This window comes from Prionailurus bengalensis, chromosome E1 (assembly GCF_016509475.1).
Source record: "Prionailurus bengalensis isolate Pbe53 chromosome E1, Fcat_Pben_1.1_paternal_pri, whole genome shotgun sequence".
NCBI classification, from domain to species: domain Eukaryota; kingdom Metazoa; phylum Chordata; class Mammalia; order Carnivora; family Felidae; genus Prionailurus; species Prionailurus bengalensis.
Window position 1 is genome coordinate 46,909,270 of NC_057347.1, and position 576,716 is coordinate 47,485,985.

A 576,716-nucleotide genomic window follows, 5' to 3' on the forward strand; every position below is an offset into this window, starting at 1 on the left:
TTTTTAACAGAATTTATTTATTTGTATTTATTTATTTTAAAATTTTATTTATTTTTTTTATTAAAAAAATTTTTTTTTGTATTTATTTATTTCTGAGACAGAGACAGAGCATGAGCAGGGGAGGGACAGAGACAGAGGGAGACACAGAATTAGAAGCAGGCTCCAGGCTCTGTCAGCACAGAGCCCGATGCGGGCCTCGAACTCACAAACCGTGAGATCATGCCCTGAGCTGAAGTCGGTCGCTCAACCGACTGAGCCACCCAGGCGCCCCAAATTTTATTTATTTTGAGAGAGAGAGAGCACACAAATGGTGGAGGGGCAGAGAGAGAGGGAGAGAGAAAGAATCCCACACAAGCTCCGTGCTGGTTTGACATGGGGCTCAAACCCATGAACCACAAGACCATGACCTGAGTCAAAACCAAGAGTTGGGACGCTCAGTCAACTGAGCCGCCCAGGTGCCCCATAGTTACATTTTTTTCTCTAGCTCACCTATTGTAAGAATACAGTGTATAATACATATACAACACGCAAAAGATGTTAATTGACTATTTATGTTACCAGTAAGCCTTCCGGTCAAGAGCGGGCTATTACTGGAGTTTTGGGGGAGTCAAAAGCTATACGTGGATTTTCAACTGCAAGGTGGTCGGCATCCCAACCCCTGTGTTGTTCAAGGGTCGGTCAACTGTATTCATAAAGTGCTTCTACAAAGTCATGTTTTTGAGTGATTTGACTCTTCCTGGACAATCCATGCTCCTGTATGAGCGGCCATCCTAATTGTGGACACAAAGTCTCTGGGAGAAGTCCTGTAACCAAACACCTCACAAGGGAGTCCACTTTCGCTCAAACAGCAGTGACGGGGCCCCACCCCAGCCTCTGGGTGGGCGGCATTGGGAAGGAAGGGAAGATGTAGATAGACTTCCAACAATTGTCTTCCTGGTCTTGCCCAAATCTGTTTACTTCAATCACTATAAAACCCAGGTGCAGGAACTCAGGCAAATAAGAGGAGAGAGAGGCGCAGGAGGAAGTGCCCTTGAACTCTCCAATCAAAAAGAACCCTTCTCCCTTTGCTGAAATGATCCTTTCGCGAGCAAGGGGCACGTGCTGGCGAGGATGCTTACCAATCAGATCCCTGGCTCTAGAGCTGCCTGGTGGTTCACGGTCAACAACGTCAGGGCAGAGGGCTTCGTTTCTTTATCTCGAGGCCCTGGCTGCCTCTGTGCACCAGGCGCTGACCTAATGCTTGCAGTTAAAGCAGAGAACGAGACAGGGATTCTGTCCCCATGAAGCCCGAACGGACGAAAAAACTCCCAGCAGATTAAGAAGTAAAATATAAGGGGGGCGGGGGGGAACCCGGGTGGCTCAGTCCGTTAAGCTGCCGACTTTGGCTCAGGTCAGGTCACGATCTCACGGTTTGTGAGCTCAAGCCCCGCGTCAGCTCAGAATCCGAAGCCTGCTTCAGATTCTGTGTCTCCTTCTCTCTCTGCCCCTCTCCTCCCCTCCACGCTCTGTCTCTCAAAAATAAACATTAAAAAAACTTTTAATAGGGAAGTAAAATATAGGGGATGTTGGATAGTTAACAGTTTTCTGGGTGGAAATGAATGAGGGAAAAAGACATTAGAGAGTGGCATTGTGGGCACAGAAAGGGAGGCTTCGCTGAGGTGCCATTTGAGGACAGACCCCAAGGGGGGCGGGGGGAAGAAAAAGATTCAGGAAGAAAGAATAAGGTACAGAATTGCAGGAGCAAGACAGAGCAGGAGAGCCGCAGATGAGGTCGGGAGGACTACAGTGAGGAGAGACACAGGGACGCAGGTTTGAAAGACACTCACGTGATTTGTCGTCTTCTGATTTTTTAACAGGATCGCTCCATCTGTTACACTGAGAACGGACTGCAGGGAGCCAGGGTGGAAGCAGGAGGCTGTCTGGAGGCTTCCTTAGTAACCCGGTGGAGAGAGCATGCCACCGGGAGTCGGAACTAAAAAAGCAGTGCCTTTCAAATCAAAACCACGATGAGTTCCCGCCTCATACCTGTTAGAACGGCGACTGTTAACAACCAAAACCACACCCAGAAAACAACAAGTGTTGGCAAGGACGCAGAGAAATTGGCGCCCCGGTGTCCCGCTGCTAGGAATGCGACAGCGTGGCAGTTTCTCAAAATATTAAAAATAGAATTACCGGATGATCTAGTAATTCCACTTCGGGGCATACGTCGGCGGAAGAGTTGAAAGCAGGGTCTTGGAGAAATATTTGTACATCCGTGTCCACAACGAAGGGGTTCAGAACATGCACCATGAAATACGCATTAAGAATTATTTGTTGTTGTTGATTTGAGTAAGCTCTACACCCAACGTGGGGCTTGAACTCACAACCCCAAGTTCACATGCTTGAGAGTCATACGCGCCATCGACTGAGCCAGCCAGGCGCCCCTGATAGAATTATTTTGAGGGGTGCCTGGGTGGCTCAGTTGGTGAAGCGTTTGACTCTTGACTTCAGCTCAGGGCATGATCTCATGGTCCGTGGGATCAAGTGTGGGGCCTGCTTGGGATTCTCTCTCTCTCAAAATAAATAAATAAAACTTAAAAAAAAAAAAAAAAAGAATTATTTTGAGCTGAAAGGAATTGGAAAAAAAAAGGGACACAGGAAAAACTGCCCCCCCCCCCCTTTACAGGACAGGAGGGCAGGACAATTCTTGATCATCAGAGACACCTCTAGACTCTAGCTCAGAAATAGCACCAGAGGACTCCACATAACAAACCCTATTAGGTAACCTTTATCCTCACTCTCTCCAAATATTTACCTTCCCACAGTTTGCTGCCCATAGAAGCACATAGTCCTGGTGCTTTGTCTTGTCACTTCTCTATCAGATTTATTGTTCTTTTGTTCGATGCACTACAAGCCCAAGTCCTAATCGCCCCTTTGAGTTCTCCGGTGCACATACGCTCATGAAGAAACCATTCTTCTCCGATTAATCTGTTTTGTGTCAGTCCAGTGTGCAGGGCGCCAGCCAGAGAACCTCAGAGGGTAGAGGGAAAAGTTCATTTGCTCCTCCCCTACAACGGCAGCATTACTCGCAACAGCCAAACATGGAAACACAAGTGTGACACCAACAGAATGGATAAACAAAAAATGTACGTACGTGCGATGGAATATTATTTGACCTTCAGAAAGGGCATTCTGACAGAGGCTACCACGTGGATGAACCTTAAAGATATGACGCTAAGGGAAGTAAACCAGTCACAAAAAGCCAAAGATCCTATTTCACTGATGTGAGGCATCTACAACAGTCAGACTCAAGGACAGAAAGTAGAATGGTGGTTGCCAGGCACTGGGGAAGTGGGGAAAGGGAAGTTGTTTAATGGGCACAGAGTTTTCAGTTTTGCAAGATGAGAAAGTTCTGGAGATTGGTTGCACCACGGTGTGAACGTACTTAACATCCCTGAACTGCACACTTAAAAATGGTTAAGATGGTAAGTTTTATGGTATGTGTATTTTACCACAATTAAAAAAAAAAAAAAAAGCCATGCTTTTATCTATTACAAGATAAAGTGGTTCAGGAACCACTGACTTAAAGCCAAGAGTTGAACACAACTGACGGAGTCACCCAGGCACCCCCACTGTTCCTCACGTCTTTTGCGTCCTCCTATAAATATTCTAAATGTAAACATATCCCATTATTTATACTAACCATAGCACTGCACCTTGCTTTCTGTTTTCATCTATTATATTCTGGAGACTGGTCCATATCAATACATGCTGACCTGTGCCCCTTTTTAACGCCACTCGCTGTATCAAACCATTGCACCGATGTATCGTATTTATTTGGCTAGTATTCTCTTGGACATGTAAGTTATTTCCAAATGTTTCCTATTGCAAAAAGGGCAGGAATGAATATCCTTCTACATGCTTCTGTGGGCACATGTGCCCTACATCTGTAGAATAAATTCCGGTGAGAGAGGAGTGAAAAGATACCTGATTTTCACTTTCAGCACATATTGTCAAAATTTTCTTCTGATGAGGCTATACCAAATTTACATTTACACCTAAACTGTAATGCATGCTTGATTGCCCACCTTGTCACATCTGTTCATAAAAAGCCCAAACATTTCATCAGCCAACTTAATCTGGTCTACATCCCTCTTCCCTACACTCTGACTGCAGGTGGCTCTGGATTTACTTTCCTTGTTTTATACCCAAAACACAATTTCTGATTCTTATCCTTTAACCTCGTGACTCATGAGCAGCATTCCATCCCAGAAGGCTAGTAAATAGCCCTCAGTACCATCCCCTTTCCACCCCCTTGCTATAGGGGGGCAGCGGTCTGATGATTGGGACTTCTCCATGGAGATTCTCCCGTTACAACCAATAGTTCTGCAACATGAACCGGATCATGCTTGCGATAATCCAGATTACTCACTGTGCAATTCAAACTCCCCCATCACAACCCTCATGGCACTTAGTCACTTGGGAGCCTTGCCACACGCTGCAGATCCCCTCAGCTGGAAGTAAGTAAGGCCCCCCGAACAGTAGGTGATAAAGAAATATTCTCAAATGCCATTTTATCCCAATGATCTGAGGGGCAGTGCCTCAAAGTGCCCTTCTTTGGTACAATCTGTCCTTCATGACCCCAAGTCTGTAGGTAGGAACTTCTCCATAGTCTGAGCTGATCTCCAGGTCCTGCCATACTTGCTGCCCTGGGACACATCATGATCTTGCGTTTTTGTTGTTTGTTTGTTAAAGGCTGTATCTTTAAGTAATGTCTATACATACCCAAGATGGGTGTTGCACTCAGGACCCCTACATCAAGAGTCCCACGCTCCGCTGACTGAGCCAGCCAGGCACCCTGGGATCTCGGGTTTTGACGTCGTTTATGCTGTTCCCTTCCTTTGGAAGTATCCTTCCCTTTCACTGCTGTATTTCCAGTCTTTACCATTTTATAAGACAAACTTCAAATGCCACCTCCTCCACAAAGCCTTCCATGATTCCCTAACTGGGAGCAACCTTCACCCTCCTCAAAACTCCCCCAGCGTTTAGGACACTTGACATTTTCTAACCTTTTTGCTTACAATACATCTGGGCTTCCCTGTAGGCCTGGGATATACCTGAAGGTGGGGACGGGACAGCACTTTACTCACCTACATACTCTGTGCCACCACAGGCGGGTTACCGAAGTCATAGGCTCCTGGATATCCTGGCAGAAGTTCCTAGGCATGGCCTGTTTCACGCTGACCCCATAGAAAACTACCTGTACCAGATGTCACAATGCCCTCATCTAGTTGCTCATTCTGCTGGTCAAATTTATTTATTTATAACGTTATTTATTTTTGAGAGAGAGACAGAGTGTGAGCAGGGGAGGGGAGAGGGAGACGCAGAATCTGAAGCAGGCTCCAGGCTCTGAGCTGTCAGCACAGAGCCCGAGGCAGGGCTCAAACCCACAGACTGCGAGATCATGACCTGAGCCGAAGTCGGATGCTTAACCGGCTGAGTCACCCAGGCACCTCTCTGCTGGTCAAATTGAAACCTCTGAACAGAATCCTGGCACTACCGTACTGCCCGCATCTGGGCGTGAGTCTCCGTAACCTTCCTGGGCCTTGCTCTTCTGGCCATACTTACCCAACCCGTGCCACCGTTTCACGCACAGCAACGCAGCCACTAAGCTTAAAATTACACGTGGACTCGGAGCGCTGTCCAAATCCCAGGCTAGGCATGGTATGCTTCTTTCAGGCTGGGTTGTTTCATTTCCTTTCTGCAATGATCTCGGAAGGCAGAGGTTATTGTCCTCACTTTGAATAAGGAACATTTTTTTTCCTTTTTTTCTAATTTTTTCTAATTCATTTTTTCTAACTCAAATCATTCTTTCATCCTTAGACAAGTATACTTTTATCTATTCCGGACGTAAACTATCTCCATTTTGATTCCACGTCTTTCTTGATGGTGACCGCCCAAGGTATTCAGTGTTTGATGAGAAAATTTACTAGGTCTTGGGAGTCATAATGCTTTCTGCTAATGTGTACATGCATGCTATAGATATTTAGAATCTATCAGATAATCTTTTGAGCACTATATAGATGGCACCCATTTCTTGTCACAAGGTGTTCCTGTAAACTACATCCCAAGAAACACTACCGTGAAGCAGGTCTTACGTATAATTTTTCCTACATAAAATTAAATGGTAATTCAGTTATATTCCTAAGATCAAACACCAAATTATAGATATAACCAGCCAGGTAGCCTAAGTATAGCAGTGGTGAAGAGGCAGCACAGCGTAGGGGGTTAGGAGCAAAAACCGATAGCTAAAGCACCTGGATTCAAATCCTGATAGTTACGTGCTACATATACTTGGAAGGGTCTCTTACTGGTGTGTGCCTCAATTTGCTCAACCGTAAATCCTACTTCATGGGATTGTTAAGCAGAGTATTAAATTAATGAATTTGGGGGATGCATTTAGGACAATGGCTGGCACACACTAAGTATCACATAATCTAATATACACTAATTTATACATTATAAGCTTCAGGGGCAAATACACACCTGTCCATTTGTCTTACTAGTTAAAATACAATTAAAAAAATAAAACTCTTCTAAGTCTGAAAATAAGTGTAGAATAGCATAGCAACTGGGATCTGAAATGTATTAAAAGCTCAATCCTATGAACCAGGAGATCATGCCCGAGCTGAAATCAAGAGATGGACGCCTAACTGACTGAGCCACCCAGGCCCCCGACAGACATTTATTTAAAACCACTTCAGGGGTGTCTGGCTGGCTCAGTTAGTAGAGCACGTGACCCTTGACTTTGGGGTTATGAGTTCAAGCCCTACTCTGGGTGTGGAGCCTACTTAAACAAAATTATATACACACACATATAACTTATTATATACATATTATTTATATATAAAATACATATATATTATTACATATATATGTATATATAAAATCACTTTAATAGTAGTACACTGCTCTCTTAAGAGATAAAAAGTCCTGAGGAGGTAATTTAAAATGATGACTTTTTGGGGTACCTAAGTGGCTCAGTCAGTTGAGCATCTGACTTGACCAGCTGAGGTCATTATCTTGCGGTTCGTGAGTTTGAGCCCCACACTGGGCTTGCTGCTGTCCCTGCAGAGCCCGCTTTGGATACTCTGTTCCTCTCCCTCTGCCCCTCCCCAACTTGCATGAGCACCCTCTCTCTCCCAAAAATAAATAAATATTTAAAAAAATGATTACTCTTCAAAAAAGTTATCCAGAATTTAATCTTGTTTCCTTAAGAAATTTGTAGCAAACAGAGGCATTCCAAATATTCCACTGATTTGGGTATTCTCGTAAGTATAATGGAAGTGGGATGGTATAATCCAAAGTTACACTTTAGTTATGCAAAGTACAAAGCTGTGGGAACTGCGTGAGACACTTACCATTTAGGAATAAATCACTGGTAAGCCTTTTCAGTTGTACAGTTTTCTGAGTCTGAAACTTTTAAGAATCAAAACATAGTAACTAGGTAAAAACAGCTTTTGATGAAGATATTAAGTGAAGGAAAATAGAACACACATGGTACACTCAATGTGATAATAACTATTCAAATCTGTGAAACAGCTCCATCCATCTATAGATTAGAAAGCAGACCGCAGAGAGGGTAATGGTGGCTATTGGCACAGCATTCGGTTTAAAGTGAAATTTATGCCAAAACAATTTTCCGCTTTGCAATCACAACCACCAAAGTAACAACTGATTCAGGCAAAAATTACCAATAGATCCAAAAAACCATTGTTGGGCAGAATATTCCAGAATAAGATATTCACAGTCTCAAAGACACACACAGGTTACTAATGGGGTTACAAAGGAAAAAGACAGGGGCACCTGGGTGGCTCGGTTAAGCGTGTGACACTTGGTTTGAGCTCAGGTTATGATCTCATGGTTTGTGAGATCGAGTCCCATGTCAGGCTCTGCACTGACAGTCAGGAAAACTGCTTGGGATTCTCTCTTTGGCCCTTCTTTGCTCCCTCACTCAAAAAAGAAGAAATAAAAGAGGGAAAGGGAAAAGACAGAGGCAGTCTGGTACAGCGAGGTAATCCGGTAAACTCTACCAAAGTGATCCAATTTAACATCACCAACGATGGGACAAGTCCCATCAATGCCTCCTGATACTGTGCTGTCTCTGTAGCTTTCCTGTCAAAAATGTTTACTCTGAATCTAATCATGTGAAACCGAGGGACGTTGTGCAAAATAACTGGCCTAGATTTGTCAAAATTGCACTAAGGAAATTAAGGAAACATGAAAACTAAATGCAGTGCAAGATCCTTGGAAGGATTTTTATAAGGAAAAAGTCCAGCTATAGGAGACATTACTGAAGACAACTGTGGAAATCTGAATAAGGACCGTAATCATTCCAAATAGTACTGTATTAATATTAATTTCTTGAACTTGATCATTTAATTATGGTCATGTAAAATAATGCTCTTGTTTTAGAGGACTAAACTAATGTATTTATGAGATTAAACTGAATTATTGTATTAATCTGGATGTTTGCAAATCTCTCAAATGATTCATTAAAGAAAGAAAACAAACAGGGGCTCCTGGTGGCTCAGCTGGTTAAGCACTCAGCTCTCCGTTTCAGCTCAGGTCGTGATCTCATGGTTTGTGAGTTTGAACCCTGGGTCAGGCTTTGGGCTGACAGTGTGGAGCCTGCTTGGAAATCTCTCTCTCTCTGCCCCTCCCCACTCTCTCTCTCGAAATAAATAAATAAACTTAAAAAAAAGAAAAAATATACGCAGTGGTGAAACAAACATGGCAAAATGTTATCAGGTAAACTGAGGTCAAGAATAAATGGGTATTCATTGTTTTTTCTTATAACTGTTTTGGGATTAAAATTTTTTTTAAAGAGTTGGGGCAAAAAGTCCATCTTTGTTGTTTTTTTTTTTAAGATTTATTTTTGAGAGAGACAGTGCAAAGAGGGAAGGAGCAGGGAGAGAGAGGGACAGAAGATCTGAACAGGCTCTGCACTGACAGCAGTGGGCCTGATGTGGGGCTCGAACTCATGAACCACAAGATCATGACCTGAGCTGAAGTTGGACACCCAACTGACTGAACCACCCAGGCACCCCTAAAGTTGTTCTTCTTTCTTCCTTCCTTTCTTCCTTCCTTTCTTCCTTCCTTCCTTCCTTCCTCCCTCCCTCTCTCTCTCTCTCTTTCTTTAGAGTTTATTTATTTTGAGAGAAAGAGAGAGATAGGAAGGGGTGCGGGGGGGGGGGGGGGGGACAGACAGACAAAGAATCCCAAGCAAGCTCAGCCCTGTCAGTGCAGAGCCCAACATGGGGCTCAATCTCATGAACCATGAGATCATGACCTGAACTGAAATCAAGAGTTGGATGCCTAACCAACTGAGCCACCCAAGCGCCCTGCTTTAAAGTTCTATACATGAAAAAAATAAAATAAACATAAAATACTAAAGTTCTAACATGATGCAGAGGTGCCTGGCTGGCTCAGTCGGAAGAGCATGTGACTCTTGATCTCAGGGTCGTGAGTTCCAAAAAGTTCTATACATGATCCAGAATGGATTCCACTATAGTTACAGTCACCAAATATTCACAAGAAACCTAAAGAGACGAAAGGCAAACAGATGTCTAATTTCAAGTATTAAAGATAATTTGTTAGTCCACATTACCTTGATAAAACATCAAGTTCACAGCAGGAAATCGCTTCCTAAATGGAGAATTTAAGTTTAAAAACAATTATTTTTCTTTTTATAGATGTAGTATGTAACCAGAAACAAATCTGAGATATAATTTAGGGTTATGAGAAGTAAGTATAAAGGCAAAAGGTATGCTGACTATACGTAAACACAGAGGATTTAGTTTCCAGAAAAATTAACTGCTGCAAACCTCAGAATTTACTCAATAGCTGGACAGATAAGATCCATTATTCAGTAACTTTATTCAGTAACCATCTACTGAACGCTAATTATGTGCCTGTGGTCCCGTGTTTAGTGTGCAGAAAGGATAAGACGTAACCCTTACCTTGAAGGACTCGGCCGACAAGAGTCTACTGTCAATTATACTTCGAGAGAAAAAAAGTCTCTACATATCCTTATAAAATCCTTATTTTTAAATTAATGACTTAGGCTGTGGGCAACCTAATTTTATAGCATGTAGCATCAGCAAAATTTCCCTAATATTAAATCCACACTATTAAACTTTACAATAAAGACTTTATAAGGACCATATACAGAAACTCTACTACTATGAAAACCTGGATTTTCTATTTCTGCTGAGAAGTACCCTATCACTTTAAGAGCAAAAATTCCTGTTATGTAAAGTGAGCGTGACAATTAACATACACCGCCGTTACCTTTGTAAGTCTTTTCTCTCAGGATTAAAGAGAGATTAAGAACAAGGGAGGGGTGGCTGTTTGTTAAATGTCACAGTTGTAACTAAAGTTTACATGGAGTGCCTGACATAAAACGAAGCCTCTCTCTGATGCAAATTAAGTTAAGCAATCCGAATTCTGTAACTCTGGGCTCTACAATCACATTTGAACTTATATTTATGCACTAGAATTTACAGGAATTGTTTTTCACATATTGAAACTCTTCAAGTTAAAACAGGTTTCAATATGATTTACTCAACAGAGATTTCATTGCTCAGAAATGTTTCAAGTTATTTACAGGGATCTTAATTCATCACCTGAAAGAATGATTTCATTTTTTTTTTTTTTAATTTTTCTTTAATGTTTAATTTGGAGAGAGAGAGAGGAGGAGGAGGAGCAGAGAGACAGGGAGGTGCAGAATCCTAAGCAGGCTCCAAGCTCTGAGCTGTCCACACAGAGCCCAACGTGGGGTCTGCGAGATCATGACCTGAGCCAAAGCCGGATGCCCAACCGACTGAGCCACCCAGGCGCCCCGAATGATTTCATTTTTAACAAAGATAAATCCTGAGTTTATCTCCAAGAAACAAAAGCATCCATTTCATCTACATAAAACCCCTCATCTGTCCTAAATCCAAAGAGTTAAAATGGGAAATTCTATGGTCAACTAACCTATAAAGCTATTTTCAGAACAGACTTTTCTACTATTTAGTAATATAAAAACCTAAATTACCTACTCATCACGAAGATGATCTGAGGGACAATAAATAGAGGGAGGTACTGTTCAACTCCTAGGCATATAAAGAAGGTAAGCAGAAGTCGATAAAGGACAGGAGAAAATGGCAGAAGACAGGCACATGCCTGTACAGACCTTTCTGCACCTGCTTATGGGACCGACTTCTTCGGTCCCCCACAAGCACGGATGAGCTAGGACAGCTTCGGACTCTGATAAAACTACATTCTTCTTAGAATCACTGTTTCAGTGGTGATTTTTACGATTATTATTATTTATTTACTTTTTTTTTTTTTACTAAAAGAAGAACTAACCAAAACACATGGTAAGAAATTAGATTTTTATCAATACACAAATAAGTTTACTTAAAATCAGCTCAGTTACATATTTAAAAAAAAGTTTCAGAACCTCTCCCCACCAATGTCCATAAACTAAAATAGGTTCACATGAAACCTATGTTCCAACCCAGAAGAATGCAACAGTGATGGTCCAGATACTAGAGGACTCATTTCTCTGGTCACGGAGACAGTTACAAACAAAACACATCTCTTGCCTGGATGAGCAGGAAGAATTCACATAAAAGAGCTTCATAAAACATCTATGAAGGAGAATCGGTAGTATCAGAAGAGTTCCAGTACTTCGATTGAATATAATTCCCTATTATTCTTTTCTTGATTTAGTTTTTGCAGCTCACGAAAACTTACTTCAATCTTGTTGAGCTCGGAGCAAATGCATATCTAAAGAAAAAAGTTTCAAAGTAACTTTTACCGGAACTTCCACACACAAACAAATCCTCCGCGATTACTTATAACTATGCCAAGACAAAAATGTTAAGAATAAATTATAATGTAAGTGATACTCGGGTACAAAAGGAATTCAGCATATATCAAATAATCACACACCTGGGATTTCACAAACTTATAAAGACTTAACAGTAGTCTTTTTGCTTCTGGTATCATTACCACAACGGTAAAGTTAGCATCCAGAAGGAGGCATAGCCAATCCATAATCTGAGGATAAACAGGAAAAGGAAAGTTAAGATTTTAAATTTAATTTTAGGTTAATTCATTTTAGAAAGTCCAGAATTACATCAAACAGTTATAAGAAAAGTTAGTCTTGTTTACAAAAATCTAAGCATTTAAGTTTAGAAATGGAGGAATTTCTAAACAATATAAAAATGGTCTTCCTTGCTTTACACTTGTTATTTTACAAGTGGAGCTCAGTCTTTTTCACAGCATTAATCTGTAAAAAGAAAGCCAGAGTGACATTTAATCCAAGGGAGAGTTAGTACATGGTTTTTATTACAAATTTTTTTGTAATCAGGGCACCTGGCTGGCCTGGTCTGGTCTGTGGAGCATGGGGACTCGACCTCAGGGTTGTGGGTTCGAGCCCCACATTGGATACAGAGATTACTTAAAAATACAATCTTAAAAACAATTATCGACAGTTACAAAAAACAACCCACTCATCTCCTACTCTGAAACATACACTATGCCCCAAGAATAGGATGTGGTGTATCAAAGATGAACTACCATGAACTAAAATACAATCGCTATACGTTTATTAAAGTATTCTACATAGTTTGGCACCTTCAGATGGGCTGTAGTTAACATGCAATATCACTTGTCATGAAAAAGCATTAAGGAAACTCATCCACCATTTGGGTGGAGAAGGGAAGGTTCATTCCCTATGAAACTCCTTACACCAAAATAAATTTTTTTATACGAATCAAGGAATTAAACACAGAAAAGGAAACCATGAATGTACTAAGAAAGGGTGACTATTTTTATATTCTCTGAGTTGAAAGGGCCTCAAGCATGACCTAGCCATAACGAAGCCAAAAAGGAAAAGCTTAATAATTTTAAAAATTAAAACTTTAAAATAAAATCAGAAACTTATCTATCGCAAAAATTACACTGAAAAAAGTAGAAAGACAAGTGATAGGAAGAAAGTACTTATAATACACTCCATAGAAAAAGACAATTTCCTAACACACAAAGAATTCTTTATAAGCCAAAATGAAAAAGACAGAAAAAGCAATTGAAAACTGGACAAAGAACCCAACCTGGCAGTTCACGAAAGGAAATGTGTAAACAGACAAGAAAAGATGGTCACAACCCTTCAGAAAGGTACTGGCATTTTGGAAACTAAAAATGCAGGGCATCTGGGTGGCTCAGTCATTAGAGCATAGGACTCTTGATCTCCGAGTTGTGAGTTAATGCCAGGTGTAGAGATTACTTAATACGGAAAAAAAAGGGGAGGGGGAGAAATTATTTAAAACAAACAAACAAATACCTAAAAAAAAAAAAAAATGCATGTACCCTTTATCCAGTAATTTCACTCCTGGGAATTTACTCCACAGGTGTTCCCTTATAATCATACTAGAATATCTGTGTAGGGGCACCTGGCTGGTTCAGCCAGTAGGGCATGTGACTCTTGATCTTAGGGTTTTGAGTTTGAGCTCCAGATTGGATACAGAAATTACTTAAGAAAAAGAAAGGGAGGGGGGGTGCCTGGGTGGGTCAACCAGTTAAGCAGCCGACTCTTGATTCTGGCTCAGGTCATGATCTTAGGGTTTGTGAGTTTCAGCGTCACAGCGGAGCCTGTTTGGGACTCAATCTCTCTGTCTCTCCTATGCTTGCTCACAATCTCTCTCTCTCTCAAAATAAATAAATAAACATTTTAAAAAAATAAAAAAAAGAGTATCTGTAAAAGATGTTCGCTGAAGGTTTACAATAATAAAAAAACTGTAAACAACTTAATGCAAATCAACAGGGGACTGACATAAATTAAGATTCTCCATTAAATGAAATAGTATGCAGCGATTAAAAAGAATGAGGCAGGGAGCGCCTGGCTGGCTCAGTCAGCACAGTATGTAATTCTTGATATCGAGTCTGAGTTTGAGTCTCATGCTGGGTGTAGAGATTACTTAAGAAAGTTTTTAATTGAATTAAAAGAAAAAAAAAAAAGAAGAGAAATGAGGCAGATGTTTGGTCCAGAAAATGTCTAAAACTCAGGGCTGAATAAAAAAGCAAATTGCAAATAGCATGCATACTATGACCTAATTTCTGTTAGAAAAACAAGAGGAAGATAAGTTAGGGTATAGAAAGAAAATTCCCAGACATAAAAGAGACTTTTTTAAGTTAACTTAATCTCTTCACCCAACACGGAGCTCGAACTCACAACCCTGAGAATAAGAAATGCACACTCCACCACCTGAGCCATACAGGTGCCCCAAACGAAACTCTTAATATTGGTTATCCCTAAGACGGACAAGGGGAGTGGAGAAGCAACCTCTGATAATGTTGGAATTTTTAGCTCCAAAAATTAACTTCTTAGGGGCACTTGGGTGGCTCAGGTGGTTAAACATCCCACTTTGGCTCAGGTCACGATCTCATGGTTCGTGGGTTTGAGCCCTATGTGGGGCTCTGTGCTGACAGCTCGGAGCCTGGAGCCTGCTTCGGATTCTGGGTCTCCCTCTCTCTCTGCCCCTTCCCTACTTGCGTTCAGTTCAGTTTTTCTCTCTCTCAAAGATAAATAAAAACATTTTTAAAAATTAAAAAAAATAATAAAAATTACTTAACAAAATTTTACTAAAAAAAAAAAAAAAAAAAAAAAACGAAAGTAGGGGTGCATGGGTGGCTCAGTCAGTTGAGCGACCGACTTCGGCTCAGGTCATGATCTCACAGTTTGTGAGTTCAGGTCCCGAGTCAGGCTCTATGCTGACAGCTCGGAGCCTGGAACCTGCTTCAGATTCTGTGTCTCCCTCTTTCTCTGCCCCTCTGCCACTCATGCTCTGTCTCAGACATAAATAAACATTTAAAAAAATTTTTTTTTAAATGAAACTAGTCAAATTAAGTGTTTGAACTGCTTAATTAGGATAACATATTCTTAAACCACAATACTTTTTTTTTTTTTTTTAAGGAATTTCTATACCCAACATGGGGCTCAAACTCACAACCCTAAGATTGAGAGTTGCATACTCTACGGACTGAGCCAGCCATGCGTTACTAGCAACAATAAACTTTTTAATGTTTTAAACTGCTTCTCAAATAAATACTGTATTTAAAGAGATTCTCTGAAAACATTTTTTTCCATGAATCTTAATTCTCTTATTCTTAAAGAGATTTGGACACTTACACCATCTCCCAAAGAGATAAGGAAATTCTTGAAAAGGGTCGCAATAGCAAGAATTTAAGATGTATTTAAGTTCTTTAGCACAGAATTTTGACCTCAAATTGAGAGATCCTCCCCACCTCTCACTCCAGTGGTTTGTATACAGGGTGAGAGAGGAAATTCATACGGACTAGGAGACAAAGAGAAATCAGTTACCGAATTCCAAGTTCTGACACTATTATATATAACATTATTTTGTTCTTACAGACTTTTCCTAGCACCAGATCGAGTTACAAAGTTAAAAAGATGATCTCACCCCTATGTTTACTGTGGCATTATTTACAATAACCAAATTATAAAAGCAGTGTAAGTGTCCATCGATATATAAATGGATAAAGAAGATGTGGGGAAGGTGTGTGTGTGTGTGTGTATAATGGAATATCACTCAGCATTAAAAACGAATGAAATCAAGGGGCACCTGGGTGGCTCGGTCAGTTGACTATCTGACTCTTGATCTCAGCTCAGGTCATGATGTCACGGCTTGTGAGATCAAGCCCTGCATCCAGCTCTGTGCTGACAGTGTGGAGCCGCCTTGGGATATTCTCTCTCTCTCTCTCTCTCTCTCTCTCTCTCTCTCTACCTCTACCTCTACCCCACTTGCTACTGCTGCCCCACTCATAAATAAATAAACATTAAAAAAAAAAATACCCGGAAAGTTGCTATTTGCAATAACACGGATGGAGCTGGAGTGTGTTATGCCAAGTGCAATCAGTCAGAGAAAGACAAATACCACATGATTTCACTCATATACGGAATTTACAACACAAGTGAACAAAGAAAAAAAGAGACAAACCAAAAAAACAGACTCTTACTGTACAGTACAGACTGTTGGTTACTAGAGTGGAGATGGGTGGGGAGAATGGGGGAAATAGGTGAAGGGGAAATAATGAGAGTTCACTAATTACGATGAGCACTCAGTAATGCCTAGAACTGTTCAATCGCTATACTGTGCACGTGCAATTGATATAATACTGTATGTTAGCTCTACTGGAATTAAAATAAAACTAAAAAGTTAAAAAAAATTTTTTAAAAAGATGATCTTACTTGGTTCAAGGTTGGAGGGTGCAGTCCAGGAAGAGTCATAGTAGCATTTTCACTACACTTCAGATAAAGGAAATACAAATACTGGAGAAATAGCTGGGTAGGAAAAAAAAGGACAATTTACCACTTTGATAGAAAAATTTTCTCTATAAAGCTAACAAAGAGACTGAAGAATTTTAAGAAGCTACTGAATTTAATTATACAGCAGACAATTATGCTAGACATCTGGGGACATAAAAAAGAATAAAACACAGTCTTTGCTATCAATGGGGAGTTCATCTGGTTGGGGAGGGGTAGCTGGGAAGCTTATCCTGTTTGTAAACAATAAGCAGAAAAGAGAGAATCCATCTCTGGGCAATTCTTTTTAGTTTCTACTTTTTTTTTTTTTTTTAATATTTGTTTGTTTAAAAGTAAGCTCTACGCCCAACACGGGCTCAAACTCACAACCCTAAGATCAAGTGTCATATGCTCCACTGAGAGCGAGCCGGCCAGGCACCTGTTTTTAATGCAGATGGATCAACTTGGGCTTCAGGCTTGGCACCAAGCATGCCAAGATCTGCCCACCGAAAATCACTCGTCTCCTTGGCACAGTTTTTTACCGTGGGGGCTGGGAAACCTCTTATTCACATGAAGGAGCCTTCATTGATCACCTTTCAAATGCCCTAAAGTCGGTCAGTTGAGCAGTGAAATGTATAGAATATAAAATTCCGTAGGATGTCTACAAACACTTACAGTGACATGTTGTGCTGGGATGTCTTTCAAGTGCGGCAGAAGAAACATTTCGCTATAAGCTGAATGAAGAATTGCATTTCTACTCAGGACTAAAGGAAAACCTTGTTTCAACAAATGAAGGCTTTTCTACCGGAATTATGAGTAACTCCCTGCCTCAATGAGATCTTTTCTAAATTTATATGAAAGTTTCACTTTTCTGAAAGAGCTCGATCACTGAACTTTCTCCTCATCACGACAGGTCACCTGGAATACTTCACTCATCTAACTGGTATTTATTCTGAAGACTAATTTTTAGAATTGATAGAGCTTCTGCTTTCATACGCCTTCTTAAAACAGGTTTAAGTAAGTTATTTGAATCTAGCACTGAATGTATTCCACATTCAGGCAGAAACTGAAAAAAAAAACTGAAGAAAACAAAAAGCAGCTGAAATGATCTACTTATTCCCGGGTTACTGCCTGGCACTCGCCTGTATCTGTGGAAAGAGACAATACGGGGGAGAGGGTTTCAAAGGATACAGCAGTGCCGCTCTCTTCGGTACCACAGGGCACGAGGTGGTCTCCTCGGCTGCGTCCTGAGGCTTTTGGTTTAACTTCCGATCACAGCTATCACAGTTTTGTTCGTCAGCATTGAAACCGTTTTGAAGAATTTCCGTTTGCTCGTCCATTTTCTCTTGCACAGGATCACTACAGTCAGAAACTGATTCCATATTGATTTCTGTTTCTTGAAGACTGTCATCACTAACGCTATCATGTTAATTGAAAGTGAGAAATTAATTCATCGCTGCATGAACTTACTAGAAAAATGTTCATTCTGTAAGCATCTGAAGTTTTAGAAATCAAGGACTGTCAGAGAGTAAAGATGCAGTGGAGAAAAAGGACCATTAGCTTCTAACTTACCTCAAGAAAATTTTTAAGCAAGCACAGGTGATCGATTCAGGAATGTCGGGGAACTGCTGTAGACACAGCTGTAACATCTGCACATCTGTCTTTTCCAAGGCCGCCTCCATCAGGCCGGGGCACAAGCTGAGACAAAACACCATGAACCACTTTTGTATAGCAAGAAAGATCTCAACTGCAAATAACGTATAAGCTTTTTCAGAGTATGAATACTAGAACTGTAAAAAACAAGGTCAAAAGAGTTAACAGACACAAAGCGTGGTACACAGAAACACTTACCTGTAAGAAAGCACGTGTGTCTGGATAAGTTGCATCAGAGAGTTCCGGGGGTAAAATGATGGCTCTGTTGTATGTCGTCCCAGAAGTTCTAATACTATGTCCCCAACAATAGTATGAAAGTCAGGTGTCCGCTTCACAGCCAAAAATTTACATAGTTCTACTTCGATGTCTTTTTCTGAATCTTTCTGAAAGGGTGGAAGTAACAGACTTCAGTCTAGTACAGGAAACAAACGTCACTCTGAAGTCAAAAGTTCCTAGCTCAACATTTTCTCAATTCACTCAACAACATTCATGCATTCCTGTGAAACTGGGAGTTGATACGATATGCTACACACAGACCAAACCAAAACAGAAATTAATTCCAGGGTTTAGAGATCAAATTCTTTAAGAGGCAAACTGACAAGTGTATTCAACACAAAGGTGAAAGAGATCCTGATGAGGCCACCTCCCTCTCACAAGATGGTCAGTAAGAGTCAAATAAGCCAAAGTATTAGGTAGCTCGGACAACCTGAAGACACTATACATATGTTAGCTGCAGATATTAAACCATGATCAGAAAAATTAGAATGGAAAGCAGATGGGATTTCTTTTACCACTTCGGTTGATTTTTCATATTTCTTTTTTTTTTTTAATTATTTTAATGTTTATTTTTGAGAGAGAGACAGAGAGAGAGAGAGACAAAAAGAGACGGAGCGCAAGCAGGGGAGGGACAGAAAGAGACAGGGAAACACAGAATCTGAAACAGGCTCCAGGCTCCGAGCCGTCAGCACAGAACCCGACGCGGGGCTCGAACTCACAAACGGTGAGATCATGACCTGAGCCAAAGTCGGACGCTTAGGCTGAGTCACCCAGGTGCCTCGATTTTTCATATTTCTAACATTTTATTTACCTTTATTGTTGATAAAAGCTGTTCGAATGCTGGAGGTGGCACATTCACTTCAATTTTCCTTCTCCTTAACTGGAATTAAGTAAATTGATTAGGATCTCAAAACAGTGCAAAAGATCCAACATATATTTAGAAGAATATAAAATGTCCTGAAGACACTAGAATTGCACCCTTAATGCTCTCATCACAAGCTTTTCAAAATATTATAGCTTCGTTATAGTGAAGAGTGGGTTTATTTAGAGTAACTTAAATACCTTTAAGGTTTTTGTTTTTTAAACACACACACAAAACTCGCTATACTCAACAAGGTATTATTACTAATTGCAAACTGTCCATTTTCACACCTGTGTCTTAGACATACACATATGCCCATAAAAATTAACTACTCAACTACACCTGACATTTTGGATAAAGGCTGTCAGGTTACTGGGTACTGGGTTCACGATTCAAATTGCCGTCATGAAGATCAAAGCCGTAAGAGTTGTACAGATGTGAATTATTAAAATAATCCCACCTTTTTTTTCCCCTCTCTTTTTAAAAAATATTTGCACTAACATTTTTGGAGAACTTTTTTTTTCTTTTTTTAAGATCTTATTTTTAAGTAATCTCTACCCACCCTGCACTAACATTCCTATTTCAACTACCAAACTTACAATTCTCTTCGACTGCTCTGAGTTCTGGGATCCAAATCCATATCCTCGAGATGTTTCCCAGTTTACAAAATGAGGCACAGTGTGAGTACCTAAGAAAACACAAAGCATACAATTTCTGAAAATTTTGACCTATTGGTGTTTAGCCAAATGACAACCATTCATGCACAATTCAAGAGATGCTTTAAAGATCACTGAATCCTACTGATAACCCCACATCAGTAAGTCACAATACCGTAAAAGGGTATGTGCCCAGCAACATTAAGCCAACAGATGAGATCACTGGGAAACACGAGAGGATAAAGCAATTAGTGATTTTGCCTGGGGGACTCTTCCAATGCCCCTAAAGTCAGAACACTGGTGTTCAAAACAGTGTAGCTCTTCAGCCTACACCAGTACCTGCAGTATAGACTGCTCCCAAGGTAGATACCTGGGTCAAGGAAATTTCAATGAACAGTGGCAAATTTCAACATCAAAAACAGGCTCTGTAAACTGATGGCTGTAGAAATCTACATCACACTGGAAATTAATAAAATGGTTTACATTAATAAGAAAAAAACCAGAAGTTCCTGGGGTGCCTGGCTGGCTCAGTTGGTACAGCATGCGACTCTTGATCTTGGGGTCATGAGTTCGAGCCCCACATTAGGCACAGAGGTTACTTTAAAAAAAGGGGTGGCCTCCTACCTGGATCTTGACTATGCTTGAGTTTTCCAAGAGCACCTGCTAATGAAGATACTTCACACTTGTATGGAATCACAGTAAGAAATTTTCCATGTAGCATAAATAAATTTTCCCCAAAATACCAGAGCTACAAAAAATGTTACAGAAAATATAAGCAATTTTTTTCTAAGATCTGAATCACACTTATAACAATAACTTAGTGTTAAGTAATCTTAACATAACAAAAAACAACAGGATAAAGTTAAACAACTTTCCAGAATAACCTCACATGTACAACTTATTAACTGGGTAGGCTTACACAGCTCTTATTTCTACCCACGACTGAATGAAGCACAATTTAATGTTTATTTATTTTCGAGAGAGAAAGAGAGAGACAAGCACAAACAGGGAAGGGGCAGAGAGAGAGGGAGACACAGGATCTGAAGCAGGCACCAGGCTCTGAACTGTCAGCGCAGAGCCTGATGTGGGGCTTGAACTCATGAACCATGAGATCATGACCTGAGCCAAAGTTGGGCACTTAACCGACTGAGCCACCCAGGCGCCCCTGAATGAAGCATAATTTAAAGGATACTCTCAACTCTTAAAAATCTGATCACTGTATGCATTTAAAATAATTATTTAAAAATAGTATTGCCACTATTCTAAAGTGATTAATGTAATGATTACCAAGGCTACGTAACAGGGCACTCAGTTAATGATGTGCTAGATGAAAAAAGCAGATGGGAATGCAAGCTGGTGCAGCCACTCTGGAAAACAGTATGGAGGTTCCTCAAAAAACTAAAAACAGAACTACCCTACGACCCAGCAATTGCACTACTAGGTATTTATCCAAGGGATACAGGTGTGCTATTTTGAAGGCACACACGCACCCCAATGTTTCTAGCAGTGCTATCAACAACAGCCAAAGTATGAAAGAGCCCAAATGTCCATCGATGGATGAATGGGCAAAGAAGATGTGGTGTCTATATACAATGGGAGTATTACTTGGCAATCAAAAAGAATGAAATCTTGCCATTTGCAACTATGTGGACAGAACTAGAGGGTATTATGCTAAGCAAAATTAGAGAAAGAAATCTCCTATGACTTCGCTCATATGAGGACTTTAAGAGACAAAACAGATGAACATAGGGGAAGGGAAACAACAATAATATAAAAACAGGGAGGGAGACAAAACAGAAAAAACTCATAAATATGGAGAACAAATCGAGGGTTAATGGAGGGGTTCTGGGAGGGAGGATGGGCTAAATGGGTAAGGGGCATTAAGGAATCTACTCCTGAAATCATTGTTGCACTATATGCTAATTTGGATGTAAATTGTAAAATAAAATTAAAATTAAAAAAAAAAAAAGAAAAAAGCAGAATTTAACATTGTTTCTATCTTAGGATTCCAATTATTAAAATAGTATAAATAAGATATATGAACAAAAAGCTTAAAGAAACATGGAAATCATATGTTAGAGCAGAATTGTGAATGGTTAACTCTGTTGTAAGTATAAATTACAATTTTTTTAAATGTTTATTCATTTTTGTGAGGGGGGGGTATGAAAAGGGGAGGAGCAAAGAGAGAGGGGAACAGAAGATGTGAAACAGGCTCCATGCTGAGAGCAGCAAGCCTGATGAATTCATGAACCGTGAGATCATGACCTGGGCCAAAGTCGGATGCCCAACTAAACCACCCAGGCACCCCTATAAATTAGAATTATACTGTATGCTGAGAAATTTAGTCTCTTTATCCTCTAATTACAATTATCAGTAAAGCTGTATTACCTTTATTTGCATTTTATTGCATTCACTAAACCACCAATGTTTACTGAGCACCTCTGCTAGACACTGAAGATAAAATGGGTAACAAAATAGACAAGGACCCCCGGCCTCAGGAAGTTTACAGTTTGGTTGGTCTAAATTTTAATTCTTTAATAATTCTTGTGTAACTCCATGAGAATGTTTAACATATATCTAAAAGACTAATTTGTTAGAAAAGTAACAGCCCTGGCACATGGTTCAAAATACAAAGGCAGGGGTGCCTGGCTGGCTGAGTCGGTAGAGCATGTGACTCCTGCTTGGTCTCAAAGCCGTGAGTTCAAGCCCCACACCGGATACAGAAAATACTTAAAAAATAAAAACAAAATATAAAAAACAATACAAAAGTAAAAAGGTCAAACCAAAGAGCAGCTAAAAACAAAAGTTGTTTTATTTACTAATTATTCTCCCTTGATCTAAAATTACCCCAAATTTAGTGTTTTGAAAGTAACAAACATAAAAGAAAATTCAAATAACCAAACAAGTATACTCTTGCAGATAAAAAAATATTTCTCAATTTATTTTAATCGAAAATTGCCAAATAGGGACGCCTGGGTGGTTCAGTTGAACCATGAATCAGCTCGAGTCATGAATCCAGGGTCTTGGGACTGATCTCCACGCTCAACATGGAGCCTGCTTAAGATTCTCTCTCTCCCTCTCCCTCTGCCCCCGGCTCACGTGGGCTCACACGCACTTTCCCTCAAAACAAAAACTGTCAAATTATTTAGATCAGAAGTCTCTTCCTTTACAGTGTATTTACCATGCACAAAAGTACTAAATTTGAAAAAAGAGTTAAGGACAAAAACTTACTTGACCGCTGGTCCCCTGTGGTAACTCTCTGGAAGTCTGTAGTGTTTGAAATTTCGTGTTCCATATGGAAAGGCATTCTGTAAAATAAGACATACAAATTCAGACGTCGTGCCACATGTAAATACGTGATGCTGAGTGCAGGGGGAGGTGGGGAGACTGGGGCGAGTCACAGCTAAACACACAAGTCTTGCTTCATTCAGTATAAAAAGAAGTCACAAAGACAGTGAGTACCACAGAAATTCAAGGAAATGAGATCTCATGACAAGTGGACATGTATGAGGGCAGGGGGCATATGGGAGATCTATGTATCTTCCCCTCAATTTTGCCGTGAACCTTAAACTGTTCTAATAAAAGAAAGCTAATAATACTAACAGTAATAATAATGACAAATGTTAATATGGAAAGGGCTCTTTGATCTCTCAGGTAAGTGAATAAACAAGGTACACAGCAGCATGTATGGTATGCTACCATTCATGGAAAAAGAAGAGGAAAAAAAAAAAGCAGTAGTATTTGCTTGCATGCATATAAAAACCCTCTGGAAAGAGACGATGGAAGCTCTAACAGTGGTTACCAGGTTTCGGGGGGTAGAGCAGAACCAGAAAGAGGGATGATGGTGGGGGAGAGGAACAGCACAGGGCGGTAAAGTGGCGGGGCGCCAGGACTTGAGAAAAGTAAGGTCCGCGACCAAAGAGGCAATCTGCTTGGGCTGAACCCCCGCTCTACTGAATCATCTAACACTTGTTTCCTGGTCTGTAAAACAGGAGTGCGGGAGTGCTATTAGTAACTACCTTCTCTCCTGGTGTTGTTGGAAGATTAAATAATGCAAAGGGATAACACAAGTAAAATGCCTGGCCCAGGATAGCTACGCTGTATCTAGTAGCTCCTATCTCAATAAGCAGGAGAAACAACCACAAACGAGCACAGGCAGATGAGAGCACAGGCAGATGATGCGTACAGTCAATAGGAAGCCTGGACTGAATAAATCAAAGGGTTTTTGCTCTGCAACTGGGAAAAGAGACCGGAAAAGTTGGGTGGGGTCTAGACTGTAAGAGACCTGAACACCAAACAAAAGACTCTTGAGTTTTATAGTGTTGCCCAAGAGATCCCAATCTAGCACTGGTCAGGAACAAATGTGTTCTTCGTGATAGACTACAAGTCTGTGTTGTGTGGAGGGATGTCTGGGGGTTAGGGGAAGTGCAAATGAGAGTCATGCTCTGAAGTCACAGATGGAAAAGCATTCTAGTAGACCCTGAATTTCAAGTCATCCAGGTCGTGTGGACTTCCATTCTGCTGAAATGCCACCAGGCTATGAATTCAATTCTCTACTGTAAGGCTTACCAATGATCAAACGCCCCTGGGCTGGTACAGATACTTGCAGTTTTTATTTCTTTAAGACATTAGTCACGAGCAAGGTAATGATATAAGGAAATGTTTTTTAAAAAGATGGGGCATCTGGCTGTCTCAGGAAAGTATGTGACCCTTAACCTCGGGGTCGCTGAGTTTCAGCCCCACGTGGGGCATAGAGATGACCAAAATAAATAAATAAATAACCCGGGGGGGAAGAAAAAGATTAACTAACGTTAAGATAAAATCAAAGACCTATTCAAGAAGAGTTAGGAAGCTACAAAAATAATTTGAGTACGATGATAAAGAAAATGAACGGGTGGTAATAAATACAAAAGAAAAAGAAGAAAAAGAGGCACACGTTGAAGGAAAAACCCAAAGGACTTCTTAATTGATCACATCCAGTCACCCTTGGAAGCTGGCAGCGGCGGTCCTAGGACTGCTACGTGATCCTGATCCAGGACGGTGAGTGCAACACCACTTCGAGCATTACCGGCCACCACAGTCTTGAGCAATAGCGATCTGACTACCCTCTGATTTTCGTCTGGGTCCCTCGGATGTATTGGTATCAAGGTTTCATATACACACCCATCAGAGCCTGTTGGGAACAAGCATTTGTTGCTCATTATCAGTTAAAGGACAGTTCTAGATCTTTCAGAGCTAAAGGTACCAGGTTATTTGTAAGTTGGACCAATTTGATAGAAGATATAATCAGAAAAATAAAGTTAACAATCACACTGCTCTTTGCTTTCCCTTAAAGAACGCACTGTACTACAAACCTAAAATTGAGCTGAGTGTGGAGCCTACTTATGATTCTTTCTCTCTCCCCCCTGCCCTTCCCCTGCTCACTTGCTCTCAAAAAAAAAAAAAAAAAATCGTCACAACAGGTAAGAATTACAAACTGTAGACACTAGTACGAACTTAAAATATGAGAAGGAACTGTCAGGAATACAGACAATCTAGTCACCAAGAGGATGTATCTCACATTTAAGATTAATTAGCATTCGGGTCTGCACATGACATTTTTTGTTACTCCATCACCCTGAAAACTGTATGAAGTGGCCGTTTTTTGTATGTCAATTGAAGTTGGGCAACTTCACGTGGTTCTAGCTGAATAACACAAAGATTTTAGGGCTCTTTGGTTCAGATTCCCTTAGTTCTATGTTCATTCATTAACTCACAAGCTTTCATTTAATCATAAGTATATCTGGGGTGCCTAGCTGGCTCAGTCAGTAGAGCATGCAACTTTTTTTTTTTTTTTTTAATGTTTGAGAGAGAGAAAGAGAGCACATGCAGGGAGGGGCAGAGAGAGGGGGACAAAGGATCCAAAGCGGGCTCTGTGCTGATAGCAGAAAACCCAAAGTGAGACTCAAAGTCACAAACTAGGAGATCATGACCCGAGCTAGCATCAGACACTTAACCAATTGAGCCACCCAGGTGCCCAAGCATGCAACTCCTAGTCTCAGGGTTGTGAGTTCAAGCCTCATGTTGGGCATGGAGCCAACTTAAAAAAACAAAACAGAACAAAACCAGTAAGTATATAAGTGAAACCATAAGAAAACCAGTCCTTCTTGAGCAAAGGCATTAAGTGCATTCCAAAGATCTTCTAGATATGATAGGAATCTTTTTCTTAATAGCCATTGCAAACATTTGCACATTAAAACACTTCACAGGTTTTTAATTGTGATAATATGAAAATGCTGCTTTTGTTTCTTTCTCCCTTTTCTCAAAACAACTTCAAGAGGAGCCATAAAGAGCAGGAGGATGAGAATCCCACACAGGCACTCTTCTTTTTCCTAGTCACATAAAATTGGATTATACTTTAGACCACTACATACGGCTAAACTCCAAGGCATTAACAAATCTATAAAATGCTGGCTGGCAGAGGCCATGAATGCTTTGTTAGTCTCCTTTAACCCATCTGCCTCCACCACTGTTCAAAGAAGGGCAAACTATACCTTAAGGCTAAAAAAGAGGACTACCGGAGCCACTCAGTACCAACCTTAGGGGCGCCTGAGTGGCTCAGTCTGCTGAGCGTCTGGCTTCAGCTCAGGTCATGATCTCGCGGTTCGTGGGTTGGAGCCCCACAACAGGCTCGCTGCGGACAGTCTGTCAGTGCAGAGCCTGCTTTGGATCCTGTCCCCCTCTCTCTGCCCCTCCCCTGCCTGCACTCTCCCAAAAATAAATATTAAAAAAACAAAACAAAAAAAACCCTCTTAATTTATGGGTCACTATTTACAATATCAAACAACCTGACTTTATCACGATAGTGATTTTTCCTTCTTTATTGGTATTATATTATTATTATTTATTGCTTATGATAAATTTTAAGATATAAAAGGTACCTGCCGATGGGGCGCCTGGGTGGCTCGGTCGGTTAAGCTTCCGACTTCGGCTCAGGTCACGAAATCATGGTTCATGAGTACAAGCCCCATGTCAGACTCTGTGCTGACAGCTCAGAGCCTGGAGCCTGATTCAGATTCCGTGTCTCCCTCTCTCTCTGCCCCTCCCCTGCTCATGCTCTGTCTCTCTCTCAGAAATGAATAAACATTAAAAAAATTAAAATAATAAAGAAATAAATAAAAAATAAAAGGTACCTGCCGAGAAATACTGACTTAATGCGTGACCACACATGACAAAGTGCAAAAAGTGAGGGCATAAATGCTTGTAAGGAAGCACGTGAAGGGAAGTGTTACAATAGACAACTGCAAAAACCTAAGACTCAAACTCCAAAAAACCACCATCCTGTGATATCCCTTTATTTACAATCTCTGAAAGTTCAAAGAAAAATACTTACTTAATGACATCAGAGAGATGAATTTCTGATCCACAGATGCAGTAAAATTCTGTATGGCAGATTTTTCTTCTTGTCCATGGAAGAGTGTGTATTTGCTTAAGGTGCGAGAGCTAAATGTTTGTATGTAAGCAAAGTGATTTCCATGCTGCACACAAAAAAAAGGGTTATTTTATTTAAAAATATTTCCATTTCAACCAACTGTAGCTAAATGTTAAAGCCCACTGTCACTCTAATTACTTCAACGAGTGCTTAAAAACCTCTTATCCATTTAAACGTATTCTAAAATGTATTTCCTTGTAACTAATAGGTTTTTTAGCATTTTAAAAATACACACACACACACACACACACACACACACACATCTGAGAGAAATACTAATGCCCGATTTTAGTTTTAAAAATAATATAGGTGAATTTGAAATGTCACAAAACAGGCCAGGAATTAGAGCAGTCACTTACTTTTTCAGTAATAAAGATTAAGACAGGATGCCTAAATACCATGAAAACCTTTGTCCACCTAAAAAACAGAAAAATTATAAAACATCAAATCACCAGCTGAGAGAAACCCATCAAACTAAATTTAAGAGGATACCTTATCTTCAATATTTTTTAGAGCCAGAGAGACATCAGAGAACATTTGATTCAGTGTTTCAAGATACATATACGACAGGGAATCAGTAGGCATTTCTCTGTCAAATGCATCTCTGGATTAAATGCAAGTTCCCGGAGCTTTGAAAGACAATGTGAGGGGCGCCTGGGTGGCTCAGTCGGTTAAGCGTCCGACTTCAACTCAGGTCACGATCTCGCGGTCCGTGAGTTCAAGCCCCGCGTCGGGCTCTGTGCTGACAGCTCAGAGCCTGGAGCCTGCTTCAGATTCTGTGTCTCCCTCTCTCTGTGACCCTCCCCCGTTCATGCTCTGTCTCTCTCTGTCTCAAAAATAAATAAACGTTAAAAAAAAATTTAACAAAAAAAAAAAGGAAGACAATGTGAATTGTAAGGCTCCAAAGGGGCGGCTGTGGGACATTGTGCAGTGTTATTAACCTTATCTGACTCACCTCCTCTCCCTTTTCAGTCACGTTTGGGACCCATGCTCTGAGGAAAACATGAGGCGCTCATGTGCCTTCCTCGAGCTGCAGAAGGACAGTGGGCCGGGGGTTGGGGGTGACGGGCTTCTAGGCAAGGCCACACGCAGCCAGATTCTGGCAAAGTGGCCATTAGAACCCAGGTCCTCCACCTACGTCCCTTTTCCGAGGGATTTCCTCCACTTTCCCCCACACATTAAGAGCATTCAACAGGGCGGTCCAAGATACACATGGTCACTGTCCACACTGTTCACTCAGTACAAGCCTTCACCTTGACTTTCAGGAACTTAGCTTGCATCAAGTAGACCTGGACAGGGAGCAAGTTCACTAAACAGGAAATGTGATAAAATAATGGGGACTGGAGGGGATTTCCTTCTAACATTTGAGCGAGTCATTTTTCCAGTTTTATTCCAGAATTTGGGACAGCAGAGGGCTCAAAGCACTATCATGATTTTACTAACAACAAACTACTTTTGCTCAGGGGTAAGGGTTCCAATCTTGGCAGTCAGAGCAATAGGACAGAAAACAGAGATTTTGGTCTCCTGGAGTCACCCACTTCATCTTCAAATAATTGACTATCCAGTTCTCTGTCATTAGAACAGGACTCGTATGTCCCTGCAGTTTCCTCAATCGCCTAACACTCTCAAGGCTTCTGCAGGATGCTAATTTGGCCAACAGCACATACATGGTTTTTAATTAAGGTTTGTTATGTTTATAACCAAGGCAGAGAATGTCAAAAAACATGCAGAGTCCATTATTTTGGTAAAAATTCACTTACAAGTATTGGAACTTACTTAATCACTTCGTCATCAGAGAGAACAGTTTCAATTTTCTGCTGGGGCTCCGCAAGCAAGGCCTCTAAACCACGAACAGCACCTTCCTTGAATAGCACTAAGGGTTCTGTCCCTTGTATTGAATGTATCCTATAGATCTCAGCTGACAACTTGAAAAACATAAGAATGAATTAATTTTTATTCTAAAACAATTGTCACCTAATAAAATAAGGATGTTTACAGAAAGCTTATTTTTAAGAACTGATTTGTTTTCATTTTGATTCAGCTTTGTATGGTTCCAAAGTCAAACGTACAACATAAATATACATAGAAGCCTTTTCTTTATAAAGTTTATTTATTTACTTATTTATTTAGAGTGCAAGCAATAGGTTTAAGGGCAGAGAGGGAGGGAGAGAGAGCATCCCAAGCAGGCTCCACACTGTCAGCATAGAGCCTGACTCGGGGCGCGATCTCACGAACTGCAAAATCATGACCTGCGCGGAAATGAAGAGTAGGATGCTCAACCGACTGAACCACCCAGGCACCCCCACACAGAAGCCTTTTACTCCTATTCTGTGTACTCGGTCCCCTGCTCTCCCCCTTAAGTATTTTTTTGCATTTCTATGCATTTTTGGTTTATCCTTTCATTGTGAGTACTGGAGGTTAGGTACAACCTAGCTTTCCAAAAACTGAAGGTGGAAGAGGTATAAATAAAGCCACTAATTAGATTTAAGCAGTTGTGGTGCAAGACAAAGACTGATGCCATAATTACAACTACAGCCTGTAAACCCAAGAAAATAAGTCAACCCCACTGTAAAAATCAAGATCATGTTACCGCAGGGTAAATGAAAAGACGGGGGCCGAGAGACAACATAGTTAGCTAGCCAGAAGTTTCAAGGTTCCAGGTGATAAATGCCATTATATCTGAACCAGCTCCATTATAAGCCACGTCTACAATTTGCCAATTAGGGGCTCCTAAGTGGCTCAGTTGCTTACTCCTCCAACTTTGGCCCAGGTCCTGATCTCACAGTTCCGTGAGTTCAAGCCCTGCATCGGGCTCTGCGCTGATAGTGGAGCCTGCTTGGGATTCTCTCTCTCTGTATGTATGTAAATATATATATATATATAGGCACGTGGGTGGCTCGGTCAGTTGAATGTCCAACTTCAGCTCAGGTCATGCTCTCACAGTTCGTGGGTTCAAGCCCCGTGTGGGGCTCTGTGCTGACAGCTCAGAGCCTGGTGTCTGCTTTGGATTCTGTGTCTCCCTCTCTCTCTGTCCCTTCCCCACTCTCTCTCTCAAAAAAAAAAACGGGGGCGCCTGGGTGGCGCAGTCGGTTAAGCGTCCGACTTCAGCCAGGTCACGATCTCGCAGTCCGTGAGTTCGAGCCCCGCGTCGGGCTCTGGGCTGATGGCTCAGAGCCTGGAGCCTGTTTCCGATTCTGTGTCTCCCTCTCTCTCTGCCCCTCCCCCGTTCATGCTCTGTCTCTCTCTGTCTCAAAAATAAATAAACGTTGAAAAAAAAAAATTAAAAAAAAAAAAAAACGTTGAAAAAACAATACATGTACATATATATATAGATAGATAGATACACACACACACATATATATACACACGCACATATATATATATTGCATCAAAGTAGCAGGACGTGTTCTACTTATTTTAAGAAAGGGCATGGTAAGTTCTCACAAGAGACATACCATAAACACCTGAACTCGTGGAAATTAACTGTAAACTTATTCAAGAATTATTTAAAAAAAAATTTTTTTTTAATTATTTATTCTTGAGAGAGAGAGAAAGAGAGCAAGCGAGCAGTGGAGAGGCAGAGAGAGAGGGAGACACAGAATCCGAAGCAGGCTTCAGGCTCTGAGCTGGACAGCACAGAGCCCGACACGTGGCTTGAACTCACGAATCATGAGATCATGACCTGAGCCGAAGTTGGGACACTTAACCGGCTGAGCCACCCAGGTGCCCCAGGAATTATTTAAATTCTTTTTTTTTTTTCTTTTTTTTTTTAAATTTTTTTTTTCTTTTTTTTCAACGTTTATTTATTTTTGGGACAGAGAGAGACAGAGCATGAACGGGGGAGGGGCAGAGAGAGAGGGAGACACAGAATCGGAAACAGGCTCCAGGCTCTGAGCCATCAGCCCAGAGTCTGACGCGGGGCTTGAAGTCACAGACCGCGAGATCGTGACCTGGCTGAAGTTGGATGCTTAACCGACTGCGCCACCCAGGCGCCCCTTAAATTCTTAATCTCATGGAATAAAAAAGTTTATATTTTCTAACATTAACTCATGAACTAAGATGTGTTACCAAGATACACTGTAAGATAATTAGAATGAAAGCTAATGTAACCTTTATGCTCACTTTCACAGATGCATGAAGAGAAACGATCTACTACATTAAAAACGTTAGAAAATTCCGGGACACCTGGGTGGCTCAGCGGGTTGAGTGTCTGACTTCAGCTCAGATCTGATCTGGCGGCTTGAGTTCAAGCCCCACATCGGGCTTGCTGCTGTCAGTGCAGAGCCCATTTCCTATCCTCTGTCCTCCTCTCTCTACCCCTCCCTCCCTCCCTCTCAAAAGTAAATGAACATTTGGGGCATCTAGGTGGCCCAGTCAGGTGGGTGTCCAACTGTTGATCTCTGCTCCCATCACGATCTCACAGGGAGTTCGAGACTCACATCGGGCTCTGCACTGATGGTGTGCAGCCTGCCTGGGATCCTCTCTTTCCTTCTCTCTCCCCCTCATCTGCTTGTGCTCTGTCTCTCTTTCTCTCTCAAAATAAATACATAAACTTTAAAAACAAACAAACATTTTTTTTAAAAAGTCAGAAAATTCAGACTTACTGTGGCTTTAAATACTTTATCCAGGTTTACATCTTCAGTATTCCATATTCTCAAAACCTTAAATCAAAACATACAAGTTAAGAAAGCATTCCAGTTTTCATTTACACAGTTAATAAATCAACACTTGTGCTGTATATATTATTATATAAATAGTTTTAAAACCTCACCTTATTGTCATGTACAACAATAAACTCTCCAGTTTGAAAGTTGCACACAGCTGGACACGTTATAATTTGGCCTTGTTTCACTGACCAGCTCCCCAAGGGTTTCTGATCAGAAACCTAGTAAAATTAACATACAATATTCAAAAGGTCAATTTCAGATATTATAAGCAATTAAGTTTACAATCAAGACAAAGGAAGAAATCATTAACATAACAGCATTTAACAAACTTCCTAAATTAAAAAAGTAAGTAGTCACAAAAGACAGTGTATGATTCCACTTAAGACAGAAAGTAGAATGGTGGTTTTCAGGGGCTGGGAGAATAGAGATTTATTGTTTAATGGTGGTGTTTCAGTTTTATAAGATGAAAAGAGTTTGGGAGGTGGAGGGGGGTGATGACTGCACAACAACGTAAATGTACTAAATACCCTGAGCTGTATGATCAAAAAATGGTTAAGATCTAAGTTTTTTTTTTAAGTAGGCTCCATGCCCAGCATGGAGCCCAACGTGGGGCTTGAACTCACAACCCGGAGATCAAGACCTGAGCTGAGTGAGATCAAGAGTCGGACGCTTAACCAACTGAGCCACCCAGGCACCCCGAGATAAATTTTATGTGTATTTTACTACAATTAAAAACCATAAACAATTTTCAAAAAGTAATTTAAATGAAAATACGACTAAGTTCCTAAAATGAAAATGTAAGTAAACAACACTATTTAGTGAACAGTACATTTAAAAAATGGATTCCACTGTGCCTTTGAACAGAGGCATGGGAAACTGAGTAGGGACAGTCCCGATCATGTCAGTTCCAATCAGCCACTGTATTCCTATGCAGAACTACAAAATTTTAAGTCCACTAGACAGCCAAGGTAAAAACCAACAGTGTCATCAGAGGAGTCAAGGGGCACCTGGGTGGCTCAGTCAGTTAAGCTTCTGACTCTTGATTTTGGGTCAGGTTGTGATGTCATGGTTCGTGAGTTCGAACCCAATATTCGGCTCTGTGCTGGACAGCAGGCAGCCTCCTTGGGATTCTGTCTCCCTCTTTCTCTGCCCCTCACCCGCTTGTTCTCTCTCTCTTAAAATAAATAAAAATAAACTTAAAAAAAAAAAAAAAGGAATGTTGGGAACCTGTTCCCCAAACTTCCAAGTAGACAGCTAGCTTCTTAAAGACACGTGAAACTATGTTCAGCAGCCCAAATAAAACAATTACTTTCTACGAAACCACTAAAAGCACAACTTATTAGAACGTGTGGTGAGCCAAGAGCGAGGATGAAAAGGGGGTGGGACGTATAGAGCCTGTCCAGGACTCAACTCCAGGATTTACAACATGGGAGTTGGCAAGAGACAGCTCACTCGGAATCAAAATTCCATCAAGCTACCAAGGAAACAAACAAACAATAAAACAATCCACACATCTCTTTTCCCCAAAGAGAGGGAAGAAGGGTATGGACACAAACACTGTTCCCATGCTGCCAATCACGCTCTCCCGCCCAATCTCTGTTCAACCTTCTGCGGGCAGCGGGGGTGACAGAAATCCCAGGAGGGGATGTTAAGGCCCTGTCGGAGAGATGCGAAGCGAAAGCACAGGTTTTCTTTTCGTTTCTGAGTCTAGCCCACGTGCACTTAGACGCTCCGCCACTTGCAACTCCGAAATATGCCTCTCTCTCCAGGAAAACAGCCGAATCCTATTCTAGACCTCACTCAGCGTCCCGGAGGGGCCACGCCAGCTCTCCAACAAGCTGCTCGGCCATCTCTTTCTGAAAGCCGTGAGGAACCTGCGGCTCTAGCTCAGTGAACGGAAAGCGGCAAGACCTCAGCGGGGGCTCTCCGATCACATCGCCCTCACCTTATAGAGGATGACGGTCCTGCCGCCGTGCGTCACTAGAAACTGGTCGGTTTTGTCGCTCTGCTCCACACCTAGGAGTCCGTTAGGCCCGGCACCCAAGGGTACCGTAGACAACGTGAATTCCTCCTCCAGGGCTGCCATTTTGGGCAAACCTACCGACGGCCGCGCATCCCTCCCGGCAGGCTTTGCGCTTTCTATCGCGAGAACTAGGATCGCAACTGGACAGGCGCTCGCCAAATAACAAACCTGTTTGCTGAGCCTGCGACCTCTGCCGGGCGTGGCGGGCGTGCAGGGCTGTGGGCGCCGCCGGGTGGGCGGAGCCTGGACTTTCCTTCTAGACTCCGCCTCCCAGCCACGCCCCGTCAGCGTCCCGGATGTACTCTGCGTGACGGGGATGGGCAGGCTGGGGAAAGCTTACGTTGCGTACAGCTGCCCAAGGTGCAGCGCCTTCTGCTAAGGTTTTGAGAGTCTGAAGGGTGGGCGTGGCAGGTGACCAAACAGAAATAAGCTCATTTTTGTTTTGGTTGTGGGTTTGTTTTTGTTTTGTTTTGTTTTGTTTTTACTCTACGTGAACTCTCTGGGAATTCTTTACCAAGGCCTCAAGGAACAGTGTGCTAGAGAAATTTACCTCTTTAAATAAACTCTTGATCAAGTGCTGTCCCTAAGTGAGATGCCTAACCCACCTGCATCTGTCTCAGTCGCCTTCTGTTTTCTGAGCCCTGTCTAGCTAATAAGAACTTGTCTGATAGAAGGTGAAGGCCAAGGTCCTCTTGGGCAATTTTTATTACATCATTTCTGGGAGAGATTTCTAATGTCAACATGATTGATTTAACTAGTGATGTAAAAAAAAATAACGATAAATAGTTCATGTTCTTAGGGAGAAACCATCTAAATGGGCAATTACTAAAAAACCTGTATCAGGTGTTACATCAGGGCAACATTTAAATCAAGCATCCACATGGATCGCCTTATGTGTGGAGATACTTTATGGCTACAACATTACAACACTGGAGACAAGAGGATATTTAGCTACTGTAAAGGAATCAAATACTGTAAACTCTTAATAAGGCTAACAGGCCTTTAATTTTCCAAAGTTGCCAAGGAGTTTGACTACGAATTTGTGGCCCCTTTGTTAGTTGGAAAAGAAGTACTATGAGATTCGACCCATCTTGGCCTCTGTGAAACCTTCCTATTCCTCCCAGGACAGTTAATCGGCCTCTCCACTGAACGTTGTCTGGTGCATACTGCCCATGGTTTGGTTCCAGCCTAGACGTTTCCTCCTCCTCCAGGAAGCCTACCCTGATTCTCTGGGACTGGATTAAATGATTCAATGCACCGATGTTATTGTAACATGTGCCATCCAGTACTGGGAAAGCCTGCTCAAATATCTGACCCATTATGTTTTATTTCTTTGAAGGAACTCTGGATTTTTCACTAGTATCTGGCATAATGCCTGTCCCATAAATATTTGTGCGACTAATGAATAAATAGTGAAAGCTTACTCATAATTTTGAATCTGTGCTTTCCCTTTTCCTTCAGCTTGAAGACTTAAAACAGGGGTTCTTGGGGTACCTGGCTCGCTCAGTTGGAAGAGGGATAGCTGGATAGCTCCGTGAGAGGCACATGCAGCTCTGAATCTCAGGGTTGTGAGTTTGAGCCCCACATTGGGTATAGAGATTACTTTAAAAAATTAAATAAATACAGGGTTTCTCAAACTTTGTGATTTCAAGATTCCTTTACATTCTTTTTTTTTTTTTTTTGGATTTTATTTTAGGTAATCTCTATACTCACCATGGGGCTCAAACTCAACCCCAAGATCAAGGGTCACATGTTCCATGGACTGAGCCAGCGAGGTGCCCCAGGATTCCTTCAAATTCTTTTTTTTTTTAATTAATTTATTTAAAATTTTTTTAACGTTTTATTTATTTTTGAGACAGAGAGAGACAGAGCATGAACGGGGGAGGGGCAGAGAGAGAGGGAGACACAGAATCGGAAGCAGGCTCCAGGCTCCGAGCTGTCAGCCCAGAGCCTGATGCGGGGCTCGAACTCACGGACCGCGAGATCGTGACCTGGCTGAAGTCGGCCGCTCAACCGACTGAGCCACCCAAGCGCCCCATGGATTCCTTCAAATTCTTAAAAATTATTGAGGATCACAAATAGCTTTTGTTTCTATGGATTATATTTATTGATATTTACTGTATTGGAAATTAAAACAGGAATCAGGAAAAAAGTTACTCATTTTAAAATAGTAATAAACTCATTACATATTAACATAAATAGTATTTTTTATGAAAAATAATTTGAAAGACAACTTTGTTAAGTTTATTCATTTTGAGAGAGAGAGACAGTGAGGGAGGGAGGGGCAGAGAGAGAGAGAGGGAGAGAGAGAATCCCAAGCAGGCACTGCGCTGTCAGCACAGAGCCTGACACAGGGCTTGAACCCACAAACGGAGAGATCGTGACCTGAGCTGAAGTGGGACACTTAACCGACTGAGCCACGCAGGCGCTCCTACATTTTCTTTCCATTCTTTTCTTTCTTGTGATAGAGGTTATGGGCTGAATCATCCCCTCCCCTAACCAAGTTAATATGTTGAAGATTTAGCCTCCAGTACCTTAGAATGGGACTGTATCTGGAGACAGAGCTTCAGAGAGGTCATTAAGGTAAAACGTGGTCATTTGGGTAGGCCCTAATCCAGTATGACTGGTTTTATTATAAGAAGAGGAAATTTAAAAAGGAGAAGGAGAAGAGAATAGGACACAGACCCACAAAGAGGAGGTCTTGTGAAGACATGAGGAGACAGCCATGGACAAGCCAAGGAGAGAGGTCTCAGAAGAAGTCACCTTGAAGACACCCTGATCTCAGACTTCTAGGACCCAATTATGGCAGCACCAGGAAACGAATATGATAGGTTACGCAGAATTCCAAACATGCAAAGGCTATGTGGAGTAAAAACTCTCCCGTCCCTGTCTCCAGCTACCCTATCCTCCTCCTCAGAGATGATCAGTGTTACCAATTTTTACGTAACATTTCAGATAGATTTTCTACCCATATAAGTCTTGTGTACGTACACCTTTTTTCATCTTGCTTTTACGAAAAGGATGGCATAGTGTACCCAGTGCTCTGCCCTTTGCTTTTTTCACCTAAATGTCTTGTAGCTCACTCCCTATCAATACCTAAAGAACTTTCTTCTTCTTCTTGATTCTTGCATAATCGGTAATAGATTTTTGATGGTTTGGGGATTTCATGAAATATGCAGCCATATATGGAGTAGCTATTGATATCATTCTATTTTTTAGGTTGGGTGGTGGGTTCAGGAATATGTGTTTTATTACGCACGTATTATGCTTTGTAACTTACATGATTATAAGTGGCAAGGAGGAAAAAAAAAAAAAGCCCAGAAGGGAGAAATGAAAAGGGGAGGGGGGAATGGGATGATAGGTGTGTATGTGAAATTTTAGTAAGGATGGGACCATAGAAGGTGTTCTTGAGAAGATGTCTTTTGAGTAAATGACATGAAAGAGGAGAGGGAGCTAATTATGGAGTTAGCCGAGACAAGAGCATTGTCGGCAGAAAGTGCAAATGTCCTGTGGCACAAGCAGGGGACTTTATCGGAAGGCTATTGTAGTTACTGTAGTTATCCAGGTGATAGATGATGAGGATACCATCATCAGAGACGCCTTCCTGTCTACCTTGTCTAAAACAAGTCTTGCCCCTCATTCTCTTAACAATTTGTTTCCTTTTTATCATAGTTTGTAAATTTTTAAAAATTAGTTTTCTCACTCACCTAGGCTCCCCAACTATATCATAAACTTCTTTTTTTTTTAGTTTATTTATTTATTTTGAGAGAGAGATTGAGAGTGCACACACAAGCGAGCAGCAGAGGGGCAGAGAGAGGAGAGAGAGAATCCCAAGCAGGCTCCATGATGTGGAGCCCAACGTAGGGCTTGATTTCCCCAACATGAGATCATGACCTGAGCCTAAATCAAGCAGCGGATGCTTAACTGACTGAGCCACCCAGGGGCCCCTATATCATAAACTTCTTGGGCATAGGGAGTCCCTGTCTGTCCTATTAACCTACACATCCTCATTTCCTGGCACTTAGTAGGTACTCATTAAAAATATGCTATTTAAATGAATGAATCGATCACTTTACATCTTTGCATTCCTAGCACCAGCAATTGTGTCTGATCTACATAAAGGGTTCGATACAGGGGTGCCTGACTGGCTCAGCCAGTAGAGCATGTGACTCTGGATCTTGGGGTCATGAGTTTGAGTCCCATGTAGGGCATAGGGTTTACTTTAAAAGAAGAAAGAGTTTAATATACGTTTGTTAAATAGAAGAACGCTCACATGGCAAGCCATTGTAATAAATGGGCTGTGGGCTTGATCCATTAGGATAAAGTAAGACTTGGTGGTTGAGAAAGGTGAAGCTGCATTTGCGTGTTCATCTGTAAATTCGAGTCTAAGTTTGGTAAACTATTAAAGGAGATTGCAATCCTTTCTGGAAGGACACCAGCCGTAACAAGGGAACTAGGAGGCTTCAGTAACCTAGTCTCAGATAAGAACGGGTCAAAATGTTCCACTTCCAAGATGCATCAGTCAAGGTCAATGAGCAAGAACATAGCCTGGGTATCCATCGCCAGTGAGAGACACAGAAGAGCCAGGCTTCAAAGGCAGCTGTGACCCTGTACATTTTACTGTGAGCTGTGGCTGTTCCATCTGACTTGTTTGTCGTGTTTATGCTGCTTGGCTGCCTAGCCGTGAAGACTGGGGGAAGTTATCGCCTCTCACATTCAATTCCTAGAATAGAATTAGGTGATAAATATACAATGAACAAGTCTAATTATGTAACGGGTAGGAAGGGATGCCTGCCCATATTCAAAAGGGAGAATGTTGCCCATTATGGATTTTTCATGGAAGGTTGACAGTTGGTGGTGTGCACATTGCATGAGTGGGTTATAGTAAGAGCTTTGCCAAAGGAACATTTCTAGAAGCACCATTCTGAAAAGAAGATGCATGGCAGATATATATATTCTACCAGATCTCCATATCATATGGAAGTTATGGTGGTTCTTAAATATGGTCTAAGATGCTCCAAGATATATTTTCCGGTGTTAGAATCTCAAAGTACCTTTGAGGCAAATGTTGAGACCGCCATGATGAATTGAACAATATCACTGAAACTCAGGCAGACACCTCTGTACTTCCCATGGTAAATTTCAGAGATAAAGGAAGCATCTAAGCTTTTTGTTTTTAATTTTTATTTTTTGGTAATTTAGGGCACACATTTCAGTCTAACGCTAATGCCCTTCCATTGTGCCCAAACGCAACAGGTGTGTTTGGAATTTGAGGTCAAGCAAACACTTGTAATTTAATTTCACAGGACAGGGAAGGAGGAGGAAAAAACTTGAGCTGAGGAGCAGAAGAGGTTTTTGTTCTTGTTTTTGTTTTTTAAGATTTTATTTTTAAGTAATGTCTACACCCAACATGGGGCTTGAACTCCCAACCCCGAGATCAGATTAAGAGTTGCATGCTCCCCTGACTGAGCCAGCCAGACACCCCTTAAGCTGAGGACTTTTAGACAGGTGGGCGGGGTACAGTGTCCACAGAAGCCAACAATCTTCAGGAAGAATTTGGACAACTTGTCACTAAGGGTCCAAGTTGAGGTCAGAGCAGAAACCAGGGCTCTGCAAAAGTGATTGCTGGCAGGTGAACAAATAAACAATCTGGGAGGGGTCTGGCCTCTGGAAATGGTTTCTAGTCACTGGACTGAGGATTGGATCTGGCCAGAAATCACTGATACTTCCTCTCCCTTGTCTCCCAGATCCAAACTGTTCCTATGTATTCATTCACTTCACAAATATTGATGAGGGCCTAGGAGTTGTGAATTTGGCAGTGAATGAGACAGATGAGGCTCCTACTCCCAAGGAGCTCTCAACCCCATGGGAAGTAGGGGAGACAGTCTGCTCAAGAAAAGTCTCCCTGAAGATGGGACTTTCCCACTGAGATATGCGGGACAGGAAGGGGTCAGGTGATGGGGGACAACCGATGGGGATGAGGCGGAGAAAGGCAGGAGCCTTGATCTTCTAGGACTCTCTGTAAGCCAAGGTGAGGAGTTGGCACGTTCTAAATGCCATTAGAAGTGCTGGAAGGGTTTTAAGCTAAGATCTGATTTCTATTTGGAACGGATTACCTTTGCTCCCGAGGGGAGAATGGGTTATAGGTGAAGAAAAGTGGAAACGGAAAGACCAATTTTGAGACTCTACCATTCATCTGGGTGCGACAGATGGTGACTTGTGGTTGGTTAGTAATAATGGAAATAGGAGAAAGTGGACTGATTCAGGATGGGATTTGGGGTGAAGTCAACAGGACGGTAGATGGATGGAGTGTGGTAAGAGAGAGGGAGGGGAATCGAGAGCAAGCCCTGTGCTTTTGGCTTGAGTGACCAGGTGGACTGGGGTGTTCTTTACCGACATAGGAGGTCGGGGCAGGGGCGGGGGGGATTTGGAGGGAGTGGTTTGGAGAGGCCAGACCTAGAGTTCTAGTCTGGCTGTGTTGAGCTTGAGGTGCCAAGTAAGCAGTAGCTCTCGTGGGCCCGGAGTTCCTGGCAGAGGTTCAGGTCAGAGATACGGATTTGGGCATTTCAGCACCATCGGCATGTGGAAGGTGGGACCAGAGTAGGTAGGTGTCCAACGCTGTTGATTTGATCTTCTCAACCTAGCTCAACGTGTCCACCTCGCCCCTTCTCCCCTACCATCCCTCAGGTCCAGCCCCCTGCTCTTCCTTGGGCCACTGTAATTGTTCCTTGTCCCCATGCTTCTCTGCTTGTTCCTGTTTAATCTCTAGCCAGTGTGGCCTGTTCAAAATGTAATCAGATTATGCCGCTCCCCAGCTTCAAACCCTTGAATGCCTTGGTCTCAGGAAGAACAAAAGCAAATCCTCACCTGACCCACAAGTAGGGTTGCCAAAGAAAACACAGGATGCCCAGTAAAGTTTGAATTTCAGATGAAGAATCACTGTTAGTATAAATATCATCACTCGCCTTAAATTAAACTCAACCTGGCATCTTGTACTTTTTTTAAGGTTAGCCGTTCATTTTGAGAGGAAGAGAGAGAAAGAGAGGGCACGTGCACACGAGTGGAAGAGGGGCAGAGAGAGAATCCCAAGCAGGCTCGACACTGTCAGCCTGCAAGCCCCATTTGGCCCTCGAACTCATGACCCATGGGCCTGTGAGATCATGACCTGAGCCCAACCGAGAGCCAGATGCTCAGCCGAATGAGCCACCCACCCTTGGCATCTTGTATTTTTATTTGCTAAGTCTGGCAACCCTACCTACCCACCAGGGCTTTGCAAGATTTGACCCCTGCCATTCTTCCCTGGTTCATCTCTCATCAGATATCCCCTGTTCTCTGACTCAAGTCATATTAGTTTTCTTCAGAACCTGAAATACACTCTGCCCTCTCCACCTCAAGGCCTTGAGGAATGCTTTGAGTATTTATTTATTTATTATTAAAAAAAATTTTTTTTAACTTTTTAATTTTTATTTACATTTGAGAGAGAGAGAGAGAGAGAGAGAGAGAGAGAGACAGACAGTGTGTGTGAGCGGCGGAGTGGGAGAGAGGGAGACACAGAATCCGAAGCAGGTTCCAGGCTCTGAGCTGTTAGCACAGAGCCCGACGCGGGGCTTGAACCCACAAACTGTGAGATCATGACCTGAGCTAAATTCGGATGTTTAACCGACTGAGCCACCCAGGTGCCCCATTAAAAATTTTTTTTTTGAATGTTTTATTTATTTTTCAGAGAGACAGAGACAGAATGCAAGCGGGGGAGGGGCAGAGAGAGAATCCAAAGCAGGCTCCAGGCTCTGAGCTGTCAGCACACAGCCCGAGCGGGGCTTGAACCCATGACCCATGAGATCATAACCTGAGCTGACGTTGGACACTTAACCCACCAAGCCAGCCAGGCGGCCCTGCTACGAATGCTTTAAGTTCCTCCTGGATTAGCTTTGACTCACCTTCAGATGTCACAGCCTTCTCCTTGTGTGACGATGTTAAGTATTATATTTTTCCCGCTAAACTGTAAGGTGAGAAACCAGATTTATTTTTGCTCACTCTGTGTCCCCTGTGCCTCTCCTCGTGTCTGATACATGATAGGCACTGTGAAGGGAGAGAAGGAAGGAGTTAAAGGAAAAAGGAGGGGAGGAAAGAGGGAAGGAAAGAAGGAAGGAAGGAAGGAAGGAAGGGAAAAAGATGAAGGATAGTACTAGATTACTGAATAAGTTTTATCAGGACCAGGGTGAGGAATAAAGACTCCAGCAGAGATCGGCCCTAGGAACCAGTTTCACAGGGGAGGCAGGAAGAGAATGCAGGGTAACGACCAAATACCCAAGTCAGCTTGGGAAGAAGGTGCGGGTAGTTTTCCCAATATGTGGGGGATGGGGCCGAGGATGAGGTTTGAGGCTGCTTAAACATATTCTACCTCTAAACTCTATTAGGTCCGGCCTAGGGGGCAGCACGGGGGTGGGTACGAGTGAATTTCTTTGTGCAGTTGTTGCCTCAGGGAAAGGTCAAGTGGGTCTGGGCTAGGACGCTGCTCAACTATGTGGGGATTGTTCCCCTCCACCCCTGTGGCCCCAACATCTTCCTTTGTCAGCTTAGCGTGAGCAAGGGTTAAAGACAGTCCGTTCACCAAGCTCTTCTTCCTCAGTCAGCTCTACAAATAAATTGGTTCTATTCCTTTTTTTTTTTTTTAAAGTAGGCTCTACACCTAACATGGGGCTTGAACTCATGACCTTGAGATCAAGAGTTGGGGATTCCACCAGCTGACCCAGCCAGGCACCCCTAAATTGGTTCTATTCTTTTCTTTCTTTTTTTAAAAAAAAAATTTAAGTGTTTGTTTATTTTTTGAGAGACAGAGCGCAAGTGGGGGAGGGGCAGAGAGAGAAGGAGAAACAGAATCTGAAGCAGGCTCCAGGTTCTGAGCTTAGCACAGAGCCCGACATGAGGCTTGAACCCACGAACCGTGGGTAGCTCAGTTGGTTAAACCTCTGATTTCGCTCAGGTCATGATCTCACGGTTCATGAGATCGAGCCCCGCGTCAGGGTCTCTGCTGTCAGCGCAGAGCCCGTTTCTGATCCTGTGTCTCCCTCTCTCTGTCCCTCCCCTCTCTGTGCTCCTCTCCTTCTCTCTGAAAAATAAACACTTAAAAAGTATCTATCTATCTCTATATATATGGCGCCAGGGTGGCTCAGTGGGTTAAGCGCCTGACTCTTGATTTTGGCTCAGGTCATGATCTCACGTTTGTGGGTTCGGGTTTGAGCCCTGTGTAGGGCTCTGCAGTGACAGTGCGGAGCCTGCTTGGGATTCTCTCTCAAAAATAAATAAACAAACATTTAAAAAAAAAAAAAGATTCCGGAGGGAGAGGAAGAGAGGAACTCACCAAAAACACTTCAAGTAATTGATTCATATTTGGATCCAGATCTGAAGAGGCTCTTGTTAAAGATATGTATGCTTCTTTGAGTACATTTGGTTTAATTTTACTTAAAAGGATTCACTGAAGAGTTTCAGCTGAGGCGGTGTTATTGCTTAGCAAATCCAAATAACAAAATGTTGGTTTTTCTAGTTAAACTTCTGTGTATTAATTAGATCTGTCTCAAAAGCCATTCATCAGGTTGGGGAGGGTGTCTTATGTGAAAAAGCTTTTTCATTTAGATGTAAATTAGACCTAGCCTATCAGGAAAAAAGGAAAGTTCTTGACATTTTTATATTCTGAAAATACAAGGTCATGTTGCTCAAAAGAATCTGAGTATACATACTATTGACCCACCAGATAATATGAATTAGCCAGTTTTTTAAAAATGACCCAAGCACCCTCATTTAATTATCTTTTTTTTTTTAATTTTTTTTTTTTAGCGTTTATTTATTTTTGAGACAGAGAGAGACAGAGCATGAACGGGGGAGGGGCAGAGAGAGAGGGAGACACAGAATCGGAAACAGGCTCCAGGCTCCGAGCCATCAGCCCAGAGCCTGACACGGGGCTCGAACTCATGGACCACGCGATCATGACCTGAGCTGAAGTCAGATGCTTAACCGACTGCGCCACCCAGGCGCCCCTTAATTATCTTTATAGAAGTAAAATGTAGGGGCGCCTGAGTGGCTCAGTGGGTTAAGTGACTGACCCTTGGTTTCGGTTCAGGTCATGATCTCACGGTTTCATGAGTTCGAGTCCTGCATGGGACTCCGTGCCGACAGCGCAGACCCTGCTTGGGATTCTCTGTTTCTCTGCCCCTCCCCCTCTGGCACATGCTCTCTCTCTCATTAAAAAAATAAAAGAAATACATATAAATCCAAATGCTTAGCCTTTAAAGGTTTTTAAACAAGATTGCCTGCTCCTAAACTCAAACATTAGCCTTCCTCCCACATCCCCCAACGCAGCCCCTCAGCTGTAGCTAACCCAACGGTGCACGCTCTCTCTCTAAATTAATAAACATTTAAAAAATAGCCAAAAAGGGGCGCCTGGGTGGCTCAGTCGGTTGAGCGCCCGACTTCAGCTCAGGTCATGATATCGCGGTCCGGGAGTTCAAGCCCCGCGTCGGGCTCTGTGCTGACAGCTCAGAGCCTGGAGCCTGCTTCCGATTCTGCGTCTCCCTCTCTCTCTGCCCCTCCCCTGCTCATGCTCTGTCTCTCTCTGTCTCAAAAATAAATAAAAACATTAAAAAAAGATCTTTAAAAAATACCCCCAAAATGTTTGAGAGTTGTGATGAGTATGTTATGGTGAAAAAAAGATATGGCTGCGAAATATTTCACTAATAAAATATTTCACAAAGGTTTGGGAGGCGGAACCAGTGGCCGCACGTATGAGAGGGTCCTGTGGGGATCAAACAGTTCTGTAGCTTGAATACGATGGTGATTACACGAAGCTACAAAGGTGGTGAAATTGCACAGATCCACACACACACACAATGTGGTGCACGTAGAACCGGTGAAATCTGAATGAGCTTTATGGATTGTATCAATTTCGTGGTGATCATATTTATTGGGGGAGGCCGGGGTAAGGATGTACGGGACATCCCTACCCATTTCTTTGTAACTCCCTGCGAATCCACAGTTCTTTCAAAATAAAAAGTTAACCCAAACACACGACACGGACAACAAAAAAGACAGCAGTCAGATGGCGCACGAATTTGAGGGTAGATTTTATTCCTTGTCCTTGTGATGTGGGAGGAATGACCATTCTCCTTGAGGAGAATTCTCTCTTCTCCAGGAGTAGCTCTCCCGTGGCGTCAGTGAGAGAGGATGATGCACAGTCTGTTGATGTCCTTTTTTCTGGGGACACACATGCAATCTATCATCATGTTCTTTCCAAGAAGTTAAAGGAAAGACTTAAGCTTCTGCTGTCCTTACCAAGGTCCTGTTAGAATCAGGAAAGCATGGATTCTAAAATAACAGTGAGCTTGAGTTCTTACTTTCATTCTCTCCTGGTTAAAAACAAAACAAAACAAAACAAAACCACCCCAAAAAATTCTGTTGGCATTTACATGGTGGTTTTCAGGAAATCCTCAAGTCAAGATGCATTCAATGTTATCACTGAAAGTGCGAACACAAATGAGAATTGATGATTGTTTATTCAATTAAATGGAGTTCCTTCTGTTTTTGTCTCTTTCGTAGCCAATGTTTCTGCAGTGTAGTAAGCCAGCGAAGACACCGAACCTCTAAATAAATCAGAGAACTTCTTTGTCTACGTTTGCCCTTCATCACATGAACACCCCGAAAGAGAGTATTAATACGTTAAACCAACAAAGGACTTCAATGGGAATTGGATGCTAGCAATTGCTTAACAAGTGGAGAGTAGTAAACTTTTAAAACTGTAAATACTTGTTTAAAAAGACAAATGTTCTCACTCATATATTGTCAGCAGGACTGTAAATTGTTACAATTTTCTTTGGAAGAGGTGTTGGCAGTAAATACTCAGTCATAAAAACATTCATATCCTTTGGCCCAGTAATTCAATTTCTGGGAATTTACCCAAAACAAATCATTAAAAAGAAGACATAAACTATGTTATAAAGATGTTCCTAACAACACTCTATATAATAACAAAATCCAGAAAATAACCTAAATGCCAAATAATAAAGGAATGTTTAAGTAAATTATGGATTTCCAACCCGGGGGACTATTATATAGCTATGAAAAATGGTAAACAGGCTAGGTATCAAATGGAAAGGTGCTTATAAAACAATTCGCAATCGTCAAAGCATTTTATAGAAAGGTATGCACTTATGAGTTACCTTCCATAGAAGAAAGAGCAAACTGTACAGTGCTTAATTAAGGTGGAAAGTGAAATTCATGTCCTCGGGTCTATAGAATAGATTTTAGCAAAATGCAAATACATAGAATAAGTCTAAGATGGGTGTGAGGAAATTCAAACTTGTAGAAACATTTATCAGTTTTCAAGTTACATTCTGAGAAGAGGCATAACACACATTAGAACTGACGGCTGGTCTTGGGGCGCCTGGGTGGCTCAGTCCGTTAAGCGGCCGACTTCGGCTCAGGTCACGATCTCACGGTCCGTGAGTTCGAGCCCCGCGTCGGGCTCTGTGCTGACTGCTCAGGGCCTGGAGCCTGTTTCAGATTCTGTGTCTCCCTCTCTCTCTCACCCTCCCCCGTTCATGCTCTGTCTCTGTCTCAAAAATAAATAATTAAAAAAAAAAAAAAAAAAAAAAAAAGAACTGATGGCCGGTCTTTAACCAGTGCATACAGAGGGCAGCAAAGGTATCTTTTGAATGCTCTGAACGTGATCACTAGTGTGCTTAAGATGACACAATGATTCTCAAGCATTTCTCAGGAGCAGCAAACTGCCAGCATCTTGCCTGTGGAATCGCTTAGAAGCAGGAAAGTTATTTTGAAAGATAAAGGTTTAAAAAAAAAAATCACAAAGGTCCAGATGTGGCTGTCCTTAAATATGCTCGAGAGAGAGAGTGGCCAGTCTCCCTTCTATAAATTGGAGGGGAAATGATGATCTCCAGGCTTTTGTGTCTGCCTTCTAAATTCCAGGTGTTTAGTTCATTTTGTAAGGTTGGTGACGTTGCTCCGTAATGTTGCTGTACCGAACAGCCACGTTCAGTAGGATTTGAAGCCATGTCGAGTTTCCTGGGCTACATCTTACCTTGAGTCCTCACTGCTGGGACCAGAGCCAGAGCATTAAGGCAGAGTACCAGACTGTTTCCAATCTTCCCAGTTTAATGTTTGGACTTGAATGGCATATCCCACTAGGTTGCATGTTATAGAAAAGGAATTTTTGAGAGCACGGAATATTAGAGGGCTGATCATTCAATGGAGAAAGTCAACATAACAAACTTGAAAACAGGGCTTTGCTTGGATCAACCACATGGAGTTAAACACACACACACACACACACACACACACACACACACACGTATGTACATGTACACACAGGTTGATTGCTGTTCCCAGGCCATCAAAGCTTCAGGTTTGAGAGGAACATTTTCATAGAGGGATATTTCAGAACAGGGCTTGGAGGAAGGATACATGATTTATCCTGAACTTGACAGGCCAAGGTACAATCGGAGGTTGGAGGCAAAAACTTCCAAAAGGAAACAGGGAATTTGAGAGAACAGTGTGGGCATTTGGACGTTTAAGAGTAATACTCAAACAGGAAACACTGATTAAAAGCAGTACTGGTAAGCTGGTAAACTACAAACTATTTATTCACCAGTAAGCATCCAAATACTTAGCAACCTTTCTAGTTTGGCCCCAGGGAGAAACAGCCAGGCTGGCTGTACCTGAGTTTGCTGGCACAAAGTGAAGTCTGCGTGTGTGGAAGAGAGAATTAAAAGGCGGGGTGGGAGTGGCAATGGCGAAATGAGAGCTATAAAAGCAAGCATGTTTTAGCTCATCGGCTCAGTGTGACATGATTACGTGAAAGTTTTCGGGGTAGAAAGCCTAGTTATGGTGCAGTTACATGAAACCTGTGGCCTGGTGCAATCGGGACACGGACGTTGACATTAGCTTCAGGTTTGAAGAGAGCATAGGTTGGGGCGCCTGGGTGGCGCAGTCGGTTAAGCGTCCGACTTCAGCCAGGTCACGATCTCGCGCTCCGTGAGTTCGAGCCCCGCGTCAGGCTTTGGGCTGATGGCTCAGAGCCTGGAGCCTGTTTCTGATTCTGTGTCTCCCTCTCTCTCTGTCCCTCCCCCGTTCATGCTCTGTCTCTGTCCCAAAAATAATTTAAACGTTGAAAAAAAAAATTAAAAAAAAAAAAAAAAGAAGAGAGCATAGGCTGGGAGGTATGTAGCAAACGACTGCTGACAAAGGGCAGTAAAGCATTTCTGTCTTCACTCTATCCACTCCCACTCCTACCTAGAACTAGGTCTCAGTGCCGACCACTGGCTCATTCCTTCTTCCCTGAAGCTTCTTTTCCGGCAGCCCGCAAGTTCACAATTGCTAACATTCCCTTGAGAATGGCTGAGAAAGGGAAAGAAGGAAGCTACACTTGGAAAGAAGATTGCTTGGTAGTTTATTTACAATAGAATGTAAGAAAAAGGAAGTTATAAACAATAATAAATAACTGGGGGAAAAAAACCAACAACACAAAACAGCCATAAAATGACACAGAAGGATGGCACGTATGATGATCAAACCTTGCTTGCTCTGCTCGTAGTCTGTAACACTGTGCATTCCAAAACTTGGTCCTTCGGCAGTGGCAGTGGTATTTTGACTCAATATATGTAACTAATCCAGATCCCGGCTTGAAATGTAAACACTAAAAAATTACACTCGAAGCCACATGTAAGGGGCATAGAGATAACAACAACTCAAAGAACCTCTTCTTGGTGATGACACAGAAACTGAAGGGAAACTTGCAATTCGACAGACGTTTTCCATTTTAAGCAAAAACATCCAGAGGCTTATCCTAATGCACTTGTTAACAATGAAATTATAATAACGGCATCTGAAAAATTCTTAACATATTCACATTCTCTTATTGCACCAACTCCTAAAAAGCTTAAACACTTCTATTTCAAATGCAAACAGATTGTTTTGAAGGTAGAACACAGAAGAACCCAGTAGGTGTTGTCTCTGCATGCCAACACTGTCCTCTCGAGTAACACTTCAGTTTCAGCAAGAATGGAGAGTTTAAATGGTCTATTTACGATCAATTGCAGTTACTAAACAGACCTTTTTTTTTTTCTTTTTAATTTCAAGAATTATGGCTCAGATGGCAGGCTGTCACCTAGCCTACTGAGTCAGATGATCAGAAAGGGACTAAAGCTATTTAGACAATTCTTCTCTATTGGATTATCTGAATACACATTCTATGTGACTAAATTATACTCTGGCCCTTGTAACAAGTAAAATTCCTATTGACGTAAGCCAGCCAGTGACCTTGTTGTTTCTGAGGCCACGCAGAGATGCTAAGGTAAGTAAAATTGGAAAACACACATAAAGACAGTAGTCTTGAAATTTTCACGGAAAAATGACTTCCTGAGAAGTGTCAGAATCTTTTCTCTTAGGTCACTGTTGATGACAGTGTCATTTGCTTTTGGAGGTCTCGTGTTTTTTTAAGTGTCTGCGTTCATTCGACACCCACAACTGCACCCCTTAGAGATTTATTTTCACAATCCAAAACATGGGTATTAAATCCTCCCAAATTAAAACCATTTCCCCCCACACACAGATGCAAACCCAAAGCAGAAGGTTTATAACTTAGTTCACCAGCAAACTCTTTGTTTCTGTTATTACGTTGGTAACTGAAAGACGACGTCACAGACTCCTTTGTTATGCTTTTCCTTTCCTTTGCTTTATTTCAGCCCAACTGTAGGAAAATGCGATGATCTTCAGAGCTCATCTCAGAGACAGTCTGTGCAGTAAAAACACGGAGACCTTCTTATCCTGGGACAGCACAGCCAAGGCGACAATGCTGTTTTATAGCCAATGAGAAGCACAGGGGTATTTCACCATTTGAAATCCATCCAAAGCAACGATATTTATGGCCATTTTGATGGTCTCCACTAACGACAGAGATAAAGATGGGGTGAACATATGTGTTCTTCTATGGATTATTTATTTTAATTTGGCTACCAGAGACTTAAAACTGGTGGTGTCTGATTCACTATACTATATTTATATATATACAGGTATAATACAATTTCGGTGAACAAAGTTGAAGGTTTCCACATTGCAGACAGAGGCACTGAGTTAAGATTCTATGTTTCCCCAAACATGCTTAATAAATTCAAGTTTCGGCTTTGTTTTCTTCTAAGTTTCCATCATGCAAGCATTTAATTTCCATCCTTATAGGAATTATTAATGGTCTATATATACACGTTCATCGCAGGCTTGTATCGCACAAGAAACAGACTCATGTATGGAGAATATGAAAGGACAGGTGAAAAATCAAGATACACAAAATATTGAAGTCATTTATGCCTTGTGATGACCGGATTAAATATTCAAAGCAGCTAAGGGAATATTTGCACCCCCCACCCCCTTGTTTAAATGCACACAAACCACACGTAGACAGGAAAAACTGAACATACTTGGAGTGCACACACATTTGTTGGCTAAAAACCACACGATCATTGGCAGCTTTGAAACTGATGTCTGTGTTACTGAACTGGCTACAGGAGAAAGAAAACTCACAGAAAGAAATCAGAAATCAGCTTTCTAAAGCATATAGCATTGTTGACCTTGACAGCAGAAGCTGCTTTACAAAGAAAGAAAAATGGCCACGGCATTAATGGAAAAACTGGGTGCCAGATGTGTTAACAACCTGCACAAGATAAATCTGTTCTGTGCAAAAGTAACGATCCCGCCCCATCCTGGCAAATTTCCGCTGGCAAATAGTAAGCAAATACGTATACTATGTCAGTGTCTTCCGAGGGTAGAAGTTTGCACTCGAAAGCCACACATTCTCATTAAGTACTACTGTGTGGAGAGGGGACCACTGAGCAAGTCCAAGAGGTTTGAGAAGATTAAGTTTTCCCACAGGCAAAAATCATGCTACTATCCCATGCAGAGAGGTCTTACTACATGTAGCGCCGTCATTCTCAGGGAAGAGACGCACTGTGGATCTAAGCTATTTGCAACTGGTTTCCTTTGAGTTCTGGGTTTATTTATTTATTAAGCTCAATGTCAACCTGTAGATAAAGAAATGATCTTGACAGTCTGACGTAGGACTTAGAATACTCGGTGCTGGGTTCGTGGGGCCAGCGCCTGCACCTTGGGAGAGTTGATCAATTGGAAAGACACTATGCAGCGTGCTGAGCGCTGAGACAGAGAAGCAGGCAGGGTCCACTGGCTGAGAGGCTGTGTGGGAAGGAGGACACGCTCCTTGGTTTCTGTTGTTTCCTTTGGAATCTGTGTTTTGGGAAGGTCCCTTTCCTGAGGTTGGAGGTTATGGTCAGGAAGGCTAGCTGGGGCCTCGGAGTTGCCCAACTACCTTGTCGTCTTCCTCTCTTGGAGGACGAAAATAAATTCTAGGTTCTGCTTGCCCTTCCTTCTGCGTTTAAAGGCAGTGAGGCGCGACAATGGCAGAGGTTTCTCTTTAGAGCAAAGGAGAGTTCGCTTTCTGCCACTTGGGTTGAATGGTCTTGCTTCCTGTCAGCCTGGGTTCTGATCCTGCATTACGGCTACTTGCAGAAGAGAAAGCTAGCCAGGGGGGCACCTTTTCTCATGCTTCCTGTATACTCTACAAACAGGAGTCATCAATTCTGCGCATTCTCTCCGCTCCCCCCCCCCCCCCCCCCCCGCCACCGACAGCATTTACTCCACTTCTGCAGCATTCCCAATATTTGGATTTCAAGTTAAGAGCAAGAGAAAGACAGTCTCTTTTAAGGTCCGGTGATGGGCAATCTGTTCCAGGGAAATCTGGATGCTATGAAAAGTAAGACCTGGAGAGGGATGGGAGACAGTTCTCTTTTTCAGGGTTCCCAAACCAGACATCCTGACAGTGCTAAAGTCCAGTTAGCTTAGACTACCCCTGCGCTTTTTAGAATGGACAAAGAGTCAACGAATTCTACTCAATTAATTGCAAATACTGTGAATCTTAATGGATGACGGAAGGTGACAATTCAGGGTTTGTTGGTACCTGTAGAGAAAAAGGACGTTTGCCTCACCTGGGCCTCTTGGTTCCTAAACCAAGCCATCCCCGAATCGGTCAGTTACGGCCACACTCATCCATGCGATTCTGAAAGGTTTCTGAGGCCACAAGGGCACAAAGGGGGAAGTTATTAAAAGACAGAAACAAGTGGAATCTTTATTAAATTCTGCGAAAGGTATAAATAAGTTCTCATTAATTGCACTTGGAGCCTCTATAGGTTGATAATTAAAATTTTCAAAAAATTTAAAGAGTTAATTAGGCCCCAAATCCTGAGTCAGATTAATCAAAATAGGAATCTCAGTTAAGTACTAGTATTCAAGTCTTGGCGATAAACAGTTTGAAATCGAACAGTTAGGTATGTTATGCCTGAGAGTATTTTTGAGAATTCAGGTTTGATGAGAGGAGACTGACTTCACTATTTTACCACCCCTGTAACAGTGACATAAGGTTTTCATTTATTTACTCTTTAAGTCCACACCTACCTCATCAAATGCTCAATAACAAGGCTTCCTGCCTTCCTTCCTCCCGGCTTCCAGCTGTGGTTACAGAAGATTCCTTCTGTCCTTTGCAAGCCTTACTTTTTACATCTAGTATGATGCTGTGTGGCATACTTAGGGAATCGTATTATATGGGAAATTACTTAACCACATGCATACTCAGAGATCGAAAGAACATGGTTGAGTGACAAAGCAGTCTTTTTCTCTATCAGAAGGTTCTTAAAAACAAACAAACAAACAAACAACCCAACAACCCAAATGAAAATATAAAAACCCCATGAAAGATTCATAGGAAGTTACTCTAATTTGGGCCGACATGGCTTATCTGAAAAGTGTATGCCAGGTAAATTCAGGGTGGCTTTTTTCTCAGGGTCTGGAAGCGTGAGAGTTTCTGGGGCTGACTTTTTCCGGGGTCGATCTTTGGGAACGGACAGAAATTCTGGTGCGTCTGTGGAGAGAGGTGTGGACGGAGCACTGGAAGGGGCACTGCGGACTGAGGAAGGCAGCAGGGGGATGCTCGAGATAGAAATCGCAGGAGGGAAAACGCCAATTTTCCTGTTGGTGGCTTCCTGAGTGGCTCGTTCAAATTCTCGGACTTCATCCATTGTCATGTCTTCAAAGGAAAAAAAAAAAATAGAAAAATGACCAGTCATTTAGAAGAGATGCAAATGGCTTTATCTCTACACCTGATTTTAAGGGAACTACGGGAACTGTATCATAAAGAGGTCTGTCCAGATTATAAACCAAAAGTAACACTGAAATGCTAAACCCTAAAAAAAAATTTTTTTTTTTTTTACTAAGGCAAACCTCTGGGGAAAAAAAAATTCCTTTATGAATATCCATCCAAGATTTTCCAAAGCGTTCTTCAGTGAGTAGTTTAAATGTTCTGAATTAGAACTGATCAGCAGAGTACAGAACCAGACTGTGTGTGTGTGTGTGTGTGTGTGTGTGTGTGTGTGTGCATGCGTGGTGGGTATGGTATGATATATGGAGCTATTATTAGACCTATCATTTCTATAAAGGGAAGGCAGTTAAAGCCATCAATGGCCCAGGAATGACACATATTATTACCTACTTTAGGTCATGCAAGTATACCTTTATAGGGTAAAACAGGCAAATCATCAGATTTTCTTCTTATTCAATAAATATATTTTTTTGTATTCTGGGGGTTACTGGTTTCCTGACTGTGAACCCATCCTGACTATGTATCCATCCTGTATTTTAATTAATTCAGCTTAAAAAAACAGGTAAGGACAACAACAAACCCTGCTAATTATCCCAAAGCCAAGAAAAATAAAGCCATTTTTCAAGGAAACATAAAAGAAAAAAAGCATTCAAGAAATAAACTCAGTGATGCCCCGTGTAAGAGGAATTGCCAGATGATGGAGATTTTCTAAACACCTGAGATGTTTTTATTTAAGTGAGAAAGTGAAAAAAATATATCTATTTTAAATGTAAATCTTTCCCTAATCTATTTGTTTCTTAAACAGATTTTATGTTTAAGTAATGTCTATGCCCAACGTGGGGCTTGAACTCACAACCCTGAGATCAAGACTTGCTCGCTCTACCAGCTGAGCCAGCCAGGACCCCACCCCGCCCTGCCGCTCCGGCCATATATTTAATGTATTATATACACTTGCTACCATTGAGACCTAATATGAAAATCACTGTGCTACAACACAGTGATGACTCCTCTATCACGGCCTATTATTATTATTTTTTAATAGTTTGAGATCTCTAGTTTTCAAAACTCTACGACTATTACCATCATCACTATTGTTACGGTTCTTATTAGTTACTCTCTGGCTATCCCTGGTCCCCTTTGCCATTTTTCCTTACTGGGAACAGAGAAAATAGGTACCTGGGCTTATTAGAAAAAGCACTGAGTGAAAGTCTAAGGGCTTGCCCTTGAATAAAAGGTGAAAGCTATTGCCCATGGATTTTCCACGTGTATTTTAACTTCCCACAGACCCGTTTTTCATTCTTGTCCTCTCCCATGCACCGAGTGGTAGAGCCATGAGATGACAGTGCATCAGCTAGCAAGGCGCAATACATCCACTTTGGAAATATTAATTATGGGATGAATATTCATAACATGGTATTAATCATTAGGAGATATATATGCATATATGAGGTCATATCGTAACATGAGCAGACCAGAAATGTTTCTTTGGGTGTTGAGTTTGATAAGTTCCTCATAGATTTTGGATACTAACCCTTTATCTGATATGTCATTTGCAAATATGTTTCTCCCATTCTGTCGGTTGCCTTTTTTACTTTTGCTGACTGTTTCCTTCGCTGTGTAGAAGCTTTTTATTTTGAAACCAGAAATATTTCTTAAAAAACTAAACCCTTAAGAGGATTTCTCGGGAGCAATTGTTAAAAGATTCTGAAAGGGGAAATTTATGAAGTAAATAAAAAATTACGATCGTATCGATATCGTCGAAAATTCAGACTATAGCAAGAAAAATTGTACCTATAAATTTACCACTTAAAAAATACTAAGACTATTAAACAAGCTAAGAAATGAGATTAAGTTTTTAAAAAAGAAGGATTTACTCCAAAATATAATTGAGACTCCCAGAAAAATTTTAGTCAATGGAGTATGTTTCTGCTATAATAGATTAACTGTCATCTTGGAAAATTAGACTTTCTAGTGGCTAGTATAATGCTCTACTCCACACATCCAGCAGGGGGCAGAGAGCATCCAAAATACAGAATTGGGTTTTTACACTCCCAGAGTCTCTTAGACGTTCCCTTCCTTGAAGGCACTGAAACTGCTCAATGGCAAAGAAGACTGTTATTTTCTTAGTGCCGTGTTCATGGATGCTAATTTTGCATAATTTCAACCTACCACGTCCTGTCTTAGGTTGAGGATTTAAACTTTACTGAGCACGCATGCAGTTTTTGTTTGTGACGGACAGCAGCCTCTTGATGTCAACTGTTTTTCATGATGATAGAGAAGAAAGACAATGGAAAAATAAATGGTCCCCAATTTGATGGAATTCCGAAGCATAGGGGAAATGTCGTCAGCACTCAAAATAACTGCTTTGTATAACTTCTGAGGAGATAGGCATCTCTTATGCCGAAGTCATGGGAACCACCGTGAATCTCAGCCAGAGAACACACGGGGCTTCCCCATGGGAGAACCATCTAGGTACCACTGTCTACATACATAGTAAACGGACTTTCTGATGGTAATCATCACAGCAAAACAGAAAGAAAACCAAACAAACAGCCGTAAGCTATAAACCGTAAGAGCCTGGAATGAGAAAAGCACTTCGCTTAGTATCCCTGGGAATGTGGCATTTCTCCCCCTTTCCCCTGGCTTCCTTTGTCTGGTCACACTTCCAGCAAAGCAGCTTTCAGAGCGCGGCTGAGCGAGCGCTAGCATCTAAGATTCCAAAAGGAAAGGGAATAGAAAATGATGCATATTCAAGGACAGTGTCTTTAATGAGCATTTCCCACGTGAGCACAGGGACAGAGGAAAGGGGGAGGTCCTGCTGGGACTGGCCTGTGCATGGAGAGGAACACCCCAGTTAAGTCTACCCAACAGCTTTCCGCAAATCCAATCACTGCGTGCAACATGGGGAGGAAAGGTCAGGGCCATTTCGGCCTCAAGGACAGCCACACACCCCCGACAGGAACAAACGAGCCTTGCGGGGCACACACCAAACACACGCTCTAAAATCTGAACTAAGAATTTCCAAAGTGCAACCAAAAGATCTTCACAATTCCGAAGCGCCCATTTACAACAATGGCCGTTGCTCAACTTTCCACAACTAGGTTACCAGTTTCTTAAAAATCTAGTATGTTCTGTCCTGGGGCATGGGCCAGCTGACAGGCAGGCTCAAGCCGATACCCAGAGAGATCACGGCTCTGGCCAAAAACACATACAAACAACTTGATGATGACATTTTCTTCGTTATCTGTATCTCCCCTTCATTCGCACCAAATGATTGGGAGGGAACAATATTCAAAACGCTGACACACACCACGCAGTCAGCTCTCAATGGCCAATGTGCCACTAAACAACCTGTGGCTCTCTGAGTCTCGTTTTAAGTCCCAGGCTGGACGTGCTACATGGCCCAGCATGTTCCCAGCTCACCACACCTTCACCGCTCAGCCAGTGCGTGCACAGATTGCACCCCATCTTGAGATGAACCCAAGTAAAAAGGAACTGATTGGCTAGAATAGAACAGCTATAAAGAGCCATAGAAAGCATTTCAAAGGAAATGTAAAGAAATCTCAAATACCAGATGAGTCACAAGCTGTCCCTTGAATGAATAACTTGAATGCTAACTACGTTCTTAAAAGTTACGGTCACGATGTTCTAGTTTTCCTAGGACTTCTGTTTTCACCCCTGTCTTCCTTCGTGGTGCAGGCCATTCACCAGCCACAAATGTTTCCACTCTCCACGTTCTTGGGTTGTAGGAGTGGAACAACCCCCAAATCGAGCGGCTTTTTGAAGGAGCGAAAAGTCGAGAGGGGGGTGACACTGTCCAGTTTAGACCCAGCTCAGGCTCCTCACCAACAGCCTCTGGGCGACGACGACATGTTTTTTGTGGCAGGCCGAGAACTGAACGCTTGTAGTATTTCATATATCAGTTTATGTGTACGTTTGGTAAAGGGTGGGCAACATGTTTTAAAAATTCTACATACACTTGTTTGGGCATGGCTCTCTATGTCATCCACAGTGGAGGAATGCTGATTGCAAACTTTTATGTTGGTTTGTTCATGCATGTTTTTCTCGTATTCCCGAACATCATCCATTGTCATATCTGAAAAAAGGTCAAGACGTTGGCAACTACCGTTATTAAACGCAGACTTTCAAGGGGGAGACTTTAGGGAAAGAGGATAGCGGAAGCCAAAGAGAGGTTTAAAAAGCAGGGGGATTCGCTAACTTTATGAAGAGGATGTCATAAAGTTAGCTACACCAGCCAAACGGGGGGTGAGTGCAAGGAAGTGAAGTTGAAATAGTCTTAGAACAGAGAAGAGTGGAAATTATTTAGGGGTGAATCTTGTAACGTGAGCTAGATGGGTAGAAAGTATTAGCACGTGGGCAGAGCCATAGCCTGAGATCTCCTAAAGCGATCGTTAGAAGATCCCTTCGGGAACGGGGTCAGGTTTGTTTGGTTTAATACTTACCTTTCATACACCCTTCAAAACAGATTTGGAGATTTTTTTTAAGTCAACGCATTCGACCATAGAAAGGACACTTTCATTGCTAGTGCAGGAGACACGACATAGAAGGCAGACAAACGATGTTTACCGGTACAAGGGATATTGGGCGCAGTGCTCACACATGGATGTATTTCTGCACAGAATTCATAGTGTTGGAGAGTGCGGGTCTACATCGAACTTCAAGTCTAGTCTAACAGCTTGGAGATGGCTGGCATTACTTCCACCTACACTGATCTATAAATAAAATGGCACATGACATTATGCTTTTGGGTCTGAGTCTGTAGTTTTTCAGCATTTCAGGATAACGATCTCCTACTAATCTAGTGGTTCCCAGCAGGGGACAACTTTGTGACAGTTTCGGTTGTCACACCTGGGGTGGTTGGTGCTACTGGCACCTAGGGGGTGGAGGCCAGTGACGCCACCGAATATCCTACCAATGCACAGCACTCTCCCCTTCTCAACAGGGAAGTGTCTGGGCCAAAACGTCAATGGTGGTAAAGGCTGAGGAAGCCCCGTCTAAATCCAACTGACAAAAAGCTGAAACAAAGAGCCCATCAACTTCAGTATGTGAAATGCGTAAAAATAACAATTATTCTCACTTTCAAGATGGCTGCTGTTTTACCCTCAACTCCCCACCCCGCTCTTTGGTTATTTTATACCACGCTACCAGCAATCTTCCCAGACACAGGCATGCCTCTGTTGCTCTCATGGCAGAATTTAACTTCATGCCCCTCTACGATGAAGGTATGCTGAATAATTGGTTATGCGACCACCCCGATCACGAATTAGCTTGGTGGGGATTCAGAGAGGGTATTCACAGCTGGAATGTTTCCCTAAGTATTTGCTGCATCATGTGGTTTGCTGTCTTTTTATATCAATCCACGTATGTCATGTGAGCTTCTCTTCATCTCCACAGGGTACACTTGCCAGAACCCTGTGATTCAATTCAGTGTGGTCTGGGGCCAAGATGGAGGGCGGCTCTAAATCCGAACCTGGGCTATTTTATTTAGCCCATGACCCCCCTCCCGCCCACCCCAAAACCATCAATCAAAAACACTGTCCATAAGCAATGTAAGTATCGAGGATGCTAAGCAGCAGTCTGGCCAGGCAAAGAGCATGCTTTTCTTTTAGAAAATCGAGGTAACTGGAAAGCCATAAAGAGACGCTGCTTTGTAATTAGAACAAACGTTATCTTAATTAACAATATTCTTTCAATACAATCAACTTTAACCTCAAAGGCTAGTTATCAACATTTCTTTAAACACAAATACACCTGGAATGAATACTGAGGTCATTCTGAAGCTAAAACTTTGGGGACGTTTCTCTATATATGTGTTCATCAGACATTTCCCTCCCTCCCCTCCCTTCCCAGACACTGGCATGACAGTATTTTGGCAAACAAAAACAAAGGCATTGTAGTTTTGTTTGTTCTAGTGAATCCCAACAGAAATCGTTCTTTATCTTTAATTAGCTCAACGTGAGGAGCAGGGTTTAACTGTGTAACCGTGTGCTTTCGGAGATATTTCAATTTTGTGGATGTGAAGAAGGATTTAACAGCAAAGGTATTCATTACTGCCTTGTTCGTAATAGTGAGAAATGGAAAACAACCCAGGGGACTGATAGTAATATGCAACCATTCAAAAGTGATGTAGAAGAAAATGAACACTATAGAGAAATGTTCTCGGTATATTGTCAAAAACTGGAGGTGAAAACACTGTATGTATTATATGAAATCATTTTTGTCAGAAAAGCATTACATACATTTTAAAAAGACTAAAAGGATACATTTCAAAATATTAACGGTGATTGTTTTGAGGAGTTGGAATTCTAGGTAATTTTCATCTTCTTCCTTTTGTTGATTATTTCCTACATCAAATCTGCTGTACTTGTGTAAGAACAAAAACGAAGAACATTATTTAAAATCTATTGTTTGGGGTCAAATACCATCAGTTTAGGATTGGTAAGGAGAAAATACAGTTTTCTAGGGGCACCTGGGTAGCTCAGTAGCTTGAGTCCGACTTTGGCTCAGGTTATGATGTCGGGGATCGTGGGTTCAAGCCCCGCTTCGGGCTCTGGGCTGACAGCTCAGAGCCTGGAGCCTGCTTCAGATTCTGTGTCTCCCTCTCTCCCTGCCCCTCCTTTGCTCCTGCTCTGTCTCTCTCTCTCTCTCTCCCAAAAATAAATAATAAATAGTTAAAAAGAAAAAAGAAAATATAGTTTTCTAGAATTTCTGCTCATTCTAGAAACATGGTACCTTTTAAACAAATTTTTTTTTAAAGTTTATCTATTTATTTATTTTGAGAGACAGCACAAGCAGGGTAGGGCAGAGAGATGGGGAACAGAAAGAATCCCAAGGAGGCTCCACGCTGTCAGCACAGAGCCCGATGTGGGCCTCGAACTCAACAACCGTGAGACTGTGACCTGAGCCAAAATCAAGAGTCAGATGCTCAACCGCTGAACCGACTGAGCCATCCAGGCGCCCCACCTTTTTTGTTTTGTTTTGTTTTAAACGAAGAGTTACAAAACAAAGTTCCAGGAAATTTCACCTAGAAGAAGAAAATCTCCCAATTAGACCACATAAGACTCCTGAGTTCTCCCCATGTACCATACATACATGCTTATGGATATGATGTAAATATTTTCAATATTCCTTAGCAATTTATGGAGAGCCTAATCAAGTGAAAATATTCCTGTTTAGTTTATCTGGTGAAATGCATTATGTCTTGCTTCTGCAAAGTATATTACCTCAAAATCTATATATGAATCAATTTTTTAGTGAATTCGATTGCACTGCCCAACGACAGATTATACTTTCAGGGATGATTCATCTTCATTACGGATTGATTTTCAATGATCAGAGAATGACTTCTAACAGTTTAGGTTCAAACCTTTTTATTTCCAGTTCATGTGTACTAAGACACTCTAAAAGGAAACTTACGTTAATTGTTTTGTAAATAGACCGATAAGTAATCACCCCTCAATGTACAGATTTGGAAGGTCGTAAGTTACTTTTCATAAATAACGTTTCTTAGATAAAAGGTTTTTAAATAAGTAACCCTGGGCTAGTTCCTTGATTTAAGAGTATGTTGTAACCAGTATGATGTTTCTGTTGGTAAGAAAGGTACATCATAGTATCTTTGACATTAGGCTGTTGGAAGTTCTATGTGTGTGTGTGTGTGTGTGTGTGTGTGTGTGTGTGTGTGTATAACACTGACATGATCTGCTCTGGGAAGTATGCTGGGGGTATAAATGCCCTCATTACACTTCAGTGGGACAAGACTTCCTCTCTTTGCCCTCTTGCGAGGCCGTTTCTTTCCTTCTCTTTCTTACCCTCCTTCGGATGAGGGGAGAGCTGGTCCTGTCTCCTACTCCAGCCACGTGGAGGTCACACTGAATGTGGCCCAAATAGAACCTTCCCCCCTGCCAGATGACTGGGCTGAGATGGGAACCTTCTGCTTTTATTACCAGTCCGCTTTGTCCAAGAGGCTCTGGATCCAGGCAATTTGTTAATTGAGGAATCTGCTTTGATTTCTTCAGCTGTGAACTAAAGGCTTTCATTTAAAAACAAAATATAGGGGGTGTCTGGGTGGCTCAGTTGGTTGAGTGTCCAACTTTGGCTCAGGTCATCATCTCATGGTTTGTGGGTTTGTGGGTTCGAGACCCTCTTTGGGCTCTCTGTTGTCCGCACAGAGAGCCTGCTTTGGATCCCGTGCTCCCCTCTTTCACCCCTCCCCTGCAGCATGCACATGTGCTCTCTCTCTCTCTCTCAAAAAAAAAAAAAAATATATATATATATTGTATTGGGGTGCCTGGATGGCTCAGTAAGTTAAGTGTCAGATTCTTGACTTCAGCTCAGGTCATGATCTCATAGTTTGGGAGACTGAGCCCCGCTTTGGGCTCTTTGCTGACCTCAAGGAGCCTGCTTGGGATTCCACCCTCCCCCCCTGCCCCTCCCTCATTCGCATACGCACTCTCCCTCTCAAAATAAACATTAATAAAAAAATACGAAGAAGTGACATTAAAAAAATATATAATATATATACATCTCCACTCTATGAATGTTGGTCTGCTTCAACCATTTTCTGCTTTTTAATAAAATATGGATTTCAGTGACTGTTTATGAAATCACTCAAGTAATACATGAATTGTGTTCCATAGAAATAATTCAAATAGTACTGATTTATATTGAGAAAAGAATTTAATTCCTTGTAACCTCTCCCACTAATCCTATTTTTTCTGAATATCACTACTGTTAAGAGTTTGAGGTACAGGCTTTTCTTTTCTATGAATTCTTTCTATGAATTCACATGTATATTACTACACATACATATAGTCTCACTTATTTCTACATTTATGGAATCATACTATATAGTACCCTATGCCATACATCCTACACATACTGTTCTTTTTCTTTTTAAATGTTTATTTTATTTATTTATTTATTTGTTTGTTTATTCATTCATTCATTCATTCATTTAGAGGGAGAGAGTACAAATGAGCGAGGGGCAGAGGGAGAGAGAGAGAGAGAGAGAGAGAGAGAGAGAGAGCTCACCCAAAGTGGGGCTCAAGCTCATGAACCTGGAGATCATGACCTGAGTGGAAATCAAGAGCCAGATGCTTAACCAACTGAGCCAACCCAGGCACCCCATTTTCATTTTTTTAATGCATTTTTTAAAAGTTTTAAGGGCACCTGGGTGGCTCAGTTGGTTAAGGGTCTGACTTTGGCTCAGGTCATGATCTCACAGTTTGTGAGTTCCAGCTGCAAGTCGGGTTCTGTGCTGACAGCTCAGAGCCTGGAGCCTGCTTCGGATTCTGGGTCTCCCTTGCTCTCTCCCCCTCCCCTGCTCACGCTCTATGTCTCAAAAATGAATAAATGTAAAAAAAAATTAAACAAAATAAAGTTTTATTTATTTAAGTAATCTCTACATTCAACATGGGGCTTGAACTCATGACCCGGAGATCGAGAGTCACATACTTTACCAGTGGAGTCAGCCAGGCACTCCTATACATATTGATCTGATTTGCTTTTTCCACTAATGGAAAATATACATATTTCCATAGTGGTATATATAGAACTAGCTTATTCTTTTTAACTGTCACAAACAATATTCACAGTATGGGTGTATCGTAATTTATTTGCTCATATTCCTATTAATAAAATAAACACTTAAACTGAGACTAATTTCTAGCTTTTATAAACAACACTATACTGAATAGCTTCTTTGTACCCACATTCAAGGGCACATGTATAAATAAACAAATTTCTATAATAAATTTCTAAAAGTGGAATTGCTGGGTCATGGGTTTTTGTACTTAATCATTTTTATAGAAACTGTTTATTTGTTCTCCCACTTTATCCAAAACAGAATATTTTCAAGATCTTAATTTTTTTGCTATCAGATGAACAAATGTCATATTTTGTTTTCATTGTATTTCTTGTGATTAGAAAAGTTATTGGTCATTTGTGCTTTTTTCTATGGTGTACCTATTAATGTTCTTTACCTTTTTTTTCTACTGAGTTGCTGGATTCTTTATTTACAGGACCTCTTTATACATTATAGATATTCTCTGTTGGCTACCCTATACTACAAGTATCTTCCCCTCGTCTTTCAACTTTGTTTATGGTGGCAATTTTTTTCAATCGCTTTATTTTTTAAAGGAGGCAGGCTGACTTCACCGTTTGTGGAGGTAAGATCATATATTGGAAAGGACAGAAGTCAGTTGAACATACAGAGAAGTTACAAATGCCATGGGACAAAACATCTGCAATCAAAAATTTTCCTTCATTGTATTGCATACCTACAGCAGCTAAAATTTTAATGGAGTTATATACTTTATTTTATTAAAAAAATTTTTTTTAACGTTTATTTATTTTTGAGACAGAGAGAGACAGAGCATGAATGGGGGAGGGTCAGAGAGAGGGAGACCCAGAATCCGAAACAGGCTCCATGCTCTGAGCTGTCAGCACAGAGCCTGACGCGGGGCTCGAACTCACGGACCGAGAGATCATGACCTGAGCCGAAGGTGGACGCTTAACCGACTGAGCCACCTAGGCGCCCCTGGAGTTATATACTTTAATTCAATGACCTGTCTAGTAGTACATGTTTTATTTCCTTCTACAAACATTTTCTCTCTACTTCTAAGATCTTCAGCCTAAACAGAAGCAATTTTTTCTTAATACTAGATCAAAATGGAAGTGTTAAACAAGTGGTTGGGTTAGGGGCGGAGGGAGGCTCCAGCAACCATGAATGAAATTTGATACTCCTCAGCTCTAGCAAAATGGCAATTATCCTTTGGCGTGGGGGTTGGGGGGGCGGAAGGGAAAGAGAGAATGAGGTAGGGGCAGAGAAAGAAGAGAGAGAATCCCAAAGCAGTCTCCGCGCTTTCAGCACAGAGCCTGATGCGGGGCTTGAACTCACGAACCACGAGATCATGACCTGAGCTGAAATCAAGAGTAGGACGCTCAACCAACTGAGCCATCCAGGTGCCTCCCGCCTTTAAAACTCTTTACAATGTGGGGCGCCTGGGTAGCTCAGTTGGTTGAATGTCCAACTTTGGCTTAGATCACGATCTTGTGGTCTGTGAGTTCAAGCCCTGTGTCGGGCTCTGTGCTGACAGCTCAGAAGCTAGATCTTGCTTCGGATTCTGTGTCTCCCTCTCTTTCTGCCCCTCCCCCACTCACACTTTGTCTCTGAAAAATGAATAAACCTCAAAAAAAATTAAAAGAAAAATAAAGCTCTTAATGGTGATTATAAATTCAACACAAGCTTGTTATAAATAGCTTAGGGGTGGGCTCCACTTTTTTTGTAGTGAAAGTAGCCAATCCTCAAGTCTTGGTCAATTACCCTTTCCATGTAATTCAGACCCCTAAGATCTAGAACTGTAATACACGGTTATGATTTTTTTTATAGTTCTTAATTTGGGGAGGTAGAAGAGAGTCGCAGATCCCTTTGAAAATCTGATGAGAAGCTAGGAGTTCTCTCCCCAGAAAAATGAACACAGGCACACACACATAAAACGTTGTGTAATAGCCACGGCACTGAAATTCATACTTCAGGAAACTGGAGGCCATGGGAAAGTACCGGCTTGGTGAGTTCAACCAGCTAATGCTAGTCTAGTCTCTCAGTAGGCTTCCTTCTCCACCTTGGGCTAACTCCATTCATTTTTAGGCCTGCTCTAGGGACTGGAGAATAATTTCTAAGTCACTTTCATGAGGGACTTTCATCTATACTAGCAAGACTATGCCACCCTCCCCACCCCACCCCCCACCCAGTCTCATAATTTTTTTGGAAGGGTGACGATTTCAAAGACGTTCATGAAGTTCCGTTCAATCATAGCCTCTCTTTGGCAATCCTCTTTGTGCCTCTCTCAAAATACCGCCAGATTTGTGAACCTTTTGTGGACATGGTTACACTTCACAATGAACACGAGCAGAATAAAATTTGTTGAGGGAAATAGTTATGAGACAGCCACGTGCTCAGACTCAGAAAAGATACAAAATTAATCCTTGGGTAGGAGAAGATCAACCACCATGTACAATGTCCTTCCCACCGACCCCCCCTCCCCCCTTCTTTCTTCTTAATTAAGCACTGGAGGTGGTTAGCTTAATTAGAGAGAAAGACATTCAGGGGTGCCACTGCCTATGGTGTAGAGTTTGTGTTCGGTACAAACACATCGCCTGGGAGGCCAATGGGACTAAAATTCAGCCCTAAGCTGAGATCACCTGCTGAACCGGCCCAGAAGGATGTCTTTTTCCAATTCTCACAAGGCACCGAAGCCTACCAGTTGGCCCGGAAGACATCCACCATTCTCTAATCTGTTTGGACTGAATTAATTAAGCTGTACTTGCAATCTAATCTGATTTAAAGTTGTTCTTAAACTTTAGCAAGTATCCGAATCATCTGGAGGGCTTGTTAAACCACGGATTGCTGGGCTATTCCCCCAGAGTATTTTATTCCGTAGAAGCCCAGAATTTGAATTTCTAACAAGTACCTGAGGTGGGGTATGATGTTGGCCTGGGGACCTCACTTTGCACCAATGCTACAAACCATAGGCAAGGGTTTTTTTAATTTTAACTTTATTATTAATTATTATTATTATTATTTTTTACTTTGGACCTTTTCTGTGTCTACTAATGAGAGCCTCACTGAGCCTACTGGGACCAAAGAAAAATAAGTAACTTCAGGTAGCCCAAACTGAAGGGCCATCCTCATGGACAGTGACACACCCATTTCCCCCGAAAGGCCCACAGTCCCTGGGATCACCTTGAATAAGGGACTGAGAAGGCACTCTGTGGGCAAGGCTATTATGACTGAGCCGTCTGTAGCTGTGTAAGGAAGGAGCCACAGTTTTCCTGGCAAGCAGTTGGGGGGGAGGGGGGCAAGAATGCCAGTAATTTACATGAAATTGATGGGGTGGTTCCTAGACCCCTTGCCTAGTGAAAAGGCTGCCTGTTTTGGTTGGAGCTTAAGACTGTGTATACAGGGGGTGGAGACCTTCTCTGCAGAGTACATGGCTTCCCCATGGTCTACATCCACTAAACCACACACTGCTTTTCTGCACTCAGATACAGAAAGGCTTTTTGTCAATAGACTCCTTGAGTTGTTAATAGGTCCACCTAACCCATCCTGAGTAAATAGGTAGGCATTCTCCCTCTGAAAGCTCTCCAGGACTGGAGGCCTCTATTTTCCTTTGATGCATTAGTCTTGCTTTGGGCCCCCTGGAATGGTCTGAGATTTTTTTTTTTTTTTTGGACTAAAAGACTTTAAGTCTCTTCCTTGCTCTGGCATGCCTGAGACAGAAAAGAATCAGCCCCCATTTTTTTGTACCCCGGCCGTTCCGTATTGGATGCCCACCCACATTTTTTTTTTCCTATATCCTGCCTCTACTCAAACCCTCTTTTCTGATCAACAGGCTTGAAGTGTTTTGTCCTCTTAATCAGGAACCAGCTACCCTTTTTGATGTTGCCTTTTCTGAAAAGACCTCTATGGCATTCTGGTACTGGAAGGAAATCTATTAAAGTGCCCTCCCTGTCTCTTAGTCTTCAAAGTGTCAGATTCTTGGCCCTTCAGGTCCCCGTTCACTTGCCAATTATTCTTTGAATATCCTTTTGATATTCTCTTAGTGTTGGTGGCAAGGACACCACGAGCTTAGAGAAGTCCAAGTTCAGAGAGAGCAGCAAGTCTTCAGGATTTTTTGCGTCTACGCACCCTCTCTAAGAAGCTGAGAAAAGCTCCGGGTGTGTGTGTATGGGGGGGGGGGGTGGGGAGCAGAAAGATTTGTTTCGTGATCAGGGTAAGTAATCACAGGAGGCTCTCCCTCTACCTGCCTTGGGGAGACATCATGAAAATCATGACAATGTGACAAGCCAACATCTGCTACATGTAAGCAGGGTCCTGGGGGTGTGCGGTAAGAACGAACAAATGATGATCTTTCAAAAGAATCTCTTCCAGAGGTCTGCCTTTGGACAAACCCAGGAAGATGCACTTGGCTCTCCAGAAGATGCAGATCTGGGAAAAATGCACACACACACACGCACATACACACACAGACCAAGCCCTCCAGAACAAGGTCTTTTGAAATGTGGCTCGAGGCAGCTAATGACATTAATGACAATCATTTTCTTTGCCTGTTTAGTCCAATGTATCTTTTCATTGTGGATTTGATATCGTCTGCTACGAAGAGGGAGGGATTGGTGGAACAATGACAGACAAGCGCTAAAATGCAATGTAGGTTACACTGAGGACAAATTCAATTGACTTAGGAAGAGGCCAAGGAGGACAGCATTTCATTGGCTAATCAGATCTAACCCAAGTCACCAATTGGGTGTGTTCATTTCTATTTATAGTCAAGGACAAGAGCCTCTGATGACTGATTCTGGGAATGTAGAAGATTCATGTGGATGAAATGATAGTGCTGCGAATCTGGGAAGGGTGGTCCATCCATCACAGGATGAAGCAAACCTTATTTTCTTTTAGTGGAAATGTGCAGAACTTGTTTAACTCCTCCCAAATCATGAAAAAAAAAAAAGCGAAAGAAAGAAAGAAAGAAAGAAAGAAGAAAGAAAGAAAGAAAGAAAGAAAGAAAAAGAAAAAAGCCACAACAGTCTTAGTTAGGATGAAGGGGCACCTATGGATCCTTGCAGAATCCTTAGGTTTTTAGTGAGAGAGTATTGCAAAGTGTCCTGTGAATCCAAGGATTCACTTTCACTTGATATGATGCTTCAGACAGTTTTGATCTTGAAGCGAAGCCTGGGATAAATCAGGATGGGTTTAAAACCCATCCAACAGAAGTACAGAGCCCTTGTGTTCTCAAGTATGCCAGCAGCAAAGGTACGGAGGTCCTACTTATTAGTCAATAACTAAGTACAGTTGACCCTTGAACAATTAGGGCGTTAGGGGCGCCAACACACACATTCTCTCCTGTGGAATCGAAAATCCATGCATAACTTTTGACTCCCTCCAATAGCCTACGACTGACTGGAAGCCTTACTGATAACATAAACAGCTGACGAACACATGTTTGTATGTTCCGTGTAATCAATTCTGTATTCTTACCATCAAGTAAGCTAGAGAAAAGAAGATGTTAAGAAAATCATAAGGAAGAGGAACCACATTTACAGCAGTGTACTGTGTTTAGTGAAAAAGAAAATCTGCCTAAGTGGATCCACACAGTTCAAACCCGTGTTGTTCAAGGGCCAGCTGTACCGTGGTTATTTGAGACAAAGCTTCTATCGTTATATTCTTCTTTGTTATGTTCCCACAGACAGCGCTGCTTGCAATTCGGGGCGGAATAGTCCTGCCTTTGTTGTGTCTTTCTAGGTAGCATCTGAAGCCAGGTGGGATGAAGGTGGGGAAGGTGACTTACCATACCACTCATCAACCCACGCAAAAGCCTGTCTATGTCCAATCAGCAGAATATCCCGGACCACCTAAAAAAGTAGAAGAAGGAAGGTGAAGTAATAACCACGTCTGACGAAAACGATCCGGAAAATAGGTTGTTCCCAATTCTAGGAATCCTGGCAATTACAAATTTCTCAATCACTCTGTCCATGGGACGGCAATTATAGTCTCATGGACACAGATACGGGCTCGTTCGCCCCGAGTCCTTCCACGGCGTGCTCTACTCGCTGTAAGTGAATCTCTTCATCTTGTTTGAAACTTGGACTGGGAGTGTATACACTGTGGACAACCTTCCTTGGCAGTCGTACAGCAGGGGCTGGGATGGATCTCTAGGCTCATCACCCTGAGACTTTTCATTTATCTTTACCTAAAACAGGTTCAACTTTTCGCTTGTGGGACGGTGCGTGTCTCGCTGGTGCAAGGAGGTCCTAGGTGTTGGGAATCAAGAATGCTTTTCTGGATAGCAAGTGACTTCTAAGCAAAGAGCACTTAACTCTTCCCTGAGGAAATAACCTAAATATTGATAAAAAAAAATTTTTTTTTTTCAACGTTTATTTATTTTTGGGACAGAGAGAGACAGAGCATGAACGGGGGAGGGGCAGAGAGAGAGGGAGACACAGAATCGGAAACAGGCTCCAGGCTCTGAGCCATCAGCCCAGAGCCCGACGCGGGGCTCGAACTCACGGACCGCGAGATCGTGACCTGGCTGAAGTCGGACACTTAACCGACCGCGCCACCCAGGCGCCCCCAATTTTTTTTTAAATGTAATTGAAGGTGTGGGATACGAGATAAAGAAATATCATTTGGGGGGTGACGTTCACATAACAGAAGGGGAAAAAAGCAGTTTACACAAGTTATTACTGAAAGAGACGAAATAAAGAGACCTCAGCAGGTACAGAACAGATGGGGATGCTAAGCTTGGCTAGGAGACAAAAGGAAAGAAATTGTTTCTTGTAGTGACACGCAATGGCAATAGAAGACGAAGAAAGATAATATATATAGCTTGTGTGTATATGTGTGCCTGTGTGTAACCCTGCTCATGAGTTTTAATTTTATTTATTTATTTATTTATGAATGTTCTGGTGCTCTTTTTGTCCTCTAAATATGCCGCTTTACGTTTCTTGGATACTCACACGCTCCCTTCAACATTCCTTTCTTCCTGCCAAACAAAACCCAGCAATTGTCAAAAACCTCTCGCGAAAGGTTCAAGCACGTTTCAATAAATGAAGGAGTTTAATCTGGCGAATTTGCAGAAACAAGGGAAGCGTTTATAATGAAGTGTTTATTTCTCCATGCCTCTGGATAGCTGGTGAGGCTTTTATGATTTGGAAGGAGGAAATATGTCAAGAAAATAAGAAACAACATGAAACCATACACACTCAAGTGCTGACTGTCAAATTCATGGAAATGAAAAGAACGGCATCGAGCCATCAGTAAAATATACCCTATTGCATTAAGCACAACACAGCTGTCTGCTGGAACCAAGAATTCAATAATGTGCTAATGGCTCGCTTTCGAACATTTTTTTCCCCCTTAACTGTGAATAGATTCTTAAAAAACAAAAGTATTCAGAGAAAGGCATCCCTGGTACTTTAAACGCATGCAAATACTAGCCTCCTATACTCATTAGCGGCTCATGGGCCAGAGCAGGTGTGGTTAGGGGGTGTAGATAACACTTCCTTGTATTTGGAAACGGGCATGCCTTTTACTAGAGCATAATTGCTACAGGTATTTTAAAGAAACAGAAGTCAAAACTAGCCAAAGTCATCGGGTGAGAAAAGAAACCCAATAAGCCCTACAGCAATCTAAATAGGCTTTCAGAAGAGAAAGGAGGATATGACAAGTGCTCTGTGTAGTGGCCCCGAGAAGAGGAGATCCTTTTGGGCTAAAAAATAAGGGGGTAGAGATAGTGCAGGAAGTCAAAGAAGATATAGCCCAAGTTAGACACAGAGCCGGGAGCGTCTTCCCACTTAATCACTTGGGACACGGCTGGGAAACAGGTGGTCCCCAAAACTTGATTTCTATGTGTCTCTCACGTGGCTCCCACCTCTGGCTGGGCCGACAGGGCTCTAGAGCGCAGAAGAACGAAACACCTCTCCGTTAAAAAAAACACCAAAGCTCTCAGATCTGTTCTAGAGTCTCATGAGCCCAGGTTCAATCTGTTCCTTTGTACTTAAATTCAAAACGTATACGTGTTATTGCCAATCGGCCTTCAATCTCAGTAGACCAATCCGTCTAAGTAAGTAACACAAAGCTCAGTGCATTCACGTTAAATTCCAGCGGCCCCAAAAGAATTTCAGAAAGCTATTCTTTATCAGTTTTTAAGTGGAAAAATAAACAGATATCCAGCCTATCTGGAATGTAGAGACGATGTGGGTAGTATTTATTTTTATGAAAATGGGAGGCATTACAAAGGGTAATGCAAAACACTACACTTTCCATTTGTTTCCATGAGGGTAACAGTCATGTTAGAAGCCCCTAACAAACTTAAGTCATCACCAGGTGATGATTTCCTGCTACACAATTAACATGTTTAGCTAAAGTGGGTATACAATTGAAATCTGTGTTTCGATTCTTTGGTAACAGAATTATTAAATGACCAGAAATACTGAGATGCACCATCTAGGGGACAATCGTGTTTTCTCTTGGGGCGTCTTCTACCTTAAGTGTCTATATTTGCAGGGTCTTTTGAGTGAGAATGATCTTGGGAGCTGCACACACAGATAAGCCCCGTGCCTCTGCCTGGAATCCAAGTACCCAAGTACCAAGTACAAGTACTTCTGCCTGCAACGAGGTTAGCCTGATGCCAGAGGGAGAAGTATGTTTTGAAGTATGTTTTAAATTCAGTTAATTTCCTGAATATACTCATCCAGCAGACACGGAGGTCACGGAATGAGAAATGAAGCGCAAAACATCAAATTAAGCCTGGATGTAAAATGCATTTTCAGGAAAACAGGGTTTTCTAGATGCAGTTGGCTCGTGTTGGCTCAGCACTGTACAGGTGTTGTGCGTTGTGCACTCCAGCTGACAATAAAGACAGTCACGGAGAGCCTGGGTGCCTCACTTGGTTAAGCATCCGACTTCGGCTCAGGTCATGATCTCACGGTTCATGAGTTCAAGCCCCACATCAGGCTCTCTGCTGTCAGCACAGAGCCTGCTTTGGATCTTCTGTCCCCCTCTCTTTCTGCCCTCCCCTCTCTCAAAAATAAATAAACATTAAAAAAACAAAAACAAAACAAGTCACTGTGTCCACAGTCCGGGAACTGCTGTTTATTCACTTACCTTGTGTACAAATTGTTCCACTCTGGTCTGAAGTCCCCAGACCTCAAACTTCACGGTCACCAGCTTGTAGGAACACATGATGGGTTGATGACTATCTCTCCAGCCTTCCCTTAATTGGCCACGTCCTGTCTTCTCAGACTTGAAGTGTTTAGGATCCTGAAAAAGATACATCAAAGAAATGATAACTTTAAAGCTTAATTATCATTTATATAGGAAATTTCCAGAATAGGTAAGACCATAGAGACCAGCAAGATGAGTGGTTGCCAGGTGTTGGAGTCACTACTAATGGATAAAACGGTTCCTGTTGGGGTGATGAAAATGTTCTGGAACCAGGTAATGGTGGGAGTTGCATAGCTTTTGTGAATACACTAAAACCCTCTGAATTGTACACTTAATTAAAAGGGGGAATTATATACATCTCAATCAAAAGAGGGGCTTACGGTGTAAGTAAATAGTTAAATGATAGCTCACCTATTCACATGTCAAAAACGGGATTTATTTATTTATTCACATTTAAAAGATTTTATTTTTATGTAATCTCTACGCTCAAATTCACAAACCTGAGATCAAGAGTTGCACATTCCACCAACTTAGGTAGCCAGGTACTCCTCAAAAACGTGATTTTAAGCCAGATTTGTGCTGGGACGCCTGGGGGGCCCAGTCAGTTAAGCAACAGACTTTGGCTCAGGTCGTGATCTCACGATTTGTGGGTTTGAGCCCTGTGTCGGTCTCTGTGTTGACAGCTCAGAGCCTGGAGCCTGCTTCAGATTCTGTGTTTCCCTCTCTGTCCCTCCCCTGCTTGTGCTCTGTCTCCCTCTCTCAGAAATAAATAAACATTTAAAAAAAAAAGCCAGATTTGTGCCACTGCATTGTATTTTCTCTGACCTTAGGTTCAATAAAGTTTACAAAAAAAATTTTTTTTAGGCACAACCCATTACTGGGTGTGTAAATTTGGACAATTGCTCAACAATGTGTATAAATATCTAAGAGCTAAGCATATGCGCCTACCTATGACCCGACAATTCAATTTCTAGGCGAAATGGGTGCATTTTTCCGTCAAAAGACTGTACTTGAAATTCACAACAGCTTAAAAAAATTTTTTTAATGTTTATTTATCTTTGAGAGAGAGAGAGAGAGACAGAGTGCAAACAGGGAAAGGCAGAGAGAGAGGGAGACACAGAATCTGAAGCAGGCTCCAGGTTCCGAGCTGTCAGCACAGAGCCCAACGTGGGGCTTGAACTCACGGACCGTGAGATCGTGACCTGAGCCAAAGTCGAACACTTAACCTAATGAGCCACCCAGGTGCCCCCAAAATATATAAAATATTTAAAAACAAAGCAACAAATAAATAAGAAAGATTAAAAAAACTGTTGTAATGTTTAACCATTTAATATTTCCTCAATGATTGCCATTTGGAAATCAGCTTCCGATTTATCTCATCAGAGGATTATTTTTCAGAGGTACCTCACAAGAAATGTGTGAATTAATAAAGTAAGAGAAAATGCATATATACACCTAAAAATATTTTTATTTATTTTCCCAGCTTAGAGTTAGTACCAGATAACACTGTGTCGGCTTAAGGCGTACAACGTGTATGATTAAAAAAATGTTTAAAAATTCACGTAGGAGAGAATTTTCGTTAACATACAGAAGACTTTGCTCTGGGGATTACCTGTCCAGCTCTGTTTCGGGGCTTCCCTCTACCACAACCCTGCCCCCGCTCAGGGGGAGGTAGGAATTTGGAGGAAATGAGCCCCCCAAACACAACGTAGAGGCCACAAGATAAAGCAGAATGGGGCTCCCCCCACCCCCCGTCCAAGAGAGACCTGGGGACCCTGTGCAGGACGGGAGGTAGTCTGAGCCACGGAATTGGATTACCTCGGACTGCCCAGCCCTTTTAACTCAGCCCGGACTGTGCCTCAGGGGTAGGTCCAGCAGGTGCAAGCAGGATGCTTACAACTAAAGAGAGCGTTATCCCTGGGGTCTGGCTGGGGCTCTGGCAGGGACGTCTGGCTTGGCTCTGAGGGGCTGGCAGGCTGCCCCTGCCTTTCTTTACTGGCGTGCCTCCTGCGGACAAGACTTTGGCTGCGGTGGCCACTCCCAGAACTGTGGCTCCCCCAGAAAACACAGCACACCCCCGAGACCAACTCCCACACGAGGCTGATGCCAGGCCCTCAGCGACGTCCAGGCAGAGCCCACAGCCTCCCTGCTCCTGTGGCCTCTGCCTCTAGCCGACATTCCCCATGCTGCTGCCAGAGTGACCTCCCAAACGAAGACTTAATCCCACTGCTGACTTCCTCAGAATCCATTTACAGCACCATGACTTCAGGATATCATTAAAATGCCTGGCATGAAATACAAGGCCCTTTATGATCTTGCCTACCTTTCTAGCAGCTCTTCTGGACCACTGTTCCAAAGCCACACCTTTCCCTTCAGCCTTACGAAGCTCCTGCATCCCCATGCTCCAGGGCTGCAGAACCTTCTAGGCAAGTGTCAGTTCTTCTTCCTGAAATTTTTTCTCCCCAGCCAACTCCTCCACTTTGCCTCACTCTTCTTTTCCTTCTTTAAGACTCAGCTGGAGGGTCCCCTCCTCCCAGAACACTGTCCTATGTGGTTCAGAATGAACACTCCTCCTTTATGCTTCCAAAGCCTCTTCTGCCATGAAGCTGGCAGGTGGGAAGGACTCTCATCATTGGTGTGCTTGTCCATTTCCACAAGACCACAGTCATCTTGAGCCCAGTGGATGCTGAATGCCCATGATGCTGGTACACAACACATGCTGAATAAATGTTTGTTGAATGAATGCCTGAATTGTTTGGACCCACCACACACACACATGGCTGGGCATCACCATCTCAGCTACATTTGGGTAAATCTTAAAGTGAAAGACAGGTTAAAAATGCTATGTGCATCATTACAACTGCCGGCAAGCATGTGAAAAAATTAGAACCCTCACACATTGAGGATGGGAATATAAAATAGTGTGGCCACTTTGAAAAACAACTGGGTAGTCCCTCGAAAGGTTAATACGGAGTGAATTTGGCTCTGCCATTCCACTCCAAGATACCTACCCAACAGAATTGAAACCTACGTCCATGCAAAACCTTGCACATGAATGTTCAAATTCCTAATAGGCAAAACATAGAAACAACCCAAGCGTCCATCATCTGATGAATGGATACACAAAATGTGGTCCATCCATACAATGGAAGATTATCCAGCCATTAGAAGGAATGAGGTACTGATCCATGCTCTAGCACGGATGAACTTCAGAAAACATTACAATAAGCGGAAGAAGCCAGTCATCAAAGGCCACCTTGTATAATTCCATTTATCTGAAATATCCAGAGTAGACAAATCTACAGAGAAAGAGAGCAGAGTAGTGGCCTGAGCTGGGGTGAGCTGCTATGGAAACAGAGTTTCTCTTGGGGCTGATGAAAATGCTCTAAAATCAGGTTTAAGGTGACGGCTGACAACTCTATAAATATGCTAAAAGCCATTTAACTGTACCCCTTAAATGGGTGAACGTTATGTAAATTATGTATCGACAAAGCTGTGAAAAACACACAAATGCAGTATGAAAATGCCACGTGCTACCTTAGTCGGATTTTTCAGGGTATGTACTAATTCTGAGATTCCTGAAAGTCCTGCATAAAGTAATATTATAACAGTCATTATCCTAAGCATTTACTGAATGCACAATGTGGGCACAGTAGAGAACCAGATATTACATTATGCTCTCCCTTGACCTGGTTTCTTTGCCCTGAGGGGTGTGGGAGGGCAGCAGCAGCTGTGTGTGTGTGTGTGTGTGTGTGTGTGTGTGTGTGTGCGTGTGCACATTCGCACGCCCTGGAAGGTGTGGGCTGTGTGTGGTCACAGAGCACTTCCCTCCAACCATGGTGGAATCCGCTCTACTTGGCTGATTTCCATTCCTTGACCTTCCCCCGGGTCCCTCATTGGCATCGGTTGCAGGAAGACATTGGGCCTGGAGGTAGCAGGGACCAGAGCGGGACAAATATATAATTAATGGAATACTCAACTGACAAAAGAGATTCTGAAAGAGAGAAGGAAAAGAGAAGGCACGGTAAGTATCCCATAGGAATAAGTGTTCTGTGAAAGGAATAGCTGGAGATTGGAGCATGGGTAGCATTTTCGAATCTTTGATACCAATATTGTCATGCTGTGTTTTTATCACCCGAACCAGCCCAGAAACGACTACTGAGATATACATACAGGCCTGGCAAGATTATGTTAATTTAATAATAACACGATTCAGGAAAAAGGCACAGGCCTAGGGTCTGGTTCACGGCAAGTGTTCAACTGACGTTAGCTATTACGGTACTCCGAAGGCAGTCTCAGGTGCGTTTGAGTAACATGCCCAATCCTGCAGTCAAGGGCAGAGCCACTGATGCTTTTCCAAAGTACCCTGGAATTGCTGGTAGGAGATTTGATGGTTTAAGGTCACGGGACTAATTCCTGCCTACCCCATGTTCCTACAGTCTACAACGCCATCGAGAATAAAAAGAGAAAACCAATAAATCAAGAGGTATCACCAGGGAGTCTCTGGTGGATAATCTCCAAAGATGGCCTCCAGCAGCTCCTTCCCTCTCTGTGCCAGTATGCTGTTCCTCCCACCAAGAGATGGAGGCTATCTCCCCTCACTTTGAATCTAGGTTGGCCTAGGTCATGCTCTGACCAATTGCAAATGGCAGAAGAGAAACTGTGTCAGTTCAGGCCTCTCAAGGAAGCTGGTAACCGGACGCCTGACACAACGTACAGAGTCGGGTCTGATTACTCCGAGCCCACCATGTTGGGGGAAGCCCAAGATAGCCTTGCGGAGAAGTGCCCACCCATTCCAGCTAAGAAGCCAGCAGGCATGCGAGGGAACAGGTCAAATTGGATATTTCAGTCCAAACATACATCGTGAGGAACAGAAGATCTGCCCAGCTAAGCCTCATCAAAAAATTTACAGCTGCCACGTAGTCAATGTGAGTTAACAGACAGGAGCTGGAGTTAAACAGGGAGGCTTGGTTTCTTTTGCCACCCGCCTACTAACTTTCCAACAAAAGGCAAATGAGGAGTATAATTATCAGCACATGGACAGTAACTATCCTTTTTAAAAAAAATTTTTTTACGTTTATTTATTTTTGAGAGACAGAGAGCACGAGGTGGGGAGGGGCAGAGAGAGAGGGAGACACAGAATCCGAAGCAGGCTCCAGGCTCTGAGCCGTCAGCACAGGGCCCGACGTGGGGCTCAAACCCGCGAACCGTGAGATGATGACCTGAGCTGAAGTCGGACGCTTAACCGACTGAGCCACCCAGGTGCCCCTGGACAGCAGCTAGCTTGAGGCTTAGAAGACATGGCCTCCATGCTTTGGCCGACCAGAATACACATAGGCAAACCCCTGAGAACCCGAGAGAACGTCGCCCTTCTTGAGTTTGCAAGTGGGTAATCAAACCACAATTACGGAGCCAGCAAGCGGCAGAAGGCGGGAAGGCAACTCTCTCAGCAACGCAGACGTGTGGGAGACAAAGGACCCCGCAAACAGAGCGAGGGGCCAGGCACAGGAGGTAGGGGAATGGGGTAAAAGCCATGGCTGTGGCCTGACTGCCTTCACGCATCTCGGATCTTGTGCAGGGAGTCCGAGAGAGGCCTGAAGATGAAGGTCCCGGAGCCATCTGGCGGCGCCCCGCCTTGGTTCATGGACTAGCCTTAGCTCGCCTCTTGGGCTGGCAACTACTTGACTTTGAAATGGTACCTGTTCCCGAATCTTCATATACATTCTAGGCATAGGCTACTCAAGAAATCAAGCGAGACTCTGCAACGTTAAGCAGGGATCGCTGGTAGATCACATTTTCCCAAACACTGAAGAATCACAGGCCCTCACAGCAACCATCAGCTCTGAAGAAGACTGGAAAAGTAATGTCTGCACAGCGAAAACCATGCAGATGCCAAGATCTATGTGTGGCTCCGGATCACGCCACAGAAGCACTAGGTCACAAGGAGGAGACTAGAATCCCAGCTCCCCTAATTCTAGGCCAAATGTTCTTTCCACTACATTTACTTTTAATGTTAAACAGCAAAGGGTGTTTTTGTTATAGCCAGATGCCAAAGAAGCAATTAACAATTGGGCTTTTTCTGGCAACAGTGGGTTGATGTTTTTGCAAGTCTGGTGTCATATCTACAGCTGCTGATTTCATCTAGTAAATCTTATACGTGGCCTATAATTAGGGATTCACTTTCAAAGAGAGGGAGGGAGGTAAGAGAGAGGATTTACCAGAGGACTCCTTTAATCAAAACTCGAGATCTGGGGCGCCTGGGTGGCTCAGTCGGCTGAGCGTCCGATTTCGGCGCAGGTCATGATCTCGCGGTTTGTGGGGTCGAGCCCGGCATCAGGCTCTGTGCTGACAGCTCAGGGCCTGGATCCTGCTTCGGATTCTGTGTCTCCCTCTCTCGCTGCCTCTCCCCCCCCCTCCCCCCGGCCCCTCACATTCTGTCTCTCTCTCCTTCAAAAATAAATAAACATTAAAAAAAATTTTTTTAAACCCCTCAAGATCAGAAATGAACGTCCAGCTGAATGCCTTTAAGTGAGGATGGAAAAAAAAAATCAAACCACCGGGTCTTATCTGAAATATTCTGGTCACTGCAAGCCTTTCTCCTTGGTCATGTTCTCCCCGTCCCCCACCCTTGCCCATGCACCCCCTAATATCCATTCCACTTGAAATCATCTTCAGTTTCATTTTCTCACTTGAGTTTGTGAACATAAATGACTAAATCGCCCCATTCACACATCAGTTGACCTTTCTTCTAACCTTTTAAATTTTTTAAATTTCTGGTTTGTGTTTCTATAGCTTCTGTACTATTTTGGTCCTGACTCAAAAAAACTCTGATAGGATTCACTCATTCTTTATAAGACTTGGATTATTTTTAGGTTTTCAACTCTCATTTCTAGGTTTCTTTATTTTCAAATGAAGTTTGTAAAAGCTCCACCTTCATCTCCAATATTATGAATTCCACACTTTCCCACTTTGGCTTTTTTTATTTAAAAAAAATTTTTTTTCAACGTTTATTTATTTTTGGGACAGAGAGAGACAGAGCATGAACGGGGGAGGGGCAGAGAGAGAGGGAGACACGAACTTTGGCTTCTTTTAAATGAGGACATCAATCACATGGGATTAGGGTCCACTCAACCTCATTTTAACTTGATTCCTTCTGTAAAGATGCTATTTCCGGGGCGCCTGGGTGGCTCAGTCAGTTAAGTGTCTGACTCTGGCTCAGGCCATGATCTCATGGTTGGTGGGTTTGAGCCCCGAGTCAGGCTCTGTGCTATCAGTGCAGAACCTGCTTTGGGTCTTCTGTTCCCCTCTCTCTGCCCCTCCCCCACTTGGGTGCTCTCTCTTTCTCTCCCCAAAATAAAAAAAACATAAAAAAATAAAAAAGGATGCTATTTCCAAATAAGCTCACATTCTCAGGTGCCAGGGGGTTAAGGGCTTCAACATCTCTCTTCTGGGGGACACAACCCAGCCCGCACCAGTGGGTCATAATTTTCACAAGGCAAATCTTACAGGGTCCCCTGTAACTAGCTCTCGCGTAGCATGCCCACTCAGTGGGTCACGGAACAATGAACCTCGAGCCCTGGCTGCGGGTGGATCCACGGGCTGCCGGGGAAGCAGTGCTCTTGCCTCCAGGCTGCTTGATGTACGGCTCCTGGAGCCCAGCAGCTGGCTGGCGGGCTGGGATCATGTCAGGCTGCAAGCTCCTCTGGCTGGGGGCTTCTAAATTCATCTCCGATGAGAGCTCTGGCTCCGGAGTCTGCTGGTACTCCCCAGGCTTGGCACATGGCAGATCGGGCCCTCGTAGTGAGTTACAGCCCATCTGTGTGGAGGGAGGTAATCTCCCAAGCCAGACGGACCAAATTGGTGAAGGGAAGGAAAAATTCTTCCTCTGCCTTTCAAGGTCTTCCAGTTGGACTAAGAATTCAATTTACATGAGACAGATTAACAGGAGGAAAAAACCCAAAGTGTTATTATGTGCGCACAGAGGGCCAATAAGGAAATTGAGGCCTGAAGAAATTACCAAGATATAGATAGATATATATATATATTTTTTTTCCCCCCAATGTTTATTTATTTTTGAGAAAGAGAGACAGTGTGAGCAGCGGAGGGGCAGAGAAAGGGAGACACAGAATCTGAAGCAGGCTCCAGGCTCGGAACGGTCATCACAGAGCCCAATGCAGGGCTTGAACTCACGGACCGCAAAACCATGACCTAAGCCGAAGTCAGACACTTAACTGAGCCACCCAGGCGCCCCTGTTTTCATAAATTTTACACACAGAGAATAAATCTCTGAGGGACTGACAGGACAGAGAAAACTTTGGGAGCTTCAGTTAGGAAGGTATTCTAAACAGAATTTGGGCTGGGGTAGTAAATACACAAAAACGTAACAAGGGTTGTTTACACAGCCTTCTGCACCCTGAATTTCCCACCTCTGGTGATAAGGAGGTCTCTCTACTTCCTGATGAGGCTACCTTTCACAAGGGAGATTGATTTCCTGCATTCGGGGGACAGAGAAGGGTCTGAGTGTCCTCCTTTTTTTTTTTTTAAAGATTTTATTTTTTTTTCAAGTAATCTCCACACCCAGTGCAAGGCTTGAACTCACAACCCTGAGATCAAGCGTTGCATGCTCTACCCACGGACTCAGCCAGGTGTCCTGGAGTGTCCTTCCTGCACAGCCAATCTCTTAAGTAACTTTTATTTAAAATAACCAAATGCCAAATTGGCACATTTGGAACAGCCTGCCCTTGGCCTCCACATTGGCCACCCCTTCCATGCAGGCACATCTTCTTTAGAAGGCTTCCTCTCCCTGGAGTCAGTTGCTCCTCCAGGCTTCATCCATCTTGCACTTGGACAAAGCAGAACAAAGGCGAAGCCGAGGGCCTCTTCATGAGTGCAGTCCTTTCGAGACTGTGTCTCTTTGTTTGTTAGAATCAGTCTCACATCCGGGAGGTGCAAGGAGACGCCCCCAGGAGATCCTGGCCTGGCTGGGGCTCAGCTAGCATCTCAGAGGCAATATTATCAGTCTACATTCACCGAGATTTAAAGTCTCCATGATTAATTATGCTTTCAATGTGAACCACAAAGGACTAAAATCCAACGGGGGCTTGCCCTGTTAATTGAAATGAGAAGTTTTTGATAAATGTTAAATGAAATAGGGCTAAGCAGTAACTGGGTAGGAATTGTTACATTATGTAACTACAACGCTCAGTCCTAAAATAGGGACGAACTAACAACACTTATCAGACTTTTTTTTCCTGCATTCTTGGAGGCTTGGAGACTCCAAAGTGATGAATATATCCTCATTCCCCATCAATGAATGGCATTTCAGCCAGGTAAAATTCAGCTCTGAATTTGGACTCAGATTCCTTGAACTTGAATCCTAAAAGGAATGCACATAAAAAATTAAGGAGCTTTCAAAGCAGCTAGTCACAACAGACCACATATTAAAGGATCCCATTCAGATGAAATATCTCGAACAGGGAAATCTACAGAGACAAAAAGATTAGGGGTTTCCTAGGGCTGGGGTGGGATCGGGGGTAAAAAAGCTGGGTGTGTGGGTGGGTGGGGGGGGTGATAGTTAAAGCATGCAGGGTTTCTTTTTGAGGTGATGAACATGTCCTAAATTTGATTGTGATGATGGCTGCCCATATCTGTGAATACACTGAAATCCATCAAATTCGCCACTTGAAATGGGTCATTGTATGGTATGTGAACTCTTTCTCAATAAAGCTGTTGAAATAAGCAAAACAAAACTAAGGAGCTTTCAGAGTGCGTTTGAGAAGTGACCTAAAACTTTACTTAAAAGGTCAACTGCTGTGCATCGGCTTAAAAAAAAAAAAAAAACCAAACAACAACCCTAAATGCAAATTGTAGCCACAAGCAGCCAATTCTTGCTTTGTTAGCAGTTAATACCTAAAGTGCTATTTTTAAAGCATTTGCTCTTGGCACTCGAGTATACCACAAACGCTGAGTGATTTGTGCTATTCCTCTGCAAAGTGACTCTCTTAAAGGAGCTTGACTTATAAAGTGCTACTGACATGCAGAAAGGCAGAGAAAAGGGGGGATGTGGTGGGGAGGCGTTCTGGTGTGTGTTCTGAGCCCTTCTCAGTTATAATTCAGTGCCAGAAAAACTCAAAACTTCTCTACTGGAGGAGGGAGCAGGAGAATGGAAAATATGAGCACAAACCACAAAATAATTTAATAGTCGGTGGTCTCCAGCTGGAAGGGTAACCACTGTTGATGCCTGTTAGGACCGAGGGAGAAGATTAAGTCCAAAGAAAATCCTCAGAGGTGATAAGAAAGAGAGGCTGGAAGGAAAAATAACCACGCTAGCTAATGTTTATTAGATGCTTCCTGTGCACCGCAGCCAGGGTCAAGCACTTTATAGATACACTTTTCCTTTTCATCTTTATATAATAAGAGACCTATTTTGAGGTGACTTAGGGTGAGGTCCCCAGATGGCCTCAGAATGGAGCTGGTTACAGAAAGCTCCAGTGCTGAGGGTGGAAACCCTCAGCCCCACCCACTGACCTTTGGGGAGGGAGAAAGGGGGGCTGGAGATTGAACTAGAAAAACTCTTGACAAGATCTGGAGAGCTCCCTGTGGACACAGGGATGCGCTGGGGGGTGTGGCATGCCCAGAGAGTGCAGGGAAACTCTGCACCTCCCCCCACCCATACCTCGGCCTGTGCCTCTTTTCCATTTGGTTGTTCCGGAGCTGTATACCCTTTGTAATAAACTAGTAAACATAAGTAAAGTGTTTTCCCGAGTTCTGCGAGCCTTCCTAGCAAATTTTTCAACCAGAGGAGGAGGCTGTGGGAAGCCCTGACTTGTATGGGTGGTCCCGGACTTGTGAGGGGCGTCTACAGTGGGAGCGGCCTTGGGGGACCGAGCCCTTGAACTTGTGGGGTCTGACGCCAACTCCAGGTAATGTCAGAACCGAACTGAATTGTTGGACACCAGGTCAGTGTGGCAGAACTGGAGCAACAGTTGGTCTCGGGGCAAATATACCAGAATTCTCCGGACAAATCTCTAAAACAGTACACGATAATCTTCATTTTGCATGAGGACCAAGGGAATGTCTGCATCCTATTCCCAGACGGACTCGCCCACATTTCCACCCCAGCTCCCACCATGGGCTCCTTCCAAAAGCCCCCTCCTTCAGAAATCTCCAGATGGGCAGTAGGCATCAATGTCTATGTTCCCCTACAAACTTCTGGGGCCACTTTTCGGTCTCGCCCCTGTCCCATAGGGTGGCAGGGCTACGGCTGGACCTGGAGGTTTGCAGCTTGGCAAAGAGTCAGCTTTTTTGCAGATGTCCCAATTTCTGTAATTAATGCCCTCCGAACACTCCCTTCACAAGGCTTTGGGGTTAGGCAAGAAGTGTACCCCCGATGAACTCTCCTCTCCCCTCTCCAAATACAGACTAGAAGCGGGGCAGGGGGGCAGGGGAGTGGGGTGGGAAGACGGATGGCCCGGCCATGATGAGAGGGCCAGCTGGGCCACCTCAGTCCCAGCCCTGGGGAGAGCCTGGCCTCGGTGATTAGCACCTGCCCGTGGAATGTGGAGTCATAACCCCTTTGTCCCCAGCTTTGGGCCTGGCTCCCATTTCTAGAGCAACCAGAGACGGCTCCCTAAAATCCTGTTATATAACACTAACCTGTTCCTCAGCACTAACACATATGATTTTATATTTTTAAGATCACCTGATCAAAACCAGTACGGTCACTCAAGGGCACATTGCAAAGAACCCCCGTCTTACTGTGTGTGACAGTGAGGCCAGGCACCAGCTCTCCTAAGAGCCCATGAGGCAAGCTCCGCTCAAAAAGGAGGGTGGTTCAGACTTGGCTCGGTTTGCAGCCTTTGAACTGGGATTGCTTGCTGTGGACTGTCCCTGCTCACTCCGCTTTTAGCAGTGCTGTTTGGACACAGGCTATGACGCATGAGGAGCCTTGATCCATACCGAGGACATACAAATTTGGCCCTTAGATACCTTGATAAATCAAAAGCTTGTAATAGACTAACAAATATTCTTGATGAGTTGCAACATGGCAACAGCAATCAGCACTGGATTAACTGTCCCTAAATCGAGCTTGCCTTTCATGTACTGTATTATTTTGGGAAACCTGGACCTCCAACTTGAAGAGAAACCAGGATAGAGATGTTCACTCAGCCAATCAATCTGTAATTTGAAGGCAATACAGGATTTCCATTTTTAAACCTGGAGGAGATTTCAGACATATTTTAACTTTAGGACCCATTTCATTTTTCCAAATAGAATACTATTGGGAATCCCAATACATTTATAAGGCAGGTGAAAGTGACAAGTGGAGTCCTAGGGCTATTTCAACCTTTATTGTTTGACACAATGCGTTGCATTATTTACTGGGCCCAGAAGCACCCCTGAGGGGCGCAAGGTTCTGTGGAACCGAACTAAGGAGGCAACAGAAAAGGCTTTGGAACGAGACACGCCTGGGTTCGAATTTCTGTTCTAGCAACGACTACCCGCGTAAACCTGGGCAGGTTATTTAACTTCAAGACTGTTGGGGTGCCTGGGTGGCTCAAGTCAGTTAAGTGTCCAACTTTGGCTCAAGTCATGATCTCATGGCTTTCGAGTTTGAGCCCCGCCTTGGGTTCTGTGCTGACAGCTCAGAGCCTGGAGCTGTTTCAGACTCTGTGTCTCCCTTTCTGCCCCTCCCCTGTTCACACTCTGCACTCTGTCTCTCTCTCTCTCAAAAATTAATAAACATTAAAGAAAACAAAAAACCAAAATCTTCAAGACTGTTGTGGGGATGATAGGGTGAGAAAAGGAATGTTTTCCAAACTGGGGTCTGGAGAGATCTCTTTAGGGGCTGGGATATCTTTTTTTTTCTTTAATGAGTCCCTGCATTACCTAGTTATAGGAAGGCCAGTTTTTATTTTTTCCAGTCTAGGTTTGTTTTGTCCAATCCACTATTTTCTAGAATATTCACAAAGAGGAAAATTTCCCCCAAAGATGTAAAATGGAGTGCTAGCAGATCAATAAACCTAAGGGGAGTTAAAAAGGCCCTTTCTCTTACCCTGTCTTTCTCCCAAATCCTCCATTCATGTGATCGGTGAGACTCGGGGTTAATGAGGTACATTTAGAGAGGAAACCAATTGAGTGTTCTTCAAAGACAGACAACAGTTGTACCTCCAGCTTTAACTGAAGGAACCAGCTTGGTGTGGGGGAAGCTGAGTCTTTAAGCCTGGACAATTCGGGGTCTAAATCGAGGTTTTGGAAACTTCCAGCAAGTTATTTAAGATTCTCTGAGCTTCGGTTTCCTTATTTATAAAATGGAGGCAGTATCTATTCTATTGGATTGTCAGGCTTAAGTGATATAACTGAATAAAAACAACTTAGCCATGACTTTTATTTTTCTCAAAAGTTAGTTCTTGGCCCTCTAGGTCTGGGTCTAGCACTTCTGTGAGAAATCTGCTGAAACTTCTAAGGCCCAAATTAATGAGCTGGTAATTGTAGGTCTTTCTCTGGGCCCCTTAAGACGGAGACAGGCAACTTAATAACACCTATTCTTTCCTGGATATTTTTGGAGCAGAAGCTGAACAGTTGTACTTGGAGTCTGAATAAAGAGAAGAAGTGGAGGAGAGAATCACAGGGTCACGTCTTGTCTCTCAAGGGGAAAAATATGACCTCCGTCATTAGCCTTGTAGCCACAGATTCTTGGAGAGCCAACTGGGAAAAGGCCGGGACGAGACTGGGCCAGAGGACCTGCTGGACACGGATGAGTCTTGGAGAGAGGAAATTAACTTAGATGAGGGTCAATCTGAAGCCAGCCCCCAGCTCAGAAACCATTTAGGAGGGAACCTGCACAAATGTATATTATAATTAACACCATTGGCTGGCAAGGACAACGCTGATGTGACTCCCCAGATGGTATCAGATTCTCAACAGATGGAGTGATATTCAAAGGCACTGACCCCTCCCCTTAGTAGGGAAATAGGCAGTTTTCCAGGCTTAGGTTGCTATTACCTTCTCCCTCCACAAAATTAAATAATAATAAGTTGGCATAAAAACTTGAACACAGAAAATAAATAATAAAAAAACCCAAAAGCTCGAATACAGAAAATGGAGCTCTCTTAGGCAGAGCTGCCTTACCTTGAATAGATCATAGATGTGGAAAGATACTCTTTCTCTTGGCTACCGGCTAAGCACACTAGGCCATCTGACCCCGCGAGGCTGGTCAGCTCTCACCGGGAGGTCCTCCCTGATATGCCAGTCAAAAAACTACTTTCCACATGTATCACGGCAGGCAAAAGTTGGGAAGGTCTGCTCTGAGGCTATTTCCCCAAACCCGGTGTAATTTTATGTAGATCCTTGGGTCCTGTCTTACTGCGTCTCGTTTGGTAAGTCTAGGGCAGGGTCCAGATATCTGCTTTTTTTTTTTTTTTTTTTTTAAAGGTGCCAAGGTGATTCTGACCTGATTTGGCAGCTCTGCTCTAAGGGCTAAGAAATTCTGATGCTTTAATTTAATAAAACTAAAAACAGCAGAGGCTGATGTAGCTGGTCCAAGTCCTGAGCAAGTTGTGGATTTAATGCCTGTTTTCTTAAACAGGTTCTCCATGGGACAGAATTTTTTTTAAATTTTTAACATTTATTCTTTTTTTTTTTTGAGAGAGAGAGAGAGAGAGACAGACCGTGAGCAGGGGAAGGGCAGAGACAGAGAAGGAGACACAGAATCCGAAGCAGGCTCCAGGCTCTGAGCTGTCAACACAGAGCCAGATGCGGGGCTCGAACTCACAAACCGTGAGATCATGACCTGAGCTGAAGTCGGATGCATAACCGACTGAGCCACCCAGGGGTCCCTCCATGGGACAGAATTGAAAAGCTCGGTTGCATCTATTCACTTTTGGCTCCTTCTTTCTTCTTTTAAAGTCTTTAAAGTTATTCTTCTAAAATACGCCTGGTAAGGACGTCGGACAGTGACAGAATGCCCCAAACTGACTTGGGCACCCTCTCGGACTCCGGTGCCACAGACAGCTCGAAGTTAGCACGACAGACGGTAAGTGTAACTGCTAAGGTTTCCTAGAGGTGAAGTATCAGAGACACGCGTCACTCTGGATTCAGATGAAATAACAGCAGAAGAAATAACAACATAGTTTTTAAAAAGTCTCAGCAATAAAAAAAAAATGGCTGTAGTTTCTGAAGGAGCTTGCTGTACCCACAGAGGATTCTGTGATCTTGAGAACTAGAGGGATTGGAACCAACCCTCCTCTGTTTCTCTTCTCCATTCAGTCATGCCAACAGGTAAAACGCGATATGCAAACTCCCAGAGCACCATTCACGGCAGCCGCTTTCCGAAGACACATGGTTTCTACTGAGGAACCATCCCAGCAACACATCTGTAGATCTCAATGCCGGAGCCCAAGCAGGGGGAGGGGACATTTATTAAATGCTTACTATGAACCAGAGACTATGCTAGTCATTTTCTTTGTTTGTTTGTTTATGTTTATCTTATTTTTGAGAGAGAGAGAGAGAGAGAGAGAGAGAGTGCAGAAGGGGCAGAGAGAGAGGGGAGACACAGAATCCGAAGCAGGCTCCAGGCTCTGAGCTGTCAGCACAGAGTCCGACGCGGGGCTCGAACTTACAAACCGCGAGATCATGACCTGAGCTGAAGTCGGAGGCTCAACTTGAGCCACCCAGGCGCTCCTGTCCTAGTCATTTTAGTGTCGTGCCTTTCACGTCATATCATCCCATCCCATCCTGCCATCTCTCCATCCACTCATTTGAAGATACAGTAATTGGTGGCCATACAGCACAGCACAATGACTGTAATCACTTGGGAGGCGACTGGGAGCCAGGGTCCCTTATTACCTTGGGGTTGAATTCCCACCCGTAGGCTCTAGAGGTTATCTTTTGCATAGATCCCCCTACAACAAGCCTAATTGTTTCTCCTTTTATGGATGTTTTGCTTGGATGAGTCCTTCCTTTTGGGGCATGGAGCCATTTCCCAAGGACTTTTTCTTTTATAAAGTAGGCTTCGTGCCCAGCTTGGAGCCCAATGAGGGGCTTGAACTCCAAGGCCCTGAGATCAAGACCTGAGCTGAGATCAAGAGTCAGAGGCTTATCCGACTGAGCCACCCAGGCATCCGAGCCCCAAGGACTTTTTCTTTTTTTTTTTTTTTTTTCCAACGTTTATTTATTTTTGGGACAGAGAGAGACAGAGCATGAACGGGGGAGGGGCAGAGAGAGAGGGAGACACAGAATCGGAAACAGGCTCCAGGCTCTGAGCCATCAGCCCAGAGCCTGACGCGGGGCTCGAACTCCCGGACCGCGAGATCGTGACCTGGCTGCAGTCGGACGCTTAACCGACTGCGCCACCCAGGCGCCCCTCCAAGGACTTTTTCTATTCAGTCGGTGATCCAATGCCACAATCAGCAACTCCACTCCCGGCAGAGACTTAGAATCTCTGGTTCCGAACTGTTATTGGGGAATTCATTTGCCTCAATTTTGTTTGACCTACTTGGTCTGGCCTTTCACTACCTGATCCAATTGGTAAGATTTGATCCTCTGAGCACTGAGCTCTGGGGGACCTCGTTCGTGCAAACTGCTGCGGCAGTTGAAATTTTTTTTTTCCTTTGAAAAATTAAAAAATGAAAATCTTTTCTCGAGGCTGGAGTTGGGCACTACTGTTTTCCTAGTAAAATTGGCTTTGCTTCAAACAGTGCAGTAGTTAGTTCCGCATAATCAGGCCAGAAGAACAGAGGTGCTTTTAAGAATCAGCACGAGGTACGGTACTTGGTCAAGACTCGGTGACCTAGCTTTCTTTTGTTTGGAAGAAATGAGATCCCAGAGAGATTACCTATTTGTTCCCAGGGAAGGGAGCTCCTGATTATTGGTCTAAAAATGTGGTAGCCAGGGTTGCTGAGGGCTGGACTGCTGTTTAATGCCTTTTCACTTCTAAAAGTTCCTGTTCATTAACAAAATATTATTGCTGTTGAAACGGCTGAAGCCCGCTTGCTCGTGGAAGGGATGGCGGAGGGAGAGAAACAGGCTGGTGGAGTTGGAGAATCACCAAGCCGTTGGCATCCAGAAGCCCGGCCTCACCATCCCCTGGAGGAGTTAGACTCTCAGGAGAGGTCACAAATGGAGTCCCACTGCATGGTGGCTGGTGACCCCTGCTTTAAAGGCCCTCCGCTACTTGCAGAATAAAATCCAAATTCCTTAGCTTGGCATTCAAGGCTCTTCTTCCCTTCTGACGCAGTCAGTTATTCACTGACCCCTGAATAGGCACGGGGATTATTACTACCTCTGCCCTCAATACACTGCTCTTCAACCTTACTCATCTTCAAAATTCAGTTTGCTCCCACACACGTGTGGATCAGAAGGTAATTTTTAAAAAATATTTTTTAATGTTTATGTATCTTCGAGAGACAGAGACACAGAGCTTGAGTCGGGGAGGGGCAGAGACAGACAGGGAGACACAGAATCTGAAGCAGGCTCCAGGCTCTGGGCTGATGTAGGTCTCAAACTCACGAACCATGAGATCATGACCTGAGCTGAAGTCGGGACGCTTACCTGACTGAGCCACCCAGGCACCCTTCTATTTTTTTTATCTGAGAGTGAGAGAGAGAAAGAGAGAGAGAGAAAGCAAGTGGGAGAGAGGGGCAGAGGGAAAGAGAGAATCTTAGGCAGGCTCTATGTCTAGGGCAGAGCCCAATGCAGAGCTCGATCCCATGACCCTGGGATCGTGACCTGAGCCGAAATCGAGAGTCAGACGCTCCACTGACTGAGCGAGCCACCCAGGTGCCCCATAATCTGCGGCAACATTACTAGAACAACACAGAAAAGATAGCACGAGAGATGCTTCCTACAGTACTATCCCTGCAAGAGCATGGAAAGCCCTCTCAAATGTCCAGCAAACGACGAATGGCACAAGAACGGAGGAACCACACACTGGCACGTCATACAGCTGTTACAAAACCTGCTAGGGACACGTGCGCTGCCACTAACAGGCGGCAAGCTTATATTGTTCGTGAAAACCTACACGTTGCAAGCGGTACAGTGTGGTGTCGTTGCACAGGGTGGGCTTATTTTCATAAAATAACGTCACTTATGCATTATGGTTAAGTATACACATCAGAAACACCGACTTTAACTACAGCTATCTCTGGGACGAGACATCACAGGACATTTGTCTTTTCGATGTTATATATTCCTATGCCGGTTTTTTTGCTTTTGGTGGTGGTCGATGCCGTTGTCGTTTACAAGGACCACATCTTACTTTGTGAACAAAGAGGAAAGAACATCATTTTTGAAAGGTCCCGCTCAGATGCCACCATTCCTCTAAAGCCTGTCTTGATCGCTTCTGTTTAGAGAGCTGCCCCCTCCTTGAAATCCTGTAGTGATGACGGAACAGAGTTTCAGGGGAGTAAACCTCAGCTGCGAAGCCTCCTGGTCCGCTGCCTCCTGCTGTTCCTTACTTAGCCTTTTATGTTGTGATACCTGGATTACAGGCTTCTTAAAAGTGAGGGTGTCCCACTTTTTCCCTTTACATCTGCTGCTCTGGCTGCTTCCAGAACTCCTCCCCCCCCCCCCCCCCCCCCGCTCCAAGTCCTTCCCTCTCTAAAGCATTGGCCTCATGGAGACCCTGCCACCGAGGAGGGCTCCAGGTCCTGCGACCCGGCAGCTGATGTTAGCATCTGGTCACCAGGGAGCACTTTGGTGGCAGAGGGTGTCCCCTCCTCTCCACGATACGGTCAGTCCAACTACCCAGAAGCACCTGGCCCCAGTGAGTTGGAACCCATCACAAAACAGTTGTGTTACTCTCAGAAACAGACAGACGGAGGGAAAGGGGGGGAAGATGACGTCACGTACCCGGTGTGAGGCAGCTGTGTTAAGCCTGGCCATTTGGAGACAAGTGAAAATTTTTACCACCCTAAATCGCCAACATGAGGACCAAAATGAGAAGATTTTTTTTTTTAATTTTTTTTTCAACGTTTATTTATTTTTGGGACAGAGAGAGACAGAGCATGAACGGGCGAGGGGCAGAGAGAGAGGGAGACACAGAATGGGAAACAGGCTCCAGGCTCCGAGCCATCAGCCCAGAGCCTGACGCGGGGCTCGAACTCCCGGACCGCGAGATCGTGACCTGGCTGAAGTCGGACGCCCAACCGACTGCGCCACCCAGGCGCTCCCAAAATGAGAAGATTTTAATCTGAGGGAGCCGAGCAGTTCGGACGAAGCACTTTGTACGGAAGGGTAGAGCGAAGCATGACAATATTTACTCATTTGGTCTCTCGGTTCCCTTTCCGCGGCCCACCGGACTTAGCAAACAGCATTTAATCTCTCACCCTGGGCGGTTATTGGAAGAGTTAGATGTTTCTCTCTTTGTTCTGTTCTTTTCCCTCAAGAGAGAATTCAACGGGTGTTTAGATTGGTGTGACCAATGAACGGGCTACCGGTCCAAGAAGATTCTAGAATCCAGGGGCTTACAGACTGAGTTCAAAGGAGTCCCGTTAGGCATCCAGCTCAAGGGGAATGCTCTCAAATTCTAGCTAAAACCTCCCTGGTACTGCCCTAATTCTATTACACCACTTCAGGAGTCCATGGTTTGGGGCAGCATCACTCACATGAGCCCTTCCCAGCGCCCGAGTTCCAAACATTGTAAATTTCTCCATTAAAATTATTATGCTCTAGGGGCGCCTGGATGGCTCAGTCGGTTAAGCGTCCAACTGCAGCTCAGGTCATGATTTTGTAGTTCGTGGGTTTGAGCCCCGCATCGGGCTCTGTGCTGACAGCTCGGAGCCTGGAGCCTGCTTCGGATTCTGTGTCTCCCTCTCTCTCTCTCTCTGCCCCTCTCCCACTCGCACTCTGTCTCTCTCAAAAATAAATAAACATTTTTTAAAAATTAAAAAAAAAAAAACTATTATGCTCTAGCGGCACCTGGGTGGCTTAGTCGGTTAAGTGTCCAACTTCAGCTTAGGTCATGATCTCACGATTTGCGGTTTCGAGCCCCCATCAGGCTCCCCACTGGCTCCCGCCCCAGATTCTTGCTCTCTCCTCTCTCTCTGCTCGTCCTCTGCTCGTGGTCTCTCTCTCTCTCAAAATTAAAAAAAAATTTTTTTTTAATTATTATGCTCTCTTTATCACTGATAAGATGGGCACTTCTTTTACATCCCTGTAAATAAAGGGAAAGAGGAATTTCTGTCATTAAAAAAATTTTTTTTAATTTTTTATTTCAAAAAATATTTTTAACGTTTATTTATTTTTTGAGAGACACAGACAGAGCGTTAGCAGGGGAGGGGCAGAGAGAAAGGGAGTCACAGGCTCTAACGGGGGCTCCAGGCTCCGAGCTTTCAGCAAAGAACCCAACGTGAGCCTGGAACTCATGAATTGTGAGATCACGACCTGAGCCGAAGTCAGACGCTCAACCGACCGAGCCACCCAGGCGCCCCGGAATTTCTGTCATTAAAAAAAAAAAGATCAAGTTCAAAGGCAGAGACTAGACACAATCATGGCCTCTGTAGCCTCAGTGCCCAGCACAGGAGCACCTGGGTGGCTCAGCTGGTTAAGTTTAAGTTTCTAACTCTTTTTTTTTAACGTTTATTTATTTTTGAGAGGGAGAGACAGAGCGTGAGTGGGGGAGGGGCAGAGAGAGAGAGAGAGAGAGGGAGACACAGGATCGGAAGCAGGCTCCAGGCTCCGAGCTGTCAGCACAGAGCCCAACGAACCCATGAACCGTGAGATCATGACCTGAGCCGAAGTCGGACGCTTAACCAATTGAGCCACCCAGGCGACCCTAGGTGTCTGACTCTTGATCTCAGCTCAGGTCTTGATCTCAGGGTCATGAATTCAAGCTCTGTGTTGGGCTCTATGCTGGGTGTGGAGCCTACTTAAGAAAGAAAGAGAGAGAGAGAGAGAGAGAGAGAGAGAGAAAGAAAGAAAGAAAGAAAGAGTCTTGCTACTACTGCTTTTACTAAATTTCCTTTCCTTGGATTGGTCTGCAACACGGTTTCTCGACTTAGCCACTCCCGGTGTTTGGGGACGTCCTGTGCATTTGTAGGACGTTTAGCAGCGTATCCAGCCTTTCCACCCACTAGACGCCATAAGGACCCTACCCCCTGCAAGTGGTGACAATCAAAAATATCTCCAGACAGTGGCAGATGTCCCCTGACAGGAAAAATTGTCCCTCTGTGTGACACAATGGTCTAGAGGCTCCCTTTTTGCTTTACACAAATCAATGAAGATGAAAAACAACAAGTAAAAACAAAGCACAAAAAAGTCCTCTATGTATAAACTTAGCTCCAGCAGGTAATTATGTTCCCTGCTCCTTTCTACGCAAGGCACGTCTGAACATTTAGAAGCATATGCCCGTATGCCACCTCCCCCAACAATTGTGTCCCTGGTGGAGAGCTGTGGGGGGGCAGCACCCGGGAGGCCAACACAGACATCACCGTCTCTGGTCAATCAAGGACACAGAGCTCGGACTCTACCTTAAGTCAACACCAACGGCCTCCGAGTTAGAGCTCTCTAAGCTTGACTCTGGGAATTGGCCGGGCCGGACCAGTCCCGTAGGCTGGGTGTTGAGATGTGTTCCTGCGCCCCCGAACTGCCAACTCAGCTTTGCAGGCCCGGGCTCCCTGCCTGTGTCTTCCGCAGGCACGCTTTTGACATATTGTACGGAGTTCCTCATTCCTGGGCTGGGATCTTCACCTTGAAGCCTTGGCGGAGCATGAGAGGGTTGGGATGGAAATCTTGGCAGAGGAAAAGAACCCACGTATCAAGTGCCTGACAAGCACAACCTGTTCGGATTTTGGCTTCACTTCCCCTCTCCTGCTTTGGGGGGTGCTAATGTGACTTGGTGGAAAGAGCTTTATGATGGATGGGGGCGGGGCCTTGGTGGGGCTGTGCCGAGGTGAATGGAGGTGCTCCCTGTTTCTGGGAAATCGCGCTGTTGTTTTGTTTTGTTTGCGGAGTCTTGCAGTGGTCATGAGAACAAAGCCTGAGGCTAAGAGGCTCTTGGGGGTTGAAGCTCAGGCCCTTGGTGTGGCGAGGAGACAGCAGCACTGCAAAACGAGAATAAGGAGAGCACCGTGTTGTCACCTGATCCGAGTCTCCAGAGTGTCCTTCTCAATCTCTGGCGAGTGGTGGCACAAGGCTCCGCCAGGCGGAGGGCACCCAGTGGAAAATTCCCAGCTCCAGTCACCTTAACGAAGAGAGGCACTCTCGCCTCTCGTGTGGCTCGGAGGTTTCCAGGGAGAAACGGGAGGAGGAAAGCAAATGCTTCTGGCCGCTGCCTCGGCCTGGACAGTGGTGCGTGTGACCGGAGCTGGGAGGAGACGGGTGACCCACATAGCCCTGGTCCGAATGTATAAGCATCAAAAATCGCAGAACGGAGTCGGCCCACGAGCGCCTGAGCTTTCTCCGTGGAAAACGTGCTCCTATTTATGATGCTGACACAGCCAACTCGGCTGCCCCGGCTTTCACTTATTCATTCAACGACCGTAAGCGTCTGCCACGTGCTGGCCGTGGACTAGCTGGGCAGGTACGGTGATGGGAGAAGACGGCTCTTGTTTTCGAGGGTGGGGTGGGGTGCCCAGGAAAGGCCCCAGTGGAGAAGTTCGCCAGCTGAGTGGCGCAGAGGGGGGGAGAACCGGGGAGTGGAGAGGGCGGAGGGCCCTGCTAAGGCACGGGGCTTCCTCCCAGCCAGTGAGGGGGTCTGAAGCAGAGAATGACAAGGTCAGTCATTTTAGAAGAAAGCTCTTGCGGTGGGGAGGAGGATGTGAATTATTTAGGGTGCCCAGTGGAAACGTATTTGGAAGTGCTTTGCCTTCCGAATCGGCTCCTTCTCTTGTCCCCAGCCCCTGGCTGATGACACACAACCAAATGAGCCTAGGACACTCCCTTCTCTCCCTTCAGGTGGGTTCCTATGCGGTCTGGAGCCTGGAAGCGGAATGATGTGGGGTTGGCGTCACGAGGGAGTCCCACGGAGCATACTTTCCCTAAGATTTTGTTGGGGGCTCCCGATTACGCCTCTTCCTTTGTGGTCTAACTGCTAGGGCAAGTGACGAAGCATTCCACCTGCAGTGTAGGCCAGGGATCCTCCGGGAAGGGGTACCTGGTGGAAAGCGTGCAGGGCTGAGCGCTCTGGAGCCCCTTTCTTCCACAGCCGCTAAGAAATCCTGAGACTCCGGGACAGGCAGGGCTGGCTCTGCGTGGGAGCCAGAGTGGCAGGGTGGGAGAGCTGGATCCCAAGTTCCGTTCATCTCCAGTGACCATTGCCTCTAGGGCAGGGTTTCCCTAGGGTGTCACTAGCCTCGGCACGAGTGACATTTGGGGCCAGGTAATTCCCTGTTGGGGGCAGGGGGCACTGTCCTGTCCATTATGGTAACTTTAGCAGCATCTTTGTCCTCCACCCATCGGCTGCTGGTAGCGTCCCCAAGTTGGGACAGTCAAAAATGTCTCCAGATACTGGAAGCATCCTTGTGGGGTGAACTCCCCCAGCTGACAGCCACCGCTCTACGGGACAGTATTCCATTCTTATCTCATCGGACTGCAGTGCTCAGTGCAACGGGTCACTCCCTTCCTCCTGAAACTTCTATTCCTTCGTGCACTCTCCGTGTCTTCCTTCCAACTTTCTGCCCAGTTCTTTGGATTCCTGGGGCCTCGCCAGCTTCTTCCTGATCTCCACATGCAGCCCCCTCCCTCAATGCTGGTACTCAAATTCATTTCCTGCTTATACTTTATGCTTTCTCCCTCTCCTTCATCCCCAGGATTTTCCAAATATTCCCGCATCTGTCACTGGCCCAGATTTCTCTAGTCTACGCTCTAGACTCATTTCTCTGTGCTTTGGATGTCTCGTTGGCATCGCAGAATCCATCTATCTTTCTCAGAAATCCACTCTTCAACCCTGTCAACTTGTTGTCCGATCCATTAAACCTTAAGGTCATCCTGACACCTGCTTTTCTCTCATCTTCACATCCAGTGCATGACCAATCCCGGCCCAATTCTATCTTCAAAATCGCCCCCAAAACCATCTGTTTCCAACCACACTAGTTCAAACCACCACATAAGGTGAAAAACCAATAATGCAGATAACGCCAATGGCCTCAGTGGTTTCCTGCCTTCTGCTGTGCTTCTCTCCAGTCCATTTTCCACCCCGAGACATCTTTCATAATTGTTTAAAATGTTTCTTTATTTATTTTTGAGACAGCACACACGAGCAGGGGAGGGGCAGAGAGAGGGAGGGAGGGAGAAAATCCCAAGGAGTCTCCACGCTGTCAGCGCCCAGCCCAACACAGGGTTCAATCTCACGAACCACGAGATCATGACCTGAACTGAAATGAAGAGTCTGATGCTTGACTGACTGAGCCGCCCAGGGGCCCCCAGAGCCATGTTTTAAAAGCACAGATCAGATCACATGATGCTTGGCTTTAATTTCTGCAAAGGCATTCCGTTGCACTTGAAGAAAATCTACGTGTCTTAACATGGCCCCATCCTCCTTTCCAATCTTCTTTGTGCCATTCACCCTTTTGTTCCTGCTGCTGCCATGTTGGCCTTCTTTCGCTCCCTCACGTGTGTCACCTCAGGACCTCCACACATGCTGTTATCTTCTCCTGTTACCTTCTCCCCCAGCTCTTTTCATTATGCAGATCTCGGTATGTCATTTCTTCCACAACATCTTTCCTGCTCTCATCCTCTCAAATTCAGTTTGCCCGTCATGGTCTCTCCCGGCATGCTTCTTTATAGCACTTGTGACTTTTAACGCCTTCCGTACTCAAGTGATTCTCTATTGTTGGCTCCCCTGCCAGATTGGACGTGTCCTGAGGGAAGGGACTCTCAGCGTCTCTTCTGCTCACTGCCATGTCACCATCTTAATATTGCTATGTGACGCTCAGTGAGTGCTTGGTAAACATTGATTGGATGAACGACGATTCACCTCTCGCTTCCCTGGCCAACCGCATCCAGAAAAGAATACTTTGTGACCAAGAGAAATGAATGACCGTGGAGAATGAAGAAAAAAGCTCCTTGAATGTCTGTGTAAATGAAAAGAAGCTTTCCAGGGACGGTTCTTGAGAGCACAAAGCACAAGGAGATGAATCGGGTACCCGCGGACTGGCAGTGAGACTTGTTGATTTCGTCATTAGCATTTTCCATATTTATCCTAAGACTTTCCACCAAATCAAGAGGGATCCCCGTGAGTCCCAGGCAGGATCACATCAAAGCAATCTAAGAGGCAGAGCTGAAATTAATTCAGTCTTCTGCCTTCCTGGAAGGCCTGAGTTTCGCGAAGAGGGAGACGGCAGCCCCCCACCCGGGCCGAAGGAGCCACGGAAGTGACGGGACACAGCTTCCCCCGCTGCGCTGCGTGGTGCTCTAATGCGTCCCCGAAGCCCCGTACGTACTGGGGGACTTGATATGAAACCGTAGAACGTCCTCCGTATGATGAGACAAGGAGAGGCCACGTTTCTCCTCCTCCTCCTCCGGCCCAGTTACGCAGAGCGCATTTCACTCTGTTTTTCTGAAAATTCATGAGGGTGGTTGGCTGCACAGTGTTGGTGTCAGTGGATGACGCTACAAAGCTCAGCCTTGGAGGCCAACCGAGAGTAAGTCACATCAGCCTCTCCCCATCGTTTGAAGAAGGGACACCAGCCCTAGAGCTCTCACGCCCGCAATCAAACAGCTAAGCATTTGCTAAGGGCAGGTTAAGATCCCAAAATGTGGAGGCAAAAAAAAAAAAAAAAAAAAAAAAAAAATCCAAAACCATACTGGGAGCCCAGTCGGTAGAACAGTGGAATTCATTTTAAACGGGTTTATTTATTATGTCTTAAATCAGCCTTAATGAATCTGAGGAAAGAGTCTCAAGGTCCATGTGTTACGGCTCAAGGACGAGTCTGGGGCCCTGAGTCCAAACATACTGTGATTGGCTGCCTGTTGCTAAACAACAGAAATAGCCCTGCATCTGCTGTCAGCGCAGGGCTGGGATGTTATTTACAAGGGGGGGGTCACCCAAGTTCCGCCAGCAGCCATTAATAAAATACGAACGGGATATAAATGGCAACTCGCACCAACAGTAAAATCACAAGGTTGGATGGACTGAGGCACACGACGGATTCTAGTAGGGGGGAAGCTGTAGAAAAAGACATGCTCTTAGATTTACTCTCCATCAAGAATGGAAAAAAAGAGAAGCCCTCACGAAGGCACTTCCTGTTTTGAGAGAAAAGTTCTGTGTTAAGATGAGCTGTTTCCAGTTTCAGTATTCGCTCAGAGGATGGAGAGAGCATTTTCTTTGTGTCACACCCCAAAGATACAAATAAAACCCAGCCCCTGCCATCACAGAGCATGCAGATGGGGAGACGGGTTGTGCGGGGCCTGGCAAAACAGGAAGTCACAGGTGACTGCTGTTTTTTTGGAGGCCGGTATGTTGGATGGTTTGGCCTAAGGGATATTTTGCTACCTGGAATGATGGCAGAGCTGGGGAGACAGGAAAACTAAACTGAAATGGAGTGGCGGCCAGGGCCCTGAGGAGTAGGAACTTAATTTTGAGACTCGTATCAAATAATCCAGCAAGATGTGAGACCAAACTGAATCAACACAGCGATGGATGAAAGTCTCCCGGTTTAGGACTTACTTAATAACTATCTGTTGAATGAATGAATGAACGAATGAATGAACGAATGAATGAATCTCTTCTACATATCATCCCACATTTATTGCTTACCTCAGATTCTTTGTAGTAACGTTCCGGAATTTCATCGCAGGCAATATCAATAAAGCAAACTTCTCTCTCTAGGTCTTTGGCCTCATTGTCAAAAATCTGAAAGGGCAGAGCAACATATCAAAAGTTAGTATCTCCAGGCGCCTATGGTTGGCGTGACTGTGCCCGAGGCAGAATAACACCCCACGGAGTATCTTCACATGGCTCAGTGCTCCTGGCTGGGGCTTTCTGCCGGCCTTGGCATGTGCAAGACTCATGAAAGGCTTTTTATTCGTCGCTTACATTTTGTCACATCAGAGGCAGGTGTAGCATCAATCACCGCCTGGCGAGGAGTAGAAGAAAAAGTGGTCTGTTTTTAGAAGTCCAAGAGTGAAGAAATAAATCTCTTCCAAAAATGAAGACTGCTGAGTTTTTTTTGGCAGTGAATCTGAACAGGGGGCGTGAAGAGGCTACAAAGGGTCTGGCTAGATAGAAGACCACAAGTGGCAACAGAGCCCAAGATTTAGGGAAGACAAATGTGTTTTGTTTTGTTTCATTTTCACGAAAAATGTGATATATGTTTACCTTCACAAACAACACATGACCATGGCAGAAAAAACAAAAACAGATAAACCAAAAGAAGAAAATAGAGATTGTCCACAATCTCATCACCCAGGAATAAACCCATGTATTACTTTTGTTTATTTAAGAACACGATTTCTTTGGGACACGTAGGAGTAAGAAGGGAGAGCTTGCGGAGAAATGGCGAGAGGTTCCCTGATCGTCTGCTTTAGGTTCCGATGGCCCAGAATGTCCATCACTTGCAATGAAATACGTAAGACAGCTACATATCTGGATATAAATTCTGGTGGAACGATGAAGTTCTTCTATTTTTCTCCCTTCTCATTTTTTCTAGCCTAAAGGGATGCTCTTCCCAGCCCTGCTGAAGGCTGGTAGACAGACTAAGTTTGCAAAACCACTTCACCCTTGGAAGACATTTTAGCTTTAGCTGTATCCCCACCTCACTGTTTGGCTAATTCCTGCCAGGGGAATCAACTGTGCCCGCCGATTAAATCTGATTCTTCAGAAGACAATGAAATATTTTGGCAGAACAGTGTGCCTAAGAACACTGACTTGACATGTGACACAAATTGGGGCCTATTAATAACATGATCTCCCACAGGACAGCCTCTGCAGGACCCTTTCCATGCTACACTCTCCTTGGTTGATTCGTGACTTAAACTATTAGTCTTTTCCAAATGCTTTCCAATAATATCTGTGCTGGTATTTATCCTCCAAGTCTGATGTTTGCTCTGTTGTCTATTTTCTTCCAAAATGGTCGGGGACTGGACATTTCGGATTTGTCCAAGGAGACTGACTGTCCAGTCTGACTTGAGGTGGCCACCGCCTCTTCCTTAAAGGGAGAGAAGGACCGGTTCTCGGATCAGCTCTGGCTCCTTCCACTGCCACTTGAGGTCAAGTGCCTGGGGACACTCAAGAGTGTTCAGGAAGGACAGGTGGATGGCTTTGAAATGAAAGAGATTGTATGGAAACAAGTTCAAGTTTGAGTGAAGAAATAAATAAATGAAATACTGGGTGTCAGGTTGTTCTCATGGGTCTCCTTCCCTCCCCCTCTCTTCCTCTCTCTCCTCCCCCACCCTCTCTCTTCACCGGAGTCTCTTTTAAGTATGTGCCAAGAGAAGAAAGACATGCGCCTCATTTAAGAAAACAAAACAAAATGGAATACCCCAGAGGGAAATGAGCTTCTAGAGAGTAAATTACAAAAGAAGTTAGAGAGGTTTGACATTTATTGGTGGTAAAACTTATGGGACTGAAGGAAGGGGAAATAAACAGGGGTTAAGGGAGCTACTGACAGATTGTGTGGCTTTTCCTAATTTAATCCAAACATTTTTGATCACCTATTAGACCAGTTATCACATTATTGCCCCTCAGCTGCTAATTAACCCATTAGTTTCTGCTCTGAGATAACGCACTGGACCCTAGAAGCACGTCTTCTTTATAGCAGTTATGACATTACGTCATTTTCTGGAGGGACGTGGCAGGAGGAAGGGGGCTTCTCTTCCTGGTGTTGGATCTTCTCCTGCTGCAGAGTCCGTCAGTGGGGACATTCAGGGGCGTTCTGTCTCAACTGCACGCCGGGAGCGCATGGTTGCCTGGTGACCTTGCGGCCCTGGCCTTCACCTTGGCCCTCTGCATATAGGACCGTGCGTTCCAGGGTTTGCACTGGCTGTGGCACTCGCCTCTCCACACCTGCCGAACAGTGTCATCTGACCAGTGCCCAGCGGGCTGTTTCCCAGTGCCTAGCGACCGTGGACCAGCCCTGGTCCAGGAAAACCTGCAAACTCCACCATTCAGTGGGCTATGACCACAGCCTCTCCGGTAAAGGCTGAGCCCCACAGCCATGGAGAAGGACCTCTTCCGAGTCTGTTCTTCCTTCTGTATTCTCCCTCAGCCTTGGGTACCCTTTGGGGTTCCCTTTACATCTTTATAGTTACACTTATCAAAGTTTAACAATTCCTTATATTACACGCCCTCTATTCAAATTACCGTGTGCCTCCTGATCGAGCCCCGACTGAGGAACTGTGTATATAAATTGCTGCCCTCAGCTCTGCGGGCTACAAAGACAAGGAGGGCTGAGTTCCTGCCCTTACAGAGTTACCATTTACTAAGACCGATTAGGAAGCTATTTCGTAAGATGCAAGGCAGAATAAAGTATTTGCTACAATGAAAGAATAGACTATAAAGCCAGGGGGAGGAGCCATTTATGTTAGCAATTATATTATCAGGGATTCCTGGGTGGCTCAGTCGGTTAAGCGTCCGACTTTGGCTCGGGTCACGATCTCACGGCTTGTGAGTTCGATCCCGGCGTAGGGCTCTGGGCTGACCCCTCGGAGCCTGGCGCCTGCTTTGGATTCTGTGTCTCTTCTTCTCTCTCTGCCTCTCCCCCACTCGTGCTCTGTCTCTCTCTCTCTCTCTCTCTCAAAAATAAATATTAAAAACCAACCAAGCAAACAACAAAAAACTACATTATCAGGACACTGAGAGAGAGAACTGAGATGAGAAAATTCTCATTTTTCAGATGAGAAAACCAAGGCTCAAGGAAGCGAAGAGCTTTGCCCGAGGTCACACAAGAGCTGGCAGAGAACCTCAGATTCAGGGCGAGCCTCCAGCCTTCACAACCAGACCCCTCCAGGGATAAACAGCTGCCTTTCGGCACCCAAGCGGGAAGATAAATGTCAGTCAAAAGTGCTTCCTGCTTCCTCCCAGAAAGATGAAACTGGAAACTGCTTCCCCTCTCACTACTGACAAAACGTATGCCATGAGCAACTGAGTTTGGGAACTCCCCTCAGACTGGGAACTTTTCTGCTTTGTTGAATAGCAGAGATCGCCGCAGAATCTACTCGCCGCAGAATCTACTCGCCGCAGAATCTACTCGCCGCAGAATCTACTCGCCGCAGAATCTACTCGGCCTTCACTACCTTGACACTTAATTTACATTGGAAATAGGGAGCACCATCACAGTAACTGTTCCAGGGTGGGGTTCCCACCGCTCGAACATAGCCACAGAAATCACTTGAGGCTTGAGACTGAAACCTGTCTTCAGGCCTGAGGTTACAAAGAGTTCTAATTTTCAATAAATAATTAACCTCCCAATGATTAGAGATTTGGGGAGATGCTCTTAGGCGCTCAATCAGTGCCCGCCGACTTAATGGATGGCATTAGCTTTTACTTCCCAAAGAGGAATCTACGGCAGGAATATCGCTTACTAATTGATCGTAGTTTCCTTTCGTGAGCAGGAGTTCTACTGCCTTGGTCGGAAGCACCCTAACTTTCCGTAATTCTCAACAGAGGGCTCAATGTCCAGTGGGAACTTCACAGTATTTGCCGACAGGTCTTAGATTGGGCCTCAGGTGAGCTGAGCTGGACTTCAGTGATCTCCTCTGTGTAACCTTGGCCAAGACCTTGTACCTCCTTGGGGTCTCTGTAGCCTCACCTGAAAATAAAAGCCTTCGTCAAACGGATGGGTACCAGGAAGCTGTGAAACATCCTGGGATCGCACCCCAAATGTGGCGAGGTGCCTTTTTCTGGAGCAAGCGTTCAAGCACTCTCATCTGATCACTAAAGAGATCTGCGGCCCCAGTGAGGTTGAGACCAAGAGATCCAGAGGAACACTAAGATTCTTTCCAGTTAAAACGTCTGTGATGTCGAGTGACCTCTGGGTCGTGTTGCATCTTGCTCTTTGGCCCATTCCTTCTCTGCCCCTTCACAGCCAGCTGCCTTGGGTCATCCACAGAGGCGCTGAGGCGGAGAAATGGAACAGAGCCGGGGATCACGACGACGGAGTGTAATCAGAGGCCACATTGCGGGGGGGGGGGGGGGGGGTTGTGAAACGGTCGGATCTTCATGCTCAGTTTCAGGGCACAATCCAGAACTAAGCCACCACTGTTAGAGGCTTAGTCAGGCCCCAGAGGAAAACACCATGAGTAACTACTATTCATTTGGGTTTCCCCAGCAGCAGAAGTAGCTGCCAAAATTCTGGTCAAGCCATTGGCTCTCTCCGCTGGAATACGAGATCTGCTGAGATAGCTTTATGATGAGATGCATCTTGTTGATACATCAAGTCACGGCTCCGTCAGGCCCGCACCTAACACCGGCGCCGTGCACCTTGATGGTCTTGGGAGCTTCTTGGGGAGAAGTTGTTCCCTTCTGAGATGGGAGCTGGGTTAGGGAGTTAATTGTGGTACTTTCCCTACATCCCCAAGAATAATGTTCCCATCTTTGGTTAATTACCAGAGACATGCCCGCCCACAGATCATCTGCAGTGGATACCAGTGCCAATCCGGTTGACTCTCCCGACCTTCTCCCACCCACCCACTAGGCAATGAGCGCTCAGCAAACAAACGCTTTTTGATTTGAACTGAGCACTACGACAATGAGAAGGCAGATCTCCTGAGTAAATATTATCTTATAGATTCCAAACAAAAAGGGAGTAATTTCCCCTTTGTTGTAAAGTATTGGGAACATTAAGTATGAAACATCTTTAAAATCTTAATATACTTTGACCTAGTAAGCTGAAGCTTTGAGAATTTATCTTAAGAATCTTAAATGAAGGAGGGGCGCCTGGGTGGCTCAGTCGGTTAGGCGGCCGACTTCGGCTCAGGTCATGATCTCGCGGTCCGTGAGTTCGAGCCCCGCGTCGGGCTCTGTGCTGACAGCTCAGAGCCTGGAGCCTGTTTCAGATTCTGTGTCTCCCTGTCTCTGACCCTCCCCCGTTCATGCTCTGTCTCTCTCTGTCTCAAAAATAAATAAACGTTAAAAAAAAAATTAAAAAAAAAAAAAAGAATCTTAAATGAAGGAAAAGCTTCATGCGCAAAGATTTTCATCCTGACGTTATTGTAATGGCAAGAAGAAACAGAGAAAGGAAGCAAACAGCTTAAATATCCCAGTATGGGAGAATACCCATGAAAACTCCATTCTTCAAAGTCATTTCCCCAGGAGAGTATAGATACATGGAGGTGGGTGGGACGGAGAAGGGAAGACACCCCATTTTTTTTTAAAGATTTTATTTTTATTTATTTATTTATTTTAATTTAAAAAAAAATTTTTTTTTCAACATTTATTTATTTTTGGGACAGAGAGAGACAGAGCATGAACGGGGGAGGGGCAGAGAGAGAGAGGGAGACACAGAATCGGAAACAGGCTCCAGGCTCTGAGCCATCAGCCCAGAGCCTGACGCGGGGCTCGAACTCACAGGCCGCGAGATCGTGACCTGGCTGAAGTCAGACGCTTAACTGACTGCGCCACCCAGGCGCCCCTAAAGATTTTATTTTTAAGTAATCTCTACACTCAACATGGGGCTCGAACTCACAAACCTGAGGTCAAGCGTTGCATGCTCTGACTGAGCCAGCCAGCTGCCCTGAAATGCCCCCTATTTAATAGGAGTCATGTGGTCCTAACTCAGAAGGGAAAGGTACACTGACAAATACGAAACGCGTTTTAACAATGCACTAGATTTCTTCCTCGAACAGGGAGGGATGTCTTTCTAGATTTGGAATCTCTCTTGTTACAGTCCAGTGAGGGACAGCACTGGGTACAGTGGCTCTTCAGAAATCCACAAACCTGGGAGTCACAGATTCTGCATCCCTTTTCTCTATAATGGTAACTTTTGTGGTTTAAGATCCAAGTTTGTTTGTTTGTTTATTTACTTATTTATAAAGTAGGCTCTCTGCCCAACTTGGGGCTTAAACTCACAATCACGAGATCAAGAGTTGCATGCTCTACTGGTTGAACCAGCCAGGTGCCCCTAAGATCCAAGTTTAGATTGGAACTATCCGTACTTGCCGCACAATTTTTCTGTAAACCTAAAACTGCTCTAAAAAATAAAGTCTATGATTTTTTTTTTTTAATTGATGAGGAAAAAAAAGATCCAAGCTTAGTAGCTGTGTGTCTTTTATCTTCCTGCCATCAGCTGAAGCTATCAGTCCAAGGTAGAGGTGGGTGATTGGTAGGGATTTTGAGAAAAATTCACCAGTCATCTTGCTTTATGCTTCACATATGATTAAAGGGAAAAGAATCCCAGCTGAGCCACTGTTCTCTAACGTCATTTTGCTGCACGTGGGAGGTCTCCGGGGAAGCAACGGACGGAAGACATACCAACAAAGAACAGGTTCAACAAGAAGGAGCCTTGGAGGCAGCATTACTGTTCTAACAATCCTTTCATTTTAATGCTCTCGATTTGCAAGATGGCCATTGGTTCGGTGGAGGGCAGGCAATGATGGTCCCTGGGTTAACACATTAGGCATATGGGGCTAGAGTCTGATTCATGGTTTATTGATTGTTATCTGTCATCAGTACACCCAGTGGACAGAGCCTAAAATGCAATTATGGCTGGGATAAAACATAGTCCAAGTTATTGACAAGGCAAACCGTCATTTCGTTACCCCATCTTTACTGGTATTCTCACCAAGAACATTTTCACACCTACACAATTCAATGGTGACTGCTTCATTAATATGTATACTCTGTGATCCAACCCAACTTATTTTCCAACTGCCATTCAGATAGAGATAAAAAAGCTTGGTCTTCTTTGGTCTTTTAAAAGCACTGCGTCCCCTTCCACTCCCCCACCCGGAATACAGAGTTGGGTAACTGTTATTTGTTCTAACGGTGCAATTACTTAACAACGGTGCTCTGAAAAGAAGAAACTAGATGCACAGCAATTAAAAAATCAGTATTTTATTTTACTTTATTTATTTATTTAGTTAGTTAGTTAGTTAGTTCTGAGAGAGAGCGAGAGAGACCAACCACAATTGGGCAGGGGCAGAAAGAGAAGCAGACAGAGAATCCCAAGCAGGCTCCATCTGTCAGCACAGAGCCTGATGTGGGTCTCCATCTCACAAACCATGAGTTCATGACCTGAGCCAAAATCAAGAGTCGGACACTTAACCAACTGAGCCATCCAGGCGCCCCAATTAGCAAATATTTATGAAGCACCTACTATGTGTTCAACACTATGACTTTTAGAATGTGTCCACTCTCAAGGGGGCTTGTGATTTTGGAGAGAAGACTAGATTGAATGCATGACTGAACCAACACCACCCTATAAAATATAATCTATATGTTACTAAAGTACTGAGTACTAAAAGGTATGCTTCAGACAAGAGTATTCCCGTCCAAATTCAGCAAGGAGGAAACTCAGCAATGGCCCATAGTAGCCTGGGCTCAGGATCATTATTTAACCAGCAAGGATGATTCAAAAGATTGGCCATTTTGGTGTGGCATGGAAAGGAGCCCCTCCATGTGCCTGCACAGTGTGGTCCAGAGACACCTGAGGCTGGGATATAACTTATGGCTGCTGGAGTTTCTGTCTAGGGGGCCTCAGAGAACTGTCTACCAGTGCTGGGGGTGTTGGGGTAAGTGATCACCCCAGACTCACTTCTGAACTGACCTTAGTTTTGGAGCCAAATTGGAGCCCCATATGGTAATAGCATGGGAAGTGAATTGCACTGACTTAATTCTCATCAAATGCTCCACTGGCCATTGGGTTTAGGGGGTATTAAGGCTGAGTAAAGGAAACTCATCTATCAGGGTTAGGCCAGTTTGTCTTAGCTACCGGGTAAACTTCAGTGCTTCCCCAGAGAATGTTCCCTGGTGGACAATATCATTAGGCTTTTCAGCACAGAATGGAAAACTGTTTTCCCAAAGCCAGCGGGAGTAGCAAAGCAAACTGAAGGCAAAGGTTTCCACCCACAAGTGTCTGAGAAAATTCTGTCTTCAATGAGGTAGTAATGATGTGTGCAGAGCTGCAGGAGGGGTGGAGAGGGGTGAGGGATGGGGCAGGGGAGCTCCAAAGAACGCCTCTGGGAATCTCAGCAGACCTTTCTAGTTGCGCCATTTTCTTTTCTTTACACTGCCCTCTCTCCTTGAATTGCCAGCTCACTTACCTTCGAGTGTATTGGGTTTGAGTTTTAAAGGGCTTTACGTAGACAATCGGACGAAGGGTCTCTCAGAGGGACTCTTCTCTTTGCTGGTAAACTGGGGAAAATATTGTCATGACCCAGCAACCCTATAGTGTCTTAGAACTGGGGAGGGGCCGCTGAGTTAGGGGAGGATGGGGCAGGGACAAATAAAGCTCTGGGTGGTGGGAGACAGCTTAGATCAGAGCCGAAGATGGGTGGTGGACAAGTGGCTTCCCTCAGCATCATCTGTGGGTATTCTGCATGTTATCTACAGGTCCCTGGACAGTAACCAAGGGAAGCTGGCAAGCACTTGGGTAAGGCCAGGGCTCCCAAGAGGGCTGTAGAGTTTCTAACAGAGGGAGCACCACTCCCACCTTGGAGAGGAATAAGGATGCGAGGGGGGGTCCTTGGGAGGCCAGGAAGCAGGGGTAGAAAAGAACGCCACGTGGTGAGCCATCTTGAGGGAGCCGATTCAAAAAAGCGGGGCATTCGTGGTGCCAGCAACAGGGGCTTGCCTGTTTCCTACATGAGTTACTGAATATGTTTCTCTATATTAGTTCAAATTAATTAAACTCCTAAACAGATCTCTCTGCCAAAAAGGCTTCCAAGATAGGTGCCTGGAGAAAGTTCAATGCAATGGTCATTCCCAGTTTGAGCACACAGAAACAATGGGTACGACTCCCAGATCGCTCAGTCTGGCCCCTTCATGGTTGAACCAGCACAGAAGGCACACCACACCCCTCCAGAGTTGTTTTGTTTTGTTTTGTTTTGTTTTCTTAAAAAAAAAAAAAAGTCTCAGGAAGTAGATGTTTTTAGTTAGAAGAAGAATCAAGTACAAAGAAGAAATTAGCAACCACCCATGAGATGTTATCCATATCTTAATCCCCTAGTCTTTCTAGCACGGGACAGACACGATTTTGAAAACCTAACTTTATACAAAATGCAGTGCCATTTCATCATTCACAAAAAATAAATGACAACTCAATACCTCAGCAAGATATGTTGATCCTTGTTTTTTCGTGTTAGACTCCCTGCCCCTGAAACAACCTTTTAAAAATGTTTTTTTGGGGGCCGTACGGTTCTATCAATTTTAACACATGGATGTGTTCCTGGGACCACCACTACAATTAAGATACAGAACAGTTTGAGCAGCCCAAAAAACTAATTTATAGTCACACCCTCCCCAGGCCTCAACCCCTGGCAACCGCTGATGTGTTCTCCATCCCTTCAGTTTTGTTTTTTTTTTTTCTTTTTAAGAATGTTATACAAACGGAATCCTATAGATTTTAACCCTTTGAAACTGGCTCCTTTCACTCACTATAATGCCTTTGAGATTCATCCAGTTGTGGCGCAAATCAAAGTTGTGGCACAAATCATTCCTTTTTATTGCTAAGCAGTATTCCTTCGTGTGGACGCACAACAATTTGTTGATCAATCCTCCTGTTTCTAGCCTGGGGCAATTATGAACGGAGCTGCTGAAAGCATTTGTGGACAGGCTTTTGTGTGAATGCATATTTTCATTTCTCTAGGGTACATACCCAGAAGTGGGATGGCAGGGCGGTAAGGTTTCTGTAGAAGCAGATGTATCAACACCCCCATAGTGGATTCAGATTCACACCATGCCCAGAAACCTCTGAATGTGACCTTATTTGGAAATGGAGTCTATGCAAATAGAATTAGTTAAGGATTGCTATGGACTGATATTTGTGATTCCACCGTTCCTGGCCCAAAATTCCTCTGTTGAAACCTAATGCCCCATGGGATGGTGTTAGGAGGTGGGCTTTGGGGAAGTGATTCGGTCATGAGGGTGGGCCCTCATAAACGGACTAGTGCTCTGCAAAAAAAGACCCCACAACGCTCCCTAGACTCTTCTACCACGTGAGCTTACAGGAAGAAGCTGCGGCCTGCAACTCAGAACTCAACCTAATGGTTGGGTTCTGAACCCACTCTTATCCTGGATCTCCTGCCTCCAGACCGTGAAATGAATTTCTGTTGTTTGTAAAGTTCCCGGTCCGTGGACCGAAAACGATCTTGGATTTAGGATGGCCCCTAAATCCCGTTGACTAGTGAGACAGAGAAACACATGAGAAGATCATATAAAGCCCGGCAGGGATAGAAGTGATGCTGTTGCAAACCAGGGAATGCCTGGAGCCACCAGAAGCTGGAAGAAGCAAGGAAAAAGTGGCCTGTGGTGATCTCGGACAATGGTTCACTCTACACTTGACCCTGAAGACCACACAAAAATCATGCAAGTCAAGAAGTTCAAATCTTCGCGTTCGCTTTAAGAACACACGTGAAACTGCCCAGGCCCTCACGGAGTGTGCATCTCCGAAAAGCCACCAATATCTGAAAGATGTCACTTCACAGAAGCAGTGTGTGGCACTTTGTCACTACAACTGGCGGAGCTGGTAGGTGTGCCCAGACCAAAGAGTGGGGCTTGGACACAGGGTCGGTGGCCCAAAAGGAGGGCTGAATTTTTAGTGCACCTGCTTAAAAATGCAGAGAGTCATGCTGAACTTAAGGGTTTAGATGTAGAGTGTCTGGTCATTGAGCACATCCTGGTGAACAAAGCCCCCAAGACGTGGCATAGAATTTACAGGGCTCATGGTCGGATTAATCCATATATGAGCTCTTCCTGCCATACGGAGACGATCCTTACCGAACAAGAGCAGACTGTTCCTAAACCAGAAGAGGAAGTTGCACAGAAGAAAAAGATATCCCAGAAGAAACCGAAGAAACAAACTTATGACCCGGGAGTAAATTCTGCGTAAAATAAATGCAAATAAAAGTAACAAAAAGAAAAAAAAAAAAAAGAAAAGAAAAAGAAGCAAGGAAAGATTCTTCCCCAGAACCTTCATAAGGGAGCAAGGCCTCGGCCCACGCTTTGATCTCAGACTTCTGGACTCCATAACTGTGAGGGAATACATTTCTGCCGTAATCTCAAGCCACCCAGTCTGTGGTCATTGGTTATGGCTGCCCTAGGACGCTAATACAACTGTCCGCTCTTTGGGGGGGAGTGGGGGGAAGGGGTAGATCTCTTTCCTTTCTCAAGTTCAAGATGAAACTCCCTGGAGTTGAAAAAGCTGGCTTTCCAAGAGGCCTCGCTGTTCTGAACTTCCATGACTGAAGGCAATCAGGCCTTCTTTGTTCTGTTATTAAATGTGTGCGGTCAGTAGAAAAAGGTTAGAAAATGAAAAGCAAATCTGAGCACAGGAAGTGTGGACGTCAGACTAGTGACAAAGACTCACCCCCTTTCACCCAACTTTCACCCTCGGGTCCTCTTTTTGACTAGGCCTCACCTCGGTCTCTGTTCTTGGAGGGTTTAGTCTTTTTGTTTAGCAAGAAGCCTGTTGGGGACGTTGAGGGAGAAATCTCCTACTCTTGCTATCACCCTGGCTTGCCTTCAGCGAGAATCCCCCTTCCATTCACTGACCCCCATCCTGCTCCTTGGCTGTCGATCCCCGCTAGTCTTTCTTGTGCTCACGGTGGAGCCCATCTCTCTCCCCTACGACAAACACCCGTTCCAGAGGTCCCCCTGAATGAGGCTGCCTTACCATCTTTAACAAGTGTCAGTGAATTTTTTCTTCAGCGTTGGCCAGCGGAGGAGATTTTCCTTTTCCTTTCTCCACCCACCTCGAAGGTGGCAGAAAATTCAACAGGGACAGTAACCTGACGACAGCAGGACGGAAGAGACAAGGGCACTGCTCATTGGTGAAGTTCAAAATAAAAAGCTGTTGGTAAACGCACCTGGGGAATGAGGGCATGAGAGAGAAGAAACCAGGAAGGATGCCTGGGAACGTGGCAGGGTGGAGATCCAAGGGTAAAAGAACCTAACAAAGCACAAATGAATTCATAGTGTGATCCCTCTGAGAGAAAGGACACTTCTTTCTATTCCAGGGTATGTCTAGAAACAGCTCTGGCAAACCGGTGGAGGGCTGAGAACCACTCTGTGCCGTGACCTGAAGTCCCACGCAAGGAGCAACGGTGAACCCCAGCTCATTTGGGTGAGATGAAAATGTGAGGAAGAAGGTTCAACAGACAGTAGTCAAAGTGACATAGTGACCGATGAGAAAAAGATTCTGATGGGAAAAACACCGTTCTAATAATGTGCTCCGGGTCATAGCAACTAATTAAGAAAAGGGCAGAAAAAGACATTCAAGCGATGCAGAAGGCCGTTCACAAATGCTCGGACACAATTCATTTACTAAAAAGGCTTTAGTAGCACAAAAACGCTTCTAAGCGATGGTTCCCGGGGCAGCTGGAACAAGGCTCTTTTCATAAACTTGGGCTAATTTCGGCACAGAGCAGCCTCAATCCGAACTCTTCCTCTGGGCCACAGCCTCCTTTGGACACACAGACGGTGCCATGCGATCAGGCCAACACCGCACACGGGCACCTGGGTCGGTGGACGGTTTCCCCGCAGTATGATCAATAATGCTTCCTAAAATAGGTCTCAGAAGCCGAGCTTAAAATAGTTTCAGTTTCTCCCAGTTCCTTCTTATTTCAATTCACAGGGTGGTCTCTGGGAACTAGAGCCGATGGTTTTCTCTGAAGTTGACAAATTGATATTTCGCCTGGAAGCCGCCACGGGCTCGCTTTGGGCCAGCCTTCAGGAGCTCCAGTGTTTGGGGGTTCGCCCCATCAAGGTGACTCTGATCCCCTGTCCTTCCCTGAACCTTTTTTTGAGCCTCAACAATGAATCCTTTGCACAAAGTGGCAGAGTTCCTGACAGAGAAAAATGACTAGTACCTGCCTTTGCCCTCAGAAGCTACCAGCTCGGCCTTGAGGGAAGAGAATAAAAGCAGCGGAGACAGATGGCTTGCTGAAGCCTGCGTGGTGGGGTGGCCACACTGGGAAGTCAAGACACAATGGGGAGAGCTGGGAGACGGCTGCCAGCAGCTCAGCTCTAGAGGCCAGAGAGTTTCCGCCTCTTGTTCGCCAAACAAGCGTCCCTGAGGTACTTCAGGGCCTTGTGTCTCCTTCCAGCTCATTCCTGGCGTGCCTCTCTGGGCCAAACAATGGAACGGGCATCAGCCCAAAACCGCTTCAGAATCATGATAGATTGCATCTACTGTCAGAAAAAACAAAATAAAGGAACAAATTGTTACATTTGCCTGGTAGGTTGTGTTTTGTTTGGTTTTCCCTTCTGCGGGATCGGTTCTAAATACCTCTCGGGGCAAAGTTGGGGAACTGTGCGAGGCCTCCTGGCTGAGCTCCACGGGCGGGCCCCAGGCAGCCAACCGGAAGGCTCCAGAAGGATTGCTCCAGGACTGGATAAGAGAGACATGGGCCTGCAGGTGGGAGACAGTTAGCTTCCCAAGCTCTTCCCAAGGTGGTGCATGATTAGGCCTGACGCCCCCAAAGGGGCACGTCGCTGCTGCTTTCCGTCGTTGGGCAGGGAGCACTTTGCCCTCTGCTGTGTCTTTCCTGCCCTGACAGGCCAGCGCAGGGGTCAACTTTGGACTGTCCGTGATGTCATTCCTGTAGTAACAACCTTTTCTCTTTTTTCCTTAGCATAATACTTCTTTATTATGGGAAACAGAGGAAGAAAATTCCATAGAGAGGTAATACAGCACCACAATGGCAAGCCCGGACCTCAGCGTCAGCAGACCTGGGTTTGTGGTCGGGCTCTGCTGCTTGGCTGGGTCACCTGTAGCAGGATACTGAAGACAGCCGGACCTCCTTTTTCTCATCCGTAAAGTAAAGCATCACCAGATCTTTCCTCTTGGGGCAGCGGTGAGGGATCAATGACATAAAGCAGGCAAAGCCCGCTTCATTTTGACCTGGCCTCGCTCTGTGAAAAAAAGCCCACAAGGCTGACACACTTTGAAAGTCTGAATCGCGTTTCATTATATTCCTGTAATATAAATGAAACCGTCTTCCCGCTGTTAACTCTTTAAGATCATTCCTTCCCCCCCAACTTTTTGTCCCCTTTCCCACACCATTGATAATGCTACAGGGAACGCCTGTGATAAAAATGGTAATCTTTGATTGCTAAGAACCTAACGAATCTCCTCAATAACCCTGGCATTTTTCCGGAATTCCAGACCTTTTGGTATCAACTGACTGTTGGACACCTATCTCTGGTTTTACTCAAAATTAAATATGAAAACTACATTTACCATCCCCATCCCTACTCTTGGTCCTAGGGTTTGAGTTTGCTCCTCCGTGGTCCTTGAATCACCCAGAATAGAAACTTGGGTGTCATTCTAAGCTCTTACTTCTTCCTTGTCCTCACATCTGCTCAGGCGCTAAGTTTGATTAACTCCCTGCTTCTGTATTTCACCAATCCATCTCCTTCTATTCTCTATTCACCTGGAGGAATGCAGGACCTCATAACTTCCTCCCCACCCCCCCCCCTTTTTTTTTTTAAATAAGCTCTATGTTCAACATGGGGCTCAAACTCATGACCATGACCAGGAGTTGCATCCTCTACCCACTGAGCCAGCCAGGCGCTGCTAACTTTCTATCTTTTGAGACTCTGGTTTCCACAATCCATTCATCCATTTGTCCATCCGTCTGTCCATCTGTCCATCCATCCATCCATCCATCCAATCCATCCAGGCCTCCACCATCCCATCTATTGGAAGGGGAACAGAATATGCCACCCCAAAATATGCCGTTTCATTTTGAATTAAAGTTACTTGAGGGACGCCTGGGTGGCTCAGTCGGGTAAGCATCTGACTTCAGTTCAGGTCATGATCTCATGGTTTGTGGGTTTGAGCTCTGCGTCTGGGCTCTGTGCGGACAGCTCAGAGCCTGGAGCCTGTCTCTTGTCTCCCTCTGATCCTTCCCCGCTTGCTCTCTGTCTCAAATATAAATATTTAAAGAAAAAAAAAAAGTTACTTGAGAGACAGCCAGTTCAAGAAGCACACTGTGACCCTTCTTCGTCCCCCTGAAAGCAGGAGATAAATGTCCCAGGTGAAAGGCACCTTCCTTGTACCAGGAGGGTAGATGGCATCCTTACCACCAGAAGCAGGGAAGGTAGAGAGCCAAGAGGCTGTATAAACACACTTGTTACTTCTTCACTAACTTACTGCTCCAAACCTAAACCCCTTTATCTGGTCAATGTTTTCACAAATTTACTGTTTTCTTTGTCTAAAAGGTAGACAAGCCCCCACACTGGTCATTTCTTTGAGTCCCATATTTGTATAGGGTTCCCGTGCATACGAAACTAAATTTGTTTTGCTTCTGTCTTAAATTTGCCTTCTGTCCATTATTAGGTCAAAGAACTTAGAAGGAAGGAAGGGAAATTTTTCCATCCCTACACATCTACCTATCCATCCACACGCTCCCCTGTGAGTTTTCTTCCCAATATGTTAGGATGGTTTCTTCATCACAGTTCAGGGGTCAAAACATCTGGTCCCACTCTGGGTCCCACGGCTTAGCAACTGTGTGTTCCTACAACCCCTCGAGGTCCCCATATCGTCATCTGGAAGTCAACGCTCTATGCGTCCTGCCCCCTCACTGGGCCATCAGAACCAGATGAGACAATGGATGTGAAGGTGCATCTCACAATGCTCCAAAAGGCTACACAAATGTCTGGCATTAGTACACCTGCGTCCACCTATCAATTCACACTGCCTGGACTGTCCTTTCTGTCTTCATGGCTCCAGGCGTGCCCTCCTCCCCATGATAAGCATCCGGTTTTCTAACTCACTGTTTCAACCTTCCACACCCCGGGTCTTCCTCCTCCTCCCTACCTGACTCACACCAACTCATCTTTCCAGTTCACGGCCTCTGCCAAGTCTTCCGATTACTGAAGCCACAGTACGCGTAGTGAACAATGAATTCATTTTGGGGGGTGACATTTGGTTGTGGTTCAGTTCTTGGGTTCCCAGAGATCCCAATGCGTGGCTTCCTGGTGGACTTCCCAGGGGGAGACTACCACTAAATAAGTAGTTTGTCTCAGCTGTTGCTACTTTTGTTCCATCAGAAGGTCACAAATCACTAACACTCACGGAAAGGTGGCACAGTTATCTTTCAGCTTCCGGCCTCTGAGGTCTCTTCAACTAAAGTCAAATCTAACAAGTGGCAACAGGTTCATTGCGATTTTTGTCTTAAAAACTACTTATCAAGCTGGAGAACCCAGGGTACATGTCCTGGTTGTATCAGCTTGGAGAGCGAGCTGGCCATGGAAGATGAAATCAACTTGACAGGTGACAGCAAAAGTTTTGCAATTCACTGAATTCTGCAGATCTGGACAAGCAGCATCTCAATGACTCCAGCAAAAAGATGGTCACTGCCTAGGTCCCAGAAGGTGCCCCAGCACTATGAGCACATGCGGCCCCAGGGTAGTGGGGGCTATGCTACACAATTGATGTATATCATTCACCTGTGCCTCTCTCTGGCATGAAAGCCTCCTACGTAATCAAACCTAACGTTTTGCTGTTGCCAAACTGAACTGTTGGACCATCAATTCGAGTTTTCATTTTTTTTAATGTTTATTTATTTTTGAGAGAGAGACAGAAAGAGAGAGTGCACGCAGGGAGGGGCAGAGAGAGAGGAGACACAGAATCCGAAGCAGGCGCCAGGCTCTGAGCCATCAGCACAGAGCCCGCTGCGGGGCTTGAACCCACGAACCGTGAGATCATGACCTGAGCCGAAGTCGGACGCTTAACTGACTGAGCCACCCAGGCGCCCCCATCAACTCTTGAGTTTTAACACTAGCATTTGTTAGCTGTTAGTCCATCCATTTTGTTGTCGGCCAGCGGAGGACTATCCTGTTAACTAGAAAGTAGTAGCGGATGTCAAAGTTTAGGAGAAAAATTGTGACGGAGAAAAAGAAAAACAGAAAAAAAACTCATCGGTGAAATTTCCTTCTTTTTGCAAATTAGGAAAAATGATTGCAACATTTGATTTTAGGGGCTGAATCCCTTGGATCAAAGAACAGTTTGAGCCTCAGGCCTCGGTACCAAGGACAGTAAGAGCCTGAGGGGCAACCTAAGCTCTTGCACAGAACAGTCCCTTCCAGCACGTTCTAAATAGCCCTTCCTGCTCGTTCTTGTAGACACAAATCTGGGAAATCTTGCTAAAATGCAGGTTCTGGTTCAGTGGCCCTGATGTAGAACCTGAGATTCTATCTAAGAAGCTCCCAGGTGGTGCTGTGCTGAAGTTTCTATAAACATCTGATATTGGGGGCCTTTAAGTTGAGGCAGGGAGTATGGAATAAAGAAACTGCAGGGGAAAATAGTGATCAGATGGAATTCTATCCCGGCAATGGAAGCCACTGTGAAATTTTCGGATTTGGGCTCTACACGGATCCCGTCAGACAACTCTATGGGAGGTGGGTTTAGTGAGACTGTTCTAGAAAAGAGAGAAGGATGTCATCTAGAGTAACAGTAGTTGGAATGGAGAAAAACAAGATGGATGGAATAGTGAGGAGGCAAAACCATCCAAATCGAATTCCCAAGCTCAGCAACATGGGTACATAAGGCAAATGGAGGGAGTTTGGTCTTTTTTTCCCTAATCCAGTCAGACCCATTTCTCCTCTGAACAATCCTGTTACGGACTCGTCAGCAATCTGCACAAGCAAGAGGCCAGGCTAGAAGTCCACTGTTGCCCTTGCTTTGGGATTCTTCCTGCTCTCTCTCAGGTGACTTTACAGACCAAGTGGCCATCACGCCTCCAGTGCTGGGAGAACACGTCAGCCTGAGCCTTGGCTGACACCAACCCTTCACACCGGTGCCACGCAGCTCTGCGATGAATGCAGCTTGGAAAATGGAAGGAGGCCAGAGTCTTCTCAAAGGCCAGAAAACAAAACACAGGGAAGCCATACGTGTTGGGGAAAGGACATTTTGAGAGTCCACAAAGACCCAACATTGCTGTTACAGAATTCCTGCAAGGGGCGCCTGGGTGGCTGATTTCGGTGATTTCGGCTTGGGTCGTGATCCCAGCGTCATGGGATCGAGTCCCAAGTTGGGCTCTGCACTGCGTGTGGAGCCTGCTTGGAATCTTCTCCTTCTCCCTCTTCCTCTCTCGCAAAAAAAATATAAATAAATAAAAGAAAAAAAAAAAAAGAATTTCTGCCAGAGATGCAGGTCTGAATCTAATCATGAGAACACAGTTAGGAAAACCCAAGAATGAGGAACATTCACAAAACACGGCCTGTGTTTCTTTTCAACTGTCAGTGTCACCAAAGACAGAGAAAGCTGAGGAAAGACCTCCAGACTACAGGAAAGAGCAACTAAATGCAGCGTGTGTGCCTGTGTTGAGACATGAACCTGAAGGTTTTTATTTTTGTTCACTATAAAAGTCATCGTTGGGACAACTGGCAAAATGTAAATATGAGTCCGTATCAGAAAATAGCATTGCATCACTGTTACATTTCCAGAATTTAATCATTGCACTATGGTTACGTAAGGGAAAGTCCTTGTCCTCCCCCCACCGTGTTTATTTACTTATTTTTGAGAGAGAGAAAGAGAAAGCATACGCGAGAGGGGCAGAGAGAGACAGAGGGAGAGACAGAGAATCCCAAGAAGGCTCCATGCTGTCAGCGCAGGGCTCAAACTCATGAACTCTGAGATCACGACCTGAGTTGGATGCTTAACTGCTTGAGCCACCCAGGCACCCCGCTGTCCTTTTTTTGTTTATCGATTTTATGTCTAAGTAATCTCTACACCCAGTATGGGGCTCAAACTCACAACCCTGAGATCAAGAGTCGCATGCTCCACCCAGGTACCCCAGGGAAAGTCCTTATTGCTAAGACCGCACACTTATGTATTTTAAGGGTGAGGGGTCATGATGTCCCCAACTTACTCTCTAAAGGATTCTGGAAAAAAAGTGAAGTGTTAATATTTACACATAGAGAGAGACTAAGCAGATGTGGAAAAATGTTAACAATGGGTGAATCTAGAATCACTCGCAACTGCTCTGTAGGTTTGAAAGTTTTTTTAACTAAAAAAGAAGAAGGTTTAAGAGAAGGTCACAAGAAATTGCTTGCTGGTTTCGAGAAAGCGGCTAAGATGCAAGAGGCAACTTCTGAACTGGGAAACTGGGCACCTCTTCGATTCTCGAGAGTTACTCGCGACAGAGGATGTCCCGCCCATCGGGGCTGCTCAGAGATTGGGGGTGCCCTGAGACTGGGGGTGGGCAGCCCTAACGTCTCTTGGAAAATGCCGCCTAGGCACGGTTTCATCTTCAAGCTCCTGGGGCTGACCACCTCCCCCGAAATCTCAGAAGGCTGCGCCCTAAAGGATACAGCTTGTTAGAAAAGTGCCGCCTTGCAACAGGTCTTACTGGGCCCCGTATCGACGTGCCATCATCCCAGGTGACGGGTGCCACAGGCTCCCCACCACCTTCCTCGGAGCTCCACAGGGTGAGAAGGCGGCAGCCTGAATTTTTGCTCAAATGGTGTTTTCTCCAACTCCAAGTGGAAAAATGGGCCTTGCTGATCATTCTTTTTTCCCTTTGCACCTGGGCCAACGAAGGACGCAGAGAGCGGCTGGCCGGAAGGGCTACCTCGAAGGCCATTTTTACTTTGCGGACAGACGGTGGTTTGTTTCTCTGCTTATCTGGACGTCGGAGGAGAACAATCTGCAAGAGGGCCGCTAAACAAGAATTCTTTCGCACCGTTCCTTCATTTTTTTTCTCTCTGCCTTTTTTATTATTATTTTTTAATGAAAAGGAAAAAAACCTCTCCTGGCCCAGAGCCTAAAATCTCTTACTTGTGATGTTAATCTCTCCTCCCTGGCTCTGAGCCACTGCTGTTGGCTCTGTGCCTGTTTAATATCGTGGCTGCTGATAGCAGGTTCTCAGTGTTTCCATTATGAAGCTCGGCTTTGGAAGTGTTTTCTGAGATGGACGTACAGTCTTCCAGGCAAAGGGCCCTTACTCCATGCCTGGTCATCCACATGTGGCCCAGGGGTCCCCAGCCTGCATTTATAGACTACTTGGCCTGGAAGGGTGCTTCTGTAGGGCTCTTTGGAAAAGCTCATTTTCTGTGAGATGCTTCATTTCCTAAACATCTCTTGGGATGTATTTGAATTTGGGATTTGGGTTAAGAAGGGTCATGTGGGGGCGCCTGGGTGGCTCAGTCGGTTAAGCGTCTGACTTCACCTCAGGTCACGATCTCGCGGTCCGCGGGTTCGAGCCCTGCGTCCGGCTCTGGGCTGATGGCTCAGAGCCTGGAGCCTGCTTCCGATTCTGTGCCTCCCTCTCTCTCTGCCCCTCCCCCGTTCATGCTCTGTGTCTCTCTGTCTCAAAAAAATAAATAGAAATTTAAAAAAAAAAGATTTTAAATAAAAAAAAGAAGGGTCATATGTATGGGGCGTCTGGGTGGCTCATTTGGTTACACGTCCGACTTTGGCTCAGGTCATGATCTCACGGCTCGTGGGTTCGAGCCCCGCGTCTGTGCTGGCGGCTCGGAGCCTGGAGCCTGCTTTGGATTCTGTGTCTCCCTCTTTCTCTCCCTGCTCCTCTGCTGCCTGTTTGCATTCTGTCTCTCAAAAATAAATAAATACTAAAAAAAAATTTTTTTTAGAAGGGCCACTTGTCTTAACATTTTTTCTTTTTCTTAAGAGAAATGCCACATTAGGTATTTTAAAAAGAGTGTTTTCCCTTAAGGCTTGATAAAGAAAATATTTTTGTCCCTTACTCTCCTGTCTCATTTTCCTCAACCCCATTTTTCATGACTTATGTAAGACTTGTTTACATACTGAAGACTTTTTCAACCGAACTAGTGAATAATTCTTTCATTTATCACCCATGGCCCACTGTTGTGTTCATTCAGACAGCCGGTGTAGGGCAGAAATCTTCCCCGTCTCTGACGCTTCCCACTGAGGGGCACTCTGGCCACACGATCTGTTTCTTGGCAGCTGAGGTGGAATGTGGAAAGATCAAAGGACATAGAATCAAAACACTGGGGACCTCAGTTCTGTCAGTTATTAATCATGTGGTCTTGGGCAATTCATTTAAATATCTTTCAACAGGAGCGCCCTCATGTACAAACTGAGCAATAACAGTATCTACCTTAAGATATTGTGAATGAGGGGCGCCTGGGTGGCTCAGTTGGTTAAGCAGCCAACTTCGGCTCAGGTCGCGATCTCACAGCTTTTGAGCTCGAGCCCCGCGTCGGGCTCTGTGCTGACAGCTCGAAGCCTGGAGCCTGCTTCGGCTTCTGTGTCTCCTTCTCTCTCTGCCCCTCCCCAACTTGTGCTCTGTCTCTCTCTGTCTCTCAAAAAAGACATAAGTGTCCAAAGAAATTTTTTTTTCAATAGATTTTTTAAAGACTTAAAAAAAGATGTTGTGAATATTAACTGAGATAACACGTAACACAATGCTCTCCTAACTTTAAGTGCTGGGATATTACACTTCGGTGCTCACTTAACGGGAGCTTCATGAGTGCCTATTGAATTCACCCAACTTTTTATAACTGCAGGAGGTGTTTTTTGGTCTGGCACTGATGGAGTTTTCCCACACGGTTTCAAGAGCTGTCTTCCTTCCCATTACATATTATTGTATTGTCCATTACGACTCCCAGGCACAGCCCAGAACGAATACAAGGACTTACTGGACTGCCTTTGCTTACCACTCCCATCATTTAGGTGATCTCTGCACCCAACGTGGGGCTCGAACTCACGACCCCGGGATCAAGGGCCACGCGCTAGACTGACTGAACCAGGCAGGCGCCCCAACCACACAGCACGCACAGCATTTGGAAGGGCGACAGCAACACGTGAGCCATTAACGTAATTTCTCCCAACTGAAATCTTCATTAAGAAAAGGTCAGGGTGAATGTGCAAAACAGGGGCAAGTCACGATAAAGCCAGGGAGGACTCTCCCGCATCAGGGGCAAGGTCATCCCTAGGCCGGGTGGCAGCTGCCAGTTGCAGGCAGCATGTGTTCAAAGTCTTGCACAGCCTATGGAAAATCCATAAACAGTTCAGGACAAAGACTTTTGCAGAACTGTTGTCCTCTCCACATGGTGAGATATGCTGAGTAGTTGTGGCTGTGATATTTTGAGATGTCCTTCGGCACTTGATCTCAGCCGAGGAAGGCGCACGGGGACGAAAAGGTAGGAAAAATAAATTGTTCAGACGTCGGGCTCTAGGAATAGAGTTGTCGTTTCAACTTTGCTCCTGTCAAGGAGCCCTTAGGTTTATCATTAGCCCCGTTTTATTTTTAACTCGTTTCCTTTGCCTTTGGGTCTCTGGGGGCCGGTCTCTCTCTCTCCCCAAGATCATGGTGTTTCCACCCAGATCTTTCTTTTCTCAGAATCTGATCATTTTCATCTCCTTGGCACGTGCCACCAGCTTACCATCCTTCTAACCCCCGGCATCTGATCTGAGCTGGACGCAAGATGACCCAGCTGTCCTTCCATCCACACTTGACTCTGTATAAAAACTGAAGACACGTTTGGAAAGCCATTTTCCTGACTATTCCGGTTGATAAACATGCTTTATAAGGCACTAAACCTCTCAGAAAATTCCTCCCCATAAAGACTTTTTGAAAAAACAAGATCATAAAGGATATCATGACAACTACAATCCCTTTCAGGAGTATTTGCTGCCCCATAAAACTTGGAAGGAGGAAAAAAAACGTTGTTTTTTTTTTTTTTTTCCGACATTGCTTCTGTAACGTGGGAGGGACTATTTCCCTTGCCTCTCTATGAAAATTTAAACCCTCAGCCGGGCTTGAAAAACTCAGGTAGCAGATTCCATACACGGTCTTATAATTCAATTTTTAGAGCCAAATATAGCATATTAGTTATACGAGACTTTGTGCTCCAAGGCCAGACTGACCTAGAATCAAGTCCCAGGGCTGATGCTTGCTAGCTCTGATCATGGGCAGACCACTTGCTCTCATTAAGACTCAGTTCTCAGCTGCAGAATGGGGATAATAATAGTTGTGAGCTTTGAGTAAGAGCATGGCTATAGATAGGCTAGCAGGATGCTGGGCTCATGCTCAGTAACTATTCCTGCCAATACCCACATGACTATCATCACTATTACTCCCCCACTCCTGAAGACGGTGCTTCCTAGCTGGGGCCAGCTGGTTTACCCTCTACCCTTCTGCCTCCCTTTGGCTGACAAGAGGGGCCCAGGAGAGTCGGCTTGCTCCTCCTGTACTTTGCAAAAGGGCCATTAGGTGGGGCCCTGCCTTCATCGCCCACGTCAGCAAGCGGCGTAGATTCTGGACTTTGGAACCTGGGTGAAAGGTGTGAGAGAAATGTCGAATTCTGCGATGGCTGCTCAGATTGAGCAAATGAACCCGCGGCTCTGGTGAAGCGGGGGCTTAGGGTCTGCAATGCAGCAAACACCGCAGCGCCCGCGGCTTGGCGGGGAGGAGGAGAGGAGGAGAGGAGGTCGACTCCCTTAGGACCAAGAGCTCAGTGTTGAAGAGACGGCATATTCGGAATCATTCATCAAGCCGTGCCCAGAAAATGATTATGAAGACTCCTGGGGAGTGAATTCCTAGAGGCCACTGGTCACTTGGAGAACGTGCTGCTAGGCTCCTGCTTTCTAGCTGCGTCGCCTCACTGCCAACGCGTGTTACTTACAGACCACCGATCTGGAAAACCTTGGCCCCTCCAGTCACTGAACAAGGTCCAAGGAGCCACACTCAAGGTTCTGTGTTACCCCGACTCATGCCCATAACCTGTGATTTCAGAGTCCACGTGGACGACCCCCCCAAGGGCAGAGCCTAGTGCATTTTCTGCTCCTCCTCTAACGACCTTCATGTCATTCTACTTCTTACCCGCTTCCTCCCAAGCCCCAGCCTGGTCTTGGATCTCCTGGAAGTGATTCCACGTCCGAAATCTGGAAACTCCAGTTGCCTTTTCTCCAGCCTCAACCTCACGCCCAGACACTTTCACCTTGACCTTGCTGGGCCCTCCGCTCCCCAAGAGCTTCCACTGGTCTCAAGGCTCATTTCGACTTTCACTTACTCACTCGGTTTTTCCATAGCCTGCTGAGCCCACCCTGAAAGCAAATCCCGAATCAGTCCAACCATCTCCTCTGCTCCCGCATGTCGGCTGCAAAGCACAACTGGGAAAATGACACAATTCCTTAGGCTGGTGGCACCAACTCTTTCAAAAATCCCCAAATCACCAGACTGCCAACCTTTCAAGACATCCTCTTAACTCCTCTGGAGTTGGCTCCCTCCTCTATTTCCCACACAGGTTATCTTGAACTTTCATCGGCCTCCTTGGGTCCTTTTTTTCCTAAGTCCTTCCTTTTCAGTGGATGACACTTCTCACATTCCTGGAAAGGAGAGGTCATCAGGCATGGCCACCGACTCTCTCTCTGCTCCTCTTTCCCTTCCCTGGAGACATATCCCCGCCCTCTGGCCTCTCCTCGTCTCTTGGAGGTTTTCAGGAAGACCATCCCCTGTAACTTCTGGGAGCAGGTTCTTTCTCCTGCTTCCAAACTCTCACCCACCTGCTGGTTCTTTCCTCTCTATATTTCACAGGCAAGAGTTCATTTATATTTTACCAGCTGATGGGCCCACATTTGTTTCTTGTACCCCATGCCTTTCCCTGGGTTCGCTTCTTAAATATATCCCTCCAATAACCTCATTCCTCTATTGTTGCTAAATCAGAGAAGTCCACAGTCAGGGTTATTGCTGTCCCTTCGTGTGTGATCTTTCTTCTGAAGCAGCTTCTAATGACTTTTTAAAAATCTCTGATATTCTGCAGTTTCATTACAACGTGAGTAGGTACGGACTTATTCTTGCCTATCTCCGCAGTCTCCAGAGAGGTAGTTGAGGGTAATCAGATTGCTTGGGGTTAAATCCTACCACCTAGCTGTGACACTATCACCTATCCATGGCAAAATCCTGCATTATCCCAGACCCCTGAGCTGGTCTTCCTGTCCCATTCCCAAATTTAATCTGGCACCCATGTCTCTTTCTCGTCCTAATTTACCCTCTCCCTGTTTCTGCTGTCACTGCTTTCTTTAAGCTTTGGGCGGTGTTCCTTCTCATCTGATCTACTGCAAACCTCCTGTTTTCTCAACTAGCCTCTGCCTGCATTACAATCCTGCCTTTCTTTCCAGTCCCACCCTCCCTCCTGTGTTCTCTATAGCATCTTCCATTTTATGCTGCAATGAATTAATGCACTATTGAGGTCATCTTCTCCTTTCAGTGGAAAATAAAGGACTCCCCAGGTTCTCACTGGGAAGTGGAGACATGGGGATCAAGGAAGATAACGGCTATTTACTAAGCATCTATTAACTGTAGAAATTGTGATAGGTGGTTTTATCAATTGTTTGGTGCAGAATGTTCATTATCATTTAAAAAACTGATCCAACGGCGGAGGGGGGGCGGGGGGGGGGGGCGCCTGAGTGGCTCAGTCGGTTGGGCGACCGATTTCGGCTCAGGTCATGATCTCACAGACTCCAAGTTCCAGCCCCGTGTCAGGCTCTGTGCTGACAGCTCAGAGCCTGGAGCCTGCTTCTGACTCTGTGTCTCCCCCTCTCTCTCTGCCCCCCCCCCTTCTTGTGCTCTGCTGTTTGTCTCTCTCTCTCTCAAAAATAAACAAACATTTGGGGCGCCTGGGTGGCGCAGTCGGTTAAGCGTCCGACTTCAGCCAGGTCATGATCTCGCGGTCCGTGAGTTCGAGCCCCGCGTCAGGCTCTGGGCTGACGGCTCGGAGCCTGGAGCCTGTTTCCGATTCTGTGTCTCCCTCTCTCTCTGCCCCTCCCCCGTTCATGCTCTGTCTCTCTCTGTCCTCCAAAAAATAAATAAACGTTGAAAAAAAAACTTAAAAAAAAAAAATAAACAAACATTTAAGAAATTAAAAAAAAAAAAAAACCGATCCAACTGGGTAAGGAAAATCCAGGGGGAAGAATGTTCAAAACACAAGAATTTACTCCATCTCCAGGGAATAAGAAACACCCGAGGGAACAGTCTTTAAACCAGAAGGCTTAACGTTCTTGTCAGTTTGGAATAATAATGGTCGGGGACAACACAAGTCAATTCAGGTCTGTGGACAACAGCTCTGCTTCCTCCATCTCTTAAGGCAGGTGCTGACTGCCCTTGAGACAAAGTAGGACTCTTCGGCCACCTGACCCCAACTCTGCAGCAGGAAAAACCCGTTCAAGTCCCCGAAGGTTTTGCCCAACAGAACCACTTCTTGACTTTGTCCAGTGTAACTAACTAAACACCTGTTATCTGAGGAGGGCACTGGCTTGGTACGAGATAAAACCCACAGACTTTAAAAAGCCCTTTACATTGGACCTTCCTGTTTGCACAAGTACTTAATGATAATTCTAACCCATTGTAACATTCTGTTCCTCAACACCCCACGATGCAAACTTACAAAGTGGGCACCAGAAGACACGAGCTTCCAGGCAGCTAGAGAACAAACCTGGCAAAAAACCCACAACTTCCAAAAATCTGTACCCAGTCACTGATTAATTTTGTTATCCTTAACTGTATGAGAGAATATTCTTCTCTAATAGTACGATTGTTCAAATAATAAGAGCAAATCTCAGAAACAGGAGGCAATATGCAGTTACTTGAACACTTAACCCAAACAGAGTATTAAGCCACTCCTGGGTATCACAAGACAACTTTTTTTTTTTTTTTTAACCAAAATTGTTTTCTATCTCAGTTACGAAAACCTTCAACAAAGGCCTATCATGTGTGCAACTGGTGTATCTGGTTTAACATCATCTATTTCAAGCGACCCAGATGGTTCTAAGCAGATTTAGCTGGGTGTTGAAAACAAGGCTTCATATATAAATCAAAATTAAGTTACGAGAAAAATCAATCTTGCCAGTGTCCTGCATTCCTGAGGACCTTCCTTAGTATGTTTCATGTTTCATTTCGATGTTTCACTGTAGTTTTCACATGCCAACCAAGGTGAAGTTGAGTTCATAACAAACTCAAACTCGTGACAGATTTCTGATTTCCTCTGAACCTAGGTATGAGGGACAATAAAACATTTCAGCACCGAATGGTCAGTTATTTGGTTTCACCCCCTGAGTATCTACTCCATGATGGCATTTCATTCATGCTTTTCAAGATCTACTTATTACCAATGTAATGGGAATAGCTAAAGGAAATTAAAATGATTCCTCATAATGGTCTACATATTCCGAAGGTATTTACGACAGTCTCTTTGAAGACCTGGGAACAAGATGGAAGATCTTCAGATGCAGCTTCATGAAGTTTCTATTTAACAAATTTATGTGCCAAAATGGCTGTAAAGTCTGATGGGCCAGAAACAGTCCTTCAGTGGGTATTAGTGTGGAAATATGATGTAAATATGAGTCAGAAAGACTCATATTTAATATTAGAAAGAATCGCCATTAGTCTCAGAAGATCAGGTGTAGAATTTGGTGCGCCAATGGCTGACATGTGCTTGTTTAAAATACATAGTCTGTGGGGGCGCCTGGGGGGCTCAGTCAGTTGGGCATCCGACTTGGTTTTGGCTCAGGTCACGATCTCATGGTTTGTGGGTTCGGCCCCCATCGGGCTTGGCACTGACAGGGCGGAACCTGCTTGGGATTCTGCCCCCCCACCTTTGCCCCTCCCTGGCTAACATGTGTGCTTTCTCTCTCTGTCTCAAAATAAGTAAGTGACCTTAAAAAACAAAACAAAAAAAAACCCAACCAAACAAGAAAAACCCCCCAAAAAACCCACACAGTCCGTGTACAAGTAAGGGAGCACATGAAAGCAACGCTTTCAGTGCGTCAAAGGGAAAAAAAACGCTTTTAAATCATGTCTGCTGGAAATCATTACGGAAACTTCTTTTCCATAAGGTCAGCCCGATCATCCCGTTGCCCCATTTTTTTTTTTAAAGACTAAAATACTAGCAGCGACTTTGTCCTTGTGGGTATTTATCGGCGCGATGATATCCAGGGATTTTAGAGAGAAATCCATTTGACAAAAATGATGGCTCTGAACCCGTGAGTGGAGATGATCCACCTGTTCCTTTTTCAGAGCTCTATCAAGTCATTCTCTTTACTAGGAAGGCAGTCAGTGCCCTGGAAAAAGTTAACACGCCACCTGCCAGGCCTGAACAGCTTACTAATCAATGACTTCTCTTCCGCAGAATTCAGTACAATGTTCGCACTTTACCTGCAAACACCATTCAGGGCTTACATTCACTATTCAGACATCTGGACGTCCTGTCCAGGAGGAGGTCTCATGCTGAATTCGTTGAATCTAAGACATTACCAGTTATAACACCAAAAAAGAAAAAAAGAAAAATGGTGCCAGTTATAACTGCAGAATTCCATCAGCCCCAACATGCGTTTCATTTTTAGGGTTGCTGACATGGAAAAATCAGTGGCCACCTTAGACTTGACGAGATAGAGAAATGCCAGTTACAGCTGACATGTCGAGATCCTACTATGTGTAACCAGCACTATTCTGAAAGCTCTTCACGTTTAGTGCATTCAATCTTCACAAGTACCGATGAGCAGGAACTGTTATTAAACCTATTTGTGGGAGCACTAAGAGGTGAAGCAACATGCCTTCGCCAGCTAAGCCAACTGGTCTTAACCCAACTGGTGTGATTCCAGCGTGTGCAGCCTGAATCCCTCCACCATTCTGCAGCTCTCCTGTTGGTTACTATTTTGGAGCAACAGGACAGGTGTCTATCACGTCTTGGAGCCAAGATGTGCCAATCAAGATCCTCTACAGGTGAATGAGAGCCAAGGAAGGACTGGCTCTGAAACCAGAATTCCCAACTTCCTTTAAAGAAGCTACTGGACAGAGGGTCCCAGGCTCCAGCCTGTGTTCAATCCCTCCTCGACCTTGGCAAAGTGAACACAAAGGTCCCAGGGACGGGTGACTTCTCAGCTTATGTCTGGGGATGCCCCATTCTGGAAGGTGGACAATGAGAAGAGACTACAGACATTGAAAACGCGAGAACTCAGCACTTTTCCACTGAACAACTCCACCAACTTCTCTGCTGGCCGATCTCTGAGCGTCTAACTCTGAAGTGGTTTTCATGAAGCGTAACTGAAGTTAAAGAGGCTAAAAGAATCACTGTTTATGGAGTATTTGACATGCATCTTCTCACCAAATCCTCCCAATGACTCCCTGAAGTGGGAAGGTTCAGGACAATGAAGCCCCATTATCACGGAGTGCCCGAGCCCCGCTTTGGACCCTGTTCGGTCCAAGGCTGGCGAGTTCTCTGAATCCAGTACATCATCCTTCTAAATGGGCCTGGCCAGCTGCTAGCTTTGGGCAGACTCCTAAAGTGTCCTCATCCAAAATGCTCCGAGACCCAAAGGTTGTTGGCCACCATCTGCTGTAAGCAATCCATTCACTGAGGTACCAACAATTGGGCTCAATAAACATAAACACAAAGCTCTAGGTAAATAAACAGGAAAGCCGTGCTTTATTTTTAAGTGAAGTGCACTGTTTTCCCACAGTAATTAGGTTTCGTATGTAGGGGGAAGAAAAGCCAAGCATTTGGGAAAACAACTGCAAAGCAACGGGAACTGAGAACGGATCTCCGAAAACAGGAGCGGTTTGAGTTTCGTGGAACCGACGAGTTGGAAGAGTATTTTTTCTTCAAAACTCAAGATACAAACCTCCAGAAGAATACCAAGGATCCCATGACAAACAGCCACTACCCACCACTCAGAACGAACACGTGTAACCATTTTGTCACATTTGATTCTGAATCTGCCCCTCCTTTTCCTTTCTTTTCAAAGAAATGTCCACGTTTAAAGCTGAAATCTCTTCCCCTTCGACTTCAGGCTGACAGTTATTGTAAACTTGTGATGAACCTGATAAATTTTCTATTTCATTTGGTATGTAAATGTATCCATAAACAGAATGTGCTTAAGTGATTTTAATGGCTAGCCATACTTAGGTTTGTAAACTTCTTTGGGAGATTAGTTTTTCATATGGAGTGAGGTAGGGATCTAATTTTATTTTTCCATATGAATAGTCAATTGACTCAACTTCATTTTCTGAGAAAATGACCCAATTAATCTCCCTAATAATTTGAGTTGCTTTATCTACTATGTATCAAACTTCCCTCATCACCTTAGATCTACTCCTGTCTTTGTGCCAATACCATGCTCTTTTAATATGGTTTTGTTATCTGGTGGGATAAATCTCCTCTTCTTGTTCTTTGTTCAAAATTTGTTCTGGTTATTTTTAGACTTTTATTCCTCATTTCAATTTTACAATCAATTTATGACAATCCTGTTGGGATTTTGAATGGCATTACAATTAATTTGGAAGTTAATTTAGAAAACGACTTACTTCTTTATTGTCTTTAGTTTAGCCATCCAGGAACATGGAGCATTTATCATTTATTCACGTCTTTGTTATGTCCTTTTTTGTCTATGAAAGTTAGATTGCTCCCAGGTACTTTAAAGATGTGTTGATATTACTCATGCTATCTGACCTTATTCAGCTTTAAATGAGTTTATGAGTGATTAAATGAGCAATTACTATTTAGCATGACAAGCTATAGGGAAGGAGGCACAAATAGGGTAGTATGCAAACATCTAGAGAGGCACATAGCCTGGGCTCTAACCCTTAGCAGAAGGGTACACTTAGAAGGCTAGTCTAAATCATCTTATCTGTCCTTTCAAAATTTCAGGACACATCCCAGAGAGTGAAATTTCTCATAGTGAACCTAGGGTTTCTGCAGTTCAAAAAAATCTCCAATTCATAAATATCTTTTGAATGAATAGAATCAATGTTGATGCTAATAACAATAGTTCTGATTAGGCTCATATTTCCCCCTATTTCATCAATGAAATCAGGATAGCATTGGAAAGAAAGAGGACTGAAAACTTGTTTTGTGGTACAAAAAAAAGAAAAACAAGGGGGCGGGGGAGAGGGGAAAATGGGTGATGGGCATTGAGGAGGGCATTTTCTGGGATGCGCACTGGGTGTTGTATATAAATGATGAATTATGGGAATCTACCCCTAAAACCAAGAGCACACTGTATACACTGTATGTTAGCCAACTTGACAATTTATATATATATATATAAACTACGGTGATGAGTCAAAGCATAGAAATAAAATCACATGGTATATGATTGATAAAACCCATACCACCTGGGTAAAAAAAAAAAACAAAAGACTCATTGTGCAACCTTGAGTAAGTTTTTTGACATCTCATTGCAACATGTGAACAGTTCCTCAATTTTTAAAAGGCTTTTTTTTAAAGAAAATAAAACCTATATAAATAAAATTTTATTGTTGGCTGTACCATGTGACAGTAAGATACATCGCATGACACTTCATTCCTGAATATGCCGGCACGTATCTCCCAAGAACAGAGAACAAGACATTCCATATATCCACAAAGCAAAGACCACAGGCAAGAAATTTCAGATTGCCTCAATACTATACCATACTATTTACCTAATATATGGTCCATATTCAAATTTCCCCAAATGTCCCAAGAATATTTTTCCTTGCCCTCTGCGCTGGCCCACCCCCTGTTAATTCAGAATCCAATCAAAGATTGGGCCTTAAATTTAGTAGCTGGATTACTTTAGTCATTAATTGAGGGCAGTTCCGCAAGTTAACGACATGTTCTTTTAAAAAGTTTTGGCTAGTCGTTTTGTAGAATGTCTTTCAATTTGGATTTGTCTGATTGTTTCCTCCTGATTGATCCAGGTTAAGCATTTCTGGCAAGAATCCACAGGTGATGTCGTGTTCTCAGTGTGTCACAATGGGAGGCACATTATGTCAGTGCGTCCTATTACTGGTGATGTAAAATTTGCTTACTTGATGGTATCCAATATATTTCTCTACTGTTTATAATTAATACAGAATCTGATAATGCTTTGAGACAGCGTGAATTCCTGTTCCCCAATACTGTTTCCTTCCGTGGTTTTAGCATCCACTGATGACTCTTGCTTGAGCCAATTATTACTGTAATAGCTTAAGACGGTCACCTAGACCTTGTAGTTGGTGTTGCTTTTCTAGCCCTGATTTCTGGTGTCCCAACCATGATTCAGCCTTGTCCCTTTGATTACGCTGCTTTTGACCAGTCTAGTTAACGGTCTTCCTAACCCTTAGAACTAACCACCAGGCCTTTTTGCATTTACCACAGCATCCGTGAACCAAGCCTCGACAGAAAGCAAATATTGCTCTAAGCTATATCGACTACTACTAATGATCATGAGCAGTATGTTCTAGCTCTGAATGCAGAGGTAACATGCATTCTGAGTACAACTTTGAGAATCAGAAAGCTAGTTGGATAGATGCTACTTTTGTTCACATGTCTTTTACATCCAGCTCTCAGATCACAAATTATACCACAAACAGCAAAGTTACCATCTTAAGGAATCAAACCTGACCTGTTTTCCATTGTCCTCAAAATGATACTGTTAGACATGGAGTGAGCAAGGACAGTGACTTTCCACGTCATGGACCACAGTGCATAATAATCCTTTGAAACCGCAAATGGGAGTATTTTGTGCAAACTTCTTTTTAGCATGTACTGTTATATTAGAGAAAATTACAGATTTCGTAGGTGGCTGGTTATAATAAGGTTAAAAAGAGAACCATGAAAGTTGAAGACATCAGAGATCACATCTAAAAATAAAGCAAATGCTCTTTACTTTCTATAAGACTCAATGAGAAGTCATTTAAGGAAAAGATCAGCTTCAGAGACCTGTAAATATGGATTTTATAGTTCTCACTGGCCCCCTGCTTTGTAAATTGATTTTAGTAAATTTTGAAATCTGCAAACAAATTATTTTACTGTACATCCATCCATGTCATCCTCTTTATGTTAAAAATATGAAAGTAATGGGGCACCTGGGTGGCTCAGTTGGTTAAGCATCCAGTTCAAGTCATGATCTCACGGTTCGTGAGTTCGAGCCCCACATCGGGCTCTGCACTGGCAGCATGGAGCATGCTTGGGATTCTCTCTCACTCCCTCTCAAAATAAATAAAATAAACTTAAAAAAATACAAAAGTAATACTAATAATGAAACAAACTTCATAATGACTACTGCAATAATAAATGTTCAAGGGGCGCCTGGGTAGCTCAGTCAGTTAAGCGTCTGATTCTTGATTTTGGCTCAGGTCATGACCTCCCTCTTGGTTTGTGAGTTCAAGCCCCCCCCCCCCCCTTGGGCTCCACGTTGACAGTGCAGAGCCTGCTTGGGATTCTTTCCCTCTCCCTCTCTCTGCCCCTCCTCTGCTTGTTCTCTCTCTCTCTCTCTCTCTCAAAATAAACAAATAAACTTCAAAAAAAGAATCCTCGATAAACAGAGTTATCCTTATGATAAAATTCCCTCTTTGTCAGTTGGTAACTACCAGTGGAAGCTATTTGTGGTCAAGAGGAGAACTTTTCTGGCCAACTCTCCACAGCCATGCAAGATAAGCAGTCAAAGCATTGAAATGTTTACTCAGTTCTCCAAAGAAGGCACCCACCCAGGAGAAGAAACTAGATTTCTCAGTTAACTAAATGAGATAATCTAATTCCCTAAAACCAAGCACAATTTAGTGATTGAAAAATGAGTCTTTTTTTTTTTTAAGAGTTTATTTTTAAGTAATCTGGGCACCCGATGTGGGGATCGAACTCACAACTCTGAAATCAAGAGTTGCATGATCCATCAACCGAGCCAGCTGCCTCGAAAATGAGTCTTTTTTTTTCTTTTAAGTTTATTTATTTATTTTGAGAGACAGAGAGAGAGAAAAGGAGAGGGAGAGAGAGAGAGAGAGAGAGAGAGAGAATCCCAAGCAGGCTCCATACTGTAAACATGGAACCCAACGTGGGGCTTGAGCTCACGAACTGTGAGATCGTGACCTGAGCCGAAATCAGGAGTGGGACGCTTCACCGACCGAGCCACCCACGCACCCCCCAAAAATGAGTCTTAACCGAGAAGAGATAATAATAATCAGAAGCTGGACTTGAAAGCCAAGGTCCTTCTCAGGACCGGGGTGTTCTCCATCCTGGAGCACTGGAACTTTCATTTTGCCGTCACTTCTCTCCCTAGATAACTTTACTCATTTCTGTCTCTGGGTCATGACCTACACACCTCTCCGAACTCCAGATTCCTATATCCAACTCCTGACTTGCTGGTTCCAGTTGTAAGTCTCAACGGTACCTCAAACGGACTGTATCTCGGGTGAAACCCCTGCACTGTTCCCCCCCGATGGCAATCAGGGTCAGGAGACAAAGCTGGATATCCTGAGGTCATACTTACGCCCCCCTCTTCTAATGCATCAAGTGCAAAAGCAAGTTGGTCTGTTTCCAAAATATATCTATCCTTCCGCTCTTTATCCATTGTCACATCTCCAGCCCAAGCCACCATTATCTTTGGTCTGGATGATTACGACCGCTTGCCAACTGTCCTCCCTCCTGCGCCCACTCTTGCTCTCCCTACCACATAGTCTCCATAGAACAGCCAGAGCAAACATTTAACAACATAAATGACGTACAGCAACGTGGTCTCCTAAAGTGGATTCTGGAACCGAGAAAGGACATTAGTGGGAAAACTGGTGAAATCTGAATAAAGCCCACGGTTATGAGAAACGTAGCAGGTTTACGTAAGATGTTAACATTAGGGGAAGCTGGGTAAAGGGTATATGCAAACTCTGTCCTATCTTTGCAACTTTACTATAAATTTAAGATTATTCCAAACCAAAAAGTTTATTTTATAAACCCATAAATATCGTGTCTTGCCTTTGTTTAAAATACTTGCATAGCTTCCCACTGTGCTAAAATCCAAACTCTTTGCCATGGGCTCACAGGTCTTACGTCATCTAGCTTCCAATACTTTTTTTTTGTCGTTAGGTTTATTTATGTAAGTAATCCTAATGGAGGGCTTGAACTCATGACCCCGAGATCAAATGTCACATGCTCGTCTGATGAGCCAGCCAGGTGCTCCTCGATACTTAAAAAAAAATTGGGGGGTGGGGCGCCTGGGTGGCTCAGTCAGTTAAGCATCCGACTTCGGCTCAGGTCATGATCTCATGGTTCATGAGTTCGAGCCCTGCATCGGACTCCTCGCTGCCAGTGTGGAGCCTGCTTGGGATTCTTTCTGCCCCTCTTTCTGCCCCTCCCCTACTCACACTTCCTCAAAAATAAATAAAAAACTTAAGAGAATAAAAAACAATTTACAAATTTCATTTCTGAACAGCTACTGCTCTGGCCACTGGTTTTCTGACAGTTCCTAGAACATATCAGGCTGTGTCAGGGGCTGTGTTAGTCCCTGTGGTAGTTTACTAGGGCTGCCTTAACAAAATATCACAGATGAGTGGCTTAAACAATGCGATCCGAAGCTACAAGTCCACAATCAAGGCGTTGGCAGGTCTAGTTTCCTCTGAGACCTCTCCCCTCAGCCTACAGGTCGCCATATTTGTGCTGTGTCTTTATATGGTCTTTCCTCTGGACTGACACACCCCTGGTTTTGTGTGTCCCGGTTTCCTCTTCTGTAAGGACAACAGTCAGGTTGGATAAGGGCCCACCCTAATGGCCTCGTTTAACTTCATCAACCTCTTCAAAGCCTTATCGCCAAACACAGTCACATGCTGAGGTACTTCAACATAGGGGTCCTGGGAGGACACAATTCCGCCTACAACAGTCTCCTTTCCTGGACGACCCTTCAGACGGTTGGCTCCTTCCATGCTCACGTGGCACCTGGACCTGTCACCTCTTCCGAGAGGCATTTCCTGACCACCTGGCTTCAAGCCGAGCACCTCCCCCCACCTCTCCACCATATTTACCGCCTTCTTTGCATTTACTACAGCTGGACTTCTTTGTTTACCTGCTGGTTCATCTGTTTTGCCCTACTCCAGGAATGGTGGAGGCCTTGTCTGTCTTATTGCTGTCTCCTCACTGCTGGTTATAACGCCCAGCACATTAGTACTCAACGCTTGTTGACTAAGAAGTAGCTTATTGACAATTCAGACAAAAGCAGGGTCTTGCTAGGAAATCATTAACGGAGTTAATGCCACGGTATGACCGTAACAGAAAAAACCTAGTATTTTCACAGCACTTTACAGTTTATGAAGTGTTTCCAGGTAAATGAACCTGTATGAATCCTCGTGATGCAAGCATTATTTACTCTCCTTTCTCGATAAAGAAACCAACACTCCATTGCTTAAGGTCACGGAGCTGGGACTTCAATACTGATCTTTTTGTTTCACAAGGAATGACTTTGTGTTCTCTGATTATAACACAGCTGAACCAGAAACTAAATAGATTCACATACCACTTTTAGGCAACCTCCAAGGAGAGCTCTGTGAAGGACATAGACTCATTCTTCCAGGAACTAAGCTGGACATTCTTTCCACCTGATCAGAGGAGTCTTGTTGCTGAGGAATAATGGCTAAACAAGAATAAATACGGTGCCCTAAGGCCCTTTTACTGTGTGTGTGGGTGGTGCTGGTGGTTACATAAACACGCTTTTTGTAAACTGTTCTGTTTCCTGCGGTATGAAGAAGCGAAGAAATTGGGAGAACCTGATTTCCTAAGCAATAGCGCTTGATATTTCCTTTAAAATCTATACTTCTCAGCTTGGACACACTTTAGATTCACCTGGGGGAGCTTTACAAATCCCAATGCCCAGACCCCTTTCCAGACAAATGAAATCAGACTCGTGGAGGGATGGGACAGTGGCATCAGTGAGTGCTAAAGCTTCCCAAGTGACGTTAATGCGTGGCCACCACTGACGACCATTGGTCTAGACTTCAAATGGGGTGGGGGGAGGGGTTGCATATCTTACCCCCAAGAGAACATATCAGGTTTAATTGGAGGATGGATAGAGTCTCTAAAACTGCAGACACTCCTGATGGGAGACTTTGGCATTCCTAGAGGGCTCATGTTCTATGCTTCATGTGTCTTACCTGCCTTAACCCAGTCTGCACCCAGGACCAATAAAATCAGAAACCCAGAGGGATGGAACTCAGCCATGAGCTGTTGTTCAAACTTCTCAGGTGACTCCAGGGTGCGGCTAAGGTTGAGAGCCACTGCTTTAAATGGTGCTGACTTTGTCTGGAAGAGGAAGTAAAGGCACGGTGGCTGGCTCCCCATTAACCCCACTGAGCCACAGTCGCCCGGCGGCAGCCACACAGGGACTCTCCCAGACCTAGATTTATGGCCTCGGACAAACAACAGATCCCTACCCTGGCGTGGTGCTGGCCTCCCCAGCACTAATTAAAACCTAAACAAGTCTCATCATTATGCGCACAAAATAAATGGGCCTCAATTTAAGACAACTTTCCCACTGTGCCCCGGTGAATGTCATCACAACTTACGGGGTTTTCACGATCATCAATATACGCGTTTTATTTTAACAAGAAGGAGAAGATATTTATAGCTAGTCATCCCACTACTTTTTTTTTTACTAGATAGCGGGACACGTAAAAAAAAATTACTTGCACGGTAATTGATAATGGGATAGCAACATGTACTCTATTCAATCACTCATCAATATGATTATCACTGGCGTCTTTCAATTTAATTATTGCTTCTTATCGTCTGTCATCAATTTCATTAAGTTTTTGGCAGGTAGGGGAGGAAACAGGGTACAGATAGCAATATGAAGGATGGAACGATAAGACTATACGCTCAGAAGATGCAAAGAAATACACTGAGTTTATTAAATAATTTGGCAAAGCAGTGAGACCAGAGAAAGAGCCCACGACTCTGCTACTTTCTCTAGCAACTAGCTATGCCTGCCACCAACAACTCCGTTCGGCTCCCCGGACAGAAAAAGGACATGTCAGCGCACACCATCTGCTGAAGGCTCTAGCTTGAACCCCTGGACAAAACTATCCTTTAACAGTTTAAGTATTATTACATAAATATGTATTTGTCACGTTCTGATTTTGAAGCATTAACAAGTGTGAATGAAAACCAATGAAGTCTTCCTTTGCCGCCTCCCTGGGACCAACCTTGAAGCAGCTGGCGACCAACAGCTGCTGTTGAATATGGAAATCGGAGGAAGGCGAACGGGCAAAGAAGTCTAATCAGGCCAGGGTTGGCCTGTCTGGTCTAAAGCAAGACCTGGGGATCTATGGAGTGGAGCCAGGCAGAGGCTGGGGTGGGAGCTTAGACAAGTTGGGCGCCATGACAGAGAGATGAAGCCCAGGACCCCACGGGCAGTCAGCAGGCTGGGGAGGAGGCGGCAATCCAGGGGACAACAGCTGGCATTTCTCCTGGAGGCAGCAAACTGTGCTGACAAGGACTGCATGCGAGTGCCCGGGGGCTTAGCGCTTCTCTTGTTGACCGGCCCAGGTCTCCGAGGGCAAGGACAGAGGATGCTGATGCCAACCCCGGGTCCTGACTTTAGGGTGGCTAACCTGGGATTTCAAAGTCCTACCAGAGTAGTGAAAAGAACTCAGCCCCTACCACAAAGGGATACGAGATAATAAAATGACAACCATGGACATTCTTTTTGACTGTTTGAATTCAGCAGAGAGAATAAACCAGAAGATCACGCTGGTCCTATCAACCCATGGGGATCATGGTGAGCCTGCGCATGCCCTCACGTCTCTCCGAATGGCGCAGGTACGATCTGCTCATGAGGACACAGCCATAGAGGAAAAGAGAAAGCAGGAGAATTTGTTTGTAAAGACTGAAAGATATTTGAAAACATTTCTCCCCCACCCTATTTTCAGATTGTGCTGCTTAACGCAGCGCAGGCACGTCTGCTCTGTATCACCCGTTTCCTGATGGTCCTCAGCCACATGGAAACATCAAAAAGGTCGAGCCCATTTCAAGTACACTTAAGTGTGGAATACAGTCCAGCCATTAAAAATGATACAGGGAAGGGGCGCCTGGGTGGCTCAGTCAGTTCAGCATCTGACTTTGGCCCAGGTCATGATCTCACGGTTCACGGGTTTGAGCCCCGCATTGGGCTCTGTGCTGACAGGTCAGAGCCTGGAGCCTGCTTCGGATTCTGTGTCTTCCTCTCTCTCTGCCCCTACCCCGCTCATACTCGCTTGCTCTCTCTCTCTCTCAAAAATAAGTAAACATTAAAAACATTTTTTTAAAAATCATATAGGGAAGGATACACCACGACATGTTAAAAACAGTCTACTGAGTGATTCAATATTGGGGGAATTGGTCAAAAAATAAATTTATTCATGGTCTGCAACATGAACATGAAGTGCTATCAGCAGTAATCTCTAAATTACAGAAAAATTACTGGCTTTTCTTTTCCTTTTTTGGGGGGTACCCTTTTGCATTTTCCAGGTTTTAATAACCATGTATTAATTTTCCAATCAGAAAAGTCATTATTGGGGCGCCTGAGTGGCTCAGTCGGTTAAGCATCCGACTTCGGCTCAGGTCATGATCCTGCGGTTTGTGAGCTCGAGCCCCGCGTCGGGCTCTGTGCTGACAGCTCAGAGTCTGGAGCCTACTTTGGATTCTGTGTCTCCCTCTCTCTCTGCCCTTCCCCTCCTCACACTCTGTCTCTCTGTCTCTCTCTGTCTCTCAAAAATAAATAAACATTAAAAAAAAAAAAAGAGAGAGAGAGAAAAGTCATTATTTTACCAAGGGTTCAAGTTTAAGTACGATGTAACATTATCTTAGACATTGAGGTTTTAATGTAGTTGGCCACCACAGCACCTTTTATTTCAGGCTGCTGACAGGGATATGGTCCAAACCTTTTCCCTTGAGGTTACCAACCACCAAGGGACGCTAACCATTGGAGATCCTGAACTTATGGGGGGAAGGTACCCCAGCCAGTGGCATTCCTCTCTCCTGTGGAAAGTTCCAGGAATTCTGGAGAGGGCATTTGGCTGGGACAGATGGTGAGATCTATCAAGTGGTCAAATTCTGAGATCTGCTGGATGCTGTTCTGATGTGAGTCCCTACAACCAGGGGTGAGCAAACACTTTTCAAGTAGTAAATAGTTGAGGTTTTATGGGCCACACGAGCTCTGTTGCAATTATAAAACTCTGCTGTTGTAGCATGAAAGCAGCTTAGATGATACACAAATGAGTGAGCGTGTGGTTGTGTTCCAATAAAACTTTATTGGCAAAAAAGGTAGTTTGCTGACCCCCGATAAACCCCAGGTTTCTTAACTTAGTTCAGGAAGCTGAAGTGACCTGGTACAAGCCAAGTCAGTCCCTGCAAATATAGTAATATCCCCTTGTCCGCATGTCGCGTTCCGCGGTTTCGGTTACCCACGGTCACCCGTGGTCTGGAAGCAGATGAACCTCCATCGGACCTGTCACCAAAAGGTCAATAGCGGCCTAATGGTTACGTCACTGCCTACATCATTCAACATGCTTCATCTCATCACGTACGCATTTTATCACCTCACGTCATCACAAAAAGGCTGAGAACAATCAGATATTTTGAGAGAGAGAGAGATCATATTCATATAATAAAAGTTATTATTAGCTTTAGTAAAAGCTAAAGAATATTGTTATATTGTTCTATTTTATGACTGCGGTTGTTGATTTCTTACTTGTGCCTAATTTAGAAATTAAACTTTATAATGGGTACATATATGTAAGAAAAAACCCAGTATATATACAGTTCGGTATTATCTGTGGTTTCAGGCATCCCCTGGGGGTCTTGGAATGAATTTTTCCTCTGCAGCGATGGGGGGGACAACTGTACAAGGCTCATTACGGAATGCTGCTCTGTCAGCTCTTTCCACTCTCAGGGGTTAGCAGTGGTGGCTCTCTACACTGAAGGAAGGGAAGCCCATTATTGTGCTTATATTTTAAATTATTTACTCTGTTGGTTTTTCCCCCAGCTAAACTAGGAGTACCTGACGTTTGAGAACCGAGCCTGCATTTTTTTAATACCATGCATACAATTCATACAGTGACATGTAAATAGAAGGTGCTTGATACGCCCTTGCTGAAGACTGAGTGAATAAATGAGTTTCCTCCCACACCAAGCTGGTGTGAAAGGTAGTTCTTGAGTGACGCCCCTTGGGAACCACTCACGCTCCGTCCAGGCAGATTCCACCTTGAAAGGGCAAGCTGTGTTCCCCACAAATACACCTACACCTTCTAGAAGAATTTGTTACTGCCACAGGCAGGAACTTTCTGGAAGATATTTCTAGAAGATATCAATGTAAAGAGCCATAGAGTAGGCCTGGCCAAAGCTGTTCTTTCTAAAGGGTTTCTTAGTTCTTTTCAGTGATTGTTTTCACATGAATAAAAGATTTCAAGTTGCTGATGCTTAGGAGTCCTTAGATCTTGCCTCGTGGCACTTCGTTACCTCCACAACTTCCTGCATCCTGTTTTGCATTCCCTTGGCTGTGTCAAGGCACCACAGGGATCACCTAGTCAGGAAATTCTCTCTTGACCATTATGACCCTGTCTCAGTCTTCATCATTCTCCACAAATGCAAAACACGTAAATGACGTAGAAGAAGACGTGTAGCTTCTCGATCCAGGCTCTTCCCCGAGTGGATCCTGATGGAACCCACAGCCCAATCTCAGGGTGAGGCTCTCGACAGGTCAAAACATCCACTCCCCAAGAGAAGGCAATTCAAAATTATATTGCCCAAACAGAAAGAGGCTGGCGTAAATGCTAGGTCAGATGGATTCTCAGCAATACTTATCAACTTCATGGCTGAGATCTAGTAAGAGTCAGAATGTCCCACAAGGTAAGTATTTTGCAGGAGGGGTACGCTGATTTTAATGTGGGATATGTGTGTATATATGTGAATATAAGCATAGTCCCGAAAAAATATACAGCATGCGCACATATATTTGCTTGCATTCATTTTTCTAGGTAAATGTGAACAGTCACTGAGAAGACGTATGCTCAATCCAATGACCAGAAACCGAATCCTGGAGTTCAAGGTCCCCACTGTCCCCCTCAAATGCCAGTGACAACCACTCCAGGCCACAGAGATTTCCGCACGGAGGCCCATGGAAAGTACATAAAGATGGGAAGAAAGGCGGGACTGCAAAGTAATTCCAGGGAGAAATCCCAGGGAAATGGCCCCAGAAAGCAAATGCCAGAACTTGTCTGGGGTCCTAGGTACAGATCCTCCTGCTGGGTGCTGGGTCTGGCCACCTAAGGGGCTGTGAAAAGTGCCGCGACTCTGAGAGCCCAGCGGATGAGGGCACAGTACAAAATGGGGGTTCTACAAATGTCCACTGATGGATAAAGAAGATGTGGTGTACATATATACAATGGAGTATTACTCGGCAATCAAAAAGAATGAAATCCTGCCATTTGCAACAATGTGGATGGAACTGGAGGGTATTATGCCAAGTGAAATAAGTCAGTCAGAGAAAGACAGATACCATGTTTTCACTCATGTGGAATTTGAGAAACTTAAGACATAGGGGAAGGGGAGGAAAAATAAGTTACAAACAGAGAGGGGGCAAACCATAAGAGACGCTTAAACAGAGAACAAACTGAGGGTTAATGGGGGTAGGGGGGCAGGGAAAATGGGTGATGGGCATTGAGGGGGTCACCTGTTGGGATGAGCCCTGGGTGTTGTATGTAAGCGAAGAATCATGGGAATCTACCCCCAAAACCAAGAGCACACTGTATACACAGTATGTTAGCTAACTTGACAATAAATTATCAAAAAAAACCCCAAAACCATGGGGGCTCTACTCACGCGGTCGTTGCTTCCTTTGTTGTCTTCATACTTGGTTTCTATATGAATGGAGAATTTTGGCAGAAAGGAACACTACGGGAAAAAAAAGGAAACTTTCATTAGCATACCATTCTTCCTCTCTTTACACCCTCAGTACAGCCGCCGGATGCTCTCCTGACCGTCACGTCGGGAGCACCATTCTCGATCAGCAATGTTAAGATACTAGGTCAACATCCAAATTCGGACAGAAAAAGCCGCCCTTGGCAACATGAACACAATCGCATCCAGAAGCCAGGCCGGAGAGAATGACCAAGCAATGGAAGGCACGTTGTCCATTTCCAGAAAGAATACGTCCTGTCAGTCCTACCACAGGCTTTAGAAAAGCGAACCCCTGAAACAGAGGCAGGTCCGGTCCCGGGGTGCTGACCTCTGCGGCGAGAAGCTGTCACTGCTGGGGACCCAGCCTTCACCTTCACGTAAGTATTCCCATAGAGCAAGGGAGGTAGTTAGTATGGGAGAGCTTTAAGAGAACAGATTACCGAAGTCAGACACACCTGGCTTTTCGTTTCGAATTTATGACTGGATAGCTATGTGAGTTTGGACAAGTCATTTAATTTTTCTGAGCCACGGCAGTATTAATATGGGGATAATAACTATTACCCAGGAGTGACTTTTTGAGGGTTAAGTCATCACGTGTGTAAGTCGTGTAAGTGCCGGGCGCAGAGGAGGCATTCAGCAAATGACAGCAATTGGCTGCGGTAAGCTTGCTGTAAAAGGCAGCCCCCCTTTTTGCCAGCACGAGGGGGAAAAACCCCCAAACACTCTGCCCTACCATCCCCGTCTCACTGAACCACATTGTGTGCATTAAGTGGACCTCAAGGGTTAAGGTGGCTTGAGAAGAGGCTTTTGATGGATGTTGATGTAACCTCCCGCCTGCTGCCACTGAGCTGGCCAGTGACTTCCTCGGCCACCAGAGATGGGACTGAAGGCCTAATAGGTAAAATGACCCGGCAACTCCACCGGGAGCTGCAGGTGTCGGAGAAATGAGACGTCTGCCGACAGGCTCACAATCCTGAGTCTGGCTTTCATTTATTTACCCCACGTGCACAGAGCACATATTCTCTGTATCAGGCACCAGTCTAAGTATGTCCAAGTGCTCGTTCATTTATTCCTCCTAACTATGCCATGAAGTAGATACTACTGTTATCAGCCCTGCTTTAGAGACGACGGAATGGAGGCAAAGAGAGGTTAAGTAAACGGCCCATGATCACACAGCTCGTCAACAGTAGCATCAAGATAGCAAGGCTAGTGGCCTGGTCCCAGTGTCCTTGCTTTTCATCACCCCTGCCCCCAAGCTGGTTCTCAAAGTGGGGTCTCCACACCTGTAGCAGTACCTGTCAGAAATGCCAATTCTTGGGCCCAACCCCGTACCCACTGAATCAGAAACTCCAGGGAAGGTGCCCGGGCATCTGTGTTTCACAAGCCATCCAGGGGATGCAGATGTGGGCTTGCACTGGAAAACCACCTCATTACCCCGTGCGTGGGGAAAAAACCATGCATTATCTAAAATCCATTAGTCCCCAATCCCTCACCCCACGTGCTTCATCCCCCCAAGTCCAGGATCCCCTTTCAGCCTAGCTGAGAACCCCGGTGGCGTGTGTACAGGAAGGCAGAGGCCTCGGACGTGCCATTGATAATTCTGACATCACGTGACTGTGTGCATTCGGCGTTCATCTGTCTCAATCCAAGTGAAACAAGCAAACTGAACCGTGACTAAGGAAACACAGAAACAATCAATCCCAGTAATTGCCTTTATGGAGAACAAGGCTCTGAGATTATTCATTAACACCTTCTTTGCTGTCTCCTCTCAAATCTCTCACTCCACAGTTGCTGCCCTCACACCCTCTGTCCCTGGGGCTTCCAAGGAGGGGCTGCTCCTCATGAATCGAGGCCCTGGAGGAATCGGAGCGGCTCAGAAACCCATGGCAGAGCTCTTGACATGTGAACCTGGAGAGATGCACCTGCCAAGACCCTTTTAAAAATGTCAAGCCTTCCGGCAAACTGATCGGTCCTTTTTAACCCATAATTCATCTGACAATCAACTTAATGCGTGCACAGAGCCAGATGGCGAGAGAACAGAGCCGTCCTGGGTGGGGAGCTGGGTCCGGGTGCATCAGAGTGGAACCCCACAAGGAGTTTTTATCGGTTGAAACTCTAAACCACTTAACTAAGGTCAAACAAATGAATCTGGGTATTCAACCCAAATATGAAATGCAAAACTCTTATGCAAATTAGCAGATGCGGTTATTTTTGAGTCAAGGGCTTAGGTTATTTTCATATCAGAATGACAATCTTGCCAGAGGCAGGGAGCACACCTGGCTCCGGCGAGGCAGCGGGGAAAACCCGGATCGGACAGGTCAACTCTGGGCTGGTCAAGGTCTTCCCCTATAGCACCGGGGTTCGGGACTGATAATCTCCATGGGCTATCTGATGGCTGGTTCTCAGAGCCCCAGAGGCTGGTGTCTCAGCCTCTGAAGGTGGAGGATCTCTGGCCTGGGGCATTTCCAGAAAGATCACTAAAAACTTTCCGGCTAGAAGTCTATCTCGAGATCGAGTTCTGCTTGCCGTACACAGGTTAACTTCCCTAAAGACCCAGCCCACAAATCCTAGTAGAGCCTCGGTGATTAAGCAAGGTTCTTCTTTCTCCCTGGCCGGCTTCCTGTTGTGTCTCACTACTGAGGTTGTCATAAATCCCTCCCCTTCTCTAGACCACCCAGGTCTAGAGAAGTCTGCGGGCTTCCCTCTTCCCCCCTCGCAACTAGTAAATTTGATTCATAGTTTAACGAGGCCATGTGATAGAGACACCAACAACTTCCCTCTCCTCCGCTGCTAATCTGCTTATTTCTATATGCTGTTTCTTATTCCTTGCGAATCAGACAGAGATGTTGCTTTCTGTATTCCAGTGGAAAATAATGTAACGACAAGGACTGAAGCAGTGAGGGCAGCAGACCCAGGCTCAAATCTGAGATGTATGGATTTGAGCGAATTATTTTGGCATTCCCGGCCTCAGTTTCCTCGCAACCGAAGGGAGACCACCCTTCTCTACTCTGTAGGAGTGTTGAGAAGATCTCTGAGATCATTCCAGTAACCCCCAGCACAGTGCCTGGCACATCGCAGGTGCACAGCAAAAAATTTTAAGTCTCTTCCCTGGAAACTTGTTCCGTCGATTACTTGCATCTTCTCCCTGCTTCCTTCCCGCAGCCTAAAAATATCATGAAAGGTGTCATCTTCCTAAAAAACTAGTATCAAAGTACCCTTGGTGATGTTCCTTCCTTCATCCACAATTAATTCCATTTCCCTTTGTCTCTCCATCAAACTCTATTAAAAAAGTAGCCCATGCTCTGCTGTTTTTTCGCCTCTCCCCTCTTCTCACCCAGAGCAACAGGGTATGGAAACAACCGAGAGTCAAAGAATTTTCTTTTTCTTTTTTTTTTTTTTAAATTTTTTTCAACGTTTATTTATTTTTGGGACAGAGAGAGACAGAGCATGAACGGGGGAGGGGAAGAGAGAGAGGGAGACACAGAATCGGAAACAGGCTCCAGGCTCTGAGCCATCAGCCCAGAGCCTGACGCGGGGCTCGAATTCACGGACCGCGAGATCGTGACCTGGCTGAAGTCGGACGCTTAACCGACTGCGCCACCCAGGCGCCCCTAGAGTCAAAGAATTTTCAAACAAACATCGCTTCCCTGCCGCCCACACCCTGAGGGACTCTCTATCCTGTTCGGCAGGAGTCAAGAATTCCACCTTTCTGGAAAGCGGTTCCTTCTCTGCCTTCCGTTCCCTCCCCCACCCCTTCAATGGAGGGGTCCCCTAGGATTTTGTCCTCTGCCCTATTTTCTTGCACCAAACCCTCTCCCCTGGGGAATCTCATCTGCCCCTCACTTTTCCTAGACCATGTTATCAGGCTGCCTCCCAGGCTGACGTCTAACCCCACCTGCTTTTCTCACGTAGGCAGCTCCCCGCCGGCCATCCCCAGCAAGGGTCCAAACTGAAAGGTCCATACTGAATTAGAATGTTCCCTGCACTGTACGAGATTCCTGGGGCTGCCGCAGCAAACTGGTACAGGCAGGGTAGTATAAACGGGAGCAGTTTACCTGCTCAGTTCTGGAGCCCAGAAGTCTGAAATCAAGGTGTTGGCAACGCTGCCCTCCCTCGGAAGGCTCCAGCGAGAACCCTTCCCTGCCGCTTCCAGCTTCTGGTGGCCCCAGGGGCTCCCTGGTTTGTGGTTGCCTCTCTCCAGTCTCTACCGGTGTCTTCACATCACCCTCTTCTCTCTGGGAGTCCTCTCCTTTTCTTATAAGACACCAGTTACTAGATTCAGGCCATCTTAAATCTAGTGTGATTTCATCTTGCACCTTGAGGTCCTTAAACTAATTATATCTGCCAAGAACCTGTTTCCAAAAAGGTCACGTTCTGAGGTTCCAGTGGACACGAATTTTGAGGGGACACCATTCGATCTATTACACTCACCCATCATGGCCAGTGAACCCCCAAATCCTGCTGGCTCAGCTTCCCCCCTTAAAGGCAAGACCTAGAATCTTCTATATCCGATCCTAATTTTCCTTATATCTCTGTCCTGTATTCCTCCCATAGTCCACCACAGAAGAGTGCTCGCCACTCCCTGGAACACTTCTGGCTGCCATGTCTTTTTTGGTTTTTTGGGGTTTTTTTTTTTCCTGCCTACAGTTCCCTCAGCCTGAAGTCTCCTACACAGCCCATCTCAAATCCCATGTCAGAATGTTGACCCCATGTGCGCGGGTAGCGTTCTGTTTGTACCTGTGTCAAAGCACTTATCTCCTTGTCCATCATCACCATTAGCTGCCAGGTGTCCGCCTCACCAGCCAGAAGATAAGTCTGCAACACTGTTCCATCAAGAAGACCCCCTCCTCACTCCCTGCTGCCACGAGGAATGGCGTAAGTCACAGTCACCCCGTCATTCGGGCATCAAAGCTCCTGTGACGGAGGGCTTTGCTCCAGCTAGGAATACGCCATCTCACCTGGTCACTCTCACACTTCTCGAAGTGGAGTACCCCACCTTCCAAACCTAGACTTTCTCCAAACACGTCACATCCCCTAAAGATTCTGACACATCCCCTAAAGATTCTGACACATTTCCATCGGGGAGGGGGATTCCATAACACTGAAGGAATGATCGGGAGTGTGGGAGCAGGAAAAAAAAAAAAAAGGGAACCCAGACACAACCAACTGGAGCATGCTGCAGGAAGGGAGACGTCAGGAGCGTCCCCCATTGGCTGAACCTGGAAGGCGTCAAGGGATTCGGAGGACTCCTATGCTCTCTAGGGCACAGTCACTTGGGAACACTGAACACTTAAGTCCCATCTGGCCCATGACCCAACATGAAGGACAACCTGAAGGAAAGACTAAAACCCTCCCGCCAGATAGAATGCTCAGATGGCCCCCAAGATTCCCAGCCCTTGATAAACACACCTGGCACAGTTCCTTCCCCTCAAGTGTGGGCAACACCTGTGAGCACCATAGGGTAGGAGCCCCTCTGATCGGATTACCAAGGTGATCAGTTGGTGCACCTTACATAAGACTTCTTTTTTGAAGAAGCAGAGATTCTGGCTGCTCTTGAAGAAGTGAGCGGCCATGAGGGGAGAGGCCCATGTGGCCAGAGCCCGAGGGAACCCTCCAGGAGCCGAGAGAGAGAGAGAGAGAGAGAGAGAGAGAGAGAGAGAGACACCTCGGGAGACCAGCCAACGAGAAAAGTGGACTTCAGTCCTACAACAGCAAAGAACCGATACTTGCCAAAAAACTAGTGAGCTTGGAAGAGGACCCTGAGCCTCAGATGAGATTGGAGCCCAGCCGAGTGAGGCTCTGAGCCAGGACCCTGCCAACCTGCGCCCGGGAGACACTCTGAGGCCGTAAATGCGTGTTGTTTTAAGTTGCTACGTTTGTGGGAAATTGGTTATGTGACGACAGAAAAGCCAACACAACACCCAACCTCAAGGATCCAACCACTGCTTCCCTTTCAAATCACCCATCCGGCTTTCATCTGAGTAAAAGATCACTCAAGTTGAAGTGTGAACAGGTCCCAGGAAATGGGGACTCTGTACTCTTGGAACTTAGTAGCTCCGGCTGTGAGGTCAACTGCTTTGTCAACGACCACAGAGAGAGCAGGACACAACGACCCCACAGGAAGCAAGAATACAGTAGAAGGAATACAGATTTTCGAGTGAGATGCACGTTAGTTCGAGCCCTGGCTTCTTTTTTCACAAGTTACCGTGCGATTCGGAGTAAATTCCTTAGTCCCTTTGAGCCTTCGTTTTCTCACCCGTAAAACGGAGACGATACCAACCTCAGCACCGTGGGGTGAAGACTGAATGATCTAACAAAGGGCCATGCAGTGTCTGGCAGGACAGGTCCTCAGGTGCTGGCCCGTGCCACCGTACCGGTCCTCACGAGATCCCACAGGCTCCGCGGGGAGAAAATAAACCGGGTGGGGAGATCCTCCGCGGCATAGGTGCATGGACACACTGGGAGGCTGTGGGCTTGTGGGTGCGGTGCAAGAAAAGCACACTTGATTGGTCCTTCCCACGACGTGGGCGGTGGCCATGCCACAGAGCGGGTTTGGGCTTTTTCCGCCTCGCTCTGCCGCCGGACCCACTCTGTTGTTGAGGACGCGTCCTATCGTCCGCGCCCACAGTGTCCTCCTTTTCCTGAAAGCCTGGGGAGCTCCTGCCTCTGAGCAGGGGCTCGATTCCCTGACCTCTCCTCTGCTTCCCTCGACCCCCTGCCAGCTTCAGGCAGGGAAACAAGAACACTACCGGGATCCCCGTGGACTCTCTTCCTTCCTAGATGTAAAGCCTCTACGCCTGCGCGTTCACTCAGCCTTATTACAAAAACTGAGGTTCAGGCGAGTTGAAAAATAGCATCACAAAACAGCATTTGGGAGCCCCGGGGGCCCCACGAGATGACCCTGCTTACAGGCAGAAGATTGGGGCAGTGACTCTAGGGTAGTAAGATGAGGCAGGGAGACAGGCAATAAAATGCCCTAATCCCCTTGGAGCCTGGGGGACACCATGAGTCATTTCAGCCCCTCCCTGCTCTCCTTCCTCTCCTGGGCCCTTTCAAGATCTGGAATCTTCTTTCTCACGAAAACTCTCTTTCTCCCTTTCTCTTCTTGACTAGAAAAACAGCTTGGCCAGGAGAACTGTAACAAATATTCACTTTCTTACACCCAGGGTCTGTTTTGCCCCTAACCCCGTAAAAATAGTAGCAGTGTCACGGAGAAATCAGAGAAACGAGGCAGAGTTCTGCCGTCATCTCCACTTTGATTTGCTAGCTTAGATCCTCCGGAGCCAGAAGAGTCTCAGTAGGGCTGCTGTCATCTGCTCCCGCTGTGACCAAGCTTCCTTTGTACCCAGTATCTACACATCTTTCATTTGCCTTCCTAACGCAACGGCAGCCAAGGAGATCGCCGGGTACCTGTGAAATCTCTAGCACCTAAAGCTGAATGTGCACGAAGGTGATGGTTCTTTGTCGAACATTTGAACGCATGTGCTTGTATCTTTTGGAAGTGACGAGAGAATCTGCAGTTGGGGAAAAAGAATGCCAGGAAAAACAAGCAGAGTACCTCCCTCGGCTTCTGCAAGAATAATTTTCCAGACCAAGCAACTCCCAGGTTCAGTGTCGGGAAACGAAAGCAGCCTATGCAAAATGCACGGCAGGGCTGAATTTTCAATTCACTACAGACACGCTTTGGAAAAATGAAAGGGCTATTTTTAGTCCAGTGATTGATTAGGGTTGCTATGGCAATCAGAAACACTTACGAGAAGAAAACTAAATGTAAGCAAGTCTTAAAGAGAAAGGGGCAAGCCCATGGGAATTTCGTAGCTAGCTTCTGGGTGGTGCTGAAAACCCTTTCTGCAGTCCCCACACGTGCACAGAGAGAGCAAATGGTGGCTGCAGAGACCCAGGCAGGGGAGTCAAGTCTGAGGCTCTCCGGGGGGCTGCCCTTCGGAAGCGTGCGGTGACAAAACTTCTGGAAGAATGAGCACCATGCAGGTAGAGGATCGCCATTCCTGTCATGCTATAGACGCCCACAGCACCCATGAAAACCATGAGCTAAAGGGTAGTAATCCCACCCTACATCACTTTACAAAGGAAAGTGAAAATCATATTCTCTCTCACAGTATAGTTCTTTTTAAAAAATTTTAATCTTTATTTATTTTTGAGAGAGTAAAAGAGAGAGAGAACTCGTGCCGTGGGGGAGGGGCAGAGAGATGGGAGAGAGATGAGGTGGGGGGGGGGAGAGAGAGAGAGAGAGAGAGAGAGAGAGAGAATCCCAAGCAGACTCTGCATTGTAAGTGCGGAGCTCAGGGTGGGGCTCGAACCCAGGAACTGTGAGATCATGACCTCAGCCAAAGTCATATGCTCAACTAACTGAGCCACCCAGCCACCCCTCCGTTTAACCTTTTTTTTTTTAAATATATTTTTTTTAACGTTTATTTATTTTTGAGGCAGAGAGAGACACAGCATGAACGGGGGAGGGGCAGAGAGAGAGGGAGACACAGAATCCGAAACAGGCTCCAGGCTCTGAGCAGTCAGCACAGAGCCCGATGCGGGGCTTGAACCCACGGATCGCGAGATCGTGACCTGAGCCGAAGTCGGACGCCTAACCGACTGAGCCACCCAGGCGCCCCTCCATTTAACCTTTTGAGGAACTGTCAGGTGGTTTTCCAAATCGAGTATACCATTTTACATTCCCGATATGAGGGTTCCAGGTTGTCTACATCCTTTCCAACATTTATTACTTACTGCCCAGGTGTTTCTTCACCTTGGGAAGTTTTGGTATATCTTTGGGTCAAAATGATGATGCAGGGTAACCACAGTCAGCATGCTTTATGCCCATGCTGAGACAGACATGACCCAACACTGAGGTAATGGTGACCAAAATATGAGGTAACGATGACCATAATATGGCATTATTCCAAGTATTTGATCTATAATAATTCTGTTATTAACTCTTCACCCTCGTACGACTCGATGAGGGATGTACTATCATTACCCCCATTTTAGAGATAAGAAACCAAAGCACGGAAAGGTTAAGTCATATGCCCCAAATCATGGAACATTTACATGATGGAGCTGAGATTCAGCTCAAGCTGTCAGGCAAGGAAGTTCGTGCTTGTGACCCTACATTCTGCTGCCTCTTGAGCACTGGGAAAGCACACGAGTGCTTCGAGTGGAGTTGAGCACTCGGTCAGGGGTGATGGTGACTAAGGCAGAGGCTTTGCTTTTCAGTTTGTCCTGTGGCCCCTGAGAACAAAGAAAATGTGTGTGTGTGTGTGTGTGTGTGTGTGTGTGTGTGTGTGTACATCTGCCAAATGATAGATGTGTCCTACTTCAAACAAGCCCGAAGAAGAAAACAACTGTTTACTCAAAAGGTAAATTGAGGGGCGCCCGGGTGGCTCAGTCGGTCAAGTGTCCGACTCTGGATTTCAGCGCAGGGCACAATCTCACAGTTTGTGGGATTGAGCCCTGCATTGGGCTCTGTGCTGTCAGCACAGAGCCTGCTTTGGATTCTCTCTCTTCCTCTCTCTCTCTGCTCCTCCCCGCCCCCTCTCAAAATAAATAAATAAATAAACGTTAAAAATAAAAGAAAGATAAACTGGGGAAGTAATTATTCACCGAAGAAATTCACAGTGATATCCCTTCAAATGCCAAAATATCCTAGTACCTTTCAAATACAATCATTTTCAAAAATTGATTTTAAATATGATGGCTTAAGTTGATTCCCGCTGTGAAGTACTTTCAAAACCCTGCTCGGGACTCAAGGAAGGGCAGAAATTCTCAAGTGTAAAAAATATTACGAAGAAAAAAAACATTCATTATCGCATTGCTGTTGTATTTTACGATAAACATCTACTTTTAGAAAAGACATGGAAACAATCCAAAGACCACCAACAGAGGGTTGGTTAAGTACGTTACGGTGAACTCTAAAGCCATTAAAATGTAAAGTGTTAAGACAGGATGATCCATTTTTGTAAAAAGAAAACAGAAACATGCTTAAAGAAAAAAAAAAAGCATGTTAGTATATGCACAGAAAACATGGAGAAACAGACACCAAAATATTCTCATGGAGATCAGCAGAAATCACGAGCCCCTTTTATCTGCCTTCATATACATTTTTATATTTTTATGTTTTAATTTTTTTAATATTTATTTTTGAAAGAGAGAGAGAGAGAGAGACAGAGTGTAAGTGGGGGGTGGGCAAGAGAGAGGGAGACCCAGAATCCAAAGCAGGCTCCAGGCTCTGAGCTGTCAGCACAGAGCCTGAGGTGGGGCTCGAACTCACTCAAATGGTGAGATCATGACATGAGCCGAAGTCAGATCCTCAACCGACTGAGCCGGGGAGCACCCAGGCGCCCCCTGATACACATTTTTATAATGCTTGCATTTGACAATAAACATCTACTTTTTCAGTAGGAAAGAAAAATTCAAAGCAGTAAAAAAGTAAATAAATATGTCAATGAGATCCCAAAGGAACTATATGGGATCTAATGGAAATCGCAAGGTATTCCAGAAATTCTCTTCATTTTAGTCCACTTTAACCTAAAGGGGAGCATATTATAAAGAGCATGGTTGAGTAGATGGAGGAGGTGTAAGTGAAGGAAGTTTGGGAAATGGCTACTTCAAGTGGTTCCCATCTCATCCATCATACTTGTTCACGGATGAGGAAGGATCTCAGGGATGATACAGTCCTGGAGTTCACACGGCTTTTTAAATGGCACCAGGGTTCTTTCTACAAATAAAGCATTATGTAGGGACATGGTGGCTGGTGAGGCATGTCCATGGAACCTCCAGAACCAACACAAGCAAAGTTTGAGAACCAACGATTGAGCTCAATAGCAGTGTTTTATTGCCGGTTACCAGCCGGAATCCTTCCACGTCTGAGGACAAACCTTCCAAGGAGGCTCAAAGACAAGACTGTTAAATGGAAGACTTGAGAAGCTGGCGTGGGGTAGATGAAGTGTTTATAGGCTTTCAAAAGATCATTTCCTTTTAGCTTTTATCCGGAACTCAATGCATTCCTCTCCGGCCATCTTGTTCTGTCTCCGTGCACACGGGTCCCCCTGCTATCCGTGAACATTAAACTCAATATAGACTTGACCTTCACTCTAATGGAATTCCCCTGAAGACATTGATTCTCTGGTACTGTATTCTATATTATCATATTAGATGTACTCCAAGGCCGTACAGGGTATTTCAGCCTGAGATAGGATCATTAATAAAAATGAATCTGCAAATGTTTTCAAGTTTCACCAGCAGGAGACCTACATGAGAATGTGCCACAGGGCTCATGAGATCAAGTCTAGAATTTAGGATTTACTGTCTTTTTGGACTCTGGGGCTGCAGTCTGTGTTGTTTGTAAACTAGGAGACTATGGGTGGTCAATCTGTACGTAAAGGCAGCTGATAGATATCTAGATCTTAAAGTACCTCTCAACTTCCTTTACTCCGTTTTTAAATACTTTTCTTTGTTTTTTTTAAATTATTAATTAATTCATTAATTTTAGAGAGTGAGAGAGAGCGAGCGCACATGGTTGCACGTGAGCAGGAGAGGGGCAGAGAGAAAGAGAGAGAGAGAATCCCAAGCAGATTCCAGGATCAGCACGTAGCCCGACGTGGGGCTTGATCCCTTGACCCTGGGAGCATGAGCAGAGCCAAAATCAAGAGTTGGATGCTCAACCGACTGAGCCATCCAGGCACCCCTTCCTTTACTCTTCATGAGGAAATTTTACTCTTCCAGTTTGAAATTTTGCCCCATAATTGTAAAGTGTTTTACACACACATACACACACAGTCACATATATAAACTCCTCTATTAGGCAGAGATCCTTCACATACACACACACCAGTTTCTTTTTAAAATTTTTTTTTTCAACGTTTTTATTTTTTTATTTTTGGGACAGAGAGAGACAGAGCATGAACGGGGGAGGGGCAGAGAGAGAGGGAGACACAGAATCGGAAACAGGCTCCAGGCTCTGAGCCATCAGCCCAGAGCCCGATGCGGGGCTCGAACTCCCGGACCGCGAGATCGTGACCTGGCTGAAGTCGGACGCTTAACCGACTGCGCCACCCAGGCGCCCCCACACACACCAGTTTCAAGAAGGTGTATGTCCAGCTGTCCCTCCCATCTACTCAGAATTGCAGTCATCATGCAGGCAAAGGAGCACAGGAAGGAAGGGGGGCTATCTGGGCTTCCACTGGGTTCTTGGGTTCCGAGGGCCATGTATGACTTTACACCTAGATAGGGTGGGTGGCAATGCAATGGGGTGACTGGGAAAATAAACTGCAATGACAGTTCCAGAAAACTGAGAAGAGGAACCCAGGTGGAGGAGGAGGAGGAGGAGGAGGAGGAGGAGGAGGAGGAGGAAGAGAAGAATTTTAAATTATTTTTTTTAATGTTTATTCTTACATTGAGAGCAACAGAGCACGAGCGGGGCACGGGCAGAGAGAGAGAGGGAGACACAGAATCAGAAGCAGGCTCCAGGCTCCGAGCTGTCAGCACAGAGCCCGACGCGGGGCTCGAACTCAAGAACCGCGAGATCATGACCTGGGCCGAGGTCGGACGCTTAACCCACTGAGCCACCCAGGCGCCCCAAGAAGAAGACTTTTAAAGCAAAGAGAAGGAGAAAGGGATTGCATGTAAAGGATAACGATGACGATGAGTCCGAGTGACTTCCCTAATATATGCTACACAGGAAGAAAAGGGTGGCCAAGAAGAACAGTGGGGCCTGAAAGAGAAATGGGGGAGGACGAGAGGACGGGACCGAGTGGAAGGAAAACATCTGTCTGTATTCCAGTCCCCAGCCTCTGCGAGGCTACTCAGCAGCTTGCACCCTACACTGAGGCTCTCTGTTCATTCATTAGTTCATTCATCGCAGGAGCCTCTTCCGTCCTCTGACAAGCTGAGTAACAGCATCTTGCAGGAGACGCAAGGCCAGGAGGGAGAGGCAGCGAAGACATGAATGAAAGTATGTTTTCTCAATGGGGCATGGTTTGCTCCTGGCGCCTCTACGAAAATCGAGCAGGGAAACTAAATTCAGGCTCATACAGTCTAAAGCTGGACCTGTCACGGAGAAATAAGCAGAAGGTGCCTGTGAATACTGATAGCTACACACAATGAAGGCAGGACAGGGATTTAAAGAGACAGGCAGAACACATCCAATGAAAAAGAATTACACGTAAATAATAGAGATGGGAAAGACTCAGAGGAACTCCCCAAATACACAGGCTGCATAGCAAACTTTATGACAAGCCTTCTCAATTAAAAACTGTAAGAACCACCCCTCTGAGCCAAACCAGGCACATTCCTTATTTAAAAATATATTAAAACAACAACAACAACAACAACAACAAATCGCACTCACTCTTAAAAAGAAGATCAATGTTGAGATTCTGAACTGAAAAGATGTTAGATACCACATAGTTGAGATTATCTTAGTGGTGAGAGGGTCAAAAACACGGGGGCAATTTTGCACTCACTTAATTTTAATCACCAAATTTAGGCAATTTATTGTATTTTTTTAATTTTTTTATTAAAAAAAAATTTTTTTTCAACGTTTATTTATTTTGGGGACAGAGAGAGACAGAGCATGAACGGGGGAGGGGCAGAGAGAGAGGGAGACACAGAATCGGAAACAGGCTCCAGGCTCCGAGCCATCCGCCCAGAGCCCGACGCGGGGCTCGAACTCCCGGACCGCGAGATCGTGACCTGGCTGAAGTCGGACGCTCAACCGACTGCGCCACCCAGGCGCCCCGGCAATTTATTGTATTTTTACACAACGAAATCTGCCCCACAAAATCTGTGCAGTTGTACTATTCTTCCCTCCCCAACATACACCGAACACAATTCCATAGGTACTAATAAACCAGAGAAGAGAAATCCACTTTTCAGTGCCACAAGTGGAAAACAGAAAACAAAAGAGAAGGAAGATTCTATGAAACATGTATTTTCTCTCTGATGACTGACCCGTATAAAGTCATTCTGAGCGGTGTTTTAAAAAATGCAAACAATTTCAAAATGTTAACGTTATGGTAGAGAAGCCCGTTTTATCGCCTGCCCTCTCCCCCAAGATGGCTGAATTAATTTTCTTTGAAGTACAAGGAACAGCTTGGGAACAGCCAGAGGAAATGGGAAAGGGGATCCACCAGGCAAAGAACACTGCTTTTCCAAGGATCCTGAGTCACCAGGCACCAACTGACTAGGTCTGTGAATAAGGTCCCCCCGCTACCCCCTACCCTATATGACCAGTTCATTTTCGAAATGGAAACAAGTCACTGTCATCTCCGTGCAGGGCTGCCTTTGCTGTGGGGTCACACGGCACCATTTGGAAAGAAATTCACAGGTCATTACTGTTGGGAGTCTTTCAAACCACTGGTATTTGAGGAACAGTAATCACTATGCAATGTATTAACTCACTGAAATTTTATTTATTTTTTTTTAATTTTTTTTTTTAACGTTTATTTATTTTTGAGACAGAGACAGAGCATGAACGGGGGAGGGTCAGAGAGAGAGGGAAACACAGAATCGGAAGCAGGCTCCAGGCTCTGGGCCATCATCAGCCCAGAGCCCGACGCGGGGCTCGAACTCACGGACCGTGAGATCGTGACCTGAGCTGAAGTCGGACGCTTAACCGACTGCGCCACCCAGGCGCCCCACTCACTGAAATTTTAGAGAAAACAACATTTACTGAAATAGAATTGATCCACTGACCTACTTTGTGGGTGCATAATGGCTCTAACCCTGAGAGAAGTTTCTGGAGCTCCCCTAAGGTTTAGAAGGCTGTCCTTACAAAACCCAAGATCCCAAGGAGAAAATAAGTGTGGAAAGTGCTGCAGCTCCCACGTGAAGATTCACAATGTATGGCAGAAAAGTGAAGCCTCTGACAAGTCCTGCAACAATTTAAGCTTTGTAGCTTTGCATAACCCAGTGCCCAACCTAACTGGCTGTGCACAATTTAATGATAGGTGTAAGTGGTTTTAGACTCTTTCCACCTAAAATCTCTTGACCCCTGAAGATTTCTGAACTTGGCTATTCTGACTCTCGACTATTTATGGTCTATGACCTGTGTCATGACCTATGTCTCCCTTGACTTTTTTCTTTTCTTTCTCTGGGAGGGTCCTCCTCCGGCCCGTGGCTAAGTGCCGCCTTGCTCATCTGCGCCCCCAACTGGAAGACTGTTTCTTTTTGATCACCCCGATTACCTTCTGCCCTGGATATTCAGGGTTAATTGCGATGTGGAGATAAAAGTTATTTCCTAACTATCTAACCCCCATCCCTACCCTTGTCTCCATGACTCCAGAGAAGGAACACTTAAGGACCATCATTCTCTTAGCTTAGTTGAGATGGCCAGATTGTATTCTCATGTCCGTCTGAATACGACTAATCCTAGCGTTCAGGCGTTGAGTGTATTTTCTCTGTACTGGCACCTACTTCCTAGTTATGTAATTCAGTGATTTCTACGACCCTTGGCTGGGACTCAGTGGAAGGTGGGGATGGGGAGCTCAAGAAAAGCCTGATGGGCATGGAGATCATCGGTCTGCACACACAAGCACCCATCAGCACTTTCAATTATCGGGGATCTACTGAGGCTAAGATTTCAAGGAAAGTTCCTATCCAGAGCCGTTAGTTGCTTTCAGAAAAATACCTCAGCCTCCCTTGCCACTCCTGGGAAGATGGCCCGAGTTCACCTCGGGTGACTCATGATACGTTCTCAACGGTGAGCAGGCTCCACTCTCTACCCTGGCTGGTCTGAACCAACCCCAAACAACCCCATCTCTCATTGTGGCTCAACACCATTTGAGCTACTCATTCAAGAGTCATCTCCTTCTCCCTGGTCTGTTATAATTTACCCTGTCCACCTTTTTCAACTAAATAACGACAACGTGGAGGAACACGGGACAGCTCACCACCTCTGCATCTTGGGCAACAGAAGCCATTCTCACTAGTACAAAGGGGCTTCCCATCTGTCATTGCTTCTTCTGAAAATTCTTATTGAAAGAGATTTTGGCAGAGGGGAGCCTGGCTGGCTCAGTCGGTAGAGCAGGCAGCTCCTGATCTCAGGGTTGTGAGTTCAGGTTCTGCACTTGGGTGTGGAGCCTACTTTAAAAAACTAAAATCTTTAAATAAATAAATAATAAAAAAAAAAAAAAGATATTTTGGTGGAGTGGGATGGTCATGGCCCCCAAATATATATAGTAACTGTGTATCTGGGTCACCACTATCAAATTACTGTAAGCTTCAGTTTTCAAATTCGTACAAATGAGAAAAAACTTTTTCCCCTTTATCACGACCAAGGCTGAACTGATGCAGCTGAGCTGTGTTCGTAGTCCAGTGTCGCCTTTTTTTAGCTCAAGAGAAACAAAATCAGTGACTTTGGAAGGCAGCCAGTCTCTTCGGGCACCTTCCTTTGTGACTTTACAAACTACAGAAGAACCGGCAGGTTTTGAAGAACGGGCTAGATAGATAGTCCGTCCTCTGGAAAATTGTCATCGTGTTAGTCTTTGTTTACTGTGTAATTAAGACTTTTTCCTATAACCAAGCTAAAGATATTTTTTCCACTTCCTGGGCACATGGCATTTCCACGTAATCCTAACGACTCAGTCATACACAGTGATGAAAAAGCTTTGATGTTTTGATCACTGTGATAATGTTGAAGCCTTACATGACCCTAAATAGAAAGTTCTCTTGTCTGGGTTTTGTCACAAATGAGGGCAGCATGAGGTCTCAGTAATAGGCTGGACAGTCAGAGGACCTAGGGGATCCTAGGAATAGATGAACATTGCTCTGGGCTAATCCTATGAGAACAGAGAGCGGTCTAGGGTATTAGGAGCCCCTGTGTCTCCCCGGAGGGTAGGGAGGGCAGGGTGTGGTGATCCCAGCGGAGAGTCAGGCATTGGGGAAGTTTTGCTCCGGGCAAAACTTTGGGCACAGGCAGGAAATATGGGCTTGAAACGACATCAAGAAGAGGTATTTAGGATGAAAGGATTGGGGGACAAAAAGGCCAACGGAAAAGCATTTAAAACAGGAAAAAAGGATGAAGACAATTGAAAGCATCTGTCATAAATCCAGGGAGCAGAGCCTGGAGTCAGGGAGAAGAGTGGGCTCTTCCTCCCGAACTGTCGGGGCAGAGAGCGTGAGAACTTGGCTGAGTGTGAGGCAAGGGGAGGGAGGCAACTTCAGAATGACCACTGCAGCCAGAGGGAGAAACCCAGACCCCCAGTCACTGGGAAGGCAGACAGAAAACCTGTGCTATGTTTAGGATGGAAAATCAAAGTGAACTAGCCAGGAACAATGTGGCCTCCTGTAGAGAGTTAAATACAGACCTCACGTGACATTCAAAGCCACCATGACCTGGCCTCCAAGCTTCCAGGATCCAGCAATGTCACTTACCCACTGGGCCTGGAGTGTGCATGCTCCGGACTGCCCCCCCCCCCCACCCTGCCCCCACACCTCACCATCCCATATTTATATTTGAAACCTTCACCTCCAATGTGATGGCATTTGGAGGTAGGGCCTTGGAGAGGTGATGAGGTTTAGATGAGGCCATGAGGGTGGGGCCCTCACAATGGGATAAGTGCCCTCATAAGAAGAGATCAGGGCTGGCTTTCTGTTTTTCCCAGTTCTATGAAGCCATAGTAGGAGGAGGGCTTGTTCTCCAGGAACTGAATCAGCTGCTACCTCGATCTTGGACTTTCCCAGCCTCCAGAGCTGTGAGAAGTAAATGTCTGTTGTTGAAGCCACCCTGTGCATGGTGTTTTTTGTTATGCAGCCTGAACTGACGAAGACACAGCGGGTGTCTGCAGGTAGGACTTCTACTATTCCCAAGGTCCAGCTCAAATCCCGCCTTCTCCAGGAAATCTTCCCTATTTCTTCCAGGCAAAATTTCTCTCGCCTTTCTACAACGCTCTGTGCTTCAACCACAACCCTTAGCACACATATTCCTTGAAATATTGACAGTCCTACACTCATCTGCTCTCCTCTAATCTTCCCAAGCCCCGCCCCCTTTAATCCATTTCACTTCCTGAGCCAAACCTACCTGAGGCAGGAAGTACTTAAGTTGTTCTGACAGGCCACTGGATTGGCCTTCGGGTTAAGGTGGCAGGTTAACTTTAGGACAAGCTGCCGAGTTATACAGTTCCCTCTCCTCCTTTTCTTCTGGCCCACCAATGTGCCCCTGTCCTTATAACCTGACTTTTGTCCTTAAGTCTCTGACATGAGCTCTGCCCCAGTGCTGTCCCCCCTCCCATAGGGTTGCCAGAAAAAAAACAGAAGATGAGCAATCTTTCAGTAGAAGTATATTCCATGCAATACTTGAGAAGTACTAAAAACTATATGCGATTAATCTGAAAAGTCAAATTCAACAGGACATTCTGTATTTCTACTTGCTAAAGCTGGCGACTTTATCACTCCCGTATCTCATGATCAAGTCCCCCATCAAGGCCATGTCCTGCTCCTACCTGTACACCAAGCTCCGGGCCCCGGTCCAGAGACCAAGGCTCTTCTTTTCACCTTTGCTCCTTGCACCTGCTTGTCTGCCTGGATGGCCCAGTGCCACGCATTCTGCCCTCTGGTCTGAATTTCTGCCATCAGCCTCACTCAGAGCTCATCCAGCTCAGTGGGCAGGTCTGGTGTCAGCCTGCCCTCTGGGCTGAATGATGGCCTGTCCCATTTTGCCTCCAGAAAACCCTGTGCCTTGCTGATGGCTGCCACTGGAATGTCTAGCTTTTCCCCCACAAGATCGTGGCTCCCCAAAGGACAGGAGCTACTCAATGGAACCTACTAGCATGATGTTTTATACACTGTCGGTGTTTAATAAATGATTGTTGGTCTAAAACTGAAAGATGGTGCTATGGGTTGAAGTGTGTGTGTGTGTGTGTGTGTGTCCCAGCCCACCCTACCGCCCCACGATCCAGATATGTGCTTAAGTCCTAACCTGGGTTCCTCACCATGTAATCTGATTTGGATTTAAGGCTGCTGCAGATGGAATTATTTATAATAAGATGAAGTAGGGCAGGTCCTTAATCCAACAGGACTGGTCTCTCTCTCTCTCTCTCTTTTTTTTTAATGTTTATTTTTGAGAGGAGGGGAGGGGCAGAGAGATAAGGAGACAGAGAATCCCAAACAGGTTCTGCCAATGTGGGGCTCGAACCCACGAACCATGAGATCATGACCTGGGCTGAAGTCGGACGCTCAACTGACTGGGCCACCCAGTCACCTCAGGACTGGTGAACTGGTAAGAGGAGACACAGGAAGGAGGACACCAGGTGAAGGCACAGACACACACACACAGGGAGAAGATGCCATGTGAAGACGGAGGCAGAGACTGTAGTTATGCAGCCACAAGTCAAGGAACTCCTGAGGCCATCAGAACCTGGAAAGAGGCAAAGAATTCTGCCCCTATAAGGCTTCAGAGGGAGCATGGCGCAGCCAACCACTGATTCAGACTTCTAAGCTTCCAGAACCACGAGAAGATGAATTTCTGTTATTTTGTGGTACTTTGTTTCAGCAGGCCTAATCGACTACCCCAAGGATTGGGGGTACCGTTAGGGGGGAACTGACAAAAAAATAAATAAATAAAAAAAATAAGGGCCCTGGAAAAGATCAAGCAATACATCGAGTCAAACAGAAGGGGGTGAGTATGAGCCTATACAACTATAACTAACTTCTTTATGTTTTATCCCAAAAGTTTTCTCAAATAGAAATAAAATAACGTGATCCTTTGAAAGTCTGAGCTGTGTGATCAGAACTACAGCTGGGGCACCCGGGGGCTCAGTCAGTTAAGTGTCCGACTTCGGCTCAGGTCATGATCTCGCGGTTCATGAGTTCAAACCCCGTGTCAGGGCTCTGTGCTGACTGCTCGGAGCCTGGAGCCTGCTTCAGATTCTGTGTCTCTCCTCTCTCTCTGCCCCTCCCCTGCTCGTGCTTTGTCTGTCTCTCTCTCCCTCAAAAATAAATAAACATTAAAAAAAAAAAAAAAAAAAGACCTACAAGAGTCCCGTGGGGCAGAAGCTAGACAGAAGGAAAGGCCACGACCCCTGAGAAATCCGCCGTGGCCTGTGCAGAGGTCAGCATAGGAGACCGAGTCCACGTAATGGGGGCTGGCCAGAAAGCTTTTCATAGGAGGTGCGCCCCCACGGGAATGGCTTTGTCAGGAGCTGTGGTCTTCATTCTGATGCATCCCGTTTTCAGAACCAAAGTCCTCTAATGTATATTCTTAAAAACTGAACGTGATGTCAAACATTTTTCAGACTTCATTTCTCCATGAATCACCCCCACATTTCATGGTATGGTCATTGGCTTCTGGGGGAATAAGTGCCATGAGTTTTGGGTCAAGTCAAGGTGACCTAATTCTAAAGCTCGCTGAGCAAATAACTGCCTTTGCATAGTTATAGGGACATGAATTCTTTTGTCCCTGTAACTACTGATCACATTTCAAGTGAAAAAGTCCATGTACAAGCTTTCGGAGAAGCAGGAAAAAGGATAACATCAGATATCAATAAAATCAAATAATATCCTAGACAATTAGCCCCATCCGGTCTAAGAACTGGAGCCCAGTCTGCATTGAAGGGCACCAAGATGTATTCCCATTTATTCGCCCATAGGACTTCCATTGTGATGATGGCAGCTTCTAGCATTGAACATTTAGCGAGCATTCACCATGCACCAAAGACTGGGCTAAGATTTCACGTTAGATTACTTAATATAATCTTCGTATCGCCCTTATGAGATAGTTAACTACATTTTCCCCGCTTACAGATGATGAAATGGAGGTTTAGAGGGAGGTAACTTGCACAACTGTTAACAGAAGCAAGACTCAAAAGATACCCAAGCATTCCTCTTAGAGGCGGTTCAATTGCTAGCAGCCATGGAACTGGGGATAGTGTTGGTGGGGAACCATTTAATTGCCTGCTATGTACAGGCAACGTGCTAACCATTGTATACATCAGGGGTTGGCAAACTATAGCCTGGGACCCAACTGGGCCTGCTGTCCGAGGAAATTCAACCAGGTCAACATCTTTTACATATTGTCCATGGCTGCCTTCACAGTGACGGAAGCTGGCCCCCCAAGCAGAAAATATTTACTATATGACCCTTTACAGAAAACGTCTTCTAGGGGCGCCTGGGTGGCTCAGTGGGTTGAGCGTCCAACTTGGGCTCAGGTCATGATCTCACAGTTTGTGAGCTCGAGCCTCGCGTTGGGCTCTGTGCTGACAGCACAGAGCCTGCTGTAGATCCTTGGTCCTCCTCTCTCTGTGAACCTCCCCCACACATGCTCTCTCTCTCTCAAAAATAAATAAAATCATTAAAAAAAAAAAAGTCTTCTGATCCCCATGTTAAATCACTGAATCCTTCTATTAATGGCTCTATGGAAGAGGGTTTAGTCCAATTTTAGAGATGAAGAAACCGGTTCAGAGAAGTTAAGCTGCTTACTTCTAAAATGTAATATTTGTATTTTGCCAAAGAATTGCCTTTTCACAGACATTAGGGAAGAAATGGTATATACATTCCTATCATTTCGTAAAAGGAAATATATTTTATTATCTTTTTATCTAAATTTTTTTATCTAAAATTTTTTTAATCTAAATTAAAAAAAAATTTTTTTTTAACATTTATTTATTTTTGAGACAGAGAGAAACAGAGCATGAACGGGGGAGGGGCAGAGAGAGAGGGAGACACAGAATCGGAGGCAGGCTCCAGGCTCTGAGCCATCAGCCCAGAGCCCGACGCGGGGCTCGAACTCTCGGACCGCGAGATCGTGACCTGGCTGAAGTCGGACGCTTAACCGACTGCGCCACCCAGGCGCCCCTCTAAATTTTTTTTAAATAGGCTTTACACCCAGCATGGAGCCCAATGCTGCACTTGAACTCAAGGCTCTGAAGACCTGAGCTGAGATCAAGGGTCAGATGCTTAAGCGACTGAGCCACCCAGGTGGCCCAAGGAAAGACATTTTAATACCCAAGAATAAGGGATGTGATTTATTCTCCTAAAGGAAACTTTAAGTGGAATAAATTTAATTTTATTAACAACTTTGGATACTATTTTTTTCCTTTTGCAAAGGACCGGTGAGAATATAGTCATAGAGTCATATAAGTTTAAAAAACTGGCAACTGGGGTCACGTGCTTAAGAACTTTGGGCAGGAAGGTGGCAAAGCCAGAGCCAGAGGACACTCAGGCCTACCTGACTCCAAAACCAGTGACCCTTCTCCTCTGCCTGAGGAGATGATCCATCTGTCTTCGCCTTCCTTCTGCCATTCAATAACTATTTATTGAGCATTCATTATGTGCAAAGCACTGTGCTCTTGCCAAGGACACAATGAATCATTTTCCTCCACTTCCCTCTCACCAGGTCTCTTTCCTTTGATTGTTTTGATTAAGACCAAAAACTCAACTCCACTATAGCTCAGTTAACCATTTTCTTTTTTCTTTTCTTTTCTTTTTTTTTTTTTTAAGTAGGCTTCACGCCCAGAGAGAGCCCAGTGCGGAGCTTGAACTCACGACCCTGAGATCAAGACCTGAGCTGGGATCGAGAGTTGGATGCTCAACTGACTGAGCCACACCGGCAAGCCCCCATTCTTTTATTATGACAACCTGACCTGTTGGTTGTTGAGGAAAATGATCCAAATGAAAACGCGGTAACACGGTGATACTATAGGGTCTCCTTTTTTAATGCTAACTCAGTAATGATTTTAGAGGCCCTTAGGGCAGGAAGAAATCAAATGATTTTCATCAAGCCATCAAGACTGCCTAATCCAGAGCTCAGAGGAAAATAATCTGAATGAACGTCTTTCTAGTTACGAGGTTCTCCAATAAGTGATCAGATCACAGCCTTTAGGTATCAGCCCCGCCTTCTGTCAACAGCTATTATCATCACTTTAATATTGCATTTCTGGCAACTGCTCTATTACATTGAACGATCACCAGTAGAGCAGTCAAGCTATTTAAAAATACAAGCAAAAGTTAATTATGTAAGGTGAATATCAAGGCATTTCAAATTAACATTCATATTCTTGAACAAATGAGAACATGCGAGTTATTGCATTACATACAGCTATGTAATAGCCTACATTTAAATATTTCTGATTTGAATTATTCCCCTATTTTTTTATTACGTGGTACAATGAGAAAGACACAGGAAGTTCCAATTACTCCACTGTTCTTAAACTGACTATTTAAAAATGATTAAACGACACTTACTGTGTATTCTGGTCCCGGATGTTCATTTGGGCAAGAGGGAAAAGAAAAAAGAGAGACAAAATGATGATTTAGACCATGCTTATATGCAACCACACGGCTTATAAAACCGCAGAACTAACAAATACTGGTGAATTATAATTATTAAAAATATGTTAAAGAAACCTTCCAAAAACTGAACTTTCATAAATATCTCCATGTTTGCTCATGAAACTCTTACAGATGATACTTCTGTGGTTGGGCAGATAAGGACTGTAAGACAAGGTTCAATTAGCCTATAGGTTTGTGGCTAATTAAAAACCAGAGAGCTGGCATTATAAAAGCAGAATTAAAGACTAATAATTTCAGTGGAGCATTTCATTAACCACAAAGGAAATCTTTTAAGTGGAAAAGCAGCTTTTATAACCAGTAAGAAGAGCCTGTTATGATATTCAAGTAGGGTCTTGAATTTTCGTGTTTGAGGGACAGGAACCAAACCTTCCAAATGTGGGAGCACAGTTTCTAGTTCAGAATCAACACAGAGTTTATTATCATCCCATTCCAAGTAAAAGGGAAAGTGATCTTATAATTATCATATTATCCAACTGCAGAGGAAGTAGTTGGGGCAGAGAGACCCAATAGAACCTTTGACAGAAATTATAGTCAACGTTTTGGGAGAAGCTGTAAAACAAATCAAAGTAAACAAACTTGTTTATTTACAAACCACATCCCCAAATTACTTGGGGACTACGGAGGAAATAGGGAGAAATAGGGATCGTGAAAACTCTAGACATATTACTAAAAAAAACAACAACAACAACAACAAAAAACCTTTCACGTTCCTTCTCCACTAGCTATTTAATAAAATCACTTTACGAAGCAAGCTGGAATGGTTTAGTTCAATTCCTACCAGCCCCCACTAGGAAGAGCACTGATCTCAAAGGACGAAGGCAAATGGTGAAGAGACAGATACTACGGGGCTCTCACAGTCCCTGCTTGGATAATAAACCCTGAATCAGTGAAATCTGACTACCGCACTACGTTCTCTTGCTACAGGTGACGTGCCGGTTGTAAAACGGACTTACCTGTAATCGTGTAGGGATAATAGTTCCAAGCCTTCTCTGTAACGTAAAATATTTTGGGAACAACAGCTCTAGCCCAGCTGGGCAGTTTGCTAAGAGGAAAGGGGGGAAAAAAAAAAAAAAGACAATTAGAAAGAGTCTGTCCAGAATCTCACGTGCTCCCACACCTTTCTGGATAAACTGCCAGAGAAAGTGGAGGCATGCCTAGACAGCCCTTCTCTCCACGGGTCATCTCTTCCCCATCCCTCTGGTTTTCACCATAGTTCACCCTTTTCTGTGCATATTCATATGCTCTTTTTTTTTTTAATGTTTATTTTTTATCTTTGAGAGAGCGAGACGGCGCGCACAAGCGGGGGAGGGGCAGAGAGAAGGGTGACAGAGGATCCAAAGCAGGAGCTACACTGACAGCAGAGAGACCCATGCAGGGCTTGAACTCACGAACCACGAGATCAGGACCTGAGCCAAAGTCGGATGCACAACCGACTGAGCCACCCAGAGGCCCCTTCATATGCTCTTAAAATGTGGGGAGGCAGATGGCAGCCTGGGTGTGGGGATGGGGAACCTCATACGATTGTTAGCCTGTCTTCTTTGACCTGATCTACAAGGACATGAGGTTTCAGTGCCTGGAAGGTGCACCGTTGGGAGGGTTTGGCCAGCCTGGCCTTGGTCTCCTAGGAGTCATTGGGAGGAAGTGGTCGGACAGGATGTTTAAGACCGAATAGGGAGGGAGACGGAGGCAAATGTCAGGGCCGGGGGTCAGCTCAGCAATCCACAAGGGCGATGTTTTAAAAACGAACTAAAATGACAGACAGTAATGATTTTAGAGATATGAAGAATAACAAAACGTAGCCCCTTGGTGGTTGGAGTTGGGGGACTTGTGTCCCCTCCAAAGATGTAGCCACGTCCTAACCGCCAGCACCTGTGAACTTAACCTTATGTGAAAGCAGGCCTTTTGTAGGTAATTAAGGATCTCAAGATGGAATCCCGTTGGATCTAGGCTAGGCCCTCACTCCAGGCACTAGTGTCCTCGTAAGAGGAAGGAGAGGGAGATTTAGAGACAGGTATACACAGAGGGGGAGAAGCCAGGTGAAGACAGAGCTGGAGACAGGAGTGACGTAGCCACGAGCCATGGATTGCCTCAGACACCAGAAGCTGGAAGGGAGGCACAGGACAGCCTCTCCCGCGGAGCCCCCAGGGGCAATCAGCACTGCCCACACCTTGATTTCAGACTTCTGGCCTCCAGAATCGAGACAGGACAAATCTGCGTTGTTTGAAGCCACCCCGTGTGTGGGGATCTGTTAAGGCAGCCACTGGAAAGGATACAGTGATGGAGCCTTTCCCTGGAGCAGGAACCCGCGCAGCCATTAGCAGAAAACAAATTCTTAAAACAAAGAAAACCCAGGGGCACAGGTCTCAAGACCTTTTGTACACCAAAGACTCATTGAGTTTTGTTTAGTTTTATCTGGCTTTGTTTTCCTTCAGGGGCCAACTCTACAGCAGTACAGGCCCAGAGAATTCTGTAAATGCTATATTTAAACATATAGTACCCTGTATTCCTTAAATATGTCTGCATGATTTTATTCTACCTCCCTGCCCCCGTCCCCAGCACTATACCTGGGGGCTTTGTGTCTTTCCGGATGCTACCATTTTGTTTTAGTTTTTTTTTAAGTTTATTTATTTATTTATTTTGGAAGGGAAGGGCAGAGATTGAGAGAGAGAGAGAGAGAGAGAGAGAGACAATCCCAAGCAGGCTCTGCACGGTCAGCACAGAGCCCGATGCAGGGCTCAAACTCATGAACCATGAGATCATGACCTGAGCTGAAATTAAGAGTCAGAAGCTCAACAGACTGAGCCCCCCAGGCGCCTCCCTGGCCCCCACCCCATTTTGTTCCTTTCCCATCCTGGGGCTTCCAGCTCAAGGGTCTGGGACTCTGGGCCTAGCCGGACATCAGACCCCGAGAGGACACAGACTCTGAGCTCCTGAAGGCCCCCATGTTGACGATAACACTATGGGGCAGTTGTGAATTCCAAGAAAACGGGGCCATCAAGCTAACAGAACCCCAAACCCCACCCTCTCTCGGACATGGAGTTTAAACGACAACCCGAGCCAGAAAAATACTGTGCACCTCGCATGTCTTCTCGAATTGTTTCTCTTATTTCTGACAGTGTCCAGGACCCCCTTTTTGTTTTTTTTTTTAAAGACAAATATGTATTTTCAGTGGCCAGCCGGACCTACCCCAAAGCTCCGGGCGGCTCATCAGGGCCAAATCAAATGGGGGACCCAAGGCTTCCCCGAAGTTGGGGGGGTGTCAGACAGAGGGCCACCGCTCTCCGGTGGGCTGGGCGGCGTGGGCAGGAGCATTTTCTGCCCCGCATCGCGATTTTTCTTGCCGCTCTCCCGCACAACGTCTCACTCCCATAAAATCAGGTCTGCAGTCACTGCTCATTTACCTTACGTTCACACTGCTTGAAAGGAACGAGCTGCTTCCTGACGGGGGTTTTTATAGCTTTTGCCTTTGATTTATCCTTTCTGTCGCGGAAGCAGCAGGGCAACCAGGGTTGACGTGCAGGGTGGGAAAATCGCGCTGGGCTTGCTTTGCAGGAAATGGGCACGAGCACAACTCCCCCCGGGGCTCCCTGCTTTCTGCCCCAGAGCCCAGAGCGATGCGTGTCAGCAGGTGGTGTAGGAAGACACGGCTTCTACTCACGGGCAGGTGGCTTCCCTGGGCTGTTAATGGACTGGAACAGAATGGACTGGAACAGCATTGTAGAATCTCCCCCAAAGAAAGCTAGGCATTCTCTAGCTCGGACCAAGATCAAGTACCTAGGTCTCCCTACAAGCATCAGAGCCCATTCTCCACTGTCTACGCTGGGGGCGGAACCCCTCCCCATACGCATTAGGCTCCTGAGGCATGGCACTCTGGGGCCCCAGCCCCCTCCCTCCATAACTCAGACCCCAGGTCGCTTAGAAAGCCTCCCAGAAGAACCACATCCCCATTCGACAACCCTTTCCTGGAAGGAGACTGGCTGAAAAGCGCCAGCAATTTTCTATCCACGCCAAGACCTTTCCTATTTGTACGTGGTCAGGACTTCAAGCCCCTAGAATCTTTAGCTCAGGTGTTTCACCCACCAACGCATCCAGGATACGAAGCACTGGAAAAAGCTGCCTTTTCCAAAGCGACGCCCTAAAAAAACCCCACAACATTCAGCCAAGAGGGCTGATGCCACTTTATAGGATTCTTCAATTAGTCTAGGAAGGAAAACCTCTCACTACAAGCCATTTACCGGGCCGGGGGCAGGAGGCATTGGCAGAAAGTTCCATGATACAATATTCAAATATTTTAATCCCACTAACAGACTTTCTCTCAGCCCCCACTTTCCCCAGAGCACATCATTATTCAAATCATTTTTGTCTGAGGAAGTAAAATTTATTTTTCCCCGTGGCAATGATTTATCAGGGCTGCAAAGGAAAATGGAATTAAATTAGTCCCCACTGCTGCTGTCACTTTCATGATGTATACTGTCACACAGCCTCCAATTCTAAGGAGAAGTCTGTCACTCAAACTCACTCCCAGGTGTCAAACAAGAGTCTCTCTTCTGGAGGGGGGGCCTGGGTGGCTCAGTTGGTTAAGTGTCCAACTCTGGCTCAGGTCATGATCTCACAGTTCGTGGGTTCGAGCCCGGTGTCAGGCTCTGTGCTGACAGCTGGGAGCCTGGAGCCTGTTTCGGATTCTATGTTTCCCTCTCTCTCTGTCCCTCCCCCTCTTGCACTCTGTCTCTTTCTCTCTCTCAAAGATAAATAAACATCAATAAAAAAAAAAAAATTTTAAGAGTCTCTCTTCTGGAATGGTGGCACAGTTTGAATCATGTCCTCTTGATCCACTGGCCGGGACCAGACCTCCCAATGGCGCGTTGCCGAGACTGGGAAACCCGGCCTTGGACTTCAGTGGATATGGTCACTGAAACCTTCTCACCGGTTCCCTAGGTCTCCCTAAATTACAACTGATCTGATAAGAAGGCCCCAAAACGCAGGCATAACCTGAACTGGTCTCAGCTGAAGCGTGTTTATTTACTTCATCAAGAGCTTCCGGAACTGAAAACCCAAACCATCCCTTCTTTAGAAGCTTCTGGCACTTTACAATCCAGATTATTACCAGACTCGCCCTGATATCTAATCTCTCTTTGCAATCTAGGCTCGTTTGGGAATATTTTTTTGGCCCCAGGAGGTACTGAACATCATTAGGCCAGATGTGGTCTAAATGGAGTCTAATTTCATTTTCTCCACGGGGATCAGAGTTATGATGGTCTGCACCAGAATCTTTATTTGAGCTGTTCTACCCACCGACTCATGCGGGATACGCAGCACTAGAATCAACCACCTTTTGGACTTAAAACATTCCCCGCAGAAAGACAGCTCGTCTGGGTTCCCTTTGCTCAGGCGTTTCTCACAGTGTCCCTGAAATGTGTCACTGTCGATGCGGAGATTGTGCTCACATAAGCAAAGCCCACTTAAGGGACTTCTAAAAAGAACAAAGCTACCTTTTAGAACCTCATTTCCCGCTGGTCCAGGAGGGATGTTCTCACCTTTTCTTTCCAACCTGGCATTTGACAATTATTTGATAAGAATCGTCGGTACCCAGTTCCGCGTATGCTGATCTCCGATTAATGACTGTTCTGGCTGGTCTTTGAATCCTGCTCATAATTTCACTTACATGCCACCACCGCTCTCCCTACTTAAAAGAGTAGTTTGGGGGCACCTGAGTGGCTCAGTTGGTTAAGCGGCCGACTTCGGCTCAGGGCATGAGATCGCGGTTTGTAGGTTCGAGCCCCGTGTTGGATTCTGCACTGACAGCTCAGAGCCTGGAGCCTGCTTTGGATTCTATGTTTCCCTGTGTTTGGATTCTGTCTCTCTCTCTCTCAAAAATGAGTAAGCATTAAAAAAAATGTTTTTTAAGAGCAGTTTGCATTGGGATTCTGGGAAAAAAGGTCTGCCTGTGTGTCAGTTCTTGGAAGGCTGTGCTCGGACAGCGTTATGGTAACATGGCTAGCACGCTGGGAAGCACTCAAGGGAGAGGGCCACGTGACATCAGTGGCACTGGTCAGGAGTGAGGCAGAACCAAGGTGGCACGTGTTTGACTGGATGGACGTTCCAGTTCTTTTCAGATCCAGCCAGGCCAACATTCTGTTCCTGTGAGTTCCCATGGGAGAAGGTGAATGAGGAGCAGAAGGGAGCGATCCTGGCAACGTGAGAATCTGCAGCATGTTCTTAAGGACTGAGACGGAACGGAGCAGAATTGCATGGACTGAAAGGCACGCTGGGAGGAAGTCGCTTACATGTTCTACTTCTCCAGTATACAAAACACAGTAGGTTAATCAATCCCATTTATTGAATATTATATTCAATGCTTACATACTGACTATATATTTACATAGAATATGTAAGATGGAATATTCTAAAATATTTGACGTTCAGGGGTGCCTGGGTGGCTCAGTCGGTGGGGCGTCCGACTTTGGCTGGGGTCATGAGCTCACGATCCGTGGGTTCTGGCTCCGCATCGAGCTCTGTGCTGACAGCTCAGAGCCCGGAGCCTGCTTCGGATTCTGTGTCTCCCTCTCTCTCTCTGCCCCTCCCCCGCTCACGCTCTTGTCTCTCTCTCTCAAAAGTAAATAAACACTGAAAAATTTTTTAAAATAAATAAACATTAAAAAATGAAATATCTGATGTTCCCATACGTTATGGCCACTGCGCACTGTCACTCCCACCTAGAAGGTAAGATCCCCCAGGACAGGGATCCTTGCTCTGCCCCTGCTGCATGCCCAGCACCTAGGACAGTGCCTGGCATACAGCAGTCACCAACAGCTATTTCCTGAATGAGTAACGGTTGACTCCGAACATTCAATACTGACCATCAAGATTCTTTCAACACGGCAAGGAAATAAGCCCGCAGGTCAGAATCTTTGACCCCGACAATCTCCCTATGACCTGTTGCCTGGGCAGCGGGCTCTCCCCAGGCCACACACGCTCTGGGCACTGAGCTCTTACTGTGGGCAAGCTCTAAGAGATGAGACCGATCTGCTTGGCAGATCTGGCAGACCTGGGAGAAGAGAAAGGCAACGTGAGAGAAAGAGCCAAGCCCTGGCAACCAAGCTGGACCAACGAGCTGGTAGGCAAAGTGACCGGCGGGCGGCTTTGCTTGCCCAAACAGGACTCGTAGCTTGGGGAAGTTGGGCCCTCTCTTGCCCAGCGACACACAGAGGCCAGGAGAGTGACCCTGGAAGGCCAGAGCCATGGAACAGGAGAAAGGTGGTCCTCGTCATTAGATCGATTCAGGCATTGGGCGGAATCACCGTTATAAGCTGGCAACCCTCCCTGACGGGCAGCTGCCAGCACAGCCTAATTAATCCAGCAGCCGTGGTGGGGAAGAACATGACACTTCATGACTGAAAAACAAGCCTAAAAATAGGCTCCCTCTTTTCTCCCATGCCCCCCACCCCCATCCCTGAATCCCTCCCCTCCTGGGCTTCATGGGGAGGGACGGGAGAGATGCTGCAGATGAAAAGAAAATGCAAAGACCCACCCGCATCTGATTCTGGGAGACAGGTTTTATTTAGAATCACTGTTTGAGAGACTGATGAGTATCTCGCCTCCTTTCCCTGGATGCCAGTTGACACGGGGATTTGTTTGAAGCCAAGCCAAGAAATGCCACTTATTTGGTTAACTGAACTGGATCGAAGGCCCAAGGACAATCACCAAATGTGCTAACGTAGGAGAAGTAATGTAATGTTCCGAGCGTATGAGGCAACCGCCGAAATGAACGGTGCACCCAGCGGTGCCTCAGACGCCGTAGGGAGGGGCCCGAGGAATCCCCTCCCTGGGAGAGGAGATACAAGCAATAAAAGGACCGACGGCATTTTCGAAAGACATTAGACTCCATTTAAAAATGGGCAAAGGACAACAACAGCCATTTCTCCAATAAATGGCCAATGAGCACAAGAAGAGATTCTCAACGGTCATTAGTCATGAGGGGAAATGCCAATCGAAACCAAAATGAGATCCCATTTCACACCCAGGAGGATGGCTAGAATCAAAAAGACAGACAATGGCAAGTGGCAGCGAGTACGCGGAGAAGTTGGCGTCCTCACACATTTGCTGGAGGGAATGTAAAATGCAGCCACTTTGGAAACCAGCCTGGAAGTCCCTCTCCCCACTCACTGGCAGCCCGAGCCTGGATCGGAAACTCAGTGGGATGCTTGTGTTGGGATTTTGGAGTAAGTGATAGCAAGAAAGAAAAAAAAGGGACAATTTGGACCCATCCATGGCAGTCGTGGTGGTGCTGGAAGAATGTGGAGTCTGTCTGCTGCCCTTGGCCCCTCGCAGGTGCCCAGGCAGCTGCCCGTTCTCAAGCCTGCAGGCAGTTCTGTGGGCCACTGACATCCTTCCGCGAAATGTCCTTTCTGCTCAGGTCAGACTCCGAGAGAAGGCTCTGACTACCCAGGCTCTGAGTAACTCCAGTACGAACAGATTGATAAACCTATCTCTAAATGTGATTTGCCTTCCCATATGACATAAGGAGGGGCGCCTGAGTGGCTCAGTCGGTTGAGCGTTCGACTTCGGCTCAGGTCACGATTTTTGTGAGTTCAAGCTTCACGTCGGGCCCTTGTGCTGACAGCTCAGAGCCTGGAGCCTGCTTCGGATTCTGGGTCTCCTTCTCTCTCTGCCCCTCCCCGACTTGGGCTCTGTCTCTCTCTGTCTCTCAAAAATAAATACACGTAAAAAAAAAAAAAATTTAGGTTGATGTAAGGGAGAAAATTCACTCACTTTGCCGGCTCGTGAATGCGGGTTCACGGGACACAGATGTTCCTGCGTGTAAATTATTAAGTGGGCACTGTGACGTCTCAGCTAATGCCAGTCCAGCTCTCAGAACCCACTTCCCTGCGGCTGGCAAAGGGGTCTCCAAGATGCCACCCACACCAGTGTAAGAATTATTTGGAGCTGAAGATATTTGAGAATCAACAGTTGCAGGAAGATGCTTTCACTGAACTGCCCTTATCAGCATAAAAGCGGAGCCTCTCGAAAGAATTCAGCTGTCATAAATCCCCTCCCCAGGAAATTCACAACCAGGGAAGACTGACTCCTATCACCAGAGACGAGAAGTTACCATCGAGATAAGAAACTGGCTAATAAACAGCCGCTGTCACAAAACTATCATATCTCCTATCCACCCTCCTCAAGTCCCGTTTGTTTTTCATGAAAGCCATTTGTTTCTTCCAGAAGTGCCTTTCCCCCCCACCCTGCTCGCCCCCTAGTAAAATGGCATATAAGCCCCAAACTCTAACTGACTGCTTTTTGGGGGGCTCCCATGTACATCCATGAATAAAACAAATGTCTTTTCTCCCACAAATCCGTCAGTTTTAGTTTAATTTGCAGGCCCCCGCGCACTGAGCCTAAGGGGGCTGAGCAAAAGATTTTCCTCCCTGAACCATTCCCAAGATGGACGGATAGACTCGCAAATGCTAAACACTGTCAGCCCAGATCTTGCTTTGATCAGAAGGCAAAGGCCACGTGTTACTTACTAAGCGATCCTAATAGAGGAACAACTCACTATACGTTTAAAGTTCCAATAAGTACCTATTTAATGAATTTCAATTAGGAAGCGGCCTTGCCAAGACAGCAGTCCCATGACCTGTGCGTACAGGACATGATTAACTCAAGGTGGCTCCAGTGTGTAACAAAGTAACGGATCTGGTGTTCTTTTATGATTACGGAGATCCACATTCTTATTTTCTAGTATGTCGCATAGACATTTTTTCTTTTTCTCTTACTAAACCATCATCTCCCTGGTCCTAAGAGATGTGCCACACTCTTCCAAATATACCAAGAGTCTTTTATGTCATAAAATGATGGACCTAGTTCAGACTCGTGCAAAGAGAACAGAAAGTACTTTTCTCCAATGTCTCATTGGTTACTCATTTACGAATGCTGGAGGTGAGTCAGGATAATGTCTGCCAGTTACTTTGAGCATAGAAAATTAAGGTTGAAAAGGATCTGAAAGGGTGCCCGGTTTAACCACCTATTTGATGTTCAAATCTGCTCAAGGACAGTCCGGTAGGTGGGAGCCCCGCTCATGTTCAGGCATCCCCAGCCAAAGCATAACGGACTCTTAAGGCACCCTTCTGGGTTCTCACACACGCACTTAGATTCCTTCCTGAAACTGAGCCTAGACCTTTCTCCTGGCATTCTTACCCGTTGGTCTTGGTCCAGCTGGTCCCCTGGAGGTCGTATCGAATATGCATGTCTAATTCTCTTCCCACCTGCCTATACCATTACATACCCTGAGTCCGGCCTTTCCAGGTTAAATGCCCTTGGTTTTTTCAGTCAATCTTCACATCGTTGGTGGTTCTCTGATCTTAACATTCACATTAACAATTTTGGAAAAATTGAATAAGTAGAAGGGACTTGCCCCACTAGATACCAAACCTCATTATAAGGCTATAATAACCAGGAATTTTAGAATTATATTCTCAAACTCTATTTTAGAAACAACCCTGTTGGCATTTTAATTAGATTTGTATGAAATTTATAATTAATTTGGGAATTGATGGCAACTTTATAATACGGCATTTCCTATCCATGAACATTACCACTTGTCTAGGGTGTTATTTTGGGTGCTTTTGGTTTTGTTTTGTTTTGTTTTGTTTTTGTAAGCTTTACACCCACTGTGGGGCTTGAACTCATGACCCTGACAAGAGTCACATGGTCCACTGACTGAGCCAGCCAGGTGTCCCTGTCTAGGGTTTTTAAAAATGTCCTCCACTGGGATGTGTGGCTGGCTCAGTCAGTGGAGCATGTGACACTTGGTCACAGGATTGTGACTTCGAGCCACAGGTGGGGGCATGGAGCCTACTTTAAAAAGATAAAAATGTCCTCCACTACTGTTTTGTTTTGTTTTGTTTTCCTCCAAAAAGATGTTGTATATCTTGTAGATTGATTACTGGGTACCTTTAAATTTCTTTGCCTATCCTTTTTCTATTATAATGGATTTTTTTTTTTTTTCCAGAGAGAGAGAGAGAAAGAGATAGAGAGAGGGCAGGGGAGAGGGGAGAGGGGGAGAGAGAGAGAAAAAAATCCCAAGCAGGCTCCATCCATGCTCAGTGCCAAGCCCGACGTGGGGCTCGAGCCCATGACCCTGGGATCATGACCTGAGGCAAAATCAAGAGTTGGAGGCTCAACAGATTGAGCTACCCAGGCACCCCTCTAATGGAATTTTTTCAAAGTTACATTTTCCACTTATTGTTCCTGCTGTATAATAATGCTGATTTCGTACATGGATTTTATCCCCAGCAATCTTGCTGAATTCCCATATTGGTGTTAACAATATGAGAGTCTGGTCGAGTCACGATTTATATTATTACCATGATTATTATTGTTATTCTCCGAGGTATTTGATCTGCTAATGTTTTATATGGGCTTTTCACGTCTGTGTTCTTAACAGAGATTGGTCTATCAGTTTCCTTCTTGCACTACTGTTCAGTTTTATTGTCAAGGTCCGGGTGGTAGACACTGTCAGTTCCCTTCCCAGAAGTCTCCTCTCATTCCCTCCCTTTCTTAGAGCAAGATTATGCCTCTTGGACATCTTTCTCTCTCTCTGTTTTTAAGATTTTTGTTTTTAAGTAATCTCTCTATGCCCAACGGAGCGCGGTATCGAGGTCACAACCCAGAGATCAAGAGTCACGTGCTCTACCCTGAGCCAGCTGGGTGCCAGACTCTTCATCAGGGAGGAAAACCTTACATCTCGTTGGCCAGAACTAGGTCACATGGCCATCCCTAACTGCAAAGGAGGCCGAGAAAGAGAGCATGACATTTTTATCCCATGAATTATTTAAAAATTTTTCCATTTCTGAATGATGAGGAAGTTGACTTGTTGTTGTCAATTTCTTATTGTAGGGCTTTGTAACCAGCAAACAGGATCTACATGATACTGATATTCTGGTACTTGTTGAGACTGATTTCTTGCCTAGTGTGTCGTCAGTTTTTTGTACATTTTCATGTGTTTATGAAAAGCAGGTCGGTGGGGCACCGGGGTGGCTCGGTTGAGCGTCCAACTTCGGCTGAGGGCACGATCTCATGGTTCATGAGTTCGAGCCCCACATTGGGCTCTACACTGACCGTGTAGAACCTGCTTGGGATTCTCTATCCCCCTCTCTCTCTGCCTCTCTCTCTCACTCAAAAATAAATAAACATTAAAAAAAAAAGAAGAAGAAGTAGAAAGAGAAAAGCATGTTGGTACTAGGGTCTATTAATGTCCACTACATCAAAGTTCTAATTCTGCTGTTTACATCTGCTCTACGTGTGCTAGATTAATTTGGCTATTTGCTCTATCCATTTATTCAACAGGTATATGAAAATCTCCAGGGGCGCCTGGGTGGCGCAGTCGGTTAAGCGTCCGACTTCAGCCAGGTCACGATCTCCCGGTCCGTGAGTTCGAGCCCCGCGTCGGGCTCTGGGCTGATGGCTCGGAGCCTGGAGCCTGTTTCCGATTCTGTGTCTCCCTCTCTCTCTGCCCCTCCCCCATTCATGCTCTGTCTCTCTCTGTCCCAAAAATAAATAAAAAACATTGAAAAAAAAAATTTAAGAAAATTTCCAGTTATAACTTCAGGCTACCTGTGATTTTTGTCAGTGTGGTCCTATGTTTGTTGAGCTGGTTCAGTTGTGGGATTTAACTTACAAACCTTCAGTGTGACCACTGATATATTTTGCTTTATCTTACCATCAAAATTTATGTGTTTTTTTTTTTAAAGTTTATTTCTTTATTTTGAGAGAGAGAGAGAGAGAGAGAGAGAGAGAGTGAGCGGGAGTGAGCACAGAGGAGGGGCAGAGAGAGGGAAAGAGAGAATCCTAAGCAGGCTGCACGATGTCAGCGAAGAGCCCAATGAGGGGCTTGATGCCGTGAACCGTGAGCAAATGTCAACGGTCCAATGCTTAACCAGTTGAGCCACCCGGGCACCCCCCAAATTTACATTTTCTGTTTACCATGCCTTTTGTAGGCTTGTCTCTGTTCTTACTCTGCTTTCTGTCTGATGGATCACATTTTCTCTTGGGAGTTTTGTAGTGTTTCACCATTTCTTTAGAGGTCACCTTTACATTTTTGAATATGCACACATGCCTTAAAAGTTTTTAAATCAATCAACATTTGTCTCCTCCTCTTAAACAATATTAGCAACTGACAGTGTTTTTCTTAACGATAATTACCACCCTCTCATCTTCTATCATTGTCCGTTATTTAAATTCCAAGAGGATAGGCCCATTAGCAGGATTCTTAAAACATCCTATGCTGGTTCAGACTGAGATGTTTACCAATTTCTTGGCTTAGTACTTTTGGATCCTCCACTCCTCCTTCTTGGGCTCAATTTCCTTCTACTTCTAATAAAAAACCTTTAGTAGTTCTGTCCATGTGTGCCTCTGAGTGATAACCTCTCTGAGTACTCGATCGTTAGGAACAATTTTTGTACACGACTCTCAGCTTCAAGTCCCCATTTGTAGGGGCCCAAGCCCACATTTCCTGTCTCCTTATGGGCACCACATTCCCTGTATGTCAGTTCTGACACATCCCAGCATCTGGAGCCATAGCTCATCAGCTTTCCACTCTGGTTTGTGTTTCCTCTTTATTTCTTGTACCTGAGGATTTCCCTTTCTTTGTTTTGAGCCAGCTTTATATTGTTATATTTCATCCTGTGTTTGTCACAGGAGGTGCGGGGCGGAGGGTCCACATTCATCTCTTTAGTTTCTATTACTGGAAGTCCAGATATTCTATTTATAACAAATTTCCCTCTTACTAATGTTTATTATTCTCCTTTAAAATAAACATCATATATTCTGATAGAGAAAACAGCCATGACACAGACAGCTGGACAGTTCTTGCTCTGTTTCAGGAAAAGATCAAGGTTTATTTTTTTTACGTTTTTGTTTATTTATTTTGAGAGAGGCAGACAGAAAGAGACAGAGAGAGAGAGAATCTAGTGCTATTAGAGAGAGAGACAGAGACAGACAGAGGAGGAGGAGGGCCAGAGAGAGGGAGAGAGAGTCCAGTGCTATTAGAGAGAGAGAAAGAGAGAGAATGGAGGAAGGGCAGAGAGACAGGGAGAGAGAATCCAATGCTATTAGCGAGGAGGCTAATGTAGTGAGGGCTCGATACCACAAACTTTGAGATCAGAACCTGAGCTGTAATCGAGAGTTGGATGCTCTGGCACAAGAATAGACACTCAGGGGCACCTGGGTGGCTGAGTCGGTTAAGCGTCCGACTTCAGCTCAGGTCATGATCTCGTGGTTCATGAGTTCCAGCCCCACATTGGGCTCTGTGCTGACAGCTTGGAGCCTGGAGCCTGCTTCGGATTCTGTGTCTCTCTTTCTCTGCCCCTCCTCAGCTCACTCTCTGTCTCTCTATCTCTGTCTCTCAAAAATATATGAACATTAAAAAAATAAAAAAAAAAAAAGAAGAACAGACACTCAGATCAATGGAACAGAATAGAGAACCCAGAAATGGACCCACAAACGTATGGCCAACTGATCTCTGACAAAACAGGAAAGAATATCCAATGGAATAAAGACAGTCTCTTCAGCAAGTGGTTCTGGGAAAACTGGACAGCGACATGCAGAAGAATGAACCTGGACCACTTTCTTACACCAGACACAAAAATAAACTCAAAATGGATGAAAGACCTAAATGTAAGACAGGAAGCCATCAGAATCCTTGAGGAGAAAGCAGGCAAAAACCTCTTTGATCTTGGCCGCAGCAACTTGTTACTCAACGCGGCTCTGGAGGCAAGGGAAACAAAGCAAAAATGAACTACTGGGACCTCATCAAAATAAAAAGCTTCTGCACAGCAAAGGAAACAATCCGCAAAACTAAAAGACAGAATGGGAGAAGACATTTGCAAACGACATACCAGATAAAGAGTTAGAATCCAAAATCTGTAAAGAACTTACCAAACTCAACACCCAAAAACCAAATAATCCAGTGAAGAAATGAGCAAAAGACATGAATAGACACTTCTCCAAAGAAGACATCCAGATGGCCAACCGCCACATGAAAAAATGCTCAACATCATTCATCATCAGGGAGATACAAATCAAAGCCACACTGAGATACCACCTCACACCTGTCAGAATGGCTAACATTAACAACTTGTGCGACAACAGATGTTGGCGAGGATGCGGGGAAAGAGGATCTCTCTTGCACTGCTGGTGGGAATGCAAACTGGTGCAGCCACTCTGGAAAACAGGATGGAGGTTCCTCAAAAAACTAAAAATAGAACGACCCTATGACCCAGCAATTGCACTACTAGGTCTTTATCCAAGGGATACAGGTGTGCTGTTTCAAAGGGACACATGCACCCCCATGTTTATAGCAGCACTATCGACAATAGCCAAAGTATGGAAAGAGCCCAAATGTCCATCGATGGATGGATGGATAAAGAAGATGAGGTGTACATATACGATGGAGTATCACTCGGCGATCAAAAAGAATGAAATCTTGCCATTTGCAACTACGTGGATGGAACTGGAGGATATTACGCCAAGCGAAATTAATCAGTCAGAGAAAGACAAATATCATATGACTTCACTCCTATGAGGAATTTAAGAGACAAAACAGATGAACATAAGGGAGGGGAAACAAAAATAATATAAAAACAAGGAGGAGGACAAAGCATAAGAGACTCTTAAATATGGAGAACAAACAGAGGGTTACTGGAGGGGTTGTGGGAGGGGGGATGGGCTGAATGGGTAAGGGGCATTAAGGAATCTACTCCTGAAATCATTGTTGCGCTATATGCTAAGTAATTTGGATGTAAATTAAAAAAAAAAGAAAATTAAAAAAGAGTTGGATGCTCAACCTGCTGAGGCAACCCAGACACCCCAGATACGAAGTTTTCTACTTTTTTTTTTAATTTGGTATGTAGGGAACATTTCCTAAGCAATAATTTAGGAAAAGGCAATTGTCTGCCAAGGAATGGAATTTTCCACAGGTCTGTATCCATTTTCTTACATCATGCTCACTCCTCTTTGCTCTACACAGGTGATTCCTGCTCAGTATTTGATTTTCACCCTCCACACTAAGAATGCCAAAGCAGCACATTGAGAAACCGGTCTCTGTAAGGAAGTCATCCCCAGGCCAGTCCCAGAGCTCAGCTACTCTTGCGAATCGGCAGCTGGCTGGAGGCTGAACGGGTTCCAAATCCTGCGAATTCACAGCTCCTAATAGATGAATAAGATCAATCTCATTTGCATTTCATCGTGACTCAGGAATTCCCTGATACTGCGTCCCTGGGTAGATTAAAACATGTCAGTTTAATCAGCCCATGGCCTTCACTGTCAGGATATCGGCCTGAGAGATTTCCATACACCGCAGTGACAGGACCCAAATGCACCCATCGAGAAGGAATAGTCCACTTGAGCTTGCTGGAAGGTGGAGGCCATGTGGGCATGGCAGAGTCCCAGCGTGGCTCCTCTCGGAAATGTCTCATGGTCAAGGCACAAAGAATGGATAAATGTTCACGAGTATCAGTGAATAAACTGGGGCGCTGTCCAGCTATTACGTTGGAAATGCTTTCTGAATAGTCACATCGGGGCCAACAGGAGGAGCCGTAGGTGGGGGTAAAGAGTATGCACAGAAACGGGAGCAAAGACCAAACCAGTCATCCACTGGTTCACTGGAGCAGACAGTTAATTCCAATAAAATATATTTCCAGTGAGTATACAAATGTCCTGACCTGGAAGAGAAGAAATGGAAGAAAACGGGCTGGAAATGGGTATTGGGCGGGGAGAAGGTCAGACAAGCCCCGATAATCAACTATGCCATTAATGGTAAGAAAACAGCACGAGATTAAAGAATACGCTTTGCAAAGCAGAAACGGCTGTCCCGATGAGTGCTGGGTTATAATCCTTGCTTATTTACCCTTCCAAAGAAGCAACGGCAAGCGTTCATTGTCAGTTCCCTTTGTGAACACCCGAGTGGTCACCTGGCGGGAACGAGAACGCTTACCAAGTCAAGACCCCAACGGCACACTGCGATCTTTGGCACGTCTCTACAACCCTCAGGCAAAGCCATCTCTTTCCCGCTGCTAACGCCGAACCAGGGGGAGAAGACAAAGCTCTGTATTCCTTTAGACCAAATTTCATCTGAACATGTCATCCAGAGGGTGGGAAATGGAAGAGGAAAGCCCCTCCTCATGAAAATGCAGTTGGGGACTCTCTTGCCGAAGGCAGGGGACTCTGTTTTGGGGAAGCTACGAGACTGGTGGATGGAGCGGGCAAATGTAGTGACTTTTCAGGTCACCTTTTTATCCCACACACCGCCTCCAGCTCGGCCGTGGGGTGGCGTGGGAGAGCCTGCAGGTGGATGGCCGGCTGCCGGGACTTACCTGTTGAGATACACCCGCTTCTCGGTGAACTGCCCGTTGCCATGGTGAGGATCCTCAAAGGGCTCATTCTGGACCACCTCCACCCCTTCTCCTCGGTCGCTCTGTTCGTGGCTGTGCTTGCTGATCATGTACAGCTGTCCGATTTTGTACTACAAAACACACAGTGAGAGAAAGGTCAGCCCCACCGCTTGCCTTCGAAAACATCCCCCCCCAACTTCCACGGCGTGGCAAGCAACTACGGTCAGCACTTGCTGCCAGAAAAGAAGGCAGACACGTGGGCCTGGCGTTGTTTTTCCTCCGGAGCGGGGAGGAGAACCAGTTGTGAGTAGAGTGTAGATACGGCGTGTTCCTGTGAATGTTCTACATCACCCTGGTGATGCTTGCTGGGGTGGCTGGCAGTCTAAGCGGCGGAGGGGGGAGGGGTTGCGGAGCATCAGCCCTCCAGGGTTAAATGGTGCTAAAGTCCGATTTTGTTTGGCAACAAACAGGCCAGGACGTGTTATTTCTGTCCCTTCTCTGCCTAATTAACTGCATTGCTGGGCAGAAGTGGACTAGATGTCACCTATCTCTTCCGTCATCAGTCTCAAACTCTCCTGGAGTTCTCTGTCCCCTAGATCTGCAGTTCTCAAGAGTGGCTGGACATTAGAATCACCTCGAAGCTTTAGCAAACCCCAGATGACCGAGCCCCACCAAGAATGGAACCTGTCTTCTACAGACTGATCCGCAAAGAGGCGAATCTACAGAGTCTTTAACTCTTTTTATCCAATTGCACCCACAGTGTGGAGCCTTCCAGCCTGAGGTTCCCAGAAGCCACGTCTACTTACAGGAAAATGATAATAAGGAGCAACATACAATGGGAACATTCTCTGCCCTGTCTGCATTTTTCAACTGTTCCACTCTCCTTCCTGCCTCTCTGAAAACCCCAGGGCCAACAGGCATTTCTTCCCCCTGTGTACTTTCCACATGGCAAAACTAATTTGATGGAGGAGAGAGAGAGAGAGAGAGAGAGAGAGAGAGAGAGAGAGAGGAGGGGGTCAAATGCCTTTTGCAAAAAGGATGTCTGCTCAGAGCCAGGAGACAGGATGCTGTGGTCCTTCGGGCAGATTTGGTGTGAAAACAACAGACACACGGTGTCACTATCATCAAGGCCCCTGGGATGGGGAAAAGGGGCTTGGGTCTGTAGCAAAATAATGGTGGGTTGTTCTGGGTTGTTCCCCAAAGAGCCCAGGCCGGCAGGGTTGTAGGTCTCCTATCTGTGTGCCTAAGAGAGAGAAACAGATTTTAAATTAAGGGGGCAGATGAAATGGACAAATCAACAGTGCGGTCAATTCTAAGGCTGAGAAGACACACACCTCCGAAGGTCCCTCTTTCGCTGTGAGGCAGGGGCAGGGAGGGGAGTGTGAAGACGAGCTGAAAGCCTCTGGTCTGAGACCAGCCCTGGGGGCCAGGCCAGTAACCATGACAATGGGAAAGGCAGGCTGGGTCTCCTCAAAGGGCAGTGCCACGATTCTGTGCCATACGCCTCCCCAGGATGATCCTCACTTAAAATGCTTTTCACATGAGCGTGTATGTGCGTACATGCATGCACGTGCTGTGCACAATCGGGGGGAAGAGGGGGTGCTGAGGAGAAACACAGGAAGGGGAGAGAGAAACATCAAAGATAAAATCAATCTTTGAGTTTATTTTCAATCAGAAGTTTGACCTGGCTTCCCCTTAGTAACTCTGGCTCTTACTCTTGCTCATAAAGACTAACTACGGCTCTTTCAAGAAGGAAGACAGTAAAGGGGCGCCTGGGTGGGTCAGTCGGTTAAGCGTCCAACTTGGGCTCGCGGTTGGTGGGTTCGAGCCCCGTGCCAGGTTCTGCGCTGGCTGTGTGGAGCCTGCCTGGGATTCTCTCGCTTTCTCTCGGTCCCTCCGCAGCTTGTGCTCTCTCTCTCACACAATAAATAAATAAACTTTTAAAAGTAAAAACAAAAACCAAAGGCCACCAAGGGCTTTAGTTGGGGGTGGGGGAGGGGTCTGGCAGAAGGCGCATGTCTTCAGGAGCTCCAGCCCACTCCCATGTGAAGAATGCATGGCATTAAGGACAATGCCTGACACAGAAGAGCCGTCCCTGGTTCAAGCGCTTCTGCTCTGTGGAGACGGGAACGGGCCGAGGCGGCCGGCAGCTGATTCACCAGTGGCCAGAGAAGGGCCCGTCTGCTCAGCCTCATTGATCATTCCAGCGGCTCCTGAACGAGCCACTGTGGGGCAGACACCAGCCTTAGCTCACTAAGATAACGTCAGTCTGGGGGCGACCGACAGACGCTGGATGCAGTAGGTGACATTACTGGGGGTGGCGGGACACTCAAGGCCGCGGGACACTCAAGGCCAGATGCGGAGATGGCCAAGCGTTCTGCAGCTGTCGCTCCTTTCCCTCCCAAGCAAATCAGGCCTGCTCTGCTGGTTGTGACCGTCTGAGCTGGGCCATCCAGAAGCACAGGTTTTGCCGTTGTTTTTAAAGCCACAAATTAACTCACAGACACATGCACCAAGCAGTTTCTCAGTGACGCGGTAGAGGGTAGGACAGATGGTCCCTGAACCATCGGTCTCAAAGTCGGCAGACATATTCCTCAAAATGTTGGATCCCAGGCCATTCCAGTGCTTTGACATCCAGACCCTTGGGGAAGAGGCGGTTGGGGACCGGGCTCGGATGCACACTGAATGCTGAGAGCCACTGGGGCAAATTCGGCGAAGGCATTCACAGCACTCACGAGGTACCTGACGGTACTGAAGCCAAAATGTTCCATCTTTAGGGGACCCGTCTTTTCTTTCCTCCTGAATACCATTTTTTTGCAAGGCTGCATCCCTAGTTTAGTGAAAATACCACCTTCCTCATCACTGTCTCCAAACAAACTTTGTCAAATGAAGGCTGCAAATCCAAAGATTCAGAAGGACTCTTAAGACTTTTGAAGCCAGTGAACTGATAACAGATCCGATCACTTCATGCTCACGATGACTTCCAAATTAGGAAACTGAGTCTCGAGAGAGGGCTGACTTTCTCCGGGGCCACGTGGCTTCTAGGTGGCAGAGCTGGGACGTGACCGCAGGTCCACTGTTTCTTCTTTACCCACCTTCAGCCTTTGTTTCTCTGACAGGTGAATTGCTTTAACACATCTGGGCCTCACCATGATTTTGGGAGAAGTGATGGATGAGTTCCATCGCTTCTGAACTTTGCTATTTCAGAAGCCGAATAACCAAAGCCTGATGCCATGTGAAAGACCCAGGTTGTTTAAACTGTGCTCACATACGGACTTGTGGAGGAAGTAAGCTCTAACTTTGTAAGATCTATTGTTCTAACTCCAGCGTCTGGGTAATCATCATTACAGGCAATCACGATTCCAGACAGCTCTGTGCTGCAGGGCTGAGCCTCCGTGTGAGCCGTCATCGGAACAGCTACCCCAAATAATGATCTCTATTGTCAAAAAAAAACAAAAAAATCATGGGGATTCAGATCCTTCCCACTTGCACACAGTGCCACAAGTTTGACAGAGCTGCACAGTTTAAGAAAAGGCACAAACGTGGGGCGCCTGGATGGCTTGGTTGGTTAAGCGTCCGACTTCAGCTCAGGTCATGATCTCACGGTCCGTGAGTCCGAGCCCCGCGTCGGACTCTGTGCTGACGGCTCAGAGCCTGGAGCCTGTTTCAGATTCTGTGTCTCCCTCTCTCTCTGTCCCTCCCCTGTTCATTCTCTGTCTCTCTCTGTCTCAAAAATAAATAAATGTTAAAAAAAAAATAAAAAGGGGCGCCTGGGTGGCGCAGTCGGTTAAGCGTCCGACTTCAGCCGGGTCACGATCTCGCGGTCCGTGAGTTCGAGCCCCGCGTCGGGCTCTGGGCTGATGGCTCAGAGCCTGGAGCCTGTTTCCGATTCTGTGTCTCCCTTTCTCTCTGCCCTTCCCCCGTTCATGCTCTGTCTCTCTCTGTCCCAAAAATAAATAAACGTTGAAAAAAAAAAATAAAAAATAAAATAAATAAAAAAAATAAAAAATAAAAAATAAAAAAAAAGAAAAGGCACAAACGTGTCTGGGGAAGCCAAGGGTTTTTCTCAGTCTGTCCTATTGCAAACTCTCCGACTGGGCACAGTCAAGTGACTCAATATAGTTCGACCTCAAATCTTGATTTTAGAAAAGGTGACCCCGAGCCAGAACCTCTGGGTATATAGTTTATTAACTGAGCACCACCAACACCTGAAATGTCCTCCTTGCCAGAATTACTGGACCCAAAGTTTTAGGCTCAGGAGAACCCCGAGCTATGATTTTTCACTAAATTGCACCCCCACCCCCCGCCACCCCCCACCGCCAGTGCTGCACTTCAGAGATCTCTGCGAGGCCAGGCTCTCATATATCCCCACCCTAAAGCACCAACCAAGCGGCTGTCATCTTCCAACCAATCCCTGTCTCATCCCTTCCTGTCCCCTTTCTCTTCCTCCATTGGTCTCAATACCGTTCCTAAATATCAAGATGTGAAAAGTGGGGCAACCCTTTGTAATACACATGACCCATTCTGAATGGAGTTATTCCCCAAAGATATGACTCAGGACATCAAAGCCCCAGCCCAGGAATCAGAATTTACACGTGCGTTTGCCTTTGCCATCAAAATGGATGAATGCCACATAACCACATAACCACGGGGAAACGTCTGGCCCTCTGACTTAACATGATACCATGTAGTTTTTCCAGCTGTGAAATGGGCGCGATTCCTGCCTGTCTCCGCTCTGGCAGTGTGGAAAGAGGGACAAGCAGGGGGTGATACAATTTGGCATTCTTGGGACTTTCCCACGGGATTCACATCACTGTAAGTGCTCTGTCAAAACGCTTCCAGCTTTCTCCACTCTCAACACGTGGACCTCGAAGCAACTGCCTTATGATGTGCAAAGAGCCCGCCGAAAAGACAGTCTGAGATGTTTTATCTTCAGGTGCCCTGCGAGCTTCACACCAAGTGGTGCCAAAGTTGCCAAGTGCACACAGGAAGGGAGATACAATGAGTCTAGCTTTTCACCGCCTCAGAAAACTAGGGTCTAGAGCCGACTGTATTCTGTAATCCATAGCACAGCTAAGGCATCGGGACAATGTTCTGGACCAGCGGTCGGCAAACCGTGTGGGCTGTTTCTTGTTTGTTAAATGAAGTTGTGGTTGTGGTTGTGGTTGTTGTTAAATACAGTTTCAATGGAACACGGCACTACTCGTTCATTCTGTGGCTTTCGCCGCACGGCAGTAGCATTGAGTACTTTCAACACAGACTGCATGGCCTGGCAAAGTTGAAAATATTTACTGCCTGACTCTAAAAAAAATAAATAAATAAAAATAAAAATAAAAATAAAAATAAAAATAAAAATAAATAAATAAAAATAAATAAATAAAAATAAAAATAAATAAATAAAAATAAATAAATAAAAATAAATAAATAAAATAAAAATAAAAATAAATAAATAAAAATAAATAAATAAAAATTTAAAACTGACAGGGGCGCCTGGGTGGCTCAGTCAGTTAAGCGTCTGACTTCGGCTCCGCTCATGATCTCATGGTCTGTGAGTTCGAGCCCCGCGTCAGGTTCTGTGCTGACAGCTCAGAGCCTGGAGCCGGCTTCGGATTCTGTGTCTCCCTCTCGCTCTCTGCCCCTCCCCTGCTCACGCTCTGTCTCTCAAAAATAAATAAGTGTTAAAAAAAAAAAAAACTCAAACTGACACTTGATTCAGCTATTAGAAAACTTTTACACAAGGTCGAAACACCTTGGGCATGTGAATCTACTTTTTCAACTGGAAATTTTTATGAAATTTAAATTCAGATCAGATGCCACCGATGAAAATTTAGCATCTGACTTGGGATTGCTGTAAGTGTAAATGCACACTGGATTTTGCGGACTTGGTAACAACAACAACAACAAATGTTTTTACCCCTAATTTCTATGTTGATTACATATTGAAATGATAGTAGTTTGGATATACTGGGTAACTGAAATCCATTCTCAAAATGAACTTCACCTGTTTCTTCTTACTTTCATGTGGCTACTAGAAAAATTTTAAACCACTTTCAATGGAAACCACTGCGGCTTGCATTTGTGGCTCACATAGCTCTGTTGGACGTGCTGGTCTAGACCCTGATCTAGATCAATGGGGTCTGAGGCTCAAGCCATTAGGCTGCACTAAGACTCGTTGAGGCTGGCTGGTCAGGAAAGCGTTTCCATGCGTTTCCAAGCTAACAAAGTGGAACACGGACAATTAGGGATACATTTGGAGAAGCTTCCCTTTTCTTCTTCTTCTTCTTTTTTTTTCTTTTTTAGTGTTTATTTTTGAGAGAGAGAGAGAGAGAGAGAGAGAGAGAGAGAGAGAGAACCAGAATCCAAAGCAGGCTCCAGAGCCAGACGTGGAGCGCGAGCTCATAAGCTGTGAGATCATGACCCGAGCTGAAGTCAGATGCCCAACCGACTGAGCCACCCAGGTGCCCCAAAGCTTCCCTTTTCTGAGGACTGGCGATTACCTGGACCTCTAGAGAGGTGATAATTGCTCACCGCGTGCTATGGTGGAAAGCACTGGGGTTTTAAAATCGAAACCTGGAGCTGAAGTCCTGATTTTGCCTTTGATTAGCTTTGTAACCTTAGACAATTTATTTATCTGAGCCACAGTTTCTTATCATTAGAATGGGACTAACAAAATACCTCACAGGCCATGGTGAGAATCAAGTGAGAAGAAACTTACAAATTAAAATGCCTTGTAAAATGTAAAACCGTACCCAAACCGCCGTAGTTACCGCTCCTTCTGTTGGGCAATGCATCTGGCTGGGTCTTGAGATCTGTTTTGCCCATTTCCCTGTTATGCTACGGCTCTGTAAGGGACACACACGAGAACAGGGCATTGCCACACGCCCGTATGACGCAAAAACCAAAGAAAATCGGACCCTTTGCCCAAGACGATCTCTTCTTTCTGTAAAAATGTTCTTAGATGGTCGTCAGATTGAACACTTCCCAAATATAAAAAAGCCTGGGAACTTCCACTTACAAAGTAGTCAGCTTCACAGGGACAGAAGGTAGGATGGCAGTTGCGAGGGAGGACGGGAAGTTAGTGTGTAATGGGAAGATGGAACCGTCCTGGAGACAGACGGTGGTGATGGTCGCACAGCTCTGTGAGTGCACTCAATGCCCCTGAACCATACCCTTAAAAAAGGTCAAGACAGTGAATTTTATGTGCGGTCTATTCCATGACAATCCTTTTTCTTTAAATGTCTTAATTTAGATTCCAGTTACTTCGCGTAGTGTAACATTAGCTCCAGGTATACAACAGAGTGATTCAACACTTTCATATGTCACCCGGTGCTCATCACAACAAGTACACCTCTTCATCCCCATCACCTATATACCCACCCCCTGCCCTTTTCCTTTTTAATGTTTATCTTTTTAAAAAAAATTTTTTTTTCTTAATGTTTTTAATTATTTTTGAGACAGAGAGAGACAGAGCATGAGCAGGGAAGGGGCAGAGAGAGAGGGAGATACAGAATCGGAAGCAGGCTCCAGGCTCTGAGCCATCAGCACAGAGCCCGATGCGGGGCTCCAACTCACAGACTGTGAGATCATGACCTGAGCGGAAGTCGGACGCTCAACCGACGGAGCCACCCAGGCGCCCCTAATGTTTATCTTTCGAGAAAGAGAGTCAGCGCATGTGTGAGCGTGGGAAGGACAGCGTGAAGGAGACAGAGGATCCAAAGCAGGCTCAGCCCCATCAGCACAGAGCACGACACCCGGCTCGAATCCACGAACCAAGAGATCATGACCTGAGTGGAAATCAAGAGTCGCACACTGAACCGACTGAGCCACCCAGGTGCCCCCCTCATCCCAATTCTCAAAAAATCCTGGGAACGTGTCATTCTTCAGTGAGTGTGGCTCCCACCTGCTTCCTACCTCACGGTGGCCATCTAACAGAGAGTCTGTCTTTTTCACTATGAAAAAGAAAAAATATTTAAGGACAGGGACTTTTACATTTGATGGATCTTTGGTTTGGACGCTAATTTGAGGGTGTTGGGCTGCGCCAACACAGTTCTCTAAATTTGAGAACTTTAGAAAGTTCTAAAGTTCTCTAAATTTGAGAACTTTAGAAAAGGACTTCTCTCAGAGACAATGCTGCATGAATGCCCGATTCCTGCCCTGCTGGTTACTTGTCTGGCTCGTGATGCCCTAGAGTTAAATGTCTTTATTGTTGTTATTTTTTAATGTTTATTTTTTAGAGGGAGGGAGACAGAGCATGAACAGGGGAGGGGCACAGACACACACACACACACACACACACACACACACACACAGAATCTGAAGCTGGTTCCAGTCTCTAAGCTGTCGGCACAGAGCCTGACCTGGGGCTCCAACTCATGAACCGCGAGATGAAGTTGGCCGCTTAACCGACTGAGCCACCCAGGTGCCCTTAGTTAAATGTCCTTGATATTGACATTCTGGAGGGTTCACAGTAACGATGCTCCCAAGTAACACGGTTTGACTATGACGACTTGCAAAGACCCTGACAGTCCAGAAAGAACGATTAAATACAAAATGCATGCTGATCCCCCCATCCCTAACATGCGTCTGAAAACACCAGCTCCTTATTGAGAAAGGACTGTCTCATTTCATGACCCTCCCCCTCCATTTGCTAGTCAGCCTGGGGCTCCGACTGAGAGCAACTCTACAGCAAGACCAATTCCAAATCCTTTCCTTTTGGAAAGGTAGTGCGTGCTTTTGCTACCAAGGGCTGGATCTGACTTGGGTTCCACAAGGACACGGCTGCCAACCCCTTAGTCTTTCTGACTCTGTGATTCAATGTCCAGATTTCTCCAAGCAGACAAGGAGGTTTCAAAAAAAAAAAAACAAAACAAAAAGCAAAGGTGTAAGGTTCTCCGGTGTTTCGTCAGATCTCCCTGCCAGGTCAATAAACCACGAAAACCAATATCCGATCCCACAAGGAAAATACAAACTTGCAGCTCATATTTTCAAGATATCAGTGCATCATCGCATATTTATCTTTTCTCCTGGATTTTTATAAGCAGCCCTCTGAGGTGTCTTGTTGACGGAATACCTGTGTCATTATGCCAGGGTGCAGGAATGAAAAAGCTGATAAAAAGATTTAAGAAGGAGCTGGGTGATGGACTTTAATTCAAAAAAAAAAAAATCTTTTGTGACAAACTCATAGAAATAGCATCATACACCGATGCTTAACCCGTCCTAAGTTTTGGACCCAACTGAATAGAAATAGAGCATTTTTTTTTTTGTTTAAACATTTATTATTTATTTTTGGGAGAGAGACAGAGCATGAACGGGCGAGGGGCAGAGAGAGAGGGAGTCACAGAATCGGAAACAGGCTCCAGGCTCCGAGCCATCAGCCCAGAGCCCGACGCGGGGCTCGAACTCACGGACCGCGAGATCGTGACCTGGCTGAAGTTGGACGCTCAACCGACTGCGCCACCCAGGCGCCCCGAAATAGAGCAATTTAACGCCAAGGGAAGGGCTCAGGATAGGCTTTATGCTGGTGCAAGCAGAAGTCTGCAACCCGTGGCTGCCGCAAGACTGCAAATCATTTCCAGGACGCTCGGCGTAATCTACCTGACCCCGTAAGGGAAGGTAGCCACATTCTTCACAGTGCAGGAAAAAGCCAGAGTGCACATTTGATCTGCCCCTTCCAACACCGGCTCGCCTTTGGGGTGGTATTCTAGCCCCAAGAATTCATTTGATGCCAATATTGAATAGCCAAACTGGTAAGGTGCAGCATGTATCGGCCACTTTATGAGCATCAGCTCGAGCAGGAGGGGTCATCCCCTCGTGTTTATAAATGAGAAGCTGGGGCACCTGGGTGGCTCAGTCGGTTAAGCGTTCGACTCTTGGTTTCAGCTCTGGTCACGATCTCCTGGTTCGTGGGTTCAAGCCCCGCGTCGGGCTCTGTGCTGACAGCATGGAGCCTGCTTGGGATTCTGTCTCCCTCTCTCTCCCTGCCCCTCCTTGCTCTCTCTCTCGCTTTCTCAAAAATAAATAAACATTAAAATATGTTAATATTATATATAGGTACATATATATGTACCTATATATATATACACACACACATACATACATAGGTGTGTATATATATATATATATATACACACACACACACACACACACACACACCTGGGTGGTCCAGTCCATTAAGCATCCAACTTCGGCTCAAGTCATGATCTCATGGTTCGTGAGTTCAAGCCCTGCATCGGGCTCTGTGCTGACAGCTCACAGCTCGGAGCCTGGAGCCTGCTTCAGATTCTGTGTCTCCCTCTCTCTCTGGCCCTTCCCCTCTCGAGCTCTGTCTCTCTTTCTCTCTCTCTCTCTCAAAAATAAACATTAAAAAAATTTTTGTTTTAATTTTTTTTCCCCAACATTTATTTATTTTTGGGACAGAGAGAGACAGAGCATGAACGGGGGAGGGGCAGAGAGAGAGGGAGACACAGAATCAGAAACAGGCTCCAGGCTCTGAGCCATCAGCCCAGAGCCTGACGCGGGGCTCGAACCCACGGACCGCGAGATCGTGACCTGGCTGAAGTCGGACGCTTAACCGACTGCGCCACCCAGGCGCCCCTGAAAAAAATTTTTAAATATATATGTGTGTGTGTGTGTGTGTGTGTGTGTGTATATGTATATATATATATATATATATATATATATATATATATATGAAGCTGAACGAATTAGTCATTATTGACTTCCATGAAGAACCAAAGATAGGACATGCTAGAACTCAACTCAAGGCCACAGGGGTAGCTGGCCTTCACGGCAGAATTCGAGATTTCTCCATACCGTCGTTGTGGGGACAAGCCTTGGTTCTGGAGAGCCTTGTCCGTCCTGGCTTGTGCACTGAACAAGCACTCAGTGTGTGCCAGGCCCCGGAGGCGCTGGAAGCAGAGCTAGGAACAAGACAGACCTCGTCTCTGGCGAAGAGGAGGGTTTCCACGCGAGCTCCGCCGTGAAGACAGAAGGCTTTGCGCTGCAAGAAGCGGAAGCTTCCATCTCAGCTATCAGACCGTTTGCTGAGAAACCAAGCGCAACTCAGATAAGTGGAGAGAGGTCTGGGGACAGGTCTGACCTCTGCAAAGCAATCAAGGCACTTGTGTTTACTACTGAACATAAACCCACAGCCAATCACAAGGCCCTAAAGGGGAAAGACTGAGACAGAACTGCCCTGGGAAATGAATCCTGCACCTTCTCCTTGCTTCCCCCCTGCCAGTGCTCCTCTCCTTAACTTTGGCCCCATAATCAAAGGGAGAGCGGTCCGTCTACTATGCAAGCAACAGGGTCTTTCCAGAATTAGGGTCTTTCCTGTTTGCGAAACCTATTATGGCACCTATCCATCTTTTAGGAAAATCACCAGTAGCATCCAGGGAAGCTGTTGTACTGGCTCTAAGTTGAAACAGACTTGCAGGAATGATAGCAATTAGTTTTAGTGTCTTTGAGACCTTCTGAGAACAGAAGCGCAATTGAATGCAAAGAACAGCACTTGCTGCTTCATATACAACTGAACAATGGGAGTTCTCGCTGTGTTGAAAGAGTTATTCAAGCCACTTCATGCCTAGAATAACATTTGAAGGTCACCGAACTCCTTTGTTTGCTTAAGTGTTAGCTGCCTCTGCGAACTGTCTAACAATGCGGAGAGTTACGACCAGGTTGTAACCGGGGATCTAAGTATGGAAAGTTCCAATACCTTTCTTCACCTCGCTTTGGAAGAGAGGCCCCAGGCTGCACACTCATGGTACCTGTAGCCCAGAGGCAGCCGGCATTTGTAGGGTATTTGTAGGGTACGTGGCTGGCTGCAGGGAAGGCACTATTCGTTAACGGCAATGGCAGCCTGAGGGTGTTTCGTCCTTGCTTAAAAGAAGCAGATAACTGATAGAGAAAGGCAAATGGCAGTCAAATCCTGCTCTCCTGAGACACTGAATGAAATAGGCAAGACAGAGGAAATCGGGTACAATTTCAGAAATTACCAAGTTAAGAAATCTATCTTCTGAGCTCCTCTTGCATTCTGGATTTATGACCTGGGGAGGTAGTTTATCAACCGGCACCTTTGAGGCCAACCGGTGGCCCTTCTGACTCTCTGTATCCTTGTTCCGGCACCCCCCCCCCAACAAGTCCCCTAGGCAACACCAGGATGAAAGAGAACGTATCAAGTTTCAAAGGGTTGACAGCAAAGAGAATGTGACAAACAAAATGAGGAGCAGGAAGTGTTGGTCTTCATAGGATCCTTACCCCCGCCCCCTTTTTTTTACTGTGGGAAAATATACATTACCAAAATCGACTGTTTTAACTATTTAAAAACATTTATTTATTTATTTATTTATTTTAAGTTTATTTATTTTTGAGACAGAGAGAGACAGAGCATGAACGGGGGAGGGGCAGAGAGAGAGGGAGACACAGAATCGGAAACAGGCTCCAGGCTCCGAGCCATCAGCCCAGAGCCTGACGCGGGGCTCGAACTCATGGACCGCGAGATCGTGACCTGAGCCGAAGTCGGACGCTTAACCGACTGAGCCACCCAGGCGCCCCATCGTTTTAACTATTTTTAAATGTACAATTCAGTGGTGTTAAGTACATTCACAATGTTGTTCGACCACGACCACCACCCATTCCCAGACTTTTTCATCATCTCAAGAAGAAACTCCATACTCATCGGGCAACAACTTCCAATCCCTCCCAACTCCTCCCCCCACCCCCATGACCTCTAATCTCCTGTCTGTCTCTATGTACGGACTTGGCCATTCTAGGTACCTCGTATGAGTGGGATCACACAACATGTGTGTGTCCTTTTGTGTCCCGCTTCTTTCACTTGCGCATAATGTCTTCAAGGTTCATCCATGTCGTAGTGAGTGTCAGAATTTCATTGCTTTTTAATTTTAAGGCTGACTAATAGTCCATTGTATGGATAGACCACATTTTGTTTATCCATACATCTGCTGATGGATATTTGGGTTGTTTCCGCCCTTTGGCTATTATTGTGAGTAATGCTGTTACAAACATTGGTGTACAAGTAACTGTTTGAGTCCTGAGAATTGACTTATAACACGTGTGTATGGTTTATATTCAAAGGTTTGGGGTGAAAAAGCCATTCTTGGTAATTTTAATTTTTCTTTTTTTTTTTCTTGCAAATTAAGTAAGTCACTTCTTATTCTATTTCAGGTGACAGCTACTCTTGAAAAAGTAACCCTGGAAATGACTTGAAACTCTGCAATAGAGGGGCGCCTGGGTGGCGCAGTCGCTTGAGCGTCCGACTTCAGCCAGGTCATGATCTCGCAGTCTGTGAGTTCGAGCCCCGCATCGGGCTCTGGGCTGATGGCTCGGAGCCTGGAGCCTGTTTCCGATTCTGTGTCTCCCTCTCTCTCTGCCCCTCCCCCGTTCATGCTCTGTCTCTCTCTGTCCCAAAAATAAATAAACGTTGAAAAAAAATTTTTTTTTAATAAAAAAAAAGAAACTCGGCAATAGATTATACAGATCTTCTCATACCTTTCTTTTTTCTTTTTTTTTGAGTACACAATTCATTGGTTTTTAGTACATTCACAGGGCTGTACAACTATCACCGCTATCTAGTTCCCGAACATTTTCAGTCACACCCCACCCTTCCCTCCTCCCAGCTCCTATCAACCACCAACGTATGTTCTGTCTCTATGGATATGCCTACTCTGGATATTTTATACAGATGGTATCATTCAACATGTGGCCTTTTGTGACTACTTCTTTAATTTAGAATATTTTTTTAATGTTTATTTATTTTTGAGAGAGAGACAGAGACGGAGAGTGCAGGCAGCGGAGGGACAAAGAGAGACAGGGACAGTTCCTGAAACGGGCTCTGCTGCGGAGAGCAGAGAGCCTGATGTGGGGCTTGAACTCACGAACTGCGAGACCATGACCCGAGCCAAAGTCAGAAGCTCAAACGACTAAGCCCCCCCCAGGGGCCCCTAGAATCGTGTTTGTAAGATTCATCCATGTTGTAGTATATATATCAGTATTTCCTTCCTTCCTTTTTTTTTTTTTTTTTTTTAAAAACCCAAATAATGTTCCATTGCTTGGAAACACCACATTTTGTTCGTTCATTCCTCAGCTGATAGACATCTGGGTTGTTTCCACTTTTGGGTTAGTAGAAATAATGCTGCTATAAACATAATGTGTACCAGCCTTTGCGTGGACATAGGTCACACGTCTTCAGTTCTCTTGGGTAGACACCTAGGGGTGGAATGGCTGGGCCACATGGCAACTCTGTGTTTAGCCTGTTGAGGAACCGTCAAACTGTCCTCCGCAGCAGCTGCCCCACTTTACATCCCTGCCGATAACGTGTCATCCTTACTTTTTGGCTGATAGGTGTTAAGTGACTTGTAGAAACGAGAAAAGTCAAACGAGTGACTTCGAAAGCCAAGAGTAAGCTACGGAAGGGTAAGGTTTTCTTTGCTTCTGTCTCCGTTATTTTACACGTGGGCACATCCAATGGACAAATGCCACGGGCAACTATCCAGCCACATGGCCTCTTTTCATTACCAACGGAGAGCTAAACTGGACACAGCAGACTATTAGAAGCTGCAGTAGCACATCCAAATCTACTGATCATGTGGCACAGACGGGAAGTGGAGAAGGAGTTAGGAATGGAGTAGGGCAGCGGGGTCTGTGGTTATCCAGGAGGCGTCTCATGGGAAAAAGGGCTTCACCTGTGCCTAGATGGCACTAGCTTGGCAAGCAGAGGGAGGGAGGTCACAGCCTACAAGCAAATCCTACACACTTCCTTGCCCACAGCAAAACGTCGCTTCTTCCCAGGAGCCCTGACGATGCACAACAGAAATAATAATAATAAAAATAAAAAGTAACAATAATAAAATAAAATAATAAAAATACAAAATAATAACAAAAATAAAAGCCGCCACCCTGTTCTAACTTCTCTAGGTCAGCCTGGTTCCAAACTGTTTATACGTCTTCAATCCTTAACAACCCTTTGAGGTAGGTAAGTGTTTTGTGTTTTGTTTTGTTTTGAAGATTTTTATGTTTAAGTAATCCCTACACCCAGGTGCCGGGGTGGCTCAGTCAGTTAAGCGTCCGACTCCTGCTTTTGGCTCAGGTCATGATCTCACAGTGTGTGAGTTCGAGCCCTGCGTCGGGCTCTGTGCTACAAGTGTGGAGCCTGCTTGGGATTTCTCTCTCCCACTTTCTCTGCCCCCCCCTTGGCTTGCTCTCTCTCTCTCTCTCTCTCTCTCAAAACAAACAAACAAACAAATAAACATAAGTAATCTCTACACCCAACATGGGGCTTGAACTCACAACCCCGAGATCAAGAGTCGCATGCTCTTCTAAGCCAGCCAGGTGCCCCAAGGTAGGTTAAGTATTTTTATCCCCGGTTTACAGATAAGGAAACTGGTGCACAGACAGGCTGCACAACTTGCCCAAAGCTATGAAGCAGTTGAGTTGGGATTTGAACCCAGGGAGTCCGGCTCCAGGATTCACTGTCTCCTGTCTCTGGCATCATCTCCTCGGCCACTTGTGTGGCATCCAGATAAAAGGCTATTTATTTATAAGGCCGGAAAAAGTATCCTGTAAGGAACGTTGAGTTTCCTCACCCTCCCGTGCTGCTGACAGTTTCAGGTTGACATTAGGAAGAGTTTTTTAAAGAGGTGGGAGACAGCAGTACCAAAGAGAGCAAGGAGAGAAGAGGTCACAGGGGGAGTTACCAGCGGGGACAAAATTAGAAGCCAGCAGCCCAAGGTTCTCAGCCCTCGTCCTGGAAAGCCTTCCTCCTACACACATCGTGACACACGGCAATTAAAAGAAGCATACCCACTCACAGAAATCCCCGAGATTTTAAAGTAAAAATTTAAATTAATGAGTCCATCTAATTTGGACGCACAAAATGCGTGGGTGGGAGACATTTCTGGAGCCGACGGCTGATGTGACAGTTATTTCGCGAAAAGGAAGAGAGGTTGCCTGCCTTTGGATCTGAATGTTTCCAAATGGGATTCTAAACCCCAGCCTGGAACAACACACAGGACGAGGGCTGAATATAGAGATTCTATGGGAGAAAATCCCTTCAGCTCACCCAGTCAACCCATCGTGCAGGAAAATGAAATGGACTATCCCCTTTCTAGTTCACCCTTCAGGAGAGCGCGCCCAAGAAAGGCAGCGGGTTCCCTATCTAGCTCATACGCTCCTATCAATTGGAAATTAGATTCCTAAATGCGCTGTGGAGGACAGAATCATCTATTCAAAGACTTCATTAAGCTGTTGCAATGGATCTGAATCAGAGGGTTTGGGGACACACTGGGCGTGGAGTATATATAACCCTTTCTGCTCACTCCTCCAGAAGCAAGGTAAAATCTCAACCCCACCTAGAGATCGCCCCCTAATACTGTGCCTTATAGGACTGTCCACAAGGCAAACCACAAACTCCTGGAAAAATCACGTCGTCCCTGGTTTTCCTTTCTCTTCTTTCTCTGCCCTCCGCCCCATTCCCAGAGGAAGAGAGTTCCAGAACTGCTGACAACCCCCCAGAGGAGGAAGGCCTTTCTTCCTTCCTCCTCTTGGGCAGATGGTATTTGCATACTGACATATTGTAAATCTAGTCACCCAGGTAACGGGCTCCAGTTAGCAACAGCGCAATGAAGGTCAGCCTGATTCCTTCTAAAATTAGAAGTCAGACCAATCTGATTTTTAACTGTTCAAGGTAGGATGCCCAGTTAGATGGCGAATTCGGTTCCTACAGTGAATTTTCACTTGGGAGATTTGGCACTAGTTAATAAAGGCCAGTTGGGGCATTTCAACACGACACCGACACCGGTTTTGACATGTTGAATGAAGTTTCAGCCGCAAGAAGTTGCTGTTTTCTGTAAATAATCCTACTAGAACGCTAGTCTCTGTCAGTAAAGTCATCTTTGGCCTCGGCTCTCCCTTGACCTTCATAGTCAGTTGGTCGTTAAGGACTGCTGTTCTGTGCCAGGCATTTCAGCCTTTACGCAGTTGGCCTCCCCGACTCTGCTGTGGCCCCCTCTCCCTGCACAACCTCTCCCCACCCCCTTCCAAAGTGACTGGCATTGATCCAGGACCATCTTTTCCAGCCTCTTTTGTCCTGGTCAACAGGCATCCCTCTTACTGGGATCTGCTCCCTTCTTTTCCGTCCCTGACCATGGACAGCGGTCTTGGACAGGCTTCAAGGAACGCATAGATGGTGTACAATCCTCCCCCCACCATTAATTCTAAAAAGGTCCATGCGCCCCCAAAACGTGAAGACCCACCAACTGTCTAATTACAGATGGTACCTACGCTGGCATTTCCCTCAATGATTTGAAGGCATGACAGTTCCAAAGGATGTTAAAATGGTGAGGGAAAAAGAGCTCCACAGTCAAGTGAGTGACTGTTTCAACTGAGTGTGGGAAACACTAAGTCAAACAGAGTTGGATGGGTTTTTTTTTTTAATTTTTTTTTTAGTTTATTTATTTATTTTGAGAGAGAGAGAGAGAGAGAGAAAACACAAGCAGGGGAGGAGCAGAGAGCAGAGACAGAATTCCACACAGGCTCCCGCACCATTCGTACAGAGCCCCACGCGGGGCTCGAACTCACGAACCTCAAGATCATGACCTGAGCTGAGACCAAGAGTTGGACGCTTAACCGGCCGAGCCACCGGGGCCCCTGGATGGGTTTTTTAATGCAGGCTTTCTCAGGGCCTTTGCTGTACTGCCCCGTGCCATGGATCACTGATTTCACAGTGGAGCCCCATTCCCAGCAGACACTTCTAAGTGGCCCTTGGTCTCGGATAGGAAAGTTGAGCTTTATTTCCCCCTAACAACCACCTAAGCCGTGCACTGCTTTGTGATAGTCCTTCCCTTATGGTTTTGAGCTACTTATGTTTTACTCTATATATTTAACCATTACTAGAAATTGTATCATTGTACTTCCACATTATGGCGTGTGTGTTTTATATCGTTTTATATCTGTCTCCCCTACTAGACTGGAAGCCATTTGACACTAGGCTACACACCTCGGTAACTTTACATCCCCAGGGCCAAGCCAGCCAGACCTTAGAAGAAGTGTTGCAGAACTGGGGGCGCCTGGCCGGCTCGGTCAATGCAGCACCCGACTCTTGATCTCAGGGCTGTGAGGTCAAGCCCCACACTGGGTGTAGAGATTACTTAGGAAAAAAAAAGAAAGAAAGAAAGAAAGAACTGAATGTATAAATGAAGGTTGATAACTGGATAATGAACTCCTTCAGAATACAAACTGCATTTTGACCTTCTTATATTCCCACGGCACCCAGAGAAGTTTTTCATATAGCAAAAGTCAATAAAATTTTTAAGACCCAAATCCCTTAGGAAATATTTATGGAACATCAGTTATGTCCTGGGTACCAAGGACATTAATATGGTAACAGGCAATCGGGGAGCTTAGATTCCAGTAAGGGAAAGAGACATGTAAACAAAAAATGATGGTAAAATATAAACACTCTAAAAGGAAGGGCAGGCTGTCTGGGAGCACAGGTGGAGTATTTCGTTCTGTACGTGCTGGCAGGGAGGCGCGAGGGGTCAGTACTAGGATACTTGGGTTTGATGGTGGCACCCAGGTCCCCAACTGACCACATTTGGGGGGGCAACTGGCCAAGAGGTAGCTCCAGTTGAGTGAGTACTGATACCCACTGGGTGAAGCTTTGGCCTCAACCCCAATGTGGATCCTAAGCCCCGGTGAATGGGCCTCCACCACCTGGAGCTGGTAGGTTCTTGTTGCCCAGGGAGAGCTGTGCCAGGGCCTACAGCCACACACGTGGCACGGCTGCACCATCCCCAAGTCTACGGTCAGAGCCCGGCCCTATGTTGTTACTCTGAGACCAAAGGGTGGATCCAAAGAAAAGAACACAGGAAAGGGGCGCCTGGATGGCTCAGTCGGTTGAGTGTCCGGCTTCGGCTCGGGTCATGATCTCATAGCTCGTGGGTCCAAAGCCCCGTGTCGGGCTCTGTGCGGACCGCTCAGAGCCTGGAGCCTGCTTGGGATCCTGTGTCTCCCTCTCTCTCTGCCCCTAACCCACTTGCATTCTGTCTCTGTCTCTCTCAAAAATAAATAAACACTAAAAAATAAACAAACAAACAAACAAAAGAAGAGAACACAGGAAAGAAAAGAATGGGAGTGCTCCTCTCCTTTATGAGAACTAGGGCATGGCCAGTCTCATTCGCCCATCTGGCCTTCCAGGCAGGGCAACCTCAGAGTCCAAGAATCCCAGAACTTACAACCCGCAGGTCTGAGGGGAATCCTGGAGTTCCCAAGAGACGGTATACACCAAGGAAGACAGATGACGCTCCTAGACAGAAGTCCAATAGAGGTTCCTCTCTTGACCCCTCCAAGAAGGTTCTTCTGCTCTTTAGGAAAGCAGTGAGGCAGAGGGTAAAACACCCCAACACCCAGGCCTGAGTATTTTTAAAAAACGTCCAGTTTAAGACTGAGAACTACTGGGGTAACAGGAGGAGAGAAAGTGAGAAAGAAAGCCCTGTAGGGGCAGGCTGTTAGAACTGATTCATACATGAATCACATGTTCATTGCCTTGGCAGGTGGGGTGGGGTCAGTGAATGAAACCAATGGCTAAAACGACATAATTCCTCAGCAAATTAAACACTTGGGAATATCGCTCGCCTATACATAGAAATATGCTTGTTTTAATATTTTTACCTTGGTACATGGGTACCAAGAAATATTCCTCTATGGTTTCGAAAACAACAGGGCCTTGTGGTGATGAATTACCAACGATACCCAGCTGCACGGGTTGGAGAGGACAGAAAACGGCATGGCATGGAAACCTGGAGAACCCATGCCCTGTCTACAGAAGGTAGCAGCAAGCCAGCTCTCGTGGATGCTTGCCAACATCTCCAAAATATTTCTCCAGAAAAGCTAGAAATCTAGATTTTTATATTAGTGGCCTAACTTCTAAATGTTGGCTCAGATTAAAACAAAATGAAACAAAACAAAACACTGGGGCGCCTGGATGGCTCAGTTGGTTAAGCATCTGACTCCTGCTCAGGTCATGATCTTGCTCTCGGCGGGTTCGGGCTCACGTCGGGCTCTGTGCTGACAGCTCGGAGCCTGGAGCCTGCTTTGGATTCTGTGTCTCCCTCTCTCTCTGCCCCTCCCCTAATCGTGCTCCGTGTGTGTGTGTGCGTGTGTGTGTGTGTGTGTGTCTCTCTCTCTCTCTCTCAAAAATAAACATTAAAAAAATTTTTTTTAAATCACAAACCTCACAACACTCTGAATAAACATAAAAAATTGGTAAGCAGCTACCTTTAGCCATATGGTTTTAACCTCCAATTACATGTAACTCAGTTACGATAAAAACAAAGAATGGAGGTGCTTGGTCAGAATCATGCTGCCAAGGGTGACATTTAGAGGCAAGCAACTTCATTAGTGCTTGAGGCTCAGGGCGGTTATGGGAAAGGGGAAGATATAAAACACTGTAAATATCTGAGCACCGTAAATCCTTCACCATCTCAATATTGCTACTGGTCAGAAAGCTTAAGTTAGAAAACAAAGGGCACAACTTATTAGAACAATAATAACAGTGATTAGTATTTCCTGAACATTTACACCGTAAGAGGCAAGGGCTAAGTGCTTTACACAAAAATTACCCCATTTAATCCTGAAAGACAAATTACCATCTCAGTTTTCAAATGAGGACACGGGGTGGGGTCGGGGCACACAGAGAAGTTAAGGAAAGCGTCAAAGGTCACGCCATCTGTGGAGCTGGGGGGGTGACCCGAGTCTTTCCCGCTGCAAGTCCTGGGCTGGGTATCGCTCTGCAGCTTTGAGGCAGGGAGTGGTCTGAAGGAGAGAACGGACTGAAATATAGAATAAAAGTGTATAGTCAGTAGAGGTCTGGGCGGGAACCTAATGAAATAAAACGGGCCCCTAAGCAAGGGAAAAACGTAAAACTTTTAACCTCGGGTCACCGGTATCGCCTCAGTTTAGCAATGAGGGAACAAGTGAAAAAAAATGTTTAGTGCAAACTCAACACCTATCAGATTAGTAAAGATTTAAAAGGCTACCCAGTGTTGGTGAGGTGGAAGGAACAAATCCTGAACCACATTGCTGGGGGGAGCAAGGTGGTTAGGAAGATGATCCGGCGATTAAAATTTAAGATGTTTATACTGTTTGACCTAGCTACTCTACCTAGGAATTTCTTCCAGAGAAGCTCTTATGCAACTGTGCAAAGATTTATATGCTTAAGATTCTTCACGGCTACATGATATGCAGTAGAAAAAAAGCTGGAAAAACTCCAGTTGTCCATCAGTGGGACCGCTTAGATAAATCAAGGGACATCCAAATAATGAAATACAATACAGACGTTAAATCATGAAAGAGATCTCTACTTGCCAAAATGGAAAGATGTCCCAGATGCATAGTTAAGTGGGAAAAAAAAGTAAGCTGCAAAATAGTAGGAATAGGAAGAGTTTCAGTCAAGTGCATACATATGAGAAAAAAGTACAGACATGCCTACTAGTACCTGAACGGGGGGGGAACCTTAAAAGAATATATATAGCCAATTTTTAATCGCAATTACCTAAGAGAGGATTGTGGGAAATGTTACTTCTATAAGGTTGGAAGTTTTCACAAGAAGCATGTACATTCCAAGTAAAGAAATAAGCTGAGATTAGAAACGTGGCCCTATGCTGGAATTTCAGGGCAGGATTCCAGTTCCTGGGGAGGAGGGTAGATAGACAAAGACCTGGGAGTCTTTAGGACATGGTCAGCCACACAGGTTGTGCACTGCACAAGGGCACCCTCTTGAGATGTGCAGGCTTGGGGCATTAGACGGATTCCCGAAACAAATTCAGAAAGGCAACCAAAGCAAAAGGTCAGCTAAGCAGGGCAGGAAGGGGGCTCAGAAAGAAGAGGGTGAGCATGTCAATTCTGAACATCTCAGGATATAGGAGTCAGTGACAAGGCCAGGTCAGGGTGGTCCTGAAAGCGAGCAACACGGTCGCCAACGGAACCTGAGTGTGGCTCTGATTCTCAGATCTGCAGGTGGGTTTAAGACAGGAAGCCTTCAAGTGGGCGGAGCCTCTAAAGTACTTCCTGCCTCAGACCCAGATGGGTCTGGGTCCTGAGACAGAGGCGAATGGAGCAAGAAATGCAATGCCCCAAGCTGCCCATTTCGGCACCTCTTCACTCACACAATTCCCTGTGCTCAAACCTGAGTTTCAACACCTCCAGACTGGTGACAGTGACCAGAAACTGGAAGTTACCCCCAAAACAGGTGGAACCGCCTATCCTTCAAAATAGAAAGCGAGCAGACTGTGCACTTAGACCCGTCGAAAGAAATCTCTCTCCAATTTGAGTGAACAGTGTTCTAGAACTTCCTTTTCAGGCTAAAGCTCCAAATACCCTCTCCCATAGAAATAACGATATTAGGTCGGCACAGAAACTAGCTGACCCGTAATTGCCCTAAGGAAAAGCCTAATCACCATTTCTAATAACGTTTCTGAAGGAAATGCATTGAGTTCCAACAGGGTGTGAGGCAATGAGGAACTTAATTCCTCTTCTCTGTTCCCAAAAATGTGGGAACGTTGCCCAAAGCGTGTTCCTTCGACATCTAAATGATGCGAATATATGTTACACTTTGGAACACTTTTTTCTTTTGATACAGGCTTCCATTGTCAAATAAGACCGGGAGAAACTAATTCAAACCAGGCCAAACGGGCTTTATTATTTAAAAAAAAATTTTAATCGTGGTAATATATACACAACATAAAACTGACCATTTTAACCATTTTTTAGTGTACCATTCAGTGGCACTAATTACTGTTACAATATTGTGCAACCATCACCAACCTTTTTTATCATCCCCAAACAGAAACTCTGTCCCCATTAAAATCTCACTCCCCATTCCCTCCCTTCCCAGCCCCTGGCAACCACTGTTCTAATTTCTGTCTCTATGAATTCGACTATTCTAGGGATCTTTTTTAAGTAGAATCACACAATATTTGTCCTTCTGCGTCTTTTGTGAGGACATGCCAAGTTTCGGGCTTCAGGAACGGGTAGGATGGGGAAATGGAGACTATGCCCAGGGTCTAGATAGAGGAGAGAGAGAAGCAGACTCGGGAAGAAAGACAGTTCTGGGAGGCTGGGGAGTCAGCAGGTGAAGGTGAACTGGACATAATTAAACACATACTGGTTTGGAGCCTTTGAGCCAAGGAATGAGATCTGGGCTGGAGCTCGGGACTGAAACCAACAGCATTCTGAAGGTGGGTATAGCGGGGGAATCATGGGGACAGTGCACAGTACTCAGGAGGACCCAACAATTAAGGGAGAGAGGAAGCAGGAAAAATCGGGGAAGATGTCTGAAAAATTCAGGATCAGCCAGAAAAAACAGAAGACACCAGGAGCATACCTTCTAAGTGTTTCCCAGCCTCCCCTTTACCCTACTCGTCACTCCTTTCCAGAACCATCTGTCTAAACCACAGATCTACTCCTCATCTGAGTCTCTTGCCCCAAATCTAAAACCTTTAATGATTTTGTCCAGTGTTCAGAGCAAACTCCGAACCTCTTACTGAAGTTTCCAGTGCTCTCCCCAGCTCACCCTGATGCTCTCCCGACTCACCCCACCTGGTCCAGCCGCTCGGTTCATCTGTGGTGCACATGTGTGCACGTGTTCCTGACCAGCGTCTTTCTCTTGGTGTATGTGTTATTCTTTCTGAATATTGGCTTATGGTCTCCCTTCAAAGACCACATGCAATCCCACCTTTTCTGAGAGATCCGAATCGATCCCTGGAGTGGGGATAAATGTGCCCATTTCCCATAATCCTATACAGCAGGCATACATCCTTTAAAAACAACAAGGGGCACGTGGATGGCTCAGTCGGTTAAGCCTCCGACACTTGATCTCGGCTCAGGTCGTGATCTCGTAGGTTCATGAGTTTAAGCCCCACATTGGACTCTGTACCAACAGTGCTGAGCTTGCTTGGGATTTTCTCCCCACCCCCCCCCCACCCTTCCCTCACTCTCTCTCTCTCAAAATTAAAAAATTTTTTTTAATTTTTTTTTTAATGTTTTATTTATTTTTGAGACAGGGAGAGACAGAGCATGAACAGGGGAGGGTCAGAGAGAGGGAGACACTGAATCCGAAACAGGCTCCAGGCTCTGAGCTGTCAGCACAGAGCCTGACACGGGGCTTGAACTCACGGACCATGAGATCATGACCTGAGCCAAAGTCGGCCGCTTAACCAACTGAGCCACCCAGGCGCCCCCCCAAAAAATTTTTTTTAAATAAAAACTTTAAAAACAACAAAACAAAATCATACTATCATCTGGTTACAAAATCAACTTTTTTCATCATAGAAAAATTAGAATATGGAAAAAGTTTGAGGTTTTTTTTACTCATCCAGAAATAATATTAATGTTTAGGTACATATTCTTTTTAGTTTCAAAAATATTGTAGATAAATTGGAAATTATACTGAATATATCACTTTGTAAAGTGCTTTTTTTTTTAACATATATTATCAGCATTTTTCGTATCCTTAGTCTTCAAAACTTATTAATGGTTGCATTCACTCCCCTTGTGTGGGCATAATTTAATCAGTCCCCAATTACTGAATGAGAATTTCAAAAATTTTTGTCTCCCCCAGTACATTTCACCTAGTAAGTATTCAGAAGATGTTTGTTGAATTGAATGGTTATTATCAGGACAAAGCGTTATCAATAGCTAGATCCTGTTCTGAACTGACTTTATCATTCAATTAACAGAAAATTTTTTTTTCCCTTTTTTTCAACGTTTTTTTTTTATTTATTTTTGGGACAGAGAGAGACAGAGCATGAACGGGGGAGGGGCAGAGAGAGAGGCAGACACAGAATCGGAAACAGGCTCCAGGCTCTGAGCCATCAGCCCAGAGCCTGACGCGGGGCTCGAACTCACGGACCGCGAGATCGTGACCTGGTTGAAGTCGGACGCTTAACCGACTGCGCCACCCAGGCGCCCCCAGAAAATTTTTTAAATGGGGAAAAAAACTGTTTTCCGCTTGTGTGGTAACACATATTTGCAGAATTTGTAAGCCCAATGAAATCAAATGAAACTACTGCTTTCTCCAGCGTATGGGGATCACTCCATCTTCTGCAAAGACAAATCCATGATGAAGGTAGTGATTTGGAAAGAAACAAAGAATGGGGGCGCCTGGGTGGCGCAGTCGGTTAAGCGTCCATCTTTGATTTCGGCTCAGGTCATGATCTCACGGTTCGTGAGTTTGAGCCCAGCATCAGACTCTGTGGTGACAGTGCAGAGCCTGCTCGGGATTCTCTCTCTCTCTCTCTCTCTCTCTCTCTCTCTCTCTCTCTGTTCCTCCCCCACTTGTGCTCTCTCTCACTCAAAATAAATAAATAAACTTAAAAAAAAATTCTACTTCTGAAGCTAATATTGCACCATATGTTAACTAACTAGAATTTAAATAAAACCTTAAAGAAAAAGGAAGAAACAAAGAAGGTCTTAAATCTATAAGGAGACGGTATGTTCAGAAACCTTCTACAGATTTTTAGTGTCATCTAATCTGAACATTTGTGTAAAAGCCCATGTCACCTTTTCCTGAATCTCCTGCCTTCAGTGTTTTCTCTTCACATTAAAATATATGTTGGTAAAAGCCAGTTTAATATGATTTATGTACTTGCCCACAAGAAAGTGAACTTTCAGTATCACTAATTAATATCCACCCGACACACAGTTTTATCAGCCAAGCATAATGATTTGAGGGAGGAAGGAGAGAGAGTGGAAAAGAAAAGAGTGGGACTGAGATCGAAGGTCACGATCTCCACGTCCATGAGGGCAGGAAAGGGGCTCTAAGGATGAACTACAGGGGACCAACCACTGGACAAAAGACGCAGCCTAAAGCCATGACAGCAAGCTCCAAGGCTACGTAGGTAAAGACGCGGAAGCTGACGTTGCTGGCCCGAAGGCAAAAAAAAAAATTAAATTAAAAAATAAAATAAAATAAAATAAAATAAAATAAAAACCTTCAGCACATGAACTTTGGGAGTAAAAGAGAATGACTCCAAAATTTTACATATGACCTCGTCGCCGTTTGCGTGAAAGGGCTCACACACAGCCCTGACAGGTGTTCCCCCCAAAAAAACCAACTTGAAGATCTCTTCCAGATGTCTAATAACTATAAAAATTAAGAGCTCAAGGTATGGAAGATCTAACGATGTACATTGAAACTGGCAAAACAGTGATGTCTAAATAATCACTGCAAATATGATATAATATTGTGACATTTTAAAAACTTAAATGTAAAAAAAATAAAAAGTAAAGTAAAGTAAAAAAACTACGGGCACCTGGGTGGCTCAATCGGTTTGAGCATCCGACTTTGGCCCAGGTCATGAACTTGCGGTTGGTGAGTTCCAGCCCCACATTGGGCTCTGTCCTGACAGCTCAGAGCCTGGAGCTTCCTTCAGATTCTGTGTCTCCCTCTCCCTCTCTGCCCCTCCATCGCTTGCACTCTGTCTCTCAAAAATAAAAAATAAAGATAAAAAAATTTAAAAAAGAAAAAAAAGTAAAAAAACTAAAAACTTAAACGTAATGTACAATGCAAAACGTATTAAGAGCATTCTGAGTTCCACATATTATTTTAGGTGGAAGTGACACGCAAGTTCATGAAAGAGGACATGGAGGAGAGATAATAAATACTGCTCTGAGGGCGCCTGGGTGGCTCGGTCGGTTAAGCGTCCGACTTCAGCTCAGGTCATGATCTCACGGTTCGTGGGTTCGAGCCCCGCGTCCGGCTCTGTGCTGACAGCTCGGAGCCTGGAGCCTGCTTCAGATCCTGGGTCTCCCTCTCTCTCTGCCCCTTCCCCACTCACACTCTGTCTCCTTCTGTCTCTCAAAACATAAATAAAAACATTAAAAAAAAAAAAAAAGTACTGCTCTAAGTACTGATTACCTTGACCTTGACAATCCAAAAACGGAGAGGTTGTGGAATGTTCACGTAAAAGTAACCACCAGAATTAAAAACAGGACATGAATTTGCAAATTGCTAGAGAAGACACAGTGCATACAGAAAACAGCAGTTGTTAAAAGAAAAGATATAAAAATACAGATAAAATGAGATGAAACAAGACCGTACCATTAGCTATAATGATAAATATAAGTTACACTTCCATATTAAAAGGAAATAACTTTCATATGGGATTATAAAATAAGGCCCAGTGACTTTTTGCTTACAAGAGGCAGAACTAAAACAAAATGAGACAGAAATGGTCATAATAAAAGGATGATCAAAGATTTAGCAGACAACAAACAAAAAGAAGGGCCTTTAATTCATGATAATATCGGCCATATTTTATTTTTATGTGCTCACGCAACGCTTACAAAAATTAATCATGTCATAAACCACCATAAAAACCCAAATAAATTCCAAGAAGAAACTACACAGCACTCATTGTCACAAAATACTCCACTAAAAAAATATCTAAGTCTAAATCAAACCTCAACACTTGGAAATTGAAAAGAACTTTTCAATAAGCTTTCTGGTCCGAGTAGACATCGAAACTATAGTTACACGCAATTAACAAACAGAAAATAAAGATGGGAGCACTACGTATTAAATCTTAGGTGACAAAGACAAAGCTGTATTCCGAGACAAGGCAAGCAGATGGGAACAGGCCTATTTTATAACTCGTAGGCTTAAAGCAACCTAACTCCAAATTCGGATGCCATTTAAATACTGTAAGCACATACAAACATACACGTTCAGAGAGAGAGAAAAGACTCCTTAAAATATTAAGAATAGTAATCTCCAGGTTATGGAATTTCTACTTTCTTCTGAATTTCCTAAATAAGTCTCAATGAGCATGCAGCACTTTTATAATTAGAACAAGATTAAACAAAAGCACAACAAAAACATAATTTACAGTCACAGGAGAGAAACAAAACACCATCTTGCCAAAATGATCAAGGCAATTAAAATTCTCTCCTTTGCTTTGACTTTTAAGCTCTAGCCTAATGATGGTTAATTCAAGCCTGTTTTTACTATAATTCAGCACAGTTCTGTCTTCTGGTCTTGTTCCTGGAAGTCAGGGTATGATGCACCGGCTGAAACCTAACCATTGTTGTCTCTTTTGGGGGAAATCAAACATCCAGACAGGTGAGCAACCAAGGGTGGCCTGGTGACGCCTATGTTTAAAAGCGAACGGTCCCGTAGGACAGCACTCACATTCTAGAGTTGGTGGGGAAGAAACAGAAGGGCTGAAGAGAATTCCCTTTGTGGTTGTGATTGTGCATTGTTTTGTGGGGGTTTTGTGTTTTGTTTTATTTTATTTTATTTTTTATTTGAGAGAGACAGACAGACAGAGCGTGCATGCATGAGCAGAGGAGAGAGGCAGAAGGAAAAAGAGAGCGGATCCTAAGCAGGCTCTACGCTCAGTGCAGAGTCCAAGATGGGGCTTGATCCCACAACCCTGGGATCATGACCTGTGTCGAAATCAAGAGTTAGACGCTCAATCAACTGAGCCACGCAGGTATATTTTAAAAACAAAATAGGTGGGAGACAATATACATATATTATGTGTGTATGTATAAATCACATATGTATATATAAATTATATTTCATTAATAGATTTTATTAATATATATTATAAATATATATATTATGTTTTTTTATTTTTGAGACAGAGAGCATGAGCAGGGAGGGGCAGAGAGGGAGACAGAGAATCCAAAGCAGGGTCTGTGCTGACAGCAGAGAACCTGATGAGGAGTTTGATCTCCAAACTGTTGATATCATGACCTGAGCTGAAACCAGACCCTTAACCAACTGAGCCACTCAGGTGCCCCATAGGGGGAGATAATATTAAAAAATAAAAGTATAAATGCCTATTTCTTCTCCTTTTCTGTCTCAACTGATTTAAAAAGCAATAGTATAGGGGCGCCTGGGTGGCTCAGTCAGTTAAGCGTCTGACTTCGGCTCAGGTCATGATCTCAAGGTTTGTGAGTTTGAGCCCCGCGTTGGGCTCTGTGCTGATAGCTCAGAGCCTGGAGCCTGCTTCAGAATCTGTGTCTCCCCCTGTCTCTGTCCCTCCCCCTATCTATCTATACAGATATAGATATATTCATATATATAACTATTATATATAATATAGATTCATATATATTCATATATGAATTCATTATAGGTGAATATATATGAATCTATTCATATATATTCATATATGAATTCATTATATATGGATGTATATGAATCTATTCATATATATTCATATATGAATTCATTATATATGGATGTATATGAATCTATTCATATATATCTATTCATATATATTCATATATTATATCTATTTATTCATATATATTCATATATAATATCTATTCATATATATTCATATATTACATATCTATTCATATATTATGTATATATTCATATATATTCATATATATAATATATATGAATATATATAATATATCCATGTATAATATATATATATATTCAGGGTACCTGGGTGATCCAATCAGTTGAGCATCCAACTCTTGATTTTGGCTCAAGCCACGATCTCATAGCTGTGGGATCAGGCCCCGTGTCAGGTACCATGCCGAGAGCATGGAGACTACTTGAGATTCTCTCTCCCTCTGTCCCTCCCCTACTCTCCACTCTCACGTGCAGGCAATCTCTCTCTCTCAAAAACAAACAAACAAACAAAAAAAAACAAGATCCAACTATATGCTGTCTATAGAAGAGTTTAGTTTCAAAGTCACAAATAGGCTGAAAGTGACAGAAAAAAATATACAAACAATAACCATAAGAAAGTTGGATTAGCTATACTAATATCCGACAAAGTAGATTTTAAAACAAAAAAAGTTACCAAAGGTACAGAGGACATTTCATGATGGAAAAGGGCCAATCTATCATGAAGATACAACTAGAAACATAGTATGCCCCTAACAGAGCCCTGAAACACATAAAGCAAAAACGGACTTCAACCCCCCATTTCAATAACAGGTAGAACAGCTAGGCAGAAGACCAACATGGAAACGGAAGGCGTGAACAACACTATAAGCCAACCAGACCTAACATATCTATAGACCGGTCCACCCAACACAGCAGAATACAGTGCACATGAAACAGTCTCCAGGATAGACCATGTGCTAGACCACAGAACAAAACTTCAGTAATTTTGAAAGGACTGAATTCATACAAAGCACGTTCTCTGACAACATGGAATAAAGTCAGAAATTTGAGACATTCACAAATATGTAGAAAACTGGCGCACTCTTGAACAACCTTGGCGCACTCTTAAACAACCTATGACTCAAAGAAGAAACCACAAAGGAAGTTAGTAATTTCTTTTCGATGAATCAAAATTAAGACACAACATACCAAAGCTTCAGGGATGCAGCTAAAGCAGGTGTAAAGAGACATGGAGAGCTGTAAATAGATTTAGTGAAAAAGAAGAAAGATCTTAAATCACGAACCTAACCTTCCACTTGAAGACACTGGAGGAAGAGCAAACTACACCTAAAGCAAGCTGAAAGAAGGAAATAAAGATCAGAGTCAAAAAGAATGAAATGGAGAATAGAAAAACAACAGGACCCATCAACAAAACCAAAAGCTGGTGCTTTGGAAAGGTCAACAAAGTTGACACACCTTTAGTTAGACTGACCAAGGGAAAAAGAGAGATGATTCCAATTACAAACATCGTGAGTGTGCTTTGTTTAAAATATATTTTCCAGGTCTTCTTTTTGCCCCAGGGAGGAATGGGTTCTAGAAAGATCTTGGCTATTTCCTTATTGCTTTTTAGCAGGTTGAAAATGTGCTCTTCAATAGTTTTGCTCATTTGGCCACCTGTTCCTGGAATAGCAAAGCAATTACCGTCTCTGCGCCTTTTCAGCTGCTTTAGATGAAACCCGTTTTGCGCCCACCTGAGAAAATGGGAAGATCTGAGGTGCTTTTCTGTGTTGCGTTTATACAGTGTTGTCAGGTTTTCACTTGCTCCAGACTTCAAGGCAGATACAAAAGAAAATGAAAACAACTTCTATTCAATAACAGAGTGGTCAAGTGGTCTCACTCCTTTAGGGAAGAATGTTCCTCAGATTCCTGGAAGGTTGGAGAGAATGCCAGGGTTGCAGAGCAGTTACCCAGAGTGTGAGACGGGTGACTGGGCAATGTGACCTGCTTTTTCCCTTTAAGACAGAGCCACAGCCACCAGGATTCCACCGGCAGCTCTGTGAACCAGAGTCCCTGACCTTTGCTAAGCTCTAGCACATTCGTATGTGAGAGGGAGGGGTTCAAGAAGTGGTTGGATTTCTCCCAGTTCCTACCACCCTTCACCCAGGTCTCCAGGTGGAAGTCCAGGAGTCAGCATTCTTGATGCCTCCTGCCTTGTCCCCCGACACATCCTGTAGACTGATTTCTCCCTCTCCCTCTCCCCTCCACTGACGTCTGTCCACCCCACAGCTGTCGCCCTGGGCTAAGATACAACCACATTCCACTGGACCCTATAAGAGCTCCTAAAGACGTGTGCCTGAATCCATTCTGGTCCCTCGGTTCCCATTTCACTGCAGATCTGTTTTTGTCACTACCCAAGACAATCCCTTCGGGGCGCCTGGGTGGCTCAGTCGGTTGAGCGTCCAACTTCAGGTCAGGTCGTGATCTCGCAGTCTACGGGTTCAAGCCCCACGTCGGGCTCTGTGCTGACAGCTCAGAGCCTGGAGCCTGCTTCGGATTCTGTGTTTCCCTCTCTCTCTCTCTCTCTCTCTCTCTCTCTCTCTGTCCCTCCTCTGCTCATGCTGTCTCTCTCTCTCTCTCTCTCTCTCAAAAATAAACATTAAAAAATTATTTAAAAAAAACAATAAACCTCTTATTAAAAAAAAAAAAAAGGCAATCCCTTCCACTGCTCTTGGAATAAAGCTCTAGTCTTCAGCACGGCCCACGAGGGATGCCCTGACCTGCTGGGCACCTACTCCTCCAGCTCAGGGACGTACCCTCCCATCCTTTGAAGTTTCGTGCCTCGGATACACTGAACTACTCCCTTCCTCCGAGGAGCCTTTGTGCTTAGGTTCTCTCAACCTCCCTCCCTTTGGCTGGTTGACATCAGCCTCGCAGGCTCACTCAAGCTTCCCCAGCTACCTTCCCTGAGCACCAAAGACTAGACCCCCTCTCCCTCTCAGAGCCTCTTACTAACGCCTTGTATCTTTCTTCATGAGAAAGGATTAAGGTGAAGCCAGGAATGACAGATGAGACTACAATCTCATGGCAGACATCACCTGGAACCCTCTCCAACACAGCGGTCCAAGCAGCCACTGTAGATTGACCACACTGAGGATTTTATGTTTTTCGGCTTTTGTACTTGAGCCAACCTATTCCTTAAATCTTTAATATCCTAAGTTTTCCATCCCCCTTAAGTAGCTTGCATTGTTCCTCTCCAAAACTGCTTTCATACGTCTAAACTGAATTTGCATTACAATTTAAATCCATTTCCTGGAAATGACCGTGCTTTACTAAAAACCCAGAGAGCTGAGAAGAGCCTAGTGACCTAAAAACAAAAACAAAAACAAAAAAAGTACAAGTAAATCCTAAAACACTGATTGCGACTTTATGAAAGAAGGGAAGAAAAACACTAAGAAATAATTCATAAGCCTATGGGGCAACTGTGGAAATAGGACTGTTTACTTAATCACACGAACTTTCATCTGACTGCTTTACTGTTAGCCCATACGATGTTTTCAGAGTGCTGGATGCCACGGTGCATCTAAATGCACTTCGATTACAACATTAACAGCTAATATTTACTGGACAAATTTATTATGTACCAAAGATCGTCTAACAGCTTTTCACACACTAACACATCCAATCCTCACTAATAACTCTAAGAGGTAGGTACAATTATGATCACTCTCGTCATACAGATGAGGCAATTGAGGCATGGGCAAAGCAGCAGACAAAAATTGAGTTATTTTCAGGCAGGGGGCACCTGGGTGGCTCCGTCAGCTAAGCATCGGACTCTTGGTTTCGGCTTAGATCATGAATTCAAGGTTTGTAGGATCAAGCCCCGTGTCAGGCTCTGTGCTGACAGCATGGAGCCTGCTTGGGATTTTCTCTTTCCCTCTCTCTCTCTCTCTCTCTCTCTCTCTCTCTGCCCCTCCCCTGCTCATGTTCTCTCCCTCCCTCTCTCTCAAAATAAATAAACATTTAAGAAAAAGATATTTTCAGGCATGCTAGAATTCAGAACGGTTAACTCTCCCATACTTTTTCTTGTGTGTACGTTCCCTGAGCGATACGCGTTCAAGAGGCTTCAAAATAAGGGAAGAGAACAAAATAGAGAAAGACAGCAATCCAAGAAAATGCTGAGCCATGGCAGAGAAAGGCAGGGGGCAGGGCCTGGTGGGATGGGGCAAGATGACAGTGGCTCTAAGAAGTAAGGGGATGTCATGGAACCAAGAGCTTGGTAATCGCACTAGACAATGAGACCATGTTATTTTTTGTTCCTATAAAAATGAAAGGGAAGTAGTTTCCAGAAAAACAAAAGCAAAAAAGCTGTAATTGATACATAAGAAAACAGGGCAACTCCGTTGAGAGGGTAAATTTATGCTATGTAGTTGTGTGTGTGTGTGTGTGTGTGTGTGTGTGTGTGTGTGTGTTTACCGCAGTTTAAAAACAAGCAGAGACGAAAGCCGGGAGGAGGCACTGGTCTGAAAGGGGGACGTGGCTATTAGTGGGGAAATCAGCCAGTACCGACAGAGGCAGACCACGTATGAGAAGGCTCACCTTTATAAAGAGAGCTTGCCACCTTGTCAGAAAATCCCTCTGTATTAAGGACAAGAGAGAGAGTTCCCCAAGTCTTTCTCCATCACTGAAAGGTAAGTTCCTTGAGGGGACAGATCTTGTCTCTGGTATTAGATAAGCCAGAGTTGCCAGATTCAACAAAGAAAAATATAGGACACCCAGTTAACTCTGAATTTCAGATCAACAATGAATAATATATACATATATTTTTAGTATAAGTATGTCCCATTGGGGCACTTATACTAAAAAAAAATTGTTCATTCTTTATCTGAAACTCAAATTTAACTGGGCATTCTATATTTTATCTGGCAACTCTACAGAGAGCCAGTAATTACGGTGGAAGAGAAGGAAATAGAAGTAACTGGGAAAAAAAAGACAACAACAGAGGATTCAAATTTGGAGATAAAACCGCCTGACATTCCTTATTAAGTTCGCAACGTTATCTTTACTGAGCAACCCTGTTTCCTGCTGGAAGCACGTGCTGTTAAACAGAGTCAAGGAGAGCCACGGCCGAGTCGTGTCACCGGGCACGCAAAGCTAAGGTTCTGCGGGCGGTATTTCCCCTATCCACCACTGCTATCATCGCTAACCCAACCATGCGCCATGTACCGCCAACCAAAGCAAAGAGAGAAAGTGAGATTGTTCCAGCGCCACCATCCCATTTAAGTTCGCAAGACAAAGGCAAGACACCAGCAAAAAATATATAGTCCTCACTGGTTTGCTGAGCGAAGCTGGGAAAATAATCAAATGCTCAGACTTTTCTGGAAAAGATCCCATTCACAGTAGCAACCCAAACCATACGATGCCTAGGACTCCATCTAACAACGACAACAAAAATGTACAAGGCCTATATGAAGAGAGAAATAAAATTTTGTCGAAAAACATTAAAACTAAAGACCAGGGTGGGGGCGGGAGGGGGTTGCCTAAGTGGCTCAGTCGGTTAAGCATCCAGCTCTGGAGTTTGGCTCAGGTCATGATCTCACGGTTCATGGGATCAAGCCCCGTGTCAGGCTTAGTGCTAACAGCGTGGGGCCTGCTTGAGATTCTCTCTCCCTCTCTCTTTCTGCCCCTCCCCTGCTCATGCTCTCTCTCTTGCTCTCTCTCAAAAATAAAATAAACATTGAAAAAATATAAATAAATAAATAAAGACCTGGAATAAATGGAGAGACTTAGAGAGGAATTGTCTTCTTATATAGAGAGAGTCAGATTCTAAATTTACTATATGAAAAGAGCAGAGGAGAATATTTTTGTAGAAGGCGTTTCAAAGCAAGACATGAAATCTAGGAACCAAAGAGAGAAGACTGACAGATTGACTATGAAGCAATTTTAAATTCCTCTACAATAAAAGACATACTCACATAAGCAATAATGATAGTCTGGGAGAAAATATTTGTAAGCTATTACTGAAGATCACCAGTCCTAATATATAAAGAGTTCCTAAAATCAATTAAAAGGATAAACAACCTGATTAAGAAAAACAATGAGCAAAAGATATCTGGAAGCAAGTTCCTAAGAGGATATACACATGGATTATCAACCTAAAGAAAAGATTAGTCAACCTCATTAGGAATCAGGGAAATGCAAATTAAGTCACTCCCGATATTTTTAGCCAAAAGATTAGCGAAAACTAAAATACGAAATACGAAATGGCAGCATTGGAGAAAGTGCGGAGAATCTGCCCTGCTCACCGTGGGTAGGGCTATAAAGTGGTCTGGCTCTGAAAAGGCAAGAGGCTCTACCAAAAATGAAGATGTGGGCATTTTGGTCTAGCAGTTCCCCTTTAAGATATCCATCCTGGGGGGAAATACATACAGGTATGCATGACAACATGAACAAGCAAACAAATGGGTTTGTGGAGACAGAGATTTAGCTCATTTGTAATAACAGCAAAACCCCAAACTTCCTAAATGTCCATCACTGAGGGCACAGTTACGTTTTTTTCATCTGTGTAATGAGCTGCTGTTCAAAAGAGTGTGGGAGATGTACGTGTAGCCACACAGAGAGACTCCAATTATAAATTAAGTTCTAAGGGGCACCTGGGTGGCTTAGCCGGTGAAGTGACTAACTCTTGATTTCCACTCAGGTCGTGGCCTCACAGTTGGTGAGTTCAAGCCTCACGTCGGGCTCTGGGCTAACAGCGCAGAGCATGCTTGGGATTCTCTCCCTCTCCCTCTCCCTCTCTCTCTGTCTCTCTCTCAAAATAAACATTTTTAAAAAATTTTTTTTCAATGTTTATTTATTTTTGGGACAGAGAGAGACAGAGCCTGAACGGGGGAGGGGCAGAGAGAGAGGGAGACACAGAATCGGAAACAGGCTCCAGGCTCTGAGCCATCAGCCCAGAGCCTGACGCGGGGCTCGAACTCACGGACCGCGAGATCGTGACCTGGCTGAAGTCGGACGCTTAACCGACTGCACCACCCAGGCGCCCCAACATTTTTAAAAAATAAAAAATAAATGAAGTTTCAAAAAAGCAAGTTTATAATGTGTTATGTGTGGACAGTTATGTTAAAAAAAAAACTCTATGTTTTAATCTTTTTTTGTTTATTTTTTATTTTTGAGAGAGAGACAGAGACAGAGACAGAGCACAAGTGGAGGAGGGGCAGAAAGAGAGGGAAACAGAATCCGAAGCAGGCTCCAGGTCCTGAGCTGTCAGCACAAAACCCCACGTGGGGCTTGAACCCACAAACCGTGAGATCATGACCTGAGCAAACTCGGCCGCTTAACCAACTGAGCGACCCAGGTGCCCCTATGTTTTAATCTTATGTTTGCAAATGTACAGCATAAGCTCTGAAAAAAGGTACATAGCACATTTTTTTACTGTGGTGAGCTCTGCAGAGAAAGGCAGAATTAAGACTGTTAAAAATCATCACCCTTAATTTTCTCTATTCGAAACAGAAATCATTTTCTTAACCGGTGGTAACACAGACTCTTTCAGAAACCATGCACGAGTCCGGTTAAAACCATTCCAGAGGCCTGACACAATTGAAACCATGTTTTCTAGAACTAATCGCCCCTCATACGCTCAGGAGGGCTCAACCAGAGGGGAACCGTGAGTGCTTCCCATGCAGAAGGAAATTCAAATTTAGGAACGTGAAGCAGACCCAACAATTTCACAGTAAACACAGGGAGACTGGGATGCAAGTTTGGGGTACAACCTGCACAAAGGGACTCAACCTCACTTGGTTTCTGCAGAGACCAGCGGCAACGTTTACAGGACTCGGGGAGAGCCACGGATGCCTTTTGGAACAAGTTAAAAAGCTGCACATTTGGTAATGTTGTTAGAAAGCTGAAAATGTTTTCCCCGTAATTTACATGGGGGAATTGCTACATGCAAAAATCTGTAGTTAAATAGGAGGAGGAAATGGAGAAGAAAAATAAAGGGCAAGGGGAAATGTCTCCCTCATGAAAGTGTTTGTTGGAGAGGTGGGTGGTATTTTGAAATTTTGTTCTCCCCCCCCCCCCCCCCCCATTCAAGTTGTGCTCTCCGGCATTTTTTCCTGTAAGGACAAGTATTATGCTTGGCCCTGCTCCAAAAGTGCTGGCTAAAATTCCTGCAACATTTTCTTCTCGAAATTCAACTCCCAGCAACACCAAAAATTCATTTGTATTTCAGAATTTCCAAAAACCTAAACATAAGGGTAAAAAAATCAAAGTCAAATAAAAGATGGTCAATTATAAACTGTCCCATATCTGAAGACATTTCTTTCTTTTTTTTTTTTTAATATTTATTATTGAGAGAGAGAGAGAGAGAGAGAGAGAGAGAGAGAGAGAGAGAGAGAGAGAAGGGGAGGAGCAGAGAGAGAGGGGGGCAGAAGCTTCCAGTCAGTCTGCACTGACAGTAGAGAGCCCGATGTGGGACTCGAACCCATAACAGTGAGATCATGACCTCCACCAAAGTCACTTAACCGACTGAGCCACTCAGGGTGCCCCCCAAAGACATTTCTTTCTTTCTTTTTTTTTTTTTTAATTTTTAAATTTATTTTTACTTTTTTATTTTTGAGAGGGAGAGAGGGAGAACAAGTGGGGAAGGGGCAGAGAGAGGAAGACCGGATCTGAAGCAGGCCCTGTGCTGACAGCAGAGCCCAATGCGGGGCTCAAACCCATGAACCGCGAGATCCCAACCTGAGCCAAAGTCAGCCACTCAACGGACTGAGCCCCCCAGGCGCCCCAAAGACATTTATTTCCATAGGACCTTTTACATTCCGGTTCGATGTCTTCAGTCTAAACAAACAAACAAACAAACAAACAAACCTCTCTAGTAAGGTCACTGTGACAACAAAGGGGAATCAGCTCAAGTTCTCTCCCTGGGAGTCCCCGTATCAGTCAGGATCGGCCAGTTCTGCTGAGGCAACAAAGAGCCCCAAGATCTCCAAGGTTCAAAACCGCCCCAAGTTTACTCCTTGCTCTTGCAAGTCAATGGGGTGTCCTGATCGTCCCAGACCCAGGCTGACAGAGCGGTCACCATCACCAGCCTTGTGGTCACCACACGAAAAGAAGAGCGAGAACTCTGGAGACTCCACAACCAGCAAGCAAATGCTGAGTGTCGCAGTTATGTTGTTCTTGATACAACCCATTGGCCAGAACCAGTCACACACGTGGCCTCACCCGTGACAGACGTCCAGGAGCACCCTTCTCCCGTGCCCAGGGTAAGGGGGAACTACAATTATTTGAAGAACGGCGACAAACAATAAATCGCCAACGGCTTTTCAAAACCACTAGAAATGAGACTAGAAAATAGGCTGAGTCTTTTAAATGTGATTTTATCATCAAAATGGATGTACTATTATTCTGAATTCCCTCTGGCTGGCAATACTTCCACGACAAGCTCCAGGTTGAGAAACCCTTTGTCCCCATCAGGGTTGTCTTTACAAGTTTGAGTTTGTGGCCCAAATCCGTAAACCATCCTACCTTCTCCGAGTGTGTTTCCTGGGAAGTGAAAAATAAACTTTCCATATTTTAATTTTTGATAGATCTTTGCTTCTCAAGAAAGGAAGTATGACTAATTAGGAGGTCGACTGAACTAGTGAGGGCATCAACCTTTCTCCGTTTTACCTTCTTATGTTGGCGTAACAAGATGCCCAGCAAGAGAAGTGTCGAGTTCTTTAGGTGATCTGAAATAATCTGAGCTAAAATCTACACTTAGCCACTAAGTTTTTTTAAAAATCAGGGGCGCCTGGGTGGCTCAGTTGGTCGAGTGTCCAACTTCAGCTCAGGTCATGATCTCACAGTTTGTGAGTTCAAGTCCCACATCGGGCTCCGGGCTGACTGCTCAGAGCCTGGAGCCTGCTTCGGATTCTGTGTCTCCCTCTCTCTCTACCTACCCCTTCCCCACTCCTGCTCTGTCTCTCTCTCAAAATTAAATAAACATTAAAATATATATATAAATAAATAAGTAAACAAATAAAATCAGAAATGTGATTTGCCAGTTCAATCAAATGTCTAAACGGGAAGTGGGCAGCTATCAATCACCTAAGACATCATTCTGGCTTACTTAATGCAGAATTTCTGTTGTCTAATAAGCAGTTTCAACCTGCTAACTTGCATTATTTATCAAGTATGCAATGTACTGTTGCCGAATTCATTGGTCAAGACAGCCACTGAGAATGTGGCATCTCATTCCCGAACTGAGTGGATATTCCCCTCGTGTTGCAAGAATTCTGTAGACTTATGCCATTGAACTGTTTTCTCATTTTTCATTTGTCTTGACCCGCTCAACAACGCAGCCGGCTATCTCTCCGAGTAGATCACCGGAAGGGAAATTCAAACTCATAGATTTGATTCTGACATTGGCTCGTGCTCAGTGTAGGTTCCCTCAGACGCATATGCTGAGAAAAGAACTCAAATGCCAACAATTTAAAGGGAATGGGGAAGTGATATAGGGAAGAAGAAATAGGAAATAAATGGCATGTTTCAAGCCAATTACCACTCTGGGCAACTGGGCTTAATCCCACTGGGGAAGTCTCAAAACCCATGTAGACACATTCTTTAGATTTACCCACCCTGGCAGGTGAGGGGGCTGGGGTATTGATACACCTGTCAGTCATTACTTAGGCTGCTCCCAGGAAGCACTGGTTCATGGGCAGCAAGGTGGCCTACAGGCCAGAAGAGTCCTCAAGCAAAGAAATGCAGCTGCTGGAAGTCAGAAGTCGGGCCAGCGTGCACTGCAGTGGTGAGGATGAAGGGATACAGGCGAGGGCACAACATTTGCTATAGCTGTTAACTCACCTAATAATGGCCACCAGCTCTGAGTCTAACTTCGGCCAAATGCCTTGTTATTGGTCACTAGAAGAATCACACTGAGCGACACACGCCCATATTTCTAACCTAACAGTAGTTAAAATAGCAGAGAACCAAGATAGTTATTTTTAATAAACTTAGGATGAGTAAAACTAATGACAAACCAGAAAGAAAAGATTAGAATTCACAAAACTCCAGTTACACAGCAAAAGCAACATTTCCCAAAGTGAAAAAAAAGGTTCCCAGGCCAAAAAAAAAAAAAAAAAAAAGGCTCGGGAACACTCCCTCCAAACTCAACCACGACATCTGACTTGACTGTCTTCTCAGCTTTTGTCACGATCAGAAACGATGTATTCTTTATTTCATGTACAGATTTACTTGTTTACTGGTTGCTTCATATCATTTGATTGCTTCCTAAGTTATAGAACACAGACTCAAAAGCTGGAAAGGGGAGTTAATATGGCTTATAAGAAGTATTAATGTCTTATATACGTCTTATAAGACGGCAAATGTATTTCTGAGTTTCAAGATGGAGATCCAGCAGCTGGGCCACTGATGGGTGAGGTGTATTTAAAATTTACAGTTAGGAGGGGCGCCTGGGTGGCGCAGTCGGTTAAGCGTCCGACTTCAGCCAGGTCACGATCTCGCGGTCCGAGAGTTCGAGCCCCGCGTCAGGCTCTGGGCTGATGGCTCGGAGCCTGGAGCCTCTTTCCGATTCTGTGTCTCCCTCTCTCTCTGCCCCTCCCCCGTTCATGCTCTGTCTCTCTCTGTCCCCAAAATAAATAAAAAACGTTGAAAAAAAATGCTAAAATTTACAGTTAGGAGCCTAGCTTCTCTGACACACCAGAAAGTGGGGTGCTCTAACAATTGCCCAGACCTGTAATGGGTTCTTCTGAGACATGGGGCATTCCTCATTGCGAATGCAGAGTTCTGATCTAAGGAGCGGAGCCTTGCTCCTAGAAAACCCTATGTCCAACACTTGGTTCTTGCACAATATCCCATTAAAGAATGGTTATTGAATTCATTGTTGGAGTCTCCATTTAACAAAAGAATTCTGAATGTGATTGGCTATTTTAAAAATTAATTCAAAAACTGTTTAGCAGTATCTACTAAAGTTGAACATATAAGTAGCCTATGACCCAACACGTCAACTCTTGAGACTATAACCAACAAAAATAAACACGTGTGTTCACCAAAAAAACCCATATAACAGAATCCATAACAACGCTATTTGTAACAGCCCTAAAAGGAAAGCTACTCAAATGGCCCCAAAAGGAAAAGAATAAGTAAAGAGTGGCATATTCACATCGTAGAACACTGTATGGCCAAAACAATGATCACACACACAATAACATAGACACAAATACAGGGTTGGATGGAAGAAACCTGATACAGAAGACTACATACTATGTGATTCCATTTAATTAAATTCCAAGAACATAAAAACTATCTCTGATGTTAGAAGCCAGGAGAGTGGTTACCCCGGGGTGGTGTGAATTCAGGATGAGGCATAAGGTGAGTTTCTGTGGTTTTGGTAACATTCTATTTCTTGATCTTAGTTTCCATACCAAATTACCACAAACTTGATTGTTTAACACAATAGAAATGTATCTCTCCCAGTTCTGGAAGCCCGAAGTCAGAACTCAAGGTCTCAGCAGGACCAGCTCCCCCCTGAAGGCTCGAGGGGACAATCCACTTCTCGGCTCTTCCAGCTACTGGTGGCCCCAGCTGTTCCTTATGGCTGGAACTCCCCCTTCTCTGCCTCCGTCTTGATGTGGCCTTCTCCTCCATGTCTGCGTCTTCTCTCCTGTCTCTTATGAGGACATTTGCCATTGGATTTAGGGCCCACCTGGGGAATCCAGGACGATCCCATCTCAAGATCTCTTATCTAATTATAGCTCCAAAGACCTCCCTCCAAATAAGGTCATATTCACAGGCTTCCAGGGACCACCATTCAACCCATTACAGGGTGTGAAATTTTAGCCAGCAATGCATGCATGTACTTTTCTGGTTATATGCTACACATCTGTGAGGAATTTTTTTTTTAAGTCAGCTTACAACGTTTTAGAGATAGATTTGTTAGGGCACCTTGGGGGGCGCAGTCAGTTGAGCCCCTGACTCTTGATTTCGGCTCAGGTCATGATCCCAGGGTCATGGGTTGGAGCCCCGCGTTGGACTCCGCTCGCTGGGCATAGAGCCCGATTGGGATTCTCTCTCTCTCCCTCTGTCCCACTCCCCCACTCACATGTGCACACACACTCTCTCTCTCAAAGAAAAAAAGCACTTTAGGAATACACTTGTTCTGGGGCGCCTGGGTGGCTCAGTTGGTTAAGCGTCCGACTTCAGCTCAGGTCATGATCTCGCGCTCACAAGTTTGAGCCCCGTGTCGGGCTCTGTGCTGAGAGCTCAGAGCCTGGAGCCTGCTTCGGATTCTGTGTCTCCCTCTCTCTCTGCCCCTCCCCTGATTGCATTCTGTGGGTCTCTCTCTCTCTCTCTCTCTCAAAAAGAAATACACATTAAAAAAAATAACAAATACATTAATAAACAAAAGAAATACACTTGTTCACCCACCATGAGGTGTCTGACACGCATCTAACAAAAAAGACGACCCCTGGCATTTTGTTGGCCCCGTGCCCACAGAGTTTTGTCTTCTCACAACATCCCATCCCCCTTCTGATCTTAGTCGAATATACAGAAACTTCATAGCAACTCACATGTATGGTTTTATCAAGTGACTTTCCCCCACCTTCTACTGCCCAAAGTGATGACATCCTTTAGCAAATTACAAGGCAGGGACCATCCGAGAGTCTGGGCTCTGCACCGTGTCAGCTCAGAGAACGGGGCTGTAATTTTAGACAGATGTTAGTGAACTTGGGGATTCCTGGTGTGTGGACGTGTGCCTCCAACCCCAGATGGCAGGGAAAAGAGCCAGGACTCCTCACCCAGATGACCCAGAAAACGTTTCTTAATGAATCGTCCAGCGTGACTCACGCTGGCTCCCACATCTGGCAGATCTGGGTTACATCACTCACGGTCCTCAGTGTCCTGCGGGTTCCTGGGAACATGCCGCCCAGAGTCAAGTGCACCAGCTGCAGCGGCCGGCTGTATTCACACGCCTCTCTGCGTCATCCTGACGGCCACACGCTATGGGGCGGTTCCAGAGAAGGTGCCACCCCCCCACCCCCACCCCAAGAGGCCACCTCCTCTTACTTTCCCATGGGCCTAAGAAGTCACCATGGAAGAAAAATTCCATGCCCGGAGGTGTCCTGGACAGAAGCGCATTCTCTGCTTTTCTACACTGACATCTCCGGCACCGTATCCCAACTGCATTAGCTTGTGTTAATCTGGAGAAGGGGAAAAAAAACAAACAAACCAACACACACACATAAAAACTTGGGCCATCCATATTCCTCGAATAGGCTCAGAGGAGGGGAGAAACAAACTGTATAGTATAAGCTTTGAAAGAATTCAGAAGATATATGATAAACAACTCGTGGCAAGAGGCAAGGAGGTGACAATTTTCAGGGGGACAGGGACCTCTGGCACTCTGTTCCACTAGACCAAGTCCTGCTATGTTCCCTCCATCACTTAAAACGTCCCCAACACTCTCTAACAATCTGCCTGGCACCACATCCCTGCTTTATTAACTACGTATCCTGCGAGATCTTTATTTTGCATCCTTTTATTTACTGATCAGAACTGCCCTGAAGGCTGCTTCTGGGGCACCAGATCTCCCAGTAGCGCCCTATGGGGAAGTTCTTCATCCTCCTACTCATTACTGGAACATGACACAGTTCACATTCATGAACTACAAGCCTCCCTTGTTCCACATCAATCCCCCCTGCTCATTCACAGCATGTTAGAGCTGGAGGGGATATCTTCTTTTAATCATTAATTTCATTCTTTATGGATCAGATGCTGATCCATATTCTAATTTTGAAGACAAGACCAAAAAAAAAAAGGGGGGGGGGAGAAGAAAAGGCTATGATTCTGACAAGTGAAGTGATTCATCATCCCTGGCTAGATAATGACATACACGAGTATGACCCAGGTCTCCTCATTCTTGGATTCAAAATTACATCATGCAGCCTCATGAATTTAAACAAGCAAAAAAGTCAATTAGAAGACTTCAAGTTGGAGCTGAGATTTACAAATCTGTAGATACGGTCTAAAGAAATAATCAGAGGGGACGCCTGGGTGGCTCAGTCGGTTGGGCATCCGACATCGGCTCAGGTCATGATCTCACAGTTCATGGGTTTGAGCCCCTATCAGGCTCTGTGCTGACAGCTCAGAGCCTGGAGCCCGCTTTGGATTCTGTGTCTCCCTCTCTCCCTACCCCTTTCCCGTTCACACTTTGTCTCACTTTGTCTCTCTCTCTCAAAAATAAATAAAGATTAAAAAAAAATTTTTTTACAAGAAAGAACCAGAAGGAAGACATAAAGAGAGGGGTGAAGAAAACATTTATTTACGTGTGGCCATTTTCCTGGGTGCACATTAGATTTGCCTGCAGGCCTTCCAACCCCCACGCCCAGGCCAGGCCTCAAAGCAAATGAACTCAGAGTCTCTGGACGTAGGGTTTAGTTGTCAGTACACAACCAGGTGACTCCAACGGGCAGGCAACGTGCAGCACCACTGATTTACTGGAGTTTAGGCTAAAACAGATGTGCAGACACCATAACCAGAGTTCTCAAAAGAAGAAAAAGGAAAGAAAAGAGGAAGAAAAGGAGGCAGGAGGAGTCATTTGTATGACTTCAATTTACTTTGTTCATCTCTCTGTGCTTTAGCGGGGTAATCAGATGTAGGGTCAAACTGAGAAGGTCTACACCGGCAATCTCAGTCCAAACAAGGCCAGCTTCCCCCACCAAGCTGATTACCACTGAGGCATGTAGGCTACGGGCGAGGGGAGAAGGAAACAGAGCAAGCAATCAAGTCCTGTCCTCTGAGGGTAGTCACACACTGTCATTATACTGTCTTTCTCTGTTTTCTTTTCTTTTTTCTTTTTTTAAGGAGTCCATTACCTATGACCTGGCAATTCCATTTATGGGCGCATATCCAAAAGAATGGAAAGCAGGGACCCAAAGAAATATCTGTATGCCCATGTTCACAGCAACATAATTCACAACAGCCAAAAGGAGGAAGCAATCCATCTACCTGTGCACAGATGAATGGATAAACAAAATGTGGTATATCCATACGATGGAATATTATTTGGCCTGGAAAAGGCAGGGTATTCTGACGCAGGCTACAACATGGATGAACCTCGAAGACGTCATGCTGAGTGAAATAAGCCGGCCACAAGGGTCCATACTGCACGTACATAAGGTACTTCGAAGAGTCCCATTCATAGAGACAGAAAGGGGTATGGTGGCTGCTGGGGGGCTGGGGAGAGGGGAAATGGAGAGTTAGTGTTCAATGGGTACAGAATTATTAATGCTCCAGATAGTAGCAGTAGCAATAGAACAAAATGGATGTACTTAATGCCACTGAAATGTACTTTTTTGAGAGAGAGAGAGAGAGAGAGAGAGAGAGCATGCATGCATGCAAGTAGGGGAAGGGTAGAGGGGGGGAGAGAGAATTTTAAGCGTGGAGCCTGATGGAGGACTCAATCTCATGACCACGATATCATCATGACCTGTGCCTAAATCAAGAGTCAGACGCTTAACTGACTGAGCCACCCACGTGTCCTGAAATGTACCTTTAAAAATAGTTAAGGGGGGGGCGCCTGGGTGGCGCAGTCGGTTAAGCGTCTGACTTCAGCCAGGTCACGATCTCGCGGTCCGTGAGTTCGAGCCCCGCGTCAGGCTCTGGGCTGATGGCTCGGAGCCTGGAGCCTGTTTCCGATTCTGTGTCTCCCTCTCTCTCTGCCCCTCCCCCGTTCATGCTCTGTCTCTCTCTGTCCCAAAAATAAAAACAAACGTTGCAAAAAAAAAAAAAATTTAAAAAAAAATAGTTAAGGGGGTATATTTTGTTATGCGTATTTTAACAGATATTCAAAAATTAAAAAAAAAAAAAAAAAAAAAGAGCCCATGTCATGTCCCTCATTTACTTCTCTCTGGTGTTCGCGGCAGTTGCTAAAGACAAAATCCCAAAGGCAGAGATATCGTCTGTTAAACTGCGAAGCCTGAGGTCGGTGTCCGACATACCCCAGGCCCCTGGAATCTATCTGGCAGGCCTGGCTGACTCAACAAAGAGTTATAAAGCCTCGCAAATCCCCCAGGGCACGTGGAGGCCCGGCTGGCAGGCCTTGCGTTCCATGTTATGTAACAAGCAGGTTGCCAACTTTCAAACAACACGAGGTGAATTCCGATGTGCTCCACGTCTGGGATCAGCCAACTGGTGATTAATTCCCAAATAACTCCATATGGGGCCTAGTCCTAATTCCCAGATGCAGTAGTCCCACCTAATTTGTGAGTTGAGAAATCTCAGGTCTTCTCTTTGATAGGGATCGACTCGTACGTATTTTGAAAGAGGGGCTTATCTTTCTTCTTTTCCCTCCTTTCGGCTCAGTATTCTAGAGGCAAAGAAAAACCCCAGCAAGGAGAAAACGCCTCTAGCGACTGCTCGGAGCTGCCTGGCAATCCGAAGCTTTCAAGCGAGTAAGGTTTCTCCTTTACGGACATCCCTGAAACAGGCAGAAGAAAAACATGGCAGGTGTTCTCTGGTCAGTGATCCTAACTCATTCCCTCAATCAGCAGTCTGTGATGATCCTATACAGGGAATGACATATGAAGATGTTTTCTAGGGGAAGGCACGTCAGCCCTAGAGGCCGGTCACCAAGCACATGTGTCTGAGCTCTGGCCAGGTGTCTAAATAAACCCGGGGCCCCACAACAGCTCTCCCACTCGGCCGAGAAAGTCTGTCCCAATGATTCACCATGAAGCCCAAAGTTTAGCAGCTGGAAGAATGTACACTTTCCTCTTTCTTAAGAGTTTGCAAATTAACAGTTCTGCCAGAAGCCAATCATTCAATGGGAGTTGGATTAAGTCCTTGGACACCCTTCCACTGAGCTCAGACAGACACAGGAAAACACTCACTGGTTTCTTTGGCATAAAGTTCTGCAAAATAAAAGAAATTTCTCTAAATTTGAGCAATAACAGAAAAGGCGGGAGGCTCTTGTTCATGGAGGGAAAGGGAAATCTGCCTTGAATGGTGTGACTCATGTGTTCTGAGGTCTAACCTGTGCTCGTATACGTTTTTTTCTATGTAGGTATTTAGGAATACATGCCACAGTACTCTTTAATATACAACATACAACTTTGGGGACTCTGGATGAGAGCCTGAAGGGTGAGGGTTTCCTGCCTCTGAATCGCCACCACCTTCCCTGCTCCTAAAGCACAGACACCTGTCAGTCAACTATAGTCCTCGTTACGTGTCTGGGTTCAAAATGCTATGTCCCTGCCTCTCCCTACTCTCGTGTTTGCCCCTATCTGATTGTCCTCAGGTGGAAAGGAGAAGACCCCCTCGCTCACAGTTGCCACTCATGCTTCATGATTTCTACAAGGCTCTCTGGACTCTATGGATCCACGAAGTTCACGCAGTTCATGGACAGCAGTATCCCAGCGGCACACTGGTAACCACCTCCAGTCAAAGTCATCTTCTCATAAAGTCTTGGGGCGCAGACATAAGGCTAGCAAACTACGTATGGCCACAGGAGGAAAAAAAGGTGTGTTTTCCACCATTACTTCCTTCAAGGCATGCCAAGCACCATATGTAAGTTAATAATAGTCTATCCCTTCCTTTGCCCTTAAGAGAGAATTCAGCTCGGGGCGCCTGGGTGGCTCAGTCGGTTAAGCCTCCGACTTCAGCTCAGGTCATGATCTCACGGTCCGTGAGTTCGAGCCCCGCGTCGGGCTCTGGGCTGACGGCTCAGAGCCTGGAGTCTGCTTCCGATTCTGTGTCTCCCTCTCTCTCTGCCCCTCCCCTGTTCATGCTCTGTCTCTCTCTGTCTCAAAAATAAATAAACGTCAAAAAAAAATTAAAAAAAAAAAGAGAATTCAGCTCATGCAGTCCCACCATCACTATATGTAAAGTGTTCATTATATACATAGCCCAACACGAAGATAATATACTACATTCCAAAACACTGCCAAGACTCTGAGAGCATCTTCTGACACCCTGAAACAGCGGAGTGACCATAAATTAGGTAAAAGGAGAAATTTCTTAGTACATTTCAGGAAAAAAAAAAAAATCAAAATAACCCCCAGCAGCAGAATTTCATGTGTAAACAACTCTCGCATGTTCAAGTTTCAGCTTAATCAACTGTGACTCTCGATATTTTATTTAATACATCTAGGAAGCATCACCAAAAGAATAATTTTAATATCGCTTCTAAATTCAATTAGAAGGGTTACATTTTTATGACAGTGTAACACGTGCAGGGCCCTTCTCTCATACACAAGTTATTAAGTCCCCGCAGTCCCTTAATCCACACTGCAGACTAATCTAATGCATTTAAGCCGCCCTTGAGAAGCCATCCCTCAGCTCGTGGCTCGCCCAGCATGATAGCTTTCGCTTTTCTGACCTAAGAAGTCATTTTCTTTTCCCTCTTGACATCTTAAGAGTCATCTTTAATAATGTTTTTTTTTTTCCGTAGTTGCAATGTCTTTCAACTCCTGATGTTCCAGACTGACTTGGCAAGTCCATCCTTCTCTGATAGAAATACCCATCCGCTGAGGCAGAGTGCCAGCTCTACCCAAGCACGCCACCCAGCAGACACCCTGTTACAAAATCCACAAATCCAGATGAAAATCCGGATGCTTTCCAACACGCTCCACACATTTCCTACTGTGCCCACGACAGATGCTCCCAGTAACACAGCCACCGGGAAACTGACAAACACACACAGGATGCAGCCAAGGGGTTGGGAGTGGGGACCCTGTGACCACACTGCTAACTACTGAGAGAAGTCATGGGTCTCTCGGAGTCTCTGTTTCCCCATTTGTAAGATGGGAAGACTAGTTGTAATCACCGGCATTGACACAATGTCCGAGAGTCAAAAGAAACCCTAGTACTTAGCATGACGTTTGAAGTTGCCATTAATTGTGAGCCTGCTTTCTTAGGGAATCATTCTAATATTTTCATAGGTCCTGGGTCACCTCACTGGCTCACTCAGTGCAGTGTCCAGCTCTTGATCTTAGGGTCATGAGTTTGAGTCCCACATTGAATGTAGAGATTATACTTATTAAATAATCTTAAAAAAAATTTTTTGGGGGGGGACGCCTGGGTGGCTCAGTTGGTCGGGCGTCCGACTTCAGCTCAGGTCATGATCTCACAGTCTATGGGTTCAAGTCCCGCATCGGGCTCTGTGCTGACAGCTCAGAGCCTGGAGCCTGCTTTGGATTCTGTGTCTCCCTCTCTCTGCCCCTTCCCTGCTCGCACTCTGTCTCTCTCTCAAAAAGTAAATAAACATTAAAAAAATAACAATAACAATACAATTTTGGTTTCACGGGTCCAGACTAATGGGCCAAGCAAGAACCACTAAGTCCTAAATTAGGGTTCCACCGCCTTAAATATTTTTTTTTCAGAACCAGGTCAGATATAAATTAATAATGACAGCCGCCCCTAGAGAATTACACCAGCTTACGTGATGACTGAACTAAAGATGAATTCTTGGGTATAAAGTCAGGATGGTCCCAATTTAGAATAACAAAACGTGTCAACAGAGGCCTCTGTTTTTCATCTGGAAGACACTGGCTACAAATGATCTCAAGCTTAACAGAAATCTTAATTAGGCTGAGCTAGCAAGTAAGCATTAGCATGAGTTTCCAGGACTCTGACAGCAACCTTCTGAGGTGGGTGCGGTGCCCATAGCACGGGTAAGAAAACGGGATAAAGAAACCGGTTAATAGGGATGAAGAGAGCATAGAGAGCATGGCTAATCCACGACAACCAACAGCGTCGGCGACATTATAAAACTTACTCCTCTTCAGCTACAAACCGAGCTGTGTTTTGAAAATTGAGATCAATATGGTTTTCAAGCAGAAAAAGCACAACGTAAAGTACCAAGTCCCCTCAGGCTACCTACCAATCCAGGCGGTTGGCCCCTCTCTGTAAACTTCCCATTCGCCCCTTCTCCTCTCAGCTGGGTGGGTGGGGGATGCGTGGACGGGCAGATGGACGTACAGTCTTTGAAGTCGATAAAACCAGAAGTCATAAAACATCTCCCAAAACATTTGCAATGATTAAACCGGAATCATGTCCCCAAAGAGACAATCCATCTTAATGTTGACCAAAAGAACGTCAGTTAAGAAAATTATTTTACTGTACTGTTTTTCAGTTCTTTGATCACTTTATAATAAGGAAATATTTTATTTTTGTTGTCACTGTGCGAGTGCCACTCTCAGAGCTCTGAGTAAGAGTTGAAAAAAGACAGGGGTGCCTGGGTGGCTTACTTGGTTAGGCGTCCGACTTCGGCTCAGGTCATGATCTCGCGGTTCATCATGAGTTCAAGCCCCACGTCAGGCTCCGTGCTGACTGCTCAGAGCCTGGAGCCTGCTTTGGATTCCATGTCTTCCTTTCTCTCTGCCCCTGCCCTGCTCACACTCTGACTCTCTGTCTCTCTCAAAAATAATAAGACATTAAAAATATTTTTTTAGGGGCGCCTGGGTGGCGCAGTCGGTTAAGCGTCCGACTTCAGCCAGGTCACGATCTCGCGGTCCGTGAGTTCGAGCCCCGCGTCAGGCTCTGGGCTGATGGCTCGGAGCCTGGAGCCTGTTTCCGATTCTGTGTCTCCCTCTCTCTCTGCCCCTCGCCCGTTCATGCTCTGTCTCTCTCTGTCCCAAAAATAAATAAACATTGAAAAAAAAAAAATTTTTTTTTTAAATATTTTTTTAAACATTAAAAAAAAAAAAAAAACAGAGATGGCGCCCTCACTCCCCCTTCATCTCATTCCTGGTCTACCACCCCATGAGTCAGGAACTGTGAAAGTATCACCTGCACAAAACCACCAAAGCACCAAATGGTTCTTACTGTCCTCCCCTTCAACTACTTTCTTGCATCTTATGGACTGTCAGCGAAATATCGAATCACAGGTATTTGGATAGCAGTGGGTTTTAGGGACTGTATTTGGGGTGGGTTAAAGAATGGGCCCCAATCCTCCATTTGACTTCTGGAGGGTTTGTTTTGTTTTATCAGCTGGAACTCTGCAGACTTGAAAAATCTGATGCTAGGCAAAAGATATGCAAAATTTGATCCTATCGTGAAGAAGGTAATAGATCATATGATTGCCAGAAGTCTATGAAAGACAGAAAAATTTCTAACCAAGGGGGGGAAAAACTAGTATGCTTGTGGTTTGTCTTCCAAGTGGGTCTAGAAACACTTATTCAAGATAACCACGTTAAAAAGCTTTTATTAAAGTTTATTTATTTATTTTGAGAGAGAGAGAGAGCATATGTACGTCCAGGGGAGAGGCAGAGAGAAAGACAGAGAGAGAGAGAATCCCAAGCAGGCTCCGCACTGTCAGCTAGGAGCCATCTGCCAATGGCAGGGCTCGAACTCACGAACCATGAGATCGTGACCTGAGCTGAAATCAAGAGTTGGACGCTAAACTGACTGAGCCACCCAGGCGCCCCACATCAAAAAAACTTCAAAACCATACTTTTGTAAGTTTATTTTTAAAATAACTCCTGCCAACGTGGGGCTCAAACTCACAACCTGTTGCCTCAAGAATCACATGCGTCACCAACTAAGCCAGCCAGGCGCCCCTTAATTAATTTTTCATTGCTGGACATTTGCTTTTTTTTCCTCCGGACCCTTTTTAAAATTCTGGTGTAAACAACACTGCAGAGAACATTATTATACATAAACTTTCACGTATCTGTCAGTTCGTTTTTTCCCCCTAGGTCTCTATTCTTGACATATCTTTGCAAACAAAGATGTTTCCTCTTTTTGGGTACATATATTAAGTTTTTGTCTGATAGGTGTTTGCAAGGCTACATTCATTAATTATGTTTTTGGATGAATTCCCCTTCATGTTTTGACATCCATAGACAACTGGGAAACTACACATGGTTCCAGCTCCCCGGTCAGCACCCAGGATGAATAAATAAATGACCCCCTACAAGTTGGTATCAGCCAAACTCCCCTTATTCAGTGTCGCCCTCGTTAGTGACATGAACAAAAGGAAAAGCAGTAGGAGACCTTGTTTCCTGCTGACAAACCTTGATCTACATCTGTGTTGCCAATTACTTGTTCAACAAACCTGTTACTTTTTTAGAAATAATAAATAATTCAGGGAAAGTCATTTTGAATCGTCTGACATCTGTTGCTTGTATGACTCTGAATTATTCATCAGTGAGCATAAACAGTATTAATTAAAGAAAAGTACTGGAGAAAACCACTGAAATAGAAATGAACACTGCAGAAGAAAATGCCTTTACTCAAAGCATACTCCCTTGTCATTGACAAATATCTCAAAGAACATAACGGTCCTTGGAATTTAAAGGGGCCGGCGGGCACACTTAGAAATCAGAAGGCAAGATAGAAGTAATGAACACTACTTTGTTTCCGAATTTATTTTTCTCTCTCCTTCAGGGAAAAAAAAAAAATCGCTCTCTTAGGTCTGCTCTCTCAGCATTTTACCTCCTTGGTTTGGGGGACTTTTATTGTCTTCCAGGGGAAAGAAAGTTTACTAAATTGAGGTTCAAAAGAATCACAACAATAAGTACAGTAGTGGATCAAGTCACCTCGTGCTCATTTGTCAACTGAGATTTAAGTATATTAGTGGAAGAGCTGCTCCCCCACCCCCTCAAATTAAGGATGGCTCGATTAATCTGGCTGCCACCGATTAATCTGGCTGCCACCGCCTGATCATTTATTTCCATGACGACTTGGGCACTTCCTTTTGACACAGCGCTTTCTTGTGGTAAAAGAGCAAAAGAGAAAAACCTTAACAGCCCTGCTGGCCACATGGGTGGCCGTTGGCTAACTCTGCCCCAGTCTGTCTGTCGACTCAATTAGAGCGACATTAGATTCAGTAACACCCTCGGCAGTAGGAGACACTAGGGAACATGCGCGCGCGCACGCGCGCGCATGTGTGTGTGTGTGTGTGTGTGTGTGTGTGTGTGTGTGTGTGTAGGAGAAGTGTGGGCACAAAGGAAAGGTGTTAAAAGTGTTTACGAAGCACTGTTGGTAAACAGATGCCTGGGAGAGGGGAGGCAGGGGTGTCTCTGTAACTGGTTTCTCAGGTGCCAGAAGAAACAGGGCTCTCAGGCACAGCAAGGTTGGGGAGCCGCTGAGGGGGGGCTTGAACCGGGAGATTTGCACAGAAACCTGTTCCTTTGTGTGGCTCCACTGAATTGCTGAGCAACCATTGCTAGACTCCCAGGTAACCACCAGGCCTGCTCCCTCCACTCCAGGACCAACTGCTGGGGTTGCTGTGGGCAACACAAGAGAAACACTGGGGAGGGCAGAGGGGCAGCACAGGACAGACAGGCGGGAGGAGGAAGAAGGATCGAGAAAAGGACTGAAGGAAAAGCCACAAGCCCGGCTTGGGGTCCTTTCAAAAGCCCTGAATTCGGAAGGATGGTAACCGACTGGCAATCACTGGCACTCGACTAATGAATGGCTTCTGTGCATAAATTAGCACTCCAGTCTCTCCAGATCAGATCTGCGGGAGACCTCCCAAAGCTTCCAGAAAGAGAGAGCCACAGCAACCCTCTTTCAGTGACACCCTTTGAAGGGATTTCACGAATGGGGACAAGCCTCCCTTGTTCCTCCAAGTTTGGTTTGTTCTGGTGGTTTTGTTCCTTTGCAGGAGGTACAGGAGATGGGGGGAGGGGGAGGGAAGCTTGGAGAAGACGACAAAACAGCCCTGCCTGGCTTCGAATGGCCGTTCATCACAGAGGGCTTGTTGTCAAAGACGGCAGAGAAAAGAAGCCAAGGATCTCCGTTTCCCAAAAAAGGCTGAACAGGGACTTCAGTGTCTCTTTTAGGCACTACTCAAAATGAAACTACAGATTTAGAAAAGATCTCTCATATAGCATCACATTTTAAGAAACGAACTAAAAAAGATCTCTTTTAGACGATGGATGGATTCGTTGGATCAGAAGAGGGTTGCCCGGCCCAGAGGCCCCTCATCCGAACCCCAAGTCCGACCGGGATGAAGCCTGTTTGTAAGGTCAGATGCCTCCCAGATGCCCCCACAGCCTTAATTTCATTCAAATATTCAAACACCAACGTTTACATTTAGAAAAACAGAAACGAACAAAGAGGCGCTGCCTCCCTCCTTTTCAACACAGGCGGCTTCTAGGCTAGAGATCGAGGGAGAGTCTTGGGGAGCTGCACCCAGGTTCAACCTGTCCTCACGGGTTCAGCCGGCACTGACGCACCATCAGTCTCAACAGGAAGAGCCCAGAGGTAACCCACAGACTGGAGTCTGGGTTTGGCGATTGCGCCGTGAGGCACCAGTGCTGTGAAACACACTTCTAACGGCTAGCTGTGAGCAAGACCGGGTGGGGGTAGAAGAAAGGCCCCTGGGTTCTCTTGTGGCTTCCATCTGGGACGCCCACAGCACCCACCGAGCAGGCGGAAGCTGGGGCCCTTGACAAAGGCCACCCAAACCGTGAATGGTAAAGATGAAATGCAAACAGGTGTCCTCAGTGGGGATACCAACGGGCAGCTCAGTACACCCCCCTCTTCAGAGGCAACACAGTGTGCTTCCAAACTCCACCGTGTGCAGGGATCACCCGGGAACCTTGTTCCCATGCAGACCGATTCAGAAGGTCTGGGAGGGGGGCCTGAGAATCTGCATTTCTAACAAGGTTCCAAATGCAGACCACACTTTGAGGAAGAGTGGCGTGCCTGAATCGCTGTGGTTCCAAAAGCGGAACCCATGACCCAGGGCTTCTCCAGGGGAATTAAATCAGTACCGACGGCAGGGAGGCCAACCTCAGGGATGTTTTACGTTTTCCAGGTGATTCTTACGTATGGTCAGGGCTGGGTATCCACTGGTTGGACTCATTCTGGCTTTCATTTTTAACGGCATCTGTGGACCCAGGAAACCCAGTGTCTGGGAATCACGGTTTTGTATCCAAGAAGGGTTGCTGGCCGAAATGGATTGGTATAGACACAAACATACAGTATTTGAAAACACAACGAAGAGAGATATAATACGATACTTATTTTTTACATGATAGTGTGTCAGTTTCTTTGATTAAAGTGAGGAGTTCATAGTGTCCCTGACCAATCAAATTCCACAAGCGTGGGCCACATGCTAAGGCTCTGGAGGAGACTGTTGTAGTTAAGGGTCCTCCCTGCTGTTCTGTTAACCCCCCCAAGGCCAATGCCTTGGGACCGTAACTTTCTTAGATGACAACTGACTCATAAATGGATTCTAGGTCCCAGTGGCATCCCAGCTAGTACCTTTAAGTACTGAGCATGGGTGGTTCAGTCTGTTAAGCCTCCACTCTTGATCTCAGGTCGTGAGATCGAGTCCCAAATCAGGCTCTGCACTGATAGCGTGGAGCCTACTTGGGATTCTCTTTCTCTCTCTCTCTCTCTCTCTCTCTCTCTCTCTCTCCCTCCCCCAAAATAAATAAGTAAACTTAAAAAAAAAAAAAGTCCTGAAATTTTTTCAAATATGGATTCCTGCCAACAACTAATGGCCCATGCAGGACCTATAAAGCAAACTCACGGTCCCTTCCTTTCCACCCCTGTCCTATCCTTCTGATCCACAGCTCCAGGCTGCAAGGAAGGTACCCTGCAGCCAACTTTCCACTTTCTGTGCAATAAACAGAACTCCGAAGGGCATCAGTTCTGCCAGCTGCCAACAGATGGCATCAGCGGTCGCACAAGGTCGTTTGAGCCTTAGCCTTGGCTTGCTTCCTTAATCTCTGTCATCTTTGCTGTTGGAAATGCTGTTAAAAACTTACTGGAGGTGAAAAAAAATAGGCCAAAATGCAAGCCATCTTTGGATAATAAAATGAGAGCCATGGGGCGCCTGGGTGGCTCCGTCGGTTAAGCGTCCAACTTCGACTCAGGTCATGATCTTGTGGTTTGTGGGTTTGAGCCCCACATCAGGTGCTGTGCTGACAGCTCAAAGCCTGGAGCCTGCTTTGGATTCTGTGTCTCCCTCTCTCTCTCTCTCTCTTTTGGATTCTGCGTCTCCTTCTCTCTCTCCCTCTCTCTCTGCCCCTCCCTCGCTCGTGCGCTCTCTCAAAAATAAATAACAACATTAAAAAATAATAGTAATAAAAAATAATAATAATAATAAAAATAAAATGAGAGCCTTAAAGGAATTCAGAGGCCCTGACATCCCCAGCTCTCTTAAGAAACAACTGTACCAGCAACCAATGCGCACCCAGCTAGGTTAAGTGTCATGTCGGTTTTTAGAACAAACTGGCTTTTGGAAACTCACCTGTGAAACAGCTTCTATGTCCCCATGTGACATAATAACGAAGTTGCTTCTCTCGGCCCCCATAGAAACCACAGAGAAAGCAAAACAACCCTCCACCGTGAAGCAAAACTCTAACCGCAACAACGCTTTTCAGAAGCAAAGACGCTCTGAGAAACAGAACTGTGTTTCCTCTTGATTCATCTGGCTTGTGTGCTCAGAACACCCACTATCCCCAAGGAAACAGGGCCCCGCTTCACCAATGGCAACAAAGCCGAGCGTTCCAGCTGGGACAGCTCAGTTCTTTCTGCGGGAACTTAGAGGTGAATGCCTCGTCTTAGTCTTTCGAAGGTTAAGATCAGGAATCCTGTGGGTTGCCAGACTTCTGTGTAAGTTATTTTACATCAGAGGTTCTTAGCCAGGGGTGATTTTGCTGTCCAGGGGACCGCTGGTGGCACTGAAGACATTTTGGTGGTCACACTGGGGGAGGAAGCAAGGATGCTGCCGGCATCTTGTGGGCACAGGACAACCCCCACAACGAAGAATGATCCAGTCCGACTGTCAAGAGTGGAGCGGTTGAGAAACCCTTCTCTGGAGGCCAAGAATTGGGGCCAAGAAAATTTAAATTCCAAAAGTCAGTTTCCCAATTGACTGAGAAGACAAAAGCTAATTAATGGGAACTCCCTCCTGACGTCAAAATTGGCCGTCCAGTCTTTCCTGGTCCCTGTTTTTGAGAACAGAGTGTCCCTCATTTTCACCAAGGCCTCCCCTCTGAATGTCATCATTGCTGACCTTCTCAGGAACTTCGCTCCATCCCCCATGTGCTCTTGATCCGCACTGACACTCTTACCACCTCCCTCCACCTGATTCAAAGAGGCTGTTTTCCTATTTCAAAAACATCTCTCGGGGCGCCTGGGTGGCGCAGTCGGTTAAGCGTCCGACTTCAGCCAGGTCACGATCTCGCGGTCCGTGAGTTCGAGCCCCGCGTCAGGCTCTGGGCTGATGGCTCAGAGCCTGGAGCCTGTTTCCGATTCTGTGTCTCCCTCTCTCTCTGCCCCTCCCCCGTTCATGCTCTGTCTCTCTCTGTCCCAAAAAAAATAAATAAATGTTGAAAAAAAAAAATCTCTCAGGGGGCACCTGGGTGGCTCAGTCTGGTTGAGCGTCCGACTCTTGATCTTGGGGCCATTGAGTTCGAAACCCACACTGAGTGTAGACATACCTTAAAAATAAAATATTTAAAATAAAAAAAAGCTCTTGGGGAACGCTCTTGCACTGTCGCTGGGAATGCAAACTGGTGCAGCCACTGTGGAAAACAGTGTGGAGGTTCCTCAGAAAATTAAAAATAGAGCTGCCCTATGACCCAGCAATTGCACTACTAGGTTTTTATCCAAAGGACGCAAAAATGCTGATTCGAAAGGGCACATGCACCCCACTGTTTACAGCAGCGTTATCGATAATAGCCAAATTATGGAAAGAGCCCAAATGTCCATCAACTGATGAGTGGATTAAGAAAAAGTGGGATGGGGCACCTGGGTGGCGCAGTCGGTTAAGCGTCCGACTTCAGCCAGGTCACGATCTCGCGGTCCGTGAGTTCGAGCCCCGCGTTGGGCTCTGGGCTGATGGCTCAGAGCCTGGAGCCTGTTTCCGATTCTGTGTCTCCCTCTCTCTCTGCCCCTCGCCCGTTCATGCTCTGTCTCTCTCTGTCCCAAAAATAAATAAACGTTGAAAAAAAATTAAAAAAAAAAAAAAAAGAAAAAGTGGGATGTATCCACAATGCAATACTATGTGGCAATGAAAAAGAATGAAATTTTGCCCCTTGCAACAAGGTGGATAGAACTGGAGGTTATTATGCTAAGCAAAATAAGTCAGAGAAAGATACTGTGATCTCACTCATACGTGGAATCTGAAAAACTTAACATGTTCATAGGGGAAGGGAAGGAAATATAAGATAAAAACAGAGAGGGAGGCAAACCATAAGAGACTCGTAAATACAGAGAACAAACCGAGGGTTGATGGGGGTGGGGAACTGAGGGGTAGGGAAAATGGGTGATGGGCATTAGGGAGGGCACCTGTCGGGATGAGCCCTGCATGTTATATGTAAGTGATGAATCATTGGTTTCAACTCCTGAAGCCAAGACTACACTGTATACTAACTAACTTGAGAATAATTAAAAACAAAAAAAAAACAAAACAAAAACACAAAAACTCTCACCCAAAGAATGAAATAAATATCCGTGAGTCCTTACTGATACAAACAAATGAATTGATAAACTAATAAATAAACAAACAAACAAACAAACGGAAGAGAAGGGACACGTCTTCCTTACAGAGGAATTCCAAATAATAAATACAGAAAGAAGGAGAGAAAATAGAAAATCTCTAGAACGCCAGCCACAGTAATCATAGATAGCTGCAGGATCTCCTGGTGAATGTTCAAGGTTTTTAAAGGGGAACTAGGATACTTGCAGAGCCTGAATCTTTCTGAAAGTATTTATTAATTACTGTGGTGGTTTCAGCACATCTGAACCTTTCTTTGATAGCCTCCCCTTAGGAGGTAGAGCTTACTGCCCCACCCCCTTGTGTGCTGGGTTTAATGGCTCGCTTCTAATGGATAGAGTATGTCCTAAAGACAGCTTTCTAGAACGTCAGGCTGACCTCTTTAGGGGTTTTATTCTAAGGTCACGGAGACCTTAGGTCAAGGTTATGGACACAAAACCCAAATGCAACATGCACCCGGGTGTGGCTGGTAGGCACCTTTGTTGTTTTTTTATGATTTTGAATTTTCCATCAAGATACAGATGGGGTGGAGGGGGCGGGGCGCCTGGCTGGCTCAGTCAGTACAATCATCAGATTCTTGATCCTAGGGTCATGAGTTCAAGCCCCACGCGGTGGGTGGAGCCTACTTAAAAAAAAAAAAAGATACAGAGCTTGGTGTTTACCCCTTAGTGACAATAACCTGCGGAGCAAATATATTTGGGGTGCAGGCAAAGCAAATCTATCAGACCCCTAAAGGGATTTGAGGGTTTAGCAAAAGAACAATACTGGCTTCCAGAATTCAGAATTTTGCAACAGCCTTTCAATCCTGGAGAAATCACAGAGCAAGGACACTTCAAAAGCATGGCTGACTGCACCCATTTAGTTAACACCCCATTCACAACTGACCCCTCTCTCACCATTCCACACCCTCCTCATCCCGGCTTGTGTCAGGGCAAGAAATTTGAGTTGGTGAGGGGGGGGAAAGGAGGGGAATTTCTTGGATGCCTCAGAGCCCTTTTAGCCTGTTCACGGGAGAAAAATACTTACCTTCTACTAAAAATAGGTTGGTTGTGAACCGCCTGGGTGGCTCAGTCGGTTAAGCATCTGACTCTTGATTTCGGCTCAGGTCATGATCTCACAGTTTGTGGGTTCGAGCCCCACATCAGGCTCTACACTCACAGTGTGGAGCCTGCTTGGGATTCACTCTCTTTCCCTTTCTCTACCCCTCCCCTGCTCATGCTCTCTAACTCTCTCAAAATAGATAAACTTAAAAAATAAAAATAAAAATAAATAAAAGTAGATTGGTTGCTGGGTTGTTTGAGGCAGAAAATTAACACTCCCTTCTGAGGCCTATTTAGTTGACTGGTACAACGTGGTTGCAAGACAGATCACGAGTAAAGCATCCGTCTTCTCCCACCCAGCGCCAGGGCCCCCCACTCCTCCCCAAGCCAGAGAACCCCCAGTGGGATTCAGCTCAAGCCACAGGTGCAGAAGACACAGGCTTCTGACTTTTCTTCCCACTCTGTCCATGAGTGGAGTTTTTCCAGGGAGGAGGGGAGGACACTGAATTTGGAGGGCGGGGGGTGGGGGGGGACTCTGAACAGGGACACTTGGAGGACAGGTAAATTATGTTAAAGGGGACGAGCTAGAAGAAGGCCAAAGCCTGGCCCTGGTCTCTTTGCTGGGGAACGCCAGAGGGCCCTGCCTGGACCCCTTCAGCAGGGATGGCTGTTATGAGTGTCACTGCTAAGGGGTCCCATCTGCCTCCTAGTCCATGAAATTGCCTTTTGCCTCTGGAAGCCACTCCTCCTGGGAAGTTATACTTAGGCTGAAGGAGGCCCACAACCTATCAATGGTTGACACGGGCGAGGGGCACAAAAGGTCGACCCTCGGGCGTTGGGGGAGACCAGCTCTGTAGCACAAGTCACGCTCCCAAATTCCCCAAGAACCTGGCTGAAGCTCGGCTTTCCCCCACCTGCCCTGCCGCTCTCCCTACCTCACCCTCACACTATCCCTCAGCTCCCTGCACACAGCCTGACTTCTAAGGAACTCCTGATGCAAGACTCTGGGAGTTGAGCTTCTATGAAGTTTTGGGAGCATCTGGCAGATCCTGGATGAGAACTTCCAGCCCAAGGATTCCAGCACTCCCCCGAGAAGAACCGAGCAGAAGGGACTTAAGACCAAAGCCCAGTTGATGCCCTAACCACCAGAACCTCCTGGTTCTTCCTTATTCAGGTTGGAGAGAAAACATTAGAAGGAGGGGCTCTGCCACACCTGGGTGACAGACCTGTGTCCTAACAAGATTCTACAACAAAAGGCTGATTTTGCTAGTTCCTGGGCACCCTGTACCCAAGTTGGGAAAAACTCAACATTGGCAAGGCCAATCTCACTGATCACTTACAAAAAAAATTTTTTTTTCATGTTCATTTATTTTTGAGAGACAGACAGAGTGGAAGCAGGGGAGGGGCAAGGAGAGAGGGAGACCACAGAATCCGAAGCAGGCTCCGGGCTCCGAGCTGTCAGCACAGAGCCCGATGCGGGGCTCGAACTCACAAGCTGTGAGATCACGACCTGAGCCAAAGTCTGACGCTTAACTGACTGAGCCACCCAAGCGCCCCTCACTGATCTCTTATAAGGCAAAGAGTTATGCCATTCATCAAGTCTTTTTCAACAAGGTACGTATGGGATTTCGTAATGGTGTTACCATCATGGCAGACTCTGTCCTTAGTGCCTTTGAAGGCTATTTCCTAAATACTGGATCGGTTGGAAATCCTATCCTTTACACACACACTATTACCTTCCCTTCCTCCCTTTTCTTATTTCTCCTGGGACTTTTCAGGATCACCTCCCCAAGTCTTCATCTTTGGGTCAGCCTCTGGAGACCACTCTAAGACAGATGTATAGATCCAATAACATAAAATCTTAAAATCATAAAATTTTTTTCCAAAGGGCATAGTCCCAGTGAACAGCCCAAGAATGCAAAGCATGCCTCTGTGATCTAACTAGGAGTAATGCTAAGTTAAAGTACTTGATTCTTGGGCAAAGTAGCTTAAGACCCAGGTTAACTGTAAAAAGACTAAAACTTGTAAAAGCCTAAACACTCCACACAACTCATAAGACTGTGCTTCTTGGGTACAAGTTTAAATTAGCTTTTTAAATTAGCTTTCATAAATCTTCGCCTAGTCCGTTATATTTCAGATGTTGAATTTAGAACAGCACTCAAAGATTTTTATGGGGCAAGTTTCACGGTTCCAATTCCAATTTACGATTCTTCCTTTACGGACTTCCTTTTGGAGTTCACCGGTATATGAGTCCTTGAGGACTAAAACACCAATGAATTAATCAAAGGAAAAATGTTCTGTTTCCCTCCCCCGTTTAGAAATTCGTTGAAATATAGATGAAGTTCCATCCTGAAGAGCAGAACGTTCTGAGAAAGCCATCAGCCTAAATGCTTTTATGAATAACTATGATGTTAGAAGCTCAAAGATTTTACATCTCGGCCACACGAATAATCAGACCACTAAGGAACACAGAGAAGAAAATGCACATAATGCAGGTCTATATATTTTTTTCTCTGCTTATATGAACGCCTAAGTTATCCTGTCATTTTTACCACCATATACACATTCAGGTACCTTCTCCTGATATCTGTGGTGCTTCCTGACCCTAAGGGACGGACTTCTGTAAGCTGATTTTCCTTCCTCAGACCTCCAACTATGTGAAGCACAAACTAATTTCAGCATGAAGGCAACATCCTGCTTAACCTGTAAGCACTGGTAGTTTGGGCTCAGGGAAAGCTGAATCAATGTTGCCACAAATGCATACGATGGCAAAATATGCCACAAATTCAATTAAAAAGTGATTGTTCAGTACGGCAGATAAGTACTTAAACAAGAAAACTTGGGGCACCTGACTGGCTCAGTCGGTAGAGCATGTATGTGACTTTTGATCTTGGGGTTGTAGGTTCGAGCCCCACGTTGGATGCAGAGATTACTTAAAAATAAAATCTTTAAAAAAGAAAAAAAGAGGGGCGCTCGGGTGGCTCAGTCTGTTAAACGTCCGACTTAGGCTCAGATTATGATCTCGCGGTTCATGGGTTCTAGCCCCGTGTCAGGCTCTGTGCTGTCAGCTGGAGCCTGAAGGCTGCTTCAGATTCTGTGCCTCCCTCTCTCTCTCTCTCTGTCCCTCCCCTGCTCACGCTGTCTCTCTCCTTCTCAAAAATAAACAAATATTTACAATTTTTTTTTAAAAAGAAAGAAAGAAAAAAGAAAACTAACACAAATCACACTTTCAACTCCCCCTAGCTGTCAATCAGAGGTACAAAGAGAGAACTGTCCAGCAATATTCATCCCCCTTAAGCTATTATAAACTGTTACTTGCTATGTAATAGTATTTAAAGTACAAATTACTACAGGATGCTTATCATTTTTAAAATAAAAAATGCTGGGGCACCTGAGTGGCTCAGTCAGTTAAGCATCTGACTTTTGGTTTCAGCTCAGGTCATGATCTCACATGCATTCAAGCCCTACTTTGGTCTCTGCACTGATGGTGCAAAGCCCGCTTGGGATTCTCTCTCTCCCTCTCTCTCTCTCTGCCTCTCCCCCGCTCACTCTCTTTCTCTCTCTCTCTCCCTCAAATAAATAAACTTTAAAAAAAACTTTAATTAAAAATGCCAAATACCATTAGTATATTACTGCATATACATGTGTGTATATATAAACACAATCTATGTATTTGTCTATATAGTTATTAACCCTTGAACAACACACGTTTGAACTGTGTAGATTCACTCAGATGCAGATTTTTTTCAATAAAATACGGTACAGAACTGTAAATGTATTTGCTCTTCCTTATGATTTTCTTAAGAACATTTTCTTTTCTCCATCCAAGTACTAACCAGGCCCGACCCTGCTTAGCTTCCGAGATCAGATGAGATCGGGCGCGTTCAGGGTGGCATGGCCGTAGACAACATTTTCCTTTCTCTAACTTACTTTATTGTAGGAACACGGTATATAGGTACATATAACATACAAAAGATGTGTTCGTCGGCTCTACGTTACAGTAAGGTTTCTGGTCAACAGTGGGCCGCTGGTAGTTAAGTTTTGGGGTAGTCAAAAGTTATATGTAGATTTCTACCTGTGTAGGATGTGGGGGGAGGAGGTCAATACCTCCTGACTCCTGCAATTGTCCAAGGGTCAACTGTAACTATTTAGTGATCAAACTAGTCTTCACCCCCCACACCAAATTTGCCAGTTAGGAAATGTCATTACATGATATAAATCAATTCCCTGGCTCCACCCCATTGGCATAAAAGCAGCCTTTTTTCCAGCACAATATGTATTTGGAAAGTGCCCACTATGGAGCAGTAGGCCACTATACCTTACTATACTAGATTACTATACCTTAAGCGCAAGACAGAAAAAAGAAAAGAAAAATCAGAGTTAAGCTCACTCTTTCCAACCCATAATACACAGAACTCTCTTTCTGATCAAAGAACCAAGCAAATGAACTTCAAAGATGAGAGCTACGAACAGCACAGGTTTGAAATTCACGAAGTGTGTCTGTCGTGCAGGCAAACCGAGCTCCGCCCAGAGTTCCCAGAGAAGCAGAGGAGAAGCCCTCCCAGGAAGGGTAACGGGTGACAGGCAGGTCGTCATCCTGGCCGCGCAACCGACTCGTTCTATGACAATGAACAAGCTATCGGATACTTGGCAGGGTTCAGATTCCTAGTCTACATAAAGTTAGAACAGTGAACGAAAAGATCGGAGGTCCATGCGAGTCGAAAGTTTTTAAGATTTTAAAAACAACTGCTTCAATATCTGGGCATTGCTGAAGATGGAGGACACTGAGCCTGACTCCCAAGGCTGAACTGTGGTTGCTGAGAAGATTTCTGCTTCGTCACTCTCCAACACAGTGGGACGGGTTTGGAGAAAAACAGGAAACACATGTCCTGCGTGATATGCATGTGGTCCCCTCAAGTGAAAAGAGACTCCCATTTCATTAGTTCCCACCCAATGTGCCGTATCATCAACTAATACAGACCAGCCCTACTCAGGCACTGCTCCTAGAGCTGTCTGTTATCCTGTGCTATTCTACTGAGCCTATTATTTCTTTGACTCAAACAGGAAGATTCTAGAAGCCTTTTCAAAATGGGAGTATAGAATACGTTTTACTTCTAGTTTGAGTCATCCCAAGGGACCGGTGGAATTTATCCTTCTCATATAGTTGAAGGCAAAAGTCCTGAGCCCTCCAACACAAAGAAAGGCTAACCCAACCCCTGCGGCAGAGTGCCCAGACTGGGAGAAAACCCCGCCACCTTAAACTGTTTACTCACCTCTAATGAACAATGGCAAGCCAGAGGCAGACAGAGAAAGTATGCAAAATCAATGAGGCACTAACTTTGACAGACAATTTTGGGTGCAGTATACCTGTCACAGGTAATAAATCACTTCATTTAAGTTTATCTTTTTAGCAGTGCACAGAGGATTATACCCATATATCACTTCAACCTCTTTTTTCTGTCCTGTTGACAAAGGACAAATTGAGAAGGATGGTGGGAAAGCTGGGAGAAAGTAGGGAGGAAAACAGAGAGCTCTATTACTAGGCCCGTGCAGTAAAAGAAATAATGACAAGGGGCTCCTGAGTGGCTCAGTCGGTTGAGCGTCCGACTTCGGCTCAGGTCATGATCTCGCAGTTCGTGGGTTCGAGCCCCGCATCAGGCTCTGTGCTGACCGCTTGCTCAGAGCCTGGAGCCTGCTTCAGATTCTGTGTCTCCTACTCTCTGCCCCTCCCCCGTTCACGCTTTGTCTCACTCTGTTTCTCAAAAATAATTGTAAAAATTTAAAAAAAAAAATTAAAAAAAAAAAGAAATAATGACAAAACAATGTCATCATTTTTTAAAATGTTTTTAAAGTTTATTTATTTATTTTGAGAGAGGGCAAGCAGAGGTGGGGCAGAGAGAGAGGGAAAGAGAGAACCCCAAGCAGGCTCCACCACATCAGCACAGAGGCCAATGCGGGGTTCGATCTCATGAATGGTGAGATCATGACCTGAGCCAAAATCAAGAGTCAGACACTTGACCAACTTAGCCACCCAAGCACCCCCATTATCATTTTAATTTTTTTAGTGTTTATTTATTTTTGAGAGAGAGAGAGAGGAAGAGACAGAGCACAAGTGGGGGAGGGGCAGAGAGAGAGACAGAGAGAGAGAGAGAGAGAGAGAGAGAGAGAGTAGGACACAGAATCCAAACAGGCTGTAGGCTATGAGCTGTCAAGCACAGATCCCAACGTGGAGCTCGAACCTGGGAATGGCAAGATTATGACCCAGGCCAAAGTCAGATGCTCAACCAACTGAGCCACCCAGGCACCCCCTCCCTCCCCATCCTCACTTTCTAAGTGTCAGTTCTATTTGTAAAATCTTAAAGGGCTTCGTGATTTACCAATGAAGTTACCACAGATTGGAAGATAAAGGTAATCTTTCCAAACCCTTCAAGATATACTATAGATCTACAGTCTCAACACAATCAAAGGCCCGGGTTTTCTAATCATGAGTGAGTTTATGGGTTTCACTAATGACACTGCTTAGAAACTGGTGCCCAGAGAAGGCTTGAAGCATAGAACTGAATGTGGCGGGGGGCGGGAGGCGGGGGGGGGGGGGGGGAGGGTCAGTCTGGGTGGCTCAGTTGATTAAGCGTGAGACTTCAGCTCAGGTCATGATCTCATGGTCCGTGAGTTTGAGCCCTGAGTCCAGCTCTGTGCTGATAGCTCAGAGCCTAGAGCCTGCTTCAGCTTCTCTGTCTCCCTCTCTGCCCCTCCCCACTCACGCTCTGTCTCTGTCTCCGAAAAATGAATAAACCTTAAAAAGTTAGGGGGAAAAAAAAAAGAACTGAATGTGGTAAATAGGGCTTCTGATTCAACAATATGGTGATAGGCTAAGATATTTGAAAAAACAAAAAACAACTTCTCGCTACAAACACATAGGAATGCTGGGTAAAATATGACCTGAAAAGGGGAAAAAGTGAGTGAAAGCAAGTGAGCTAATCCTAAGGCTGCTTTGGTAACTTACAGACTTGGATTTTAAAACCCAAGTGGACAAAGGAGATAAAACCTGGAGCTGCCATAAGCAGAGCTAGAACTAACACCCTTCAGGAGAGGCAGAATCCTCCAAGGATTGCTTCCTCAGTGAAGATTAAGGGGGAAAACTCTTCCCCTGGGAAAAGGGTCCAAGACGACAATTTCATAGGTCCCTGGGCTCTAAAGGGAAAATAAAAACCAAACAAAACTCTCCCCTAAAAAATGGATATCCCAGATCCAAACCATGAGCATAATGATTGGAAAAATTCCAAACTAAGAAATTAGCAGAAACGTTGGTCCCCAGCCAGGGATACTCATGGGATCTCTAGAACAATAATGCAAATTGTTCTGGAGAAGTCCCACTATCAGGCCACATGAGATCCCCACAGAAAAAAAATAATCCCCACTAAAAATCAGCTTATAAGAAAATCTAAAATTATAAAATACCATGAGCAGAAAACAGCAAACACAACAAACAAGTCCAGGAACTTGGGATAATAAAATTAGAATTTGAAACAGAGAATACTAAGTAAGTATGTTTAAAACTATTAAAGACATGGGGCACCTGGATGGCTCAGTCAGTTGAACGTCCAACTCTTGATTTCTACTCAGATCATGATTCCAGGGTCGTGGGATTGAGCCCTATATCAGACTCCACACTGAGTGTGGAGACTGCTTAAGATTCTCTCTCTCTCCCTCTGCCCCCTCCCCAACTTGTGCTCTCTCTGAAAGAAAGAAAGAAAGAAAGAAAGAAAGAAAGAAAGAAAGAAAAGAAAAACTATTAAAGACATAAAGGAGAAAATAAAACCCTGAGGAAAAAAATATGAAAAAGGTAATAGTCAGATTTGAAAATACGCCAAATAGAACTTCAACAAATGACTATTATAAACACTGATATTAAAAAGTCAACAGAAAGGTTAAACAGCAGACTAGACACAAAAGAAGAGAGAATTAAGTAAAATGGAAGACAGATTTGAGGACATTACCAAAGGGATCAGAGAGATGAAAGGGACATGAAAGAATGACCATAGAATAGGGACAATGAGTACATGAAAAATGAGAAGGTCCGTATGAATTTAAATGCAAGATCCAGATGACCAAAATAGAAATTATATTAGTTTGGATCCTCCAAGATGCAGATGCCAAGGAAGGATGTTAGAGAAAAACAGGAGTAGCTAAGGAGGACGTGCAGACCATGATGTAGATATAACTTCTAAAGGAGGAAGAGGAAAAAGGCATGTTGGAAAGGATGAGACTGAGAATGAAGCACAACTCTGAGAAAGTTTTTGGCCACATTGCTGAGAACCCTTGAGCCAAAGTCACTCGTTGGAGGAGTCCAACATCTTACAGGAATAGGCCAGCACTAGAACCCCCATCACACTCAGTCCAAAACAGGGAGCATCCCAGGGGAAGATAGCTTTTGAGTAAATCCTTAGATGTGGCATCTGGGGGTCAATCAACTATGCTTCCCACACCAGATGTGGAGGCACATTTTATGGTTGCTAAAATGAAAGGGAAGCAATATTTTTTAAAAATTTTTAATGTTTACTTATTTTTGAGAGAGAGACAGAGCATGAGCGGGAGAGGAGCAGAGAGAGAGAGGAAGACACAGAATCCGAGGCAGGCTCCAGGCTCTGAGCTGCCAGCATAGAGCCCGACACAGGACTCGAACCCACAAACTGTGAGATCATGACCTGACCCAAAGTCGGATGCTTAACTGACTGAGCCACCCAGGTACCCGAGGAGAAGCAATATTTTAAAAGATAGGATGTTCCAGAACTGTGAAAGCCATAAATCCTCCAAGTATAGAATAATACCAAATTCTGAGCAGGATAAATCAAAATAAATCTACACGCACTGTAGTCAGCCTGCAGAAGATCAAAGACAATAAAATACCCAAACTGGGGGGAAATTATAATACTAAATAAAAAGAAAATAAACCAGGCAGAGGTATAATTAATTTTAAACTATTATTTAAGTCTTAAATATTAAGGGCGCACCTTACATATTTAAGGCCAACAAAACTAATAGAGAAAAAAGGAGGGGTAGGAATAGATAAAACTGAATTCAGTAAGAGATAAGAAAAGAGAAAAAGAAAGCAAAGGAAAGGTGTTGGAAATAGCATGAAATAAGAGAAATAATCTAAAATATGTCAATAATTACTATGAATGCAAACAAACTGGGGCACCTGGGTGGCTCAGTCAGTTAAGCATCCGACTCTTGATTTCAGCTCAGGTCATGATCTTACAGATCGTGAGATCAAGCCCCACATCAGGCTCTATCTACACTGTCAGCATGAAGCCTACTTGGGATTCTCTCTCCCTCTCCCTTTCCCTCGGCCCTCCTGTGCGCATGCTCTCTCTCTCCCTCTATCTCTCTCAAAATAAAATAAAATAAAATAAAATAAAATAAAATATAACATCATAGAGGGGCACCTGGATGGCTCAGTCGGTTGAGCATCCAACTCTTGATTTTGGCTCAGGTCATGATCTCATGGTTTGTGAGTTCGAGCCCCGAGTCTGGCTCTGTGCCTGCTTGAGATTCACTCCCTCTCTCTCTGGCCCGCCCCTGCTCACGCAAGCGTTCTCTCTCTCTCTCTCTCTCTCTCTCTCTCTCTTTCAAAATAAATAAACATTTTAAAAACGTTTCAATACAGAAAAAACAAACAAATAAATAAAAGAAGAAATATATGTTTACATATGAACACTACGGACTGTAGGGATATATGGTGACATGCTACCAACAAAACATCTTTGGATGATGGAGATCCTGGATGACTTCTGTTTAATTGTGCATTTCTGTGTTTTCCAAATTTCCTCCAGTGAGCATATGGTGCTTTGCAATTAGAAAAAAGTAATCATTATTTCCGAAATAAGTGGCAATAATTTCAGTTTATACGCGACTGCCGGGGCCCATAAACTATGTCCTGCAGGCCAAACCCAGCCCTCCACCCATTTTTGTACTGTCCGTGAGTTAACAATGGTTTTTCCCATTTTTACACGGCTGAAAATCAAGAGAAGAATAATATTTACAAAATGTCATTCTGAATCTCTGTATTTAATCTTTACAATATCCTTGTGAAGTAGGTGCTATTACTCATTTTATAGATGAGGGAACAGAAGCTTCTAGATAGGTTTGTAAGTAGGCAAAGATCTCATAGTTATGGAGTCTCTGCAGGCATTCAAACCCAAGGAGTCTTAGCCCAGAGCCTATGCTGTTAATCAGCTCCTCCCTGTGAAAAGTTTTCCAACGCAATCAGAGCCAACACAGCCAGCACATTCTGGTGAATTCTCAAGACAGACGACCATGGTGTTTTCAGGGAAGCTTTATTGGATAACGAGGCCCTGTTTCTACCATGATGATAGGAAACATTACCTTTGAACTCTAAGCAAAATGTTATTCTCCCCCGCCAAAATTCTATTCTCATTAGTAAATCTGTATTATAAAAAATCGTACCCGATTATTAATAGGTTTTGAATTTCATCAATAAAAATTCATGGAGATTTGTTCGGTCTCTCATTATATAAGCGCCCACGTAACATCCTTGATATTGTTTCTTGGCCCACAAAACCTGAATAGTTACTATTTGACCCTTTACAGAAAATGTCTGCAGACTTCTGCTCAAACTGAGAGAGAAGTGGAGAACTGGCAGATAGTCATAGTACTGGTGGAAATCCCCCACTCCCAGAACTTGGAGGAATCAATAACCCAAATGGCTCTCTCTCCCAAGCTATTCAACAAGCTCTTAGTCATTTAGAGATTAAGTTTCTGTCTACATGTTTTAATTCCCACCGACGGGTGAAAAAGAAAAGAAAAAAGAGAGGAAAAGAGAAGGGAAAGGAAGGGAAGGGAAGGGAAGGGAAGGGAAGGGAAGGGAAGGGAAGGGAAGGGAAGGGAAGAGAAGAGAGAAGGGAAGGGAAGGGAAGGGAAGGGAAGGGAAGGGAAGGGAAGGGAAGGGAAGGGAAGGAAAGGAAAGGAAAGGAAGCAAAATTTACTTCAGTCAAGGTATTGCTCCTAGGAAACTGGCAAAAAAAAAAAAAAATGTGTTCAGGGGAGGAAACTTGACTTTTCTATCATCTCAAGAGTTAATTTATCAATGTTTTCTGTTACCCGAAATGACTGAGAATTGGCCACTCATACTAAGTATCAGTTTGCTCATTCATTCCTTCAACAAACCTTAAGTACTTAACAGGTACCTGCCCAATGGCACTCTGCTAGATAGATGGATCAGCCCTAAAATAGCTCACGGATTAGAAGAAGATAAATATCAATACAATACATTCTAGAATACAAAGCAGTTTTAAAAGACCACAGGAAATGCAAATCAAAACTACAGGGAGATAACACCACACACCCAATACGATGGCTATAAGCAACAGGACAGATAACATCAACTATTGGCATCAACGATGTGGGGAAACCAAAACCCTTATACGCTGCTCTGCTCGTCGCAATAGAACATGTAACAGCCACTTTGGAAGACGGTCAGCAATTTTCTTCAAACGTTAAACATACACTTAACATCTGACCCAGAAATTCTACTCCTGAGTATCTATGCAAGAGGAATGGAAGCATGTGTCCACACTAAGACTTGCAGACCAATGATCACAGCAGTATTTTTATAATAGCCCCAAACTGGAAACAACCCAAATATCCATCAACCGGTGAATGGGTAAACAAATGGGGTGCATCCATACAATGGAACCCTACTCACAAGGTAAAAAGGAACCGACTACTGACACACTCAACAACATGGATGAGCTCAAAAACAGGATCCTAAGTGAAAGAAGCCAGTCTCAAAAGACCGCGTACTCCATGATTTTAGATGAAATTTCTAGAAAAAGACAAAACCACAGAGGCGGAAAGCACATGAGTGGTTGCCTGGGATTGGGGCAAGAGCAAGGACTGACCACAAACAACCATGAGGGAAATCTGGGGGATGACGGAAAGTTATAGAACTGTGTTGTAGTGATGGTGGCACAAACGTCCGCATTCACTAGAGCTCATCGGCACGCTGACCACGGGTGTATTAACCTTATGCGGATTACAGCACAACAAAGCTCTGTAAACAAACGCAAGGATCAGAGAGGCGGCTAACTGCCTGAGGTGGAAAAAAGGGTAGGGGAGGCTCTGCAAGAGACAGAACCGTGCGATAATATTAGAGTAAGGGACGTGTCGTGGAGGCGAGGATTTAACAGTGTGCAAAGGTGAAAAGAGGAATGAAAACTAAGGTAGCATTTGAGGAAGGAGAACAAATATGTGATCCTGGAGGGCAGGGTGCACAGGAGGGTAAGCAAGAAATCAGGAAGGGTCGCTAGGAAGTTGGTACTTCATCTCATAGGTGATAAACGTCATTAAGAATTTTAAGGAGGTGACTATCAAATTTGAGTTTTGGAAAGCTAACTCTGGAGCCTATGTGAAAACGTGACTTAGAGACGGGAAAAAAAAAAAAAAAAACCAAGACGCTGCGTCCAGGTGAAAGACAAAAATGAAAGTGGCAGAAGTCAGAGCAAAGAGACATTTGGAAGATAGAATGAGCCTTTTAGGTTCTAATGAGGTAGTGGGAGAGAGACACAGCTGGCTTCTGGTCCCGGCACCTGCAAAGACAGTGGTGTCACTGAAGAAGGCAAGGAACACAGGACCAGAGGCTGGTTTGGGGGGAAGGGCACAATGAATCCTGCTTTGGGTTGATTTTTGAGGTGTCGTGAAGATATTCAGGTACAAACATCCGGTGCACAGCTGCAAAATTGGAAAGCGTCTGGGGCTGAAGCTATGCCTTGGGGAATCCTTAGCAGGGGGGGAAAAAAAAAAAATATATATATATATATATATACACACATACATATACATATATGTAATCATATATATATATATATAACTATATATATATATGTATATATGTGTGTGTATATATATATGTGTGTGTGTGTGTGTGTATATATATATATATATATATATATATGGTCACTAAACCCACTGAAGTGAGTTCAGAATCATATGGACTCACACAAGCAGCAAGTAGATAGGGCTCAAGATTAAAAACGCCAGCAAGAGTCTACCTTCCGCATCATGCCTGCAGAGACATTAAGAAAACGCCTTTTCCTCCCTTACTATTCTGACAGTTTGTTCCCAGCAGATGGCTAACAGATTTTTATAAAGAGTTAGTAATTACAAAACAAATATGCCAAAGATGATGATCAAACTAGGGACAAATATATAGACTGGAGAGCATAACAACAGGACACGACTGAGGCAATTTAGACTATATTGCTAATTTAGACTCATATGGCTAATACGGGCATTAATCTGCTCCTTCAAGTTCAGAGTAGATAGGTCAGATTGGCCCCTCAGTTCACCTACAACCACCCAAATGCACAACAGTTCTACAATTCTTTCAATAATATACTATGCAAATCAGCAGCCTGGAGACTTACCTTCCTGGACCTTCCCAATGCCCAACAATGGCTGACACATGACGTCACCAAAACATTTCATACACTATTACATACAGGAATAGTAGGATAATTGTAGGACATTAGGAATTGTAGACAAAAAGGGGTGCCTGGGTGGCTCAGTTGGTTAGGGGCCCTACTTTGGCTCAAGGGCGTGATCTCACAGCTCATGGGTTCGAGCCCCACGTCAGGCTCTGTGCTGACAGCTCGGAGCCTGGAGCTTGCCTCGGATTCTGTGTCCCCCTCTCTCTCTGCCCTTCCCCAATGCACACTCTATCTCTCAAAAAATAAAATAAAATTTTAAAAATTTAAGAAAAAATTAAAATTAAAAAAAAAACAACAACAAAGAACTGTTGACAGAACAGTGGACTAAATGCCAGGAAGTCCAGATTCAACACTTTATTCTTCCATCACGGACAAGTTCATTATAATCTTTGCATTATGTACAAATGAGAATATAGTGCACAGAACAGATTTTGAAACTGTGTTGTACAATGTACGGTAATAATGCTTGGAAGTTGATCATCTCATACACACAACCTTCTGTCTACCTGCGGGCCAGGAGAGTTCAAGTTGTGCTCTACTGTTATAGGAGGGAAGAGTCTTTGATGGTAAACCTTGAAAATAATTTACTGGAAATCATGCCTAGGAATGGAGTGACTACAGCATTACAGATCCCCCTTATGTAGAAGGTCTTTGATTCTATTCCTGTCCATTTCTAGCCTTTTGGGTAAGAGAACTCTGAACGTAACCTAGAACCCTTCATTCCTCAGGCCTTCCCCCACTCCCACGCACCCACCCATCCACTGCCAGTGAATAGGGTCCTTCTCCAATAGTGAGTCTCCCACCTTCCCCTCTGCCTTCTGCTTGGGTGGCCACCTGTCTGTATGGGCCTGCCAGACAAAAAATTCCCCAAGGGCAGGGTAGAGGTTGTTCATCATTATACAGTCAGCACCTCGCACAGTGGAGGGGCTCAAGAAATGACCCCCAAAGCGAAAGAAGAGCTGGAAATTAGAAGGAAGAGAGACTTCCAAATGATACCTATTAAAAAGAAGATTTGGGGGCACCTGGATGGCTCAGTCGGTTAAGTGTCTGACTTCAGCTCAGGTCATGATCTCACGGTTCTTGAGTTCCAGCCCCATGTTGGGCTCTGTGCTGACAGCTTGGAGCCTGGAGCTCATTTCGGATTCTCTGTCTCCCTCTCTCTACCCCTTCCCCGCTCATACTCTGTCTCTCAGAGATGAATAAACATTAAAAAAAGAAAAAAAAAATTTAGGAGCGCCTGGGTGGCTCAATCGGTTGAGCGACCGACTTCAGCTCAGGTCATGATCTCACGGTCTGTGAGTTCGAGCCCCATGTCGGGCTCTGTGCTGACTGCTCGGAGCCGGCTTTGGATTCTGTGTCTCCCTCTTCTCTGCCCTTCCCCCATTCATGCTCTGTCTCTCTGTGTCTCTCAAAAATGAATCAATGTTAAAAATTTTTTTTAAAAAAGGAGAAAATTTTTATGTTATTTTAAAGAAAAATTGCATATAAAAGGGAATAAAACTATGATGACACGGTACACGTATACGTATTGAAATGATTACTACAGTCACCCTAACATACTGGGTTGTGTGGTTATTTCTTGTCGGTTTGTAAGAGCTCTGTGAATATTTTTTTTTTAATATTTTTAATGTTTACTTATTTTTGAGAAAGAGAGACAGAGCATCAGTGGGGGAGGGGCAGAGGGAGAGGGAGACACAGAATCGGAAGCAGGCTCCAGGCTCTGAGCCGTCAGCACAGAGCCCGACACGGAGCCCAAACTCGTGACCTGAGCCGAAGTCGGGCGCTTAACTGCCTGAGCCACCCAGGCGCCCCTCTGTGAATATCACCGTATTAGCTAAAGTAATACTAGTTGTTGCAACCAGCACTCAAGGAGGGGTTCATTGGCCATGGGATGGGGCACCCTGCTCCACACAGTCATTCAGAGATCCAGGCTGATGAGGGCTCTGCCGTCACCAACAAGTGGGTCACCTTTGCTGTTCTGCCAGGACACCGGGAAGAGAGAAAGGCTCACATGTGGGAGGTTGGGCCTGGAGGAGTGCTCTCACTTCTGCTCACATCCCTTTGGCCAGCAGCTCGGCGCTTGGCCACCCCCTGCAGGAAGGTTGAGAAAGGTAGTGTACATGGAAGCCCACAGGGGCAGCGTAGGGAGTGAGAAATGGGCTTCAAAGGGGCACCGGGAAACCGTTAGGGATGACAAATATTTCTTTACCTTGATTGGGGCGATGATTTCACGGGTGTTGTACATGTGGCAAGACTCGCCAGACTGTACATTTTAAGTCAGGGTGGTTTATTATACCTCAACTGTACCTCGATTAATAAAGTTGTAAACATAGTTTTAAAATCTTTCCGTTAATCTTTTACCTAATAATTAAATCTAATACCACTTCCCACAGGAGTCTCGTGTGCAATCTCGCGTGCGCTAGATCAGATGAGCAAAACTAATGTTTTAAAAGTCTCTGGTCGGGTGCCTTGGCTGGCTCAATGGGTACAGCGTGTGACTCTTGATCCTGGGGTCATGAGTTTGAGCCGTATGTTGGGCAGAGAACTTAAATAAATAAATAAATGATCATTTTTAAAAATTAATTAAATAAAAGCCTCTTGTCCATTCATCTGATGATGAATGTTGATACACAGAATGTGGTACATACAGACAATGGAGTATTTTTCAGCCTTGAAAAGGAATGAAATTCTGACTCACACGACAACATGGAACCCAGGAAGCATTATGCCAAGTGAAATAATCCAGACCCGAAAGAAAAACACAGTATGATTCCACCTATATGAGGTACCTAAAAGAAAACAGTCAAATTCATAGCGACAGGAAGCAGAAGGGGTGGTTGACAGGGGTCGGGGGCGGGGGGGGGAGAATGGGGGAGTTCATGTTTAATGGGGACAGGATGTCTATTTGGGAGGATGAAAAAGTTCTGGAAATGCACAGTGGTGGTGGTTACACAATATTGTGAATGTACTTAATGCCAGTGAACTGTATACTTAAAAAAGGTTACGAAGGTAAATTTTAGGTTTTATACACACACACACACACACACACACACATGTGTATATATATATACACGTATGTGTATATATATATACACACATATATACACATATATATGTATATATATGTATATACACATATGTGTATATATACATATATACATATACATACATATACATATATGTATGTATATATATATATATATAAAACTACAATTTCTTTTCAAAAGTCCCCTGTACAGGGGCACCTGGGAGGTTCAGTCAGTCACAAGTGTCAGACTCTTAACTTGGCTCAGGTCATGTCATGATTTTGTGGTTCCTGGGTTCAAGCCCTGCATCGGACTCTGCACTGCCAGATTCTCTGGGATTCTCTCTCTCTCCCTCTCTCTCTCTCTCTCTCTCTCTCTGCCTTTCCCCAGCTCATGTGTACACTCTCAGTCACTCGCTTTCTCTCAAAATATATAAACATTTAAAAAACAAAAATAAAATAAAATGTCCCCTGTGCAATATTCCATCTGAGGAGGAAGGATATGAGATGTGGCCTCTGGCCCACTTTTAGGTAGCGATTTCTTGATAAGTTAAATATCTAACTTAATAGCAAGAGTAAAAACACATTCAGCAAGTCCTTAGTTTGGAAAATACCGTTAAGAATCATGAAACTGATTCTAAATTTACCTCTAAATCATGAAAGCAAAACGAAGTGTGATTTCAGTTGGATTTTCTGAGAGTGTAAGTGTTATTGTAGTTGGCTTGTTATTTTAATTGTTGGCAATCACTGCTAATGGACTACCCTCACTGCTAGAAAGATAAACAGTTAAGTAATTAAAATATGCAAAACCCAGGGCTCCTGGGTCAAACTCTTGATTTTGGCTCAGGTCATGATCTCACAGTTCATGGGATCGAGCCCCAAGTCGTGCTCTTTGCTGAGTGTGGAGACTGCCTGAGATTCTCTCTCTCCCTCTCTCTCTCTTCCTCACCCCGGCTCATTCTCTCTCTCTCTCTCTCTCTCTCTCTCTCTCTCTCTCAATAAATAAGCTTTAAAATAAAGTCCTTCTCCCTTTAAAAAAGTGTTATGATTATTCCAATGGCAATTTCACAAACAATCTTGGGTCCTCGGCGAGGCTTCAGATGAGTGATTAGAATGCAGAAGCTGACAGGCTCCAAATTAAATTAACAATACCCAGTGTCATCAGGCTTCAAGACAAATGTGTATCAACACTATCAAACAAGCAGTTCTCTGGGTCACTTGGAACGTCTTCCAGACGCCAAGCCTTTCCGAACTCAAACATGGAAGAGGAGAAAATACAAGGGAAGGGACTTTGCTCTGTCAACACAGACCCTCCCCCCCCCCCCCCTTAGCAGGTCGGCGCAAATTAAATAAGTACAACCAAATGGTTTTAACCGCCTGGGTCTCAACGTGCAGGTGACAAGGAGGAAGGGCAAAGAGATAAAAACGTTAGCACTTGAAGGAGCAGAGCAATAAATACTATCATGGATGTGCTCACCTCTGCAGTTCAGTGAAGACGGCCTGGCCTGGCGGTGATGTTGACTGTGAACGATGAGAAGCGACTTGACACCAGAAACTCTCATCCTTTGACTAGGACTAGAATCACAGGGCCACGGAAGAGAGGAGAGAATGGGCCGGTGGGGGTTCTAGACGGGCCCAGCAGAGGGGAGAAACGGAGGGAAGATTATGAGAGCAGAAACCAGAGCATGTGTGAAGTGCCTACAAAGGGCAGATTTTGGGGTTCTGAGGAAGCCTTGAACCCTCTCCTCTAAGTCAGCGAAAACTGCATCAGTTCTGAGTGCATCTGGTCCCAGATGAGAAAATCACTTTTACTCTGGGAAGCGGCAGCACAGAAGGCCACACGCTCAGAAACCTGTGGAGACCGAAGTGACCAAAGGAAAAGCAAAAACCGAAACACCCAGATTAAGCCCACAAACCATTTTCAAGAAGCCTTTTCGAGCAAGGCAATGTAATAAGTAAGTCCTAGGGACGGAGTGTACAGAGTGGCGATCGTATATTTGAAAGTTGCTAAGAGAGTACATCTTAAAAATTCTCATTACGTGGGAAAAAAAAAAAAAGAAATACAACAACAGTAACAAAATAGCAATGTGTTAGGTGAGCTCCCAGGTAAAAATTTCAGAAAATAAACACCTTCAAAGAAAAGGGTTTCTCTCTGTTTCAAAGACAAAGAAAGCTTCATATCTGCTGCTCCTAGGGGCACCCCCTCCACAAAAGGCATATTGTGCTCGGGAACTGGGGTGTGCGCGCTTCGAGATTTGTATAAATAATCAACTCTTCCTTTAGAGATTCTAAAATGTCTTGTCCTCCTAAGAGATTCCAGGGAGCAATAAATTAATAAATTAACTCTACATTGTTCTTCTAAACTTAAATTTAAAAAAATCTTGGGGCCCCTGGGTGAGCTCAGTCTGTTAAGCATCTGACTTCGGCTCAGGTCATGATCCCCCCGTTTGTGAGTTCGAGCCCCGCGTCGAGCTCTGTGCTGACAGCTCAGAGCCTGGAGCCTGCTTCAGATTCTGTGTCTCCTCCTCTCTCTGCCCCTCCCATGCTCATGCTCTGTCTCTCTCTGTCTCTCAATAATAAATAAACATTAAAAAAAATTTTAATCAGAAACAAAATTATTTATTTACCATATTCCTAAATTCTGTGTGAGATTCTGATTACGCTTGCATAGACTTTTATTTTCCAGTCTTTTGGGGGGTAGGGGCAGAAGAATTTTTCTCCCCTCTCTCGGTAGAAAAAGCTCCAGTGAAAGGATTGGTTGTGCCCGAGTTCTAGAAGGTGCTGAAGAGGCAGGCCCTAAAGCAATGTGGAGAAAACTACTACTTTGGGGGTGTGGGGTAGAGGGAATCAACCAAAGATATCTGGAGTCCGACGAAACTTCTAGAGCAATTTAAGCCTTATGTTCCAAATACCTAAACAACGGCCGCTATTTATGCACAGTTCAAAAGAACTCATGGCATCAGAAGGCACCTTCGGAATAAGATTGCAGCTAATTCTCTCCGCAGCAGAAATCCACCCCCATGAATAACAAAGCTTCGCTCTGTTATTCATAGTAAGGATTAAACCCAGTGGGATAAAATGCCCAGCTGCCAGGTCACCTTAGCGTAGGGCTGAGCGTGGAACAGCGACTTCTCATTTCTCACCCCCCTCGGGAGCCCCGCGGTGGGTACAGGAGCCAGTTCCTTCAAATGCGCCAGTCATAATCCCTTTCGCTATTTTTTTTTTTGTTGTGTGTATATATTTTTTAAATGTTTGTTTATTTTTGAGAGAGAGAGAGAGACAGAGTGTGAGTGGGGAAGGTCAGAGAGAGGGAGACACAGAATCCGAGGCAGGCTCCAGGCTCCGAGCTGTCAGCACAGAGCCCGATGCGCGGCTTGAACCCAGGAACCTTGAGATCATGACCTGGGCTGAAGTCAGACGCTTAACCCACTGAGCCATCCAGGCGCCCCATCCCTTTTGCTGTTAAAGGAGAAATTAGTTAAGAAGGAAAATGCTCCCAGAGACAGAGCTGAAGGGGGTTCAATAAATAGGAGTACAACCCTTGGCCCCACTCACCCAAGGGTGAGTGCAACCATTCAGAGTAACACAAAACTGGGGGCGCCGAGGTGGCTCATTTGGTTAAGTTTCCAATTTCGGCTCAGGCCATGATCTCGCGGTTCGTGGGTTCAAGCCCCGCGTGGGGCTCTGTGCCCTCAGCTCGGAGCCTGGAGCCTCCTTCGGATTCTGTGTCTCCCTCTCTCTCTGCCCCTCCCCCGCGCGCGCACACACACACACACACACACACACTCTCTCTCTCTCTCTCTCTCTCAAAACTAAACAAACATTAAAAAAAAAACTTTTAAAAAGAAAAAAGAGTAACACAAAACTCGAAACATAAAATGAAAATAGGGGCACCTGGCTGCCAGACCCCCACGTTGGGCCTAGAGCTTTCTTTAAAAAAAAAAAAAACAACAACAACAAAAAAAAAAAACCAGGAATGAATAAATATCAAAATGTAAAACCAAAACAAAAAGGTTCCCAGCCTATCCCTACACCTCCAAAAGGCTGCCCCTGGAGCATGGGGGGGGGGGGGGGGGGAGGGAGGGGGGGCCGTCAGCCCCTCCATTCCACGGCTCGGCTTCCCCCCCATTCACGGCTCCCCACCCTGCCCCACTCCAGCTAAAACAATCTGCTGACCGTGCGCGGCTCACATGATTTCACAGCTTCCCACCTAACAGAACTTCTTTGCCAAAATCCATAACCGTCCTTCAGGACTTGCTGCAGAAGGGCCTCCCCATGATCCCCACCCTTTGTGAACTCTTCTTGGCACCGGGCTCATAGCGAGCTTGCAATCAATTCCAAGTTTAGTGTCCTTACCGAAATAAATCTATGCGGAAGAATACGTTGTCTGGCATTTGCTCCCGGGTCGTCCCGGGCTGGGGGCGGGCGGCGCGGCCTCACCCGAAGCCACACTGGTCCTGGGCGGACTGTTACAGATGCAAGTGGGTACACGCGGGTTCATCATAGGGTTCTCTACTTTTGCTTATGTTTGGAAGTTTCCACAGTGAAAATCTGAAAATAACTAGCATCACAAAGCCAGCTAATGACAGAACTAAGATTGGACTCCGTATTTTAAGACCAGGGCCCTCCCTGCCTGCTACGGTTTCTCATGGATTATTTCACAGCAGCTCTTGCTGCTTTTTTCACTGTATCCAAAATCGTATTCATTATTCATTTGACAGGGAAGCCCGGTTGCTCTCCTCAAAGAGCAGGCAGTGTAACCAGGGACACAGGTAAACAGATAAATCACAGTGGAATGGTGAGGACAGGAGCCAATGGAGGAATCCGAGTGGAAGCAAACAGTTTTCTGTGGGGGAAACAGAGCAATTAAGCACACTTGAGGAGCCCAGAAACGCAGCCGCGCCAGAAGGTGGCATCCCAGGTTGAACTCAAGAGCTAAGCAGGGATATTTTAGGTTCAGGAGTTTGGGGACAGAGGCACGACTCAGCCATGGGCCAAGGTGAGGTCTTGTGGAGGCCTGGTGAGGAAAAACAGGGCCAGGTGGGGCAGATGCCCTGGGGAGGTGAGTGGGGGCTGGGCTGTGACAGGGCTTGAAGCCAAGCCAAGGGGGTTGGATTTCACCTCCCAGGCAATCAGGAGTCGACACGCAAGGGACATAATCACCATCAGGATTATTAGGAAGGTAACCAAGCTGTGTGCATGGCAGCTGGGAGTGGGCTTTCACAGGCGACCGGAGCCAGGATTAGTATGAACCAGGGAGGTACAAAATCAAGGGGGGGCCAGAAAGCCCAGCAATACAGATGCCTATTACTTTAATGCAGTATTTCTTTAATACTCAAAAGTAATGCAAGAAAACCCACAATTAAAACAAAAATCCAAACTGTCAATAAAGGCAGGTTGTTGCTGTTTGTTTTACAACCCTGCCTTACGCAACTGGCCGTGCAAACCTCCCCCCAACTCCCCATCCCCCACCCCAACTCCACTGGGTGAGTCTAAGAGAGCTGACAATGATACGGGAACGGATTGAACAACATGAGACTTTATATATATTGGTGTGTGTGTGTTTAATATCGTAGAGCTTTTATTAACTTTTCCCACTTGGTTCGCAATATGGGAGGATATTTTGATAAGTGCACAGAGGGACACACAGCTTTCTTTGCCTCCGGCTCCAATAGGGCTCCGCAGGGCTCTCAGTAGACCCAGACGGTAAATGAGGAGGGACCACCCTTAAAAAGCACCTGGCTAGCTCAATCCGAGCAACTCCCTCCAGACTCCAGATCTCTGGGTGGTGAGTTCTGGCCTCACACTGGGTGGAAGATTACTTAAATAAATAAAGCTTAAAGAAAAACAAAAATAAAAAACACAAGAGCAAATGCCCAGAGGGTGAAAGAGGAGAGGGCAGATTCAAGCAACATTTCCAGGGCAGAAATGAGAGGGGGGGGGGCGGGAAATGCAGGACGGGGAGGGTGAGCCCAGTGCTCAGCTCAAGCAGAATTTATTCTACCCAACTACATCCTGAATACTTCAGGGGCAAAAATCCCATTCCCCTCGTTTTTTGTATCATTTTGCACCCAACTCAATAAGTTCCTATTAATTCATTAAGCGGAAGAGAAGAGCTTACATCCAAAGTACACACGACTGAAAAGCCCAAATGTGTATTTCCTTCATGTTGCCTCCCTCAATGAAGCGCGGGTCACTCATGAATATTCAAAACACATAAACCATTAATGATAACTAAGACCCTCCCCCCCCCCCCCCCACAAAGCTAGCAAGTTACTTGAGTGACACTCTCCTGACCTCTTTCCATCTCATTTTGCATCCGGAGGACTAAGGAGGAGAATAATGAAAGGGAAGCCTCAGTTTATAGTCTCTGCAGCCACAATCAGATTAGAAGAAAGGCTGACCGAAAAATGGTTGTTCCCGCCCACCCTGTACAATCGAGAGAGAATAACTGAGCCGCTTTACAGTTTTCTGTATCAAGTATTAACTGGATTCCCACTGCGCTCTCCTTCCCTGATTTGCAGTCTTGCTCATGTTAGCTTCAGCCTTGCGTGGTAAGAACATTTGCTCGCTCCATCTCTATGGAGCAAATCAAAGGCCAGCTCAGGACTATGGACAGTTCAAGTGACAACAAGAGTGAGGCATCATCCAGATGAATCATCAGGTGTGGAAATACGCTCAAGAGAGACTCACAATGACCAGGGAGACCTTCATAAATAAAAGCCGCCGTGAAACCTGATTTCTGGATGGCTTCAGAAGGCTGAGTTGCTCTGAGAAAGGGGTACTGAAATGACAGCTTATGGCCCGTGGCTAAGGCCCAGGCAAGAAGCCATGACTAAACAGGAAATGGGTTGAACCGATGTATGAGTGTTCAAAGCACAGGCGCGGGGCTATTCTCTGCTACATCCTACAAAGTGAAAATAAAGCTGCATTAACCCTCACAGCTCCCATCGTTTATTGGGAGACTACTACGCACCCAGTGCTTCACAGGCATAACTTTTGAAAATATTTTTAAGTCTTTTTTATTTATTTTTGAGAGACTAGAGGGGGTGGGGGGAGGAGGGGCAGCAAAAGAGGGGGAGACACAGCATCTGAAGCAGGCTCCGGGCTCTAAACTGTCAGCACAGAGCCCGACGAACTCACAAACCATGAGACCATAACCTGAGCTGAAGTCTGATGCTTAAACAAGTGAGCCACCCAGGCTTCCTGCACAGACATAATTTGTAGCCCAACCAAAAGCCCTGAAACGGATAGCGTGATCTTCATTGTACGAAAAGACGCTCAGAGAGGTTAAGTCATTTGCCTGAAGTCACAAAGCTGGTCCTAAAGGAGCTAGAGTTCAAACCCGGAGGAGCAAAGGCAGGTTTAGAGAAATGAGAAACTTTTCCTTTCAAGCTCTTGATGACCCTACTTTTAATTAGAGGGAAGCGAATGAGGTCGAGGTTGCCAGTGCTGGGTGAGATTCCCGTCTTCAACATTTTAATACTTTGCTCATCGTGGAGTTTTTGCATGAATTATGACTTTTTTTTTAAATTTTTTTTTTTAACGTTTACTTATTTTGGAGACAGAGAGAGACAGAGCATGAACGGGGGAGGGTCAGAGAGAGGGAGACACAGAATCTGAAACAGGCTCCAGGCTCCAAGCTGTCAGCACAGAGCCCGATGCGGGGCTCGAACTCACAGACCGCGAGATCATGACCTGAGCCGAAGTCAGACGCTCAACCGACTGAGCCACCCAGGCGCCCCGAATTATGACTTTTTAAGTGTCCCATATTAAGATATTATTTATGAGGGTTTTTTTTGCACCCAAGAGGCATGTCTCACTGGCCTCACCCTCCGTTTGGCTCTGTTCCGGGCTGCCAATGACCTGTAATAACCTGAATGAAGCCTGTGTTTTCACTGCTGACTTTTCACTTTCCTCCTGTCTATACTGCGTACTGGGAAAGAGGTGTTTGTTGTTGTTGTTTTATTTGCTTATTTGCTTCTTTCATTTGTTGTTGTTATTGTTGTTTGTTTTGTTTTTTCCTTTGCCCTCCTTTTTTTCCTCAACACTGGTCAGCATGTCTACAAGCAAGAAATGTGGCAAAAGGTGGTAAACTGGAAAATGGGCTGCAAAAAATTCCACACCGTCCATGAATATATGCAAGCACATTTAAAAAGGAAGTGTCTTAGAGTAATGTCTTGCCCCCTGCCCAAAGCTGGAGAATATATTTATTTTTGTAACAGATGAGCTTCCATAATGATCAGATCTTCACACATCTGCTTCACAAAATTATCTCTGAGCCCCATTACCAGACACAAAATTAAATAAATACTATGAGCTGGGGCTGTGGGTTGTCGCTGGTAGCTGCAGGGAGAAAAGTCGTCCTTTTTATTTCTAAACTTTTGTTGCTACAAATGTGGTGCTGTTATGACATACTCCAGGATGAGGAGGGGAACAGCCACGCCAACAGCAAACACAGCTGTTTTGATTTGTATTCTGTGGGCTTTTTTTTTTTATTAACTAAATACAGTGTTTGATTAAAAAAAAAAATCAACATTGGGACGCTCATCAATTACACGGGAGAGAAACTGATATAGAAATTGACTAGGTTCAGGTACCCATACATAACCACTTTGCCATTTCAGTGCTGATGTCGATAAAAACGGCATTCATTCAGCACCTACTGTGTGTCCAAACACAGCCAGGAATTTGAATCACCAGGACAAAAGGCCAGGTTTCCAGGGCATCACCATTTGGACCCATGTTTTACAGAAGAGAGTGCAGTCTATTTGTTTAATTAAAAAAAAAAAAAAAAAAAAAAAAGCTTGATCTCAGTCCATATACACTTTCTGTAAGACAGGCCAAGAGAAATTTATAGAAGCAGAGGGGGCAGACCTCTGGCAGGGTTACAACAAAATTAAATGCTCGTGGCCTGGAGTTTCCTGTCCCTTTTCAGCACTTTCAACTCCAAACAAAAACAAAATAAAAAAACAAAACAAAAAACACAAAGAAACGAAAACCAGGAGCAATAAACCAGCCACAGGACTGCTTTTTGTTGCTGGAGCAGAAGATTACACTTCTGGATGTCTCCTCCACTTCTCCTAACTTGACCTATCTGACCGACATTTAAAAGGGAGCAAAGAAAAATTACCTCTGGGCTCAGAAAATCAATGTTAAAAGTCCAGACTCTAAGTCCCACACATTCTATGCATTAGAAAGTCATTTAGGAGGCCCTCACTCTGTCCCCTTCACCTGAATTCTAACAAAGATCTTAATTAATCTGGTTTTTCAACTCACAGGAGTTTAGAGGGCACATAGGAGAAGGGGTGGTGGCTCTACTCACTAGCTCAGCCCTCGCCCTATGGATGGCCAATTTTTTTTTTTTTAATGTTTATTTTTGAAGGAGAGAGCAGTGGAGGGGCAGAAGAGAGGGAGACACAGAAGCCGAAGCAGGCTCCAGGCTCTGAGCTGTCGGCACAGAGCCCAATGCAGGGCTCGAACTCACGAGCTGTAAGATCATGACCTGAGCTGAAGTCCGACGTTTAACTGACTGAGCCACCCAGGCGCCCCTGGATGGCCAATTATATATATCATATTTAATGACCTGAAGGGCAGGCACTCATTGACTCACTCACTCATTAACTCATTCATTCATTCACTCACTCATTGACTCACTCACTCACTAACTCGTTCATTCATTCACTCACTCACTCATTGACTTGCTCACTCACTAACTCATTCATTCATTCACTGATTCATTCACTGATTCATTCAACCACATCCATCAGAAGCCTCCTCTGGGCTCCTCCAGCTCCTTCAAGTTCCTGCTAATACCACCCTCTCTGACTTCAAGGGATGTCTACAGAGTTGCTGGCGCTCCTGGTAAGACCGTGCCCCCCACCCCCATGCCAGTGCAAATCTCCTGAACCAAAGACCCTTAGGAGGTGTATTAGTTTCCTGCGGCTTCTGTAACAGAGTACTATGGACTACATGGCTTGAAGCCACAGAAATGGATTCCCCTGCAGGTCTGGAGGCTGGAATCCACAGTCGAGGTATCAGCAGGGTCTCCCTTCCCCCGAAGGCTCTAGGGAAGAATCCTTTCTCTCCTCTTCCATCTTCTGGTGGCCCTGACAGTCCTTGGCTTGTGGCTGCATCACTCCAAATATCTGCCTGTGTCTTCATGTGGCATCTTCTGTGCCTCTGTGTGTCCTCTCCTCTTCTGAGAAGGACACCAGTCATTGGATTTCAACCCAGGATGATTTCATCTCGAGGTCCTTAACTAATCATATCTACAAAGACCCTGTTTCCAAATAAGGTCTCATTCTGAGGTTCCAGGTGGATGTGAATTTTGAGGGGACACTATTAAACCCCCCTACTGATTCTCCATCTTCCCCCAATAAGCTGTCAGAACAAGACCCTTTACCTCAGCCTCCACGAAAGTCCAAGAATCCCCTGCGCCCCTGACTTTTACCCGTTCCCACTGTTACCTCAACTTTCCACACAGCAAACAGAAAAACTACATACAATTGTATATAGCTAAATATATAGTTACGTAGTATTTGATATATATTATATAATAAATATAAGTCAAGTCGTATCACTCCCTTGTTTATAACTCCCAGTGACTCCCACTGCAAGGGGACACTTCCTGGCCACCCTCCAGAGCCCTGCACCATCTGCACTGGGTACCCTCCCCCCATCTTCCCTTCTTTCTCCCTCCCCTGCTTCACTACTTCCTGCTCTCCTCCTGGGTACACCCAGCTTTACCTTTTCTCGCCTCCTTGCCCAAACACACCAAGGTCATTCCAACACTTGCTGATCCCTCTGTCTGGACAACTGCCCTCCAGACTGTCACACGGATCAGACCCTTGTCCACATGTCAAATCCTCAGAGAAGCTTCCATTTATCCTATTTAAAACAATGCATGCCCCCAGCCACACCCACCCACCCACCCACACACACACACACACACACACGCCTTAGGTCACTCTTGACCACATTACCCTAATTTAGTTTTTTCTTTACAGCACGTAATACCATCCAAAAGCATCTTATTTATTTCCGTGTCTGCTAATGTGTAGTTTGTGTCCAGCGATAGAATGTCAGCCCCACGAGGGCTCCACGGTTTAGTGAAGGGGATATGGATTCGTACGAAGCAGAAACGCTCACGGGGCCAGAACTGTGCTGTGGAATGTATCTTCACGACCATCCCACCAGGCAGGTACTATTGTTATTGCTATTTTACAGGTGGAACAAGGGAGATGGGGTAACTTGCCCAAGGGAAGCCAGCGTTCAAACCAGTGGGTCTGACTCTAGATCCCACGCTCTGGGCTCCCTCATCAGGGCCTGCCTCGCAAACAAAGATTACATACAGCACTTTGCCAAGGGGTAAAGGTTATGCAATAGGCCTGTGGGGGCCGGATGAGGAAACTCGGCCCGAGTCGGGGCGGGGGCTTCCTTTTGCAGCTGAGTTCTCAGGCAGAGGAGGCAATCAACAAGTGAAGACGGACAGCCGGCACAAGAGTGTGGCAGAAAGCAGACCGCACCAAATGGAATGCTAAGGTGTTTCTGGTCATCCCCTGTGCGCACGGGGAGGGGACACAGGACTCTGGTTCCCAGTCTAAGGTATCAGCATTAAGTACTGTTGCTACAAGGCTCCTTCCCCAACTGCATCCTGGTTCTAAGCACTAAGCTCTTGCCTCCTTAACGAGGCTCTCTCTGAAACCAGACACGGCTTCTGCTTCTGGGAGCCGGCCTCGCTCTGCTCCGTTCTGTGGGGTCCTGGTCTAAGCCCCAGGAGCAACGCCATCTGCCAGCTGATAACTTGTGGATCTCTCTCTCTCTCTCTCTCTCTCTCTCTCTCTCCTTTCTAGAGCTGGCTTCTCTCAGTCTGGCTCCCCTGAGCCCATTGCTGACACGGATGGCTGGGAGGAGACAAGAAAACTATCAAAAACAGAAGGAGGAGAACTATTTCGTGCAGGAGTAAACGGCTCTTTGGCCAAACACCTTCCAGTCCCGTTCTGCGATGCATTCGGGTCTCTGTTCAAATGTCACCTCATCAAACGCCTTCCTGCATCTCTCTCCCCATGCCCACTTCCTGTCCCTTTACTGTTGTTGTTGTTGTTGTTTAATCTCTCCCTGACATATCTGTAGTTTTGTATACTTACATGTTATTGCCGGGATCTCTCCCATCACCACCACCCCCGTCCCCAGCAGAGGACAGAGAGTTTGTTTTAGTCATGGCCGTGTATCTGCAGTGCTCAGAGCAGTGCCTGCCACATAATAATCACTCAATAGAGAGTGGTAAGCTGCAGGACAACAGCAGTCCCCATGAACCTGAAGTCTGAAATCGCTAGGTAGAACACACTGTAACAGGTGACGTTTACAAAGATCTCTCAAGAAATCAAGGCAGGGAAGTATGGTAAAACCTTGGTTTGTGAGCATAATTCGTTCTGGAAACGTGCTTGTAATCCAAAGCACTTGTAGATCAAGGTGGATTTCAAGAGCCATTGGCTCAGCTGTGATCATGTGACGTTCGGCGGCAGGTACTAACTCAAATTGCAAGACATCGCTCTTTTATCAAGTTAAAATGTATTTAGAAACGTCTGCTCGTCCCGTGGAACACTGGCAGAACAAGTTACCAGCAATCCAAGGTTTTACTGTATTTCTTTTTTCTTAGAGTTGAATGAGATAATGTTCCGGTAACAAAGTTTCTAGAACATAGCAAGCCCACCAAAAGGTTAGCTATTATTATAGGAAACATTCTAGAAACATTTACAGGATCTGGATAAATATAAACCTTCCTTCCCAGGAACACCCAGGTCATTTCCTGAGTTTCAGATGGTTGGAGCTTTCCCGGAGGGCAAACCCAATGGGAACAAAACAGAAGGTAATGCGGGGATGGTCGGTGCTGGACAAAACTGAAAATATCTGATAAAGATATTTGCTGGGGCGCCTGGGTGGTTCAGTCGGCTAAGCATCAGACTTCGGCTCAGGTCATGATCTCACAGTTCGTGGGATCGAGCCCCGCGTCGGGCTCTGTGCTGGCAGCTCGGAGCCTGGAGCCTGCTTCGGATTCTGTGTCTCCCTCTCTCTCTGCCCCCCCTCCCCTTCTCGCACTTGGTCTCTCACTCAAAAATAGATAAACATTTAAAAAAATTTGTTGAATTTTTTCGAATTCAAATTTTTTTTGAAAAAGACATTGACCAACGAGAGGTGACTTTAAGTAAACAAAGATGTTGCTGAAATAAACAGAGTCCGTGGTCAAGAAAGGCACGACTTTTGGAATAAACGATCCTCATGAAGCCCTTGGAAATGAAGTAGGTGCAGAGATGTATGAGTTGTGCACGTGTCCGTGTTTGTACTCTGAAGAGGAACTGTAGTAGGGGACAAACCTCTATCAGCAGTCAAGGCCACAGAAACCAGTCTGTTTTACAAATTACCATGTCATTAAACAGAGGGCGCATGAGAACTATTTTAAGCACATCCTTTCCTTAGTCTTGGTTTTCTGCTCAACTTCCAAGGCCTCACCAGCCAAAACCGCCAGCTTCAAAACTTCAACCTCACTGTACTATCAAGGAATGTTTTCTAATCGTGCCCTAAAACCAGACGACCCAGCGAGCTGCGCTCCTGTCACGAGTGATGTTGTAGAAAGAGACCGGCAGGACGTGAAAACAGGGCTGAATCTTGAGGGTAAGACAAGACAAGAAGCAAACAAGTGTTCTTCACGTTCAAGGTCCTTAATGGGATAGCACATCATCGTGCAGAAGCACATAATAATAGACTTCTTCCCACATTCCAGCAGTTCATAATCACAAAAGCAGCAGAGAGAGGGAATGATCCTGAGCGGGTAACATTTATCAACTCCTCTGCATCTGCAATGGTCTTAAACCCTTTATAAATCTTATCTCTATACCTCTGAAAGGTACCCCTTTTGCAGATGAACAGAAAGAAGGAGGCTCTGAAAAGGTGAGTGATGTGTCCTAAGTGGCCAGGATTCAGAACTGGTTGCTGACATTGTACCGCCCCAAAGCAACGCTCTTTTGGCAACACTGATAACTTCTCGATGATTCCTAAATGCTACTGCTTTGCAAATTTGCACCAGTTCACTGCCAGGGAGGAAAAAACAAAGTGAGTGCTGTCTGTTTTCAGAAAGCTAAATATATTCACTATTTACATCCCGAAACTGTACCCTTTTCAAAGTTTCACGTTTAAATATTCTTTCATAGGGGCGCCTAGGGTGGCTCAGTTGGTTAAGCGTCCGACTTCAGCTCAGGTCATGATCTCGCCCTCTGTGAGTCTGAGCCCCGCATCGGGCCCTGTGCTGACAGCTCAGAGCCTGGAGCCTGCTTCGGATTCTGTGTCTCCCCCTCTCTGCCCCTCCCTCACTCATGCTCTGTCTCTCTCTGTCTCACAATAACAAATAGACGTTAAAAAAAAATTTTTTTTTTAACCAATAAATGTTTCTTGGGGGGCCTGGGTGGCTCAGTCGGTCAAGTGTCCGACTTTGGCTCAGGTCATGATCTCGCAGTTCATGAGTTCGAGTCCTGTGTTGGGCTCTGTGCTGACAGCTCAGAGCCTGGAGCCTCCTTCGGATTCAGTGTCTCCCTCTCTGTCTGCCCCTCCCCTGCTTGTGTTCTGTCTCTCTGTCTCTCTCTCTCTCTCAAGAATAATAAAAAAAAAAAAAAAACCCACGAAATAGTCTTTCATAAAAGAAAGGATATTTTGACATGAAAATTCCCCCCAAATCATAAACATGAAAAATTAATGACGGAATAGCAATTTAAGTTTTAGAATATCTTTTAAAAATTTTTTTATTTTATTTTTATTTTTTGGAAGAGAGAGTGAGCAGGAAAGGGCAGAGAGAGAGAGGGACAGAGAATCTCAAGCAGGCTCCGCACTGCCAGCACAAAGCCCGGTGCGGGGCTCAAACTCACGAACCGTGAGATCATGACCTGAGCTGAAATCAAGAGTCAGACCAACTAAGCCACCCAGGCGCCCCTAGAATGTCCTTATTCTGCAACATCATAAGTGAATGATCTTACATCAATCGCTGAAATTTCTTCTGAAATTTTACTGACCCATGAAATAAAAGTCTGGCATGACTGCACTATATAATCAGTATTTTTCAATTTACCCATCAGTGGCTCATGAAATCATTTCAGTTGGTCAATACCTATAGTCTCTTCTTTCTTTCTCTGCATTTGGTAAAACAGAATAGACAAGTAGTAAAAAAAAAAAAAAAAAAAAAAAAAAAGTCAGAGGTGAGGACAGGTAGCAGAAAGGTTAACTAATGTTTCATGAAACTCTTTGTTTTAATTTGATAAACACAGAAATGCAGGTTTGTACTGGGTCAGGTCGTAAAATGTACTTACTGGCAAAAAACTTTGAAAGCCTTAGCACGGTTTTTCTTAGAGCAATACATATTCACCACAGAGCATGTGTGAAACAGAAAAATCATAGAAGTCATCTATAATGCCATCACTCACAAATGACTATAATTAATATCCGTTATCTCCTAGGCACATTCTGTTTCTGTATCGTAGCAGACACTAAATATCCCTAAATCCTATAACGTAGCGGCATGATTTAAATAAAAGACTGTCCGTCAGGGGCGCCTGGGTGGCTCAGTCGGTTAAGCATCCGGCTTCGGCTCAGGTCATGATCTTATGGTTCATGAGTTCGGGCCCCACGTCGGGCTCTGTGCTCACAGCTTGGAGCCTGGATCCTCGTTCGATTCTGCGTCTCCCTCTGTCTCTGCCCCTCCCCCACTCAGGCTCTATTTCTCTCTCAAAAAAATAAACATTTAAAAAAAAAAAAAAAAAAGACTGTCACTCAATGGCAGTGTGCCACAAATGGGAAGCAGGGGGTTGGGGGCAAGGCCCTCAAACAAGAGGAACTACTGTCATTTCAGGTGCTTAGGCATCCACCCATCTCTGATTACATCAATTGATAGGTGGAATTGATTTCTCTCCACCCGTTCACAGAAAAAATGCACCATTCCACCCTAAAGGTAAGCATTTGATTCCACCGTTAACATTTTCAACGAAGATTCAATCAAATCAGGTTATATATTCGCCTGGAATTTTCGCTTCCAAGTGTTAAATATGGCTTATTTTTAGCCTTGGGAGCGATGAAACTTGTGTTAACAGGTCCTGGTGAGAATAATCAGTTCACAGCCAAGCTCGGGGTGCAGCCAATGTTCGTGGGCAATGAAGGATGACTTTGAAAATATGGCAGATCCGGCTTGCGCTCTCTTGTGCGAGCAATCGGGTCAGAGGAGGGTTCAGTAGTAAGGAAGTGTAAACTGTGTGAGAGGAATAGAGTCTCACAACACCACAAAGCCCTACGTATTAGTGTGGACTTAGCCCAGACGACCAGGAGAACTTCTCCCGGGGGAATCGTGGACACTCTCAGGATTAAGAGAGTCACCTGGGATGGCAGCAAGGAATTTCAAGGATCCCACGCTTGTGCTTGCTACAAAGGAGACACGCGTGAAACCTGCTACTGAGAACGTTGCTGGCACGTGAAAATTAACTTCAAAGTTACCAAGAGTTCCACCGTCATCAATTAGTTTCGTATCAAACGTGGGTACCCTTATCAAGCTTTTATGAGGAATCCAGTTTCCAGGAAATAAATGTGGACCACTTATCTAAAAATTAAATAGGCTGTAAGAAAAACTGTGACGTGTAAATACGAAAACTCTCTTTCCCTGTTGTGTTCAAAAGAGTTTCTTACTCCAAAGTATGAACTTTCATACTCACAGGGGTACAGGGAGTTTATGATAACCTATGCATGTGTCACCACACCAGGGGCTCCATGCCAGAGGCCCGTTTGTTAAATAAAGTTTTATCGAAACACGGTCACATCATTCCATTAAACCATCGTCTATGGCTGTCCCTGAGCTACAACAGCAGAGCTGAATGACTGTGACAAGACGTGTTATGGCCTGCAGGGCCAAAAAACAGTTACTTGCTGACCCTCTGAGAGAAAGTTTGCCTATAGCTAGGATTTCTGCGGAAGCAATGCGCCTCGTTAACAGGTGGCATATCTTGAGTCATCTGTCGCCATTTCCGAGGGCCTCATCCTTCTGTACCATGAACTGGTGACTCTTCTTCCTCTACAGAGGTCATTTATTACGGGGCGCGCAGGAATAGCTGTAAGATGTAACAGAAACACCAGTGGGGTTTGGATGGGTGTTAAACCAATTTCAGAAAAGCGTGACTTGCAGCGTTGCAAGGAACTTACTCAAAACCTCTCCTGTGAAACCAATCTGGATGTTTCGGTACTGAATCTACATAAGGATAAAGACACCCAAGAAGTAACACTGCAATGCTCTGCATGTAGAAAGTGGGGGGGGGGGGGGGTGCATATTCCTTCCAGGCTGGATACCAATCTGGACAGCCTACTTTTCAAGCTCTCCTCTTTCTTCTAGCAACTTTTTCTTTTCTTTCGTTTATTTATGTTGAAAGAGAGAGAGCATGCATGGGATGGGCAGAGAGAGAGAGAGAGAAGGAGAGAGAAAGAAGGAGAGAGAGAGAATCCCAAGAGGGCTCTGCACCATCATCACAGAGCACGTTGCAGGCTCAAACCCACGAAACGTGAAGTCATGAGCCAAAACCAAGAGCCGGACACTTAACCGAGTGAGCCACCCAGGTGTCCCCTTTTAGCAACTTCCTTGTATTTATTTGTCCTTCGCCTTTGGATGGAAACCCACAGGGACACATCTGGACGCACACAGATCCCCACTCCAATGCAGGTAGAGCACGCACCCTTGTAGGCTGAAAATACTGGTCACCAGATGTCCAGATGTCCAACTCTACATACCAAGCCCATGTCCTCACCCTTAGAAAAGCCACACCTGCCGAGCAAGGTCCCAAGGATGCTCCGGGTGAATATCACCCCCAGGCAAGGCCCTTAGAGACAACAGAAGTTGCAAGGTATCGTGTCAGGGAAAAGACCTTTAGTTGACTTGTAACACATGATTTGAAAGCCAAATCCAAATCTCAGTGCCATCCTGACAATATTTCCATTGAATGAAATCCTGTTTTGCTGGGGGCTTTTAAAATCAATCTGCCGCAAAGAGCTTCTGGACAAGTTAATGATGCAGGTGCCTGACTCACACGCTCCAGCAAGCCCTCCTCCACGAAGAATCAATGGACTTTGTTCAACATATCAAAACAGTTGGCAACTGAACAGTAATACAATTAAAATCCTTATATTCTTTCTCATATTTAAAAAAAAAAGAGCAAAATAATTAAAATTTTTAAAAAAACTTTTTTGAAAGCAAGTATGCTGAAGTCTGGGAGTAACAGAACCCAGACATAACTGGGTTTTCAAACCCGAGCTCCACCCCTTAGAGCAGAGGCAACACCTGCTGAATGTACATCACATTTAGGCACGTACACTATTTTTCAGTTTTTTTAATTTTTTAAATGTTTATTTATTTCTTTGGGGGCGGGGGGAGACACGAGCAGTGGAAGGACAGAGGGAAAAGGAGAGAGAGAATCCCAAGCAGGTTCTGCCCTGCCAGCACAGAGCCCCATGCAGTGCTTGAACCCACAAACTGTGAGATCATGACCTGAGCTAAAATCAGAGTCAGACACTTAACCGACTGGGCCACCCAGGCACGCACCCCCCCCCCCCCGCCACTTTTTTTTTTTTTTTTTTACTATAGAGGGATAGCACACACAAGTGGGGGAGAGGGGAAAAGAGTGGGGGGGGGGGGGAGACAGAGAGAGAGAGGGACAGTGAGAGAGACAGAAAGGGACAGGGAGGGGGAAAGAGAGAGAGAGAGAGAGAGAGAGAGAGAGCGAGCATCTCAAATAGGCTCCACGCTCAGTGCTCAGTGTGGAGCCCAATGTAGGGCTCAATCCCACAACCCTGGAATCATGATCTAAGCTGAAAATCAAGAGCTGGACACTCAGGGCGTCTGCTGGCATCTGACCCTTGATTTTGGCTCAGATCATGAACTTACAGTTCATGTAATGGGCTTTGTGCTGACACTGCAGATCCTGCTTGGGATTCTCTGTCTCCCTCTCTCTCTCTCTCTCTCTCTGCCCCTCCCACGTGCTCTCTCACTCACTCTCAAAAAAAAAAAAAAAAAAAAGAGTGGGACACTCAACTGACTGAGGCACCCAGGTGCCCCTCTTTCAGTCCACTTTTAAGGACGAGCACATTGAAGCTCAGGAGGTTGAAATGACTTGTTCAAGGTCAAACACCTAATAAGAAGTGGCAGAACTGGGATTCCAACTCAGTCTGGCTCCAAAGCCCTGTTTTGCCTCCACCCCGCCCACTGCCCCCAACTCTACACCACGGAAGGAAGTTCGCCAACGTCAAAGGGCTCTGACCCCCTCCCTTCCTGGAAGAGGCCTGAGAAGACACTTGCTTTGTTTTTCTCCGTCTCTCCTTTTATTCTTTCGAAGCATATGCTAGTGTCGTTTCTTCAGATGACTTGGCTTAAGCCTTCTTCATTACAGTCACAATTGAGTCATCCTTCCTGCAAGTTCTACCGGCTCACTTGCTGGGTTCTGAGTTCACAGATTCTGGGCTCGTCTCTCATACTGTGAATCTTAACTTCAGTTTGAGGTCATTTCCTGTGGCCTTCATGCATCACCTATACGTGGGATTTGCCTCTCAATACTATTTCTGGAAGGTCTCTAATTGCCTTGGCCGTGCTAGATTGTGGAAGGAAGGCTGTGCTGGCTCATTCGCCACAGCGTTCCCAGAACTTGATACATATTTACTAGATCGACACTGTCTCTTTGCCACATTTCAAGATCAAAGTAACTTCGCTAAGGCCACCCAAGAGTGCGGCTGCAGGCAAAGTGATTTAAGGACAGTCATAATCTGCAGGAGGGTTACCTTGTAGAGCAGCAACCTGCCTCTCGATACCACACTGGGCACAAGTGTTCTGAAACAACATAAATGGGTTCCAGAAGTTACCGTCCTCTGTTTCCGAGTCTTTGACACCCAGGTAAAAGACATGCACCCTAGGGGTGCCTGGGTGGCTCAGTCTATAGGGTGCCCAACTTCAGCTCAGGTCATGATCTTGTGGTTTGTGAGTTGGAGCCCCACGACGGGCTCTGTGAGGACCACTCCCAGCCTGCTTTGGATCCTCTGTCCGGCCCCTCTCTCTCTACCCCTCCCCTGCTTGTGCTCTCTCAAAAATAGATAAATATTTTTTTTTAAAGGTGGGGGAGGAGAGCGCCTGGGTGGCTCAGTCGGTTAAACGTCCGACTTCGGCCCAGGTCACCATCTCGTGGTTCACAGGTTCGAGCCCCGTGTCAGGCTCTGTGCTGATAGCTCGGAGCCTGGAGCCTGCTTCAGATTCTGGGTCTCCCTCTCTGTCCCTCTCCCTGCTCTCTGTCTCTCAAAAAGAATAAACATAAAAAAAAAAAAAAAAAAAAAAAAAAAAGACGTGCATCCTAGATACGGGCTGTGTGTGTGGATGAATCCAACACAGGGTAAAAACCTAAAGTTCTTCTTCCACCTGCCAAGCAATCACTCACGCTATGAGGAGGAAAGCCTTCACTCAGCCGACCTGGGAGGAAGCCAGAGACGAGGACACAGAGGTCTCTCCAAGAGCCATCTTCCCTCCATACCCATAAGGACCCTACAGAGCCCCCCCCCACCCCGAGACTAGGGCCAGGTATGTTCTAGTTCACATCAGCGGTAATACATCATCGTCCTGGTGGCTTCATTGCACATGAGGACCCACATGAGCCATTGCTGATTTTCTCTGCACTACACACAGATATGAGTAAAGGACTATTGATTTGATCCAAAGGAATACCGGAGAAGAAGCCTGAATACTGACACACTAAGTGCTCTGTGATGAGAAAACACATTCAATGTCAGGAAATGCCATGTAAATAAAGACACAAGCAGGAAATTGCACTGCTTCGTCTCTGTACGCCCCCCAAGAATTTAGGAACTTGGCTGCACGTTGAGATTTTTGCGCCAATGTTTCTGGCTGTGTTTAGGGGCATGCCGACCCGGCCGTGACTTAGTAATTCCCAAGAACCTTTCTTTGAAGGTTTTCAAATTGTATTTCATACCAAGCATGTCATAAAAAGGCTCACTAATCATTGATCAATAAAATATATTCCCTTCCACAGAGTGCCTTTTTTTAGCTCCAACCTGAAAAGCATTGCCTTCTTCCCACCCCCTCAGGGATCAAAGACAGACTAATGTCAGGCCCACGAGCACAAAGCAAAATGAGAGCGTGACTTGTCTCTGATTACTTTGTGCTTTAAGTGCAGCCACAAGTGGATCTTTCTGGAACAAAACGTTTTTTTGTTGTTGTTGTTGCTGTCTCATGAGTCAACGTACCGTGTGATTCAGGAGAAAGAGGGTCTTCCTTTTCTCAGAATTTTCCTGATATCATATTTAAGGTCAGAACTAGAAAGTGTCCCCTCAGGAGCTATGAAAGTCTGGCTACCCCTCTCATCTAATGCATGTCCTGAAGCCACAAAACTGGAGACAAGGACACAGAGAAGGATCCGCGAGTCTAGCACAGCAAGTTGAGATGCCGTTCGCTGGATGTAAATCTGTCTTCCTAGGAAATGCACCAGATCTACACTCTGCCCCAGAAATAGGAAACTTCTAGAATCGGTGCCAATGAAATGCTGCTGACGGAGCAACCGAGAAAGCTTCCATTTCCCCGCCATATGTATCTATTTCCTCCCCTCAGCTCCTACACCTGCCTGTCTTTTCCAACCTTGCCCGGCCACCTCCCTTTTTGCTCTCACATTTCTCTCTCCCTTTCTCGTGCTCTCCCTAAGCAAACTTTTACCGTGGTTTCGAGCCACGGTCTCTGCGTAATTTCCCGGAGTTGTCCATCTGGTGTTAATTGGGGGCAGAGGAGGCTGCTCTCTGCCCCTTACCACGTCACCTGGCCTAGAAAGAAGCGGTTACTCTGTAACACCAACCTAATCCTAAACAACAACCCAAGGGATCGCCAGTGTCCATTTCCACTGGTCAAGGGCATTTGCTTTCATCATGATCACAGTAAGCCGGATTCCTAATACGACCCCATACTCGGTGGTTGCTGATTTCTTGTTTGTTTCCTCCCCTCCAGCAAGACTGTTTGGTGCAACGCGTGGAGAAATGTGCCTACCTACCTACCCAAAGAATGGAAAACGGGGATTCTCTTGTGACAGAACTTTTCGTGTGAAACACTGAAGTTCCCTTTCCATGCGTTGTAATGTTTAGGTCACTACTTACTAAGCAAAGTTGGAATATTCCATTTAAATGCAAAATTGTCTTCTCCCAGGGCCAGCAGAGCAGCACGGCCATAAACAAACCAATTGAGCAAGTTAGAAATTTAGTCTCTTAAAAAAATAGGTATTCTGGAGGCTTTATATAGTCTGCAAGGCAATAAGGACATCTTAATCTACTGCCTAATAATGAAGTCATGTGCCTGGGAGCCTAAAGACTCAAATCGTCTGTGGATAAGAAGATTTATGACGCGTACTTCCCAAAGAAAGGATACTCCAATAGGTCTAGTTCCATCAGCTGAGCAGTCAAAACCAGGTCAGCAGGATACCAAGGAAATCTTTACAATGGTAATGACCTCAAAGGTATGCTATCAGCAGGACAATTGATGAGAAACTATTTAAAAAGGGTGCAAACACAAATACGATCCACAGCAAAGGACATCTGGAATGTTATAGAAAACAAAAAACAAAAAACAAAAAAGAACAGATTCAAGACTTTAAATACTCGAGGTTTGTGCAACAGGAGACCCAACCAAGAGATGAAACGGAGATCAAGTTAACTGTGCCTCTGCTACCCTCACTGACACCACGTTGGGCTCAAGAACCAGGAGGGTCCCGAATGTTGGGAAATTTACTCTTAAGGGCAACTTAGATCACTGATATAAATTCTTCTTGAATGGGGATATAGATGCCAGGTTACATGAGAGAGGAATGCGATAAAGCAAAAGTCGAATTTCTCAAATATGGCAGGACCCCACCCCAGCACATCAGCATCCCTCCACCTGGGAACCTGGACAAGAGCTGGGGGGGGGGGGGGGGGGGCAAGGAATTTATGCAAAAATACACCGCATCTCCCTATGACCACCTTGTTTCTCCTAGGTTGTACATCCTTAAGTAAAAAATACAGCTTCTTCATCGTCCATTGTAAGTCAAATATATATAAATAACAAAAAGGAGGCATAGGGCTTCCTGGCCTAACTCAGTCAGTAGAGCCTGTGACTCTTCTTTTTTAAATGTTTATTCACTTTTGGGGCGCCTGGGTGGCGCAGTCGGTTAAGCGTCCGACTTCAGCCAGGTCACCATCTCGCGGTCTGCGAGTTCGAGCCCCGCGTCAGGCTCTGGGCTGATGGCTCAGAGCCTGGAGCCTGTTTCTGATTCTGTGTCTCCCTCTCTCTGCCCCTCCCCCATTCATGCTCTGTCTCTCTCTGTCCCAAAAATGAATAAACGTTGAAAAAAAAAAATTTTTTTTAAAAATAAATGTTTATTTACTTTTGAGAGACAGAGAGAAACAGAGCATGAGTGGGGGAGGGGCAGAGAGAGAGGGAGACACAGAATCTGAAGCACGCTCCAGGCTCTGAGCTGTCGGCACAGAGCCCTATGTGGGGCTAGAACCCACGGACTGTGAGATCGTGACCTGAGCCGAAGTCAGACACTTAAACGATTGAGCCACCCAGGCGCCCCTGAGCCTGCGACTCTTGATCTTGGTGTTGCAAGTTTGAGCCCCGCGTTGGGTGTCGAGATTTCTTAAAAATAAAATCTTGGGGCGCCTGGGTGGCTCAGTCGGTTGAGCGTCCGACTTCGGCTCCGGTCACGATCTCGCGGTCCGTGAGTTAGAGCCCCGCGTCGGGCTCTGGGCTGATGGCTCAGAGCCTGGAGCCTGCTGTCCGATTCTGTGTCTCCCTCTCTCTCTGCCCCTCCCCCATTCATGCTCTGTCTCTCTCTGTCTCAAAAATAAATAAACGTTAAAAAAAATTAAAAAAAAAATCTTAACATAGCAGAAGGGAAGCAAAAATAATATAAAAACAGGGAGGAGGACAAAAACATAAGAGACTCTTCAATATGGAGAATAAACAGCGGTCGCTGGAGGGGTTGTGGGAGGGGGGATGGGCTAAATAGGTAAGAGGGGCAGTAAGGAATCTACTCCTGAAGTCACTGTTGCACTATATGCTAACTACATGCTAACTATATGCATCCACTAACTTGGATGGAAGTTAAAAAATAAATCAATTAAATTAAAAATAAATTAAATAAAATCTTAAAAAAGAGAGAGCAAGAAAGAGAGAGAGGCGCCTGGGTGGCTCCATCAGTTGAGCATCTGACTCTTGATTTTGGCTCAGGTCTTGATCCCAGGTCGGACTCTGTGCTGAATGTGAAGCCTGCTTCCGATATTCTCTTTCTCTCTCTCTCTCTCTCTCTCTCTCTCTCGCTCTCTCTCTCCCTCTCCCCCACTCCCTCACTTTCCTTCTCTCAAATTAAAAAAAAAAAGAAAGAGGGGCGCCTGGGTGGCTCAGTCGGTTAAGCGGCCGACTTCGGCTCAGGTCACGATCTCGCGGTCCGTGAGTTCGAGCCCCGCGTCAGGCTCTGGGCTGATGGCTCAGAGCCTGGAGCCTGTTTCAAATTCTGTGTCTCCCTCTCTCTCTGACCTTCCCCTGTTCATGCTCTGTCTCTCTCTGTCTCAAAAATAAATAAACGTTAAAAAAAAATTGTAATAAAAAAAAAGAAAAGAAAAGAAAAGGAGGTGTACATTTATCTACACAAAGTACAAAGCCTGATTTGGAAAGTCAAGTGAATTTTCAGTCGGTTCCTGTGTTCATTACACTCCAGTCACAGCCATGCCGTTTTCCATATTATTCCATATGTAACACTGATACTGCTTTCAACTTTGTGATTGTCCTTCAACTTATGAGCAAATGAAGTAATAAAAAAAAAAATTAAGACCTTTTGACACATCTACCACATATAAAAAGTATTCAGGTTTGTTTGTCAGGCAAGCATGATTTTTTTAAAGTCAACATTTTCATTCTGAAAGATGTGACCTACTGCACAGGTAGCACGTCTCAGTCAGGACTTTATCGCTTTCGGCCAAAGCTCCTTGCAAATCATCCAGAAGAGAGAGGAGTAAAACATGAGCTTTCATAAAATGTTATAAACCTTCAGACAGAATAAAATGTGAATCTAGAATGAGTTTTGGGGTTCAAAAAGATTTGCCACTTATTTTTTTTTTTATGTTTATTTATTTGAGAGAGAGAGAGAGAGACAGAGAGAGACAGAGCATGAGCAGGGGAAGGGCAGAGAGAGAGAGGGAGACACAGAATCCGAAGCAGGCTCCAGACTCCGAGCTGTCATCACAGAGCTCGACGCGGGGCTCAAACCCACTAACTGTGAGATCATGACCTGAACAGAAGTTGCACGCTCAACCGACTGAGCCACCCAGGTGCCCCAAAGGTCCACCACTTTAGATTTCATTTGTTAAGGGTATCATGAGGTCAGTATATAACCATGTCCATGTAGCTATAATAGAGCCAACACTTTATTAGCACGGGGTACGAGGGAGGGCAGAGGGTGATAGGAAAAGTCTGTCCAGGAAGACTTTAATGGACATAGACTCATAAAGGGGGCTATGCTGATCCAAGGGATTCGGAGAAGGCGGGTGTGGGTCTTGTTATTAGGAATCTTACAATCTAATCGAAGCAACACCATGAGATTCATGAGCTAAAGAAAGGCAGGAGAGGGGCAGCTGGCTGGCTCCGTCACAGACCGTGCAGATCTTGATCTCAGGGTCATGAGTTCGATTCCCCACACTGAGGGCAGAGTTTACTTTAAAAAAAAATGGGGGGGCATACCCAAGTGGCTCAGTCAGTTAGGCATCTAACTTTGGTCAGGTCATGACCTCACAGTTTGTGAGTTTGAGCCCCACATGAGGTTCTCTGCTGTCAGCACAGGACCTGCTTCAGATCCTCTCCTGGACCCCCATCTGCCCCTCCCACACATGCACACATTCTCTCTCTCTCAGAAATAAATAAACATTTGAAAAAGAAAAAGAAAAGCAATTGTTTAAAAAAAAAAAAAAAGGAGGTGCCTTGGTGGCTCAGTCAGTTAAGCATCTGACTCTCAATCTCCGCTCAGGTCGTGATCCCACAGTTCATGAGTTCAAACCCTGCATCGGGCTCGGCGCTCATGGCACGGAGCCTGCTTGGGATTCTGTCTCTCCTTCTCTCTGCCCCTCCCCTACTTGTGTGTGTGTAAGGTCATGGAGATCAGGAGTGTGCAAACAAGTGAGAAATTGTCAACTATCTACTTTCCAGTTGAGCTGGAGGACTGGGTTAATGCCAGGCATCCTGAGGCTAGTTGGAAAACGCATCTAGTTTTGTCAGTACTTGCTTGGAATGTTGACCCCACCCCCACCCCCGCCATGTCTCTCTTCTCTCCCTAGACGAACTACCTGATTTTTACACACACATTAAACCCTGCTCCAGGCCCCAGGCCAAGTCCTTTCCTCAGTCCGGAAAGGTTTTTCAGTAGGAGTTTTTTTTTTTTTTTTTTTTAATGTTTATTCACCTTTGAGAGAAAGAGAGAGCATGTGTAGGGAGGGGCAGAAAGAGGGAGACACAGAATCTGAAGCAGGCTCCAGGCTGAGCCGTCAGCACAGAGCCCAACACGGGGCTCGAACCACAAACCCTGAGATCATGACCTGAGCCGAAGTCGGACGCCCAACCGACTGAGCCACCCAGGCGCCCCTCAGTAGAAGTATTAACAAACACCGTAGACTAGGCAAAGGTGTGAGGCACTTCCACATATGATGGGCAAACCAGGCTCTTACTTTATAAATAAACTGTAACAGAAAATGGAGTTGTCTTATCTAAGACCATAAAGATAACACGAGGTTGAAGTGAAGGCATGACTGCCTGTTTGAAAAGTCATTTAGCGGCTCTGTGCCTCGGTTTTCCCATCTGTAACAAACAGGAGGCAGTAACAGAATCCACTTCATAGGATGATTGTGTGGAGCGAACAAATGAATATACGTAAATGCTTAGCCCATATGAAGCACCCGAAACAAGGATGGCTACTATTCGTGGGAGGAGTAGAGGTCGGGCCCACCTAGTTTTGCTATCGTGAGCCGGTTCCAGGAACGAGCGGTCTCGGTCCATTCGGGCTGATGTAACAAAATACCACACACTGGGTGGCTCATAAGCAAACAAATTTCTTTCTCACAGTTCTGGAGGCTAAGAAGTCCGAGATCAAGGCACCAGCGCATTCAGTGTCTGGTCGAAGGCCTGCTTCCTGGTTCATAAATGGCTATGTTCTCTCTGTGCCCTCACACGGAAGAAGGGTCGAGGCGGCGGCACTCTGGGGTCTCTTTGATAAAAACCCTAACCCCATTCTTGAGGGCTCTCAGAGGCCCCAGCTCCAAACACCATCACATCGGGGACTGGGTTTCAAATGAACCTGGTGGGGGGTGGGGGTGCAGGGGGGCGCATATATAAATGTTCAGTCTATATAGCATGAGGCATAACGTCAACTAATTCCTGAGACTAAGCTGCTTCCTTGCATCCTAGTTCCATTTTCTTTCATACGGGGCCTGATGACCTACTGAAGAGCCCCTAAGGTTGGGGAGGGCGGAGCGTCTTGCCAACCTCCTCCTTCCCTCCACCCTCGCTCCTGCTTCGTAACTGGCACCCTGTCACTAAGCCCCACTCTGAGCTGGAGCACCTCCCCACGTGCTTCTCTGATGCTGCTGGGCAAGAGGCCCGTGCCCCCCACCCGCTTGCCCTCCAGAGGCCTCTGGCCACCTCCTGACGGCCACCAGCCTGTCGCTACCCATCTGCCTGGACCACACTGGAGGTCTGACGCAACTCCCTTTAATCATAAGCAGTGGATGTGTCCCCACCCCAGAGGGCATTTCCATCTCCTTCCGAGCTCTGAGCACCATTGGCCCAAACTGTCATCAACCGTTTCACACAATACTACAAGATAAGATAGGCCATGTTTCCCATCATCGTGGACACAATTTTACTCAGCATCACCACTGTGTGCGAACATGTGGATGCCAAGAAAGGGAAGCATCCTCCCACCCACCCCTCCATACCCTGGTTCCACCAACTGTTATATCACACTTGCTTCAGGCTCTGTGTAAGACAGCAACAGTGGGCTGGCCATGATGAAGCACACACACGCTCATTTACTATTAGCAGAAAGTTTCAGGACCTCGACCAGCCAAAGATCTGTTCAAGCCTCACACTGATATTCACAAATTAAAGAGACACTGATTGCATACTAGGTTTTCCAGCTAAGGACCTTTCACCCGTTCAGAAGAATTCTTACTAATAAAATATCAGAAGCCCAAAAGGCAGATTTCACTTGCAAATACTACAACTTTCCTTTAGGTAATGACTGTTTTCAGACAGACACTAAACAAACAGAATGTTTAAAAACTGAGTTCTCCCAAATGTAACTCTTATACGTAGCTGATAGGAGCATAAATATTACCATCACTTTGGAGAACATGTGTGTAACTCTACACTTCTAGGTATATTCCCCACACATTCTCACACATGGGTAGTAAGAAATAGTTTCAAGTCTGTTCTCAGCACCAGTGTTCCTAAAAGCGAAACTCTAGGAACAACCCAGTGTGCATGGATCAAACAGCGGATAAAAACATTTTGGCAGATTCATATAAAAGGATATTACAGCCATAAGGGGTGCCTGGCTGGTTCAGTCAGAAGAGCACAGGACTCTTGATCTTGGGGCTAGGAGTTCCAGCCCCACGTTGCGTGTAGAGATTGCTTAAATAAATAGGGGCGCCTGGGTGACTCAGTCAGTTAAGTGTCCAACTTCAGCTCAGGTCATGATCTTGCGGTTGGTGGGTTTGAGCTCTGCATCGGGCTCTGTGCTGACAGCTCAGAGCCTGAGGCCTGCTTAGGACTCTGTGTCTCCCTCTCGTACTCTGCCTTTCTCTCTCAAAAATAAATATACATTAGGGGCACCGGGGTTAAGCTTCCGACTTCGGCTCAGGTCACGATCTCACGGCCCGTGGGTTCAAGCCCCGCATAGGGCTCTGTGCTGACAGCTCAGAGCCTGGAGCCTGCTTCAGATTCTATGTCTCCCTAGCAATCTGCCCCTCCCCGACTCACACTCTGTCTGTCTGTCTCTCTCTCTCTCAAAAATAAACATGAAAAAATTGTTTTTCATAAATATACATTAAAAAAATTTTTTAAGAGACTGCTTAAATAAATAAAACTTTTTAAGTATACTACACAGCCATAAAAATGAATGAATGATAGTTATATGCATCAATCTCAGGATCAAAATGTTGAGGGAGAAAGAGCAAGTTCTGCAATACAGTGAGGAAAAACAATCTTTTCCAACACATGGTGGTGGGACAAATGGAAAGCCATGTGCAACAGCATGAATTTGGATCACTACCTCACACCTTATACAAAATTAACTCAAAACGGACCAAAGACCTAAATGTAAGAACTGAAACTATAAAACTCTTAGAAGAAACCTTAAGTGTAAATCTTTGTGACCTTGGATTAGGGAATGGTTTCTTAGACAGGACACAGAGAGTGAAAAGAGCCAAAGTGAAAATAGATACATTGGACTTCATCAAAATTTAAAGTGCTTGTGCTTCGAAGGACATTATCCAGAAACTAAAAAAGACAACCCCCACAATGGGGGGAAATAATTTGCGAATTATGTATCTGATAAGGTCTAACATCCAGAATACAGGCACTCTTCAACCCAACGATAAATAGATACGTAACTGGAACAGAACTTTCTCCCAAGATTTATAAATAGCCCACTAAGTACGTGAAAAAGATGCTCAGCAGTATTAGTCATTAAGGAAATACAAATTGAAACCACAATAAGATGGTCCTTCACACTCATGAGGATGCCTAGAATCAAAAAGACAGAAAATAAACAGTGTTAGTGAGGTGGTGGAGACACGGGAGCCCTCATACGCGGCTGGTGAAAATGTAAAACAGTGCCATCCACTGTGCGAAACGGTTTGGTGATTCCTCAGGAAGTTAAACAGAATTTCCACAGGACCAACAATTTCACCAAGAGGTATATAGATCCAAAAGATTTGAAAGCCAGTGTCCAAAAAAAGCTTGTACATGAATGTTCATAGCATTATTCGACAACAGTCAAAAAAGTGGGAACAACCCAAATGTCCATCCACTGATGACTTGGATACAAACAAAATGTGGTAGATCCATACAACGGAATATTATTCGGCCATAAAAAGGGATGAAGCACTGATTCATGCTACAACATGGATGAACCCTGAAAACATTACGCTAAGGGAAAGACGCCAGGCACAGAAGGCCGTATATGGTATGATTCCATTTATATGAAATGTCCAGATTATGCAAATTCATAAAGATAGAAAGTAGACTTTGGTTGCCAAGGGCTGGGGAAAAGGGCTAATAGGGAGTGACTGCCAATGGGCGTAGGGGCTTTTGGGGGGCAATAAAAATGTTCTGGAATTACGGGCGCATGGGTGGTTCAGTTGGTTAAGCATCCGACTCTTGATTTCAGCTCAGGTCATTATTTCATGGTTCGTGAGATCGAGCCCAGTGCAGAGCCTGCTTGGATTCTCTCCCTCCCGCTCTCTCTGCCCCTCCCTCACTTGCATGCTCTCTCTCTCTCAAAATAAATAAATAAACATGAAAAACAATGTTCTGGAATTAGATAGTGGTGATGGTTGCACAACCTTGTAAATATACTAAAACCACTGACCTGTACACTTATTTATAAGAGTGAATTCTAAGGGTGCCTGGGTGGCTCAGTCGGTTGAGCGTCTGACTCACGGTTCGTGAGTTCAAGCCCCGCGTCGGACTCTGCATTGACAGCGCAGGGCCTGCTGGGATTCTCTCTCTCCCCTTCTTTCTGCCCCTCCCCTGTTTGTGCTCTCTCTCTCTCTCTCTCAAAATAAATAAGTAAACATTAAAACTTTTAAATTAAAAAATAAATAATAAATAAAATAATTAGAAAAAACATTTTAAATAAAAAACTAGAAGTGAATTTTACGATAGGTGAATTGTATCTCAATATTATGATACGTGAATTATATCTCAACACAGAAATTTAACAGAAAAAAATGGCAAGCTGTTGACAATTAAAATATTAAATACGTTTTATTTTCAGAGCTCCGAATTTTCGTTCGGAAAATTTGTTTCATCCCCCTTCTATAAATCTGCTTTTAAAGACTCAGAAGTGGAATTAGAATGCATAGTGAATTATAAAAAATTTGTTTACGAGACTTCCCTTTTCACTTGAAGTAATGTATTTTTAAAGCCCTGATTTAAATATCTTTAGATTATCACACATTCTCATCTAGGCTCTATTAGTTTTTGAATATTCATATAATGGCATCTTGAAGTGCCTTGTTGCAAGATAGAGTCTAGATAAATATAGAAGCTTTCTAAAAACAATCAAGGTTTCCCTCAAGACTTATAATAGCTTTAAGGTAATCCACAATTGTATCTATGTTCCCAGTTTTACCAAAGAATGGCAAATGCAAATAGTTTTAACTTGATCACTCTCTTTCTATGAAGGAGGTCAATTTTCTCATTTTATACTGTTTCTAGGACATACCTTGCAAAATATGTCCATTTGAGTAAATATCTCAGGAATATACAGTATATCCATTTTAGGATCAATGGTCTGTGCTGATGCAATTAACTTGCTAATGAACAAATGTCAACTTCTCTGGCTGTAGAAAGCAACAGTGTAGGGGGAGAAAGCAAATGGAATTTGTAGTCAAAGACCCCTGGGTTTGAATCTAGTTCTGCCATTGACTCTCTGAGTGACTTTAGCAAATCCTGTGAGCCTCGATTTCCGTATCTGTAAAATGAAGATAATAGGATCCACCTTGGACACTGACTTGTAAGGATAAAATGAGACAATTAACATAGTGGTCCTTAGGGGCGCCTGGGTGGCTCAGTCGGTTGGGCGACTGACTTCGACTGGGGTCATCATCTCACAGTTCGTGGGTTCGAGCCCCGCGTCGGGCTCTGTGCTGACAGCTCAGAGCCTGGAGCCTGCTTCCGATTCTGTGTGTCCCTCTCTCTGCACCTCCCCTGCTCATGTTCTGTCTCTCTCTGACTCTCAAAAAATAAATACACTTGATCTTAGCCAAAAGGCCGAGAAGCGATCAAAAAATAAATAAATATTAATAAAAAATACAGTGGTCCTGGTACACTTGAATGTTCCACAAATGTTGGCCTACTGTGCTTTCCCCTTCCCCTATGAAAGCAAAGCCTTGCTAAGGAAATGCCCACATAAACAAACATATAATTTTAATTAAATGTTTATACACTTAAAAAAAAAATTGACTTCACCATTTACTAAATTTTCTCCTCCGCAATGCTAAATTATAATCTTAGTTAAACGGTTTCACAAAACCGTTTCACAAAATCTAATGAGGACCATTTTTTTAAAAATTAAAACTAATGAGGAAGTAGAGAATAATCCATTCTTAAGCTTATGAAAATACAATGGAGGGCTTCATTTTTATACCCAAATGCCTATTGGTTTCTGCAACTGAGGTAAGCAATTATGAGCTATATTTTGTGATTTGGATGCTACCGAAAAGTTGGTGGCTTGGATAAAGACAGAAAGGCATGCTCATTACATCTGCCACTAAGCTAAGAGAATTCACCAACACAGTAAATAACAGAAGCAAGAATCAAAAAACATTTTGTCCAACTTGAAATCAGCAGACAGCATCCATCACATTTACATTTCAAAGTCCTATGGTAATGACCGTTGTTGCTATAAGGTGACATTTTTGTAGATCTTACAGGCTCCGGGTAGAGAGACTGAGCTTTGCCAGGAGGCTTAAGGGAGCTGATCACCTTGTCAGAAGCGGCCAGCAGTTTTGTTTGTGTTTTGACAGAGAGAGAGAGACACACACAGAGTGTGAGCAGGGGAGGGGCAGAGAGAGAGGGAGACACAGAATCGGAAGCAGGCTCCAGGCTCTGAGCTGTCAGCACAGAGCCCGACGCGGGGCTCGAACTCACGGAACAGTGAGATCAGGACCTGGGCCAAAGTTGGAGGCGTAACCGACTGAGCCACCCAGGCGCCCCAGCAACCAGCAGTTGAACGCAGCTTCTGAAAATGGCAACGGCTAACGCTAAAGCATCCACAAAGCCTTAGGTGCTGAAGTAACAGTTCCCCTTGTTTTCAGCCCGGGTCCTCCCAGATCTTGGACCAAACCCGGCCCATGCCTGTTTTTGTATGGTCCTTGAGCTACATATGGGTTTTGTGTTTTTCAATGGTTGAATTAAATTAGAATTAGAATAATACCTTGTCAAGTGCGAACATTATATGAAATTCAAATTTCAGTACCCATAAACAAATAAAATGTCATCAGAACAGAGCCATGCCCATGCATTTACAGAACTGCCTTCGCCTGCTTTTTTGTGTTACAGGCCAGGGGTGAGTTGTTGTGATAGGGATGTGATGGCAGGTCTACAGTGTGTCCCTCTGGGCCTTTACAGAAAGTTTGCTGACTCTTGCTCTAGAGCATTGTGGTCATTATTTTTTAAATGCCAATGACAGGGGCGCCTGGGTGGCTCAGTCGGTTAAGCGTCCGACTTCGGCTCAGGTCACGATCTCGCGGTCCGTGAGTTCGAGCCCCGCGTCGGGCTCTGGGCTGATGGCTCAGAGCCTGGAGCCTGCTTCTGATTCTGTGTCTCCCTCTCTCTCTGCCCCTTCCCCATTCATGCTCTGTCTCTCTCTGTCTCAAAAATAAATAAAACGTTAAAAAAAAAAAATTAAATGCCAATGACAAAGGAGAACCACGGGAAGGGTGAGGGCATCTGGAAACCATTTTGTAAGGTGAGTCACTGACAGAACTGTGGATATTAAAGCCAGCAGAAGAGAAAAACAAAGGACATTCGAGTTTTCTTTAAATACTTCAAGAGCCAGCATGTGGAAGTGTCTCGTATCTGTGTCATTATAGAGGGGGAAATGAGTGACGACCATGAAAGTTCCGGGGAGGCAGACGTCAATGAAACAAATGAAAAGACGATCATGAGTGGACAATCACAGGACAATCATGGCTTTTGGGGTCGTACCGCAGAAGAGTGAGCAACCGTGCCATGCTGGTATTTAGGCTAAAAGGCAAGATGATCACCGTGCAAGGTCATTATAGGAAAGATTCTTACAGTGGGGCAGGAAGCTGAACGGTTTTAACGGTAGGGTTCTACGATTTTATCTAAAAAGAAAGAAAATTGTCATTTAACGGCGGGTGAACGCTTAACGATAGGTCATTGGAAACAACTCCTACTACCAAATTCACTAAGGATTACACCTCACAAGCAAATATATACATAATAGGTATTTATGGATATGAAATATAATACATGCGTGTGTGTATGTAAATGGCACATTAAAAAGAGGTCTTCCATTTAAATAAAGAGTGCATCAGCTATAAAAAGAATCACGTTAGGCAAAGAAGGGTTATTTTTAGGACGAGGGCTCCAGTTACACAAATAAGGAAAGGACATTCACCACTAAATAAAATGAGCTGAAACCTTGTGTTACTACAGGAAACTGGCATAGCACCGCTGGAAAGAGAAGGGAAATCTATATATAAAATTAAAAAGGGAGGCATGTGTTAGAAGAAGAAGAAGAAGAAGAAGAAGAAGAGGAAGAAGAAGGCGGCAAGCATGGGTAAGATATAAAATGCAGTAAAGGGCACAGTTGTGTGACTTACTTGTACTGGACCTCTTCACAAAATGGTTTCACGAACATCACAAAGCACAACCACCTGTTAAGCTGTTATTTTGGCCTATCTATTTTCAATGACAATCCTGCCACTCAAGCAAGAGTGTCAATCCTGACACCATAGCAACATAAACATCACGGTGCTGGAGAGTAAAATTTTAAGAAGCAATTTATAGCCCCGGCATGCTTGGAAATAAACTAATCCTTAAACATGTGTTACTATGACATAACATTTCCACTGGGCAAAGTCAGATCCCATGGATACCTTAGGTTTCCTTCCCATGGACCATTTGGAAAGTAGGCTCCAAAATGTCTATTGCACTGTATGGTCCCCTAATATTAAGGTATTTAAAATGTGAGACAGTATCATTTCCTGCATAGCTCAGGGACTGCATCACCAGGAACTCACGCGGCACCCACTGATGGACAATCATCAGTACTTAACATGTGCCAAGGAAGTTCCCTATCTCCTATGATCAGCCCCTGATGGAAGTAAAACAGAGAGGCATTTACCAGTAGGGGAAACGGAGGCACAGGAAATTCCGAGTCTTCCTAAATCAACTCATGACTATCACCCAGGAAGGACTCAACTTGTTCTACATTCTTGTTCCTACTCCTCGATATACTGCACCGCCCTAAACCAGCAACCCAGAACATAGAGCAACATACGTACTTTGGGTTCAAGGAGATAAAACGCAAAGGTGCTTAATTAAAGGAAAGGGTGGAGAAAAATGAAAGGAAAATCTGTTTGAAAGTAATTATGCCTTTTTTTCAGGGATGCTAACTCGGTGTGCATGCGAGGTGGAGCAAATTTCCAGGACTTAAAACGTGAACATTGTAAGGTGTGGCTGATCTGCAATTCAAAAAGATCCAACAAAAGCAGAAAGAAAGCGGATCATCCAGCTTAAAGATGAGACACGCCCAAAAGGTGAGCCAGAGGGGGGATCTGGGGGTGGTGGCAACTCGGTGTGGAGTCCGCTTCAGGGCGAGCAGGCTCCATTCAGGGGAGGATCCTGAGCCCAGGAGTCAGCAATACAGGCCTGGACTCCAGCCCCAAACCACAGTCCATTAGCCCTGGCCACCACTTCCCTCCCCTGACTCCTGGCCTCTTTTCACTTTGTTCTCAACTTTCCTCAAAAACAGAGGCCGGTAAGGCCCTTGGGCAGTTCCTTCTCCGGGTGCACGGAAAAGGCTGTCTGAAGGCCAGAACCCTGAAAGGAGCCATTCTGCTGATGAAAAATAGATCAATCTCCAATATAGCTTCTGGGATGCCCAGCACCCAGAAGATGGCTGCTTTTGCTCTAAGAACCAGTACTGAACCCCTTGAAAAAATAAGGTGGTTTCTGACACACGGTAACCAACATCTTTTTACATTTTTTTTTTTTAATGTTTATTTATTTTTGAGAGCGAGAGAGACAGAGCGCAGGCGGGGGAGGGGCAGAGAAAGAAGGAGACACAGAATCCAAAGCAGGCTCCGGGCTCTGAGCGGCCAGCACAAAACCCGACTGGGGGCTTGAACCCACGAACTGTGAGATCATGACCCGAGCCGAGGTCGGACCTGTAACCAACTGAGCCACCCAGGTGCCCCCAACCAACATCTTTTTTAAAAGAAACAACTCCTAGGCAAGCATGGATAAAAGGCTAGGCACCTATGTAAATAATGACTAATTTTAAATACACCTGACCCTTTTGGAAATGTTTTTCTTGAAAAGGCTTAAGGGGATTATTCCATTTGGGCAACTAATAGCCTAATTACTTTTTTTTTTTCTTTAAAAAAAACAACCACCAAGCTCCTTTTCAACTGGATCTTGGCAAGAAGTCTCTAAGTGCGCCCCTATCCGCAGCACCATAAGTCACACTGCTGAAAAACATAATTACACTCAGCTGTGTCCAAGTTGCTGTGAACCACGATCCGAAAGAGGTGAGCTATTAAATCCTGAATCTAAAGGTTTTTTTTCATTTTGGACATGATGCCTCTTTATAAGCAGTGAAAACGTAATATATAAAAAAAAAAAAAAAAAAAAGCATTCATCACGGCCTTCAACAGAACAGGGTTTGGGTTTCTAGCATGCACGGTACAATCTGTACCCCAATGATTAAATGCAATTCCAGTTATCAAACTCTTTGCACTTTGCGAGGGGAGGATTAAATAACTACATTTCACATCTTTAAGCCTGTCTCGCTGAGCAAAAGGACTATTTTCACAGCACTTGCTAAGTAGGAAGAAAACCACCTTTACCCACCACGTCGCTTTTACGGAGGCTGAAATACTCCCCAATGAAGGTCCGTGTGAGGTGATACTAAGGGTCACATTCGCTCTTCGTCAACACCAGCATCATCGTTATTCTGGATGAGGACGAACTCCGCAGAATGTTTCCAATGGAGGCAGTGACCACAGGAAACACACATTTCAGACAGAGGACATGCCCACAGGCTCAAGTAGTTAGCGATAACCCCTAGCTTCCCAACTACCTGTCAAAGCAAGTAGGTGGTTACAAATTTATCTTTCTCAAACATCCACCCAAAATTGTTTCTCTATTTTGCTTAATCGCTAATTACTAGTTTAACAAGAGTGTTGTTTTCTGTGGTTTTGTATTTCAGGTGCATTAGAGGCTGAATATGCCTGTAAGCTGCTCAGGCACACTGGAAAGTGCTTCTGAGACAGAATGAAAACTGAGGACAAACATCTCATTACATCCCCCTCCCTGCTTGGGTACAGTAAAACAAGTCCTTGGGCGTGGCAGGACCATCATCCTATACAATCTAACGAAATCCAAGTTGTTGGCTAGTGAGTTGAAAACTATGTGCAGACATCACGAAGAGAATTAACAAGAATGAAAATGATTCCAACGTTAATTTATATTTTTCAAGAGTTTTATTTTTAGGGGCGCCTGGGTGGCTCAGTCAGTTAAGCATCCGAATTCGGCTCAGGTCATGATCTCGCGGTTTGTGGGTTCAAACCCCGTTGTCAGGCTCTGTGCCGACAGCTCAGAGCTTGGAGCCTGCTTCAGATTCTGTGTCTCCCCATATCTCAGCCCCTCCCGTGCTCATGTTCTGTCTCTCTCTGTCTCTCAATAATAAACAAACGTTAAAAAAAAAAAAAAAAGTTTTATTTTTAAGTAATCTCTCCACCCCAAGGTGGGACCCCAACCTACAACCCCAAGATCAAGAATCACAGGCTCTTAACCAACGGAGCCAGCCAGGCGCCCCCAAAGTTAATTTCTTAATAAGCCATCATACTGACAAATTATTTTCTTTCTCCTGCATTAAACATTTACAAAATCAAAAAAAAAAAAAAAGTCAACTGTATTTCTTTATTCAGAAAAAGGGTCCAATTAATGTCTATTTCCACCTGGAACAGGAATAAAGCATTATCATTAATCAAATACTCTGTCTTCTGCTTTAACAGAAGAACATTTTTCAGTGCCAATCCTGTTTCTTTGAAATGCTTCCAAAATGCACTGGTACTTTTTTCCTGCCTTAGTAAGGATTCTGAACAAAATGCCCTTTTTCTGTTACGTGACAATAGAGTGGTAGCCCTGAATTTAAGTTGCCAACCACTTCAGCTGTTGCTACAAAGGTAGAGGTCACTGAGTCGTTAATGTCACCCAGAGTATGGATATGAACCCATTTTGTAGTTTTTCTTCCTTGAAAGGCGGCAAAATTCAGGGGAAAAATTCTATTTCGTTAGATCCCAGTAACATTTAACTTTTATTAGGTATGTTTTCGGAAATGGCGTATGAGTTTAATGATAAAGTAATACAAGCAATACTTTAAGAAACAAACAAACAGGGGCGCCTGGGTGGCTCAGTTGGTTAAGCACCCTACTTCGGCTCAGGTCACGATCTCACAGCTCAAGAGTTGGGAGCCCCGCACGTCAAGCTTGTGCTGACAGCTCAGGGCCTGGAGCCTGCTTTGGATTCTGTGTCTCCCTCTCTCTCTGCCTCTCTCCACCCTCGCGCGCTCTCTCTTTCTCAAAAATAAACATTACAAAAATTTTTTTAAACAAACTGAGCAGATACCTAGAGTAGTAAATGTATATGGAAAGAAAGTAGAATGCTGATTCTCAGGTGCTGCAGGAAGGTGGAGTGGAGATTTCTTTTTTCCTGGGTACAGAGTTTCAGTTCTGCAAGACACAGAGAGTTCAGTGCATGGATGGTGGTGATGGTTGCCCAACGACACAAATGCACTCAATGCCACTGAACCCTACACTTAAAAACTGGTTAAGACGGCAAATTTTGTGTTATATGTATCTTGCCACAATTTTTTAAAAAATGACCAGAATGTACACATCCAACTACGAGTGGACCCCTTCAAATAGTTCATTTAAAAATCTGTTTTAAATGTTTATTCATTTTTGAAGGAGAGAGAGACCGATCGTGAGCAGGGAAGGGGAAGAGAGAGGGGGAGACGCAGAATCCGGAGCAGGCTCCAGGCTCCGAGCTGTCAGCACAGAGCCCGACGCGGGGCTCGGGCCCACGATCCGTGAGATCATGACCGGAGCTGAAGTCGGACGCTTAACCGACTGAGCCACCCAGGTGTCCCTCAAATAGTTCATTTTAGATTACGTACCCATTCATTTCAACAGTGCCGAGACAGAGCAAAACGTCTCTGAATCGCCACTGTGAAACTTGGTAGGGGCGGGTTTGTTCGGGTTTCTTCAAAACACATTTTTGATACTGGTAAATGTCTCTTGAGGATGATTTTTAATTTAGAAAAAAAAAATGTGACAGCTCCATTTTCAAAATAATTATCAAGTTAAAAAATTTTAGGTCTGCATGAGGTGTGACTTTAAAAGAACAACATTAATTTGTGAGTGTGGGTTGTAAACTGCATCTGGAGGCAATGCTAGTAAAGGGGAGCCAGAAGTTTCCAAGGAGCAGCCAACTCAGCAGCAAGAGGTAAATACACAACTTTCAATAGTACATTTTGATCATTTTCAGATCCTCCAATTTGCTTACCTACCTGCCTGTGAAGAGTCTTTTAAGTTTTCAACTAAATGTGCCCAAAACATGGTGTCACTTGTCTGTTCCCATCATTATTTCCTGATACTAATTTTGACAAAGTCACTGGTGCTCATCAGCGAACATCTCTGCTGATGAGGTCTGTGAAAGCCAAAGGCTTTTACACCCATTAAAAGGAATAATTTCCAAAAGTGTAGGGGTGGTTCTCTTTTTAGAGCATGAACCACAAAAGGTATTTTCAAAGGAACATGATTCATTTCTCAAAGTTAAACAGAGGACTGTCACTTGGTTTAATACTTGGGTAAAATGGATCATTCAATGGAAGATAAAACTTACGGACCATGCTCTTAGCTTAACTGGAATGGAAGAACTACCTACCCGCACCCCCCCCCCCACACCAAACATTTCCTTTGATAATCCTCAACAAGTTCTCCAATCTTGAAGATTTGTGTGTGTGTGTGTGTGTGTGTGTGTGTGCGCGCGCCTGTCTGCCTCTCTGTCTGATGGAACTGGATAACCTTCCCTCGTTCTTTCCAGCTTCCAGATTGTAGGGCAGGCAGAGCAGAGCTGGATAGAACAAAGAACTTGGGCTCTGCTGTCTGATCAGCCCAGGTGTGAAAACAGACCCACCACTGACCAGCCATGCAAGTACCCATGATCCATCTGGAAAGTGGGATGATAACATCTAACTCACAGGACCATTATGAAGACTAAATAAAACCGAAAGGCACTCAACACACGTAATTTCTCTCTCTCCTTCGCCTGTACAATGTGACTGCTATCAGTCCAAGCTATAAAAACAGAAACCAAATTTTAAAACACTTTCCAAAAAGCATGTTTCGTGGGATGCATTGCTGAGGCGTACAATGCTATTTTATCGTGTACATAAAAGCAAGGTTACCGTGAGACTACACTCAACCATGACCTTGTGACACAGCCTAAGTACCTAGCTTCTGGATGCTGTGATCAAGAGAGCCAGGGCAAGGAACTTCCACGGTTTCTGTAAGATGGAGATAGCTCAGATGAGCAGATATCACTGTCTCTGTAAACTGTCTACACGAGTTGGAAACATTTTTGCCAGAGTGACAAGTGAAGCTTTGCTATGTTAACAATAAATAAATCCCCCCCAACCACACACAAATACACACAAAACAAAAAACAAAACCAATAAATAAATCTGACTACAGGAGTTAAAACTATAAAATATTGGGGTGCCTGGGTGGCTCAGTCATTGAACGTCCGACTTCGGCTCAGGTCATGATCTCACGGTTCGTGGGTCCGAGCCCCAGGTCGGGCTCTGTGCTGACAGTTCAGAGCCTGGAGCCTGCTTCGGATTCTGCGTCTCCCTCTCTCTGCCCCTCCCCCGCTCATGCTCTGTCCCTGTCTCTCTCTGTCAAAAATAAGCATTAAAAAAAAAGTTAAAAAAAAAAAACAAAAAGCCATACAATATGGGAGCGCTCTGAGGAATACAAACAATCCAGCAAATAAGATCCAGTGAATTTGAGGTTTTCAACAACTTAATTATATCCAAGTTAATAGGGACTTCTCATTCCCCGGTTAACTTTTTTCTTTTTTTTTTAAGATTTTATTTTTAATGTTTTTTTAATGTTTATTTATTTTTGAGACAGAGAGAGACAGAGCATGAACGGGGGAGGGTCAGAGAGACAGGGAGACACAGAATCGGAAGCAGGCTCCAGGCTCTGAGCTGTCGGCACAGAGCCCAACGCGGGGCTCGAACTCACGGACCATGAGATCATGACCCGAGCCGAAGTCGGACGCTCAACCGACCGAGCCACCCAGGCGCCCCTTTAAGATTTTATTTTTAAGTAACCTCTACACCCAAGGTGGGGATTGAACTCACAACCCCAAGATCGAGTTGCATGCTCCAATGACTGAGCCACCCAGGCGCCCTTAAATTTTCTTCTAAATAAACACACAGATTAGTTATTTGGGGTGTAAAAATACACAAATTAGTGCTTAGAAACACCTGGATCTGGCCTTACTACAGCAAATATAATGAGACTTCAATGGGGGGAGAGGTGTATGCGTAGATGACACAGGGCGGGGACCAGTGTTTAGAGATTAGCTGCTTAGATTAGGTGCTTAAACAACATTATTATAGGCTGTCATCAAATTACATTTGTTAGACCAATCTTACTTCTCTAGGTGATTCATTCTGGGAAAGAAACAACACCCTAAAGATTGTCAGATATAATCCAAAGAAATTAAAGGATGATTTTTTTTTTTTCTTTGCTCAGGAACAAGAAGAATCTAGAAGGTCTTGAAACTTAAAAGGAGCAAAAAGAGAGACATAAAAGAAGAAGTGCAGAGTCATTAGAAAAACTGGATCAAGAACTTAGGTACTTGTTTAGATTACGAGTCGACTTCCACTAAAGTCTGAAAAGGAGTTTCAAGAGCAGGCCCCCTTTTGTCAGAGGGCTGGGAAATGAAAGAATGAGTCACTTTAATACTTGATGTCAAAACCCTCGGTGAGCGCTGGCTTTCGTGTTTCTGTATCAACAAACAGCATTGGATAATGCTGTTCGGGCAGTCTGCCAGAAAGTCGCGGGGCGGGAGGGGGGGGGAGGGAGGGGAGGGCTAGACTCCTTCCTGTGACATGGGTGAAGTCAATGGCCAAGACCTTGTGTCCTGTGCAGTGGGGCAGTCTGGCATCCCGGGAGATTTGCCCAGCCTAGTGTGGTACGATCTTGCCATCCCAGACGGAGATTGTTGAGACAGATTTTTGTTTTTATTTTAAGATTTATTTTTAAGTAATCTCCACACCCAACATGGGGCTCTAACTCACAACTCTGAGATCAAGAGCCGTATGCTCCACCGACGGAGCCAACCAGGCACCCTGGGACAGATTTTAAATAGTCAGTAAGCCTCCTTTGCGATAAAACCAGTGATGGGAAGGCTTCAGGACATCTGTCTGAGATGAGTAAGGCAGAAGATTCAACTCCCATGTAGGACCATCTCCTCCAGAATGTGTTTTCTAGGATTCATTCGGCTAACACATATACTTCTCATTCAACGTGCATAGAAAGCAGAGAAATGCGGGGTTCCTGGGTGGCTCAGTTGGTTAAGCATCAGGCTCTTGATTTTGGCCCAGGTCATGATCCCAGAGTCGTGGGATTGAGCCCCACCTTGGGCTCTGCGCTGAGCACAGAGCCTGCTTGAGACTCTCTCTCTCTTTCTCTCTGCCCCTCTCCTGCTTATGTGTGCTCTCTCTCTCAAACTAAAGTGGGGAAAAGAGTTGGGGAAAAAAAAAAAAAAAAAAGAGGAGAGAAATGCACTTAGAGCTATAGCAGAAAGGTCCCCAGGTACTGTTCCTTCCACCCATGATGGCCACCAGCCTGTCCCCTTGGGGTGGGAAGTGGGGGCAGGTACTCCCGAGGGTTGTGAAATCGGTCAGTGAAGGTTCCCCAATACTCCAAAGCCCTACAGTTGGCCTTAAGGCAGCTATTCAAGCTGGACTGCTTCTTTCCCCTAAGTATCAAGTTCTGACCTAAACTGCGGTCATTCTGGTCCAAATCTGGCAGATTTTCTGCCCACACTGCTGCAGACAGGAACAACCTCCTTTGGAAAGCTAGCTATATTCAGGATGACTAGAGCCATCTCCTTGAGGACAGGGACCCACAACTTTTCAGTATACTGATAATTCATTTTTTTAAAATTTTTTTTTTCAACGTTTATTTATTTTTGGGACAGAGAGAGACAGAGCATGAACGGGGGAGGGGCAGAGAGAGAGGGAGACACAGAATCAGAAACAGGCTCTAGGCTCTGAGCCATCAGCCCAGAGCCTGACGCGGGGCTCGAACTCACGGACCGCGAGATCGTGACCTGGCTGAAGTCGGACGCTTAACCGACTGCGCCACCCAGGCGCCCCTATACTGATAATTCAAATTCAGCACCTTCTGTCAGTGGTTCTCTCTCTAAACACAGATGTCTATTCTGCTGAGAAAAAAAAAAAAAAAATCCATAGCCACCTAAAGTTTTTAAAACCAGTTTTATTGAGGGGTGCCTGGGTGGCTCAGTCGGTTAAGCGTCCAACTTCAGCTCAGGTCATGATCTCAAGGTCTTGTGAGTTCGAGCCCCACATCGGGCCCTGTGCTGACAGCTCAGGGCCCGGAGCCTCCTTCAGAGTCTGTGTCTCCCACTCTCTCTCTGCCCCTCCCCTGCTCACACTCTGTCTCTCTCTCGCTCGCTCTCTCTCTCAAAAACAAATTAAAAAACTAAAAAAGAAAGTTTTAGGGGCACCTGGGTGGCTCAGTCGGTTAAGCGGCCGACTTTGGCTCAGGTCATGATCTCACGGTCCGTGAGTTCGAACCCCGCGTCGGGCTCTGTGCTGACAGCTCGGAGCCTGGAGCCTGTTTCAGATTCTGTGCCTCCTTCTCTCTCTGACCCTCCCCTGTTCATGCTCTGTCTCTGTCTCAAAAATAAATAAACATTAAAAAAAAATTAAAAAAAAAAGTTTTGAGATGTATTTTATATACTACTCAATGGTTTTTAATCTAGTTACACAGAGTTCTGCAACCACTGTCATAATCTATTTTAAAATGGCAGCAAAACTTCTCTCATGGCCTCTAGACTGGAAGCTTTAGGAGGACAGGAACCACGTCTGCCGTGTTTGCTGCTCCACCCTAGCACCTGGCCTAGCACCTGACATACAGAGTCCAAAACACATTTGTGATATGAACACTTTCTTGCCACCCAGAGCACCAAGTTAGGTACAAGAAATAACTACTTCTCCTCTCCTCTAATAGATGCTGTCAATCCAGCTATTCTCCCTGTGGTAGGCAGAAAGGCCCCCCAAGATTCCTGCTCCCTGGCGTGCACACCCTGTTTATCTGTTAATTCCTTCCCCCTTGAATGTGGGTGGGCCTGACCTCATCAGGCCAGGCTTTTTGAAAAAGAGTCTGAAGGTCAGAGATAACACATCAGAGAGATTCAGAGTCGCAGCAGATGCTCTCCTCTTGGACTTGAAGGGGCAAACTGCCAAGTTGTGGAGAAGGCCAGGTCACAGGAAATAGCAGGTGGCCTCTAGGAGCTGGCCCCTAGCTGATGGCTGGCAAAAAAAAAAAAAAATAGTGGGGCTGGGGGGGGTGGCGGGGCGGGGCAGGGAGGGTGGATCTTGGTCCTACAACAGTGAGGAACTGAGTCCTGTCAATAACCACACAAGCTTTGAAGAGACACCAAGCTCCTGAAGGAAATGCAGCCTGCCGGACACCTTAATCGCAACTCTGCGAGACCCTGAACAGAGAATCCAGCCACGCCATCCCCAGACTTCAGGCCTACAGAGGCTGAAGTAATAAATGGGTATTGTTTTGAGCCACTGAGTTCGTGATAATTTGTTACAGAGTAATAAAAACCGAGTACTCTCCTCCAGAAGTTAGGAGGGAAGCAAAATGACTACTTTAACTCCCAGGAAAGACTGGCCTCAAGCTTCTCAGGGGTAGGGTATGGCCGAGGAGTCTTACAATGAAGATGTTTTTTAATATAAAAGAATCTCTAGCTTGCAAACTTTTCAGGTGGCATAAAACCTAAGTGGAAAAAATTGTAAACAATGTGAAGGAGGACAATACGATCAGCTTTCCTGATCCCTTATCCCTGCTTCTTCCCATCCGTGCATTAAGCATTTACTACGTGCCAGACCAGAGGTTTAAGCATTTAGAGGCGCCCTGTCCCGAATGGCAGCCACCAACCACGGCTGGTGGGAAGTGACACGTGCCGCAAACAGAAAATACACACTGGGTGTCAAAGACGTAGTATGAAAGAAAAGTAAGTTAAACTATGTTCAGCATCTTCCCATGTGGATTTCACGCTGAAAAGATGATGATGGAAATGAACGCCGTACGAGGAAACAAAGAGATAAGCACAGATTATGATAAATGTTCTGAAAGGAAACAAATTAAGTTCAGAGATAATAATAGGAGAAAGCCATTTTAGATGGAGTGCTCAGGAAAAGACATCTCTAAAGAGGGGACACTTCCACTTAGAAACCCACAAGTTTGCTGTAAACTTGCAAATATATTTTTTTAATGTCTACTTATTCATTTTGAGAGAGAGAGAAAGAGAGAGAGAGAGAGAGAGAGAGAGAGCGGAGCAGGGGAGGGGGAGAGAGAGAGAGGGAGAGAGAGAGAGAATCCCAAGCAGGCTCCACGCTGTCAGCACAGAGCCCAACGGGGGCGGGGCTCGATCTCCCAAGCGGTGAGATCATGACCTGAGCCGAAATCAAGAGTCAGGCGCTCAGGCAACTGAGCCACCCAGGCGCCCCTCCAGTTTTTATATCTGTAACTCACTAGAGCCTCATCTGCCATGTAGCCTACCAAAAAAAAAAAAAAAGAAAAAAAAGAAAAGAAAAGAAAATCTCCACTTGGGAATACCACAAAATTCCCGCCTGCCAGCAGGCGGCAGGGAGGGCGGGCAGCTGGCAATCTACAATCTGAAATTCTCCTTTTCCTCTCCCAGTGGGCTGAATTTACAAAAGATATATAAAACGTTCCTGACTTCTTGCTACAAATCAGCTGATTTCTATATCTGTCGTTTTCTCCAAACAGGGGCAGAAGTGTTAGCTAGTTTCCAAAAAAGTTTCCCAAGTTACTTGACCGTATAAACCTCCAGGCTACTGAAAGCAGGCCAAAGCCCACACAGACCACAACCAGGTCACCTGCGCCCTCACGCAGGCGGCTAAAGCAATGAACCTCGACGTACTTTTCCAGTAATCACTGCCCCTGAAAAACACGTTTACTGCCTGTCACTGTGCACACAATTTTATATTTTAAAAAAAGAAGAAGAAGAAGAACTTTGTGAACGCTTTTCCCCTTACACACACTTTCCACATTGCCATTCTGGGGCAAAGAGTTGGGGGGGAGGGAGGGTAGGTCACGGTGGATCTTAAAGAGATTGAGTGTTGAAAATATATTAATTTTCCCAAAACTGCTTACAAAAAATAGTATTCTCCGTTCCCCTGAAACAAGAGCTTTTCTGAAATGAAGGCGACTTGCTTTTCTTTGAATATCAGTATTACTCATTTAATCAGACACAGGGTTTTTAAGTAGATTTTCAAGAGCCTTAGGGACTCACTCGATCCTTTTGTAATGAAAAGCAAAAGTTAATTACCACCTGCTTTTAACTAAGGTTTTGTTAACAATAATGTCCTTTTTCTTTCCCCCCAAGCCCCAGCATCTGTTTCGTGCGGCAGACATTCGCTCCCAAATCACAGGGCAAATGGCAGTGTCCTTTGCACACGAAAGTCAATTTCACTGACCAGCCAGGAGGTCAACATCTGCTCCTTGTCAGTTCCATTAGTGGTGAAAGGTTTGCACTTATCCATTAACCCGCCCAGGTGCCGCTCCCAACCAGCAAGGGACCTTTCTTTGCAAGACAGCTGGGCAGCATGCACAACGTGCTTCTCTGACTGTGGGACAGGCAAGAGAAGCCACCATGATCACTCAGAAACCAAACTCACGACCCTGGCCTTGGTCCCTCCCAACTAGGCTGAGAGTCCGGGGGGGGGGGGGGGGGGGGGGGGGGGGGGGGGGGGGGGGGGGGGGGGGGGGGGGGGGGGGGGGGGGGGGGGGGGGGGGGGGGGGGGGAGGGTGTGGGGGGAGTCAAAATAGTGCTTGTTCTTAAAAACCTTTTCAAAATTATGTTTATGAGGAACCCCGGAGAGGTGAGATTAACCCAAGGAGCCTTTATTCTTTATATTCAGGGTATCGCTTTGTACAACATACAGTGTCAATGCCACCATTAAACTTAAACTCCCTTTCCTTAAAGAATTTGTGCTCCAATATTTGCAGATGCATTTCATGAAAATCGTTTAGAACAGATTTAAGGAGCATTATTGGGCATTTTGGAATCTCCATTTAGGTCATTCCAGAGCCGGCACTACCCCAATCCCAAATCTGTTCTCAGAAATGTGCGCAAGAAAATTCTCCCGGGACCCAGGGGAGCCTGGATAAAGTGCACTGGCTCCTGGCCAGGGCAAAGAACAAAATAATATTCTGTATTTAAAAAGTTGTTTTTCTTTCCTTTCTTTCTTTCTCTTTCTTCTCTTCTTGGAGGGGAGGGGAGTGTTTCTATCTTTCATTGTGCAACAAATCCCTAAGGACCACAAATAAGTCCCTTAAAGTGCTCCCATTAACGTTAATGCAGTCAGAACAGGAACTGTTAAAACACCAGAGCAAGCAATGAAAATAAAAGGGGTCCTGCCTTAGATAATATTAGGATGTGCTTCGTTCACTCTTGACGATGCTGATCTTACGGGCAAGAACCTGGCAGGGGGGCGGTGATCTTCAGACCGCTGCAAGGAGTCCAAGGAAGGTGGAGTCTGGGATGCTGGCAGCAGCAAAGAGAAGCTTGTGGGGAAGGGGCCTTGAACTCCACCATGATCTCCATTGAGCCACACATCCCAAAGCCACCCCAAATAAATACACAATCTAAGGAAAAACAGTAGAGGAGTTATACTAAATCAGCCTCAAATGGAGCCCCTGGCCATCCTTCTGGTCAGCTGACTTAATGTCCCCTAAGTAGACGGAAGGTCAGCGTCTTCGACCCACCTTCAACTAGAGACTAGACTTCTCTAGTGGCCCTGCTTTTGTAAACGGGCTGAGGGATAATATTTCCTTCCAACGAGGAAGCCCCCAGAGAAGGAAAAGCGGGAGAACCGCTGGCCAACAGTAAAACAGCTGTGCACCGGAAATCAGAAGACCCGGGTTCTGGCCTAGACCCTGCCCTTAGCTATGAGATGGACCTTCTACAACCGTAGTCTTCTCCACGGAATGAAATGGCTCAACCACAGAAGATCTCTACCAGCCCTTCTAAAATTAAAGAATCTACATCACCAAATGTTCCAAAGGAAGACAGTGACAACTGTCTCTTTGAAATCAACTATCAGCCCTCAGGAACCTTTCCTGTTTAGAACTTTCCAGTGGAGGGGAATATATATATCCAGTTCAGAGACGACACTAAACATAAATGAGGAAACTATTCCAGTGAAGTCTTTTATTAAAATTAACCCATGAGGGGCACCTGGGTGGGTCAGTCAGTCAAGGGTCAGGCTCAGGTCACAGTCTCACAGCTCGTGGGTTCGAGCCCCGGGTCGGGCTCTGTGCTGACAGCTCAGAACCTGGAGCCTGCTTTGGATTCTGGGTCTCCCTCTCTCTCTCTGCCCCTTCCCCGCTCACGCACTCACGCTCTCTCTCTCTCTCTCTCTCTCTCTCTCTCTCTCTCTCTCTCTGAAAAATACATAAACATTTAAATTTTTTTAATTAAAAAAATAATGAAATAAAATTAATGCATGGGATGTTAATTAGGATCTTAAAACCCTTTAATCCGAAATTGTCTAAAAAAACAAAACACCAGGGGCGCCTGGGTGGCGCAGTCGGTTGAGTGTCCGACTTCAGCCAGGTCACGATCTCGCGGTCCGGGAGTTCGAGCCCCGCGTCAGGCTCTGGGCTGATGGCTCGGAGCCTGGAGCCTGTTTCCGATTCTGTGTCTCCCTCTCTCTCTGCCCCTCCCCCGTTCATGCTCCGTCTCTCTCTGTCCCCAAAAAAATAAACGTTGGGAAAAAAAAAACAAAACACCAACACTCTGATCTAGACCGTGGCTCAGCTTTATTTTCTTTACCTCCCAATGCTTTTCCTCTTTCCTGGAACTAGGGAGCATTTCATGAGTTAAAATAAGGTTTAGAGAAATAGTAGAATCTAGTACCCTCTAGAACAATTCAAAAGGTCTTTGATTTTTCATTTAGTTGACAGAGGCAATGTTATCGGTTTTCAAGAAAAGTGTTTGGTTTTTTTTTTTTTTCCTTTTTCTGCATTAAATACCAGGAACAGGCAAAGGGCAGCATAAAGAAAAACAATGGGTTTTGCCATGGCTCTGGTTGTGGCTTGGCAATTAATTAGTTGCGTGACCTGGCGCACAATACTTAACCTCTATTACTCTGTTTACTTATCTGCAAAAATGTGGATCCTAGCACACGAGTTCCCCTGACACTCCCCTCCACTGGGAGTGAAAGGGGATAACAAGGCCAGGGAAGAAGAATGGACAGTGTTGGTTCAGTTCTCTCACTGACTCTCCAAATTGAGGGCGTCTGCCTCATTTTCAAAACTATGGGCGCCGCTAATTAACCTTGCTGGTTAGGAACAAATTCCTGTGTAGACGGAATCAGGCCCAAAGCAAATGAAGTGTTGAAGCAAAAGTTAGGCTTCTAAGAGTCTACCTAGGTTGACGTAACTGGCTTCTTTGAAGGTACCGTTCAGTTCCTTCCCAGTTTTTAATGTTAAGGACGGTAGGACGCAGCACAAGAGAGACTGAGTCAGACTCCAGGGATCTAACCTCCGACCAGCTGGGCCTAGTTTCCTCATCCATCATCTGGCTTGGAAAAATCTGAATCCTATCGGTGTGAAACCCTCTATCGATCTATACACTGTCCTGCAGCTTCCCTAACCAAGTAGAAGACTAACTTCAAAATTCAACTTTTATAGTAACTGAATCATGTGCTAATCTGAATGAATTATACATTAGGTAAATTATAATTACACATTTTATTGTTAAGCGGAGCCTGATTTCATTTGCCAATTAAGAAAGGGCCTCCGCCTGCACCATTCAAATGCGATTACTTCACCCTGAAGCGGTGGGTATTTCAGCACCAAAAATAAGTAAGTAAGTGCGGTAAGAGGTGTGCCTGAGCGTTCACCAAAGCCTGCGAATAAAAACAACCAGAATAAAGAGAATAAAAAGACGTTGGGGGTGCCTGCGTGTCTCAGTCGGTTGAGCGCCCAATTTCGGCTCAGGTCATTATCTTGCAGTTTGTGGGTTCAGGCCCCGCGTCAGGCTCTGTGCTGAGAGCTGGGAGCCTGGAGCCTGCTTGGGATTCTGTGTCTCCCTCTCTCTCTCTGTCCCTCCCCCGGCTTGTGCTCACTCGCTCTCTCTCTCTCAAAAACAAATAAACATTTAAAAAAATTTGTAGGTAGTAAGAAGATTCTAGAACTGGCTATTTTTTTCAATTATCACCTGCATTGTGGGTTCTTTCACACAGTACCAACACTGTCCCTAGCTTCCAAACTCTCCATAAATAAAGTCATTAGGAAGAGATGAAGAAGCTCTCATACCTCCAGGCGGACCTGCTCCAGCTTCAGCTGCCCACGGTGGGAACATCTCAACTCTTTCTAGAAACACTCTGATTAACCAGATTCACTCATTTGTCTCCCCACCCCCACAGCTGTGTGCTGCTCCCTCCGCTTGATTTACACCTTCCGGATGCACCCTCCAAACTCTGCCTGTCCACATGGATTCCATCCTTCAAGACTCTACTCCAATGTTCTCTTAAACGCCACCAGGCAAGAACGCTCCGTTCATCATTCCGGTGGGGGCTGTCCTCTCTCTTTGGCAGCCAGTGTTCTTGGGATATATGTTTTGTCAACCCCGAGCTACTTTGATCTTGCCTTGGACTGTACTGGGGTCTTGCCTGAACACTTGCTCCAGATGACGGATGAAGCCTGCCCCTCGGGAGCACAGCCACTTACTTTACCGGTTAAATATCCTTTTCTTTCCCAAAGCACCAAGCCCACGCCACAAGGTAGTGGCTCAAATAACGCATCTGATACATTAAATGCTCTGTAATTAAATATAAATACGGTTTGGCTCACCCGTTTCTTTGGTGTGGCACACCAAAACACACTGGTGAGTTTCAAATTTCCCTGATTGGCTTCATGCTTCCTTGATGTCCCTGGACAGGCGCTAAGCAATTGTGAAATCACCAAAAAGGTAGGGAGGCGAGGGGGAAGAAGGGAAGAAAGGGAAGCCGGGGCCTGAATAATCCTCACTGAGTCATCATTTCCTGAATGATGGAGCTTGCTGCTTCGGGGGATCTGGAGAATGGAACCGGAGCAGCGGGTGGAGGACGAGCCCCCGCCCCCCGCCCGCCCTGCAGCTGCAGGACCCAGACCCGGGCCGGGCCCGCACCCACGTGCTGGAGCGCCCTCCTGTGGCCGCGCCGCAGTCCCCGCCGCTCCCGGCTCGCCCGCAGACCACGCTCCCCGCCGCTGAAGAAACAAGAGACGCAGAAAGTTTCCGAGCCAGGCGGTTAGCGAAAGGTCGAAGCCAGGTCTGGGAGCCTCGATGCGCGGGCGTGGCGGGAGCGGCGCCCAAGGCTGGCGGCGAGGGCGAGCAGTGCGGGCCCAGGAGGACTCCCGTAGGGCTCTGAGGTGCTCCCCCCCAGCGGGTTCGGGGCCTCGAGATCCCGAGAGCAAAGGCTTCCCCCGTACCCCGGCCACACAGCAAAGCGCGGGAGGGGAGCCAGGGCCCACGACAGGACCGGATGCCTCCCCTCGACCCCCAAGCTACCAGGGCGCTCTTGCGACGCTTGGGTTTGTTTTATTCATTTTCTTAATCGGAGGGAGGGGCGCACCAACTCCCTTTGGTGCATCCGATCCCCCACAGTCAGGATTCTGGGTGCCCCCCAAGAACCCACCTGGAGTCCACCGCCCCACCCAACGCCGCCCTCCCCCTCTGGGGTGACAAGTGGAAACAGCAACCCCCTGTCTTCCTCCTCCCCGCTGGGGAGGTAATGCTCCAGCAGGGTCTCCCTGCGGCCCGCAGAGGACCCGCCGACCGGGAGGCGGCAGCGGGGTACGCGGCGCCCCGGGGCGAAGGGCCCCGAATCGGGCGAGGCCGGGCCGGCGCGGCGCTTACCTCGTCCACGGTGAGCGGCATGCAGATCCGGTACTCCTTCAGCAGCATGGTCCTGCCGGCCGCGGGCCCCCGGGGCGGGAAGCGAGGGGCGCCCCCCAGACCAACAAGGCTGCCTCCCAGACGCAGGGCAGGGCGCCCGTAGCCCCCCGTTCGGGAGCCGGCCGGCGAAGCAGTCCCGGCGCTGCGCTCAGCTCCTGGCTTCCTCCTCTCCGCCCGAGAGCATGTCAAGGTTCGGGTCCGAGTGTTCGGGGCTCCCCCGCCTCCTTCCTCGCCGAGGTCGGTCCTCCCGGTACGCGGTGTTGCAAAGTCAGGGAGGGATCGGGGCGGGCGGGAGGGAGACCCGCTGGAAACCGCTCAGATCGGCAGCCCTGGGCGGTAGGAGCGGCCACCGGATCAGGACATGCCCGGTGGCGGGCAATGGAGGAAAAAAGAGAGATTTCCAAAAATTGAAACGAATGCACAAAAGTCACCCGCTCGATCCGCCTCCGAAAGCAGACATGAACCTGGCGACCCCCCCTCCTTCTCCGGCGGGTCTGCCAATGCTAATGTCACCAGGAACACATTGCAGCCGGAGCTGGAGATGCTGACTTTCCAGACAAAGGCTCGATCGGCTCCTCTCCCCGGGCGGTAAACAAGATTTCCTGCTCTTTTAGGGCCGGTCCCCGAGGCGCTCCGGGGCTCTCAGCAGGAGAAAAGGGAAGCTGCCGCCGCCGCCGCCGCTCGGCTCTGTCGGGCTGGGGCCCGGGGTTCCTCCAACCCGGGCTCGCGGCGGCGAGGGGCGGGCGAGAGGAAGCTGGCGCCTTCCGCGCACGTCCCCTCCCCCGGGTCCCTTGGCTCCCCGAGCGCCGTGCGTGCCCGCGAGTTTGCAGCCACCGCGCCGGAGCCGGAGAGTCCGCGCGGAGCTGCAGTGTGCCTCGGGCCGGGGAGGTGGGTGCGGGAGGAGCGAGCGCCAGCGAGGCTGACATCAGCAGCGGCCGCGGTGGGGAGGGTAGCCCCATCCGGCCAATGGGGAAATGGCAAAGAATGTGGAGGATTTAAACAAAACAGCATGTCTCTCTCTCTCTCTCTCCCCGGCTCCTGCCAGACGGCAGGGCTGCCCCGGAGCTGAGCTCGGCCGGCGCTGGGGTGGATCGGGAAAGGGGGCTTTTCCCTGACTCCCCTACCCTTGGAGTCCGTTCTCCAGTGTTCCCTGGGTGCCACGGGGCTCCGCCCGGCCACTCTGGGTAGCTTCTGGTTGCCAGGTGCACAAGCGAGGCTTGACCTTTGGGAGAGAAAAGGTCTTTGCAACTGCCCACCGCGATTGTTTTCACTTGGGTCCAGGGAGCAAGCCCAGCGCTGGAGAGGCAATGGGCTTTGGGAGCCTGAGAACGAACTCTCGCCTGGGTTCCTGACTGATTTCAGAGGAGGAATTCTGTTAAACTGGGAAGTGTAATAGCGTGGAAGAAAATGAAGTACAAACAGAAAGCACACGACCAGAGGGAACGTGAACCGGACATAGCCTTTTACCTCTCCCGGTCCGCAGGGCTGCAAGAAGAGGTTTTCCTGTCAGCACTCCTAAGTTCAAAAAGTCACAGTGAAATGTCAATGAAAATGCCTGGCGTGTTGGTATTTCATCCATATTAAACAGATCCCTCGTTTTAACCACAAGAGGCACATTCTTCAGTTACTCAGGAAGCTGCATGTAACTGCTGAAGTCTGTTTTTCATTTGTCTGGTATTTTTAAGCTTGTTTTTCTGAAAAGTTGCTGGATGAAAAAAATGCATCGTTTGCCTCTGTGCAGAATAACCAGCAAAGCATCATCTTTTCTCAGAGGAAATATTTGTGCTCTAGAGTCCCGCCGCTACCCACAGAGCTTGGATGGTGCTGCGGATGATCTCAGTGTCACAGTATTTAAAATTATGATTAATAAATAGTTAACCAGAAGAACTATGGTGGGCTGTGGCAAAAATCATCCCAGATGGCTGGAGGGAATTTATAACTGTGTGAACATGATACAAAGCCTCATAGAAAAACAACACCCTATATCCAGTTTATATTTTAGTGACAACTATTTTTCTAGATAGATGCTTCCCAGAGTTGGCCCCGAAATAATTCACAGCAACTAATTAAAGCCAAACCAAATTCCTCGAGGTGGAAAATCTAAATCTGACACCGACACCGTAGTGGTGAATAATAACACATTGAAAGCCTGTGATACGGAAGCTCAAGCTGTTTTTCCTTTTTTCCTACTTCTTACTTGAAAACAAGTGTAGCGGCTTCGCTTCTGGTACCCAGTCCTCTTCCCAGAGGCAGCGAGGCGATGTGCTGGCTAGCCACACATACACATACATGCACACGGGACATCACAATGGGTAGACATATTCCTAGCTTCCTAGATGTTTCCTGACATTGATTCTGTAACTGTTTGTTTGTGTTTGTTTTTCACTGAAATTGATATTAAGGCTGAGGAACTCCCTCCCCTCACTTCCCAAACTGCAAATTACGCTTTATACACTTCTCTCCTGACTCTGGTAAGCTGCCTGAACTTCCTTTTCATTCAGTCCATCCGCATGCCTGGTCACATTAATCTTGTTCAAGCACTGCACTAATCCTGCCACCTTCAAAACCTCTCGCTGATTCTCTGTGGCCTACTGAGCCCGTTAAAATTCCTTGGCAGGAAGATCAAGGCTCTGAATCTATCTACCTTTCCCCTGTTGGCCAGTTACCTTTCCCCTGTCCTTCTGCAGCCAAGTGAGACAAATCTGTTGGCCCGGGAAGGCATCCACTTTACCTTGACCCTTCTGCTCCTGTCACTGCCTTCACAGAGAATCCCTCCCCCCAGTTCTTCCCCCCTGACACCATCTTTCAGCAGTCTGTTTTTGGAAAGTGACTCTGAGGACAGTGTATTGGTTGGGACAAGGCAGAAAGATACCAGAGGCAGGAGGTTATTGGTTACTAGAATACTACAGGAGACCTATGAGGAGGATCTGAATTAGCACAGAAAGAAAAGACGATGGATCTTGAAGATTCGGTAAGGACTTGGGGAGAATCCGTTTTCACTACAACAGTGCTTGGGGGAGGGGAGGGCAAAGGGAGAGCTTATTCATTCATAATGCAATCGCACAAAGGGAGGAGAGCGCCATCTACTGGTCAGATACGCTGTTTAAAATGTTTTCAGTCCTCTCGTCAGCAAGAGTCTGGCAAGAATTCCATCTTTGTTTCTTTTCCACCAGTGGAATCCCCAATATCTACTGCCAAAGAGCTTTGAAGGTGTTGCTATCATCACCAGGAATAGTACTGATGAGGGGCGCCTGGATGGCTCAGTGGGTTGAATGTCTGACTCTTGATTTCGGCTCAGGTCATGATGTCAGGGTTGGTGGGTTCGAGCCCCATGTAGGGCTCTGTGCTTACAGTGCAGAGCATGCTTGGGATTCTCTCTCTCTCTCTCTCTCTCTCTCTGCCCCTCTCCCATTTGCATGCTCTCTCTCTCTCTGTGTGTCTCTGTCTCTCAAAATAAATAAACTTTTAAAAAGTTTTAAAAAGGGAATAGTGTGATGATACATTAACAACTGTATAATCTACAGTGACTGATTATCACATATTAAAAAATAGGATGGGGCACAAAGCAAAAGAGGAACAAAGAGTTAAGTTATCAGTGAGGAATGACATGAGCAGTAGGAAAAGAGTATCAGCCTATACAAGTCTCTGACAGCATATATTCTTGGGTAAGTGACAAGCTGTGAAGGCACGGGTTCTCAGAAGGTGAGATGGGGGAGGTGCACATCAAAACCGATCATCTAAGGAGCTTTTTCAATCCATTGTCTTCACCTGGATTGTGATTATGTGCACCCCCCACACCCCCTGAAACCTTTCGCAGTCCCTGTGAATAAAAATAGGACCCACCCTGTAAGTTACATCTGAAAGAAGAATGTAGCAACAGTCTTTGTGACCGTTCATGTTTTATTCCTAGAATATCCCTGGCACTGCTGAAGTAAAATATTACAGTTCCTTCCATCGTCCTCTTTTCTACTCTCTAAGTTGTGTGGGCTTGTCAAAGCCCATTCAAAGTCCCATCTCCTACACGGAACCATTCCAGACAATTCTTTACCTTTCTAGCTGCCCAGAACATTTATCTGGACTATTCATTTTTGGTTCTGGTTTGTTATACAAGTGTGGCCTTTGTATACAAAATGCCACCTGTTCTCCAACTGCCCGAAATGGTCTTAAGCTTCCAGAGGACACAGACCATATCCTCTCTGAATCATCTGGAAACTGTTTTCTGCTAGAAGGGGTAGTGTAGGTACCTAATAAACATCTATTAGATGTGTGTATATGTTAGTTCAGGGTTCTCAACCTCCGAGCTACTTGGCCCCTGGTGCCAGGTTAATTCTTTGTTGTGGAGGTCACTGTAGGATACTCAGCCACATTCCTGATCTCGACCCACTGAGTATCAGTATCATCTGCCCCCACCCCCCCCACACACACACACTGCCAAATATGGGGGTGCATATGGAGGGGGCAAGTCTTGCTGCGGAGACCTGCTGTATCTGTGTAACATTCGTTAATCTTATCTAAATGTTTCACTTCTTCAAGAAGAAGCTTTCGGAGAGACTGACTTTCAACTTGTCAAAATTGGGGCTAAGGAGAGAAGGATAAGACAAAACTGTTACACCACAGTAACATAAAGACGTACCTTCTCAATCCCATGCTTCTCTTCACATTACCAAAGTGGCCCTTGAAAAAGGGCTTGATTTTAACCTTGATCACTTGCTTAAGGTCATGTCTGCTCATTTTTTTTCCACCATAAAATTACTATTTTTCCCTTTCCATGCTCTGTTCTTTGGAAGTAAGTCATTAGGTCCAGCCCACAATCAAGGGAGGGAGAATTAAGCCTGTGTCCTGAGGAGAGGGTATCTGCATATATAATGGGACGTTCTGTGAGATTTGTCTCTTCTCCATTTATTTATTCATTCAATAATCTATATTTATTTTATACTCTGAGTAACAACTCAATACTGTGTGAGTTTTCTTGCTCAGATCGACACGCTGTGGTAGCTCTCCCAGGTTCCTGTGTCTATTTCACATACCCCCTTTTCAAGGGCTGTTTTTGAAAATCAAGAATTATCCTTTGCAATTAAATTTTGTTTTAATAAATATTGTTTTAATTCCAGCAAAGCCTAAGCCTGTGTGTGTTAGGTTTATTTCTTTTGAGAGAGAGAGAGATCACGAGCAGGGGAGGGGCAGAAAGGGAGGGAGAGAATCCCAACCAGACTCTGCACAATCAGCATAAAGCCCGACGCAAGGCTCAAACCCATGAACCAACTGTGAAATCATGACCTGAGCCAAAACCAAGAGTTTGGATGTTTAACTGACTGAGGCATCCTGGCTCCCCTTTGTGCGTGTTTTAAACACCTGTGTGTCTGATTTTGTTATGAAATAAGCAAATGTTAAATTCATTCTTAACACAACTACAAAAAGCAAGTCCCAAGCCAATTCTTACGTGTAGACCCATTTATCAGGCCTCTGTTAAATACAGAGAATAACTGACATGTAATTGCTTATAGCTGTGCATTAAATGCTCATAAAATAAAAATTCATCCATGATGATGTGGTATAAATTGCTTCACATAGAAAAAAAAAAACAGGAAGTTGTGTGGCCAAAGGTATAGTTTTGTCTTTTTTTTTTTTTTTTCAACGTTTATTTATTTTTGGGACAGAGAGAGACAGAGCATGAACGGGCGAGGGGCAGAGAGAGAGGGAGACACAGAATCGGAAACAGGCTCCAGGCTCTGAGCCATCAGCCCAGAGCCCGACGCGGGGCTGGAACTCACGGACCGCGAGATCGTGACCTGGCTGAAGTCGGACGCTTAGCCGACTGCGCCACCCAGGCGCCCCTAGTTTTGTCTTTTTTTTTTTAAATAAAAAATAAATAAAAATAAAAATAAATAAATAAATAAATAAATAAATAAATAAATAAGGCTCAGAGCCTGGAGCCTGGTTCCAATTCTGTCTCCCTCTCTCTCTGCCCCTCCCCCGTTCATGCTCTGTCTCTCCCTGTCTCAAAAATAAATAAACGTTAAAAAATAATAATAATAAAAAAATAAATAAATTAGCGGGGCACCTGGTTGGCTTAGTCAGTTAAGCATCCGACATCGGCTCAGGTCATGATCTCACGGTTAATGGGTTCGAGCCCCACATGGGGCTCCGTGCTGACAGCTCAGAGCCTGGAGCCTGCTTTGGATTGTGTCTCCTCCCTCTCTCTCTGCCCCTCCCCTACTCGTGCTCTGTCTCTCTCTCTCTCTCTCTCTCAAAAATAAATATTTTTTTAAGGTTTTAAAAATGAATAAATTAGCTAGTAATAAATTTGTCCTTTTATTGCATTTCCTGTTTTTACAGAAATTTGCAAAACACTGGAATAATCTGAAATAAATTCTTAGACTATATGTAACTATACTCACTGGAGAGAAGTTTTAGTGAGGAAAGAAGACACTGTCCTTGATCCTAAGTGTCCTTTAAAGGGAGGCACCTATGCAACCATAACTGATTGTAGCTATTTAATGCCAAAGCATATTTGACGTAGCATCATCAAATGATGTCAACACAGATCTGGAAATAGTATTTCTTTTCTTTTTTTTTTTAAGATTTTACTTTTAAGTTATCTCTATACCCAACATAGGGCTCAAACTCATGACCCCAAGATGATCGAGTCACATGCTCTCCCGACCTGTCCAGCCAGGCGCCCCTGGAAATAGTATTTCTCAGCAATGTAGTGCCATAGGAATAGCATGTAATTCAACTTTTTGTGGAACATTTTTTTAAATATTTACTTATTTATTTTGAGGGTGGGGAGGGGCAGAGAGGGAGAGAGAATACCAAGCAGGCTCCACGTTGTCAGGGCAAAGCCAGATGTGGGGCTAGAACTCACAACCATGAGATCATGACCTGAGCTAAAGTTGAGTTGAACACTTAACTGACTCAGCCACCCAGGTGGCGCCCCTAATTTTATTTTACAGAGAGAGAGAGAGAGAGAGAGAGAGAGAGAGCAAGCAAATGGGGGAGAGGGACAGAAGGAGAGAAAGAAAAGAATCTCAAGCAGGCTTCATGCTCAGCACACAGCCCAACGTGGGGCTCAATCCCACGACCCTGGCATCATGAACTGAAATTTGGCTCACCAAATTGGAGAGTTGGATGCTCAACTGACGGAGCCACCCAGGCGTCCCTCGGGAACATTTCTGTAACGCAGACCTTGTGGCTTATGTTACGTGACTCCCAACTTCAAACCTCTAGCCCAAATGACTCCCCCTAATTTGACCCTTGTACATGCATTTGCCTTTTCAACACTGTCACTGTCACTGGATACCCAATAGGGCCCTCAAACTTAACATATCCCAAACTGTGGACTCCTGTCCTTTTCTGCCTGGCTTGATTGTCCCCAGTCGGCTTCCTCCTTGGTAAATGGCAACTCCATCTTTCCAGACGCTCAGCCCAAAAATCTTGCCGACATAGTTGACCTCCCTGCCCTCAAGGCCAACAATCTTGGCACCACCTTCAGATTATATCCAGGATCTAGCTGCTGCTTGCCACTTCCACTGCCTCCACCCTCGTCCAGGCCACCATCGTGTTCCTCCCGGACTACCGCAATAACCCCCCAGCCAGTCTCCCAGCTTCTCCCCAACCTAGTCACCACATGGCAGAGACTCTTTTACTATGTAAGTCAGCTCATACCACTCCTTCGCCCAAACCCCCCATTGGCTCCCCATCTTACTTAGGTTAAAAACCAAGTCCCAGGGCACCTGGGTGGCTCAGCCGGGTATGCGCCCGACTTTGGCTCAGGTCACCATCTCGCAGTTCGTGAGTTCAAGTCCTGCAACGGGCTCTGTGTTGACAGCATGGAGCCTGCTTTAGATTCTGTGTCTCCCTCTCTCTCTGCCCCTCCCCTGCTCATTCTCCCTTTCTCTCTCTCTCTCTCTCTCTCTCTCAAAATAAACAAACATAAAAAAAAAAAAAGTCTTTATAATGGTTGAATTGCCCCAAACTTCATCTCCTGTAACTCCTACCCTCGCGTATTCTGGTCTTCAGACAGGGTGACCTGATTGCTCTAACCTCAGGGTTCTTGCTCCTGCCTCTGCCTGGAATCTTCTCCCCTGCAAACTATCCGCAAGACTCCTTTACTGGGGCACCTGGCTGGCTCAGTTGGTGGAGCATACGACTTCCGGTCACTCCGGTCTAAGGGTCGTGAGTTCCAGCCCCGTGTTGGGGGTAGAGATCACATAGAAAAAGGTAAAAAGAAACCAAAAAAGACTCCCTTACTTACTTCAGGTCGTGGCTCACTAGCCAGGCCTTCCTTGACCACCTCCCACTCACTATCACCACCCCCCCCCCCCCCCCCCCCCCCCCCCGCTACGTTATTTACATGTTTATTTTCTATCTCCCCTCTACCCTCCCGCCCCCTTTATAAGGTTCACTTCACAGAGGCGGGAACTTCGGGTCAGATGTGTGCGCAGCCAATAAGCTGAACGGGCCAAAGATGCCAAATATGGAAAAAATAATAATATATAGACACATTATTTTCAATAATTAGTATCATAATATACATTACCCCTGCTTTTCCAATCAGTTTTTCTCTCTGTTGTCGAAAACTGACGTCTGTGCTCAGAGCAGGAACTGGAAGACAGAGTTGGGGTATACAGAAGGAAGATAGTTTACTACTTTGCCAGGCAAAGGAGGTTACAGCAGACTAATGTCTCCAAGACTGCAAGCCCGTCTGGGGGAAAGGGCTGAGGGCTTTTATAGGAAAATACAGGATCTGGGCGATTTGGATAGCAGTCTGGTCCCCGCTGCCAGCCTGGTTCCTCAAGGTGGTCTCATGACTAGAGCTGGCGGGGCCATCTGAGTCTCGTTACTAAGTATACATTGAGGGCGGCATGTCAATATCTGTACTGAGTTCTTGGAACAAAGGATTCCACAGAAAAACAAGTGAAAGGGAAGGGGAGGAGGAGGCTTTCAAGAATGAGGAAGAGACAAATTTGTTCAGTTTATCAAGTCCAACCCAAAACAAAAAATAGTGATAAAGTCAAGCCTTGCTGGGGGACTAGCACGTTCCCCTTTTTTTTTTGTTATTTATTTTTAAGTAATCTCTACTGCTCAAGTGGGGGTCAAACTCACCACCCTCATTCTTTGTTTTTTAAATCTCTAGGTCCAACGTGGAGCTTGAACTCAGAACCCCAAGACTAAAAGTCGCATGCTCTACCGACTGAGCCGGCCAGGTGTCCCAACTAGTTGTCCATCTCTCTCTTTTTAATGTTTATTTGTTTACTTCTGAGAGAGAGAAAGAGAGAGGCAGAGGGAGGGAGACAGAGAATCCCAGGGGCTCGAATGCAGGCATCATGAAATCATGACCTGAGCCAAAATTAAGAGTTGGACGCCTAACCGGCTGAGCCACGCAGGCACCCCCAGTGTGTGCATCTTAATTTCCATCCCTCTTTACATTTCTGTAGAGGTTTCATCTCTACCTTTTAGATTCCTTATTCTTTGCTAATTTTTCTCTCCTGAAACTAAATTCTTTCTTACGATGTCCGATTCAGACAAATAAAGGATTTATAAAGCGTCTACGTAACCGTCTCACCTATTTTCTCTCTTGCTCAGTCTTTCACCGGGTTTCTTCTTTATTTATTTCACTTGGTTGTTGTTGCTTCCTTTGTAAGCTTTCCCTTAGATTTCAAAGTGCTTTCATTGTTCATTTCCTCCAGGCCTAGCAAGGAAGGGCTTCAGTTTGGTGGAGTTTTCTCCACCCTCTCTCACTCTTTTTGAGTCCTGGAAACCAGGATTTACTCCAGATTTACTCCACCCCAACTTTGTTACTTTTTGTCTTTTCACATTCTTGACACAAAACGGTAGACCTCCAAATGCTTTGTCTACTCTTCACCAAACCAACTGCACACTGAATACAGAGCCAGAAACAGCTCAGCCTAGTGCTCTCAACAATACTGGCTCCTAGAAATGCGTTTTAGAAATTTGTGTGGGTATTTCAGGTTGTCAAGATCACTGGGGGGTAAGGGGGATCAGCATGTAATTGGGATGCCAGACATCTACGATGCGACAAACCTGCATGGTAAAATATTGTCCCACAATCCATCGGATTTTTCTTTCTTTAAAAAAAAATTTGTTTTCCTTAACAAATTTTGAAGAAGACAGCCAGAGTGTGAGTGGGGGAGGGGCAGAGAGAGAGGGAGACACAAATTCCGAACAGCCTCCAGGCTCTGAGCTGTCAGCACAGACCCGGACATAGAGCTCCAGCCCACAAACGGCCAGATCACGACCTGAGCCAAAGTCGGCTGCTTAAGCGACAGAGCCACCCAGGCGCCCCTCCACCTGACTTTTCAACGTCCTGCCAGACACCCACTTATGTGTCTGAGGCCTAGACTCGAACTTCACTTTACATATGCTCTTTTTTGACGTTTTAATATACACTAAAATTTCTAAGAATTCTTCTATGTAAAAAAAAAAAACAATGGAAAATTGTACTTTCACAGAGTCAGAACTTCACCAAGAAGTTGTACACCATTTTGGAGAAATCATGTCACCCACAGTAAATCCTTACGATGCTTGGGGAACCAACCTATTGAGGTTGCAACTTCTGATTTCACAGATATGTGTGTGAACAACCACACAACTGCTTCTTTTTTATTTTCTATAGTAGACATGTCTTAGCCTTTAAATTCTGAAGTTTATTCATTTATTTACGTAAGTAATCTCTACACCTGAGGTTGGGCTGGAACTCAGGACCCAGAGATCAAGAGTTGCCTGCTCCTCCAACTGAGCCCGCCAGGCGCCCCTAGCCTTTATATTCTGAAGTATTATTATTTTGCTATTTTGCGATGCTTCTCCTTTACATTACAGCTAGGGTGTTTTGTTGTTGTCGTGTTTAATTATGTGTGCAGGTGGGTTATATTACCCATGATTTTCATTACAGAACAGTAAAAACAAACAAAAACAACAAAAGGAGGTCTATTCAGTATATAAAAAGGGATGTTGGTGCTGATTTAATTCGCTAACAGGTAGACCATTCTAAGATTTCCCATTTGCTTTGGAAGCTACGGTTTATACTTGGACCACACCACACACAACCTCATTTTCACTTTCAAGCATCCTAAGCTGTTAAATAGGGACCCAGACGATGAAGATGCTAATGAAAACTTGCACGGTCCTTAAAAATGGAAATAATCCTGCATGCGTAAAATCTCATTTGATGCTCACGAGAGTCCTACAAAGAAAAGTCAACAAAATCTTTCTAAAGATTCTTCTTACCCACGTAGTGGATTATAGTAAAAATGAAAACAAACAAAAAGTACTTGTTGTATTACTGAGCCGCTGTCATACCTTCTCTTTGAGCTTTGAGAGATCCCACAGATTAAACCAAGATTCTCAACCAGATGAAACTTTTTTCTTTAGGATTTCAGCCTGCTCATGCAGAGATGAGAAAACGGAGATCCAAGAAAAGCTAAGCGACTGGCCCACGGCTCTGAGAAATAATATTTGCAAAGCAGGGAGACGTAAGAGTATATGGGATGGCCTACTCTATTACACTAGCTTTTCTCACCGCAAAAGCCGTGGATGAAAGTCGGTTATCAAGGCAAAACCGGACGTGAGCTGCAGGCTCGAGGGCGAGCCCCGCCCTCCGCCCCGCCCCCAGGGCTGTCTGAGGCAGTGCCTGACTGGCGGCCAGCGCAGGGGGCCTCGTGGGGGTCCTTCGCGCGGGCTCCCGACGCACTGCCTGAGTGGGTGCGCAGGCGGCTTCCGGTGTGGGTGACGAGTGGTGGCCGAAGCAGGGGGACATCAAGGGACGTTCAGGCCGGGACCATGGCGGACGGCGGCTCAGAGCGGGCTGATGGGCGCATCGTCAAGATGGAGGTGGACTACAGCGCCACGGTGGATCAGCGACTGCCAGAGTGCGAGAAGCTGGCCAAGGTGAGGGGAGGCCGGCTGGCTGTTCGCGGGCGCCAAGGGCTGAGTCACGGCGCGGAGCTTGCTTAGGCCTCAGGGGGCCTGCGGGCTGAAGGGTGCGTCCCCCACTGCCTGCCCAGCCCGAGTTGGGCCTGCGTGAGCAGGAGGTCCCAGGTGTGCCCCGCAGCGGGAGTACGCTGGTGCATACAGCTTCCCAAACTCTTCCCCTGGACTGATGGCCACTTCCCGGAGGAGTTGGGGCCTCACAGTACTCTTTGCCTTTTCTCGGGACTGTTTATCGTTTACTTTAACAGTTTCCCAGGGGTTACGGCCGCTTTAGCGTTCAGGCTAGATCAGAGAGTTGAGTTCTCTTACTCTGGCTGAATGAACGTATGTCGTTAAGTTGTTTATGGATCATGGGATGTTCCTGGCCTATAGCCAGGAGAAGCAGTAGGAAAGTGAAACAGGACGAAGGTGATGAGCGCAGGACCCCTGCCCTTAAGGAGTTCGTATATATAACGAATTAGACGAGTCAGGCATGGTGGTGCGTGTTACACAAGTATAAAAGTGCTTATTGGGACGCAGAGAAGGAAGCTGTTGTTTTTTTTACTGGTGGGATAAGGGAAGGTTTTACGGAGAAGTTGACGTTTGTTTTGGGCCTGCCTTGAGGAAGAAAATTGGGATGGGGAGGAGTCGTCCCCAGAGCGGGAACTGCAGCCGCAAAGACTAACAGGCACAGCAGTGCAGAATAACCTAATTAGGGGAGGTCATGAACCGTGGTTTTAGTCCAACTGCTTATCTCCCCTGGAATAGAAATTGAACTTGATCCGAACATTTTTCACATCTCCTGATATGTGTCAGGCAACTTTATGTACCATTTTGCATATAAAGAAACCAAGCCTCCTGGAGGTATTTGTGGAACACAGGTAGGAACAGAACCAGGGTTTCAAAACTAGATTTGTCTGACTAGGCTTTGAATGGTTGTGGAATCAATTCCCGTCATGGGCTGTTGCTAAGGATTACGCTCAGGCCTCATTAAATTCCTTGATCAATCTAGCCACAAATATTTGTTGCTATTCACCTGGGATGCATGTCCTAATAGGGTTGTTTTTGTCTCTTAAGGTGCTTACCACAGAAGTACATTTAAGTGCAACTAATTCAGGGACAGGAGGAGTGTCAAGTAATATTTCATAGTAATATTTCTTAAAAAAACAACCTTTCCACTGCTTCCCTTTTTTTCTGATAAAGGATTTAGTGGGGCTTTAAAAAGACAGGGATAGGGAAGGCTGATGAAGTTGATACACCTGAATTTCTTAGCGTCAGTACACTTGATGGCGGGGAGCCATAAATTCATCTCTGAACTTTCTAGCAGCTTGTGTAAAGAAACATCCTCACTTACATGAGAGTTGGAAAACCCCGACAGTGCCAGGCAGATAACGATAGCTGGCATGTGTCGAGTATTTTCTACACTGCCAGGCAGCCTTCTGCGTGCTTACATGCATTAGCACGTTCGGGCCTCACCTTAGCCCCATGTGATAGGTGTTGTTGTTTTACAGACAAGAAAAGAGTCTAAGAGGAGTTGAGTCACGTGCCCCAAGGTCATACAGTTAGTAGAGTGATGGAGCCAGGATGCAGAGCAAGCAGACTGATTCTGGAGCTTGTGCTGTCTCCATGCTCTCCTGCCTAGTGAGCCAAGTGTAATGAAATCCTGAGCCAACTTCTGACCACTTATCCAGGGAAGGGGGGGGGAGTAACTCCTCACCTCCAGTTAATCTTTGCCAATTGGGCATGACAGCCAGACCTCAACTCTTCTAATTTGAGGGAGAAACCAGGGGTATGGATTTGTTTTATACGAATTGCCTCAGTATTTAGAATCCAGACACAGATGTGTTTTAAAACACCTTTTGAGCCAATACCGCATAGATCAGACAAAACATACCTACGGTCCAGAGTCAGCCCCTGAACCAGCACTTTGGAATTAATAGATTGCTGGTTTCCATAAGGAAGAAACCGTTTGCTGAAAAGAAGTACAGCTATGCCTAGAGCTGAGACCTGGGAGAAAAAAAATCTTCCCTTTACCAATTTCTGATAGCCTACTGTCAGTAGTCCATGCTAGACGTTGTGGGGAGTATAAAGGTTATTAGACAAAGCTCTTGCCCTCAGAGAGCTTATAGGCCAGTAAGAAAAAAAAAACAATTCACTGCTACAGTTGTAGTAATCACGTGTATGGCGTTTATGTAGGATATTATGGTTATGTGTTCAAGACAGTTGGAAAGACTTGCAAACTCAAATGCCTTTTTAGGTGTCAAGTGGGTAGCAGAAATGTTTAAAACAGAGAATGTTGTGGCCTGTTAAACTATGTAAAATAAAAGCCGTTTGAATTTTTTTTTTTTAAGTTTGTTTATTTTTGAGAGAGAGAAGACACGTGTGCACAAGCTGGAGAAGGACAGAGAGAGAGCGAGAGCATCCCAAGCAAGCTCTGCCAAGGGGTTCCGTCCCACAAACCATTAGATCATGACCTGAGCCGAAGTCAAATGTCAGAGGCTCAACCCACTAAGCCACCCGGTGCTCCTGGATTTTTTTTTTTTTTTTTTTTAAGCCAGTGTGCCAGTGGAACAAAACAGGGTACAGGTGTGGATTCTTTTTGTGAGGGAGGAAGGTAGAGGGCTGGGGATGGGAGAGCATAAATGTCTGTGGTTTTGTTTTTTAATGCAAACCCACAATTTTCAACTTTTGGATTAGACGATTGTCTTACAGTCTAGTTAATTTTTTTTTTTAAGTTTTGTTTTGCCTTCTGTTTGTCATCTTATATTTTCTAACCATTCTGCCAAATGTAAGAAAATACCTATTTAAAGCATTGTATTTTTACATTGGAATGTATGGGACACTTTAGCATGCATTCTTTTGCTTTTTCACTTTAAGCCCATCAGTAAAACTGAAGAAAGTTTTGTTGTTTTTACTTTACTTGTGAAAAAACTAAGGTTCGGGCAGCTTAAGTGGTTTATCCAAGGTCTACAGCAAAGCCAGATCAAGCTCAGGTCTCCTGGCAACAGGTAGTGTTCGTTTTGCTACATCTCACGATATCTTTAAGAGACTTGCTCCCGTGCTTATTTTCCTTACAGCATTTTTAATTTATTTTTTATTTTTATGATGTTTATTTTAAGAGAGTGAGAGTACGAGTTCTTGCACTAATGAGTGGGGTAGAGGCGAGAGAGAGAGAGAGAATCCCAAGCAAGCTTCCCATTATCAGTGCAGAGCCGACTTGGGACTTGATTCCACAAACCTCAAGATTATGACCTGAGCCAAAACCAAGAGTCAGATGCTCAACTGACTGAGCCACCTGGGTGCCCCAAGACAATTTTTATTCTTAATGTGAACAACATTTGCAGGTAAAAATTGTGTGTATAGAAACTTAATAAGAATATACCCAGTGAGAAAAGCAGAGAGCAGAAACCTTCAGAAGGCATCCTGAAGTCTAGACCTGGGTGGTAAAATTGACGAATCCAGGCCATTTGAATCTCCTACAGTTGTGACTTACTACGACTCTGTTTCTGTGTCCTAACACTCAACATAGAACACCAGTCACTAATATTTATTGCTGTGTACTTTCTATATAATGTTAGCTGTTATGATGAAGATAACGTACCTAGTATATTCCAGGCATGTCTTCATAAGTATTGCTTTAATCCTTACAGCAACCCTGTGGGGCAGGAATTATTTTTTTATGCTCATTTCATTTAAGAGAAAATTAAGGGTCAGAGAGCATGAGGGTCTTGCCCTAGGTAGCACAGTGGTGGGCCTGGGATTTAGACCCAAGCAGTCTGGCTGCAGAGCCTGTGTTTTTAACCGTTACGTTCTCCTCTGCTGCCTCTGTGATTGGTATTTGATTGATGAAACAATAAAAGTGATACCAGTTCTTGATAATGGTTAGGGCTTCACCGTCCTATTAGCTAAGAAGTTAAAAATTAATCTGAAGAGGGCCTTTTCTGAACTGTATGTAGTATTTAGCAGTTCTTACTACACAGAGGATCACCACCCCCCTTTTCGATTACACTATATTTGGTACGTGGTTGTTTGGGGATTGTATTCTTAAATTGAATGTATCCTTTGGTTCTCCTTCTTCATGTCTTTCCATTTCATTTGGTTACCTGCAGCCTCTTCTCCCGGAGGAGGTGAAATGTAAAACAGTTTATTGATTGCCAGCAGCTCGGACATAAAGACCCTCTTAAGAAATAGGTAACGTTAGGGGCTTCTGGGTGGCACATTTGGTTGAGCATCTGACCTCGGCCAGGTCACGATCTCACAGTTGGTGAGTTTGAGCCCCATGTCGGGCTCTGTGCTGATAGCTGGAGCCTGGAGCCTGCTTCAGAGCCTGGAGCCTGTCTCCCTCTCTCTCTGCCTGCTCATGCTCGCTCTCTCTCTCTCTCTCTCTCTCTCAAAAATAACAGTAAAAAAAATTTTTTTTTTTTTAATTTATTTTTTTGGGACAGAGAGAGACAGAGCATGAACGGGGGAGGGGCAGAGAGAGAGGGAGACACAGAATCGGAAACAGGCTCCAGGCTCTGAGCCATCAGCCCAGAGCCCGACGCGGGGCTCGAACTCCCGGACCGCGAGATCGTGACCTGGCTGAAGTCGGACGCTCAACCGACTGCGCCACCCAGGCGCCCCCAAAAAAAATTTTTTTTAAAGAAATAGGTCATGTAAAAATACTGGATTAGCTTTAAATTTCAACTACGTGTGGTTAACTTTTTATTGGCCTTTTTCTTGTGTAGGTTGTTTAACAAGTCATTGAAAGGTTGGATCCATTTAGGAGGTAAAAGGTAGAAACATAGAGAACTTACAGATACATAACATACATTGATATGTATGTTGATGATATGTATGTTGAACAAATATACATTGATATGTATGTTGAACAAACTCCTTAGTAAGTTACCTCATTTACAAAGATTTTAATGAGAAAAGTGAGTCACAAAAGTCACATGTTCTAATGAGTTGGTTTTGGTAGCTTTGACCGTCTCCTTCCTCTGAGTTGAAAGGCAGCAAGATGGGGTGGAATTTCAAGAACTGTGAATAGTTAGGAAAGGAGGAAGGTGGTTAGCCATAGCATTGACCGTGGAAGATTTGGAGAAAAAAAGTGGAATAATTAGAGAATTGGGAGTTGTATTTATTGAAGTTGATGGTAGCATCCCCCAGATAGAACTGAATTGCCGGCCATATAACTTACCACATCCTACTTACCTTGACAGTAAGAATCAGGAATTTTGGGTACCTGGGTGGCTCAGTTGGTTGAGTGTCTGACTTCGGCTTAGGTCATAATCTCGAGGTGAGTCAGAAGTTGTAAGCCATTAAGATCATCTGCTAGTTGTGGTCCAGCCATTCAGTGCATACTATGTACAAGTTGGTGTGAGGGAAACAATCGAACAAGGTCCACCCCTGAAGGAAGTTACGGACCACTTAGGAGGCAAGACATGCACATTAATGACTGTAGTACAAGGTATAGAGGGATGTACCGTAGTAGCTACAGAAGCAACATCATGTGCTTGGCCAGGTACTGAGCTGCATTGGTGAAGAGTATAGACACAGTCCCTCCTCTTGCAGAATTTACATTCTAGTGAGATTAGAGAGACCATGAACATTAAAAGAGAAAAGAGTTTGGGGTCATTACAAAGCAGAAAGTCAGTGGGCTTGTTAGTTAAGGAAGTGCTGAATGATTACTGACTTCCGGAGAGTTATTTAAGAATGCCTTCCTGAGAAGGTGACCTCTGATGTTTTGTTGATACCCGCAGATGATGGCTCTAAAGCAGTATGTGATTTCTTCACATGAAGAGTACAGTTCTTTTACTGGTTTGTTTTTTTCTGCTTTTTTTTTTAATGTATTTAGTTTTGTTTTAATTTTCTTTATGTTTATTCATTTTTGAAAGAGAGAGACAGCACAAGCAGGGGTGGGACGGAGAGAGAGGGGGACACAGAATCTGAAGCAGGCTCCAGGCTCTGAACTGTCAGCACAGAGCCTAACAAGGGGCTCGAACTCACTGAACCATGAGATCATGAACTGAGCCGAAGTCGGACACTCAACCGACTGAGCCACCCAGGTGCCCCTGTTTGTTTGTTTGTTTGAGAGAGAGAGAGAGAGAGTTTAAGTGGGGAGGGGTAGAGAGACAGGGAGATACAGAATCCTTAGCAGACTCCAAGCTGTCAGGAAAGAGCACGACATGGGGCTCAAACTCATGAACTGTGACATCATGACCTGAGCCTGAGTTGGCCACTTAACTGACTGAACCACCCAGGTGCCCCTAGAATGCGGTTCTTTAAAACCTATACTTCTGGGGGGCGCCTGGGTGGCGCAGTCGGTTAAGCGTCCAACTTCAGCCAGGTCACGATCTCGCGGTCCGTGAGTTCCAGCCCCGCGTCGGGCTCTGGGCTGATGGCTCAGAGCCTGGAACCTGTTTCCGATTCTGTGTCTCCCTCTCTCTCTGCCCCTCCCCCGTTCATGCTCTGTCTCTCTCTGTCCCAAAAATAAAATAAACGTTGAAAAAAAAAAAACCCTATACTTCTGGGGCACCTGGATGGCTCAGTCAGTTAAGTGGCTGACTCTTGATTTTGGCTCAAGTCATGATCTCACAGTTTGTGGGTTCAAGTCCCACATTGGGCTCTGCACTAATAGTGTGGGGCCCACCTGGGACTCTCTCTCCCTCTCCCCCTCCTGTGCTCTTGTGTGCTGTCTCTCAAAATAAATCAACTTACCAAAAAAAACCGTACTTCTGAATTAAAATACCATAAACAGCGGGTGCCTGGGTGGCTCAGTCATTAAACATCCGACTTTGGCTAAGGTCATGATTTCATGGCTTATGAGCCTCCAGCTTTGTGCTGACAGCACAGAGCCTGGAGCCTGCTTCGGATTCTGTGTCTTCCTCTCTCTCTCTACATCTTTCCTGCTCGCAGTCTCTCTCTCTCTCTCAAAAATAAATGAACATTAAAAAAAAATCTAAAGTGAGTTGATTGGATTAAATAATCTGTGGCAGTCTTTAAGTTCTGAGATTCTTTGATCTTCTATGATTTATTAGCTTTTAACTTTGGAGAATTTATGGAGTTGTTCTTTGTTCTTTTCCTCTGATGGGCATTTAGTTAGCCTTTATTGTACACATGAATCTGTAGAGTTTTCAGAACTGATGCTCTCCTTTGCGTAGGAAACATTGTTACAACGCTAGTCATGGTGTTTCAGATTTAATTACAGTAACCATATATTTCAGAGTTAAAGAAAATTCAAACAATGACCATACAGTACATAATCTGTACTCCATAGAAAATTCATAGTTTAAACGTTATTTTGGAAAATATAGAAAGTATTTTGAAAAACCCAAACATTATCTGTGTCCTTAATTCAAAAACTGTTTAATTACTTTCTTTGATCATTAAACGAGTGGTACTCACGTACTGTCCGTGAATGTCATTAAAATAAAAAAAAGTTCTGGGGCTCCTGGCTGGCTCAGTTGGTGGAGCACATGGCTCTTGATCGCAGGGTTGTGAGTTTGAGCCCATGTTGGGTGTAGAGATTACCTAAAAATAAAATCTTAAAAAAAGGCTCAATCGGTTAAGCATCCAGCTCTTGATTTTGGCTCAGTTCTGAATCTCACAGTACGTGAATTGGAGCCCCCCTTCCCCCCCACACTGACAGCCCGGAGCCTGCTTGGGATTCTCTCTCTCTCTACCTCTCTCTCTCTGTCCCTGCCCTGCTGTCCTGCACAGCCGCGCGCGCTCTCTCTCTCTCTCTCTCTCTCACTCACTCAAAATAAACTTAATTTTTTTTCATTTATAGTTAGAAAAACAATTTCAAAATAAAATCCTTATCACTTTTGATTCATTCATTGTTATTAATACCAGGATCTTAAATACTTGTAATTTTTTTTTGCTGTGGGCTGGTTTTGTTTTTATTAAAATGTGTGGTTTCTAATAGGATGGCTTATTTTAGTCCTGGTGTATTATCATTTAGGTTTATATGATTTGAATTTTGTTACTCCTGTTTTCTAATGTGCGCCCCAGGGGGAATATTTTGTTTTTGCATATGAGATGGAGGTCATTATCAGTTGACCAAAAGGGGTATATTCCATTTGGATCAGTATCTGCTTAAAGGCATGACCTTTGGTATAGCATGTATGGATATTCTCAGGTGGTCTTTATTTCCTTTAAGCACAGTTATAATTTATTTTTTTTAATTTTTTTTAACGTTTATTTATTTTTGAGACAGAGAGAGAGCATGAATGGGGGAGGGTCAGAGAGAAAGAGACACAGAATCTGAAACAGGCTCCAGGCTCCGAGCTGTCAGCACAGAGCCTGACGCGGGGCTCGAACTCACGGACTGCAAGATCATGCCCTGAGCCGAAGTCGGCCGCTCAACCGACTGAGCCACCCAGGTGCCCCAGTTATAATTTATTTTTAAAGGCATTGAAAAATTAGGGGCACCTGGCTGGCTCAGTCGGCAGAACCTGCATCTCGTGATCTCAGGGTCGTGAGTTCAAGCCCCACTTTGGCCATACAGCTTACTTTAAAAAAAAAAAAAAAAAAGTCATTGAAAAATAAAACCAGGGTTTCTTGTCCTTTTACCACCAGATATCCTTTTTATTTTTCCTCAAAACTTCATGTTTTAAGTTTATTTATTTGTTTTGAGAGAGACAGACAGAGCGAGAGGGGGAGGAACAAGGAGAGAATCCGAAACATGCTCTCTGCTACCAGTGTGCTAAGCCCAGCACGGGGTTTGAACTCCCCAACCGTTGAGATCGTGACCTGAGCCGAGATCAAGAGTTAGAAGTTTAACTGACTGAGCCACTCAGGTGCCCCTCAGAACTTCGTGTATTAAAGTATTTGTTATGGTGACTTCATAGAGAAATCACTCATTTTCCCCATTTTTCTTCTTTAAAGATACATGTGACTGCCAATTAAGAGTCTATTCAGAACAAGATAATCTGATATTACCACACTGAGTTGATAATTAGAATCCAAAACAAAGACTTGAGGTTTTTCTCAGGTGTTAAATTATTGTTCTATATTCAGTTTCTCTTAGGTGATTTGAAATGTTAAAAATAGCTTGTGGACCCCAAGTTGGAAACCACTGACTTAAGGAGTCCACAGGAAAAGCAAGCGCTACGATGGAAAGGAACAAAACAATAATAGTAATGGGAATGGACCTTTTCCTCAAAAATGGATTTTTTTTCTTTTTGTGTCAGAAACCTCTCATTTAAATTTTTTTTTTTCAACGTTTATATATTTTTGGGACAGAGAGAGACAGAGCATGGACGGGGGAGGGGCAGAGAGAGAGGGAGACACAGAATCGGAAACAGGCTCCAGGCTCCGAGCCATCAGCCCAGAGCCTGACGCGGGGCTCGAACTCACGGGCCGCGAGATCGTGACCTGGCTGAAGTTGGACGCTTAACCGACTGCGCCACCCAGGCGCCCCAGAAGCCTCTCATTTTAGACTGTTGTTTGGTTTTGTGTCGCTGGTAGTGTTTTCATTGTTCGTTTGTATCTTTTGTTTTAGGAAGGAAGACTTCAAGAAGTCATTGAAACCCTTCTCTCTTTGGAGAAACAGACCCGCACCGTGAGTAGATGATAGTGAAACCTCAGTTATCGTTGATTTTATTTAACAATGTTCCGTTGACTCTCAGCATATTTTCATTCTTCCAGGCTTCTGATATGGTGTCTACATCCCGTATCCTAGTTGCAGTGGTGAAGATGTGCTATGAGGCTAAAGAATGGGATTTACTTAATGAAAATATTATGCTTTTGTCAAAAAGACGGAGCCAATTAAAGCAAGTGAGTTCGTGACTGCTCATAAAACAAATACATTTGCATTTAAATAAGGACATTTAGAAAACCTTTCTGTGAATCTGTTTTAAATTACTGTTAAATCAGCATTACAACATTCTAGACGGTTTTTAAAAATTCTGTCCATATTTTCATGTCAGCTGCTTTTATGTTGTTTTTTCTCCTAGTTTTCATATATTTGCATATTTTTACAAAATTGTGCTGAGAATGTTGGTGCAGCTTTGTTCTGTTTCCGTGTTGCTCCCTATCTTCATATTTATTATTTTAAGTGATTGTGTTATAAGCCATCAAGCTGATAATCTATCATTTACTTAATCATGTATTTGGGGGCATCTGAGTGGCTCGGTCAGATAAGCCTCCAGCTTTGGCTCAGGTCATGATCTCGTGGTCTGTGGGTTCGAGCCCCGCATTGGGCTCTGTGCTGACAGCTCAAGAGCCTGGAGCCTGCTTCAGATCCTGTGTCTCCCTCTCTCTCTGCCCCTCCCTTGCTCGCACTCTGCCTGTCTGTATCTCAAAAATAAACAAAGGTTAAAAAAAATTTTTTTAATCATGTCTTTCATTAAACATTTAATTAATATTTCACTTATTTTGAGGCAGTTTTTCAGACATTTTAACTACTTATTTTGTTTAAAGGTTATGTATGTTCTCTTTTGGTGTTTTGGGGAAGCTAGATTTTACTGTTTCCCTGTTCTTTTGCTTAAGGTTTTTTGTTTTGTTTTTTAAGTAAACTCCATCCCCAACATGGGGCTTGAACCCATGACCCCAACATCAAGAGCCCCATGTTCTATGAACTGAGTTGGCCGGCACCCCTTTCGCTTGAGATATTTAAATGACCCTCTGTACAAAAGAGTCCACTTTTGTCATTTACATCTCATCTTTCAAGTACTGTTCCCTGAGTAGCTTCTGGGTTTTTATTTTTTGCTTTCAAATAAAGGTATTGACGTTGTAAAAAGGGGAGTAGTAGAACCAAAAAACAAATAGGGTGTTCTTGTTCAAATCCCTTGTTTTATTAGTTTACAGCTAGAGTGAACTTAGTGATAGAGTGGGTGAAATTATTTTTTGCAAAAAACAATTTGTTGTTCTTTTTTTAGATAAGTTTACATGCATATAATTTGTTGTCAAGAATTAACATAGAGGGACACCTGGCTGGCTCAGTCAGTGGAGCGTGCGACTTTTGACCTCGGGGTCGTGAGTTCGAGCCCCGTGTTGGGTGTAGAGATTACTTAAAATATCTTTTAAAAAAGAATTCACATCGATTTGAGGCAATCTAGTACATGTGAATGCGAAATTCCTTTAAATATGCCTTTTGTTGCTCAGTTCTGTGCTTTCAGAGACCATCATAGAGTTGGTTGAGAGACTGGCATAGATGAGTCATTGCCTTCCTCTGGTTTTCTGAGATTTGCTTGCTATGGGACGATTTGGAAAGGGCTGCTTCCCTAGACATCTTGAGGTAGCCTGGCTTAAACGAAAATGTGTTTTGTATAGGACTGATGCCATTCAAACAAAGCACGTATCCTAAACTAAAGGTTTAATAGAGTCCTAGCATTTCAGAACTAGTAGAGGGACTGTTAACTCTGTCCCTTTTCTGATTGAGAAACTGACATTTCTATGTAAGACTCTTGGAATGTGAAGAAATGTGCCAGGTCACCTTTGGTTCAGTACAGAATATGATCCCTGATGGTAGTGTAGTACCTCTTTAACAAGTGCCCTAAAGGTGACTTATTTTTTATTTTACTTTTTTTAAGTTACACACACACTCCCAGCAGTATACAGTAAGTGACACACAATGTCAGCGGTGCTAGGAGACCTGATAGGAGGAAGAGAGGGTTTTGATTACATTTGTCTGGGGGGGGGGGGGGGGGGCAGGAGGGGGGGAGCGTCCCGGAGAAAGAGGAGTGTGAGCCCTCTCCCAGCTGGCTGACGGATGACCCCGACTGCAGTGGCACTGCCCTTTTCACCGTGACAACAATGTTATGTCTTAGCTCTGGAAGGTGCTTAGGGACTCAGAATGTCTCTTTCCTTTTCCCATAATTACTTTTTACCTAAAGCTTTTCTTTCTGCTTTACCAGACTTAGAAAGTAATGATTTTCTTAAAATAACCTTTTCTGGATTGCTTAAAATTAATGGTTTCTAATTCACTGTCTGTCACTTGAGCCCAGGGGGTAAGCCTCACTCCTACCATGACTTACCTAATGACTTGTGTTTTTCTCAGAGAGCAGCAGGATGTTCACTTGTCATTAGAATATTGATATAACTGTTTTGTTTGTTTTTCTTTTACCCCATCTGATTTCTGTTAATGTAGTTTTTACACAGCTTTTAGAATTACTAATTTGTATGCCCTTGTAGAAATCATTATTATAATTAGTGTTGGAAGGATCATGGTTTTTTGGTTGTTTTTTTTTTTTTAATTTTTTTTTTTAACGTTTATTTTTGAGACAGAGCGAGACAGAGCATGAACGGGGGAGGGTCAGAGAGAGGGAGACACAGAATCTGAAACGGGCTCCAGGCTCTGAGCTGTCAGCACAGAGCCCGACGGGGGGCTGGAACTCACGGACCGCGAGATCACGACCTGAGCCGAAGTCGGACGCTTAACCGACTGAGCCACCCAGGCGCCCCAGAAGGATCATGTTTTGAGATACAAAGTGTCCCAGACCCTTGCTGAAAGAGTTGTGTTTTACAATAAAACCTTTATTTTCTGGAACTCCTGTGTGTCTCTGAATGGCCATTTTTTCAGTTAATTAGAAGTTTGACCTGAACTACCTGAATATTGTTTTTTAAGGAAATCTTTGCAAGATATACAATGGGATTTTTTTTTTCCCAGCATGATTGAGGTACAGTTGACAGCAAGATATTCTGTTTACTTTTCTGCTGTCTTAAACAAAATATATTTAATATAGTTTAACATTTTCTTTATGACAAAGAGTCCTAATTATTATTCTCAATGATTATCATAACTGATAATGCTGTTCAGAGTCTATATTCGAGGTTGCAAACTACAGGCCACGGTCCAAATCCCACCTGCCAGCTTTGTAAATAGAGTTTTTGGAACACAGCCACACCCATTATATATTGTCTGGCAGCTTCTGAGGTTACAAAGGCAGTTGAATAGTTGAGGCAGAAACCCTATGGCCCACAAAGTTTAAAATATTTACTGTGTAAATGTTTACTAAAACATACAGAGAAGTTTTGCTGACCCCTGACCTAGAATGTTAGAGCTAGAGGAAATGTATCCAACCCACTTACATTATCTGAGAAACCTGGGCAGGGGATGCTGTGACTTTCAATGTCCTGTTTCATTGAGGGGAGTATGGGTGATTGTGGCTTCTCCGCCCTCCTGAGGCCCGGCGGGGGGGGGGGGGGGGGGCTGCTAAACCCTCTGCCTCTGCTACGGACTCTTTCTTAACTCACAGTATCTGCTAGCTGTGGCTTCATTGCTGTTCATAGCCACTGGTGACCCCTGCTTTTCTCTTGTCCTTTTTCCCCCTTTCGTCTGTTACAACTTCTTCCATGCTTTTTTGTTTGGCTCCAAAAAAGCTAGCTAGGAAGCCTTCTAATAGACATCGTCAAATACCCCTTTTATGTAATCATGTATGTTCGCTCTTTGTAGTAGGGAGGGGTAAAGTCTTTGCACCTGAGGTTTTCTTAACCTTTTTACGTTATTCCTGGGTGTTCAGTACATCTTAGCTGTCAGAGACATTTTGATTTTTTTTGTTTAAGCAAGCTCTATGCCAAACATGGGGGTAGAACTCACGGCTCTTGAGATTAAAAGTTGCATGCTCTAGGGGCACCTGGGTGGCTCAGTCTGTTAAGCGTCTGACTTCAAGTCAGGCCATGATCTCGTGGTTTGTGAGTTGAAGCCCCATGTCAGGCTTGTGCTGACAACTCAGAGCCTGGAGCCTGCTTCAGATTCTGTGTCTCCCCTTCTCTCTCTGCCCCTCCCTGCTCACTCTGTCTCTCTCAAAAATAAATAAAACATAAAAAAAAAAAAAAAAGTTGCATGTTGTACCAACTGAGCTAGCCAGGCACCAGGCACCCCCTCCCTTTTATTTTTTTAAGATTTTATTTGTGTATTTATTTATTTAACAGAATGGAAAGTATACCTATTCTTTTTTTTTTTTTTTTTTTTTTACCTTAAGGTTTATTATTTATTTGGGGAGAGCGAGCAAGTGAGAGAGGAGTGGAGGGAGAGAGAGAAAATCCCAAGAAGGCTCTACACTGTCAGGGCAGAGCCCGATATGGGGCTCCAACTCATGAACCATGAGATCATGACCTGCGCTGAAGTTGGACACAACCAACTGAGCCACCAAAGTGCCTCCAAGATTTTATTTTTCTAAGTAATTTCTACACCCAACATCAGGCTCTAACCTATAATCCCAAGATCAAGAGTTGCACGCTCCACTGACTGAGCCAGCCAGACACCCCTTACTTTTAAGTAACCTCTTCACCCGACTCGAATCCACAACCCAGAGATCACATTAAGAGTTGCATGCTCTACGAACAGAGCCAGCCAGGCACCCCTTATGTTTCGTTATGGGCATAATACTTCTTTTTTAACTGTATGAGAAATGAATCTTGCTTATGAATGGTTTTTATTATTTTAGGCTGTTGCAAAAATGGTTCAACAGTGCTGTACTTACGTCGAGGAAATCACAGACCTTCCGATCAAGCTTCGATTAATTGATACTCTGCGAATGGTTACAGAAGGCAAGGTAAGTTTTCCATTGGCATAACTCATAGTGGAAATTACTATCCTTTCTGTGTTCAGAGATATTTAGATATGCAGACATTAGATCAGTATATATTTAAGATGACAAAATAGGTCATCACCTTGATTCAACCATTATCTTTGTACTTTTCCTTGTAGTATCTTCCCATTTACACATGAATATATTTAAAATAGTGGCAGTCTTGATATATCCAGATTTTTCTGGGAATTAGTGATCTTACTCCAAATTTACATGTGGCAATAATTAAAGATAAAGTTAATTCTTCACCCTGGCCTAGATCTGCTTGAGAAATCTATGCTTGGGATAGCTACAGTTTTAGTCTACTATTTAAATTAATAGAGGGACTCCTGGGTGTCTCAGTTAAGCATCTGACTCTTGATTTCAGCTCAGATCATGATCTCATTCCTGAGATGGAGCCCTTCGTCAGGCTCCATGGGGAGTATGGAGCCTGCTTGGGGTTATCTGTCTCCCTCTCTCTCTGCCCCTCCCCAGCTCACGTGCACGTGTACTCGCTCTCTCAAAACAAATAAAAAAAAAGAGTATTGGGGTGCATGTCTGGCTCAGTTGGGAGAGCTTGTGACTCTTGGAGTCCTGAGTTCCAGCCCCATGATGAGTGTAGTTTACTTAAGAATTAATAGTAACAGGGGTGCCTGGGTGGCTTACTTAGTTAAGCATCCAACTGAATTTCGGTTCGGTCATGATCTCATGGTTCATGAGTTAAGCCCTGTGTCAAGCGCTGACAGTGCAGAGCCTGCTTGGGATCCTGTCTCTCCCTCTCTCTCTGCCCCTTTCCTGCTTGTGCTCGCTCGCTCTCAAAACAAAGTAATTGAGTATTTGCAGTGTAAACTTAATTTTAAAACTTTCACTGTCTTACCAGAATCTGTTTGTATTTGTTTTGATGCTTTTTTTTTCCCTCCTAATCTTGTTTCTTTAAAAACGGCAAATATAAAATGGTGACTGGGGTAAATATATTTTTTTCCTGGACAGATATTTGTGATTTGAGGACAAAACTTTAGCTTATGTTTAACTTCTTGGGTCTTGGTTTGACTGTCCCATCAGTTCAGTAAATGTTTATTGAGCACCTGTGTTGTGCTAGATCCAGAATGAACATGACGCTGTTCTTTAACACCGCAAAGAGATCCATCAGAAAAATAGTCACTGCGCTGTCTCTCGACAGTGGCAGTGGGTCTGCCGTTCCCATGTCACAGAGGCAGGATGTGATGGCTGAGCTGGCTTTTTAAGAATGAATAGAAATTTGGGGCACCTGGGTGGCTCAGTTAAGTGCCCAACTCTTGATTTCAGCTCGGGTCGTGATTTCACAGTTCGTGAGTTCAAGCCCCACGTCGGGCTCTGTGTTGACAGTGTGGAACTTGCTTGGGAGTCTCTCTCTCTCCCCTTTTCTGTCTGCCCCTCCCGCACTCGTGTGCACTCTCTCTCTTTTTCAAAATAAATAACGTTTTTGGGGCGCCTGGGTGGCACAGTCAGGTAAGCATCTGATTTCAGCTCAGATCGTGATCTCTCACTTTGTGAGTTTGAGCCCCGCGTCGGACTCTGTGCTGACAAGCTCAGAGCCTGGAGCCTGCTTCAGATTCTGTGTCTCACTTTCTCTCTGCCCCTCTCTTGCTAGTGCTCTTTGTCTCTCAAAAACAAACGTTAAAAAAAATTATTTTTTTAAATAAAGTTTTTTTAAAAAAACGAATAGAAATTTGGGGCACCTGGGTGACTGAGTCAGTTGACTGTCCAACTCTTGATTTCAGCTCAGGTCACGACCCCATGGTTCGTGGGATCAAGCCCACATAAGGGCTCTGCGTGGTGCCTGCTTGGAATTCTCTCCTTTTCTCTCTCTCTGTCCTTCCCCCACTTGTACACTCTCTGTGTCTCTCAAATAAATAAACTTTATTTAAAAAAAAAAGAAGAAGAATAGAAATTCACAGGGGTAGGGGCATAGGGAGAACGGCAGTTTAGACATAGGGAAAATTCTATACAAATATGTCAAAGTAAGAAACACATGGAACATTTAGGAAAGTGGAAGTAGTTTGTTATTCTTGGAGATTAAGGTTTTTGGGGGTGGAGTGGGAAAAAGGGTTGCTGCAGAGCAAAGGCTGAAGGGACAAGCAAGCCCAAACATGAAAATTACTTCCCTAGACTTGATTAGGCTATAGTTCTTTAAAAAAAATTTTTTTTTGTTAGGTTTATTCATTTTTCAGAGGCAGAGAGAGATGGTGTGTGAGCGGGGGAGGGGCAGACAGAGGGGGAGACACAGAATCCGAGGCAGGCTCCAGACTCTGAGCTGTCCGCACAGAGCCCAACATGGGGCTGAAACTCACGAACTGTGAGATTGTGACCTGAGCTGAAGTTGGACACTCAACCTACTGAGCCACCCAGGTGTCCCTCCCGATTAGGCTGTAGTTCTATTTTTTATGTTTAATTTGTCGGAAATTATATCATCTAACATTACATAGCTGCAAAAAATGCTCATAACTTTAATACTTAAGATCAGATATTTTTATCTTTTTTCTTTTTTTTTTTTTTAAAGTCAGCTCTGTGCCCAACATGGGGCTTGAACTTATGACCCCAAGGTCAAGAGTTGCATATTCTACTGACTGAGCCAATCAGGAGCCCCTCAAATAATTCTTTTAAAGGCACTGTGCTGTTTTCTGTGCTATTTAACATAGCATATGGTTCTATTACTCATTAAACACAAGGATTTCATATTTAGGTTCTCAAAGTAAAGCTACAAAATATGGATAATGTTTTGTAGAAACATTTTGTTAAAAAATTATGTGATTGTGAGATGTAAAATCACACAGCTGTATTTGTACATGGAGGATAAAGTGTACCATAACTGGATGATAAATACTATTAGGCTTGGTTTGAATAATAGTTCAATTCTACCTTTAAAATTTTAACACACACACACATACATGCACACAAATTTAACACATTTGGGGGCACCTCAGTGGCTCAGTCAGTTGAGCATCCCACTTTTTTTTTTTTTTTTTAATGTTTTTTGGTGTTTGTTTATTTTTGAGAGAGAGAGACAGAGCGTGAACAGGAGAGGGGCAGAGACAGAGGGAGGCACAGAATCCAAAGCAGGCTCCAGGCCTGAGCTGACAGCACATGAACTGCGAGATCATGACCTGAGCCAAAGTTGGATGCCCAACTGACTGAGCCACGCAGGTGCCCCTTGACCATCCCACTCTTGGTTTTCACCCACTCAGGTGAAGATCCCAGGGTCATGGATCAAGCCCTGCATCTAGCTTTGCCCTGTGCTTGGAGCCTGCTTGAACTTTCTCTCTTTCCCTCTGCCCCTCTGCCTCACTCACTTGTTCTCTCTCAAAACTAGGGGCACCTGGGTGGCTCAGTTGGTTAAGTGTCCAACTCTTGATTTTGGCTCATGGTTCATGAGTTCCGGTCCCGCGTTAGGCTCTGCACTGACGGCACGGAGCCCACTTGGGATTCGCCGTTTCAGTCTCTCTCTCCACCCCTCCCCTGCTCGTGTGCTTGCTCACTCTCAAAAATAAACATTTAAAAAACTTTTAATACATATCTGAGAATTTTCATAATACAGATTTCTCATATTTGTAGATTTATGTTGAAATTGAGCGTGCTCGACTGACTAAAACATTAGCAACCATAAAAGAACAAAATGGTGATGTGAAAGAGGCAGCCTCCATTTTACAAGAGTTACAGGTAAGGAGTTGTATTTAGAATGTGAAAATCCTGATATTTAGTCGGCAGTGTTTCTTGTAGATAGAGCTTATTTTGGCACCTGGTCACTTCTTCAAAACTACCAAGGTTGAGGGTGAGGGCAGTGGAGGGTGGGGTTATTCAAGTACCTGAGAATTATGTCATTATGGTCCCAACTAAACTGCTAAAAAAAGTTGTGAAGAAAAGTTAGAAGCAATGAATCAGTCTTGATGTGTGCTATTATTTTAACATTTTCATCCTCTTTAGAACTTAAATCAGTAATTCATGTACTGTTTACTGATGCGTTAGGGATTTGCTGTTAATCATCAGTTTCGTTTTAAATGAATACTTGATTGTTGGTCAATTTCTAGACTAAATTGGTTTAACAAAGACAAATTGCATCATAATTTGCTATGTTTCAGGACAGATTTTTAGGAGAGATCTTAAAATGAGATAGCAAAGAGCTAAGAAATCTGAGAAAAGCCATAGACTCCCTAATAAAAAAATGTACCTGAACTACACTCAAAATTTTGCTTATAATTTTGGCCCATCACGGTTTCCCCAGTAAGTTAAATTGCTTATTCTGATTTTTCAGTCATGTGCCATTTTAGCCAAAGGAAGGGAAACCATAATACTGAGAGGATCTTGTGTGCTCTGCGTTGTCTGTGTTCTTTTTTTTGAAGCATGTCTTGAGTTCTCTATACACTTTATCTTATTTAATGTTCACACACGACACTATTTCTATCCCCATTTTTCTGCCAAGGAAACTGAAATTTAAAAGGATTAAGTAATGTGCCTAAAGTCATTGCCAAGAATTGGTAGAGTTCAGATTCATACTAGTTCTGTTTGACTTCAAACTTCTTTTCTTCTTTTTAATTAAAAGACTGTATTTTTTGGAGCAGTTTTAGGTTCGCAACAAAGTTGAGTGGCCAGTACAGAGAGTTCCCATATAGCCCCCGATGCACCATCCCCCCCACACCCACACATACACACGCACCACTTCCCCTCCTGCCAGCATCTCGAACCAGAGTGGTTCGTTAGTTACGGTTGATGAACCTGTGTCAACACGTGATCACCCAAAGTCTATAGTTTGCCTTAAGGTTCACTCTTGATGTTGTACATTCTGTGGATTTTGACAAATGTCTAATGATGTGTGTTTATCAGTGTAGTACCGTACAAAATAGTTCACTGCCCTAAAAATTCTCTATGCTCTAACTATTCCTCCCTCTCTCCACTCCCCCACCGCCTGGCAACCACTGATCTTTCTACCATCTCCATAGTTTTGTCTTTCAACCAGGAGGATCATGTGCCCCACGATTTAACATCCTCTGAAATATTCTTGCCAGAAAAAATCACCTCAATTATATAAAGCTTCTAGGTTTAACTACCAGTTTACAAGATACACTGGGGACAGAGGAGCTTATTAAATGATACCACAGGGATGCAGTCAGTGTAATTTAGACTCCAGGAAACTGTAGGATGATTGGCTTGATTTTGTCAATAAATAAATGGCAAGGCTAAAAGAAACTTACCTACCACTTGCAAAGTATAAGCCTTATTTGGATTCTGATTTAATTAAATGAGATATTGAGGACTGACTAGATATTTAGTGATCTAAGAAATTTTTAGGTATGATCATTTTTTTTTTCAGTTTCTCTTTTAGAAATACATACTGAAATAAATGTGAGATGTTACCTGAAATTTGCTTCAAAATGCTTGACACATGCAGAGTGAGTGAACATACATAGATGGAACATCGATGGTTTCATTCCTTAGGGATTTGCATACATACATTCATCAGTGTATACGTTTTTATTTTCTTTAATAAAAAAATTACAAAGACCATGAAAAACCTTTTCAGACCTAATAATAATAGCCTTACTTCATTTTACTTTGTTATTCTACATTTTATAAATTCATTTGCAATATGTGTGTACCAAGTATTAAAAATGTTTTTATAGTATTTGACATAACTGGTTTTCTATGGTGTATCTGTTGCATATTGACTGTAACTGTACATCCTGCATCCGTTTGGAGTCATGTCAGCCTTGTTATCCGAATTATAAAAAGGCTAGAACCTCTTTTTTTCCTTAATTTTTTTATTATATAAATAGCCTGCAAGTGGCATCGTATTTTGGGTTCAGAATTGTAATTTCCTCACTAGCCATGAGGAAAACGCAAATTAAAACCACAGTGAGATATCCCTACACACGTATTAGAACAGCTCAGAAAAAAAAATACAATACCAAGCGCTGGCAGGGATGCGAAGTGATGAGAACTCTCATCCGTTGCTGATGGGAATGAGAAATGGTGCAGTCACTCTGAGAAACAGTTTGGCAGTTTCCTTCTTTTTCTTTTTTTCTTTTCCTGGCATCGGCTGAGCCGTTGGCATTATCGGCGCTGGCCACAGTGCCATCCACAGACCATCGTGAGAAAGGGCCATCGTCTGCAGTTTGGCAGTTTCTTACGAAGCTGAACGTATGCTTGCCAGACGACCGAGCAGTCCACTTCTTGTGCCCAAGAGAAATGAAAACTTAAGTTCACACTCAACCTGTCCACTGGTGTTCAGAGTAGCCTTGTTAGTGATGGGCACAGGTTGGAAACGGCCCAGCTGTCCTTCAGCCGGGGAGTGGATAAACTGGTTCCTCCACACAGTGGAACACTTCGTGGCCGTAAAAAGGAATGGACCTGTTGTTTCAGAATCATTGGCTGTCGAGGGTTCAAAGTGGGGGAACTACGTGACTGTAACGGGGTAGCACGAGGGAGTATTTGGGGCTGAAAGAACTGTTCTGTATCTCGATTGTGATGGCGGTTAAACTACATAGGTTAACTACATAGTTCTACTATTGTTAACTACGTAGGTGAAAATTCACAGAACTTTTTATGCCAGAAGAAAAAATAGCCATTTAGTATATATTTTTTAAAATTGTAATTTCCTGGAGGAAACCAGCTTTTTAGATCATCATCAGTACTCTGTCAGTGTGCGAGAAGTTTCTTGTTATTGGACAGGCGTGAATGTTTTAATACATTTAACTTTGCAGTTTTTAAAAATTAACAAATATAAACTTACTTGGGGACTTCGCTAGGTGGAAACCTACGGATCAATGGAAAAGAAAGAGCGAGTGGAGTTTATTTTGGAGCAGATGAGGCTCTGTCTAGCTGTGAAGGATTACATTCGTACACAAATCATCAGCAAGAAAATAAACACCAAATTTTTCCAGGAAGAAAATACAGAGGTAAGCATGTCTCTTAACTACAAGTTTACTATAGGAGTATTTGGGGGAAAAAACCATAAGCCCCAATTTATTTTATCAACTTTTTTTTTTCCAGAAATTAAAGTTGAAATATTATAACTTAATGATTCAGCTGGATCAACATGAGGGGTCCTATTTGTCTATTTGTAAGCACTACAGAGCAATATATGATACTCCCTGTATACAGGCAGAAAGTGAAAAGTGGCAACAGGTAAGAATATATTCTTTTTTTTTTTTTTTTTTCAACGTTTATTTATTTTTGGGACAGAGAGAGACAGAGCATGAACGGGGGAAGGGCAGAGAGAGAGGGAGACACAGAATCAGAAACAGGCTCCAGGCTCTGAGCCATCAGCCCAGAGCCCGACGCGGGGCTCGAACTCACGGACCGCAAGATCGTGACCTGGCTGAAGTCGGACGCTTAACCGACTGCGCCACCCAGGCGCCCCAAGAATATATTCTTATACTGGATGTCGATACTTATTAGAAAGAATTTGCAATTTTAAGTTTAACTTCAGTAATCATAAGCAGTTGTATGGTGCTGCTTTCTATTCAGTGTGTTGACAATTCAGTTTATCTTTACTGATTCAAACAAATTGTGGCGATACTCTAAATTCTTTGTCACTTTTGAAGAATGTAGGTTTGCTATTTAAAGTGTGTATAGCGGCACCTGGATGGCTCAGTGGGTAGAGCATGCAACTCTTGATCCTTGAGGTTGTGAGCTCAAGCCCCATGTTGGGTATAGAGGTTACTTAAAATACAGGGCACCTGGGTGGCTCAAATCAGTTCAGCATTCGACTTTGGCTTAGGTCATGATCTCAAGACTCGTGGGTTCGAGCATTCAATTTCGGCTCAGGTCATGATCTTGAGGCTTGTGGGTTGGAGCCCTGTGTCGGGTTCAGTGCCAACGGCACAGAGCCTGGAGCCTCTTTGAGTTCTGTGTCTCCCTCTCTCTCTCTCACCCTCCCCTGTTCATACTCTTTCTCTCTCTCAAAAATAACTATTTTTAAAAGTTAAAAAATAATAAAATAAATGAAAGTAAATATGTATAGCAGGTCACTTGCTAATAAGGTTACAAGCAAGACCTGGCATTACTTTGGAAAATTATTTCACAATACTGTTTCAAATAGTTGATAGGTCTATTCCACATTTGTGCTGCTAACTTGTTATAAGAACTTTTTCTGTATACATTGTCACCGAAAAAGATGTCAGCCCAGAGAGTAATTCAGATTAGCGAGGATTTACGTAATTGCTCCAGAAAAACTTATGACAGAAAGCCACTGTGTAAAGATCAGCTTGATAGGGTGTTTATTCCCTAAGACTTGAGTACAATACCAAACATGAATATAGACAATTCTCTGGTGATTTTTTTTAGTTCCTGCCAAAGTTTCCATTTTGTTTCTAAGCTTACATATAATCCGTTGTGTTATAAAACATTTGTAGGCTCTGAAAAGTGTTGTCCTCTATGTGATCTTGGCTCCTTTTGACAATGAACAGTCAGATTTGGTTCACCGAATAAGTGGCGACAAGAAGTTAGAAGAAATTCCTAAATACAAGTAAGTACGTTTATAGCTAAAGTAGCAGAAACACCATCATGAAAGAAAATTGGTTAATCTAAGTGTGCACCTTCTTACTTGGTTGCTGATGGATTGTATTGGCGAATAAAGCTAGAGTTCATAAAATAGCGAAATGTGTTTTCACGCTGTATTCGAAATTACACTCTTCGTTCTAAACCACTTATCAAGTAGAAGTTGCATTTCAAGCTCACTTTAGCAGCTTTTGGTTAATTAACCATTTGATAAAGTTTTAGTAATTTGGGGCTTCGTGATTTTCAGAAGTACATACTATATGAAACAGACACACGCTTCATAAGCACAGTGGGCTTTTATTTAAAAGCTGTTTTTTTCTTTTATCTGCCTCATTAGTAAGTTTACATTAATTATTCCAGAGATTGGCAAATACGTTGCAGTAGGGGGTAGAATGTTAAGTAGGGGAATGCTCCGTTCAGAATTACTATGGAAAAAATGATAGTAAAGTAGGCAAAATAAATAATAATCAGGGGCTCCTGGCTGGCTCAGTCGGAAGAGTGTGCGACTCTTGATCTCAGGGTCCTAACTTTGAGTCCCCGTTGAGTGTAGAGATTTTATAAGTACAGTCTTTGTCAGTTTTTAAACATTTGCTGTTATATTAGATAAAACAATTTTTACAGATTGGGAATATTAAGTTTTATACAATTTACAGGGATCTTTTAAAGCTTTTTACCACAATGGAGCTGATGCGCTGGTCCACGCTCGTTGAAGACTATGGACTAGAATTAAGGAAAGGGTCTCCCGAGAGTCCGGCAACTGATGTGTTTGGTTCTACGGAGGAAGGTGAAAGAAGGTGGAAAGACCTGAAGAACAGAGTCGTTGAACACGTAAGAATCTGGCATGGTGGATGGGGCACCTGGCTCAGTCAGAAGAGTGTGCGACTCTTGATCTCAGGGTCATGCGTTCGAGCCCCATGTTGCGCACAGAGATGGCCGAAAAAAATAAATAGTGAAGAAAAAAAAAAGGCATGACAGAGTTGCCAACCTGGAAGTAAAGTTGAGCATAAACTTTGATTTTTAAGTTTGATAGTCCAATGTTTCTTTGGAGGTTATGTCTTTAGTTCTTTGCTTTAGGATTTTTTGGAGATAGGGAGGCTATTCCCAATGTAATAGAGATGTAAATTTGTTATTTAAATGTTCATTGTATATTTTCCCAAAGCACATCAGAATTTATCACCTCCCTCTTACTCCCTCTTCCCCCCGCCCACCACCACATTCCCCCATTTTTGGCTTCTCAGAAAACTATGTTTTAGCATGCTTATTTTGTGGGGACCTCTCGAGAATCCAAAATTTTACGGCATATAAACCAGCAGGAAATTCTTAAGAATGCGGGGGGTAGTTGTGGGTGAAAGGAGTGTTTTCCGTCTGATACTCACTTGGTGGTTTGGAGAATGGGTAACATGTCTTAAACCTGACCTTTGATCTTGGTGTCACTACAAATTGAATTAGCTCAGCATTCATTCACATAACATCCTATTGAGCCTTCTGTGTGCCAGACACTGTTCAAAGTGCTGAGGCATGTGGGAAAGGAAGACTTGGGCCCTGCTTTCAGAGAGCTTAAACAGAAATCATAGGAAAGATGCATTTATAAATAAAAGCGTTACAGGGGCACCCGGGTGGCTCAGTTGGTAAAGCATTCGAGCCTTGATTTCAGCTCAGGTCATGTCCTTTCAGTTTGTGAGTTCACCCCGCATGGGGCTCTTTGCAGACCGCGTGGAGCCTGCTTGGGCTTCTCTCTCGCTCCCTCTGCCCCTCCCCCGTTCGTGGACATGCACACGCTCTTGCTCTCTCTCAGAATACAAATAAATAAACTTTAAAAAAATGTTACAGATATTAGGGTACAAGTATATATCGAATGGAGTAGGGCATGAGGAGAAAGTTGATTGGTTCTGCCTGAAAGAACAGTCAGGCAAGAGCTGCGGTTAATTGACACAGGAGGGAAGATTCGTAAGAAGAGAACCAGGTTAGCGTGCAGGTGGGATAGTCTGAGCAAAGGCATGGAGACACCGACCAGCAGGGGAACCCTAGGGCCTCCAAGAACAGGGCTCAGCCAGGAAGGAAGTCGGAGATACGGTAAGGGTCTGGAACGTAACAAGGTGTATATACTCCAGTCGTGGAAACCGAGAGGACGGTGGCCAGGCCCATATCTGACACAGAGCCCTCTAGCAGTAAGCGTGGAGAATGTGTTTGGAGAGAGACCACAATGGAACTGAGAAGACGAAGTGAGGGCTCCTGTGAGCTCCAGCCAAAGCAGTAGCTGAGGATTGAAGAATGGATGAGGTGGAAATATTTTAAGAAAGAAAATCAATCGAATTTGGTCACTGATTAAATTGAAAGTTATGAAGGAAGAGGGGTCCAGAATGATTCCCCTGCTTCCTAAGTAAGAAGCTGGTGTGGCCCTGGACCCTAACAGAGACGGGAGAAGACACGGCTTCTTCAAAGATCCATTCATTTTTCTTCCCACTGTTCCCCATTTTCCCTGTGAATGCTGTTGTTTTGTTAATAACATAATAATAAAGGGAAGTCTCTAACTTGAGCACCATTTCCAGTGAAAATTGGGACATTTAATTTCAAGTTACCTTTCAACAGTTACGATAATGTGGTGTTTTGAGATACTCTCGATCATTTTTTGAATCTGAGCCATTTAAACATCTGTGTCATAATTAGGAAAGTTTAACTTTAGATTCTTGCATTTAGCAAAAATAGTTTAGTATCGTTATAGTTTTTAACCATTGTTTTAGTTAAGATAAGCCTAGGTTTTGACCACATATATGTATTTTTAATAGATTCTATTTTTTTTTTATTTTAGAGAGTGAGCGAGCACATGCATGAGCAGGGGAGAGGTCCAGAGAGAGAAAGAGAATCTCAAGAACGCTCCACACAGCACAGAGCCCAATGCGGGGCTTGATCCCACGACCCTGGCATCATGACCTGAGCTGAAATCACGAGTCGGATGTTCAACTGACTGAGCCACCCAGGCAGCCCTTGACTATATATATTTAAAGAGAGTTGGAGAGAGTAGGGGCGACTGGTGGCTCAGTCGCTTAAGCATCTGACTCTTGATTTTGGCTCAGGTCATACATGGTCTCACGGTTTCATGAGTTTGATCCCCGCATCAGGCCCTGCACTGACAGTGTGAAGGCTGCTGGGGATTTTCCCTCTCTCTCTGTGCCTCCATGCTTATGCTATCTCTGTCTCTCTCTAAATAAATAAATAGATAAATAAGCTTTTAAAAAGTTGTGGAGAGTATTCAGAATAACTTCCAAATAACTACAGAAGTCAAAATACCCAAATTTTTTACTTTGTTGTTGAACTTTAGAACCGTGGTGGGCTCTAGAGAAACAAAAGCTCTGAATCCGACATTTTTTTTTTTTTTAAATACCTGCATTTCTTTCTTTCTTTCTTTCTTTCTTTCTTTCTTTCTTTCTTTCTTTTTTTTTTTTTTAATTTTTTATTTATCTTTGAGACAGAGAGAGACAGAGCATGAGCAGGGGAGGGGCAGAGAGAGAGGGAGACATAGAATCTGAAGCAGGCTCTGGGATCTGAACTGTCAGCACAGAGCCTGACGCGGGGCTCGAACTCACGGAGTGTGAGATCATGACCTGAGCTGAAGTCAGACACTCAACCCACTGAGCCACCCAGGCGCCCCTGAATCCGACATTTTAACTAAACCTGTTTGGAAATGAAAACAAATGGGCTGTTAGCTTTATCGACAACTGCTACCCGTCCTTCATATGCCCTCTGTTCTCTCCCCAGAATATTAGAATAATGGCCAAGTATTACACGAGGATAACAATGACGAGGATGGCCCAGCTTCTCGATCTGTCTGTTGATGTAAGTGGTAAATGTTGCATGAGCTGTTTGTAGCCAGTCATTTTGAATATCAGCTGACTTACAAAAATCAAATGAGAAAATCAGTTTTGTTTCATTATTTAGTTTTAAGCTTAGGTGGCGGAAGGTTTCTCCAGGCTATCTTGAGGATCAAAAAATAGCCTAAACACCAAGTTTATAATTACATTAATATTATGTCCTAGTTAAAATCTTCTCTGAAATATGGCAGTTCTACATTGATTCATTTGCCTGGGGTTTATATTTCTGTCATAAATATGTCTGGGTTCCCAGAAATAACCATAGAGATGTAAACTGTGACGGAGACTTTGCTGCAGCCCCCCTGCCGAGGGCCCAGGTCACATTAGAAGAATGTTACGTTCAGGCCTGAGTTCCTGTTGTTGGAATGTTCACCCACCACAGAGATAGGAGTTAAGTGATGTGAGCTAAAAGCCATTTCTGTCATCGCATGGTGTTTTCCAGTTTAGCTAAAAAAGAGGAATCACGGATGTTCGAGGTCAAAGGCTTGATCGTTGGTTGGCTCATCAGCTCCTCACATTTCTGGACCACGAGGACCAGAGAGAGTCCTTAGAAGTAAAGTGCCTTGTCCTTAGTTACATAGCTGCCAAGTGACAGGGCATATATAGTAACCCAGTGTTTCTGGAAACAAATTAACTGCATAATGTGCTGGCGGGGGGGGGGGGGGGACCATTGTAGACCAAGAGCAGACATTTCCTAGACTCGCAGTAAAATAAATACGTTATTATAGGAAGCCTGCTTTGGATTCTGTGCCTCCCTCTGTCTCTGCCCCTCCCCCGCTCACATTGTCTCTCTCAAAAATAAACATTTTTTTTTTAAAAGACAGAAAATGCTTTCCTTAAATTTTTCCTTAAATTATTTCCTGTAATTACGCTTTTTTTTTTCTTTTTTTTTTTTTAATTATCCTGTCTTAATCCAATTTGTCTTTCTCTCTTGCAGGAGTCAGAAGCTTTTCTTTCGAATCTAGTAGTTAACAAGACCATCTTTGCTAAAGTAGACAGGTTGGCAGGAATTATCAACTTCCAGAGACCCAAGGATCCAAATAATTTATTAAATGACTGGTCTCAGAAACTGAACTCACTGATGTCTCTCGTTAACAAAACTACACACCTCATAGCCAAAGAGGAGATGATACATAATCTACAATAGGGTCTCCGTGCCCTTAATGCTTTTAGAAAAGAGTTAAAATTGGAAGTCATTTAAAAACAAAACAAAAAAAAGACTGTTATGGTGTATATGTTGGGGTTTTTTTTCTATTCTCAGCTCCTTTGTCTAAAATTTAAAAGATAGTGACTATGTTTAAGGCCCCTTTTGACCTTTCACTTCCCTGATTTTATCGTTAACTTTGCATTTGCAATTGGTGCAAAAAAAAAAAAAATTTCTATTTCTATGGTCTACGTACTCAAAAACTTGTGTCATAACTTACCCAAATGTGTTTTTCTATCATTTGAAAACTTTTTAGCTATTATTTGTTCTCATTCAGCTAACAACCGTCATTATTATAATAAAAGCAGTATATGCACATTGACTTTCTATAGTTACCTGTGTTTCTGAACATTTTGTGGGATAGGGATTTAAGTATTTTTTAAATAAAAGAAATTCTGTTGTAAAGCTATCAATTATTTAGTAGAATTTCAAAAACAACATAGGGCATATCAGAACATTTGGGATAGAGTTGTAATTTGTGAAGAATTTGTATTTTAGTATTGTGGCAAAAGGCCTCTAGACTGAGTGTAGAGAGTGATTGGTAGGCTAAAGACTTAATGTAGACTTATTTTTTTTTCCTTGAGTCAAACTGGTTTCGATCACAGTAGCTCGATTCTTTCCGTTCCCCGTCTCGACCAGTTACTGAACAAAATCAAGTGACGTCGTGTTGACACAGGTTAACACGCAAAGTCATTTTTATAAGATTTGTTCGTGGCTTTCACATCTAGGTCTAATGACATCATTAGTGTTCCAAATTCATTAACTCTATAGGAACTGATTTCCATTACGTGAACACTGGATAACAACCTAACACGTTTTAAAAATGATCCAGAAGGACTCAGCCATCCTCTAAGCAAATAGCACAGTATTGACATTTCTTTTACAGAAGTAAACAAAAGTAGTTTTACTGTCAAAAGAAACACCTGAGATCAATTAATATGAGCAGATTTTTGGAAGTTTTTAAAAATTTTGATTTATTTCAGGGAAAACAGAACAATGAAACAATGTTAGAAGGTTATTTAAAGAAAGTAGGAGGTCTGCTTTTTTGAAAATCCAAACGAAGGGAGGGGGGAACAAAAGGCATTGTGGAAATAACATTTTTTTCATAATTTGTTTTCATTTAGTGGTCACTAAACTGTTCTGTGATCCAGAGCTGGGGACAATTGTAGGGACCTCTGCTATTTATGCTGAGTCATTGTAATAACCCAGTATTAAATCCAAGTCTGTTCTTCGGAAATTTATGTATCGGTCACATTGATGACAAACATCTGCTACCACTCATCTTTAAAAATCTAACCAAACTGTGGTGGCAAGTTCAGGAACATCAGAAGTTCACACTAGCAGTAGAATATGGTTTCAATTTTCTGCTCAATGAAAAGGATAGAAAATGAAATCCTTTTGCATTGTTCATTTGTAAACCAAATTGGAGCTAATTTGAATCTAGCTTCTCGTTAACTCACTAACTCGTTACCCTTGTACTTGGCAAACACCTAGGCCATTTGGCCAGATGTATTGTTGTCAAGCTCTCAAATGACCCTCTTTCGTCTTTGTTTAACGTGCTCGCCCTCGAACTAAGCTCTTTGTGTGTCCTGATTCGGTGCCATTTGTAACGGTGTCCCGGTCACTGGATCTCATTTAACTGCTCATCCAGTTCTTGAGTTTTTCCTATCCAAGCAACTTAAATTTCTTAGTGTTACGAAGAAGAATCAGCTAACACAGGGCAATAAAATATTTGAGACGTTCAGAACCCCAAACCCTGGCTTCCATTTCAGACTTCCAGCTGGCTGTTCGTGAAAAGGACAGAACCACTTTGTTTTAAATATGGAGAAGATAATACTTAACTCCTTTTCGTTTTCATTAGGTTACTAACTACAGAGAGATGATGAGCCACTGTTTTTTGTTTTTGTTTTTTAAATGAAACACTTTTTACCCTTTTATTTTTATATAATTTATGTTTTTATTTTAGAGTTCAATACCGATTTCTGTAATTATCCTCAATTTCCATATGCTTACTGAATCATTGAAAACTAATCTTTAAAAATCATGCTGTTCCATTCTATCTCTTACAAGTGTTACATGTATGATAACAACAAGTACGTATTTTACGTTGTGTTTGGCTCCTGGATATAGCTGCAATAAAAGCACTGATTTGTGGGTGTGTAAAACCCTGGAGAATAAACTCATACTTTTAAAGATCACGTCTTTTTTCAGTTCTCTTGCCGTCTAAAGCAAAAAGCCATAGGATTTTCGTTCTTTCAAAATCATGTCCTCTCCATAAACCTGTTTTTTAAGCCGGGGGACAACATTGTGCATGTTTTACACGCCAACTGGTTGGCTTCCCCCCCTCCCCCCGACTCCTTTCTGATCTGGGGTTCACGACAGGCCATACCTTATTGTGCCCTTGACCAGCGGTTCTCCAGTGGAGCCCACATCAGAGTCACCGGCGGGGCTTGTTAAAACAGATGGTCGGGCCCTACCCCCAGAGTTTCTGATCCAGGAGGTCTGGGGTAGAGCCCAAGAACTTCCATTTGTAACAATTTCTCAGGGGTCGCGGACGAACACTTGCATAAACGGTAGGGTTTTCAAAAGGGCTTTGTGAGAAAGTACTGCGTGGACATGGGCATCGGTACAGTTAGGCTTATGCTCCAGCGTGATTCTTAAATCCTTTGCCCGCTGTTTCTGAGTCTAGTGATCCAAAGTTCTGGGTTTTGTTATCTTGCTTGCGGACACGGAGAGAGATGTTCTTGCTTTCTGAGTGGATACAAAGCAATGTCCCTGACCTGGGGCTCAATATTTACCATGTTGAAAGAATTGAGGATTGGAAAAGTTTCATTATGTTGCTATTTCTTTTCTCTCTGTAAGATTAGTAATTGGGACTCCTGGGTGGTTCAGTGGGTTAAGCCACCAAATCTTGATTTCAGCCCAGGTCACCATCTCAATGGTTCCTGAGTTCAAGCCCTGCATTGCTGACCATGCAGAGCCTTGGAATTCTCCCTTTCTCCATCTCTCTCTGCCCCTCCCCCACTCGTTCATTTTCTCTCTCTCTCTCTCTCTCTCTCTCTCTCATATACGCAAAATAAAAACTTAAATAAGATTGGGAACCATGTTTATCTTGTTACCCATCATTTCTGTTACATAGAAACGTAGATGCTGAGTTTAATTGTTGCATAACCAATTAATCTTGTAAAATCTCTCCTTATACACGGTTGGTGGGAATGCAAATTGGTGCAGCCACTCTGGAAAACAGTGTGGAGGTTCCTCAAAAAATTAAAAATAGACCTACCCTATGACCCAGCAAGAGCACTGCTAGGAATTTACCCAAGGGATACAGGAGTGCTGATGCATAGGGGCACTTGTACCCCAATGTTTATAGCAGCACTCTCAACAATAGCCAAATTATGGAAAGAGCCTAAATGTCCATCAACTGATGAATGGATAAAAAAAATTGTGGTTTATATACACAATGGAGTACTACCTGGCAATGAGAAAGAATGAAATATGGCCCTTTGTAGGAACGTGGATGGAACTGGAGAGTGTGATGCTAAGTGAAATAAGCCATACAGAGAAAGACAGATACCATATGCTTTCACTCTTATGTGGATCCTGAGAAACTTAACAGAAACCCATGGGGGAGGGGAAGGAAAAAAAAAAAAAAAGAGGTTAGAGTGGGAGAGAGCCAAAGCATAAGAGACTCTTAAAGACTGAGAACAAACTGAGGGTTGATGGGGGGTGGGAGGGAGGAGAGGGTGGGTGATGGGTATTGAGGAGGGCACCTTTTGGGAGGAGCACTGGGTGTTGTATGGAAACCAATTTGACAATAAACTTCATATATTGAAAAAAAAAATCTCTCCTTATACCTTACTGGGATTTTGTTTGATCCTCACTTCCCACTGTATGTTACCTTTATATTATGTAATTGTAATACAAGTCAGTGGCATTAATTACATTCATAACGTACAACCAGCATTCATATCTATTTCCAAAACTTTCTTCATTTTTTTTTTATTTTTATTTTTTTAAGTAATCTCAACAATCAACGTGGGGCTTGAACTCACAACCCCAAGATCAAGATCAAGAGTTGTGTGCTCTACCGGCTGAGCCAGCCAGGTGACCCTACTTGCGAAATTTTATCCCAACCAGAAGTTACTAGGTGGTCGTTCCCCATCCCCCTCTCCCTTTCCCTTGCCCCTGGTAGCTTCTAATCTATTTTCTGCTTCTCTGAATTCACCTACTCCAGATATTTCATGTAAGTGGAGTCCTACAATTTGCCTTTTTGCGCCTGGCTTACTTCACCTAGAGTAATGTTTTCGAGCTTCGTCCATGTAGCTAGCATGTATCAGAACTTCGTTTCTCTCCTGGCTGAATAGCATTCCATTGTATGGATATAGCGCATTTTGTTTATTCATCTTTCGGTGGCCACTTAGGTTTCTGCTTCTGCCTCTTGTGACTAGTGCTGCTATGAAGATCGGTATACACGTGTGAAGTCCTGTTCACAATTATTTTAGGCATTTCTGCATGTTGGCTTTTTTTTTTTTTTTTTTTTTTTTTTTAATAAAAAGACTCAGGAGCACCTGGGTGGCTCAGTCGGTTGGGCGTCCGACTTCAGCTCGGGTCATGATCTCACAGTCCATGAGTTTGAGCCCCCCGCCGGGCTCTGTGCTGACAGCTCAGAGCCTGGAGACTACTTCGGATTATGTGTCTCCCCCTCTCTCTACCCCTCCCCTGCTCATGCTCTGTGTCTGTCTGTCTCTCAATAATAAACGTTAAAAAAAAATTTTTTTTAATAAAAAAATTAAAAAAAATAAAAAGACTCAGAAGAAATTATAAAGATTGTGCAGCATATTTTTCACTCAGTTTACACATTGGCTTTTTTTTTTTAAGATTTTTATTTTTTTAATTTTTGTTTATTTTTTTCGTCATCTCTACACCCAACCTGAGTCTCAAACTCACAATCCCGAGATCAAGAGTTGCATGCTTTTCTGATTGAGCCAGCTAGGCACCCCAAAGATTTTTTTTTAATTATTTATTTACTTTATTTTTGAGAGGGAGAGAGACCATGTGAGCAGGAGAGAGGCAGAGAGAGGGGGGCGTAGAGGGTCCTAAGCAAGCTCTGTGCTGACAGCAGAGAGCCTGATGGGGGGCTCAAACTTGAACTGTGAGATCATGGCCTGAGCCAAAGTCTGATGCTTAACCAACTGAGCCATCCAGGTGCCTCAAAATTTTATTATTTAAAAAAAAATTTTTTTTTAGTGTTTATTTTGTATTTATTTTGAGAGAGATTGTGCATGCCTGAATGGGAGAGGGGCAGAGAGAGAAGGAGAGAGAAGATTCCAAGCAGGCTCTATGCTGTCAGTGCAGAGCCCGACATGGGGCTCGATCTCACAACCGTGAGATCATGACCTGAGCTGAAATCAAGAGTCAGACACAACCAACTGGGCCACCCCGGCGTCCGAAAGATTTTTATTTTTAAGTAATCTCTGCACCCAATGTGGGGCTTGAATTCACACAACCTTGAGATCGAGTCGCATGTTCTACGTACTGAACCAGCCGGGTGCATATTGGCCTTTAAAACCAAAAGAACAGGTGCCTGGGTGGCTCAGTCAGTTAAGCTTCCCACTTCGGCCCAGGTCATGATTTGCAGGTTGGGAGTTTGAGCCCCCCATCGGGCTCTGCACTGACAATGCAGAGCCTGCTTGAGATTCAGTCTCTCTCCCTCTCTCTCTCTCTCTCTCTCTCTCTCTTTCTCTCCCTCCCTCCCCCACCTGTGCACTCTCTCTCAAAAAAATATGTACAAAGGAATGATGTGGTAGGCCAGAGAGACCAATTTCTGGCCAAGCTGTTGCTATTTCAATCTTAACACTAACTTACTAACAATCTTAACACTAAACATAAAGACAAATTTCACAAGAATTCTTGTTCTCTTACACCTATTGCCAGGAGAGGCCAAAGTCAGTGGAACAGGAACTACTTGTGATCAAGTTATCAGACCACATCTCAGCCTTTTGGAGCACATATCATATGTATATCTCAAAACAATTAGCATTAAATAAGGCATTCCTGTCTCCATGATAGGTGATCTTGTATCTGAAACCCTTAAGGACTTTTTAGGGTTCAGAACCAAAACGTCTAAAGATTTGGTATAACTGGGACAAATAGAACTATTCAGTATGAATCAAAAGTAGCCACGGGGCTCCTGGGTGCCTCCCTCGGTTGAGCAACTCTTAATTTCGGCTCTGTTCGTGATCCCTGGGTCATGGAATCAAGCCCCTAGTCGGACTTCACATAGAACATGAAGCCTGCTTGTGATTCTTCTGCTCTCTCCTCCCTTCTCTACCCCCCCCCCCCCCCGCCATGTCCCTCTCTCTGGCTCAAGGTCTGTCTCTCTCCTTCTCTCAAAAAAAAAAAAAAAAAGAGCTAAATAGAGGCACCTGGCTGGCTCAGTAGACCATATGACTTGATCTCAGGGACATGGGTTCAAGCCCCAAGTTGAACATGGTCCCTACTTTTAAAACTCATCTTCAAGAGTTTTAACATTTCTAAATTGAATAGCCTGCTTCAATTTCCTATCTTAATTTGAACTCTGGACACTTTCCTTGAACTGAGAAAGAAAACTTTGTGGTTTCATAATACCTTTTTTTTTTTTTTTTTTATGCTTCAATGTCCCTGGCCAGTGCAGAAAGTAAAAAGATTAAAGCAATATGATGTAAACTCCTTTTACTTCACCAAGATTTTAGCACTGTATTCATTTGAAAGTTTTTAGGATTTGCAAATTAGATAACTTTAGAAGAGTTCACCTTCAAGAAAGAGCAAAGATGATGTTGCAAAGGAGTAAGACGTTTCTTAAAATGCATATCATGTCTGCTACTGCTGAATGTGCTGCATAACGCCTCACTACAGAATACTAACCAGCTGGTTTCCCGACACTTCCACATTGATTTCCATTGTGCCTGGAATGCAGGCCAGATATTTTATTCAAAGTGTTCCACTTAATGGAAACACGATGAGACCACATTTCCTGCACCTTTTAGAATGCAAATCTTGAAAGAGAAGGATGATGTGACTTTTTTTTTTTTTTTTCCCTGCTGTCAGTACTTGGGGATTACAGGAAGAGTTTGGAAATCAGTTTCTCCTGTAAGATTTAGATTATAACAGCAGCATATTCTGGGCCAGAGTGGATAAGCAGACATAATGGCCTCCTGGCTTGCAAAATCCGACGACAAAAAGGCAAGCGTCTGGAGGACAACTTTTACAGTGAGTTGACAACAAAATTTCCCAACACGGGGCATTTATGCCCCGCATATAGTTGCAAAAGGTATGCACTTTGAAAAATGACCAGATAACTGGCTTGAGTAGCCTCGCGGTATGGAACTGGAAGACAGAATGTGTCGATCAAAGAGTTAGCCATGAAAGGTAAGAGAAGAGTTTCGGAAGCACACATTCATGGTGTCGGTGGGGGACGAATCCTTAGCGAACTGAATCCAAGTGTTCTGGACTTGCAGTCAAGGCCATCCTAACCACGGAAATGGATACAGGAAATACAGCCAAACCCCTGTGACCCCCTTGCTGGAAACATTTGTCTCATGAAATTGAGACAGCACGTGCAAATGGCCTAAAATCATATAAGGAGTTTACCTTGATCTGACCCCATGCTCTATAAGCAAACTTCTAATGATGATATTTACCTTATCATGAAGTTCATGACAATTTACCAAGTGTTATTTGGTAACTTACCAAGTGTTCTTTTCAAAAAGGTAAAATTGAATGTAAAATGGTTCAGTCATGTGGAAAACGGTTTCGTGGCTCCTTGAAAACTTGAACAAAGAGCCTGGGCGGCTCAGTGGATTAAGGTCCCATGTCGGCTCAGATCATGATCCCATGGTTCATGAGTTCGAGCCCCACGTTGGACTCTGTGCTGACAGCTCAGAGCCTGGAGCCTACTTCGGATTCTGTGTGTGTGTCTCTCTCTGTCCTCCCCTGCTCATGCTCTGTCTCTGTCTCAAAAATAAATAAACATTAAAAAAAAATTAAAAAAAAAAAAAAAACAGAATAACAGGCGCTCCTGGGGGGCTCAGTCAGGTAAGTGTCAGACTCTTGGTCTCAGCTCTGGGGACCAACGTCTCTTGGTCCCGGGTCTTGACCTGGGGGTCGTGAGTTCAAGTCCCATGTTGGGCTTCGTGCTGGGCATGAAGCCTACTTAAATAAATACAAATAAAAATAAAAATAAATAAAACCATATGACCCAGCAATTCTACTCCTAGGTATATCCCCAAGAGAACAGTGAAAACAGTGTTCAAATACTTGCAAGGGAATATTCATAGCAGCACTGTTTGCAATAGTCGAAAAGTAGAAACTACCCACATGGCCATCAGAGTATGGATGGATAAGTAAATGGTGGCATATCCATACCACAGAATGTTATTTAGCCATGAAAAATCATGCTGATCTATGCTACAGTGAGGATGAACCTTAAAACATGCCAAGTGAAAAGTCAGACACAAAAGATCACACACGGTATGAATCTATTTATATGAAATATCCAGAATATGTAAATCCAAGAGAAACAAAGTAAATGATGATTTCCAGGGACTGGCAAGGTGTAGGGGAAGAAGTAAAATAATTGTTGGGGCACCTGAGTGGCTCAGTTGGTTAAGCGTCCAACTTCGGCTCAGGTCATGATCTCCCAGTTTGTGAGTTCAAGCCCCACATCAGGCTTTGTGCTGACAGCTCGGGGCCTGGAGCCTGCTTCAGATTCTGTGTCTCCATCTCTCTCTCTGCCCCTTCCCTCCTCATACTGTCTCTCTCTCAAAAATAAACATTAAAAATTTTTTATTTTTTTTTTATTTTTAAAATTTTTTTCCCCAACGTTTATTTATTTTTTTGGGGGGACAGAGAGAGACAGAGCATGAACGGGGGAGGGGCAGAGAGAGAGGGAGACACAGAATCGGAAACAGGCTCCAGGCTCTGAGCCATCAGCCCAGAGCCCGACGCGGGGCTCGAACTCACGGAGCGCGAGATCGTGACCTGGCTGAAGTCGGACGCTTAACCGACTGCGCCACCCAGGCGCCCCTAAAAATTTTTTAAATAACTGTTTAATGGATAAGGAATTTTATTTTGGAACGATAAAAATGTTTATGAGCTAGGTAGATATGATGGTTATACAATACTGTGGATGTACTAAATTCCACTGAATTTTTCATTGTAAAATGGTTAATTCTTTTTTTTTTAAAGATTTTACTTATTTTTAAAGTTTATTTATTTTGAGAGAGACAGAGAGACAGTGCAACCAGGGGAGGGGAAGAGAGGAAGAGGGGACAGAGGATCCAAATCGGGCTCTGGATTGACAGTGGAAAACCCGATGCAGGGCTTGAACTCATGAACCATGAGATCATGACCTGAGCTGAAGTCAGATGCTTAACTGACGGAGCCACGGAGGTGCCCCATAAAGATTTAATGTTGAAGTATCTCTACACACAACACGGGGCTCAAACCCACAACCTCGAGATCAAGAGTCAAATGCTCCACCAACTGAGCCAGCCGGGCCTCTGGAATGGTTACTTCTGTTTTGCTAATGTCACCTTAATTTTTTTAGAAAGGTAAAAACATGGCTCATGTAAATATAAAATATGTACATCAAAGATTGGATCCAACTTACAAGTAATGAATAAGAGAACCAGTGAAAAAATTTTTTAATTTTGTGGACGTCTCTTCATTTTTGAGAGACAGGGAGAGACAGAGCACGAGCAGGGGAGGGGCAGAGAGAGAGGGAGACACAGCATCCGAAACAGGCTCCAGGCTCCGAGCCGTCAGCACAGACCCTGATGCTGGGCTCGAACTCACGAACCGCGAGATCATGATCTGAGCTAAACTCTGACGCTCAACCAAGCCACCCAGGTGCCCCTGAGAACCAGTAAAATTTTAAAACCAGTTCAAAGGCGGTGGGGCGGGGAGGGGGGCACCTGGGTGATTCATCAGTGAAGCATCAGACTCTTGATTTCAACTCAGGTCATGATCTCAGGGTTGGTGGGTTTGGGCCCAGCGGCGTTTGGGCTCCGTGCTGACAGCAGGGAACCTGCTTGGGGTCTTCTCTTTCATTCTCTCTCTGCCTGTCTAAAAAAAATAAATAAATAAAAATAAACTTTAAAAATAAATGACAATAAAACCACTCCAAAAGGATATTTAAGAATAAAATCGGGGGCGCCCAGGTGGCTCAGTGGGTTAAGCGTATAACCCTTTGTTTTTGGCTCAGGTTCGTGCCTGTGTTTGAGCCCCGAGTCGGGCCACTTTGACAATACGGAGCCCACTTGGAGTCTCTCTCCCTCTCTCTCTGCCCCTCCCCTGCTCTCGTGTGAGTGCTCTCTCTCAAAAATAAATAAATAAACGTAGCAAAAAAAAATGTGCGCGATACAAAAATGGTTTGTGTAGAACAGGCCCAGGCATCGTAATGTGTTGAGTGTCTTATCTTTTGGCCGGACAGGTATCACTTCCGTCTTCAGTGAACAAAAATCTCTAAGTTAATCTCTGCTCCTACAGAATTATTAAATAGCCCAGACAATACAGAGTCAAGCTCAGCCACTGCACTGAGACAAAGCCCAGTAATCTCTTTTATCCATTTCCAAGTTTTAAATACTCTTTCTGACATGTTCATCAACCAGGAGAGAGGAAGGGTTGATGAGGTGTTTTCTTGGATGACCGTGAAATGTCTTCTCAGGAAGAAGTAAATGGTTGCTGTGGTTTTATACACAAGTATTACCATGGACGGATAATGGACATCCGTCTCTGAAAGACAGATCTGCTCCGTGAGCTGGAAACACAGAGCCCGTGGGCCTCTAAGGCCAGACGCCAGGCTTGGCCTATAGAAAAATTAACCGAGAAAACGCAGATGATCCGGTAAAGTCCTTCTGGAGAGGCAGCTTCTTTTCCCTCCGAAGAGAGAGGCTCTTTTTCTAATTTTGATGTTTAACAACTTCATTTGTGGCCTGGACTTTCCCCCCACTCCCCAAACCTTGAAATTAAGTGTTTAATCATATATGTACTTCTCTGGTTTTTTAGATACATCACGTTGGTAAAATAATTTGCTAAACTCCAACCACTATTGAATGTTTGCTGATATATTCAGGCAAATTATCCACTCCTTGAAGTTATTCTAAGTATACTCAGTTGTCAGGAAGGAGTTGTGTGGGACACAACTACAAGTGAATGTATATCATTCATGTCTTTGTGAGGAAGTTGTGTTCCTTCCCATGAGATAACTATCATTCATTTCCTTCCTGGTTTTTAAGTTCCCATGCTATTTGTGAATGCTCACGACAGGTTTTATGATGAGGAAAACATTGGCCAATATTATATTCAAGTGCTCTTTCTCTGAAAAGCATTCTCTCTCTTTTTTTTTTTTAATGATTACTTATTTTTGAGAGACAGAAGGAGACAGAGCAGGAGCGGGGGAGGGGCAGAGAGAGAGGGAGACACAGAATCCGAAACAGGCTCCAGGCACTGAACCATCAGCCCAGACTCCAACCCGGGGCTCGAACTCACGAACTGTGACATCATGACCTGAGCCGAAGTCAGACATTTAACCAACTGAACCACCCAGGTGCCCTGGTTTCTTTTCTTTTTTTAATGTTTATTTTTTCTGAGAGAGAGAGAGAAAGGGGGGGGAGGGGAGAGAGAGAGAGACAGAGAGAGAGAGAGAGACAGAGAGAGAGAGAGAGAAAGAGAATCCCAAGCAGGCTCCACACCCCATACAGAGCCTGACTCAACCTCGAGATCATGATCAGAGTTGAAATCAAGAGTCAGATGCTTAACCACCCAGGTGCCCCTGGATGCATAGATTTTTAAGGTATTAAATGCCATCATTTATTAAACAGTCCCCCATTGACCAAATGGTTATCTTCAGGTTTTTAAATTTTACATTTTTTTATTCTTTTTCTTTTTTCACCCTGACTTTGTTGGAGACTGATTGACAAACACTGTATTATATTTAAAGTGCACAGGGGCGCCTGGGTGGCTCAGTCGGTTGAGTGTCCAACTTCCGCTCAGGTCATGAGCTCACGGTTTGTGAACCCCGCATCGGGCTCTCCGTTCTCAGTGCAGAGCCTGCTTCAGATCCTCTGTCTCCCTCTCTCTGTGCCCCTACCCTGCTCTCTCTCTCTCAGAAATAAATAAAAACATTTAAAACTTTAAAAAATAATAATAAGGGCATATATTTTTATTTTATTGAATACAATTTTATTAATGAGTTCCCATTGAATGGTTTTTCCCAGTTTTTAAAAAGATTTTTTTTTATTTATCGTTATTATTTCTTAAGGTTTTACTTTTAAGTAATTTCTACACCCAATGTGGGGCTCAAACTCACAACCCTGCAATCAAGAGTCACGTGCTCTACTGACTGAGCGAGCCAGGTGCCCTCTCAGTTTGGGTTCTGGATTTTGATTCCCACCCTCCCCCGCCCCCATTACAAACAGTGCTGCTGTAAACATCCTTGAATACCTATCTTGGTTTAGTTCTCTTGAAGACATGAGGTGTTATGGATATTTCTAATTATTATGTTTTTTTTTTTTTTTAGTTTATTTATTTTGAGAGTGAGAGAGGGTGCACAGGAGAGAGTGCACATAAGCGGGGGAGGGGCAGAGAGAAGGTGGGAGAGAAAGTATCCCAGCAGGCTCCCCACCATCAACACAGAGCCCTATGGGGGCCTCGAACTCACAAACCCGAGATCATGACCTGAGCTGAATCAGGAGCTGGACACTTAAATGACTGCACCACCCAGGAGCCCCTAATTATTATGTTTTTTTAAAGTGACCGTCCAGGGCTGCCTGGGTGGCTCAGTCGTTTAAGGGTCCGACTTCAGCTCAGGTCATGATCTTGTGGTTTGTGAGTTTGAGCCCCACTTCAGACTCTGCTGACAGCTCAGAGCCTGGAACCTGCTTCAGATTCTGTGTCCCCCTCTCCCTCCGCCCCTCCCCCACTCACACTCTGTCTCTCTCAATCAATCAATCAATCAATCAAAACATTAAAAAAATTGATAAAGTGACGTCCAGACTATTATTCAGGTGACATATCAGATGACTCGTAGGCACCACTTCAGACCTTCTGGGCACCCTCTGTCACTTTTCCAGCCGCCAAAGCAGCAATCACTCTTTTGTAGACACAAGTGATGTGGAACTGGTGTGACCATACCATGGGTCGCCTTGGGTCCAGCCCCCTTCTCTCCTTCTTCTCTAGGACTTCCCTGTTGACGGGAGCCCAGCTGGCACCACCAAAAGAGAGTGAGACTTGACGTCCCTTGAGGTGAACCCCTGACCAAGGGGTTGCCTCTTTCCCACTTCTCCCTGCTGGACCGTCCTGAGCGCAGGTCATATAACGTCTTAGAGGACAAGCCCCCCAGGATGGCACAGTCAGCCGCACTGAGCAGCGGCCGGTTTGATAATGCAATTTCTTGGGCTCCAGGATGGCTCAGTTGGTTGGGCGGCCGACTTCGGCTTCGGTCATGATCTCGTGGATCATGGGTTCGGGCCCCATGTTGGGCTCTGTACTGAGAGCGTGGGGTCTGCTTGGGATTCTCTCTCTTTCTCTCTCTGCCCCTCCCCCTGCCCCCTGCCCCCTGCCCCTCCCCCTGTACATCACAAACGCAGACCTTCTTCTTCTGGGTAAGAGAGGGGTGAGGGTAGAGAGAAGTCCAACAGAGGGCGGAGGCTCTGACCCAAACACTTTCTATAGATTTCCTCACTGGGTCTGCTTTCTCTCCTCAGCCTACTGCAATCTGGCTTTCAGCTCTACTATCCTTCTGAAACGGCCCTTTCGAAGACCCCCGTGCCCACCATCATGTCACATCCAAAGGTCGGGTATCGCGTCCCCCTCTTACGTGGTCTCTCAGCAGCGTTTGGCTCAGTTAACCACTGACTGCCTTATTGAAACATTTTCTAGACTTCTCTGATAGAGCTACCATCACACCCTACCTCAATGGCTGTCTCCTCCTCCAATGCCACCGGATGGCTGGCCGTTGAAGGGTGCCAGGGTCTCTCCTCAGCCTTCTCCTCTTTTCCAACCATGCTCTCTCCCCAGATAATCTCATCCAATCCTGTGCCTTCACATATCTCTCTAGGCTGATGACTTCCAAAACACTATTTTCTACCTTTGCCTTTCTTTCGAACCCCAGACTCTCAACATGTTTCTACTTGGATATCTAAAAGGGGCGCCTGGGTGGCTCAGTCAGTTGAGCGACCGACTTTGGCTCAGGTCATGATCTCACGGTTTGTGAGTTCGAGCCCCGCATCAGGCTCTGTGCTGATGGCTCAGAGCCCGGAGCCTGCTTCGGATTCTGTGTCTCCCTCTCTCTCTCTGCCCCTCCCCCACTCATGCTCTGTCTCTCTCTGTCTCAGAAATAAATAAACATTAAACAATTTTTTTTATTATTAAAAAAAAAGGCAACTCAAATTTAACCTATTCAAAGCACCTCCTGATTTCCCCATCAACCTGCTTCTTCCTGTTCTTCCCACATTTCAGGAAATGATACCACGTGGTAACTCAGGACCAAAACTCAGATGATGTCATTTTTTCCCCTCTCCCCTCATCCTATCCATCAGCAAGTCCTGAATCTCTACAATTCATCCCGAATCCAGCCACTTCTCATCACCTCCACTGCTACACCCGGACCCATGCCACCATTGTATCTAGCCTGGACCATAAGAGCCTCTTGTACCGGGCAAATGCAACCAGAGTGATTTTTGTAAAACTTAACTCTGATTATCTCTCTCACTCCTGCTAAAAAGTCTTCTAACAGCGTCCCTTGCAAGGAGGATGAAATCCACAAGCCCCTACCTGATCTGTCCTTGGCTGATCTCTCTGATCTCTTATCTGGATCCTCCTCTCCCTCTTCTTTCTTGCTTTCTTGCTTGCTTGCTTGCTTTTAGAGAGACAGAGCCTAGGAGCAGAGGGAGAGAGAGGGAGAGAATCTCAAGCCCAACGCAGGGCTCAATCCCACAACCCTGGGATCACAACCTGAGCTGAAATCAAGAGTTGGACACTCACCTGATTGAGCCACCTAGATCCTTCCTTTCCCTCTTCTTGTCTGCCACTGGAACATGTCGAGCTTTTTTTCTTGGGTCAGCACCTTCCCACGTTAATGCCTCTCTTCCCCACTCTTCTCCAGATCTTGACATGGGTGGGTCTTCTTGGGTTCTTTCTTATCACTTGGGGCTCAGCTCAAGGGTCGTTTCAAGAGGACGTCCCTGATGTCTCTTATTAAGGATGACCTGACCTGATCCTCTCTATCCCACTATCCAGCTTTATTTCGCCATGTCATTTGTCACCGTCTGAAATTATCTCATCATTTATTTTCCTCCTTCCTTATTCCCTTGTGCAAGTAGTGACAGTCTCCATCTCCTAGACTGAGTGGCCCAGGAGGGGTAGACCTTTGTCCTGTTCCCTACTATATCCCAGAAGTGTAGAATAGAATCAAGCCGAGAACCAAGCCCCTAGGAACTCGGGGTGCCTGGGTGGCTCAGTTGGTTAAGCGTCCGACTTTGGCTCAGATCACGATCTCGCGGTGCGTGAGTTCGAGCCCCGCATCAGGCTCAGTGCTGACGGCTCGGAGCCTGGAGCCTGTTTTGGATTCTGTGTCTCCCTCTCTCTGACCCTCCCCCATTCATGCTTTGTCTCTCTCTGTCTCAAAAATAAATAAACGTTAAAAAAAAAAAATTTTTTTTTTTTTTTTAAAGAGTCAGGGCGCCTGGGTGGCCTAGCCGGTTAAGCGTCCAACTCTTGATTTCAGCTCATCACGGTTCGTGAGTTCCAGCCCCGCATCAGACTCTGTGCTGGCAGTGCAGAGCCTGCTTGGGATTCTCCCTCTCTGCCCCTCTCCTGCTCAAGAAATGAACTTAAAAATAAAAAAAAATAATAATAAAAGACAGAATAAAGGAGGTCAGAAGGTGGTTTGCAATCTTTGGACATAGCTGGCTTTTATTGCCCATGAAGAGATAAAGTTCCCCGGCCTTTCTTCATTACCTTTACAATTTGCTGAGAGTGTCGGGGTCACCAAAGAGCTCACTGTGAGAAGCAAAAATCCTGTGCCTCTCCCCATAGGTCATGGGGCTTGGAGAGTGTCAGAGCTTGGAGGAGGGACCTGAGACACAGAGGACCCAACGTGTCCTGAGGAGTGTCCTGAGAACCTTGACCTCAGTGCCGCTGCCTGGCTCGGCACAGGCATGGACATGTGGTGGCATCACTGGAGCCTGGACACCGATCCGGACTTGAGACTTCCCTTGGTCAATAACTCTGTAACCCCTGGGTAAGTCACGACCCCTCTCTGTACTCCAGTCTCCCCATTTGTGTGGGGATGATGATGATGATGTTACTTCTTCCCAGGGTTTGCATAAGGCTCAGATAAATTTATCTACGCCAGTAAATATTGGCACAGTTACCAGGCTGGATTCCGAGCTAGTTTGCTAAAAAGGGGCCAGGCTTGAGGCGGCAAAAAGCAAACGGCCTCATGCTTCCTTTAGAGAATATTTAACCCTGCCTCACATTTACTAAACAGGTTAAAAATTCCCTCAGTCCCTCATGCACACCTCCCACCTTGCTTCTTTCTCTCCTTTTCTGTCTCCTTCCTCTCTTAGAGATATAGGAGAAAAGAGAGAAATAAACACTTCCTCCAACATTTACATTTTTTTTAAGTTCCCCCCCCACACACACCCCTTTTAGGGAACTCTAATTCCAATACACGACTTGCTGGAGAAGCCTGCCTGGCCCTTAGACGCCACTAGGGGGCAGCTCTGCTCGTGGGTCCCGGCCCCTCTCCCAGCGGTGGGCTATAAATAGGCCGCAAGTGAGAAGGTCTGAAATCCCTTCCCACTCTCTTCCCACTCATGTTCTCCCCCAGGGAAGTGCAGGGCACCGGACGCGTCTCTAGTCTCTCAAACGGCAGCAGGAGAGAGATGCTGTCTCCTGTTTGTGGTGGCCAGTGGCCCAGGTGATCAGTGGTCTTGGGTCCATCCATGACCCGCGGTCCCAAGAATAACGGGGGCTACAGGAGACGCAGAGGCTGAGGCCTTGGGGACTTTCCCTTGTGATATGGAGGGACGGGACTGGAAGTTGAATGGGAGAGAAAGGAAGGAAAAGAGGCAGTAGGCCAGGTGTCCTCTCCCTACCCAGGCGCCCCTGGGGACGAGGTCTTTAAAGAAGTGATTATGTTAAGGGGCACGTGGGTGGCTCAGTGGGTTGAGTGTCTGACTTCCACCCAGGTCATGATCTCACCGTTGGTGAGTTCAAGCCCCACATCCGGCTCTGTGCTGTCACCACAGAGCCTGCTTCAGATCCCCTGTCCCCCTCTCTCCCTCTGCCCCCTGCCCCACTCTCTCTCTCTCTCTCTTAAAAAAAAATTGGGGCGCCTGGGTGGCTCAGTCGGTTAAGCGGCCGACTTCAGCTCAGGTCATGATCTCGGGGTCCGTGAGTTCCAGCCCCGCACCGGGGTCTGTGCGGACAGCTCAGAGCCTGGAGCCTGTTTCAGATTCTGTGTCTCCCTCTCTCTGACCCTCCCCCCGTTCATGCTCTGTCTCTCTCTGTCTCAAAAATAAATAAAAACATGGGGCGCCTGGGTGGCGCAGTCGGTTAAGCGTCCGACTTCAGCCAGGTCACGATCTCGCAGTCCGGGAGTTCGAGCCCCGCATCGGGCTCTGGGCTGATGGCTCAGAGCCTGGAGCCTGTTTCCGATTCTGTGTCTCCCTCTCTCTCTGCCCCTCCCCCGTTCATGCTCTGTCTCTCTCTGTCCCAAAAATAAATAAACGTTGAAAAAAAAATTAAAAAAAAATAATAAAAACGAAATTTTTTTTAATTAAAAAATTAAAAAAAATTTTTTTAATTAAAAAAATAATAAAAATAAAGCCCTCATCTCCAAATATGGTTACTTGCTGAGGCACCGCAAGTTAGGCCTTTGTTATAGGAGTTCTGGGGTCACAGTTTAGCCCAAGATAGACTGTGACTCCCTGGGCTCAGTTCTCTTCAATGTCAAGGACAACTAAAAAGACCACCAGAGATTTCACATTCTGCCCCCCCCAACACCCCCCTGCCCCCCTCCCCCCATGATAGAGGCAAGGAGGGGAGGTGGGGGCAGGGAGCTCCATGAGGATAGGAGTGGCCTTTTGGGGCTGGTGGGAAGGCCAGGGAGAATTGTGTGAGGAAGGCAGTATGAACAGTGCTGTGGGCGCATAGAGTGGGGCTGTCCCCCACCCCCACACCCTTGCACCAGGGCAAGAGGCACCACCTGAAGCTGCTGTCTGGTCCTTTGAGTGGGGACTATGATCCCTTTCTTCACCCTCCTAGGATGAAGCCCTTTGTGCGGTAGGGAAGGGACACAGACAGTGGGAAACATGTGCGGGGTCCGGTTCAGTCCAAGGGGCATTTGTACTGCCTAGAGAGATCGTGAAAAGGCCCAGACTTCTTGACAGGAGGCAGGGGAACCAGGACCCGTTTTGTGTGTGTGTGTGTGTGTTTTAAGTTTATATATTTGTTTTGAGAGAGCCCAAGTGGGAGAGGGGCAGACAGAGAGGGAGAAAGAATCCCAAGCAAACTGTGCACTGTCAACGCAGATCCGGAAGCAGGGCCCGAGCTCACACACCGTGAGGTCACGACCTGAGCTGATATCAAAGAGTTGGATGCTCCACGATCTCACACTTCATGGGTTCGAGCCCCGTGTCAGGCTCCGTGAGGACAGTGCAGAGCTTACTTAGAATTCTCTCGCACGCTCGCTCTCCCTCTGACCTTCCCCTGCTTGCATTCTCTCTCTCTCTCAAAATAAATAAATAAACTTAATAAAAAGAGAAGGTAGAACTAAAAAAAAAAAAAAAAAAAAGTCAGATGCTCAACCGACCGAGCCACCCAAGCACCCCAGGAACCGCTTTAACGTTGAAACGTTCCGCCCCGCCTTGCTCTCCTTCATTCTGTCTCTGGAGCTACACTTCAAGAGAGCCTAGCAGGAGGGCAACCCCTGTTCCCAAGTGCTGTGATGTGCCTGTGCGTGTGCATGTGCGTGTGTGTGTGTGTTACACCTGGAGACAGTGAGTGGAGGAACTTTCTAGCTCTCCTCACCTCCTTACCACACACTTCTCTCAAGCCAGGGCCGGTCTCTCGCACTCACCCAGCTTCCGACGTACCCACGTCTCTTGACCACAGTACCCTTGACGATTAGACCACCTTCCGAAGCAACTGGAACATTCTCGACGTTACCTTCGGAGGCCCCATGCAGCCCACCCGACCGCACGGTGAGAATTCTGACGAAGCATCTGGAATGGTTTTGCTCTTCTGAGGTGGCCGTAAATACAGCTTCCCTACAGCGTCCACGTGAGGCAAATCTGTTGTGTGGGAAATCAGGGGCTGTGCAAAAATCTAATAATGACGGGGGACGGGGGGAGGCTGAGAAGTAGATTTCTGCGGAACCCAGAGATTACTGCACCGTCCCCAGCTCTCTGCTGTTCCTTGGGATGAGCTCAGTTTTTCCTCCCAGGGAAGAAGCCAAGTGTTTCTAAGGACAAACTGTCTATGTCATTTTCCACAGCTGCGGGCCGGTGTTAGCGACGTGGTCCCGACGTGGCTGAGCAGGCCCGAGGGATGGTTCGGATCGAAGCAGGGGCAGAGTGGGGCCCGAACACAACCAGCAGCCCCGGAACGTAGGCCACACTCTCTGGAGCCTCAGGACGTGGATATCCGAGGACCAGGCAGAGGGGAGCCCTTCGGGGAGAGGGTGATGTCAGGTGAGGGACGTAGGGCTGGCAACCGAGGCAAGAAGCTAATTCAGCGCTGGGCGTCTGGACCGTGTTCTACGGGGGAAAATATCTGCTACCGTGTTTCTTGATCAGGAGGCCCACGCTTGGGAAATATGGAATAACTTCGAGAAACACTACCGAGCAAAAATCAAGGGGGGGGTACCCCCACCTCCGGCCTTCCAGACGTTTCCGCTCTTCGCCTGGGCAGCAAGTTTTTTGCAAAGGGCAAATCTTTCCCAGGGCATTCCCCACTCGTTTTTCCGCAGCCCACACCGCACCCCCCCCCCCAAACTGAGGGGCTACTGGGTTGATACAGTTCAAAATGTATCACCACTTAAATAACACATTCTAGTTGCAGAAAAATTTTAAACCACAGAAAAATGTAAATAAGAGATAAACCTGTGGTCCAACCACCCAGAGAGCCTCACTGGTAATATTGTGATGTATTTCCTCCTGGTCTTGTTTTTCTTTCCTTTTTAAAAGTTAAAAAAAAATTTTTTTCCAATGTTTTTTATTTATTTTTGGGACAGAGAGAGACAGAGCATGAACGGGGGAGGGGCAGAGAGAGAGGGAGACACAGAATCGGAAACAAGCTCCAGGCTCTGAGCCATCAGCCCAGAGCCCGACGCGGGGCTCGAACTCACGGACCACGAGAGCGTGACCTGGCTGAAGTCAGATGCTTAACCGACTGCGCCACCCAGGCGCCCCTTTAAAAGTTTTTTAATTAAAAGCAATTGTTTTTGTCCGATGTACGGGTGCAACTCACGACGCTGAAACATTTTTTTAATATTTATTTTTTAGAGAGAGAGACAGAGACAGAGAGAGAGAGAGGGAGGTGTAGAAAGAGAGGGAGACCCAGAATCCGAAGCAGGCTCCAGGCCCTGAGCTGTCAGCACAGAGCCCGACACGGGGCTCGAACTCACAGACTGTGAGATCGTGACCTGAGGTGAAGTCGGACGCTTAACCGACTGAGCCACCCAGGTGCCCCATTGAACTCCCGACCCCTAGATCAAGAGTCTAGGCAGCCAATCGCCACCCCTGATTTTGTTTTTCAATACATGCTTTAAAATTTTTTTAAAACATAAATGCGATTAAAAAAACCCACATAGATGTGATTTATATTTCCATTATATTATATTCACACAGATGTTTTATATATATATGTATATACTTTATCTTGACTTTTCCATTTAACGTTTTATCGTAAGCATTTTTCCATGGGTGGTGTCCTTTTGCAAGAATTCCTCAGACATCAGGGAAAGCTACCGGGCAGAGCCTGCTGGGCCGGCTGCCTCCCTCTCTTGCTCCCTGAGAAAGCACAGGATGTCAGCACTCAGGGCCGAGCAGAGGCGCTGGATGGGACCCCAGCCTGGTGCTCCCTTCCAGGGTCAGTCGGAGTTGTTTGCCCGCTCATGCCAAGCTTCCTCCCACGGGGCCTTCTGAAGCTTTCCACAGCTTCAATATCAACGACACTTTTGTCTGCTCCTCTTGGGGGAGAGGGCTGGATAGTCTGTTTTTTGTGTCCTTGATGGATCCGGCCCAAGTTCGATGGACCCATGTACTTGCTCAGTTTCCCTGGATGGCCCTGCTCCAAGAACAGCTCAGAAGCCAAGGAAATCAAAATCCCTGCCTCTGAAGCCAAAATGGACAGGCTGTTTCCTGATACTCTGTGTGTGTGTGTGTGTGTGTGTGTGTGAAGGGAGTCTCAACCTGTGAGTTTATTTCTGCGATCGTACGAAACAGCTCGGTGCACAGTACAGCACTGTTTCCCTGCTGCTTTCATGCCAAGTGGATGAGCTGTCCCGCCCCAGCTGCCTCCGTGGTGAAGAAGAAGAAGTGACCGAATGAACATGTTTACAAATGAAGTCAACCAACAACTGGACCAGAGCTTTGTTGATGAAAATAACCGATGTTTCCGTAAATGGGCAGGTTCCTCAGGTGTGAGCTGGGTCGTAGGTAATTTGTTCCTCGTAATAATTGCCAATGTACCAGGGTTTGCAACTGATTTCGCTGCGATAGAACATGCGTGACATAAACCTCGCCATGTTTACCATGTCGAGGTGTATACTTCTGTGGGTTAAATGCATTCACGTTGTTGAATGACCAGTACCACCATCCGTCTTCAGAACTTTTCATCCTCCCAAACGGAAACTCCACACCCAGTAAACAGTAAATCCCCATCCCCTTTCCCCCAGCCTCTGGCAACCATTATTCTTTCTGGAAAACGACTTTAGAGTATATCCTAGATTATCCTTATGCCATCCCTCACATTTATCTATTTATCTATTCATTTAAGGGGCGCCTGGGTGGCTCAGTCGGTTAAGCGTCCGACTTCAGCTCAGGTCATGATCTCACGGTCTGTGAGTTCAAGCCCCGCACCGGGCTCTGTGCTGACAGCTCAGAGCCTGGAGCCTGTTTCGGATTCTGTGTCTCCCTCTCTCTCTGACCCTCCCCCATTCATGCTCTGTCTCTCTCTGTCTCAAAAATAAATAAATGTTAAAAAAAAAAAATTAAAAAAAAAAAACAAAAACAAATATTTACTGAATGCCCATGCCAGCAATTGAACAAAACACATGCCCATGTGAAGCTTATGTGCTTAGGCGATAAACCAGTTAAAAAAATACCGGGGCGCGTGGGTGGCTCAGTCGGTTGAGCGTCCGACTTCGGCTCAGGTCATGATCTCATGGCTCCTGAGTTCGAGCCCCGCGCCGGGCTCTGTGCTGACAGTTCAGAGCCCGGAGCCTGCTTCGGATTCTGTGTCTCCCTCTCTTTCTGCCCCTCCCCCCACCCAAGCGCTGTTGATCTCAGTGTTGTGCGTTCGAGCCCCACATCAGGTGTAGAGATTACTATTGTGGGGAGGGGGGGATAGTAATAAATGCTTTGTAAGAAAATAATTACCAGACGGTCCAAGATGGTTTCTCTAAGGAGGTGAAATTTCTGATGGAGACTTTAATGAAGTGAGGGAGTCATGCAAAAATCTGAGAGAAGAGCATGGGCGGGGGAGGGGGGGGGACCAAGGAATGGGTACACCAGTGCTGAGCAGGGGTAGCAATTGTTGGATCTTTGCTCCACGTAGTAGGACATACAATTAAGAAAGGCTTAGACAACCCTTTGTCAAAGTGAGATCTGGGGACCCCCTGGGAATTCCCAAGACCCTTTCAAGGCATCCATGAGATGAAAGTATTTTCATAATAGCACCGAGACCACCCTCATTGTTTAATGAGTGCAAAACTGTGGGGGCTCCAGTGGCTATGTGACGCGTGATGGCACAACAGATCAAGTACAGAAGCAGGTATTAGAATCCAGCTGTCTCCCGTTAATTCAGACGTTAAAGAGATTTGCTAAAGGGTGGGACAATTCTTCTTACTAATTCTTTCGCTTTTGGAAAATGTAATTATTTTTTCACAAAACTGTGTTGTTTATATTAACATGGAATGGGTTTACGATTTTGTTATTTTTAAATTTAAATTTTTTTATTTATTATTTTTGAGAGAGAGAAAGCACATAAGTAGGGAAGGGGCACAGAGAGAGGGGAACAGAGGGTCCCAGGCAGGCTCCACACTGACAGCAGAGAACCCGACGCGGGGCTCGAACTCACAAACCACGAGATCACAACCTGGGTGGAAGCCAGACACAACTGACTGAGCCACCCAGGTGCCCCTGTTATTTTTAAATTAAAAAAACTTTTAATTGTTTTTTCATTTTTTTATTTTAGAGAGAGAGAGAATGAGCATGCGTGGGGGAGAACATGACACTGAGGACCCAGGTTGCTTTCCAACTTTCCATTTGGCCATGCTCAGCTGGCCAGCAGCATCCCATCCTCATGGTCAAAGACAGATGGCTGAGCAGTTCCGGGCATCGCAGACCGGCACACATCAAACCAAGAAAGGCATTTGCTCCCATGAGTCTCTGCATTAGGGGAAACCTTTCCTAAAAGCTGTCCTACAGGTCCTGTTGGCCAGGATCCCGCCACATGCCTACCCTCAGTCCCAAGGAAGGTGAGAAACAAGCCTTGACCTTTTCATCTTCTATAGAACAGGGTCCTGCGACAGGAAGGGCAGCTGGGGAGGCTGCCGTTGGGCTGGAGCACCGGAATAGTCCGGCCTGTTGGAGAAGCTGCAAGCAGGCCAGCATGGGAGCACGGGAGTGATGTTGGCTACCCGTGGGCAGAAAAGTGGGAAGAAGGCTGGGATCCACCTGCTGTAGCTCCGAACTGTGGTTATATCTGGGTCCTGGGTTGACCCGGGTCCTAGGTGCCTTCTGACCAAGTTCTGTCAACTGCAAGAATGAGGCGCAGGTGTTTTGCTGGGTGAAAACCCGATACAAATTTGGAATCCATTATATAGGTTTCCTTAAAACATAAGCCATATACAGTCAGCAAATTAAACAACTGACTTGTTAAAAAGGAGACAGCAGGCCCAAAATGGAGTCACTTGTGCTAAACCTCACATCACCAAACCAGGACTTAATAGCTAATCTAATTGTAGTTCCCACCCCCAAGGAACCTAACCTTTAAACTCATCCTGGAACTACCTGGTCAGCACTAGTAAGATAATCCACTTGATAGCCCCCTCCCTTCCCTTTAGGAAGGTGACCTTGCCCGGAAACAAAGCATTCTTTGCTGATAATGTTCTTTTTTTTTTTTTTTTTTTTTTTTTAAATTTTTTTTTTCAACGTTTTATTTTTATTTTTGGGACAGAGAGAGACAGAGCATGAACGGGGGAGGGGCAGAGAGAGAGGGAGACACAGAATCTGAAACAGGCTCCAGGCTCTGAGCCATCAGCCCAGAGCCTGACGCGGGGCTCGAACTCACAGACCGCGAGATCGTGACCTGGCTGAAGTCGGACGCTTAACCGACTGCGCCACCCAGGCGCCCCTGCTGATAATGTTCTTTTTCCAATCGCTTTCCACCTTTGAAACACTTTCCTTTTCTATAGCTTAGGGGAGCTTCTTTCTACTGCTAGATGGGACCGCTGCCTGATTCACAAATTGTTGAATAAAGCCCATTTGATCTTCAAATTTACGAAGTTGAGTTTTTGTTGTTTCATGGATTTGGTGTCAGTGATTGGGAGCAAAGGAGACTTCCAAGGATTCTTCCAAGGAACAACAAGAAACACAGACGTGGTCCCCTGCCAGCACTTTTGAGTCCGCCGTCTTTCTCATCCTTTCTGAGGGCTGTGGGTGAGTTCCTCTTGGTTCTGAGCCGCTGCGTTCTCTGCACTGAGCTCCCGATCAAATGGGCTTTCTGGTCCAGGGCTTAGCGGGTCAGCTCGAGCTGGTGGACGGTTCCATTCAGAACTCTTGGTTCAGTGTGAAATTCTCTTGTCGTTTGCAATCGCTTTTCCCAATTCCAATCCCCAGGCCCCACGTACTGGGGTTTGCTGGTTTAGTCCTGAGCCCCATCCCAGTCTACTATCCCCATGTACTGGAGTCTGCAGATTTAATCCATGCGGAGAATTTCTGGTCATGCGCGTAGCCTTCTCCTGGCTGTCCACAGTAACTCCTTTTGGTCGCTGCCCCTATGTTAGGTGCACGTTTGTCTTGTTTTTTTTTTTATATAAATGCTATTGTTCACGGGGATCTCAGAGGCCCAAACGCTGCAAAAATCAGTGGTCATGGGCCAAGCCCTTAAAATCTATTACAGTGCTTGCCACATCACACAAAGACTCCCATGCTAGAATAAGTTGGTGGAGGAATGGGTTAGATTGCCACTAAGTCACCCGCCAACTTCAAGAAAACTTCCACTCCCCGAGGTGCACCAAAAAACACTCACCATCCCCAACCCGAAAGCACATCCCAGTTCGGTGTTATTTTGGCTGCAAGAGATCCCAAGGCTTAGCTGGAAAAATAATAATAATGATAGAAATGAAATTCTTGAAATCTATACAGTGAAACATGCCACCTTCTGGCACCTTCTCTGATTTTCTGTCCAAGAACTTTGGTCCCGGAAGCTATAAATATCTACAAAAATGGCAAAATCTCACTATGCTTGTTTCGTGTCCTGAGAATTTGGCTTGGTAACCGCCGGATCGGGGGACTCAAAACATGGCCTGACAAAAATGTAGGTCACACCCTGTTTGTGACCAGATATAGCTGGACAGAAAATGTGAGTTAAATTCCTCTTGAGGCTAGGGTCCTACCAAACTGTTGCCAGCTCTCAGGGGAATTACAACCTAGAATTACAAAGGCCTTTAAAAAGAATGTTCCAATTAGATAAGATCCTTTAAGAAGTGCATTTAAAAGCAAGGGCTCCCAAATCACACAGGATGGAATACCTATTTTCATTGGCATATCAAAGCCTCCAAACTTCCAAAATAGCTTCATTAAATGATGGGTTGTAGGGGTGCCTGGCGCAACTCTTGATCTGGGGATCGTGAGTTCGAGCCACACATTTGGTGTAGAGGTGACTTAAAAATAAACGAATAGGGGCGCCTGGGTGGCTCAGTTGGTTAAGCCTCCCACTCCTGCTCAGGTCTTGATCTTGAGGCTCGTGAGTTCGAGACCCCCTGTCGGGCTCTGTGCTGACACCTCAGAGGCTGGAACCTGCTTAGGATTCCGTGTCTCCCTCTCTCTCTGCCCCTCCCCTGCTCATGCTCTGTCTCTCTCTCTCTCAAATAAATAAACATTAAAAACATTTTTTTTAATAAACAAAAAATTTGAAAGAAAGATTCGTGGAAAAAAACTAATGAAAAATTAAAGAGGTGAGAGGCACCTAACAATAACAAACAAAGAGTGCCTGGCTGGCTCAGTCAGTAGAGCTTGCCAGGGGCCCCTTGTTTCTTATTTTTAGGTGCCTCTTATATGAGATCAAGCGTACTCTTGATCTCAGGGTCATGAGTTCAAGCCCCACACAGAGCTTAGCGCTTACTTAAAAATAAATAAAGAAATACATAAATAAAGAAATACAAGAGACAATAAGATTGATGCAACCCATTATCTGACTACTCACTCCAGTAATCCTGTCTGAATTGTCTTTGTATGACTGTAAACAGAAGTCTGCCACGTTAATGACCTTACCTTGAAGAGGGAGGGGGAGGGGCAGGGGGAGGGGGGGCATACGGACCCCTCCCAGAGTTGACGGGACTCCGAGGGATTTTCTGATAAACTGCTACGTTACTCTCTTAACCAGCCAAGGGCAGACTAAAATGAAAAATAGTGAAAACCCTTGCCAAATTCTGGTAAATACCAGAGCTACAGATGGGCTCCTGGAAAAGCTGGCAGAAGCTGGCTGAGGGTGAGAATTCTTGGCGAGGGTAGCACTTCAGATCTTTGTCTCCACCACCTGATAGAAAGGGGAAAATAAAATACCTTCTGCACCTTCTTTGGGGATGCCCCTGGAGTCCAAGGAGTTGTCTGATACCGCCAGAAATATTTACTGTTTGTCCCGACTAAAAACTACAAACGTAGTCCTGCGGTCAGGAATTGGCCGAATTGCAGAGCAAGAGAGAATTCGTTTTAGGCCCTCTCCCTTCACTTACAATACAGCTATGAACCCAGAGGGAAGAAAAAGTCTTCCCAAATGGTTGTAAAAGGATTTACGGGTGAATCAACCTATGATGCCAGTTAAATTGCAGCGTGGCTCTTTGAGGAATTGAGAGCAGTCCTTGTCTTTTTTTTTATTTTTATTTTTTATTTTATTTTTTATTATTTTTTAAATTTTTTTTTTAACGTTTATTTATTTTTGAGACAGAGAGAGACAGAGCATGAGCAGGGAGGGTCAGAGAGAGAGGGAGACACAGAATCTGAAACGGGCTCCAGGCTCTGAGCTGTCAGCACAGAGCCCGACGCGGGGCTCGAACTCACGGATCGTGAGATCATGACCTGAGCTGAAGTCGCCGCTTAACTGACTCAGCCACCCAGGCGCCCCGAGCAGTCCTTGTCTTTATAGTTCTTTACAAAACTAAAAATGCAGCTAGAAAGGCAGTTCAAAGTTCACTTATTCCTTTTTTTTTTTTTTTTTTTTACCAATCCCCAAACTTCCCCTATTTATCTTACAAGTCTTCTAACTTGCATTCTTCCCTGTGCCTTTGAGATGTAAATATTAAAGTAAACACTTCAGGGAGGTAATTTTTTTGGGGGGTGGAGGGGAAGGCAGGGATTGCAGTAGGTCAGTTAGAACTTGGGCTAATGGGGGGGGCGCCTGGGTGGCTCAGTCGGTTAAGCATCCGACTTTGGCTCAGGTCATGATCTCATGGTCCGCGAGTTCGAGCCCCGCGTGCGTCAGGCTCCGTGCTGACAGCTCAGAGCCTGGATCCTGCTTCAGATTCTGTGTCTCCCTCTCTCTCTGACCCTCCCCCATTCATGCTGTCTCTCCCTGTCTCAAAAATAAATAAACGTTAAAAAAAAAAAAGATTAAAAAAAAAAAAGGAACTTGGGCTAATGGGAAATCTTAAGTGTATACCAGATATAATGTTTGCATCTGTCCCTAGGTTTATGTGGGTTTATATAATATATATATTGTGGGTATGTGGTATTTTCTACCTCTGGATGGTATTACCAACATTAATTTGTAAAGAAGCTCTGTTTAATTGGCTTAAACAAACAAGCCCATATAAATTGAGTACTCAGGGGCGCCTGGGTGGCGCAGTCGGTTATGCGTCCGACTTCAGCCAGGTCACGATCTCGCGGTCCGTGAGTTTGAGCCCCGCGTCGGGCTCTGGGCTGATGGCTCAGAGCCTGGAGCTTGTTTCCAATTCTGTGTCTCCCTCTCTCTCTCTCTGCCCCTCCCCCGTTCATGCTCTGTCTCTCTCTGTCCCCCAAAAAATAAATAAACGTTGAAAAAAAATTAAAAAAAAAATAGAGTACTCAAAACAATTCTCAAAAATGTAAGAAAAACTAATCCAAATGCTTTTCAGATTTACATGATCTGGGAAAATATCCAATATTAAAGCTAATTTAATTTGGGGGGCTTAGTGAACAATAGACATTTCTTTTCTTTTCTCTCTTTCTTTTTTTTTTTGAGAAAGAGAGACAGACAGCAAGCGGGGTGGGGGGGGGGCGGGGAGGCACAGAGAGACAGGGAGACACAGAATCCGAAGCAGCCTCTGGGCTCTGAGCTGTCAGCACAGAGCCTGATGTGGGGCTCGAACCCACAAGCCGCGAGATCATGACCGGAGCCAAAGTCAGACACTTTACTGTCTAAGCCACCCAGGTGCTCCTATTATTAGATCTTTGAAAGTAATTTGCCTAGAAAACAAGCATTCGGAGTTTTGCGAAATAATTCCCTGTATTGTTTCTCTCAGGTCTTTGATAATTTAAACTGAATACTCTTGAGGTTTTTTAAAAGAACTAAGTTTTGCTCAAAATTATGTAAATTTCAATATTTGCCTGTGAAGGCTTTAATTGTCACTTTGGTTAGATAACTAAATATCCTTTCACAGTGACCTATGACCCTATTTGACCAAGTGTTTTAAAACTGTTTTGATAATTTTTACAAACGTCCCTTGAAATCAGATTCTAAATGATGTCTTTTTTTTTTTAATTTCTAAAACCTCTAGAGGTTTTATTTATTTATTTATTTATTTACTTATTTATTTATTTTGAGAGAGAAACAGAGTACATGAGCGGGGGTGGGGGGGCGGGGGGTGGGGTAGAGAGAGAGAGAGAGAGGGAGACAGAGAGAATCCCAAGCTGGCTCTGCACTGACTCCACAGACTGGAATCCTTGAACTGTGAGATCACCACCTGAGCCAAGGTCAAAAGTCGGAAGCTTGGGGGTGGGCTAAATGGACAAGGGGCATTAAGGAAGACATCTGTCAGGGGGAGCACTGGGTGTCATATGTAGGGGATAAATTACTGGATTCTGCTCCTGAAAGCGTTATTGCACTATATGCTAACTAACTTGGATGTAAATTAAAAAAAAAACAAAAACAGGGGTGCCTGGGTGGCTCAGTCGGTTAAGCATCTGACTTTGGCTCAGGTCATGATCTCACAGAGGTTCGTGGGTTCGAGCCCCGCGTCGGGCTCTGTGCTGACAGCTCAGAGCCTGGAGCCTTCTTCGGATTCTGTGTCTCCCTCTCTCTCTGCCCGTCTCCTGCTCATGCTCTGTCTCTCTCTGTCTCAAAAATAAATAAACATTAAAAAAAAAAAAAAACAAAGACTCAGACACTTAACCAACTCAGTCACTCAGGCACCCCTAAATGAAGTCTTTTTGACCTCGAACTAACTCTGGGATTTTCCAGAGTGTCCGTGGAACATCTCAAAAGATTTGTGCATGCTACTTGTAAAAAGAGAGATGTTAAACTAAATAGGCTTAGTTGATATGTTAAATTTATATGGAAAGCATTGTCGAATGAGAAACAAGACTAAGCCATCATTACGTTGTATACGTTTAGGTATTTGTTATAAGTGTTCCAGAAATTGTGTAACATTCCTGAAAATCTGATGTCCTAGCTTAATGTTATCACTCACAAATCCTGTTATTATCTTAAGATGTTATGTGTCATCTCAAAAGGACTCATGGAAAGTACTCTAAAAGACAGGTTTCTGATAACTTTGAGATAAAAAACAAAGGAAAAAAAAAAAAAACCCAAACCCAAACTAAGTGAAAATTTCCAGAGCTAATGAAAAAATTAGATTCGGGGCGCCTGGGTGGCTCAGTCGGTTGAGCGTCCGACTTTGGCTCAGGTCATGATCTCACAGTCCGTGAGTTCGAGCCCCACGTCGGGCTCTGTGCTGACAGCTCAGAGCCTGGACCCTGATTCAGATTCTGTGTCTCCCTCTCTCTCTGAACCTCCCCCATTCATGCTCTCTCTCTGTGTCCCAAAAATCAATAAAGGTTAACAAAATTAAAAAAAAAAAAAAGAAAAAAAGAAAAAATTAGATTCAAACAGAGCAAATGTTGCATAGAACTGAATGAACTAAGGAGGAGGGTTATAACTATTTATGGCTTTTGTTTAAAACCTTGCTGATTCTTTAATGTTTTATTTTTCCAGATTTAAAGAAACTTTTTCTTTTACTATGGCCTACGACAGAGTGGTAAAGTATACCTTTGTAAACAAAGATGAACCATTTGCTTTTTCTCCCTCCAAGATCTCTCCAAAATTCATAAACTCTTTTAAGTTTTTTAAAAAATTAAAAAAAAAGTTTTATTTATATTTGAAAAAGAGAAAGGCAGTGGAGGAGCAGAGAGAGATAGAAACAGAATCTGAAGCAGGCTCTAGGCTCTAGGCACAAAGCCTGACTTGGGACTCAACTCATGAACTGTTGAGATCGGGACCTGAGCCAAAGTCAGTCGCTCAAATGACTGAGACACCCAGGTGCCCGTTTTGTAAAGTTTTTATAAAATTCAAGTTAGATAAGGGGCTCCTGGGTGGCTCAGTGGGCTAAACGTCCAACTTGGCCTTAGGTCATGATCTCACAGTCTGTGGGTTCGAGCCCAGCCCAGCGCTGGGCTCTGTGCTAACAGCTCAGAGCCTGGGGCCTCCTGCAGATTCTGTGACTCCTCTCTCTGCCTCTCCCCGGCTCACGCTCTCTCTTTCTCAAAAACAAATAAACATTAAAAAATATATATATTTAAAAAAAATTTTTTTTTTTTAACATTTATTTATTTTTGAGACAGAGACAGAGCATGAACGGGGGAGGGTCAGAGAGAGAGGGAGACACAGAATCGGAAACAGGCTCCAGGCTCCGAGCTATCAGCACAGAGCCCGACAAGGGCTCGAACTCACCGACCGCGAGATCATGACCTGAGCAGAAGTCAGCCGCCCAACCGACTGAGCCACCCAGGCGCCCCTAAAATAAATATTTTTAAAAATTAGTTAGTTAAAATACAGTGTGTTATTAGTTTCTGGTGTGCAATACGGTGATTCAACAATTCCATACATCACCTGGTGCTCATGTCAAGTGCACTCCTTAATCCCCATCACTGATTTCACCCATTCCGCACCCCCCACCGCCCCTCTGATAACCACCAGTTTGTTCTCCATAGTTAAGAGTTTGTTTATTGGTTTGCCTCTCTCCAAAATTCATAAACTATTGAAAATTATTTTTTTTAATATTAATTTCCTGGCAGTATAGTTATTCACATGATTTAATAAGAATCTGTTCTCCTTATAACATGATACAATTGAAAATACTGGTTATATCATCAAAGCTTGGACTAGAAAGTCACATTCGAGAGAGATGTGTGTAGACTTGGGCATGACCCAACAGTTTTAAGGAACTAAGGTTGATTTTACAGAACCAATAAACCAGCCTGGAACTTTGCTTACAATGTTCCAGCAAAAAAATCTTAAATAGAACTTACAGGAGGGATAGGGTGACTCTTGGGTAAGCATCCAGCTCTTGGTTTTGGCTCAGGTCGTGATCTCACGGTTCATGGGTTTGAGCCCCACGTCAGGCTCTGTGCTCCCAGTGTGGAGCCTGCTTAGGATTCTCTCTCCTTCCCTCTCTCTCTCTCTCTCTGCTTCTCCGCTGATAGCATGCTCCCTCTCTCTCAAAATAAATAAATACACTTAAAGAAAAAAAAAGAGCTTAAATGATCAATCACTATTTTTGTTGCCTGTATGTAAATAATCAGGCCAAGTCTGATACAAACAAATTAGTTTTACTGTGATTATCTTTAAAAGAAAATGGGAATAACTATAGAAAGAAAAATTATGTTTATGCTTTTATAGATATTACATTCTTTTTTTTTTAATATATATTTTTTCAACATTTATTTATTTTTGGGACAGAGAGAGACAGAGCATGAACGGGGGAGGGGCAGAGACAGAGGGAGACACAGAATTGGAAACAGGCTCCAGGCTCCGAGCCATCAGCCCAGAGGCCGACGCGGGGCTCGAACTCACGGACCGTGAGATCGTGACCTGGCTGAAGTCGGACGCTTAACCGACTGTGCCACCCAGGCGCCCCTAGATATTACATTCTTTATTTTTAATTTTTTAAATGTTTACTTATTTATTTATTATTATTTTTTAAATGCTTGTTTATTTTTGAGAGAGAGACAGACAGACAGAGCTCGAGAGAAGAGGAAGACACAGAATCCGAAGCAGATTCCAGGCTCTGAGCTGTCAGCACAGAGCCTGATATGGGTCTCAAACTCCCAAACTGTGAGATCATGACCTGAGCTGAAGTCGGTCACCTAACCATCTGAGCCACCCAGGCACCACCAACCCCCTTTTTTTTTAATGCCTTAAAATTTGATCACATTTCTCAAGTTAAGTTGAAGGAATTGGTTTTTGTTTTTTATTTTTTTAATGTTCGTTTTTGTGAGAGAGAGTGCAGAAACCGGTGAGGGGCAGAGAGAGAGGGAGACTGAGGATCTGAAGCTGACTCCATGCCCACAGCAGAGAGCCCAATGTGGGGCTCGAACTCACGAACCATGAAGTTATGACCGGAGCCAAAGCTGGACACTAAACCGACTGAGCCACCCAGGTGCCCCCAAAGGGGGGGATTTGTTAAAACGAGATAGCAGGACCAATATGGAGTCACTTGTGCTAAACCCCATATCAGCAAACCAAGACTTAATACCTAATCTCAGTGTCCACCCCCAACGAATGTAACCTATAACCCGTCAACACGGAATTACCTGGTCAGCACTGATGTGCGAAACAAAGGCAAAAGAAAAAATCAAATTTTCTTAAAACTTACAGCCCATTGACAAGTCCCTGAGACAGGCAGAGTGACATTGCTCTAGGGGTTCAGCTGCCTCGATGATGATACTTTGCTAAGGGCAAAAGACAACTTTAGGTGAATATTAGCCCAATCTGCAGGATCCAGGAAGTCCACTTTAACATATAAAAATTTCTTTGCAGGGGTGCCTGGGTGGCTCAGTCAGTTACGTGTCGGACCTCAGCTCGGGTCATGATCTCGAGGTCCGTGAGTTTGAGCCCAGCAATGGGCTCTCCACTGACAGTGCAGAGCCTGCTTTGGATCCTCTCTCTGCCCCTCCCCTGCTTGCTAGCTCTCTCTCAAAAATAAATAAACACTAAAAAAACCCTTTCTTTGAAAACTTCCTTTTTCTCTACCTTCCAAATATATGTTAGCAATCATCTTCCAAGCACGTGGCCCCCTGATATGCACCTGAAGGGCCTCATGACTGATGTTTTACCAAACAGTAATAGGCGACCTTTTCCTAACAATAGTAGCCCCCCGCCGAAGGTCCTGGAAACCTTGCTTCCAAAATTCCTTAGAGACTTAGGCTATCCCCAACCCCCTCCCAACTTGAAAGTGTATAATCAGTTACCTGTCACAACCCCAGTGCAGCTCTTTCTGCCCAGGGGTCCTGACCCTGTGCTTTATGATATTTCCACATCAAACACCAGTGAGGTAATACACCCGATAGCCCTTTCCATTCCCCTCAGGAAGGCAACCTTGCCTGAAACAAGGCATTCTTCGCTAATAATTCCCTCCCCCCCCCACCCCTTCCTACCTTGAGGAACCTTTCCTTTTCTACAGCTCAGTGGAGATCTCCTTTCTGTTTCTAGTTGGGATGCTGCGTCCTTCACGAATTGTTGAATAAAGTCAAATCTTTAAATTTCCTCAGTTGAAATTTTTGTTGCTTAACAGATTTCTTGGGATGTTTGAACTTCTTTGCCAGCCTTTTTTTTTTTTTTTTTTTTTTTAATGGTTTTTTTTTATTTATTTTTGAGACAGAGAGACACAGAGCGTGAGCAGGGGAGGGGCAGAGAGAGAGGGAGACACAGAATCGGAAGCAGGCTCCAGGCTCTGAGCCGTCAGCCCAGAGCCTGATGCGGGGCCCGAACTCACAAACTGTGAGATCATGACCTGAGCCGAAGTCGGACGCTTAACCGACTGAGCCACCCAGGCGCCCCCTTTGCCAGCCTTTTAATGAAAAGGTTATCTGATCTAGGGGCAGCTCTTTCTGCCCAAGGGTCCTGTCCTTGTAATAAAACCACCTTTTTTGCACGGAAAAAAAAAAAAAAAGGTTATCTGATCGATGGCAGGGGAGCCGTGTAGGACTATGGAAGTGTGGAAGTGTGGGTGAGGCATTCTGTAATTAATTAAGACAAGGGTACCCTGCTTTTTGTCTGGAGAGCCTGCCTTGCCAGGCTGTTCCTTGCATCTTGGACTCTGGTTGCGCTTTCTGTAGGCAAAAGGCAGAGGTGCAGGTGACCCCTCAAGACAGTCTCTCTGGGTGCTGTTGGCACATTGTGATTGTGATTGGACTTGGAAACAAAACAAAACAAAACACAAAAATGCAAATAAACCCAGGCCAGATGGATCACAATTCTGCTTGCCCGCTGGATTACCATTTCCCTCCAATGATTTTTTTTTTTTTTTTTTTTTTTTAATGATCGATCCAGTCTTTATTGATGATTTTCTAAATCCAGGGATAGGGCTGGACCCTAGGAAATTGATATCCGACAAAAAGTGTAATTGACTGACTGGGGCACCTTGGGTGGCTCAGTTGGAGGAGCATGACACTCAAGGTCATGATTTCAAGCCCCATGATGGGCAAGGAAGGAGTTTCCAGAAGAAGAAGAAGAAGAAGAAGAAGAGATAAGAAGAAGGAGGGGGAGGAGAAGAAGGAGGAGGAAGAGGAGGAGGAGGAAATCGACCAGGAACCGGACTGAGAGAGTGTTTATGGTGTGCACGTATCCCAAAAGCAACACAGTAAAGTTTGTACAATAAATTTGATTATCTGGCCTCACCTGGGTAATAACATTTTCTAGCCTGGAAATATTGTTGTTGTTTTATTGAGGTCGTTTTGTCATTGGAGTTCTATTTGTTACAGATTTACTATTTAGGTCAGACATTTGCTGACTCAATTTTTAAAGCATTTGCAAACAGTGCTTCCTCCGGCTCTCCCAGCCCCGGTGGGGAGGGCGCAGAGGCATGAATAATAATGGCCATTGTAATGAGACTGGGTGAACTGAACTTTTATCTTGCCCGCACCCCCAAGGCGTCAGACCTGTGGTCTAGGGAGAAACTTCCTAGCAATTTGGGCCTGCTAGCAATCTTTGTCGGCCGAGGTAGGACGCTTTGTCATGCAACTGTGGGCAAGGAAAATGTGCACGCTCACGAAGCAAGGGGCTTAACGGATTAGTTTACTGGAAACAGTTAAAGCTGTGTGAATAGAAGGAATACAAATTTCTTATGTAGTCCAGACAGGGGAAGGTTTGGGGAGAAAATTAATCCTCATCAAGGCAAAGAGAGGTTTGATTTAAATGCACTAGGAGAAACCGGCTGTGGTTCCAAGTGGAATCTGCCCCCATCTTTGAAACCAGAGCTCCCTCTTGCCGGCTCCCTGGGAAAGCCTGGAAGACTGAGTTTCTGGAGCCTCCCCTCCCCCCCCCCCCCCTCCACCCCGCAGCTCTGCAGAAGCAGCAGTTACTAGGTCGAGGAGAAGGGCCTTCAATATCTTGTGACATCAGAGGCTTGTGAAATTTGCAAGACACTGAGAGAAGGAGCAGCAGAGTTGAGGCTTGACCATTTTTGAAAGGAAGGGTGATGGATGGGGGAGGAGAGTGGGGGCAGGGTGTTGGAATGGGAGGGGGTTTGAGGGCCAGGGCTGCCTGAGAGAAGGCAAAGAATCGCAAGAAAAGAATTCTCTACGGCATCTCCGAATACTCAAGATGCTGTTTCTAATTTATCAAAAGGAAAAAAAAAAAAAAAAGACAATTACATTCAGGATTCGAACAGATTTCGTGAATTTTACATACGGCAACAGGCTAGATGTTCATGATCAGGGGTTGGAGGCGTAAGGAAGGAGCGATAATCTGCACTACACTTGATTTTAGCCAAAAGGCCGAGAAGCCATAGGAAGGAGTGATAATCTGAATATATCTGGGGTTGTCTAGCAACCTTCAGAAATACTAGGTTCAATATAAAGCCCAGAAATCCTCTCAAAGAAACGGTGAGAAGAACTTTGCAGGACGAGTAGTAGCTGATTTAGGCTCCTCCAGTCAGGGCTGCTCATGAGTCTAGACACTGGGCACTGGTTGCTCTGAATTTCTTTGGCAAAAATGAAATAATGAACCGCGAGGCAGATGATGGGGAGGGGGGCTCTGGTTTCTGCAAAGGCAGAGGCCAGGAGAGCGGCCATCTTTCTCTCCCTGACAAATCGGGCCTTCGTCTCTAGGGCCAGCCAGGAGCTCGGGAGTCCTGGGGGAGTCTTGGGGGAGGGTGTGGTTGGTCAGCAGTTAGAAGGCGATGGAACCAGAGTGAAATTGGGTCCTGAGCAGGGGCGGGTTAGGTCCATGTGCTGGGTCATGATGCAAAAGGGGAACTGGTGTTGGGTCTTGGGAAAGAGCAAAGTAGGAAGCACGTTTGGACTTAAAACATCACCCCCAAACCCAGGATGTGAAGGGGTGGGAGAATGAGTTTAGGAAGATATCAGAGGAAAATCTATATAGGCAAGAACTTTTATGGAGAGGAATGGACAGAAGTGTAAGAATCGGCATGAGCACTGTGGACACTAAGACCTTCTGTGGCCCTTGGAAAACCACAATGGCTCCAAAAGAGAATGAAGGAATCTTCTGTAGGACTTCCCAGGGAGAAGGGGGAGGGCAAAGTCTGTTTGCAGTCATGGAGCAGCAACCCCCTCCCCAACCATGCTTTGTCCTCTTCCATTCCAAAATGGTGTTTCTAGCTGTTCTTTGTGGAACAGGTAATTGGGCAGTCCTCTCCTGGGTTGTGAGCTCACCGTTGGGGGGTGCTCTTTGCTGTTAATGATCCCCGAAGAGGGGGTTGCTGATGTGTGGAGGAGATCTTGGACAAAGGAGATACCCTTTGCTTGCTCTGGGTAAGTCTTTGCTCATCTTTCTCTAAACCAATTACATACTCAACGCTAATTACTGTATAAGCACCTCTTCTGTGAAGGGTTTAAGAACATACTCAAAGTTGGGGCGCCTGAGTGGCTCAGTTGGTTAAGCATCCGACAACGGCTCAGGTCATGATCTCACAGTTTGTGAGTTGGAGCCCCACCTCGGGCTCTGTGCTGACAGCTCGGAGCTGGGAACTGGGAGCTGGGAGCTGGGAGCCTGCTTCAGATTCTGTCTCCCTCTTTCTCTGCCCCTACCCCGCTCAAACTCTCTCTCTCTCTTTCAACAACAAACATTAAAAAAAAGAACATACCCAAAGTCACAGTGGGAAAGGGAGGGTAGTTGGGAACCATATCCTTCTCTGCCAGGATCAGAACCAGTGCCTTCTTTTTAACCAAATTTTTGTAATACCCTCTCAGTTCTTAAAAAAAATTTTTTTTAATGTTTATTTATTTTTGAGAGAGACAGAGACAGAATGCAAGTGGGTTGGGGCAGAGAGAGGGAGGCACAGAATCTGAAGCAGGATCCAGGCTCCGAGTTGTCAGCACAGAGCCTGACGTGAGGCTTGAACTCATAAGCTGTGAGACCATGACCTGAGCTGAAGTTGGACGCTCAACTGACTGAGCCACCAGGCACCCCAATACCCTCTCAGTTCTGAAACGAAATTCATACATAAAATAACAAACCTACATACATCATTCCCAAAACAAAACCCCACATATGAAGCCTCAATATAAAGGAGAAATAAATGGAAAGTAATTTATAATAAAATAATATAAATAGGGGTGCCTGCCTGGCTCAGTTGGTAGAGCATGTGTCTCTTGATCTCAAGGTCTTGAGTTCAAGCTCCGTGTTGGGTGTGGAGTGCCTACTTAAAAATAAATAAGTAAATAAATTTTATAAATAAAATATTTTCATATGTAAGTGCTTGGGCTCAACTACACTAGAAGACATAAGGAACTAAGCAGATGTTTGTACCTCTGTATAGAATCCCCTTGAGGGAGACACTATGAAGGCAGATTGGTATAGGTGGATGGTTATGGACTTCAATATCACGAGGAATGTGGCCATTAAAGACATCCTTTCCAAAAAAGTAAACCTTTGGGAGTGGCCTATTGCTTGGGCTGAATGTTTGTGTCCTATCCACCCCCCCCATTCATATGTTGAAGACCTAATGCCCAAGGTGATGGTATTAGGAGGTGGGGCCTTTGAGAAGTAATGAGGTCATTAGGGTGGAGCCTTCGGGAATGGAATTGGTGCTTATTTTTTTAATAAGAGACACCCCCCCCCCCCCCCCCCCAGCTAGCTTGCCCCTTCTACTGCAAGGAGGATGTGTGAAGTTGCAAGGAGAATCTAGCAGTCCCCAACCTGAAAGACCACCTTCACCAGAACCCAACTAAGCAGCCATCTTGATCTTGGACTTCCAGCCGGCGGAACCATGAGAAATAAATTTCTGTTGTTTATAAACCACACAGTTTACGGTTGGTTTGTTTGTTTCTTAAGTAAACTCTGCACCCAGTGTGGGGCTCAAACACACGACCCTGAGATCTGAGCTTGCCAGGTGCCCTTATGGTATTTTGTAAGAGCTGCCCAAACGGACTAAGACGCACGTGTACAAAACCAAGCACAATTGTCCCTGAATTTATATGATAGCTGGATCCCCCAAACGTTTATGTTTAATGAAAATATGGTAAGACTCGAAGATTATAATGTAAAACAGGTTCTAGGCTGAGATAAAACCTGTATGATAATTCACACCTAAATGATCATTTTTGCCTCTGAACATCCAGTGGGATGTTTGGAAGTCCTGTGCTGCCTACCATGTGTATCGAAGGATGTCTGGCATGCCTGGTTTCCAACTTGATTTTGCAAATTCCCCATTGATTTTGAAAAGAAAAACTGTCCGTACAGATTTCAAAAGTCTCCTAGGGAGCAGTACCAGCCTCTCAGAGAATCTCTTCTCTACCTACAAAGTTCCCCACCACGGGACGAAGCCAGTAGCTTGGGTCTTTGGGATCCATTGGAAATTGATGCATTGATACTTCCTTGTTCCCTGTGATGGTTGATTTTATGTCAGCTGGACTGGGTCATGGGGTACCTAGACATTTGGTCAAACATTTCTCTGGGTATGTCTGTGAGAATGTTTCTGGATGAGGTTACCAATTTAATTGGTAGACTGAGTAAAGCAGATTGCCCTCCCTAATGTGGGTGGGCCTCAACCCATCTGTTGAAGACCTGAATAGAACAAAAAGGCTGAGTAAGAGAGACTTGCCTGCCTGCTTGAGCTGGAGCATCTGCCTTTTCCTGCTTGCAGACTAAAACTTGCACCATTGGCTCTCCCGGTTCTCAGGCCTTCCAACCTGGATGGCACTACGGCATTGGACTGGGGTCTCCAGCTTGCTGATTGCAGATCTTGAGTTTTTTTTTTTTTTTTTTTTAAGTTTATTTAACTTAAAAAAGGGAGAGGGAGAGAGAGGGAGAATAGGGGAGGGGCAGACAGAGAGGGAGAGAGAATCCCAAGCAGAGTGTGCTGTCAGCATGCAGCCCCATCCCAGGAACCACGAGATCATGACCTGAGCCAAAATCAAAAGTTGGACACTCAAGTGACTGAGCCACCCAGGTGCCCCAGATCTTGAGATTTCTTAACTTCTGTAATTCTTTAAAAAAATTTTTTTAACATTTATTTATTTTTGAGACAGAGAGAGACAGAGCATGAGCAGGGGAAGGTCAGAGAGAGAGGGAGACACAGAATCCGAAACAGGCTCCAGGCTCTGAGCTGTCAGCCCAGAGCCTGATGTGGGGCTCGAACTCACGGACCGCGAGATCATGACCTGAGCCGAAGTCGGACGCCCAACTGACTGAGCCACCCAGGCGCCCCTTAACTTCTGTAATTCTGTGAGTCAATTTCTTATAATCAATCTCTTTATGAACACGTGTGTGTGTGTGTGTGTGTGTACTAAGTACGTTACATACATTATATAATCTGGTTCCATCTCTCTGCAGAACCGTAACTAATAAGTTCCCTAACATTTCCCCTTCTCTTTCACTGCTTGCCCTCCTGTTAACCCTCTCCCCTACACTGTCTCTTCCTTCTTAACTTCTCTTATCATTCTTCTCTACGGAAATAATCAAATTTCAGCGCTTTTCACTCTCTCCTTCTACTGTGCCTCTGAGTCTTGGTGCAGAAGAAGGAAAGAGCCCCATTGGAGAATAAAGAAAGTTAAATTTTAATCTTGGCTCTTCCGTTTATTAGCTGTGTTGACCTGGACATGAATTAGGGCTGATCATTGTTTGTTTGCCATTATGGTTAAGCTGAATGGAGACTTCACAGTCCCAGGACCTGTGTCCAGTCCAGAAGTATTCTTTATTTTATTAAAACATTTTTTTGTTTTAAAGTTTATTTATTTATTTTGAGAGAGTCAGAGGCAGTGTGATGCAGGACTTGAACTCTAGATCGTGACCTGAGCCGAAACCCAGAGTTGGACACTTAACTGACTGAGCCACCCGGGCACCCCTAAAAAAATTTTAAGTGTATTTATTTTGAAAGAGAAAGAGAGAACACAAGTGGGGGAGGAACAGAGAGAGAGAGAGAGAGAGAGAGAGAGGGAGAGAATCCTAAGCAGACTCCACACTGTCAGCACAGAGCCCAGTGTGGGGCTCGAACTCATGAACCATGAGATCATGATCTGAGCTGAAATCAAGAGTCAGCTGCTTAACCAAGTCAGCCACCCAGGCGCACCCCCCCCCTCAATTTTTTTTTTAAAGTAAACTCTCTACCCAGTGTGGGGCTTGAACTCACAATCCTGAGATCAAGAGTTGCGTGGTCTGGCGGCTGAGCTAGCCAGGCACCCCCACCCTGGAAGTAGTCTAAGCCAGCCGACTTCTCAGCTTCCTGAGAGCGGGATTTGTCTTATACTCTGACAGTCGCTTCTACCTCCAAATGTACCTGCTGCCACATGAGACACATCCTAGGCACTCGCCATGCACGTGCCAGGAACCCACCTGTCTGGAATGTAGAAATGAACATCTCTGCAGTTCCTAAAAGGCTGGTCAGCGGGAAAATCACCCAGTTTTCCTCTAAATCCAACTACAAGATTACCTAGACTCCCAGGCACAACGTGATCCTTGGTTTCTGTCTCGAGTGTCTCATTCTTACCACGCTCTTGTCCACACTCAATGTCTCTGTTGTATCCTGCCTTCCTGGATCCTGACGTCTGGCTCCTGATAAAGATCTTTGTTTCACTCCTGGTTTTAGCTTTGGCCCATCTATGCTCTTTGGCCTCGGATTCCAGCTCCAAATTCTGGATCTCGGTGTGCCCGGCTGGTTTCTTGCTCTGTTCCGATCCTAGGTCTGGACAAGTTTCGTCACCGGGAAGAATGCATTGGGCCCCCACTGCACACTGTTACACACACACACAGTGCACAGGCAGGGCCTGTGACTATACGTAGGACCTCATTTAAATAAATGTCCAAATCTCAGTTCCCATGAGCTCTCACTTTTTCAATCCTTTATAGTAGCCTCGCCGATGTTTGCAAAATCACTTCCGGAAATACCAGGGTCCTTAGGCATAGTCACCAGCAGTCACGGTGGCCACGTTGGCTACCCGAGTTTGGACCTAATGGAGCCAGGTCCTGACAGTTATACACGGCGCTGCTCTGTGGGTAATACTTAGCTTCCATTGCTATGATCACCACCTAGGTGCTGATGGGATGGGAAACCCCCATGCACAAAGCCAGTAAAACTGGCTTTAAAAAACCAGCAATCTGGGGCGACTGGGTGGCTCAGTCGGTTAAGTGTCTGATTTTGGCTCAGGTCATGGTCTCATGGTTCCTGAGGCTGAGCCCCGCAACAGGCTGTCTGCTGTCAGCACAAAGCCTGCTTCAGATCCTCTGTCTCCCTCTCTCTCTGCCCCTCCCCCACTTGTTCTCTCCTTCTGTGTCTCTCTCCCTCTCAACAAATAAACTTTGGAGGGGTGGTGGGAGGGGATATGGGCTAAATGGGTCCGCTGCTTAAGGAATCTACTGATACTGTCGCACTATACGCTAACTAACTTGGATGTAATTAAAAAAAATAAAATAAATAAAATACCGAAATAAATATATAAATAAATACATAAACTTTAATAAATAAATAACCAGAAATCTCTGTTGCCACCTTGGGAAGCAGAAGGCCATTACTTTTCTTGCAAGAGCAAGCTTACCATCTGAGGGGTCTGCAGGACAGGTTCAAGTACCAGCAGTCACATCAGACCTGGAAATAACCACTTTCCCCTAATTTTCAGATCCTGCCACTGAATTTAAGACTTTTAGGACCGTTGTAAAATTCAGAGGACAAGATAAGTCAATGGGGGGAAGGATAGTCTTTTCTTTCTTTTTTTTTTTTTTTTTACTTTTTTTAAACATTTATTTATTTTTGAGAGAGAGAGAGAGAGACAGAGCATAAATGGGGGAGGGTCAGAGAGAGAGGGAGACACAGAATCCGAAACAGGCTCCAGGCACTGAACCATCAGCACAGCCCGACACGGGGCTCGAACTCACGGATGGCGAGATCGTGACCTGAGCCGAAGTCAGATGCTTAACTGACTGAGCCACCCAGGCGCCCCAGGAAGGATAGTCTTTTCAACAAATGCGGCTCCAACAACTGAATACCTACCTGTAAAAGAATTAAATTGAACTCCTATCTGACACCATGCACAAACACTCACTCACACTGGATCATAGAAGGGTAAAATGCTAAAATTCTTTCTCTCTTTTTTAAAGATTGTATTTTCAAGTAATCTCTACACCCAACGCAGGGCTTAAGCTCACAAGCCCGAGATCAGGGGTCGACTGTTCCACTGACTGAGCCAGCCAGACAACCCCAAAATTATAATACTCTTAGAATAAAGCATAGGAATAAATCTTCATGATCCTGGCTTGGGGAATGATTTCTTAGATAGGACACCAAAAGCACAAACAATAAAAGGAAGAATTCGGGGGCACATGGCTGGCTCAGTTGGTGGAGCATGGGACTCTTGATCTTGGGGTTGTGGGCTCGAGCCCCATGTTGGGAGTAGAAATTACTTAAAACTAAAATCTTAAAAAATAAAAATGGGCAGGGGAACCTGGGTGGCTCAATCGGTTGAGTGTCCAACTCTTGATTTCAGCTCAAGTCACGATCCCAGGGTTGTAGGATTGAGCCCCGAATTGGGCTCCATGCTGAGTGAGTGAGATTCTCTCCCTTTCTCTCTCTCTGCCCCTCTCCCCTGCTCACACTGTCTCTCAAATTAAAAATGAAATGAAATGAAATGAAATGAAATGAAATACAATAAATGGGCACAGGATTTGAATAAATATGTCTCAAAGAAGATACACAAATGGCCAATAAACACACGAAAAGATGTTTGACATCACTACTCATTAGGGAAATGCAGAGTAAAACCAAAATGGTGGGCACCAGGGCGGTTCAGTCAGTCGGTTAAGCACCTGACTCTTGGTTTCAGCTCAGGTCTGGATCTCAGGGTTCCTGAGCTTGAGCCCCAGGAGTACAGAGCTTTCTTTGGATTCTCTGCGCCCTTCCCCCTCCCCCCTCCCTCCTTCCCCGTGTGAGAGTCTGCACGTGTGCACAATCTCTCTCTCTGTCTCTCTCTCTCTCTCAAAATAAATAAACTTAAAAAAAAAAAAACAAACCACCCCAAATGATCTACTACTCTATACCCACCAGAATGGCTGGAATAAAAAAGAGAACAAGTGTTGGTGAGAACGTAGAGAAAGTGGAACCCTCATTCACTGCTGGCAGGAATGGAAAATGGTGCAATCACTGTGGAAAACGGTTTGGCAATTTCCCTAAATGTTCTCACACGACCCAGCAGTTCCATTCCTGGATAAACAAAAATATATATCCACACAAAGCCTTGCACAAAATGTTCACAGCTGCATGGCTTACAATAGCCCCAAAGTGTAAACAACCCAAGTGCCCAGCCGCCGGTGAATGGATAATGAAACGTGTTCCATCCATACTAAGTAATACTTAACCAGTAATAAAAATGAATGAAATACTGATACATGCGACTGCATGGATAAACCTCAAAAACATTAGACTATGTTGAAAGAAGTCAATCACAAAGACCACATATTATACGATTCCATTTATATGAAATGTCTAGAAAAGACAAATCTATAGAGACAAGAAAGTAGTTGTGCGGTTGCCAGGGATTGGGGGAAGGATGGGGGAGTGACGTTAAGTGGGCACAAGGTTTCTATCTGGAGTGATGAAATGTTCTAAAATTAGATAGTGCTGATGATTGCATAAGTCTGTAAATGCACTAAAGACCATTGAATTGTACACTTTATTTTTATTTTTTTTAAGCTTATTTATTTTGAGAAAGAGTGTGTGTGTGTGTGTGTGTGAGCAGGGGAGTGGCAGAGAGAAAGGGGGGGGTGGAGAGAGAGAGAGAGAGAGAGAGAGAGAGAGAGAATCCCAAGCAGGCTCCTTGCTGTCAGCACAGAGCCCGATTCGGGGTTGGAAGTCACAAACCGTGAGATCACGCCTTGAGTCAAAACCAAGAGTCCGATGCTTAAATGGCTGAGCCACCCAGATGCCCTGAATTGTACACTTTAATGGTATGGAAATTAAATCTCAATAAAGCCATTTTTGTTGTTGTTGTTGTCTGTTTTTTTAAGAAGTTTGAGGGGCGCCTGGGTGGCTCAGTCAGTTGGGCGTCCGACTTCAGCTCAGGGCACGATCTCGCGGTTCATGAGTTCAAGCCCCGCGTCGGGCTCTGGGCTGATGGCTCAGAGCCTGGAGCCTGCTTCCGATTCTGTGTCTCCCTCTCTCTCTGCCCGTCCCCCATTCATGCTCTGTCTCTCTTTGTCTCAAAAATAAACATTAAAAAAAAATTAAAAAAAAATAAGTTTGGTTAATTCAGGGACATTTGTCTCTAAGATAAAGTAAATAAAACTTCTTGCAACTTAAAATTCATTAGGTACTGCAGATGTGATCCCTTAGTCCTATGAGCTGTGCAGAAGCCTACAAAAAGATTTGAGACCTCAAGAAAATGCATTGCCTTTACACTCAAAACCTACTACAACTAATCAAATGCTGACAAAATAGGCCAACTAACCAGTGAAAACCGACACATATAATGTAACACAGATAGCTATGAATTGATGTGATTACAGGATGTGGGTGTATTTCATGTTTGGTACAATGCCGGGTGAGATCTCCCCAGGTAGGTGCTAGGACCATGAAGATACTGGGATGGGAAGGCTGACACCTAGCCAATTCTTTCTTTTAATTAAATTTTAAAAAAATTTTATTTATTTATTTGTTTTTAAGAGAGAGAGAGAAAGAGAGAGCAAGCGGGGGAGGGGCAGAGAGAGAGGGAGACACAGAATCAGAAGCAGGCTCCAGGCTCTGAACTGTCAGCACAGAGCCCGATGTGGGGCTCGAACCCATGAACTGTGAAATCATGACCTGAGCCAAAGTCGGATGCTCAACTGACTGAGTCACTCAGGCGCCCCTCATAAAGAGATTTCTTAATGGGTAAATTATTTATTTATGTTTTTAAAAATTAAAAAAAAATTTTTTTGTTTAGTTTATTTATTTATTTTGAGAGAGAGACAGAGAGAGAGAAGCAGGGAGGAGCAGAGAGAGAGGGAAAGAGAGAGAGAATCTCAAGCAGGCTCCATACTGTCAGCGCATAGCCCGATGCGGGGCTCGAACTCATGAACGTCAGGCCATGACCTGAGCCAAAATTGAGAGTGGGATGCTTAACTGACTGAACCACCCAGGCGACCTTAAAAATACTTCTAAGTAATGCTTACACCCAACGTGAGACTCAAATTTACAACCTCAAGATCAAGAGTTGCATGCTCTGCCTACTGAGCCAGCCAGGTGCCCTCGGGTAAATCATTTTTATTTATAGTGTTCATGGAGAGAATCACCACCTGCCTGGGTTTTTGCTTTCATGTTCTAAATTTCAATCTTATATGTCAATCAAGTGGGTTCAGAAGCAAATAAATAAAAATTTAAAAAATGAAGAAAGTTTGATCCTCCTTAGAAATGAAAAACTGTTATAAAATCACTTTGGGTGGGTGGGGAGCACGCCTGGGTGGCTCAGTCGGTTAAGCGTCTGACTTCAGCTTAGGTCATGATTTCACGGTTAATGAGTCGGAGCCCCGTGTTGGGCTCTGGGCTGACAGCTCAGAGCCTGAAGCCTGCTTCAGATTCTGTGTCTCCCTTCCTCTCTGTCCCTACCCCGCTCTGTCTCTCAAAAATAAATCAGCATTAAAAAATGATAATGATAGTAAGTAAAATCATTATTGGGCAACCAGTAGAGTAATAATTGATTCACGCAAGAATCATCAATGGATGCTAAAATTAGTGGGTAAAAGCTGGAGGATTAGCAGGATATTTCCACAGTGTCCAAGTATCTCTCCACAAGATACCTATTAATTTTTCAAAGAGAAAACAATAACCTTGCAATGGCCAAACCTGGCAGACACAAAGCTAACCAATGGTCAAGGTTAACATCACCAGTAACAGGAGAAATTGGTGCCATGTGCCTCCTGATAGGGTGGACGCACTGAGAATCAACAGAGCATTAGTTCTGGAGTATTCTGGCCCCCAATTCACAAACTGAATCTAATCATAAGAAAACCACTGGATGTACCCAAACTGAGGGACATTTTACATAATAACCAACTCTCCAAAAATGTCAAGACTATGAAAGACGGGGTAAGACACATTTTTTCCAGATTGAAGAGGGATAGAGAGACACGCAAGAGACTGCAACATGTGATTTGGGATTATCTTGTGTAGTCAAGGACTCGATCTGGGCAACCGGTAAAAACCACGTCTATTGGTTAGGTAATAGCATTACGTGAGGGCTGATTTTCTGATTTGGATAATGTTACTGTGGTTATGGTGTCACATAAGCCCTTATTTTTAGGAAACGTGCTTAAGGTATTTCTTGGTGAAGGGCCAATGTGTCTGTAACCTACTCTCAAATGTTTCAGGAGAAAAACATTGGGTAACAGAGAGTGATAAAGTGAATGCTGTAAAATGGTAACTTTCTTTTTTTTCAATGTTAATATTTGAAAGATTGTATGGGAACTGCTTGTACTATTCTTCTTTTTCTATTTTAATATTTATTTATTTATTTATTTTTATTTTATTTTATTTTAATTTTTTTTTTCAACGTTTATTTATTTTGGGGACAGAGAGAGACAGAGCATGAACGGGCGAGGGGCAGAGAGAGAGGGAGACGCAGCATCGGAAGCAGGCTCCAGGCTCCGAGCCGTCAGCCCAGAGCCCGACGCGGGGCCCGAACCCACGGACCGCGAGATCGTGACCTGGCCGAAGTCGGACGCCCAACCGACTGCGCCACCCAGGCGCCCCTATTTATTTATTTTTAAAGTAGACTGCATACCCAACGTGGAGCTTAAACTCAAGACCCTGAGTTCAAGAGTCACAGGCTCCGCTGACTAAGCCCCTCCTTAGAGTATTCTTTTTTTTTTTTTTTTTTTTTAAAGGTGTATTTATTTTTTGAGGAAGAGAGAGACAGAGCGTGAGCGGGGAAGGGACAGAGAGAGAGGGAGAGGCAGAATCCGAAACAGGCTAAACAGAGCTGTTAGCACAGAGCCCGACGAGGGGCTCGAACTCATGAACCGCGGGATCGTGACCTGAGCCGAAGTCGGATGCCCAACGGGCTGAGCTACCCAGGCGGCCCCCTTCCTTGTGGTCTTCTTGCAATTTGTTGCTAAGACTACAGTCTCCTCTCCATCCCCCCCCGCCCCCAAAGTTCCAGAACATTAAAATATCTTCTGCCTCTGGACCGAAAGGCTATATTATTGCTCATCATTTGTGGCACTGAGGGAATCTGGTAAACCTATGAAAAAATGGTCACCAGGGTTTTGAGTAATTAGAATTTCTTTCCTTTATGTCTGTTCTCTTTGCAAGGCCCAACCTTGGGCATGGGTCTCAGCAAATTTGATTTATGTGCCATATGATTTTACACATTCCATGTTAGAATGTACATTTGGCTACATCTATCTTTCAAGGACAATAGTGGCTTAAATGTGATGGAAGGTTAGCTTCTTCCTCCAGTAACAGAACTCGGCAGTCCGTCCAGGGCTGGTACGGAGGCCTTCTAATCAAGAGACCGGAGACCCCGCCCCGGTCTTACTGCTCTGTGGCTCGGTGAGCAGCCTCATGATCTAAGCTGGCTACCGAACCTCCAGACAACACTCATATTCTAGTCGGAAGGAACTAGGAAGGAGCAAAGAACTTGGGTGCTTCACGTTACCCTTTAAGGACGTTTGCTAGGCACTCCACACGGCAGTTCTGGGGTCACCTCTTTGTTCAGGGCAACTTCTGGCTGCAAGAGAGGCTGTGAATTGCAGTCTGGGCGGCCATGTTCCATCCAAAAGTGGAGGAGAAGAAAAATGGCTATTGGGGTGTGTGACAAGCCTGCATTCCAAAAGCCAGAAGGAAGTAATCACCAAGGACAATTTGACAACTCTGACTCCGGGGACAGTATCGGGACTGGTGGCATACAAGACACTGGATTTGGGTGGGGGCGGCCTGGGCCCCGTACGTGGAGACAGGAGATGTTTGGAAAGAGGAGAAGAAAACAGGAACAAGTCCAAAGATGCCCCGGAAAGTAGGAGGAAGGACAGTAAGACGTCTGGTTAAGAAGAGAGGTATGGATAAGACTGCGGCTGCTAAGGGAGGAAGGGGAGGGAAGGAAAACAGGAAAGGGAAAGAGGCAGGCAAGAAAGCACGAGATGCACCAAGCAAGGGAGAGAGGTCGGGAATGGCAGGGGAGAAAGTTCAGCTGTTCCTGTCGGCCTGAGGCTGGCTCCTTGGTCTCCGGGGCTATGGCTTTTGACCCGTCTGGAAGGAGAGTTCCAGGAAGCACAGCTTTGTCCAGTGCACCGAACCACTATATACGTCCAGTGGTCATTTGGTTGGAGACTCTTCACTTCACACAAGCCTTTATTCAAGTGAATCAGGCGAGCGGACGTGATACAAGGGCCAGCAAAAAATAATTAGGCTGCGCTGAAAAGAAATCCGGCTGTGTGCAAGTGGGGATTTGAATAACGGCTGATAAATCAACCCTTGGCCCTGCTGCTGTCTTCTGGGACGCCGGGGTTCACTGTTATGGGAGGGCCTCTGGTTGTGGCTCTGAGGAGGACCGCTGAGTTCCATGAAAGCTGGTCACAAGGCTCGTGGGTCTGCAAGGTTTTTTTGGTTGGTGTTTATACTTTCAGGCTCCTTAATAAAACGGACTTACATCCAATATACATTTGGCTCCTTTCTTGTCCGGAGAATCACAAGGGATATTTACCTTTCCGCCAAACCTATGGAGCAAAAAGAGGTGTTTAGGTAAAATTAGGTCCTAGAAGCTTTCCGAGGGAATGGGTGTTTTCACAAAGCACTTCATTTATAGTAAATGTTTATATTATAGCATCCTAGAGCTGAAAGGGACCCTTTTCGCTGGGCATAAATATTTCCACAAAGGGCTGCAGAGATTGGAGTTTACTTTGTTTGTAGAAATTTGCTCTACCCCACTCATGAGAATTTCACGATTGTAGACGCTTGCCTGTGCCAGTAATTTCAAAATCTAGAACTGGTGAATTTTTGCAAAATATTTTGCAAGCCTGGATGCGAATTCCTTTGAAGAGTTTAGGTCGTGGTCAAGGGCCTGTAGCTACTCCCAGGAAATCACTCTCCCAGTCCCCAAATGGTTCTTTAGAAAGACAAAGGGAAACCAAGATACTAACCAAAGCAGTGACAACACAGTGGGAAAGTTCTGGTGTCTCTGAGTCTAGACCCAAGCACTGTGATCAAATAAACTGCTTGGCCTATTAAAAACAGACTGAAGGCAACACATTTTTGTTTTGCAACATATGAGAGGGCCGGTTGCCAAGTACTTGGTTATGAATGTGGAATCTAAAAAAACAAAACAAAACAAAACAAAAAACCCCTGCACTTTGTCACTCTCTTCATACCGGATTAACCCTGTAGCATCAGAAATGGCAGAAGAAATTGACTCAAGGCACTTAAACAGGGAGAGTTTCTTTGCAGGACTTTATGTAAAAATGGGAAATCGGCTTCTGGGAGAGGGGGAGTCTTTGGTAATATAACTGGCCTGTAGATAGAAACTGTGAGGAACCTTGACCCTTTCCACGGAAGAGTTACCTGCTGGAGAGAAAGATTAAAATTAAGCTAAATAGAACAGAAAAAGCCTAAGGGTTGTTTTTTCCCTGAAAGTGAAGTTTGACTTGTAATTAAAACACTGTTCTCCCACCCCCTCAAGCTGGTTCTTAGCCAAAACCCTCACGACTATTTTTTTTTTTCTTTTTAGTAAACTCCACACTACACGTGGGGCTCGAACTCACCACCCTGAGATCAAGTCACATGCTCCACTGACTGAGCCAGCCAGGCACCCCTCCAACAACCCCAATCCGATGGGCAGTAAGGCCCAGGTCTCATGGCCGCTCAAGACCTAAACACTTTTCCTGGTACATCCTAACATTTCTAAAGTTTATTTATTTTGAGAGGAGAGAGAGAAAGAGAGAGAGCGCGCGCTGGGGCAGGGCAGAAAGAGAGAGAGACAGAGACAGAAGCAGGCTCCACCCTATCAGAGCAGAGCCTGATGAGGGGCTCGATCTCAGGAACCATGAGATCATTATCTGAGCCTAGATCAAGAGTCGGACGCTTAACTGACTGAGCCACCCAAGCACCCCAATCCTGATACTTGTAAAGATGAGGTTTGCCATGTAAGGCTTCATCCCTGAATTGTGTGTTTCTTGCTGTGCTTGTTGAAGGAAAGCATCCACTCTGAACCTTCCACTGCTAGAATATGGGATTTGGACTTGTGGCCCTCAGTTCCAATGGCAATAGGACCCAGGATGACAGTTTCCTCTGACTTCACCCTGTTTGGGTGCCCTTTGCCTGTGGAAGAAATCTTGGTTCCATGGCAGATGCCAAAAATAGGTTAGCAGGGTGTTTCTGGTTTGTTCACTGGTTTGCTCATTTGATGTTCGTTATTAACTGGAACACAAGAGATGAAAGGCAGGAAGAAAATAAATGGGTATTTTCCAATTCTCGACTTTGAAACTGAAACGTTTGAAAGTAGGAGGAGGTAACCTCAACCTCGTTACGCACTTAACTCTCGCCAAGCTCTGGTTTCAGATGCCTAGGATCCTCACGACAACCAACGGGAAAGGCTGTTTTATCGTTCCCATTTTACAGATGGGGAAACTAAAGGAGGGAGAGAGGCAAAGGACTTACTCAGGGTCGTTTGATCGGAAGAAACAGCATCGCTGGAGCCTTGCTCTGGAGCCTCTGCCTCTATTCGCGGATGAGGGGACTCCGGGCATAACATGGTTTCTTTTTCTCAGACCTGTCCCTAGAGGTACAGATTCTGCCTTCAAGTTGCCTTCTTCCTCTTCGACAGTTCTGTGGCCTTTTTATTTCCTTCCTGCTCTGCTGATTCAGGACCCCAGGAAGCCTGGCTTCCTCTGGCGATCAGTTTGAGGACCGCCTGTAGACATGCAGACTCAGCAAAGCACGCTCCCCACAGGAGAGCCTGCGAAAGGTCAGAGAACTGAGGCAAAGGCAAACCACAGAGGTGCCTGTGCATGCTCACAAACACAGACGCACTGAAAATATCTAACTGGCAGAGAGAAGGAAAGGTGGTGGGTACAAGACTGAAAAGCAAAAACAGCATGGCTCAAGCTGGAGGACGTTATGCCGAGTGACATAAGCCAGACACAGAAAGAGAAACACTGCATGATCTCGCTTCTATGTGGAATCTAAAAAAGTCAAACTCCTCTGGGGAGCCTGGGTGCCTCAGTAGGTTGAGCGTCTGATTCTCGGTTTCGGCTCAGGTCGTGATCTCACGGTTCATGAGTTCGAGCCCCACACGGGGCTCCTGGCACTTGACGGTGAGAAGCCTACTTGCAATTCTCTCTGTCCCAATCTCCCGGCCCCTCTCCTGCTTGTGCTCTCTCTTTCTCTTAAGAAAACAAAACAAAACAAAACAAACTACCCAGGGGCGCCTGGGTAGTTGAATCGTCCGACTTCGGCTCAGACCATGATCTCACAGTTTGTGAATTTGAGTCCTTCAGCAGGGTCTCTGCTGTGAGCACAGAGCCGGCTTCAGATCCTCTGTTCTTTCTTTCCACCCAGTGACGTGCGCGCGCGCACACACACACACATGCACGCACACGCACACGCACGCACACACATACTCTGAAAAATAAACATTAAAAAAATTGCTTTAAATAAAAATAAAAAAGTCAAATTCCTTGAACCAGAGTAGAATGGTAATTGCCAGAAACTGTGGGATCAGGGAAATGAGGAGATGTTTGTCAAAGGCTACAAATTTTCATGTTTCCTAAAATGGCAAGGCTCTGGGGATCTGATGAATGGTGTGGTGGCTGTAGTTAATAATACTATATTGTATACTTGAAATGTGTGAGCAGAGTAGTTCTTAAGTCACCCCTCAGAAAAGCAAACTATGTAAGCAGATGGATGCATTAATTAACTTGATTATGATAATCATTTCACCAGGTATACACGTATTAAATCATCACATTGTACACCTTAAAAAATCACCTAGCGCAACCTTAAAAAAAAAAAAAAAAGAAGCAACTTGATAGGTTTAGGGATGCCAGACACTTTATTTTTCATTGTTAAATTTTTTATTATTTTTTACTATTTTAAGATTTTATGTTTAAGTAATCTCTACACCCAATGTGGGGCTCAAACTCCCGAACCTGAGATTAAGAGTTTTGCATGCTCTTCTGACTGAGCGAGAAGGGTTGCCAGAAACTTTAAAAGTCTATTTCTTTTTAGAAAGATATGTTCTGCCTTTATGTCAAAAGAAAAGTACATAGTCTTTTGCTTGTTTGTTAAAGATGTCCAATGAGTTTTGCATTATTTTTATTTTTTAATATTAAAAAAAATATTTACGGGCACCTGGGTGGCTCAGTTGTTTAAGCATATGACCGGCTCAGGTCATGATCTTGCGGTCCACTGAGTTCAAGCTTCGCGTCGAGCTTTGTGCTGACAGCTCAGAGCCTGGAGTCTGCTTCAGATTCTGTGTCTCCCTCTCTCTCTGACTTGCCACCGTTCATGCTCTCTCTCTCTCTCTCTCTCTCTCTCAAAAATAAACAAACATTAAAAAATATATTAAGAGATATTTATTCATTTATTTTGAGAGAGAGAGAACGAGTGAGGGGGGAGCACAGAGACAGGGAGAACTGTTAAACATAAGTTTAACCATCTTTAAAAAAGATATTATTTAAAAAAAAATTTTTTTTAACGTTTATTTATTTTTGAGACAGAGAGAGACCGAGCATGAACGGGGGAGGGGCAGAGAGAGAGGGAGACACAGAATCGGAAGCAGGCTCCAGGCTCTGAGCCATCAGCCCAGAGCCTGATGCGGGGCTTGAACTCAAGGACCACGAGATCGTGACCTGAGCTGAAGTCGGACGCTTAACCGACTGAGCCACCCAGGCGCCCCAAAAAAGATATTATTTTTAACTAATCTCTACACCCAATGTGGGACTCAAACTTACAACCTCAAGATCAAGAGTCACATGGGGTGCCTGGGTGGCTCAGTTGGTTAAGCGTCCAACTCTTGGTTTAGACTCAGGTCATGATCTCATGGTTTGTGGGTTCAAGCCCCGCATCCGGCTCTGTGCCAATGGCACGGAGCCTGCTTGGGATTCTGTCTTCCTCTCTCTGTCCCTCCCCTGCTTGCTCTCTACCTCTCTCTCTTTCTCTCAAAAATAAATAAATACACATTAAAAAAAAAAAAGTCGCATGCTCCACTGACTGAGTGAGCTAGGTATCCTTAAGATGAACCATTTTATTTTGTTTTATTTTATTTTATTTATTTTTTATTAAAATTTTTTTAACATTTATTTATTTTTGAAAGACAGAGAGAGACAGAGCCCAAGTTGGGGAGGGGCAGAGAGAGAGGGAGACACAGAATCCGAAGCGGGCTCCAGGCTCTGAGCTGTCAGCACAGAGCCTGATGTGGGGCTCGAACTCATGGAGTGTGAGATCATGACCTGAGCCGAAGTTGGACGCTGAACCGCCTGAGCCACCCAGGCACCCCTAAGAGGAACCATTTTAAAGTGTACAATTCAGGGGCGCCTGGGTGGCGCAGTCGGTTAGGCGTCCGACTTCAGCCAGGTCACGATCTCGCGGTCCGGGAGTTCGAGCCCCGCGTCAGGCTCTGGGCTGATGGCTCAGAGCCTGGAGCCTGTTTCCGATTCTATGTCTCCCTCTCTCTCTGCCCCTCCCCCGTTCATGCTCTGTCTCTCTCTGTCCCCAAAACAAATAAACATTGAAAAAAAAAATTAAAAAAAAAATAAAGTGTACAATTCAGTGGCATTTAGTACACGGCTTATTACACTTACCACCCGTAGTTCCAAAACATGTTCACTCCAAAAGCAAACGCCGAATCCGTTAAACAACTGCTCTTCGTTCTTTCCTGCCCCCAGCCCTTGGCAACTGTAGAAACTTTTAAAATGCCTAGTGAGTTGGCAGAAAGTACCGTCTTCCTCTATCCCCCACAGACAGCTGGGAAGAGTGGGTGACAGGACCATAACACTGGAGTAAGGGACTGCTTCTCCTGTCCTGCCTTCACTGAGGCTGAAAGGGAGAACACCCATGGCCAGTGCTGGTTTTGTTGCACCGATGTTTCTCCTTTCTCCAGGGCAGACTGAAGTTCCGTGCCCACTCACACGCACAGTCTCTTGCTGCAGTCTGGGCCTCTTGGAACTCCAGAATTTCAACACCATCCAAACGCTTCAGCCGGGCATGAATAGATAAGTGTTAGGACCCCCAGTAGAGTATCACTGAAGCTTAAATAAATGAAAAGACCATGGTAAAAAAAAAAAAAAAAAAGTGCCAATATACCAAATACATATATATAAAACCAAATATTGGTTTTATATACATATTTATATACATATTTATAAAACCAAATATTCAGCCCAATATTTTATAACTGTTTATTTATAAATGTTTATTTTGAACTTTTAAAAAAATGTGTATTTATTTTTGAAGGAGAGAGAGAGAGACAGAGTGTGAGGGACAGGGGGGTGGGAGGGTCAGAGAGAGAGGGAGACACAGAATCTAAAGCTGGTTCCTGGCTCTGAACTGTCAGCACAGAGCCCTAGGCTGGGCTCGAACTCATGAGCCGTAAGATCATGACCTGAGCTGAAGTCGGACCCTTAACTGACTGAGTCACCCAGGTGGCCCAAATGTTTATTTATTTTGAGGGGGGGAGGGACAGTGAGAGAGGGAGAGAGAGAAACCCATGCAGGCTCTCCAAGGGCTCGATGTCCGTGTTCTCGAGATCATTCCCTAAGCCAAGATCAAGAGTCCTGCACTTAGCCGCCTGAGCCACCCAGGCGCCCCCACGTTTTTGTTTTACACTGTTTCATTGTGAAATAGAACACCCTCCCGGAAACGCATAGGAGACAGAGATGTTCAGCTCATTGTTTTATGGAAAGAGCCACATCACAAAACATTCGGTCAAGCAACTTAGACCTCTCACTCCCGCCTTCTACCTCCTTTTGAAGACAATCATCTCCTTGGTAAACAGAGGTATTCGTCAACACTAGGGTTTTGTTTTCATTTTGAACTTTGTATAAACGGACTTACACAGTATAGACTGTATTGTAATTGCTGTGTTTGGCTCAGCACAGTTTGTGAGATTCATTCATGTTGTTCAATGAAACAGTAGTTCATTCTTTCTCATTGCTATGTGGTATGCCATTACGTGAGTATCGCAGTTTACTTATTTTTTTTATGAGAACAGTTTTATGTAGTGAAGTTTATTGTTTTCTGTTCGGTTAGTGTGTGTTTTTTTTTGTTGCTGTTGTTCTGTTTAAGAAGTTCTTCTTGGGGCACCTGGGTGGCTCAGTCGGTTAGGCAGCCAACTTCGGCTCAGGTCATGATCTCACGGTCTGTGAGTTCGAGCCCCGTGTCGGGCTCTGTGCTGACAGCTCAGAGCCTGGAGCCTGTTTCAGATTCTGTGTCTCCCTCTCTCTGACCCTCCCCCATTCATGCTCTGTCTCCCTCTGTCTCAAAAATAAATAAACGTTAAAAAAAAAAAAAAAAAAAGAAGTTCTTCTTGGGGCGCCTGGGTGGCTCAGTTGGTTAAGTGTCCGACTTCGGCTCGGGTCATGATCTTGTGGTTCATGGATTCGCGCCCCGCGCCGGGCTCTGTGCTGACAGCTCGGAGGCTGGAGCCTGCTTCCGATTCTGGGTCTCCCTCTCTCTCTGACCCTCCCCGCATTCATGCTGTCTCTCTGTCTCAAAAATAAATAAACATTAAAAAAAAAAAAAGTTCTTCTTATCCTCAGGTTGTGGAGATCGTTTTTGGTATTATCTTCTACTTCTGAATTGTCCAATATAGTAGCTACTTGTGGCTGTTTAAGTGAGATTAATTAAAATGAAATAAAATGAAGAAAAAAATTCAGTCCCGGGGTCTGTAACAGCCTGCCCTATTGTCAGCCTTGGCATTCCCTAGGAGAGTCACAATTATTGAACTTCTTGGTGGAGCTGGTACCCTTCGAACCAGCACATTCCTTATGGCCTGATAAACAGTATGTCTTTTGAGCCTTTCTGTGAAACCTAACAAATATCCGGTGGGTCCTGCTGTTCAGTGTTCCTACTACCCTAAACCTTTGAATTCACTTCTCCACCTTCTACCATGGCAATTCTGGATCCTTAACAGAACTACTAAATCCCGTATCTCAACAGAGCACTCCCAAGTCAACAGAGTTACCCAGTTTAATCTTCTGGCCCCTTTGATGAAGCATGCTTAGAATCCAGTCCCTGGCTGCAGCCAGTGCCTACTGGAGACGTCTTGAAGCCTTCTTACGGGGTATAATCCCTTGGCATGTCCTTGCTGGCATATTCCATGACTTACGCTATAGGCACGGTGGCGGGGGAGGGGGAATTCTCAGAGGGGCCTCTACTCTTCTCAGGGAGAGGCTCCCACTTGGGAGGTTAGGGGGTGATGGACCACTTCTGCAGGATCAGAAGGTTCATAGGACACGAGGGAGTCATCTTCAGAGCTATTGTCCATAGGTCTTTATCCCATCTAGGGTCCTGACATAACAGACCTGACTTTGTTGGGTGTTTAATCTTCTCTGGCGTGGTCCTTAGCTTTCTCTGCCTTGCCACTGCAGGAGTTGAGCACTTCATTAGATGCAACCAAGGGGTCTGTTTTTGACATCTGGCTTTCCATTGCTTATTACCTCCCGCTGTTCATCATCTTCTTGTAGAACACGCGTGGTAATTATCGATCAGCACCGAAATCTTTGATCTCTCTAGTAACCATTTCCTCCCAAAGTCTCAAGTGCCTGATATGCTGCTTCAGTTGGTGCTTTCACTTGGACCCGGACACACATTCTCATGCGCCAACAGTAAGGCTCTGAGCAACTGAACCAGCACCTTATGTCAAGGGCTGTTTTGAGACCCACCAACTTACCGCCAGTGAAGGGGACCTCCTTGCCGGCCTATTCCAAACCCATCTTGTCACCCGCTCCCTGGAACTGCCGGTGTCAGCTGTGGTGGGTTATGCTCTCCAGAGGCAGAGACACAGTGTGGGGTGCAAGATGTTTATAGGTATCGGTACTGGGGGCAGCGAGATCACGCAAAGGAGAGAGTGAAAATGGCGACGCTGGCCCAACAAAGCTTTGGTCAGTGATGTGGCAGGAAGTTGCCTTCAGTCTCCAGGGCTTTGGAATGTCCTGCATGAGGCCGAAAGGGCACTTTCATGTTCCTGTCTCATTCGGTCACTGCACGCGTGCTGCTCTGGGCCCCATGTGCCCTCAACCAAGGCAGTGCTGCAGCTGAGACAGATCCTGAAGGAGCTGGTAGCTGGAGGCTGGGCACAAAGTTCGTTCCTTCCATCCTTCTTTCCTTCCTTCCTGTGTTTAGTTATACATCGAGGTCTGCCATGTTTCATTAGATTTATTCCCGTGTACTCAGTATTTTGACATTGTAGCATCTTTTTAAGCTTTTTAGAATTTACGTGATCATTGCTTTATTTTTTAATTTTTATTTATTATTTTTAAACATTTATTTTTTAATGTTTATTTTTGAGAGACAGAGAGAGAGAGAGACTGCAAGCAGGAAAGGGAAGGAGACAGGGAGACACAGAAGCTGAAGCAGGCTCCAGGATCTGAGCATTGGGTCAGCATAGGGCCCAATGCGGGGTTCAAATCCACAAACCATGAGATCATGGCCTGAGCCAAAGTCGGAGGATTAGCCGATTGAGCTACCCGGGTGTCCCTATTTTTTTTTAAAAAAAGTTTATTTATTTTGAGAGACAGGATGTATACGTGAGCATGTGTGAGTAGGGGAGAGGGGCAGAGAAAGAGGGAGAGAGAATCGCCAGCAATCTCCACACTATCAGTGTGGAGCCTGACTTGGGACTCAGCCCCATGAACCATGAGATCATGATTTGAGCCGAAATCAAGAGCCCCTAGAAATACATTTTATTACTGATATTAGCAGCCTTACTGAACTCACTTGTTAATCCAAATTATGCATTTTTGGATTTTTCTACATACATAATCAGGTTATCTTGTAAACAATGAGAGTTCTTTCTTTTCAGACTTACATCTTTTACTTTATTTTTTTTTCCTACTTACCCACTGGCTTGGTCCTTCATAAGGATGCTGGACAGAAATGGTCAAAGAAGGGGCACCTGGCTGGCTCAGTTGGTGGAGCATGTGACTCTTGATCTTGGGGTTGTTTGAGCCCCACGTTGGGCAAAGAGCTTACTTAAAAAGAAACAGAAGTGGTCAAAGCAGGCATCCTTGTTGCCAATTTAAAGGGAGAACTTTTAATATTTGACTATTTGGTGTAATGCTTGTAGGTTTTTGTATACCTACACTTTGTTTGTCAAAGGTTTTGTACAACCTTAAATGAAGTTAAGAAAACTCCTTTCTTGGGGCGCCCGGGTGGCTCAGTTGGTTAAGTGCTAGACTTCAGCTCAGGTCATGATCTCACCAGTTCATGGGTTCGAGCCCTGCGTTGGGCTCTGTGCTGACAGCTCATAGCCTGGAGCCTGTTTCAGATTCTGTGTCTCCTTCTCTCTCTGCCCCTCCCCACGCTCTCTCTCTCTCTCAAAAATAAACATTAAAAAAATTAAAAAAAAAAAGAAAACTCTTTTCCATTCCTACTTGGCTAGCACATATATTTAAAAAAAATCATAAATGGTGTTGAATGTATTCAACACTTTTTTTTTTTACAACTCTTCAGATGATCATATGATTCTTCCCTTTTAGTCCATTAAGATAGTGAATTGCACAGATCAATTTCTCAAATGTGAAGGCAAGCTAACATCCCTACAATAAATCCATGCTGGCGGGCTCTCTCTGCACGGATATCGCAGAGCCTGCTTGGAATCCTCTCTCCCTCTGTCTCTCTGCCCCTCACCCACTTGTGCTTTCTCTTTCCCAAAATAAAAAAATTAAAAGTCCAGACTGGCAATGATGTATTATGTTTTGGTTTTTTTTTTAAATTTTTTTTTTCAACGTTTATTTATTTTTGGGACAGAGAGAGACAGAGCATGAACAGGGGAGGGGCAGAGAGAGAGGGAGACACAGAATCGGAAACAGGCTCCAGGCTCTGAGCCATCAGCCCAGAGCCCGACGTGGGGCTCGAACTCACGGACCGCGAGATCGTGACCTGGCTGAAGTCGGACGCTTAACCGACTGCGCCACTCAGGCGCCCCAAGATGTATTATGTTTATATATTGCTGGATTCATTTTGCTGATTGTTTGTTTAGGAGTTTGGTGTCTACATTTATAAGTGAGGTCAGTCTATTTTCCTTTTTCTGTAATGTCTTTTTTAGGTTTTGGTATCAATATTATGTTGGCCTCAGAATGAATTAGGGATTATTTCCTTTTCCTATTCTCTGAAGTTTATCTAAGGTTGGTGCTATTTCTTCATTAAATAGAACACCCTGACAAAACTATCTAGGCCTGGAGTTTTCTTTGAAGATTTTATTTAATTATTATTTTGAAAAGATTTTATTTTTAAGTGATCTCTACACCCAATGTGGGGCTTGAACTGACAAACCCAATGTCAAGGCTCACGTGCTCCATTGACTGAGCCAGTCAGGCATTCCTGAAGATTTTAAATTATAGACTTCATTTTAAACAGTAGATGCAGGACTATTTAGGTTTTATGTTTCTTATTTTTATGTACCTTTGTATTTCTTATTGGTAAACTGTATTTTCAAGGAACTTGTCTTTTTTAATCAAATTTTTAGACTTATTGTCATAAAGCTCAGTATGATCTCATTTGTAACGACTGAAAATCTGTAGAAATGTTTCCTTTCAAATTTTTTGGCATTATTTGTGCTTTTTAAAATTAGTCTCACCAGGGGCTTAATAATGTTATTAGTCTCATCTAAGAAAGAACTTTTGACTATGTTTCCATTTATTCGCACTTTCATTGTGCTTAATTAGCTGCTCTCTTTCTAATTTCTCATGAAGAATACTTGGCTTATTTTTGTCTTATTTTCTATTAAGAAACATAACTTTCAATGTTAGTATGGCTTTAGTTGCACCTTAATTTGAGAATGTAATATTCGAAAATTTTTTCAGTTTAAAATATTTTCTAATTCCTATTGTGATTAAAAAAAATTTTTTTTAAGATTTATTTATTTTTGAGAGAGAGACAGAGCAAGAGGCAGAGCGAGAGTGGGGGAAGGGCGGAGAGAGAGGGAGACACAGAATCTGAAGCAGGCTCCAGGCCTGCGGGGGGTGCGAACCCAGGAAGTCAGACACTTAACTTACTGAGCCACTCAGGCGCCCCCTATTGTGATTTCAAAAGAAAAAAAACATCCATGCGTTATTCAGGAGTATACACAGTTTTCAAATATGTAGGTATTTTTTTACTTACCTTTTTTCTTCTCGTTTTCTAGCTTAATTGCATCATTGTCTGAGAATGTACTCTGTATAATTCAGAGCATTTGAAATTTGTTGAGACTTGCTATATTGCCTGGCCTTTTCATAAACATTCCATGTTCACGTGAAAAGAATCTGTGATCTGCAGTTGTGAGCCCAGTATTCTCTCTCTCTATATCTATTAGGTAAAGCTTTGCTTGTCCAGTTATCCAAATATACTTCTTACTAGTTTTACATCTGTGTGTTCTAACAGTTGCTGATACACATATCGTCTGCTAGAACTGTAGATTTGTCTTTCTCGTCTTGCAATTCTGCCCATGGTTTTGCTTTGCAGATTTTGAGGATATGTGTGTTAGGCTTGGACAAATTTAGAGTTGTTGTATCTTCTTGGTGAATTAAGCATATTTTCATTATGATGTGTCCCTCATAAAAATTTCTAGTAATGCCTTTTGCAGTAAACCCGCTTTGTTTTGGTTAGTTTTTGCATAGTTTGTGTCTTTTTAAATTTGTTTTTGTTCGAAAAATCATGGGGGTGTCTGGATGGCTCAGGTGGTTAAGCGTCTGACTCTTCATTTCAGCCCGGGTCATGATCTTAAGGTTGGGGAGACTGAGCCCTTTGTGGGGTTCTGGCTGACAAGGAGGAGCCTTTTTCTGCTCTTCTCCCACTTGTGCACTCCCTCTCAAAATATATAAACATTAAGGGGCGCCTGGGTGGCGCAGTCGGTTAAGCGTCCGACTTCAGCCAGGTCACGATCTCGAGGTCCGTGGGTTCGAGCCCCGCGTCGGGCTCTGGGCTGATGGCTCAGAGCCTGGAGCCTGTCTCCGATTCTGTGTCTCCCTCTCTCTCTGCCCCTCCCCCGTTCATGCTCTGTCTCTCTCTGTCCCAAAAATAAATAAATGTTGAAAAAAAATTAAAAAATATATATATAAACATTAAAAAAAATAGTGGTAAAATACACCTAACACACAGTTTACCATCTTAACCATTAAAAATTTGAAAAAAAAAATGTTTGCTGTTTTATTTATTTTTGAGAGAGAGAGAGAGCGAGCAGGAGTGGGGGAAGGGCAGAGAGAGAGGGAGACAGAATCTGAAGCCAGCTCCAGGCTGAGCTGTCAGCACAGAGCCCTGACACGGGGCTTGAACTCATGAACCGCGAGATCATGACCTGAGCCAAAGTCAGATGCTCAACTGACTAAGCCACCCAGGCGCCCCTAAAACATTTTTTTTTTTTTATGGTAAGAAACACATAAACTTTACCATTTTAATCATTTTCAAAGCATACAGTTAAGGAGTGTTAAGTACGTTCACAATGTTTTGTGATTTCTCTCTATAACTCTTTCTTGCTAAACTGAAAACTGTACCCGTTTAACAACAGTCCCCCAATCTGCCCTCCCACCAGGCCCTGGCAATTACCCTTCACTTTGTATGATTTTGATTAACTTAGGTATCTCATGTAAGTAGAATCATGTGTAATTTGTGTTTTTGGTCTTGCCTTATCTCAAAAGTAACACAATGTGCTCAAGGTCCATCCACGTTGTAGCAGGTGTCAGCATTCGCTTCCTTTTCAAGACTGGATAATATTCCATTGTATGTGCAGATCACAGTTTTTTAATCCATTCATCTGTTGATGGACACTCGGGTTGCTTCTACCTTTTTGCTATTGTGAAGAACGCTCATACGAACAAGGGTCTACAACTAAATAACATGTATGAGTCCTTGCTTTTGGGTATATACTCAGTAGTGGAGTTGCAAGGTCATATGCTCATTCTTTTTAATCTCTTGGGGAACTACCATAGCCTTTTTTTTTTTTTTTATGTCTACTTATTTTTGAGAGAGCGCAAGCAGGGGAGGGGCAGAGAGAGGGTGACAGAGGATCCAAAGTGGGCTCTGCACTGACAGCAGCAAGCCCAATGTTAAGGCTCGAACTCCCCAACTGCAAGATCATGATTTGAGCCGAAGTCGGATGCTCAACCGACTGAGCTACCCGGGCGCCCCAACATGCGGCATTGTATTAGTTTCAGGTATACAATATAGGGACTCTACAATTTTATACATTACTCCATGCTCATCACGATAAGTATACTCATGAATTCCCATCACCTAGTTCCCCCATCCCCCCCCGCCTACCTCCTCTCTGGTAAACCGTGTGTTCTCTGTAGTTAAGAGTCTGTTTCTTGGTTTGTCTCTTTTTCTTTGCTTGTTTTGTTTCTTAAATTCCACATGAGTGAAATCACATGTATCTTTCTGTAACTGACTTATTTTGCTTAGCATTATTCTCTCTAGCTCTACCCAGGTCATTGCAAATGGCAAGATTTCATTTTCTTTATGGCTGTATAATATGCCACTGCATATATACATATATATATATATATATATATATATATATATATATATATCTCACCTTTTTTTCTATCCATTCATCTATCAATGGACCCTTGGGTTGCTTCCATAATTTGGCTATTATAAATAATGCTGCAATAAACATTTGAATAAACTTTGTATTTTTTTTGGTAAATGGCCAGTAGTGCCATTACTGGATTGTAAGGCAGTTCTATTTTTAATTTTTTGAGGAAACTCTATGCTATTTTCCACTGCAGCACCACCAACAGTGCACAAGGGTTCCTTTTTCTCCACATCCTCCCCAACACATTTCTTTTTTTTTTAATTTTAGCCATTCTGACTGGTGTGAGATGTTACCTCATTGTAGTTTGGATTTGTGTTTCCCTGATGATGAGTGATTTTGAGCTTTTCACATGTTGGTTGGCTATATGTAGGTCTTCTTTGAAGAAGGGTCTGTTTATTTTTTTAATTTTTTTTTCAACGTTTTATTTATTTTTGGGACAGAGAGAGACAGAGCATGAGCGGGGAGGGGCAGAGAGAGAGGGAGACACAGAATCAGAAACAGGCTCCATCAGCCCAGAGCCTGACGCGGGGCTCGAACTCCCGGACCGCGAGATTGTGACCTGGCTGAAGTTGGACGCTTAACCGACTGTGCCACCCAGGCGCCCCAAGAAGGGTCTGTTTAAATCTTCTGCCCATTTTTTTTTTTTTTTTTTGCTGTTGCTATTAAGAACGAAGAGAGCACATGAGTGGGGTAGGGGCAGAAGGAGAGAGGAAGGGAGAAGAGAAAAGAGAGAATCTTCAGCAAGCTTCATGTTCAGTGTGGAGCCTGATGTGGGGCTTGATCCCATGATCCTGGGATCATGACCTGAGGTGATATCAAGAGTCAGATGCCCAATTAACTGAGCTACCCAGATGGCCCTCTTTTGCCCATTTTTAAATTGGATTATTTGTGTTTTTTTTGGTGTTGTGTTGTATCAGTTCTTTATGTATTTTAGATACTAACCCTTTATTGGATGTGTCATTTGCAAATATTTTCTCCCATTCAGTAGGTTGTTTTTTTTAGTTCTGTTGTTTCCTTCACTGTGCAGGTTTTTATTTTGATGTAGTCCCAAAAGTTTATTTTTGTTTTTATTTCCCTTACCTCAGGAGAGAGATCTAGAAAAATGTTGCCATGGCTGATGTCAGAGACATTCATGCCTGTACTCTCTTATAGGATTTTGTATGGTTTCAGACTAGGCAGTAAATTCTTGTTAGATCAAGTGAGAAGAAAAAGACAAAATCCAGGAAAGACAAAGGAGTGAGAAAGGGAGAAGGGGAGAATGAAGAAGGATTTGGGCAGAATAGAGACGGAGGAGGTGGAAATGTGGGAGGAAGAAAAGAAGAAAAAGGTGAAAACAGGGAAGAATAAAATTCTATGGAATTCTCTTTAGTTTTTATCAAAGCCTTGTAGCCAACGATTCTCTAGCAACCCACAGTTTCTGCTTTTGTATAAAAACTAAATTGCTTCCCATTTTTTCATTTTTTTTTCATTTATTTATTTATTTATTTTGAGAGCGAGAGAGAAAGAGTGTGAGAGAGTGAGCAAGTGGGGAAGGGGCAGAGAGAGAGAGAGAGAGAGAGAGAGAGAGAATCCTAAGCAGGCTCCATGCTGTCAATGGAGAGCCTGATGTGGGGCCTGATTCCATGAACTGTGAAATCGTGACCTGAGCCGAGATCGAGTCAGAAGCTTAAGCAACTGAGCTACCCAGCACTACGCCCCCCTCCCGCCATTGTCCTTTTTTTTAAAAAAATTTTTTTTCAACGTTTTTTATTTATTTTTGGGACAGAGAGAGACAGAGCATGAACGGGGGGAGGGGCAGAGAGAGAGGGAGACACAGAGTCGGAAACAGGCTCCAGGCTCCGAGCCATCAGCCCAGAGCCCGACGCGGGGCTCGAACTCCCGGACCGCGAGATCGTGACCTGGCTGAAGTCGGCCGCTTAACCGACTGCGCCACCCAGGCGCCCCATCCTTTCGTTGTCAACCACTTACTGATTTTCATGACTGGTTGTGGAGAAGGGTATTCAGTCCCTTACTCAACAAGTAGTTATTAAGTACTGTATGATAAACTCTGTTGTGGGCAGTAAGGATAGACACAGTAAATGAAGAAAGCATAAGCAAATCCTTGCCTTCATTGAACTGGCATGCTAGCGGGCTGTAGGAATCATGGTGTAGTCATTAGGTGCTGGATGCTACAGCAAATGGACAAGTTCTCAATGGATCAACCGTAATAAAGGTCTATTGTCTGCTCAGCTCAGAGTCTGATGCATGTATTTTTGATAAGGCAGATTTCCATAGTCATACTTTTGCTCTAAGTCCATCTGTAAGAACTAGTCACAAGGCCCCAGCCAGCTGCAAGGGCATAGCTGGGAAATGTTGTTCTCAACCGCAAACAGACATCTTTGGTGATCAGCAAGTTGCCTCCTCACATGGAGAGAGACAGACAAGAAACTGAATAACTAAGCCAATTACTTTTTATGTTAGAACGTGATAAATGCCTTGGAAGAAAAGCATGGAAAGAAATACAGAGCACGTGGGGTCCCTGGGTGGCTCAGTCGGTTATATACCCGACTTCAGCTCAGGTCACGATCTCAGGGTTCCTGAGTTAGAGTCCCTCGTTGGGTTTGCTGCTGTCAGCACAGAGTCTGCTTCGGATCCTCCGTCCCCCTCTCTCTGCCCTACCCCCACTCATGCTCTCTCTCTCTCTCAACAATGATTAAAATTAAAAAAAAAAACAGCATGTGTTTGAGGAATATTGAAATTCACAGAATAGTGAGTAGACTCACTTGGGTGAGCAAAGGCTTGAAGCAGGGGAGGGAGCGAATCATGTGGACATATTACTGGAGGAGGGAACACTCAAAAAGGAGGCCATCATGGCTGAGGCAGAGCAAGGCTGAGAGAGGTGGGCGATGGGGTCAAAGAGAAGAGGCTGATGGTGCGGGACTCTGGTTTCTTTTCCGAATGGCAAGAGAGGAAGGAAATCAGAGGGTCACATGCAGAGGACAGAAAGGATTTGATATGCATTTTATTAGCCAGACCAGCTGTCGCAGCTACCCTCAGAATGCCCTGGAAGGCATCAAAGGGGAGAAGATGTCCGTGGACTGGACCAAAGTGGCAACGATGGTTGTGATGAGAAACGGCAGGATTCGGATTCGGGGTACGTTTTGAAGGCAAAGCAGGATTTGCAGATGGACTGAAGGTGGAGTTTGGCAGGAAGTTAGGAGAGACTGTGGCCTGATCAATTTCAAGGATGGAGTTGCCAAGAAGGGAGCTGGGGAAGACCGTGGTGGAGCGTGTTTGTGGGTGAAAATCAAGAATTTGGTTCTGGATGTAAGGGTTAAATTGTAGTGTAGGGCTAATCTGTAGCCTTAAGAAATAACAGCTTTGTTTTAACACTGTAGATTAAGAGATAACAGCCTTGTCCTATCAATCAAGGGAACAAAAGTTTAAGGGAAATCAACTGGTTTAGTGTTTGATTGGATTGGGGCAAGGAAATGTCTGAACTGTTTCCACCCCCATCTGGGAACTATTTCTTTGTTCTGTCCCCAAGTGATGATAAGACGATGTGGTCAGCTATAAAAACTCTGTACCCCTGTACCCCGGCTGTTTGAGACCGCACTCTGGTCAAGAGTGCCGGTCCCAATCGGTTGGCTTTGCCTCTCATTGCACTAAATTTTGTTGTGACTGTCACTGGTGCCCGTAGCATTCTGTTTCAGGAGTCGTGTGGATGCAACACTGGACACAAGGAGTTTGGGATGTTTATGAGAGATCGAAGTGGGAAGGCCAAGAGTCTGAAGCTCAGGAGAAAGCCCTGGACTCGAGCTGTAGGTTGGAAGCCCTACTTTAGGCTAAAGATGGTATTTAAAGCCTTAAGATGGAGATTGGGGGGGGTCAGGGGAGTGCAGCAAACAAGAGAGACCCAAGGACAGAGGCTTGGGATTGAAAAGAAAGTGTAGCCAGTGAGGGGGATGGGGAGGAAGGGCTGGAGCAGTGTTTTTATCAGATCAGAATCACAATGAAGTGCCACTAATGTTGGCCAGGGGGTCTGTTTCCCCCAACTTCATTCCTATTTGTGCATCTCTAGTTGTGGGTGGTCAGTGTGGCCTGAAGAGATGGGATGGCGGGCCCTCAGCCCTTCCTTCCATACTTCAGCACTATTCCTTCCATACTTCAGCACTATTTCGCCACCACCACCCTACTCTGATCAACGTGTGGTTCAGGGGTCCCTGGCTGGCTCAGTCCGTAGAGCAAGCGACTCTTGATCTCCGGGTTGTGAGTTCGAGCTCCACGCTGGGGGTATGTAATGCCCGAAGTTCCGAGACCTCCCACAAAAGTCCACCAGAGTCGTAAGTCAAAGCCAAGCGGCAAGGGTCGTTCATTGCAGGTTCGAACCTGGTCCTCTGCGCACTCGTCGCCGGTGACGCAAGAGGCCACGATCAGGGTTGGTACAGCGCTTTTATAGACAGAGACAAGTAGCACAGGGGAGGTTTTAAATTATGAGGTGCCTGATTGGTTGATTTTAAAGTAAGGACATTTGTTGTTCTCTGATTGGGCGTCCTTTGTCCTTTGGCGGGAAGGCTTTGTCCGTTACTTGTGGCGGGAGGAAAAAGGGGGAAGGGGGAAGGGGGTAGGGTAGGTGAGGAATGTGCTTAAGCAAGCAAGTTTACAGAAGCGAGAAATGCCGGTTAGTTTATGTACAATTATTCATTCTATTACATATCAGACTACATTTAGGAAGGTTTACAACCCATTCTACTACACAGCGGGTTACATTCAGGAAAGGCCTCACAATGTTCGTAGCAAACAGCAAGCAAAACAGACTTCTCAGCAATTGTATTTCTTATCAAATATCCATAATAAGCAGAAAAGAGAACTTAGCTTTAAACTAAGGCAGGGCTATCATTTGGATTGTTCCTTTCAGGTAGAGATTACTTCAAAAAAAGAAAATCAATGTATGGCCATTCATTCAACAAATATTTTGCTAAGCGTCTATTTATGTGCCAGGCCCAGGTCTGGGCCCTGAGTGAACAAACCAGATGAAGCATGTGTCGGTTGTGGAGCTTACACTCTAATGGGGTTTGGGGCAGATAACCGACAAGCACCATCATTTCTAATGCAGGGTAAGAGAATAGAGAGTGACATGCTTTGGTTAAGAGGATCAGGAAAGTCCTGGTGGAGGAGGTGACATTTGAGAGCTGAGTGTTGAAAAGATCATGGTCATCAGATCTGGGGCAACTGGGTCCTAAGTGGAAGGAAGCTTGAGGTGCTGCAGGGGGAGACAAGGCCAGTGTGCAGGATCACGGTGAAGGAGGGAGGGAGGCAAGATCTACCTCACACAAGAGTCTACGGGCCACAGTTGGGCATTTGGATTTTATTTCGACTGTTAAGGGGCTGCCTTTGATGGGGTGAAGCGGAAGAGTCGGGTATTTCCATTAACATTTCAGGCAGGCCACAGGATTGGTCGGGTGGAGGGAGAATGGACCACAGGGGGCCGAGTGGAGTCCGGGGGAAGAGCTGCCATCTAAGTCAGGCAACAGGTGGTGTCTTGGACAGGGATAAAGCAGGATGCACCCTGGAGTGGAAGAATGGGGCAGGCAGTCTCAGAATAAATTGTGTGCCTCTCTGGGTCAAGGCCTATGCAAGGCAAAGAAAGGTACCCACCAAGGAAACGTGGGAAAGGCACAGTCCTTGCTGGTGTTTTAGGAAACTCAGACCACACACCCGAAGTGCTGCTATGTAAACACAAGGCACCCATTAAGTAAGTACACAGCGGTATCTAAGCAAGTGTAAGAGAAACGGAAAAGGAACAAGTGGGGGTACTGGGAGGAGGGTGATGAGGGAGCGTGGGGCAAGCTGAGGGCACAGTACAGGCTAACAGCAATACCTCCCCCACCCCCGGTGGGGGGGGACATGTAAGATATTCCTTGGACACTCCCAGCTACCCCAAAACAGGAAAGGACAAAAAACAAATGAGTCTGCATAGTTTACAAGAAAAAGACAATCTTATCACTGGCCTAAAGTCCAGGAACTCCCTACAGTCTTAATGTTAATGCTTTGCTAGAGGGAAAAACAACCTTAGCTCGACAAAAGCTAGGCCTTCAGTAAGTCTTTAGCATGTGAAAGTCTCTTTGGAAACTCCCTGTGGACTTTATCTCCCCCGACTCCATAAAATGGTCACCCCCCCTTCCTCGCCAACTTGCAGTGCAGCTGTTCCTGCCCATGGATCCTGCCCCCCAGCTTTAATAAAATCACGTTTTGCACCAAAGACGTCTTCAAGAATCCTTTCTTGGCTCTGGACCCCACAAGCCCCCCATCAGCCCAAAAACCTTGGGGGCCTCCTTTAGATGGGAGGGGAAGGCCATTATTCAGATGGCAGCAACAGAGGGCCCTCTGGGCCACTCCCCCTTGTCCACAGGCCCCATGTGGATGCCTGAGCCGAACAGCTAAGAACCTGGCTCCAGGCTTCAGTTTCCCAAGCTCAGAGAAGTGGGTGACTCAGGGGAGGTCCCTCCCCAGCACGCCTTGTTCTTGGCCTGGAGTGACTCATTACCTTGTTCCCTCCCTCACGGCTGACCCCGGGCCAATCCCTTAATGAGGCTACACCTCACTCTACTCATTTGGCCGGGACAATTGCCTGGTGGATTTTTTTTTTTTTTTGCTCCCTGGGGCAGGGCTCGTGTTCGCAACCATCTAGGTTCCTCGAGAGAGAGGGCTGTGGGTCTGGAACAGAGCAAAACCCTAGAGTAGACCCAGGCCCTAGGCACTCCCCGTGCCCCGAAGAGGGCTTTAATGCCCATGCATTCTTCTAATTTCAGAGCCTTTGAACAGCATTTGGTAGGGAACACAGTTTCACAAGCACTGATGTCCTAGAGGATTCTCCCTTGGACACTTCTTTGTAAACGCTTGCTTGGTGGGGGATGGGGCGGGGGGGGGGGGGGAAGCAACCAGAGTCGCCGTAAAGGGAAAGAGCTGCGGGACTGACTACGAGGCTTCAGGGGGTATGGGACCACTGCGCTTGAGTGAGGACGCGTGGTGTGGTCGCCGCGCTCAATCGAAAGCCGGCGGCGGGTATCGGGCAGAGCTCTGCGCCCTACAAAGAGTCCGCGGGCGGGAGCAGAGGCCCCTCCGGCGTGCGTGGGCTGCAGGGTTGCTCGCCCCGCGTCTCGTAGCCCCCCTCCTTATAGCGAACCCGGGCAACTCCGGACGTCCCCCCACAACGCCCCGGCGGGAGTGGCGCCCGCGGTCCTCCCCTAGCTCTGCCTCCGGGGCTCGCCGCCCCGTTGGGACCCGACAGGTGGACCCGGGTGGGCGCCCCCTCCTCCCAGCCCTGGACTCTCTCCGCTCGCGGACTCTCCCGGAGCCCTGGCGCGCCTCCCCGTCCGGGCCAGAGCCCGCAGCCTGCGCCCCCGAGTTACCTGCCCCAGGAAGTCACAGTCCACTCTCAGCCGGGACTGCAAATGGGTGGATACGGCAGTGCCCAAAGCCACATTCCTAGGGGAGGGGTCCCCACCTAGAGGGTCACGGATCACGTTACCGGCCGAGGGGAGGAGACAGCTGAAGGGAGAGCAGACGGGTAAAAGTTGCATTCAGCTTCTTACTTCCCCCCAACCCCCAAACACGCTTTGACGCCGGGGATAGTGTCCGCCCAGGTCCTGGAGCCCGAGGGCCTCGGAGCGCTTTGCTAGGACAGAAGCACCTTTCCACCCGCGGATGCCGGAGTCAGAGCGCCTACGGGGCTGCGGGGCTCCAGGGCCCTGCAAGCGACCCCCGGATGCCCCGGGGCAGGGAGCCGGCCACGAGCCCGCCGCCGGGCACCGAGGATCTAGAGCAGTAACAGACGCATAAATGCGCATAAATAAATCAATGAGCAGCTCTCTGCTGCCAGCAGCAGGGAAACCTCGGGCTGATTAAATGCAGACGTGGGGTGTCTGCCAGGGCAGGAGGGCGGCGGGGCAAAGGGAACAGGCGTGGAGACGAGGGGTGGGGGGAAGGGAGCCCAGAGGCAGGAGCCAAGAGGAAAACCCAAAGCCACATTTTTAAAATGGGGGTGAATTTTAAATGCAAACAGCCCGGAGGAGGGGAGGGGGCCGGTCTGCAGGCGCCCGGGCCGGCCCGCCTGCCGGGGCAACTTTCCGGGCGGGAGGTGCGGCCGGAGGGGCGGCGCCGGCGGCGGGAGGCGGGAGTCGGGGGCCGAGGGGGGGAGTCACTTTAAAGGCTCTTTCTTACCCATAATGCTTTGTGGGGACGTTGACAAGTGGATCCAAGATGGCGTAGAAAGTAATGACAGGTAAGTCCTGACTTCCCCCTTCTCTGCTGCTGGGACCGCTCCGGGAGCTGCCGGAGCCCTCTGGGGAGGAGACCTGACTCCCCTCCGGTCCCCGAGGCCCCGGAAGGGGCGTCCCTCGGACGGGCTGGGGACTCAGGCGGCCGCGGCGGGGCCTGGGAAGCGGGGCTGTTCGAGGCGAGGCCCGGACGCTGGGGCTGTTTACAGCTTCTTCCCCTCCTCGGTCCCCTTCCCCTCCGCTGGGGGCCGCGGCGCCCGGGGCCCAGGCGGTGGAGGGGGCTTTGCAGACCTGGGCCGCGAGCCTGTGGGAGGTTTCTCCAGCCGCGGGCACTCGGGTGGGGGGGGGGGTCGAGCCGCCTTGCACGCTGCCCTCCTCCGGGTCGCGGCTGGGGGTGGGGAGCGTGCGGGCCTCCCACGCCCCGCTCGATCGCCCCCTCTGGGCTCGGACTTGCAGCGGTGGGGCGGGGGCCGAGGGTGGGCGTCGGCAAAAGTGGGTCAGGGGTGCGCCCCCTTCCTCCCCCGCCCGGGGCTGTTGCCCGAGCTTCACTTTTCTCCCCCCCCTTTCTCCGCCCCCTCCTCGGAAATTCTCATTGGCCCACAAGCGCATCAACAAAAATAAAAACTATCAAAAAAAAAAAAAAAAAAAAAGACTATCTTTTCCTGGAGATTCTTTTAAGACTCCCCTTTCCTCGGGGTAAGGACTGCAGTTTTATTTAGGGAACTTTGATTCCTCTCTCCTCAAATTATTTGAGCTTTCTGCACCCTACCCTTAGCTGAGGATCCTTCAGACAGGGCTGGAAGCCAAGGGTCTTAGGATTCTTGGATTGGGATCCTCCGGTTTTGTTTGAAACTCAAAATTGTTATTCCTTCTCCTTCACAACTTAGACTTTTCGGGCAAATCGTTAATATGTATAATTCCAGAGACAGTGGATGCCGGGTGTGGGTGGGAGGTGGGGTGGGGAGGGAGGAGTTGTTCTGGCTAGTTTGTTCTTAATTTTGCCCTGTCTTAAACTTACATTAATGAGGTTTCTTGTCCTTTATTTCTTTTTTTTCCTTCTTTGAAAGTAAAATCAGTCAGTGTTGAAAGAGATGACTTTTTTTTTTTTTTTTTTTAACATTTTGGATCTTAAGAGAATTTTATAGTCTATTCTGCCATCACACAGAAAGGAGAAGTGCTTTTATTTTAAACTAAAACAATCATTTACAAAACTGCTTACTGTACCATTTTGGTAACTTTTTCCATTTAAATTTTAGAAGCCCTTTTACTTGGGGCTGATAAAGTTATTTGCTACTGGTGATGCCTGTTATTGGTGGTGTACAGACGCATTTTACTTTTCTATTTGCCTCAGGAATTGGATGAAGTAATTGATCACTAAAGAACTACAGTGCTGATGAGATGTGTAAGGTGAGACTGGAGTTAAGAATGATTTACCTTTTTTCCCCCCTTCTTTATTTTAACTAATGCATAAGGGTGAGGCTGAAACTAAATTGACCATAATAACCATCTTTATTTTCCAAACATCTCAATCAATCACATGGGTGTATAGGCAGGGCTCCATTTAGAAAGGAGAAATGTGTCCTATGGACCAAACTTTCCAGTTGTCGAACATCCTCAGCTATAGTGGAGCGTATCCACAGCCAAATGTTATTTGCAGCTCTCCTTGATCAGTATCTTCACCAGGGGTCATTATATTTAAATTTCCTTGTGTAATTTCAGTTGGATGTCTTAATTTCTTGTGTGTATTGGGAGCCATCACACACTCCACATTGAGCGTTAGTGATTGTGTTTATGTGGATTTTGTGTGTCCACAGTTCCTGGGACTCTTGTCAAATATAACCTTTCCTTTGGAAAGATTTATTTTAGGCATCAGTCTCTCCTTTTGTTTTATAAAAACTGGAATAATACTTGTCACGTGGTTATTTTGAAATAAAAAAACAAGGGTGTTGAGATTTTAGCTTACTAGGGCTAAGACTGGTCTGTCAATTTTGGGTCATATGTGATATGTGAATTGGAAGTGTTGCTTTAATCTAACTTAGAATGCTTTGGATTTAAAGGACATTGATAGAGCGTTCGTGAACACTTATAATTCAGTAAGGAGGAGGAGAGAAGTTTGCTAATTTTACATTTTTCACAAGCACTTTTCTCAACTTTAAAAATATTTTGTTACGGTTTATTGAGAAAATGTACAGTTATCTTGGGAAATTGGTCATTGTTTGTGTCTGTGTGTGTGTTTTTTCCCCAACACATCTGGGTAGCTTTTGGATTTTGAGATCCTGTCACAAACTTCCTATCTGTCACAATATCTATTTAAGAAGAATAAGCTGTGCTTTATTTTTTTTCCAGATTGAGGCATACTATTGACATTTTGCTTTACCAAAAAAAAAAAAAAAAAAAAAAAAAAAGGAAACCCCCAAAACAACAAAAACAAAACAAAACCGTACACACAAAAACCTGGGAGGGGAAGGTGGACATAAATCAATCATCCTTCTGTCAGTGCACAGGCCACATTTGCTTGCGTTTGGAAACTTGTGTGTATTACATAGATTTTTATTTATTTTTTATTTTTTATTTAAAAAGTTTATTTTTTTATTTTTTTATTTTTTTATTTTACTTTTTTTTTTCAACGTTTATTTATTTTTGGGACAGAGAGAGACAGAGCATGAACGGGCGAGGGGCAGAGAGAGAGGGAGACACAGAATTGGAAACAGGCTCCAGGCTCTGAGCCATCAGCCCAGAGCCCGACCCGGGGCTCGAACTCACGGACCGCGAGATTGTGACCTGGCTGAAGTCGGACGCTTAACCGACTGCGCCACCCAGGCGCCCCTAAACAGTTTTTTTAATGTTTATTTTTGAGAGACAGACAGTGTGAGAGGGCAAGGGGTAGAGAGAGAGGGAGACACAGAATCCGAAGCAGGCTCCAGGCTCTGAGCTGTCAGCACACAGCCTGATGCCAGGCTCGAACTCACAAACCGAGAGATCATGACCTGAGCTGAAGCCGGACGTTTAACTGACTGAGCCACCCAGGAGCCCCCATAGATTTTTATTTTTATTCTTTGCTGAGCAAATGTGGATTTTAAAATTTATTTTCAGCTTACAGATAGAGGCATATTCATGCCTTAGACCTCCCAATCAAGACCTTTTATTTTTATTTATTTATCTATTTAATTTTGCAGATTACTTTGTGGAAAGGAACCAGTGATCTCTGTCTTGGCCGATGGAGATGTTTGTTTGTGGTCTGAAAAATTGAATATTTAGGACACCTGCCTGGTTCAGTTGGAAGAGCATGAGACTCTTGATCTCTGGGGTCATGAGTTTGAGCCTTATGTTGGGTGTAGAGAATGCTAAAAAAATAAATAAGGAAAAACTTAAAAAAAATTGAGTATTTAGACATAGGTAGTCTCTTGTGGCTAGTGTTGTTTGGCCTGCATTGTGTCAAGACATTTTCCACAATTTTCATACGTGTAGACCATGTAAATTGTCAGTAGTCATTTCAAAGTGAAGTTAGTGGTTGGCCATCAAACAAGTTGTTACACAAAGTATTCTAAAATAAGAAGTACCTTCGTCTTAAAGGTTGAGGCAAAGTAGAAGTCTGTCTTTTAGCTGCATAAAGGCAGCTTTTTTCGTCTATCCTTTTGGCTGAGAAGCTAGGACACTATTTTTAGGTGAGGCTGTAGTTTTGGGGAGTCATTAAGTACCTCTCTGTCAGGTGGCAGACTTGTTTTTTTGCCACTGTTAGCAAGATTTTTCGTTTTCTAATATCAAAAATATTCAGTCTGCATCATTATAAAGTCTGTATACATTTATGGACTGGCCAGTGTTTTACTGGAGAGGGGAGGGATGCTAAAACAACAGGACAGATCATCAGGCAGAGGGCCTTGTGTAGTTTAAAAATACACAGCATATTCATGAAAGGCTAAGAATATTGCAGAGGGACCTACAAATAAGTAGACCAGATCTTGTACATGCATTTTTATCCCCTGTTTAAGAGGTAGGCTTGGTATTAATATTAAATGCAAGTTAGTCTATAATTGTCTGACTATATTTAAGATCCAAATACGGGCTCAGCACAAGAAATCACATCCTTGGCCTCTTGTTTCAAATGCATAGAAGATTTTGGGCCAAGTTTATTAACTTGTTGATAAACAAGGTAGGGGGAGGGGCTACTTAAAAATTACGAGCAAATTGTTATGGTTGTGTATTCTCATAAACGTAGATAAGTGTGCCTGCAAATGCAGTTTGATTTCTAAGTAATATTTTGAAATGTTTTCTGGGAAAGAACTATGTTATGTGTGGAGAATGTGGACACACCAGCTTACAGTTCATTTAAATTGATGGGTGTAGTCAGGATTTATGTAGCATTGGCTAGAAGCAACATAAAACACAGTGGTTTGTCACTTCAGGAGTGGCTGGGGTAATACTTTTGAGTAATCCTGAATTTTAATAGAGTTATTATTCCTTTTTTTAACAAATTGTAGATGTTGTGTGAAGACTTTTAATTTCTATATGTAATATAATTTTTAAAAGCTGTCAGTTGTCTAAAACTAGGTGACAGTTTTTCAGAGTCATACTAACTTGTTTACTTGTATAAATTGTACTGGGTCATTTCTCTAAGAGCAGGAAGTTGTCTGGTAAAACCAACGTTTATATATTCATCCTGCTTTGAACCAAAAAACCCCCGATTCATCATTAGATCTTCAGAGAATGCATGGCATCTTTTTTGACTGAACCATTCTGAAGTGTGAATGTTTGTGATTTTTGTCATTTTGGTGCCATATTTTAGGTGTTCTCAGCACATCTGAATTTGCCTTTTTGCTTTCTTCTGTGGAAATTCTCCTTGTGGTGACAATATTCCTGTAAGGGGAAGCTTCCTGTCACTAGGCAAAATGTATAAGTAACATAGTTTTAAACAGTTGTTTTTATGCAAAACTGACGCATGCTGTGGTAAACAAATTTGAACAGTACTTAAGTGTATAAAGTAAAAAAGATGGAAAAAAAAAAAGCCTTTGTTCCTTTTCCTCCATCTTTAGTTGTATTCCCTTGAGCTGACCATGGAAAGCAGTTGGTGCCATTTGGCTTTTGGAAGACCTGTTACTGGGTATTTATACTAGTAGTAGGGAAAGCAGAGGGAGAAGTCACAGAAGGCGTGGCCACTGAACCAGTTCAGATGTTATGCAGGGGCTAACATCTCTTTCCTGCTGATGTTAAGTAATACTGATAATCGTAAACTACCATCAGTTTAAGATAACTGTAATTGAATTGTTAGTGAGACACCCGGTTAATTCCATGGTCGGGATGGTACACTTTTGATTTGTTGATCCCGTAAGGAAAAAAAAAAAATATTTGTGAATTGAATTTATATAACCTTAGGGCTGGGGGTAATGGTGGTAATTACCACCTGTAGAATTTTATGATAAACCACACAGTGTGTTTACTATAGTCTCTTTATAACTCATCATCTCTCCTTTAATTCTCGGAACAACCCGAAGATACTGGTTGTTATTTCTGTTTTGCCTAGGAGGAGATTTAGGCCAAATGTGAACAACTAGCTAACAGATGTCATGATGACTAGTAGCTTGTGGTGCTGGCCTGTCTTGGAAGGCCTGTGCTCTTCCCACTGCAGTGTGCTCTGCTGCTCATCCCTGGTCTGTCTGATTTTCCAGATGAGGAGATTTAGGCCTGCAGAAGTCAAGTGACTTGCCCAAGGTCACACAGCTAAGTAATAGCAACAATAAACCAAACTTTTATCTCTGGTCTCTTATCTCAGGACTTTTGGTCCTGGCTGATCAGGCTACATTTTACTGAAATACTATGGACCAGAAGACCATACGCCGTGAATATTGGATACAAACGCTTCAGAACTGATACATCAGCAAAGGTGTTTTCTACTATGTATTGAAAAGCTTCCTTTTCTCTCTTTCAGAAATTATAAAGAGCTCTGATGGGCTATTTGGGTGATACCCAGTGCAGTGAACTGCAGGTGAGTAAGGTTTAGGAGAGCTTTATTTAGAAAACAAGAACTTGGTGATGCCTGAGGAAGAGAGGAGAGCCTTTAAATGTAGAGTGTCTGGCCAGGAAGCATAAGCTGGGACAAGGTGCAGTGATGCTGGATGGTAGGGAAGCTGTGGAAACCTGAAGATGCGGGTCCTGACTGAATTGGCTGCTTCTGGAACAGACTGGATGAGGATGAACATACTCTGAGGAGCCCGGGGGCCGCTCTGCCAGAGTTTGTTTGAAGAGAAGCCAGGGTAGGTTAATCTTCTACTTACGTTCTGATTGAGTAACTGCACAGAGACGACTCCTATCTGCATATGATTAGAACTTGAGAGGCCCTTCAGTTTCTGAGTCAGCATTCTGGAGTGGTAATCCCCCTGTGCTCCCATGAACTTGGGGAAGTATCGAATAGTTTTGTTTTTCCCGTTATCTGCTGTGTGTGTGTTGTCACGAATGACTGTATATATCTGCATTTTTGTGCATCTAGATAGTGAGAACACAGCAATAGAAACAAAAGGTTAAACTTTCTTTCCTAATGGTTGTTTTAATTAGTCCTTCATATTTGTTGTCTTTTGCTGAAATGCCCTGCTAAGAAAGGCCATTTAATCTTCATTATTTGTAATTCACAAGAACTAATTTTCTTGGTCCATGATAGCATCTTGGTCTTCATTTTAAATTTGGACAATGGTGATACTACAGCAAAAACAATTAGAAGACTGTTTTGATACTGTCCTTGTGGGGCATCAGTGCTAAAATTATGTTTTGATATATTTTTCAGTGCTAGTCTTTTTTAAACCTCACCAGCTCAAGGAAGCTTCATCTGTTGATAAAATATCTTGCCATCCTGCCTTATGGCCTCTGGCCTCTGGTTTATAAGACATGGCCAGCTACTTTTTACCCATCTGCTTTCAGCTGGAGTTTCCAGTTTTCTGTTCTTTGTAGCTGGAATAACTTTTCTTTTTCCCTTTCACTGTACCTTGGTCTCTTGGCCCTTAGTTCTTTGATTTGTCCATGATTTCAGACTGCTTTTTAAATGTGATACAGTCCCTCACTGAGGCAGCAAGTTGGCTTTGAGAATACCCGAAACTTGAATGTGACGCTACTGTATCTTTTCAGGTTTTATAACTGAATGTGGGCTTGGCTCTTTGCTGATTGTCTTTGTTTTTGAGGCTGTGCTTGTTTTGCATGATTCATGGGTTCATGGGTGTGATCTGAAGACCATTCGAGATGGTTCGTTGGTCCTTGGAAAGCTGTGGTCTGGGGTTGTCATATAGAGGTCATTGTGATAAGGAATGTGTGAGTTCTCTGGTAAGGCCAGAATGCTCAGTGATAGGTTGGACCTTTTCTAAGGTTCTGTCAAGCTTGTATCCTGGAACCCCTCTTTCTTGAGTATGGGGGGACTTTCTTTTTTAAGTTAAGAGGAATGGATATTAAATTGTTAAATATTTAGATTATTACCATAAAATCGTTGATTTTCTTTTTGGTGTTCCATCAAAAACTATATATGTATGTATACACGTGTATACATACAAGCATTTACATGTATATCTGTGTACATATATATATTTTATTCATGTCTAATTATAGTGCATGTAATTGGATTTTTTTCTGCTTGTTAGATCATGGAACATTTTCATGTTATAGGTGTCACAATTTTAATTTTTATGCTTACATTTTGAAAGGGCGCAAAATATTTCATCAAGTCATGCTCCCATAATTTACTTAAATTTTTTAATGTTAGGTTAAACATGTTGCTCCCTGGTTTTCACTTAATACTTTAATCTACATTATTGTAGATGTTTATTATTTTTTGACTAATTCTAGTTCTAGGACACATTTCTGAGTGTTGTGTTATACTTTTTTTTTTTTTAATGTTTATTTTTTGAGAGAGAGAGACGGGGTGTGAGCAGGGAAGGGGCAGAGAGAGGGAGACAGAATCCAAAGCCGGCTCCGGGCTCTGAGCTGTCCACCCGGAGCCTGATGTGAGGCCCGAACCCACAAACCATGAGATCATGACCTGAGCTGAAGTAGGTTGCTTAACTGACTGAGCCACCCAGGCTCCCCCTGAGTGTATTGTGTTAAATGGAATGAATGTTATTATGACTTTTGATATGTGTTGCCACGCTGTTTTTCAAGAATGTTGTACCAGTTTGTACTATTAGCAGAAACACGGATGTACCTGTTTTACCATAACTGGACAGAAATACATTTTTTCCTTAAAAGTTTTTGCTCACTGGGGCGCCTGGGTGGCTCAGTCAGTTGGGCATCTGACTTCGGCTCCGGTCATGATCTCACAGTTTGCGGGTTTGAGCCCGGCGTCGGGCTCTGTGCTGACAGCTCAGAGCCTGGAGCCTGCCTCAGATTCTGTGTCTCCCTCTCTCTCTGCACCTCTGCCCCCTGCTCACGCTCCGTTTCTCTCCCTCTCTCAAAAATAAATAAGCATTAAAAAATATTAAAAAAAAATTTTTTTTAATGTTTAGTTTTGAGACATGGAGAGGCAGAACATGAACGGGGGAGGGTCAGAGAGAGGGGGAGACACAGAATCCGAAGCAGGCTCCAGGCTCTGAGCTGTCAGCACAGAGCCCGATGCGGGGCTCGAACTCACGGACCGTGAGATCATGACCTGAGCCGAAGTCGGACGCCTAACCGACTGAGCCACCCAGGCGCCCCTAAAAAAAATTTTTTAAAAAAGTTTTTGCTCATTTGGTAGTGTAAAATGACATTTGCTTTTCTTTGTTCTATAGCGTTGAATTTCATTCTTTGAAATCTCTTCATGGTAAATTGTGCGTATCCTCTGCTATTTTGCGCAATACAGTATCGATGTAAGCTTCGGATAGTAAGGCGAGTATAACCAGGTGATGATAGGTAGTTAATAAAAAGATAACCAGAACCAATTCAGTGAAAACGTTCAAAGAGGTCTAGATGGTCAGGGATCTTGGGGACAGTGGTTGAGGGGGAACAGATGGATTATTCCAAGATTCAATTCAGCAAATGTTTCCTGGGCATCCACTTTATACAGTGTGCCACGTGCGTCCTCTGAGTGCTTCTCAAGTCGTCGTCTCGGCATCTGCCTGGTTGGAGGCGGAGGCTACTTGAGAATGCTTGAGACTTGACCAGTGGGGACTCTGGCTGCCGAAGTCCCTGTGTGGCTGCTTGGAGGGCCGAGGGGATCACCGTGTGGAATATCTGTAGCTCATTCATGGCATACCATCATGTCTTCACACAGTCTTTGAGAAACTGTCTTGTGAGGAATACGAAGATGAATAAAACCTGTTTCCTACTCACAAGGAACGAATCCGCTCGTAGGGAGAACAGGGGCACCAGAAAATGAAAGGACTACTAGGAGTTTGATAGGTGCTCTAAAAGAGGTTCCACCAAGGTGCTTAGGGGTTAAGTAGAGGGAGTGATACTGTCCCCTTGGGGATATCAGGGAACACTTCAGTTGAAGAAGCGGCATTTAAATTGACCCCCCCGAAGAGGAGAAGCGATGGAAGGAGGCATTCTGGAGGGAAGGATAGCTTGGGCAGAGGCTGGGGTTGGTGCCAGAATGAGGTGGGTGCCAGGAAACTGTGCGTCTAAACTCGTTGGACCCTGGGAGACATAACGGAACGCGGTGGAAGATGAGGCCGCAGAGAGGTCAGGACTGGGTCTTGGAGGGTGTTGAGTGCCAAACCGAGGATGAGTATGATGGATTGGCCGTGAGGAGACACAGAGAGGGACTTAGTTGTGCTCATGGCAGTAGTTCAGGCGAGGGCCTGAATTGAGTCGATGGCCTTGGGGATGGAAAGGAGGTGACAGATTCAGAAGATATTTTGGAGGTTGAACAGGGTTGTGGTGACTGATTAGGCAGGAGGGGAAGGAAACAGTCAGTTCTAAGTCAGAGGTGATGTTGAGGTGTTTATGCTTGGGTGGCTGGCAGAATGGGCATCGGGAATAGGGACATCAGAAGCAAGAACACGTCCTAGGGGTTTGGAATAGAGAAAAGATGAATTTGGTTTTGTTTGTTGAGTTCCAGAAGCTAGGAGAAAGCCGAAGTCAGAATTTTAGTCCTAGAAGGAACAGATGAGGAAGTTCAGGGCCCAGAGGCATTAGAGGAGCCAGAGAGGTCTCGTACTTACTAAAACCAAGCACACATGAAGCTTCCTGACTCCCAGTCCAGTGTCCCCTTCCCTCCCTCACTGCCAAGAGCTGAAGGTTGTCATCTGGCTGTTGTCCTCACATTCAGGTGTACTCAGTAGAAAGTTGGGAGTGGCGGAGTTTACGTTGGGGAATGAGGACTTGCTTTTTTTATTTTTAACTTTGAAAAATTATTTTATTATTTTTTATTTATTTTATTTTAGAGAGTGAGCGAGCAGGGGAGAGGGAAAGAGAGAGAGAAAGAGAGAGAGAATCCCCAGCAGACTCCATGCTCAGAATTCCTGTTCTGCCTCAGACTTTGTGTTTTGGGCAAACCCCTGAAGTCTTCTTAGTTTGTGAGATGGAGATAAATAATATCAGCTTTGTAAAATCCCTTGAGACAAGGTATGTCAAAACCCTCTATGAACTCTAAACTTTCGGGCTAAATTATTATGCGGGTTTTAGTTGTCAGTAGTAACAAAAAAGTCGTGCTCTTCAACTTCAGGGTTCTGTGTTGCTGGCATAAAGTGTACCTGATTCAACAAATTTTTATTTTTCAGCACATACTTAGGTCAGGAACCTGGGGCTTCAATAGTGAACAAAGCAGACAAAATCCCACCTCCCATGGAGTTCATATTCTAGACCTGGGGGGTAATAGTGAGCTGATGCTTTTATAACAGTGGCGAGACACTGTTCTAAGTACTTTTATAATTTAACCTATTTAATTCTTGCAAGAGGCTTGCAAGGTAGATACTGTTATTATCCCTATTTTGCAGATTGGGAGATTGAGGCAGAGTTATGTAGGTTGTCTCAGGTTGCCATGCCAAGATTGAAATTCAGGCAGATCTGGTTTCAAGCTTGTAAACTCTTTTTTTTTTTTTTCTTAAATTTTTAATGTTTATTTTTGAGAGAGAGGGAGGAGAGAGCATGAGCTGGGGAAGGGCAGAGAGAGGGGGGGACGGAGGATCCAAAGCGGGCTCGATGCTGACAGCAGAGAACCCGATGTGGGGCTTGAACCCACAAGCCACGAGATCATGACCTAAGCTGACGTTGGGTGCTTAACCGACTGAGCCACCCAGGCACCCCCTCAAGCTTGCATACTCTTAACTCCTGTTCTGTAGAACATTTTAAATTCATTCATGGTATACTAATGTTTAATAACAGAAAAGGTAGGCCCACATCGAAATTAATTCTAAGCAAATAAGTTTTTCTTGTATACAAAACAAAACAAAAACTCATGAAAAGTGATGTTAGTTCTCTGGGGATGGTGACACAGTAGTAGTCTTTCATAGAAAAAAATTTTTCTCCCTAACTTTTCATAGGCTTCATCAACTTTTTTGGTTTCTTTAGATACAAATGGCCGTGTCAATGGAAGGAAGTAATTTTTCTGCTGACACTTGGACAGAATCTCTTCTTGAATGAATCCCCTTCTTGATTTTTTACCTTTTTTACCTTTGCCTCCACTCCCCTCCCTTTTGTTATCTTAGGGGCAATTCCCTTCTCCGATCTCTCCTGTTCTCTGTTCTTTCTTGTTCTCACCGCTCTTCTGTCCTCACCAGTCTCATCAGCTGGCCATGTCTTGAGAGAGTGCCTGCCTCCCGCCTTCTCTTTCCTTTTTTTTTTTTTAACGTTTATTTATTTTTGAGACAAAGAGAGACAGAGCATGAACGGGGGAGGGTCAGAGAGAGAGAGGGAGACATAGAATCCGAAGCAGTCTCCAGGCTCTGAGCCATCAGCACAGAGCCCAACGCAGGGCTTGAACTCACGGACCGCGAGATCATGACCTGAACCGAAGTCGGACGCTTAACCGACTGAGCCACCCAAGCGCCCCCCCCCCCCCCCACCCGCCTTCTCTTTCCTAGCTTGCCGCTCACCAACCACCTTGGACTCGGTCCTGTGTTTTGGCTTTTCTGAGTTTATTTAGTGGGACTAATTTCTCACCTTTGACTCTGGCTCTTGGTCCTTCTTTTTTTATTAAAAAAAATTTTTTTTTAAATGTTCATTTATTTTTGAGAGACAGAGCACAAGCAGGGAAGGGGCAGAGAGAGAGGGAGACACAGAATCCAAAGCAGGCTCCAGGCTCTGAGCTGTCAGCACAGAGCCCAACGCGGGGCTCGAACTCACGAACTGCAAGATCATGACCTGAGCCTAAGTCGGATGCTTAACCAACTGAGCCACCCAGGCGCCCCTGCTCTTGGTCCTTCTTCATGGGTAGGGCATACTGGGAAATGGACCATGAGGAGTCCTTAAGTTTGCTTCTGGATTAAGCCATGGGCCTCACTGCTTATAAGGAGGTTATTAAGGCTTGTGTACTTGTAGTTTTTAGAATTTTGGTTAAATATGCATGACAAGAAATTTACCATTTTAGCCATTTTTGTATTCATTTCAGTGGCAGTAAGTACAATCGTGTTGTTGAACTGCCTCCACCATCTGTCTCTAAAACTCTCATTGCCCTGAACCGAAACTGTGTACCTGTTAAACAACTCTCCATTTCCCCCTCCTGCAAGCCTCTGGCAACCAGCATTCTATTTTCTGTCTATGAATTTGCCATTCTAGGTCCCTCATATAAGTGCAATCATACATTGTCCTTTGTGCCTGGCTTTTTTCACCTACCGTAGTGTCTTCAGGGCTCACCTATGTTGTGGCACGTGTCAGCATTTCCTTCCTTCTTAAGGCTAAATAACATGCCATTGTATGTAAATGCCACATTTTTTTTTTTAAATTTTTTTTTTCAACGTTTATTTATTTTTGGGACAGAGAGAGACAGAGCATGAACAGGGGAGGGGCAGAGAGAGAGGGAGACACAGAATCGGAAACAGGCTCCAGGCTCTGAGCCATCAGCCCAGAGCCCGACGCGGGGCTCGAACTCCCGGACCGCGAGATCGTGACCTGGCTGAAGTCGGATGCTTAACCGACTGCGCCACCCAGGCGCCCCAAATGCCACATTTTTAATCCATTCATCTGCGGATGGACACTTGGGTTGTTTCCACCTTTTGGCTGTTAGACATAATGCTGCTGTGAACATGGTGTACAAATATTTGTTCCAGTCCCTGCTTTTAATTCTTTTGGATATTAACCCAGAAGTAGAATTGTTGCATCTTGTGGTAATTCTGTACTTAATGTTTTCCAAAGTAGTAACACCATCGTATGTCCCACCAGCAGTGTGCAAGGAGTCCAATTTGTTCACATCCTCACCAACACTTGCTATTTTCTGGGCTTTTTTTTTTTTTTTTTTATAGTAGCCATCCTAATGGGTGTGAAATGATAATGTAAACTTATTTATTAAAAAATTTTTTTTTTCAAATGTTTTCATTGATTTTTGAAGGAGAGAGAAAGGGAGAGAGAGGCACAGAGCGTGAGCGGGGGAGGAACAGAGAGAGAGGGAGACACAGAATTCGAAGCAGGCTCCAGGCTCTAAGTTGTCAGCACAGAGTCCGATGCGGGGTTGAACTCACTAACTGTGAGATCATGACCTGAGCTGAAGTCGGACGCTTAACCGACTGAGCCACCCAGGCGCCCCTAAACTTATTTATTTTTTAAGATTTTTAAGCAGTCTCTGTACTCAACATGGGGCTCGAACCTACAACCCTGAGATTGAGTCACATGCTCCACTCACTGAGCCAGCCAGGTGCCACAAATGTATATCTATTTGAAGGTTGTTTTATATAGAATAATAGAATTTCAGCACTAGAAATGATATTAAGGATTTCTAATCCAATTAGCAGTTGACAGCAAAGGATGTTCTATGCCTTAGCATTTACATTTCTTTCTCAACCAGAGAGTGGCGTTTTGGGCAAATGTGTCTATACTGGATCTTAGGCTCAAGATGAGCTATGCGTGTACTAGGGTACATGAAATACAGTTTTTTTTTAAATTAAGATTTTAAAAAATATTTATTAAAAATTTTTAAAGTGTTTTGTTTATTTTTGAGAGAGAGCAATAGAGTGTGAGTGGGGGAGGGGCAGAAGGCGAGGGAGACACAGAATCTGAAGCAGGCTCCAGGCTCCAAGCCGTCAGCACAGAGCCCGACACAGGGCCCGAACCCATGAACGGGGAAGATCATGACTTGAGTCGAAGTCGGACGCTTAACCAACTGAGCCACTCGGGCACCCCAATGTTTGTTTACTTTTGAGAAGAGTGAAAGCAGGGAAGGGGCAGAGAGAGGGGGACATAGGATCCAAAGTTGACACTGTGCTGATAGGCTGACAGCATTGAGCCCAGTGCGGGGCTCGAACCCACAAACTGGGAGATCATGACCTGAGTTGAAGTTGGATACTCAACCAACTGAGCCACCCAGACGCCCCTATACTGTATTGTTTTATAATCAACTTGTTTTTACTTAACCAAATGGGAGCAGGAAACTCTGTACTGAGTTTCAAACGCTGATTTGAAAATATATTTTTAGAACATAGATTGTTGGTAAATTAAAGACAGCTTTTAAGAGGGATGATGGTGGTTGGTGGTACTGTTTTAATTATGCAGTTGGCTTTTTAAAAATCGATTTATGTTTTATATAAAGAGCTCAACTGTTTGAGATTATGTGTTTACAAGTCTACACAGATAATCTAAAAGGGAAAATGAAGAAATGCAAATAGAAAATTTTTGTAGTCATAAAGTTTTCTTGGCAAGCAGCAACCTTTTCTAGAAAGTCAGTCTTTTAATGTAATTTGATTGCTTCATAAATGTGGGTTTTTAAATATGTGTACTTTTAATGATTAGTAAGCATGTTAAATGATTTGGGAGGAGGCTCAAACTTTTCAAGAAATAATTTGGAATTATTGAAAGAAGGCTATTGCCAGAATTGCTAGCAATTCTAAAATATGGGTCAGGAAAAGCCAAGCTAGTAGATGGAAGAAAACCCCTCGTTTTAGCTGCTGATACAGCTTTTAAAATTTAGTTTTTCTTGGGGCACCTGGGTGGCTCAGTCGGTTGAACGTCCGACTCTTGGTTTCAGCCCAGGTCATTATCTCATTGGGCTCTCTGCTGACAGTGTGAAGCCTGCTCAGGATTCTCTCTCTCCCTTTCTCTCCCCCCCCCCCCCCCCCCCCGCCACCAAATAAATACATAAACTTAAAAAAATTAAAAGTTTTTCTTGTTTTTATCATTTTAATTACTAAAACAGATGGTGGAAGGTCCATTAGGGTATTTCTTTTATGTATTTAAAACATTTTACTTTGCTATGTGATTCCATTCATTCTGGAATTTAGGAGAATTTACCTCTTTATGAAAGAAATTATTCAAAATGGAATATGATTGATGATCTTAGTTTCTAGTTTTCTTCTCAATAGGCTTAGTCTCTCTTCTAATGCTTCTTGCATGCTCAGAGATTTATTTATAAGAGTTTTAGAGAAAAGTGCGAGCAAGACTGGGTGAATATTAAACACAGTAGAATGAATAAAACTTTCGCTTTGCAGAATACTTTGCCTGTGTATCTCATAGAACCATCGCAGATTCCAGTTTTGGATAAAAGCAGATAAGTTTAAAGATAACACAACATTCCTCCTTATGACTTGGAATTCTAATGAGTATTTAATTTGGTACAGGACAGTTCTTGGAATGCTTGGCATTCAGGTTATTTTAGGCCATCTCTTTGGGAAGTTCAATTAAAGTCTTTCTTGAATGGCTTTAGTGAATTGAATGGTTGTCTCGGGATATAAATGATACAAAATATGGCCCCGATTTATAAGATGGTTGTGTCGGGCAGATAGGGCATCTTATATGATATATTTAATCCAAAATAATAGATGATTAATCCAAAATAATAGATGATTCTGTAGGGAGTACTGGTTTGGGGAGAGCATCTTAGGGAAGTAGGTATGGAAGCCTTCATTTAAAGGTGAGTAGGAGTTAGGTTCAGAGAGAGAGGAGGGCAGGGACTGCAGGCAGAGGGACGGGCATGGTGTCAGAGACTGGGAAGCCCGACTGCCCGTGGGTTGTGGTGGGAAAGTTAGTTAGGTGGTAGCCAGACTGTGGGTGGCCTGGATATTTAGTACCGAAGCTCCTTGCCACCTCCAGAGGCGTGGCCCTTCATGCTCTGCCCCTTGAGGAAGCCTGACTCCCTAGCTCAGGAGGGAGAAGGGGGTGTGTCCTTCCCCCATGGGGCTAGGTCATGGGGCTTATTTTAATGTATCAATCTGGCTTTTCTTTTGTCACAACATTTACTTTCCAGTAGAGTCTTGTTTTCAGAATAATAGAATTTCCACAGGGAAAATAATAATGCATGAGGCAGATTAAAGGCAAATAATTCAAAAAAAAAAAAAAGTGAATCGCAACTTTTTTCTGGCAGTTCTTCCTTTGTTTACATTTTTGTTTTGTTAGTTGTTTAAAGAAACTTGTGTATTTTATTGTATTTGTCTTTTAAGTTTTCCTATGGTTTTATTGTTATATAGCTTAATAATTGAGGATAACTTGGAGTCCAATCAAGTCCTGATTATGGCTCTTAGTAATTGCTGTCAGAGTGGATAGTGGTAATGTTTAGCACAGCTCTTCAGTCTTGCGAGATCTTTACGAATGCAGCCTGATTCATTCCACCCAAGTCAATCATGAGGGAGATAATTTTTTTTGTTTCTGATGGAGACAAACGTCTAAGAGATACAGAAATCATCTTCGGTTTAGATGGAAGAAATTTTATTTGCTGCTGTGGGCTCCTGCTGTTTGATCACAGTTTATTTTTGTTCTTTGAAGTCTGTCTTTAATCCAATAAGATTTTTAGCTCTTTTGAAATAAAGGGGGGGCCATGCCTACATTAATAAGAAAAATTAATTTAAGGAAGATAACTGATTAAAAAAAATTTTTTTTAATGTGTATTTATTTTTGAGAGAGGGAGAGAGAGAGCACGAGCAGGGGAGGGGGAGAGAGAGAGGGAGACACAGAATCCCAAGCAGGCTCCAGGCTCTGAGCTGTCAGCGGGGCTTGAACTCACAAACTGTGAGATCATGACCTGAGCCGAAGTCGGACGCCTAACCAACTGAGCCACCCAGGCGCCCCATAACTGATTTTTTTTTAAACAATAAAATACATTTCATGCCTTGATTTCATGGTGGTCTGATGGTTATTCTCATACTGTTTTAGAAAGAAGTCCCCAGTGGGCAAAGAATGATGCTTTTAAAAATCACCTTCCTTTTTTTCATCTGTTACTGAAAATATCTTAGTCCAGGCCTGTCTACCTACCGCCTCTGTGGTGCACTATTGATTTCATTTTTCTTCCAATATTTACTTTTGGTTCTAGACAAATTACCTAGTGATGATGGAATTCTTCAAAAATATTCTATATTTTGTGCCAAGTGAACTCAATGATTGCTCTATTTGGAGACATTCTTTCTGAAGGCTCCATTCTTGCCTCTAAAACCTACATGCACGGAAGAGGAAATGTATAGGTTTTCCATTTATTAACAACAAGCTTATCCTTCTGTATCTGTTTCTTTTCAATGTTTAAAAACTATGTTAGGGGCGCCTGGGTGGCTCAGTCGGTTGGGCGACTGACTTCGGCTCAGGTCATGATCTCACACTCCGTGAGTTCGAGCCCTGCGTCGGGCTCTGTGCTGACGGCTCGGAGCCTGGAGCCTGTTTCAGATTCTGTGTCTCCCTCTCTCTCTGACCCTCCTCCGTTCATGCTCTGTCTCTCTATGTCTCAAAAGTAAATAAACGTCAAATAAAAAAAAAATTTTAAAAATAAAAACTATGTTAGGGGCCCCTGGGTGGCTTGGTCGGTTGAGCATCCACCTCTTGATTTCGTCTCAGGTGATGATCTCATGATTTGTGGGTTCGAGCCCTGTGTTGGGTTCTGTGCTGTCAGCATGGAGCCTGCTGGGGCATTTCTCTGTCCTCCTTTCTCTGCCCCTCCCCTGCTTGGATGTGCATGTGCGCGTGCTCGCGCTCTCTCTCTCTCTCTCTCTCAAAATAAATAAACTTTAAAAAACAAAAACCATATTAATTATGACACTGATTCCTATTTTAAAAGCAATTTAAAAGTTTATTCTTAAAATTATCATACGGTAAAAGTTGGCTTTTGTCTTTTGGTGTATACTTCTATTAATTTCCTACATGTATAGTTTGTGCACCTAACACCGCAGTCAGGATACAGAGCAGTGTCCTCACCCTCTTCTTTCATAGTCACCCATCCCCCCCCCCCATAACCCCTCCCGCCACTGACCTTTTTCCATCCCTTTAGTCTTGGCTTTTCGAAAATATAATACAAATGGGATCATACAATATGTAAGCTTTTAAGACTGGGCTCCTTTACTTTTTCAGTCATGGAAGGTATTGCATATATTGCAAACGTATTCTTTTTTTATTGCTGAGTAGTTTTCCATGGTCACTTATTAAGGGGCATTTGGATATATCTCCGTTTTTAGCAGTTATGAATAGAGCTGCTGTGAACGTTTGTGTATAGATTTTTGTGTGAACGTGTCTTTTCATTTCTCCAGGGTAGCTGTCTGGGGAGAGGGGATTGCTGGGTCATGTAGTGAATATGTGTTTAACTTTTTAAAGAAATTGTCAGCCCTTTTTCTGGAGTAGCTGTACCATTTTATATTCCCACCAGCAATGTCTTGAGTGTTCCAGTTCTTCCGCATTGCCGATGTTATCAATGTTTGTAATGTAGCCACTCTAATAGTATGTAGTAGTGTCTAATCATGGTTTTAATTTGCATTTCTCTGATGACTAAAGCCTCATCTTTTCATGTGCTAATTTGCCATCATTATGCCCTCTTTGGAGTGTGTGTGGAAATCTTTTATCCAGCTTTTAATTTGGTTGTTTGCTTATTGTTGAGTTTTGAGACTTCTTTCTGTGTTCAGACACAAATCCTCTTTCAGACATGTGATGTGCAGATAATTTTTTCTTAGTCTTTAGTTTTCGTTCTCTTAACAGTGTCCTTCAAAGAGCCAAAGTGTAATTTTGATGAAGTCCAATATATCAGTGTCTTTCCTTTTTTTTTTATTGTACTAAGATGGATAGATTTTAAAACAAATTTCTTTTCTATAAAAGTAGTGAAAACTAACTTAGTGATAGCGATGTTCTTATAAAGTTGACTTGTGGAAAGTCCAAATGTTATCATTTCTTGGAAAGGTGGTGCTAATTAAAATACTCCTTATCCTTAGTCTTAGGGACGGACGGGACTTTTGCTTCACCAAAGGAGATGATTGGCTTAGGTTTGTGAAGACTTTCACACTTTCTTTTATTTTTATTTTTATTAAATGTTTATTTATTTTTTGAGAGACAGCGAGTGCAAGGGATGGGCAGAGAGATGGAAACTAGGCTCTGCTCTGTCAGCGCAGAGCTGGATGCTGGGCTCAAACTCATGAACCGAACAATGAGATCATGACCTGAGCTTAATGGACTGAGACACCCATGCGCCCCTTTAAGATTTTATTTTTAAGTAATCTCTACACCCAACGTGGGGCTCGAACTCACAACCCGGAGATCAAGAGTTGTGTGCTTCACTGACTAAGCCAGCCAGGCGCTCCTAGAATTGTATTTTTAACAGGCAGAATAACCAAGTATCACATTAAGCCATTTCTCTCCCAAGCCCACTTTTTTCTTCTTTATATTTACCGTTATTAGCAATCAATAACTGTGGCCAGTGTTACTAATAATCGTGTGTATATATATTATAAGACAATTATCAGCTCATTCAGTTCTTCACATCCTGGGAGGTGCTAATCAGACATACATGTATATCAATTAGCCCCAACTGCCTGGGTTAAACTAGAAAGAAATTTCTTGGCTCACTTAATTGCAAAGTCCAGGCATAGTTAGCTGGAGTTGGGGCTCAAGTGATGTCATCAGGACTGTTTCTCCCTATGGATCAACTCTGCCTTTTCCTGTACAGACTTCAGTTGTAGGGGCCATATGTTAGAAAAGTGGCCGCAGCATATTCAACCCCGGGAGCCTCTCACACTTTAGGTTTAGTGGGAAAGAACACCTGTCTTTTTCCCAGAAGCCTCAGCAGAAGTCTCGTGTCTCATTGGTTCTTATGGGGTCACATGTCTTGCCTGAGCCAGTCTTTGTGTTTGGGGCTATGAGCCAGTTGTGGTCACATGACACCCTTGGATTCCTTGATGCGGTCTGCTCTTCAGGAACCATATGGACCGAGAGTAGGGGTGAGGTGAATTCTCGAAGGGAAAATGTGGGCTTTTGTTAGCAGGAAAAGGAATGGATACTGGGTGGCCAAACAACTAATGATATTAGTCTCTTTTTTAGGTCAGCAGCAGATTGCAGGAGTTAATGGATTTGGGTTGGAATCTTGGTTTCCCTTGCCTGTGAAGTCACACACTCCCAAGCCCATGTTCCCCACAGGTGGAGGAGTTTGTAGAAAGTTACATACAGTGTTTTATATTCTTTTTATGCAAGTTGGTTGTTTTTAACAGGAAGAGAAAGAATCAAGGCTGATAGGGGGTAGATCTCACAATGGGCGGATGTGATGCTTCTTCCTGTATCGATGTGATTCACGGGACTCATCTCCATTCCCTGGGCCTCCCTGTCCCCATGGGAGAGACTCTTAGAGCTTGGTCACTGTTTGCCCTTGGATCAGGCTGTTCTGGGCAGGCGGTAGGATTGTATGGTGTTGATACAGCTGTGTCTGTATCCTCGACAAGAGTGTCAGCCACACAGTGAGGTGTATCTGGGTGCTGGCCTCTTCCAGGAGTAGTAGTTCCAGATCTCTTGCTGTGTATTTTCTATGGTCCATTTTAGCATGGCTGAGACATTGTCTCACTTTGACTGGCAGTTTTTATTTTACCCATGAGAAAGCTTTTTTAACTTCTTCAGAAGGAGGATGTGTAGCTAGGTCCTTCTGTTTTCTGAAAAACCGGAGAAAATGGTTGAATAAGACCTGCTTTGTACTGAGGTCCGCACTACAGCTGAGTACCCCTGGTGAGGTTCAGGTAGGACTTAGGGAGAAACTAATTATTAAGACCTGATTAACAAAGGTAAGTGTGGTAGAAACCTTCACATCCTCTTCTGAGATAGGCACTTGAACCTAATGAATCAGACATTAACTCTTCAAGTTAATTCCCCCTGGAGCTGCTGAAGTTAATAGTTCTGTCCCCAATCTGCTGATATATTAATGTTTTGAGATATCCCTGGGGAGTATGCTTGGTGGCTGATGTTGACAGGAGTCTTTGTGATCTCCCTTTGTAGCCAGTTTTAGGGGTTGTCTTGTGTATATCAGTGACATACAAATGTACTTATTTCTCCAGTGGCCATTCTTGCGTAATCATTATCAGTTTATTGAGATGGGTAAAATGGATGAAAATAATTGCTCCGTTAACTAGGTAGTTACGCAGAGTGTTATTTTGTTTACTGTAAATATAGTATTGTATGTTGAGATCAGTGAAGTGTTTCTACTTTATGTAAACTGAAAATTTGGAATTTTAGGGAAATAGCCATAGCTGACGCTTCCTGAGCACTTACTGTGTGCTAGGCATTCTCGTAAGTGTTGTACACACGATACTTCACCTGATCCTACATTAACCATAGGAGGTAGGCAGTAGTTGTTTGCCAATTTTGAGGTGAGCAAGTTGGGTGGGATACTGGAGGTTAAGTCACTCGCCCCAGGCTGTGCAGCTCGTGAGTATCTGAGTGAGGGGGCCGGTGGGTGAGGGGGCCGGGGAATTTTGAATGCAAGGCCTCTGGCTCTGCGTCTGTGCTCTGGCTCCCTGTGCTCTGTTCTGTCCCTAAGAAAGATTTTAGCTTGTGCATTCTTAGTTTTTCTTTTCTTTTCACTTCTTTTGTAATATTTTCTAGATGCGGCTGAGAGTTTTACAGGAAAGATTTGCCAATTCTGAGGCCTTTGGCGTCCATGGGTTTATGCATCTACTTTTGCTATTGTCTGGCAAGCCAACGCGAGAAGCTCGTTTGTATCAGTAGTTGTCAATCAGGAATGAGTTTCCCCCCCCAGGGGACATTTGCTCCGGTCTGGAGATACTTTCGGTTGTCACAAGTTGGGAGGTGCCACTGGCCAGAGATGCTGCTAAATATCTTACAGCACCCAGGACAGCTCTCCCTCGGCAAAGACCTACTCGGACCAAAGTGTCAGTAGCATCATCTGAGGTCTCTATAATCAGTTATTATCTTGTAATGTCGCTATTTTGTCTTCCTTTCTTTAAAGCAAGTCATTCACTTTGCAAATTTTACTTATTCATTTTGAGAGAGAGAGAGAGACAGACAGAGAGACAGACAGAATCCTCAGCGGGCTCCCTACTGTCAGCATGAGCCCAGTGTGGGGCTCGATCTCAGAAGCTGCGAGACCATGCCCTGAGCTGAAATCAGGGGTCCCGTGCTTACCCGACTGAGCCACTCAGGTGCCCCTGCACTTTTTGACCTACGAGTATCTCCAAGTTGAAGGGGCCCGGACGGACCTCTGCAGACGTCTGTCATCATGCCCAACTCACTGCCACTGTGTTCTGGGTGCCCGTCCACGGCTTTCTCCCCTCAGCTCTCGCTGTGTGCGGCGCATGGCAGAAGAAGAGCAGGGGAGCCTGGGGCCAGGTTGCCGTCAGAGCTGGAGAGGCGGCAGGAGGCTCGCCGGGGCTGCGACAGGAGAGGAGGCGAGAGGGACCGATGAGCACCTGGGGCCGGTGGGTCAGGTGGAAGGTGGGGAAGAGGAGGAGGGCTGGCAAGCGAGGTGGGGGGGGGGGCAGGAAACGCACTCTCCGTGCCTGACCGAGCTGGTGACGGGCGGTCCGCGAGAGTGCTCCCGCGACGCAGTGTCGTGATCGGCAGTCCACGGGGTTGAGGTCCTCTCTGCCCAGGCGTCGTGCTCTCGCCGTGAGCCATCCAGCTGGGGCGAGGCCGGGCTTGCATTCGCAGACTCTCCTCCTCGGACCGCCGTGGTGGTGTCTTCCTGATGGCCGTGCCCGCTTCTCGCCTGTTCTTACGGCACTTCTGTGGGAGAGCCTCCTTCTTCCTGTGACAGCCCATCACGCCCCAGCGCCTGTGGAATAAAGCCCTCCCTTCTTGCGGCCCTTGAGGTCATTCGCGGCTCCTCCGCTTTCCCTGACACACCTGGAGTTTAGGTCACGTGGTTGTTCCTCTTGGTGGTTTCACTTGAACTCTTCTCTCTGAAAATCCCACGTACGCTCTCCCTGTCATCTCTGTGTAGGGATCTCCCGTTCACCGTTTGAGGCCAGCTCATGCCTTGTGGCAGATGGAATAAGTCTTTCTCGGAATTGCTGCTCTTGCCAGAATCGGAGTTGCCTGAGAGCAGCCGTGCTGTGCTCCATCGTGGACTTCGGGGCTGCTAGCACAGGGCCCGGCCTCGGGGAGTGTTTGCCGAATTGAATGAATAGGCGGTTCAAACTGGCATTTTAGCCAGGTTTTTATGTTGATGGGAAAAATCCTGCACGGTATAGGTCTTGATTCTCTGCGATCCCAGTCACGGAATTACAATACTGAAATTGGGAGGTTCGGATATGAAGCATTTCTGTACCTTCTGGTTTAAAAAAAAACACACAAAACAGCCTTCATGGTTTGTTGCACCTTGCAGTCCTCAAAGTCATGTTTCCTTTATCAATTTGACTCATTTCTACATTTGGTGGTTGGTTGTGTGATCTCGACTTACGGTTGACGTTATGCTTGGATCTTAGTAAAGACTTCATAAAACGTAAAAGAGAAGTATAGATTTTGTAGCATCACAAGGCTCAGCTGTGACCTTGATCAGAAGGCTGGTTGAGAGTAACTATTCCGAGAGATAATTAAACCAACAGAGGTAGGAATGAGACTAGAATTGAAAACGAGTGAGATTTTAAAACCTTCTCTGACCTGTCCTTTCTTTCTGTCTTTAGGATTTTTGTCCCTGAGTCATGGAAGACAGAAGAGCTGAGAAGTCATGTGAACAAGCGTGCGAATCACTTAAGAGGCAGGACTATGAAATGACCCTCAAGCACTGCACAGAGGCCCTCCTTTCTCTTGGCCAGTACTCCATGGCCGACTTCACAGGGCCATGTCCACTGGAGATAGAAAGCATCAAAATTGAGAGTCTTCTTTACAGAATCGCCTCGTTTTTGCAACTGGTGGGTAAACACTGTCAATAAGCCAATGCTGAGCCGTGAAAAATAGACTTTTTCATTGAGTGGGGAAAATCGTTGGCCACAATCACCTAAGTCCGGGCTGATGTGTCTAGTGATTGCTGAACATGTTTGACAGCAACAACTGGTTTTACACCTTTAAAATTGTTTAATACAACTTGTTGTATAGCATTTTGGGTTATCCACTCATTCAGCAAATATTTATTGAGTGTATACTATGTACCGGACACTGGTCTAGGTACTTGATAGACATTGGTGGAAAAAAATGATCTTCACGGTATTTTTTCTAGCTGGGGGACAGACCCTAAACAGTACATCTTACACATAAGTAGACACTTGAGAGTGTTAGAAGGTAGCAGTCTGCTGGAAAAAAAAGTCATGGCAAGGGAGATTTGGGGATATAGGGTTAGGGTTGGGTCTGCAATTTGAAATTGAGTGGTCAGGGTCGGCTTTGCTGATAAGGTGATACGAAGGAGGCAAGGGAGCGAGCCATGTCAAAATCTGGAGGAAGAACATTACAGGCAGAGGCAACAGTCAGTGCGAAGGTTCTGAGGCAGAAGCCTGCCTGGCATATTTGAGAAATAGCTAGAAGACCAGTGTGCTGGAGAAAAGTATGTGAGGGGGAGTGGGCAATGGGGCTGAATCCTGTGGGGCCCTCCAGGTCCCTATAAGGACCTGGTTTTCTTCTACTTAAGTTGGGGAGCTCTTGTTAGGTTTTGAGCAGAGGAATGGCATGATCTGATTTGGCAGGGATTCTTTGGCTTTTATATTGAGGGTAGACTCTGGAGGGGTAAGTGAGGCAGGGGGACTAGTTGGGAAGCTGTTGGAATAATCCAGGCCAGACATGATAGTGACTCAGGCAAAATGGCGGCCGCAGCAGAGAGACTGAGGAGTGGTTTGATTCTGGTTCTAAGTTGAAGGTCGGACTAGTATGATTTCCTAATACATTGAATGCAGGGAGTGAGAGAGAGAGAGAGAGAGCGGTCACAGATTACTTACTTCGATGTTGCTTTGTCTGAGCAATTGGAAAGTGGAGTTTCCTCAACTGAGATGACAAGGCTGTCGGTGGTGCACAGGTTTTGTGGGGCAAGTTGGGAGTTCAGTTTTGGACATCCTGAGTTTGAGATGTCATTTAGATAGCCGGCTGGAGATGTTGAGGAAGCAGTCAGGCAGGTGTGGAGTTTGGGAGAGAGGTCTGGGTCAAAGATACTGACTTAAGAGTTGGGGGCCTGTAGATGACATCTAAAGTCTTGAGCCTGGGTGAGATCACCAAGGGAATGAACGAATGTACATAGAGAAGAGGAGAGGACCGAGGACTTAGTCTTAATGGCACTACAGTGTGAAGAGGTGCAGGAGAAGAAGAGGAACCAGCAAAGCAGCCTGAAGAGCAACGCTTGACGTAAAGGAAAACTAAGGGAGGGCCGTGAACCCGTAGCCAAGTAAAGAAAGTGGATCCAAGTGAGAGAGTGGTCAGCAGTGTCTGTTGCCGTGAATGTAGTAGTGAGAATTGAGAGGCGACGGAGATGTGACAGTGCATCTGAATGGGAACGAGTCAGTGTAGACCGCGTGTCCGGCTGGATGCAGTGGAGGTCACTGGAGACCAGCACGAGAGCAGCCTCCGTGGAGTGGCGGTGCCCATCTGACTAAAGACGGTTCGAGAGTCACCGGGAAGGAATTGAAGTACATGAGTAGAGACAGTTCTCGGGGAGTTTTGTCCCAAAGAGGCACAAAAAAGTGAGAGTGGTAACTGGTGGGAGAAGTGAGGTCACAAGAAGGATTTTTTTAAGATGGGTGAAGTAGCCCCATGTTTGTTTAAAGGACTGAATCAATGGAAAGCAAAAAAGTCAGTGATGTAGGAGTAGAGGAGGCTTGCCGGAGCGATGTTCTTGAGCGGGTTATAGAGCAGGTCTGCCCCAGCGGTACGCTAGAAAGGGCCCTGGAGGCTGGCCTGGTAACAGGCGGAAGGCAGAGAGTGCGCTGGGAAGCGGGCAGACATGGGGTGACAGTCCTCGGGAACTCTCTTCTCAGGGCTCTGTTTTCTCAGGGGAGTCGTTAGCTGAGCGTGATCGTGAGGGTGGAGGTTCTGGTGGTTTGGAAGTAGAGAAGGTGCGGAGGAGTGTGAGTAATGGACAGGGAAGGACATTATATTGTTGGTAGAGCACATGAGTTAGTTTTGCTCTGTGAATATTAAATTCCAAACATTAATAATCACACTTTGAAACAAAGTTGAGTTTTTGTTTTTGATAAAATCTGTTTTAAGCTGCCCTTGAACGACTTAATTTTATCTTGTATCTTTTATTTTGCAGAAAAACTATGGGCAAGCTGATGAAGATTGTAGGCATGGTATGTTTAAGAATGGGACTGTTTTCTGCTTTGAAAATTTTGAGTTATTTAAATTGAGCACTTTAAGATTTGATTTTTTTATATGCTGATTTCAAGAGAGATTAAAACATTTGAAACCCCCTCACTGTGGTTACTAGTAACTAATGTGGATGACGACTTTCCTGCTCTGATGGATGTACATCTGAACGTTGTTCATCGTCATGAGTGGGAACACTGATAGTGTCCTTTTAAAGTTTGTGTGAGTATTTTTAGTCAATAAGAGCCAAATTTTAAGACCTGTAACACACATAGATTAAGATGTTAAGCTTGGATAAATTGAGAGGCTTGTCTGTCCATCTTAGAATGTTTTTTTCCCTTCAGTAGATGTCCCTTAGAGAAGAGAGCCTGACTGGCATGCTCGTTAGTGCTTTATTTCTGTTTTCTTTGGGCGAGAAATTAACTAGAAAGATTTTTGCTCTTTGGGTACTCGTAGAATAGGAATGCTTTTCTTCGTGATTCCTGCCAGTTCACTGGAATGAATCTCTGAGTGAGTGGGAGAAGGGGTACAGTGTGTGGTGGGAAGTTTTGCTTCAATCACAGCTGTGATTTGAATAATAGAATGTTTCGTTTATCCAGAATTTGGGGGAGGGGTGCTGAGGTGTTAAAAAATAAAAAAACAGTTAATTTTTTTATTACTCCTTTGTATCAAAACTTTTAAAAGTATTAACTGTTCTTGTTGTAAACCTTAAAAACTATCTGACATACTCCTGTGGCATATTGGACATAATTTAACCATTCACTGAAGAATGTGAACGCCCTTTCACAAAACCTTTACTATCTCTGGACATTTAAAATTACCCACAACAACAACAAAAAATAAAATTACCAGGGAGCCAAATAACAATAAGTCAGATAATATAGAGGAATATGAAGAAGGGAATCATTTCCCCTTTTTATCCCATCTGAAGAAATCATGGTTATTACCTTGCTGTATCTTTGGTATCTTTCTCTATAGTGATAAATACAAATGCCTAAAATATGTAGATAGGGGTTTTCCTTTAAAAATTAAAAAAGATTCATGTGATCAGTACAAAGCAGATTGCTTTCTTACATACCAACAGATCATAGATAGGTGTCTTTCTTTTTTTTAATTTCTGTTTTTATTTATTTATTTATTTATTTATTTATTTATTTATTTATTTATTTATTTTGAGAGAGAGAGAGAGACATAGCGAGCGGGGAAGGGGCAGAGAGAGAGAGAGAGGGAGAGAGGATCCCAAGCAGCCTCCGTACTGTCAGTGCAGAGCCTGATGTGTTGCTCGAACTCATGAACCGTGAGATTATGATGTGAGCCAAGATCAAGAGTCGGACACTGGACTGACTGAGCCACCTGGGTACCTGTCATGGATATCTTTCTAAGTTTCTCCAGTTCCAATTACTGCTTAATATTCCATACTATAAATGTTTTCCTATTTCCTCAAAACTTCTCATATCGGTAGGCGTTCAGGTGGTTCTTGTGTCCTCGTTTGTCGTTATAATCCATCCTGTAATAAAAACATATTCTTCTTTAGTGTTGCTAGTTTCTGTAGGATAGTCTTTTTTTTTTTTTTTAATTTATTTTATATGGAGAATACTTTATATGGAGAATACTCAGTATTCCTGAGAAAGTGACTTTTTCAACGTTTATTTATTTTTGGGACAGAGAGAGACAGAGCATGAACGGGGGAGGGGCAGAGAGAGAGGGAGACACAGAATCGGAAACAGGCTCCGAGCCATCAGCCCAGAGCCCGACGCGGGGCTCGAGCTCACGGACCGCAAGATCGTGACCTGGCTGAAGTCGGACGCTTAACCGACTGTGCCACCCAGGCGCCCCTGTGTAGGATAGTCTTAAAAGTTGGATGTCTGGGTAAAGGAGTCTTAAAAGTTGGATGTCTGGGTTAAAATTGTATACTTACAGTTTTAACAGATGCTGTCAGATTAGTTCAGGTGCACACACCCACCAGCAGCACATGCGTATGGCCCTGCCGTGTAATCACACGGACACTGGAACCTGCCAGTCTTGATGTTTTGCCAACCTCACGTGTGAGAAATGGACACTCTTTCTTTAATTTTCGCTCCCTTGAGGATTAGCGAGGTGGAATACAGTCTTCTCCTCTTGGAGATGTACAAAGTCCCAGAAGGTTAAATGGTTTGTGAGAAGTCACAGGAGAGTAAATGCTATTGGTGAAGGAGCATATGGAAAAGGTTGCATTTTTCTGTTTCATTTAGCAGGTTTTTAAAAATTTTTTTTTAACGTTTATTTATTTTTGAGACAGAGAGAGACAGAACATGAATGGGGGAGGGGCAGAGAGAGAGAGAGAGAGAGAGAGAGACACAGAATCGGAAGCAGGCTCCAGGCTCCGAGCCATCAGCACAGAGCCTGACGCGGGGCTCGAACTCACGGACTGCGAGATCATGACCTGAGCTGAAGTCGGACGCTTAACCGACTGAGCCACCCAGGCGCCCCTCATTTAGCAGTTTTAAAGTTAGATACTACTTTACAACTACTGAATTACTAAAATAAGTGTTTAACCAGCAATCTTTTGGAGGTGATGGATATGTTTATATGTTTACTACCTGCCTTGTGATGATAATAACATGCGTGAATACATATATACAAACTCACCAGATTGTATACATTAATTATATGCAGTTTTTGTATACCAATCACACCTCTATGATGTTGGGGGAAAAAAGTTTAACCAATGTCTAGGATAAAGTAATGAAATAAATATACTCTTGTGTTGGTGGAGTGTGAAGCAGAATGCAGCTTGGTAATATGCTTATACCCTTCGACCCACTAATCTCATTTCTGGGATGCTATCCCAAGTAAATAATCCAAAAGAAAGAAGAAATTGTGTGTGGAATGGTGTTCATTGCAGTGCTGTGTGTAAAAGTGAAAAATCAGTTAGCTTCCAGTAATGGAGGAGTTCTTTTAATGAAATTCTATGCATTCCTTGTTAGCATCTATGTGATACGGAAGCACATGGAAAATGCTTGCTGAGATGCCAGAGCAGTGTATATAGCTGTTCACTTGAAACAGACATTCGGGAAGATTAGCCAAGTTTATATGTATGTGTTGCTAGTTGTAGAGTTCTGCTATTAGATGAATTTTTTTTTTCTTTTTCAACTTTTGGTAACATTATGTAAAATAAAATACCATGGTCAGGCAGTGAGTTAGTAATAAAAAGCAAGTCAAGAACCTCAGTCTGTTAATTATTATACTACTTTGTAACGCCGGAGAACTGTTCGTATCCTAGCGGCCCCAACCTTACGTTTGCCGTCGTAAGTGTTACGTAATACAGTATATCTTTTTTTTTTTTTTTTAAGTTTATTTATCTATTTTGAGAGAGCACGGGCAGAGGAAGGGCAGAGAGAGAGAGGGAGACAGAGGATCCCAAGCGGACAGTGTGGAGCCCCATGCGAGACTCTGTGCCATGAACTGGGAGATCCTGACCTGAGCTGAAATAAGAGTCGGACACCTAACTGACTGAGCCATATTGTTTTGACATCTGTTCCCTTACCGTGAGGCTGTCAGTTTGCATTCCTTGCAACTCTCAACGTGCCCTGTTGTAACTACCTCCTCCCCCTTTCCATTTGCTGCTTCTGACCTTCTGATTTCACTTTCTCAGACAGGGTTAGGAAAGCAGGCAGGCAGTCTTGGTTATAGAATTAAAAAACATGAAAAGTTGTTTTGTATTATGAAGAAATTAAAATACATAGGAAAATAGAACAAATAGTTTAATAAGCATTCATATTCTCAGATTGTAACATTTGACCATATTCACTTTTTTCTGACATATTTAAAAATAATGCTAGGTTGGGGCGCCTGGGTGGCGCAGTCGGTTAAGCGTCCGACTTCGGCCAGGTCACGATCTCGAGGTCCGGGAGTTCGAGCCCCACGTCGGGCTCTGGGCTGACGGCTCGGAGCCTGGAGCCTGTTTCCGATTCTGTGTCTCCCTCTCTCTCTGCCCCTCCCCCGCTCATGCTCTGTCTCTCTCTGTCCCAAAAATAAATAAACGTTGAAAAAAAAAAAATGCTAGGCATCGTGATATTTACCCCTAGCCAAGTTAGTATTCATCTCTAAAAAATAAGGCCATAAATGCATAACCATAATGTTATTATTAACAAATAAAATGGGCAGTAATTCCCTGTGGTTTTGTGAGGCTGAGCCTCGCTTTGGGCTCTGTGCTGGCAGTGCAGAGCCTGTTTGGGATTCTCTCTCTCCCTCTCTCTCTCTGCCCTTCCCCTCATGTTGTCTTTGTCTCTCTCAAAATAAATAAATTTTAAAAAATTGACAGTAATTCCCTAATATTACCTAAAACCCGCTCTCTAATCAAATTTACTTGGTTGTCCCCAAAATATTTTTTATGGCTGATTTATCTCCAAGCCAAGAACTAAATTAGAATCATATTTTTTTTTTTTTTAAGTTGACTTATTTTGAGGGAGAGTGTGAGCACATCCAACCTGTGGAGGGAAGGACGGAGTGGGAGAGAGAATCCCAAGCAGGCTTTGTGCTGTCAGCGCAGAGCCTGATGTAAGGCTTGATCTCACGAACCGTGAAATCGTGACCTGATCCGAAATCAAGAGTAGGGTGCTTAACTGACTGAGCCACCCAGGTGCCCTGCCTTTTCTTTTTATTGATGATTTCCTTTGCGGTGCAAAAGCTTTTTATTTTGGTGTAGTCCCAATAGTTTACTTTTGCTTTTGTTTCCCTCGCCTGAAGAGACAGACCTAGAAAAATGTTGCTGAGGCCGATGTCAAAGAGATTACTGCCTGTGTTTTCTTCCAACAGTTTCATGGTTTCACTTCTTTTAGGTATTTAATCCATTTTGAGTTTGTTTTTGTGTGTGGTATAAGACAGTGGTCCAGTTTCATTCTTTTGCATGTAGCTGTCCAGTTTTCCCAACACCATTTACTGAAGAGACTCTGTTTTCCCCATTGTATATTCTTGCCTCCTTTGGTATACCTTGAACATTTTAGAAAAATACCTTGATTAGGCCTAGCATTTCAATAACAGATTTAATTAGTTAATGTTTATTTTTGAAAGAGAGAGTGTGAGCAGGGAGGGGCAGAGAGGGAGACAGAGGATCCAAAGTGGGCTCTGTGCTGACAGTCGCGAGGTCACTGCGGGGCTTGAACTCACGAACCCTGAGATCATGACCTGAGCCAAAGTCGGACGGACACTCAACTGACAACTGACCCACCCACCCAAAGATTTTAAAAATAACTAAGGACTTGATGAAACACCCTGATATGGTGATGTGACTGAAAACATACAGAATCATACCACTTACTGTACTTAAGGCTTATTTTAAATCACCTTTCTCACTGTATGTAATTAAAATTTTTTTTTTTTTTAACGTTTATTTATTTTTGCGACAGAGAGAGACAGAGCATGAACGGGGGAGGGTCAGAGAGAGAGGGAGACACAGAATCTGAAACAAGCTCCAGGCTCTGAGCAGTCAGCACAGAGCCCGACGCGGGGCTCGAACTCACATACCGCGAGATCGTGACCTGAGCCGAAGTCGGACGCTTAACCGACTGAGCCACCCAGGCGCCCCATCTCACTGTATGTAATTTAAAGAAGGGGAATTACATTTTAATTGTTGGTTGTCTCCTTTTGACAGCCAGAGGCTATTTTGTGGAAACAGTTGAATGACTGTTCCTTTAATATTAGTTTCTGGTCTAAAATATTTCAAGTAATACATATTACAGAAACTAAAGATAGAGAAGGGGGTAGAGACCTGAGTATAGCAGCAGAGGTAAGACTTTCAGGTCTCCTCCTTGGTAACTCAGTAGACAGGAAGGAGTGGTCCAGTTTGGGAACAGTTGTGTGCTTACAGTAAAATCTTACAGATAGTTGGTGGGAAGAGAATTTTTCTGCAAGGCGTTGTAACATATTTACAATTGCTCAAGATTAGATTACACTTTTTTTTTTAATCTTTTCTTAGTTTATTTATTTATTTTGAGAGACAGCGAGCACAGGCAGGGGAGGGGCAGAGAGAAGGAGAGACAGAATCTCAAGCAGGATCTGCACTGTCAGCAAAGAGCCTAATGCGGGGCTCGAACCCATGGACCACAAGATCATGACCTGAGCTGAGATCAAGAGTCGGACACTCAACTGACTGAACCACCCAGGCGTCCCGATTACACTTTTTAAAAATGAATTTTACTTAAGAAATTTTTATGTATTTTTGAGAGAGAAAGCGCAAGCGGGGGAGGGGCAGAAAGAGAGGGGGACAGAGGATCCGAAGCGGGTGACAGCAATGAGCCTGATGTGGGGCTCAAATTCACAAACTGTGAGATCATGACCTGAGCTGAACGTGGACATGCAACTGACTGAGCCACCCAGGTGCCCCTAGATTACATTCTTAATGTTCTCTCTTTTGGCAAGTTCAATTATTATAGCTAAGGCAAGTTTAATAATACATGAGGCTGTATTTTGTTTTCTTTCAAGCCTTTTCAAGATATTACAGATAATAAGGGACCAGGTTGGCATATTGCAGTTTAATCTCGTTATATGATACAAAAGCAGGAGAGTTTTTTATGTATAATTGTTGACTGGTTTTTTTGCGACAGTTCTTTATGTGGGATCCTGCAAGACAAACTGCATTGCATTTTAGGGCAACGGTTAGAAAAAAGTACATCAGTACTGATTCTTGTCTAAAAAAGGGAGAGAAAGAAAAAAAGGAAACGTAATTTTGATAAATATTGAGGCCTTCAAACATGAGTGCAATGCAAGAGCTTTTGCACAGTAAAATTCAGCAAATACCTTGTATGAAACTAAATATCTATAAAAGGCTTTGTAAAATATCATGTGATTTAATATTCTCTAAACATGACATAATCACCTGAGGTTGAAATATCCTTACAGATTTTTCGTTTTCCTGAAACATTCTTCAGCTTTTGACAACTAGTTTCTTAAGCAGCACTCAGTACTGCTTTATAATTTTTACAAGGGGAGGGTAACATCTAGGGGACTCTTACGAGGAGACTGCTAGTCTCCTACTTGACATGATTAACACAGTTCATCTTTACTGTAGCCTTATTAGGTAGCTCCCGTCACCTCCATTTTACAGGGGAGGAAGCAGGCTTAGCGAAGGTAAATAGTTCAGCCAGCCCTTAGTAGGACTGACTTTTCTTCAGAGCATTATATTTGCAGTGTATTATTTGATCCTTACAACAAACTTACCCGTTTCTGTTTTACAAGTGATCACACTGAGGGCCAGAGAGCTAAAGTGCCTTTGCCAACGGTCCTACTCGTTTTCAAATATAATTTATTGTCCAATTGTCATACAGCACCCAGGGCTCAGCCCAACAAGTGCCCTCCTCAGTGCCCATTCCTCCCTTCCCCCGCCCCCCGCCACTATCCACCCTCAGTTTGTTTTCTGTATTTAAGGGTGTCTTGTGGTTTGCCTCCCTCACTCCCAGTGGTCCTAATGGAATAGTTTTAGGAATAGTAAGAGCTGAGGGAGACATAGACTTACTGGGGAATCTTACAAGATGTTCAAGATATTCTTTACGATACTCTGTTGGAGTTCACCACTTACAGGAATTACCCAGGGACAGTTGAGTAGATCTGTAATGTGGAGGGAGCAAGACGACAGGTTGGCCCGCACTAAAAGTAATTGAATGAAAGCTTAACTACAGAGAGACTGCAACTTTCAATTTAGTAATCTGCTTTAATAAAAGTATAGGCATAAGGATGTTTATTGCAGTGTTAGTTTCAATAGTTAAAAATTGGAATTGTTCTGGAGCCAGGGAGTAGTGAACTAAATTGATAAATCTACTTGATGGAACACTGGATGGACAATAATATGATAAACACAAACCCTCAGAACATGGAAGATCTTGAATATGTGAAGGGGAGATAAAGCAGAATACAGACTGTTATGTTTATATCAGGTATAATCATGTAAAAATTATGTAAATATTGATAAAAATTGGAAGAGAACGTAAGTAAGTGAACACAGTCTGTTTAGTTGAGTGATGGACCTGTGGGGACTTTTTATGTAGAGTTTTATTAGTGTTGTTATAATGTTATTTGTCGTAATGGAAAAATTGAACAATATAACGAAAAGATATGTTCAGTACAACCAAAATAAATACATTATGAGCAGACCTGATAGACTTTAAATATGTAGTATATTATACTGATACTTAAACATTTCCTTGGAAATAATTAGAAAAAAATGCAGTTTCCAAAATATTTTATTCCAGCAAATTATTTTCTTGCAAAGGAAGCTAAAGTGTGTACAAACTAAAAATAGAGTCTTGGACTTAGCAGTGAAGAGAAAGATACAGATTGTTTTACTAGTTGAGCCATTACAGTTGCTGTGAGAAATCATCTCAAATGACGTGGCATAAAAATGAGTATATTCTGTATTGTTCTAAATATGTGCTCTTGTGATTGTATTAAATCTGCAAACACTTGCAAGCAATTTGATTAGCATTTGCTATGGCCATGTGACATTTGGGTTCTTAGTTAATCTTGCTGGTTTTGATGAAAGCGAATTCTTACCTGCTTAGGAATACCACCTGTTGAATTTTGTAGTTTCTGTTCTTAATGCATTTTAAGTGTCACTGTGGAAAATGTGGAAATTTTATTCAGAGAATGTTTCTACCATTTAATATCCCTCATTTACCCAGCTGTCATAGGTTGAACGGTATTTTTCACTCTAGAGAGAGCTTTGAGGTTAATTCTGCCTGTGATTCTTGGTGTGATCCTACTGATTGTAGGCTGGAGTGAGTTAGATATGTGGACTGTCTAATGTTCTTTCATTAATTAATTTTTTTAAGAAAATTATTTATTTATTTTTAGAGAGATAGGGCACACGAGCAGAGGAGGGGCAGAGAGAGAGAGGGAGAGAGAATCCCAAGCAGGCTCCATGCTCTCAGCTCTGAGCCTGACATGGGCCTTGATCCCATGAACTGTGAGATCATGACTTGAACCAAAATCAGGAGTTGGATGCCTAACCGACTGAGCCACCCAGGTCCCTCTGTTCTTCTCTTTATGCATGTCTTGGACAGAACGGAAACATCACTGCTTTCCTCTAGTACTTGAATTTTTTTTTTTTTTTAAGTTTTTATTTATTTTGAAAGAGAGCAGGCAAGGGGCAGAGAGAAAAGGAGAGAGAGAATCCCAAGCAGACCCTGAGCTCTCAGCACGAAGCCCAACGTGGGGCTCAAACCCACGAGCACAAGATCATGACCTGAGCTGAAATCAAGAGTTGGACGCTTAACCGACTGAGCCACCCAGGCGCCCCTTGAAGTTGTTCTTTTAGCATAGAAGTAGTCATCCTTGTGATAGTGTGCTAACATTATAATCAGGAAAATGTATGTATCGAATGTTATGTGGTTAATGCTGGCTATTTCTTCCTGACAGTGCTGGGGGAAGGCCTGGCCACTGGAGATGGTGCCTTCCAGGCAGTGCTTTGCTGCATGCAGCTGAAAGGAAAGCTCCAGCCTGTATCCAACATTCTTGCCAAGTCGCTGACAGGAGAGTCCCTGGTACGTTGATGAGCTCCGATCCTGAATGTCCGAAACGGGATCCATTTATTTAACTCCCAAGGCGTGTGGTGGGAAGAAGCAGTTCAGTCTGTGCTTTCCTCTTACTTCCTCCTATTGGAAATCAAAGTTTCTGTTCAACAAACTGATGCTTAATCATTGTATTCTTGTAGTAATTTGTGATACTATATATAAGAATTGCAGGTACTTTTTAAAACTGTGGAACTATAAGATAATGATTTTCTTTAAAGATTTATTTTTTTTTAAGATAGTTATTGTTTTTTAATGTTTATTTTTGAGAGAGAGAGAGCGTGAGCAGGGGAAGGCAGAGAGAAGGGGAGACATAGAATCCTAAGTAGGCTCCAGGCTCTGAGCACAGAGCACAGAGCCCAGTATAGGGCTTGAACTCATGAACCATGAGATCATGACTTGAGCTGAAGTCAGATGCTTAACCAACTGAGCCACCCAGGCGCCCCAGATTTTTTTTATTTTTAAGTAATTTCTGTATCCAGCATTGGGCTCCAACTCATAACCCCAAGATCAAAAGTCACCTGCTGCACTGAGCAAGCCAGCTAGGCACCCCCAGATGATTTTCTTTAGAGATGTAATTTAATAAAACCTGGGAATATTTGGGGGATGATTCGATTCATTCCATTCCATTCCATTCCATTCCATTCCGTTCCATTTCATTTCATTTTTTAAGTAAGCCCTAGGCTCAATGTGGGGCTTGAACTGTGAGATCAAGAGTCATGTGCTGTATGGATTGAGTCAGCCAGGCTCACCCCTTATTTTGGGGTTTTAAAATGCTTCTGTCAACTTGTGATTATACAGGGTTCTTAAATCCAGTCATTTGTTTTATAAAATGTTTAAATTTATCTAAAGTAATAATTCTATTTCTGAAGATGTTCATGTGTGTAAGTTAATATTCCACTCTGACCATTCTGATGGAATGATCTAATTCTATTCAGACTTTGGGATAAATTTTATTTTTAAGTTTATTTTGAAAGAAAGAGCTCACACATGAGCAGGGAAGGGGCAGAGAGAGAGGGAGACACATATAATCCCAAGCAGGCTCCGTGCTATCAGCACAAAGCCTGACACGGGGCTTGATCTCACAGATGGTGAGATCATGACCTGAGCCAAAATCAAGAGTCTGATGCTTAACAAACGGAGCCACCCAGCCACTCAGGATAAATTTTTTATGTAGCATTTTCTAGAGTTTTTGTTTGGTTTTGGTTGAGATAATTGAAAGACAGCATTTTGGAACTTTAGAGCTCCCAATGTATAGAAATTGGAAGAAATATTTTAAAACTTTTTTTCATCAGTTGGTTACTGTTATAAAATTTGTGGATATTTCTGAGAAATCCGTGCAAAACAGTGAAAGTCAGCATGAATTCTCTGTACCTCATTTAGTCATCTGAATCGATATATATTGTGAAAACCTGGAGCAAAGTTGTGTTTTCACTGCAAATAAATATATTTGGCTGGGAAAAAAAAGAAATTAGGAAAGTAGTTGGTATACTGCTGAGTATAATGTAATGACCCATCTCAGGAGGTAATAGAGTTTTTTTTCTGAGGGATTACTGTGCAGTGAATTGTTTAATTGGTTTAACGTTGGTTTTTGATTTCACCAAATTTACAAGTGGATATAAAGCTAAACTGTATTACTAATCCAGCAAAATTGTGTAGGTATTTAGTTCTAAATAGATGATAAAGAATATATCTCTTGTTATTAAGGTAATTCTATCCTTTTAAAAACATTTTTTATTTAGTTTTTATTTATTTACTTTTTAATTTACATCCAAGTTAGTTAGCATATAGTGCAACAGTGGTTTCAGGAGTAGTTTCCTTAATGCCCCCGACCCATTTAGCCCATCCCCCCTCCCACAACCCCTCCGGTAACCCTCTGCTTGTTTTCTGTATTTAAGAGTCTCTTATGTTTTGTCCCCCTTCTTGTTTTTATATTCTTTTTTCTTCCCTTCCCTTATGTTCATCTAAGGTAATTCTATCCTTAAGGAAGTTTTCTGTATAAGTTTAGCATATTACACAGTTTAACCTGTGGGTAGAAGTATTTGCTTTTGTATCTAAGTGAAATTTGAACTTCAGAAGAGTGAATATTTTGCCTGTTTTTCTTCAACTGCTTTATTAATGAACTATTTTTAAAGTGCTGTGGTCATTTTATGTGAATCTGAGTCACGGGTAACTGATCGAGTTCACCATTTTTTAAATACAAGTCCATTAGTTTTAGGGGGTAAAAAGCTCAAAAAAAGTTTAGGTTATTTTTCTCTTTGCTCATGGAATCTTGCTTTCTGGTGATGCCCATTGTGAATACTTTATTGAGTTGATTTTAAACTCATACAAGGTGAATACAGTGTTTTATTAGCCACACTGTATACTTTGTCCTGTTAACTTTTTTTAACCTTCCTTGTAGCTGGTTAGCTTTATTATAACTAATGGTAGTGGGTTGGCAGATGAGGATAATGTTGTCTTTTTACAGATAAACCTTAGAAACAGCGGAGGAATTGACTTACGCCCTCAGAGCAAAGAACTAATATACTAACTAGGATTTGCCTTTTTCATTCATCTTTTTCAGAATGGGATGGTAACAAAAGATTTGACAAGACTGAAAACACTTCTCACAGAAACAGAGGTAAGACTATTTCAGTGGATTTCTTTGAAAAGAGTTTAACTCAATCTGGCTAGTAAGTGTTCTGTATTAACATTGGAAAATCTTTGGGCATCGGCCAAGAACAAGGCTATAGGTGGGGTAGTGGATCCCCTTGGCCTTCTTCTGTAGCCCAGCTTGGTCACATCCCAGGAACCCTGCTGCTTCTCATGTTTCCTCTGAACCTCGGGTCTTCCATTCCTAATTCTTGTTAGTAGTCTGTGGCCAACAAATGGAAGGATGGTTGGGAAATTTTAGCGCTTAAATATGTCTGGCTGTTAAGAAAACACTGTCATTAAAAATGTCAAGCCTTTTTTTTCTTTCTTTTTTTTTTATAAGTTTCCTTTTTTTTTTTTTTAAGTTCATTTATTTTGAGGGAGAGAGAGGGAGTAGGGGAGGGGCAGAGAGAGAGAGAGAGAGAGAGAGAGAGAGAGAGAATCCCAAGCAGGCTCCATGCTGCCAGTGCAGAGATTGATGCAGGGGTCGAACTTGTGAACCTCAAGATCATGACCTGAGGTGAAGCCAAGCATTGGACACTTTACCAACTGAGGTACCCAGGCGCCCCTCAAGCACCCCCCCCCCTTTTTTTAACCAACTTAAGAAGTGTGTGATTTAAGGACTGTTTTTAGGGAATGGAGGTTAGGAGATGGAAATAATGTGTATCAGCGTAAATGGTGAACAAAAATGTGCTCTGATGAAGCACTTGAAGGGCATGTGGAAGGCCAGGGGACAGCAGGGGTATGTATAGGCCTATAGCTTTGTAAGTCTCAAATTTCTCTTCCTCATATAGACACATAAAAGTATTTTTATTTAGATGTCTCATTTTATTTATTTTTTTAAATTTTTTTTATTTTTTTTTTAAATTTTTTTTATTTTTTATTTAAAAATTTTTTAAATTATTTAAAAAAAAATTTTTTTTTTTTAACGTTTATTTATTTTTGAGACAGCGAGAGACAAAGCATGAACGGGGGAGGGTCAGAGAGAGGGAGACACAGAATCCGGAACAGGCTCCAGGCTCTGAGCCATCAGCACAGAGCCCGACGCGGGGCTCGAATTCATGGACCGTGAGATCGTGACCTGAGCCGAAGTCGGCCGCTTAACCGACTTAGCCACCCAGGCGCCCCATATTTATCATTATTTTAAAAATGTTTATTTAAAAACAAACAGGGGATGGTCAGAGAGAGAGGGAGACAGAAGATTCCAATCAGGCTCTGTGCTGACAGCAGTGAGCTCAATGCTAGGCTCGAACTCACAAACCATGAGATCATGACCTGAGCTGAAGTCGGATGCTCAATTGACTGAGCCACCCTGGCTCCCCTTAGATGTCTCATTTTAAAACCAGCCATTTTTGTCAGCTTTTATCTTAAATGGAAGCCATGTAAAGTGATTGATTGGCTTATTTATTCAAAAAAATTGGCATGTACTATGTGTGAGGTCCTGTGCTTGGTGCTAGGAATACAGACACCTGTGGTCTGGGAGGTTAAAGTCTAGGGTAGGAGACAGAGATCAAATAAGTTAATTAAACAGCTATAGGTATAATTCACATTGAGGAAAGTGGTATGAGGGAAAGAAATAAGCCTTCCGTGATGGAAAAATAACTGGATTGGGTGGTCCGAGGCTGAGACAGCTGAGCAAGGAATTGAGGATTAAGAAGGTGCCAGTGTCATGGAGATTGAGACGGAGGGTGCTCCAGACAGTCGGAAGATGAGCAGAAGCGCAGGTGTAAACCTTGACCTCCTGTAGATTACTTTCCTGTTCCAAATCTAGTAACATGTCACACATACCAACAAATAAGCAGAGAAGACCGTCCTGATTCGCATAAGCTGAATAAAGATACTATTTGTTTTGCTACAGTTAGATAGGCTTTAAAGAAAATGTTATTTTCTTTGTCTTATTGTGAATTAACTGAGAATCAGTAACCTCTAATTAACTTGAAAGCCATTTCCTTTCTCGTGTATATGTAGCCTTGTGAATTTCTAAGGCTTAAAGGAAGACAGTTAAAGTGTTTTAGACTTTTAACATGAGAATGTAAAATAAGATGACTTTAATCACTTTATTAAGTTTTGGCTTTCTTGTTTTTTATTGCCTTAATTGAATTACTAGCTTTATACCTGATAATCACGCACAGAGATATATGTGTTATGTATTTATATATATGTGAATTTTAATTTTTAATATTTATAATCCTGTCACATGTAAGGCCACAAACATCACTTTGGGTCTTGTTTTGCGACTGTACTTTTGAAAGAAGTGACCTAAATGTTGTTTCTAATCAACTTTCCTAGGTAACCAAAGTAGTATTCTTTTTGACTAATGAACTGATGTTATTAAAAAAAAAATCCATCTAAGAAAAGCTAACAAACAAAGGACCCTCATTTATGATTGTGCATGACATATTTAAAAATAGAAACAATTTGTTATTTAAAGATCGGGCTTAGCTGGTATTGAACTTGAAGTGCTAGTGGATGAGGATAAAGGCATGGAGCTCAAGGCTGACTAATGGGAACAAAAAGAGTATGTTTCTAGTAAGATTTAAAATGTCAAAAATCAATAGATTTGATTGTAAATTTATAGAAGTTGTAGCAATATGAAATTTGTCTGCTTTCCCTGAAGGTGCCAGTACAAACTGCGTGCAGATCATAAGCTAATTGACATTGGCCTTCTGCTTCGGGTCTGAGCAAATAAAAAGGTGTTCAAAAAAAAACCAAACAACCCGGGGCACCTGAGTGGCTCAGGCTGTTGGGCATCCAACTCGTGATTTTGGCTCAGGGGGTTGTGAGATTGAGCCCCGCTTTGGGCTCTGTGCAGAGAGTGGAGCCTGTGTGGGATTCTCTCTCACTCTCTCCCTCTTTCTCTCTCTCTCTCTCTCTCGCTCTCTCCCCATTTGCCCCTCTCCCTTGCTCTCATGCTCTTTCTGTCTAAAATAATAAAAGGAAAAACAAGTAAAAAAACCCAACCCAAACACAACACGTTGGAACCTGAGAGCTTTGGTGGCCAGATACGCAGCCCAGGCTGAGCTTCTGTGCCAGCAGATGTGTCTTTCGCTAGACCCTGCCAGCCTGAGAGCTGGGGTGTCAGCACAGACGCGCCCGCTCATTTGCACATCATGGCAGGTGCTGACTCGTGAAACACACCATGTATTTTTCCCTTCTAACATTTAGAAATGCTTTCAGCTTTATTATAGGACTAAAACATTTTATTGCCGTTTTTTTTCCTTGCATATCTGGTAAATTTTATTTTAATAAATATTTTAGAGGAGGCATTTTAAGTTTATGATTGAAGTGAATTTTTAGGTTTTATATTTGTAAATTTGACGTAGATGAAATCATATTAAAAGCTAGTGTGGGATTATGGCACTTAGATCTGGCTTGTAGAATGTAAAGAGATCTTTTAATGTATCTTCTTTGTGAGCATAGAATCTTTACAATGTGAACAATTACTTCCAATTTAGCTTATATATTCTGATATTCAGACCTCGTTTTGCAAAAAGAATGGGTTGTCTTTAAAAACTTTTTAGTAAGTTGTTTGAGAATCAAGTTTCTACCTTCCTGTAGAAACAGTATCATAGTGACTTAGTTCCAGTCCAACCTAAAAGGTCCAATTTAATTAACGACATATAGGCTATAGTGATACCGTTTTGGTTATATCTAATTAGCATTTAGACGACATTCTTTGTATGGTACAAAACATTCCAGATTTCATCTTGGGATACCATGTCCTCTGATTCAGCTCAACATTTACTGAGCGCCTGTGCTGTTCAAGGTTTTCTGGGTTTTGGAAAGCTGAGATAGCTATGGAAAGCAATCTGTTGGGGCCAGTCCGAGATGCACGTAGCTAATGTACCTGCAGGGCGGGCTGCCTGTGGTCAGGAAGTGCTGGAGCGGAAGTGCAAGCAGGAAAACGAGATGAGCAGTCTGCGGGGAGACCAGGAAGGCAGGAATATGGGGGCTGAGATTAAAGGATGGGGGTGTTGGGTAAAGACCCAGAGGTGATTTGGTACAGGGTAAGATTGGTGGTCATTTGGTTCAGGGGCAGATGAGGGCCTTAACCAGGACAGTGGCAGTGGGAGTAGAGTAGGAGACACGTAGGACAGTCGTTCTAGACCTAGTTGGTCAAGATTTGGAGACTACTCAGTGGGACAGAAGGCAGTTCAAGACGGCTTTTGGAATTTGAGCCTTGCTTTCTTTGTGGATGTGGATCCATTAACTTGAAGAGCAACTGAAGGAGGATGAGATTTGGGATAAAGATGATGCATTTGGTTTGGATATATTTGTTTAAAGTGCTTGGATGATCATCTGTGCATCCCCCCATCTCCTCCATCCCGTGCTTACTGGGCACCCATGATGTTCCCAGTCCTCTGTGAGGTGTGGGAATGCAGAAAGGCACTTGTAGGCTGTTGGCAGTGGGTCTGTATGTGGCTGACAGAATGATCCAGCACATAAAATGCTGTCGAATAGTTAAGAAAAATAAGAAAATGTGCTATGGCTGGCACTTAACTTGAAATGGGGGGTGTAGAATTTAGAGGCAAATTAGAGCCAGAGGAGCAGACTGGGGAGTTACGTGCACCAAGGGAGTCAGGAAATCCAGGAAATCAGTGTGATGGGTCCTCAGCTCCATCATGGGAGGAAGGCTCATCCTGGAGTGAGGGGGACTTGGCAGGATGTGCCCCAGGCCCCAGAGTGGTGGCACTGTACCCCATGCAGGAGAAAGGGCCCCTCGCTAGCTAGTCTTTCTCTGGGTGTTAGCAAGAGGAGAGTGAAATGAATAAGTGGGATGGGGGTGCTCCTCCTTTGGGTTCAGAACTGGGGACGTACACTTTTTTGTTTGGCTACCAGGTAATTTTTGTATAGGGAATCTCTTACCAGTTTCCTTGATGAGGGCCACATAAGTACTTCTTTTCCATATTTAAACGTAGTTTAATGTAGAGCAGAGATGGAAGCACAAGATATTGTTTATTAACATTAACATTTCTAAGTATTCAAACTCAGCCTTTTTGAGAAATGTTGAAAATGTCCAAGTTTAATACAACTCAGTTGGGTATTTCTTATTATAAGAACATTTTCGTTTGAAAAATTTCAGACAGCAACTAGTAACGTCCTGTCTGGATATCACGTGGAAGGCCTGGAAGGGGGTAAGTACCAAATTCTGTGTTACTTCTGCTAGCTGTAATTCCAGGCATTACTTTTTTATTGATTACTGGGAGGACATTTACGGAGTTATGGTACATGTAAGTGGAGGTGTCAGGAGAGGATATAAAAATTTAATTCTAAGAAGTAGGTGCGGATGAAGCAGTTGTTTTACTGGCCCCTTTCTGTAGCGGCGTGGAGTAGTAGAGGCAGGAGGTATCCTTTTCTTGCCTCCACGTAGCTCCGAACGTAAACCTCATCGTTAGCAATGCCGAGTTGCTACATTCTGCGCTAGAGGGAAGCCTTCTCTCTCTCTCTGTCCCAGGCCAGTCCGGTTCTTACTTTTTGGAAGTCCCGATCGGTATGCTGAGTTGTTCCAGCCACAGTTAAAATCCATGACCTGCTCTTCTCTTGCCCCACAGAAGGGGAAGGGGACCAGCATTCATCGAGCGCTTGCTGGGTACTACGTACTCGGTGGCTTTCACAAAAACATGTATTGGCTTCTCCCATCATTTTGAGAGGTGATGAGACTGGTGTTTACTAAAGTTCAGTGATTTTGCCAGTCACACAGCTGGAAAGGGATGAAACGCAGCTTTAAACTCAGCCTGGCTGAATATCTTTGTTGTTGCTGTTGTTGGCGTGTGGGCACAGTGATTTGTGAGGGAATAGAAAATGGCTGTAAGGTCCTTCAAATTTTGCTGCTGCTCAACCTCTACTGCTCTAGCCTTTTCTCTCTTAAGCCTTATTTCCTTGGTTTATTTGGAATCTTTCACCCAAACGAATCAAACCTCATTGTCTTCAGAAGTAAACAAATGTTATTTTTTAGCTCCTACCTCAGAATTCAACTTTTTGAACTTGATTTCGCTTGTAAAAAAGGCTTACTTTATATGATTACATGTGTCAGACAAAGGAGCATGGGTGATAATGGGTAACTTTTTACCCAGTATGCAGTATTGAATTTGCTCTAAAAATTTCCTTCCAGGATGCAGTAATTTTCTCATTCCTGAAATAATTCCTGATAGAGACGCATCTTAAGAAATGACTTAAGAAATGACAAGCATGCCAACCTTTCCCCTGTCAGTTGTTAGGGAAGAGACTGTGTTGGAAACATGTCCACCAGTTGCTAGGAGAGAGTCAGGGTCATCGACTTGATTTCGCTGTTGGGTAACTACTTCAGTGATTTGAAGTTTCATGTGGTTAATTGAATTTCACTCATTTGATTGGTAGAGGCAAGTATGTCATGTCCTTTTTACATCATCTGGGATGATGTGTGTGGAGGGTTTATAGTATTTCTTACACATTAAAATATCAGAATTATTAGCAAGCCTCAAATGATACGACTATATCCTGATTACTCTCTAGGATCTTGTAATGGTTGGCATTTCCGCCCACCACCTAGGGGAATCACAAGCAGCGAGGAATATACTTTGTGTAAAAGGTAACGTGAATTTTTTTTTTAAACCAATGACATGTCTTTATTCAAAGGATAGATAATTTTCCTTCACTTTCTGAAAAGTAGTAATTCCAATCTAAAGAAGATAATATGTGAAGGAAGAAGTATAATGATTGAGTTAAGTGGTTTATTTTCAACTGGAAACAGAAGCCATAATGGTCATTATCATTAAATAAGAAAAGTCAAAGCCAGACCAATGAGCCTTCTATTAATTACAAACAACAATGATCTAAATGGGGATTGTTAAGACTGTGTAGAAATCTTTTATAAAACCAGTTGAATTATTAGGACTGAATTTAATTCTGGTCTCTTATTTATGTGAAATTTACCTAACTTTTGGTGATTGAAATTGAAATGATACAAACTGAAGCAGAGCATAAAGTAGATGAAGAAATTTTAAATTATTTTAATAACTTTTCTAAAAAATATCTATCCATGTTATCCTTCTATATAATTTATGAGTAATTTCTATTTGAAGGGCTAACCTTTCAGAATAGTTATTAAGCTGGACAGAATTATTGCAGTCACGTTTCGAAAGGTTCTTTTTGTAAGAACTAGTAACTAGTGATATTTTAGAAATAAAGTCTCATTCCTATAGATTGTTTTTGGTAATGAAGAAAACTAGATATGTAGTTTTGATGATTGAATAGTTAAGATATCAGATATGATTTTATGTAGAAATAAAGAAACGAAGTAGTAAATTGCAGAAATCCTGGTGGCATCCTGTCGTAGGAGAGGAAAAACAGTCGTATGCAGAGGAAATGGGAGAAAATTTAAGGCTAGGAGAGACTATCAGCCTCTAATATATTTAAAGAAATAATTTAAAACAAAGCAATAGAAAGACAAATATTTGGCTTATTAAGATCTACTTAAGAGAAACAAATGCATGATTTTAAATGTATCTTAAAAAACGTAAGACCTTAATAGTATAATTTAAGTTCAAGAACTTGATGTATCATCAAGAAAAGCTTTAAATACAGTCATCTTTTCAAATAGGGTGAACCGTTTGATAATTTACATTGTGCTGTGGTTCATTTTGTATTTCTTATGGCCTGTATTTTTTTCAGTTGAAGAGTTATCCATAATATAACACCTCTCATCTCTATTTTGCTCTTTATAGTTTAATTTTCATTTTTTCTCTCAGAAGATCTTTTTTTAATTTTTTGACGTTTCAATGGTTTAAAAATTGGCTAGGCCCCGAATTTTGCACGATATTTAAAACTTTAAAAAAAATACTAATAATCAGAGTTTTGCCTTTTTATGTGTTTTGACCACCGAATTATTGTCAGTTGAATTTTCAGAGTCATAAACACTGGGAAACCATTAACTCTTGTCCTTTAAAGTGAACGTTTATGAATTTATCGTTGAAGAATTTAATCTATTGAATTAATTGTGATTCTAATATAAAACTTTTATTCTTAATTTATTCAAAACTTGAGGCAAATGAATAGAGTCCAGTATTTTCAATGAAATATAGGTTAATGGACATAGAGAAAAGGGTAAAGGCTTAACGTTCGAAGGTGAGGAATAGAACCCTTAAGGTTATACTTTAATGATACATTGACATTTTTTTCCGGATGAAATTCTTAGTATGTGGAGCATTTTTCTTGAGGAGAATATCATTTTGGGAAGTAGGGCATTCCTGTGTTTGATGCACCGATCCACTTGATGTCAGTGTTGCTTTAGGAAAATTCTGCTCTAAGAAGAATTGTCTAAATAGAGTTGTTACATCATGAAGGAAACTGCCGTTTCGATGTTGGTTTTGTGGGTGTGGGGTGGTTATGACTGATTACGTTTCGCTTTAGCACCCCCTTATGCCAAAACAGGGATCACTGAGTCTGGGAAGTTGCCGTAGCGATTAACTGTTGTAAATGTTCGTGAACCCTCTTCTCCCTCCTCCATGCAAGTCAGTGTGATAAATATGGCCTTTCAGGAGATAAAGTTTTGTTTTTGTTATTGAAGGGTCGAAGGGCAAATGATGGAAGTTTGTATTCTAAATGGTCCAACAAAGTGTATGATGAAACAGTCTTTCCTATTTTACTTAGATTTTTAGAACAAGGCATCTGTAGGTACGGTGCCCAGTGTACTTCAGCGCACTCCCAGGAAGAACTAGCAGAATGGCAGAAACGATACGCCTCGCGGCTGATAAAATTGAAACAGCAAAACGAGAATAAACAGCTCTCAGGCAGTTACATGGAGACCTTGATAGAAAAGTGGATGAATTCATTATCTCCTGAGAAAGTGGTGAGGAAAATAAACTGTATTGTTGTGTTTTGTTTGAAACAATGACTTTGTTTGAGTCTTGACTTTATTTTGTGCTATATTTTGGTTTATTTCCTTATCTTCTATATGAAGAACTCAATTCTTGATGAAGTGTTTTTGTAGCAAAATCAGACTCTTGCTAAAATAAAGAGCAGAGCCAAGGCATTTGTTTGGAGATTTGCAGGTATTGTGTGAACCTTCGTTCAGGGAGCGTTTACTGCCATTTTGTTGTCCTTAATTTTTTTATGTCTTGTCTAAGCTTTATTATATCTTGTTCTTATAAAATTAATGTGTAAAATGTCTTGCTTTGTCAACAGTTCCATCCACATCTTCACCGTTGATATTTATTTATTTACCATGCCAAAAGTTTTGTTTGTGCTTTTAGGAATAAAAACGTAACACCAATTGTTGTCTATTTTCAGCTTAGCGAATGTATAGAGGGAGTGAAAGTTGAGCATAATCCTGATCTGTCGGTTACTGTCAACACCAAAAAGTCTCACCAGACATGGACCTTTGCTCTTACTTGTAAGGTATGAATTTTGTGTTAATTGAAGAATGTAATTTTTTTTCAATGTTCTTAAAGCTTCCCTGACCTTTAAATCCCTGTGTGAGACCATTGAAAATGTTTTCATCTAAATACATTCTTAAGTAGGTTATGTATTGTGCTAAAGTGTATTTCTGTATTCCCTTAAAGGTGTAATTTTTTTAGATTTTGAGATAAAGGTCTTTGTAGATATTTAGATGCTTGCTAATTTATTAATTTGATCAAGAGGTTTTTGATACATCGTCTTCCAAAGTCGGAACATAGGATGGGGTTCGTGGCTCAGAATTAACTATTTAAAAATCGAATTGTTTAATCTGGCAGTTCTAAGATATTTAAACAGTAGCAACTTGTTTGTATAATTGATTTGATGAAATCATGGATTCTGTAATAATGGGTTTTTAATATGAGACGTTTTCTGCAGTGCTTTCCATCTTGAATATAGTACTCAAAGTTTTAGAATAAAGCAAAGTCAAACTTTTCTGTGAATATGTGCAGTGGAAAAGTTTTGTATGCTTTTTGGTGGCATTTCTTTTACTGTAGCATCCGCATCTTGGGATGAAAAATCTGGGAACATTTAGCTTCGGCCTTGAACCCAATCCGTTGCCTTCAGAGGTAACTGCCCTCCTGTGAAGACTTCCTACTTAAAGCTAGATAAAACTTTTTTAGGCCAAAGGTATGGAAAGTTGGAGTTCGGTGGTCATACAGGGTGATAGCTTTCACCGCAAAGAAAGATGAGTGTGTCATGGAAAGAGCAGGGTGGTTAGAGATGTCGGATAAATCTGTCGTTTTTAAAAATTTCAGCTTTGCTGAGGTATCAGTGACATCATAAATACATGATTTTAACAACGGATTTTTGTTTTAAACCGTTCTGATTTTTTCTTAAATGGCTTGTGAGTACAGTTTGTATTTTTAACATAGTCTCTTAGAAGCGTGGGAAAGTAAAAGTCCCTGATGGGAATATTTTCATTGAAGAACCCAGTGACAGTTGGACTTTTCACCCCCTTGTACTCAATGAATTCCTTTGCCTTCCTTGCAGCCTGCAAGAATGCTGTGTCGGGTAGCGTTGCTCTATGATGCACATCGTCCTCATTTTAGTATCATTGCAATATCTGCCGGAGATAGTACTACCCAGGTATCGCAGGAAGTCCCAGAGAACTGTCAAGAATGGATAGGAGGGAAGATGGCCCAAAATGGATTAGATCATTACGTGTATAAAGTCGGGATAGCATTTAACACAGAAATCTTTGGAACTTTTCGCCAAACCATAGTTTTCGACTTTGGATTGGAACCGGTACTCATGCAAAGAGTAATGATTGATGCGGCTTCTACAGAAGGTAATATTTAGATTCCCCCCCCCCCCGATACAATGTATTAAAAGGCACTATAATGGCAGTATTAAAAGATACGTATTAGCCTCTAAATATTTCCTGGAGAGGGAATGAACGATAAGGCAAAAAAAAAATCCCAAAGCAATTGACTCATTTATTGGGTAATGAGATGAGAATGGTTCATATTATGCTCTGGTCTCTTTATGGAGTCATTAGGCAAACTTGCTTTGAGCTTCCCCAAACTTGTCTGAGTAGACGATCAGGTCTGTTTGGGTCTCTTAGCTTGGTTTCTGATTTTTTTTTTTTTAAATGTTTCATTCATTTTTGAGACAGCGACAGAGCATGAGCAGGGGAGGGGCAGAGAGAGAGCGAGACACAGAATCTGAAGCAGGCTCCAGGCTCTGAGCTGTCAGCACAGAGCCCCGCCCGGGGCTCGAACTCACAGACTGCAAGATCATGACCCGAGCCCAAGTCGGACGCTCAACCGACCGAGCCACCCAGGCGCCCCTAGGGTGCCTTTCTTTAATAGGATCTGCTCTGTGTTCCTGGGAAAGAGGTCCCTGGTTTCAACGTGTGAGCACCTGCAGAAGATGATAATTACTTTGCATGTTGTTACATTACTGCCTATTGCTAAATTTTATGCCGAGATCCAACAGGACAAGGAAGGGGCACATTACCCTGTATTTTCTTGGCTCTTGGTTGGATTTTTATAGGTGCTTTGTTTTATTTAGTGAGCACTAAATATTTATTTAAGAGGGACTTCATGTGAAACTTCCTATTGTATTGACTATAACTGACCCTATTGTGGAGTATGTTTTTTGCTCTGTACCACAGTGTCCCATTTGTGAGACCTAAAGTCTGGTTCATGAGCAAATGCTAGGGTTTGATTTTTTTGGATGCAGTGACAGGTGGAATTGTTCTGTCTCCTTTACTTTATCTGCTGGGAAGGTTAAAGCAACATTTGGGCCCAGATTGAACAGTTAGGCATTACCTTCTTGTGTGTGTGCCAGTGTCACCCAGACTTCCTTAGACCTCAGTTGAGGCTTATTTCTCACTTACTTTGATCTCTGTTACCTGTTTTTATTCTTTTGTATTTTGGATTTTCATCTTCTCCGTACTCTTTGGAATTAGAATATGTTAAATCCTGGGGCACTTGGGTGGCTCAGTCGGTTGAGCTTCTGACTTCGGCTCAGGTCATGATCTCACGGTGGGTGAGTTCGAGCCCTGCGTCGGGCTCTGTGCTGACAGCTCAGAGCCTGGAGCCTGCTTCGGATTCTGTGTCTCCCTCTCTCTGACCCTCCCCCGTTCATGCTCTGTCTCTCTCTGTCTCAAAAATAAATAAACATTAAAAAAAAAAAAGATAGAGTATGTTAAATCCGATAGCCAAGTAGATACAGTTGACAGAGTAAGAATACTTAATTTATATTTGCCGCTGTAGGAGTTCTTTGGCAGTCTTTTTCCTGCTAAGAGCCAGAGAGTGATTCCTTCAGGTGCTGCCGGGCAGATGGTGTTTGCTGGGACAGCGCTGCTCTGCACTGTGATGATAAAGGAGCTAGAGACCATATGGAAGCGAAAGGGCATGACTGTGTTCCAGTCACACTTTATTTTCAAAAACTGCGGGCTGGAAGTAGCCTGCATGCTGTGGTTTGCCTGCCCCTGTCCTAGTGAGTTGCTTTTAGAGACTAGAACTTGAGAACTATTAGGAGGCACCTTTTGTAAATCATGAAGAGAGACCACCACGTATTTCCCACTTGCAAGTATAATTTTCATAGAATGTTCTGGGCTTAAGTGTGGTGTGTGTGTGTGTGTGTGTGTGTGTGTGTGTGTGTACGTGTACGTACATATAGAAATATATATTTTTTTTAAGTTGTTTTTTTTGAGAGAGAGAGGGAGGGAGGGAGGGAGGGAGAGACTGTGTGCATGGGGGAGGGGAAGAAGGAGAGGGAGAGAGAGAGAACCCCAGGCAGGCTCCATACCCAGTGCCGAGCCCGAAGCAGGGCTCCATCTGAGCCGAAATCAGGTTGGATGCTTAACTGACTGAGCCATCCAGGTGCCCCACATGTGGGTTATATTTTAAAAGTTTGCTTTTAGATGGATGGTTTGTAACTCACAACTCATTTCCCCATAGAAATAAGTTTTTAAAAAGAAAAAAAAAAGAAGTAAGTTTTTAAGGGTTGTCAAAAATCTGTACTAGTTAATGAAAGCCTATTTTATTAATAATATAAAATGTTACATGTCTGCGTTAAGAAGAGAAAATGATGCTAATTAAGACTGATGCGGGAAGGAGGTGATGATGTAGATTTTAGGGCACCCTCACATGGGCTTGAGAGATTGAGGGTACTTTGACTACTTTTGCCTCAGGCATGTGTTACTTTTCTAGTGGGAGAAAAAGAGCAGTGAACAGACTTCACAGTCAAATAGGATTGGATTTGAGTCTCAATTTTCTCATTACTCGTGTGACATTTCTGAACTTCATGTGTAAAATGGGGCTAGTAATATCTATTTCAGAGGATCATTGTGGGAACCAAAATAAGCATTGTGTGGTTTCTGGCACATAGTAAGCACTTAGTAAATGGTAGCCGTTGTTTTTACCATGAGCCATGGTTAGAATAACTTCTGACTTACAAATAGAATGAAGAAAGTAGGAAGAGAGAAGGAGAATTTATTTTAAAAAGTGTGGACCAGGGGCTCTAGGGTGCATGCAGGAAGAGGGGCTAAGAAGCTGAGATAAAGACCTGAGCCCTTAAAGCCACAGCACCTGCGAATCTTGACAAGAGAAGGCAAGAGAAGTTGGTGGAAGACAAGTTGTCTGAGATGATTGATATTTTAAGTGTGGTCACTGGAAGAAATAGAATTCCCTCCCTCCCTCCCTCCCTCCCTCCCTCCCTCCCTCCCTTCCTTCCTTCCTACCTACCTACCTAACTACTTACCTACCAAACTCTACCCCCAGTGTGGGGGGATTGAACTCACAACCCCAAGATGACGAGTCACATGCTTCACCAACTCAGCCATCCAGGCAGGCACCCCAGTGTTTCATTTATTAAGTTTCTAATATACTAGTTTGAAAATATAATGAATTTTGTATTCATTGAGGTATAGTAGATGGAATTAATACAGTCAAGGATATCCTCTGATTTGGAACTAATAAAATGCCTTCCCCCTTTGTTCTTTATGTCTTTTTCTTTTTGCTGACCACTTTGCAGTTTGTTATCTTTGCTTATTTTTCTTTATAAAGTTTTACCTCTAAGCTGTTACGTTGTAGAAAATAATAAAAGTTAAGCATTTTCTTGAACTAACTTGGAAACATTAAGACAATTTCACATAGTGAAATTTTTCAAGGACAAGAAAAATAAATATAAAAGAGACCATTATAAAATGTATTTTGTGATAGGAGATTTTGAAATAGTATAAACAGAAAAACTTAAAAGCTAGGTTTAGGCAAGCCAGGTGACGTTTGGCTGACCTTTTTTTTTTTTTTTTTTTTTTTTTTTTTGGTCCATTACTGAAATGAGCTGACCTGTTGTGCTGATTTTTAGTTCTTTGGTATTTTCCCTACTCGTAAAATTGATGTCATTCAATATCTTGACGCTTTTGTTAAGTTCTTAAGTTTTTATTGCATGACTGTGCTTGTTTCATTGTGACTGTGTACAGGACCTCAAAAGAATTTTGGAGAAATGAAAGCAGGATGTAAATAGTGTGTTTGTTTCCTGCTTCTGTCTTAGTGCTGGTTAGTGTTTTTGATTATTACAGCAGATGTTTGTCAGCAAAAAAAATTGAGGGGAAAAGATTTATTTATGTGAAATCACAGTTTTATAAAAGATTCTCAAAAATAAAAATGTAAAAATGTCAGTTTCTTACTTGTATCTGTTTCTGGCATATTGTGTGGATAACATTCAGAGACACTGAGAGCAAGAGAACTTCTTTGTTAAATTGGGGACACACAGTGTTACATCCTGGCTGATTTTACCCCCAGCCGCAGCCAGTTCACTATTTGATCTTCCTTATTCTAGAATTAGGAGAAAACCTTTCAGATTTAAGTTGGCCAAATGCGGTTGGGAATTGGGTGGTTGAATTAGATGGGAGCCTTATCATATTTCCGTATAGTTTTGATAACAGTATAAATGATACCATAATATAATTTGGTTTCTGCACACACAAAGAAATGTAGTGATGGTATGAAACTAGAATTTGAATAGAAAATATCTTCAACACTTCTTCCATGTGATTGGCTGTTCATTGTTTAAGCAAGTTTTTGTCCTGAAATTAATGCTGGCAACATACATTTCTTTTCCATAAAGTTACATATTTGGACCATGCTGGACTGTGTTCTACTGAAATGAATAGGTGTTATGTTAATAATAGGTAAAGAATCCCATCTGAAAATATGTTTGGAAATGGTGCATGCTTTTTTTTTTTCCCTTAGAGATTCACAGTGCACCTCAGTAATTAAAGGCTCAGTGTCTGTCAAACTGATTTGATCCTGGAACTTAATTATATTAGTGCTTTACTCCTTAGAACTTAAAATCAAGTTACACAGCAGACATTTGCTTTTCTACTTCATTGTTCAGGATCAAATTAAAAATTCTACTTTAATTAATTCAGTTTGAACTGGGGGAAAATTCCCACATTTTTAAAAAATATTTTTATGATATGTAAAGCATTCAAACCTTTTCTATTTGCAGACCATGAATGAATTTTTTTCCCTCTAGTAGTCATATGGCAGTTCTGCAGAGTGTTAGGAAATAGGTATAACTTTAATTTTGCTGTTTTCAATTCTTTTCCCTTGTTGGTGAGGTTCAGGTTCAACAAGAGACACTGTATGCACTAAGAAATTTTGGGTTAAAGATGTGCCTCTGGTCTTGCTTTCTCTTTTTTTTTACAATGTTTATTTTTGAGAGAGAGAGAGAGAATGAGAATGAGAATGAGTGGGGGAGGGGTAGAGAGAGAGGGAGACAGAATCCAAAGCAGGCTCCAGGCTTCCAGCTGTCAGCACAGAGTCAGACATGGGGCTCGAACCCACAAACCGTGAGGTCATGACCTGAGCCAAAGTCGGACGCTTAACTGACTGAACCACCCAGACGCCCTAAGAGTTGTGCCTTTTAAAAATGTGTGGCAAAAGATATCTACAAAAGAACAAAATTAGTGAGTTGCCCTTTGCTTAGGAAACAAACTGTATTCATTATACACTTTACCCCACAGCTTTGATTAATGAAAAAAAAATTTTTTTAATGTTTCTTTTTGAGAGAGAGCGAGTGGGCATGAGCAAGGGAGTGGCAGAGGGACAGAGGATCTGAAGTGGGCTCTTTGTGACAGCAGCGGGCCAGATATGGGACTTGAACTCATGAACCATGAGACCATGAGACCATGAGATCATGAGATCATGACCTGAGCTGAAGTCTGAGTATCTGGAAGTTACATGTTGAAAATTATTTCTTATGTGTTTAATTTGAAAACTTGATACTTTCCATTACTTTGAGTCTAGCAGTGTATGTTAACATTAACATTAAAATTTAGTGTGACTTAATTATCTCCAAATTCCAGGGTTGTTGGTAAATTAAGGGTATATAAAATATTTGATATTATGTGATCAGAAAAGTACTAGAAAAATAGATTTAAAAAAATAATGCCTTTGTTAATAAAAAATATAATTGAATGGAAGCATGTAAATAGTGAGACATTCCTATGCTGTTATTTCGCTGTTTTAACTTTTTATTATCCTCTCTAAGAGGTTGAAAATTGGGATCCACAGTATGGGTAAACTGAGAGATGTTCATCTTGCTTCCATGTTGGCAGTTTTGGGGACGGGAATGGTACTGAAATGAATAGCCGAAATGGTGGTTTAGGATTACTTTCAGATTTGTAATTTTATTGTTAATTTGGGCAGTCCAGACGTGTAAAGGCGCCGACCAGAATGCTTCATCAGGAAGAGTGTGGTGTGTCCGATTTCGGAACTGAGGCTCGTTTCATCTCCTTCTCTTCAACTCCTAGATAGACGGAGCTGTTGTAAATATGTTCCACATGTAGCATGCGTGTGTCGTGTGCTGGTGCTGTGTCCACCCTTCCGCTAGACACGCACAACGCTGGATGTTTGTTCCTCCTTACCTTTTTTTAAATCTGCTCTCTGGGTTCTGTTAAGGATACTTTCCCAGTCTGCCATATTGTATTCTTCATCAAACAAACCAACCCTTTGGATGCTTCGTTAGACTGGTAACCATGTGGCTGAACGCCGAGGCCACCGCTGTCCTCAGTCACAGGGCCAGGGAGGTTGGGAAGCATATCTTGTGTCCGACTAGTTATTCCAACCTTGAACTCTGTGGAAGGAAGTAGCAGCTCTTCCCTTACGTTATCTTAAAGAAATTAGGTGCATTCTAATGACCTTTAATTTGTTTCTTGTGAATTTCTCTTAAAATATGTTTATAGCTTCTGCGTACCACATCTCTGGGTAACATTTATAGGTTTACAGTTCCTGTCAGATTTGACAGATTGGAGATTTGTTATTCTAAGAGTTGGTTAATAAACTCTCCCTGTATGGTTTTGTGAGTATTGATCCTAACCTATTCACTTCCAGTCTTTCCGGAGTGCATTTCATTCTAGCCTATTCTAGGTTGAAGAGAAGTGCGTACCGGGGACGAGGTGGCTCAGCTGCCCCGAGTAGTATACGTGTGTGGTTTAGATGTTAGCAGGTGCTAACATGTGCTGGGGGAAGGCGGGGGGATGAGGCCCAGTGGTAGTCAGGTCCCCACGGGGACCTCCCCGCCCTCCTCCATTGAACAGCGACTCTGCAGACCTGCCAACTGTAAATTAGGTGGGAATTTGAATAGGCTTAATCAGCTGCTTATTGTAAGAGAGGATTGGAAGCAGACGCTTGTCTCAAGTTCAGATGAAGCAGGGAAAGAGAAGTGGTTTTGGCAAATTATGTCCTCGGTAGCCACTGGCCACGGTTCATTTTTGATGTCTGAGTTGACGACTGAGATCAGTAATTTGCAGACTTTCTGGTGTTGGCACACATGGATTTTTTTTTTCTAAGTTTTCTTTTTTCTGTTCCCCCAGCTCTCCCTTCTCCTGTACTGTGGTTTCTTGTTTCTTTGTTTTATCTTATTAAAAAAAATTTTTTTTTAATGTTTATCTTTGAGAGAGAGAGAGACAGAGTGTGAGAAGGGGAAGGGGAGAGAGAGACACACACACAGAATCTGAAGCAGGCTCCAGGCTCTGAGCCGCCAGCACAGAGCCTGACGCGGGGGTTGGAACTCACAAAACCTGAGCCAAAGTCAGACGCCCAACCGACTGAGCCACCCAGGCACCCCTGTTTTATTTTTTTTTAATATTTATTTATTTTGAGAGAGAGAGAGCGAGCGAGCAGGGGAAGGGCAGAAATAGAGGGAGAGAGAGAGAATCCCAAGCAGGCTCCGCACTGTCAGTGCAGAGCCTGATGTGGGGCTTGAACTCACATGCTCTGTGAGGTCATGACCTGAGCCAAAATCAAGAGTCAGACGCTTAACCAACTGAGCCACTTAGGCGCCCCTTAACAATTCTATACTTTGCTCAGTTGTTCATCATGATACATGTACTCATAATCCCTTTCACCTGTATAACTCATCCGCCCCCCCCACCCCTACCCCCACCCCCACCCCTGCTCCCCTCCAGAAACCATTCGTTTATTCTTTGTGTTTGAGTCTGAGTTTTTCTGTTTTAATTTTTTTTAATGTTTATTTATTTATTTATTTATTTTTTTTATTTTTTTAAATATTTTTTATTTTTTTTTTCCAACGTTTATTTATTTTTGGGACAGAGAGAGACAGAGCATGAACGGGGGAGGGGCAGAGAGAGAGGGAGACACAGAATCGGAAACAGGCTCCAGGCTCTGAGCCATCAGCCCAGAGCCCAACGCGGGGCTCGAACTCACGGACCGCGAGATCGTGACCTGGCTGAAGTCGGACGCTTAACCAACTGCGCCACCCAGGCGCCCCAATGTTTATTTATTTTTGAGAGGAGAGAGAGAGAGAGAGAGGGAGACATAGAATCCGAAGCAGGCTCCTGGTTCTAAGCTGTTAGCACAGAGCCCAACTCAGGGCTCAAACTCACGAGCCTTGAGATCATGTGCTGAAGTCAGACACTTAATCGACTGAGCCACCCAGGCACCCCTAGCTTTTTAATTTAAATCCAAGTTAGTTAATGTATAGTGTAATAATGATTTCAGGAATACAATTTAGTGATGCATCACTTACATGTAACAGCCCGTGTGCCTCCCAACAAGTGCCTTCCTTAATGTCCATCCTCCATTTAGCCCATCCCCACAATGTAGCCCCCCCACCCCCCCGTTTTAGTTTATTTATTTTGAGAGAGAGTGGAGAAGGGGCAGAAAGGGGGAGACAGAGAATCCCAAGTAGGCTCCCCTCTGTCAGGGTGGAGCCTGACATGAGACTTGAACCCACAAACCATGAGATCATGACCTAAGCTGAAATCAAGAGTTGGACACTGAACCGACTAAGCCACCCAGATGCCCCTCCTGTACTGTGTTTATAGTCATTTAAAGAAACCACAGTGGAATAAAATTTAACATTGTTTGGAAATTGTGCTACCTGCTGAAGACACTAATTTTAATAATTTCATAAAACCAGGGTGGCAGTCATGGCACTATATAGACGAGAAAAACAAATACTGTTTCTCATGCCGCTTTTCCCAGAGTGACTTTCTGTATAATTTGCTTTGCACATTAAATAGGTGAACAAAAATCTTTTTAAATGGAAAGGTCTATTGTTTTCAGGTTTCTTACTATCCCAGTTACATAAATATTGGTTGGGAAGAATTAGTGACTGTTTGTTTATGTTTATTTTAAAGGGAGAGTGAGAGTGCACGAGCAGGGGAGAAGGGTAGAGAGAGAGGAAGAGAATGCACAAGCAGACTCCATGCTCAGCACCGAGCCCGTCGTAGGGCTCGATCCCACAACCGTGGGACCCTGACCTGAGCCAGGTTCAAGAGTCAGGCGCTCAACTGACTGAGCATCCAGATGCCCCAATTAGTGACTTTTTAAAGAATGTGAACATAATATTGATCTAGGCATAGTCTGATTGAATTTCTTATTTAAATAAAACTATGAAATATAACTCTCCTACTTCCAAAGAAGAGACATCCTTTTATTATATATTACAGAGATTCTTTGATATTATGTAGACTTTTTTTTTTTTCCATTTTCATTTCTTTTCATGTTTATTTTTGAGAGAGAGAGAGACCGAGTGTGAGTGGGGGTGGGGCAGAGAGCGAGGGAGACACAGAATCCGAAGCAGGCTCCAGGCTCTGAGCTGTCAGCACAGAGCCCAATGCAGGGCTTGAACTCACGAGGTGTGAGATCATGACCTGAGCCAAAGTTGGACGCTCAACCGACTCAGCCACCCAGGCGCCCCTAGTTTTTTTTTATTTTTAAAGAGTTGGGTTATTTGGTTTGTCACTATACTATTGCTGTTTCTCTTGACTTTTGAATTAAGAGAAAAATTTATGTACATCCTTGTTATTTTGATAATGTTTGTCATCTGACTTTTAGCGATGGTATAATCTGCTTTAGAAATGTTGGAGTGTGTGTAATTTAAATATTTTTTGTAGCTATGATTTAATGAATGAAAAGGCATGGCCCAATTTAGGATGATTGAGGCAGAAAATCTGGTTACTTTACTTTATGAAACTTATCCTTTCGAAGCTATTGCAAAGCCAGTCCATCCCTGCCTAATCCAGAGTATTATAAGAATGCAGACCAGCCTGGGGGCGCCTGGGTGGCTTGGTCGGTTAAGCATCCGACTTCGGGACTTCGGCTCAGGTCATGATCTCACGGCCCGTGAGTTCGAGCCCCGCGTCGGGCTCTGTGCTGACCGCTCCGAGCCTGCAGCCTGTTTCAGATTCTGTGTCTCCCTCTGTCTCTGCCCCTCCCCCGTTCATGCTCTGTCTCTCTGTCTCAAAAATAAATAAACGTTGAAAAAAAAATTAAAAAAAAAAAAAAAAGAATGCAGACCAGCCTTATACCTTGATGATTATAGGTGTATTTGTTTCTCCATTGGAGAAATAGTAGAACTGGCATGTAAAAATACCTTTTCAAGGAGCAACGGCAAGAAATTAGGGCCTTTCCTTTTTTAATTTTTTGAAACGTTTAAATTAGGCCCTTTGCATTTGAATCTTTAATAAGACATTAGAATAAACTATTTTCTAGTATTGAGAATGTCTTTTGGATGACTATACTTAGGTGTTTATAATTTATATGTAACATTTAAATGTAGGCAAATCTCTCACTAAGCATTACATGGCAATTATGCATTGTTCTCTCATTATAAAGATAGTACAGGGTAACTTATTTTTGTACTTTGGACACTTAACTCATCTCTGTTTAAACTTTTTATTATTTCTTCCCCAAATTGTAACCTGAGTTGTGAAGCCATCTTTTCAGTTACATTACATTAAAACTGGATATCAGCCTAATGAGTCAGTCAAGCAACTCCCTCCCCCCCCCCCCCTTTGGTTAAGTTTCATATTTATAGGTCTATGTATGCTCCACCCAATAGAAAAGTAGTATGTCCTGCAAATAGAGCAAGCCTACTCAGCACTCAGAATTCATGTTCCGGGGGCACCTGGGTGGCTCAGTTGGTTGAGTGACCGACTTTGGCTCAGGTCATGATCTCGCGATTGGTGAGTTCGAGCCCCGCATCGGACTCTGTGTTGACAGCTCGGGGCCTGGAGCCTGCTTCTGACCCTGTGTCTCCGTCTCTCTCTGCTCCTCCCCCACTTATGCTCTGTCTCTCTCTGTCTCAGAAATAAATAAACATTAAAAAAAAAATTAAAAAAAAAAAAGAATTCATGTTCTGATATATTTCACCCTGTGCTGGTACTGTCCTACCTTTTTTTTTTTCAGAGATGTCAGAACTGGAACAGTCATTCATTTTGACATTGTGCCCTACTTACAGTATAATTTAACTGAGGCTGAACTGGATTTTTCTGATAGGGCATTTGAATGGCACATTGTATCACATTTTAACGAGGAATTAGCAGTGTTTTTCCATGAGTATTTTCTAAAAGATTTTTGTTTGTCATAAATTGACTTTCAGAGAGTTTCACTGTGCTTTACCACATGCGAAAAGGTTAACCTTTCATAGTGTTCTGATCGTCTTTTTTCTATAATGGGCAGGTATTGTTAGTTGGAGGAGAAAAGTGTTTATCATCCAATAGATTTTATCTTATGAGGAATTTATTGTATTTTCTTGCAGTTCAGATTTCTTTGGACTAAAGAGTTAAGTTCTAAATGTTAATCTGCATTTTAAAATGTTAATAACTATTTCTGGTATGTCTTAGCCTGGTGTTAAAAAGGAGGCATTTTTTTTTCCTTTTACATGGGTTCCTATTTATGTTCTTTTGTTAACCTAGACAACACATTTCTGATATGGGAAAAATTCTTTGTTACATGGGTTTTTGGATTGTTTTTAAGAATTGTTAGCTCAAGCATATAAGATGCTCCTACCAAAATGTGTAATGTATTTGAGAATTTTAATGTTGTGCTCTTTATAAACGTGTTTTTTGTTTCCATTTAGATCTTGAATACCTGATGCATGCAAAACAACAGCTAGTAACCACAGCTAAGCGTTGGGATTCTTCTTCTAAGACTATTATAGATTTTGAACCTAATGAAACTACTGATTTGGAGAAGAGCCTTCTTATCAGATACCAAATTCCTCTCTCTGCTGACCAGCTGTTTACCCAGTCGGTTTTAGACAAATCATTGACCAAGACCAACTATCAGTCACGGCTGCATGACCTTCTTTATATTGAGGAGATAGCCCAGTATAAAGAAGTCAGCAAGTAAGTTACGTTAGGAATACTTTTTTTTTTTTTTTTTTTAAACAAACTCCCCTTTCAGTGGTATTTTTCATTTTTAAATGAAAATGGAGGTTTGCCAAAGTGAAGACAGGCAGTAAAGATTGTTATTCAGTAGCTGTCTTTCTGTGCCGTGTCCTGTTCATCTCGGCATCCCTAGTGTTTAGTATGTATTTCATTTCCATAAGACTCTGCCACGTACTAGGTGTGTAAACATGTCCCTGCCGTACCGGAGGTTTCTGTGAATGGTAGTCAGAGCGAGCATTCAGTAAATATTGGTTGAATAAATGTACAGAAACTGAAAGAGACTACTACATATCTTGGAATGCAATTTTAAGAATGAAATGATTTAAATCTTCAGGGAAACTATTTGATAATAATGGAAATACCTCTATAGCCACTTACAAAAGCTTTAACATATTTTGCATTTTATCCATATGCCACAAGTTAAGTCCAAGCATAAATCCCAAAGCTTATTTGAATCATTATAGGAAAAGTAATCCTAGAAATTAAAGTTTGAATGAAGGCAGATATTAATGAAATGGTTGGTATGTTTGGTAGTAGCATTCCACTTTTTAGATGAAATGGGAACAAGCTTTAAACAGTGAACCACAGTTATGATACATGAGTATATTTTTGTAAGCAGTTTTCCCTTTGAATGTAGCCTAACCAATCTATTTTTTTTTTCCGGGCTGCCTTATTGGTACCTTAACATTAATTATTAATAGATACTGAACCCTTACTAAGGTATATATTTAGAAAAGGAAAAGTAATAACTTAAAGATACCTTGTGTTACTCTATTTATAGATTAAATATGATCTGACTTTTGGAACAGATCTAATTTCAAATTACACGCATGTAAAATTTACAAAGTCAGAGTGTATTTTTGTTACCCTTAAGACTTTAAATCATGGCTGGGGTGCCTGCGTGGCTCAGTTGATTAAGCATCCAACTCTTGATATTGGCTCAGGGTGTGATCTCACGGTTCCTGGGATTGAGCCTTGCACGATTGGGCTTCATATGAGCATGGAACCTGCTTGGGATTCCCTCTCTACCTCTCTCTCTGTCTTCCCCTCCCACAATAAATAAATAAACATAAAAGAAAAAAAGACTTTAAATCATGGCCATTGATGGGCTCTTACAAGACTTTTTTTCTCCTTTTTTTTTTAAATCTTTATTTATTTTTGAGAGAGCAGGTATGAGTAGGGGATGGCAGAGAGATAGACAGAGGATCCCAAGCAGGCTCCACACTGTCAGCACAGACCTCGATGCGGGGGTCTAACTGATGAAACATGAAATGACCTGAGCTGAAATCAAGAGTAGGTTGCTTAATCAACTGGGCCACCCAGGTGTCCCTCTTACAAGACTTTCACTGACTGTCTATATACAGTTCTAATGAAATAGTCACTTATTAAATAACAAGGACAGTGGCTTGTAACATGTATTTTCACATTATTACTGTGCATATATGTTATTTACATGGTCATAGATTCCTTTTCCTTAGTAAAGAACACTTTGATAAAATCATAAAGTTTGGGATGGAATAGCTTATTTTTTATTAAAAGAATTTTTTTAACATTTATTCATTTTTGAGAGATAGAGCATGAGCAGGGGAGGGGCAGAGAAGGAGGGGAAGATACTGAATCCGAAGCAGGTGCCAGGCTCTGAGCTGTCAGCACAGAGCCCTGCCCAGTATGGGGCTTGAACCCACAAATTAGGAGATCATGATCTGAGCTGAAGTCGGACTCTCAACTGACTGAGCCCAGGCCCCTGTTAATTTTATTTTAGAGAGAGAGAGAGAATGTGCGAATGAAGGAGAGGGGCACAGGGAGAAAGAGAATCTCAAGCAGGTTCCACACTCAGTGTGGAGCCTGATGTGGGGCTTGATCCCATGACCCTGGGATCACCACCCGAGTGGAAATCAAGAGTCAGTTGCTCAACCGACTGAGCCACCCAGGTGCCCCGGGATGAAATAGAGTTTAGAAGCTTACCAGAATCTTAAGAGACTATTTTGGAGTACCATAATAGAAATTCAGAAAAAATTATTTGTTTAATATTCAATGATTTAAAAATCATTCCATATATATTATCTCAGAACTTATAACTAAAGACCAATAAACTTGTGGATTATTACATTAAAAATAATTTTTTTTAAATGGAAATTTGATTAGATAAAAGAATAAACCCTACAAAATTGTGGAGGTCAGATTCTGATCAAGAAACTAAGTGGATGAAAGTTCACTCTGAGAGCACCTTGCAAAGGCTTCTAAAACCCATAGAAGAGAGGCTTGAAAATATCAGCAACATGAAATGAACACTGGTGGCAAACTAAGTTGGTATATTTCTGGAGGAAAGTTACTTATTTGGCAGTTTGTTTTTATTTTATTTTATTATTATTATTTTTTAATTTCAATATGAAGTTTATTGTCAGATTGGTTTTCATACAACACCCAGTGCTCATCCCAAAAGGTGCCCTCCTCAATGCCCATCACCCACCCTCTTCCTTCCTCCCACCCCCCATCAACCCTCAGTTTGTTCTCAGTTTTTAAGAGTCTCTTATGTTTTGGCTCCCTCCCTCTCTAACCATTTTTTTTTTCCTTCCCCTCCCCATGGGCAGGGGCAACTTCTGTTAAGTTTCTCAGGATCCACATAAGAGTGAAAACATATGGTATCTGTCTTTCTCCCTATGAGTTATTTCACTTAGCATAACACTCTCCAGTTCCATCCACGTTGCTATAAAAGGCCCTATTTCATTCTTTGTCATTGCCATGTAGTACTCCATTGTGTATGTAAACCACAATTTCTTTATCCATTCATCAGTTGATGGACATTTAGGCTCTTTCCATAATTTGGCTATTGTTGAGAGCGCTGCTATGAACATTGGGGTACAAGTGCCCCTCTGCATCAGCACTCCTGGATCCCTTGGGTAAATTCCTAGCAGTGCTGTTGCTGGGTCATAGGGTAGATCTGTTTTTTGGCAGTTTGTTTTAAAGGTCTTTAGAAGGTTTGATCCTTTTGGTGTGGTAATTATGAGGAATCATCCTGAAGAAAGAATAGGAGATTCTTAAATTAAAGATGCTTGTAAACAAATGTCTTTCAAGAGTAGTGAAGAGCACGTTAAGTAAATTAATAGCCATGTGATCCGAAACTGCAGTAGTTCGCCCTTGTCCGCGGTTCACTTTCTGAGGTTTCACTTACTGTGGTCAGCTGTGGTCCAGTTGATGATCCTGCTTGAGATACATCATCAGGTCAGCGATAGCCTAATGCTGCGACACTATGCTTATGTCACCTCACTTCATTTCCCTTCACCTCACTCACTTCATGTCATCACCTAGGCCTTTGATCATCTCACATCATCACAAGAAGCATGAGTGCAGTACAATCAGATATTTTGAGGGAGATACCCCACGCACATAGCTTTTATTACAGTATATTGTTATAACTGTTACATTATTAGCTATTGTTAATCTTTTACTATGTGAACATATAAAATTTTATCATAGGTGTGTACGTGTAGGGAAAAACATAGTGTGTGTAGGGTTTGGCACTATTCATGGCTTCAAGCAGTTGCTAGGGGGCTTGGGACATATGTGCTGGAGATAAGGGGGGGACTACTGTATTGAAATTATGTTCTCGAAGAATTTTTGAGTCAGTAAATATGCTCATGATACAATATAAAGGGGAAGATATGTTAGTTACGAAAGGAGCCACTGCAGTTCTGATTTTGTATGTACAAACACATATATGAATATATTTGTATATAAAAATACTGAAGAGTTAAAGCAAAGTGTTCTGGCTGGTGAAATTACAAGTGAGTTTTATGTTCTGATGTGGTTCTCTCTATTTTTGAAATGTTGTGCCATGACCTCCTATTACTACTATACTAAGAAAAAAGCAAAGAAATGGGAAGGAAGCTAGAATGATGTCAGTTGCAGCTCTTGATGATCAAGGTGTAAAATCGCCCTCAGGTATGACAAGAAAGATTGTAGTTAAGACAGAATGTAGACAACGTGGTAAGACTGCGGTAAGACTGTATACAGTAGTCTTTTTATAGGAACATCTGAGCTTTCTTTTTTTTAGTCTTAAAAATTAGATCTTTAAAATAGTTATTGACTCAGATAGCGATGTTTACAACCTGAATGTAAGTCTGTAGGGTCACTTTTTATGTGTTACATATGCTAACTGCACAAGAGTTTGAAGGATCTTAAAGACAGAGATGAGAATTTATTGTTACACGTCTAATGTGACAAGTAGATAGTTACCGCGTCAGAGAATTCTGGAAAATTTTCAGTGATTCTCTCACCCACAGGTAACCCTGGATATGAAGGCTGGTAAATTACACTTCTGAAAATTTTGTGAAGTACAGCATAGCATTGGTACACATACAAAGAAGCAAATCCTACTAGTAGATGGAGTTCTCAGTGGGTATCTGTAAGCAGATGGACAAGGGCCACATAACAGACATAAATGAAGGATTTTCAAGAATCTTTGAGAAAGTTTTGTATATGGTGCTTCCGAAAGCTTATTTTCTGTTTTTTCCTTCTTTCCCCTTTAAACGTAACATTTATTTATGTTTTCATGTTGCCTTGAATTTAATTCACATTTTGATAATTCTTTAAGCACAAATAACATGACAGATATATTTAAAAAATGGATTTGGGGGAGGTCTGTATGCAGCTACTAAACTCTGTTGTAGCATAGGTTATCAGCACACTTTTTCTGTAAAGGGCCAGCAAGTAAATATTAAAGGCTTTGTGGACTTCATGCAGTCTTTGTTGCATAGCTTCTCTGTTTTGTTTTTGTAAATCGTTCTTAGTCAAGGACCATCCAGAAAACAGGTTGAAGGTTGGATTTGATCCTTGGGCCATGCTCTAGTGTGTCTGATTGGGTCATTTTACTTGTCGGATCAATCAGTACCAGTCATCAAAGCAAACCCAAGTCACCATTAGAATGGTGAAGAATGTTTTATTGTGAATTGAGACTCCCCTTAAAGCCAGAACACAATGGTTTGGGTAAATAGACTCCCTCTAAATACCCTGGATGTGTATTGATGGTAATAATGTATTAGGTATGCACAGGAACGTGCCTCTTTAGATGTAGTCAGACCTAGCACATGATGGATAGAATATTTCCTAAGGTCACCGAGAATAGATTGGTCGTTTGCGAACTTTGACAGTTTAAGCAGAATAGTGCTAATCATGAAAGCAGTGTCGAGGGACTTCACACCGATAGTGTACATTTTAATTGTAAAGATTGGACTATACTTCTACATGGTCGCCTTAACATTCCTTCCCTGAAAAAGGATTGAATGAAGCCTCTCAAAATTAGACAGGATATATTTTGGCTTGCGTTTGGATGTAGTAATCAAGTTTATCTTTTTATTTTCTTTACTTTAAAGAAAGGGATGGTTTTTCAAAGCAGTCCAGAAATGAAGATTTCTTTTAATGTTAAGTTTTAGTGTGAGTTGTGTGGAGGTGGTAAGGATAATACTTCATTTCAGTTAAGTTTTGGAAGATGCTTCTGAGTTCCTGCGAGATTAAAAACAAAGTATTTCTCTTGTCTTCGGCTCCGTGTTGATATGCATTCATTGAGTTATGATTCTGCCTTGAAGTGGAATCCACTTGATTCTTAGATAAACATTTTCAAAAGAAATTGGCTTTGGCTAACGTAATTGTGCCCATTAAAGTGTGTGCGGGCCCAGCCTGATCAGGTTGTTGTGGCTTCTCAGTGCTGGCAGCTGGCACGACAGGCCTGGTGTGTGGACGCACATTTCATCGTTCAGATGGATGAGGCGAGGCGCCTGTTGAGTTCGCCTCAGCAAACCCAGGTATTGGCTTATTACCTTGGTTGATTTTTGTTATCATTCATTTAGTCGGAAATCGTGTAAAGTGAAATTCTCTGTATAGCACTGAAATTCTTTTAAAGAGAGAGAACTGTTCTTTTCAGCTGTTTCTTTTCAAGAGAGAGAACTGTTGCTAAGATTGATCGAGCCGTATATCTTGTAGCTAGGTATGATGGGAAATTGGTCAAAATTTGCATGCCTGCTCTTCTGCCATTTCCCAAAAGGCGAGGAAGTGTGTAAGCTTTAAGGCGGATTTCAAAATGTGGCAAGCATTGATGGCAAGATGGGTTTTCTTTTTATTAAGAAATATCTTTTTAAATTGTAGGATATATTTTGTTTTTAAGGTGTTTCTGAATTATTCAATCTTAAAAATACGTTATTTTAAATACCTAAGAAAGCTTACTATCATAACTTCATCAAAATACATTTTATTAAAATAATAAAACCCATTTTTGATATTTTATTTAATTTTATTTTTAAATGTTTTTTGTTTTTGTTTTTGTTTTTTTTTTTTTGAGAGAGTGGGCACAAGTGGGGGAAGGGCAGAGAGAGGGGGACAGAGGATCCGAATCGGGCTCCGTGCTGACAGCAGAGACTATGATGCGGGGCTCGAACTCATGAACCCTGGGATCATGACCTGAGGCTAAGTCGGAAGCTTAACCGATTGAGCCACCCAGGTGCCCCTAGCCTGTTAATTTTTTAGAAAATTAAACCTTACTAGCTGTAACTTCTACTAGAAAGTCTATGTCGTTTTAGAGAGACATATGCTTTAAAATAGAACAGGGAGGCGCCTGGGTGGCTAGTGGGTTGAGCATCTGGCTTCACTCAGGTCATGATCTCACGGTTCGTGAGTTCGAGTCCCACATTGGGCTCTGTGCTGAAAGCTCAGAGCTTGGAGCCTGCTTCAGATTCTGTCTCCCTCTCTCTGCCCCTCCACTGCTCATGCTCTGTCTGTCTGTCTCTCTCAAAAATAAACATTAAAAAAAATTGAACATATGATGTACCTTCTGTGGGAAGAGCTATATTTCTTAGTACTTTTATTTTCCAGAGAGCCGATTTAAAAAAAGGTAAGGAGGAACAAACACGCACTGTTTTCTGGGTTCTGTTAAGGATACTTTCCCAGTCTGCCATATTATATTATGGTTGTTATATTAACCTGTTTTGTTAATAAAAAGAAAAAAAGGACAGGTGAACATAGATTTTATGTAAACTAGAGAGTGTAGTATACTTTTATTTTTATATTAGGACTGATTTTTATGTGAATCTTAGTGCATGGTCTAGTCTTTAAGGAGCCAAATGTAACTAGTTAACATACAAACTGTATTTCTTTAAGTTATCACTCTACTTTTCTAGTTTGCATCTAGTGAAATATGTGTAGAGAATGAGAAAAATATAATGTAATTTTTAATAATTCCACACATGCACATGGCAAATTCTGCTAGAATTCATTTGTTATTCATATAAAGCCACATTTTTGAATACTAACTTTAGTATGTAGTTACGTATGTTTGTGTAGTCTTATGTGTTCTATTTAAAAAATTTTTTTTTAAATGTTTTTATTTACTTTTGTTTTTTTTTTAACCACTCTTTTTTTTTTAGTAGAGAACTATTTATTTTTTTTTTCCTTTTTTTTTTAAATGAAATTTATTGACAAATTGGTTTCCATACAACACCCAGTGCTCATCCCAAAAGGTGCCCTCCTCAATACCCATCACCCACCCTCTCCTCCCTCCCACCCCCCATCAACCCTCAGTTTGTTCTCAGTTTTTAACAGTCTCTTATGCTTTGGCTCTCTCCCATTCTAACCTCTTTTTTTTTTTTTTTTCTTCCCCTCCCCCATGGGTTCCTGCTTAAGTTTCTCAGGATCCACATAAGAGTGAAACCATATGGTATCTGTCTTTCTCTGTATGGCTTATTTCACTTAGCATCACACTCTCCAGTTCCATCCACGTTGCTACAAAAGGCCATATTTCATTTTTTCTCATTGCCACGTAATATTCCATTGTGTATATAAACCACATTTTCTTTATCCATTCATCAGTTGATGGACATTTAGGCTCTTTCCATAATTTGGCTATTGTTGAGAGCGCTGCTATGAACATTGGGGTACAAGTGGCCCTATGCATCAGTGCTCCTGTATCCCTTGGATAAATTCCTAGCAGTGCTATTGCTGGGTCATAGGGTAGGTCTATTTTTAATTTTCAAAAAATATGGAACGCTTCACGAATTTGCATGTCATACTTGCGCAGGGGCCATGCTAATCTTCTCTGTATCGTTCCAATTTTTAGTATATGTGCTGCCGAAGCGAGCACATAAATGTTTTTATTTACTTTTGAAGGAGAGAGAGAGCATGAGCAGGGGAGGAGCAGAGAGAGAGGGAGACATAGAATTTGAAGCAGACTCCAGGCTCCGAGCTGTCAGCACAGAGCCCGACACGGGGCTGGAACTCACGGACTGTGAGATCATGACCTGAGCCGAAGTCGGACGTTAATTGACTGAGCCAGCCAGCCTCCCCTTATGTTTTTTATTTTTAAATTACTATTGGAACTTGTAAACTCCTATTATTTATTACATGCACAAATAGCTATTCATATGTGTTATTTTTCTTAAAGATTTCTCTAACAATATTTCTCTTCCCTTATACTTTGGAACTTTAAAGTATGTAAATGGATATTCAAATTTTTAAAATAATTTTTTAACATTTATTCATTTTTAAGAGACAGAACATGAGTGGGGAGGGGCAGAGAGAGAGGGAGAGAAAGAATCCAAAGCAGGCTCCGGGCTCTGAGCTGTCAGCACAGAGCCTGAGGCGGGGCCCGAACCCACGAACTGGGAGATCATGATCTGAGCCAAAGTCAGACGTTAAGTGACTGAGCCAGTCAGGCGGCCCACTATTCAAATTTTTAATACAGTGTTTTAATTAGATTTGTTTTCCTAATATTGTAAGCAGATGTTTCCATTAAGGAGATGTTCAGTATTTTTAAAAAGTTTCTTTTTCCTTTTTTCCTTAAGAATTTATAAGACATTCTCGGCATCATGTATTCAAAAGAAGATTTGAAAAGAAAACAGTTCAGCAGTACCATTAAAAAGTAGCGTTTTCCAAAAATGGATGTATAGATTTTAGAACAATTTTTTTATTCACATATTTTAAACTTTCCTAAGAATAAGTAGGAAATGTCCTTCCCTCTTTTGCTGCTTTGTCTTCTCTCTCACAGCACTGTTTCAAAATGGCAAGGGAGGAAGCTGTCAGTTCAGATCTTTCTTTCAATTATTTCTTGACCATGTAGATCTTGATTCCCTGCCCTTATTTGACACACATATTCTCTCTCACGCTCACGTGCAGACGTGGGAGTGCAAGCGAGTGTGCTCGCCGTTGTGTAATAAGCTAGGCTTTACCCTCTCCTCCCATAATTCCTGCCTGACAACTGTCTCAATGTGGTCATGAACAGAAAGTTTCTTCTGGATTGTATTTGTTAATAGCACTGAAAGAAAAAAAGTCCATTGTAGTTTCCACATAGCACATTTCTTACTGGCTTTAGGTGATTTTAGTTTCAGTGGTCCCTATGGTATGTTTAAGTAGATTTTCATATTAATATAAAATACTTCATTTTATTAAAATATAGTTAGCTTTATCTTAAATGTTCAGGTGTTAAGAATGTTCGTATTCTTCAACTAAGTACGTGTCTTTATTTACTTGGGTGAGAGTTTATTCGCTCAAAGAAAGTTTTGTTTCCAGCACGGATTAAAGGCAGATAAGTAGTATATGTATATAATTTGTAGCTTGATGGAGTGGAATTGATAATGATGAAGTTTTACGTTTTTGTGTGTTTAAATTTGATTTATTCTACTCTTTTAGTTTTTATGTTTTTGATATATAAAATATTCAAACTCCTTTTCTACTTATGCTTTAGGTTCAACCTTAAAGTGCAATTGCAGATTCTAGCAAGCTTCATGCTCACGGGAGTTTCTGGAGGCGCAAAGTATGCTCAGAATGGACAACTTTTTGGTCGCTTTAAGCTTACTGAAACACTTTCTGAAGATACTTTGGCTGGACGGCTGGTGATGACCAAAGTCAATGCTGTTTATTTATTACCAGTCCCTAAAGAGAAGTTAGTACAGACCCAGGGAACCAAAGAGAAGGTTTATGAAGCTACTATTGAAGAGAAAACAAAAGAATATATATTTTTAAGGATATCCAGGGAATGCTGTGAAGAACTTAATCTTCGGCCTGATTATGACACACAGGTGTGTTTTGATGTGGGGCGACTTAACTGTGGTTGTCTTAGTGTCCTTGTTTTCATTCCTCTGCCGTAATGAGAAGTGCAGTTGGCTTTGAAGTGTTATAGTGGCGGGTGGAGAATTGGACCTTAAAACCAGTTGTCTTTATCTAAGTAACATCTACAATGTTCCAGTCTTATACAAGGCCAAACTTTCTGATTAGAGTTTTGTTTTATTTTATATGTTTTTTTTAAGTTTATTTATTTTGAGAGAGAGAGAGAGAGATTGAGAGAGAGAATCCCAAGCAAACTTCACACTGTCATCGTGTAGCCCAACGTGGGGCTTCAGCTTATGAACTGTGAGATCGTGGCCTGCGTGGAAATCAAGTGTTGGACGCTTAATCGACTGAGCCACCCAGGCGCCCTGAATTGTATTTTATGTATTTCTTTTTTTTTAATGGATATTTTATTTTCAAGTAATCTCTACACCCAGTGTGGGGCTCGAACTCACAACCCCCGAGATCAAGAGTTACACGCTCTACCAACTAAGCCAGCCAGGCAACCCTGGAATTTAAAAAATTTTTTTTTTTTTTAACGTTTATTTATTTTTGAGACAGAGAGAGACAGAGCATGAACGGGGGAGGGTCAGAGAGAGGGAGACACAGAATCTGAAACAGGCTCCAGGCTCTGAGCCGTCAGCACAGAGCCCGACGCGGGGCTCGAATTCACGGATCGTGAGATCATGACCTGAGCCGAAGTCAGCTGCTCAACCGACTGAGCCACCCAGGCGCCCCAACCCTGGAATTTTAAATCAGCAGAAGAACAAATTAAAGGAAGCTAAGCTACATCCAGAGACAGTCCTCACCTGAGGTGGTTTCTGAGGACAGTTCTCACCTGAGGTGGTTCATATTCTCTTCTCTGTATGGTTTTTTTGGTGAACATGTTTTCACTCTGCCCTAGTTAACCAGAAAGCTAATCATTCACTCATTCATTTGTTCATTTATTTTTTTATGTAAGTAGGCTCCATGCCTAGTGTGGAACCCAACACGGGGCTTGAACTCAAGAGTTTGATATCAGGACCTGAGCTGAGGTGAAGAGTCCGATGCTTAACCGCCTGAGCCACCCGGGCGCCCCTCTTTTTTAAAATTTTCTTTCTTTCTTTTCTTTTCTTTTCTTTTCCTTTTTAAAAATTTATTTATTTATTTATTTATTTATTTATTTATTTATTTATTTATTTATTTATACATTTACTTATTTATGAGAGCCAGAGAGAGAGCGCAAGCAGGGGAGGGGCAGAGAGAGGAGGAGACACGGAATCCGAAGCAGGCTCCAGGCTCTGAGTTGTCAGCATGGAGCCGAACGCGGCATGAACCATGAGATCACGACCTGAGCCGAGGTCGGATGCTCAACTGACTGAGCCACTCAAGCAACCCCTTTTTCTTTTAAAACATAAAATTTGGTGAATGTTATTTATTTGTAGTAAATTGATAGTGTCCTATGCTTGGTTTTTATCACTTGAAAGCTGATATTTCACATATGTTCTACTGATTTTATCAAATATGTTATTAATAGGAATATGGTGGAATCAGATAACCTTTATTTAGATATGAAGTAATTCACAAGCACTTCACTTTAGAGGTTAAAATGAGGTTAATAATGATATATACATCATTGGTACTACTAAATGAGATCATTTATGTAAAGTGCATAGTAAAGCAAATATTAGCCATAATAATTTATTGAAGTCTCATTACATTTAAAAGAATCTCTAAACTTGGCTTCCCTTTAAAGGTTATCTCCACAAAGTTTTCTAGCAAGCAGGGTGCAAGTATTGATGTTTGTGTTAATGGTTGTTTGTTTGTGTTAATGTGTTTTGTTTTTTTTTTTTAATTTTATTTTGTGTTTCAGGTTGAACTTCAGTTTCAATTAAATCGATTACCCCTCTGTGAAATGCATTATGCGCTAGACAGGATCAAGGACAATGGGGTTTTGTTTCCAGACATCACTATGACTCCAACCATACCTTGGAGTCCCAACAGGTATAAAAAAGGAGATGCCTCCTTAAAGGAAGTTATGTTAATCTTATGTTGAACATCTGTATCAAATAATGTCAATATAGTTTTATAAGAGAATTTGCTATAATCTCCAGGCACCGTGTTCTAGTTGAGAAAGGAGAGTAAAAGAGCCCTTAGAAGGAAACATTTGGGATTGGTCATGTATTTTCTTCACTTTTTCTCAGTGTCTAAATGAGTTCTATCGTTTTTCTCAACAACCTTAATTTGACAGAATGCCAAGCAATTCAGGAATATTTTTGAGTAGAAGTTGAATGGGAATATTAGGACTTTTTAAAAAGTGGTTCAAGCAGTTAATTTAAAATGATTTTTTCACATAGGAGGACTTTTTATAATTTAAGAAAATGGAGAAAGTATCACAGAAGATAATATTTCTGAAACTGCTCTCAGGTTAATGGTTGTATAAATATTTTCCTGCTTAAATTCACTTTGGTGCATCTTCACGAGTATCTTTTTATTTACTTGAGAGAGAGAGAGAGAGAGCGCGCGCGCAAAAGAACTAAAGGAGCAAGAGAGAGGTAGAGAGAGAATCTCAAGCAGGCTCTGCACCATTAGCGTGGAGCCCGATGCACGACTCAAACTCATGAACCGTGAGATCATGACCTGAGCCAAAATCAAGAGTTGAATGCTTAACCAACTGAGCCACCTGGGTGCCCCTTCATAAATATCTTTATAGCGATAGTTCTAATTTGTTTCCATACGAACAGTGACAGACGTATGACTGCATCTTTCTCTTCGTCCTTTTCCTTGGATTTTTATCCTCCTGGCCCCTGCTGATGCCCTATTCATTCTACCTTTCTTTCCCTTTTCTTTCTTTTTTAATCTCAGTGGCTCTCCACAATAGAAGTGTATTTATTTACCACTCATGTCACTCCAGTCATGGTTGGGCAGCCCGGTTCCATCACTGATGGAGGATCTGGTCTCTTCAGTACGTGGTTTCCAAGGTTTCACCCTGCATGTTGACGTCCAGCTGACAGGCAGGGAAAGAATGAGCACAGGATCATGTGGGACATTTTTATGGGCCAGGCCTAGAAGTGGCATATATCTCTTCCCCTCACGTTCCATTTCTTCTGATTCTAAAAACAGAACAAAGCACACCATGCCTCACAGCACACACACAAAATCATTTCTCCCTTGTTTTGCTTACCTTCACTATCCCTTTCCCATTCTTTTTTTTTACTGCCAAAATTCTCAAGCAGGAGTCGTTTATATGTTTCTGCTATTCTTATATACTTACCCTGTAATCTCTGTTTTTCCCTTCCTCACTCTCCTGAAAGCCATCAGTGATCTACTAATTGTAAAAATCCAGTCTTCTCAATTCCCATTTGATTCATCTTTTCTCTACCCTTCCCCCTCCATCCATTCTTACAGTCAGTGTATAATTTAGAGCTGGACTATGTCAGTAGCCTTCTAGTCGGTCTTCTGTCCTGCTGGCTGTGTTTCCGTTCTCTCTGGTCCAGCCCACACGTTTCTTCCAGTTAGTTTGCTAAAATAATCATTTCGTTTCACTGCTTACAAATCTCTGAAGGCATCTCCTTGTTATGTTGATAGTTTGAGCAGCTGAACACCAACCCTTTATGTGGTTCCATTGGCAGGGTTTTCCAACAGTAGCTTCAGATTTCTTTTATTTTTTCTACTTGACACCTCCTTTCTCCCTCTAAACCCCCATGTTCTAGCTGAATTGAATCGCCTTGAAGTTTGTTTAATTGGCCCTACGCTTAATTTCTTACAAATTAAAAAAAAATTGTAAAAGTTACATAACACAAAACTTGCTCTCTAGACTTTTTTTTTTTTTTTTAACTTTTAGGGGGAGAGATAGAGGATAGAGATACATCGCACAAGTGGGGTGGAGGGGGGGAGAGAGAGAGAGAGAGAATATGAATCTTCAGCAGGCTCCATGCTTAGCATGGAGCCTGATGCAGGGCTGGATCCCACAACCCTGAGATCATGACCTGAGTCGAGATCAAGAGTTAGACGTTTAACCGACTGAGCCACCCAGGCGGCCCCCCCGCCCCCATACCACTGTAATTTAAATAGTAACTAAACGGTAACTGAGGGTAGGAACATACTCAGAAGCCATTAGCCATTTAAAATCTTTTCTGGGATAAGGTGGAATATAGATAAAGGAAGTTGAGAAATTATTCTTGAGCATGTGGTCTCTGAAGTAAATGTAACAATGCATTAGGCCAGGGGGAAAAGGACATTGGATTAATTTGGTTCAGGGATTAAATATTTTTTATTCAGAATAAACTTGAACAGACTGTCTTCCTTTAAACTGTGAAAATCAGAGATAATTGGCATGTGTATTGTAAGTCCTCTTCCCTTTATTGAGCAGGTGGTGTAATAAAGACAACTTGTTGGACTCATGGGCCTTCTTCATTCATGACCATAAACTGTAGAAGGGACTGACATTGATGGTTTCTTATCTGACACGAAGCATTTGTTTACACTAAAGCAGTTGATGAGTAGAATGGGCTATATAAATAAAATACAGAGGAATTGTATTTGAGAACTGTACCCATAAATCTGTCATTAATCCCTTAGATTTATACTTTTTTTAAAAAAAAAAATTTTTTTTTTAATGTTTATTTATTTTTGGGACAGAGAGAGACAGAGCATGAATGGGGGAGGGGCAGAGAGAGAGGGAGACACAGAATCGGAAGCAGGCTCCAGGCTCTGAGCCATCAGCCCAGAGCCTGATGCGGGGCTCGAACTCATGGACCGTGAGATCGTGACCTGAGCCGAAGTCGGACGCTCAACCGACTGAGCCACCCAGGCGCCCCAGATTTATACTTTTTTATTTAACCTACTGTTTGTCTCATTTATAAGGTCATTGAAGTCATCAAATATGAAGAACTGGAGGGTGTTTTTAAAATTTTTGTTTGTTTTTGAAAGTGTGTATGAGCCAAGTAACATCTCTTAGTAAACGTAGTAATAGAACCTAACGTTAATTGAGCGCTCACTGCTCAGTTATTTCCCTAAACAGCTTGCACGTATTCTCATTTGATCTTAGAATGACCATCTGGTGCACATGTCATTATTTCCCTGTATAGATAACGGAGCCATTGGGGTCAGGTATGAATGCAAGTAACAGCTTACTGAACTAACCGTGGCTTAAACAAGTAGAGATAGAGGCCCAGAGGTAGGTGGTCTAGGACTTGCTTGCAAGGACTCTGCAGTACCGTCAGGGACCCAGGTCTCACCTCCTCTGCACCATAGAGCATGTTGGTTTCCTTCTTGATGTCCATTACCTCTTGATTATGAGATGGCAGCTGCAGTTTTACTTACCACGAGCTCATTCCAGCCAGGTGAAGGAGGAAGGCAGAGGAGCAAGAAGCGCTTTCTTCTGGTGAGGCTTTGTTTGTGTTCTATTGAGTACAGAAGCCCTTCTGAGGTACCTCTTCCTATATCTCATTGGGCAGAATTGGATATTTAGCAGAGGAGGCTGAGGAATGGAGTGTCCTCGCTGTCTAGGCTCAGCAGTAGAGGAAGGCAGAGGGGATGCCATGGATGGTTTGGGGTAACCATTGCACAGTTCTCTCTCTAGATTGGATCTGGGCTTAGTGATCACCAAAAGTAATTTCCTCTTTACAGAAAATGGAACACTGCTATGTTCTGGCAGAATTATGAGTCACTAAGCTGTTTAATGATGAGAGATTCTTTGGAGTAAAAAGCTTGAGCTTTAGTGGACAGTTGCCAGGAAAACTAGTGCCACTGGTCAGAGTTCTTTTGTTTTTACTTAAAAAATTTAAATTCCGGAAAAGTAAGTAGTGATGTGTTTATATAGTCAACGTTTATTTCCTAAGGTTTTACATTTCCTAGGAGACCTTCATTTGTTTGAAATTATCTGTCTGAATAGAGCATGTTACAATTTTTTAAAACTGAAAGTATTAAGATTTTCCATGAATAACTCGGTTCTGATATAAGTGGAGTATAGCCTCTGAGAGAAGGAATTTTCCTCTAAACCATGGTCTCCTATTGCAGGATTATTTTGGAGGCACTTTGATTGTAAATTTCCTTAGAGTCTCTTTACATGCCCGTCCTATTTTGGTTCACATCCCTAACATTTTTACCATAGTTGTTGCAATATTTAGTATTTTAATTGTAGTTGTGAGAAAGAATGCTGTTGATTCTCTACTTGGTTTGATCCCTTTCAGCATCTGCTGTCCATTTAAATCTTCGAAACTTAGCCAAGTCGTAGAAGGGACGCTCATAAGATAGATCTCATTACAGCAGCCATTTGTGCTACCATGACAGGTGTTCTGTACCCTGCAAAGTAGGACATATGTATATTATGTGGGAAAATATTAGAAAACAATTCGTATTGTTTGGCTTTTGATATCTTTTTTTAAAAAACTGCTATTTTCTGAATTCGGAACTTTGTGACATTTGAGTATCTCTCAACCAAGGACGTAGAAGTTTTTTCTTTGCCTCTTGTTTTAAACTTCACTAAAGAAATCTTTCCGTGAACTAGAATTTGAAATTCAGTTCGTCTCCCTTTTGCATTTTACTTGCTAATGTGAAGAAACTAATACTTCTTTATTACCAGAAAAGTTTTCGGATACCTTTATGTAACAGGGAAATTACATTTTTGAGCCATTGCCATTACTATTTATAGACATGGCAGCAGCTAGACTTGTGTGCTTTCTAAAGTTATCAGAATCTTTCTGCACTTGGAATAGGACAAAGTAATTAAAGTGAGTTTTGATCAACAGCCTGTGCCAACTCTGTTGGGTAATTTTCTAAAAAGAAGTTATAGAATAAGCATTTGTTGTTACAGACACTGTTTCTTGAGTATTAGAAAAAAGTTGTTTTTTTAATGTTTATTTTTGAGAGACAGAGCATGTGTGGGAGAGGGGCAGAGAGAGGGACACACACACACACACACACACACACACACACACACCCAAAGCAGGCTCCAGGCTCTGATCTGTCACCACAGAGCCCGATGCAGAGCCCAACTCACGGACCATGAGATCGTGACCTGAGTTGGAGTTGGACACTTCACTGACTGAGCCACCCAGGCGCCTCTGTTTCTTTAGTATTTTTAGTGGTTCCATAAAATTAAGCATCCTCTTGTGTTTTGTTTATTAAAAGATGCATGTGTTTAAAATAAATTTTTATTTCCTATAGACAGTGGGACGAACAATTGGATCCTCGGCTGAATGCAAAACAGAAAGAGGCTGTTCTGGCCATCACAACTCCTCTTTCAATCCAGCTGCCTCCCGTCCTCATCATTGGACCCTACGGGACAGGCAAAACGTTCACTCTAGCTCAGGCCGTCAAGCACATACTCCAGCAGCAGGAGACGAGGTGAGATGGTGCTATGTGTGCTCCGATTTCATTAGGAGGCACGACCTCTGTTCTTGTTGTGAATGCAAAGCTAAGACAATTTTTAATTCAGCTTGGAAAATTAAAAAAAAAAAAAAAAAAAGACCCACATCAAACCCCCAAAGGACTAAAATTTGAATTCTTTCAAAATATACTGTTTTTAAAAATTGGCAATATAGAGAATGATAGCTTTTAAATAGCCATCAGAGCTCCAAGACTGCTAAGGAATTGTGATATATGTTAGAGCCAGAAGAGTTGGGCATATAAAAAACATTTTGTGTGATAGATTTAAAAAATGATTTGGGGGAACCAGTTTCCTTGACAGCTTAAAGAGTAGTACAGTTTCCTAAAAACATCACTGAATGATATGTAGACAAGACTGAGTAGGCTGAGGGGAATGTGTAATGTTAAGATGGCCGCTGCTTTTGTTTGGTATTCTACTGCTTGAATAGCTTTGTGTTTTATCATTCTTTTTATTTGCACCGTTTATTTCAGCAGGATTCTCATTTGCACCCATTCTAATAGTGCTGCTGATCTCTACATAAAGGATTATTTACATCCATATGTAGAAGCAGGCAATCCCCAGGCAAGACCTCTCAGGTATTTTTTTAAGGCTTATTATGTATCTGTATCATACTTTGTTATTCTTAAGAAAAGGTGTCTGTAAAGATTTTAGTAACTTCGAGAATACAAAATCTTGAACTGTGTATTGGCATTTGGAGGTTATGCCTTTTGAAGAAGCCATTTAAAATTAAGGAAAAATTTAAAAATCTTCGACCATTCATTTCGTAAACATTAAGCAAAGAGAAAGACATCCTTTTTTAAGTTTTGTATGTAAAAATGTTGAGCAGATTTTGATGTGTACCTCTAAAAGCTACTATGATGAAATAATATAAATATGATTTGTTTAAATCAAATTTAATTAAAATTCTAGCATAGTTTGCATGGCAGAGTAGTCATGCAGTGGTCATAAGATTTTGACTGTGATCATGCAGGTAATTTCACAGGAACTACCCATTAGAGACGCATGAAATAGTGAAATGATCTCTGTAACAAAATGTAACTGACTGGTATTTACAACTTTTTGCTATCATGTAAGAGACAAAGTGTAGAAGAAACGTTCACGTTGATATAGAAAGGTCCTTTTGAGCGTATATGGATATAAAATGTACTTAAACACAGATTGTGGGGGAATAAAATCCTTTTCTTCAGAAAACAATAAAGAATCATTAAATGGTTGTTTATTACACCATTTGCTTTCATTGTTATATGAATTAATGTTTAGTTTTGCCATTTTACAAACTAATATGTCATGCCCTGTGTTGTTTGAATACAATTATTGTTTATCAGTTAATTTCTAACCACACTTTTGAATCATAATCCACTAACTTTTTATTTCTAGTTGAGTCCAGGGATGGAAAAATGAGATTATGCTATTTAATTCTTAATAAGCACAACCAAAGCCATTTGAAAGATTTTACAATTGCATAAAAAAGAACAAAAGAGAAAAATGTGGTGTGACCTGCTAACACAGGGTCTTATGCCATACTTTGTTTCAACTCTGGAAGATAAATTAGAGCAGAAATAATCCAGTAGAACCCGGTTGTATTTAATAAGAAAACATCACCTATATATAATCACTGTAAATGAAAATGAAAATGTGGTATTTATCAGTGGATAAGTTCATCAGTACCTATTTTGTTTCAGATTCGAATCTTTTTTAGTCATAAGTGAAAACTCAGTAGTGAGTAGCAGTTTTGCTCTGAGTGTCCTTACTTTAATGGAGGTGTTTGTTTTGTTTGCTTTTATTGTTGGTGTGTGTGTCTGTTTATGTTTGTGTATGTATGTGCTATATGAGGATGGTGACAACCTCAATTATCATGGTGTACTTGACTTAGAAACAGTGGAGGAAAGCCCCCTGGAATCTTGATTGACCTAGGATAGGTCATTTGATATTTGGGGCAGAAGAGCCCCACCATGTGACTAGCATTGTGTTTAGCTTTTCTCATGTAAAGTAATGTTTTGGAGGTTATAATCCACATAGTGCATTGAAATCTGTAGAATAAGAAGTTCTGTTTCAATAGGGTCTGTATAGTTGTAGTGGTCCACAAACAGAAACTCGCCTCTAGCAGAAAATCTCACCTCTCCACACATCTCAAGAGTGGTTCAGTCAAAAAGCTTGAAAAATATCTAAATATAAATTTCAAATTATTTTATTTAGTAAATGGGATAAAATAAGAAAAGTCTTGACTTTCCTAATAGTTTCTTTTTGTGGCCCTACATTTTTACCATAGTTTTTCTCTTTGGGAAAGGTGTTAACTTGTAAATGTAGTTCCTAGGAGGTTAATGCATTGAATAATTAAAATTTATTAGTGCCATCTGTTACTACATTAACTCAGATTAGTTTACAATTGCCCTGCTAGACCTCAAACACGAGGGCTTTGGGAGATGGGATAGAGGGCATTAGAATGGCTGAGCGCTCTGGGGAGATTAGCTTTATCTGAATTGTCCCAGGATGCAGGGGAAAGAACACAAGAGGGCACCAAGTGTCTGTGTGTGACTTGGAAGATGTGCTGTCTCTATGATGTAAGAGTTTGTCTTCTGCACTGTGTAGTCTAGAGTGGGCCCTGGTAAATGCCATGAGGTGTGGAAATAGTCATAAGCATTAAATCGTTTAATTCAGTCAGTATGTTTAAGTATAACACACTTTTATGGTTGAAATGTATAAAATTCAGTATTACGTGCCAGGAGTTGAGCTTAAGATATTTGGGGATGGAGGTTTTAGAAACCATTTTAGATTACATTTTGTTTTGGTTTTTATTTCCTACTTCATTAGAATTAATAGACTTTAAGATGGAAGAGAGAGAGGAAAACACAGTGTCTGTGTGTGGTTCTGCTGATCAGTATCTGGTTCTGGCAGATTACTTAGTAGATCGAGGTCCTGTATGGAAAGTGTATATTTATTGCTTTCTGGGCAAGTGGAAGGTATTTATTGTTTTATATAGATTTTCAAAGTAATAGATTTTATTCTGGGATCAAGTCTTTCTGATTCTGTAGTGTCTTGAGTAATAACATTTTGCTGGGTTGTTTATTGCATATGAATTTAAAACATGAATAAAATTTCAGTGAATTAAGATTATGTATTACCAGACAGTCTCCTGCTGCACATAATTCATGTGGGATCTCTGGATGGTTTGTTTCTAGAAGTCTGTAAATTACTTAATTGGTGTCATATTGCATACTGTGAGCTTGAATATGTCACTTGTGACTATTCTCCAGTTTTGAAAATGTTGGGTGTATTTTTTAAAGTTTGTTTAGTCATTTTGAGAGAGAGAGAGAGAGAGACAGAGGATGCAAGCAGGCAAGGGGCAGAGAGAGAGAGAGAATCCCAAGCAGGTGCTGCACTGTCAGTGTGGAGCCCGACGCAGGCCTCGAACTCACAAACCGTGAGATCATGACCTAAGCTGAAACCAAGAGTCATATGCTTAACCAGCTGAGCTACCTGGGCGCCCCTGTTAGGTGTGTTTTAGATAATCCTATAGACAGTGTCCACCTTAACTGTTGCGCAAAATGAAAGTACCAAGAAAATGTTTAAATCGTTTTGAAGTCAGCACTAGAATATTGTACTTTTAAGGAAATACAGGCCTAATGATCAAACTTTGTCTTTTTATTAGCTTCAACATGAGGTGGCTTTCCAAGGTAACTGCAAAAAAAGTCAGTAGTGAGACTTAGAACTTCAATTTTTATTTTTTCTTTGAGGGAGAAGTGGTACTTGGCATGAGTTTTGATGAATAATTTGAAAAACCATTTTTCCAATTTTACCATGGAAAGTATGGAAAATCTAGAAAATAAGGAAGAAAATAAAAATTATCTATAATCTCACCACACAGAGATAAATACTAATAACATTTTGGAGTTTAGTTTCTAGTAATTTATGTGTTTAAACACGTATTTTAGTTAATATTAATGGAATCTGAATTTGTAAATGATTTTTTTTATATAATTTGTAAAATGAGATTTTTCATATATTTAAAAGTAAATTCTGCTTTGTTGATCTGATTAAACATTTTTTATTAAGACCTAAAATATGTTGTTGAACATTTTTGCATATTTTAGAAGTGATATTGGTTACTCTTACCAAGTTTATAGTCCTTCCTATCCAAGTAATGTGTTGTTGTTGTTTTAAGTTTATTTATTTATTTTGAGAGCGAGAACGCACGTGCGTTGGGGTGGGGCAGAGAGGGAGAGGGAGAGGGAGAGAGAGAGAAAATCTCTAGCAAGTTCTGCACTGTCATTGCAGAGCCTGATGTGAGGCTTGAACCCATGAACTGTGTGATGATGACCTGAGCTAAATAAAACCAAGAGTTGATGCTTAACTGACTGAACTACCCAGGTGCCCCCAGAGTAATGTTTTTAAAATACATTTCTTTTTTTTTTTATTTATAGAAATATTTATATATTTCATTTATATATATATATATAATGAATATATATATATATATTTCATTTATAGCACATGAGCAGGGGAGGGGGGAAGTGGGAGAGAGAGGATCTTAAGCAGGCTCCATGCTCAGCGTGGAGCTCAGTGTGGGACTCGAGCCCATGACCCTGGGATCATGACCTGATCCAGAATCAAGTCAGATGCACAACTGACTGAGCTACTCAGGCGTCCCAAAATATATTTCTTTACTTTTCTCTTATAATTTATACTTAGGATATTTATTAAATACCTTTTTTTTGGGGGGGGGGGCTTTGCTTTGCTTAAAAGCAATAACCAGTTCTAAGTGTTTCATAAAGAACACCTTTTAGAAGATCCTGAGATTAGGATTTGTGTATATTACATTTGAGCTGCCTTTGAAATATCCTAAAGGAGACAAGTGTTAAATAAAATGTTGGATAGCATCCTGGAGCTCAGAGATGAGGTCGTGGCTGGAGAGAGAAAAATGTGAGTTATTAGAGTATTTATTGGTGGTGATCAAAACCATTGGCCTGAGATCGTCAGGGGGAGAACAGAGGCCAAGAAGAGGAGTATGTGAAGACTAAGCCTGGAGGAGCCCTAACCCGGAGAGGAAGAAGAAAGGCAAGGAAAGGTTGAGTCATGGAAGCTGAGGGAAGAGAGTGTTGTGGGGAGGGAAGGAGCACAGAGCTGGCTGCTGCTAACACATCAAGTACCTTGATGGGCCTGGAGAGTGTCCGGAAGATTTAGTGACATGGACATTTATGTCCCTTGATCAGACCCCACACTCTCCTGAGTTCTTTCCTACTTCTTTGACTGCTTCTTGCCAGTTTCCTTTGCCATATCCCTCTCCTTTTCCCATCAGTAATTCTCCCAACTAGTTTCTTTTTTAGGTACACTTCCTCTCCAACTGATCTCATGTAGTCCCGTGGTTGAAATAGTATCCCAATTGTATAGGTCTTGTCCCAGATATTCTTCTGAACTTCAGACTTCTATATCCCCCTGCTTATTGGACATCCCCTGTGGATGCCTGCTACTGAATTTGTCCAAAACCAAATTCTCAGTTCCCACTTCAAATCTGTTCCTCAGCTTTCACCATCTTTGTAAACACCACTGTCATTCATCCAGTTTCAAAGGCACAGAATCATACTGTCTTTTAAATTGCACATCTGGTTCACCAGTCAAGTCCTGTCAGCATTACCTTCAAAGTGTATAGTGAATCCAGCCATTTACACATCTTCACTGTTATCATCGTGGGCCAGGCTGCCCTCTTTTCTCTTCCGGACCCTTGCAACAACCTCTTAACTGGTTTCCCTGATTCTCTCCCCTGCCCGTGTCTCTGCCCCGGTCAGTGGTGTATTGCCGCCCGCTTGTAGTGGCTTGTGAGAGCCAGTCATGTATGTGCCTTCCCAAGTTCATGTTCAGTGACATCATGTTGCTAGCTTGAAATTGGCCATGGTAGTAGATTTTATACCACAAAAGTCAGCAAACACTACACGTCAGCTCCACCCCACCCTCCAAGCTGGCTGTTCAGCGTTTATGAGCACCCCACTGTCTGGCCTACAAACTACCTCCCCAAACAACATATTCCGTACAGAGCAATAGAGTGGTCCTTTAACAACATAAGTCAGATTATGTGACTGCCCTGTCAGAACTCTCTGATAGCTTTCCATTAAAATCACAGTAAATCAAAGCTTTTATGAAAGCTTGCAAATCATGTGATTTGCCTCTGTGCTTCCAGCATGGTAGACACCAATAGATCTTTGTTGTATGTGAGTCGGTTAGAGATGGGTGGTGGGAGGTGGGTGGATGGATGGATGGATGGATGAGTCGTTTCTGTACCATTTAAGTAGTCTGTTGCATGAGGCCCATTATTTTTCTTTTGCAATTAATGGAAGAGATACTCTTTTTTTTTTTTTTTTTTTTTTTACTGTTTTATTATTTTGAGAGAGGGAGCAGGGGGAGGGGCAAAGAGAGAGGGAGAGAGGAACCCAAGCAGGCTTCATGCTGTCAGCACAGAGCCCGACGTAGGGCTCAAACTCACAAACTGAGACATGACCTGAGCTGAGCCACCCAGGTGCCCCGAGATAATCTTTCTTAAGATTTTCCGGTTGTCCATAATTTAAATTTATTTTTAAATGTCCTTTAGAACTTTAGATAGTGGTCTGTTTACATATAGGTGTAAGAATATATTCTGATGGGAAATGCAGATAACTGTAGGTGCACAGCTCACTGTTTTTTGTTAGCATAGATAATTGCAATATGAGTTAAGTATATTTTTATAAGAATATTCTAGAAAAAAAGTAACTCCCAAGGCGGAATGTTTCGAATTTTAAAAACTGTAGTGCTTATGAAACTGTATATCATTCTGCTGTAAGGTTAATCTGAACGCTTAAAAATAAATACTTATTTTGTGATCGTGCATATGCTTTCTTCTTGAATCCTTTTTTGGTAGGGCAAAGTCACAGTTGTATGTTAAATTTTAATTCAGTAGAGTGTTAATGGTTATCGGATTTATTTGTGAATTTCCAGATACCATAGTCTTCACATAATAATGTCATTTTTTTTATAATGCTGGTAAGATGTTAATAAATATAAATAGGAAATATTGTCTTCTTTTATAGGGTATATTTCAGAAATCGCTGGGTTAAGACTGTCCACCCAGTTGTGCATCAGTACTGTTTGATCTCAAGCGCACATTCCACCTTTCAGATGCCACAGAAAGAAGATATTCTTAAACACCGAGTGGTGGTTGTTACATTGAATACTTCCCAGTACCTCTGTCAGTTGGACCTTGAACCTGGTATGCTGACTCAAGACACAGATAGGGTGTCCCTGAATGCTTGGGGCCTCTGCATTCAGTTTAGACCAGGGGTTGGCAGACGATAGCCTGTGGGCCAAATCTGGCCTGTTGTCTGTTTTTGTAAATAAAGTTTCATTGGATGGAACACAGCCATGCCTGTTTAACTGTGTATTACCTATGGGTGCCTTTGTGCCACAGCAGCTGAATTGAGTAGATGAAACAGATTGTATGGCCAACAAAACCTAAAATATATACTGTTTGGCCCTTTACGAAGGAAAAAAAAAAGTCAACCCCTAGTTTAGACTTTTGAGTGACTCCTGTTTTATTTGTTCTCTGATCAGATGGCATTTACTTACTTCCAGTCATGTGAAAAATTCAAACTTGGATAGTAGTGCTTTTTACAATTTTCTCAAGTTTTTGTTGTAAAATACTTTCGTAGTGTAGAGACAGCAATCATGATAGATTTTTTTTTTAGACATACTATGAAGATTATATTGAAGTACAGGAATCTGTAAAGTCAGGCTAATATTATATGAAGTACAGGTACAAGGTGACAAGTAATTCTGATACATATGGCAGAACTTAACCATCAAAAAGTGGTACCACCTGAAGGTATTTGCTTTGGAAGGATATTCATTTATTGCTGCCATATTATCATGGTTGACATTGCTCAACACTTTTTTGCTCTCTCCTTTTGGAATTGCTTTCAGAGCCAGTGACAGATTCTTATGAACCTTCAAGTCCCTGGAAAGTAGATACTGTTCTCTTCACCTTGAATTCCTGGCATCTGGCCCAGGGTATAGACACCTGGAGGCCCTTGATAAACCTCTGTTTATCTAAAGTGAATGAATGGTGGCCAGACTTTTTTTTTTTTTTTTTTTTTTGAGGGTAGATTTAATTTTAGAAGAGCTTCAAAATCTTTCTGAGACATGTTTGGTAAATAAGGTAGGTGATCAAGCTGAGCAATACCATTAGGGGTAAAAAAAAAAAAAGAGAGAGAGAGAGAGAGACGTGCCTCTCATGTAATGAGACTTATTTTCTTGTGCACGCAGCTCATAGCTGGCTGGTGAGGGCAGTTACAAAAGCAGAGTTTCAAAAATGTTTTGAAAAGTGACTGCATCATTGGAATGGTTCTATTTCCTCCCAACTGACTTCTTTGAATGGAACAACACTTATTTGAAATGTAAATTTTGGTATGTTTATTTAACAATCAGTCTCATTACTTTATGGTTCTACTCTGCCTGTGTGCCGCTTAGATGAAATGCCCAAACCTCTGAGGCAGTAGAGTTTTGTGAGAAAGTTAAGAAAGGCTTTGAAGAGCAAGAATGTAGAAGAACACTTACAAGTTGCCTGTGTGCTTTGTTCTGGGTGTTTATACCTGATTTCATTTCATTCAGCCCTGTGGAGGGTGGGTTCTTCTATAGATAAGGCTCTGGCTCAATTAATTTGATTAATTCAAGTTACCTCTACTAGCTTTTAGCAATAGCTATAACAGTTTCATGATTTATCCCGTTGCTGATTCAAGCCTACCTCTGTTTAATTAAAACGTTATCTAATGAAAACAGTAGTTTTCAAGTAATTAGTTTTGTAGGACAAAAAAGCACAAAGTCTCCTTAACAGGGCCCTGTATCATGTTTAGGCCACTGTCAGGAAACAGACAACAATGATTGATACATACACTAGCAACCATAGCCATTTGTATGAGTGGATGATATGGGTGGCTATTACCGCCGGTCAGTACGATTTAGAAAGTTCCCAACCTAAAAGCAAGTTGCGTTAGAAAGTTGCATAAAAAGATAGTTTGGAACTTGCTGGTGTGCATAGAAATAGAGGTTAGGTTCTTGGGCCCTCCTCACAGGCAGCTAGCTAATTAACCCAGCGAGTTTTATAACTTGTCATTTTGTTGAGAAAACCATTTTGTTTCTTTGCTATGCTAATAAAAAGAAGACCCCCTTCTTCCTGCCTCGGTGTGTTGACAGTGGGGCAGAACATTTTCCTTCTCCACGTTGAGACCGTGAGGAGATTTTTGCCTCTTTCCGTCCTTAGGGGCAACAGGACTTCTCTTCCTTTCTGCACTGGAATCCTGTGCCCAGTGTGAGTGGCGGTGGCAGTCAAGACGTGGGATGTCTCCTACTGTGGGGTTCGCATCTGGGGGACATTAGATAACATATGTTTTTGACATTCACCTTTCACTTTTTGCACACTAGTGATTCCCCCTCCCCAGCCAGGGTAGGCTCTTAAGACTAAACAATTTTATCAGTCTGTCTAGCCACATATATAAACACATGAAACAAACCTAAATAATCACATTAGTGAATCTGCTAATCAGTTACCCCCTCCCCTTTGTTTCAGTAAAGGATAGATTATAACTTTCTCCCTTATATTAGATTTTAGGTATGATTTCTTTATTTTAATGTTTAATATGCATGGTAAAGCTAGAATTACTTATAAACTACCATTATTTTAGTTTCGATGTTTCACCACATAAATAGTGAGAAGGCTATCAGTGTTTAGTTGCTGGTCCTTCTTTTTGGTGAAAAGCTGCTATCTTGTACTTTAAACATCTTTTTTATATATACTCCATCAACTGTTAATCTTGGGGCCCTTAGCATCAAATACCATTTCATATCTATTATTGGGTAAAATGGTTATTTCCTGTCCTCTCTGTTCTTTAAATAATGATTTAAATTGACGATTTTCTAAATTCAGGATTGGCTTAAAAGTACCCCTGACTCTGAAATCAGCACACTGAAGTCTTTCCTTAGCAGAAAAGAACAGAACTCGTGCTACCTTTATTGCTGTTTTAAATCTGCTTTACTGTGTTTATACTGTACTTTGTAGGGTTTTTTACACACATTCTGTTAGACGAAGCTGCCCAGGCCATGGAGTGTGAAACCATTATGCCTCTAGCGTTAGCAGCTAAAAATACGCGGATTGTCTTGGCTGGTGACCACATGCAGGTGCGTGCCCTCTGCGTCATCGTCGTGAAGGGACTTCTAATTACAATTTCCTGTTTAATATTCTGTTTTCTAAAACATCCCTTGAAATTGTGCCATCCATTACAGTTTAAGTACTTCATCCCACTGTTTTGGATCTGGAGTGGAATGGAGGAGTCTATCAGTGCTTATAATTTTCATGTTTTGAATTTAAAGTTCAGATTTCTATAGGGTGAATAGAATAGAATAGAATAGAATAGAGTAGAATAGAATAGAAAAGAATAGAATAGAATTCTTTTCTTTATAAAATAAATTTTAATGATTCTTCCTACAGTTCCCCAATTCTTGTCCCTAACATTTGTTTTCATGAAGGGTTGATTTTTTTTTTCCCGCCATCATAGGGAACAAAGTACACCTAATTCAAAATAATAGTCCCAATCTCAAAGAATGTGACTAATTTTCAATACCTATATATGAAAGAGAAGTACACTTTTTCTATTAATACCTGTTTTACAAAGTTGCAGTTTGAAGTTCTTTCTCTTCTGCCGCAGTTGAAATTGAACCAATATAGTGGTGTAGCCATGAAGACATCCAGGAAAGAGTTGAATGTGGAGGAAGAAATTCTGTTTTGTTTCTTTGCCAAAAGTAGTTTAATTTTGTTCTTTAGCGATCAAAGGGATGATCAAGAGTGACTAACCTTATACTTTATGAGATAAAAAATGTTATTTCACTAATTACTAAAAATCTTTTAGTCAGAGGCTGTGTATCCTTCCAGCTCACCATTTAAAAAAAATTTTTTTTAACGTTTATTTATTTTTGAGACAGAGAGAGACAGAGCATGAACGGGGGAGGGTCAGAGAGAGAGGGAGACACAGAATCGGAAACAGGCTCCAGGCTCTGAGCCGTCAGCACAGAGCCTGACGCGGGGCTCGAACTCACGGACCGCGAGATCATGACCTGAGCCGAAGTCGGCCGCTTAACCGACTGAGCCACCCAGGCGCCCCTTAGCTCACCATTTTAAATAGCTGATCAATTTTAGTGAAATAACTGATTGACTCCCCCCAGTGATGCAATGGGTTGTATCCCTGAAGTTCCAGAAGTAGTAGCTGTTTATTATTATGTTGGAGGAGCCCTTTGTTGACTATAGGCTACTGTTGGTAGAATGAAGTGAAAAGTTAGAAATTTTTAGCCAAGTTCTGTACAGTAGTAAAATTGTTTAGAGAAAATATTTTTGATTCTGCTTATTCCAGCATTGAGATGTAGTACATCAGAAGTTTCAGCATAATGGACTTTTTATAAGTAGGTTATACAAATACTACTTGTGTATTTAGTTAAATTTTCTCTGTATGTTTGTCTGTTACAGCTCAGTCCTTTTGTTTACAGCGAGTTTGCCAGGGAGAGAAACCTTCATGTGTCATTACTTGATCGACTCTATGAGCATTACCCTGCTGAGTTTCCGTGTAGGATCCTCCTGTGTGAGAATTACCGCTCCCATGAAGCTATCATCAAGTAGGTGTGAACTGCCCCTTCTGTGTCACCCTTCTTCTGGTGTGGTAGAGGAGAACTCAAAATGGCACCGTTACTAGGGACCGTCTATTCCCGGCACAGTTATATGGTGTCCCCAGTGTTGGAAATTATGTTAAATTTTATTTCTGTACCAGAATACCTCAAAAGTCAGCTGCAGGTTTTCACAAAGTAGGGCAGTCCTGGAAACTACAATTTTATTTATTTATTTTTCTTTTCTTTTCTTTTCTTTTCTTTTCTTTTCTTTCTTTCTTTTTTAAATATGAAATTTATTGTCAAATTGGTTTCCATACAACACCCAGTGTTCATTCCAACAGGTGCCCTCCTCAATACCCATTACGCACCCTCCCCTCCTTCCCACCCCCCATCAACCCTCAGTTTGTTCTCAGTTTTTAAGAGTCTCTTATTGGAAACTACAACGTTAAATTCTACCAGTTATGATATTTTTCTGTGACTAAATATGTAATACGTATGTAAAACTATGTCATGTAGTAAACAGATATATTGACATACTGATTTGCTTTTATGTCTGGTTATGTTATACAAAGGAATCTGTTATAAAAAGGAAGGAAGGAAGGAAGGAAGGAAGGAAGGAAGGAAGGAAGGAAGGAAGGAAAAACCATGAAACTTAGTCATAAAGTTTTTAAAGTTTTCTATTAAATGTAGTATGCATCCATAAAACTAAAAATATCATAAGTGACAGCTCAGTGAACAGTCACAAACTGAACACACCCATGTAACCGGCATCCAGATCAAGAAACAATATCTGGAAGGCTCCTTTGTGTTCCTTTTCAGTCATTAACCCCACCCAAAACCTCGTGTTTTAAAGTTTAATAAAATTATTTGAGTCAGTGAAAACAATTTTTAGGATTCTCTGAAAACAATAAGATACAAAAGTAAATTTAGACTTGAGTATATCTTTTATCAATGTCTTAAAATGTGATTCTCTTTTTATTATTGCCAGTCATTTTCTTCAGTCAGTAATAAATCAAATACTTGCTATCTTCAGCAGGAAAAAGTATTCATTTTACATTTGAAGACTTGAGTGTCCTTCAATTCTGTGTTTTGGGGTCTATGTGTCTTTGTGTTTGCATGTGTAAGTAAATGAACCATGTAAATAAAAATACGTATTAACCAAGAAAATAAACTAGCTTGCAATTTCCTCATAGAGCAAGCTTTTCATCTAGTATTGAACTATTGTCATTTCTTCCTTTTCTTTCTGTATTCTGGCTTCATACCTTGCCAGATCAATTCATTTAGCAATGGTATACCAGGAGCCTACCCTGTTGTTACTGCTGTGGTTACTTTTGGAGAAAATCTTGCCCTCATAAGTGTTAAATTAATTATGGACATAAAGTAAAATTATTAGAATTGACTGATAATTTTTTTTATGGGTGGAATTAATTTTGATGATAAATTACTATGAATGTATGTATGTATGTATTTTGGTCTTTTTTTTTTTTTTGCAGTTACACCTCTGAGCTCTTCTATGAGGGCAAACTGATGGCCAGTGGAAAGCAACCAGCACACAAGGATTTCTACCCACTAACTTTTTTTACAGCACGAGGGGAAGATGTACAAGAAAAAAACAGCACAGCTTTTTATAATAATGCAGAGGTACCTAAGTTCTTCTGCAGATTGTTAACGTTTTCTCAATTACATAGTTCGTTCTTGTTGAGTGTTTAAGATTTGGGGTTGACATCTTATTGTGTGTTATTTGCATGAAAGTAGTATGGGACGTTTATTCTTTCTGTCTAACATTGATTTGTTCATGATGAACCCCCTGTGGGAAACAAAAACTGATTTACATTTTGATTACATTTGATTTACATTTCTTTTAAGATTTTATTTTTAAGTGATCTCTATACCCAATGTGGGGCTTAAACTCACAACCCAGAGATCAAGATTGAGACTCACGTACCCCACTGACTGAGCCAGCCAGGCGCCCTTTGATTTACATTTCTTATGACAAAATACAAAATATATGACTTTGTTTAAAAGAAAAGCCAATATTATTTTCATATAATTATTAGTTAGCCATCTCAAATAGACTATGATTATATTTCATAGTACATACTCAGATGAGTCATCGTTATTTTTTATTTATTTTTTAATTTTAGAAAGAGGGTAAGTGCAAGCAGGGCAGAAGGGCAGAGAGAGAGAGAGAGAGAGAGAGAGAGAGATTTTATTTTTGAGAGAGAGAGAGCACGAGCAGGGGAGGAGCAGAGAGAAAGGGAGACAGAATCCAAACAAAGCAGGCTCTGTGCTGTCAGCACAAAGCCTGACTTGGGGCTCGATCCCACGATTCTGGGCTCGTGACTTGAGCTGAAGTCAAGAGTCAGATGCTCAACTGACTGAGCTATCCATTTGCTTCTCAAATGAGTTATCATTTTGGGGGTGGCTGGGTGGCTCAATCAGTTAAGCGTCTGACTTAAAAAAAAAATTTTTTTTAATGTTTATTTATTTATTTATTTTTTAATTTTTTTTTTTTTCAACGTTTATTTATTTTTGGGACAGAGAGAGACAGAGCATGAACAGGGGAGGGGCAGAGAGAGAGGGAGACACAGAATCGGAAACAGGCTCCAGGCTCTGAGCCATCAGCCCAGAGCCCGATGCGGGGCTCGAACTCACGGACCGCGAGATCGTGACCTGGCTGAAGTCGGACGCTTAACCGACTGCGCCACCAGGCGCCCCAAATGTTTATTTATTTTTGAGAGAGAGAGAGATAGAGACACAGAGCACAAGCCGGGGAAGGGCAGAGAGAGAGGGAGACACAGAATCTGAAGCAGGCTCCAGGCTGCAGTTAGCGCAGAGCCTAACACGGGACTTGAACTCACAAGCCGTGAGATCATGACCTGAGCCAAAGTTGGACACCCAACGGATTGAGTCACCCAGGCACCCCAAAAGCATCTGACTCTTGATAATGGCTCAGGTTGTGATCTCGAGGTTGTGAGACTGAGCCCTGCCTCAGGCTCTGCCTTGAGCTTGGTGCTTGCTTAGGATTCTCTTTCTTCCCCTCTCTGCCCCTCCCTGACTCGTGTGCCTGCATGCAATCTCTCTTTCAAAATAAATGAATAAACTCAAAAAAAAATAATAATAACAAGTCAGACTTGAATTGCAGAGTCACGTGCTCCAGGATCTCCAGGGAGATCACACAGGCCCCGATGACAGTGTTGCTAAGCTATTAGGTGCTATGTAACTTGTATGGTTCTCTTACAGTTTTCTGACTTTTTAGGTGCAGAGAGAATGTGGGTAATATGGTCAGATCAGGCAGCAGACTAAAACCTGGTGAAGACTTTTAGGGCCAGCAGGCCAGGGACCCTTGGGTTAGGTTCTGGTTGTCACGAGGGAGTAGGGTCTTGGACTTCAGGAAACCCAGAGGAGGGCATATACTTGTTGGTCATTAGAAGAATGGTTTCTGGTCTGTGATCTCCATTTCCCTTTCTTCTGTTGAGTCCCATGCTTTACTCATTTTATTTACACAGAAATGGGTCTTACTATGTAATAGTAATTCATCTTTCCTTTTAAAAATTGATCATAGGTCTATAGTTAGAAGTCAGTACAAGAAAGTCAACTGCTGTTAACTGTTCAGTGTAGGCCTTCCTTCTGCAGCATGGAGCTGTGGCAAATGGGATCTGATGGTCACCAGCTCCAAAACCGCCTAGACTAGCTTTTTCACACCAGGGAGCTCGATAGAGGAGATGGGAACTGCCCCTCAGCTGCTAAGACAGCCTTTTCTGTGACACGGAGCTGTGGGGGGCTGGGTGCAGTCCCTAGCTTGAATGCCCTGGCCTCCCTCTTAGTGTCTGTAGACTTTGTTGAATAAATGCTTCTCAATTAATTTCTTATAAACTCGTTAATCAGTCTCCAGAGACGATGAATGATTGTCTGCTAATTTTGACCAGCTTAACAGCTGTCTGTCTGGGATAGAAGTTTCCCCAGCTCCGAGTCTGTGTATTTTGACTGCAGTTTTATGCATCCCTTCACAGAGGGATGAAGTGGGGAAATGGTTCTGTATTGCTCAGCGGTAGGAACTCTGTGTATGTGTTTGGGGTTGGCGGTGGGTGGTAGACGTGTCTCCGCAGCTTTCATCTACCCCCGTATTTAACCAAATGGGTAAACCTAGGTTTTTCTTATTCCTTATTGCGGTAGACTCCGGCCCGCCTTTCTTACTCCTTGTAGTGAGTCTAGTCTAGGTCTTTAGTCTAGTTTACTTTTCAGAAACCTTGGACCATCTGCACATCTGAAGCACTTGCTGTTAAATCGTTGTCACAATGGGAGACTCTAGTCTCTATCTCTGGCATTCATTGACTTTGTATGTGGCAGTGTGGACTGCCTCCTGGCCGATACCCTCAAGTTCTTGAGTAAAAACTGTCAAATTTTATTTGGCTTATTTCACATTGTAAATTTAAATAGATATTATTACCAAATAGTAAATAAATAATGTATTTAAAAGGCAATTAAAAAACTTTCTTCTCTATGCCCCTAGAGTCTTGCCTGACCCTCTGTTGAGCTTACCATTTACGTACGCATGTACATGCGTGCGCGCACACACACACACACGCATATATATATATGATATTTTTTAGGAGTCTGTTTTCTAAATATACAATAATCTCTTAGCAGGCAGGGAACATGTTTTATTAATCATGGTATCTCCCACTTTGCCAAGCATTGAATGTGTTTGATCAAGTTGTTGTATTAAAATACACTGAATTACACTAAAAATCATACTAATAATCCAATAAGTAGAGTCCAGAAAATTCAGTTGGGTAAAATGTGGTGTTACTTTATTGCAAGGTTAAGGAAATGGCTTGGGCAAACTTGTACTACTGGAAGGCAGTGAGTTGTCAAAGTGTCTCTTCAGTCCAGATTTGTCTTAGTCCCAGCTGTGGTTTGATGTTAGCTGTTGACTGCTTTGCTTAGTCGTATCAGTGGGGGAAGGGGACAGTGCTAGGTCTTGTACTGCTGAGAATTAATGGTGGTGCTGACTCTAGGAAATCTTCTGGTTGGCTGTTAATTTCACTGACCTGACCTGGAGTGAATGGACTGAGAAATACCGGGACTTGGTTCTCTGATTCCCTAGATGGGTTGCTAGTTTCATGGCCCTATCCCTGTCCTCCTGTTTACATAGGAAATAGAACCTGTCCCCATTTAAGATTGGAGGCTAAGAGCACCTGGGTGGCTCAGTTGGTTAAGCGTCCAGCTCTTGATTTCGGCTCAGGTCATGATCTCACAGTTCATAGGATTGAGCCCCGCGTTGGACTCTGCACTGACAGTGCGGAGCCTACTTGAGATTCTCCCTCTCCTTGTCTCTGTGCCCTCACTCTTTCTCTCTCGCCAAATAAATAAAAAATAAACCTAAAAAAAAAAAAGAATGGAGGCTGAAGGGTGAAGGCCACGTATCCATTACATTGTCTCTGATATTCATGTTTTCACTGGGTGCATTATTGTAGAATTTTACTGTTGGAAATGTACATAAAAATTTTCTTTCTGTGTTCGTATCCGCAAAGCATTACTCCCGTTTAGAGGTAGTTTTTATTTTATTTATTTATTTATTTATTTATTTTTATTTTTAATGTTTATTTATTTTTGAGATAGAGAGAGACAGAGCATGAGTAGGGAAGGGGCAGACAGAGAGGTAGACACAGAATGTGAAGCAGGCTCCAGGCTCTGAGCTGTCAGCACAGAGCCCTACACGGGGCTCGAACTCACGAACTGTGAGATCGTGACCTGAGCCGAAATCGGACACTTAACCGACTGAGCCACCCAGGTGCCCCTAGAGGTAGTTTTTAAATGACATTCGCTAAAATGGCATCCTTTATACACGTGTTTCAGTTACTGTATTCTTTCCTCCAAACACTTCATAGCTGTAGATGCATCTGTGTGTTTCTTTAAAGGTCTTCGAAGTGGTGGAACGTGTGGAAGAGTTGAGACGGAAGTGGCCGGTAGCATGGGGGAAGTTGGATGATGGCAGTATTGGCGTGGTGACTCCGTACGCTGATCAAGTGTTTAGGATACGTGCTGAACTTCGGAAAAAGAGATTATCTGATGTTAATGTAGAAAGGGTGCTAAATGTTCAAGGTAAGGATTAATCGAAATGAATTAAGTTATTCAGATGCTTAAATCCCAAAGTGTGTACACATTTGATTTTTAATCCCCAAGATCTCTTTTCTGGACAAGCAACTGTATTTATTTCATACCGAGTTCTTTAATGCCAAATTTGACAGTTAAAGGTCAAGCTCATTTACATGTTTATTACATTTTCATATCCAAATAAAAGAAGTAGGAACAAATGGAATTTCCAGTGGCCATAGTTGTGTGAATGCCACCCGCTATATCTGTATGTGATCGTCACAGTCACAGGAGCGTGTGGCACCTACCGTCTTTATACTGTAGCGGAGGACTGATTTGTTCGTAAAGATTTTTGAAAACGTGTACCCATCAAGCACATTCTGTGTACGTCCATTTTTAAATCCATTTTTTGTTTTTTTGTAAACATTTATTTATTTTTGAGAGAAAGAGACAGAGGATGAGCAGGAGAGGGACAGAGAGAGGGAAACACAGAATCGGAAGCCGGCCCCAGGCTCTGAACTGTCAGAACAGCCCGACGTGGGGCTTGAACTCACCAGTGGTGAGGTCATGACCTGAGCTGAAGTCAGATGCTTTACTGTCTGAGCCACCCGGGCGCCCCAAGGCACAGTTTGTTTTTATCCGTAGACTTTCCTAAGTGAATAGTTACCAGCAGCTCATTTAAATTGTCTTCATGTAATCAGTTGCTGTAGAGTTTCTGCTTTGAAATATACGAAGCAATAGTATCAGATGAGTGCTGGAAAAGGTCAGTACAATTACAGTTTTAGGTTTCATGGGAATAACAGTTTTTAGAGTCTAGGGACAAAATAGCTCCACTATACCATGTGTTGTCCAAATCCCACAGAATTTGGGTGTGCATTTAGAAGGAGTATTACCAGTAAGCTAGGATGCACCCAGAGGAGACTTAGGATAGGTAATGGTCTAAAAACTGCCACTTAGGAGTCAGAAATGGTTGAAAGAACTAGGGTTGTTTGGCCCAGAGAAGAGAAGAGTACAGATTGGTATTAAATCTGTATTCGGAGATTTGGAGATTTGTCACAGAATGAGGGAATAGATGTGTCGCTATAAGAAAGAGCATAATAAAAAATGCTGTGCAAACTAGACTCGACAGGGCTTCCTTATGGCATCAGCTGTGTCTGCCTTGGTCTGTGAGAGGCTAGATGACCCCGCTTCAAAGAACGGTCCTTGTATTGAATGGCACCTTCGACGAGATCATCACTAAGGCTGGCTCCAGCAATAATATTTTATTAAATTTCAATAAAATGTACCATTTTAACCATGTTTTATGTGTTCATTCTGAATGTGTCTCTCCAGTTTAAAAATACATAAAATGCCACAGTTCATTGCTATTAAGTACATTCACATTGTTGTGAATGGCATCCGTGCCGTCGTCTCCAGAACTCTTCTCATCTTGTAAAACTGAAATTCTGGCCTATTTCCTTCTCCCTATTCTACCTCCCTCCTCCCTCGAGCCCCTGGCAACCATCATTCCACTTTGTCTATGAATTTGACTACACCAGGTACCTTCAATAAGTGTGGCCATATGGTATTTGGCCTTTTGTGACCGGCCTGTCTCATTTAGCGTCGTGTCTTCAGGGTTCATCCATGTTGGAGCATGTGTCAGAATTCCCGCCCTTTTTAAGGCTGAATAGTGTTTCATGGTCTGTATATACTACGTTTTGTTTATCCATTCGTCTGTTGCCGGACGCCTGGGTTGCTGCTACCTTTTGCCCCCGTGACTAATGCTGTTAGGAAATATCTCTTCGAGATCCTGCTTTCAGTTCTTTTGGGTATATACCCAGAAGAGGAGTTGTTGGGTCATATGTCAATTCTATGTTTAATTTTAATTCTGCGTTTTAATTTTATGTTTAATTTTTTTTAGGAGCTGCCGTACTGGTTTCCGTAGTGTTTTACATCCCATTTTACATTCTCACCTGCAGGACACGAGAGTTCCAGTTTTTCCACATCCTCACCGACACCTGTTATTTAGCAATAACGTTTAGAAACTAAAATGCTTTTATTATATCAGTGGCTGAAAATAACAATCTTAAGCGTCTTATTTATTTATTTTTATAGGAAAGCAGTTCAGAGTTTTGTTTCTTAGCACAGTACGTACAAGGCATACTTGTAAACACAAACAGACACCAATTAAAAAGAAAGAGCAACTGCTGGAAGATTCCACAGAGGATTTAGATTATGGTTTTTTATCTAACTACAAGCTTCTCAATACTGCCATCACAAGAGCACAATCTCTGGTTGCTGTGGTGGGTGATCCCATCGCCCTGTGCTCTATCGGAAGATGCAGGTAATTATGTGTTCCTGATTAAGACATTAAAGGGGGAAATGTAGAGTGATTTGTATTCCTATGTGTACATTTATTTATCTGACCTCTTGGCTAATTAAAATCAAGTTCAATCTTACCTCATACCCAGTGGGAATACAAACATATATTGTTCTGGGTCTATTCATTGTACTCATTATTACGTATTCGTTCATTTAGTCGTCATTCGGCAGATGTTTCCTGAGCGCCTGCTATGTTCTAAGCACTCTTCTAGCCACTGAGGATTCAGTGAACGAAATGAATAAAAATCTTTGCTTTTATGGGGCTTACATTTCATTAGGGAGGAGAGGAAGAATGAGAATAAAGTAAGAATACCATGTCGTTTTTTACATGGTAAGTTCAGTGGAAGAAAAATAGAGAAATCAGAAGGGTGCCACGGTGGGCTGGGTTGTGATTGTACACGGCATGGTCAGAGCACCCCTCACTGAGAAGCTGACTTTGAAGCGAAGGAGTGAGCTCTGTGGGATATCTGGGGTGAAAATGCCCCAGGAAGAGGGGGCAGCTTGTGCAAGGGTCCTGAGGTGGTTTTGTGTACGTATGTATCTTTGATGGAAACTGAATTTTATAAAATTGGTACTTCATTTTTTTCCCTTCGTTATTGTGTTGACTTTTTTTGATGATTTTCCTTCTCTACTTATTTTCTCTCGGGCCTTCTAAGTATAAATGTTCTTTGTGTCTGGTTAATCCAGAGGATCTTAAAATTTAGAGGGGTTAGGAGTGGTTATAACTTGTCTCTAGATAGTGTTGTTAGTAGTCCTTAGCTTATAGTCATAAGGAACTATTTCTATTAAAACTAAAAGTTATATACCAGCTAATAGGAATTTTAACTGTTTGAAGCTGGTAATAGAAGACTTTTGTCATTGTAGTATTGAAAATTATGTTACTATTAACAAACAGTTGAACAGAAATTAATATATACTTTATGAAAAAGAAATATACTAAGGATTATTTAAAGTTGTGTAAGTACTCTGGGATCTGTCACAGTGAGTTCAGACAATAGAGATATAGACAGTGCTGATTATGCCCTGGGTCATTATTTCTCTTTGATACGTTAGAATTAAAGTAGAGCTGTTAGGCAGTGGCCTTTTTTTTTTTTTTTCCCAACGTTTATTTATTTTTGGGACAGAGAGAGACAGAGCATGAACGGGGGAGGGGCAGAGAGAGAGGGAGACACAGAATCGGAAACAGGCTCCAGGCTCCGAGCCATCAGCCTAGAGCCTGACGCGGGGCTCAAACCCACGGACCGCGAGATCGTGACCTGGCTGAAGTCAGAGGCTTAACTGACTGCACCACCCAGGCACCCCGGCAGTGGCCTTTTTAAACCAACTTTTCTATTGCGATATAGACATGGCAGCATTTTATTGTCTGTTTTCCTGTTTCAGCAAACAGGAAAGAACAAAAAGGATTCTCTATAGGAAGGGAGACCATTGGGACCTTTAATCATAATCATAATCATAATCATAATCATAATCATAATCATAATCATCATGTGCATGTATTCAAGTTTAAGACTTCCAAAGAAGTTAATATACTTTATAGGGGAAAGCTATTAACAAAGGAATGGAGTAGTTTTAATTTATGGTTAGGTTATAAAGAATAACCTTTTATTTTACAAAAAGGCACAAAACTTGAATGGTCCATGACTTACTTATGCATAGCTAAACAGTCCTGTTGTAAAGTATCTTTAATTTCATATTTAAAAATTTGATTGACATCCATTTTTAACCACTAAAAAGCTGGATAAGGGAATAATATATGAATTCCAAGTTACAAGTGAATAAACTGGGTATAATAATTTGACTTCTTTCCTGAGAATTTTAGTTACTTTATAATTTGTTAAAAGCGTATTTGGCTAGAATATTGCTGTGATATTTTACCATTTTTGTTTATATTTATCATTTGAAAAATGTGAAAAAAATCACATACAGTTTGATTGGAATTTAATAGATTAAAACACATATAAAATAAGGTAACATGTATTTAAGAAAACACTGTGTTGGGGAATAAATAGGTATAAAAATAGTCTTGAGCCAAACTTGTTTTGGGCTCTCTTTATAAATACCTCCAAACCTTTACCAGTGTGAGTGTTATTTTTTTAAAGCCATTATCCATTTCTGTAGAGTTGTATTATGCTGTGAATTGCATGACATCAGCATTTTTCACCCCTTCTCTGACGTAAATTGTTATTTTCTCAGAGCAGATAGGTAAATAATTCTTTCTGAGGCCAGGCTGTCAGAATAATCTAGGGCTAGATAGTTTTTAACTTGAAGCCAGGCCTTCTGGTTGCTTATTTCTTACTACTCAACTGGAGTGTATTAAGGACTGTAAATTATTTGTAAGCTAGGCAGAATATTTTCAGAGAGGTTAAGTATATTGTTTAGGGAGACAAAAATCATGTGACTTAATTTGGACTGCTGATTATCTGTGTTATTCGGACAGTTTAATCACGGTTCTAGTTCAAGAGCTAATAGTTGAAGTGCATGGGTATTTGAGCTTTAATCTTTCTAATTTCATTAGAAATTAATTTAATCTCACAATACAAGTAAACTTGGAGGACATAGATGATTCTTAGGTTCTATGACCACAGAGGAGTGAATTCTTTGTAGTTTATGTTAATCAGGACTCCCTTCCCCTACTCCGTCCCACTCAGTATTTGTGAAAAACTGATGATATTTCCAAATATTGATTAAGCTTCCAAGGAATGATTATTGCGTGTAGTATACGAGTTTAGAAGGCAACCATTATATAATCTTTTTTGTTGTATTTTTATTTTTGTTTAATTATTAACAAATTTTTTTAATGTTTATTTTTGAGAGAGAGAGAACACAAGCAGGGGAGAGACAGGGAGAGAGAATTCAAAGCAGGCTCTGCACTGTCAGCACAAAGCCCGATTTGGGGCTTGAACCCACGAACCATGAGATCATGACCTGAGTTGAAATCTGAGGCTCAACCGACTGAGCCACCCCAGTGCCCTTTTTGTTGTATTTTTAAATAGAGTTTCTCTATTAACCTGAAATGAAGGTAGTGAACTACCCTTTCCCCAACTCGCCAAACCAATGAGTATTAATATAGTAGCTGCTGTTTATTGACAGCTTTCTCTTGCCAGGTGCTAGGTCAAGTGCTTTGCACACTTAGCCTTGTTCAGTCATCCCAGCAACCCTGCAATGTGGGAATTTTATTTGCATTTTAAATGGGCTGCCTGATTCAGAGTTTAAATTACTGCCCAAGGTCGTATACCTGTTAAATGGTTCACTCAAACAGATGTCGCATTGACTTCAAAACCCAAGCTCTTCTTGGTGGGTTACCCTGCCTTTCCCAGAAAGTGATGAATATGCTTGTATAAATCTACACTGAGTGGGGAGAGCCAGAGAAGATTTGTACATTTCTCCAAACCATGGTGTTCAGAGAAGGTCTTCCTTTGAACCAAATTACTTCGTTAACAAATTCCATTTACTCAGTGAGATGGAAACATATTTCATATGTATGTAGAGGTGTATGTACACATACTGTATAACCTGAGGATATCAAGTGGTTTTTCAGTGTTTTTTTTATCAGTGATCCTAGAAGCAAAGTTAGCATAAAAACAAAACCATACTTTGTTCATGCAGTGATTAAAGTAAGGTTATGTTCTTTGAAATACTTGTAATTATATTACAATATAGAGACATATTTGGGTTTTCTAACTCAAATTGTTAATAATATGTGAAAATTTTAGGGAGGCGCCTAAGAATCAGTGGAATCTGTAAATAACAAGAGCCTCTCTCTTCATTCTGAGAGTAGTTGGAAGTTCTCAGGTGATCTTTCACTTAGGTGTTCATACATCCATACTTCGTATTTTACTGAAGTATTGGGAGTTCAAGGGCTGTGTCAATAGTCTTTGAAAGAGCCTTCATGAAGACAGGAAAGGAAACTTTTTAACTTTAAGAGTTTTTGAAGGAAGAAATACTCTCAAAGTTTAAAAGTGAGAAACGGAAGGAAGTATAAATTCTATTGGTGCCCTGTTTTACACATGAGGAATCTGAGCTACAAAGAGATTAAGTTATTTGATTGCCTCACTTTACAGCTACTGAATGACAGAGCCGTGACTGAAACCCCAGCTGTCTAGCTCTGGAATCCATGCGCTTGACCACTTTGCCATGTCAGTCAAAGGATGAGTGAGATTTAAAGTGGAGATTTTGGGCTGCTTTTGGAGCTGCTTTGACTTGATTAGCTTATTGTAAGTGTTTAGGATTCTGAAATGGTATCCTTTAGCTCTCAGACTGTTTGTTTGAGATCTCTGGGATCTTGTAGGCAAAGACTCACTGAGCTACTAGTTTCTTGTGAACTGTGGGGTCATTTGAAGGTTCTGCTCAACTCAGTGTTAATTCAGCTCCTGTTCAGTGCAGTTGAGGTCAGTGACAGTGGTCAAGGAACAGGGTATGGAGTTTAAAAAGGAGCTGAAACATAGAGCGAGTTCTAGCATCTTGGGTACAGAAGCTGGAAATGGCAATTGTTATAAAAAATTGGTATTAAAAACTGAGAGCAAAAGCCAATCCGTTCACTCCTTGTTTTGCTCTGTGTTGAATTGCAGCCCAAGACGAAACGCCATTTTATGAAACGGATACTTTATCAATTAGATCAGAGAAACTTCTTTTGAATGTAGCATGTAGAATCATGTTGAAAGTATTCATAGAGTTGAATATTGTGGCTTTTTAAATCGAAAGGGTGGGAAAGTTTATGGATTTTAGCTCTTGGGTGTTTAGGTCCTGAGTGCTATGTTAAAGATCCTTCCTTAGCTGTTAGACTGTGAGAAAAAAGCCTTCTGATTCCTTCAGAGGTGTTCTTAGGAATAAAAATAAAGGGTAGCTTTTGGTTTGCATTTCTTAGCAACACATACTTCCTGCAAATGAATGACTGTCTTTTAACCTTTATGTCTTACTGTCAAAAATACATACTTCATATTTTGTGGTACTTGTACTTTTTCTGTTGTTGGCATGCAGGCCTGAAATTGTTCTGGACCCATTTCTTAAACTTACCTTTAAAAAAGTAGAAAGGGCATACATAAGAGAAACATAGTCCAGAATTAAACTCTGCAGAGTTTTGTGAATATATTAACAACCCGATTCCCGTTCACACACTGACTTTTATAATATAAACCTTTTCATCTGTGCTTCGTGAAGCCATCTTGATTACTTCTGTCCACAAGGATACCAGCTTGGAAAGAAACCGTATCATACGTCTTTCATAGCATAATAACACATTATTTGAACCTCATATTAAAGATAGGTATGCATATTTATAGTCACGTAAAATTTAAAAATTATGTTGTCTTTTGTAATATGTATTTATTATTTTTAATGTTCAGAGATCAGATTGCCAACCTGTGGGAAAATAGTCACACAGTTGCAACAAGTTTCGAGTGTATTTTTCTCCTTTCGTATTTATTAATGTGATTCGGAAATGAATAATCAACATTAAAATTGGCATTCCAACTTCCTCTGTTTTTCATACTTAATTTAACTCTCGTAGTCAATGTTGTAAGTTGTGCTTGCGACAAGCATCTGTTGAGTAAGAGAAAAATACAGGAATAGCTAGTTATTTCTTAAGAATCTTCATGAGGAATATCTACTTTGTGGCTCAGATTTATGTCCTGAGTTGGCTTTTCGTAGTCATCCAACACCAGGCTACTTTGTCCCCCTAATTCAAATTAGTCTAATTTATGTGTGTGTCTGAATTTGTGTATGTGTATAATGTATGACTATGTCTGGAAGTACAAATCATCTGTAAAATGAGCTGGCGTCAGTTTTGAAATCCCTGGTTATTATGTGGATAACAAGACTGTCATTTTGGACTAGTGTGGATAATTGAGCATTGACCACATTACTCGCATTGATCGGCCAAAATTAATTGGGAGCATAATTTGTATTTTCCACGATATTAGACACGACTGTAGTTTTGCAATGAAACTTCTGGAGTCCTGTGATCTGGTGGAAAGATTATACCTGAATCGTAGCCAGGTGAACGTTGGATCTGAGGATTTGGGGTGGGAAGAGGGAATTTGAAGCTCTCTTTAGCTGCTTATGTTCATTTCTGTGATCTCATCCGCTGAAATTGTAAAATGATCTTGTAAATCTTTTCTGTAGGAAATTTTGGGAGCGGTTTATTGCCCTGTGTCACGAAAATAATAGCCTACACGGAATCACTTTTGAACAGATCAAAGCTCAGCTAGAGGCTCTGGAACTCAAGAAGACGTACGTGTTGAATCCACTGGCACCTGAATTTATCCCCCGGGCTCTAAGACTGCAGCATTCAGGAAATACCAACAAACTGCAGCAGTCACCCCCCAAGGTAAAGCCTGTTAATGGACTTGAAGAGGTTAAAGGGAGAGAACAGCACAGAAGGGTAAAGGTTTGTTGGGCTGCAAGTTACTTCAAGTACTGGAAACGAAGGTTATATTTGGTAGCAAGTAGTTTCTGCAAGGAACTTGTCTAGTTTGGACACGTAAGTGAACATGTGGCCGTTAGCCGTGCTTAATGTCACAGTGCTTCTCGAGAAGTTTTCAAGAACTTCATTGCTTCTGGAGTCCTGTGCATAATACAGCCTCCCGGTCCTCCCTGCTGATAGGCTGATTTTAGTAAGATGTGAATAAAACAAAGCAGTTTAAAGGACTGTCTCGCTCATTAAAAGCATGCCCTTAGGGCATATTATTTATGAGGAATAATATTATATAACATTGTTTGTAGAAAGCAAATAGTTCTAACCCTTTGTTGGTGACCAGTTCAAGTGCTATTTGACACAGTGAGAAGATTTGGTTGGCCTCTTGAAGATTACTTTAACTGATCTGCCGACCCGTATTGTTGTGTAAGAAGTAGTCCATCAGAGGGAATGGAGGTTGGGTCAGCCAGGGCCATTTCTACTTTTGAACCATAGCTCTTTTGGGCAGAGACAGCTGGTTTATTTGCTACAGTGCCTGAAAAAAAAATGCTTGCACTTACCATAGAAAAGAAAGTTATGAGAACGGCACGTTTAGTATTTGTTCTGTTGTTTTGCTATATTTACAGTCATCAGCATGGTATTCAATTTATTGACATGAATTAAAAGAACATGTCAGTTTGGGGCTTCATTTTATTATTTTTTTTTTTTTTTATTTTTTTCAACGTTTATTTATTTTTGGGACAGAGAGAGACAGCATGAACGGGGGAGGGGCAGAGAGAGAGGGAGACACAGAATCGGAAACAGGCTCCAGGCTCTGAGCCATCAGCCCAGAGCCCGACACGGGGCTCGAACTCACGGACCGCGAGATCGTGACCTGGCCGAAGTCGGACGCTTAACCGACTGCGCCACCCAGGCGCCCCTGGGGCTTCATTTGAAAAGCGTAAAACCTTGGGGCGCTTGGGTGGCTCAGTCATTTAAGCGTCTGACTCTTGATTTCGGCTCAGGTCATGATTTCACGGCTTGTGAGTTTTAGCACAGAAACTGCTTGGGATTCTCTCTCTCCTCTCTCTGCCCCTCCTGCTGCTCCCACTCACATGTGTGCTCTCTCTCAAATAAATAAACTTAAAAAAAATGAAAAAGTAAATCCTAATGTAAACAGTAATTAAGTAAACAATAGTTAATGTTTTAATATCTTGAAACTCTCTTGGTTAAATAGGTATTAAGCTGAGAAGAGAACTTCTGTGTTACTATACTTTGATTATTATTAGTTTAATGAAAATGGACCTATGGTGCAATAATGCTTTCGCGATTTGGGATTTCCAGGGGATTAAGCATTTCGCATAAATGAATCTTCTAGGTTTCTAAAGCTTAAACTATAATAAATTAATAATCAACTTACTTATCAAATAGTTAAGTTTCTTCTGTGTGCCAGCTGGTATGTTCAGTACTGGAGAAGCATAGATAAGCACGTAAGCCCCCGAGTCCTCTTGGAGAAGATGTTGGAGAGTAGTGGTCAGAGGAGAGAGGTGGATTCAAGGCATTTTCCACCACAGAGATCTTGTTTTTAGGAATCCACCGAGTGGATGGGGGTAGTGCTCCACTGGGGAGACATTTCAAGAACTAGAATATAAGCTCCATTACGGCAGAGATTTTTGCCTGGATTATTTACTGCTCTAGCCTCTGTGCTGCAACAACGTCTGGCTCCTCATAGGTGGCTTATAAGTATTTTTTGGATGAATTAATAAAGCTTAAGAAAGAGCTGATAGAAAAGACCAGAGGTATGAGAGAACAGGTTCTATAGGGACCAGCAAGGAGTATAGGGTGTGTGGGGAGTAGGGAACCCAGGTCGAAACTTTTACATTTTCCGGGTTTTTTTTTCTTTTTCTTTTTAATTAAAACATTGCAAAATTATTAGACCCTTTGCACATTCGTAACTACAGTAGAGTAAACTCTTCTTACTGACTTGGGAATGTAGGAATCAACTTATGTACGGCAGGTGCAGCTAAATTGAAGCCATGGAACCGCATGTGTATGGACCCTAAGCAAGACCCTGCAGTTTGCTTTTTGTTTTCGTTTGAAAGGTGAAGAAAATATATGTTTATTCCACTTGCTCTTCTAAAACCATAAACTCCCTGAAGACAAAAATCCTGTTCTATATACTTTTTATGGCCCCTAGTGCCTATCCCACTCTTTGCGTATAGTGGGTGCTCAGTAAGTATCTGAGAAATCAATAATGGTTATGATGCATCCAGTAGAGTGTAGCATGGCTTTTTTCTTATAATTGAGAGGATTGTGTAATTAAAGGCCAAAGCAGCCATCTTCCTGGTGTTTCTTTTTCTTTCTTTCTTTCTTTCTTTCTTTCTTTCTTTCTTTCTTTCTTTCTTTCTTTCTTTCTTTTAAATGTTTATTTACTTATTTTGAGAGAGGGGGAGATCTTGAGCGGGGGAGATACAGAGAGAGAGGGAGAGAGAATCGGGGCAGGGCTCAACGCAGGGCTCCATCCCATGAACCGAGAGATCATGACCTTAGCTGAAACCAAGAGTCGGATGCTCAACCGACTGAGCCACGCAGGTGCCCCAGTTAGCAACTTAATCTTAATCATGTCTCATCTACAGACCACCCCTGCCCCCCGCCAGATATGCACACTGAAAAATTTTGAAACAAATCCCAGATATTTTATATGATGTGCTAGAGCCTTTGGATGAAGTGGGGTTTATTGCCAGAAAAGAATACTATTTCTGAAAATGTGATACTGAACCGTACAATTTCTCCTAGAGTTTTCCTTACTGTTTAAGTTGTAACACAATTCTGTGCATAAGAAATATTAAAAATTAGTATTGTTAATGTTAGACTACAATTTAAACCCCAATGAGATTTCTTGTGGATAAAAGCATCAGAAGACTGGACGACAGTTAAAAGTACTTTATATCCTGCTTGCTCAGGGCTGTGTTTGGCAACAAAACACCCTGTGCCATTTAGCAGTCATATAACTTTATTCTCTGAACAGGTCACTTCTGTGATGGTGTTAGAGAAGGTACAGAACGTTAGGGGGTCCAGGAGCTGGTGGTCCTGATTGGCCCGCCATTGCCTCATTTTCTGCAAGCATCATTTATAGCAAAGGGCCTGTTTTGTGGGCACCTGCAGGATTAACATGTAGAAAAGCCGTTTGCCTGTCTTCATTCTGCTTCCTCCTAGGGCATTTGCTGGGAGCAACATTTGGAAGCTTTGCCAGCATGGAACAAAGTCATTTACACACATTACGCACTATAGAGACTGGTCAGAGGATAGATAATATTCAGAAATGGTTTCTCTGGAAAGACCGTAATATTATATTGTAGCATTTAGTTTGTGAGTTGTCTTTATCATCTGTCTCCTGCTGCTTGTGTTGTGTCTCACTGTCCAGACATCAGAAAACGTGTCCGTCTTTGTCCTTTGGTAGCCTCAGTGCCCAGCTAGGGGTGGACAGGTGTTGGGCCTCGTTAACATTTGTTGAATGAGTAAATGGAGAACAAAGAATGAGTGAAAAAAAAAATATTTGAAGAAACAAATAGTGGAGTAAAAAAAATAGTCCTTACAAAATATGTGATATGGGGCACCTGTTTGGCTCAGTTGGTTCAATGTCTCGCTCTTGGTTTTGGCTCAGGTCACGATCCCAGGGTCGTAGGATTGCGCCCCACATGAGACTCCACACTGAGCATGAATGAAACCCACTTAAGATTCTCTCTGTCTCCCTCTGCCCCTTTCCCCCGCTTGCGCGTGCTTTCACTCACTTGCTCTCTCTCCCCCCCGCCTTCACCCTTTCACTCTGTCTCTCAAATTAAAAAAGAAAGGTGTTATGAACTATATTTGCTTATAAAAATACCTTTGGTATTCTACCAAAGGTGTACATCCTTTCTGAGATTTATTAGCAAACTTTGGGATTTGTCACTATGGAATGACTTTTATGCATAGCGCTAGCTTACGGCTACATTATTATTTTGTTTATAAGCTACCAAACGCTGTATGATTTTGTATGGACCAAGTACCCTTACTGCTCCACAGCTGCATGCTAAGTGCAAGCATCCTGGAAAAGTGTTTCCTATATTGAGCTGTACAGTGTGCTGAATTACGCTTATAGAAGTGCCATATTTTCACATGATAGGTCCCAAGTTGCTTTTCGGTTTAGCATATCCCACAACCCAGAGGGTTGATGTCATTGCCTGGCATGCTTCCAGCTTTACAGTATTGGATTACCCTAGACTGTGATTACTCTTTGGATTGGTTTCCTATTGTTGCTGCAATAAATTGGGACAAACATAGTGACTTAAACAACACAAATTTATTATCTCATGTTTCTTTGGGTCAGACGTCCAGGTTGCCTTGGTTGGTTTGTCAGCTTTGGGTTTCACAAGGCCTGAATCAGGGTGTTGGCTGACTGGCCTCCTCTCTGGAAGCTTGGGAGGAATCTGCTTTTGAGTTCGTGCAGAATCCAGTTCCCTGTGGTTGCAGGATCGACGTCCTTGTTTCCTAGACTGCTGTCAGCGGGTAGCGTTCTTAGCTTCTGGAGGCTTCTCTTCCATTCTTGCATTTGACCTTTATGTCTCAGAACCACCAACAGTACAGTGAATCCTTCTCTCCCATGGAGGGTCTGACTTCCTCTTTTGCACATCTGTTTGACTCCAGCTGGGGAAACTTTTCTGCTTTTAGGGCTCATGTGATTAGAGTGGGTCACCCAGATAATCCAGGATAATCTCTTTATTTTAAACACAACTTTGATTATATTTTGCAGAGACCCTTTTGCCACATAACATGACATAGTCACAGATTCCAGGGATCAGGGTGTGGACATCTCTCAGGGGCTGTTCTTCGTACCATAGTCTGACCACATCACTGTTTTCTCCTCATTCTGCACGATTGCCTCTGGTTGACGGCTCGTTAGAGGCTAAGAAGTCTAAAGAGTTTGCTGCCCTCTTGGAACGCTCTTATCTTCTGTCCGTGTCACTGGCTCTCCTTTCTTCCGTCAGCGTATGTGTCCCGGCCGCTCTGGTCACTTCTGATTACTTCTGCTTCTCATCTTCCCACCCACTCTGGCGTCTCTGCCCTCTACCATTGTCGCTGTTTCACTCTTTGTTCTTGTGCCCTGCTTTCCTTACCACTTCTCTGTTCCTCGGAAGTTTGTTTTTTATAGCCAGTGCCAATCCCTGGGAACATTCTCTTCTGGTTAATGGACCAACTGCGATTCATTTTTGGCGATTTTTTCTGACTTTTTAAGAGTTGGAGCTTCGTTGCCCTTGCCTGCTCACGGCCAACCTGACCACATGCCTTTGATGTTTAGCGCCGACCTGAGTGTGTGACCTTGCTGACAGGGACGTAAATGAAGCATCACTGTACTTTCGGTTTGGTCGAGAATAAATCTTTCTTTCTGCTGTAGATATCATCCCCTCCCCCCCTTTAGTTTTCAGATATTATGTACAAACAACAGATTTGTGTGTGTCTAAGGGTAAGTTGTGTAATGTGCTACTTGTATTGTATCATGGCTTTGTGTTAACATGTAGCCAATAGAAAGAGAGAGACATTTTTCGAAGTCCAGAAATTCAGAACCATTGTCTCTTAAAATATTGTTTCAGTGCTAAAGTCATCCCATTTAATGGTATATGAATCTGGCATTGTTTATTTAATAAATCTTCGTTTGATGAACATTGAGGTTGTTAACATTTAACACATGTATAAACAATGCTGTGATGAACATCTGTGCCCAAGTCCATTATTAGTTCATTTCGATTAATTCCTGGGAGTGTAATTATTGGGTTAAAGTGTATGTACATTTTTGATGCTTTTGATAGTATTGCCAAATTGCTTTCTAGAAAGTGCGTACGTTTTTCTTTTTTAGAGACAGGCTTTTTTAAACAAATGTTTATTTATTTATTTTGAGAGAAAGGGCACTAGTAGGGAAGGAGCTGAGAGAGATACAGAGAGAATCCCAAGCAGGCTCCGCACTGTCGGCACAGAGCAGACTCAGGGCTCTATTGCACAAACTGCAAGATCGTGACCTGAGCCAAAGCCAAGAGTTGGATGCTTAACCGACGGAGTCACCCAGGCGTCCCAATTTGTATGTTTTCTGAAGCAGATTATGACAGTCAGTGTCTTTTCTTGTTCCTCCAGTAAATTTTACATGTTAAGATGCCCAAAATAACATAAATCTCAAACCATATTTACATCCATATTATTGTTTTAAAGTCCTCGTCCTCAGGAATTGCAATTCCGTCAAGACTGATGTTTTTTCCTTGAAAAACGACTTTTCATTTTGTCATTTAATTAATAGAAAATGTGTAGAGAAGCTGCAAAGGAATAGAATTTAGGGTCCAGTCACATTGATTATGTATTTTTTTTTGATCATTTATTTATATTTTAAAATGTTTGTTTATTTTGAGAGAGAGAGTGTACACGTGAGAGTGTGACAGCACGAGCAGAGGAGGAGCAGAGGGGGGAAGAGGGGAGGGAGAGGGAGAGAGGGAGAGGGAGAGAGGGAGAGGGAGAGGGAGGGAGGGGGGGGGGAGGAGAGAGAGAGAGAGAGAGAGAGAGAGAGAGAGAGAGAGAGAGAATCCCAAGCAGGCTCTGCACTGTTAGTGTAGAGCCCAGTGTGGGGCTCGATCCCATGAACTGTGAGACCATGACCTGAGCCAAAATCCAGAGTCAGATGCTGAACCGACTGAGCCACCCAGGCTCCCCTAAAAAATCACTTAAACAAAGAATTTTACATACTCTTAATTTGAGGCTGAGAAAAATGGAGGTCTAGCACCATGACTTAATATTTAAAAAGAAAGTTGGCTCAAAGCAGTCTAATGGTTATTAATTGCACACTTGCAGTCTTTAAGTTGTAATTGTTGCTGAATATATTTAATTTGCATAGGATTAGGGAAGTAATGTTTTCCTCATATTAAATGTATTTATAGTAGTATATGTTTGTTTTTTTCTATAAAGGGGAAAAGCCTCCATCATACCCAGAATGATCATTTCCAGAATGATGGAATTGGTAAGTGGAAAATCAGCCCCGTGGTAATTTGCTTTTATGGTATAAGAGGTTTACTCTAAATTTCATCACTAGAAGATGGGGAGAGGGATACACACACACTTTGGAACTCACTTAACCTCTTTTATTCAGCACATCTGGTCTTTTGAATGCTTTGTTATGACATTTCTGAAAACAGATGGTTTTGTAGGTACCAAGGTTTATGTATTTATAAGTTATGAAGAAAACCGTTTAAGCATATGCCACCGAAGTTTTGGGAACATATTTATGTCCTACAAATATTGGATCATTGAAATGTCAAGATAAAGTTTACTTCAATGATTTAAAATGTTGCAGAATTATGCTTTTAAAATATTAATTGTTTAACCTTCATTTTGTCTGTGACTATCTTGCAAGCCAAAACTCTATTGTGAAAAAATATTGTGTATATTTTCCTAGTCTCAGAAGAATGTTTATTGAGTGTGTATGATTTTCTCTCTCGAAAGACACACCTTTACCTCCTTGGAAGACATTTAAAATTATACTAGTTTACAGAGAGAATACTTTGTATAACTCAAAATAATTTTAGGGAACGTTGTAAGATGGTTGTGGTTTTTTAATATGCTTTACTCTTCCACATTGATAATTCTTATCTCATGGCAAACCTGGGAAATGTGTTTTGCTGTTGGTGATTTAAATCATTTTTGTCCAGGGGAATGTGTACAGTTACTAAGTTGAGTCCTTTCTCTGTTTATTTTCAGTTCAGCCCAATCCTTCTGTACTTATTGGCAATCCTATTAGAGCATATACTCCTCCACCCCCCCTTGGACCTCACCCAAATTTGGGGAAATCTCCAAGCCCTGTTCAAAGAATAGATCCTCACACTGGGACAAGTATTCTTTATGTACCTGCTGTCTATGGAGGGAATGTAGTTATGTCGGTGCCTTTACCTGTAAGTGGACATTTGAAATACCGTTTATTGAATAAAATAAAATAGGCTTCACTAAATTAGTAACTATCCAAAATAGTGTTGTTGTTGTTGTTTTACTTTTCAATGCTTGTACACTTCTTTTAAAGCAGCTCTTTCTTTAACCTTCAAAATGTGAAATGACCAGAGAAATATGAATTGTTGTTTATTGTCAGTTGTTAAGAAGAAATTTGTATATTGGATGTTTTGATTGAGAAGACTTTGTATTCCCTTAAAAATATTTTTGCTGGGGAAAATTGGCCTGAACATTAAACAGAGCTAGTAAATTGGTCTCTTGTTTTGTAAAGTGATACTTTTATTTTTTCTGTTACTTTTTTATTCTTACATAATTCACTAACCCTTCCTAGGAAATACAGTTTTTTGGAGGAGGCAAAGAAGCTTGGATTAGTCTAGCTCTCTGGATCTGAATTTATCTGAGAAATTTCAATCCTTTCATAATCTTACTGGCACTTAAAATCATTGTTAAATGTTTTCTGAGACTATAGATATTTAGAGGATTTCCATCTTGTGTAAAACCCACTTTTGTTCCTTTAAGATTTTTTACTATTTTGGTAAAAAAAAAATTTTTTTTTTAAAATAATATTTCCAAATTCGGAAATTTTATCCTAGAAAATATTTCTTGCATTTAAGGCAAATATTATAATTTCAGGCAGAGGTGATTATTGCCAGGGGTTTTGGCACCTCCACACCCCAAAATGGAAAAATGCCCAGCTGTACACCTTGCTCAGCCATATTGCTCATGAGAGTTTACAATTACAACAGCCAATAGCTGTTGGTAAGAAATACGTGATTCATGCCCACTCCCCAAAAGACTTTCAATTTTAGCTGACTTATTTCTTCCCAGACAGCCTAGCAACATCATACATCATTTTCTTTAAATAGTAAGTCCCTTAGGATTTATATTTCATTTTACTAGGTCAGAGAGGCTTTTATTATATAAGATTTTTAAGAGTCTGCATTTAACAGTTACACTATAATAAGATAATAGGGGCAGTAGCTCAGATGTCATAGTATTTATCCTTTTATGTCAGTATGCAGAGATTATGTATTTAGACATACCTAAAGAAATATTTTTTTTCTGTGGTTTAAGGGAAGAGTTGAATTAATCAAAAGAGTTAATTTAAAATAATGACCTATCTGAATTTTGCCTACAATCAATGAACATTAAGTGATTTGGTTATTCATGTAAATTTGGAGTGTGTGTATTTCTTTTTTTTTTTTTTTAACTTTTTTAATGTTTATTCTTGAGACAGAGACAGAGAGTTAGTGGGGGAGGGTCAGACACACACACACACACACACACACACACACACACACACAATCTGAAGCAGGCTCCAGGCTCTGAGCTGTCAGCACAGAGCCTGATGTGGGGCTCAAAATCATGAACCATGAGATCATGACCCAAGCCGAAGTCAGACGCTTAACTGACTGAGCCACCCAGGCCCCTCCGCCACCCACCGTTTAAAAAAATTTTTTTTAATGTTTATTTATTCTTGAGAGAGAGAGACAGAGACAGAGCGTGAGCGGAGGAGGGTCAGAGAGAGAGGGACTTTAATGTTTATTTTTATTTATTTATTTTTTTTAATTTTTTTTTCAACGTTTATTTTATTTTTGGGACAGAGAGAGACAGAGCATGAACGGGGGAGGAACAGAGAGAGAGAGGGAGACACAGAATCGGAAACAGGCTCCAGGCTCCGAGCCATCAGCCCAGAGCCTGACGCGGGGCTCGAACTCACGGACCGCGAGATCGTGACCTGGCTGAAGTCGGACGCTTAACCGACTGCGCCACCCAGGCGCCCCTAATGTTTATTTTTGAAAGAGAGAGAGAGAGAGAGAGAGAGAGAGAGCGCGCATGAGCAGGGGAGGGGCAGAGACAGAGGGAGACACAGAATCGAAAGCAGGCTCCAGGCTCTGAACTGTCAGCACAGAGCCCGATGTGGGGCTCAAACCTACCAACTGTGAGGTCATGACCTGAGTCTAAGTCAGATGCTTAACCAGCTGAGACACCCAGGCACCCTGGAGTGTGTATATTTTATGTTGAGACTCCTTAGACTAAATTCTTTAACTTTTTCACTTGTTCTCTCATTTAGTCTATTAAACTATGTAACTATGCAGCTATAACTTTAAAGGGTAACTTTCTTGATAATCTATGACATATATACATTCATATTAAAGGGAAGTGATTTAGGATTATAAAATAAGTTAATGTGTCAAGGAATAATTACCAATTTTATGTCCTCAGTTTCTTCCTAACCTGAAAAGTGACCAATTTTCCCTACACACTAAAGATTCAGGAAGCCAGTTTTTCTTTTGGAAGCCAATTCTTGACTAGTTAAGTTCTAGCAATAATTCTACCAGTTGTTATAACTAGCAATGACGTTGTAGTTACTTATTTTGATAAAATTGACATGTGTGTGTTTGCTTTTTCCTAATCAGTAGCACTATAGCAGTTTGCATTTTAAAATGTATTTAATGCAGTTACTCCATTTCTTGTGATACCGTAGGTACCATGGACAGGGTACCAGGGCAGGTTCGCTGTTGATCCTCGGATCCTTACACACCAAGCAGCGATGGCCTACAACATGAACCTCTTACAGACACACGGACGGGGGTCTCCCCTACCGTATGGCCTTGGGCACCACCCACCCGTCAGCATAGGGCAGCCACAAAGCCAGCATCAGGAGAAGGATCAACATGAGCCAAGTCGAAATGGTGAGCTGCTTTGCTGTTATCAAGATCCTACAATGTTGATACACCTGCTTGTATCTTTTAACAATATGATTGTTAAATTGTTCGTGGATTATAGACCTCTTTGAGAAAGAATCTGATGCAAAAACTATGGATCTTCTCTCCAGAAGATACAAGTATGTACACAAATGAAAATGCATGATATAATCAATATTACCAATTTTCTGACAAAATACCAAATTTTAATATTTAGAGTGTTTTTAAATGATAGTTATTTAAAATCGAGACAGAAAATCCTCTCCTGTTAAATATATTTATTGACCAAAATTATTTTTGTGGTACACTAAATGTAGATGCTACTGTGGCAATAGTTGACCTAAAGTAGTTACATCTTCTGTGAATCATAATCTCCTGTGTAATTGAAGGAGAAATTACACAGTCTTTAAGTTTGTTTGTTTATTTTATTTTTTATTTTATATTTTAAAGATTCTTGGGTTTTATTTGTTTTGAGTGAGAGAGAGAGAGAGCATGCGTGTGCGCAAGCGGGACAGGAACAGAGAGGGAGGGAGAGGCAGAATTGCTAACAGCACAGAGCCGGATGCGGGGCTTCAACTCATGAACCATGAAATCGTGACCAAAGTTGGACGCTTAACTGAGTGAGCCACGTGTCCTTATTTATTTGTTTTTGAGAGAGAGTGAGAGAGTAAGAGTGAGAGAGTAAGCGAGCACGTGTGCGCAAGTGGGAGGGGTTGCAGGGGAGAGAGAGAGAGAGAGAGAGAGAGAGAGAGAGAGAGAGAGAATATTCCAAGTAGGCTCCGTGCTATTAGCACAGAGCTCGATTTGGGGCTCAAACCCACAAACCATGAGATCATGACCTGAACCAAAATCAAGAGTTGGACCCTTAACTGACTGAGCTACCCAGGCGCCCCACTCAGTCTGTTTTTTTCAAAAGAAAAAAAAAAAAACTTTTTTTTTTTTTTTTACATTTTTTTATTTTTGAGAGAGTGTGAGCAGGGGAGGGGCAGAGAGAGAGAGGGAGACACAGAATCAGAAGCAGGCTCCAGGCTCTGAGCTGTCAGCCCGGAGCCCATCACGGGGCTCGAACCCATGAACTGTGGGGTCATGACCTGAGCTAAAGCCAGATGCTCAACCGACTGAGCCATGAGGCGCCCCAGCACTCAGTCTGGTTTTTAAAGTCAGGTTTACTGAGGTATAATTTATATAATGTAAAATTTACTTTTAAAATGTACAGCTGACATATTTTGACAAATGAACAGAGTTGTTAACCACCACCAGAATCAAGACACAGGGTGTTTATGTAACTCAAAATATTCTCTCATAGTCCTTTGTAGTCTGTCTTCTCCTCCAATCCCCAGCCCTGGGCAACCACCGATCTGCGTTTTGCCTCTGTACTCTTGTCTTTATACTTAGTACGTCATATAAATGGAATCAGAGTATATGGCTTCCTTGTGTCCAGCTTCATTCACTTAATGCTTTTGAGATTCATTTATGTGGTCTATGTCAGTAGTTTATGCCTTTTTACTGTTGATTAGTATTCTATTATATGGTTGCACTGCAGTGTTTGTATCTATCCATCAGTTGACGGGCACCTTAGTAATTTCTGTTTTTTGGCTCTTATGAATAAAGCAGCTGTGAACATATGTTTTCATTTCTCTTGGGTGTATACCCAGGAGTAAGATTACTGAGTATGTTGTAAATACATAGGTAACTTTATAATAAATTGCCGTGCTGTTTTCCAAAGTGGCTGATGCGTTTTTCTCATCAGCTAGTAATATATGAGATCTCTAGCTGTTGCACGTTATCATCAACACTTAGTATTGTTAGTCTTTTTACTTTTACCTTTGCTAGGACGTATCTGATAGAATCTGATTGTGGTGTTAGTTTGCATGTTCCTAATGATTAATAATGTTGAATATCTTTTCATTGGGTCATTTGCCCTCTCTCTCTCTCTCTCTCTCTCTCTCTCTCTCTCTCTGTGTCTCTCTTTCGTAATGTTTGTTTTTGAGAGAGAGAGAGGGATCACAGAATCTGAAGCAGACTCCAGACTTTGAGCTGTCAGCACAGAGCCCAACCTGGCACTTGAACTGTGAGATCATGACCTGAGTTGAAGTCAGGTGCTTACGGTGCCCCTAGAAGTTTCTACTTTTGATAAAATTCAGTTTATCCTTTTTTTTTTTTTTCTTTTTTGAGCTATGTTTTTGGTGTTGGCGAAATTTTTGTCTGATCCAAGATCACAAGGATCTGTGGTTTTTTTCCCCAGGAGTGTCGTGTTTTTAGCTCTCACATTAGGTCCTTTTTGAGTTAAGTTTTATATGTGTTATGAGGTAAGAATGTTTTTGTTTTCTTTTTGCTTATGTATGTTCATTTGTTTTAGCACTATTTCTTGAAAACACTGTCCTTCCTGCATTAAGCTAACTCGGTACCTTTGTTGAAAATCAGTTGACCACGTACATGAAATCTGTGTTCTGTTCTGTTGATGCACACGTTCATGTGTGTGCCAAATGTGCTGTCTTGATTCCTGTAGCTTCATGAAAGTCTAGACGTCAGGTACTATGAGTACAAGGTTGTTTTTCTTTTTCAAAACTGTCTATTCCAAGTCCTTTGCATTTTCCACATGGATTTTACAATCAGCTTGTCCGTTTCTACAAAAAATCCTGCTGGGATTTTGATTGGGATTGTGTTGAATCTACAGGCCGATGTGGGGAGGATTGACAACAATATTGAGTCTTCTGTTATATGAACAGGATATCTCTCTCAGTTTCTTTTTGTTTTAAGGACACACTTCAAAAAAATTGTTTTTAATGTTTGTTTAGTTTTTGAGAGAGAAAGAAAGAAATCCCAAGCAGGCTCCATGCTGTCAGCACAGAGCCCTGTGCGGGGCTTGAACCCATGAACTCTGAGATCATGACCTGAGCTGAAACCAAGAGTTGCAGGCTCAACCGACTGAGCCACCCAGACACCCTGTTTCTCAGTTTCTCTTACTTAGTTTTATGATTTTCCTCCTCAGTAGTGCATGCCACACATTCTGATGTATTTTTGTTTCATTCAGTTGAGTACACTTTTTTTTTTTTTTAAAGTTTATTTACTTATGTTTCTGTGAGAGAGAGAGAAAGAGAGCCAGGGAGGGGCAAAGAGAGGGAGAGAGAATCCTGAGCCGGCTTCATGCTGTCAGTGCAGAGCCCAGTGCAGGCCTCGAACCCACAAACTGTGATCATGACCTGAGCTGAAGCCAAGAGTCAAACACTTAACCGACTGGGCTACCTAGGCACCCCTTAAGTACACTTGCTAATTTCACTTGAAATTGGATCCATGGAATATTTAGAAAGGTGAGTTATTGAGGATTTTCTAAGAATTTTTATGTTGTGGATTTCTACTTTGATTCCATTGTGTCAAGAAAACGTATTTTGTATGACTCAAACTCTTTTCTTTTGAACTTCCTGAGATTTGTTTTACAGTCCAGGGTATGGTGTATATTTGTGAATGTTCCATGTGCACTTGAGAAGAATGGAGTACTCTATAAATGTTACTTAGGTCAAGTTGATTGATAGAATTGTTCACGTGTACTATATTCTTGCCGATTTTCTGTCTTTTAAAGAAATATGTATTGGGAGGAGAATATTGAAATCTCCAAGTACAATTGGTATTTGTCTATTTTTCCTTTAAATTTTGCTTGGTTAATTTTGAAGTTCTCTTATTAGGAGTGTAAACATTTAGGATTATGTGCTTTTGATTAATTAACTCTGCTGTCTTTTTTTGAATGACATTCTTTATCCCTGGCAATATAGTCTTTGCTCAGAGGTCTACTTTGTTAATATCTAATGTAACCACTTTAACTGTATTTTGACTAGTGGTAGCATGGTATATCTGTTTTGACCTTTTTCTTTCCTTTTTGATCTATTACTTTTAATCTTTTTGTGTCTTTATATTTATTTATTTAAAAAAATTTTTAAAGATGTTTGTTTATTTTTGAGGTGGGGGTAGGGAGAGGGGTAGATAGAGAGGGAGACACAGAATCCAAAGCAGGCTCCAGGCTCCAAGCTGTCAGCACAGAGCGCGATGCGGGACATGAACTTTTGAACTGTGAGATCATGACCCAAGATGAAGTTGGATGCTTAACCAACTGAGCCACCCAGGTTCCTTGATTTGTGTCTTTATATTTTAAGTGCATTTCTTTCTAAATTTTTGTTTGTTTATTTGAGAGAAAGAGAGAGAGAAGGAGGGAGGGAGGAAGGGGGAGGGGTAGAGAGAGAGATGTAGACACAGCATCCAAAGCGGGCTCCAGGCCCTGAGCTGTCAGCACAGAGCCTGACACAGGGCTCGAACCCATGAACCGTGAGATCACGACCTGAACTGAAGTCAGACACTCAACCGACTGAGCCACCCAGGCGACCCTAAAGCACATTTCCTTTAGATGGCATATGGTTGGCTCTTGATTTTTTTTAAAGTTTATTTATTTTGAGAGAGCCAGCGGGAGGCGTGGGAGGCAGAGAGAGAGAGAGAGAGAGAGAGAGAGAGAGAGAGGGAGAGGGAGAGAGGGAGAGAATATATCCTAAGCAGGCTCTGTGCTGCCAGCACGGAGCTCGACGTGGGGCTCGATCCCACAAACTGTGAGATCATGACCTGAGCCCAAATCAAGAGTTGGATGGAAATCAAGAGTCAAATGAGCCACCCAGGCACCCCTTGATGTTTTTTTTTAATCCAGTGTGACAATCTCTGCCTTTTCATTGAGGTGTTTAGAGCATTTATAATTAATTATATAAATTAGGCTTGATTTTATCATCTTGCTATCTATTTTGAATTTGTCCAATCTTCTTTTTGTTTCCCCTTGCCTTTTTTTCCTGTCTTCTTTTGGATTCGTTGAATATTTTTTATGATTCCAGTTTATCTCCTTTTTTGATTATTAGCTATAATTCTTTATTATTTTAGTGTTTGCTTTAGAGTTTATAGTATATATCTTTATCACAGACTCCTTTCCAATTTATATTTTACCATTTCATGTACAAAGAACCTTACAGTATTTCAATTTATCCTCTTCTGGCCTTTATGATATTATTGCCATACATAATACTTTTTCATATAAGGCCAAACATTGTTATTATTTACACAACCAAATAATTTTTTAAAGAGGTTTAGGGGCATCTGGATGGCTCTGTCAGTTAAGCGTCTGACACTCGATTTCGGTTCAGGTCATGATCTCATGGTTTTGTGAGTTTGAGCCCTGTATGGGCTCGTCACTGACTTCGTGGAACCTGCTTGTGATTCTCCCTCTTTTTCTGCCCCTCCCCTGTTCGCACTCTGTCTCTTTCAAAATAAATAAATAAAAAAGAGTGTTAAATAATAAGAAAAATAATTTTTTGATCTATCCATGTAGGTAGCATTTCTGGTAGTCTTTATTTCTTTCTGTATATTCATGTTTCCATCTGATACAATTTTCCTTCTGCCTGAAGAAGTTCTAACATTCCTCATAGTGTAGATCTACTGGTGATGAATTATTTCAGCATCTGTATGCCTGAATATATTTTTGTTTCACTTTCATTTTTGAAAGAAGATATTTTTGCAAGGTATAGAATTCAAGGTTGACAATTTTTATCTTTAAGCATTTTAATGATGTTACTACTCTCCTGTTTTCTTGCTTGCATTATTTCTAGTGAGAAATCTGATGTCATCCTGTCTTTGTTTTTTCTATATGTAATGTGCCTTTTTCCCCCCGTCTGACTGCTTTTATGAGTTTCTTTTTTGCTAGTTTTAGTAGATTGATTATGCTGTTCCTTGGTGTAGTTGTCTTCATGCCTCTGGTGTTTGAAGTTTGTTGAGCTTCTTGGATCTCTGTGGTTTTATAGTTTACATCAAGTTTGGAAACTTTTGACCTTTATTTCTTAAGATATTTTTATGTCTTGCCTCTCCTCTCTTCAGGAATTCCAACAACCCAAATATTAGGCTGATTTAATTTTTCCCACAGTTGGTGGATGCACTTCCTTTTTTAAATTCTTTTGTTCTTTTTGCATTTCATTTTGTGTAATTTCTATTGCTATGCCTCCAATTCATTAAGTTTTCATACTGCAGTGTCTAATCTGTTAGTTCTACCTAGTGTATTTTTCATCTTCAGACATTGTAGTTTTCATTTCTTGAAGTTTAGTAGTAAGGCTATTTTGGCATGAGAATTCATTTTACAGAGAGAATTCCAGTGGCTTTCCTAAAAGAGTGTTTTCAAACAAGAACCCAAATCAAGGATTTTTTTCAAGGAATTTAAAATATCCAGCAGTTAATTCTTATAGATTAAAATCCTTTCACATGTGTGAAATAGCATCTTTTAATTCTGTTATAATTGTGATTTTTAAAAACACTTTAATTTTGTTTCCTTTGCTATTCCTCATTCACTTACATTTAGTTTGCTATCTATTACTTTTAAGGAGTATAAGTACACCCCTTTCAGAATATCTTTATTCAGTTTAGATTTCTTTATTAATTTGGATTGATATATTATTTGCATTTTTGCTTAATTATATTTGTAAATGGCCAAAACATTGAGCCTTTATAAGTAGTAAGAATTTCAGTACCTTTTCTGTGACTGGTTTAGGAAAAACGAGGCTACAGATTCCTGGAGAATGGGCAATTATCTTTGAAATTATTTCATGTTTTAAGGTTATTCCTTTATTAATCTTTTTTATTGATAATGAGGTTTGCTTTACTTATAAATTTTCTTTCTTGCAGGGAAACTACAACCCTCAAACTTTAGTAAAAACAAAACCCCAGCAGTAATATAAATTGATACAATAGATGAAAAATGTTCAAATTATTCTGCTCTGTCTAATAATGGTTAGTCATTGGAAATGTAACATCCATTGGAGACAATTTATAAGAATTTAAAAATATTTTCTTAGGTAAAAGTGATACAAATAATCCTGGACCTGAAATTAGTAAGATTCGAACACCAGAGAAAAAGCCTATGGAATCCAAACAGGTATGCTGCTTACATGTAGTGAATGCATTATCCTAATGGATTTTAGTCTGATTGATCACCTTGGAATGTTGATGTTTTAAAGAAAATTTTCTCTTTTTATGTATATCTTTTATGCTTATTGTTTCATGGGAACCTGTTGGGTCGTGTTATCCCCTTCACCTTTTCTTTGGCTATTGTTTGCTTTATCCATATACTTTTCTCAAATTGTTGGTCAGTGATAGACTTGAATTTAGAATCTTTGTATGATAAAGTAGTAAGTGAGACACATTTATAGACGTGTCATTGAAAATCATCTCAGAATGGAAAGAACTGTTCTCGTGAATAGGGAAGACTTAACTTCCTTATGTCGCTCACCTTGTTCTCTCATCACATCTACTGTATAAGTCCTTAACTTTTTTTTAAGATCGAAGTGTAGTTGACACACAATGTTACATTAATTTCAGGTATACAACGTAGTGATTCAGTGAGTCTGTCTGTTCTATGCTTATCACAGTGCGGTTACTATCTTCCACCATACAAGGCTATTACAATACCATTGACTGTATTCTCTGTGCTGTGCCTTTTATCCCCATGATTTATTCATTTCGTAACTAATGCTGAACTCTTAACTCACCCGTTCATCTCCTTTATTTGCTTCTGTGGTTGTGGACCAGTTAGGGAAAATCAAATCATTGGTTGAATTAGTGCCAGTGGAAATTAATATTTTCTACTCTCAGGGAACCCAGGGGGCTCCGCTGCCTTTCGTTACATGTACCTAGCTCCCTTTGCCCGATTTCTCAGCAGCTCTTCTCCTGCCTGATACCTTCCACCTACAGTTATCCTTATGATCAGGAGATGACCTTGCTTTAGAGTTGCCACATCAGGATTTCACCCTGTCAACTTAAGACCTTAGACTTACCCCTTTCTCCTTTAACAACCCTGTTTTCTTATTACCACATAAGAGTCTGGTAGAAGAGAAGGAGTTTCCTTTGAGACCACTTTCTCCTCTTCTGGTCACCTCATAGGCCTAGTCCCTTCTCCTCAGTCATCTTTAAATTCTTTAAATTCTTTCCAGCTGCTAGTTCTTCCTTCTCAGCCAGTAAATAAATTGACCAATCGACCGTTTTTTTTAAAAGACACTTTCTTTTTAACCCTCATCTCCTTTATAGTTTCCCCAAGTTCACCTTTCCACCTCATCTCTTATTTGGCCCTGAACCAATGCAGCCTCGTGTTCGACTTTGACATTCACTGAAAACCGTTGCACTTCAAGTGAGCAGATTTTACGAACACACTTCAGTTGTAGTCTGACTTGTCTTTTCTCTGGTATTTGGCTCTATTTTCTACTTCATTTTTCTTGACCATCTTGTTCTTCTGGTTTCTTTGCCCCACATTTCTACTTTTCACAACCCTGTCTAACGTGACCTGCCTCTTTTATGAGTTCGTGTCCCCCCCCTTCCCATCTGTCCCTCGTCCTAATGTTGGGGTTTCCCAGGGTTCTGTCACTGTCCTACACCTCTCAGCATTCTATGATTTCTTAGTACAAACTAGGTCAGTTCCATCGTTTTAAATCTCTGCTGCATGATAATGACTTCCAAATCTGTATTCCCAACCTCAGCTTGCTTTAAGCAACTGTTCTCTGTACTCAGTGACTTATGTTCCATAAGCAGCTCTGACTCACGGTTTCTACAACTGAAAGGACTTACTACCAACTGGAGGAGTGCAAATGAGGCCGCCAGTGGAACTTCCTGATTGAGTCTGGAGGGAGCTGCAGTGCAAATAGGAGTTCTGTGTGTTTGGAAAGGGGTGCGAGAGGGAACAAATGGCACGCTACGATGCCGTGGCAGCCCGTGCAGTCACAGGCAGCACAGGACAAAACGTCCGCAAGAGCCTTGGGTGCTATGGGAGCAACCGAAGCTGAGATAGTGAAGCATCTCTTGAGTTGTTTTTAAATTTCTCTTTTGTTCTTTCCCTGTCCAGGAACTAGGCAACCTAATAGACACGTTTCATTTCTTTCCACTCTGATGCTTTGTCCTGGGGCCTTGTGGAAAACCGTTTCCTGGCTGTCCTTGATTCAGTGCCTCAGTATGAAGGGGAGAGTGACGTGGGGTGATCTCATTCTGATAATAGTATTCTCCGGCTCCCTCTATCCTGCTTAGCCCACTGTAGTGTCAAAGAGTGGCACTGTGTTGATTAGGCTCCTATGACTGGCCTAGCTTCCTGTCCATGTCAAAGTCAGAAGTGAAGGAGGCAGCTTATCCACAAACAACCTTGACATCTAATCACGGCCTCCCTCATGCGATCTGTGTGTGAATATCAACAGTGTCTTATGGAAAAAAGTATATCCCAGCTGAATGTGACATCAGTCTCAAAAAGATGAAGATTCATGGGGGACGGGACCATGTTTGTTTATAAAGAGCCTTTATCAGGTTCTGAAACTTTTATTTTGCAGATAAAGTCGAATGATTGAGACAGTTAATGACAACTCTTTATTGAAGACCGCCCATATTTGTAATGCCGTTTTGGGTAACAGGTTCTGGGACATTTGAAGAGCAGGCATTGCAGCTGCTGGGAGACTGGGATGGAGGTGTCATTCTTCTCATTCATTTTATAGATGATTTATAAACGCCCAGTAATCTTAGGGACATTACTGGCCAAATTCAAGTGGCAATCCATTTAAACTGGTGATTAGAGGTGAAAAGGCACTTGAGGCCCGATTGGTACATTGCAAACAAACATTGTCGCAACAGCTTGGTCGCCAGGAGCCCCACGGCTTCAATTCAGGAACAGGCTCTTTGTTCTGGGTTCTCAAGAGTGGTCGGTTCTGTGTTTAGCTTGAGAGCCTTTGGTGAGGCGAGTACTTTGCAGTACTCCGTGACTATTTCCACATTGAAACTTAACAGGAGATTGATGTACCGAAGCAGCTTATTGAGTGTTTTGACAGAGAGGGGAAAGAAAAACAGCTTCTTTCCACGTTGTATTTCATTTTTCACATTGTCACCATTTGTGATCAAACATAGGTTGCAGAAGGAAGACAGCACTCCATAGCTTACAAACCTTCGGTAGCTTACCACAGTTCACAGGATTAAAAATGTTTATACTCAGTATTGAATCATTCTGGGTCTTGTATAATTGGGCTCTCGCAGTGTTATCTGATGTCAAGAAGGGGAAAACGGACATAAAAACAAGTGATGTTGTAGCTGTATGTACACAGAACTTCTCCTGCTCCTCAAATCTGCCTTACTCTTTCTCCTCTCCCCGCCTGTCCCTCCTTGTTAGGCTGTTGCGTTTACTTAGAATGTCCTTCCCTCACTGGAAAATTCCAGATCTTTGTGCCAGACTCAACTCAAATGTCCTAGCCTCTGTGAAGCCACCTTTAATTTTGTCAGGCACCAGGACCTTCTAGCACATCCTTTTACAGCACCTAATTTTATGTTTCCTTGTTTGTGTCTTCTGCTGGACTCGAAGCCTCCTCTAAGCAGACCTTTTATGCAAAAGGTCAGAGGTCAGATGGTAAATCTTCAGGCTTAATGGGCCATATGGTTTGTGTTGGAGTCTCTCAACTCTGCACCGTGGTCAGAAAGCAGCCGTGGACAATACGTAAACGAATGAGGGTGGCTGTGTTCCGGGAAAACTGTTTGTCAGAGTTTGGTGGGCTGGAAATGGCCTGGGAACCGTAGTTTGCCAGCCCTTGCTGTAAGCTCTTGAGGGTACACACTCAGTCTTCTCACTGTCCTTTAATCTCCAGCACTACCCTTGGTAGGTTCTCAGTAAATGTTTGTTGAGAGAAGGAATATCAATACCTAATGGCAAAAATTGACAACGAAACTGGTTATACAAAGGTGATAAAGTATTTATTTGTCCACTTCAAAGTTGTTTAAATTGAGACAAGTGTTTTTAAATTAATATAGATATGTTTGAAGAAAGAGATGTATAAAAAACAATAAATTGGTAGGAAAGGACACATTATAATGATTTATATCAGAAGGAAATAAATTGTTATCTTTCTGAGGAAGAAAGTGTGAAATTAAAAATCACGCTTTTAAAGGAATTAAAGTGGATGTGTTAATAAAATGGCAATATGTCTTCTTATGACTCAAATATAATACGGGTTTTTCTGTTTCATCTTTCCTGGTCTAAAAAATGTTTATTCCCTCATTTGATTATCAGAAAGTGATTGGGCGTGTAGCATTGGCTGTTATTGATAAGAATGTATCATATCCTTCAGATGTGCTAGGGGTGGGAAAAGGTGGAGAGCCACAGGACCCAGTTCGTCCGCAGTTAAGAAAGACTTCTTATTTTTTTCTAGATTGATTTGGAATCAAATCCACAGAACAGAAGTCCTGAGTCGCGTCCTGGTGTCGTTTATCCCAATACCAAATTTCATCGCAAAGATAATCTCAACCCGAGACATATAAATCTTCCTCTCCCTGCTCCCCACGCACAGTATGCAATCCCCAATCGTCATTTTCATCCCCTTCCCCAGCTACCAAGACCACCATTTCCAATTCCGCAGCAGCACGCCTTGTTAAATCAGCAGCAGAATAATTTGCCTGAACAACCAAATCAGTTGCCACCCCAACCAAATCAGGTAGTCCCGCCGCAGAATCCGTTGAATCAGCTGACTCAGCAGCCACCTCCTCAACTTTCCCCTGCCTATCAGGCAGGGCCCAACAGCGCTTTCTTTAATAGTGCGGTCTCTCACCGGCCCCAGTCCCCTCCTGCGGAGGCTGTGATTCCTGAGCAGCAGCCCCCTCCCATGCTGCAGGAAGGCCACAGCCCTCTTCGGGCCATCGCACAGCCCGGCCCCCTCCTTCCTTCCCATCTGAATAACTTCACTGATGAGACTCCCCCGGGATTGCCAATCGGGGAGGCTTTAGGTAAGTTCTCCTGTCACTGCTGGGTGTGACAAATTCAGAGATTATTTCCTTAAAAACGACATGTACTGTGCAGTGTTCTTTTGGGTCAGGATCGATTCATTTCTTCAAGTGTTGGCAGCAGACGTCAGTCACTTAGTGTAACAGTCAGAATCTTGTTCCAAATGCTCTGTAATGCTAAGCGTCCCGTTGGTGCCGCTTTACACGATGACGTAGGAACAGTCATCAGCACCGTGACCGTAACTTTAGTTGCTGGCAAATTTAGAAGACATCTGCCTTCTCCAAAACCCAAAGCGTAGGCATTTCTTTGTTTTCGGGAAGAAAATCTGGCTGCGGAGACTGTTGAAAGAGTTAACTTGGAACCCCAGATGCGTGAAAACTGCATCTTTTCCCAAATGTTTTGCAGATCGTATGCATGGGAGTGTAGCTCTGGAGACGCTGAGGCAGCAGCAGGTGCGCCTCCAGCAGTGGCATGAGCACCACGCCTACCTCAGTCAGGGCAGCATTCCGTACCCTCACCGCCATCCTCCTCCTCACCTCCCGCATCTTCCTCAGCCGCCAGTGAGAGCAGACTGGAAGCTCCCCGGCAGCGCGGAGGACGAAGCAGAAAGCGCAGACTCCAGGTATTCCCGCGGAACACGAACAGCCTCGCTCCGGGACCGCTCCCCTTCCCCCACGCAGCCTTCTCTCTTGGATACCGCCCTCTTAGCCTCAAGCTGCGGTACTGTCCCAAAGGAATGGGATGCTGGCCTTCTAGGCACGTGCTACACGGTGCTAGGATTGACTCTACAATCTAGAGAATCCATTTAGAAGTAACTGTAGAAGACGCTAGGGAGAATCCATTTAGAAGTGCACATCTGGGTGGGGACTGTGTTGGGGATTGAAAATTAATGTGGCCCCGTGCTTTGTGGCTCTCCTGAAAAAGAAATGTACCATCACCGTGAGCAGCTTTTCGTACTCAGTAGTAATGCAAGAAATGAATGAATACACAAGTAAATTAGGTGGAAAGTTAAAGTTTATAAATTTATCATCAGTTTATTTTCCTACCCGCACAGAATTCTATCTGCTTTGAACTACGGACCTCGATGCAGGTTCAGCCCTCCTTCTAAACTTGTTTTTATGGCCAGTGTCATGTGGATGCAACGAAGTGTTTCCTAATCCCTCTGAGTAAAAGGTCCACCATTATGGTGACCTTTCTTAAAAAAAAAAAAATTTTTTTTTTTTTAATGTTTATCTACTTTTGAGAGAGACATTGACAGAGTGTGAGCAGGGGAGGGGCAGAGAGAGAGAGGGGAAGACACAGAATCTGAAGCAGGCTCCAGGCTCCAGGCTCCGAGCTGTCAGCACGGAGCCTGACGCGGAGCTCGAACCCACGAACCGTGAGATCACGACCTGAGCTGAAGTCGGACACTTAACCGACTGAGCCACCAGGCCCCCCCCAGGGGGGAGGTGACCTTTTATAACTGACAGTTATCGAAGACACGTAGAGACAGGACAGTTGGTTTTAATGCCAAGGGAAAAGAAAGAAATCAGATACTTGGGGCATATTTAGTGTCTTCGATTCCACATCTGTTGAGTGTTAATGCTCACCTTTGAGATTAATTACCGTGAGTTCTAATGAAGTATTCTCATTTTTGTCTGTAAAAATTAACCCATGTAGTTGACTAAGCTCTCCTCGATGTGATGGAGCTTTTCCTTTGTTTTCTTGTCCTCGTATTTCATCGTCTTTATGTAGGTTTCAAGACTTAATCAGAGAACTGTCTAATCGTGATCAAAATGAAACACGGGAACTGGCTGAAATGCCACCACCTCAATCAAGACTTTTGCAATATAGACAAGTGCAGAGCAGGAGCCCGCCAGCAGCCCCGCCTCCCCCGTCCAGCACGGACCACAGTGGCCACTTTTCTAACTTTAATGACAGTAGCAGAGACATCGAAGTAGCCAACAACCCAGCATTTCCGCAGCGCCTGCCGCCCCAGCTCTTCAGCTCACCGTTCTCATTGCCATCTGAACACCTTGCCCCTCCTCCCTTGAAATACCTGGCGCCTGACGGAGCGTGGACTTTTGCTAACTTACAACAGAGTCACCTAATGGGGCCGGGTTTTCCCTACGGCCTACCTCCCTTGCCTCACAGACCACCGCAGAACCCTTTTGTACAAATACAGAATCATCAACACGCTATTGGTCAAGAGCCATTTCACCCACTGTCATCTCGAACAGTATCTTCTTCTTCGCTCCCTAGCTTAGAAGAGGTAAATGTCTTTCTTTTCCTTTTTTTGCTTTTGGGATTACATTTTTGTGGAAAATGCTAGTATTTATTGATTTGATGAGAGCGGTGGACAGATCTTCGTGAATTTAGTAGTCATTAAAGATAATCTTTTCCTGGAATGTATTTTTAATTTCCCCTCTTATGTGCTATTTCAGGCTTTGTAGAATGTCCGTTATTGTTGAAACATGCCCTTAGAATCTGTTACTGCTGTTTCGGAACATTTCACACCTGACTGACCTGAGGAGGCCCTTCCTTCAAGCAGCTTTGTTCTGTCTAATCTGGGGAAATGGTTTCCAGTGATTCATCTTTTCACTTACGTTACGTGTGTCAGTTATGAATTTGTTAATTAAGCTTTCCATAGATGATGGCTTTTGCAGCCAGCGGTGAATTCCTAGCACTGTGCTGTCTCTTGTCACCCTTCCTGGTGCTTTCGTGGGTGGGGGCAGTTGACCCATGGCAGTGCTCGTTCCCGGGTGCCACTGGGCTGTGGGTGTAGTACAGGATTGACGCTGCAGTGCTGAACATTTTATGGCAAACTGGGTTTTTATCTTAAGATACTTAGGTATCGCCAAAAAGAATCTCTGCGGACCTTCACTGATACGAAAATCTTAGTAATTCCGGGTTGTGAAACTTACAAAATGGTACCATTGGTGTAGACTATAAAAACGTTGTCTAGCTGTTCTCTTTAAGCTGGTGGGGATTAAAGGTAAGAATTCATAAAGCTGGTTGTGGTCATTATCAATCACAGATGTCTTTTTATTAAAGCAGGATAAACATTTCCTATTTTAATATCTGAAAACATATTTTATTTTTTTTTATTTTTTTTATTTTGGGACAGAGAGAGACAGAGCATAAACGGGGGAGGGGCAGAGAGAGGGAGACACAGAATCAGAAACAGGCTCCAGGCTCTGAGCCATCAGCCCAGAGCCTGATGCGGGGCTCGAACTCACGGACCGCGAGATCGTGACCTGGCTGAAGTCGGACGCTTAACCGACTGCGCCACCCAGGCGCCCCCGAAAACATATTTTTTTGACAATAGCTTCATTTTGGCAGTTCCTCAGTGATTTTCTTTTAATTTTTTTTAATGTTTATTTTTGAGAGAGAGACAGAGACAGAGACAGAGCGGGAGCAGGGGAGGGGCAGAGAGAGAGGGAGACACAGAATCCGAAGCAGGCTCCAGGCTCCGAGCTGTCAGCACAGAGCCTGACGCGGGGCTCAAACTCAGGAACCGCGAGATCATGACCTGAGCCGAAGTCGGGCGCTCAACCGACTGAGCCACCCAGGCACCCCATCCTTGGTGACTTCTAAGGGCTTTGAAATTAACTCAGATGTTTTGCAAATTTTCTGCTGTATATGCTGATTATAAAGTCCAGTTTCATAGGCATGGTTCTATATCTAATTTGTAGAGTTTTGGACGTAATTTGTTCAGATCGTTCCAGTATACATTGATTGGCTTGTCTCATATAATTATTGTGATGAAAACAACTTAATTGCTATCTCAGGTTCCTAATATAAATTATAAGCATAAGATGAATTGGTATCTGTATATATGTATTGTGAGGATCTAGAAATTTGGAACCATACCTTTAAAGAATTGACACATATCTGACATTATTTCAAAATGTAATGGAAAGGCTTAACAACTGTGCAGTAATGTCATTTTCAGTTACGTGATGTTTTATGTACTTACGTATGTATTTCTCTCTTTTTTTTAAAGTTTATTTTGGAAGAGAGAGAGAGTGGAGAAGGGTCAGAAAGAGAGGGAGGGAGAGAATCCCAAGCAGGCTCCGTGCTGTCAGCACAGAGCTGGATGTGGGGCTCACACTCAACGAACCCTGAGATATGACCTGAGCTGAAGTCGGATGCTTAACCGACTGAGCCACCCAGGCACCCCTGTATTTATTTCTGATAAAATTCATATAACAAAAATTCTCTTTTAATCATTTTAAACTACAATTTAGTAGATTCTAACATATGTACAATATCATGTAACCACCCCCACTCTCCAGTTCCAGCACATTGTTGTCACCCTAAGAGACCCCCCCATAACCATTAAGTAGTTGCTCCCTACTCACCTCATGCCTCCAGTCTCTAGTAACTACTAATCTACTTTCTGCCTCCGTGGAGACATTTCATATAAATGGAATCGTACTGAATGTGGCCTGGCTTCTTTCTGTTAGTGAAATGTTTTCGAAGTGCAGGCACTTTGTAGCATGTGTCAGTATTTCATTCCTTTTTATGGCTGAGTAATATTCCATCGTATGGCTATGCCACAATTTGTTGATTTCTTCCTCAACTGGTAGACATTTGGGTTGTGTCCTTTTATTTTGCTATTATGAATAATTGTGCCAAACGAGTTTTCGCGTGAAAGCATATTTTTTGTTCTCTTGGTTAGTTATGTACCTGGCATTCCTGGGTCATTCTAGTAACTCTAGGTTTGACTTTTTGAGGAGCTGCTAAACTGTTTGCCCCAGTGCCTTGTACTATTTTACATTCCCAGTACTGTTGTATGAGGGTTCCAATATCTCCTTTGTTAAAAAAAAATATAAATAGCCTTTTAGTGGGTATATGGTGGCATCTCTTTGTAGTTTTGCCATGCATTTCTCTAATGACTAACGGTGTTGAGCATCGCTTCATGTGGTTATTGGCCATTTGTGTATCTTCTTTGGAGAAATGTCCATTCATATCCTTTGCCTAGTTTGAAACATGGTTGGTTACCTTTTTGTTGTGGAGCTGTAAGAGTTTTTAAATATATTCTGGGGGTCCTTGGGTGGCTCAGTCAGTTAAGCGTCCAGCTCTTCATTTCAGCTCAGGTCGTGATCTCACAGTTCACGGGATTGAGCCCTGGGTCAGGCTCTACTCTGACAGGGTAGGGCCTGCTTGGGATTCTCTCTTTCCCTCTCTCTCTGCCCCTCCCCCACTTGTGCTCTCTCTGTCTCTCTCTCTCTCAAAATAAACTTTAAAAAAGTGTTTACATATATTCTGGATACTAGATTCCTATCACATATATGATTTACCATATTTTCTCCTTCTGTGTCTTTTTACTTTAATAGTATCTTTGATGCATGAAATTGGAATTTCAATTTAATTTGGAAAAAGTCCGATCTTTCTGTTCTTTGTTGTTATTGTTGTTCCTATTGCCGTGCTTTTGATGTCCTACCTAAGAAACTGTTGTCTAATCCAAATTCATGGAGATTTATATCTACTTATCCTAGTTTAAGAGCTTTAATTTTTACATTGAGTTCTTTGATCCATTTTGAGTTAATTTTTGTGTATTACATGCAGCGATGTCAAATTCATTATTTTGCATGTGGTTATCCAGTTTTCTCAGTGCCATTTGTTGAAAAGACTTCTTTCTCCATTGAATGGTCTTGGCAACCTTGTCGAAAATCAATTGACCATAGATGTATGGGATTACTTGTAGGCTTTCAATTCTATTCATTACGTCTATGTCTCTACCACACTGTCTTGTATACACTGTATCTTTGTAGTGAGTTTTGTACTTTGTTTTTCTTTTTCAAGATTGTTTTGCCTCCTCTAGGTCTCTGAATTTCCATATGAAATTTAGGATCAGTTTGTCAATTTCTGCAACAACAACAACAAAAATGTCAGCTGGGATTTTAAAAGGGATTGCTTTAAATCAGATTAATTTGGGTATTGTTAAGTATTGTTATCTTAACAGTATTAAGCCCTCTGGCCCTGAACATGGGATATCTTTCTTTTTGTGTAGATCCTTTGAAATTTTTCTTCAACAGCATTTTGTAGTTTTCCAGGTATAAATCTCACACTTCTTTTGTTGAATTTGTCCTGAAGGTATTTTATTCTTTTTCCTGCTGTTGTAAATGGAATTGTTTTCTTAATTCATTTTTGGATTGTTTATTAATAGTGTGTAGAAATACAGTTAGTAATATAGTGATTATATATCTGCAAGTTTACTGAACTCTTAATTGGCTCTAATAGATTTTTTGTGGATACCTTGTGGTTTTTTATATAGAAGAAAATGCCATCTACAAATATATTTTTGTTCCTCCTTTCCAATCTGGATGCCTTTTAAAATCTGTGTGTGTGTGTGTGTGTGTGTGTGTGTGTGTGTGTGTGTGTGTGTGTTTATTTTTTGAGAGAGAGGGCGGGGGTGGGGGGAGAGAAGGAGGGAAGAAGCTGGGGAGAGGCGGCAGGGGAGGGGGTGGGGGTGGGGTGGGTAGAAATCCCAAGCAGGGGATTCTGTTCAGTGTTGGGCTTGAACTCACAAACTTCAAGATCGTGACCCAAGCTGAAACCAAGAGTCGCTCAACCGACAGAGCCACCCGGGTGCCCCTGGATACCTTTTATTTCTTTTTCTTGCCTAATTGCCCTGGCCAGAACCCCTAGTATGACGTTTAAGGTGAATATTTGGCAAATTAGAGAAAAGCAAGTGTATCTAGGGTGAGTTTTTAAAATTTCCTTGTTTTTGATTTCTAATGCCATTCTATCGTGGTTAGAGAATATACTTTGTATAATTTTAATCTGTTAAAATTTACTCAGATTTGTTTTGCCGCCTAACATTGGTCTTTTCTCGAGAATGTTGCAAGTGCACTGGAGAAGAATGAATACTTTGTTCTTGTTGGGTGGAGTGTTAGGTCTATTTGGTTTATATGTTGTTCAAATTTTTGGTTTCCTTTAGATCTCTGTCTAGGTTTTATATCCCTTAGTGAAGGTAGGGTATTGAATGAAATCTCTCAACTATTAATGTTGAATCTTCTGACTCTTGAGCTTATGCTTCATGCACTTTGGGGCTTTGCTGTTAGGTTTATGTATGTTTATAATTGTTATATCTTCTTGACAGATTGACCTTTTCACCATTATATAATGTTCTTTTTCTCTCGTAACAGTTGTTGTCTTCAAATATTTTTTTTCTTTTCCCTGATCTTTGTGCAGCCACCACAGCTCTCTCTTCACTACGGTTTGCATGGAATCTCTTTTCTCATCCTTCTGCTTTTTTATTTTGTTGTCATTTGTTTAGTGACTTTTCTGATCAGCTAAAAAATAATTTTAAACTAATTGTAAAATGCTGAATTAATTGTTTAAAGTCTGTGGTTGTGATGTGTCACCTCTGAAGTCTTTATGTTGTTAGCTTAATGGTCAGCTAATCATTGCATGGAGATTTCCTTAAACGCATGGGACTAAAACCATGGCCCAGTTTTTTCAGAGGCTCAGTTTTTTGTGCTTTTTGGGCACCCCTTCCGTGCTCAGCCAGGCAGTTGACATCTCTGCCTTAGCCCTCACTTCCTGCTGCCGCACAACTTCCGGATCAGCCCGCAGTGGCTCCTCAAAGCCCTTTATTTCGCAAAGCATCTCATTTCTCAGACTTGCCTCCAAAGCTTTTGGTTAGTCTGCTGTTTGGTTCAGGTAGCAGTGACTAAAAAACATTTGCCTTCGAATGTTTTTGATACGGCCTTATTATTACTGGTTAAGTTCTGAATTAGACAAGATAAGGCAGGTGTTTTTGTTTGTTTGTTTTTGAGCCACTCTTCCTGGGACTACCAGACAGGTCACAACAAATAATTACAGTTCTTTGAGAACGGGGCCTGTTCTGCTCCCTCTGGTGCTGGTGCTGGTGCTGGAAATGCAGGATCCTGTCTTCACTGAGCCACCGAGCCCGAGAGAGGAGGGTGTTGGGACTAGATAGAGTAAGTTAAAATACTGCAGAGCTCACTATCCTTGCTGAAGTTTCCCTCTTTTTCTTGATGAAATGCTCCCCTGGTTGCTGTAGGCGTTAGTCTCCCGAATTTCAAGAAAGCTGATGGTGACAGTTTTCGGCAGTATTTTCATTGCGTTTGTGGAGCGATGGACTCCACTGTCTTTACTGGTACCTCTTGTGATGTTTTTGATTTAACCTGCCACATGAGTTCATAACATGTGGACAGACCAGTGTGCCGAAGGTTTTACCAGCTTCTGTGAAGAGTTACACTTTACTAAATAGTTCCAAATAGTGATTCATGTCCTTTAAATATCCCTAGGTCTTGGAATTTAAATTCTTTGCACCTTCAAGCTCTTAATGTTTGACAGTACTGTCAAGCTGTGTGTAAGTGCCCTCGATTGTCAGTGGGTCCTTAGAATGAAATTACTCTTGCAGAAACTTTTAGTCACCTTTATCTCGAAGCACGAGATTCACTAATGATGACTGTCTTGCGACACGGAAAAAATACCTCGACAGGGAAAATCTTGTTTTTACCGCATTGCAGATTTGACATTTTCAGTGCATTGGGATAATAGTGTTTGTGCATTATGTGGTACAAAATGATTTTTATATGAATCATCTCATAGAATGAATAGTTTGTGTTTGCCTTTTCTTTCCAGCCTTTTAAAATAGTTTCTTTAACATTAACAATACAGAAAAATGTCTTGTTTCCTTCCGTACTATGAATTCTTTTACTGTGAGAAACCTTGGTAGATTAATCTTACGTGAGGTGAAAACATCTAGGTGTTAGCTTAACAGTTAACTTGAACAGAGATTGTTTTTCATATTGTTTCATTCGTATTTTCTTTTTTTATAATTTTAGTTTCCTTTTGACAAATGCAGTACACCGTCAGCATGGAAAATGTAGCAGTTAGAGAAATTATTTCTAATTTCACGATACCAAGATAGCTACTGCAACACTTGGCTCTTCATAGCGTTCATAGAGATGAACATGTGGTTTTATAGCATTCTTAAATAGGAACATTTGGTTGATTACTTGTTGGGAAAACTTGAAACCGTCCCCCCCCCCCCCCCCCCCGCCCCGAATTGCTGTGCTCAGTTATATCACCCCATCAAACCTTTCTTTCCACCAGTCACGGCGCCTAAATGGGATCTTGATCCTGTTCTGTAACATTTTTTGCTACTTACCACGTTCAGAGTATTCTCTCTCATTTAGCTGTTTCAGGCGTAAGTCCATGGGTTTTCCTTACCCTACCTTAAATGTGGCAAAAGCCCTGGCCCTCAGCTGCTGGGATGAGGCCAGGGCACTGTGGTCTGGCCGTGGTGCCAGCACCCTCCTTCCACTTCTAGTTCTTTTTGATGACGGGGCAAGGAAGGGGAGCTGATGGCACAGGTGCCATCCTTGCCCTGGGCCACATTACGGACCGTTCCTGGTTGGAAATAGATCGACCAGTTGCTCCAATTGGATTTTACATTTCAGGGTAAGCTTGGGATTATGATGTAATTTTTCTCTAAATATTTAGCCAGTTGTCTTCATACTCACTAAATTACTGCATTATCACCATACAGAATAGTAGCCTTCTTACGAAAATGCTAAATTCCTTACAGCAGCACTGTCTCATACTTGCATTCCAACGACTGCTGCGGGAGTGGGGAGAGAGGAAGCGTGAAGAGAAACAGTAGAAGTTAATTCTTGGCCTCAGAGCTTCCGAGGGCTCAGTTTCTGGTAATTTTGGCATGATTCGCAATTTTTCACGGGTAATTTTTTCTGTATGAGATTTTCCACTTTGTATGACAACTTTATAATTTAACTTCTGAGTGAGATGCTGTTCTTTGGTGTAAACTTGGATCTGTTTCCAGACTTTCTATTTTTCTCCTCCTCTGTCTGTATAGTTCCTGTACCAGAATTGCACTGTTTTAATTTTTGAGGCCTTTGTAGTATTCTAATCTGATAGTACAAAGTCTTCCTTACTGCTTTTTTTCTCCTCGTAGAGGTCGAGGGAAAAAGTCATTGGGTTTTTCTACTATAAGTTTAGAATACCTTTGTGAACTCTTCTCCCCCCCACACCGTCCCCCACTCCCAAAGAAAAGCATTTCTTGTTTGTTTGTTTTTTTAATTACATCAAACATATACCTTAAATTGGGAGAAACTTTGTCTTTACCAATATATTAAACCTCTCATTTAGGAACCGGTCCGATCTTTTATTGGTGCAAATATTTTAATTCTTCCCCCCCCACCCCCGCCTCTCTCCCTCCCTTCCTTTTTTATCGTCTGAATGTCCCTCTGTAAAATTCTGTAGCAGCTTTATTACTGGTTAAATTTCCTCTTACGTTGATTTTTCCCTTGTTTTTTTCTGTTCTGAATGGGGCCTTCTTTTCCCATTATATTTTCCAGTTATGTTATCTTGAGAGACAAATCCTCATTCTTCTGAAGTGGGCACAGTTTCACCACGTTAAAAACGTTACCATAGAGCCAGCAATTCTGACACTAGTTAGTACAGAACAAAGCCTTTGCCATTTAAGATGTATTTCACCGTAAAACAGTTTGATTAAAAGTGCTTATGAGTAATACACGGCAAATTCTTTTTTAAAAGCTCCACTGGAAAAGCCTCAGAATTTGAAGCTGCACGTTCTTGTGTCGCAGCAGTGGTGTTGTGGCGATGGCCTTCCAGGGGGAGTGGGTGCCCGTAAGTCACTCATCTTGAGGGGCTTTCAGCAAAGCAGCACTTGCTGACGGCATCTTAGAGATGCCTCTGTGTTGAATCTGCTTTGAAATAGGTCTTACGTGTTGGTTTTTGAACAAAGACACTTTGGACTCATCTGTTAGTTTTCGTTTTTCCCTTCAAAGGACTCTAGTTTTGAAGTTAGTTGGTAGTTTTGATTTGAGTCTTGTCTAATTACCCCACGCCCCCAAGCTCCCTTCTTGGGTGCAAAGTATTGTACGAGTGTAACTTGAAGAGTATATTCTTGGCTGCTTGACATGTTCTGCCTGTCCTACTTTAGAAGAGGGTGAGGAGAGCTTGTGACTTACGTTGTACAGCCAGGTGGTCTTCGCAGAGGGATGGTTGATGTATGGTATCTAATAAACCATCTGATGCACATAACGGAGGTCATGATCAACAGATTAATAAATTGCACCTCCGTTCATGCTCAAAGTGTCAAAGCTAATCATTTAAATGAGGTGTTCTATTTTAATGAAAATTTCTGGCACCGTAGTTAATGAGACTTGAAATTTCTAGTAGAGCATTTAGCTCTTCCTTAGTGATTAGATTTGATAGTATAATTATAAATAGAGCCCTAATTAACTTAGTTTCTGACCTTTCCCCCAGTTACTTATTTATTTTTTTAAAAAAAATTTTTTTTTTTCAACGTTTATTTATTTTTGGGACAGAGAGAGAGACAGAGCATGAACGGGGGAGGGGCAGAGAGAGAGGGAGACACAGAATCGGAAACAGGCTCCAGGCTCTGAGCCATCAGCCCAGAGCCCGACGCGGGGCTCGAACTCCCGGACCGCGAGATCATGACCTGGCTGAAGTCGGACGCTTAACCGACTGCGCCCCCCAGGCGCGCCCCCCCCCCCCCCAGTTACTTATTTATACGTATACATATAAAATGGCTTGGTAACCTCATACATCAGAGGTATACTTTATAAGACAATGGGAATGGTAAGCAGATGATGAATTTTTTGCTTACACTGACAACCCATCTTTAACAAATACAAATTTATATATGAACTTAGTCAATTAGTTTTTCCTGAAATGGCTTTTGAAATTTTAGTATTCTATTTTGATATTTAGAAAGACAGCCCTTGATTTCTTGGAAAATGAGCATATGTTTAGCAACATAATGAATATTTATAAACACACAAACATGCGTGGAGTCGATACTGAACCTAGAAGTAAGGATCTCTCACAGAGTAAAATGAGCTGTTAAGCAATAAATAATGAAATGATTTTAGACCCGGGGACACCAAAATGAAACTGGAGAGTCAAACACTGATGGGCTGCTGTCTAAAAGTAAAGGGACAATCTGATTGGTAGGCGACAGATGTGGAAGGAATAGTCTCTTCATGAAAGAAAGTGAGAACTGTGTAAAGTAACAGGAAACAAAACATGGTCAGGATACAAGGGAAGAAAAGTATAGTTGATACTTTTAAACAGCTTAGGGGTCCACAGTGCTGAAGTATAGGTAGAAATACAAAAGGCATTCTCTGTTGGAAATAGCTTTCTTTTGCATAGAGGGATCTTCTTCTGAAATTTATTACCTTCTGAAATTTATAGTTGCAGGCCCTTGTCTTTCAGTGTAAATTTCATAGAAATTTCCCTCTGTGGGAAGAAAAATCTGAAATTTTAAACTCATTGTCTGAAACGCATTTTATTGTAGTCAGTTAGCATGCTGTATAGGTTTTGAATTTAGATGACTTAAGTAGGTTTGTATCATATTTGAATTATTTTAGCAGATACAGCAAATCGTTGATGATCGTTAAAGTTGTTAATGGATTATATTTGGATATTTTATTTTATTTTTTATTTATTTTTTTTTAGCATTAACTTAAAATTTTTTACTACTTTATTGAAATTAATATTTAAATTGTGCAATATATTGGTTTTGGTCATGGAAGATATCCATGAAAGCATAACCATTATCTACACACTGGACATTTCTACTACCCCCATGTATTTCTCTGTATTGCTATTCTCACTTTCCCTCTACTCCTTTCCCATATTTGGATATTTTAATAAAAAAGAGTTTAAATATATTCTCATTGACAAAGACTTTGATTTATTGAAGCCTCTTTTAAAAAACCGAGAACTTTGGAGGTAGTCGAGGCCTTGAAGATCATTTATTCTCACTCCTCCTTTTTAAAGGAGCCTGAGGCACCAAGATGTTGAGAGACTTGCAGCTTAACACAGTTTTACTAATCAAAGTGGAGCTGAGACCTCGGACTCCCAGCCCTACGCTGTTTCACACTGCTCAGCTCTTTATGCCTCAAGTAAGGTTTCTTCCTGCAAACCAAGAAGTGATGGCAGTTGACGTGAAGTAGATATGGGGGTGGAGATTGGGGGAAACCAAATTATATTCCTGGGACCAAAGAGGTCTTCAGATGTATAAAGTTTTCCTTTTTGGCGGGGAGGCTGGGGGGTTGATGGTTCATTTTAGAATTCTTCATTCTTAAAAGCTGTCTAGTTCCAGCTGCTAAATGTTCGACTGTTCAAATGATTAATTTAGAGATCTCAGATACCAGAAAATTAACTATAAGGAATGTACTTCATTTCTCAATGTTCTTTAAAAATAAAACAAAGATTCTCTGGCACTACCTGTGTTTTAAAGCTGGGAAATTTATTTAATTATGATAATTATGATTCTTCAGAGAGAATGCAAATAGTTAGGAGCTTGAGGGCAAACTTCCATGTAATATTTCTTTCCTACCCAAACTGACGTTTTCTCATTGTAAGAGGCTTTGTGGTCTCTAATGGAGCTGGGCTGTTTCACATTCAAGAAGAGTAAACGAGAGCCAGATAGATTCAGGGTAGCTCAAAATGTCACAGCAGTGAATCTGACATTTCTCTCTTAGATATAATACTGCATTCATTCTAGTATCTCCTCTATTACCTTGTGTTTGGATGTAGGAAAATAATATTGCTCGGTGGGAAAAATACTATTTGCAAATTGCAAGTGCCCCTGCCTACGAGCTGCTTCAAATGGTATTTTTCTTTATTTAGAACTAAATTGATTTTAATACACTGTGCTACAAAGTCACATTCATTTCAGTATACCCTTCTTTTAAGAAAAACAATAACAAAACCCAGAAATAAATGTACCACGGTTTTGGAAATTAAGGCCAATTCTTATTTACCTATCATTATGATTGAATCTTTGGAACCTAATGTGACATTAAAGTCATCTTTAAAGTTCTGCCTAAGATCATGCATTTTATTTTAAAAATAATTGGAATGAGATAAAATATTGTTTCTTATTTCCACTAGCCACATTTCATTTGGACAGCGAAGGTACAGAACATCTCCATCATCACAGAAAGATCTTTGAGGTAGCATTTCTCTGGAGAAAGACTCCTACCCTTTAGCTCTTTGAAATTGTCTTACATTATTTCTTTGATTCTGTTCTACCATCTCTCTTCTGTGTTTCTCTCTTCCTAAAGCTTTTGTTGATAAGTTGTTAGACCTCCTGGATTCTCCAAATCTTTTTTGGTCCTGTCAGATTTTGATATCTTTGTGTATTTTCCTACTTTCTGAAAGATTTTTTTTTTTTTTATTTTGCCTACAAACCCTTCTGTTGCATTTTATTTTATTTATTTATTTATTTTTAATACATTTTTTTTTCAACGTTTATTTATTTTTGGGACAGAGAGAGACAGAGCATGAACAGGGGAGGGGCAGAGAGAGAGGGAGACACAGAATCGGAAACAGGCTCCAGGCTCTGAGCCATCAGCCCAGGGCCCGACGCGGGGCTCGAACTCCCGGACCGCGAGATCGTGACCTGGCTGAAGTCGGACGCTTAACCGACTGCGCCACCCAGGCGCCCCTCTGTTGCATTTTAGATTTGAGGCCACAAATACTTAATTTCCAAGAGTTCTTTATTCTCAAATTTTTCCTTTTTCATAACTGATTATTTTTATTTTTATAAATGTAACACCCCCCCCCCCCCCCCCAAGGAAACCAGTTGAGGGTTTGATCTAATAGGTTTAGTATTTCTCTAGGAACTAAAACAATGTTTTAAATTTTTTAAAATATTTTTAAAATATCATTGTTACCCCCCCTTCCTGTTTGTTTACCTGTGACCAACTTTTATGGTGGAGATTCTTTTTAAATGCCTAGTAAACTTCAGTTGTCTGTATCACTAAAAAGCAACTGGGGAGTTTTGTATGTATCCCAGGACTTACTGCCTGGCAGGCTTTTTCCCTGGGGACCTTTTAATGCTTGAATTCCTCTGGTTGTTGGGGGGAATACAGGGAGAGACCAGCTGTTCCCTGCATAGACTTTCATTTAACCCCCCAATTTTTTTCGCTTCACTTGCCATTGTGGCTGGTGTTGCTGAGGCTTGAGCCTCAGGGCTCAGTCTGCAGGGCTGATTGGTTCCCATCTTAGTTGGTCCTGCATCTCCGTCCTTCTTCCACAGACACCATTCCTCCATTGAGTCTCTCCATATATTCCAGAAATGTGTCTTTTATTGATGACCAGTCATCAGTCTTGATTGTTGTAGATCTTTTATATTCATTTATTACTATTATTTCTGAGGGGTCTCGGGCCAGTTTCCACCACTAACTGGACATCATGCCTTTTAAAAAAATACTGTTTTGTAAGTTATCAAGTACTTTTCTATAGCTTACATCACACGAACCCATAGACATTGTTGCAAACTACAGCATATCCCTCACATTTTTCCCAGCTTGCTAATACTGTTTTCTTCCTTTAAATGTTTATTTATTTATTTTGAGAGAGAGAGCATGTGTACCCAAGTAAGGGGGGGAGGGGAGAGAGAGAATATGAGAGAGAATCCCAAGCAGGCTCCGCACCGCCAGCACAGAGCCCAAACTCACGAGCTGTGAGATCATGACCTGAGCCGAAACCAAGAGTCCCATGCTGAACCGACTGAGCCACCCAGGCGTCAGGGATACTGAAACAGGGATACTCCTCTCCTCCCTCTTTTCTAGTTTCTTTCTTTCTGGGTTACTCTGTACCTCTCTATGAAACTAATAGCACGTTGCTTTAAACAAAAGATGATAACCTTATGAGGAGCTAATTTGAAGTAAGTAGTGTCTAATTAAGAGTGCAAAGTCCAGAATTTCTTCCTCAAATCTTGAGAAAATTAAATAGAAAATACGGTATTCAACTTTCAACATTTTAATTCTTTTGTTAAATATTTATTGACTATCAAAGACCCTGAATTTGTAGTTTAAAAACCTACCAAAGAAGAATTCTTCAGGCCCAGATAGCTTACTATTTGAATTCCTCCAAACATGTTAGAGAAGAAATACCACCAATTTACACAGTCTTCTCCAGAGAATGGAAGAGAAGGAAATACTTCTATATGGCCAGCATTACTTTGATACCAGAACTAGACAAATCCAGTACATATAGGGAAGAACTACAGATATATACATATATACAAACATACAAATATATATATATGTAACTTAAATTTTTTTTATTTTTGAGAGAGACAGACAGACCGAGCACAAGCAGGAGAGGAGCAGAGAGAGAGGGAGACACAGAATCCAAAGCAGACTCCAGACTCTGAGCTGTCAGCACAGAGCCCGATGTGGGGCTTGAACCCATGACCCACAAGATCTTGACCTGGGCTGAAGTCACCGAAGTCAGACACTCAACAGACTGAGCCACCCAGGCATCACTTTAGACTTATATTTGTGAACACTGATGCAGATATCCTCAACGAAACTTAAGTGTATTGAATTTAGTATATAAAAAAGAATAATACAGGGGAGCCTGGGTGGCCCAGTCCGTTAAACATCTGACTTCGGCTTAGGTCATGATATAGTGGTCTGTGAGTTTAAGCCCCGCGTTGGGCTCTGTGCTGACAGCACAGAGCCTGGAGCCTGCTTCAAATTCTGTGTCTCCCTCTCTGACCCTCCCCCGCTTGCACTCTGTATCTCTCTCTTTCTCAAAAATAAACATTAAAAATTTTTTTTAATAAAAAAATAAAAATAAAAATAAAATAAAAAAGAATAATACAGTATGACCATTTCAGGGCTTATTCCCAGAATGCAAAACTGGTTCAGTATTTGAAAATAAATGAGTATAATCCACCATACTGTGTAAAGCGAAAAATCACATGATTATATCAAGATATAACACCCCCCCCCCCCAACCCAGAAAGCCACATACATTTGATGTCCGTGATGCATAAAAGCTCTTAGCAAACTGGAACTTGAAGGGAAATTCCTCAACCTGTTAAAGAGCACCTGTAAAAATCCCACAGCTACCATCATATTTAATGGCAGAGATGAATGCTTTCTCTTTAAAACTAGGAGCAAGAGGGGCGCCTGGGTACCTGACTTCGGCTCAGGTCATGATCTCATGGTTGGTGAGTTTGGGCCCCCCGTCAGGCTCTGTGCTGACAGCTCAGAGCCTGGAGCCTGCTTTGGATCCTGTGTCCCTGTGTCCTCTCTCTTTGCCCCTCCCCTGGTCACGCTGTCTCTCTCTTTCAAAAATAAATAAACATCTAAATAGAAATAAATAAATAAATAAATAAATAAATAAATAAATAAATAAAACTAGGAACAAGGTAAAATGTTTGCTCTCAACACTCCTTTTTAACATTGTACTGGAAATCTTAACCAAAGCAGTAAGGCAAGAAAAAGAAATAAAAGACAAAGGGATTAGAAAGGAAGAAATAAAACTGTCTCTGTTTAAAGATGACATGATTGTCAATGTGGGAAAACCCAAGGAATCTATCCAGAAAACAAACCAACAAAAATCCTGTGACTAACATGAATATAGCAAGGTTACAGGATATACAGCCAACACCCACAAATCGATGTCATTTCTGTATGTTAGCAATGTATAATTGGGAACCAAAATGTAGAAGCCAATACCATTTACAAATAGCCCAAAGAAAAATGAAATAGGTTTAAAGCTAACAAAACGTGTACAGGATTCGTATGCTGAAAACTGCAGAACCGCTAAAATGTAATTTGTTTGGTATATAAGCCATTTATTTTCAGTTGTCATCAAGATTTCTCTGCCTTTACTCAAATTCCTTTCAGGACAGATCCAAAGAAGCAAATCATATTTTCATACGTTACCTTCATCCATGTTGTATGAAATAGATGTACCAGTAGGCTTTTTAAAAATAATTTTAAGTTTTTGTTCTTTTTCTGACATCAAGGATCAATCATATTCATGATGTGATTTGAAATTGAATTTCATATTCCATCTGCACATTCATCTTTGTCAATAGCCGCTTAGGAACCATTATAAATATGTTACCCAGTATTGCACAACTCCTGCTCTGCATGTCAACTGTGTGATTGTTTTTCGAATTTCAGTTGAAAGATACAAATGATACACATCTTTTAAAAACCTTAATTGAATAGTGCCTCCTTTCATATCACCCTTTCTGTTGGCTTGTGATTTTTAGTTTTCCTCATTTTATTTTAAGATTTTTAAAGTTTATTTATTTTGAGAGAAAGAGAGCCAGCACAGTGGGGGAGGGGCAGAGAGAGAGAATCCCAAGCAGGCTTCACGCTGTCAGCAGGGAGCCCGATACGGGGTTCGAACTCAAGAACCGCAAGCTCAAGACCTGAGCTGAAATCAAGAGTCAGACGCTTAACCGACCGAGCCACCTAGGCACCCCTTGTGGTCTATGTGTCTATTCATTGTAAAAAGGTATTGTTTATACTACCAGTGCACGTATGTTTATTATTTAATGAAAAAAGGCTTATAAAGTTAATGCCTGAAGTTCATATGAATATCCTTAATGTTGTGTATCCCCAGGGAATTTATTATAACCTGTTCTTTCTGAACCCATAACAGATGTTAGTTGTTTTTACTTTCATATTCACACGTAAATACTTTAGAATGTGATTTCCCACACATTGTGGCTCTGTTTACTAAACACTCAAGGCATGGTAACACAAAGAAACACTTCATTTTGATTCTAGGAGCTGATGATCTTCGTAACAAACCTTGATAAAAAAGACATGCTGCACACGCTGTTGTGATCAATCATGATCAATGAATGATCAATCATTCAGGGATTGCCTAGCTTTAGAGAACATAAAGCAGTTTAGAAAGGTTGGTTATTCTACAGCATCGTAATGCAATGACCTAGACAAAGAAATTTCAAATGTGCTGATTAAACTCACAGTTGACAGGATGGCTAATATTCTAGAAAACCAGAATCAAATTCAGAATGATCATTGATACAAGTTGCATGCATGCATTCATTCATTCATAAATATTTGTTTAATTTTGAGAGAGAAAGAGCACACAGGAGGAGCAGAAAGAGAGGGAGACAGAGAATCCCAGGCCGACTCCATGCTGTCAGCTGGGGCATGAGACCATGACCTGAGCCAAAATCAAGAGTTGGACACTTAACTAAGCCACCCAGGTGCCCCTGAAAAAATTGCTTTTAAGGCAGAGCAAAATTGAAGGTGAATTTCAATATTATACTTACAGACAGAAGAACAATAAAAATATATGAAAAGAATTAACTAGATGGATTTCTTTCCTTTCCATTCAGTAGCTAAAACTTTGGAAATGAAGAAATGACTTGGGTGCTCATTGTTTAATAATAGTGAGAAAATTGCTCTCCTCCCGCCCTTTCCTACCCTTCTGAATAATGGCAGCCAGTCCAGACCCCTTCCCTCCCTTGCTTTATATTCTAGTGGTTCATCTAGGAAGACTTTCTCCGCACAGTGCTTATATTCACACTTTCCTGCGTTTAACTGGCCCGACAATATCTGTTTGTGCTTATATTCCCAACAAACAAACTGCTATTACTGTGCTAATTCATCTCTTTCTCTTCTTTGTAGTCTAATTTTCAGTTCCTGATTTCCAGTTATTGCTAACAGTAATGGTAAAAGAAAGATTCAGGGGCGCCTGGGTGGCTCAGTCGGTTGAGCGTCCGACTTCATTCAGCTCAGGTCAGGATCTCACGGTCTGTGAGTTTGAGCCCTGCATCAGGCTCTGTGCTGACAGCTCAGAGACTGAAGCCCGCTTCGGATTCTGTGTCTCCCTCTCTCTCTGCCCCTCCCCTGTTCATGCTCTGTCTCTCTCTCTCTGTCAAAAAATAAACAAACATAAAAAAAATAAATAAATAAAAGATTCCTCAGAAGCATAATGATCACAAACTTAGTAATAAATTATTACTGTTGAGAAGGAGGGGGAGGGGGCAATAAAAAGTCCATCTCATTCTGTCATTTAAGATCTACATGGAATCTTATCTTTATATGTTACATTAAAGCACTTGTATGACAGCAAGCCCTTCCTGTGTGCCAGAAACAGTTCTCAATACTGTACATGCTGAACTCATTTAATTCTTAACCACAATCCTGAGAGGCAGGTCCTGTGGGTAACGAAGCCATGTTTACAGACAAAGCTCCCAGGAGTTAAGGTCAATTAACCAGGCGACGCCTGGCTGGTAAATGCAGCCTGAGGTCTAACCCAGATAGTCTGGCTCTAGGCTGAGACTGCAAACCTAAAACTGCCACTCATACAGCCTTTGCCACCAGAATGGAGATTGAATATCGGTCACAGCGGTCGGAGGGCGTGGGGAACAGTCAACAGTCTTGAAATGGCTGGCAGCGGGTCTTGTTGAGAGGGTTAAAGGGATCTGGGTTGTACGGTTCAGGGAGGAGAAAATACCAGCAGTCAGTTAATTGGGTTTCAAACCTATAAAGGATTGCTTTGAAGAAAGTAATGTTCTGTGTCCATTGAAGACTGTGTTGAAAGGACACACACGCAGTGAGCCAGATCAGGAGTACTTCACGTTGGGCTTGAGGAGTCCTGTCTTGCCATTAAGTCTGAGGAATAATAAATCGGGAGGCTGTGAAGATTTGGCACAAGAGAGAAATCTAGAATGGGTTGCCATTCAAGGTGGCCGTGGTTTAATTGACTGTGACTGTAGTTTCTCCCATTTAATATTGAGTAGATACGTTTCTTCATTCTTAATCTAATGTTCCCTAAGACGGTAATAGAATTTTAGAAGTGAGGACAGGTAGTTCAGCTCCGTATTTTACAGACCAGAAATTATTATTATTTTAATTTTTTAAAATAGGTATTTATTTGGGGCAGGGGAAAGGCAGAGAGACACAGAGACAGAATCGGAAGCAGGCTCCAGGCTCTGAGCGGTTAGCGCCGAGCCTGACGTGGGGCTCGAACCCACGAACCGTGAGATCATGACTCGAGCCAAAGTCAGATGCTTCCCCGACTGAGTCACCCAGGTGCCCCCAGAACCAGAAATTAGATGTGTGTTATCATAGGGACTACCTGCTAAAGGCCCGAACTGAGTTTTAAACCCAGGTCTCCTGAACACAGTGTCCAGAGTGCAGGCAGCTTTTTGGGGCAGGGTGGTGGGGACGGGTGATAGTGACAGAAGAGAGTACTTCTGTCTGTTTCATACGGAGAACTGCTGTTTCATACGGTGGGATTGCTGTGTACTGAAGGGGGAGGCGGTGTAAGTTCCGCTAATTCATGAACTCTCCTTTTTCTTTGTGTAGTATGAACCCAGAGGACCTGGTCGGCCCTTGTACCAAAGAAGAATCTCATCTAGCTCAGTCCAGCCTTGTTCTGAAGAAGTAAGCACTCCTCAAGACAGTCTTGCTCAGTATAAAGAGCTTCAGGACCATAGTAGCCAATCTTCTTTCAACTTTTCATCCCCGGAGTCCTGGGTAAACACCACCTCATCTACCCCCTATCAGAACATTCCGTGTAATGGACCCAGCAGGACAGCTCAACCCAGAGAGTTGATAGGTAAGACAGAATTGGTGCGTTGTTAAAACTTGCAGTTTTTGACTACTTGGCTCCTGGATATTTATGGAGTTTTTCTTCTTCTTCCCGCGCCCCCAACCCCCCCCCCCCATTTATATTATTATCTTTGAATCATATTTAATGCTCAGAGTTCGTAGGTGTGTCTCAGGCCATACAGTGTTGTCCATATTTATGGTCTGAAAGGGAAGTAGATCTGTCTCTGGGGAGCTCATCGATTGGATCATTTTTACCTGTGGGCATGAATGAAAGAAGTAATGGAATTTGAATTTCTAAATTTAATTCTAATTCTAATTTAATCTAAATTCTAAATTTAAATTTCTAAATCGAATCACCTTTGCTTGGGAAAAGTTTGTTTTCTGGATTTTGTTTTTTGTTTGCTTGCTTGTTTTCTCCCCAGGATTAGGGGCGGGAGTTGGTTGGGTCAACATCAGTTTCCAAGGATTTATTGTCAGTAAAGTCATTGACAGTTTGCTATACAATAGAGTTTGGCCACGAGAGAAACCAATAAAGTCCAGCATGTTGAGATTTAGAAATCCTGTGTTATTTCCTTATATTCTAATGAACTGAGAAATCTAAAGCTTCAAGAGGAACAAAAAAAAAAGGCATAGAATGGCATTGGAATGGACAAGGCTCTTATGTTGTTGGGTAGGAAGTCTAAAGTCTTTAGCCTTGAATGCAGATAAATGCACTTTTATCCTTTCTCTGTTCCCTCTTTTTTAAAAGATATTAAATGTACGGAAACAAATGATACTGTTTGAGTTCTCTAACCTGTAGCCTTCTCTTTGTAGGCTGTAGACATTGATCTTTGTGAATAAGCCTGTGATCTTTGTTGGGTGAATTTCTGCCCTGGTAGCCTTAATCTTTGTATTGGGATTTAATTTTGTTCATTCTTAGCATGTGAATCTTATTGTTTCTGCAACTGGCCCATTTTTGAGTATGTACCATACAAACATATTTTTTAGAACAATAGACTTGGTAGGACAAAAGCATTAAAAAGATTTTGGTTTTGTTTCCTGGAAAGACACATTGTGATTTTAATTGTTAAGACATTCATTAATACCTGCTGTGTATTAATTGAGAAACATCTCATTTACAAAATCAGTAATAAGGAATTTTTTTTGAAGTTTTATTTATTTATTTTGAGAGTGAAAGTGTGTACGCATGTGCACAAGTGGGGGAGAGGAGAGCCAGAGAGAGGGTGAGAGTCCCAAGTAGGCTCCATGCTGGATCCCACGAACCACAAGATCCTGACCTGAGCTAAGATGAAGTCTGACGTTTAACTGACTGAGCCACCCAGGTGGCCCTTGTTACTTTTTGGTTGTTTTGTTATAACTTCGTTGTATTTATTTATTAAAAAAGTTTTTTTGAATGTTTACTTACTTTTGAGAGAGAGAGACTGACAGAGCGTGAGCAGAGGAGGGGCTGAGAGAGAGGGAGACACAGAATCGGAAGCAGGCTCCAGGCTCCGAGCTGTCAGCACAGAACCCGACGTGGGGCTCAGACCCATGAACCCTGAAATCATGACCTGAGCTGAGTTGGATGCTCAACCAACTGAGCCACCCAGGCGCCCCTATTATAACTTACTTTAAAGACAACATCCTTTCTCTCTCTCTCTCTCTCTCTCTCTCTCTCTCTCTCTCTCTCTCTCTCTTTTTTTTTTTTCCACCTAAATTTCAGGATAACTTTTGGCCAAAATCAATGAAAACCTGACTTGAGCTGATAAGGTAGAAAGTTCCTAAATAACTGTCCAAAGTGCATGTCATTTTATGGTATCTTTTCCACAAATATACAATTACTATTTTGTCATTACTGGTAGACAAATTGTAGTATTCTTTTGTTGAAAGTAACAGTTAAAGTATTAAAAAATGAGCTCAAGACCACAAGTCTTCTGAAGCACAACTATCAGGATTCATTTATTGATTCATTTTTAGAGGAGTGCAGCCATTGCCTGTCGTGGGTCAGAAGGGGAATAATTACCACATGGGAAATTTTTTTCTGAAGTTTGAGACTTGAGACTTCTTGAAGAAAACTGTTTATGTCATTTTGATTAGGAATTTAAAAGTGGTCATTGTGTCCGATATGGCCATATTTTCTCAATTTTCATCCCGAGAGCAAAGAACCACGTCTTTGACCTTCTCGAACGTTGGATTTCCCATTTTGTCACTGATCGCCCTTCCAAGTTCTCAGTGAATGCCTGCTGACTAAGGAGATAATGAAAATAGGTCTTGTGCCCATGAGGTTGTGGGTGGTCCAGTCACACGGCTCAGCCTTTACACCTGGTGATGTCAACCGGGCCGCCGGATAGGCTTCACTTCTCCCAGCATACGGATGTGTTTGAGTTCTTTTCACTTATCTTGGGGACCGTACATAGTACTCTATCAGACATTCCCTATTAACGTACAGATGAAAATTTAAGATGAGATAGACAACGTTGAATAACATCATTGGTTGTCAGATTAGTAATAGTTTTAAAGAATACTTTCTCTTATCTGGAATATATGTGGTAAGTCATATTAATAAAAATCTTGAACTCATGGTTAAATAAGAATGTAGGCATTAAGTTAGAACTGTTTTGTATGGATTATTTAGTTGAAAATATTTAATTGTTGTCCTGAAAATGAGAACATGGTTAAATAATAAATCTTAGTAAAGTAAGTAAAAATAGTAAGTTCTTGAACAATCAATAAGATGTTTATTTTATGTATTGTGTTAGACAGTACAGTCTGCTGTTATACTGAAATATTTGGTGAGGTTTTTATTTTTTTATGTCGTAAGTTTTTATTTAAATTCTAGGTAGTTAACATATAGTGTAATGTACATTTCAGGAGTAGAATTTAATGATTCATCATGGTATGTTTGTTAAACTAGTGCTTTTAAAAGCATTTTTCCCCCCACAAAAATCAGTGACATTTAGATGGAGAAGTGGTAAATGTTCTAGAAAGATGTTAGGTAGTTTAAACTAATTTTGAAGAATTTTATAAATTTTTAAAGGTTTTTTGTTTTGTTTTGTTTTTTGTTGTGTTTTCAGTTTAGTTATTCGTTTTGAGAGAGACAGAGACAGCACGAGCAGGGGAGGAGCAGAGAGAGAGGAGACAGAATCCCAAGCAGGCGCCACAGTGGTTACTTTGGGGCACTTGGGTGGCTTAGTTGGTTAAGCATCTGACTCTCGATTTCAGCTCAGGTCACGATCTCACAGTTTTGTGGGTTCCAGCCCCATGTCAGGCTCTGTGCTGACAGCATGAAACCTGCTTGGGATTCTGTCTCTCCCTCTCTCTGTCTCTCCCCTGCTCACACGTGCTTGCTTGGTCTCTCTCACTCACTCACTCTCTCTCTCTCTCAAAATAAATAAATACACACTTAAAAATAAAAAATAAAAATGAGAGGTTACTTAAATAAGTTATGAAGTATCTGTGTTATATGATGTGGTTAGGAAAAAACACCAACTTAAGGCTTATCTCTGGTATAACTGACTTGTTTTCCTCTTTGGCCTTTTCTGTAACTTTCAAATTATCCTCAGTGAATGTGTATTATGATTATAATCCAGTACAATGTCAGTGAGGGAGAACAGAATTTACCGCCCCCAAACGTGCTCTTTGGCATAAAGATTATTTCAGGATGATTATTTTTAAGAAACTACAGACACAGAAGCTCTGAAAACTGGGTGAAAGTTACCCTTTGGTAAGAGACATTTTACATTTACAGGGGAGGTCTCTATTTGTAAGAATGTCTCCCTCTCTGCACCAGGAAGAGGATCGTTCTAAATTTCTAGAAACTATCAATGGAGAAAACAATTTACCCTTAAGTTAACTTACCCTGCGTAACAACCTTGTTCACTGTGCTTTTCCTGGTATCCTCACGTAACTGCCTCACACACCCAAGATCTTTTGTCTTTAGCTGGACATGTCATTTTAGTTGCTGGTTTGGGCCATTTCAGGGAGTTATTCGGTTTTCCTGGATCTCCCTCATGTATACAGAAGGTATACATGTTTATTAAACATTTGTTTGTTTTTTTCCTGTTCAGCTGTCTTACTGTAGGGACTGTCTCAGACAAGAACCTAGAAGAGTAGAGGGAAAATTATTTAAACATTTAAAGGATTGGAAAAAGCAGTGTTTGAGAGTAAGTCATGGTTTAGTGGACAATAAAATTAGGAAGAGTGGGGTCAAATTTTATTTTATTTTTTTAATGTTTATTTACTTTTTGAGAGACTGAGCACAAGCAGGGCAGGGGCAGAGAGAGAGGGAGACACAGTATCCGAAGCAGGTTCCAGGCTCTGAGCTGTCAGCACAGAGCCCGACGCGGGGCTCGAACCCACGGACTGCGAGATCCTGACCTGAGCCGAAGTCAGACGCTCAACCGACTAAGCCACCCAGGCGCCATTATTGTTTTTTTAAATTTACATCCAAGTTGTTAGCATAAAGTGTAATAATGATTTCAGGAGTAGAATTTAGTGATTCATCACTCACATATAACAACACCTAATGCTCATCCCAACAAGTGTCCTCCTTAATGCCCCTTGCCCATTT

At 43.5% G+C, this 576,716-nt stretch overlaps 4 protein-coding genes, 1 long non-coding RNA gene and 2 other non-coding genes across 19 annotated transcripts in view; 2 read left to right on the plus strand and 5 right to left on the minus strand.

The window, feature by feature from the left end:
* Nucleotides 1-11,403: 11,403 nt before the first annotated feature.
* On the minus strand, nt 11,404-34,191 carry NOL11 (nucleolar protein 11). Of its 3 annotated transcripts, none has more exons than XM_043585049.1 (18): nt 33,885-34,191; nt 32,044-32,157; nt 31,877-31,933; nt 29,049-29,197; nt 27,632-27,689; nt 27,174-27,318; nt 24,786-24,974; nt 23,033-23,109; nt 20,426-20,549; nt 19,745-19,833; nt 19,095-19,163; nt 18,206-18,390; nt 17,927-18,052; nt 17,546-17,773; nt 17,030-17,108; nt 16,301-16,393; nt 11,983-12,090; nt 11,404-11,817 (listed from the first exon to the last, which is right to left on the minus strand). In XM_043585049.1, the coding sequence occupies exons 1-18, from the start codon at nt 34,023-34,025 to the stop codon at nt 11,701-11,703; spliced, it is 2,148 nt and encodes a 715-aa protein (XP_043440984.1). In that variant the 5' UTR covers nt 34,026-34,191; the 3' UTR covers nt 11,404-11,700. The 3 variants fall into 3 exon arrangements, with proteins under 3 accessions (XP_043440984.1, XP_043440985.1, XP_043440986.1); XM_043585050.1 differs by having other exon boundaries at nt 17,546-17,713; nt 33,885-34,082; XM_043585051.1 differs by lacking the exons at nt 29,049-29,197; nt 32,044-32,157; nt 33,885-34,191 and having other exon boundaries at nt 31,877-31,929.
* A 14,209-nt stretch (nt 34,192-48,400) lies between these two features.
* On the minus strand, nt 48,401-322,475 carry PITPNC1 (phosphatidylinositol transfer protein cytoplasmic 1). 7 transcript variants are annotated; one of them, XM_043585058.1, is made up of 11 exons: nt 322,204-322,362; nt 320,450-320,575; nt 319,424-319,488; nt 182,267-182,415; nt 165,851-165,939; nt 164,790-164,797; nt 141,522-141,593; nt 98,622-98,717; nt 71,867-72,022; nt 68,550-68,613; nt 48,401-53,112 (listed from the first exon to the last, which is right to left on the minus strand). In XM_043585058.1, exons 4-11 carry the CDS (start codon nt 182,392-182,394, stop codon nt 52,796-52,798), a joined length of 930 nt encoding a protein of 309 aa, XP_043440993.1. In that variant the 5' UTR covers nt 182,395-182,415; nt 319,424-319,488; nt 320,450-320,575; nt 322,204-322,362; the 3' UTR covers nt 48,401-52,795. The 7 variants fall into 7 exon arrangements, with proteins under 7 accessions (XP_043440993.1, XP_043440991.1, XP_043440994.1 ...); XM_043585056.1 differs by lacking the exon at nt 320,450-320,575 and having other exon boundaries at nt 322,204-322,475; XM_043585059.1 differs by lacking the exons at nt 320,450-320,575; nt 322,204-322,362 and adding an exon at nt 322,424-322,452.
* Nucleotides 322,476-322,580: 105 nt separating this feature from the next.
* On the plus strand, nt 322,581-353,116 carry PSMD12 (proteasome 26S subunit, non-ATPase 12). Its single transcript, XM_043585052.1, has 11 exons — nt 322,581-322,791; nt 332,303-332,362; nt 332,449-332,577; nt 337,191-337,298; nt 340,905-341,009; nt 344,093-344,242; nt 344,337-344,471; nt 345,701-345,813; nt 346,499-346,673; nt 349,602-349,679; nt 350,652-353,116. Exons 1-11 carry the CDS (start codon nt 322,684-322,686, stop codon nt 350,859-350,861), a joined length of 1,371 nt encoding a protein of 456 aa, XP_043440987.1. The 5' UTR covers nt 322,581-322,683; the 3' UTR covers nt 350,862-353,116.
* Nucleotides 343,371-343,457, minus strand: LOC122486216. Its single transcript, XR_006298066.1, has one exon. It is a non-coding gene; the product is annotated as a small nucleolar RNA SNORD35 (small nucleolar RNA).
* A 47,246-nt stretch (nt 353,117-400,362) lies between the features above and the next one.
* LOC122485797 lies at nt 400,363-423,058 on the minus strand. The gene is made up of 2 exons (XR_006297948.1): nt 422,957-423,058; nt 400,363-400,745 (listed from the first exon to the last, which is right to left on the minus strand). It is a non-coding gene; the product is annotated as an uncharacterized LOC122485797 (long non-coding RNA).
* The window catches only part of HELZ (helicase with zinc finger), a 159,254-nt gene continuing 5,483 nt past the window's right edge, over nt 422,946-576,716 (plus strand). The window contains exons 1-32 of one of the 5 annotated variants that reach the window (XM_043585067.1): nt 422,946-423,017; nt 424,364-424,419; nt 428,936-428,992; nt 446,907-447,134; nt 449,456-449,492; nt 458,899-459,023; nt 461,614-461,670; nt 466,765-466,816; nt 468,174-468,249; nt 470,310-470,508; nt 470,949-471,056; nt 472,107-472,404; nt 483,963-484,230; nt 494,000-494,333; nt 496,214-496,344; nt 501,511-501,690; nt 502,207-502,308; nt 508,789-508,967; nt 511,809-511,927; nt 513,267-513,412; nt 514,897-515,044; nt 519,328-519,511; nt 521,597-521,825; nt 527,984-528,188; nt 535,236-535,287; nt 536,025-536,215; nt 538,756-538,963; nt 545,842-545,921; nt 550,207-550,777; nt 551,181-551,397; nt 552,510-553,026; nt 571,922-572,174. In XM_043585067.1, the coding sequence (XP_043441002.1) occupies nt 446,925-447,134; nt 449,456-449,492; nt 458,899-459,023; nt 461,614-461,670; nt 466,765-466,816; nt 468,174-468,249; nt 470,310-470,508; nt 470,949-471,056; nt 472,107-472,404; nt 483,963-484,230; nt 494,000-494,333; nt 496,214-496,344; nt 501,511-501,690; nt 502,207-502,308; nt 508,789-508,967; nt 511,809-511,927; nt 513,267-513,412; nt 514,897-515,044; nt 519,328-519,511; nt 521,597-521,825; nt 527,984-528,188; nt 535,236-535,287; nt 536,025-536,215; nt 538,756-538,963; nt 545,842-545,921; nt 550,207-550,777; nt 551,181-551,397; nt 552,510-553,026; nt 571,922-572,174 (5,476 nt within the window). In that variant the 5' untranslated portion in view covers nt 422,946-423,017; nt 424,364-424,419; nt 428,936-428,992; nt 446,907-446,924. The other 4 variants (XM_043585061.1, XM_043585062.1, XM_043585066.1 and 1 more) reach the window with 4 other exon arrangements.
* Nucleotides 492,293-492,400, minus strand: LOC122486289. The gene has a single exon (XR_006298126.1). It is a non-coding gene; the product is annotated as a U6 spliceosomal RNA (small nuclear RNA).

What these genes read in the sequence shown, in the direction of transcription:
- NOL11 (XM_043585049.1), bottom strand. Translation starts at nt 34,025, where the DNA reads ATGGCAGCCCTGGAGGAGGAATTCACGTTGTCTACGGTACCCTTGGGT. An exon ending in GGACCGTCATCCTCTATAAG is followed by an intron (nt 32,158 to 33,884) that starts GTGAGGGCGATG and finishes TAATTTTACTAG; the next exon opens with GTTTCTGATCAGAAACCCTT. An exon ending in ATAAGTTTGTGAAATCCCAG is followed by an intron (nt 11,818 to 11,982) that starts GTGTGTGATTAT and finishes TTTTTTCTTTAG; the next exon opens with ATATGCATTTGCTCCGAGCT.
- PITPNC1 (XM_043585053.1), bottom strand. Translation starts at nt 232,434, where the DNA reads ATGACTTCTGGTTTTATCGACTTCAAAGACTGTACGTCCATCTGCCCG. An exon ending in GGGGCCAACCGCCTGGATTG is followed by an intron (nt 182,416 to 232,305) that starts GTAGGTAGCCTG and finishes TGTGTTTTGTAG; the next exon opens with TACAAAATCGGACAGCTGTA. An exon ending in TGGAACAATTTGTACACAAG is followed by an intron (nt 68,614 to 71,866) that starts GTAAGTGAATAA and finishes CTACTTTTTTAG; the next exon opens with GTGGTCCGGGATATTCTGCT.
- PSMD12 (XM_043585052.1), top strand. Translation starts at nt 322,684, where the DNA reads ATGGCGGACGGCGGCTCAGAGCGGGCTGATGGGCGCATCGTCAAGATG. An exon ending in CCATTTTACAAGAGTTACAG is followed by an intron (nt 341,010 to 344,092) that starts GTAAGGAGTTGT and finishes GGACTTCGCTAG; the next exon opens with GTGGAAACCTACGGATCAAT. An exon ending in AGAACAGAGTCGTTGAACAC is followed by an intron (nt 346,674 to 349,601) that starts GTAAGAATCTGG and finishes TTCTCTCCCCAG; the next exon opens with AATATTAGAATAATGGCCAA.